Source organism: Nyctibius grandis, chromosome 22 (assembly GCF_013368605.1).
Source record: "Nyctibius grandis isolate bNycGra1 chromosome 22, bNycGra1.pri, whole genome shotgun sequence".
Lineage (NCBI taxonomy): Eukaryota > Metazoa > Chordata > Aves > Nyctibiiformes > Nyctibiidae > Nyctibius > Nyctibius grandis.
In genome coordinates this window covers 8,039,125-8,501,679 of record NC_090679.1, presented here as the reverse complement: position 1 = coordinate 8,501,679, position 462,555 = coordinate 8,039,125, and the positions used below count along the sequence as shown (strand labels likewise).

The following is a 462,555-nucleotide window of genomic DNA, read 5'->3' as shown; positions in this document are numbered from 1 at the left end:
TGGCTTAAAAAAAATCAAGAGGTGGGGTCACACCTCCCTTGCCAGGGATCCCAGCAGTTCCTGGGGTGGCTGCAGGCTCCTGGGGCGGCTGCAGGCTCCTGGGGCTGGGGTCATTCCAGCGAGCAGCATTTCAGACGGTGGGTCAGGACTGATTCCTGACTTTGCAGTAAAAATAACCCCCAAACCACTTCATTCCTCTTCCCTGATCCTCCCAAGGGGAGCTGAGATGCAGGTGAGATGCTGGCTGTAGTAGAGAGCCTTGAAGCAGGGAGAAAGGGCTTCCCCGCTGCGGGAAACCTGCTTTCCTCCAGCTCCTTTCACTTCAGCAGGGAAACTGGCAAGCTGCAGCTTTCAAAGGCGAGTGCTGAGCTACTGCTTTCCACTCCTGCTCCTACAGCGTGTACTAAAGCTGGGCAGTGAGTAGCCTGCAGAGCTTTTTGACCTAATTTAGCCAAATTTAGCTCTGGTAAAGTATGAAATAAGAAACCCCTCCCCCAGGGAGCAGAAAGCTCAGGAAGTGAGTGTGTAGGTTCGTCCCTCTTGTGCAGCCAGTGAGCTTTGTGGTAGCATAGAATCATGGAAGCTTTTTGGTTGAAAGGACCTTTAAGATCATCGAGTCCAACTGTTAACCCAGCCCTGCCAAGCCCACCACTAACCCATGTCCCTCAGCACCACATCTACACGGCTTTTAAATCCCTTCAGGGATGGGGACTCCACCACTGCCCTGGGCAGCCTGTTCCAGTGCTTGACAACCCTTGTGGTAAAGAAATTGTCCCTGATCTCCAATCTAAACCTCCCCTGGTGCAACTTGAGGCCGGTTCCTCTCATCCTATCGCTTGTTACCTGGGAGAAGAGACCGACCCCACCTCGCTACACCCTCCTTTCAGGCAGTTGTAGAGAGCGAGAAGATCTCCCCTCAGCCTCCTTTTCTCCAGGCTGAACACCCCCAGGTCCCTCAGCTGCTCCCCAGGAAAACCTGGGGTGTGGGAAGGGGGAATGCAGCAATACTTTGGCTTTCCAGTGCTTCCTGAGAGAGAAGGGCTAAAGTGCACGGCTACGTCAGATGCGAAGCGGGTGGGTGACAACAGGCACCCTCATGCGTTATCACCCGGAGAGTCAAAGCCCCAGTGGCCTGAGTCCCAGTGTCAGGGAAACAAGTCACTGGCTCTGCTTTGTGCAAACCTGACCCTTAACGCTGTGGGAGTGTCAGTTTAATCAGAGACTCCAAACTTTGGCCTTTTTCAATGTCTATTAAGCAAATAATGCCTCCAGCTGCTGTGCGGGAGGCCCTTCTGCTCCGGGTCTCCTGGCTGTGTCCCTGCCTTGCTGTGCTGCTGCTGCTCCCCTTCCCAGAGCCACTCCCTGCTCCAGCCCTGCTGCTGTTCTGCCTTTTGTGGTGGGTAGATCTGCGTGCCCAGGGCTCCACACCACCCTGGGAATAGCTCTGCTGGAAGGCTTTTCTGCAGACAGCTGGACCTTCTGGCTGGAGCCCAGCTGCCCTCCGTCCTCATCCTTCCCTGCAAGGAGGTGCTCTGGTCCACTTTGCCCCTCCACAGGCTGGCAGTGCAGGCTGGGCTGCCCACAGGTGGTCATTGAACAGGCCAAGAGATGGGAAACGGATTTTGGAGATGTAGGGAAGCTGGCTGGATCCGTGGGCTGGATCCCTCTGCCCCACTGGGCTGGGAAAGGCTGACAGTTCTACGGATGTTCCTCCTCCACTCTGCTCTTGTGAGACCCCCTGTGCAGTGCTGCGTCCAGCTCTGGGGCCCCCAACAGAAGAAGGACACGGAGCTGTTGGAGCGAGTCCAGAGGAGGACACGAAGATGCTCAGAGGGCTGGAGCCCCTCTGCTGTGGAGACAGGCTGAGAGAGCTGGGGCTGTTCAGCCTGGAGAAGAGAAGGCTCCGGGGAGACCATCTAGCACCTTCCAGTGCCTGAAGGGGCTACAGGAAAGCTGGAGAGGGGCTTTTTACAAGGGCATGGAGTGACAGGATGAGGGGGAACAGTTTTAAACTGAAAGAGGGGAGATTGAGATGAGATCTGAGGAAGAAATTCTTTGCTGTGAGGGTGGTGAGACCCTGGCCCAGGTTGCCCAGAGAAGCTGTGGCTGCCCCCTCCCTGGCAGTGTTCAAGGCCAGGTTGGATGGGGCTTGGAGCAACCTGGTCTGGTGGAAGGTGTCCCTGCCTGTGGCAGGGGGGTTGGAACTGGATGATCTTTAAGGTCTCTTCCAACCCAAACCAGTCTGTGATTCTGTGATTCTCTTCCCAGCTGAGGCAGGGATGAAGCCCCTGGTGCAGCTCCCTGGTCCGGCTGCGCTTGTGGCCACAGAAGAAGAGGTACCCCAGAGCCAGGCTGGGGCAGATGGGGCTCTGTCCTGCCCAGGATGCCCACGCACTGCGGGGGGAGGCCAGGATGCTCGCCTAACTGTGCCTGCAGGAACAGGGTGCCAGGAAAAGCAGTCTCCCTGCTGTCCCCCCTGGGCAGCAATGGGCCTTCGTGGCAGCCAGCCAGGCTGAGCGCTGGCAGGGCTCCTGGCGAAGGCAGGCGGTGGCCTCCAGCAGCCCCAGCTCAGCAGCTTGGCCTTTCACCCCACGCTGGGCACGGGCCCAGGAGCACAAACACGTCACCAGCCGCAGCATTTCCTGACCGCCACAGTGTCAAGCCCACTTGCTGCCTCTGACACTGACTCCACACTGTGACCTCCGGCATCTCCCTTCAGATCCCTTTGACGCCTGTGTCTGGCAGGTGACATGTGCCCAGCCACCATCACCTGGTGTGTCCCCCAGCCCCCCACCCCGGGCTCACTCGGTCCCACTGCGGGCAGAGACCACACGCCTGGAGCAGAGCCCCGTGGCTTCCTCTCAGGCTCTTCTCTGGAGCAAGGGTCAAAGCGAGCAGACCTCCAAAATCCCAGATGTGGAGTTAATAAAAAACTGCAATATATTGCATTTGTCAATTTAATTACCGCTTCTCCCCTGCCTGCCCCAGCACCTTGGCAGCCATGCTTCAGCGTCTTGGGCCATCTCGGCGCGGCAGGGTTCGGATGGAGGGGGCTGCAGCGCAGCCCAAGCAGTGCCAAGGCAGCCAAAGAGACACCCCAAAAGCGGCTGGCCCACCCCCACTGCCTCCCCTCCGGAGCAGGTGGCGGCAGCCCTGCCCAGCTCCATTTGGCTGATTTTCCCTTACTGGGGTTGTTGGCTTTGCCCAACTCCTCACCCAGCTGCAAAGCCCCGAGCCTGGGATGTGCTTTGCCCCAGTGAGGCATCTCCCACGGGGATGTTGAGGCCGCATCTTGAGTACTGTGTTCAGTTCTGGGCCCCGCACTTCAAGAAAGATGTTGAGGTGTTGGAGCGAGTCCGGAGGAGGGCGACCAAGCTGGTGAAGGGTCTGGAGGGTCTGACCTACAAGAAACGGCTGAGGGAGCTGGGGGTGTTTAGCCTGGAGAAGAGGAGGCTCAGAGGTGACCTTATTGCAGTCTACAACTACCTGAAGGGAGGTTGTAGTGAAGTGGGAATCGGCCTCTTCTCCCGGGCAACTAGCGATGGGACAAGAGGACACAGCCTCAAGCTTCGCTAAGGGAGGTTCAGGTTGGACATCAGGAAGAATTTCTTTACAGAAAGGGTTATTAGACACTGGAAGGGGCTGCCCAGGGAGGTGGTGGAGTCACCATCTCTGGATGTGTTTAAGAAAAGACTGGACATGACACTTAGTGCCATGGTCTAGTTGACATGGTGGTGTCAGGGCAACGGTTGGACTCGTTGATCCCAGAGGTCTCTTCCAACCTGGTTGCTTCTGTGATTCTGTGATTCTGTGTGGTTGCAGAATGGCACGTTGGCCACTTCAGTTTTTGCTGCCTTCGCCCAAAAGGCATTCGATGGCCTCATCGTGATCTCACCCCTTACCCGAACCTGTCTGCGGGAGCTCCGAGGAAAGCTGCGGGGCTGGAGGGAGCAAACGTGGTTCATTCGTGGGCAGCAGCAGGCCGCAGGGTGCTGGGGCAGCAGCCAGCCGAAAGCTGCCCCCCTCCACAGCAAGCCCAGTGGTCCCCCGGGCCTCTCACCGCCTGGCTCCGTACCTCTGCCCGGCCAACCACCCACCATTTCAACCTCCCCTCGGCGTTTCACTGTTTCCGAGATGGCCGGTGCCCCCAGCCCCAGCACCTCTGCGGTCTGCAGGATGAGGTTGCGTTTGCTCACCACGTTCTGGCTGTTTCTAGCACCCGTTACTGCTTTTTGGTCTCTCCCTGGTGCTCCTGCTCTGGGACCCTCTCCTGGGGCTGGACAGGACCCCCGTGTCAGTGCTGGTGGGTGGCAGGGTGGCTGCTGGGCCTCCAGGGGCTGGCAGAGCTCTGCCACCTCAGGCAGGGGTGGCCAGGCTGTGGCACCCATCGGGAGGCGCGGGCAGCAGAGCGGGGCCAGCGTGTCCCCTACGGCTGGGCACTGCCGGGCGCGGGGGGCTCCGGGGGCACCCCAGGGGACTGAGTTGCGCCCAGGTCCGCAGGGCACGGCCAGGCCCGCCGGGCTCTCCCCTGGCTTCGCCCTCGCCGCGTCCCCCTCACAGGGGCCACGTCTACCCCGGCCCAGCGTGGCCCCCACGTCCCGCTGAGGTGGCCGGGCCAGAGACACCCACGCGGGACCGGCCCGATGGGGAGGCCTCGTCCTCCACATCCCAGTCGGTGTCCTCGGCCCCGTGAGGGACCCCACGGCCCGGCCCGGTGTCCCCACGCTGGGGAGGGACCCCACGGCCCGGCCCCGGCCCGGCCCCGGCCCCTCCCGTGATGGCACCTCGCGCCCCCGCCCCACTGTCCCCGCGCATGCGCAGCAGGAGGCGGCGCCGGCGCTTCCCCCCCCCGCGCAGGCGCCCTGCGCAGACAAGATGGCGGCGCCCGTGGACCTGGAGCTGAAGAAGGTACGAGCCCCGCCGCGCCGGGCAGCGTGCCGCCCGCTCCGTGTCCCGGGTGGTGCCTGCCCGGTCCCCTCCTCCCCTGCAGCCCGGGGCCGGCTCGGTCCCCGCCGCCCGGCCTCCGCGGCGCGGGGCTGGCGGGCCGCGGCCTGTGCGGGCCGCCCCTCATGGCGCTGCTCTCCCCCCGCCCCAGGCCTTCACGGAGCTGCAGGCCAAGGTGATAGACACGCAGCAGAAGGTGAAGCTGGCCGACCTCCAGATCGAGCAGCTCAGCAAGACGAAGAAGCACGCCCACCTCACCGACACGGAGGTCATGATGCTGGTGGACGAGACCCGCATGTACGAGGGTGTGGGGAGGATGTGAGTACCTGCCCGGGCTGTGGCGGATGGCGGGGGCTGCCTTGCTGTGCTGGCTCCCTGCTTGGGTGGACCTGGCTTCTGCAGCACACGCTGGGGCTGCACCTCGAGTACCGTGTTCAGTTTTGGGCCCCTTGCTTCAAGAAAGACATTGAGGTGCTGGAGCAAGTCCAGAGGAGGGCGACCAAGCTGGGGAAGGGTCTGGAGGGTATGTCCTATGAGGAGCAGCTGAGGGAACTGGGGGTGTTCAGCCTGGAGAAAAGGAGGTTCAGGGGAGACCTTATCGCTCTCTACAACTACCTGAAAGGAGGGTGTAGTGAGGTGGGGGTCGGCCTCTTCTCCCAGGCAACTAATGACAGGACTAGAGGACACAGCCTTAAGCTGCACCAGGGGAAGATCAGGTTAGACATTAGGAAAAATTTCTTCATAGAAAGGGTTATTAGGCATTGTAACGGGCTGCCCAGGGAGGTGGTGGAGTCACCATCCCTGGAGGTGTTTAAGAAAAGACTGGATGTGGCACTTAGTGCCATAGTCTAGTTGACACAGTGGTGTTAGGTCAAAGGTTGGACTCGATGATCCCAGAGGTCTCTTCCAACCTGATTGATTCTGTGGGATGGGGTAGTGATTGCAGCCCTCTGCACAGGGAGACCCCTCCAGCCTTCACGTGTAAGAGGTCTCTAGTCTGCTGCCCTGGGCAGGAGGCTCTTCCCTTTACAAAGAACACACCAGCTTTCTCTCAGCGTGTTTATTGGTTTCATTTTTCTCATTGTCTTTCATTTTTAATTCCAGCAGTGTGCCTGGGAATGCAACGAGACTTACTGGGTTTTATCTCTTGGGGTTAGCTACCACCTGCCTTGAAGAAGGACTGTTATAAACGTTCTTGACTCTGTGTGGTTTTGCTTCCTGGCTCTGCTCCTGCTGTGATGGTCTTGTCTGGCACCTCTGGGAAGTTTGTAATCTAGACTCGCAGAGCAGCGTTCTAATGCCAAACAGTAGCTGTGAGAAGGCTCTCACAAATCTGTCCAGCTTCAGGCATTTCCAACGTAGTTTAGTCAGACCCCTTGAAAAACCCCTGTGCACAGTTCACGTGCTCAGGGCTTTGCTTGTACAAACGTTGTACAGAAATGCCCTTTGCCGTGTCGTGCCAGGGAATGGATCTAACGGGTGTTGCCTGAATTTTTTAAATCCTTAGAAGTGAGCATAAAGCTCACATGGGTGGTCTCTGTACTCATAAAGATGTGCTTCTGTGTGTTGGGTGGCTGTCAAAAGAAACACCTTAAATGAGAAGTAACCTAATGTTTGACTTCAGCAGCCTCTGACAGGAGACCACATGAAGTGGTTTCAAATCTGTAACACGTGCTTACTTCATGAGTATCACACTCGGTTTCTGTGTTTCTGATTTGAGAGCGCTGTGATTTTTCTGTTGTGTCTCTTGTGAGTTGGGTAACAGCGATGACTCTGCTCAGCTCGGGATGTGGTTTTGCGAAACGCTGAACCTGCTCTGATTGCTGCCAAAAGGGGTGATCGTATCGGCCTCTTCCCTGGTGAGCCAGGTCAGACTGCGAGTGCCCTGATCCATCAGACCACGCAATCTCCAGGTCGAGTTGCAGGGAGGTGGCAGGACTGGGAAGCCAGCACTGGTGTGGAGTTTGCCTTTTGCTGCGTGTTTTCAGATGAAGTTGTACCCAGGCTAATGGAGGTGTTCGGCGTGACAGAGTCCCCTTCTTGGCTTCCAGTTCATAAACTTTTCCATGTAGGTGAATTAAGTGTTGAGTTTGTGTGGGGATGCTCGTGACTGGTGCCTTAAAAAGGGGTAGATTTTGGTCCCTTGCAAGAGGCGACTGATTTCACCCGGGCAGGCTGTAGGCGTAGCAAACGCCCGTGTTTGGAGTAGTCATGAGGCGACTCACAAGGGGTTTTTCTGTTTGGCTTTGTCACAGAGCAGACAGGCGAAGAGTAGAAGATAATTCTGGAGTCAACAATTTTTAAAGACTTTTTTTAAAATCCAAAAGTACAGAATATTTCTCCTACATGGAGAAGTCCCTCGAGATACCTTAACAATGTGGGTGTATTCGCCTTTACCATGAAGTAATCCTGCTTGTGAATCAGATGTGGGTAGGAGAAGGTGTTTGGGCACTGGCTGAAATGCATTGGCCTGCTTTCTGCTGCTGCCTCCCACCTCGGAGTAAGAGGCACTTACCCTTTGTGTTCTAAACCATCTACGCTTTCTCTGTGGGCAGCAGCTGTGGGAGCGACAGTCTTCTTTTGCTTGCCTTTCTGTGACCAGACAGGGTGGCTTAGGCATGGCAGGCAGCTCTCGCTCCTCAGGGGTGGCAGAGGCGCCATCAGGAAAATATTTGCATTATGATAATATTTAAAAGCTGAACTCTTCATGGGCTTTGTTGTTCCGGTCGCTATGCAAATATAGATTAAGAGAGAGCTCTTCTTCCGAATACTACTCATTCACTCTTTTTTTTTTTCTTTCTTTCTTTTTTTCTTCCTGCCTTAGCTGAGAGCTCTGCCTGTTGTGGCCGTGGGGTTGAAGGCTGCCTTGCTAATTGGCAGTAATGCTCTGGTATGATCTGTGAGAACACACACCAAGGACATGAGGCTCTTCCTGGAGCCCACTCCAACCCCTAGCAGAGAATTTATTGCTGAAATGTGGGCTTTTAGCAAAGCAGGCTAAAGCAGCCCTTGAGCAGGAGTTAAAATCTGAGGGCATTCTGGCATCTTGTGTTCCACTGAAGACCAAAGGAGGTGGTTTTATGGTTCTTCTGGACATACAAGCCATGTTCTGTGAAGTGGAATTGCAGATTTTTTAGTTTGATGGCTTCGTTGGCTTGCACAGATGTGGGAGTTGAGCCACCAAAAGGATATTTATGATGTCTCAATTTCTTTTGCATAGTCTAGCATGGAAATGTTAGAGCTCTAGTGGGTTTCAGTTATCCAGAAAGGGTGGAGGTCTGGACATGGCACTTAGTGCCATGGTCTAGTTGACATGGTGGTGTCAGGGCAATGGTTGGACTCGATGATCCCAGAGGGCTCTTCCAACCTGATTGATTCTGTGATTCTGTGATTCTGTGATCAGTCTTAAATCTGATTATCGGTGCTCTTCTGACAGCCTGCTTGAATAGCTAAATTATTTGAAATAAGTTTTGTCCTGTTCCTGTGCTCAACTTTTTTTTTTTGTTTTCTTTTTTTCTCCTGTAACCCATTGAAGTTGCTGCTTGGGATCTGGCTTCTGATAGAGTTGCTCTGTTTTTTTCTCCAGCTTTGGTGGTTTGGGGTGTATGCAGGGCACTAGTACGTACACTTCCGTAGGATGAGATACTCCAGGTCTTCGTGGAATTTGGAGGCTTGAGGAACTGTGGTGATGTGCTGCATCCGGGGAGGAAGTGTGCCTAGTTCTGTCCTCACTTCTGCACTACTTGGAAAGCATTGTGCGGTTTTTGTTCTCTGAACCCCTATCTTGAGCCTCCTTCCTTTCCGAGAGGCTTTCCTGGTGCTGCTGGCACATGTGAAAGGCCATTTGTCGTTCCTCAGCTTGCTCTTTTTTTTTATTTATTTTTTTAAAAAAATATTGTAGTGTGTACACCATGCGGAGGCCTTACTGGCCTTACTGGCCTCCACATGTGGGGCTCAGTTTACTTGGGCTATAGCTATTTTTGGTTTGACACAAGATATGTCAGTGCCACATAGTAGGAGATGATGAGTTACTGGGTACTGTACATATCCGTGAGGCCGGGATATCATCTGAGCGCTGGCATCTTGCCAAATACATTTCAGTTCTGTTACTTCATACTCTTTTGAAAGGCCTGTTACGTAGCCTGAGACAACTACCACTGTGCTGGACTTCTGCTTAAGCTATTTGGGAACTGATATCATCATATTGCTTTGAGAACTATGCTGAAAGTTTAAGCTTCAGAATTCTGTCTGAATATTTCAGACCTTTCCCTTTACATTCTTTTAACCCGTAACCTGGACAAGATCCTTATTTACAGAAGAAAAATGTCTGGCACTTGTGCTAGGCACAGCGAGGAGAGCACTGCAGGTCTTCGTGCCATGCCAAAATAGTCAGTCAGTTTTGGTTTGATATTGCTTTATCATCAGTTTACTCCTACAACAAATGGGAGAACACTTAAATAAAATATAAGAAAGTAAAAATCAAGCAAATACTGTAGCACAACTTTATGTTCAAGGGTTTCTGCCAGTATAGTATATTATTACAGCTGTCCCTATAAAATGACTTTGTGTGAGTGTAGTGTGTTATGGGGACAGCTGTAATAATATGGGTTTGGGTTTGGTTTTTTTTTAAGAGCAGTTCGGATTTTTGGTGGCTGAACCATACACAAGTGAAACCTGAGAGAGGTTTAAATGTTCTTGATCGCCCCTGGGATTTCAATGTATTCTTGCTTTTACTGTGATTCTTGGTTTTGTTTGAAATGAGACCTGGTAACTCGTAAGCTCTTTCCTGAACCCCTGAAGACAGCAGTCACTGCTGCACATCGCTTGGCACAGCTGCAGTAGCTGCTTTTTTACTTTTTGTGTGGGTACAAGACTGGTGTTGGATTCCACCGGCACAGATCACTGCAGAACGTGGGAGCTGCACTGTGCTTCCCGCTCACATTGCAGAGAAACTCACGAAGAACTGAAGGACACGCAAGGCTGAATCGTTATGGTTCGGTTACTAACTATAGGCTGGCCTGTGAAATCCGAGTGGCTTCTCCACGGCCCAGCTCCTTGGGTAAGGCTTCGTGCAGAGCTCAGCGCTGGAGCCCAGCTGCTGAGCAGCTGACAGGTGCTGCAGTGCTTCACTGAATCCAGAGACAAGCGTGTTGCTCTCAGCCTCTGCTCAATATGTAGCTTATAAACTTGAAGCTCCTCTGTCCAGCTATTGAGAAAGGGAAGATTTTTTTTTTTTCCACTTAAGTCTGGTGTGTACAGTAAGTACAATCAGGCACTGAACTGCAAAGAAAACAAAATTTGTGTCCAGCTGCTTGTTACTTGGCCACCGTTAATGCTGTATGTTGAACAAGACAGGGTTGTTGGGAGACCGTGCGTGAGGAATCAAAGGCTGCGTGGCTTGACACGTGTGCATAAGCCATAAGATTTTCCGTCACCCAGTTGGTTTTTATTTCAAGTTTTTCTCATTTCTGAACGACTCACTTTCATTGCAGCCTGAACAATGTTCTTCACAGTGTTACGTGTGAGCGGGCCTATAAAAGTTGGCAAGATCTTTCTGGAGAGCTGTCACAGAAAGCAAAAATCAAAACGATGCGCGCAGGGGTGATGCAGTGGTAGACTGTGCAGGTGCCTGACTTGAGCAGCAAAGCGAGGGGCAGCAGCTGGTTGTCATCCTCTTCCTGGCTGATCGGGAGAGGGAGAGGAGCGCAGCTGGTCAGTGGGCTTCGTGGTTAGCTGCTGACTATAGTGGGATACTGGGAGTCTGGACTCCTGGGTTCTGTTCCAGAGCAGAAAGGGAGCCTGTTCTCCTGGGCACAGGCTCCTTGTCCAACTTGACATCTTCTGATTTCTCACACGCCCTCCCCACCGCCCTTCCCCCACTTAGTTCTTGAGCTTATTCCTGCTGCCCTGGGCAGCGTATCTGTAATCTCCTGGATATCTTGGTCCAGTTATAGCTCTCCTGCCCTGCTGCTCTACACATAATTTCTCCATGCAATACTGAAACTTCAGAGAAGAGGAGATTTCCATGGCTTGCATGCAAGATGTATGTCTGCCCAGTTCTAGGAGACGGCTGCATTTCTTTAAAAAATCAGCTGTAGACAGAGAACTGGTTTAGAGTGGATGCATCGGATAAGTCAGTGTTTGTCAAATGTATGAGCAGCAGAAAAAAGGGTCTTACAATAAAAATAATCGCTAATTAAAAAAACCAAGTGTTTTACTTAGCCCTACTTGAAATAAACCTGTCGGGTTTTAGTCACCCCTGCCTACTCCCCGGGCACTGTAATCGAAGATTAGTGATACAGCTTTTACTGATGCTTGTCTCCCTTCCCTGAAGGCATTTAACTCTTTAGGAACATTGTTCTGTTGGCACTAGGAGTCTGGCATCCAAACAGATCTGTTGCACTCGTCTTTTCTTTATCCCTGACTTTTTCCCTGCTTGTTGTCTAGACAACACAGATGAAGGAGCTACCTGAGTAAATGTAAAGGAGATGAAATCTAAACTGAGAAGATAAGGGCCAGAACAGAGACAAACTACTCGTGCAGACTGCCGTGATCCAGTTTGATGTGCTGTGATCCAGAGGCGATGCGCTGTCGTATAAATGCCAGAGCCTTCAAGAAGTCTTGCACTTGCAGGGCAGCAGTTTGGGGGTCAGACTGTTGTGGGGAGCAAGGGCTGTGGGAAGGCAGCTTTGTTTTGTCCCTATGTCCAGAAAGAGGAAATCTGGGGTTTCTTGCAAATGTAACCCATCTTTTGCTTAAGTGGATACAGGCCAGATGAGTATTAAATGTTTTGGGGAGCTCGAACTGCTCCTGCTGTTGTGGCTTGCTGTGCCAAATGACCTTGCAAAAAAAATATGGAACATGACTGTCTTATTTCTGAAGTTCTCCATGCACTTAAAATGTCACTCTGATATTCTGAAACAGCAAGGAACTTCCATTTATTTTAATATTTAGTGGATTTAAAGTGCTTTATTTTGAGTCTTTCTTTACAGAAAGGGTCATTAGCCATTGGAAGGGGCTGCCCAGGGAGGTGGTGGAGTCACCATCTCTGGAGGGGTTTAAGAAAAGCCTGGACATGGCACTTAGTGCCCTAGTCTAGTTGACAGGGTGGTGTCAGGGCAACGGTTGGACTCGATGATCCCTGAGGTCTCTTCCAACCTCATTGATTCTGTGATTCTGTGATTCTTTCCACCCCTTTCCTAAAGGAAATGTTGAAATCAAGGGTTAGAGTTCCTGGGGAAATACTGAGTGCTCGAGCACTTCTTTCAGAATATAGAGCTGCTTCTCTGGTTTAGTGCGGGCACTTAAATTTGGCTTTCCTGCAGCAGAAGAGAGTGGCCAAATCACTGGACCAGAGAAGCACTGGGAGAATCCCTGTCGTGTCCCTGTCTTGCTTGGGGATGCCCTCCCAGGGGTGGTGCCAGCAGGGCAGGGTGTGACCAGGTACCCAGCACTCAGGGCCCACAGCTGTCGGGTGGAGATGCCCAGAGTCAGTCTCCGGTCTGATACGTGTATGTCAACATCATATATAAATTTTAAGTGGAACAGCCTTAAAGCAAATGAGAAATCTAGGTCTGAGCACCCTCTGACCCAGCTGCCTGTTCAAAGCCTGAAAGCAGGAGGGTTTAATTCATGACCCCTACGTTAAAACACTGAAGTAAAATGTGGGGAAACCAGTCCTGTGGGATGAGATCGCCGTTGTGCTCAAGTTTACTACTGAGATGCAAGAGCCAAAGTGCTGAACTCAGGAATGCCACAACTGCTGTCTTGAATTTTTATTTTTGTTTTCTCCAAAACTATTTGCTGAATTAACAGAATGTTTCAGCCAGTGTAAAAAAAAAAAATCAGGCTTTCTGAGAACAAACAATTTTCCAAAACATCCAGCCATTTCGGTCCACAAGTGCTGATTCTAAAAAGTTTGTTCTTACTGATTAGGAAACAGCAGTGGGATTGTTTTAGTGATAGCTAATTTAACTCTAGCATCCAGAAATATCCATGTATCAGTGTTATGCTTGAATTCTTTTGACTCGGTTATCTTTACCTCCCCTTCTGGGATGTTGGCCGTGTTGGTTGCTCTGATGCTTTATTGCAGCAGGGTTTGCGATGGGCACAAGCCAAGGCTGTGCTGTTCAACACCCCCAAGCCGATGGCTGGGTCTTCCTTCTCACTTCACATCGCAAAGGTTTCTTCCTGAGCAAGGCACAAAGCTGCTTTTTTTGTTGTTGTTTTTCTTGCAACTGTGGATGGATTTGCTTTTCAAAACAGATGTATCCTGATTTTGGTAGTTTTCCTGTGTGGGTTCTTAGTGAAGGGCTGCTGCTGAGAAGGGTAAACGTAAGTTTGCCTGTCAGAGTATAGCAGTTTCTCCGTGTCGCTTCATTTACTACTGCAAAGTTCACCTTTCTTGGTGTTAACCAATAGAAAAAAAACTTTTTAAAATAGAAATTTCTTTAGGATCAGTTGATCAGGCTGTTCACACCAACGTTTGCTTGTCTGTGTTTTCCTAGACGTGTGTTCATTAGATGCTGTGTTTGTTTTTTTTTTTTTAATGTTCTTCCTCAGGAATTTGTGGGGAATTCTTAAAAATACAGGAGACTTCAGAAATGGATCTTGACTTCCCGTTATCAGAAAAAATCCTTCTGTTTTCTGCTCCTTGCAACTTTCAAATATGGTACAGCCTGGACTGCAGAAAATCTGTTTGCAGTGCACCTGCTAGCAGGCGTGCTGCAGGCGTTTGGGTTGCCTTTGCTTAAACAAGCTACAGGTCATCATTGCTACGTACTAAAAAATTACATTAAAGCAAAATTAGAAGAGAAAACCACTAAACCAGGAATATAGTGAGGAAAAACTACTCATCAAGATTTCACCTCCATGAACTGCAGTCATGTTTGCACTGTTTTCCCCGCGTGGTTTGAATCTCAAGTGTTATTAATTCCTGTATGATAGAGGAGGCATTTGCTTGCTTTTCTTTTTTTTTTAAATCCGTTTATGTTGATTGAGCCTTCAAAAAGAATTGATGGTGTTCTTTAAAAGCAGACCACTGTACTATTTTATTATTTGGGGTTGTGCTATATTTAATAAACACTTAGAGGTATATTCCTGCTTTCTTTTTTTAAAGAACCAAGCATGAACAATGGTATAAATCTACCGTCTAGTTAAGTGTCTGGCAATGCAGAAACTGCTGTTTGCAAGCTGTGTTACTATCTTGGCTGGAGGTAACGTAATATGCTGTAGCTATTGACAGATCCCCCCGCCTCCCCCCCAAAAAGTGAAAATTCAATGTAAACGTGGCCTGAAGTGCAGAACAAACCCCATTGCCCCTCAGCGGGGCGGGATGGACGTGTCGGGCCAGTCCGTGGAGAGGTTTGAGGAAGCCAACAGCATGGAACTTCTTGTTCTCTTCCTTTAGCTCCTTCAAGTAAACAGGTTTATGGCTTACAAATGTTTATCTGGGTAAAAGTTACCCTTGTTGTGGCCTACGTAAGACTTGGTTTGGACTGTTTCCAGTGCTGCTAATCCTGGTCTCTGCGTGCTCCGGTGCGGTCAGGCTGAGCTTGCACAGGTTCTGCTGCCCACCAGAGATGCTGCCAGTGTGCTTCAACCCATGTCTCCTTCCCAAACAGCTCCTGGTGCGTAGCCACCTCTCTGAGTGCAGTAGTAAAATGACACGTGAACTATAAACTGCTGCTCCTGGAATGTATTCGTATATAATCCTCCCAATATAAGCTGCAGGATTTGTTTTGCTTGAAGGTATGTGCTGCTCTGGCGGGGGGGAGAGGGGAATAGTTAGGTTTAGCTATATTGAGAGTGACCCAATGAGACGACTGACCACTAAAATAAAAGCAAACGTAGAAGAAGCTTCAACTCATCTGTTCCAACTCCATCTGTTTCTGAACAAGCTCTAGTTAAGGCTTATGATTTGTTGAATGGGAAATTCAAAATCAGACTGAAAAATGTGAAACCCTTAGACGTGAAGGGTGGCAGCGCAAACTATAATTAGTCAAGATTTTACTTTTTTTTTAATATTGCTTCCTTGTGTTGTTTGGAACTGGGTAATTCATCTAGGGTGACTAAAACTGGAATTTGCTGGGGTATAAGCAGTGCCTGTTCTGAGCTGCGTAGGGAATCATTTATAGAAGCCTAAGCAGACCCCAGGAGAGTGGAAGGGGACTACTGAGTGCTTGCACAGCCGGCTCCTGGTCAATCAAGCTGGATTGCTTGGGATCAGCTCGTGGGAAGCCTCTCTTCGTTGGCTTTGAACAGTACTTAAAATGCAGTAATCCCCCACTGAGTACGCTCAAAGCTTGGGCAGCAGTGCAAGTTCAGAATTAAAAAGCATCTTTAAATAGATAAGGGCGTGACTGGGCTTAGCCCAACTTTTCTCATGGAGCAGTCTAATGAGAACGCTTGGGTTTCAAGGAGCAGGATATTCCATGTAAAGGACTGTGCACAGCATGTTAGTTTTTTTAGAAATACAATAAACATGTTAAAATAATATTATGGCTTTGTAGAAAGTTGTTAGTTTTCTTTTCAGTATCTTAACTTAAGCTTTTGTAGAGAGTTTCCAAATGCGATGGGAACTGTACGGCTGAAGTTGTAACGACCCTTTGGGTGAGCTGGGAGCCAGGCTGAAGGGACTTTTAGATCTGTCATTCGTCACTATTCTCCAAAACAGCACTGGAGTGTTCCTGCCTGTAAAACTGTCTCTCTCTGGAACTAGAGGGATGTGTATCCCGCACTTCAAGAAAGATGTTGAGGTGTTGGAGCGAGTCCAGAGGAGGGCGACCAAGCTGGGGAAGGGTCTGGAGGGTCTGACCTACGAGGAACGGCTGAGGGAGCTGGGGGTGTTCAGCCTGGAGAAGAGGAGGCTCAGAGGTGACCTTAGTGCAGTCTACAACTACCTGAAGGGAGGGTGTAGTGAAGTGGGAGTCGGCCTCTTCTCCCAGGCAACCAGTGATAGGACAAGAGGACACAGCCTTAAGCTTCACCGGGGGAGGTTCAGGTTGGACATTAGGAAGCATTTCTTCTCAGCAAGGGTCATTAGCCATTGGAAGGGGCTGCCCAGGGAGGTGGTGGAGTCACCATCTCTGGAGGAGTTTAAGAAAAGTCTGGACCTTAGAAAAGGCTTCCCCTGGTACCCTGCGCAGGTTCTTGCAGTGATCTGTGTGGACCCAAGTGGGAAGAGTTGCTTTGCGGACCGGCAGGAGGGAGCCCCGTGCCCTGCTGCGTGGCTCCTTCCCTCCTGGTTTTAGTACTGTAGTGTGAACAGCCTCTTGCAGCAGCAAGCTGTGCGAGAGGAACACCTGAACCGTGTCCCTAACCAGAACGGGGCGAGGAGAGAGCACTCGCGTCTGGGACTGATGCCTGCCCCTGAAGGCTTCAGACGTAAAGGTTGGCGTTGGTTGTTGCAGTTGCAAGTAATTGAAAACAGGGGTTCTTAATGGAAAACCTGACCTGTGAGCATCGCTGGTACTCCACCTTTAATAACTTTAATGACTTGTATGTCATAATGAAGAGCGACGTGTGTTGAACAAACATCTCCATAACCTCATTCATTAAGAGACGAATATTTCAGAATGTAATATTATGTCTAAAAGTCAAGTAAACAGTGCATTTTGGGGCAAAGTGACTGAGTTATGGAATTACTTACACTGTGCGAGCGTCACTTTGTGGGTGTGTACGTGTGACACAAAGGAGCAGACAGATGATGAAGCTGACGGCGTTGCTGACCAGCATGACTGGAGCCTGAAGACCATTTTGACCAGGGCGTAAGGGAGTGCTGTATAAACACCGAACACATGGGCACCACATCGAGAAGTTTATAATTGGGAAGGGGTAAGAGATCCCTTCAGAAGGGAACAAGTAATGAGTCTCAGAGAGAGTATAAACGACTTTCTCTGCCGTAGGGAAACAAAAATCCCAATGTGGAGGTAGCAGAGGGAGGAAAATAGAAACAAGTGGGAATATTTAGAGTGAGCTTTCTCTTTCAGTTCCCTTGTGCTCTATTTTTGTTCCTTGTATTGCACTTGAGAACCAGCAGTCACTGGGAGGCCGGAGCACGTAGGTGCAGCCAATTCGCTCCACTGTGATAGAGCTGCTTTTGTTGGCAGCCCAGGTTTGGCCAAACATTGCTGTCCGTGAGGACCTCACTTCTCCGTAGCTTTCCTTTCTAATTTTCTTTCTTTTCTTTTGAGTTTTTACCTTTATTTATGGACGTCGGAAAAATTGCTGAGTATCCAGAGTAGGGCAAATCTTGCTCTGTTTTTACTAGCCATTCCCTTTGAAATGGATGGCCAGCTGAGATGTGGTGAACTTGTCCGTTCTGACCCAGATGTTTCTGGTGTTATTTACCAGCAGTGAAAGAGTTCCTGTGTGAAGAGGTGATTGTTACTAAGCTTTGTAATCGCTGCTGTGGTGCTGAGCGTTCTCCTGAATCAGTTTCATGTTCGATAGTGTAGGTGTTGTGTGACACATCTATTAGTGTGTGCTGTGACGCTTCACTGAGAGAAGGCGGACACGAGTGAACTCAGTTATCTGGAAGAGGATTTGCTTTGCTGCTTGTCTTCTGTGGACTGTCAAAAAGCCATCCCAGTTCAACGTGCAAACCCTCGGAGCTTGGAACCTCTTATGGTGGACGCCAGCAGAGCGGCCTGTGGAGGCAGCTCTTCGGTGCTGGTCTGCGCCGAGGGGTCGGTGTTGGTTGTCGTCTGCCAAGCTCAGCGTCACGGAGCAGAGAGCGGCTCCCCAGCTCTGTGACGTGGTGGCTCTAATGCGGGGCCAGTTCTCAGCTGGTGGCGTAGCTCCAGGCAGGGAATGGAGTTCATGTGTTTGAAAGGCTTGTTCGCAAACTCGCTCAGGGCAGAACTAAGTCCTCAGAACCTCCCGTAGTTCTTTCATGAGCTTAAAAATTCATAAATAAAATAACCACATTTAACTAAAACCAGGCAGCAGAATGACACTGCCCTATTTCTCCAGCTTGGTGAGGGCCGGGGGGGAAAATCATCCAGTTGGTGTTTTACTTTGGGTAATTGGAAGAATGAAATCCAGATTAAATTTAAACTCGGGTTTATTACAAGTGCCCTGCAGCACCTCTTACCTAATGAGCAGAACAAGCTTTGCTTTTTCTGAGCGCTGCCATAAACCACATTATTTCCTTAGTAAAAACTTTGGCCAAGGTCTCTGTAATGTGTGTATCCCAAGGCAGAAGCTAAAACACTGATGAGTTTTTTGAGTCCTTATGTTGTGAAGTGAAGCCACAGATCTAAGTAGTTAACTGTGGATGTGGATTTATAGCTTCAGCTTTCAAAAAACTGGCCTTTGACAGCGTACACGGCGGCACCTGCGTGCTCGATGGTCTTGTGGCAGGGAATTAAAATGGGTGGCTTGAAGCTGGTACTGGTGAAGATCTTTCTGAAAGGTGCTGCTGGCCAAGTCAGGGACATTTGATCTGCTTCTGAGCCAGCGTGTGAACGGACACAGGTTCCAGCCCACTATTTCATGGCAAATAAAATTGGGGTGGTTGTATTTGAGCCCAGCTACCCACACAAGTCTCCTCGTTGCTAACTTCGGCCGTCCAATTTTAAGTTGCTGTCGCATGTCTGCCAGAGCATTGCAGGAGGGTGGGAGGGAGGATATTTTCCCCGATGACTGCTGTTGACATTTGCAGAATAGAAGTGAAGTCAGACGCTTGTTTGTTCAAAGGTTTTAGTGCCCGTAGCGGTTCTCGGCCAGCCGGGATCGCTCAGCGCCTGTAGCCCAGCGGGGACCTTCCCAGCTGCAGCATGGGGAGAACTGATCAAGCTCTGTTGGTGTTTGATTTTGTTTCTTAGACCAAAGGCATCAGTGAAACCAAAATGATTGATCTTGCTATACAGTTTGGGGAAGCAGATGAGAAGGTGTCCTGTTCCTCTGTGCTGCCCCCACAAAAAAAAGGAAATAATTAAGGAAACGTTCATGTGCACACAGAGGCTCAGGGAAGCTGTGACGCGGGAAAGGGCTGGTGGCTTTGTTTGCTGAGGGCATCTTGTAGCTTTGATTTTCCACTAGTGGCAGCTACTGCAGAAGCAAGGCAAAATTTTAGTCTTCACCCCAAAATCTACAGGGGGTGTGTGTGTGAATGCTGTTTCTTTCTTCTGGTATTGCAGGCTCAAGGTGAGAGCGTCAGATTGACGTGATTGCTGGTGGTCCTGAAAAGTAGCTCCTCTCTGGCTGGGTCCAGGCTCTGCACCGAACAGCGATGTGAATCACTTCTCTCTCCTAGAAGGGTGGTCACGGACTCGATTTTCACAACATTGAGCAAAACCTGCGTTTTATTTCAGCAGGCCGGTGTGTGCTGCTGGGCCCTGGAAACATGACCACTGTGTGAGAGTGGATTGTGGGGGCAGCTAATGGAGAGGGGGGGATTGAGGGGAAAAGGAGAGTGTGAGTGAGCTGTGTTGTAAAGAACAGGAGCAGACAGAGACCAAAGGTGACACCGGTAATAGGTGTGAGCTGAGACTGGGAGGAAATGAGGAGAGATTTGAGAAAATTGCAACGTAGAAGATGTAGCGGAAGTTACTGTAGAAAAGAGGAGGTGAAGCGGCACAGGGGAGAGAAGTGGGAGAGGGAGGAGGAAGCGATTGCTAAGTGCACTAATAGCAGCACTGAAGAGAGTTTTAATTGGAATCCTGTTATGATTAACCGCAGTTCTGCTCCCGTGCGTTTCAGGAATGCGCGTGGCAGGTAGTTTTCCTCTTGGCCGTCGTGTTGCTTTCCAGCCAAGCAGCAGACCCGCATTTGTGTTTACCAGGCCCTGAGCAAACATGTTAATAATGTCATTTGTCATGGGACTGATCTCGGATTTTTCTGTAGCAGACGGGGAATGCGCTCTGATTCTGCCCTGTCTAAAGCTGCTCATTTTAACTGTTCAAGCATGAGCTCTTGTCACCTGGCAGGAAGACATTGACCCTAGTTGGTGCTGGAGAGAGACCTTGACCTCGTTGGTATGACCCGTGGAGGCTCCTTCTAAATCCCCTGGGGGACTTTCTAAGTAGGGAAGGGGTGAATCTGTGGCTTGTACATTCTTTATGTCTGGAAGGATGAAAAACAACCATGGAGGGTTCCTAAAATTCATTTGAACTTAGTTGTCCTTTACCTCTTTGTGGGATGCCAGTGTCACGTGCTGGAGAGCTGCTTTGGATGCTGGTGCTCCTTCAGAGGCTCTTCTGAGCAAATCAGGCAGCTTTATGCATGCTGGTGAGCAGGATTGCTGTGACTGAGACATTATGGATGCTTCTTTCAAACCCCTTTGGCAATTAAAAAACAGAACAAGTGGAAACCAGTGACTGCAATTTCAATTAAAAACGACCACTTCCCACCCCACAGAAAAACCCTCTGAATGTAGAAAGCGTGGGAATTCGGAGGGCAGGGAGGGGGTGAGTTAAAGCCAAGCCCTGAGCGGTGGGAGCTGTGAAAGCTCAAGTAAAGGCAGGTGTACCATGGCTCTGTGTTTCTGGTGGAAGCACCTGGCTCTGTCATCACATCACAGAAGGGTTTGAGTTGGAAGGGACCCTCATAGACCATGCAGTCAGCCCCCTCTGCCACGGACAGGGACATCTTCCACTAGATGAGGTTGCTCAAAGCTCCATCCAACCTGACCTTGGACACTTCCAAGGGTGGAGCATCCACAGCTCCTCTGGGTGCCTGTCCCAGTGTCTCACCACCTCATCCTTATGTCCAATCTAACCCTGCCCCCTTTCAGTTTAAAACCATTGCTCCTTGTCTTGTCACTACAGGCCCCGGTAAAAAAGTCTCTCTCTGTCTTTCTTATATATTTCTAGAAGGTCTCCCCGGAGCCTTCTCTTCTCCAGGCTGAACAACCCCAACTCTCTCAGCCTTTCTCTGTCGAAAGCTTCATTTTTATTGTGCAGGTTTGTTTAGCTTGTGAGCGCTAAACCGGCGATGAATGGCTTTTACCTGTTGAAAGAGGCTTCCTTGACTATATGCCATCGACTGGTTTAGATCCCTTTGAAGGGAGTGTGATGACAGACCCCCCTTGCTAGCTGTGTGCAAGAACTGCTTTCAAATCATTCAAGGACACCGAATGATAGAGGGAGATCTGTGTGCATAATTTTCTTCCTCCCAAATGACGGGTAACATTCGTGGGCAAGGCTCTGAGGCCAGCCCAGTGCTTTGTGTGAGCTGGCACAATTTCTTCTACCTCTGTCCAGAGCGCATGGATCGAGGATCAATACCTTGCAGAGGTCACTGTAGTTTAGCTTGGTGTGCAGTTAGGTGTACAACAGATGTAAAATATATCCAACAGTTGTCTGTCTCTTGTTTTTCACTTGTAGGTTTATTCTTCAGTCTAAAGGAGTGATTCATAATCAGCTTTTAGAAAAACAGCGAATAGCTGAAGAGAAAATTAAGGAATTGGAGGTAAGTTTTTTGGCAGGTAATGATGATGAAAGTAGAACACCGAAGGTCAAGAGATGCTGTTTGCTACATCCCTCGCTTTTATCTGATTCTTTTCATTCTGAAGGATTGTAACTAGGTGAAATGTAGAGCCTGTTACAAGTAACCTATGAGTAATTCGTGCCACTTAGTTTCTTTGCTAGATCTACAACGCCAGTAAGGATTGATTGTGTCCTGATAGGAAAACTGGGGTGAGGGATTCAAATGAGGTTAGTAGGAGCAAGGTTGAAAACCAGCAAAAGGATGTTGATGTGGTTATTTGCAGCAGATAGGTGATGTGAAACTTCACCAGTGCTGTGGATATTAAAAGTTTACACTGGCTCAGGACAATTGCACAAATTCATGGAAGAGAAATCCATTGAGAATTACCAAATATGTAGAAATGGCATCCTGCGCAGGAAGTCCCTGAGCTAAAAATGTCTGGAGGCTGGGAAAGTATGAGGAGGAGGCACCATACACGCCTGCCCTGTCCTTACACTCTGCCCTAGGCATCTCCTTGTGGCTGCTGGTGAAGACCGGATCTAGGGGGAGATGAAACTTTGTTTTGACGCTGTGGTCGGAGCACTTCTGTGTTCTTACGTTAATCTGGTTGGAGTGTTCGAGGCAGAGAAGAATATCTAGGAAATACAAAGTAGTGTCTGCGCAAGTTCCAGCGCTCAAACTCGTTATCTAGTGAATCTTGACTATCTTCTAGTGCTGCATGTGCAATTTGCAGTTCTTTGGAGATGTTCAAAATGTACTTTTCCAAGGCCGTTAGTGTCTTTTTTTTCTTAATGCCCCTAAATTATAATTAATACAAACCCCTGTTCCTTGTTTTTGGGGAATGACAGAGAAAGCAAAGACTGAATTGTGTCAAGCTGCTTGTCTCACCTGTTCATGTTTTTGAGAAAGTTGAGTGTGGAGACCAGCTAAGTAGGGATCAGCAGGAATAGGAAGTCAGGGCTCAAACCTACTCAGACCTGTGCAGTTCTGTCTCTGTTGTCTCCTACTTACCCTAAAGCAGAAGTAGAGTTTGTATTTTTTTTAATTCCTTCTTAAAACTCAGCTTGCCTGGGGAGCTGTAGGGCAAGCACATCACCGTTGTGTTGCCTGGAGTGTTTTCTGTGCCAGATGCTGAGGGGGTTTTGTGTTTCTGGCCACGAGAACTTTTTCTGCACTGGGAAAACAAGTATTCCATGGATAGGCTGTGTATTGAAGGTGGTGTTAATGCAGACAAGGCATAGTCATTTTTATGGTTATGTGATAAAAGTGATTGTATCCTGGCTACTCTGGAGCCATCCCAGATGCCAGTGACTTTGTGCAAAGACAGCCCTGCCACTGGGGCTGGAGAGCTTCACAGCAGCGTATCTGGATTTGGATGTGATTGGAGGGTGGTTGACAGCCTGTGTTTACAAACTGCCCGTCGGGTCCCTTACTGCCAGGGCCACGGGCTGTGGTCAGCTTCTTGGCTACTGTGCCCTTCAGCTGTGCACCTCCATTTCTTCCTGTTCCTGGTAATGATCTGACCTCCCGAACTTTCCGATTGCTGAGTTCAGCAGAATGGATGGAATTCCCCCCACATTACAGCCTCTGCCATTCTCACACAAAGCCTCAGAGCCGGCTGCTTCGCAAATGTGTTTTTCTGCTTTGTAGCTCCCTGTTGCTCGAGTCTCTGGTTATGGCCACTGAACTGAAGTTCCCAGCAATAGCGACTATCTCAAACGGTGGTGGGAGTGGAAAGGTGGTGGCCACGTGGGTTGGTTTTTCTTTTTAACCATGGATAGTAGGGCTCAGATTGCCAAAACTTTCAACAGTTTGTTTTAAGTGAACATTAAAGTCCAGCCTTTTACTCTGCTTCCAGCTGGCTGGCAGTTTTGTGAAAAGGATTTTCCTTTGGCTTGGGATTCCCCATGGAAGAGGACAAGCTCTTAGAATGATAACTGCTGGAAACTGAGGTTTCAGGGGACATACCTGAGTCCAAGTCAGAGAGTGCTTATCACAGGAGTAGGGGATTTTGCTGTCCTGAAAACAAGTTGTGACAGAAGCAGGAAAGAATGTGAAACTTTGTGACCTTGTGCTTCCACTGCTTCACTGTAAAATAAATATTAAACCAAGATAGGTTAAAACTTCTCTCCATCTGCTATTAAAGCTGGAAGGATTTTAAAGCTTAGGTTTATATTTTTCATTGTTAACTACCTTATTACTTACTGACATTTCTCACTTTGCATAGTTGAATCAAGCTGGTCACAGTAATCCTCCAGTACCCATACGGTGTGGCTGGTGTGGTTACTCATGTAGTGTGAGCTTGAGACAACTATGCCTTGCTGTTACGACGCTATTGCCAAGGTATTGTGAAACGTGTATTTTTGATACAAGCCTGAATTTGAGAAACTCTCTCACCGCTGGCTTGGTGCTGTCTGCAGAGGAGCACAGCGCAGAGGGCTGGGTGCACTGCAGAGCTCTTCTGTAAATCCATCCAGCTGCGTAGCGAGGAGAGCTCCTGAGTGCTGACTGTTCTTGGAAATGTGGGCTTTAACCTGCTCCAGAGATGTGTTTCTGGACGTTCGCAGCTGTCAGAGTGAACTTTGAGAACAGGAGTTTTATGTCTGGTTTGAAAGCTGCTTTTCTCCCTCCTCTGATAGTCTCCACTGCAATGCATGATTGCAGTTACTCCCTTTCCCTCGCTCCCCTCTCCTGGCTTCCTCCACTGTTGAAGCAGCACATTGCCTTTTTCAAGGCAGCATCACAGAATTGATGTGATACTGCTGGTTTGGTCCTTCCTGCTGCTCATTGCATGGCAAAGCAGCGAGGAGAACCAGACGTGTCTTTGTACAGGGCTGTGAAAGTAAGGCTTGGCTGGAGTACGCATTGGTTGTACTTAGTGAGAGGAACTGTGTTCTGAAAACCCCAAAGGGGTGTGGATGTGTACGAAGGGGCAGATGCGTAGCCTGTCAGTTACTCTGCAGAAAAAGCAAGGTAGCTTTACCCTTCTTATTAAAGCTAAGGTATGAACGTGAATGTAAATATGTACATATGTACATTGCCATCCAGAGGGACCTTGAGCCATCCAGAGGCACCTGGACAGGCTGGAGAGCTGGGCCTGTGCAAACCGCATGAAGTTCAACAAGGCCAAGTGCAAGGTCCTGCACGTGGGTCGGGGCAATCCCAAGCACAAACACAGGCTGGGCAGAGAATGGATTGAGAGCAGCCCTGAGGAGAAGGACTTGGGGGTGATGGGTGACGAGAAGCTCACCATGAGCCGGCAACGTGCACTTGCAGCCCAGAAAGCCACCCGTGTCCTGGGCTGCATCCCCAGCAGCGTGGCCAGCAGGGCGAGGGAGGGGATTCTGCCCCTCTGCTCCGCTCTCGGGAGACCCCCCCTGCAGTGCTGCGTCCAGCTCTGGGGCCCCAACAGAAGGAGGACATGGAGCTGTTGGAGTAAGTCCAGAGGAGGCCACGGAGATGCTCCGAGGGCTGGAGCCCCTCTGCTCTGGAGACAGGCTGAGAGAGCTGGGGCTGTTCAGCCTGGAGAAGAGAAGGCTCCGGGGAGACCTTCTAGCACCTTCCAGCACCTGAAGGGACTACAGGAAAGCTGGAGAGGGGCTTTTGACAAGGACATGGAGTGATAGGTTGAGGGGGAACGGTTTTAAACTGCAAGAGGGGAGATTGAGATGAGGTATTAGAAAGAAATTTTTACCTGTGAGGGTGGTGAGACCCTGTCCCAGGTTGCCCAGAGAAGCTGTGGCTGCCCCCTCCCTGGCAGTGTCCAAGGCCAGGTTGGATGGGGCTTGGAGCAGCCTGGTCTGGTGGAAGGTGTCCCTGCCCATGGCAGGGGGTTGGAACTAGATCGTCTTTAAGGTCCCTTCCAACCCAAACCAGTCTGTGATGATTCTGTGTAACATTCTCTACTTCACAACTTTATAATCCTTTGGAATCCCAGTAGACTGCCCAGGCTGCTGGCAAAATACCCGTGCCTGCTTAAAGCCTGTGCCAGGGAGGCTTACAAAAATCTGCCTCAATCTTGCAGGGACGGATGGCAGAGGCTCACTCAGCCTGGCACGGGAAGCGTCCTGCTTAGCAGCAGCGATTGGATTTTTCCAGTCCTGATACTATCAAATTCTTGTTGTGTTTCACAGTGCGAGGGGTATGCGTTAAATCTATTTTGAAAGCATTCTAAAGGGATGAGCACAGACTCTTTTTAGCTCAGCAATGTTTGTGCAGTATTCGGAGAAAAACCAAGTAATGTTTTTCTTCCCTTGTTTTTAAGGAAACATGATATGTGAGGGGTGGAACAATGCTTTGTTTCAGGAAATGTTATCCGTTTCCATTGTGGGGCTCGATGGATTCTGTTTTTAAATGTGGCATTTTAAAAAGAACAAACTCTGTGATGTTATAAGGACGTGGAAAATTGATTCTTCGTTAGGGGTGGAGAAAGTGATTATCGCTGTGTGTTTTCTCTGATACTATCTGATAGTCCCCTTCTCTCCTGCTATATTCAGCCTGTTTAGTTGTCAGGCGTTGTCAGACTAAATTGCTAAAAATAACAAATAAGGGGGAGGCTCTGCCGGGCGGCTCTGTCTGCTGTGTGCCACTGAATTTAGCTCCTTTGTGAAAAGGGCAAAAGCAACCTGCAGCTTTCTGGTTGAATTGGATTTTGGTTTTAAACTCTGACCCCAGCGTTGTTGTGTGCTTGTTTCCCAGGCAGTTCTTTCACACGTGTATGGGAGACCAAAAGTTTACTGCTGCGGAGATAAAGGGTTGGTTGTTTTCTCCTCTCTCTGCCTGGAGTAGGGAATACAATCAGGTATAGCTTTCCTAAGTGCTGGATTTCTAATTCAGAAATTCTTCAGGTGATCCCTAAAATGCCGTGTCCACTCGCCCTATCCCACACAGAAGACTTCTTTGCTCTCGTTTGTGGTGGAGAAGCGAACGCTTTGCTCACAAACACCGCTGTGCTCCACGTTTAAAGGCTTTGATGGCCTTGCAGGGCTCCTTCCTGGTGAAGTTAAGAAGTGGCTGCATTGCAATGCCTCATGGTGACCAGACGTCAGAGGTAACAGCAGGCTGCTGCCCTGGTGCTGCCTGGGTGCAAACCTGCTGCGGCTTCCGTTTCTCTAATCTTCTTTCTCTAAGAGCTTTCAAATAGCTTTGCAGCAGCTCTGAGGTGTAATGGTGGTGCCCCCCTTCTCCATGAGTCGACCAGGGCGTCTCTGATGGTTGCCACAACAGGGTTTTCGTACCCTGTGGGCACAAAGATTGAAGCAGGCAAGGTGTGGCTGGGGAGAAGGGCCGGGCCTGGGAGTTCCCATTCTCCGAGCAGGTATGGCTTGGATGGACCTGCTCGGCGTGGCTGCGCGCCTCTGATGTCCTCCGGCAGCAGCTCTCTTGACAGCCCGCTGGTTTTTACACCGAAACCCTCAGCGTGGAGGCCAATTCTGAGGGTGGCTTTAACGATGTGAAAACAGGTCCCTTGAGATTTGTGGTGGGCTTGGCAGACCACGAAGCGCCCACCAGAAGGTAGTGATTGTTAGGCCGTTCCCAAGCAAGACCAATTTCTTGCTGGGATTTACAGCACAGAAGCTCTCATTCCATGGTTGGCTCGGGCCAGGCCGGTGCCCAGGAATGTGTGGTGGGCTTTTTAAATAAACAGGGGGGAAGTAAGGAATGCTTCTCTTTGCTTTGGAGAGGGGAAGCCTCCAGAATAGCCCTCTGTGCTTTAGCCTGGAGCAGATTCTCCTTCGGCTGAGCGTGCTGTTCTCTCATTCCGTCGCTGGCATACGCGCACGTACCGAGGACATGATTTTAAACACATGTTGTCACAGAAGCTGCCCCTTGTTTCTAGCGTGTGTGTAGACAAGGCCAGTCCCTGGCTCGGTTTCAGCCCTGTTGGCTTTGTGGCCCGGTCTGCTCTAAGGCAGGCTGGCATGCTTCTGTCACCGTTGTTCGGACAGGAGCCAAGCCAGAACCATACGTGCAGCCTGGGGGCTCAGATGCAAAAGTGGTTTGCAAACATGTACAAAACTCCTCTGGCACAGGTCGTTTGCAAGTTTGGGGCGTTGCTAGGGAGTAGATTGATTTTTATTTTCTTAATTGGCTTGTCCTGGAAGGTGGTGTGTTGTGTGGTTGGTTTTTGGGGGATTTTTTTTTTTTTTTTTTTTTTGCTATTTGTTTCCCCTTCCCCACCCCAACTTTACAATATCTGATGTTTGGGAATTCAGAGTGGTGATATCTCCTGCTCTTGCCCCTGAGTCACACCTTAGCGTTTCATTAACTCTCCCTGGCCATCTACAAGTCAGGAGTCCAGATGTTCTCTGCAGTCAAGAGAAAGAAAATAAATGCTTCCAGAGGGTCACTGTTCCTAGAGGTCATCTTCTCCCCCTGCTTGCTGTAGAGGGAGGCTGGACACCCGGTGTGGGGACAGGTGGAGTATGGAAGTGAACTCCACCTGTAGGGTTAAGAAGTGGCTTGAGAAGTGGGCCAGCGTGAACCGCATGAAGTTCAACAAGGCCAAGTGCAAGGTCCTGCACGTGGGTCGGGGCAATCCCAAGCACAAACACAGACTGGGCAGAGAATGGGTTGAGAGCAGCCCTGAGGAGAAGGACTTGGGGTGATGGGTGACAAGAAGCTCACCATGAGCCGGCAATGTGTGCTCACAGCCCAGAAAGCCAACGGTGTCCTGGGCTGCATCCCCAGCAGCGTGGCCAGCAGGGCGAGGGAGGGGATTCTGCCCCTCTGCTCCGCTCTCGTGAGACCCCCCTGCAGTGCTGCGTCCAGCGCTGGGGCCCCCAACAGAAGAAGGACACAGAGCTGTTGGAACTAGTCCAGAGGAGGCCACGGAGATGCTCCGAGGGCTGGAGCCCCTCTGCTCTGGAGACAGGCTGAGAGAGCTGGGGCTGTTCAGCCTGGAGAAGAGAAGGCTCTGGGGAGACCTTCTAGCACCTTCCAGTGCCTGAAGGGGCTACAGGAAAGCTGGAGAGGGGCTTTTTACAAGGGCATGGAGTGACAGGACGAGGGGGAACGGTTTTAAACTGAAAGAGGGGAGATTGAGATGAGATATTGGGAAGAAATTCTTTGCTGTGAGGGTGGTGAGACCCTGGCCCAGGTTGCCCAGAGAAGCTGTGGCTGCCCCCTCCCTGGCAGTGTTCAAGGCCAGGTTGGATGGGGCTTGGAGCGGCCTGGTCTAGTGGAGGGTGTCCCTGCCCATGGCAGGGGGGTTGGAACTGGATGATCTTTAAGGTCCCTTCCGTGATTCTACGATTAACATCTGGGTTTGCATGGACCTTTTAGGAGGAAGCTGTGCAAGCTCCCCTAATTCTGGAGATAGGTGTGAAAGTGAGATGTAGAGCATCATCAGGCGCCCTGTGAGGACCATTCCAGGCAATAGCCTTCATCTTACGTGGCTTCGGGTGTCTGAGGGGGCTGCAGGTGTCTGGGCAGGTCCTGGGTGTGGACTTTTGGACTTGGTGACATTTCTGGGAAATGTGTTTCATCTTCACTCTGCTGGCTTCTGTCATCCAGGCCTGAGGCTGTGCCTTCACTGAGGGCTTGCTCCTGCTTTTCAGGCTGCAAAGCCGGAGGCTTAGCTGCTTTTTGAGGACATGGGTGGTCCAGCTGCCTGCCTAAGCTTGCTGTCAGCTGGGGAGCACCCAGAGGCACTCCCGTAGGAGAGCAGAGCCCAGCCTGCATGGGCAGAGCTGTCAGCCCCGTCTGCCCTCCACAGAGGTGCTTGTTTTGAAGAAGGGAGTAGCCAAAGCTCATTTTTTTCCCCTATAGGTCTGGCTGTCTTACAGGGAGGAGAATCTGTGTTCTCATTCCTGATTTTTGACATGAAAATACTCTGAGCCATGAGACAAATAGTCTTTAAAATAATAAAATGGTGAGAAGGTTGAGAGTGTAATGGACACAGAGCTAACACTGTCAGGACAAAATCATTCCTTATGGAGAAGCCCTCTGGATGTTGGACTGGGGCCACACAAATTTAAGGTAAATACTGGAGGAACTGGGGCATAGCTAGTGCGATTCGAATTCTTTCTGTGCCCTAAGCTGGCTCTGCTGCTGGTGACATGAATAACAGGCCTTATTCCTGGCTTTCAAGGCTGTGGTGAATCACGGGCTTCGCTGATTTCTTTGTGTTCAAAGCCTCGCGGTGTGTCATTGTCATTGTCAAAAGTGAGGATAGCAAAAGGATTGTATTCTTACAGCTTCACTTAACGTTTGTTAATAATATTGTGTCCAGTTCTGGGCCCCTCAGTTCAAGAAGGACAGGGAACTGCTAGAGAGAGTCCAGCGCAGAGCCACAAAGATGATTAAGGGGGTGGAACATCTCCCTTCTGAGGAGAGGCTGAGGGAGCTGGGTCTCTTTAGCTTAGAGAAGAGGAGACCGAGGGGTGACCTTATTAATGTTTATAAATATGTAAAGGGCAAGTGTCATGAGGATGGAGCCAGGCTCTTCTCAGTGACATCCCTTGACAGGACAAGGGGCAACGGGTGCAAGCTGGAACACAGGAGGTTCCACATAAATATGAGGAAAAACTTTACAGTGAGGGTGACCGAACACGGGCACAGGCTGCCCAGAGAGGGTGTGGAGTCTCCTTCTCTGGAGACATTCAAAACCCGCCTGGACGCGTTCCTGTGTGACATGGTCTAGGTAATCCTGCTCCGGCAGGGGGATTGGACTAGATGATCTTTCGAGGTCCCTTCCAATCCCTAACATTTTGTGTGATTCTGTGTTTTATGCTGTTTCTCTTTTATCCGAACCACATCATCTCTCCTCCCAGATAAATGGAAGTTGATGGTGTGCAGTTAGCACCTCGCGGCTTTAAAAGGGAGCAACTGCTCTTCAGTGGTCACAAGAACAGAGGGTTTTTTTTTTTTTGTTTTTAAATCCTGGTTCTGATTCCTACGGTAGATTTGGGAGATAAAGATCAAATAAGAATATGTTCTGCTTTGAGAGTTGCGCAAGAAGCTTATCCTGTGTTAAATAGCGCACAAGTCACTGGTTGCAAAACATGACGTTGTGATCTCAGAGGCACAGGAAGGAGAAATCATCCCATTCAAGAGGGGATTCACAGCTCTCCAAAAGGGTCTTCCGCTGGTTTAGCCTTGGGATGGCTTATAAAAACTTGAACATCTCGCCGCGTTTCTGTGAAGAGGGGTTGTGGGCGATGCTGCTTTTGGTGGAGTGACGTGTCTGTGTAACATCACGTGTGCATTGGCAAGGCTGGATCTTCCACCTGGAGCGATCGTTCACCGCAACAAGTTTTCAAACTCCCAGATTTTTGCAAGCAACTGCTTAATTAGCAATTCTTTGTTAGTCTTCCCTGCACTGCAGACTGCAAAGTAAGCACACAAACTAGCTGAGAGGGCAAAGGCTTCATGAAGGGAGAACTGGAATTTGATGAGTCTTTATTTTCACTGTTCCCACCTTTATTTTTAGGTGGATAATTGTAGATTTTAAAAGCAGGAGAGTAATTAACGTGAGTGTTGATTGCTTCCTTTTAAATCCTTTAGAAGCTAGTTATAGGGATGCTTTCAAAATAAACGTATCCCAGAACTCTTAGGAATTTTTTTGGGGTGGGGGGAGGGTTTTGTTGTGATTTAAAAGAAAAAAAATTCTAATGGAAAAAGCTTTTCAAGCAAACTTTGCCAGTCTGCTCACATTCCTCTGTAATTCAGGGGAAAGTGAAATACATTATGCATTAATAAAAAAACCACTTCTGCTGCTGCGTCTGAATGGTTTTGTCCATCCAGGAGCCTACATTTAGTCATCTGGGGCTGAAAACATTGCTTGTTTCCTCTGATTAGCATTAGGCTGCTTTTATGATTACACTGAAATCATTTTAACACAAAGTTGGCAGATAAGTCTGTCTTTGTCATTTTTAAACCGCGGCCTGATTCATTGTCAAAGCTCTCCTTTGTGCTTATGGCTGCAGAAGTATCCAAAGCAACGAGCTGAGCTGGATGCGGGGCCCTCTCCAAATTCCTCCTTGCATGAGTAATAGTTAGTCACCAAACCAGCGCCGCTGGCCTTGCCTTAGTCACCAGGCCCAGGCCGCCGCTCCTCGCTGTCCTTAGGCCGAGCAGCTCTGGGGAGGGGGATTATCTCTGCCCGATAAAGCTCCCTCCTGCCCGGTCTCCTCCGTCTCACCTGGGGAGAACAGGAAACGGTGATTTGGAGAGCGTGCTCCTGCGTGTAGGAGACCTGACCCGGCCCTGAGTCAGCTTTATAAAGCCACACCTTGCTCCCAGGTATGCGGGGAGGCCGTCACGCCTTCTGCCGGCCCTGCGCCGCCTCGCTCCTCTCCTCTGTCTGTAGACGTGTTCCTAGCAGGGACGGGGCTGCTTTCTGCCTGCGAGGCCGCCGAGGTCAAGGGGGTCTGAAATAAGGGGGGATGCTGGTTACTTGGGAGTTTACATCATCTTTTTGTTGCCGATTTGTTGAGTCTGTGAAATGTATGGAAGTAATTTTTCTTTTCAAATGGCCCTGTTTGGCTCGGGTTGCACGAGGTGAGAGGTGTGGTACGGTTTTGCAAAAGGCCTGTTGCCAGGAGGTATTTTGATGAGCCGTACTGGCTCTGCAGGACCTTAGAAGCCAAAGCACCGAATTAAGGAACTTGCCACATTTTGCAAGAGGCGGTTTGGTGAGGGACACTTCCTCCAAAGCCAAACAGGGGGATTTTCAGAACCTGGGTGAGTTTCCCGTCCCCAAGTTCTCTGTGTTTGACCTGACTCTGCTGTTGTCAGTCTGGTTAGGGTGCAGTATCTGACCTGAAGCGATGTGCCTCTGAAAACTGCTAAGGAATCCCCTGGGTTGATAATACATTTCTGCTGCCACCTACTGAAAGGCTCCCAGTTGGCTCGCTTTTGTAGCATTAACATCAGGCTGGGCTGCAGGAGTTCACTGGAATAATGTGTCATTTCCCAGTCATGGAGAGCAACTGTCTCCACCTCTATGAAAATGCTGTCCCGGGGCTGATACGACAGGTATGTGCAGGGCGCTCCCAGCGGGGCTGGGGCCTGGGGACAGAAAGGCTGCTCTGCAGGCAGGCTTTCCTGCCCGTTACACTGTCCCTTCTTCTCTTGAAGGTGGCCTCCCTTGGTAGCAAGTGTGGAAAGCAGCGGGTGCTTTTCCAAATCAGCTTTTGCAGAGTACGTTCCTCAGGGTTTCAAGGCACTACGATAACGATGGGGGAAGCCTTGCTGGTTGTGCTGTAGGTAGGATCGATACCCGGTGAAGGTGGATTTGCACCAGCAGTTCTTTAGGCAGGTGCTTCTAAAGATCCTCCTGAGTTGGCCTGTGCACTCGTATGCTGGGTGTCTTCTCCTCTTCACTCTAATCCAGATGGTTTTGAAGTGACCGAGGGACCCGTTACCTTCTGGAAAGGATGGCTGAGGGAAAACCCAGGGATCTGAATCATCACTTCTCTTAGGTAAACGGCGTCATCGTGCTGCTGTCAGCAGCTGTCATCAGAAACCAGCTGGGCTCCTTCCGATTGCAGCGCACTCGCTCTTGAGCAAACTGGGCAACTTCCTGAGCACACTAACTCTGCTTGGAAAGCCTTCAAGTGTAGCTAAATATTTGGTGGTTGCTGTAGCATGGTAATTCCCAATGCGTACGTGTGCCAGAGCGTTGTGCTGGGTGAGGACCAGTGCTGGGTGGACCCATCAGGGCGTAGGACTGCCTGCAGACCCACCCCACCCCACCGCTGGTGCCCTCTGTTTCAGTTTCTCTGGAAGCAGAAGCAGCCGGGTGCTGTTCAGCAGGTCCCCCTCCTTCCCGTTTGTGGATTCCCAGTGAAATCCCTTTAAACAGCACACACGTCCTGGACACGTCATCTTCTGTGATCTCAGGCTGACCAAAATGTTTGCCTTGCCCGCAGTGCATGTGCTGACGGCTCGGTGTGCTGGTTGTTCTCCGGCAAGAGGGGTTTGGGCAATTCCACTGACAGCAGTGGTGGCCTCGGCAGCGAGGGCAGCTCACGCTGCTGCCTGGCCCGCGGCGTGCGGGCAGCACAGCTTTCCTTCCTCCCAGGGCAGATCCTTCCCCAGACAAGCGTGTGCTCCCGGCTCTATCTCAGGATCTGCTGATCACTTTCCCAAAGAGTGCGTGCACAGAGCCCTCGAGGAATGCCAAAAATGACCTGGGTTGACTTTGGGAGATACAGAAACTCTTGGCTAGCAGGTTTATTGAGACGGTGTCACAAGGTGAATTGTATCAGGGCTCCTGTTTGAGGCACTGCATCATGCCTGAATACTCTGCAGCATTCCTCGATGAAAGCCCTTGAAGCGTGAGAGTAAGATGCCAGCATGTGGCTGGTAGCCAAGCGTGCTGTGAGCCATGCGGAGGCAGGTGTTCTCTGGGAAGGAACCTGCCAGCTTGTTTCGTCCTCACAAGTTGGATGTAAAAGAAGTTTGTAGAAAAACTTTTTTTTAAAAAAAAGAAAAGGCTGAAATGAGAAGGCATGTTCCAACACCAGATCCCTAAATTCCCATGGAAACGTTTTTGTTTGGGTTTAAGCATATTCGTGTTTGCAGGTCAGGGGTTGAAGCTCTTTTGCTGAGGTGAAGAGAGAGAAGTGGAATCTGAAGAGCAAAAGGAGGAGACGTTGGATGAGAAACCGCTACTCGGAGCAGGAAATTCACCTGTGAGCGCGGGGCGTAACGCGGCGTGAATACACCATGGCCGCTGTGCCTTAGTTTCCCGCTGAGAGCAGCGGTGCTGTTCGGGCTGTCGGCGTGGAGCTGTGCTGAGGTACCAGCTAGACGAGGCTCTGAGACACGCGGGGCTGGCCAGTGGCTCTCTGAAGGCAGAGGCGTCTGACTCACGGTGCTGGGGGAAATATGTTGCTTTGATCATCGAAAGCCCGTCCCGAGAGGAGCTGATTAATAGTTTTTTCTTGCAGTGGAATCTGTGGATGCTGGCTTTTTAATCTGCCAGGAATGTAAGGTCCGGGTGCGTCATCGTGCTTCCCCAGCGAAGCGCCGGCCTCGCGAGCAGCGTGAGGCAATGGGAGCGGAGGTGGGAGGCTCGAGCAGGAGGTGACTTCCCGCCGTGTCAAAAGGCCACGGGCCACCTCAGTTAACCACAACTCCTTTTCTTCTTCGGGGTGTGAACTATAATTGTATTTGCATTAAATCTAGTATTTCCGCAGCTGCTGCCAAAAGCAAATAGCGTGGAGCTGGTCGGGGAGCAAGTGTGGCCAGTGGCAGGGAGCGAAGCACAGGGGAGAGCCGCGATACGGGATAACGGCAGGGGCGAGTATTCGTGGCCTTGGCTTTTGCTGTGACCACCAGTGCCAGGGCACGGGCTCGCTGCTCCGGTGCGTGTCGGTAAGAAGGGTGCGCAGTGAGGGATGGCTTGTGGGTGCTGCCATACGTAGCCTCTGGCGAGGCCCAGCCCAGCTGATGCTTCCAAGGGCTTGTGCTTTGTGTGCAGGCGAGGCGAAGAGGCAACCGGGGCTGGCAGCAGCCGCCCAGAGCCATTGCCTGCAGCTGAGAGCAGAGCGTGTTGGCAGCGGGCACTGCCACCCACCGTCCTCGCCGGGGTTACGGGTGCTGTGCGAGGCACCTGCCCCCCGCTCCTTGCGGGCAGGGCAGGGCTTGGCCGTGCCCTCCCTGCTGGGCTGTGCGACTCCTTCGGCGAGGCTGTCGGCTGCAATCGGGATTTGCACACAAATCCTCCTGGGAAGGGCTCCTGGGCGATCGCCGCGCGTTGTCCGTCGGATGGGGCGGCCTGAGCAGCCAGTCCTGTTTTTGGCTGCGTCTCTGGTCACGTGGGAGATGGTGCTTGTACTCTGCGTAGCTGTGCTGCAGCCCCACACAGGTTAGCCCCTTGCCCTGCGTGCCTGGCTGAGGAGGGCTGCAGGAAGGCTTGGAAGTGGGGAAGGCTCCGGAGAGCTGGGAAGGGAGAGTAGGGACCAGGCTTGGTGGCACCATCTGCGGTCAGCTGGGGGTGAGCCTCAGAGCCCAGCTTCAGAGCCCCGGTAGCTGCTGGTTGGTCCAGCTGCTGGGGTTGGCTCTGCTGCCCAAAGAAGAGTCCTTGACCATCTCTTCTCGCCCTCCGTCTCAGTGCCAGGCAGCCGTTAGCGTGGTAAACCTGCTTGCAGAGAGCAGATGTAGGTGAGAACATTTCCTTTTGGGATAGTTTTCAGACAGATCACCAGGGCTGTGGTTTGACTTGCTCCCAAGCGCTGCAGCCCTTCCTGGCTGGGGAAGGTGACTGTTGGTGGCAGCGGGATTAGCTTAAAGGAATTACAAAACCACAGGCTGGGAGGCATCGACTGCGCTGGCTTTTGGGGGGCATTTCTGCAGTTGTGCACCGTGTCAGCTGTTCTGCACGTGGCCAGACCTCGCTGGCCTGTAGCTGTAGCCGTATGTTGGTCTCGTGTCACAGAATCACAGAATGTCAGGGAGTGGAAGGGACCTCGAAAGATCATCTAGTCCAATCCCCCTGCCGGAGCAGGATTACCTAGACCATGTCACACAGGAACGCGTCCAGGCGGGTTTTGAATGTCTCCAGAGGAGACTCCACACCCTCTCTGGGCAGCCTGTGCCAGTGTTCGGTCACCCTCACTGTAAAGAAGTTTTTCCTCATATTTATGTGGAACCTCCTGTGTTCCAGCTTGCACCCATTGCCCCTTGTCTTGTCCATGGATGTCACTGAGAAGAGCCTGGCTCCATCCTCATGACACTTGCCCTTTACATATTTATAAACATTAATGAGGTCACCCCTCAGTCTCCTCCAAGCTAAAGAGACCCAGCTCCCTCAGCCTCTCCTCATAAGGGAGATGTTCCACCCCTTAATCATCTTTGTGGCTCTGCGCTGGACTCTCTCTAGCAGTTCCCTGTCCTTCTTGAACTGAGGGGCCCAGAACTGGACACAATATTCCAGATGCGGCCTCACCAGGGCCGAGTAGAGGGGGAGGAGAACCTCTCTCGACCTGCTGACCACACCCCTTCTAATACACCCCAGGATGCCATTGGCCTTCTTGGCCACAAGGGCACATTGCTGGCTCATGGTCATCCTGCTGTCCACTAGGGCCCCCAGGTCCCTTTCCCCTACGCTGCTCTCTAACAGGTCTGTCCCCAACTTGTACTGGTACATGGGGTTGTTCTTCTGTCCCAGTGCAGGTGGCAGTGCCCTTCCTGTGCAGGGACAGAGCGGGGCAGGAGGGGGATCGAGGGGCTGTCACCGCAAATAAGGAGTTGGATGAGAACTGGCAGGTGGCCTGTGGAGAGAACAAGTGAGGGTGCAAGAGCTAGTCCTGTGCTGGAGCAGGGCAGCTGGCTTGATGTCAGAGTGCGTGCGAAGCGTGCTGCCCGCCTGGAAACCCACAGCTGCGAACCCTGCTGCCCTCCCACGTGCCTTCAGCCACCTTCAACGCGGCCTCCAGCTCCTCTTCCTCACTTCTGCTGTGGAGATGGAGCTGCAGCGTCAGGTCGTTCATCCCCACGTGGGAGTTACTGTGCGTGGCTCAGGGGAACAAAGCGGCGTTTCTAAACCTCTGGGAGCTGCGAGGCGGCGGGGGCGCGCTCGCTGCCCGACCGAGCAGGTGTTCAGGAGGTGCCGCCTTCTTCAATAAGTTTCAGTAACACTCAAGGAGTGTATTTTGCAGCGTGGCAGATAAATCTCTAGCAAGTGGATGTGGCAATCGTGAACCAGGAGCAGGAACCGTCCTCTTCCTGCAGCGCCGTCTGCGTTTCCTCCGCCGCTGCCTTGCCCCGCTCTGTGTAACTGCCGGGGCGACGCCAGCGTCCCGAGGCCCGGCCCGGCCTCGCTGCGCGGCCCCTTCGTAAGCCGTGAGTTCAGGCTTTTCTGGGAGCTGGGTGGCATGTGTCACCTTCACCCCCATCACCTTCGCAAAGCAAGTCTCCTTTCTCAGTCCTACCCTGCCACTCCGTGACTCAGCAGTGGTATTTCTTGCTGGTTTGGGTAACCACCTTGTCTGGCTGGAGGGAGCTGGTGGGTGGGTGGGAGCAGCTTATGGTGTGGGGAGCTGGCAGGAGCTCTGAAGCTGCAGCTTGTAGGTTGTGCAGCCTCTGAAGTCCATAACTTGCCATGCAGGGCCAGTGTGCTGCCGTGTCCCGTTGGGCTCCTGGCTGGTGACCACGGGAGTTACTGGTGTAGAAGTAGTACCAGAAGCTGCAGGGAGCCTTTGATTTCATGGGGGACCAAAACCAGCAGCGCAGTTCTGGCATTGCACTGGAAATTTGCTGGTAGCTGCACTTGCCTTGGCACAGGCAACAGAGAATTAATGCTTGGAGCAGCGAACACACCTTCACAGGAAAATATGTGCAGCTACTGGGGGGATGAGCTGAAACCGAGCAGCCCCAGGCTGGCCCAAAGCGTGGGGTCAGAGGCCGTAGGGTTAACTGGGGCTGCCAGCCAACAGCCAGTGCGAAGGCAAGGCTGCGGTGTTCCTCCCCCGGGGAGCAGATACCACCAGCCTGGCAGAGCTGGCTGGACCGGCACAGCCTCCGGATGAGGTAGGAGCTGCGATGTCAGCCCCTGCGCTGCCAGCCCGTCCCTGGGCCCCAGGAGAGCTGGTGTGACTGGGCAGTGTGGGTGTCAGCCGGCTTGCTCACGGGAGAGACACGGAGTTTCCTGTCTAGACCCCGGTAATCACGGCGAGGAGGGGTTTGCACGCAAGCTCCTGCTCTTTCTCCTGTGATTACCAAAGCAGAAACCGAGCCACAGCTCCTGGGGCAGGAACACCTCGCTCCTGCCACGCGGCTCGGAAACCGCAGCGACCGTCTGCTCCTCGCTCCCCCTTGCCTCGGGCCGGCAGCCGGGGTGGGAGCCAGCTGCCTGCTGGTCCCGGTGCTGCCGGAGGGCTCGGGGAGTTTGCAGCCCCCCGGCTGTGGGTGCAGGGTTTCCCTTGGCGCTCAGGGGATGCTCCTTGAGCCCCGGGGATGAGTGTCTCTGGAGGCTGCTTTTGGGAGCAAGGAGTAAAAGCGTCAGGACCAGCCCAGATCCTCTTGCCTCAGAAACTACACAACTGGGGAGAGCGATTGAGGGAAACACAACTTCCCTGAATCCTCCCCTGCCTGGGACTGCAGGCGATGCTGGAGTGAAGAGATGGCATTAAACCACGTCCCCTTGCCATGAGCTGTGCAGCTCCAGCACCCCGCTCCCCCGGGAGGGCAGAGCATGATCCAGCCATGAACGGCCCTGCTCTGCCTCAGGCCACCTTAGCGCTCAGGGTCCCTTGTCCTCAGGTCACCAGCACAGCGTCCTGCCAGGGGCCATCTGAAAGCCCACGGCGTTAGAACAGAGCTGTGGTTCGCAGCCCGCCGGCTCCTGGCCTCCCTGCGCCGCGCGGGGCTGCCGGGCGCTCCCGCGGGGGTGCCGGGGCCAGCCTGCCCGCGGAGAGCGGCTCTCTGGAAAGGTCCTTGCTGCCTGGTGGGCGCGAGGGGGAGTGGAGAGGACAGAAAGGCAGAACCATTTCACAGACTAATTTAATTGCTTTAAAAAAAAGGTTTTAGTAATAAATAAACGCATGGAAGTCAGCTCCGCTGCTGCCCCTCTCCTCCAGTCAGCGGAGCGAGGTGGAGCTCGGACCCGCACGGGCTTTCTGGGACCCATCTCCCCTCGCAGTGTTCACGTTCAGTTCCCCAGATGTGAAATCCCCCGACGTCTGTGCGGGCAGCGTGAGAACGGCGCGGCGGTGGCAGAAGTCGTGCTGGTGTGTCAGCAAGGCGTCGGCAGCGGGAACCCACGCCGGGCATCCTCGCCCAGCGGTTTCCTGAAAAGCAGCTCTTGTGAGCGAGAGGGATCCCACATGCCCGGGGACTGCGGGAGAGGGACAAGGAGCCCTTTGCCCTACCCACGGCCCTCGCTGCTGCCGCCAACCTTTACTGTTCAAATAAAAGCCTTTCAGTATGTAGGAACGGGGCTGGAAGAGATGTCCTCATGGCACGGGCATTTCAGCTGAGGGTACAGAGAGGTCGCGGCAGGTCTGCGAGGGGCCGGCAGGGGAGTGGTGGCAGCAGGGCTGGCCCGTGTGCTAATGATTTTTCCTGCAGCGTGACGGGTCCCAGCTCCCTGGGGGCTTGCAGGAGGCAGGGGGAGGCTGGCAGGGGAGCATCTGCTTCGCACTTCTTGCCTGTCGCCAGCTGGCAGGGGCCGTGTCCTCTGGCTCACACACAAGCTCCCCGGCCTGCCCCCCCATAGCAGGAGGGTGCTGCTCGGTGGATGCCAGCGCCTGCTTTTCCTGCAGCCTGCGCCCATGGGTGCTGCTTGGCTCCAGCCAGCCGCTGGGCAGTCCCCAGAGCAGCGTGGTTTTACCCTGTCCTCCAGCCCCCCTGCGTGGCTGAGCAGTGCTGGGGACCTCCGCTGTCCTTTGGCTGTGCTTGGTTTTGGTGGGCTCTGGGGATCATTCGTGCCATAATGGGCTCCTCTGCCATGGCTGGGGAGGCGACTGGTGGAGTCTGCGACAGGAGGCTCTAGGCTGAGGCCCGGACCTCTTTAATTTAGTAATAATCCTGCCAATCACAGAATCACAGACTGGTTTGGGTTGGAAGGGACCTTAAAGCCCATCTAGTTCCAACCCCCCTGCCACGGGCAGGGACACCTTCCACCGGACCAGGTTGCTCCAAGCCCCATCCAACCTGGCCTTGGACACTGCCAGGGAGGGGGCAGCCACAGCTTCTCTGGGCAACCTGGGCCAGGGTCTCACCACCCTCACAGCAAAGAATTTCTTCCTAATATCTAATCTCAATCTCCCCTCTTTCAGTTTAAAACCGTTCCCCCTCGTCCTGTCACTCCAAGCCCTTGTCAAAAGCCCCTCTCCCGCTTTCCTGTAGCCCCTTCAGGCACTGGAAGGTGCTAGAAGGTCTCCCCGGAGCCTTCTCTTCTCCAGGCTGAACAGCCCCAGCTCTCTCAGCCTGTCTCCAGAGCAGAGGGGCTCCAGCCCTCGGAGCATCTCCGTGGCTTCCTCTGGACTCGCTCCAACACCTCCGTGTCCTTCTGTTGGGGCCCCAGAGCTGGACGCAGCACTGCAGGGGGGGTCTCCCGAGAGCGGAGCAGAGGGGCAGAATCCCCTCCCTCGCCCTGCTGGCCACGCTGCTGGGGATGCAGCCCAGGACACCGTTGGCTTTCTGGGCTGCCAGCGCACATTGCCGGCTCGTGGTGAGGTTCTCATCAACCATCACCCCAAGTCCTTCTCCTCAGGGCTGCTCTCAACCCATTCTCTGCCCAGCCTGGATTTGTGCTTGGGATTGCCTTGACCCACGTGCAGGACCTTGCACTTGGCCTTGTTGAGCTTCATGCGGTTCGCACGGGCCCAGCTCTCCAGCCTGTCGAGGTCCCTCTGGATGGCTTATTGGTACCCAGCCTGGCGCAGAGACCGAGCTCTGCCGAGCTCCCCAGACCCGCAGGAGGGTGCTCAGTGGGTGTCTGTAACCACCCTGGGCTGGTCGGGGCATCGTGCCGCAGCCGTCCCCAGCAGGCGCTGCTGAGAGGACAGCGAGCCCCGTGCCGGCGTGCGGCAGGTGCCACCCGTGGAGCCCTGGTGTGCCCCCGCGGGGCTCCGCAAGCCCAGCTCCGGGGACCCTCCCCGAGGGACCCCAAGGCCCACAGCAAAACCCATCTGGGGCGGCGCTGGCCCTGCTGCCGCCGAAGGGCTGCACCCAGCAGCGAGGGCTGCCTGCGCTCGCAGAGCAACGCCTGCTGCTGGCCCTGCGCCCACCCGGGTGTTGTGGCTGTTGGTTGGAAACCCGGAGAAAACAGCCCAACGAGGCGAGCGCCGGTTTTTCCAGTCACCTACGAGCACCCAGACTGGCAGGAAAAAACGCTGCGTGCTGGATTCCTATCGGTGGATGCACAGCTTCGGGCTGCTGCCCTGCCAAGCCTGCCCTAATTAAAGATGATTAAGGAAACACAACGTATTTTGGTGATGATGCCAGGGGATTTCTGATAGAAAGGAGGGTCTGGGTTGAGAAAACTGGCCCAGCTGGGGAAAAAGAGCCTTTATTTTTTACCCAAGTGTGAGATGATTTTGCTGTTGTCTCCATCAGGAGCCCTCAGCATGTTAATGCCTCTCCAGGCTCCGAGCGTTGCAGGAGCTGGTTTCCTTTTCCTTCCTTCGGGTTCTGTATCCCACTTTTTTTACTGTTGCAACAGCCCCGGCAGCTCCGAGGAGAAGGTTTTAGAGGGAACAAAATTCAAAGTCTGTGTAAACATTGCCCAGGCTAAATATTAACGCCTCCAGGGTGCCTCTGGAAATGAATAACCGCTGTCCTCGCGCCGGGAGCGCCACGGGGCTGTGTGTGCCCTCGGGAGGCTGCCTGCGGCTCTGCCCCGGGCAGCGCTCGGCCCCAGCCCCCTGGCACGGGCTGTCAGTGCCACCAGGGACCGTGACTCTCCTCTCTTTTCTGCCTTGCAGCAGAAGAAGTCGTACCTGGAGCGGAGCGTGAAGGAAGCAGAAGATAACATCCGGGAAATGCTGATGGCTCGAAGGGCGCAGTAGCCGTGAGGTTGCCCCCGGCCTCCTGTGCCACCCTCGGCGTGGGTTTGGGCAGCGCTGCCTGCGCCGCCCGCCGGCGCGAGCTCCGGTCTGCGGCAGCGCCAATAAACTCTGCTGAGCCTCTTTGCCTCCCGCCTCGGCGTCTCACAGCGGCCGCTCTCCCTGCGGGGTGGATGGGGAAGGGAGGGGGGGTGGGATTTGGGGTGAGGGCCCTTCGGGGAGTCCCGCGGCACGTTAAAGCAGCCGTAGCCCTCGTCCTGCAGAAGGAACCGGGTGCTGCTCGGCACTGGGCACTGGGGACCGCTCGCTGCGTTGTTCTGCTGGAGCGGGACTGGGAAAAGGGAGGCTGGCAGGGCCAGGACAGCTGTCACAGGCACCTCCAGCTCCACTAAGGGCGGTCGTTTGTTCTGTCCCGGCGGTGACAGGCCCTGGGTCCCTCCTCGCGCACCCTGGCAGGGCCCCAGCGCAGCAGCGTGGAGGGGCAGTGCCACCCTGTGCTTCGTGCTCGCAGTGCACCGGCCCGGCCTCCTCCTTCCCCTGCTCCTGGCTTTGGTGCTTGGCTGAGATGGAGCTGCCAGGGACGTCTCCTCTCCTGCCAGCAGCTCCTTGGGGTCCTGGAGCTGGGCAGGAGTTTCCAGGTCCCGTGGCTGACCGCCCCCCACAGTGCTCTCACCCCGGAGGCGCACGGGCGCTGGCACGCTCTGGGCTGGCCCTTTGCCACCCGCTTCCCCCCAGGCTCCCAGGCCACGTCCCCGCTCACCGGCTGGTCCGGTGTCACCTTTGCTGGTGCTCACACACCTGCAGGGGCTGCAGTTGCTGCCCCTGGACACAGGGTCTGTGGGCTGAGCCCCCTGGTGGGCCCACACCCTGCACACACATGGGCACACTCAGCGGGGAGCCCTCGCCCAGGACAGGGTTCAAGAGGCAGTTGATAAGGTTGGACATACCGCACTGATCAGGCGCTGGGCATCTACACCCAGCTGGGCCTGTCATCCCCACACTTCACTTTCCACACTTGCCCCTCCCAAAATCCCCTACACCCCACCTTAGGGTCCTCCGCTGAACATCCCACAGCAAGGCCTGTTCGATCCCAAACAGCTTTTCCCGGCACCCGATCACGTGTCCCAGCCCCGGGCATTAACCCCTTACTCCGCATGGCGCCCTGGGCGCTGCGCTGGGTCACTCCTGGGGATGGGCACAGCTGGGACACGGGGCTGAGGCTGCGTGAGGCTGGCCCTGGGGAAGGCCAGGACAAGGTGGCTGTGTCTGGAGTGGCCTTGGGCTGGGTTCCTGCCTGCCCGCGCGCTCCTGCAATGGGCCTGGCAGGGACCAGGCTGGGCATCACTTGGGCTCCCACCCGGGTCCCTCTGAGCTCCTGTGGGGGTGGGCAGAGGCGCTTTGTCCCGTAACCCACCACCAGCTGCCACAGCTGCTGCTTCCCAGCCGTGGCTCTGGTGCTGGCGGGCACCAGCCAGGTGCTGTGCTTGGCAGTGCCCAGCAAAGGGCAGGGCTGGGCAAACCTGGTGGGTCCTGGGCCTGGTGTCCACCCGTTATGGTCCAGTATCAGCCCGCAGCTGGGTGCAGTGGCCAGGGACACCCCCCCCCCCCCACCCCCCCCCCACCCTGCTGCAGGGGCTGCTTGCACTGGTCCAGGCTTCACCCCCTGCCCCCAGCCTGACACTGGAATGGGGAAGGGGTGGGGGGGGGGGGTGTGGGTGGGGGGGTGTCCCCTCTTCTCCAGCACCCTGAGCCTGATTAACTCCCCCCCCCACCCCCTCCCAATAGCCCCAGGCAGGTGGTGCCCCGCAGGGTGGCTGGGAGCCGGGGCAGCCCTTCCTGATGGAGTGTGGGAGGTGATGTGGTGTCCCCTCCCCAAGGACAGGCAGGGTGGCACCGCGAGCAGGGTGCCACAGGGGTGGGTGCTGCTGTAGCCACGTGAGCCCAGGGCCGCAGCCACTTCGTTGGTGTTTGTGGTGGGTGCTGAGCAGGAAACCAGAGTCCTTGCCCCTTCCCACGCTGGGGGCCGGGGGCAAATGGCCCCAGAGCAGCTGCTGCTCTGACCCGAGGCAGAGCATGAGCTGGGCTGTGGCTGTGAGGTGACCACGGCGGGGGGTGTGGAACTGGAGACTCGCCTCGTGCGTGGCAAGGCCCACGGCTGCGGAGCAGCCAAGGGCGGGCTGAGCACCACGGTGGGACGAGGGGCTGGAGGGAGGGGAGAGGGGGCAGGTGGGGTCACAGGGCAGCTGAACACTCCACTTTTACCCTCCTGCCAAGGTGGGGTGAGCCAGGGACCTCCCTTCTGAGCCCCGAGGTGACAGCAACTGGGGAGGTGACAGCGACAGGAAGGGGACAGCGGCTGTTCCCGGAGGAGGGAGCCCAGCAGCAGACCTGAGGGCTGCGGGGGTGGGCAGCCCCCAAGCAAGGGGCTTGAAGGCTCCTGGGGCCAGGCTGCTGCCAGGGGCCCTCATCAACCCAAACCAAACTGTCTTGCCCCAGACCAGAGCCCCAGAACTGCGTTTCTAAGCCCCAGCTGGAGGTGCCCAGAGTGCCTGGGCTGTGCCAGAGGCAGCGGGCACCCAGTACACGGTCACTACGTGATCCTCGGGCAACACAAAGCGAAGCCAAGGGGTGTCAGCCCACCAGGATCGGTTTTGCTCCGAGGCAGGGAGAAGGGCAGCGCCCTAGGGCCGTGGGCAGCTGGGTGGGCACCGTCCCCGTGCTGCCCAGCAGCAGGTTTCCCCACTCTTCTGCAGACAGAAGCTTTTTATCCCTCTCCTGGCCAGGCGTGCCAGGAAACAGCTTCAGCTGTAAATCCTCAGCGCTACATTAATCCATGGCCTTGTTTCTTCTTATCCATTAATTCACCTCCCCCCAAGCCTATACTCTGCAGGAGGGGGATGATGGATCACTGCCCAAAGCCCCTGAGCAGGATCAGGCCTCCCCCAAGAGCTGCCGGTGCACACATGCAGCAGCTCGGCACGTGCTTCCCCCTCACCTCTCTGCCCTCCTGGGGCTGCTGGAGAGGCCCCCGCTCCCCAGAGGGGACCCGAGCATCCAGCCCTGAGTGAGCAGAGGGATGAAAACCCAACCGAGCTGTTGTGCACGGGCCGAGGGGGCTGGTGGTGGTGGACACGGACGCTCCCCTCCCCACCCCAGCCAGTGTCACTGCGCTCTCACGCTCTGTGCCCGGGGTGGCTGCAGAGAATCCCCCCGGCTGCTGGTGACAGCAGGGCCAGACACCCCCAGCCCAGCCCCCAGCGAGGGGCCAAGGCACGAAGGTCTGCAGCGAAGCTGCTTGGAGCCAAGTCCACCGTTGCTGGTGCAGAGCCAGCGCGTGCGGGAGGCTGCGAACAGACAGTGCCGGGAGGAGCACACCCTCTACGGGAGAGATTTATTGAAACAGTCGGGACCTAGCGAAGAAAATCGACTGTTGGCTTTAATTATTGCGTACGTCTTCATTTCTAGGACTAGGAAAATTTCACCTGATAAATATACATTTCATCAGAATGCCTTGGGCTGAAAGACACCAGTAGCACATTCTTCAAAGTTACAACAAAAGTCTTAGAAATGTTAAAAAGGGATTTTTTTTTTTCCTTTACTAGGATAAAGGAGTGCACCCCTCACCCTGACAAGGCGCTAGGACTGACAGACGGGACCTCCGGGCTGTGCAAAGCAGAGCGTTGATTACAGTAACAGAAAGAAGTGAGGACAGGAGTGGGGAGCCTGCATAGCACTCGGTGAGAGGGACGGGGGCGGCTCCGCGTCAGGTCAGCATGTCCCAGAGGCAGCAGCAGCAGAGCGCGGTCCAGCAGGCCGTCAGGCAGGCGCTGTTGCTCGTGTTGTCCCTCCGCCGCTCCTCCACGACGTACACTGCGGGGACAGGAGAGCTGGGTCAGTCCAAGAGCAGCACAGCGACGCCAGCCACGTCTGCCACCCCCGGCACGGCCACCCCGGCCCGGCCGAGCTGCCCCTCTGCGCCCCAGCGCTCGCTCGGGCGGCCCACGCTGGCAGAGGGCAGGTGCTGAGCTCCCGTGCAGTTCAGCAGCACCCTGAGGACCCGCCGCCCCTCCCAGCCCCACAGCACCCCTGTGGGGGTCCCCAGGGCAGCACGCCCTGCCCCAGCCAGGCCCAGGCCGCTGGGGCTGCGCAACGCTGCGAGCTCGACACCAGCAGCCGGCGCAGGTCGGGCAGGGCCACACTGCTGTTCTGTCACGTGCAAGAGAACAGGCTGGGCCTCTGCTCCGAGCGAGCTGCTGGTGCCGAAGCCTCCCCGCCTGCCCCGCTGCCTCCCCCTGCCCTCTGGCCACCCCCAGCCATGGGGGGTCCCCACAGCAGAGCACCCACGGGTGCCCCCCCTCCAGGCTGGCACAGCCACCCTTCCCGCGGTGGGAGGACCCAGCCCAGGCAGCGGTGCTGGAGGGGACCCTGCGCTCCTACAGCACTTGGGGTGACGTGTGGGGAGGGTGGTGGGTCAGACGGGGCTAAGGGCCAAGCTCCCACCCAGCCGCCCGCTGCCCCTCCTCAGCAGGGTGAGATGGGAAAGGAGGAGGAGAAAGCTCGTGGGTCATATACAGACAGGGAGATGCTCACCTGATACCATCAGGGGCAAAACAGGCTCAACTTGGGGAAAATTAAATTATCACTGATTAAAGTACTTTGGGTAGTGAGGAACAAAGACAAACACTGAACCACCACCTTCCCTCCTGCCTCCTCCCCCTGGCAGCGCAGGGGGGTGGGGAACGGGGGCTGCGGCCCCTACACAGCAGCTCCTCTCCCTGGCAGAGGCGAGCTGTGACCGCGCATGCGGAGAGGGAGGCGATGCCTGCGGGATGGGGTTGTTTCCCCCCAGCCTTGGCAGAGCCCATGCCCCCCCTGAAGCAATCTTTGTTCCAAGTACAGGAATCTTTGGGGGGATGACTGGGCACCCCGTGATGGGGGATCGTCAGGCACCCGGGGATGGAGAAGGCAGCTCAAGGCTCTCCGCAAACAGTGCTGAGACCTGACCCTGGGGCGGAGCGGGTGCTGCTGGGGGCCGAGCTCCAACACGGCACAGCCTTTGGGTACCGATGCAGGGTCCTTGCCAGGAGAACCTGCCCCAGCATGGGTCCTCTCCCCAGGCCCCAGGTTCTTCTGGAAACACCTACCTGCTCCATGGTCCTCCACAGGCTGCAGCGAACACCCAGAGCACCTCCTCCTCCTCCTCCAACCCTCCCCCGTTCCTCACTCTTTCACTCCCTCCTCTCTCTCTGGCATTTTCTGCCCTTTCTTAACTGTGTTCTCACACAGGCACCCCCGGCTTTGCTGAGTGCACTCAGCCATGTCCTGCGGTAAGTCTGCTCCGGAGCCTTGTCCTGTGCAACAGGACAAAGAGGTGAGGTCCCATACAAAATCACAGAATCAACCAGGTTGGAAGAGACCGCAGGGATCATCGAGTCCAACCACTGCCCTGACACCACCCTGTCAACTAGACCATGGCACTAAGTGCCATGTCCAGTCTTTTCTTAAACCCCTCCAGAGATGGTGACTCCACCACCTCCCTGGGCAGCCCCTTCCAATGGCTAATGGCCCTTGCTGAGAAGAAATGCTTCCTGATGTCCAACCTGAACCTCCCCTGGCCAAGCTTGAGGCTGTGCCCTCTTGTCCTGTCGCTGGTTGCCTGGGAGAAGAGGCCAACTCCCACTGCACTACAACCTCCCTTCAGGTAGTTGGAGACTGCACTAAGGTCACCTCTGAGCCTCCTCTTCTCCAGGCTAAACACCCCCAGCTCCCTCAGCCGTTCCTCGTAGGTCAGACCCTCCAGACCCTTCACCAGCTTGGTTGCCCTCCTCTGGACTTGCTCCAACACCTCAACATCTCTCTTGAAGTGTGGGGCCCAGAACTGGACACAGGATTCAAGGTGCGGCCTCACCAGTGCCGAGTACAGAGGGACCATCACTTCCCCAGACTGGCTGGCTACACTATTCCTAATAGAGGCCAAGAACCTGCCTGCTGCCAGGTCTGGCCAGGCCCCAGGCAGGAGAGGCTGGACAGGCACCGAGGGCAGAGTTTTCCAGGACACACCAGCTTTAATAAGCAGCTGTTCCTTGACACGGCTCCAGCCCTCTCATGCACAAAACCGCCTCCTCCCATGGGAGTGTGGGCAGGGATCAGTCCTTGCTCCAGCTCCGTGTCCAGCATCCATCTTGCATGCTAGGGGACTGCCCGCTCAGCACCCGCGGCAGAGGCAGCAGGCCCCAGACACCTGCCAAGGGGTGGATGCCTGGATCACACCCCCAAACGCTCAGGATATCGCCTCATGGACAAAACCCACGTGAGCTCTGCCCCTCGAGGGCTGCCCAGAGGCTCCCGGCAGGCTGTTGGGATTTACTGCACGTTGCCAGTGCTTGAAAGCACAGGAGGAAGCCCTGGGTTTGGAGGGAGCTCTCCTAGCAGGGTCTCCTCCCCGAGGCCAGTGTGCTGCCTGCTTTCTGCCAGCCCCTGAAGCCCACGTGGGACAGAGGAGCAGTTTGCCTTGGGTTCCTCCTCGCTGAGCTTGGGCTGTCACGCCCCTTTAGGATCAGAAGTTTCAAACTACAGCCACGTGTCAAGGACATCCTGACAAAGCATGTTCAAGGCACGTACAAAGTGCTGTTATGAAACACTCGCTGAAATATTAAACAAACCGTCTTTTCCAAACGCGGGCTGTGCCGTGGGAGAGCGGCCCCCTCCCTCTGCGGGCACTCAGCTGACTGGCATCGGCTGCTGCTTCCCCGCACAAGTGGGTCACGGCGGGCACCGCTCCCCCCTCAGCTGGCACCGCCGAGAGGTCTGCACTGAGCGGGCTCACACGGCACAACCAACAACGTGGGGCAGGGCTGGGGCAGGGACAGCAAGGGACAGCAGCCACGTCGAGACCTTCGCGGGACTCACCCTGGGTTGGGGGTGGCTGTGTCTGTCTGTTAGTGCAACAGCACTGGAGAGAGACCACGTCCCTTCGCTCCCTGCCGCTAAAAGCTGGAAGTTGTTTAAACCAGCAGCACGTTGTGGCACACGGACCTTTCTGCAGAAGCCCCCTGAGAAAAAGCTGTCTTTTCCCTCACGCAGGGTGTTACAGTACTTTACCAAACCCTGTCCTGGTTTGGCCTAAACCAGACCAATTTCCCTTTCAGTGATTTTTCCTTTCAGCTCAGTCTCTAAGTAACTGCACTTTCTGACACTAACAGCATGTTTTGCAGACAGCGTCTGCTTCTAGGGCTGGTAACGCTCGAAGTTTGTAGTTATCCCTGAGGCACCGGTAGGGATGTTCTCCTGCTGCCCCCGATCCCGATCCGTGCATCCCTGAATCCAGCTCTCGACCGTTGCTGGGCCCAGCCTGGGCCTTCCCGGAGCCTGCCCTGCAGTGCCGGTGGTGACGTGACCATCACCGGGGGAGCTCGATCTTGGATTTGTAGATATTTGTATATATTTGATTATTTCCATTATTATTATTATTATACTCTTTTTCATTATTATAGCTCATTAAAACTGTTTTAACTTTCCAACCCATAAGTCTCTCACTTTTCCCTTCCCCTTCTGCAGGGTGGGGAGGGTTAATAGCGAGCATCTGCCACCAGTTTAATAGCTGGCCCAGCCTTAACTGGTGACAACCCATTCACCTCCCAAGCTCAAGGAAAGCCCCAAAGAAGACCAACTGAGTTCCACATTTGAGAAGTCGCTGCCTTCCACCGCAGAGTTCCTCTCCCAGAGAGAGCAGGAGTCCGCAGAGGGCAGCTCTGTGCCACTGCCAGCTCACGGGAGCCAGCGCCCACTGCTGCTGCAGTGCGGGAGGAATCACAGTCGCCCCTGAACCTCTCCAGACTTCGAGAGCATCTGGGCCACACTCTAAATAAAAACAACCACTTCTCCCTCACAGTTTGAGTTTAACAATCACTTTCTTTGAAGCTTCATCACTGCTGCAGAAGTTGTAGCTCTGCTGCTGTCACCAGACAAATTGCCGGCGACACTTCAAACAGCCGTACAGCATCAGTGCTAAAAAGCTTTCCTCATCAGCCAGCTGAGTGCATGATTTGTACAGGAGAGGATAACAGCAGAGCAGCCACAGGCTGGTCAACTCTTCACTTACAGCCACCAAAGTGCCCAGGGTACAGAACAGTTCAAAGGAAGGTTAGATAAACTGTTCCCAGCCAAGCCTCGCATTAAGCTGGAGACACCCCACACCAATCCTCTCATTTTGGACACCGTGCAACTGAACATCAGCTTCAAAGCACTAACACAAACACAGCGACAGAAGCACCCGAGGAAATCAAGAGTGCGTGGTAGCACCTTTACTTGCTCTTCCCAGCCTACACATTAGTGCTCCTTGAAATGCAGAGGATCCCCTGAAAACAGCACAGTAAGAGACAGCATAACGAAATTTTCCTTATTGCAGTGTACAACTACCTGAAGGGAGGTTGTAGTAAAGTGGGAGTCGGCCTCTTCTCCTGGGCAACCAGCGATAGGACAAGAGGACACAGCCTCAAGCTTCACCAGGGGAGGTTCAGGTTGGACATTAGGAAGAATTTCTTTTCAGAAAGGGTCATTAGCCATTGGAAGGGGCTGCCCAGGGAGGTGGTGGAGTCCCCATCTCTGGAGGGGTTTAAGAAAAGCCTGGACATGGCACTTAGTGCCCTGGTCTAGTTGACAGGGTGGTGTCAGGGCAACGGTTGGACTCGATGATCCCAGAGGGCTCTTCCAACCTCTTTGATTCTGTGAAAACCCTAAGCACCTTACTCAGACCTCCTAAAACCATTTCGTTAGGAAGTCTTGCACAGCACATCACTGATGCAAGCCACCCAACATCTTCCCAACTCCCTTCAACTAGCAGTTTTCCATTAACGGAGATAATAAACAGAGCTGCCAACAAAACCCCAACCCAAAATACGTCAATTAAGGGAACTGCTGGGTTTGTACGCTGCTTGTCAGAAGCCCGAATGTCTCCAAGCTAAAGCCATGCCGTTTGCTGGGGCCAGCCTTACTGGGGACTTCATTAGCTGCTTTGTGCCTCTCTTTTGTCCAAGCTCAGGCACTCCAAAGCTCTCCTATGGCTCCTTGCCACTATGAGCACTTTGGGATGGGTGGTCTGATAGAGAAGAGAAACAAGGGCGATTTCTCTCAGAGCACTAGGCAGCACGCCGGTTTAGGCTCAAGGTTTGATGCTTCCATTGCTTTTTCTAAAACAGGATGGGAGAGGGCGTAAGCTGAGCAGACCCTTCCATCTTCTAATCAGCCTTAAAGAGCACAGATCACAATGAATCATGCTTACACCCCGAAAACGGTAGCACTCCCTGTAACCACACAGTGCCAGCCTGCACAATCCAGTGCAAATAACTCCCACTTTGTTTTTAAAACAAATACTACAATACCCTGCCACTTCAGGTACAGTCTGCTTTATCTTAAGCATACACATTTTGTTTCTTCTCATACCTAATTGATGCGTTAATCATTAGCTCCAGGAGGGAAAGGCATGAGCAGTACTTTTCACCCAGTTCGGTAAAAGTGACAGCCGTGACCTCAGACTGTAGTGCTCCTTATCGCAGCACTTTACCAGGTCTGCGAGGATGGCAGTGCCAGGGTACTGGCTCTGAGGACAGAACCGGCCCCTCCTGCCCCAGGCACAGCTGTCACTGCTGGGTATCGCCTCACCTACGTGGAAAGCAGGCAGCGACAGCGTCCGAGAGCCCTCGAGCTCTGCCAGCCCTCCTCGAAGGGTCATTAGCCATTGGAAGGGGCTGCCCAGGGAGGTGGTGGAGTCACCATCTCTGGAGGGGTTTAAGAAAAGCCTGGACATGGCACTTAGTGCCATGGTCTGGCTGACATTGGTGGTGTCAGGGCAACGGTTGGACTCCACGATCCCAGAGGGCTCTTCCAACCTCATTGATTCTGTGATTCTGTGCGCGCACGCCCAGGGTGGCCCAGCCTAGCACCAGCCACGGGGGCTCTTCCCTCTTCCTAGGGAGAGAGGGCTCGGGGCATGAGAAAAGCCGTAAGTCTTGGAGTTTACTTCTTTCACTCCAGCTGTGAGCCAGCACACAGACCCACTCCGCAGGCAAACGAGCTCCTTACGTGCCTGTAAGCTATTAGCAAGGCCTGGAGCGCACAAGGGGAAGCAGCAACAAGCAGTTTACCAACCACCGCTACTGCAGACCAAGAACTCTCCCCACGGTACCCGAATGGCTGTTTGCCATAGTGACAACTGTTCAGAACACAAATATTAATTAACACCACAGTCTTCTCGTCTGGGAGGAAGCATGAAGCAGAGAAGGGACCAAAAAGCCTCTTCCCACATGTGAATAAAGTGGTTTTTAATCACAAGCCACTTCTGCACCAAGAGCTTTGTTTTCGCTTGTCCAGCCAGCAAGGAAGAAGTCTTGCTTAAAATGGCACAACACCATTTCAGTAATAATTTCTTACAGGGTTAAGTGCTGCCGGCTGCAGATCGCTAAGTCAGGTCAGTCTGTGCATCTGGTTCTACCTTCGAAACGCTCTTACGCAAGTCCTTTGAAAGCCTTTCCGTTCCGGATGGAGGCCAGAAAGGGAAGGTCAGCACAAGGGCGTTGGTGGCAGCCAAGGGGTGCAGAGGTGACGGTGACTAGGAGTCAAGTGTCTCTGAGCCACTCTGGGGTGCGTGCTCTAGGTCTGCAGACCCAGCGCTGCAGGAGGAAGGAACACCAGCCCTGACCTCCCAGCCAGCCGTGTGTCCTGGAGCAAATCCCACGCAGGCAGCAAGTGTGGAAGAAGAGATCACACGCCTGGGGAACAGGGACCCTAGGACTTCAACTACAACTTTCACACTAGCTGCCAACAAGGCTCCTCTCTGCCCCAGGCCTCCTCCCTTGCCCACAAGACCTCCAGGGCAGAGCCTGGGCACAGATGAGATCTAACTCCCCCGGCAAGAAAGGCATTTCATTACTCTTTCTCCTCTCTGGGAATATTTGTTCATGCTTAACAGCGTCACGCCTGTCACATCCCATTCCCTGCCCCCCCAACCCCTTCCTGCCCAGAGGCTTTCGCTGTACGCACAGTCTCCACTGACGCCACATTCAGGTTTCAGGAAATACCTCAGCGCACTCCTGAAACAGATACAAGCCAGATGGAAATACAATAGCCTGCTTCAAGCAAAAAAATCTCCCCAGCTCGCCAAATGCTCAGAGCGAGTTTCACAACCCCCAGCTCCAAACACAACCAGCCCTGCTGCCAGAGCCACCTGAGCAGAAATCAAGTACCAAGGAAGCAAACTGCCAGGGAGGACGGGTGGTTTCACCCGCAAATCCCCTCTGCCACCAGCGAGCTGCTGCTGACCCAGCCCAGACTTCAGCCTGGACTCAAGCAAAAGCAATTACCCACGCTGGTATCAGACCTGCCCTCTTCCATGGCTGCATGGCTGTATCCAGCAGGTCAGGAAAATTCCTGCCCTTCAGTTCCCACAAGTCTGAGGAGCTCTTATGATCACCCCAGCGAGCTGCTTCAGCTTTCAGGGAGCTGAACAGGCAACACATTTCAGGGAAATTACCGTGCAGACGTGCCAAGAGAGTGCTTCCCAGAGCCAGTGCTGCACTGGCCGCGTTCCACAGAAGGGTGAAGTTGTTCCCCTCTCACACAGCGTGTGTGCTCCAAGCACGGGTTATGTCTGGTCATAAACCGTGCAGAAGGTTTTCTTGCAGCAGAGCTCAGGGCTGAGAAAGAGGTGAGTTTCCTCAGCTGAGCACACAGGGATGGGATTCGGAGACCTTTGAGATAATGGAAGTGACACTAATCAGCATTTATGGAGTATAGATGTGCCCAGGGAGGGTCCAGCACCTCTAAAAAGCAGAGCTAGAGGCACTCCTCATAGGAGCAAAGCACACCTTATGTAGTAAACTCAAGTCTCTGCAGGCATTCAGCAGGCATCAGCCAGCTCTCCAAAGCACTATAAACCCCATCACACGGGTTAGAAAGTGTACAGGAGACGTGTCATAAGAACTGCGTCCAGCTCTGGGGGCCCAACAGAAGGACACGGAGCTGTTGGAGCGAGTCCAGAGGAGGCCACGAAGATGCTCAGAGGGCTGGAGCCCCTCTGCTCTGGAGACAGGCTGAGAGAGCTGGGGCTGTTCAGCCTGGATAAGAGAAGGCTCCGGGGAGACCTTCTAGCACCTTCCAGTGCCTGAAGTGGCTACAGGAAAGCGGGAGAGGGGCTTTTTACAAGGGCGTGGAGTGACAGGATGAGGGGGAACAGTTTTAAACTGAAAGAGGGGAGATTGAGATGAGATATTAGGGAGAAATTCTTTGCTGTGAGGGTGGTGAGACCCTGGCCCAGGTTGCCCAGAGAAGCTGTGGCTGCCCCCTCCCTGGCAGTGTTCAAGGCCAGGTTGGATGGGGCTTGGAGCAACCTGGTCTGGTGGAAGGTGTCCCTGCCCATGGCAGGGGGGTTGGAACTGGATGATCTTTAAGGTCCCTTCGAACTGAAACCATTCCCTGATTCTGTGAAACCAGTTTTCCCCAGCTCAAAAGTACAGTAATCCAGGGCTCCAGGCCCTTCCGTTTTCTTCTAGACTGCAACAGATGCAGACACATCTCCCAAAACTACAGAATTTGAGAACTTCCTCTAACTTTTTTTTTTTTTTTAAATCAGTGAAATCTTAATTCACTGTTAAAGCGAGGAGGCATTTTCTACCAAGTCAACTGCAGGGCTAAGAACAGCACATTCCTCAGCCTGAGTAACTGTTTTCACTGAAAATCAGCGTCAATCCTAGATTTAAACAAGACCTGGCTTGGAGGGATTTACACAGCACAAACTCAGTCTTAGAAGGGTCTTGCAAGAGTGTTCTTGGTGACAGACGGGAGGGACAAAGTCCAGTTTTAAAGCAAAGGGAACATGCCACAGCGAGCAGTCACTCGGGGTAGCAAGGCTCTCCTTGAGCAGTTCCCCCAGGGCTCCAGTACCACCATCTGTGCAGCGCTTGCGGTGCTGGAAAAAGGCTTTACACAATCTGCTTCTCACCCAGGCTGGGTGCCCAGCTGACGAGGGCTGTCCAGAACAGCAGCCATTTAATTCGGTCCACTCCAGGGCCAGCCTTAGCCTCATTTAGCCAGTTTGTCAGAGCATGTTTTCAGATACAGGACCTGAATTTGGAAATCCTTTTCTTTGCATCAGGCTTTCCTCAGATTATCCCTTCCTTGGGGGTGAAAAGTAGCGAAGGGGAGGTCAGACACCAGCCCCAGGACAGCACTGTTTGCCAGCAAACAGCCCCCACTGTTTGTGCAGCCAGCTGACACGAGCCAGGGGCGGAGGGAGGTATGATACAGCAGTCCTGGGGGGGAGAGGACACCAGGTTTTAATGCACACTACGGTATGAGAAGCAGGTAGGAGAACAACGGCCAAGTGAGATTTTTTTCTTTTGGCAGGACACCAGTTGCAGGTCCTGAAGGTACAGTGACAGTTAAACTAAATGCTCTGACAGACTGCTTGGAAAGGGTCATATCCAGAGAGAAAGCCTGCTGGCATTGCTACCTGCTGCCCTCCAAATCAACTGCTGCTGGGGAAGGCTCAGCTCGACACGGTTTGAGAAGCGAGGGGGTAACCACGGAAAGGCAGAGAGCCTAACCAGAGCAACTAGGACCCCCCTCCTTTCCACACTGAGACCCGTGAAGAGGAAAAATCCAGCCCTCCAGCAGAAGGCAGTGACTGTATCTAGGTGATCTGTTTATTCTCGCAGCTGGCCAAACATTAGGAGGCAGGCAGCATCGCGGTGACTATTACTCTTATCACAGCCGGCTTTGCTACAAGTAATCAACTTACAGAAATAAGATTTCCACCCTCTGCGTACAACAGGTCAAACGCAATCCTGAGCTTTGTTTGCCTTCGGTTGGAGGGAAGGTGCTGACAGAGTCTGGTTCCCTTTGGCACAGCACGGAATAGCCTCATCCATGACGTTGTTATGTATCGACTGGGGGTGGGGGGGGAGAGAAATTAAGCTGGGCAAATTGCTGTCATCAGCTAGTGCTTTCAAAATTAGCGTGTCACTTCGTACTTTGGCTCATTCCACTTCCTTTTAAAGCACACCACTATCAACAGCATTGCATTTCACCTCTAATTTACATAGACAAGAAAGTACCTGCTGACCAGTCAACAGATACTGTGGTTTCCTCATGCCATTTGATACTGAATTATTCTATAATGAAAATACTGGTGGGGAAATGAGACATTTTCTGGAATGAGCTGTTTTCCTCCTCCTAAGCAAGCCCTTGCTGATCAAGAAGCCTGGCTCCTTACACCGTGCCCCACGCAGGCACCACGCTCCTACTGCTGCGCATTTCCCAGCTTTGTTCTGGTGCAGGCGAGTTCCCTCCAGCTACCCAAAGCGTTGTGTGGCACAGAACGGCAGATCGACAGTATTTCAGGAGCTCACACCTGGACAGGCTTAGTGTGGACAGACACGAAGATAGCCCTCAGTTTTTGCAGCAGGAAAGATGCAGACAGAAATCAGCACAAGCCAGCTGACAGAGCTAGGAAGCTCAAGCCGATACCCTCAAGGATAACATCCCTCAGGCTCAGCATACAAATCATCATCTCTAAAGGTAATGGTCAAGTTGTCCAGTCAGTTATAAGCCCTTGCAAGATGCAAAAGTGTTGCTTCTCTGGAGACTTTGCCATCGATCACCTGTGCAAGCCCAAAAGCCAGCTATCAAAAAAAAACCCCCACAACAGAAAACCAAAACCATGGCCACGAGGTCTTCTGTGCCACCCCAGCACGTCGCCTAGCCTCTGTGGCTCACGGCTCCTCCACCTGGAGAAGAAACATATGCTCCAAGGCCTTCCACACCCACCGGTGCTGAGGCAGCTACGGTGCTTCTGAGGGCGTGCAAGCTTGCACACGCTGGACTCCAGGAGAAGGGAGAAAGGACCACCAGCTGCCACGTTCAGCTGCAGTGCTGTAATACATGGCAGTCAGATGGCCAACACCACTAAGTCTTAACATGTAAACTGCAAGCTGATTTCCGCAACTTGGACTGTCGTCATGGCTAACTAATCCCACACTCACAGTCTAGAGTGGAATATACTTGTTCTCCTTGTTCAGTGCTGTTCTGGACTGCACCTTCCTCCAACAAGCCTTTATATATGTCCCCGTGTTCAATGTCATATTAAAAAGATGACACCATCCTCCCTCTCTCACCTATTTCTAGCAGAGTCATTGCTCGCTTAACTTTCTCTTTCCAGCCTAGATGTTACCTGCCCTTGCCAAGCACGACCCCAACTAGAGGGACCAAACTCTGGGGTCTGGGCTTACAGCTCCCACCGCCTGCGGAGGGACGGGTGCTGGGGCTGGGGAGAAGCACGGCTGCAGCACGCCATGCACAGGCGGTGTAACTCACGCCCGTGCTGCTCAGCCTCGAGGGTCCTTCAGCAGCAGCCTTGAAACCAGGCTCAGTGGTTCACGAGCTCTTCTGCAGCGTGGGTGACAAACCCAGTACTACGTTTAAGCTATTTCTCTGTTACATCTCAGGTGCAGCTTTCTTTTTAATACAGAGAGGAGCCATAAGAGGTTTTTTTCTTCTCCAAGGGCCCAGTGGACAGGCTATGTCCATTGCTACTCCAGACAGGCCACAAATTGTTAGATTAAAAAACACCATCACCACAAAATGCTACTTTGCCATCAGATTTTGAGAGATCAACAGTCATTAATCCCATCTGTGTGATCCACTCAAAACCAAAATATGATGCATAATTACTTCCACACATTAGCACACCAGCTACGATCCACAACTTAAGAGCCCACTTTGCAGGTTGCCTACACAGTAAAATACCTTAAAGCACTAAATTTAAATAGCAAATTTCCTAGTTTTCAACGTGGAAACATGTTTGTTCAGAAATACTAATGCATTACTTGGAGCAGCTTCATTCATTAGATTAAGCAAAGTCATCTTTGCAAAACATCTGCTCTGAAAGGAAAGCATCCACACAGTGTCTCTTCCCAGATAACGGCTTGGAAACACCACAAGAACTGACAAGCCACATTAAATCACGCCAGACCAGCTGGGCAGACTGTAATGACTTGATTAAATTTAGACGTCAGTTTTTTATAGCAGAGGTTCAGCCACACCAAGAGATATATAGCATTAGTATAACAGATTTCTTTAAAATGAGCTTTTTTAGGGACAGGCATTCTATATTAGCCACTCCTGGACGTGATCATTAAACAAAGCTTCATTGAAAGCTCTCTCAGAAGGCTTCTGTGAAAGCATCACAAGACAAAGATCAGGTTCCAGTTTGACGGTCTGGCCAAAAAGGAACAAGGGGGGGAAAAGGGTGTTTAACAGAAGGAGAATCAAGAAAAACAGGACGTTCAGTGTCGTCATTTCCCTGATCCAGTCTGATATGAGATCCTTTAAGCCTCCAAGACAGCAGATCTGGCTCAAAGCCAGACTGTCCGAAGCAGCAGACCCGCTCTCCCCTCAGCTCCTGCCAGCAAATCCCTTTTCGTGGCTACAGCAGCAAAGAAACACTTGTACTAACCAAAGATGTTCTACATGGGAGACTAAGAATTTCCCCCCCCTACCCCACCAGTACCATGAAATGCCTGTAGCCACCCCAAAACTCTGTGATTACACTTCTAGTCCATGTGGCGGTAGTGGTGGGAAGCATCACCGTGCTGCTGCCTCCTCCTTCGCACAGGCACACCCTGAGGTTTTTACTGTTCTACAGAGGAAGCTGAACTCATGACTTGCACTCATACAGTAGTTCAGCCTGTCCACCCATCTATGTCAAGTCTCCATTGGATTCCCTGCAGTGAAAAACTCTTGCTGGGAACTTCTCAAGTTGTAGCTTCCCCAAAAATGAGGGCTTTGAAAAGACCTTTGTCAGGGCGTGCTGCTGAGACAGAGTCACATGAAGCAGCAGAGGGGCACAGCAGGCAGTTACCTCAACATGAAGCAAATGCGTACAGACCTCAGTGCTGAGCAGGCCCCAAGTGCAAGCACACGTTGTCCCCAGCCACAGTAACAACAGTTATGTGGGGAATGACCTTAACATGCAATGGCCAGAGAGCTTCATGTAGTGGCAAAGGCCTCGGGAGAATTGTCTGGGTCCTGACAGTTTTCCAAGTGATGTCAGCTTCGACACCCACTTTATAGCCAGTCTTTACAGCAGTAGCACCTGAAGTGCTTGTGCCTTGCATAGCTGCAAAGCACTGACCTAGGTTTTGATTTGAGGTACACGTTAGTCTCATTTCTTTCCACCCCAGGTTAATCTGTCCATGACACACCCAGCACATACAAACCCTGAGCCTCCTTCCCTTCCTGCGAGCAGCTCCCACCTAAAGCATAGTGCCTGCCTAGCACCTCTACAGAAGTGCTCCCCACGCTCCCTCCTGCAGAACAGCCCCTTTGGTAGCTCTGGCCACATCCTCTGCCACCCCAAAGCAGCCAGAACAGCTATAGGTCCTTAAGACTCTTCTCAACAGCTCAGGTGTGTTTGTGGTATTCACTGCAGCAGAGGGAGACAGGCGATGATGGTTCCTGGCCTCCCAGCTGGATCAGTATCTTTACTGCTGAAGAAGCCTGAAAGAAGGCACTGGAGTTTGCATGACAGCATGAGTCCCCATGTTGACGGAGAGGGGGTAAGTTTACCCCCATGATGTACAAGCAGAGATTTTACAACCACAGCCTGTGAAACACTGATCAGAATACATCTGGTCTCTAGGCAAGTGTCCTTACCAGCAAAGACAAAAGAGTTACCAAAAAAACCCAAGCTAAATCCTCCTCTTTCCAACAGGGAAAAGGCAGGGACCACACCCAACCCTGCCAGAATCCCAGAGTTGTTGAGGTTGGAAGGGACCTCTGGAGATCATCTTGTCCAATGCCCCTGCTCAAGCTGGGTCAGCTAGAGCAGGCTGCCTGGGACCACTGTCCAGTCAGGTTTTGAGCAGCTGCAGATGGAGACTCCACAACCTCTCTGGGCAACCTGTGCCAGTGTTTGATCACTCTCACAGCAGAAAAGTGTCTTCTTGTGTTCAAAAGGAACCTCCTGTGTTTCAGTTTGTGCCTGCTGCCTCTGGTCCTGTCGCTGGACACTAGTGAGAAGGGTCCAGCTCCCTCTTCTTCATTGCCTCCCATCAGGTATTTGTACACATGGACAGGCGCCCCCTGAGCCCTGTCTTCTCCAGGCTGAACAGTCCCACCTCTCTCAGCTTCTCCTCATATAAAGATGCTCTGGTCTCTTCATCATCTTCTCGGCCCTCCTCTGCCAATTCGAGCCTGCACCAAGCACTGCAGCGAGGCCCACGAGAGCTATGGGTGCCACAGCAAACCACCATACCATATCGAGGGGACGCAGCACACAGATGGGCCAGCTATCTGCCAAAGTAGTTACACCATCCTCCTCCCCTTCCCCAGAAATCTGTGTTTTTCCACAGAACGAGCTTTGGAAAAAACCAAAAGCCCAGGAATGATTCCAATGGCACTGTTAGATCACTTGGACAGATACTGACGGGCCCAAGAAAACTGATGCACATTAATTCATTAGGAACTGTACATTTGAATGTTACAAACTTTTAACTGTGCAGCCTTCGGTTGAGATTTATCAACCAAAAGACAGGCAGAATAAGTCATGGCAAGTCTAAAGCCAGCAAAACCCACGTATAACACCCTCAGGGCAAGGATTCCCTTGAGGGGTGAGCATTAAGGATGTTCAGCAGTATCTTCCAACAGGCAGAGAACTGTTAGAGACACAGCAGCAAAATAAAGCAGGAAAACAGGCTACCAACAGAAGCGTTACTGGAAACAAGCCTCCACCTCCCCCAGCCCCGTTAGGGCCACATGCTGGTAACCATGTTACTTCAAGGTCAACAAGTACCCACGCATTTGCAAGCCAGAAAGGGTCACGGTTACATCGCACCGGCGCTGCCAGGCATACCTGTGTTTTTAGGCCCATCTGTGTACACCGGTCCGGGCGGTGGAGGAGCGTTTTGCCATCCATACTGGGGATACCCTTGATAACCCGGCTGGCCTGGCTGGTACGGCCCAGGAGGCCCGGGAGGATAGCCTGGGTACGGGCCAGGAGGAGGACCACCCGGTTGCTGTGCATAGGGTGGGTAAGGGGCAGTCGGGCCCGGGCCGGTGTAAGGTGGAGGATTTTCGTAGTTCATGTGGGATGCAGAATCTGCCCTGCAGAAGAAAGAAAACAAACAGAAGAACTGGTTTGCTTTTGTCTGCTTCATCCATGACCATATAATTCCCAGACTGCTCTCCAGAGGGTCCTACAATAAGTGTGAGAAACAGACCTCAAAATACCTGGTCAAGCATGGAGTTTATTTTTAACCCTATCACAGGGGCAGAGACTGAGCTGAAGGGATTTCTTTTAAGTGACATGAGTCTAGCTGGGCAGCAGAGTGACTTGCTGCTTTCCAGTCAGGCATCAGCTATTCACCCCAAGACATTCAATAGTCTCACAACTGCAAAGCAAAATCCTCTGCTTCCACTCATGATTAAACTGCTTTTAAGAGAGATTTAGAAGTGATTACTTCATGTTTCTGTCAATATTAAAAAAGAAAAACATGCAGAAATGCAGCTTGTTCCAGAGATGTTTGATTGCCTCGAGAGGAGAAAGAGTGAACACAAATGTCCATTACGCTGCTGCTAATTGTTACAAGCATCTAGACCAGCAATCTGGAGCAAGGCTGTATATGAATAATTAATTTCCTGATGACACTGTAACCCAGCACATCGTGTATTCTTCCAGTAATATGCAACTGAATCATTAAGCAGCCACAAGCAATCAGGACCTTGGGCTCCGTCTCATTCAAAAAGCAACATTAAAGACACCTCAGAGAGTTGATGTTCATAAAACCTAACATATTACTCATGGCACAGCCATCAAAAGGCAAGACCGTCACAATAATGCAACTTTAATTAACCTCGAAGCAGCATGACTAAGCAAACCATTTCTTAAATTAGGTTTCTGAAGCTTCTCCCTGGTTGAGAAACAGAAGTGTCCTTAATACCGTGTGTTCAGGAACCATCCCGACTGAAGAAGCCGTACTCTGCTCTTTCCTTTTACCATTACAGGGTGCAGAAGGGTCACCATTTCCCCTTCGCCGCACACCTCCTCCCACACGCCACAGGCTTCAGGGAGAAATACCAGGAGCATAATTTGCCTCCTCTGCTGTCACGGAGCAGGAGAGGCTGACAAGCAGGATCCTCTTTGCATGGTGCTGGGAAGGGCAAGCAGCCGGGCTAGACTGACCTGGATGCTCAGTACCGTGCACCCACTCTTGGGGACATGCAGATTTCGAGTCCAGAGGAGACCATCAGCACATCTAGACTGAGCTCCAGCATGACGCAGATTAAAGAATTTCACCTTTGTAACTCTATAGCGAGCCCAGAGCAGTCATCTGCCGGGCAGCAGCCGAGCGGCTCGAGCCTCTGGGGCTATGTTTAGCTGCCGCAGCCCCTGACAGCGCTGAACCGAGCTTTGTTTACAGCTCTCTGTTTCATCACCTCAGAGCGCGCTGGCTGTCCCTCCCCAGGGAAGGATCCCAAGGCTCTCTGCTTATTTACACTCTCCTCCTGCCCCAAGGTCGCTAGCACGGTGCTCGCTGCTGCACAGGCGCCGTGGGGCTCCCCCACGCACGCAGCCCCGTCCCGCTCTCCCAGTAACAGCCAGTCTGATCCCACACGATGCCCAGGAGAGCACCGAGGACTCGGAACGACTCCAGAGGGGCACTCTGAGGGAACAGGGCTGACGTCCCTCCCACGACAACACCCTTCAGTCTCGCAGGCTGGGTCTCCCCAGACCTCGCCAGCCTGCAGCTGTCATTCACCTGAGTTCATTCTGACGCTCCTCTGGCTGTGCGAGCCAGGCACGGGCCCAGTTAGCTGCTAAAGCAGTGCTGCTACCCTTCACATGATATTCCTTAACGTCTTTGACAACAGTTTTAACTGTTTAACTAATGCCAGGGATTAGAGGAATTTTGTTTATTTTTGTCCATTGCCAGGCCAGCCAGACCACTTAACTGCTCATTTTAAAACAGACAAGCACAACAGACGTTTAACTTGAGGCTCTTTAACCACCACACTGCACCGCAATGCCTCCACCAAGTCTGCAGCAACGAAGTTCTCCCTTCAGAGAGCCAGCGAAAGGCAGGCAGCAAGCCCTACAACTCACTGCAACGCAACAACCTAGAGAATCGGCACATCATGGGTCACTAATGTCCATCCAACCCAGAAAATCATCCCAAAAGAGCAGCCAAAAGCAAGTTCCTAGGGAAGAACAAGGCCAGAGCGAGTGCGTGTGTACACCTACATACTCATATGGCACGGGAACCATATGGCCAGACAGGGCCCAGGCAACCAGCAGACCCCTGCGAACTCCCCCGGCCTCCATGAGCCAAGGTACAGATGCAGTGCCTGCTCCTGGTGCGGGGGGATCCACAGCTCTGCTGCGTCTCATGGAAAGAGACACCCGCTGGGGTGGCTGCAGGAGGCGGGGATCAGTGGTCACCCTCCCGCAGTCGGGGACTCACCAAACCAGGGAGGAGGCATTGACATTTTAGTGCTGTAGCAAGGCTTGAAAGATGTTGCAATTCTTCTCTGAACGCAAGCTCAGGCAGGGGATAACTTAAACTCAGCCATCACACTGCTCCCTTGCCATGGGGACTTGTGTTGGCACCCCCATGGGCCATCCTCCACTGTCAGGGCTGGCCACTCACTCCCTTCCTTGTTCCCTTCGGTCCCCAAGCAGGGAGCCTGCCCACTGTCCCATAGCTGCCTGGCTTCTGAACAAGCACCCAGTGTGGGACCATACCAAAGGCCCTTCGGAGCGCTGGTACTGGTGCTGGTGGAACCACACAGGTAGAAAAGCATCTCTGCAGAAAGGTCTGAGATGGGCATCCGCTGTACAAGGCTGCACCGGGTAAAGCTTAGAAACCACTGAAAGAGTGTGGTAAGATGAGAGCCTGGCTAAAACCAACAGCTGCAGAAAAGTCTGAGAAACCAAACAGGAGTCACAAATCCAAGCCTGAGAATGGCTTGAGCAAACACGGAAATGGTGGCATAGGGAACAAGAAAGAAACACCAGTGCTCCTTGTCTAACAGCTCTGTGTTAGCCATGTCAGAACAGTTTTGGAAGAGGTGGCAGGTTTGGAGTGGAGCTAGTAACTGGAAGAATTTCTTCTCAGAAAGGGTTATTAGACATTGGAAGGGGCTGCCCAGGGAGGTGGTGGAGTAACCATCTCTGGATGTGTTTAAGAAAAGCCTGGACATGGCACTTAGTGCCATGGTCTAGTTGATACAGTGGTGTCAGGGCAACGGTTGGACTCGATGATCCCAGAGGGCTCTTCCAACCTCATTGATTCTGTGATTCTGTAATGTGGGAGAGGGACTGGGGAGAAAACTGGAGAGCATCTACTAAAAGCCAGACAGATGCCTGGGCAGACACCTCAGAAGAACAATAGAATGGTGAAAAAGAGTAAGAATGAGATTAAGAATGGCATATTCCACCAGGGCAAAAGTTACTTCTCCCCTTAAAACTGAGGGTAAAGTAACACAACTGAGACTAGGCAAGAACTAAAAGAGAACATCAAGCAAGAACAGTTTCAGCAGCAACTGTGCTGGAGATTTATCGGTGATGAATGAGAAGAGAAAACTCCTGAAGAATTTATCAAGGCATTCAGCAAACCCAGAAGGTGGCTGCAGAAACCAGGCTGTCCAGAGGTCCTAAGTCCTACTGCTGTCTGCTGCCTCCCAGCTCCACCTCAGCTGTGAAGGTCAGCCTTCTCGCAATGGTCTTTGTCTCCAGTTACATTCTTGGGAAGAATTTTTCCTTGTCCCCCACTTCCTCTATCAGTTACTGCCACACACACACCCTGCCCTACTTGCCCTTTTTGAACTGTGTGACAAAACTTACATTTTCCTCATTCTCGTGAGCTCATACAGGATTTCACAGGCTTACTGGCCCTATTTACTCACCTGGGTATGTGTTTGCAAGGCAGAGCCTTGAATCATTAAGCAGATACTTTCCAGAGACATACCTGAGCACCCAGTCAAATGTATTATCAAGCTTTGCTGCGGCTGCGGGTTCTCACCCCGACTAGTAATTCTCTGTGAGCTGCAACCGAGACCAACTCCTATGAGCTTGCATCAGGGCTCGTATCTGTGGGTTTCCCAATGAGCACCTCCCGGAGGCAAAGCTCGAAAGAAAGAAGCCACCGCATCAGTAAAGCCCTTTGTTTTTCACGGCACTGCAGGAGGTCCATCAGGAAGAGCCAGTACAACACTGCACAGCCTCAGCCGATGGGAAACGTCATGCAGGACGAAACCCAGCAAACAAAGAGATTTCCTTGACTGTCACTAAGCATTTGCCCTATCTGTTGCTGGTTAACAACAGCAAAATTACTCGTCCACCTGAACAGAATGACAAAACATGCTCCTATTCCTTCCTCTCCCCTCCCATTAGTACTTTTGCTAAGAGGTAACTTTGTTAATACATCATTAAGTTTCCTTAAGCCATCTTCAAACTTCTTTGTTCCACAGTGCTGAGCAAACATTTCCCCTACCCTAACAGAGGGGTTTTATTTTTAAACCAGCAGCTTACCATACCCCAAAAGGCTGCACCATCTCCCATAAGGTCTGCAAAAAAAAGAAAATCCCTGAGGTAGGAGTATGCACACAATGTATCATATAGAGAATACATATGGTGCTATGTGTGCATGTATATAGACACACACAGAGATAACAATACATAAGAACCACCATCCTGTGTGAGAACCTAAGTCCCTCTACGTCTGCAACCTGCCTTTGACTAAAGCTCAGCAAGAGGTGCAAGCACAGAACTACGATGCTTTGCATACACTATATGTATTTTTTTTAACCTGCCCATTTTGGCAACCACCTACACATTAGAGAAACAAAATTCATCACTAAGCTTTCAAAATACCTGCTTCTTTCTGATTGCTTTAAACTTGATGCCTCATCCGAGGTCAGCACACCAATGCACCTGTGACAGCACTAGTGGGTCACTGCTCCTGACTCTCCTCTTCCAGCGCTCTCGTGAATTTATTACCTTTTTTTCTCCAGGCATCTCTCTCGAGTGGAGGACACTCTGCTTCTACAATGCCTGTCCTACTCCCTGGTCATTCTTGCCACCCATCGCTGTGCCTTTAGTTCTACCATTTGTCTGAGAGGGAGCGAGCGGGCTGCACAAAGCTCTGCTGTGCAGTGCTGCACCAGTCTTCTGCTTCCCGTCCCTTTCCTAGCCCACTCCCAGGACAGCTCTGGCCATACGTCACACCAAACACAGAGCTCAAGCTGCACTGTACCAACCGTAACTGCAAGATCCTTCCAAGTGGGAATAGCTCATGTAGAGCCTATCACTGCACACGTACAGCTGGGACTGTCATCGTCCTTCTCGCACACATTGCTCACCACAGTACCAACACACAGTCTCTTCCACCATTTCACTGAGCAGGTATCAGAGTCTTCCACAAGTCTCTGAAGACAGCCTTAGTTTCAACCTGGGAAAGTCCCATCATCCACAAGCTGCCACCTGTTTACCCCTTTTTTACAGATCAGCGCATGGTGGATTATGAATCGAGTGAGATTTACCTTTACCCCATCTATGTTTAGGAATCACTGGGAAGGATTTCCCCCCACCCCCAAACAAGTTAAAGAAGACATCGGTAGCCTCATTTAGATGTCTGACTGCCATCTCACTTCACAAGAGCAGCCCTGCAACACAGCATGAGGCCCTGAACCGGTAGGACTTCTGGCCAGAAGATAACATGATGCAGGAAAACAATCGACGATGAAGAGAACAAGGGAAAGCGTGATGGAGGGAAAGCTCTTCTGTTAGCACGAGGGGTTCCCAAACAACGAGCCTTCACACCCTGCCAAGATGACCCAGATTTACCCTTTTCCCTCCTCCAAGAGGCCACTTACAAGGCTGGCGCTCCCAAGCATCTCTTCTGAGGTCAGCATAATTCTAGCCTTCAAAGTGACTGAAGGCCAGTATGAATCTGCTTCTGCCTGTTGGCACTGATGACACCTTGTTACCTTGGCAAAATTGAAAAAAGCGTGCATAGGAGAACCACCTGCATTTTTACACAGTAGGTGTTCACAGCTGCTAACCCACCTGCAAAGAAACACCAGTCCCTACAGACAGCTGCCTGCAAGGCAGATCCTCCTTCAAATGCAATCTCCTATGCGAGTGAATCAATTAAATAAAAAGCTGTGTACATGGGGGGAGCTGACAGTCTTATCTGGGTAATGAAACAGGGTTAAATGTCTTCTGTTGCATAGGGAACAGTGCAAGAAATAGCCCTTTGAAAACAAATGGGGGATTAATAAGTTAAAAAAAACAAAGCAGATCAGCAGGCTGGAACACATAGACAACCTCCCCCCCCTAAAAAAAAAACCCACAAACACTATTAGCAGATTTTAGGAATTTAAAGGCAAGATGTTGTTTGTTTCTAGGACAGCAGAACAAGCACCGCACCTCAAATGCTGCTCTAGTCAGGAAGAATCACATTTTGGGCCTGAATATTGATTCAGCTGGTCTTTAAACAGATGAAGACTGAGGGCACGGCGAGAGGCACAGATCCTGAAAAGGGCAATGGGGGCACCCTGCTGTAACCCACCCCTTCCAATGCCTGCAGTGCTAGGAAGCTGTTTTCCAATACAGAGCTCTAATGGAAAGTACATTTAACATCAACAACCCAGCTCCTGGCAACCAGCCTAGAATTTCAATTACATTTCATATGAACAGTATCCAAATGAAAAAAAAGCACAAGTAGCTTTTAAATGGCCCTGGTTCCGTGCTTCCCTCTTACCAGCTTCTTTGCAAGCTCCATTTAGTGACTGCATGAAAGGTACGTTAAGGATAACCTGTAAGAGATTCCCTTCTGGCTTGGTTCGCTTCCAGGAAGAGCCTCCTCCCAGGTTTGCCCACCCACTTCACCAGGCAGCACCGTCAGCCTCGAGTAATAGTGGAAGGAGAACTGCACAAGAATTGCACCCACCTTTTCTGACAAAAGCTGCTCAAAACTGTTTTACTTCCCAAAATGCAGGTCTAGGCAGAAGCGAAAAGCCCAGCTTCGTGCTATCAAAGGAGAAGCTAGAAAACGCTGCTTTGTTCAAACCCATTTCCTTAAGAGGTCTCCAGGTCTACGGGATACTCCAAGGTCATTAGGAAGATGTGCCTTTCCTCACCTTTATTTGAGTGGCTGCCAGGTATGTCCTCACAAAAAGACTCAGCCACTGTTCTGCGTGGCTGAAGCCACCAGACCAGGCAGCTCCACGAGTGAACAGCAGTGGTTTGGATGAACAGGCATTTAACCTGCTGAGCTCCTGAGCCAGCTATTCCCTCCTCCCAGAGCCCTCCAAGCCCGTCTGTGTGAACCGAGAGCGCCCCTGATGCGCAAGGCTGACACTTATGTCCCTACCAACTGTCCCACCTCTCCAGTCCCATCGTCTGTCCTGTCTTCTTGCCAAAACCACGACCGATGTGCATGTTTCCAGGGGATTTTGGAGTCAAACACCAGAGTTTTGATCAGCTCTAAGGGGCCTGTGATCATGTTGACAGTATTTGCCTCAGACACAACGTTCTCTGTAGAGCTTCACGGTCACAGGATCTGTCCTTGCTGCTCTGTCTCCACAGGACTCTCTAACAACGCAGCCTCATGCCCACACAGGTCTGAACGGCAGGATTTTCCTTCTGCAGACAAGCTTCAATGTCTCGTAAATCGTTACAAACGCACAAAATCTCTTCAGAAACACTGCTTACAACTTATTGCCTAGTTCTCCTGCTTGCAATATGCTGTCCACCTACATGTTCTGCATGGCAGAAGAAAAGTATGAAGCTGAAATAGTTGCCTGTGTAGTTCCTACAATAAAAGTCTTAGTGGGGAAAAAAAATAATCAAATACAACGCTCTGCTACTGTTATTACATGAACTGTAATTTCTGGGGAAAAATTTTCTAATTTTCAAATCAAATCAGACATCTGATGAAAGGTTTTAAGAACATATGATTTAACACCAGAGACTAACAATTAGGATGGTACCACAGCACAGCCCCTCTAGTGTCAAGTGCCAAAGCACTTGCTGCTGACACACCAGCTGAGACTCTGCCTGGTTACATCAATGCCTGTGGCAAAACGTACGGCAAAGCACAGCCCTTTACACAGAAATCACTGCAGATACGGGCACTGATGCCCTGGTTTCAGGTTTTGAATGCTTTTGTGTGCACTGCTCTTGTTCAAGTCTTTGTACAATGTGCTACACTATATTTATGTATTTCTGAAAGTATCTATTTTGTTCTTAAAGTGATGTATTAAGACAGTTTTAAGGTGCAACAAATATCAAAACCAAAAATCAATGAAAACAACTGATTGTCAAGTTAAACTAGACCCTACAAATAATAGTTAAAGAAGCTTTGTTGGTCCAACTGAGAAGAGAATGTGAAACAAACAGTATGACTGTCAAGAAAATTAATGAGCACAGTTAATACATTCATCTGTGTTACTCAGATGGTGTTCTGGCAGCATCCCAGCAATGAAACAGCAGCAGCCTTCCACGGTAACCTCCCCAGCTCTGATACCCTGATGGATTTAGTGGAAGATGCCACCTGGACTGCATGATGATTGTCTACCATCTCAAGCAGGACACGCTGAAGGGCAGCATACAGCTGCTAAGACACAGTAAGGTCAGGGTATGCAGACAAAAATACACGCATTTTCGACAGCTAAAGTCTCATTACTCAAAGATATTTTTGTGACAGGCTGGAAAATGGAATAAGACTGTTTTTTTTCCTCACATTTCCTCACTTTTTCTGTTTTTCCACATCCCACATGCAGTTGTAACACGATGCTTTACTTTGCCCGTAGGGCATACGCAAGAATCTTTTAATGGCTGCCTGTCACAGGGTACAAGCAAGTACCTCTGACACCAGTTGTCAGAAAGCCTTTGCCTTACTCTGCCAGAAGTTGAGGAGAAGCTATTACAGTTCAGGGCACTGCCCTCAATAGCTCACGAGACCGAATAAAGCCACAACAATGCATTATAACCCTGACGCCCAAATACATCTTTCTGATACGCAGTGAAAGGAACAGCAGCTTTTGTTCCGTAGCGGTGGTGCCTGGCATACAGAACACAATAGACCAGACACTTCCAAGTAGGTCTATTCCCCGAAGGCCCCTGCCACCCCGAGGGCCGTGGGCAGGCACTGAAGCGCAGCCCAGCTCCCTCCCCACGGGAGCACGGCGGTGGCAGCAGGAACACGCGCCCGCGCTCCCACATAACCCGGTCCCGGCCGGGAAACGCTCCCTGGGATCCGACCGCGGAGGGCGGCACGGCACGCTCCTGCCCCGCAGCACGGGTGCGAGGCCAAGCACTTCACCCCAAGGCTGGAGGAAGGCAGCCTCTCCCAGCCTTGGGGGCTCCCAGGCTGCCCTGTGGGAAGCCAAGCTGCAGCCGGCAGGATGCCAGGCCTGGCAACACCGACTGTCTGCTCGAATGACTCAGGCTTCTCACTATCTTCCCCTATTCCCAAAAATGACAGAGTGCTGTTTTCTACTCATTGAGCCATATGGTTTCAGTGCAGAAACAGGAAGTTGAGAAAGACACAATACGCAACTGAGAGAGCAGAAAACACCGATACCGAAGGCAGGCGCTCGAAACCTGCCAAGTCTTCAGGTCCTACCAGAAGTTCTCACGGCCCCCTGCTAAGCCTACAGCCATGCCACAGGGAGATCAAAACAGGTAACAGGAGAAATGCAGACCTGTTTGCTGAAAATCCAGAGTTACACAAGCTTGCTCTGCCCTCCTAGAAAAAATTAAGTAACATATTAATCTGATCAGGCACAGAACTACCCTGAAAACAGGTAGCTCCTCTGTTTACCATAAACACAGCCCTCCAGGCAATTCTCCATCATCCCACTGCAATGCTGCAAGCAGGAACATCACTGCTTATGCTTACAGGAACACCTCGTTTTTTTTGAGCAGCAGCCACTGCCAGTTTTAAATGTGATATGGACCTGGGGGGACACATGGCAGCAAGACACCGGAGCTCTCTCCTCTACCTGACACCGGGGTACCACCTCACAGGGTCAGAGCCTCTCGTTTACAGGACATTCTCTTCTCCTCTTTGGCCTCTGCAGTGAGGACACCCACGAGGCCCTGCAGATTATCAGCTACTGCTCTCAAACAGTTAGGGGAATGACAAATCAGTATTTTAACAAAGATGGCCTTTATAGCACATGAATAAGAGGCACAGTGTAACAGACTCAGTGCTGAGGAAGTTTCAGTACTTGCTAAAAACACCATTCCATGCAGTGCAGAAGATTATTATCCAACATGCATGCTAATTTCTGACTGTCTTCAAAAAGCACTGAAATATGATCACTCAAATGTATCAAGTCTCAGCATTTTCTGCCTCCTCCTCAGTCTATCTGATATAATAATAGTATTCTTATTGCCCAGTGCTTCCAGGAAGAGTCAATCTTTTTATTAAAGCAGCTGATGCAGTTGAAAGAAAAATACCCGTTTTCTGGCACAGCAGCACTTCCCACATCTTGTACCTTGTCACTATATTTATCACAGCGCAAAGGAGGAGGCTGCTGCTCCGCACAGTCATTTTAACTCACCCACGCTTCCCACCTTACCGGGACTTACCCTATTTAGACAACGAGGTTGAACCTTCTGCTCACACAGGTCTTGTAGCAAAGGTGAAAGCACCAAAAGCAAAAAGCACTTTTTTTTTCTCCTTTCAGATAGAGCAAAACATTAATCTGGGATGAGTGGGACAGATCTTGGCGCTTCCCTGGACAGAGAGGGTCTCCCACTGCTGTCAGAAGGGGCTGCCAGATCCGTGTGGGCAGAGGAAAGGAGGCCCGTACTCTCCTTTCCTTGTTCTCCTATTTCACCGTGACATTTAACTATCCAAATGAGGTCTCCAACAGGAACAGGAAATATAAATCCAGGACAACCACAATGACTTTTAAACACACGATGCAGCACTATTATTTTTGCTCAGAGTGCTAGCATACCTCTTGCTTTACACTAAATAACTAAGAGGTATTAATTAATCAGTATTAAACATGCCCATCTGCTTTGAGGGCAGATGCCTTCCTCTTCTCCCCCCATGTCACATAAACAACCGCAGCCAGCAGCGCTGTTCTCCCCGACACCCAGGGCAGGACTGTAACACCCCACAGCACCCCACAGCCCCCTCGCTCCCTGCCACGGAAGCTTGGAAGAGTTTAAAGCAACTTTTTGAAAACAAACACATCGTTAGAGCTGGCAGACAGGGAGAGACACCCCCAGGCCAGCAGCACGGCGGCCCAGGTCTGCCCGGGGGGCTTCACTGGTGACCCACCCTCCTGCTCCAGAACAGCACCCACCCGACCCGGCACCTCGGGGAGCCCTGCCAACAGAGCAGCCACCCCACACCGGGTCCCTCTCTTCACCCCGAGATGCCTTCCTCAGAGCAGCAACCCTGACCAGCACCTTCCCCTCAGCAAGGGCCCCACAGCCACGGCCCGGTCCCACCCCACCACCCACCCCTCTCCGCCGGTGCCCAGGCTCTCTCCCGCCCGCTCGGTGCCCTCCTTGCCCACCGGCCCTCACCGCACAGCCAGGTCACTTCAGCCCCGCCGCGGGCTCACACGCCGGGGCACCGGCTGCCCCCGGCCCCGCAGCCCCTCGCGCCCCGCCGGGGCTCCCCCCGCTCGCGGTCCCTCCGCCGCTGCCCGTCTCGCGCCGCCGCCGGCACCTGCTGCGCGCTCCGCGGTGGGCTGTGACGTCAGCCCGCGGGGGCGGAGCCTCTGCCCCGGGCGGGCGGAGCCGGGGCGGAGGGAAGCGGGGGGTGAGGAGGGGGCGGGCACGTCACGGCCCGCGCGCCCCCGCGGCACCTCCCTGAGCCCCCGGCCCGGGCAGGGGGTGCGGGTCTGAGGGGCGCAAGGGCCCGCCGGGGCGCGGGGGTCCTGTCCCCCCGGCAACCGCGGGGCCCTGCCCGTGGGAGGCGGGGACTTACCGCAAATGGAGCCCAGCGAGGCCTTAAAAGGGGAATTAACACAAAACGTAACGCGCGGCTGAGGGGGAGCAGGAGGAGGGACGGGGGAGCGGAGCTGCGGCGCAGAGCGGGGTCAGGGCGGGGCCGGTGGGGCTCGGCCCCTCAGTTCAAGGAGGGCAGCAGCGGGGCTCGGCAGCCTCAGCCCGTCCCGGGGAGCCCCGCGGGCACGGCGGGGTCTGCGCTGGCACCTGGGCGCCTCCGGGCTCGTTCCCGTTCTCCGTGGGGGGGCCGGGTCCGGACGGGACGCGCAGGCCGGTGCCTCGGGTCTGCGCTCGGCGCCTCGTCACCGTCCGCTGCTGACGGGAGCGGGCCCGGGCGCGGCGGCGGGGACGGGCAGCGCTCGGGGTGCCCTGATGAAATAGGTCAGGGACACGGGTCAAGGCAGGAAATCACCGTTCCTGCCCTCGGCCTGGTGACTCACGGCGGTGACCGGCAGCGAGGGCACGGCCGCTGCCACCGGCGGAGTGACGCTGGCCCGGTGGCTGTGCGGTGGGGCTGGGGGCTGCGGTGGCGACCGCAGCTGGGGGCGGTGGTGGTCCGCAGGGCGTGGAGGGGCACGATCCGGCTCCCGTGCTGCCACGCGTGTCAAAACCAGCTTCCTTCTCCCCTTCATCTATTAGTAGATCTAATAAGGCTAGTTTAATTTTGATTTCCTAATGAGGCTCTGCCAGGAAGAAATTATTTAAATTAGTTATATGACGTGCTGTATTCTTGGGCAAGAGCACATGAGCCGGCAATGTGCGCTCACAGCCCAGAAGGCCAACCGTGTCCTGGGCTGCATCCCCAGCAGCGCGGCCAGCAGGGCGAGGGAAGGGATTCTGCCCCTCTGCCCCGCTCTCGGGAGACCCCCCTGCAGTGCTGCGTCCAGCTCTGGGGCCCCCAACAGAAGAAGGACATGGAGCTGTTGGAGCGAGTCCAGAGGAGGCCACGAAGATGCTCAGAGGGCTGGAGCCCCTCTGCTCTGGAGACAGGCTGAGAGAGCTGGGGCTGTTCATCCTGGAGAAGAGAAGGCTCCGGGGAGACCTTCTAGCACCTTCCATTACCTGAAGGGGCTACAGGAAAGCTGGAGAGGGGCTTTTTACAAGGGCATGGAGTGACAGGACGAGGGGTAACAGCTTTAAACTGAAAGAGGGGAGATTGAGATGAGATATTAGGAAGAAATTCTTTGCTGTGAGGGTGGTGAGACCCTGGCCCAGGCTGCCCAGAGAAGCTGTGGCTGCCCCCTCCCTGGCAGTGTTCAAGGCCAGGTTGGATGGGGCTTGGAGCAACCTGATCTAGTGGAAGGTGTCCCTGCCCGTGGCAGGGGGTTGGAACTAGATCGTCTTTAAGGTCCCTTCCAACCCAAACCAGTTTGTGATTCTAAGAGAGAAACAAGATACACAGCTACCACTGCTCTGTATGAAGAACCCAGCACCCTAAGTGCATCCTAAATGAAACCTTCTGGCTGATGGGAGGTGTGGGAGACATCAGAGAGCCCTTTCCAGGCAGCCAGCTGCTCTGGTGGAGGCTGCGGGTCCTTGGATGCAGGGAGTGAAGCACCAAGCCGCTGTTCCCCAGCCCCATCTGCCCCAGCCACGCTGCCCTCCTCACATCTGGCAGAACCTCCCAGGAGGCAGTTTACTCTGCAAAATGAGAGAAAACTAACAGAACAAACCAAAACAATCCTCTGGATCAGTTTGGGCTGTGCCAGTGAGTCCAAGTGACTCGTGCAAAGGGCATGAGGAACAGGAGAGCTGGCGTGGAGGGGCTGAGGGGAAGGCAGCACACGCGTGGGTGTGAGGAGGGGCTGCAGCTCCGCTACCCTGGAAGCCGCAGACCGGCTCCCTCACACGCAGCTTACTTTGCCCTACGATATTATTTACATATGCATTTGTAAATGATACTGCCTGGCCAGAAACCTTGCAGCAGACACAATAGACATTGTTCTGCTGGTTAACATTAAACTAGCCTTGGTCCTTTGCTCCAGTACTAGTGGGCACACAATGTTGTCCTGTTAAACAATAACTGAGAAAGCAGCTTGAAAAGCATTGCTTGGCTTCATTAAAATCTTAAAAATGACACTTGATACTTCAATCTCCTTATTACCCAGTTTGCACATACTTCAAATATTAATTCAGTCCAGGCTTTATCGCTCTTATTACCCCGCCAACAGAAATTATATATATTAATTTCTAGGTGCAGATATCTTTACTGTACCTGGAAAGGAGGCTGGGCTGTAATGCCGTACAACAAATTGGGATTTAGCTCCTACAAAGAGAAGACAAGCCAGCTCTCCCCTGAGACGAGAAGAGGCAGGCCTCCCACTGAGCAAGGACACGGGAAGGGTATGTTCACCCAGTTTCCATCAGGTGTGTTAGCACATCCCCAGAAGTCAGCTGAGAGGTGGCGGGAGCATCCTGGAGGTGTTACACATGTAGAACTAATGGGTTCACGTGAGCTCCCACACAGGCTTCACTGATGTGGATGTGGCCAGTACTGAGTCGCAGCCGAGGGCAGGAAGCTCCTGAGATACACTAATGTGATCGTTTGAAAATGTTGTCCGAGATGCTGGAAGACAGACTGGCTTCTGCACCTATGAAACCAGTCCCCTTTGCGCTTTTCTTTTACTGATTAATTTCTCCCTTGCTTTCTCCTGTTCCCTAAAATGACCTACGGTTACTAGCAGACGTGGGAAGGGAGGTGTGAATCCTGTTCACTGGGAAACTGTGCTGCCTGGAAACTCTGGTTTAGCAACACTTATCTCCCCTAGCCCTCCTCACACCTGGCAAACTCAGTGGCTCTATAATCACAGCTTTTATCTTCGATGTTTGCTTTTTTTTTTTCTGATTGCCTGAAAGACACAAACCAGAGGGAAGGACTTCACCTTGCAGAGGACAAATGCAGAAGCTGGACCTATACAGCACGTCAAGCTGCGGAGAAGAGGTGAACCATAGGAAGGGGAACAGGAGAGTGCAAGACCATTGCCCAGAGGACTTGCTGTGGCTGCTTGCCCCCATTCTTGCCACCTTTTGCACCTCTTTCCACACAGTCCTTTGGTTAAACCTGTTGCAAAAGGTTGTGAAACACCCCACTGTCTTGCAAGATGGTTGCAGGCAGGGCAGGGCAGTTTTGCTGGCTATTGGTTTTGGCAGAGGTGTCTGTGGGGCAGAAGGGATCAGGGAGGAGATTTCCTTGTCCTTTTCTGTGTAACAGTGCCAGCTGAAGAGATCCCAGCCTGTCCCCACACTCCCACCACCCTGCATGTTTGTTCCTACCACGTGCCAGCGCCTCCACACAAAAATACCCTTTAGGACCTCGTGGGTAGATCCAGGATCGATATAACACCTCAAAATGAAAATGCCGTCTGGGAAGATAAAGTCAGTGGATCTGCGCTCTGTGCGCTGAAATCCCAAGGCCCGCCTAGGACAAAGGTCTTTCTGATCCATCACCTGTACTATAAGGAAATTTTTCTGACTTGCTTGATAAAAAATAACAGTTTAGAAGGTCAGGTCCATAGTTTCTTTCAGGGACACAGACGGCTTTAGAAGAACGTATTTGTCTGCCCTGTCAGGAGCTGTGCCCAGGTGTTTGATCTGAAACAAATGAGCGCTGCTGGATCTGGGAGTGGACGGGGCTGGTACTCCTGATGGCAAACCGTGGTCCTGTGAGCAGAGAAGCAGCAGCAACCCAGGCTGCAAAACCCACATGTGAAGCGGGTCGCTGCCCTACTGGCTGGTCCAGCCTGAGTCACACGCACCTGGCATGATGCTGTTGGACAGATACAATGTCCTTTTGTATCTTACCAGCCTCATCGGGGTGAATGGAAGCCCTGCACTCTAAAAACTGGCTCTGCAATGGAGAAGTGCTGTTTGTTCATCCCTCCTTCCTCAAGATGGGTTCTGGTGTGCCTCCTGCTGACTTACAAAACCTTCCAACTGCTCCTTGTCTCAGTTGCCCTGTCCGGCTGTGAAATGGAGTGTTACTGGCAGCATCTCCCACTCTCCCTTCCCCTCTTCAAAGGGCTGGGAAGCACCATGTGCTAGAGCAGAGCAGAAGGCTATTACAGTGCTCACTGTGCCCTGACCCCATGCAACATAGTCCTGAAGTTGATCTGCTCTTCTGCTCACATGTCCCAGGGCTCCGTGTCCTTCCCGAGCTGCTCCCGGGTGCTCGGCCTCTCTGAAGACTTGGGTCTCTGCACTCCATCACGCTCAGTGTCTTTTGATCTCTTGCCTGCTTCACATTCATCTCTCACTCCCACCCAGTAAAGTAAGATTTATGCTGGAAGATAGGAAGGCTGTTATATTTGAAAGTATATATATGAAAACAAAACATCACCAAGGGCCAGGCTGATCACTAATGGAAAGAAAGCAGATCAGCTGGCAAGGCCCTAGGCTCCAGGACCCCCATGTGAAGGTGCCTACTGGAGGGGAAGCTAGAGCCATAGGTCTCCTCCTGCTATACCAGGGTAAGAGAGGCTTGGGATGTATCTCAAATACATGAATGCTCCCTGCACTCCAGTGTGGCTGGTAGATCATATTTTGTATCAGCACTAGTGTGGCCATCAGGACTAGGGCAGGGATCGTCCCCCTGTACTCGGCACTGCTGAGGCCACACCTCGAATCGTGTGTTCAGTTTTGGGCCCCTTGCTACAAGAAAGACCTTGAGGTGCTGGAGTGAGTCCAGAGAAGGGCAACGAAGCTGGTGAAGGGTCTGGAGCACAAGTGTGATGAGGAGCGGCTGAGGGACCTGGGGGTGTTCAGCCTGGAGAAAAGGAGGCTGAGGGGAGACCTTCTCACTCTCTACAACTACCTGAAAGGAGGGTGTAGCAGGGTGGAGGTCAGCCTCTTCTCCCAGGTAACAAGCAATAGGACGAGAGGAAACGGCCTCAAGTTGTGCCAGGGGAGGTTTACGTTGGAGATCAGGGACAATTTATTCATGGAGAGGGTTGTCAAGCATTGGAACAGGCTGCCCAGAGCAGTGGTGGAGTCACCATCCCTGGAGGGATTTAAAAGCCGTGTAGATGTGGTGCTGAGGGACATGGTTTAGTGGTGGCCTTGGTAGTGTTAGGTTAACTTTATCTTAAAGGACCTTTCCAACCGGAATGATTCTATGATTCTATGATCATTTTGCTGTGCCTCCATTTTCCTGTCTGCAAGAAAAGGCTGAGCACAGGCCACCCCTGAAAGTGTGGATTTCAACTCACCATCGTTTGTAAACGAGGTGAAGAAACTCAAGGCTGGGTGCTGTTGAAAGGACAGCGTCGTTTGTAGAGGGGAAAGCATGCAGCAGAGCCGCAGGACTGAGTTCAAAATGCAGATGTGATCACGCTGCTCTCCAGCTGGTGCATTCCCAAGGGCTGCCACTGAGGGGTTTGGGCAGACAAACCCTGGTTGCTCTCAAGGGGATGGTTGTCACGGTTTAAGGCTGGGCAGGCTATTAAACCAGTGGCAGACACTCTCTGTTAACACTCCTCCCCCCACAGAAGGGGAAGGGAAAGAGAAAAGGGAGAGAGACTTATGGGTTGGAAAGTTAAAACAGTTTTAATAAACTATGACAATATAAAAGAGTATAATAATAATGGGAATAATTAAATATGTACAAATGGATACAAATCCAAGATCGAGCTCCCCCGATGACGGTCATGTCCCCACCGGCACTGCAGGGCAGGCTCCGGGAAGGCCCAGGCTGGGCCCAGCGACGATCGAGAGCTGGATTCAGGGATGCTCGGATCGGGATCGGGGGCAGCAGGAAAACGGACAGAGTCCTCTTGGGACGCCGGCCATAGCAGAAGAGGGTGAGAAGAGAGAAGAAAGGGCCGAAGGCTCAAGCAGCAGAAGCAGCCCAAGCCTCAAGCAGAAGACCGAGACCCCCATGATCCCCCCGCCTTATACTGAGAATGACGTGTATGGGGTGGAATACCTCGTTGGTCAATTTTGGGTCACCTGCCCTGTCCGCTCCTCCCTGCAGCTGCGACCGTTCTATGGCTCTTCACTCGTAAGCAGGGAGGAATTTAGCAGTGACCTTGGTTTCTCTAGGAATAAGTACAAACAAGAGCCTTTCTGCACAACATCCCTACCGGTGCCTCAGTGATAACGACAAACTTCGAGCGTTATCAGTCCCAGAAGCAGACACTGTCTGCAAAACATGCAGTTAGTGTCAGAAAGTGCAGTTACTTAGAAGAGACTGAGCTGAAAGTAAAAATCCGTGAAAGGAAAATTGGCCTGGTTTGGGCCAAACCAGGACAATGGTTTAGTCCATTGCTCCTACAGCCATCAGAGCTGAGGGAGCTGGTCAGGAAGCACCAGTTCCCCCTTCGAGCGCTCTGCAGCAGCCGAGGCAGGGCACACCTCAGTTCTGCTGACTCCGCTCCAGAGGCGTTTAAGCCGCGGGAAACCAAGACAGCAGCAGCAATAAGCCAACAACAATACATCATCCCTGGCTGGCCTGACTGCAGCTCAGCGGCAGAGATCGATGGAGGCTTGGCAGAGCAGATGTGGGCTGCGGAAATCTTCCCTTTGTTTAGGCCACAAGGCCCCTGTGTGGTTTTCTCCAGGAGCCCTGCCAGCTGTGTGGGACTGCAGGGAGACGTGGAAAGCAGCAGCACTGCAAGCCTTGGGATGCAAAGGAGTGGAGAAGGCATGGCAATGGTCTGAAAGTGATCTTTGTAGAGCCAGAGCAGCTCCCAGCCAGATAGCGAGGGGAATTCACCTGTGGACACAGGATTTGCAGACCTGTCATATTTGGAGTACCTGGTGCCCGTGATGTTGGTGCTCTGCAGAACATACGGGCTGCTGGGAGGCCAGGCAGCATAGAATCATAGAATTGTTTTGGTTGGAAAAGACCTTTAAGATCATCACGTCCAACCATTAACCCAGCACAACCAAGGCCACCACTAACCCATGTCCCTCAGCACCACATCTACACGGCTTTTAAATCCCCCCAGGGATGGGGACTCCACCACTGCCCTGGGCAGCCTGTGCCACTGCTTGACAACCCTTTCCATGAACAAATTGTTCCTGATCTCCAATCTAAACCTCCCCTGGCAAAACTTGAGGCCGTTTCCTCTTGTCCTATTGCTTGTTACCTGGGAGAAGAGGCCGACCCCCCCTTGCTACACCCTCCTTTCAGGCAGTTGTAGAGAGCGAGAAGGTCTCCCCTCAGCCTCCTTTTCTCCAGGCTGAACACCCCCAGGTCCCTCAGCCGCTCCTCATCACACTTGTGCTCCAGACCCTTCACCAGCTCCGTTGCCCTTCTCTGGACTCACTCCAGCACCTCAATGACTTTCTTGTAGTGAGGGGCCCAAACCTGAACACAGGATTCGAGGTACGGCCTCAGCAGTGCCGAGTCCAGGGGGACAATCTCTGCCCTAGTCCTGCTGGCCACACTAGTGCTGATACAAGCCAGGATGCTGGTGGCCTTCTTGGCCACCTGGGCACACTGCTGGCTCATATTCAGCCGCCATTGACCAACACCCCCAGGTCCTTTTCCACCAGACAGCTTTCCAGCCACTCTTCCCCCAGCCTGTAGTGTTGCAAATGCCATAAATCCTGTAGAGGGGAATTGTCCTTGAGAGGTGCTATTTTAAGAGGGGCCTCACAGAGGGTGTAACCAGTTCTTGCCATAGTCCAGGCTCTCATGGCAGGTCCATGTGGATCCAGCCCTCCAAAGGGCCAGGATTTTCATCTCCCAGCAGGATCCTGTTTCATTACTCTGATGCTGGCCCCTGCACAGCTAAGAGGCTGCAGGCAGAGGCCTGGTGTTTAGAGGATGTTAGGGCAGACCAGCACTGCTCTTACGATAAACAGGATCTGCATAGCTGAACTGGTGCAAAAGGGCTTCAAAGCAGTCACAAATCAGCCTCAGAGCAACCCCAGCTGGGTCTGGACCCCCGAGCAGACCCCTGCTGCCTCCTTGCACTGTAGGAGTGAGGAGTAGGGGCTGGACATGACCCACTCCCTGCTCCCAAGAGACCTACCTGCATGGCCAGGAGGCCAGGGCAGTGCTTGGGGTGGCCTGGATAGTTCAACTGCTGCCACCGCAAAGACGGTGATGTGCGTGGAGGTTGGCATGTGTCCATGTGGATGTAATGCTCCGAGCCCAGGCAAGTCTGGGGAGAGAAGATGGTGCAAGATGAGACTGAGCACAGGAGACTTCAGTGTGGGTTTTACCAGTGTCCTGCATGATGGCTGGAGAGGGGGAAGAGATGAGATTTCACAGGGGGAGTTATGTCTTGATGGTTGCAGTTTTATGCTGTTAGTAGGCAAAATACCACCCTTCAGAGCAGACCAGCTGCAGGTACCCTGTGGTATCCAGGAGCCCTTGGCTCCTGGAAGGCAGACAGAAGAGCACGAGAGAGAAGCCAGTAACATTGGCGTTCTCATAACAGTGCCTTGTGCTTCCTACAAAGCATTTTATCCCAAGAATGTTGAGTGCTTTGCAAGATCCTAAATAATTAAGCCTCAGAGTAGTACCACACAAGACAAATATCTCCCTCCCTCCTAAAATTCATCTGTCTGAGGTGTCCCAGAGTGATGTGACCCAATGGGCAGGGCAGGAAAGGAAAAATTGTCCTAAGCCCCCCAAATCCACATGCTGGGGGGCTCAGAGTAAACACTGAGCTGAGATTTCCCTGGGACACCCCCAGTTCTGCAGGGACAGTTGGTGGGATACTCAACCGTTACCAGGGTGGGAGGCTGTGGTTCAGCTGCAGTCCTCTCTGGACCTTGATTTTGTTCAGTGTTTCTCTGTTAGTAGCTGGAATGATCGTGGGTTTTGGCCCTGGTCCTGGAAGAACTGGGCATGTCACATACCTGGAGAACAGACCTCCTCTGTCTCAGGGCTCTAAACGTTGTATGCGTGAGTCGCTTCGAGCCCTGTGACCGGTGTTGGAAGCTCCCTGTGCCACTAACCCAGGGGTTTTGACTCAAGTGATACCAAACTTCACAGGGCACCCATGCGATCTGCCTACAGCCCTTCTGCTGGCACTGCCCCATGGCCAACCCCAACCCACAGGACCTGCTGAAATTGGACCCTTGCAGAACTGTACCGTGTCTGCTAGCAGGGCCCTTCCCTTGCACTTGTGAATCTCATTTGCACACTATTTTTATCCCATGGGACAGCATGTAGGTGCTGCTCTCAATAAAGGGCTACGCCAGCCCCTTTTCAGCAGCTCCCCTATTGCTGTGGGCTGACCTTACTTCCAGATGCCTCAGCAGCCATTTAGCAGCTTGAGGGCACAGGGAAAGCCCATGTCTGTTTTTGTGGGTGTTCTGGTTTGTTTCCGACATTGGCTTTCCACCTGCCAGCAGTGGGACCCAGGTCATTTCAGCCTTGTCTGTGCTGGAGAGGTGTGGCATGGCAACTTCTGCACTTGGACTCCACTTCTCCACCTGAAAATAAGGAAAAACTTCTTTACTGTGAGGGTGCCAGAGCCCTGGCACAGGCTGCCCAGGGAAGGTGGGGAGTGTCCTCTCTGGAGATATTCAAACCCGCCTGGACACGACCCTGTGCAACGTGCTTTGGGTCACCCTGCTTTGGTAGGGGTTGGACTAGATGATCTCCAGAGGTGCCTTCCAACCCCAACCAGTCTGTGATTCTGTGATTGAGTCTCTGGTGCGAACAGCATCACTGCTGTGTTGCCACACGGCTCAGCCTGGGAAAACCTCCTGCTGCTTAAGACACTGGCACAGAAAGGTGAGGGAGGGAGGGAGTTGAAGGCTGAAATCACCCTAGGAAGTACTGTGATAGCAGCTGAGCCTGGGAAAAATCCCAGTTGTAGGAAGGCTCCATGTGAATGACCTTCACTGCCAGCTGAGACTGTTCAGGTGTGGAGGAGCTGACTGGGGCTCTGGGAGGCTGTGCCAGAGGGATTGGCTGCTCCCTGAGCAGAAAACACTCCATTGAGCCCAGTTGCATGGCCTGGGTGCCTGGCCTCTCCTTTCCAAAAGAGCACGTTGGGAATGGACCTCTTCACCTACTCTGGGAGTCCCTCTCCCTGCTCATGGCTACCCCCGGACGGGACTCCGTGATTCCCGGGCCCTTTAGGGCACCCAGTCCCCACTTCTGACACACGACTGGGAGGTTTCCTGCAGAAAGCCTGGCTTGTGCAGCTCCCTTCCCTGTTCTTAACCTGCATTTTTCTCTACTGGGATGCTTTACCCCTCACAGGGCCTGTCCTGTGCTGTACAGCATCTTGTCCCACCTGGATTAATGGGATGACTCTTGAGTCCTCAAACCTGTGCAGGGAGAGAGGGTCCATCAGCTGAAGCCAACAGTAGTATCAAAGACCACTGCTTTATGCCGAAGGACTGTCTGCAGCAGCAAAGGGGACTGGGGTGATGGTTTGTACCAAATTCCCTCTGAGGTGCCTGCTGTAGTTCGGCTAGTGGAGACAGGGCCAGAATTGTCCTCCTCTGGTGGCAAGAGGCTTTCCAGGTGTTGGGGTCATGGTCACAGGCACCCGTGGACTGGCACAGCCAGGCTGATGTGGCCCCAGGGTCCCCAAACCTGGCTGGAGTGCTGCTCACTGCCTCGCTCAGCAAGCCAAGCCCTGCAGCTCATCAGAGCAGGTTTTGGAGCCCATGGACTGTCCTTTCAGGGGGATTAATGCAGATTTGTGTTTGCTGGGAGCTCTGAAGGCATCTCCCAATGGGGTCCTGACATTAAAGCATCCTTACAAAGAAAGCAAACCATGGCTCCTGTTGTGGGACATGTGTAAGTCCTTGGCCCCATCCAGGCGCCTGTTTGTGATGTCCTGGAGCCCCAAACCCAAGCACAGCTTTGGTTAAGCCTTTTGGTTGGGGTTTATCAGGCTCACCAGGCCTGCACTGACATGGGGAAGCTTGGAGCAGGCTGCAGGGCTGGATAGGTCTGGTTTTAGTTGCCCTGTGCCTGCTGCGAGCTCTCTGCCCCGTTGGGTGTGCTAATGGCCACAGCGGTGCGGGTGTCCTGGCATGGATGGGGCTGAGCAACCTCTGCAAGAGGTGCTGGAGCCGCTGGCATGGCCCAGCTCAGTGCACAGCCTTGTAGCTGCCACTGGTGGCATCCCTGTGCCGTACCAGGTTCCCCTCCCAGACACCCAGCCCTTTGCATCTGCTGCTCGGGTCCTGTGGCTCCGCAGCCGGGTTGGCTCTGGCGTTTGAACTTCGGCAGAAGGAGTTTAGATCTGCAGTCCTCGCAGATGGCACAGTCCCAGGACCCCTCCTGCCCCTGGCTGCCGGAGAAACCCTCGTGCCACAGCGGGGACAGGTGGTGGTGGTAGTGGTGGGGGACAGGCTTGTTCTGCAGCGCGATGCACTGGCACCCTCTAATGACACAGTTCAGTATATTCAGTGGGTGCCTGGGTCGCTCGCCCCAGTCCTTCCCACCGTGCTGGCACTGCCCCGTGCACTGCTCGCAGGTGTTTTGGAGGCTTCAGTGGGGCAGGGCCACAAGCTGGCTTCCCCCTTCTTCCACCCTGATCTGCTCCAGATCCTCAGCTCCCCGCGCTGCAGTTTCCCAGGGACAGCGAGAAGGGTTTGTGCTTGTGCATTGCTTCTGCCAGGCGCGGTGTCGGCGAGGTCTCTGTGCCCACCCCTCTCAGCCCCAGGAGCAAAGCTAGCTGTGGTTGCCCCTGCGCCACGGGAAGAGGAGAGCTGGTGAGCCTGCTGCTGGGTGGTGGAACTCCAGCTTTTGGCCACGCCGTCCAGGCGAGCTCAGGAAGCGCCTTTGCTCCGACTTGTCCTGCCACAGAGACACCAGGAGAATTTGCCAGCTTGTTTCCCACAGGCTCCAATCTTTCCTTCCCAGCCCACTTTGGGACAAAGCCAGAGAGTGCGTGGCTGAAACAGGACCGCTCGTCCCAGACAATGCTGAACCTGATGAGAAACTGAGCTGCACAATAGCCACAGCATTGGGCTGCTTGGTAACACCATGCTTTGGCCAATGGAGCAGCTCAGCGGGGCACTGTGCCCTGCGTGGCAGATCGGGGGGAGGCTGGGCTCCTCTGCCAGCTGCCCCAGCCCTGCTGAGCCCCTGCAGCGTGTCTCTGAAAGCCTGGTGGAGTTAAATTCCCTGGAGCAGAGTTTGGCCTTGCTCAGCAAGATTGGTTCGGCCATGCTCAACAAGGTGCCAGGAGCCGATGGCAGAGCCCACCACAATGGCAGGCAGCAGCTCTCTTGGCACGGGGTGGACAAGTACGGTTCAGCTCTTCCCTGGATGTTGTGTTAGGTTGACAAAAGGCTTTGTTGCCCTGGATTTGAGTTTGGACATCTGACTAGCAGGGCATGTCCCAGTGCTGTCCTGCCAGTCTCATGGCCAAAGTCAGCATTTCTCTGCCTCTCTCCACCGGGCAGGAGCTGGGGAATGGCCCTGGGAAAACCAGGATTGCGCATCCCTGCACAAATGGGCCAAAAAGCCTCTTGAACAGTGACCCAACAGCATAAACAGGGCCAGGGCCAACTCCTCTGAGGGATGCCTTTGCCTCCTGGGGCTGAGACACAGGCAGCAGAGCGCAGGGGAGGGAGCTCCGGTCTGTGTCTCAACACCCCCCTCCAACAGCTCCTGCAGGAGCTGCCCAGCACTGTCATCCTCCCAGGAAATGTCCCCAGAAACCTCTTCCTGCAGGGGTGGATGGTTGTGGTTGGGGAAGCCTCTGGGGATGCCATACAAATCAGGAAGACAGGGCTAGGATGAGAATGGGGATGAGATAAGAACAGAATGGGTATGGGTATGGGTGTGGGTATGGGATGAGGATGGGGATTGGGTGGAGTTTAGATGGGGAGGGGAAGGGGATGAGATAAAGATGGGATGTGGGATAAAAATGGGGAGGAAAGGGGAAGGGTGTGGGACAGAGGTGGGGGGGGAAGGAGTGGGATGGGAGGGGAAGGAATAGGGCTGAGAGAGATGGGGGAGGAAGAGGATGGGAAAGGGTCCTCTCATTCAGAGGAGCACACGTTCAGATGGCAGTTCGCACTAGCTCAGCCGTGCTGGACACAAGCAGCCTTGGAAAGCACTGAATGCTTTTCTCTGCTGTTGTTATCCCACGGGGCTGTGCTCAGCCAGCCAACTGTACCAGCAGGCTTTTATTTTACATTTATTTTCCTAATGGCTTGGGTGGCCTGAAAACTTGAGCAGTGAATTGTGACTGCTCAAGATTGGGTAAAAATCCACACAATGGATGTGCACTGCAGTGTGGCACCAGGGATGAGTCACTGAAATTGTAATTAGGGAAGAAAATAACAGCGGGCTTACAAGCTTCTTTCCAGGAGCATTGCATTTCTCCTGAATTGCAGTGATGTTTCAGACTGGTTTATGGGACATTGCCCATGTCAAAAAACACACAGAAATGGAAGAAGCGGTAGCTGATATAAAGCAGTTTAACAATTAAGGGAGGAAGAAAAAACAACATCAATTTTTACAATGACAGTGTAGGTGTTTTGGGAGGGACAGGTGGGGGTGAGCAGAGGAAACCATAGCAAACCCCAGAGATGTGGGACAGTGGAGTTGTGCCCTGACATGGAGTCCAAGGTGATGCAGGTAACCTGGGCAGAAAGGGCATGCAGGGAAGGAGTCCCCGGGAGCGATGGGAGTCCCACAGGTGTCCCCTCCTCAGCTATTCAAGTCTCAGCACCTTGCTGGAGAGAACCTCTGTAGAATGCAGCAACCAAGGAAGATGCATCACGCATGGATTGCAGCGCAGCAGGGAGTCCAGGAAAGCAGAAGTCAATCTTTTTATTGTCTTCCGGTAGCTTTATTTTATCCTTCCAGAAAGGCACGTGCTGCTTGGCAATGAGCAGGGCTGTAACGCACTGAGCACAGGATCTCTGTTGCTCTGTCACTGAAGCAAGTCCAGAGAAGGGCAATGAAGCTGGTGAAGGTTCTAGAGGGTATGTCCTATGAGGAGCAGCTGAGGGAACTGGGGGTGTTTAGCATGGAGAAAAGAAGGCTGAGGGGAGACCTTATCGCTCTCTACAACTACCTGAAAGGAGGGTGTAGCAAGGTGGGGGTCGGCCTCTTCTCCCAGGCAACTAGCAACAGGACAAGAGGACACAGCCTCAAGCTGTGCCAGGGGAGGTTCAGGTTGGACATTAGGAAAAATTTCATCACAGAAAGGATTATTAGGCATTGGAATGGGCTGCCCAGGGAGGTGGTAGAGTCACCATCCCTGGAGGTGTTTAAAAAAAGACTGGATGTGGCACTCAGTGCCATGGTCTAGTTGACATGGTGGTGTCAGGGCAATGGTTGGACTCGATGGTCCCAGAGGTCTCTTCCAACCTCATTGATTCTGTGATGCTGTGAATGGGCACATATATAATCTTTATGGCCTTGCACTAGCATCAGGTTTCGGCAGGTCCTGGCGACGAGGCTGAATGCAGCCCTCCAGTCCATGTGGTGCTGGAGAGGCTTCTTTGCCCTCCAGCTGGTGTTGCCTCTTTAGCAAGCTGCCCCAGCACTGGGAGGAAAGGCCAGCAGTTCCCGAGGGGCTTGGCAGGGCTTGCACATGGGGAGTCCATTGCGTTTGTTGGGCTTGGCTTCTCTTAGAGATCAGCAACTGCACAAGCAGCTCTGTGACACCCAGGGCCCTGGGGATTCCAGTTGTCACCTCCACTCCAGCAAAGACACAGCTGTGCCACCCACACTAGGCCCAGGGCAGAGGGAAGCTGCTCCTCACCGTCCCCAGGCAGGCAGCAGGCGTCAGCCAGCTCTTGCCTGCGGGCTCTGAACAATCCTCGAGTTCATCTTCTTGGATTTACATGTTTTTAATTATTTTAATTAAACACAGAGGAGATGTTCCAAGGTGGAGACCAGACAGCTGCTGTGGCCATTGGGAAGCAGAGCCCTGCCTGCTTGCTGTGATCACTGTCCTGCACTGCCTCCATTCCCAAAGCGACAGGGCCCAGTACTAGGAGGGAGCCATCAGCACAAGCGCTGTTTTCCTGTGCACTGGTGCTCCCGGGCAGCCAGCAGGCAAGCCGTCTGGTCCAGCCTCCAAGGACAGACTTCCCAGCTCACACTGTCCCTGGGAAATCCTGGCAGAAGGCTTCTGGGGTGCTGCCATTTCTCCCCTTTAGATTTCCCTCCTTTCCTGGGGATTCCCTTGTCCTGGAGCAGCATGTCTGTCAGCCACTGTGCCCATGCCACTGATGGCAACCAAAGCAGTATGCCCAGTGGTCATGCTTGGTGCCGGTGACACCATGTGATGGGATGTCTGCCAGCTACTGGCTATTTTCCATCCGAGATCTCATCATCCGTTCTGTGCCAGGACTCCCAGATGTGCTAGACCTGAGCCCCTGTTGGGGCATGGTTTGTATCTCCACCATTAAGACCATGGGAAGAAGCATCCAGAGGGACCTTAACAGGCTTGAGAGCTGGGCCCGTGCGAACCACATGAAGTCCAACAAGGCCAAGTGCAAGGTTCTACACATGGGTCGGGGCAATCCCAAGCACAAACACAGGCTGGGCAGAGAATGGATTGAGAGCAGCCCTGAGGAGAAGGGCTTGGGGGTAATGGTTGATGAGAAGCTCACTATGAGCCGGCAACGTGCGCTCGCAGCCCAGTAAAGCCAACCGTGTCCTGGGCTGCATCCCCAGCAGCGTGGCCAGCAGGGCAACGGAGGGGATTCTGCCCCTCTGCTCTGCTCTCGTGAGACCCCCCTGCAGTGCTGCGTCCAGCTCTGGGGCCCCCAACAGAAGAAGGACATGGAGCTGTTGGAGCGAGTCCAGAGGAGGCCACGGAGATGCTCAGAGGGCTGGAGCCCCTCTGCTCTGGAGACAGGCTGAGAGAGCTGGGGCTGTTCATCCTGGAGAAGAGAAAGCTCCGGGGAGACCTTCTAGCACCTTCCATTACCTGAAGGGGCTACAGGAAAGCGGGAGAGGGACTTTTTGCAAGGGCTTGGAGTGATGGGACGAGGGGGAACGGCTTTAAACTGAAACAGGGGAGATTGAGATTAGATATCAGGGAGAAATTCTTGCTGTGAGGGTGGTGAGACCCTGGCCCAGGTTGCCCAGAGAAGCTGTGGCTGCCCCCTCCCTGGCAGTGTTCAAGGCCAGGCTGGATGGGGCTTGGGGCAACCTGGTCTGGTGGAAGGTGTCCCTGCCCATGGCAGGGGGTTTGGAACGAGATGATCTTTAAGGTCCCTTCCAACCCAAACCAGTCTGTGATTCTGTGAAGCAGACGCTAGTTAGTCCCCTCTGTCACCAGAGACACTGTTCTGGTGCTGGCATTCAGCAGCAGCTTTAACCCCAGTGGGGAAAGTCCCTCAGTGCTGGTTAATCGCAGTGTGGGTATTCCCAAGTAGTTTGTTCCATCCCTTGGGAAGGTCACTTCCCCAAAGAGGCCGGGGACCAGATCTAGCTTCTGGGTGATGGTGACAGTCCCCTGCCCCCAGCTGCTGCCAGGTCACACTGTCCCCAGCCCGTTCCCCCCATGGGCAGCCACACGTGGTCCACAGCCGCAGTAGAGCAGGAGACCTGTAGTTCTGGGCAGTGATGGGAACAGCCATGTCAGTTAACCTGAAGAGACTGAGCCTGGCTCGTGGCTGTCCCTGACGCATCTGCCGGTGGGCGATTGTGGCGTGGGGACTTGGGGGCCTCCCTGAGCATGGACGTTTGAGCCTTTTAAATGTCCTGTTGAAGGAGGCTGCTGAGCTTTGGTGCTTGCCAGGAGCTGCAGAGTTGAAGATCAATTGTTTACGTACCTGACACCCATCATGAAGGGTTTACACCCCATAAACAGCAGCATGGCATGCAGCTCCAACGATGTGACTGTCTCAGAGTGGCAAAACCACAGGGCAAACTGTGAAATAGGATGTCTGTGCAGCACTTCACCCCGACGTGCAACTTTTGGCTAACCAGACTAATCTCAGTCTGCCCAATTGCACCTTATCCTTGTCCTGAGATCCCAGGAATGTGCTCCACCAGAGCACTTCATAGCTTTGACTGCAGGGCAACAGCAACTTGCTGCTTTTAGGAGCACATCCCAGTTTGTGAGGAGTTCAGTGGTGTCCACTTTTGAACACCTCCTTCTGAAGACAGCCAGAGCCAGGCTGGGGAGTGGCAGGCATGGCTGCAGGACATGACAGAGTGAGAAGCAGGGCAAAGATGCTTGGTCTCTTTGGATTAATTGACACGAGGGAAGACTCAGTCCTGGTCATCATGGGGTGAGACGTCTGAAAACAGCTTCCTTTTGGCTCCAGGAGGAGAAAATATGGAGGGTCCACAGCTGGCTAGCCAGGACTGAACTAAAAATACACTGTCTGGCTGCTGAGGACTGATGGAGAGTGGTGCTGGAGTCTCATACGCCTCATGCTGAAGGTCAGGACAGGGTGAGACAGGACCGTAGACTTCGGGATCCTGAGGGGAGGGAGGAGGGTGAAAAGCAAGCTCACAACTCTGGTCTTCAGGAGAGCAGACTTTGGCCTCTTTGTAGATCTGCTTGGAAGAGTCCCATGGGATCAGGCCCTGGAGGGAAGAAGGGGACTGGAAAGCTGGTTGATTATTCAAGGATCACCTCCTCCAAGCTCAAGAGCGGTCCATCCTGACAAGCAGGAAATCAGGCAAAAATGCCAGGCAGCCTGCATGGATGAAGAAGGAGCACCTGGCCAAACTCAAACACAAAAAGGAAACATACAGAGGGTGCAAGCAAGGACATGTAACCTGGGAAGAATAGAGAGACACTGTCCAAGCATGGGGTGAGGTTAGGCAAGCTAAAGCCCACCTGGAATAGAATCTGGTAAGGGATGTCAAAGGCAGCAAGGAGGGCTTCTGTAAGTACATAGGTGACAAAAGGAAGACCACGGAAAATGTGGCCCGCTGCTGAATGAGACTGGGGACCTGGTTACACAGGACATGGGAAAGGCTGGGGTACTGAATGCCATCTTTGCCTCAGTCTTTGCTAGCACGACCGGCCTTCAGGAATCCCGGTGGCCAGAGACCAGGGGGAAAGTCTGGAGCAAGGCAGACGTACCCTTGGTGGAAGAGGATCAACCTGGCCGTGATGGGATGTACCCATGAGTGCTGAGGGAGCTGGCAGATGTCATTGCAAGGCCACTCTTGATAATCTTTGATCTTTCACGGAAACTGGGAGAAGTACCCAAAGCCTGCAGGAAAGCAAATATCACTTCTATCTTAAGGAGGGAGAGAAGGAGGACCCAGGGAACTACAGGCTGGTCAGCCTCACCTCCATCCCTGGAATGGGAGCAGCTAATCCTGGAAACCAGTTCCAGGGACACCAAGAACAAGAAAATCATGAGGAGTAGTCAGCATGGTTTCACCATGTGGAAGGCCACACCTGGAGACCTGTGTCCACTGCGGGGCTTCCCAGTACAAGAGAGATGTGGACATACTGGAGAGAGTCCAGTGCAAAGCCACAGAGATGGTGAAGGGACAGAAGTGTTGCTCATGAGGAAAGACTGAGACAGCTGGGGCTGTTCAGTCTGGAGAAGAGAAGGCTCAGGGGGATCTTATAAATGTATATAAATACCTGAGGGGAGGGTACAAAGAGGACAGAGCCAGGCTCTTTTCAGGTGTGACCAGTGACAGGACAAGAGACGATGGGCACAAACTGAAGCGTAGGAGGTTCCCTTTGAACACCAGGAAACACTTTTTCACTGTGAGGGTGACCTAGCACTGGCACAGGTTGCCCAGGGAGGTTGTGGAGTCTCCTTGAAGATACTCAAAAGCCACCTGGACAAAGTCATGGGCAGTGGGCTCTGCATGGCCCTGGTTGAGCAGGGGGTTGGACAAGGTGACCTTCAGAGGTCCATGCCAACCTCAACCAGTCTGTAGTTGTGTGATTCTTTGACTTGGCACAGAAATGTCAGGGTGAGCTTTGGGGCAGGTAGGACAAAGTAGGCTGGTGGAGCAGGTGCTGCTGGGTGCCCATCCAGAGGTCATGGCCAGGAAACCTGCAGAGGTTCCCTCCTAACCTGTCCTGACTGCACTGGAGGTGGGACAGTCGCAGAGCTGCTCACTTTGCTGGTGTTGGTGCTGAGCCAGGACATCCATGTGCGTTTCTTATGTCGGACTATGAGCATTCACCATATGGGCACCAAGGTGTATGGTGTGACCTGTCTCCATCTCCTGGCTGACACTTGGATGGCTGAGCTCACCCAGGGAAGAGCAAGTTAAGTGCGTGACAGTTTGCAGGATAAGCTGATTTATTGTACGGGCCACGAGAAATGGTAAGTACTTAAATATCTGCTTTAGTCTATATTTAAACAGCCCCACAGCTCCTTTGAATTTTCAAAACTGCTGCGTGCTGAGCTCCTCCTGTGAGACACAGGCTGTTTGTTGAGCTGGCTGAAATACAAATTAAAGAGGTCAGCTTCGGGCAACTTTATTTCACAGTCCTGGGGCTGGTGTTTAACACACAGACATTTCATGCGAGCATCTCATCTGAGTGCCAGGAACAGCGCACGCAGAGGTGGAGCATTGTCAGCCTTGCCCCTCGCTCACAAGGCTCTCAGCCGTCCAAGTCCCTCCTGCAGAACGAAAGCTCTTGGCAAAGCGGAGTTTTAACTGGGTGTGAAGGGTCACTCCTCCTTTTGCTGTTAAACCAACACATGGTAACGTGCAACCCATAGGTGACAGCTCTGCGCCCTCCTGAGCGGTGGCTTGGATGTCCCCCTGCCGCTGAGGGGGCTGCAGTTGGGGGTGCTGAGACCATTTCCTCATAGGGATTGATGTGAGAGAAGAGGGATGTGCACAAGGGTTTGGACCATGCGGTTTAAACACACGGGTGCAGCCCACGCGTGGTGGAGAGGCTGGTGGGTCCCCTCTGCCCCAGGAGCTCCGGGGATGCTGCATCCCACTGGCGTCTGCCCGGGGTCTGCAGGATCCCAGACCAGGGGGGCGGATATTCCCCCTTAGACTCACTTTTACTTGCAGTTCCCCATTTCTGCCCCCCTCATGGAGCTGAGCAGAAAGAGCCAGCGTAAGCGTGTCCCTTGCCAGGGGAGCTGGGCGGTGTGACCTCAGGGATAAAAGAGCCTCTTGCGTGTTTAAGTGAACAACAGTCAGGCTGGATTTCAGTCCCGCTGTGGGCACAGCACACATTTTCTGTTCTATCCCCCTTTTCCCCCACAGCGGCTGAAGCTGTGGTGCAGGCATCTCTAATGCTTTTTTCTAAAGAAAAATTAATGGCTCTGTAAGATATTTTATAGAAATTAAATAGAACAGTGAGTTGCAAAAGGAGTTTCGGGAAAAGCAGTGTTATAAAACCTGGTTTCCTGCGGTGTCTCTGAGGGCTTGTACTGCGGTTGAGCTTTCACTGCAGTCTTTCCATGCTGGAGGAGCAAGTTTAGGTTTCATTCTCCTGCCTGGCCACCGCTTTTCACGCGGCTTAGGGGAACTTAATTACCCTGATATCTCGCACATTGGAATTTTTACTAAAATTGGCTGAAATACAAATGTCAGTGGGGAAAGAAGGGGGCTGTGAGCGTACCCACTCCGAGCATCCTCCGCTGAGGCGCCGCTCTGCTGTTGGATGGTGCTGTGTAGGATGAGCTAACACGTGGGCAGCAAACTAGGCCAAGCGCTCAGCTCCCGGGGCTGTCCTGGCCCCGGAACGAAATCCGGGCAGGAATGAAATCAGGGACGTGCTGATGATTTTGCTGCAGAACCTGGCAATGAAGCAGGACGTGAAGCGCCTGTGAGAGCATGGAGGGAAGCAGAGCAGGAGCTGTCCTGGCACTGGGGCACAGATATCCCAGTAAATATCTCCCAGCAGAGAGGAGAGGGGGAAATCCCAGCAATGACACAGGGAATTACCACCAGAGGGCACTTAAATATTGCTCTTGCTGAACAAATGGTGTTTCCTAGCAAGAGACCAGCTCTGGATTGCCTGACAAAGCACATCCAAGGCTGACTCATTGCTGGCACAGAGAGCAAAGGAAAGCACTCAAAAGGCATTTGAGAAATCACGCATGACTGGGAATTTACTAGCAAGACGCAGAGGATTGAACTTTTCTTCCAGACTTTTTGTGGAGAGGTCTGCAAGTGCGTCTGCACCCTGCCTAGTCCGGCGAGGTGAGCAGTTCGTCGTTAGACTTTGACCTGTGTGGTACCCATGGGGCGTGACACAGAGGAAAGGAGATGTTTTACACCTCCATCCTGCTCCCTATGAATATGTCCTGTCTGCTGTTCATCAGGGGTGCTAACGAGACAAGAGTCACAGCCCTGGCAGGGATCCTGGCTCAGCACCCGCTGTGATGCTCACATGGGTGCATCTGCACCCTGATTTTTATTCCAGAGCTGTGCAGGGATAGAAATATTATCTGTCTTCTACGAGAAATTGTAGGGAATGGGAAAGGAAGGAATTGCATAGGATTTCAAACCCAATTCTGAGAGCTCCTCAGATGAGGATCTGGGTGCCAAATAAAGTCTGCAGATGTGAGGACAGCCATGTACTGCAGATGGAGAATCACGTTACAAGGATGAAAGAGAAAAACTTCCATCCTCGTTTTGGGAGCAAGCCAGAGCACCCTGTTCATCACCTACATTTGTCTCAGGGAGGCACCCTGGGGCTCAGTAGTGGGATGTGATGATTTGGCCAGGGTCATGCTGCAGCTGCAGGTCTTGATGCCACACTCTGAGATCTGCTCTGAGCACAAAGAGCTCATGAGGATCCTGGGGCCAAAGCAGCAAAAGCTGACAGTGCTACAGGTGTAGGTGATGGAGAATGGAAGGGAGTGTGGTGTCCAGAGAGAAAAAGATGACTGCAGATGACAGAAAGCAGATGCTGTGTTGGAAAGGCTATTGTTCGACTTCTTCAAATATCTGGAGAAAATGGGTTTAACCCCAATGGGAGAAGAGGGGCCCCAAAGCCTCGCAGGAGCACCCATGTGCACTGAGAATCTCACCTGGGTGAGCCCAGGGTGCTGGGAGGATGGGAGCAAGGCTTGCTTTGGGATGTGGCATCTCCCGGCACCTCACTTCCACTCCCGGGAAGAGCGGGTCACGGTGTGGGGAGGCCGTGTGGGGTCCCCATCTGTGGGGTTCTCCCACCACGACCTGCCAAGCAAATGCACCCCTCACTCCAGCTGGAGCTATCGGCTTTGCTAGGACTAGGTTCCTTCATGCTCTTAGGTTTGGCTGGTTACTTGCAATTAGCACTAATTAGTGTCTCTTTTGACAGTGCTTTGTCTCTGCTTCCCCGTGTCTTGTCCTTGACACATCATGCTGGGTCCTGGGCCCCATTTTGTCCTGAGCCACCTCCACCAGTCTCAGCAGCAAAGCTAGAAGGTTATTTTGGGGCTGGAACCTGTTGTCCTGGAGGGCCTTCCCACAGGGGTTTCAATCGGGGGTGGGGGGGGGCTGTTGCATCTTAGCTTTCCTGGAGGCTCCCTGATTTCTTTTGCTCTGCAAAGCCATGGTGCTGGGTGTGCTGTCCCACTGCTCAGGTAGTTCTGGCTTTTCCCCAGGATTGGGGTACTGAGACCAATGTTACAGGGTCTCCTTGACCACTGCTGGCAGAAGGGGACTGTGGGTGCACTGCTGGGCAGCCCTGCCCTTTCCCAGCCCCTTTGAGCCATCCTGAGCCCTGTCGTGGGGCTGGAGTGACAAGGGCAGGCTGGTGGGAGCAGGATGGCTGGCACTGCCTGCCCCTGCTCCTGGCTCCATAGGAAAGCCCCATGCAGGTCCTCAGGAAGTTAAAACCTGCTGGAAACTGGTGCAAGAGTGGTCTCAGCAGAGGGTCACGTTACCCTCTGGAAGTAAGATGGCAGTGAGAGGTACAGGATGGTCTTAGGAGAGACCCCCTGCTTCCCCGTGAGCAAGCCCAGGAGAAATGGAGAGGAACCCCCAACAGGGAAGGATGTGAAAAACCAACATGCAATTAATATATATTTGAGCGTTGGCTCTGCAGAGTGTTTTGGAGAAAGGAAATATAAGAAGGCCTCAAATGATGCCCCAGATGACTTGAGCAACGCAACAGAGAAAGCTGATTCACAAAGTAACGTGCCATTGGGAACCTCCACCCCTCATTGCAGACGCTTCCTCCCTCTTGCCTTGGTGTGTTACGTTCACAGCCTGCCCCAGCTCTGGGTGTCTGCCATTTGGGTGGCACTTGAGCAGAGGAGGACAGGACAGGTCCATCCAGCCCCACGGGGATATTGCATTGTCTGCAGGAATTTACTTTCAAGAGGAAAGATGGTGCCTCCCCTGCGTGGGAAGTCACGGCCTTGGCACCATGAGCAGTTGGCCACCCTCGGCCCCCGCCTGCACGTGAGTGTGCAGACACTGTGCAAACCTGGGCGAGCCGGGAGCGTGGCTGTGGTGCCATGCGCTGGCACAAGCTGGAGGGGACAGCCACATCAGTGGTTAAACCATTGCAGCAAAGTCTAACAGAGCCTCGGCTCCGGAGTCCTCCAGCACAGCTCCCGGTAAATCAGTTTTCCTACATTTTCCCGAAAGTTCCTGTATCAGACTGCCAGGAGAAAGAGGGGCTGAACCCAAGATTTTTGTGAATACCAGTGCAACCACTAAAGAATTCTCTACTAAACCCACCTTATTTTATAGTTGATTAATCTAAAAGGCTGCGTAGGAAAGTATTATTACCTCCTTCTCCCCAGGCTTGGAACCTGAGTGTATCAAACATAAATCTTGTAAATGGATTTGTACTTTTCTCTGGGAATTACTTAAATAGATGAGTATTTTATTTAATCTCACAACCATTAAATGTGTTAGGGCTGGGTGGAAGATCTGGGCAGAGATAAAGTGCATCACATTTGGGATGGGGCTATTTCGGTGGGGGACTGAGGGTTGAAGCAATCACACCATTTGTGGTCTTCAAGCACTGGTGAAAAGCCTCCGTGCCAATCCAAAAGCTGTTGGGAAGCAAAAGGGAGGCCCTGTTCCTGCTGGGAGGTGTTGGGGAGCCAAGCGCAGGGATGTTGTGGCAATGACGTTTCATTTGGATGTTGTTGGGTTTAGACACAACTTAGGTGGATCTTTGCACACATGCGTTGGCTTTGTATGTCCGGTTGGAAGAAGAAGAGCTCAGGACTACCCAGGAACTGCCAGAATCCCCAGTCCTTTGTTCTTTGGCTGGATTAGAGCCGTGAACTGGTTTGATATGTATTTTTTCAATACTCACAATAGTGCGGTTTGGTGCCTAGTAAATAGCTGTTTAACAGCAGAACACACAGCAGTCGGCTTCACTCATCCTTTAGAGATGCTGAAATTGGAGGAAAAGATTTAAAAGGCAGAAGAAAGAAAAGGATTAAAGAAAAGACAAAAGGAGGAAGAGTCAGACTAGACGCAAGCACCTCAGGAGAGCCAAATCCAGCTGCTGATGGTCAGGAGCGCGGCTGGGAGCGGAGGTGAGCGCAGGGAAGCCTGCAGGTTGCCAGGGCTCGGAGAGCAGGACGCGCAGAGCCTCGCAGGGCTTCTCCTTCCCATCTCCGACATTTCAGGGTACCAAAGCCCCAGGTCACCTCCGTTTCCTCTTACCTCCCACCCCAGGCTGAGCACCTTGCAGGGCTCCTTTCTTTTCCTTTCCAAATCGCCTTGGGCACCCAGGGGCCGGGGTTAGAAATGCTGGTTGTGCACAGAGCTTGCTCAGGATTAGCTACTAAAGCCAGTGGAAAAAACAGCTTTTTACCTCATTTCAAAGCTATTTAAGGCAAACGTTCCTGTGTGGACATTAGGTGAAAATCACCACATTGTTTTGAGCAGGAAATCAGCTTTCCCAGAGTAGAAAGAGAAGCATTTTGTAGCCAGGCTTCTTGGTTAGATGCTGGGACACGGCAGGAGGGCTGCGCTCTGGGAAAATGGTCTTCCTCCCGGCTGGTGGAGGGACAGTCCCCTTAGACCTGGAACAGCCCCGAGGACCTCTCAGGCTACGGCAAAGGAAAGGTGCTGAGCGAAGGCTTGGCTGAGGCATGCGGAGGTGGCAGGGCAGCACGCCCCGCGGCAGAGCTGCCGCACTTGGCCAACACCAGTGGGTGCCTCCTCCCGGCATGGCACCTCCCAGAGCACCCCAAATGCAGGCTGCTGACAGAGGAGCGGCAGCACGCCTGCATTCCTCTGCTGTAAATAATTACTGTTAATATTCTACTTAAGATCAAAGCCCACGTGCTGGACATGCACAGGAAGCAATGAGTTATTCCCTTCAAACTAGCAGTGTCATTAAAAAAAATTGTAGCTAGCTCTCCTTTGCCCAAATGAGCAGGTCTTTTGAGCGCTCACATACGTGAATGATCCAAGAAGTCTCTGCTGTTACGCTGCTCGACAGGTGGTTTACATTTTTCTGAATCTCTGATTCCCATTTCATATCAAGGATCTGTCTGGGCAGAATTGCCTTAGGGTGCACAACTGAAAGGCAAAAAAGCCAAAAGGCCGGTTCTGCTCTGACCGAACCAGAGGCCCCGACCCAGCCGTGCACCACAGAGGGGCACAGCAGGAGCGTGGCTGTCCCTGCGCTGCCTTCCCCGTCCTCCTCTTCCTTAGGCACCACTCTCCTGAGAGACTGAGAGCTGCCCCGGTGCATCCGGCTTCACCCAGTCATGGCGATTCGGGTGCCTCCATTCATGTCCAGCGATCCTGGCTCCACGGGCAGTGTCTATTTGCCCATCACCAAGGCTTGGGCTGCATCTTTTCCAACAACCTGCAAGGGAGACCTTGGGTCAGAGGTGAGCACATAGGGCTGGGCCACCCGTTCTGCTCATGGTGAGCTGTGGTACAGACTGAAATTTGCCATCTGACGCAGGTTTGTTTCTTTGACAGTTGCACGTGTTCCTGGCAGGACTTAGCTGCTGCCAAACTCAGGCTTAGAGATGAGCTGGAGTGCTGGCCAAGGACACCTGGGCCATCACACCAGGGAGTCCACGAGATGCCTCACTGGACACATTGATGTGAAAAAAAAAAAAAAAAGAACTAGAAATTTAGCCTTCATCTGTTTTCCTGACCCATCCCTGGAAGACTGAGTTCTCTCTTTCAGTAGGGGCTGGACAACTGGGAGACACAGAGGACACTGGTTCTCCAGTCCGAGGTTCATTTCCTCCTCCTCAGAGGGGCTTGGCTAGCATGTGGGCTCTCCAGAGAAGCTCAGAGGTGTTGGCTACTCAAGCCATACACCTGGCATCCCACCACCCATTACAGGCAAAATTAGGGCAGAAGATGGTGTTGCTTGTAGGGAATGAGTCTTCATAAAGGACAACAGAGCTCAGGAGACCCTGCCCAGCATGCTCCTGGTTTAATGGCACTGGGAGCTGAGTGGTCTGAGAGCAGCCACGAATTGGAGCTGAGAAGGTCTCTTTCCTGCCTGTTCCTCTTGGCATCTCCTGCTGTGGCCAAGAGAGGTGCTAGGTTTGTGCGTACACATTGGCAATAAGGTTTGATGGTCTTAAGACTGACAAATGTCCTGTCTGGCAGTGGTCGTTGCCAGACGTTCCCACCAGCAGCCACACACCTAACGGCCATGTGCCCACGGCTGTTTCAGGAGGGTGGACTGGGTGATCCCTCCCACTACCCAAAATGCCATGGCTGGGCTGCTCTTCCAGCCTGGGGCTGCAAAGGCCATGCCAGAGATCCTTGTGTTCTAGCCCTGTCTGCCCTTGGATAGGGACACCATGGCCCAAGGTGGCACATGGGCAGTCCCCTGGCTGTGACACTAGCAGGACTCAAATGTATGTGTCCTGGCTCCAAACAGGGTCCTTCACTCACTGAGAGACTTCCTGGTGCTGCTCCCATCTGTAGCTCACCTTTCCCAGGTGTACTTTGCTAATTGCCCAAATGATGGTGCTTCAGAAGCTTCTTCAGTTCATCAATGTTTAGCCCTTGGTAGAGCTGCAGATTTTTAAAACCAAAAGGTCATTTCTAGGGGTGCTTCATCCCATCTCTGGCTTCAGAAAAGGTGTAGAAACATCTACCCACACCTTCCACGTGCCAGCGCTGAGTTGCAGGGCTCTGCTCTCAATTTCAAGGTGTCAGCTCACTGTAAGTCCAACATCACTTGCTCAGCCATATCTTAGGCGTGTCCTCTGTGCTGTCATCTTTGGGCCACTTTCTATGCTGTTTTATGCAAGATTCATCTGCTACCAGAAACCTCTTCTATGAAGGTACCTGTAGAGATGCTCAGGTCAGCTCTTCTCTCTGCACTGAAGACACCGCACTGCTTAAATTTCCCAGGACATCACATGCCATACCTTGAATGCTATTTATAGAAGGGCTGCAAGCTTTTATTAAAATACTAGAAACCCCATGAATTTATTTTTTGCTGCCAGTAGGTGCGCAAGGAGGTAAGAAATCGTAATAATAATTTTCTATGTAAAGCAAATTAAGCTGGTATGTAGTTTACTAATTACTAAATATTGAATAATTATTTGCTATTGCTGTATCCGCTGTTACTAATTCCATCGCAGAGAAGCAGAGGCTTGCTGAGAAATCATTGAGCTGCAGTCTAAAAATGAACTAAGGGATGTCCACTACAGAAAATGCAAGGATTAGGGGCACTTAGTGCCGTGGGGCATTGGGAGGGCTGAGAGGAGAAGTAGGGCAAGAGGACACCAAAGTTGGGCACAGGGATTCCCTATGCCCCTGCTGCTCTCCACGATGAGACTCACAGCTCAGCCTGCACACGACATCATTGCTTTTAGTGTGCTTAGATATAGTGTTTGGGTAAACGTGTGCCTGCAGCTCCGTTGAATCGCACCTCCAACGAAGGTTTTGTCTGCGGGGTTTTTGGTGCACAGGAGGAGCCGTGATGGGGACAGCCCTGCACTGGAAGGTACCTGGGTGCCGAGCCCCCGTTGCTCAGGCAGGGATGTTCCTGGGTGCTGGATCTGGCACCGTGCAGCCCCGGGCTCAGCCACTCCTGCCAGGCGTCACCATGACTCAGCCCAAACACGGGATCTCCCAACGAGCAGTGGGGGCTCAACTGTCCCCAGCACCCCCCTGCTTCACCCTCCGTTAAACTCTCAAACTCCCTTCTTGCAGCCGCTGGTTGAAGCAATGTGTCGATCACAAAGTCTTTGGGGACATCAGCAGCTGCTATGAGCCAGAGCAAACGCTTACAGGGTGGCGGGGGGGGTGGGGGGGCACCACCAACCAGAGGCAAAGTTGTTGCTATTGCTGCTAGATGTGATTTTTGTAGAGGAACGACACGATCTTCTGGCTGAATGGTATTATCGTGGGATAGGTTTAGTGATCAGCAAAGAGAGGGGGAGCATGAGCATCACTCGCTGGTGGGTATAAATCTGATCTCCCTCACTCAGAAAAGCTTCAAAGATCCTCTAACACCAGGGACTGCTCGCTCTCGGGGTGAAGCAGCTCCTTCTGTGCTTACCGGGAGCCCAGCAACCACGTCAGGCCATCGACTGCTTTGTTACTGTCAGGAGGCCATTCTGCCCCTCTGCTGGTGCAAGGTGCTTTTCCATGGCCGTTCCTGGAAGAAACGCTTGAGGCAGGTTCATGTTCACAACCAAGGTGAACAGCCTCAACTGGAAATGCTTTGCGGGATGCGAACGGCAGTGAAGGTTACGGCCGTAGTTACTGTTTGTCTCACCGGCAGGACAGGGAGATGGCGCTTGGGGGGACCTCCTGCTTTCAGTTTTAGTACAATTCAGTTCTTCTGGTCAATCCTCAAAGCGTTTGCTCCTCCCTCCGGGCAGCCCTGGTGTGATGGGTGCAGGCTAGCTCGAGGAGACACTTCTGGGAGGGAGAGCGAAGGGAGGCACAGGGAAACCAAGCGTCTGTTGTGGGGGCAGTAGGGCTAGGCTGGGCTTTGCCGTTCAAAACCAGCCCCTTCCTCTTTCCCTCTGTGTTTACTGCTCTCCCAGGGCATCCTTGTTGGGGGTCATGCTCTCCAGGGCGTCCATTGGCATCGAGCACTCAGTGTAAGTGCTAACAGGCTTTTGCTGCACTGCAACATGAAGACAGCTTCCTACGGCAGTGTCTGCCTGACAGCTGCCCAGGAGCAGGCAGCTGCCCCCAAAAGCCCTGGTCAAACTGCGGAGCAGCTGCACACGTTTGTGCACCAGCTTGTCCGGGAGGTGCAGAGCAATGGCTCGCCAGGAGTCATGCTACCTTCCTCCTTGCCCAACAGCAGAAATCACCATCCATCTTTGCCATCGCTTTTGATTCCCAGGCCAACTTAAATGCTGTGTGAGTTATAAATTAAAATATAGTAGGAGACAAGTCTCTCCCACCCCTCCTGTGGGTGGCTACAACAAATTATGAGGTTGCTTTCCCATCTGAACAAGTCTTTGATGTTATCATCAGTATTGCTCCTCCCTTTTAAGCTCCTCTCTTTCCCTGCTTTTAGCATCTCCATGTTTTAGACTTGGAGAAACAAATCTGGGGTGAAATAATTCAAGTTATGTGTGAAATAATTCAAGTTATGTCTTTACAGTTACCGTGCTCTGCTGGGTTGAAAGGGAAGCTGTTTGGAGATGGCTCAAATTCATGTCTATGCCTCCTTATTGCAATTATGCATTTCTTGAAATCAAGAGCAGTCTCTACTCCGAACACCTACATGGCAGTACTGGGTGGCTATCAGTTGGCTTTTGAGTCATCCTTCCATGCGAGCAGTGGTGGTGGTGACAGCAAAAGTACCTGCTCTGGTTTTCTGTGTCAGAAGATGCCACCCTGCAGCACTTCTTTCTTCTTGAATAACCTACTTTAGCCAATTTCCAGAGAAGAGGGCAGATTCTCTGCAATGCCAACGAAGCCAGCGTGGAAGGAATTGCTTTGGTTGGAAGCCATCACATGAGGCAAAGCCAGTTCAAGATGCTCCGTATCCAAGTTGCTGGAGTGTCGCCCCATCAGTTACAAACAGATGCGAGCAATTATTAAAAACACAAGTTTGTGATCATTGTTTCTGTCTGATGTCTCAGTTTGGGTTTTTTTTTTTAAGCATTAAAATGAGAAGAGGAGCCACCAGAGGCTGCAGGATCGGAGCTGTGGGCATGTCCCCAGAGCAGGTCGGGCCATCCGCCTTGTTCTCTCCCAGCCCCTGTATTACAGCATCGTTAGAGCTGCGAGGCTCAGCAGCGGGTTGAATCATTTCCTGAGCTATGTTTGTAATTCCTCATGCTAAAAAGAGAGTGTGGGGGAGTGGGAAATAAAGCTAATGAGGAAATATTTTCTTCCAAAATAAGGGCTTTGGATGGCTCGGCAAGGTGCAGAGCAGCTGTTTCCAACTTCTTCTGAAGCACCAACCATTGGCCAGGGCTGGTACGGAGAAACATCTGTCCCAAATAAGTTTCCTGATGTTACTCAGATAAATGCAGTCATTTTACCACTGTGCTCAATTTCCCCCAAACCAGAAAGCAAATTACTAGGAATATACTACTCATAACCACGTGCTAGCTCTCATATGAGAAAAAGATGCGTATAAATACACTATTCAGAAGAATAAGTGGAGAGCAGAATTATTTCCAATGGAAGCAGCGTGGAGTGCAGCGTGTTGTGCTCGGCGAGCAGCCAGGGTGAAAGGCTCGGGGAGAGCCTGCACTGCAGGGCCAGGGGACAGAAATCTTGGACCTTTCCAAGCCAGCAAGGGCGAGAGGAGTGGGAAGGGGGAGCGGGTGGCTGGGGGAGCCGCTGGCCGTGTGCGTGGAGCGGGGTCCGGCTCACCGCTCTCCAGCTGAGTCACGGCTCCAGGCAGCAGCTCGCCGCGGTGTGAGCACGCTCGGGGCGGACGGGAATCCTGCCCTGAATATGAAGCGTGAAATCCATGTCCAAAACAAATTTCAAATAGTGCATAATGTAAGCGTTCGGTGGGTTTTCTAACCAGTGATCGAGCGCTGAGAGCGCTAAATTAAACATTAGGTGACTTAGCATGCTGTACAAGACAGCCTGGGAAATGAGGAATGCAGGGATAGGTTGCATTATTTATAGTTTTCTTTTTTTTTCCCAGTTTTGAACGCCTAAGAAAGACCAAGCGTATGCAGTGCTTAGAGGGGGACACAGTGTGGCCAGACTCCGCATTTGCAGTGACTGCCTTGCTATCCCTGCCTGCTCCTTTTGCGTGGATTTCTCCATCCAGCCTTTCACTGCGTTCCACCTGCAGCCAGAAACCCTGCCAACCCCGCTCCGCGCCGGGCTGGAGCCCCAAGGCATCACCTACTCCACCCTCCACCCCAGGAGCGCTGGAGTGCTCTGGGAGCTGTGCAAGCCAGCTCCCCCACACCCGAGAGCAGCCCCAGTCCTCTGCTGCCAGGAGGGGGTGGAAGCCCCCCGCACTCGCCTGCAGCCTCGATGATGATCCAAAGCACTCGTCCGCTTCAGCTTCTCATGGCTGCCCATGGACCTGAGGGTTGCCCAGAGAGGTTGTGGATTCTCCTTCTCTGGAGACATTCAAAACCCACCTGGACGCGTTCCTGTGTGATATGGTCTAGGCAATCCTGCCCCGGCAGGGGGATTGGACTAGATGGTCTTTCGAGGTCCCTTCCAATCCCTAACGTTCTGTGATTCTGTGATTCTGTGATTCTGTCTCGAGCAGGGTCATGGGGCCGGGAGCACAGGGCTTTCCTGCAGCCTTGTAACAGCGGAAAGCGGGACCAAGCCACGCTGGAACTGAGTTTGACAACTCGTTACCTTGAAGGATGATGTTTTACTTCTATCCCAATGCTTTCTGCTAAAAAAAAAAAAATTATAGATATACATGCACGAGGACTCAGACCGGCGAAAACTGCAGCTAAGCAGCACCATTTGCCGCAGGGCTTTCAGTCCAGAGCATCCTCCTCTGTCTCAGACACGTAATCAGTTGTTTGGGATATGAAGGGGCAGTCTCATGACGTGGAGGGGGTTGGAAAACGTTAGCTAGCACCCCTGTCAGACCTCGCAGGGAGAGGCACGCTTTGCGTCTTCCTCAGACCCTAATTTAAACCACAAGGATGCATTGAAAAAACCTGCTTTGGGAGGTTTTAAAGAACAGCACGAACTGAAAAAGCAGCTCCAAAATTAATTTCCAGTATTAAAAATCAGCACTGATGAGAGCCATCTTAGATCAAATAATTTATTTAGTAATTCCATGTAAACACTTCAGATTTACTAGCAAATACAATGCTTGCTGTTCTTTTAAATAGATCATTCAAAAAATAAGAATCTATTATTAATGGCATGTTGACTGGAGATCTCCATACTACTGTACAATAAGGAATTTGTTTTCTAATGGATTTAACATCTCGATTTTTCTTGTTCTGCATTTGCTTTACACAAAGCCCAAAGGACACACACTTGAACTGCTCCCTGACGATGCCACTGCGGACCAGGGTGTTTTGGGGAAGGTACGCAGGCAAATCCTCCCATCCTGGCATTGGTATAAGCTGATGTGAGAGTGGGATGGCAGAACTTGCGTGAACACTGTTCACAAACACACGCCTTTTCGGTCAGAAAACAGAAAGTGAACGGTGGAGAACTTCTCTTTGGGATGTATAAAAGCAACGAACTCCATCGTTGGCCTTTACTTATCAACACAGCAGTACACATACACGTATCCACAGTCTTGGAAAAGCATCCTATGAGCTGGAGAAAGCAGTGGTTCTGAGGCTTGGTACACCAGTGCACTAAAACCAAAAGAATGATACCTTCTTACATAGTCAAATGAAAAATAAATATCTTTATTTTCTGCCTACTTTATTTCAGTTTTCAAATAAATTTTAAATAAATCTGTACAAAGTATACTGTTACAGTATATATTCGTAAGTTAACTGAAAAGCCTAAGTGTAACAACACTACAATAAAGCAGTATAGATTGGCACATCTCTAATAAAGATTAACTTTTACACTCAAAAAATACCAACTCCCGTGAAAACCCTTGATAATTTTTTGGTATTTTTATGCAAGCTACGTTGCAAACATATTACGGACCAATTCTCTCCTGCCTTAAAAAGAAAATCACTTCTAACGGTTTTTCAGAGAACATGAACATCTTTATGCTGTTAAAGGGACACCATCAGGCTAAAAGAGAGAGAGAGAGATTTTTTTTAAAAAAAAGCAAAACCTTCGGTCAAAGATCGGCAAGTTTTAGACCTCGTGCACTTTTACGCATCTTCCTGTCACACCCATGATTCTACGACTTTATTTCACCGCGCTCCGACCGCAGTCGGTGCCGGGGACGGCAGGACCACGGCAGCACCGCCGGCCTCTCCCGCGCCCCGGCTGCAGGGATGCACCCTGCTGCGGGGACGCTTCCAGCCAAACACCCAACCCAACAAGAACAGGATTTTGTTCCTCTTGCGATTAAAAAGGAATTAACACCCATGCACTGGGGGTGAGTTTTGCTTTTTTTTTTTCCCCCCTCCAAAAACAAGAATCTAGAATTGATCTGACAGTGTCCCTTTGCTCAAAATAAAGACTTCTGCATGAGAGAGATTAGATATTGAAGCAAACGTGTTCACAGGGTGAAAGAGCCAAGTACATTTCAAAATTCAAGTTTTCAAATCCAACCGCAGTTGTTAGATTCACGAGCTCTTGAAACCTCCTAATATTTCGTTAAATAATTCCAAACTGGGAATTGGGGGATAAATATTACAGATTAAGAGCAAGAATTTTCTCTCTTAATCTTTCCAATGATACATTAAATCAACGTTTACATGCTGAAAGTTAATCTTACATTAGAATGTAATGCAATATTGGCTGCAACATAAACCTATAAATAAATCAACTACCATAGATTAAACTCTGTTAAATATTTCTAAGTTAATAAAATATTGACAGTATTATAAAATTACAGTATTTACAATAAGAAAAAATCTAGACTAATATATACCTTTAACAGATCTCTTCTCCAATTTGGGATTGCAACGGCATTATGAATATATGAACAATTTTATTAGAAAGTTGCATTGCAATTATCATTGTTCCATTAGAGCTAGAGAGGGTAATCTATCACTGCCTTTGGAAAAAAAAAATAAGTGACTTCTGATGGTGGGGTGTAGCTTTTGAGTACCAAACTGGTAACAGGAGTCCTCCGCAAGACGTCTGAAGATAATGTAGGACCAGCCTCAATTGCTCAGATTAAAGTTGTATTACAGAACTGCCAGCAATCAGAACCACCCAGGCTGCAAAAGGGGAGGAAAGGTAGTTTTCAGCTCAAAGTGCACAGCTGGAAGGGCTCCCCTCATTCTGGACTCCAACTAAGGCTGCAGGAGCTCCGACCTGCACTCAAAAACTGCAAAAACCTCAGCTTTTGGGTTCATTAGGAGGAAATTAGCCACTGGTGCTCCTTAAAGGGACATAGTTAGGTTGCAGCTATGCCAAAAACCATGCACAATAAAACCAAACTGGGCATTTGAGATCCTCTTTGGCTTGCTTTTTTGGGAGGTCGCGTTTTTTGGGGGTCAGGGCTGTGTTTTAGGTGGGTTTTTTTTTTTGCATTTTCTTTGCTTGGGAGAAAAAAATTGGCTGGGACCGTGCAGTCAACTCATTTTCTATTCCTCGCCAGCTTCTCTGTTTCGTGAGTATTAGCATAATGCTGTTGTGTTTGGGTAGCAAACACTTGCGGGGAAAAAAAAAGGAGGCTTCAACGCTCCCAAGTCGCTTTGTCTTGGTATAAACCAAAACTCTGAACAAACGACCTAAAGCGATTCCTGTCGTTAAAAAGCGCCAGCTGCTTTCGGGGTCCCAGATACCCAGCAATGTCCTTTTAAGGATCGGACCTTTTCCTTGCCCCTTCTCTCAGCCTTGGAGGAAGAGTTTACAATGAGTTTAGGAAGGGCAACGTTCAAATTCTCTCCCTCCTCCCCATGTCACACTTTCTAGCAGTAAACTAGAAAAAAATGGGGGGGAAAAAAAATAATTTTGAAATTCCTTTCCCACCCTTCCCTCCCCCAGTCCTGCTCACTGTAAAACAAATGGCATTTTTCAGTGTATTTTTTGGGATAAATTATTTTCTCAGCCCCAAGCCTGAAGATGCTTGTGAGAGATCTACTCGCAGGCTTCGGAGAGGTGAAGCAATTTATGCATTTGCAGGGGTTTCTACCAGTTCCCGTCGTGGGCAGCCGGGACCACCTCTGTCCTTAAAAGCAGGCTTTAAAATGGTAAAAGAATAATTTGTAAACTCGGGTCTACGTTACCAACAGAAGGCTCTAGGTCCTGCGGGCTCCAGTTCCCAGAGATGCAGAGCAGGAAAACTAGAAAGAAAACTCGGTACCTTTCAATCACCTGCTGGGTTGTACTTGGGGGGGGGGAGCAGGGAACGAGAGAGACAAAATGACAACTGACCTTATAAACAAAGGTATGTTTAGGGCTTCTGGTTTCAGGAATAAACCGATATTTACTGGTAAAAGTCTGCCAAAAAACAAAAACAGAAACACAGGATTACTGGTAAATATTGGTTTATATGGAGAAGTTTAAAAAATAAAAAAAAGAAGTCATTGTGCTCCTGATCTCCACGTGCTTCTGGGCAGGAGCCGAGAACTGCCCCGCAGCACCCCTACACTCGGTGGCATCTTTGGCACCCGGACACCTCAAACCAGAAGCCTTGTGTTGAGAGGAAAGTCATGTTTCTTTCCTTTACTCCCCTTAAACTACGCGTTTCTTTCTGGATTGCCCACCCCCCTCCTCCGCAAGGCTGGTCCTACGGGGTTTTGGCTCAGGAGATGGAAAGTCTTCTTCCGAAACCACTTGGAAATGAATTTGTACATAATATGGTATCTCATCACCAAGGCTGCTGGTGCCTGAGCCTCATCCGCTCTCTGAGATACCATAAAATATACAAGACTGAGTGTATATTTTAAATAAAGCATTTTCTTGTAAGTGGCATAAACCCATTCATTTTATTTACATGCTTATTTATTTCCAAAAATAGAGTTGGTCCACATTGGACAAGAGAAATCAAGAAGCCATACAGTAGAAGAGTTAAAAGTCCAACATTTAACCAAAGTACAATGAAATTCCAGAAGTCTGCGGCTGACTTGAACCACAGAAACATACACATGAGCCACACAGACATTTGCACATAGAGCATTATATTACCAATAATATTTGCAAACATGAGGTCAAGATGGCTAAAAACCCAGCAGAACCGAACCAGGGGTCATGGCTGAACAGAAGCGGGTGGTGAACGGCCGTCACTACCGCGGGGAAACACCACTCTCCAGAGATTTTGCTTCACTTTTTGTTTTTGCTTTAACTGAGAAAGTCCTAATTTTTCTGCCCTGGGGATTAAAATTGAGGACACGGTGAAAGCCAACCACACGTAGCTCCCTAAACACACACTGGGGTGTCTGGGCGACGCGGGGATGCCGGGCGTCTGGTACCCGGGAAGCTGCAAGGAGTGTGAAACAGCACAGATGCCAAAGGGCACCGGCAACCCCCGGGGCTGAGCTCTGCTCGGAGGACGAAAGCCCAGCCTAAAAACTGCCGGGATTGATGCTGAAGCGGGGCAGTACCCCCGTCCTGTCCGCCCAGACAGACTGACCCTGCCTGCTGCTACCTGGTCTTAAAGATCACCTGGAAAAGAAAAAGTAGGTATTTATACCCTTGTGGTGCGCTGCGGGGTGTCTGAAAAGGGTCTGGATGGGTTTTGTCTTGAAAATAAGGAATTCCCTTTTTTGGACTTAGTAATTCCAGTCCCATCTACCTTTTCTGGAAGACCACAAATAATCCAGCCCGAACAGACCTACAGTATTAGAGGATGTTGCACCGGAAAAATGAGGGAAGTGATTTTTACCCAAATAATTTAACTTTTTTACATTTGGGAAAAAAAAAAAGCTCAGAGGCCTGATTGACAGCAGAATTAAAAAAAAATGGAAAAGATGCATTATCTCTGCATTATGGCCTGGTTTATCAAGGTATTTCTGTGGATCTCACCATCATAATATCTCAGTGTCTCCAAAGGATGGAAAACCAGATTTAAATCTGTATGTTCTGCAGAGAAACACAGCAAGTAAAAGGGGGAAGACAGTTGTAGCACTCCTGGTACTTCTAACAACCCCCTATAGGGGGTAGAACCACATTAAAAGGGTATAAATCAATTTTCCTTTTCCAAGTAATCTTTGACATTCACAATATTAAGCCTAGCCCAATGTAAATGCTAGTATAGAGCTAATTATAGAATACCAACGATAATTATCTGTACCTAACAGGATTTAAAGGCAAGTATACTCAGCACATAAAAAAAAATACTATTACCAAAACGGCAGACCTTTGACAGCAGTTAAAACAGAAGCAGCCGTGCAGTTTTCTATGTGGACGGACAGCCTTTAGCACAAGTCGCTATTATCATCTGAGCCTGTAACAGACAACTTTCTCTTCTGATTTGTCTTCTAGAACGTTGCTAACCTCAGATGTGAAATACATTTTTAAAAAGAGATGGGCCTGATCCCGTGCAGTTGGGTACGTACGACACTCCCCAATGAAACTCAAAGCCCACATTCCTACAGAGAGAGCACAAGAGATGTTTTTTTTCTTACATCAAATAACTATCATGCAAGCATACCACGATGTTTTTATATTAAGTACTTCAAAGTCAGCTGGTATAATTTAACTAGAAGTGAGCGATCTAATGACATTAGTATCTCTAGGAGGAGGGGACAAAGGTTGTGTCAGTGACAACCACCAGATCAGCAAGGGAAGACAGCGCAGGGACACTGTGGGGGTCCAATGAACTTGTTACAGTAGAGTTCATGCACAGCAGCCTCTCAGACCTCAGCGCCTCGGTCCGTAACACGCAGTTATTTCCCATGGCAGTCTATACACCTTCCTCTGCTTTTGCTACCCAGAATCAGATATTCTTCTTCCTGAATGAGCAAATCACTTAAAGCCTAGCAATATTGTTGGAGCATTAAACAACGTTTTTCCCACCCCCCCCCTCCTCCTATTGCCTTGCATTTCCCAGGGTCAGCCCCCGCCGTTGCGTGCTCACAGTACCAGACCTTATCATGCTCTTCTGAGTTTTCCAGTCATTGCCAGGCTGAAGTAGCTCCTCTGGTATAAACCAACCACCCTGCTCTTTCAATTGCCATTTCTTACATTTAAACACTAACTCTAACCAAAAGCCTTGAGGTGCCTGCAGTTAACCTGCTCCTATTGCAAAATCCGATCGTTTATCAAAGCACTTACTCTTTGGTACCACGATCTACTGAAGACAGGGAAGGTGGGAGAAGCAAGGCTATTTGCCATGACTTCTAGGCTTCTAAGAAGCCTAAAACTAAGCTAGAGCAGCCAAGCGTTGCCCTCGCTCACACCAGTTAGCTACGGGTCCTCCTAGGTCTCTTGGGAAGAGAGGTAACAGGTCTGCACGCACACACACACAGACAGCCCTCCCTCAAGAACAGAGCTAGACGAGACCTGGGAAAGGCTGACCAGACCTTTCTCCCCGCTCCTTCCCTTTCTGCCCATTGTCAAAACCAAAACCTTTTAGGTTTTTCTTGGTAAAAACAAAAGAAAACAGAACATGTCCACAACATTAGTTGCTGAGGCATGCTCTGGGATCTGGCAGACCTGCAAGTCAGGCTCAGGGCAGGAATTTGAACTGGGGGTGTCACATCACAGGAGAAATCTAGATGCCATGCTACCCAGTATTCTGGGCTTATTTCTCCTCTTCGGTCAACCAGACTTTGCAGCCTGGACCTAGATGTGCTCACTAGAAAAATTCAATGAAAATCAGCCCTTCTCTACTTGGCAACTTTGGTTTTAATGAATTGGTGTTTTCCAGAGGAAACTCATTTGCTCAAAGGCTGAAGATCTACTCAACATACAGACCTGGAAGCCTTTGATCACCATCTCCAACTAGACTTTTGTCTAACTCGTGCTGCCCAAGTGATCAACATTGGCTGCAACCAAAGAAGGTCTCCATGGTATTTCTCTTATTATAAGCATTATTTTTTAATACCTTCTTTGGAGGACTTGATAAAAACCTTTTAAAACATCCAAATAAAGATCAGTTGATTCTCCACCTCCTGTCGTTTTTCAACATGTTCAAAGATTCTGGTAGATTACTCAGAAAACAAGATTGATCATAGAACCACAGAATGGTTTGGGTTAGAAGGGACCTTCAAAGACCACGTAGTCCAACCCCCTTTCTTTCAGAAAGTATGTTGCTTTCAACCTATCACATACTGAAGAGTTACAGCACTTCATTTCTCCTTCTCAAACTGGAGTTCAGGGTTGCTGATCTGCAATTCCCAGTGCCCCATTTAATACTTTAATTAAAAAAAATAATAATCCAACATTAGGATGTTATCTAGTCATGGAGAATACTAAGCTATTTAACAGCCCTATTTTTGCTAGTAACTTTAGCATTTCAGTCTCAAGCTCTTATAAAACTCCTAGGTACACCTGTTGCTCTTCCACTTGAATTTACTACTTTGCTCCAGCATCTCTGCCTCAAACACTCGACTTTCAGAGGGAGGCCCCTTGTCTTTAGCATCCAAAAGGACTAGGATAAGCAGGCTCTCAAACATGCCCTGTGCTCCAGAATGACACGGAGAAGTCGCTTAAGTAGTATGAAGTAGTGTGGAAAATCAACTGTGCCTTCAGTCCTGCTCACTCAGATTTTCTCCCCAGCCTTCTCTCTGATACACTTAAGATAGCATTTGCTCCCAAAGGCTCTTCAAAGCCCTTCCCAAACTGCTTCATTTCCAGATCACAGGTTACCTGCCGTACAGCATGGCTCCTTCAGTCTACTTTGCAAGAGCTGGCCTTCTGTCTTTTGGTGGAGTTGTGCTGGACTCCAGAAGTCCCTTCCTTGAGAACTATTTTACTTTATAACTTTATTTTACTTTGTAACTGATTTCCACTTCAGCTCTGAAGCTCATTCATGACAGAGCTCTGCCTAGCTTGGATATCTGTAACCTTTGCAGGTATCTATGGGGCTTCCTTTACATGTCTAAGGACTTCATTTCTCTGATCTTCTCCCCCGCAATATTTTATAACACAAGACTCATTTTTAGTCCAGCGCCTTCCACCCCTGAGGATGCTGAACCTGTAATTGTACTGTGGTCACTGCTATTTAATGACTCAACAGTAATTCTATCTTGAACCAGTTCCTAGGTTTTAGTCCTAAATCAAGGCTAATTCTATACCAGGCTGTTACAAGAAATGATCCTTTAAGTAAATCAAGATGTTTGTTCACCAAAATGTTAGCCAGCTCCTTCCCAAACAATCTGGCCAGATAGTATGGACATAATTGAATTTACTTTTTCTTACAGGTTTATGAAGACGCACGAGCCCAGTTTTCTCCCAAGCCCCATGAAATCCGTCACCACCTTCTTGTCTGGAATAGAAAATTTCCTAATACCTCCGTGTCACTAAAATATGGGATTTATATCCAACATAAATTGGGCTGTGTGGTCGTCTCTACTCCAATTTCCTCTCAGATGTTACAGCAGCTTTTTAGATCTAGTGTTCCTTCACACCTTTATGACCTAGCATGCCTATTCAGTACAGTCTGATGGCAGGTAATGCAGTATCTTACTGATTTTCATCACCCCCCCACCATGTTTCAATCAGACCAGCTATGCCAAGGTCTTTTTACACCACCGAGCAGTCTACAACTATTTTTGTTTCACATTTCCACACTGGCATACAGACATTTTTCTTGTTTGGACCACGTGCCCATTTCTTATCCCAATCTGCAGCCCGACAGCTGGTTGCTCCTCCCGCATACACAACTCCGCTCTCAACATCCTCGCACCCTGCGCCAAAAAGTTGCCCCTTGCCCTCCAGGAGAAACGGGCACACGTTTTTGTTCCTGGCACTCCCGTTCAGCGCCTTCCACCCTGACACCAGCCCTGACAGCCTCAGCCTTCCACCAGCAGTGTGTTCAGACCGTCCTCCCAACACCCTGCCCACTTTCTGTGCCACCAGTCTAGGGACGCTTCAGCTGAAGTGGAAAACAGCCTGAACTGTGAAGTCATGACCCTTTCTATCATTTTCCCAGGCATGCATTAAGACTTTAGGAAGAGGTACGACCGTGTCCTAAATTTTGTCGTCAGGCAGTCAAATTTAGCTTCACAAGTATCTCAGCTTCAAGGATGACAGCCCCAGGCTTACCCCAAGCACTCTGATATCTTCCAGGATCTACTTGTCAACTCAACGGGCAACTCATCAGATGGATCTCCTAATCATTGGGATCGGAGCTTGTATTTCCCACAACCAAATCCTCTGCCATCCAAACCTTCCAGAGGTACTTCCCCAGCTTCTGAAGGCATCTCCAGAACAGAGAACAGCTCATCAACCAAGGCTTTAGTACTGAATTATAAATTGCCCCTTTAATCCTGTCCAGTTGCAAGTGAAGTTTCCACAAACAAGGCAGAGCAGCCAGTGCTGAGGTGAGGGCGGACCACGACCATCTGCAGATGATTTAATGCCACCTCTTCTCCACCAGCTCAGCCACTTTGGCCTCAAGATGCTTTCTCAAGACACTTGGAGTGCCTCCACTTGTTGCACTGTATAGTACTTTATCAGAAGATAATAAGTTGTAAAGTGTGTCCTCTCTGCACTTGTGTGTGCAGTTCCTACTGCAATTAAGCCAATGATGTTCTTTGATTCCCATAATTAAGCTAGGATTTTTACTTTATGACCATATAAAGTCCATTTTTAAACTAAAAATAGACTGGCTGTTAACGGATTCTTTTTTTAATTACTTTAAACCACCAATTAGACACTTGCATTGGACAAGATAAGTTACGTATGGCCTTGCAGAAGCCTGCAAGGATTCATTTGCCAGCACTTGTATTGACAGCTGCAGCTCAGAAGCCAACTTTTTTTTTTTAAGAGATCGAATGAGCCTCTGAACACAGCACTGTCAAAAGACCTATCCACAAACCAAACTGTTTGCATGCATGAAAGCGGAGGTGACAATTACATGAATTTGAAGTGCTTAGTTCAGAATTATTAATGCCAGAAAATAATTCAAAGCCTCTAGTCCCTATTTTGCTCAGAGACCTGCTTGGTTGCCCTTCAGCAGCCCCTGGCAACGGTGATCCTACTGTCATTTATTATTTAAATGAAATAATCTTTTTAATAAAAAGAAATTTCGACCCCATTTATAACTCTGTACCTGACAAGACACTGGCTCTTTTTCTTCACCTCTGGTGCTGCTCACACAACATTTTTCTTAAGTTGCCCTGCCCACGCAGCTCCTGATAAGCCAATGCTACATTGCCAGCTCTCCTCAGCATCACTTGAGTGGGAGGTTTAAATACCAGATTTCACAAAATTGTTTAGCCATGCTTCCTAGCCCTGGCATTTCTTGAAGTATTGACAGACCAGCAAGCGTTCACAGTTTGCCTAGAAGTGAGACAGCCAGGCCTGCTGCTGCTGGACTGACACAGAAGAGAAGAGCTGGCCCTCAAAAACCCAACACCCACCTCCTGACCCTCAGGTGGGTCTGGAGGAGGCTGGACCAGCCGACGCCGATGTGCTGATGCACACTCCCAAGGAGCTGCGGGCTTGAGCTCTTCTGCCCATACCAAATGCCCGAGCAAAAGGCAAGCCCAGCAAAAGCAAGTTCCAAACCTCAGGAGACTACAGGCAATAAAGGCAGCAGCTTGCATCGCACTCACAAACTACTGTGCAACCAGGACAGAGCATAGAGAAATAAAACATATTACCTAGTCAGACACTACAGCAAGCCCAGCCTGGGCGAAAGACACTCGGACCAAGGCAGCTAACCCTCAAACGACAGCGCTGCTGCGAGATGGCCTATCCAGACAGGTCCTGCCCAAGATGCACAAACGCTGTCCTGCACTCTGGCACACCTTTCTGGCACACCTTTCTACCCAGAGTTAGACGAACAAAACCCACGCCAGTCTCTGACTGGGGCTAACACACCAGCTGGAGGGTGCTGCAGATATGATGAGCACCCGGTGATTTGAGCCCGCGTCGCACATCAAGACATTCACCAGCAACGGAAAAAAATGCCACTGCTCATTTTCTCCATCCTCAGCTCCCAGCAATATAAATTACACAGGCATAGACCTTATATAGATTAAGCCTCCAGCCGCCAAGTGAAGCCTGAAGCTGCATCTCGGCACCGGCCCCATCAGCACAGCTGATGACACAGAGAAGCTGAAGACACGCCAGTGGAGGTCAGCCCCACAGCAGAGAGCCCACAGCTCGCGTGTCCTCGCACGCCAGCCCCGAAGCCCCCCGTGCCTGTGCTGACCCACCCTGAAGCAACTGCGCATCGGTCCAGCGGGATCGTGAGATGTCTCTGAGAGCCCAGGCTCACCTCCCAGACCTTCCCGCAAGCATGACAGTGCCACCTCACAGTCAAAACCACTGACGCATGTCAGTGAGACATGATCTCTTGCACCAAGACTGTCACCCACAGGGGCTGCCGCGTGGTCTCTGCACCATGTCCAGTAGGAAATCCAAACGCATTGGGGTCAACATGGTCACGGGGGTTCAGACGCCATTTGCAAGCTGCCTTTACGTGCAGCTCTCCATAGAAATCAACACGCTGACCAGGATGACATTTCAGCGTGTAGAGGTTTTTCCCTGACAAGCTGTCTAAACCTCTCCAAGGCATGCGCTGTGGCTTGCGGGTGGCACGCAGTGGGCCAGCTCCCACAACAGCCGTCTCCCTCCAAGAGGGAGGCAGCCAAGAGGGGCACATCCTTCCATGCTGCAGATGTAACCCCACACCTCTCACCTCTCCGATCCGCGACAGAAAGAATGAAGCTTTTCTTCGCTTCCTACATATTTCAAGATAGTGTTTCAAGAAAAGAACCCTTCTGCGCCACGGCCAGGAAGGCTCAGCGCAAACTCCCACTGCCAGCATTGCAGCCAGTCCTCTTTTCACTTCAGTCACCGACATGGCCTAAGCCTAAGAAAAGGCTAAGGTGTGTATTTTTGCAAAACTAACATCAGGATGGACAGCAAAGCAACTGATGACCAGCAAAACCAAGGAATTATCTGAGTTAAGACAAAGTTACCTGCTGGGGAGTTCCAGAAGATGCCAGTTTAAAGCAAGCGCTCTCCCAGCTGATGGCTGATCCAAAAAGGAGCAGAAGCACACCACGCGCTGTGAACATAAGCCTCAAGACAACGTCCAAAAATGGCCAGCCATCTACACAGGTGGTCTCCTGTTTTATCTAGGGCTACGTCTACACGAGCGGTCAGCACAGCCAGAGCCAAACTCGACAGCAAAGGAGTCACTGCTCAGGACCTGACGGTCACATTATCTGTCTCAGGGATTTTACTCTCCCACGAGCTCTAGCTTGGTCTGATGGACCTAATGCCCACCAGTTGGTAGAGCTGGTCTTTTGGCTTAGTTAAACCCCAAATGAACCAGGTCGCGTGCTCTGAGATTGCTCCACGACAAAACCAAAGTATGTTACGCGGGGACAGCAGAGCACTTCGCTGCAGAAGCGCACGCCCGACCGAGCTGCAAAGCTACCGCAGACACCACCACGGCCCCGGGGGTGTCTGGTGCAGGGTCCTGGTCACCCAAAACGAGACAATACCCACACACAGGCAACGCCTACAGCCAGCCTGAGCAGGGCTCCATCTTGGCTGGATGTGGCGCCTCCCAGAGCGAAAGGCTCAGGTCCAGATCCCCTCTCCAGGCGAAGGAGCGCCAGCAGTATTGATCCACAGAGGGACAGTGAAGCATTGTTTGGGGATATCCAGACGTTCGCTCTGCCTTGTTTTAATCAGTCAACACCCAAAAGACACATAGCGAGGCCAGAAGTCTTTATCTTTTCTCACTTAATCTCCAGCTGACATTTTTCCATGAAAACATGCCTCATTCCTCGCTGGATGAATTCAGCTCTCCCTCTTCTGTGATGTTTTGCCTCAAACAGGCTACACAACTGTTTACTACTTTTTATAGAGGCAGGCGTGACACGCTCCGACTCTGCCAGCAAACACGACCGCTCGTCTGGCTTCAGCCACGTACAGACACCGAATGGCAGAGACGGGACCAGCAGAGCTACCCCGCCCGGGGAGCTCAGCACCACGCCGCCCCGTGCTCCCCTGGGATCAGCTGCCCGACACCCCTCAGCTGCCCACAGCAAAGGGTCTGCAGAGCTGCTGTCACCTGGCTCTTACGTGCTCCTCTGCAAGTGGCACCACCGACCCTCTGCCCTGAACACCGGTGCAGCTGCTGAAGCACTCGCGCGGCAGCCACGGCGCACCTCGGCCGTCCGCCTCTGCCAGCCCAGCCCTCCCGCCGTGCTGCGAAAGCCTTTTCCCACCCTCCAGATGGGCAACACCTCCTCTGCTGTGACTGCTGGGAGCTTCTCTGCTGGGACAAACTCTTTTCACCCGGCTTGGTACCCGCCTGAGTCCGCCGGCTCGGGAAACATCTTCGTTAGCGACAACAGCACCGTACCTGCCTGCAGGAGGGCACGTCCAAAGCAAACCTGCTCATCGCTTCCCTTCCAATGCACTTCTCCAGCAGCAACTCTTACGCCATGCAAACTGCAATAAACCATCCAGCATACCACTGGCGGAGTAACCTTGTGAACCCCCAGAAATGGATGATTTGGCTTTTACTTCTCTCTGCCTTCTACAGCTGTTCAGCCCTGCATTAGCGCCAAGCAATGCACAGCCCAGTAAAGCCTCACAGCCCACCGGTACTGGGCAAGAAGCGGGATGCATTGCGGATCCCTGCGTAGGCTGACTTCCCCTAGACTGTAGAGCTGCTAAAACACAGTCCCATCAGGAACCGAAATGCTTTGAAAAGATAAAAAGTAAAAAGCAAGAATAGGCAGGTTAAGAGAAACTCCCCGAGCGGACCCAAGGCCATCTGGCATGAACGGTACGGGAGCGGGGAGGCAGCAGCGCCGACGGGAGCAGAGCAGGCAGCCCAGCTCTGCCAGAGGAACTTCAGCTGCCGCACGAGAGCAGCATCCCTCCTGTGCTATCGAGCCATCACCCTCCGTAATTTCAACACAAGAGATCCCACTTAGAGGGAAAAAAAAATTGCTATGAACTTCAGGTGCAAAGATTAGGCTCTGGTTGAAACAGGCCTTTAAAAAAGGTTGTCATTCTGAAAGTCCGTTTAGATTAACTTTAACTAGCTTTAAACTATATATACGTATCTCCTTGCCACGTTCGCAACCCACGCACAACGTTCTGCGGTGCCAGCGAGCTAAATCATGTGCGAGTGAGCAGAGTAAAAGGAACCACAGGCTTGGAAAAAAAAAAAACTCTGGGCTGAAATGATATTTCATTGTTGCAAGTGGCACAGGAGATGGCAACAGCAGAAGGAATCGAGAATAAAAATGGAACTGGCTTGTTTACCTTGTTGGTTTTGTCAAAACATTTTGACCACACTTTGCATGCGGCCGCTTCTCTGTTCTGCTACCAAAAATTCAGATCCTTTCACCTATCTTCACGCGTTATAGAAGAAAGTCAAGAAGAGTAAAACTTCTAAGGAGAGAAGTGCATGTGCAAAAAATACAGAGCCCAACTTAAAGCTACGCTGGACTCCTCTTCCAGATAGTCCGAACACCAACATGAACAGTGACCCTTCGATTACACGAGCTGAGTTAACAAGGAGCAGGCAGCCAGCGGAGAAGGATAGTACGAAAATAAAAGGCAAGTTTGGGTAAGGCTGACAAAAATCAAAGAAAAAAAAAAAGAGAGGGAAAAAAAGAAGGAAAAAAAAGGAAAAAAAAAGAGAAAGAAAAAAGGTGCAAACCAGGATTTAAAATTTGCAATTAAAAAATAAAAAATTATTGACAGTGTTGTTTTAACAGAGAAACTCTCCAGCGCTTTAGGCAGAGCCCTACTTCTCCAAAAGCAATCCAAGCCGGTAAGAAGCAGCAGGTTTTTGAATGAGCAAATTGCAGTTGTGGAAGAATTTGCTTTTGCTGCCTTCTTTCCAACTCACCTAAGAGAGACTCGTTTTCTACCTCTTGGACTAGCAAACCCCAGGGAACAGGCTGGTTCTAGTTACACTTTGAGTTTTCATGTTTCACGAGAGCCCCCCGAAATGTAAACCTGTTTTAGCATTCTTGTACATTAATGTCAGGATTCTCCACTTCTAGCTCCCACAACTTCTGCCACAGACAAGTCAATCAGATTTGGTATATGCCCTGGAACGGGAAACGGGAGGTCTGGGTTTAAAGCAAAACGAGCAAAGAAAAAATAAATTATGCCAGGTCTCTGCAAGGTGTTGGATCCAAACTCGGTGGATCTGCTGAAGTCTTCAATCCAAAACACTTGGTAATTTTACTTAAATAAAAAGTTTAACTTGTTGAACTTAAAGAAGAAAGTGGCAGACCTTTGAGGAAGGGAGACAAGGTGTGCGGGTGCAAAAACGTAACGTGCCGTAGTTCACCACCTCAGAAGAAATCAGAGTTTTGCTTCGTTTGGTTTTGTTTTTCTTAAGTGCCAGGGAAATGTGCTTCCCGAAGGGTGGCTTTAGGGTTTACGGGCACCGAGGTGGAAGCATGAAGTGAAGACATGCCAAAAATGACAGGTTTTCATAAACCCTTCTCGAAAAAGTGCACTGAGTTTTCAGTAAAAATGCATATCTACCAAATCTCCACTGACCACGGGCCACTTGCGTACGCAAAGTCGCATCAATTTGCAGCATCAATGCTGACATTTTTGCCTTCTCCTTCCACCCACCCCCCCAATTTTTTTTCCTTGGGAGACATACAGCACCACTGCATTAGAACGTACAAGAAATGAAAACAGTGAGTACGACTGATATAGATCCATTGACTTTTTATTACAAATGTACTTGATCACTTGGCTTCAAAAAAGTTTAAATCAATCCCTATTTTCTGTACGCCAGTACAAAGTAAAATCTATTTTACAAATTAAATACCTAAAAATTTGACAAAAATATTAAAGTTTGATGGAAAAAACAGTTATAAAAATCTTCAATCCCCTTTTAAGAAGAGATACCATCCCCTCCCAACCCCCACAGTCCTGTTATACAATATTAATAGTCATTTTTTTAGAATAAGTAGGTATATCTTGCTGTTAGCATACAAGTCACTCTAATAGCTTTATCTGTACATACTCCAGTTAGTGCATGAATGCCATCTGATTGAATATAATCAACTATCTTTAACTGATCCCTAATTTACATTTCATAGCTTGCATAGTTTGAAGGGACAAAGGTTATACTACAGCTAATCATAAAAAAAGGTGGTTACAGTGCTATTTTTAAAGGCAACAAAGTAATTGCTCCCCCCCCAAAAAAAAAAAAAAAAAAAAGTAGTTCTCGGTCGGCTCTGAGCAGGGGTTAAAACCACGGGCAGCTTTCTGCCTCGCTCCACGGGATGGTCTCTGCCTCGCACCCGCAGCCCCTCTGCGCTTCGAGAGCCAAGCTACAGGTTGCGAAGCGCTTCTTGCGAGCGCTGCACCCAGCACATTTCAACCCCTGCGAGGGATACGCCAGAAAGCGACACTGTCAAGTAGTTTGTTTTTTTTTTTTAAATTGAATTTTCCAACAAAGCTCTCCGCCGTGTACGGGCACGCCTCGCTGGGAGCTCAGCGTCCTGCCCGCAGCCCACGGCTGAGCTTCTGACCACTGGCACGGCCAGCTCCCGCCTGGCCAAAGCCCTGGCCGAAGCCCTGGCCAAAGCCCTGGCCAAAGCCCTGGCCAAAGCCCCGGCACCGCAGGCCCGGAACTCAGAGCTCCAGGACGGGTCCAGCCAGGCCCCTCCTGCTCCCGGGGGCTGCGTCTCGCAGCAGCATCACAAGCGGGACCGCAAAGAAGAGGCAGGATTCAACAGCGGCTCGTTCTGTTTCTTTTTTTCTTTTTTATTTAACTTCTCAGAGACAGAGCAATTTTACTTTTTTTTGTTGTTTTTTTTTTTTTTTTTAAATAATAAGTACTTTCAATTTGGAGGACATTTCTCCATTAGCAGAAAACCACTTAAAGGGCGGTTGTATTTCAATGGTAAATTACTTGACAGTGTCCCTTTAACTTAAAAATAAAATAATGTCAGTATTGCAATGAATTTCAAGTTTTCTTGCACATAGTCATTATAAAGTAGTTTTTATCATGCTCTTGGACCTATTCTACAAGACATTTAAAAGCATATCGTCAAGGAAAATATAAGGCATACTTCTCAGGAATTAGATATCTTGGCACATTTGAGCATACTGTCTTTTTTTAAAACAACACATATGGTCAAATATACCTTTCTTCTTCTAACATTAAACAGGGTTTTCTGTACTTTGTTTTAAATACTGAGATATTAGAGCCTTGGTAAAGTACTGAGCACCTCCGGGGGAAAAAAAAAAAATTAAAAAAAAAAAAGGCAAAAAATAAATCAAAACAAAAACAAAACCAGAAGCGAAATCCCACGAACCTTTACAGTCATTTTAGTGTTTCATTATCATCATTCATCAAGTCCTAGAACATACATAACTTGCGTTAAAAGAAAACAAAAAAAGAAACCAAACGAAAAAACCAACGAAACACGCAGAAGAAACCCAAAACGAGACAAAAACTGACCACAAGTTTTCGGACACTGTTCACAAAACTGCCAGCGGGCTGTTACAGGCTGTGCTGGTTCGACTGGACCCGCGCGGCCCGGGCGCTTCTCGGCCTCGGCCGCATCCCGGGCAGGACCCGGGCGGCGCGGGTGAGGAAGACCACGGGGAGCTCCCAGGGTACGGAAGGACACTCTGCCGTGCTCTCATCGCCTCCCGTGACTTATTGCCGGGAACACAACGCAGCAGCGTGGGACCGCGGGCGCCGGACGGCGTCCGCCGGCAGCGCGACAACTTGGGGGAGGGCAGCGGACAGCAGGACCGAGACAATCACTCAAGCAGCAACCCCAAAGCGATTAATTTCCTAACTACGGCTAGCAGCACGGAGAACGCAGTCCCGCACGCGTCACAGTTGAAGTACAATAAGCGCTGGAACTGCCCCATCCAGACCCTCCGATTCAAAAGCAGGTTACCAGACACATGTTTACATGCAATTGAGAACCATTTCAAATGTCACATTACGCACTCCGAAAGCTTATTTTACTACTGGGAAATAGGAAAGTGCACATTAAAGCAATTTTCAACATTTCCAGTGATTGTATAAAAGAAACAGAAACACCTCGCTACCGGCATCTCGTTATTTAACTGTCTGTGAACACTAACAGCAAACTTCTTTAACGGGAAATAACGCATGGTACAATGGAAACAGCTTGTTTTGACACTTACAGTACATCTCAAAAACAAAAAAAAAAAAGAGAATTATCATTTCAAACGAGAATAAAAAGACAGCAGGAAATAAAATTCTTTAAAACAAGCGTTGTTTTTTTTTTTTCCCCACCCTTCTGAAACATCCATCCTTGACCATCAGTAAAGAAGCGCAGGCGGCTCCTGCCCGCGCAGGTGCTGCCTCCTGCGCCCAGCAGCTAGGTCTACCAGACGGCCAACTTTGCCAAGAGCGTTAAGGAAAACGATTGCATCCCAAAAAAAACTTCCGAGTGGAACAAGATCCTAGTTTCTCTGAAACGCTGCCTACTGAATTCCAGCCAAGAAAAGAAAAGAAAAAAGTTTTGTTTTCACTGTTTAAGGCATTTTTTTATCACGTTTTTCTCTTCACTCGTAATGATGATAGTCATGCAGCAGTTTAATGATAAAAATATATTAATATTTTACTATACAGCAGCAAGAAGTTAGTCAATTAAAAGCACACAACTTTTTTTTAAAAGAAAAAAAAAAAACCCAAAACAACAAAAACAACCTGTCAAAGTCTATTATTACTCTTATTATTATTACAGACAATTTCAATTTGGAGAACACACCTGGACAGCTTTAGTGTTCTGACAAATCTGCGTCTCCCTACCCTAGGCTTCGACCAGAGCCCGCGAGCGCACACGCGCGGAGGCTGGGATGGGGAGGGAAGGGCACGGCTAGGCTCGCCAGGTACGTAGCCAGCAATAACTAGCACCACAGCTACACGGAAATCCGTTACAGACACACACACCGGCTTGGCTTTCGCTTCCGAACGCGCTCCGAACCCCATGGCTCAGTAGGATTGCTCTGCTCACTGCGTCGCTGCTGCCTAACAGGCCTAACAGAAGTTAACGGCACCGGCAGGGATCAACGCACAGGCTCGGACCTCGCACGACTTTAGGAGATAGTGCTAGTGCCAGTGGCGACACGGCAAGACTCGCTACCTGCTGTCCACAAACAGGTCGACTGGGAACCGCTGCACGTCAGGGTAAGTACTTTAGGTACACAGAATAAAAAAAATATATTATGAACAATACAAGTACATCTCATATACACAATAATGACAATACGCCTACTCAGCTGTAAACCAAACAGGTGCAGAAAAAAAATATTACGGGAGCAAATTCTTTACTTTTTCTCTCTCTCTCTTTTTTTCCTTTTCCTCTTTTCTTTTTTTTTTTTGTTTTTATTTTTACTATTTGAATAACTTTGGTTCAAACGTAAAAATCACAAGTTAGCAAATTTCATTTAAATGCCTTTTTTAATAATTTTTCTTCATGTTCACAGAAGTTTCACTGACCATTTTTATATGTTTAAGGTCCAGATGCAATGCATAATTGTATAAAAGAGAGCACTTATTGTTTACCTTGCATGAATTAAACCTACGTACCTTTTAACTCTACAAACTTCTGCATAACATTTAGACAAAGCTCAGACACACAGCATGCCTAGCCCTCATATATATATACACATCTCTAATCACAGGTATATAGGGTGTCAAATATACTATAGTAACCTTCATGTAAGGTTCGAAATTTGGTAACAAAATGAGAAGAAAAAACTAAAAATATTATTTTTACGTGTTCTAAAATATCTCTTCTTTTTTTTTTTTGTGCTAAAGTCAAATGTTAGCTCAACATGAAAAGGACTTTTTTTTTTTATATAATTCAGCAATATTATAATCTTGACCATTTTTGCAAACACTTTTAATAATAATAGCTTAAACGTGTACAAAAGTTCTCGGTTAATTAGGGAAATAAACACTCAGTTCTTTATATTTTTAATCAAGTAGGAAACACAGTTCATATATAATGTTATTACTTTTTTTTTTTGACTTTTTTTTTTTTTGTGTGTGTTTTGTTTTGTTTTGTTTTTTGTTTTAGCAGCTGCTTACTGTTTGATACGGTGGGTAAAGTGGAGGAACATCCAGCGATGGGTGGCGGGTCGGAGGCGCTGCTGCCGGGCGGCGGGGGGCGCCGGGCGGGCGGCGCCGCTGCCGGGGAGGGGGGCGCCGGGCCGCGGGGAGGGCTCCTCGCCGCCGCCCCCCCGCCCTCCCCGCCCCGCCGCCCGCCGCCCGCGCGCCCTCCCGCCGGCGGCGGGGCCAGTCCGCGTCCCGGGGGGCGGGCGGTCAGTCCTCCTCGGGCTCCTCGGCCTGCAGCAGGGCGCCGGGCGGCCCGGCGGCGGCGGCGGCGGCTGCCTCGGCCTCGGGGGGCGGCTCGGCCCCGGCGCCCGCGGCGGGGGCGGCGGCGGCGGCGGCTCGCTTGTCCCGCTGCTTCTCCTGGATCTTCTTCATCTCGTCCGAGTACTTGCAGAAGGTGTGGCCGAACTTGGCCCAGACCTTGTAGGGGACGGTGATGGAGTTGCGGTAGGTGGGCTTCACCTCGCTCACCCGCATGAACACGCCGTACTTGTTGGAGCCCACGTCGAAGAAGAAGCGCTTGTTGTCCACAGTCAAGGAGGTGCCCTCGGGCAGCTCGGCCGGCTCCTCCTCCACCCCGTAGTCGTCGATGAGCTTGGCCAGGGCGTCGCGGAACTCGATGAGGCCCTGGGCCGGCAGGGCGATGGTCTGGCCCTGCGTGGAGCCCAGCCCCGGGCCGCGGTTGACGGTCTGGCGGACGCGGAGGAAGCGCCCGCGCTGGTTCTCCTTCAGATCCATGTAGTACTTGCGGTTCTCCCGCACCAGGAACTCGCTCTTCAGCGCCCGCCGGGGCTCGTCGGCCGCCTGCGCCAGCTCGGGGGGCTGGCTGGGGCCCAGCTGCGCGTAGTGCTCGATGAAGTCGCCCAGGTAGTCGCGGAACTCGACGGCCACCGACATGGAGAGGGTCAGGCGGCTCTTGTTGCCGCCCGCCCCCACCTCGGCGATCTTGAGGAAGCGGCCCTTGGCGTTCTGCTTCACGTCCAGGTAGAAGCGCTTGTTCTGGATGTCCACCCGCTTGGAGGCCAGCTCCTGCGTCTCATGCTGCAGGCCGCCGCCCGGGCCGCCGCCACCGCCGCCGCCGCCGCCGCCGCCCGAGCCCGGCCCCCCGGCGCCCGCCGCGCCCCCGCCGCCGCCGCCCTGCTCGCTGCCGCTGTCTCTGTCCGCCATGATGCCGCCGCCGCCCGCCGCCGCCGCCGCCGCCGCTCCGGCCTTCGGCCGCCGCTTCTCGCCCGGCGCCCCCCCCGCGCCGCCGCCTCCTGCTCCTCCGCCGCCGCCGCCGCCGCCTCCTCCTCCTCCTCCTCGGCCGCCCCCGGCCGCCGCCCGCCGCCGCCGCCGCTCCGCCCGCCGCCGCCGCCGCCGCCGCCGCTGCTGCAACAGCCCCCGCGGCCACCAGCCGGCCGCTCTCGCGAGATGTGCGGGGAAGCGAAGAGAGGGCGCGGGAAGGCGGCAGAGAGCGGCCCCCGATACCGGCCGCCCCGCCGAGCCGGGCAGCAGCGCCGCGCACCGCCAGCCGCCGCCACCGCCGTGCCCTGCCGTGACCCCCCAGCCAGCCCCGCGCCGGGCATCGGCGGCTCCCGGGGGCGCTTCCCGGGCCCGCCAGCAGCCCCCCGGCGGGGCGGGGGCCCGGGAAGCGCCACCGCGCAGAGCTGCCCTCCGAGCACCCCCATCGCGGGTGACCGGTTTGCTTGTTATTAAACTGCTGCTTTTTTTTGGTGGGTTTTCAGGGAGATCCCTTTGCTTCCAGTCCTTCCAGAATCCCAAATCCCAGCCCAAGCGGGGATGCTTTCTCCTAGTGCTGCAGGCCAGGAAACAAACTGGCCGGCTGGGCTTGGCTAAAAAGTCCTTTCCCTGCCTGCTGCTTCCAGAACAGCGAGTGCTGACTTAGAATCACAGAATCATGGAATGGTTTGGGTTGGAAGGGACCTTAAAGACCATCCAGTTCCAACCCCCCTGCCATAGGCAGGGACACCTTCCACTAGACCAGGTTGCTCCAAGCCCCATCCAACCTGGCCTTGAACACTGCCAGGGAGGGGGCAGCCACAGCTGCTCTGGGCAACCTGGGCCAGGGTCTCACCACCCTCACAGCAAAGAATTTCTTCCTCAGATCTCATCTCAATCAGTTTAAAACTGTTCCCCCTCATCCTATCACTCCATGCCCTTGTCAAAAGTCCCTCTCCAGCTTTCCTGTAGCCCCTTCAGGTACTGGAAGGTGCTAGAAGGTCTCCCTGGAGCCTTCTCTTCTCCAGGATGAACAGCCCCAGCTCTCTCAGCCTGTCTCCATAGCAGAGGGGCTCCAGCCCTCTGAGCATCTTCGTGGCCTCCTCTGGACTCGCTCCAACAGCTTCGTGTCCTTCTTCTGTTGGGGCCCCCAGAGCTGGACGCAGCACTGCAGGGGGGGTCTCACGAGAGCAGAGCAGAGGGGCAGAATCTCCTCCCTCGCCCTGCTGGCCACGCTGCTGGGGATGCAGCCCAGGACACAGTTGGCTTTCTGGGCTGCCAGCGCACATTGCTGGCTCATGGTGAGCTTCTCATCAACCATCACCCCCAAGTCCTTCTCCTCAGGGCTGCTCTCAATCCATTCTCTGCCCAGCCTGTATTTGTGCTGGGGATTGCCCCGACCCACGTGCAGGACCTTGCACTTGGCCTTGTTGAACTTCATGTGGTTCGCACGGGCCCACCTCTCAAGCCTGTCAAGGTCCCTCTGGTTGGCAAACTTAGTGGAAGGCATCAATGCTACTTTGAGCATCCCAAAAAAAAGCCCGTGAGCGTGCTACGCCAAGCAGTCGTGCTATGAGGCAGATTTCATGGTAGCCCATGGGATATGCTCTGCACTGGGGGAAATACCGTTTGCGTTCATCGAGGGGAAAGAGATTAAATTGCTAAGACATCTGCGTGTCGTAGATGTTGCTTAGATAGCATTGGAGGAACCCCCAGCCTGCCCCATCGTTATGGTTAAAGCCTTTGTTATTAGTGACTCCATGGGTAACAACAAAAGAAAACCAGAGGAAAACAGTTTCCTTTTAATAGAGAAGCGCTGTTTCTGAGCTGCGGTGAGCTGCAGCTTGCAAGCTGTCAGCAGCTGTACATCAGCTTGCAGAAGTGCCCCAAACGCCTGGGACGTGTGGTGCTACGTGGATGTTATGTTTGATTTTCAGCCCACCCCAACACGAGCCCTCTCCCGGTGGGTCCCCGGCGTGGGAACTGCGCGGCCAGGCCGGCATCGCCGTGCTGCTCCCCTGTGGCAGGCTGAGGGCTGATGCTCTGCAAGTCCCTCTCTCTCGATTTGCTCTTTTTATCCTGAAGACAAATGACATCAAACCGTTTTAACTGAGGGCTAACGATGACGCCTTTTGCTGACAACAGCAGGTATCCTTATGGAGTCTAAACCACCGCTTTATTCATGCGGGAGAGCTGGTAAATATATAACTGCTGAGGAAATGCCTTTGGTGAAGCCTGGTACCCAGGAAGCACCTGGCTGGTCTGTCTCTGACCATGGTGGGGTGAGAATCGCTGGTGGTGGTGAGGATGCTGATCAAGTGCCAGCAGCAGAGGTTATTTTTCCTCCCTTGCTTTCAGAGTAGATGCAATCCAGGTGGATACGGGTCACCCCAGGAACAGACTTGCCAATGTTTCTTCATAGTATCATAGAATATTAGGGGTTGGATGGGACCTCTGGAGATCATCGAGTCCAACTGCCAGAGCAGGACCAGTCTAGGGCAGGTTACCCAGGAACGCATCCAGATGTGTCTTAAAAGTCTCCAGAGAAGGAGACTCCACAACCTCTCTGGGGAGCACTCTCCAGTGCTCTGTAACCCTTACAGTAAAGAAGTTTTTCCTCATGTTGAGGTTGAACTTCCTGTGCTCCAGCTTGCATCCATTGCCCCTTGTCCTATCGCAGGACACAAGTAAGAAGAGGTTGCCCCTTTCCTCTTGACACCCAGCCCCAGCCCATGTGTATATATTTATACACATTAATCAGATCCCCTCTCAGTCTTCTCTTCTCCAGGCTAAAAAGCCCCAGGTCTCTCAACCTTTCCTCATAAGGCAGGTGTTCCAGTCCCTTAATCATCCTCATAGCCCTCTGTTGGACTCTCTCCAGTAGATCTCTGTCTCTCTTGAACTGGGGAGCCCAGAACTGAACGCAATGCTCCAGGTGAGGTCTCACCAGGGTAGAGTAGAGGGGGAGGAGGACCTCCCTCGATCTGCTGGACACACTCTTCTTAATGCACCCCAGGATACCATTGGCCTTCTTGGCCACGAGGGCATATTGCTGTCCCATGGATAGCTTGTTGTCCACCAGGACTCCAAGGTCCTTCTCCACGGAGCTGCTCTCTAGCAGATCGCCTTCTAACCTGTACTAGTGCATTTTATTACTCCTTCCCAGGTGCAGGACTCTGCACTTATTCTTGTTGAACCTCATTACGTTCCTCTTTGCCCAGCTCTCCAGTCTGTCCACACAGCCTTCAGGTGTATCAGCCAAACCTCCCAACTTCGTATCATCAGCAAACTTGCTGAGAAGACACTCTGTCCCTTCATCAAGGTCGTTGATGACGATGTTGAACAGGACTGGACCCAGCACTGATCCTTGGGGGACTCCACTAGTTACAGGTCTCCAGCTGGACTTGGCATCATTGATAACCACTCTTTGGGCTCTATTGTGTAGCCAGTTCTTAATCCATCTCACTGGCTGTTCTTCTTTGGTGGGACGGTGTTGGCGGGACCCTGCTTGCCCAGAGTCGTTCTGTGTTGCTAGTCACAGCAACTACCTAATGCTCTGGTTTTGAGTCTGAATTGGGCTCGAATACAGGCATTTGCTTATTTAAGTAAACAGAAGAAAGCAAAAAATGCAGTTTTTCTTCCCAATAGATAATATTTTTCAATAGGAGCTCTACCATAGCAGCCCCTCCCGGGCAGCTGGCCGCGGCTGTGCTGCAGGGACCTGCATCAGTCTGCCCAGGGCTAAAACAAGCTGATGTGGCCAAGACAAGCCTGGGATGACTGCTTGAACAAAGCAAGGTGCAAAACAGGATGGATAAAGATGATGGACAAATGCAGGAGCCAGGGGAATCTCTTCATACCTTGTCCAGGTACTGATGGCCAAAGATTGGATAGGGATCTTGCAGGGACCTCCTGGGTCACACGCTGCCCTCTCTTGCTGTTGTAGTCGTATCAATATGTCCCATATGTTTATCAGGCTTTATGTTGGCTTCTTCTGTGTGTTCTGCTGAAACCCGTCCCAGACCTCTTTGCTCTGAAAATCGGAAATCATTTCATCCTCAGCTTGAATATATCAATGGCTTCTTTACAGCTCCACAGCTTTCAGCTTGGAGCTTTCATAAGTTTTTCTCATGTTTTCTCCCCTTCCATGTGTCTCTCAGTAGCAATTATATCCCCTTCAGCCCCTGTTCTGGTAGTCTAAATAAGACCAAGTTTTGGTAGTTCCCTCTCATAAGATAAATCCTTTCTTTGACTGTTGTAGTCGTCCTTTATCGCACCAGTTTCAGTTCCTCTGAAAGAGAGGGGAGAAGGTTTTCAGAGTCATGCCTGGGATTTCAGGCTTAAGATCAATGGGACTTTTGTTTCGAAATCCAGTTCGGAGGGCTTTTAAGAACATATCTGATCATTACAGCGAGCATCACAAAGTTTGGAGCCCAAGCCTGTTATTGAGCTACAAAACAACAACTCTGCTGACTCCAAGAGCTTGTACGAACATTTATAATCACAGGGAGGAATCTAAGAGCCATTCAAACAACAGATAAGATTCGTAACAAAAGTGGCTGGGATGCAATTGTTATTGCGCAAGTCAAAGAAAAGGCTGTCACACATGGAGGATATTGCCAAGAAAGATGCATTCGAGTCACTGAGCCATTCTTCTCCCACCCACTGTCCGAATTCTCCTGCAGTCTTCCCGGCTCTATTCAGGCTTAGTTGGGCGATCCACTGGATTAGGGGGTGACTGAGTTTAGACTTGCTCTTGGACACAGCTTTTTGCCGGGATGTGTCAGATCTTTGCCTTGGTCCAGTTCTTCTTCAGCCCCCCCCCCCATGGAAAAGGGAGCATATTCTGGTTCAGAGTGTTTCCTGAGCCATGATGGGACTTGGAGCAGTGAAGCAATCGAAGCAAAGTTGCTGTTATCATCTCTTGGACTGGAGCAATTAGAAGGTGGTTACAGCCATGTGGGGATGTCTGAAGTTGTGCAAAAGCTTAGACCAGTCCCCGGACTGAAGCATGTAACAGGATGGTGAAAACGTCCTTTGCTTTCCATCTGGGTCTTCTTCGGGGCGTGCCTTTGGAGAGAGGAGTTCAGCATGGCTTGTGCACTGTCTGCGAGGCGTTGGTTGCCCTGTGAACAAGCCCCATCGTGTGCAGTGAACAAGAAACCAGCACACCACATATGTAAGTCATTTATGAAGATGGGAACGATGAACTGTGCACACAATAGAGTTGCTATTAGGTCTGTCGATCCTAATTAAAAAAATACTTCTCAATGAAAATTATTTATAAAAAGAAAGCACAGTGACCCTAAATCAAATTATTTGTGAATGGTTTTTAGTCTCCCAGATCAGTTAAAACTCCTGTGTTAGTCACTGGACGCCATCCAAACTACATGCTGAATGAGTAACGTCTGCCAAATTTCATTTTTTTTTCACCCTCGCCCAGTTTGGCACAGGACAGTTAAAGTCATTTCTCTAAATATCTTTCAGAACATCAAGCAACTGTAAAATAACAATGGAAAAGCTTGGCCATGGTTAACTACAACCCTCCAGTTGTAACCGCTTCTCTCAAAAAAAGTCACTCTGGTTCCTTTGATGATCTGTTTTGGGTGAGCACTGAGGCAGGGTTTCCCGTGGGGGTGCTGGGGGAGTCACTCTGCCTGCAATGCCGCCCCACCAGGGAGCCTGGCTTCCAGGAGTGGGGCACAGCTGGATCCACGCTGTGCCTGGGTACAGGGTTTGTGTCTTCCTGACCACCTGCTAGAGGATGACATCCCGAGGACACGTCTGCCGTTCCGTGTCCACAACTGCAGTTCCCATGACGAGCTGTAAAGACGCGTCTTCTGCTGGCTCTTCAAAAGAAGAGAAAAAAAAAGGGATCGGTGACTGCACAATGGCAGAATGAGTTCTTGCTTCTTGTGGCTGCAAAGATAAAGTGCTAATTCTTCTAAGCACCATGTGAAGTCCCATCCCAGTGAATTAAGTTTGGGATTGTTTTCATGATGGCTTGTTCCAGTTATGCAGCGTTCTTTCTCTGCTCCCTTGACTGGCCTGCAAATCTCCCCGCTACCCCTTTTTCAGCAAGTTGGCTTCCCTCACATCGGTTCTTTCTCTTTCTGACCATGGAGGATGCTGTGGTGTCATCACCTGCAGAGAGGGAGGATCCTTGGCAGTTCTTGATTCCCAGTGAAGTTAGCAAGAAGCATGGTTCTTCAGCTCCCCGCATAATCCAGTAAGTGCTGGCTGCTGTTCAGTTGAAAACCAGCAACAAATGGCCACCGAATTCTAATCTTGCTGGCTTTCAGTGACTATGATATATAAAAACAGGGCTCTCTGCTCCTTCCCTCCTCAGGAGGAGTAAGGATTAAAGCACAGTATCATGTACAGTAGTTAGCGAAGGTTATGCAACCCCTAAATGTGACCATGCCCTGGTCCAACACGAGCAGACCTATCTCTAGATGGACCAGGGCTACGTTCACACCACTTTGCAACAGCCTGCCTCCCAGTATCCAGCTTGCTTGTTTGCAGTGCAATGCCTGGCTGGACCTCCTGCTTCCCTTCCCTCTTCCCATGCCCATGGCATTGGCTGGGAAGCTGCTCCATCCCCAAGGGTGCCCAGGAGGACAGGCACAACTGGCTCCTGGTGCACCAGCTGGCTTGTCCTTTTAGTAGAATGAGGGCACTCCTGTGTTCTTTGCTGTGCGGTTCCTGTTGTTGTCATACTGCCTTGCTGGTGTCTCCAGAGCTGCAGCCGACTGCCCAGATGGTCCTGGGGTGCTGTTCTTGCAGCCATGACTCCAGGTCCTTGACTTGTACAGCCGTGCAACAAGCCACCGACAGTCTCTCCAGTCTTGCTCTTCTTTCTGGACTTATGGAGATGCTGGAGTTTGTGGGCTGTGAATCCATCCCCTCAAGGCACGTTTTTGGAAGGTATGTTTAGAAAGCCCTGGCAGGCATCGTCTGCAGCACTTCTGGGTTTCACAGCCCTGCCTGATAGAGGTGCACCCGGCTCCTGTGCCAGAATACCTCATTTATCCTGCCATTAATTTATAGCCTCCAAAAGCTGCTGGATCACACCAAGTGGGGTCACTAACGTTTTCAAGATTGACACTAACATGTCAGTCCAGCCACTGTGGGTTCCCACAGGAGAACAGGGTAGGAGAAGGCAGTGCTGTCCCCACCATGTGGAGAGGAGCCTTTGCTCTAGAGACTTCCAGGCATGAGTGTGCCTTGGTCCAGACAAACCACTGTGCCTCGTCCAGGCTTGGGGGAGCTTTCTGACCTTTTGTAACATCTGTTTTTTTGAAGTTAAGGCTCCAGCCCCTCACCAATGCAGCTTCTTGCAGGCTGGTGATTCGTTTCCACTACTTTAAGCCCCCTTTCCTTAAAAAGCATGTGAGGATGCCAGCAATTCCCAAATCGTGGACTAGATCTTTTACAATCCTTTGAAATCTCCTTGGTGTGTCCAAATAGCCTTCTGCAGCATTCAGACAACCTAGGGAGAGCTAGGAGCCATCATCTCACCCATCGTTTCTCACCACTTTAATCTCTGGATGGTACCCAGATGCCAGCCCAAAGCTACTGATGTTCTGGGGTTTCTTTCCTCCAGTTTTTCTGTCTGCAGTGTTGTCTCAGTGGGAGCATAGGGCATTAACTTAACACGTGTGTGGAGGAAGTTTCCGGTAGTCAATGCACGTCCCCAAGACCTTTCTCTGCTACTGGCCCAGGGCAGCTAGGGATGCCAAGGTGACACAATTTATTTTGTGAAAATGGCTTGTGGTTGAGCTTGTCTTTCAGCCTCCTGCCTGTGCAAGTGGAATCTGACAGGTGGCTGCCCTGTGGAGACCTCTCCCTGGCTGGACCATGGTTTGGTGCTGGTAAAAACATTCCTTCAGGCTCTTTATTGCTAGGCCTGTTGGATGCTTTGAGACAAATTGTTGAGCCCGGTGGAGCTTTGAGACAAGTGGTGCTGGAGGACTGATGTAGCTCTGCCACAGCTCCTGGTCAGAGCTGCCATGATTCATGGTGGCCGGAGAGGTGTGAGGAAGGCACCTTTGTGCCCTATGGCTTACTGCAGCCAAGCTCCCCATGGGGCTACCTCATCCACCAGGAATGTTGAAGTATACTCAGATTTCTCCTGTTGGCCCTCCGTGGCTCTCTGATGAATGCTTCAGGCACCATCACTGCAGTGAGTTTGTGGTTTCCTTGCTAGCACGCCCCAGGCCCTACCACCTTGTCCTGAGCAGTGGGACATTTCCAGTTCAGAAGTCAGTCTTCCTCATGAAGCTGGGGGTCTCCACACACTGCTTCCCATTGCCCTGCCGAGAAAGTGCCTCTCCCAGCTCCTAGTGGGCATGGTTCCAATGTGATGCCGCACCCGAGCTGGTAGAGAAGTGGAGTTTAGAGCCCTTGGGGGTCCAAATCTGAGGCAGGGCTGCCTCCCCACTTCCATCCCTCCTCGCTTTTCAAACGCACACTCATACACACAGCGAATGTAGAAGAAAGCTGTCAATAAAGACCATCATCTGGGGGCCTCAATGTTGGTGGCATTGTCCAGATCATGCAGCTAGAGACATACCTTCCCAGCAGCCCATTTATCCCTTATCCAATGTCTTTCTTCTCAAAGTACAAGCCAAAATACTCTCTTAGGGCAACTGGGATTTACTGGGCTGCTGCAGGAGGCAGAGCTGGGCAGTAACCCCCATCTGCCCTGACCTCAAGTCCCTTAGTGCACCCAGCCCTGTTCACAGGGAATGAGATCGCTCGTGGAGCTGGGACGAAGGGGGCCCAGTGGAGTTGCCTTAACTACTTCCGTCTTTGGCCAAAGAAACCCCAAACATTTGCAAGAATGGGAAAGAAAATTTAGAAGAAATTGCAGTTTTGGAATGAGATTTAGAACAAATCACAGTTTTGCAGTTGTCATGAAAAGGATGCTTTGACTTTTTTTCACAAAAGAGACGTTCTCCCGAGTTCAGCCAGAGGTGATGTTTCACAATGGTACAGGAGCATTGGGGTCCACAGCATCACAACCCTCCCTGCAGAGGCCATGCAAAGGATGCTGTGGGGCAGGATGCCAGCCCCAAAGGCTTTCTTTTCCCTTTTAAAACTCTGAATTTTAATACATCTTTTTCTTTCCGGAGTAGCTAGTGGCTTTGAGATATCCACTGGGGTTTGCCTGGCTTTCAGAGTACAGGCTAGGGTGTCAAACTCAGGCCTCAGAAATGGATTCCTTTCCATCCCCCATACCCAGAAGCTCTTTGGTGAGCTTCAGAGGCTGTGGTTCCTCCCATGCAAGCACCAGCAAGCCTCTGAAACGTCAGATGAGCCTGGAGATTTTGTGGTGTGCTCAGTTGGGAGCTGTTATGATGCTGAGCTGGGAGCCCAGTTCTTTGTGCCAGAGAACATAGAGGGACAAGTTCCCCATTACCTTGGAGGAGACATCATAGCTTTGGGGATGCAGGGTGGGACACTGCGTGAAACAAAAGACAGCACGCCACAAGGACTTAAAGCCTTCCCCACCCTCAAAAAAAAAATGCGAGAAAGCATCAGCATAACCCTGTAGCACGTGCTTTCAGCCAGATTCCACGAATCAGCTAAGTGGGACTAAAAACAATCAGTCCTTCATGGAGGGGATGAAATCATTGCTTAGCGTAAAACATGTGGATTGTCAGGATGTATTGACATGGCAGAAAATGCCTGGATCTTGAGATAGGATGCTAACCCGGCTGTTCCCACTCTGAAAGGACACGATGAGTCCTTAGCTCTCAGGTGAGCTGGCTGCTGCCAGAATGGCACGATACTGACTCCCCACCCTCTGTGGGGTTTTGTTTAGATGGCTCTGAAAGGAAAACTTCTCCAATACACAACAAAAAGCAAACTCAAACTGTGCAGATCAACCTGTACAGAACAGACAAGTGCTTAGATTCATTACTGGATTGCAAGTAACTGATCCTGTTGAGTTTAAATGTCCCTATGGTGGAACCTCTTGCTGCATTCAGATAATTGTATCCTGCCCACCTAGTGATGTTACTGACTGTGGTTTTGACTCCTTGATCCTTGCGGTGGTAAGGTGCAGTTAGCACTGGCCAAAGGATGTGTTCAAGGCTTGTTCTAGTGCTGTAAGCTTATTGCAGAAGCTCAGGACTTGCCTTTTGGGTCCTGGGAACGTATGTATGTGCATGAGTGAATGCAGTCCTGCCGACACGTAGCTGATATCCAAAGCAGTAATTTAAAAGGATGCTACATAAAACCAGGAGTAGAGTAATACCTACCTGGAGGAGCGTAGAGGCACTGGAGCTGTGCATACATCATTAATTTAAACACTTCCAACTCCCTTCCCTCCCAATTCCAAGATAAGTGGAAAAAAACATGCCCTGGAAGCTCTCATTGATGCCCAGCCAGAGGTGAGCAGAAGGACCCAAAGGCATTCCCGCAGCTCCTCTTGCAGTGCAGGGGTCTTTGGGGAGGTGTCTGTAAATGCCTGTTTTGTTCACAGGGCTCTTGGCCCCTCTCTGGCATGGAGGTAGTCCAGCCTCAGCGCTACTGCCATGGCTGTTGTCCAAGCTCGTTTTGAAATGCTTCATACCCGACTCCTTGCAGGGCTGCCCTGGTGCTGAGGGTAAGCGGGGAATTGCCCTGGAAGCAGGTCCATGCTCCCCAGAGAGGATGGGGGGCTGCTGTGCAGATCCAGGTGGAGGGAATTGCCCTCTTCAAAGCTTTTCCTGAAGGTTAGTCATTGTTCTTCCAGCACCAAAACTGCAAGGGAGAGGAGTGTCTTGTCCTGGAAGGAGGTTAGTTGTGAGGTTTCCCTGCCATTGGGAGCCCAGGGTATGCCAGGAAGGGGCTTTTCCAGGTGAGACTGTGTGTTTGGGTGGGGATGGCCAGGATGAGCTGGCAGCCCTTGAAAGACTGGTGCTGTCCCTGCCTCTCGTGTCCTTTGCTTCGCCCCTCAGCACACCTTCTTGGAGGGAGGGTCAGGGACAGACGAGGGCTCGCGGGAACCTTCTGCCTTCCTCAGGTCCCACCCCGGGGTGGAAAGCCGAGTGGTTTTTGCAGGTGAACCGAGCTGCTGAAGAGGCAGACCTGGCTGAGCAGCAAATTGGCTGCAAGGAAAAGGTGAAACAACAGTCATTTATTTTCCCAGAGCTACAGGGGACAGTGACCAGAGGCCGCCAGTGTGGCAGTTTAGGTACTGGCAGAGGGGAGCCAGGGAGCTGCATGGCAGCTCTGACTGGAGGAGGACAGCCACGGGGGACTGCTGGGTGGCTTTGGACAAACACAGTGCTGGGGACCTGTGTGCAGAGTGGAGACGAGAAGCTCGGGGGGAAGGTGCTGGCAGGAGGGAGCTCCACCTCCCTCGCCCTGGGGGGTAGGGTCTCCTCCTGTCTCCCAGGCTCACCACCCCAAAACACGAGGCGGAGTTGCCATCTTCCTCATTTTCCTGGTGTTCTCTTTCCAGAGAGGAGAAGTACCTGCTCTCTGCCTAGTCAGAGTGGGCAGATGGTCCTAGTCTGGGGTGTGGATCAGGCTCTCAGCCCCAACAGTGAATTGCCCCTTTGCAGGGCACATGCCAGAGTTGCGGTTTCTCTCCCCGCTTGCTTTGCCGGAGGCTTCCTCGGGTGGCACTTGCCCATGCACAGTGCCTGTCCCCACACAGTGCCCTGCGGCCAGGCTGTGCCATGGAGCTGAGGGAAGTCCGGGGGTGCCAGAGGTGCCTGGCCTGGAGCCCCGCTGGAAGGATCCCATTTCTGCCCCCGGAGCAATGCCAGGCTGGTGCCATGGGCTGCTAGCTCCTTCTTAGTTGTGACAGCAGAGGAGAAAGAGAGAAATCACTGGTCAAGAAGTAAAGCAGTCGTGTGTCTCTTGGCAACTCTCAGCCCCGGTGCCCAATGGTTGCTGTGTCTCTTGCATTAAGCTGCCTTCCAAGAAGACTTGCACAGCTCCTGGAGCTGGGTCTGAGTTTTCACGCTAGCCCTGTGCTTGGTCTTGCTCTTTCTGAGATAGCTGTTGTGTCCCGTGAGCTTGACCTTTCTTCAGAAGTCTGGACCCTCAAGTGGACACGGACCTCTGGGCACTCTGCAGCTGTCCAGGCTGAGCACTGATTCAAGCAGGGCACCCGCTGCTCCACCTGGTGCTAGTGGAGCTTGAGCTGATGCTGTTTGGCAGTCATCAGGAGAGGAATTTGGTTGGATCCCCTGAGACGCAAACACTTGTTTGACTGTAAAGCCTATTTGTGCAGATGCCCCTCGGCCTGGCAGGCGGCTTGGAGAATGTGAGAGCTTTGATCCAGAAGAATTTATAGCTTGTAACTTCTAAACTACTCGTTATGCAATCACCTACATGAGAACAACGAAGGAATCTCATTATTGGCTGTTCACAGCAACTGGCCATGGTGGCAAACAAAGCCCTTTTGGAGGACATGAAGAGATGGTCCCTAAGTACGATTTGATGGAGTGAGGGATAGCAGGATGAGATTTTGAAGCCATCCTTCAGCTATTGCAACACTGGCCTGTTGCCTAGTCCTTCAGTGGCCCATCCAGGTGGCCTGCCCCACAGCTGGGAGGCGGCATCCACCAGACTCTGGTCTCTGCCTTTGCCAAGGGGATAAAGCTGCTCTTTGAACCATGCTTCAGTGTCTTCCCTGGGCAGAAGCCACAGCTGTCCTTCAAGGAGAAGGAAGACCTGAAGCATGCATTGACTATGCTGATAGATGAAGATATGGGCCAGCTCTGCAGTCCTCCTGCAAGAGAGTTGGGGCTGCCACTGATGGGAGGTAGATGTGATACCACCCTTTAAATGTCCATTGGTTTCTGGACCTGGAGGAAGAGAAGAGCCAACTTGGCTTCTCACCTGAAGCTTCACCAAGAAGAAAAGTGTCTGTGACAAGGAGGTTGTCTAAGGGCAGCAGAGTCACTTGTCATTCACAAGGTGATGGTCTTGATACCTGCCAGCCCTGAAGTGACGAAGAGGCCCAGCTCATGACTGCAGAAGTCCTGTGCGCCTGACACAGGTGCTGTGACAAGGAAGAGTCAGACACGAGGTGGAGAGAAGTCCTCTGTTCCTCATCTGCAAGTGACTTCCCATGGGCAGCATTAAGAAATGTATTGTAGCAGGGATTTAAAGTATCTCATTTTATTTACTAATTATTTAATGTTTGCCTTCGTTTCTTTCAGAGCTGCTTTGAGGATGTTTTCTGGAGCATCACCGTGGCCCTGGGAGCTGGTGGGATTCCTTCCTGTCCAGCTGAGACCTGGCTGGGGCTTGAAAACCCGGGATGCCTGCTCTGCGTGGCATAGCTGGAGACTAACAGATTGAGGATGTTGTCCCATAACTTGTCTCAGTGTCTTGGGATTTTGCTGAAGAGTGTTTGATTTAAAACCTCTCAGGCCATAAGCCAGACCTTTACCGTGGAGGCAACACCTCTTTACTTTTCCGTGCAAGGTGCCACGGGAAAAACTCTCTGAAGGTGCTGGGTCTCTTGATAGTCTGGTTTCCCACAGTGCAAAAGAGGCTGCAGGGTCCACTGTGGCATGGTTTCAGCGAGGAGATAGCTTCACTTTTATGAGGCAATTTCTTGGAGGGGGATGGAGTAAGAGAGGGTGGTGTTGACTCCTGCAAGGGGAATGGGCAGGGGTTAAGTGCTGCATGTTGTGTCACAGGCAGCCAGCATCTCCCCCGCAGTTGAGGGTTGAGACATAGCCTTGCCAGACTGGTTAGAGCTCATATATCCCAGAGTCACAGGGCCCTAGGAGGGGCAGTGGGATGGGAGCCCTGGGATGCTCCTGGCCAGTGCCTGCTTGCACCGTGTTGCCAGCACCAGGTCAGGATGACCATGGCCTCATTGGGCTTAGCCTCGTTAACCCTCAACTATGGAGGACCCCTGCCCCCATGCTGTGCTCTCTCCTAGGAATACACCACGTCCTGGGAAAGAAAAACCATCTGGATGATCTAAGCATCCCAAACTGCGCTGTAGGGCCTTTGCTCCTTGTGACATGCTTCACCAAGGAGAGACTGGCTCTGTTACCTTTGTACCTGCCCTCCGGGTAGTTTTGTCCACCATTAATTCAGCCCTTAGACTCCTCTCGTCCAGACTAAATGAGACCACCTCCCTTCAGCCCTCCTCTTAGTCCCTGTGTCCCCGACCCAACGAATGTGTATGTGTGATCCCTTATTACCACCGTTTCAGGAGAGGACAGAGAAGGCAGTAACAGTGTCCCCCGGGCCAGGTAAGTGGTGGTGATGTCTGTACCCCATCACTCCTGTAGCGAGCAGAGACTCCCACTGAAGCCTCTGTCTTGGCAGAGCCAGCCTGGCAGCCTTCCCAGACGATGAATTCGGGATGAGGAAATGCAAATTGTCATCCCTGACTTTGCAGGGTTAATCTCAGTGCAGATGCATGTGGTGCTGCTGCCTGTGTCCTCAGCTGCAGCCAGGACGTGCACAGCAAAGGGCTGAGGAGGGAGCTACAGACCGGGAAAGATGCGTGGCCATCACTCCACAGATACGTTGGGGAAAGTCGTGAAGCGTCTGTGGAGGGAGGATCCGGCACGCACACGTGCCCACGGATCGTACGAGTGAGATGCAGCAGATGAGCTGCCTTGCTCTATTTGTAACCTCCCACTGCTGTTGAACAGATTTTGCAGGGAGGAGAGGGAGCTGAAAATGGAGCTGAAAATTGAAACTTGAGGCTCAGATGCTTGGAGGGGATTAGGAGCCCGATGCAACCCATCACCCCCCAGGGAAGCAGGAGCTCATGTGCCGCCTGGGCCCCGCGTTTTGCTCTCAAGCTCAGCACCAAGTGCGACTTCCATGCTCCACCTTGGAGCAAAAATCATTTGCATTAACTCATTGGGAAAAGGAGACATAAGGACACAATTAAACTGTGAACTACGGGATTATAGTGTGATATGAAGCAAGGAAAGAAAGAGGGAGGAGAAGGAAAAACAACTTGGTCTTTATTTTTTAATTTGGATCCCTTTAACTGGCTGGAGGAGTGCTGAGTGAGGACAGTGGCAGTGTCATGGTGTGCCCCTGTGGGTAGGATCCAGCCCGGGCATCACAGCAGGGAGGTTGCATTCAGGATCTTACTACCTAAAAGCCTGATGCCCTTGGTGGGCTGGTCCCAGGTGGTTCCAGCCTGGCCCCCTCAGCAGGTGCAGGACAAGAGGTCAGCATGCAGGGAACCACTGAAACGTGTCCTGCAGGGAGGAGATGCAGCTGGGGATGTGACCAACAATTCGCAGGGCAGGGAGAGAGTCCAAGGACCTTTCTGCACCAAGGGATGTGGGATCACTTAGATTCATCCACGGGCATGAATAAAAATGCCAGGGTGGTGCTTAGTGAAAAAGCAGAGGCAACAGATAATTAAGCCAGGGCAGACATGCTTGCAGCAGCTGTCTCGGGACAGAGCCTTCATCCCCATACCCATCTCCTTGACATTGCATCAACTGAACTGCACACCAGGCTTGAGCAGAGCAGAGCAGATCTTGCAGGCGGTGCGCTGGGAAGGACCCAAGACATCTGGCAGCCCTCCTGCGATGGCTCTGCTCCTTCAGTGCAGTCGCAGCCTGTGCCCAGGCCCAGGCTGTGGGTGTTGTCCTGCCCTGGGTGTTGTCTTTGGGGGTGTAGGATCTTCCTGGGAAAGTGTGTGCTGATAGGGAGTCACGAGGGGAACATCCAGATTCCATCTCCACGTTTTCCTGCCCCTCACATGCAGCAGCCTGTGCACAGCCCACCCCTCTCCTGATCCCAGCCCTCCTTGCAAAGGGCAAGATGGCAAGGGGAGGCTCCAGCACCCCTTCGGTCCTCCTGGCTGCCTGCCGAAACTGCTAATTAAACAGCCAGTTTCATCAAGTGATTTTTCCGATGTGAAAACTTTTCCATAAGGAACTGGTCCCAAATCCACCAACTCATTTCACATTTATTTTAAATCTAAGCTTTATATCATGTAATTTCCTCCAGGGCTTGATTATCTTCTCAGTAAAAGCACTGTTGTTCTGGTTTGTGAGACCTATATTTAATCTTGCCGTAAGGTCTCTGCACCTCTCAGTACAGGGCTTAGATGCTGCCACCTCAGCTCCTGGGCTTTCCTGTTTATTTATCTCAATTAAACAAGTTACCACTTCTGTAATATCAAGGGCATTTTCCAGCCAGGGGGTGCCTGCAAGCATTAACTTTTTGCTGCAGAAATGGTCTCCTGGATCTCAGAAGTCATTTGGAGAAGGTCTCTTGTCTAAATGGTGGCAGGCAATATTTAAACAGGGTGTCAAGGGCAAAGCTAGACAAGGAGCCTTGTCTGTCTCTGTTATTGTGGTGGCACCTCAAGTCCTCCTTCTCTGTGTTTCCTACACATGTAATAAGGTATATACCCAATTAGCATATTTTTACATCAAAATACATGGAAGAGGCAAAAGTGGGAGGGGGAAACATTTTCCTGAGTCTGCAGACAGCCCTCAGCACTCAGCCAGAGCATCTGAGCAGCCCAGTTCAGATCAATGACACAGGTATTTTTGCAATGCAGAAAGCTGTTGCTTTCATGGAAACACTTTAATCAGCTTTTCACTGGATGCACGTACCCCTCCAGTTTCAAGCTTGCCGGCATCGTCCCATGGCCATCACCTTCATTTGTCGCAGCCCTTAGCCAGCGCCCCAGCCTCTGCAATGCGCTGCCCGTACAAAGCTCTCAGGTGTCCTGAAGCAGGGGGGAGAGGTGCTGAGTACGGACGCGTACAACATGAAACCTCTGCACTAACTGGATGAACTGCCACCTTGAATTCATTAGTAGCCTCCCTCGTCACGCTTGGCTGGTGCTACGGTAGCACAGAGTTTCTGCTCTGCTGTGAGATGCACTCACCATGAAGAAGTTGGGGTGTCATTATGAGCTTGAAGTGCAATATTAAGAGAATCTGCCCCCCATGCTGGGCCTGGCTGCTCCCATGCCAGCTTCCCAGGTGACCCTGTGTGCACCTTGTTGTGTCTCTGGCAGGAGCTTGGTGTGAAAGATTTTTCACCAGTGTTGTGATACGCTGCTTGTTGGTCAAAAAATGGTGGTTTCATGTTGAGCAAAACCCACATGTATTCCCCCCTAGTTGATGTTGTTATTTTTCAATGAAAAATTGCAGTGGAGGTAGAGGTGCTCTGGGCAGAACTGGTGGGACTGTACATGGAAAGTTTTTCTTGTCAATACACAGTGCTGCTTCAGAAAGAGGGTTCCCTGCTGTCACACAGCCCTCCAGGCTGCTTCATCTGCTTTCGCATCAAAAGTGTAAACAAGTGTTGTTTGAAGTGCCACCTCCGAAAGCAGGGGCTGAACTCGTTCGGAATCCATAAAAAACAATCTCGCAGCAGATGACCTGGAGCCCCCTCACCAGCTGAAATGCTAAAGCTCAGGACAGACTTTATCACTGTGATGGCACCCATTTCTCAGCTTTGCATCCATGCCCTCTAGAGATACCTTGTTCACTCTCTAGAGAAGCAGCATCGTTAGAGAAGGAAAGACTGTATCAATGCTTTTATGACAATGACGATGCTTTTATGACGTCGTTTTTTTATTAACAGTTGGACCTGATGATCTTAAATGTCCTTTCCTACCAAAACGATTCTATGATTCTATGACCAGCACTGTTTTTCACTTGTGCAATGGTATGTCCTGTCATGGGTTTGTCTGGCGATAGCTGGCTGCTTCAACTGTTGCATTTTTCATGGTGATTTGGAGATGTTGCTCTTCATTTTTCTTCTTCACAGTATTTCTTTATAGTTCTTTCAAACAGCAGCTCTGCTGGCTCAGGATATGCATGTAGCAACATGTAACTGGTACGGACTTTATCTAAGAAGGGAACTCTGAGGTGCACGGACATACCTGATGCACTGGCACAACTGTAATAGTTATTTAATACATAGAGGGTCGTAAGGAGGTTATGCAGAGAGAGAGAAAAATCAGAGTGGCTGGCAGAGATATCCGGTCCTGAGGGAGAGTCTCTGGGATGGAGGGGTCTCTCACTGGTGGCCTGGAGACTGGGGGCTGCAGTGCCCAGGAGCTGGAGATACACCCTCGTGCAGGGAACATTGCCCTCGCTGGTGCTGTTTCGCACCCATATGTCATCTTTCTGGCGGCACATCGCAGTGCCTGGCCAACACCGTCCTTCTGGGACACAAGAAGTGTTGCCTCGCTAATTGTCAGCTTTCTGCTGGTGTCCACGTCTGCTGGTCTCAGGAGAGGAGTCCTCTGGCCCCGGGCAGGGTGGGCAGTGATGACTGAGCAATTGCTCTTCAGTGGTAGGCTCCCCTCTGTCTCCTCCACCCTGAGTGGTGTGAAACCCTCCCAAAGCTGGAGCTGCTGATAAATGTATTGGATGCAGATGTATGTATCTAAGAAACAAGAGTGTGCGAGAGGCACAGTGAACTAAGGCTGTGTAGGCACGCCATCAGCATGATCAACGTGCAAAATTTGGGTACTAAGGCATGGGCTGAAACATCTGATTGGAAGGCTGGGAGGAAAAAGGGAAGGCTGAATTGTGTATATTTTGTTTTCATTCATCATTCCTGCTCGTGTGGGTGGACAAGGAGTGAATGAGTTTCTTGGGGAGGGCAGCAAAGAAAAGAGGCACACATTTCCTCGAAAGATGAGTGGCTTTTTTTTCTTCCTTGTGCCTAGGTTAACATGCCACAGAGGGGCTCGAGGGAACCCTCACAGCTTTTCAGCCATGTGAAAAAAACCACTTGGCTCTTGATTTTTGTTCTCTTCAATTGCCATGTGCCAAGAGAGAAAAGGTTTTTCAGGATGGGTTTCATCCCTCTAGTAAAGTACTGCTTTGTCTCCCAACAGCAAATGTGCTCAACTTCTTTTGAACATTATTATCTATTTTTCTTCGTGCTGTTGAGCATCTCACAGAAAGACAGCAGGACAATGCTCTCACAGCTCAGGGAAGGAGGGGTACCTGGATCAGGCCTCCACACCATGATGGTCTCTTTCTGAGAGAGGCAGCACTGGTGCCTACAGCTACATCCCTCAGTTCTGCCTTCCCCCGCTGGCACTGGTCCGGAAGGTGACATTGGTAGGCAGGAGATATGGGAACACAGTGGGGCAGGGGTAAGCCAAGGAAACCGCTGAGACCATGACAGCATTGCTGGTGGAGAACTCCTGAGGTGGGTCTGCGTTTCCTTTGCTGCAGCTGTGCTGCTTTCTGAAGCCTTTGACAGGCCAGTGGAAAGACGGACTTTGGAGGTCTCTCTCCTTCCCAGTCCTTACCTACCTGAAAGGACTGACAGACAAGGTTTCTTTTGACCATGGTCTTGCTTAGGCAATCTCCAGATGGGAGTCTCATATTGGGTGCTGAGCTTTGTTTTTTCCATGTAATTTTTGAGTTCATAATTTATCATCTGCCTTTCTAGTTTCACCCAAGACTGTATAGTGTCTCCCTGGTGCCAGGAGTCTGGTGTGTCCTGGTGAAGGCCTGGCTCCTGCCCTGTGAGACAGGTAGTGATGTTCTCCGTGGGCTATGTATACCCTGTTGCTGGACAGCCCCAAGCTGAACAAGCTGAATTCTCACAGAGAAGACTGAGGTAGGAAAAAAAAAATGCCTACACTGGATTTGTTGGTGTTCGGGCATGTTTCTAAGCCTTTGTAAAACACCTGACTGTAGCAGGGAAGAAATGTCCAAGGAAAACTGTTCCCTTGGCTGGGGTATGGGTGGGTGTCTCCTGAGCCTGCCATCTTCACACTAGCAGGGCTCCAGGGTCACTGCAGGGGACCAGAACAGACCTGGTGCTTGGGAGGGCTGGGGGAGAGCACAGCCCCATGCTGGGTAACATCAGCCCATCCAGAATACCCTGGGGTGGAAAGGCAGGTGCTCTGTTCCTCATTACACTAAAAGCCCCATTTCTTTGACAGGACTTACCTACATTGGAACTGCAGGAACATGTCTTCAACTGACGCAGAGGAGGCTGAGGATCTGCAACCTGTGGAAGATGCTGAAGATGTGCAACCTGCCTGCCTGTGCTGTCGAGGATTGACATTTCTCCTCGCAGGAGAGCTGCAGGGTCTCCTGAGGGGGGAGGGACACTGGGACACTGCCCTTTGTGGCATCTGTCCCCAGACAGGGCTCTTTATGCCAGGAGCTCCCTTGGCAGAAGGAAAGAGAGACCTGAGGAGGGCTTTGTTTTGCAGGCATCTCTGGGAAACTGCAGGAGCAAAATTAAGAGGTGCATGAAAACCCAGCCTGTGCTGTTGAGGATTGACGTCTCAGGTAAAGGCCTCTGACACTGCTGCTGAGCTCTTGGGGTCCTCCAGGCAGGCTGGAATCTGAGCTGAGCTCAGATGCTCCATCTCCCTTTCGGGGTGGCAAATATGACGGGTTTTTGCAGCAGGGAGGTAGGGGAGAGGCGGGCTTTGGAGAAATTAAAGCAGCCAGGGGATGAAACAGTTGTTTTCTGAAATAATGGCTCTTCATGAGGGATCCCGGCTTGTGCCTGGATGCAGAATGAACTGACTTTGCTGGCTGACAAAGGGAAAATATGGAAGATGAAGAAGTAAAATCCCTGAAGGAAAGAGGTATGGATGGGTCAGAGACACAAACATTCAAGATGAGTTGCATTGAGATGGTTTGGTGCAGAACGGTTGATGACAAACACAAAGCCTCTTTCCTGAAAGGTGCAGTGGATTTTGCAGAAGAAAGAAGGAGCTGGAAAGTATTTAAATTTGTCACAGTTTTGACCATCCTTAAACAGGGTGAAAATGTGAAAATACGTGTCTCTTTCTGAGACAAAATGAGCAGCAGAAGAGGCCCCAAAGGTGCGATAGCTGGTGATGCAGACACAGTGAAATGGGGATAGGGTTCCCTACCCTGAGGAACAGACATGGAAGCTGCAGAAAATGCATCTAGAAGCAAAGGGTGAAACTTAAGAAGTACTATTTGGCAAACTGGCTTTGGACCCCAAAGGTTTTTGCTCATCTCCCCGTGCAGATAAAACCAATGCAAGTCCTTGACCTACAACAAGGCACAACCCTTGAGCCCCAGCATACTTGCTCTTCTGAGCTCTTTCTAGAAAGCTTTGAAAAGAGCATTGTGGCCAGGAGGCCACGTGGTGATGCATGGTACAGCCCAGAAGCAGAGAAAGACCCTGCACAGATCACTGCCTAAGCCACAAGGCAATGCAAAGCCTGGGGGGAGATGTTAGAAAAGGATGTGACTCAGTACCATCAGTCCATGGGCAGGCTAGAAGTAAGCCATCGTTCCAACTGTGCACTTTCCTATCAGCAAAACCACACCACCTCCTGCCTGGCTTGGCTGCCCTCTGTGGATAATGGTCAACCTTATCCCTGCTCACTTTGGGCCATCTCCCTGCGCATCCCCAACATCCCCCCGGGAGAAATGCCCTCCAGCCCTGGGGGATGAATTAGGACCTTCTCCCTCCAGCTGTCCCTTTGGGACCTGTAGTGAACTCAAGCGTGACTTGCAGGTGAGAATCAGCCATCTGATACCAGCACATTGAAAGAGTCTTTTGGCTCCTTGCTGGTCTTCACCCTAATAAAGAGAACCTCTCACAGAGCCCACAAAACCTGCTGTATGGCCAGGGTGCAGCAAGTAGGGTGAGGGAAGGGATCCCTCCCCTCTATGTGTCATTTGGAATTCCCAGCTGGAGGTTGGGTTGAGATTGGGACTTTCCAGCACTAGAAGGATGTTGACAGCCTGGAATGAGAGCAGCAGAGGTTGGGGGCTGGAGATCAGGAGGTATGAGAAGAGTCTCAGCGAGCTGGCTTTGTTCAGCCTGGAGAAGAGGAGATCTTGGTGCTGCTGGCAGCCACCTGGCAGTGATGGCAGAGGTGCAGATCCTCTCAGATGGAGAGGGGACCAGAGGCAACAGGCACAAGCTGGAACACAGGGAATTTCCATTAGAGATAAGGAAAAGCCTTTTTCGCCATGAAGGTGGTCAAAACTGGAACAGGTTCCCCAGGGAGGTTCAAGCCTGAGCTAGGCATGACCCGGAGCGACCTACCCTAGCTGGCCCTGCTGTGAGACCTCCCGAAGTCCCTGCCAACCTCGGTTATCCTGTTACTCTGTGAACGAGGGTCAAGAGTTGTGAGGCAATTGAAGAGAGATATTTTTTAAAGTATGTTATTTGGGCTCCATTCTCTCAAAACCAGTGTCCAGAGTGGGCTGGTGACTGCACCCAGGGCCTTGCCTTATTCATTTCATATGTCAAAATGCCCAAGGACCTACAGAAAAGAATGATTTTCTATTTATATGGGAGAAGCAGCAGGGAAAGGGGGAAGCGATTTAGTCCTAAGCCATTTCCAAAATGATAATGGAAATGCAAGCGCCTCTGGTGATGAAGACTAGTGTCTTCACAACAGCCAGGCTGAATAGCAGGAAAAATACTGCCCTTTGATGAGACCAAGTGTCCTGGACTCCAAAATGACCCAGAGACAGAGAAAAACCTCCCTTTTCAAAATCGCCCCAGAGGCCTCACAGGTATCTTGTGCTGAATTTCTCCCAGTGGTTGAACCACTGTGGTCCCACTGGGATTTCAACCTGCAAACAGGGAGAAGACAAGGATTAGCAACTCAAATGCCCGGGCATTAAACCATCTTTTCTAGTAAGGGGCAGGGTGGAGCAGGAGAGCTCCAGATCAAGTTATGCTATCAGATGTCTCCTTTCTTCTCAGGCAGAATCTGTGTTTCTGTCTGAACAAAATGTTAGGGAAAGGGGAATTTCCACAGAGACTTGTGTCAAAAGCAGAGAGAAGTCAGGTGGTTTCCCTCCTCCTCCAAGCAGCTTCCTGAATCCAAAATACTGTCCTTCCCTCTGCCGTGGGAAACACTTCTGGTCCCTTCTGCCTCTGCCTGTGCTCCTCTGCAGTTTTGCACGGTCACCAAACAGGGGGAAAGAGAAAGTGCTCAGCAACACCTGAAAACAGAAAGCCATGGAGAATCACAATTAGCTAGAGAAAATGCACGCAATAAATGCTGCCCAAGCCCTGCCATGAACACACTGCGCTGCTTCCAGTGCATCACAGTCCTGCAAGGGCAGAGATGTTAGAGAGCTCTTAGCCTCCCCGGAGAGGGGGAAAAGCAGCTGTCCCGGCTACCAGCGTGGAGCCGTGGTTACTCCGTGGTTGCAGATCTCTGTGTGTGTGTGTGCTGGGTTGTGTGCTGGGGTTGTGCCGTCAGGTGCCAGTGGTGGTGGGACAACGTTGGCTCCTGGCCCGGGCAGCAGTGCCAGGGTGACACGAGAAAAGGCAGCGCTTGGTGCCTCTGCTGGGCACAGCAGCTCTGCTCCCTTCCCATTTTTCCTGATGATTCTGGCTGCACTATGTTAAATGGAGAGCACACCGCAATCCTTCCATCTGTGCTCCTCTGCTCTCACCGATGTGCTCAAAGACCCATCTCTTGTCATGGTTTGGGGTGTGCCAAGGGGTTCCCTTGAGGCTGCAAACCCACTGGGGCCGTGTCTCCATTGCGGCGCAGGTAGGGCTGTGCATCCCTGCTACAGGGTGTACCCCGACCCATTGCCTCAGACAAGGCTGAGCCCTGCCTCCAGGTCACCTCCATGACGATGGGACCGCGGCCGCTCCCCTTCCGTGCAGAATCTAGCGCGCCAACTCATTATGAAATCCTCTGCTGCTAATTTAGCATCTCAGACCCCTTCCACGCTGGTAGCACCTGGGCAGCGAGGCTTCGGCAGATTAAACGGCTGACGAAGAGCATCCCACCTCCCTCCTCTACGGGAGGAGGATCCCCCCTGGCTCCGCGTCGCGTAGCGTCGCGCCGCGCCGCTCCGCGCCGCTCCGCCCCGCCGCTCCCGCCGCAGCCCCGCAGCCCCGCAGGGCCGGCGGGGAGCAGCGAGCGGCTGAGCCGGCGGCATGAGGCGCGACCCGGCACCCGGCTTCTCCATGCTGCTTTTCGGCGTTTCTCTCGCTTGTTACTCGCCCAGCCTTAAATCGGTGCAGGATCAGGCGTACACGGCGGCGGTGGTGCTGGAGGGCAAGGTGCAGTCCGTGGGCCCCCCCGCCGGCGGCGGCAATGACAGCCGAGGAGCCGCCGGTCCCACCGGGGGGGTCTTGGTCAAGGTGCTCGACCTGTGGCCCCTCAACAGCGGCGGGCTGCAGCGGGAGCAGCTCATCAGCGTGGGCTCCAAGGCGCCCTGCTTTAAAGTCAAGCGCAACCACCGCTACATCTTTTTCTTGGAGCCCACCGAGGAGCCGCTCGTCTTCCGCACCGCCTTCGCCCCGCTCGATACCAGCGGCAAGAACCTCAAGCGGGACGTGGCGCGGATCCTCTGCGCTGACTGCGGTACGGGCCGCGCCGCGGAGGCGGGGGGCGGCGGCCGGGGGAGGGGGGGCGCCGGGCCCGGCGGCGGGGGGCGATGCTGGAGCGGCGGCGGGGGGCGCCGGGCCCGGCGGCGGGGGGCGCTGGCCCTCAGCACAGGCAGCCGCGGGGCGACAGGTCCGTACCCGCGGGGCTGGCGGGTGGTCCGGTGATCGCCGCCCCCCGTCAGCAGGCACCGGGAGTCCCGCTCCCGGCCCCGGGGTCCCCGCTCGGCCGGCTCAAGGTGCCGGCCTGCCCCGGCGCCCCCCGGCGCCGTGCCGGTAGCGCAGCCCCGAGCCCCGGTGCGCGGCGGGCGGGGCAGGCCCCGCAGCCCGGCTGCCGGTGCACCCGGAGCCCTCGGTGCCGGCGCTTTTCCAGCGCCCCCCGCCTCGGGTGCCGCGTCCCTCGGTGGGCCCGGGGGCAGGCCGGCAGCCCCGGCTGGGAGAGCCGCTACCGGCGGGCGGGGGCGGCTCCGGGAGCTCTGCGCCGGTGCCGCCTGCTGCCTCCCTCTCCGCGGGCGTGTTTACTGGTGCGGAGCGGGGCTCTGTCCCGGGGGTGCGGGGCCTGGGGCAGATGCTGGCTCCCCAGCTGTGCCCTGAGTGCCGGGAAGTTTTGCCTCTCTCAGAATAACGGCCTCACGGTGCGAAGTTGGTTTTCTTTTGTTCGTTCGGCGCGTTCGGCTGTCGCGCTGCGCTCCGTGCGTGCGGGGTGCTGAGCCTCCACCACCTTGGTGGATGCGGTTATGAAATGACTTCAACGGGGAAGCTCCTGCCGGAGCGTTCCTCCTTGTGTGCCTGGATTTTTCCTTGCTGTCCTCTGGCAGGGCGAATACCTGCGATGGGCTGGGCGGTGGGGGACCGGGCGAAGACAATGACTGCATTTTCCCAGGGTTAGGATCTGAGCGTACAAAAATGCGAGGCCGGCCCTTCGTCCAGCTCGAATGCTCAGATACTGTGTCACAAAATCCGAAGGCCGGTGTTAACCCGGAGAGCTCCAAGCGCCGCGATGTGCCATCAGAAACGGATTTGAATCTCTCATGTTTGGTGTGTTACGAGGATATTCTGCGACTCTGTGATATACAGGGCATATCTGCAGGGAATCCAGGTTCCCCACTCAATGACAGCATGCTGTGCTTCCTCATCAGGTTAATTGGCCTTTTGCCTCATTAAAAGCAAGGTGCCTTGTCGAGTTATACTTAGCTCTGTAATGAACATATGTGTGCTGCGTTGTTGTTGTTGTGTTATTAGCTAGATGTTTCTGGGGCAAATACATTGCTGTTTGGGACTACTGACCCCAGATTTTGAAAGCCAGACCTGTCTCTTATTTTAGTTACCCAACAGATAAATTTAGGAGATTGCATTTTCTGGGAGAAAGGTGGAATCTTTGCATGTCATAATATGTTGTTGAGGAAAATGGGCTAGGATTGCATACGAGAAAACTAATTTGGGAGACACTGATTTCATGTGCATCCGTATGTGGGCCATCGTGGACATAGAGGATTTAGGGAAATAGCTGTGGCGGAGTTAAAAGGAAGGTAAATGGGGGAATTTCTCAGGACTGTGGTCTCATCATCAGGTGAAAGCACAGCAAAAGGTACATGGCTTTTATATTTTTTTAAAGCAAGGATTCCAAACTTGCGCATCTCCGAGCGGCAGGGTGTGACTTTAAGAGGAACGGAGGCTGCTCTGTTGCTTCCTGGATCAGGCCCAAAGCGTTAACGTGTAGGCTGATGTAACAACAAGTTAAGGGATGTCATTCTGCCCGTGACACCTTCTTGGAGCTGATGCTTTTGCTGCTGTATTGTTGCTGGTCTGAATAGGCTCCCTGGCTGAGGGACGCTGCAGGTTGTCGGGAGCGTTGTCTCAGCAGAGCTCTACGGCAGGTTGCGAAAGAAAAATAAAAGCTGCTGGTTGGGAACTGCCATATCTGTGGCGTGGTTTGGTTTGGTGATGAGGATGAAACAGGAGCCTCAGCCTGCTGAACTTGTGGTTCCCCAAGCACTTCGTGCTCTCAGTTTGGCTGGGAGGTTACTTCTGAAGGTGACATTCTGATTCGTAGCACCCGAGCTGCTGGAAAGGTGCATGGACTGGGAAACCAGACTGTGGTCTGCCTTCTTGCTCCTTGGTTCCTGCTGGGAGGGGAGATCCGGCGGGGCTATTTCCCGTCCTTGCTGCAGATGGGGACCGTGGACAACTCGAGAGTTGTCAGGAGGTGAAGTGTCCAGGCACAACGTGCACTCTGAGGGACAGCCAGGCTGCAGCCTTGTCAGGGGTATTACGGAGCCAGGGGGACAGACGCTGGGGCCACTTCTGAGGGGGTGGAGGGGGACTTCGTGGCTCTGATGACTCCAATCCACCCCACTCCCAAAGATGGAGGCCTCACAGGACCATCTTCTCCCTGCTCTGGGTCTGTGCTGAGGTCTGTTTTCTAGTGATTCATCCCCTTCTCCCAGGCTAAGACGCTGTGTGTCCCCTGCTCTCGCTGCTTGCTGAGGTCCAGGATGCGTTGCAGGATTAGGCCTGTGGTTGGAGCATCTGTGTCTCTCTCCAAAGAACAGTCTCTGCTGTTTGCACAGCTTGGAGGAGGAGAGCTGTGGGTGGTGAGCCTCTGCATGGGACCCAGACCCTCGCCGGGCAGAGCCAGGAAGGCTGGAGGAGAGGGAAGGGTGGCATGGGGTGCAGGAGGCAGAGCAGGAGAACCGCTCTGTGCAGCTGGCATGTGTGCGGGCTCTCACCTGGACTGCTTTGTGTCGCCTCCCCCGTGCTGAGGTCCAGGGAGGGGGATTCTCACCTTGGCCATCCCACTGCTGGGCAGGCTCTGGAGGCTGGAACTTCACCACCTGCAAACCCCAGAGGTTTGCACCCTCTGCACCTTTGCCCAGCCGTGCGTTTGCGATCCCCTGGCACGCAGGGAGCAGCTGGGCCCTGGGCCCAGGATCCTCTGGGTCTCACCACCCACTTGCTCATCTTAAAGCCTCTTCTGCACTGGGAGTATTGTTGGTTTTTTCATACTGTTATATAATGATTCCTGTTACTGCTTCTCCTCCTGTCTTGTCTCTTCACATCTTTTAGCTACTTAATTTTGGATGGTATCTTGTCTCCTTTGTGCCTACATGCACAGATCAAGGAGGAAGAAACAGGTGCAAGACGCGGGCGCTGGCTCTCACTGGTGGGGTGGCTTGTGTGGTGTGGTGTCCCTGCTGGGACCGCTCCTGGTTTGAGTCCAGAAAGGGAGTTGTGGTCTTGACCTTCCTGGTCTTTGAGGGTCGCTTGTGTCATCGTCTGCTTTCCACTCTGTATGAGTCCATGCTTCCTGTGCGAAAGATGTTTGCAGGTATTTTGTATACAGGAGGGGCTTTCGCTGGTGGGGATTTAACCTGTCTGGGCTCTGATTTCTGCTTTCACAGAGGAACAAATGTCTTCCTGCCTCCATATGCAGGAAGTTGCGAAGCAGCTTTAATTAGAGCTTGTACATCTTCTGGAGCACCTCACAGAAAACGCTGCAGAGCTCCAGGATGAAGTATGCCACTTGCCTGGAGGATTATCTAGCTTAATCTGGGCAAGTAATCTGGTGGTGGCAGATCCCTGGGAGGATTTGCAGGCAGAGAACTTGTTGTTGAAGCAGGTACTTCGTGTGAGATCTTTTTTTTTTTTTTTCCCAGGTGGAAGGTGCCTTGGTCTCAGTGGGAATCAGGAACATGCTGGGGCTGTGGCATTGGGCTCGGTGGCCACACGATGCTGGGAGCTGTTTATCTCTTGATTCTGGGAGCCAGGTTGGTTACAGCTGGCCTGCGAGGAGAGGAGGGAGGCCTGATTTTGAAGCGCCCGCGGGAAAATACAGCCCTCTGGATTATAGTGTAGGTGTTGCTGCCTGAAATAGCACTGGCAACTTTGGACCAGCAGCTCATGCGAAAATATCCCTCTCCACTGTCCTGCGAATCATCAGGCTTGCTCCAAGCCAGGAAGGCGCAGGGGAGGATGCGGGTGGGCTCCAGCCACCTATGCTGGTGCTCTCCCTTCAACCCAGGGCAGCTGTGGAGCAGGGAGCAGCAAAGCTGGATTTTTTTCTCACATGCCACCCTGCTAATTAGAGCTGTCTGAAACTATTTCTCACCACCTTCAGAAAATCACACTTCCTTAGGTTCGCAGAAGAGTGAAAACTTGCTTCCTTCTTGCCTTGAGTTTCTGCAGATGGGGAACGGTCACTTTGGTGCAGAAAGCTTTTACCCCTCACAAGGATGGCACATCTCTGGGTGTTCTCTGCTCCTGGTGAGCTGGGAGTGGAGCCGGGGTAGCTGGGTCCCCGTGGCCAGGTCAGCTCCTCGTCTCCCAGCTGAGCCAGCCGTGACGTGGAACTGGCAGCTGAAACTTTGCTCGGCCGGTGCTGCAGGTCCCAGTGACTTTAGCTCTACCTGAAACAATGGAGGTTGTCCACTCCCAGGCACGTGCTGTGCGTGAGGCAAAGCCTGGCTGATTTCTCAGTCCCCTTTTCAGAAACGTTTGACTAAATAAAGCATCTCCCCAGGGATCTCTGTGAGTAAGAGGAGACTAAAAAGGCTCCTGCATGATCCCAGCAGTGCTGGTTTCTGTATCCAGGGCCTCTCCATGCACAGCCCCTGGACACCGGCTGCTGCTCGGTGGCTGTCTCTGTGCTCTGCTAGCTAATAACCCTTAGATATGGGCCCTGAAGCATAACGCCCTTTCTAAATCACAGGCAACACCTTGACTTGGGTTTGGATCTGGATCAGAAAGTGGTGCATGCTTGGGAGCACAGAGGCAATAAACTCCATCATCAGGCAAAAAGGGAGCCATGTTCTGCCGCAGCTGAGCTCCCCACCTCATTTGGGCTGTGTAAGGCAAAATGCACCGTGGCCACCAGGGCCTTGAGCCTTAAAGCGTTTGTCACGCCCCAAAAACTACTGCAGTCCCGCAAGGGATCAGTTACGGCACTGCACTGGTGGGGTGAGGGTGCCTCTCCCGGGAGGATCAGGGCCAGTTCCCGTGAGCAGCGTGGTGTGGCTCCTGCGAGGAGCGGCTGCTGCTTTGCCAGGTTTAGGGCGTTGGGTGTTGGTGCTGGAGCGCGCCTCATCTCCGTTCCCCTCCTGAGTCATTGCGTGACACCGCTGCGTGTGGAGGAGAGCCGTGCTGCCCTGGAACAGCACGTAGGCTTCCCCCGGCGAGCTGTGCCGGCCCTTGGCAGGCAAAGGTGTGGGTGCAGCAAGAAGGGCGGAGGTGAGTGGTGTGCTTGGCCAGGAGGAGCTTCAGGAGATCGATCCGTGTTGGGCAGCGGGTTTGCGAGGCTGTGAGCCTGTGGGCAACTCTGGTCATCTGAGAAATTCTCACTGCAGAGAAGCCTGAGCAATGAAGTGCTGGGATGTGATAAAGTGCCCCCACTGAGCCGGGAGGTGCTGGGGCTGTCTGGCAGCTTCTGTCAGTCCTCCTGTGCCCGCTCGGTGCCAGGTGCAGCAGCATGGTCGGTGCTGGTTGTGCTGGTGGGGAGCTGGGCTGGGTGCAGCAAAGATGTCAGTAAATCCTGCCTCTGTCTGCTCTCCCCGCTGATCAGAGGAGGGTGCCAGGATGCGAGCACACACCCTCCCAAACTGCTGGACCACTCTTTCACATCCAAATGGTGCTGTTTGAACGAGGAGGCTCTGCCCGGTGAGGTGTTCTCTGCGCTGTGCGGTGCTCGGTGCAGATGGTGGAGGACGCCTGTCCTCGGCAGGAGCTTGGGCGGACGTGTGCGGCGAGGGGAGGCTCCGGAGGAAGCTCATCTCCCTGGCAACTTTGGCAGCCAGGCATCTGCTCGCCTACTGAATTGAGTGTGCAGCAGTCGAACCCCTAAAGGGTGCCAGCACATCTCAGCTCTTGCCTTCTCAGGTCTGGGGGGAGGTGGAGAGGTCTGCCAACTGCCAGGAATTTGGGGGACAGAGTGTTGAGTCCGCGAGGGTAGGCTAAAAATCAAAAGGAAGATGAATCACTGTGCTGCTCTTCTGTGCCAAATGACTGTGCTCCCAGTGCTTGGCTGCTGCAGCTTGGTGCTGGGCTCTGTGCTGCAAAGCTTGGCCAGAAGGGTCTGTGAAAACTGCTTTCATTTAATCCCCATGGTCCAGCTCCATCCTGGGTAAGAGGGTGACCAGTCCGGAGGAAGAAAACATGAGGTTCCCTAGAACATGGGATACTAGAAGGGAGCAGATGATTTGCAGCTTGAATGAAAATAATTTGTATAACTCCAGGCGGGGAAACCTAGGATGTGGTTGGGTAGGGGGAGGATCACCTCTGTGCTTGGAGGACTGGGGGAGAAGTTTTGTATGGAGGTCGCAGCAGGCAGCTCTGAAGCTGTTCAGGGGAGGGAGAGAGTTCATATTAGGGAAGAAAAAGGAAACGAGAAAATAAGAGATTCAGTGGGTCAGAGGGAGACAGGAGATGCTGCCTTGGAGACCCAGGGCACTGGTGGTCAGCTGAGCAGGGGTTTCTTGTCTCTGTGCACGTTACAAACGCAGCCAGCTCTTGCTGAGTTTGTAGCCATGTCTTGGCATGGCTGGCTGATTGCCTGTGTCAAGGAATCCTCTCTGGTCTTCTTGTCTTTCCTGTCTTGGGGTCTTACCCCAAGCAGTTGCTCCCTTAAGGTATATGTGCAGTCCAAACCATGACCAAAGGGTGACCTCCTAGAAGTGCTCCCCAGTATGAATCAAGGGTTGGAACTGGGCTGGGCCTCATGGTGGTGGCATGGGCTGAGCATGGCCCCAGCTGATGTGGCACTTTGAGGATAGAGCTGGGTGGGCTGATGGGGAGAAGTTGTGTGCAGAAAAGAGGCCAGAAGATGGCAACAGTCCTGACAAGGCTGTGGGAACTGCAAACCAGAGGTATCTGCCCCTCTGCAAGGAGTTGTCCCCTTGTCCTTGGTAGCCTGGTCTGGAGCTGGGTGAGAGCTATCAGCAGAGTGTTTTGACTGCAGGTTGGGCAGACACCGATCAGGAACGACCCTGGTATGGGTGACCACCTTGCAGACAGGCAAGATAGCCTGCTCAGAGGATCTGAGACTAGGGACTAGACAGGTGCTCAGATCTGTTCCCACTCTGTTATCTGATGTTGGAGCCCAGGGACAAGGTGCTTCTGCTCACAGCATCTCTCCCTGGCCAGCGCAGTCCTTTAAGGTCTCTTGGCTGGGGTTGGTGGCTGCAGTGGTTCTCACTGGTGCCCTAACTTGCCCCATGCCCCGTTGTCTGCAGCAGGACAGTGCGATCCTTTCCTGTATTCCTGTCACTTATTGTTTGCTGGCCTGTGGAGGGCAACTGAGTTCATCCTTGCAGGCCAGAGCGCGTGTCCCAGTTTTGCAGGAATGCCTCATAGTTGTTGGCCTCCTGGAGGAGAGCTGGCTGCTGTCATCTCTGGGCACAGCACTGTCCTTTGCCCTCCTGATGAAGGTGAGGACTCCGGGAAAGCCTTCCCAATGGGTTCAGGTGTTGGAAATGAGCCTGTGGGATCTGCGGGTGGGAACAGGGCCCCAGGGCTGATGGAGAGCAGATCTTGGATGTGATGGTTTTCTAGGGCAGGTCTGGATGGGCAGTGCTGTGCCTGATGGCTTGTGGAAAGCTGAGGAGGATGGGAAGGCTTTGCAGAGCTATGCAAGGACATGCTGTACTACTTAGTGGGAGAGCTAGTCGGGTCCTGCCAGTTTGGGGTCGGAAGGCAGGTATTTGCATTCGTTATAATCAATCACTGCTCATCCACTTTTTGTAATGGCTCGGTGATGATGAAATGCTGTTCAGGATCCTCTCGGTGGTCTTGGGGCAGGCAGATGGCTTGGCAGGAGGGTGGGGACTGGAATTAGCTCTGCTTTCTGGGCTGTCTCAAGGTTGGCACAATGCACCAGCCCTTGGAGCTGCACTCACTGGAGCCTGTCCCCATCGGACCCTGGCTCCCTGCTGCTGCACTGTCCTCTTTAGCTGTTCGAGGTGGGCTGCACTTGGGCCAAGCCCAAGTGAGGTCGGGATCAGGCACAGCCTCTACTGTCGACCTCAGGAAGTGTGGCCTCCCAGCATGCAGAGGTGTGTGGAGGACAATTAACAACACATTCATTAGCCCTGGGAGTATGGCAGGGAGTATGAGTGGGCTGTCAGGATGCCTTGCTTGGGGGTTGGATCTTCCTCATGGGTCGGTGGGATGGTAGTAACAGCAATGGTGGGAATGGGTGCCTCTGGCTCTTGTCTGGACCTGCTGCTCTGGGTGTTCCCTCCTTCCCACATCCACCCCTCCCCTCTTCCTCATCTGCCCTTCTGCATGGCTTGGTGCAGAGGAGGAGTGGGGACTTGAGTGGCTGAGTCTCCCCAAGGTTGCTGGCAGCCTGGAGCCAGGCTGGCAGTTGCTGCTGGGAGTCCAGCTGAAGTCATCAGCATCCCTGGGATGATCTCCTGCCATGTGGGGTCTCAGACCCCTTCTCCCTGTATCCCTGTTGGGAGAAGGAGCTGTCTTCCCATCCTGGCTGCCAGGTTTTCTCTTGTGCTGCTGGCCCTGAGCTACATGGGGAGCTGCCTGATGAGGCTGGTGTGACCTAGGGAACATCAGGGCCTCTTCTCATGGGGCTGTGGGACACTTGCTGCCTGCCCGGGCAGCTGCACATTTATGTCCTGTGCTGGAATGAAGTGGTGATTCCTGTCCTGGGGGGACCTGGCGTGGCAGGGTGCTACCTGCTGGCTTTGAGGAGACCTTTCTTCTCAAAGGCGCTGGAGAGCCTGAGTCCCACAGACGTGTCCCCAAATCCGCAGAGCTGAGGCAGCAAAAAGGAGCTGGAGGAGTTTCCCTGCCAGGTCCTTCCTGCGGCTCCTGGCTTGGCTTGGCACGCTGCATGTACGTGGCAGGAGGAGGCAGTGCCCATTCCAGCATCTGCACACCCAGCCCTGCTCCTCCGGCCTCCGGCAGTGCTCGTGGCCCCAAGCAGATGGGGCAGACATCAAATGAGTGTCCCACCACCCCAACTCTGCCCTGATCTTGAACACTCCCAGAAAGATGTCTTGATGTCAGGAAACGGGAATGCAGCTGGGGTGGAGGTCTGTGGTACAGAGGGATTGCTCTTCTCTGGCACACTTTCTTCCTCAGTTGGTGATTTAAGCTGGTCTTCCTGGTGTGGGGGACACAAGAGGCTGGGTCTGTAGGATGACTGTTGTTTCTTGGACGTTCAGGTACAACAGCAACTGCAGGCCATGGCAAACGCCGTAGGAGCCCCAGACCTGACGATGCCCTCGAGCCCAAGTGGGCTCACAGGCAAGGAGAGGAAAACCTAGAAGGGGGGGTCAGGTGTTCTGATGGGTTAGGGAGGATCAGATGCAGGTGAGATGCTGGGAAAGGCCCTGAGGTTTTTGGGCACTGGGTAGGACATAGCGATACATGTAGGATGGTTTGGATGGAAATTAGGAATTCTATACTTACAAGAACTAGGGTGATGGGAAGCAGCAGGCATGGGGTCACCCAAAGAAGGTCCTCTTTGACACTGTGCCTCACTGCAGGGTGCTGCTGGGGCCACAGGGAAGAAGGATCACGCAGGCTCCCAGGGGCCATGCCTGTGTGTACAGCATGGTTGAGGTGCAGCTGCTGATTCTGCATTTCCCCAAATGTCTCGTTGCCAGAAGGGGTGGGCTGCAGTGGGGAGAGGCACCGTAGGGGGCTGGAGCAGTGCTGTGGTTTTAGCCCCAGGATGGGGTGTGCTCTGCAGGGAGGCAGTGACACGTTTCTCCATTTATTGGTCAGTAATTCCTCCGTGGAGCCTGATCTCCATTACCTCGACCATGCTCCAGAGAAGGAGCTTTGTGGAGTCTCTAGCCCATTTCTAGCGTACGGACATTCTGCGTGGAGGGGCATCACAGAAAGCCGGCGGTACAGGTTCATCTCAGCCCCGTGTCTGTGCAGTCGTGCTGGGTGCACGCAATGCAGAGAGGTGTGTTTGTGTGGTGGCTTCGTGCTCTGGAGGGAACCGATGCAGGCAAGGGGGCTGTGCTTGGAGATTTGGTTCAGTTCCCATCTGTGCCGCTGATCGTAGGAAAGCTGCTTAGCATCCCCGCACCGTGAGTCCCTGCCTGGCAAGCAGGAAAGATGCTGCTTTGCACGCTCTGCTAGGGAGCAGGCAAAACCTGGTCCTGTGCTGGGTTCGTATCAGTGTATCAGTGCAGGTAATCAGCAGAAACGGTAATGGAACCCTGCCCTCCCTCCAGTGCCTTTCACTGATGGACCTCAGAACAGTCCATCCCCCTGCATGCAGGGCTGTCTCTGCTGCCAAGTGGTCCTCCCTGGAGGTGGCAGACCCTGCAGTGGTACTCCGGGCAGCTGGGAGGGTCTGAGGGGGTGTTTGGGGGTGGAGGAACCCCGGCTTGTTCCTGGAACAGGTCTACAAGGGACCTGCCCGGTACCGACCAGCAACGTGTTGACTCTCCATGGGCGGCCATCTAGCTCCGAACACTTCCCAGCCAAGCTCAGCTCACAGTCAAGGTGTTAGATCCACAAAGACATAAACTTGCGGTCCCCAAACCTCCCTCTGATCTGCAGCGGCACGCTCCGTCTGCGTGGGAGAGCTGTGACGTGTGAAGAGACGATTTCTGTCAGTCCATTGCCTGGTGACATGCAGGCTTCTGGCATCCAGGCTGTTTTTCTGGTGCTCAGAACTAGCTGGGAGTGCTGGCGGTGAGCACGGATCCCTGAGGGCACTTGATGCTGCATGATGGTGTGGAGAGAGGATTTCCCAAGCTGTTCGAGGGCTGAGCAGCTCTGTGGTGCCCGCTGTGATGCAGGGCGAGGCAGGCTGAGTGGCTGCTCTGCTGATGCTTGCAAACTTCTGCAAATCTGTAGCTGCTGCATGGAGCCGAGAGGTTAGGGTTGTGTTTCGTGGCTTGAAATGACCCTGAGTGTTGCCATCAGGGCCCGTTCCCCAGCCCTCTGGGATGCTATGTGTCAGTAAATGTTACTGGGAGGTGATCCAAACCCAGACAGGCAGGGTCTTGTGTGCGTGTTTACTTCTGCAGACTCTTCCTGGTGAGGGGAAAGAACTTCACTCTTGCCTGTGCTGCGACAGTTAATCCAGGAGCCCTCCTGCCTCGTGGTCGAGGACAGTTCCAGGCCTCTCCTTCCTTCCCAGGCACTGCGGGCTGAATCGCCTTCTGCTCGGTGTCATCAGAGCAAAAGCACAGAGATCAGAGCTGTCACAGCAGGACAGCGCAGGTGCAAGGAAGCGGAGGAAATCCTGCCCACGGTGTTGATACACCTGTAGATAGAACAGCTGAATTTGCCAAGAAAGCCCATGCCGTCACTGACATCAGACTGGTAACTGCAAATAAAACTACGGCCATTGCGGGAAGGAGGCTCCGGATGGTTCTTTGAGCAAGGAGAGAAAAATACCTTTCCGTGGTGAACTTTGAAACAGGCTGATGAGACCAGCAAACCTCATACTGAGATGTTAAAGCATCCAGGAGAGGAGCTGGTAACTCTCAAATCATAAATATGTGAAGAGGGTTCTGGCTTCAGAAGGGCAGACAGGCACATTGGAAGGTGCCATTAGGAAACTATGACCTTTGGAAACCTTCCTGCCGGGAGAGTGGCTGTGGTTATCCTGCAGCGGCCGGTGCCAAGGCAGCCCTGGGTGGCTGCAGGACCACAGCTGCCTGTTGCCCGTGGTGGGTGTTGGGTGGCTGCACGGGCTGCAAGCACGCTGGTGCTGAGCTCTGGGCTGCCTTTGCCAGCAGGAGCTCCTGGGGCTGGAGGTGGCTCCTTGAGTCACGGTGCTGGGCAGCTCTGCAGCTAGAGAGAGAGACGTCTTGTTCTGTCCTTTGCTCTTGACACACAGGGAGACATGTGGTTATGCGTGCTCTGGTGTAGGTTGGGCTCTGAGAGAGGTCACTTAGTCCCTACCCCTGTACAGCTCCCCACAGGGCCCGTGTCTGGGATGAGGGGTGCTGAGGCTCTGTGGATAGGGCTGATCTCCATCTGGGATCTTTCCTTATGTTGCACAAGATTTACTGAAAGTGTCGTGTGAACCTGCTGAGAGAGGACATGTTGCAGAGTTTCCTTTCCCATCATCTCTTTCATAATTCAGTGCCCATTCCCATCACTCTGCCTTCGGGGAATTTCCCACCCCTTACATTTGCCTGGTGGTCAGGCTGTGTCCCAGAGCCAGGAGAGCAGCACTAGCCCTTTCCCCCTCTGGGTAGGCAATAAAGTCCTTGGCACTTCACCTCCCGGGCCCGTGGGGTGCCAGGTTAAATCTGACCTGAAGCACAGCGCAGACAAGCTCTGCCAAGCTTCTGACTCTGTCCCAAAGAGGCTGCAGAGTCCAAGTTGTCTCACTCGAGTATTTATTAAGCAGGCTGGTCCAGGGGCCTTCCCAGAGATCCCAGCAGTGCAGCCGCAGCTGGCAGCAGAGCTGCTGTCTCTGTCTCCTTTGGGCTGAGGGTGTGAGGAGCGGGGTCAGCGATGCCGCATCAGGCAGTGGCTCCTGCCAGCTCTGGTGCCTGCTCCTGCCAGAGGCTAAACCTCAAGCCATGGCACAGGTTCCCAGACACTGCACGCCGGCAGACAGGTTTGAGGAGGGGAGAGTGGTCATGATGATGGGCAGTGCTTGCGTGGTGTCACGGTTTAAGGCTGGGCCGGCTATTAAACCAGTGGCAGACGCTCTCTGTTACCCCCGCCCCGCCCCCCCCCCCCCCCCCCCCAGAAGGGGAAGGGAGAGAGAAAAGGGAGAGAGACTTATGGGTTGGAAAGTTAAAACAGTTTTAATAAACTATAATAATGAAAAAGAGTATAATAATAATATTGGAATAATCAAATATGTACAAATATCTACAAAACCAAGATCAAGCTCCCCCGGTGTCGGCCACGTCCCCACCGGCACTGCAGGGCAGGCTCCGGGAAGGCCCAGGCTGGGCCCAGCGACGGTCAAGAGCTGGATTCAGGGATGCATGGATCGGGATCGGGGGCAGCAGGAAAACGGACAGAGTCCTCCTTGGACACCGGCCATAGCAGAAGGGTGAGACCCTTGTGATCCCCCCGCTTTATACTGAGAATGATGTGTGTGGGATGGAATACCTCGTTGGTCAATTTTGGGTCACCTGCCCTGTCCGCTCCTCCCTGCAGGTGCGACCCCCCTGCGGCTCTTCACTTGTAATTAGTGAGGAATTTAGCAGTGACCTTGGTTTCTCTAAGAACAAGTACAGCAAGAGCCTTACTGCACAACATCCCTACTGGTACCTGAGCGATAACTACAAACTTCGAGCGTTATCAGTCCCAGAAGCAGACACTGTCTGCAGAACATGCAGTTAGTGTCAGAAAGTGCAGTTACTTAGAAGAGACTGAGCTGAAAGTAAAAATCACTGCAAGGAAAATTGGTCTGGTTTAGGCCAAACCAGGACATGTGGGAGGACCATGCACTGGGCTCCTCCTGTTAAAAACTAAGGTCAGTAACCTGCCAGGCAAATGACGTTCCCAGGAGAGTTATCAGATCAGTAGGAAGGGGTGAGTGTGGAGCCTTGGAAAACAAGTCCATGTCCCTGGGACACAAACCTGCCCAGCAGTGGGGCTTGGAGGCTTGGAGATCTTCGCAGTAACAGATACACACCTTCCAGCAAATGGGGCTAACAGGATTTTATGTGGAGAAGTTTTAGGCTGGGCTGAACTTATCTTTTGTTGGAGGGTGGGGGAATGGCATACATGGGGGTAATCTCCTGGCTGCAGCATCTGAGGAAAACCAGCCTCCTTGAAGTCTTACTTTCATGGCCAGTGTTCTTCAAAATAATGGGGTTTTATCCTTCTCTGTGTAACAGATGACATGGGAAACCCTTCTGCAAGGAAATAAATTCTTCGTGTCACAGTGGCTTTCACTTGACAGTGTTGAATTTCCTTCCATGCTGGTGTTGCCTTTCTCTTTTCCCCTTTCTCCTCTCCTCCCTCCCACATATACTCTTCTCTATCGTACATCCTCAGCTTTCAGAGAGATAATTGCAGTTGAGCTAAGAAAACCCTAACATGTTTTTAACGATGGCTTTCATTCCTTTTTCTGCAGTATTCTCTGAGGCTTCACCCTGTTTGAAAACTTGAAGGTGTTTCAGTGACCTTTTTTTTCCATTTAGACTTATTTTGGAAGAAATTTCCTGGAAATTCAGTATTTGGATGAGAAGTAGGAATATGAAGCTGTCTGGTGCCACTGAATATGCAGGTCACGCAGGTTGGAACTGCCTGCTGGGAAAGACTCTCAGCATCCCTTCTAGGTCTCCCTCTTTCAGAGTTTGCTGGTGAGACACAGGCATGTTTGTAGGAAGTTGGGTCATTTTTGAGGTGAAAAGTCACAAAGTCACAAAAGTCTGAGAGTGCTTTGAGGAAGACCATTGTGTCTAACCTGATCACCTTCTATGATGCAATAACTGGCTTGGTAGACAAGGGGAGAGCAGTGGACATTGCCTGCCTCGACTTAGTAAGGCCTTTGACCCTGGCTCCCATAAGATACTCATAGACAAGCTGTTGATGTGTGGGCTGGATGAGCAGACAGTGAGGTGGATTGAAAACTGGCTGAATGGCCAGGCCCAGAGGGCGGAGATCAGTGGAACAAAGCCCAGCTGGAGGGCAGTAACTAGTGGTGTACCCCAGGGGCCACCACACTGGCTCCAGTCCTGTTTAACATCTTCATTAATGATCTGAATGATGGGGCAGAGTGTATCCTCAGCAAGTTTGCAGCTGACACCAAGCTGGGAGGAGTGGCTGATATGCCAGAGGGTCGTGCTGCTGTCCAGAGGGACCTTATCAGGCTGCAGAAATGGGCTGACAGGAACCTCGTGAAGTTCAACAAGAAGTGCAAAGTCCTGCACTTGGGGAAGAACAAGCCCAGGCAGCAGTATTTGTTGGGGGCTACCCAGCTGGAAAGCAGCTTGGCAGAAAAGGCCCTGGGGGTCATCATGGACACTGAGTTGACCATGAACCAGCAATGTGCCCTTGAGGCAGAGAAGGCTAACGGTATCCTGGTCTGCTGGTATTGCCAGCAGGATGAGTGAGATGGTCCTTCCCTTCTGCTCAGCACTGGTGAGGCAACACCTGGAGAGACATGGACGTACTGGAGAGAGTCCGGTGTAAAGCCACGAAGCTGGTGAAGGGAATGGAGCGTCTCTCATGAGGAAAGACTGAGAGAGCTGGGGCTGTTCAGCCTGGAGAAGGAAAGCTCAGGGGGACCTTATCAATGTATATAAATACCTGAGGGGAGGGTGCAAAGAGGACAGAGCCAGGCTCTTCTCAGGGGTCGCCAGTGACAGGACAAGAGACGAAGGGCACGAACTGAAGCGTAGGAGGTTCCCTCTGAACACCAGGAAACACTTTTTCACTGTGAGGGTGACCGAGCACTGGCACAGGTTGCCCTGGGAGGTTGTGGAATCTCCGTCCTTGGAGGTATTCAAAAGCTGTCTGGACATGGTCCTGGGCAACCTGTTTTGGGTGGCCACAGTTGAGCAGGGGTTTGGACCAGATGACTTCTAGAGGTCCCCCCAACCTCAACCACTCTGTTATTGTTTGTGGAAGGCCCAGGCTGTCTTGCCCATGTGGTTATCACTTGCCTGTAACTGAAGACCTACAGACAGCTGGAGACTTAGTGGATATGTGGGTCCAGGGGTGTTGGACTGTGAGCTAACTCTGTCTGTGTAACAGGGTGCCACAGACCATTGGCCAAGGAGGCAGCTGGGGGCCAGCACTCTGATCGGGTGTCTCCAACCTCCCTCCTGGTGGAGGTTTCTCCGTAAAAAAGGAGCAACGGAGTCAGGCAGCCTTGTATCTGCCTGCAGAGTGTGAATCCAGAGCTGCCCCTGTGCACTCACCGTGCTCTTCTGGCCTTGGACACTGACTCTACATTCCCCATCCCTTCAGAGCGAGGTCTGTGGAGAGGTGTCATCTCCCCTGTTCAGCTTCATGGGACAGAGGTCTCTCCGCTGCTGTCAAAATGATGCAGAAGGACACATCCACGAGCTCTTGTGCAGCCATGTCATTGACTTCTTGGGGCTTCCATCACCCAGGCTTCTCTGGATCAGGTCCAGAATGTGCTCAAGGCTTGCTCTCCCTTCTCCCCCTCCCTGCAGGTCTCATCGAGTGCCCTGTGCGGCCCTGCCTGTCCTTGCCCAAAAGCCCTGTGCACACTCTTGGAGATTGTCCTCCTGCCATGCCCGACACTCTCCCAGGGGAGCCTCAGCTCACCACTCTCCTGGGAGGACTGAGGACCGAACTCCCCGGGCTGTGTCTGAAACCTGACGACACCAGTCCCAAGGAGACACTGCTGTACCCCCAGACCCCATCCATCCTGTCCAGTCCCCTCTGCCTGCAGCCCCCTCCTGCACATGGCCTGTCTGGCCTTGGCTTGCCTCTCTGAGCCGCTCTTCGTAGCCCACCCCAGACGCTCCTAGGATGAACTATGCTTTTGTTTTAAGTCTTTCTCAAATGAACGTGGAGCAGAGAGGCCAGGCTGCGGAGAGCAGGGCTGGAGGTTCAGAAGCACCGGGATCAGTGTGGCTGGGCGCCGTACCTGGGGAGGCTGGGGCTGCAGCAGCGGTGGGCTGAGCTCTCCTGGGCAAAGCGGGAGCTGGGATAGCATGAGGAGCAGCTCTTAGCCATCTTTGCCAGACTGGACTGTCTCTCACTGACTCTTTGCAAAGCGAGGACCGGTGCCGGGCTTGTTTGCAGACTTGCCTGTTCCCTGCTTCTCAGGTGCCATTGCCTGCTCTCCCTGCTCTGCTTTCCTGTGCAGATCAGTGATGCAGAATGACAGGACCGAGGTGGCAGAGAACGGCTGCCGGGAAGGCTGCTGGGTGGACTTTTTACCTTTCTGCCTTGCAACTTGGGGAGCAAGCATCCTGCTTGTGGTGGGACTGCGAGCACAGCGATGCTTCTGCCAGCGTGCCATGTCCAGCAGCCTGCCTGGCACTTCTGGTCCAGCTGATGGCCTAAAACTGCTCTTCAGATCTCTGCAAGCAGCTGCTGGACCAAAGAGGTTTGTGCAGACGAGCTGTGCCTCCCCTAGCCCTGCTGACCTCTGCTGCGAGCCTGTGACCTCTTTTCCCAGCTGCTCCTTTGGCCCAGGCCGTGGGCCATGGGTTGTCTGTGCGCTGCCCCGCACTGCATCGTGACCAAAGCAGCCCCGTTCCAGCCCAGCATGCTGGGTGTGCTGCAGAGAGCTACAGATCAGCAAACCCACGCTGGCCACTGCCCGTCCCACACTCAGCAGCTCAGTCTGGCTTGGCAAAGGGTGCAAGATGGCTGGTTTAGAGGGGAGTAGGACAGGGAGCAGTGGAAGGGAAGAGGCCATGACAAGCAGGTGGCTATGGTTGTCTGGGTACGTGAGGGCTGCCCTCCACCTGCCACGGACCCTTCTGTGCCTCGGCTTGTGCAGTGTGGGCTTCCTGGGGCTGCTGGCAGCGGTAGCGCGGTGGCTGCTGCTGTGGCTTCGCATCCCTTGCAGTGGAGATTGGTCAGAGTCCTTGGAGAAGTCTGCAGAGTCACATCAGTGTCACTGTTCTGGTAGCTGAGCCAGCTTGGTGCTGAGACGGGTGTACTCAAAGGAAAAAATACCCCGGGGACAACCTGGGAAACAGAGGAGCTGCCATCAGCTACAGCTGTACAATGCTGGGTGACATTTTTTCTCCCTCGAGCAGTCTTGCTCAGAGGGAAGTGGAGGACCCTTGGTGTTGAGATACTGCACTGAGACACTCAGCAGCGTGCATGCTCTGTGTCAGGAGCTGCATGCTGCAAGCACGGGTGTTTATGGCAGGGAAATGAGGCAGCTCTGCCTCTACCTGTTCCCAAACCATTTCTAGTTCCACCTGGCTGCTTACCCAGTCGGCAGAGAGGAGGGAACCGTGCCTCCTGCCTGTGAATGCGGGGATATTTCCCTCCCTTCCCCCTGCAATCAGATGCTTGCAGAGCAAAGCTTGCGGCAAGCCAAGCATCACTTGCACTCCACCAGACGTGGGTGTCTATAAAAAGCCTCTCTAGGGTTGCGATTGGGTGGGTTGGCTGTGCCACGTGGTCTCTCGTAAAGCCTGTGTTGCTGAGCAAGTGGCATTCCACTTATTTTTGGCACTAATAGTCTTTAGTTAATACATAAATTCAGCTTAAATTCTGGATGGAAAATAAATCCCAAGTGGAGGCTCTGCTAATAAGACAGCAGACGCTTCGGGGAGCCTGGGACGCCTGTCAGCAGAGCGGTCGTGGCTGCTGAGATCTGAGAGAGGCAACATGCGCAGCCACAAAGTCCTTAAAAGTTACCATGAGTTGTCCGACGACTAAATTACAGAAGCATTAGACAGGTGGCCGAGGTGGGCTCTAACTTTAACTGCTGGAGCTGAACTCATTCCAGCAAATGCCCCAGTGAGATCCCCAGTCCCATGCCTGGCATGGTGAGAAGAGGGAGTCAAAGCATCAGTTTAGGTCTGACCACTGCAAAACACCCTCCTCTCTGACAGTATACCGAAAAGCAAGGCTGGTCCGAGGTCCTCTGTTCTGCTTCTTGCTTGCTGACCCACCCCAGTCACCCCAGGATGCTTCCACACATCCTGATTCATCCCAGGGAACCTTCACCCCAGATTTGGGTGTGTTGAGAGCTGCATCCGAGTGGCTGTGTCCTTCCAGCGGCGTCTGTGCCTGTGAGAGCCTGGCTGGGGAAACCCAGCTGTGGTGGCCAAGCCATGGAGAGTGTGAAACCTCGGAGTTCTGACCTTAGGCTTTGCTGCATGGGTTGGTACTGTCACCCGAAGGAGGGTCTGTCTGGGAGAGCAGATCCCAGCAGCCTGTCAGAGGGATTTGTGGCAGCATGCTCTGCAGTGCTGTGCCGTGGGGCTCTGTGAGTGTGTCAGGATGGAAGGTCCCCAAGCCTGAATTCACCGTGCATACAATGGCTTTGAGGGTCGAGGCTGGAGCTGACTCATTTCCATGACCCGGCAGGCAGGTTGTTCAGCAGCAGCACCATTACCTGGTGGCTTGGTCGCCCTAGTGCTTTGCAGTGATGCCCACCACACATACACAGGGGTCTGCCTATGGCTCTGGCTCTGGAGCCCAGCAGTGGGACAAACTCCAACGTCCTTCACATGACCATGCTGGAGACATTTTGTGCCCATGTGCCAGACTGACAGGCCAAGAGGGATGTACTCACTCCTGTGTCCAACTGCTTTCTGAGCTCCGCCCCGCTTTTATCCGGCTGCTGTGAGATGAAATCCAAAATATATCGGATGCTTTTTGAGACACACCCTGTACTTGTGAAGAAGCAGCTTCCAGTGGAAGCGGCAGCATAAGATGACACAGGGGTGGCCCTGGGGTGCTCCTCTCTTGGAGCAGGGCCCTTGGGGAAGTAAGTGTGTGTATGTCCGTGTGTTTGTGCCAGAGGCTTCCTTTGGAGACAGAAGTGATCAGTTCTGGAGACTGGGGCGGGGGGGTGGGGGAAAGAAATCCCGGCACCTTCCTACCCTGTAGCCAGCAAATAACCTCTTGGGATTGGTCGTTGCTAAGCGCAGGGTTGGCCAATGAGCAAAGAGCGGTCCAGGCATGGCCCGGGACATCCTGGCTGGGACTTGCGGTCAGGTTTGTGCCTGTGTCCGGAGTGGCCACACCATGGCAAGGGAGAGCAATGCCCAGGAATGAGCATTTTGCACGCACTGCTGAGTCCCGGCTGCCTCAGGCAGAGCTGCGTAGATTCGGCTCAGCCTGGCCAGGGGCTGTGTTGTCCCTTAGCTTCTTGTTCCCCCAACCACTCACCTCCCCGTTGTCCCCCTGACCCCTTGGTACTTCATGTGCCGCCGTCCACTGGCCTTGCGTACCTTGAGCCCCTGGTTTGCTTGCTGCCTGTGCTCGCCGGGGAAGCTGTGTGTCCTCTCTGCCTCCCTGTTCTGCAGTAGGCGGGTGAGGGGAGAGCAAGTCAGTTCTCGATAAGAAAAGCCCAACAACAACAGTCTCAATAAAATAGCAGTTTTAGTGAGACAGAATTAGGGGTATATACAGTGAGTAAATCTTACGTCCCTTCAGATAATGGGCACCCCGCGTATGTGCAGCGTCAGACAGACCCTGGATAGATTTCTCCCACGGCTCAGAGCAGATCCCATCCATGGAGAGAAACTCTCTCTTGGTTATTTGAGCCATGATATAATTTTCTTACAAGAAAACAATTCTATTCCTAAAGGACGTTCTCACGAGAACTCCTTGCTGCACAGTTAGATAAAGGCAAGGCGGCACAGGTGGTGTAACCGCTGGGACCGAGTGGGAGCTGCGAACGGCTCCTCTGTTACCATGAGCTGGCCGGGTCTGCCCTGCAGCCACAGGATTTGTGCAGCACAGCCCAGCCTGAAGAGCACTCTGGAGGTCCAGCACAGCCCAGCACGGCATGGGCATGGGCATACTCAGGTTATAGATGCATCACCGACTCCTCGAAGCACAGTGGTCTCCTGGTCAGGATCAATACACTCCTGCTGCTGAAGCACTCCTGAAATGTGGGGTGCCTTCCTCCAAATATCCCTGATCACCCCACTGGTGCAGCTGGGTGCTCCAGGCCCCAGCCCAGTGCGATAGTGTGCTTGCCCATCACCCAGCCTGAGGCTCCTCACACAGCTTGGTCTCATCCTGGCCTCAGCCGCCGCATGTGCTCTGCTTCCAGCATAACCCCTGAGGTCCCACACCTTCCTGCGCTAGTGAGTGAGAAATGGAGCTAGTCTGGCATCTTATCTGTTCTCATCAGACTGATTTTGCTGTCACCAAAACTTGGCTGTGCCTGTGAATCTCCAACTCCTGGAGTCATGGGACTCCAAAGGATGACTGCAAGTACCACTATGCATTTAAGGCTGTTTGGTGCTGTTCCTCCATCAGTGGAGAAGGTGTGCTCCCATGGTCCTGCTGGAGATAGTGAGGGAGGAGCTACAGCAGCAGTCTGGAGGAGGGAGAGATTTGAGATGGGCAAAGGGGTTGGGGATTATTGTGTAAGGAAATGGGTACTTCTGAATGGTTGGAGCATAGGGGGCTGGAGTGATCTCTCATCACCTGCCATATAAGCAATATCAGGTCTCCTTGGTGGAGCAGCCTCTCCTGCTGCATGCTCCTTTCCTTCAGTGGCAGGGATGAGCCCCCAGATCTATCTGCAGATGCTGCATTGCAGGCTGGAGCCAGCGCGTGAAAGCCCCGAGACTGTTGGGTTGCTTTCAGCACCTTGGGTGAGACACAGTGGGGGACTGGGAGCAGGTGGGTGCTGGCATGTGGGTCTGGAAGACATCAAGAGGACTAGTTTTGGCTCCCAAAGCAGGGGAGCACAATGGCTGGGTTGGGGTGAGAGATGAGCAAGGGGAGGGGAAAAGAGCTGATATGGTTCGGACAGAGCAGAGTCGTCTGACGCAGCCTCTGTGGTGGGCCCACTCCCAGCTTGTGATGGGTTTGGCTTAGCCATGAAATCAGGGCAGGGGCACAGGGACGTGGGAAATGGCCTGTCCACAGGCATGGCCAGTCCTGCTCTGCCTTCCCTCTGCCTGCGGTCCCCACTCCATGGGGCTGCGCTAAGCCCTGCTGGGCAAAGCAGGGAGGGAGCTGCGCTTTGATGGAGACAAGGAACGGTTTAGAGGGAATTAGAAAGGATTTATGATGGTGGAGGAAATCACAGTAAGTGCAGCTGGCCTGGCTTGTGTCAGGGGCACGGGGGTGTACAGAGGAGCTAGGCAGGCACCTGAGGAGCTGCTATGGTGGTGATGGGGATGCTCACAAGGGTTTCTCCTAAAGCCCCAGTTCCCAGAGCTGTGGGACTGCACATGAATCTTGGTTTCCTTGTAGAAGTTTTATGGTACTGAGACAAGCCTGACAATACAAACAAACAAAGCTCATCCCACCAGGAGATGAGTGAAAATGCCCCAGCATTAATTTAGTATCTTTCCTGTGTGCTTGAAATCTACCTCCCAACTTGAAGATGTCCAGCTCTCAGTTCTGCACTATTTTGGGTTAGCAACAAGGAGAACCCCAAAAATATCCCTGTTTTCAGGTCTGACCCAAGGTTTCTCCAAGTTAAAGCTTGCTTCCAGTTGTTAGACCATGGTATGGTTGCTTTGGGGACCAGCGTCCACCAGTAGTAGCTCAGAGTCTCTTGTCTCAAGGCTTCGTTGTGCAGCATCATCCCCCCTGGCTGGTCAGCTGGCTCCTCAGTGCTGGCTGAGCGTGATGAGGCAGCATGCAAGATGAACAGGCTGCGCTCCGCCATGCTGGGAACCTCTAGGGTCTCACAAACATCGTCTGTTCCTCCTGATTTCCTGGACAGGAGGCCAAGATTGATGGGCAGAGATGGTGCTGATCCCGACCGTGCTGGTTGCTTAATGGTTATGGATAACATTGTGCTGGCCTGGACAGGTCCTTGGCTGTCGTCACCAGCTGTTTCTCTGCACCAGCAGCTGGGGCAAGTTGTTGAAGCAGTTTCCCTTCACAGCTCCAAGGATGCCAGGACGTGACAGTGTCTGGCAAACGACAGGCAGGCTTCTCCAAAGGAGCCAAGGACCTGGCGGGTGGGTGGGAAGCTGACAGCTTCTGCAGCTGCCCTCAGCCTGCTTTCACCTTCCAGGGAAACGAACTCCCAGCCTGTCAGCGAGATGTTTCTGAGCTCCCTGTGGTGTCTGGCAGGACTCGCCCACTCAGAAATCACAGGGCTTGTTGGTCTTGTCAGTCAGGGATTTGGGATGCAGCTGGACTGTACCAGGGGGCTTTCACCCCAATTGTGTAATGCAGAGGCAGAAGCCATGGGGTGGGTGTCCCATGTCCCAGCTGCTGAGCAGCGGTGAACTGGCATAGTTTCCCTCATGCACAATAAGAAGTGGGGAAGGCTAGAAACCTGTCGTCAGGTGGAAAATGTCTCACTGCTGCTGTCCTCAGGAGGGGTCTGCAGCGAAAGCTCTGGCAAGGTGCTGGCTGGAGCTCTGCCTGGAGGTGGTCCTGTGCTCCGCTATTAGCACTGGGAATGTCGCTGCTCTGCTTCCTGCTGCTTTTGAGGCAGCATCTTTGGGAGCAGATCACAAGACAGGAGGGAGGAGGACAGGGGCAGAACGTGTGAGGAAGCAGCAGAGAGAGGAGTGTAGGAGAGCTGGTGGAGACGTGGTGGGGGAAAAACATGTGAACCCTTTGGTTATTTTATTTATGATAATGATTTTCCACAGAAAGGTCAGCCAGGCAGTCTGAGTCTCGAAGTGGCTCACTTCAAGGTCATGAAGCGAAGACTCCCTCGGAGGAAGGGCTGAAGCCAGTCCTAATGTGCTTTTGGGCATCTTTTGCTGAGCCCAGTGCAAAGGGGCCTTTGCTTCGCCAGGCAGGCTCCACTGAAGACTTGTGTCCAGCACGACAGCCTCTGACAAAACTCCAAGGTGACAGAGCAATTTGTCAGTGGCCTTGTCAGATACTGAGGCCTCTTTCCACAGAGTAAGGATTTTAGGCTGCAATATGCATTGATACCCATTTAACTGCCAGCTCCAGCTGGCTGTTGTTTTCCTGCTGTTGGAGAAAGGGTGAGGGAGGGACTGACCTGCATTTCATTGGATCTTGATTTTTTTAATGCTTTATTTGCTGGAGATAAAACAAACCGAGACAGGAATTGGGCTGCTCAGATAGGCAGTTCTTGTTTCTCTTGCACACTAGCTCTGTTGTGTCTGTAGTGCATGTGGTTCACAGTACTGCGGGACAACGGGGAAAACCTGGCTCTCCTGTCCCACCAGGTGCTGGACATCTCCTGCCATGGCTCATCTCAAAATCTCTCCGCTGCATTGATACGAGATTGTTCTCTGGCACAGATACCAACGTGCAGCCTGTTTTTATGCTATTGAACACAACCACTGAAACAGCGTGGATACCTATAGCACAGGGTTCTCAGTCATGCCAGCTCTTGAACTGTGACCAGGAGTTGTTTCGTCCCAGATAAAACAGTGTCAAGGAGTCTGCAACAGCATGAGAGTGCAGATGCTCATATTATCCTCGTGCAGTTTAATATACTGGTGTTACTATATCTTAGTGTCTGGATTTCAAGAGATCATAGCTAATAGCAGTAGCAAGACTCCTGTGGTGCTCAGTGACGTAAATACTGAGCCTTAGGACTTGGATGAACATTTCTTTAGGGGTCACCCTTTGCTGTCCTGTGGTGCTTGTAACCCAACAAAAGCCCCAAACCCCAAAGGTATTCTTTTGGGAAGGCAGGGGCAGCCCCTAGTGGGATGGCTGTCTCAGAAGGAGTGTTTATCAAACTGCCCTTCTAATCCCATCATAGGAGATGATGGGTGCTGGGAAGGAGCAATAGCCTCTTCCAGCACCAGTCGTCTGGACTTCCTGGGAGAGGTGTGGGAAGGCTGTGGAAACCTCAGACTAGGTTTGCTCTCTGCCATTCATGGCACAGGGCTGCAGGAGGTCAGGAAGCTGTGGCAGGTGATGGTGCATGGAAGGGTTTTCATGAGTGAAGGCTTTCGGAGTCCTTCCCTTCCAGAGGGTCTGGAGGAGGGAGAGCATCCATGGGAGGGACGAAGCCCTGCCAATGGGCTCTGCAGAAGGAGTGATTTGCTGTGGCCAAGACAGAGCAGGGGCCTAAAGCTGACTTTGGTGGTGCTACGAACTGCCCCCAGGCAGGAGCTGGTTCTCCATTACGTTCAACATGCTCTTTGGAGCTCACAACTGGAACATGCTGTCCTAGAAAACTGCGCGTTAGTCCCAGAGTCTCCAAGGCCCTCGCTCCCATGTAGTGACATCCAGTTGCAGGAAAGTGGGACAGGAGAGACCTGGTGATAGCTATGACGTGATGCCAGCTCAGCTGGGGAGGAAATGACGAGGTCTTCCAGCTCCCGTACAGTTGCTGGTCTGAGACTGACATGGCTTTTTCCCATGGGCGTGGAAAAACATGGAGGGGAAACCAAGGCAGAGAGGATGAAGGCTGGTATCTCAAGCTGGGCCAAGTGGCTTTTTTTTCTACGCCTAAAATTTTTTCAGATCCTAATTAAGTACCAATTAAGTGATTAGCATCACCTGTCTCTTAATTAAGGTTAATAGGCAGCACCTGTTACTAATGGTGGGCCACGATGGTCTTCTGAAATGATCCATATCAGTTCTTCACCTGCTAAGGGTGAAGCTTGTTCTTGCCACAGCGTTGTGGAGAAATCTGCCTGAGATGAGATATTCAGCTGTAACACAGCTACCACTTTGTGTTGAAAGGGACTCTCAGATTAAAATCATACCTGGAAATAATAATGCGTTCCCTTGCGCTTGTTTCTAATAGCACAACTGATGAGGTGAAGTCAGGGGACGTTGTGAAATGAAGTGCACTTTTCCTTGTTTTTATTCCGCTCCGTGGTACTCCCTCATCTCCCCGGTTTGGAGGAGGTGAGAGAAGCTGTCAGTTTTGGTGCTGCTCCGTTAGTTTCCTGCTGGTTCCTGGCTCCTGTGTAGCCGGCTCTCCCTGTCGGAGCTGTCTTGCTCCTGCAGAGCCTGGCCAGGCATGCTAGTGTGGGATCCCCTGAGGCCCCAGCTGCATCTAGGAAACTGGTCTGGGATGCAGGAGCAGCCTGGGAACAAGGATGGGGCCTCCTACATGTCCTGTTCTTACTCTGCAAGCTGAAACAACCAGGATACATTTCAGTTGTGGTAAAAATATACATCCCTCACTCCTTTGGTTATTAAAGGATTGTTTAAGTTATACAAATGCATGGGAAATAAAAGCAGTCCTTCTGCAGTTTGGATGGTGTATTTGTGCACAGGTCTGTTTATTCCATCACTTTTAGCCCAACTCTGCTTTGGCAGAGCTGACACCAAGAAACCAATGCTTTTTTTTGGTTTTCTACAGGAAATGGCTGGACACACAGCTGTCTGCTTTGTGGTCCTGCCTGTGTAGACACTCGTGTGCAGACCCCGTAAATATATTTCAATAATAATAAGCAATGTCTTCAGGGAAAGCTGCTGACACTTTCCCTCCTAAAACTACATTTTCTGCTCCTTGTGTAATTCCAAAGAATTTCCCGTGGGATTGTTTTCCAGGGTCAGGGAAGCCAATGACAGGCAGCTCTCACTGTGCAGCATTGTCAAGAGCTTGCTGCAACTTCCAGCTGATTTCTTGCGTTCCTACTGTACAAAGTGATCTTTGCTTGTCTTGATCTCCAGGCTGCAGAGATATCCCATATGGGGATGCTAATGAATGGCTCAATAAAAGACAGTGCTCAAATGAGTTGTAACAACAGTGGGTCTGGATGTAGACTCTGCCGTAGCAGGCCAGTTCCGTAGACCTCCTGATCCCCACTTTCACCCAGATGCGTGGAGGCTCCTTATGCTTTAAGCTGCTATGAGATGAGGAACGCTGTTAAAAGCTAGCTATATCCTTTTACATGGACACCGGCGCTGGGAATTGCAAGAGATCATGGAGGATTCAGAATGACCAACTGAAAGAAGCCATGAGCTATGCCCTGGGACAGGGACATACAGGAACAAAGGGCTGGAGGGACCTGAAAAGGCAGCATCTCTTACAAGGGACTGCCCCATACCTCCCTGGAAGCAGTCCTGTGAGAGGTGCTGGGAGATTTTGGATGGCATTCAAGATCTCCCAGCAGGCAAGAGACTGCTCCCTAAACTCATGTTTGGGAGGTAAATAATCTGCAAAATAGCTGTGGAAGGGGATCTGGAGGTCTCCAGTCCAACCTCCCACTCATAGCTGCCTGGTGCAAGGTGCAGCGTCAAATGTAACTCAGGAGATCCTGGAGCAGGTCCTGGGCTGGGGGGGTTGATGACAACGTTCACATTGGTAGCCATAGTTGTAGTGTTTGTGCAAAGTCATTTGTATAACCTGAGGATTTGGTCTGTTAAGTCAGGGGAGACTTTGGGCATGGAGTAATAGCAGGTTCTGATCTGGGTGAACCGTTTTCCAGACACAAGCTGAGCTTTCGCATAGGAACCCAAAGGTAGAAGCTGCCAGGCAGGCTGGAAGGGTCTTGAGGTGTGGGGTGGTAATGGTGCTAATGAGTCTGTTGCCTGGGATACCCTATCTCCCTCACTAGAATGGAAGAGGGTTTGGAGATGCATGTGGCTGGGGGTCCTGCATGCCTAATTTCTGCATCTCAACAGCAACTTTAACATCCAAGCTGGAATAAGGCTGCTGAACCCCTGCTAGGTCCATGTGAGAAGGCACACTGTTTAGCTTCAGCACCCTGACAGGGGCGTAAATCCAGGGCCTTAGCAGACTTGCGCACTTTGGAGGCACAATCCCTCACCAGTGCCTCTTGTAGGGCATCTGCTGAGTCTTTCACAGAGGCCTTGGAGGAGGAGGATCAAAACATCTCAACTATCTAGAACTGTTTGGTCTGATCCTAGTGCCTTGTTCCAGACCTGTCCTGGGGAATGGACTACATCCTCCTTTCCCCTCCCTGCTGGCAGTCCCTCTCGGGCAGAGTTCCCCTGCTCTAGCTGCTCGGCACAGTCAGGAATTGCCTGGGTGGCAGGCGGCTGGACACGGCAGCCTTCCCTGCCCTTTGCCTGCCTGGAGTTGCCAGACACTGAGCAGATGGTTTCATCCACACCCAGACAAGGCTCTGTCTACGGGGCTGACACGGGAGGCAGAAGAGATGTGTAAACAGCTACACGTTCCTTCTGTCGTTGCCTGCTTTCCCACCGCGGTGCTGTGGCCAGTTAAGATTCCTGAGGAGTAAAGGGAGGGGGTCAACATGTGGGATGGCTGAGCACACGGAGCCCCTTGGTCCTAGGCCAGGTCTGCGGAGGCCAAGTGCCAGCAGAAGAAGAGGACTCAGCTGTTGTGTGTAATGGGGACTCTTTTTGCAGGGGTTGCCAGTTACACACTGACCGTGGTGTTCGCCAGCTCCCGAGGGAGGAAGCAATCTGTGTCATCTCACAGCGGGCTTCCTTAAATCTTGGCCTGATTAAGCGGTGGCAATATGGGCTGCCCGATATGAAAGAGCCTTCCTCAAAAAGGGCCGATTGTTAGTGCAGAAATAGCCTGTTTAATTGTTTGCATTGCCCTGCAGTCAGAGGCTGGTAGCACACAAAATCACCAGATTCTGACTCCGCTTGAGTAGGAACCTGGAGATGAATAGTGTCCGTCAGCTACCGGCGTTGGTTTGGGTACAGGCTGAGTCTGTTGGCCCTACGCCTGGGAAAGCTGCAGTTGAGCACTCTGGGGTGTTTTTTTTTTTCAACCTTAAGATGTCTGAGGGATTTTGGGAATATCCACTCAGCTTTTGACCTCTTGCCTGTCCTTGAAAAAGCAGTAGTTGTGCTTTCCATGGCAAGGCTATGGGCTAAAATACCCATGGAGTGCACAGAGAGATGCTGAGGCTTACAAGGTGGCATTGCTATAGAAAGAGGAGGTGGTGTGGTAGGTCCTCGGAACAGTTTCTCCTGGATTTATTTGTGAATGTGGCCAGTGGTTCTCCATCAGCACATTTGCTGAGAGCTGTATCAGAGGAGGTCTGGAAAGGGAGTTTGATACTCAGACATCTGATGAAACATTGCTGTGTGCAGTTACGTCAGAGTTATTTATTCATTGCATAGAGATAAAAGCTTTCTTTGATAAGAGTGCAGTCATCTTAGCTCATGGCTGTTGTTTTTCTTAGTTTCTTGTGTATTTTAGGAATCTAATTAATTATAGGGAGTCACCGATGCTCAGAAAAAATACAGTTCAAGCCGAGCTGCAGTTTTCTTCATGTTTCTTTGCCTTCGTACGTAGAAAGCAGTGAGCTGGGGCCTACCTTGGTAGCAGGTCCTCTGTATTCAACAGGCAAAAATAAAATATTGTCAACTGCAAGTTGTCTGAGGTAATGTGTTTCTGCTGATATACAGGCAAACATTGGTGCTTCTCTGATTTGTGGAGCAGAGAGGTATTGAGGTAGTGTAAAGGCCAGCATTTATCCTTTTCAGCTGGTGGTCACTATGTAGGAGGCATAAATTAAGAGTTGTCTTCTGGGATTCCCTGGAGATGTGATGAGTTTGTGGCATGTTGATTTGGAGGACATCAGCCTCAGGTTTTGCTACTCTGCTGCCCATCTGGAGGCAGTCTACTCCTTGTCTGCAGGTTCCCAGTACTGCAGAGAGAAAGGTGGGACCACCTGGCACACTGCTTGTTTCAGCATGCTGGTTAGAAGTAGCATTAAACTTGGAGATATTTCTATGCAACTTCTCTTTGAAAAGCTTTCAAGGAGGCCTTGCCATCCTTTGCAGATGAGATATGTAGGGATTGATCACTCCCTGTTGAAAGGCAGGAGTCGGAATGTGTCCTAACCTCTTGAGCAGAGTTGTTAGACATCGCAGGGCAACTACAATCTCTAACCCAGGAGGTGGGCTGAGGGGCAGTTTGCAGGCACTGGGAAGGCACTGTCAGCGGTGGGATCACTCTGTGCTCACCTCATTTCTTGTGGCCTTTGCCAAGTTGCCTGCCACTGCTGGGGAAGAGCACTAGTCTTGGCAGACTGTTGTTCTGATGCAGTGCAACTTGTACCATGGGCCAGGTACAGATGCCTGAGCTTTCTCCTGTGGTGGGAACAGAGCTTCAGCACCTACTACCAAGGGAGTTTGTTCTATGAGCAGTCCCTGACTCCCATGCTACATGATGAAGAGTGGCTCAAGTCCACAGTGCTTGGGGATGACTACGTCCACACTGTGTAATCTTTGGCCTAGGTCTCTTCTGGGCCCCTTGTGGTGCTCACTGGCTCTGAGACACCATCACTAATTGCTGGGGTTTCAGCAGTCCCAGATCCCTGTGATCTCAAAGAGGTATGGCAGCGCAAGCATGATCCATCACGTGCAGTGATCCATCACCTAGCAGAGGCCAAACTGATCTCCTCCAAACCACAGCCCATGTGCAAAAAGCTGTACCTGCAGTGTGGATGGTCAGTCAGAGAGTGGGACCTGGGAGCAAGACAGGGAGCAAAGCTGTTGGGCAGTGCAGGCATACCCAGAGGGAGATTAGCGGTGCTTTGGTACCCTCCAGAGATGTTTGCTTGAGCCCTTCTTCCCAGCTATATTCCTCTTGCCTCCCTGATGAGCATTGCCCTGGACTGCTTGGGCAAGTAGGTCTGAGGAGACCTCAGTTTCCATTGAGGCGTCTAGTTTAAGACCCAAAACTTATTTTGATGTAGGGTCTAGGATCTAGAGCCACTGTCTGGCAGGAGGGAAGCTCCTTCTCCTCTCAAGTCATATTGGGGTTACCTGTTTCATTCCCCAAGACGCTTAAAGCCTCTCTAGAGCCAGATGGCAGATATTGATACCTTTCTTGGGATTTAGATGATGATGTGTCATGCTGTGGGACCCTTTCCTATGCAGATGCCAGCTGTCAAATTCAAGTATGGTGGGGCCAGCCCACTGGGTATTTTGCTGAGGGAAGCAGGGCTTGCCTGAGCGTGCAGCACTGAAAGCCAGCGGATCTACCTGGCCTGGAAGTAGTGTAAAGCCACTCTGGCCTCATGTTGTATTTCTCATCATTCTCTCTGCCTTTGGGACAGACCATGCACCAGCAAGGGCTTGATTGCTGTGACCATTTGGGCTGTTCAGAATCTGATGGGCCTGACTATCCCTGGGCTCTTCTACGATCCAATAATCTCATGCCCAAACACACCTTTCTCCAGTCTTCTCCCCTCTCCTAGTAACAGTGTGAACCCTGCTGTGTTCATGTCTCTCCCAGTCTCCTCCTTCCTTCCCCACAACGTACTGACCATACTCACCTGTGCTGAGCCTAGCTGCCCTCACTGCCTGCCCAAATGTCTCTGCAGCTCATCACCACCAGCATGTCCTGACAGGTTGGCAAAATTTGCAAAATGAAAATGTCTTCTACCACGTTTTTCAGTTTTGCCACCAAATTTTGACAGAGCCAAGAGCCTGGAGCTGCTTCTGCTGCCCTGCGTGTGGTCAGTGACCTGGAGGGGACCTAGCCGAGTCTCTCCTTAGCAGTTCCCAAGCTATTCTTTCTCTCATGTAAGTGCTCTTAAAATAATGATCTGGTCCTAAGCAGCTGGAGAGGTTCAGCTTTGAGACTGATGTTTGCCCCAATCTCTTTCCTTTCTTTCAGACTGTGCTGCTCTGGGAGAAGAGGGCATCTCTTGGTGGACACTAGTCATGAGGAAGCGTGTTGGACCACCACAGATCACTTGACTGCTCCGATCCCAAATTCTGCTGTTTTTAAAATAGGCAGTAGGCTGGCAGCGGGGACATGTGAGAGCAAAGGAGGTGAGTTCATGGGAAGAGGACAGCCTTCAGTTTAAGCGCTTGGGAACCAACTGGTGTTTCATTGGGACCCTGCAGGGTTTTTGCTGTAGGTGAGAAGGGGCTGTCCTAGGGAGCAGGGGCTCAGGAGAGTGTGACACCATGGGGATGTCGTTTGACTTTCTGGACATACCTGAACTGCTCATCTGGTGTCTTGGCTTTGTACTGGGTTCATGTTTGGAGAGATGTGCCCAACTTGTTAGCTTGCCTAGGCCCTGGATTGTACTGATAGCCTTCTTAATGGCAGGACTTTTTGTTAGCTGCTTCCCTCCTGTTGTCTTGAACTCTGTGGCCATCTCTTTTTGAACATATTTCCTCTCTCCCTATATCTAGACTTGTCTTGTGTATTAGTGCCCAAGTGTTTGGGATCCAGTCTAGCTGAGATCATCACCATGATGGGCCTGATTTTCTAGCTTCACCCTTTGCCTTGATTTCAGGGTGGATCATGAGGATAACAGAGCATCTTGCAGCTGATTTAATTTTTGCAGGGATTTGAGTTCCCTGAAAAAACTCCCTGGAGAGATGCTCAGCTTAATCGTGATTAAGGCCAACAAAAATCTGGTAGCTGATCCTCTGAGCAAAGAGGGGCTCTGTTTGATGAGTAGGTGAACCTGGGGCATCTATTGGGAAATGATAGTTTTTTGGGGCCTTACTTTGTCTGTTTTCACTGTCTGGGCTGTACTACACTGGACAGACCTGCTGGGTGACACACTGGTATTCATGAGCGTGCCTTTATCTGGAGAAGGCTCCATCTGTTCCACAAGGTGTCATGGTTTTCTCTTTAATATCCTAGGGATTGTTTTCAGGCTAAGGATGTGTCAGGAAGGAAGAGACTGAGGATGCAGATGGAATGGAAGAAAATGCCAAGTGATTAAACGGCTGTAGATGAGGGGAGATACGGCTTAAGAGATTGACGGTCGCCTGCTGGGTGGAGAGATGGAAAGAAAGATTGCATTCTCGTGCACCAGGACTGCAAATCCACTCACACACCTCCCCTCCCCATATTAAATTGCATTTGTTACTTGTTTTTTAGCCTTCCCATGTGTAAACTTTCACACAGCTCTGTATTGCACCTTTATGGCCCCATCTGCTCTTTCCATCTCACAGAACCACTGGTCTGTTTTTGGGGAAGAAAGCCTACAAAATAAAACTTGTGCAGTCACACAAGCTGTTTGCTGTGCCAGTCTTTTCTTGGGCTGATGTGTCTGCGACGCGTTCTTGTATATGCATGACTGTGTGTGTCAGAGTTAATGTGCACAGGTGAGGGATAATTCACAGGTAGCTGCTCTGCCTCAGAAGATGCAATACTTTTGGGGGCTTTCTTGAAACATCCTCTTAAGAGAGTGGCTCTCGTGCTTTCTGGATGCTGCAGCAGAAGCTACGGATCTCTGACCGGGTCTCTCTGTGCTCACCTCGTGCAGGATGGAAACGCAGTGACTCAACAGGACTGTACTTGATGTGATTAACAAACTGCACCTGGAGTAAATTCCTCTGTCCCTCCCATGGTGGTGCTTTATACAATCTCCAGGGCCCACGGTGAGCAAGTGGGGGAGGAGAGCTGGCAGGATATGCTGGCCTGCTTCAGGGCAGCATGTGGGATTGGGGTGGCTGCTGGAGGCAGGCAGGTCTGGCAGGGTGGTGGGAGAGGCTGGCCTGGCTGGGGAAGGTCTGCTGCGCCCAGCAGCACCCAGGTCTCGGGGACGGGTGGCCCCTGAGCATTTCCTGTCCCCCACTAGGTGGCACTGGGAGCCCTGCTATGGTGTCCCTGTCCCCACAGCCACACAGCCTGGCCGGCCCCTGCACCCCTCCTCTGCCACGACAGTGCCCACAGCTCTCCTGGATGGGGAGCAGGGCACAGAGGGGCCTGTGCATTGCACACCAGCCCTTTTGCACTGGGAGCTGGCTTGTCATTTGGGAGCTGGTGCCTCACACACAGTGCCTGTCATCCCAGGAACTAGTGCTTCACACATGTTATGCCAGAAGCCTGTGCCTCACACACTGACCCGGTCACACTGAGAGTCACTGCATTGCATGTGTCTCCCTGGGAATTGGTGCACTGCGAGTGTCCTGCTGAGAGTCAGTGCATTGCATGTCTCACTGGGAGCTGGTGCGTCATGTGTGTTGCACTGGGAGTCACTGCACTGCGCATCTCCTGCTGGGAGTTAGTGCATCACAAGTCTCCTGCTGGGAGGCACAGCATCGCTGCTGGGAGCTGGTGTGTCACTGTCAGTCCTTACCCTGCTGGGAGCTGGTGCATTATGTGTGTTCTGATGGGAGTTGACACAGCATGCATGCACGCTCTGGTGAGAGTCCATGTGTCACACATTGGCTCTGCCTTGCTGGGATTCAGTGTGTTTTGCGTGTATTCTGCTGGTAGCTGGTACCTTGCACACTGGCTCTGCCTTACCAGGAGTTGTTGCGTTGCCTGTGTCTTGCTGGGATTTGATGTGTCAGGTGTGTCCCACTGAGAGTCTTGGCACTGCACGTATCCTGCTGGGAATCAGTCAGTCCCTTGTGTCCTACTGGCAGCTGGTGCATCTTATGGGGCTCAGCCCCACCAGGAGCCAGGGCATCACAAGTGTCCTGCTGGGGGTCAGTTCATCCCATGCATCCTGCTGGCAGTCAGAGCATCAGCTGGGAGCTGGTGCATCACACGTTAGCCCTGTCTGGCTGGGAGTCAGTATGTCATGTGTCCTGTTGGGAGCTGATGGGTCCCATGTGTCCCTCTAGAAGTGTGTGCGTTGCCTTCCAGCCCTGCCTTGCTAGGAGACAGTGCAGTGTATGCTGACCGTTCCTCGTGAGAAGTCAGCGAGTCTCACATGTCCTGCTGGGAGATGGTGCATCACGAGCGTGCTAGGACTCTGTTTCTTGCTCTCCTGCTCTGCCTCGCTAGGAGTGAGCATGTCACATGCTGGCCCTGTCGCTATAGCAGACAGCACAGTGCACACAGTGTCCCCTCTGCTTTGTGGCAGTCTGTTGCACAGCAGCCCATTCCCCCCGGTTTGATCTCTGCTCACCCAGTCCAGCAGACGTGATCTCCTGCTCCCATGATGAGGATCAAGGATACTTGGCCACAGCTTGCTCCATGCAAGACTTCCTGTCTTCAGTGGACACAGGGATGCCGTGGCACTGTGGTTATTTTAATTAATTTATTTTAAATATTTGTAGTGCTGAGAACTAAATGGCATTAAATAACCGTACCCATCATCCCTGCCATCCTCTGCCGCTTTTCCCAGGAGCAGTGGCAGGTGACAGATGTTTCTCCATGCCTGTCTCGGTGCCGGTGTTGCTGTCTGTTCGTGTCTCTCCCATCCACTGTGTGCTGTCCTCTGGGACCTGCCCTGGCAGCCTTGCTGTCTCCGCGCTGCCTCCTGCATCCTGCGGGGGCTGGAGCTTCCCTTTGGGATCCTCTTCGCCTCTGCTGCCAGGCCCAGCACCCTGCTCTGCGGAAGCCGTGGTGGCTGGTGAGGGAATGGCTGGCACGGCTGGGCTCAGAGCTGCCAGTCTCTGCCTTGTCGCTTCGGAGGGGGATGCGCAGCGAAGCAGGGGTCCCGGCCATGCGGTAAGGAGGGATGGCCTCCGTGGGACAGACCCTCTCAGTGGCTTGCAGCGCTAACTGGGGTTTTGTGGTAGCTGCTACCTCCCCATGTGAGTGTCGTTCCAACACAAGACATGCAGGCATCCTGCCCTTCTCCTACAGCTCCCCAGGCTCCATGGCCTTATCTCAGGGATGTAGAGCCTTCCCTCGGGCCCCATGCCCTTCCCTCAGGCCCCATGCCCTTCCCTCAGGCCCCATGGCTTCCCTCGGGCCCCATGGCTTCCCTCAGGCCCCATGTCCTTCCCTCAGGCCCCATGGCTTCCCTCAGGCCTCATGGATTCCATCAGGCCCCATGGATTCCCTCAGGCCCCATGCCCTTCACTCAGGCCCCATGGCTTCCCTCAGGCCCCATGGATTCCATCAGGCCCCATGCCCTTCCCTCAGGCCCCATGGCTTCCCCTGGCCCCCATGCCCTTCCCTCAGGCCCCATGGATTCCATCAGGACTGTGGGGCCTTCCCACTGACTCCCCTTGCCAGCTCCCCATTGCTGTGGCGTGTGTCCCCCAGGGAGCCTCCACACCCCCATGCCTGCTCACTCTGCACCTCTAAATCTTCCCTCTTCTCCGTGTCCAGGCCTGTGCTACTCCTGGTGCCTTTCTGATTATCCTGCCTGCCCCCAGCACCCTGGCTGGTGGCTGTTTTTCTGGCGGATGTGGGAATAAGGTGTCCATCATGTAGGTGGCATTGCAGAGAGAGATGCTTGGGGGAAGGACGATGCCGTGGGGACTGAGGGAGAGTTCAGCCATTCTGTGGTTCTGCATTCTTTGGAATAAGCCAGATAACATGAATTGAAGCAGCCAGCGTTGCCGAGTTGGTGAGAGCTGGCAGCAGTTATGTGATGCTTCCCTCCTTCCCCCTTGCCCTGAGCAGCCATGGTGTGGTTAAGATAGGGGCTCAAGCCCTGTTAGTATGGCTCTCCCCCTTCAGAGCAGCTTTCTCAGGCTCCCTGCAAACTCAGGAAGAGGTGTCAGTGCTTTGGGGCCATTCCTAGACTTTCTGGAACTGAAGGGAGAGGGGAAAAAAGAGAAAAATCCCATTTTTATCTTGCTGGTGCTTGTCATTTGACTGCAGCTGGGTGTGGCTGTGTGATGGGGCCGATGGGACAGAGGGGACAGTGGTCCCTCCCAGGGGTCCTGGCAAGCCTGTCTGATGAAGTCCAAGCATGTGTCTGTCTTTGCTGTACAGGCACGTGCACGGACTGAGGAGCCAGTCCTGGAGCACAGAGTCATACAGGGTTAGACCCTTGCATACGGCTGATCATGGGCTAGGGAATGCCGGCACCCTGCCTGCCTGCACAGGGCCTTGCCAGTGAGTCGCTGCGTGACTGTCATCCCAGCACCTGCATTTTCCTCTCTGTGGGTCGGCACTGGCCTGGGCTCTGGTGTGAGTGGGAACGGAGGGCAAGTGTGCTACTGTTTCCCATGCAGGGGAAAGTTAGTTGCATGCTTCAGGTGGATGTTTGCAAGGACGTGACTTAGAGCTGGTAAAAGGGACTAGCAAGATGTGCTGGTATTTAGGTACATGCGTATGCACCAGCCAGCCCTGGAAGGGGCTGACAGACTTTGCTTCTCCTCACATGGCTGAGTTACTGGGCCAGGGGAGTTTGGTACCTCAGCAGGTTCTTTGCTTGCAATGGGAGAGACAGGTAAACCAGGAAACTGGGTGTTGTGGTTTCACCTTGGTGGGCAGCTCAGCACCACCAGCCACTCGATCACTCCCCCACAGTGGGACGGGGGAGAGAATCGGAAGGGTAAAAGTGTGATAACTTGTGGGTTGAGATAAAGAGAGTGTAATAGGTAAAGCAAAAGCTGCACGTACAAGCAAAGCAAAATAAGGGATTCATTCCCTCCTTCCTATCAGCAGGCAGGTGTTCAGCCATTCCCAGGAAAGCAGGGCTCCATCATGTGTAGCGGTGAACGTCACCCCTCCCTTCTTCTTCCCCCAGCTTTTATTGCTGAGCATGACATCATTTGGCATGGGATATCCCTTTGGTCAGTTGAGGTCAGCTGTCCTGGCTGTGTCCCCTCCCAGCTCCTTGTGCATTCCTAGCCTGTTCGCCGGTGGGATGGTGTGAGAAGCAGAAAAGGCCTTGACTCTGTGTAAGCACTGCTCAGCAATAACTAAAACGGCCCTATGTTATCAAAACTGTTTTCATCACAAATCCAAAACATAGTACCATGCAAGCTACTATGAAGAAAATTAACTCTAGCCCAGCCAAAACCAGCACATTGGGGAATTTCAAGAAATAAATAACCCCCCTCCTCTTCAGCTGTCTGTTTATGTTTCTTCTTGATTGGAAAACAAGTATGAAGGATGCGTGCAGAGCTGTTACGCTGCCTGCATCAGGGTGTGCAGAAGTGAGGTGGTTGCAGTGTCTCGCTGTACATGCTACTCCTGTTCAGCTGAAGCCCCAGGTCTTCATCTGTGCTATTTGATGAACTAATAGAACTAATAGGAAGGCAATGGTTAACTTCAACCTCCCTTCATTTGTTTCCTTTGCCCAGCGCAGTTTGCTTTTATCCATGAAGCTGTAATATCTATTTTTTGTTTCTAGCTCACAGTGACTGGACCTGACTTTAACAACCTTTTGCTGTCCCTGAAATGAACGCAGGAGCTGGCATGCTGGTTTGAGCTGTGACGGTTCTCTGTTGCGTAGCTGCTTTTAATTCCTGAACTTGCTTTTATTTGATCGAGTGCCTGTTGCAGAGTGCACACGTGATGACCCTGCTCAGGTGACCGTGGCCGCCCAGTGCTTTTACCTTGAGGTCACTCTCAGCTCCGACTAGATTTTAACTGAGGACTGGTGAAGCTCTACAGATCCTGTTAGCAGCCTCTTGAGCTTGGTGAGACCTGTGCTTGCAGAGCAGCAGCCTCAGAGAGAGCAACTAAGGTAGGTTCAGATATGCCAAAGGCATGAGAGAAAGAACATAGATGCCAGAGAGTGGGTCCTGTGTAAAAATGTTGCCTGTTGTGCCTAAAAAAAACTATTGCAGTGGTGCTGCGAGTCGCGGCCAGACTGCTTAAATGTGCTCTGGTTGTCACTAGAGGGAGCAGCATGTGGGGTTTTTTTTTTCCTTAATCTTGAAAAAATGATATGGTGCAGTGACCCAGCTGGCAGGAGGGATGTAGGAGGGGTGCTGCAGTCTCTTTGGCTTCATAAACATAGGTATTTCTGTAGCTGCAAGGGAATCTCTTGTCCCGCTCAGCCAGTAAGGTCTGGGGGAGAGGGAGGAGCTGAGAACCTTAAAAACGTCAGTTTGCTAAGCCAGAATCCCTTTCTTGACTTGCCTTTTGCTCTTGGAAGTGCAGAGTTTTGAAGGTGGCTAGGGCTCTGCCACGGGCAGGCACTGTGTGCTCTGTTGGGGAGATGGCTGGAATGGAGAGATGTTGAGTTTAGTTGGCTTTCCTGCTACTGCGAATTAACAGGGCTTGTTCTGCCTCTGAGGGACCTGGTTTGACACACGCAGAGATCTGCTGGAGATCTCCTTCAAGAGTTCTCTGTTACCCAGATTCTGGTACCATTGCCCCTTGCATGGCTGTACTGAGTGGTGCTAAGTTGCATCTCTGTGCCATGCTGTGGTGCAGTGGACACATTCAGAGGTACCCCTCCAGGCCTAGAATCTAAATACAAGCTGAGGAGCAAGGGAATAGAGACAATGCAAGGAAACAAAGAGACCATAATGGTATCCTGCCTTGCCTTGAATTGGATAATTCCCCTATGACTAGTTGGTGGGCAGTGGATTACTCAGTGGGAGGAAAGGGGTCTGGAGTCAGTCCTGTGAACTTCGTTCCCTCATTTGTAAAACGATGTTGTGAACATCTGGCTCACACATGGAGCGTGACACTTGGCTCACAGAGGCATATAAATGTTTTCAGATCTTTGAATGGCTGTTGCTGAAATGCGAAGGATCATCATTAATGAAGTCTGGAATAACACTGACTGAGCATTTGTGTTTGCTGCAATTTGTAACCATGTTCTAACACTTGTTAACGAATGCTATTGTGGGTTGCAGTGCAACCAAGAACACTTGAGGATAAACATGACCAAGTGGTTGTTCCTGCTTTGTGCTACTATTTATCACTGCAGGTGTTGAAACATATCATGTTGTGCAGCAAGGCTTTAAATGGGTGAATAGGGTAAGAGGGGAGACTTAGCTACCGCTGCTTCCTTTGTGGTTTTTCCATCTGCTCCACTTACATAGCAAACACAGGCAAATACCACAGTTGGCTCATATAAGAAGATCTGTTGTGATGGGGAGCTGGATATATGACATCAGAAAAATCTAGCTGGTAGGCTGGAGGTTGGTTTTAGACAATAGGGCTAGGAGAAATTAAGCTATACCCCATCAAGAGACCTAGGTGAGGACCTGAAGAAGAAGCAAATGTTCATACATAAGCCAGAGTTGAAGGTATAGAACTGAGATTAATCAAGCAAAGGCCTGCATGGATGAGCAAGGAGCTTATAACTAATCTCAGACATATAAAGGAGACATACCAGAGGTGGAAGCAGGGGCAGGTTACCTAGGAGGAGTATAGAGTTGCTGTAGTGTTAGGAAAGCCAAGGCTGCCCTGGAGTTCATTCTGGTGAGGAGTGTGAAGGGTGACAAGAAAGGATTCTGCAAGTATGTAAACAGTAAAAGGATGACTAGGGAGAATGTGGGCCTGCTGCTGAATGGTGCTGGGGACCTGGAAACAAAAGACATGGAAAAGACTGAGGTACTCAGTGTCATCTTTGCTTTAGTCTTTACCGGTAAGATGAGCTGTCAGCAATTGCAAACCCCTGAGACCAAGGGAAAAGTCTGGAGCAAGGAAGACTTGCCTTCTGTTTAGGGAGCACTTGAGCAAACTGGACCCATGGGTGCTTAAGAGCCTGGAGCATGTCTCATATGAGGAGAGGCTGAGAAGCTGGACCTGTTCAGCCTGGAGAAGAAAAGGCTCAGGGGGACCTTATCCATGTGTACAAGTACCTGATGGGAGGGAATGAAGAAGAGGGAGCTGGACTCTTTTCAGTAGTCTCCAGTGACAGGACCAAAGGCAATGGGCACACAGGAGGTTCCATCTGAACAAACAAAACCATTTCTACTGTGAAAGTAGAACACTGGCACAGGTTGCCCAGAGAGGATGTGGAGTCTTCATCTGTGGAGATTCTAAAACCCCATGGGACTCATGCTTCCTTGCTCCCATTCCCATCAGTGGGCACGGTCTCATGTGCAGACTGTCCCCCACAATACCTTCTAGATCCTTCTCGACTCCTTCTCTGCCTGTGGGGCTGACTGCCCTGCTGAGGTCTGGCGTGCTGTATTCACACTGACTCAGTTGTTTCTTCTTTTCTGACTGCATCTCCCAAGTTCTTGAGATTGGTTTGAATCCAAAGCCTGTCCTGTGATATACTGGCAGCCTCTTCTGTGCTGGCATCATCTGCATGATGAATAAACTTGCTTCCTTTTCTGTTATCTGGCTGTAAGTAAAAAGGCTAATTAGGACTGACCCAAACTCCATCTCTGTGAATCCTTACTTGATGCATCTTCCATCAGACAGTAAGCCATTTGTGACTAGTCTTTGAATATGTTTTTTCTACATGTTCTCCCATCATATTGCCATTTGAAGCTCCCTTAACTTGCTTAGGAGACTATCACCAAACAAATATCAAAAGTCTTAATAACATCAAGAAGTGATGACTGTTGTTTTTCCTCATCTACAAAGTTCTTTTGCCTGACTGTCCAGGGAAGCTGGGCTGGTCTGAAGAGGTTGTGTCAGTTCCTGCACCCTTCCTTGTTTGCCTCTAGTGCTTATGGTAATGAAAACTAAGCTAGTGGGTCTGTAATTGTCCGGATTTTATTTTCTTCCATTTCGTAGAGCACCACTTCATTTTCCCTCTCTGTAGCCTTCTAAGGCTACTTGGTTGTCTCTAGAGCCCAAAACACAGCAACCTGCATGAGTGCCTTGAGATAAGGCTTATCAGGAACATCTGTCCTGGTTTTGCAGGGATAAGATTTATAGAATCACTTTTCTGTTACATTTTGTTTCCGTTTGGGGCCAGCTGTGGTATGGTGATCAAGGCCATCAGCAGTGAAAGCCAGGGCAGCTGACCCAGGCTGGCCCACAGGTATATTCTATAACATTAACATCAGGTTCACTATAAATGGGAAAGCTGCTGGGGGTGGGGGGCAATCTTTTCCCCCTTGGTTACTATGTATGGAGGGATTTGCCACCACTCTATGAGGTCAGTATAATTTTGTGTCTTTTGTATTAGCATCGATATTGGCTTTCTTATTTTATTAAATCTGTTTAAATTTCAACCCACGAGTCTCCCTCCTTTTTTCAATCCCCTTTCTTGTCTGGGGAGGGGTCATTGAGTGATAGAGCAACTGGTTATTGTTTAGCCCTGGATGTGGGCTAAGTGGAGACACAGGGCACTGGGCATGGAGATGTCTAGATCATGTAGCACAAGTAACTGTTACCCCTGGCTGGCATGGAAGGGCTCTGGTGAAACCCTTCAACTGGGAAATCCTTCTAAAGTGAACTAGAAGCCTTTTTTTTTTCTGTATTGGTGCTCTTGTTTTTCATTCAATGTAATGGATATTAGGCTGGAATGAAACGAGGTGCAGCTCTGTGGGACTAGCAAAGGCACTAGCTACTCTGCTGGTGTTAGTGGATCAGAAAGACTGCTTTACTGTATGTGGAATGAGTAGAGATAATCTTCTATTGAAGGGCTGGACAAAATCACACAGGATCACAGAATGTTAAGGATTGGAAGGGACCTCAAAAGATCATCTAGTCCAATCCCCCTGCCGGAGCAGGATTGCCTAGATCATGTCACACAGGAATGCGTCCAGGAGGGTTTTGAATGTCTCCAGAGAAGGAGACTCCACACCCTCTCTGGGCAGCCTGTTCCAGTGTTTGGTTACCCTCACCCTAAAGAATTTTTTTCTCATATTTATGTGGAACCTCCTGTGTTCCAGCTTGCACCCATTGCCCTTGTCCTGTCAAGGGATGTCACTGAGAAGAGCCTGGCTTCATCCTCATGACACTTGCCCTTTACATATTTATAAACATTAATGAGGTCACCCCTCAGTCTCCTCTTCTCTAAGCTAAAGAGACCCAGCTCCCTCAGCCTCTCCTCATAAGGGAGATGTTCCACCCCCTTAATCATCTTCGTGGCTCTGTGACTATACAGACAGGAAAAAGAGAAGGAGAAGAAGGAAGAAATCCTTCTCTTTTTCCTGTCTGTATAGTTTTCTTTGAAAACCTGTTGATACTTGGCTGGGCCAGGCTGGGATACACTGTGGGAGGATATCCAGGCCAGTATCCTAGATGCAATGGTGATTGTAGGGCATCTAGTAATTTGCATCTTGGATACAGTGGAGACTGAAATAGTGGTGGGGACCCTTGTGCTACCAGGATGCTACTATGGGCAGTTCTTGTGTGCCAGCAACTCATTTTGGAAGTCCAATCTCCATTATCATAGCAAAAGGCACGCTGGAGCTGGCTGTCGCAAGGATGTCCGTTTTCCTGCCACTACCTTGCTTTTGCCAGATTTCCTTCCTTTGAATTTCTTCTGCAGACCTTGTATGCTTGCTGTGAGCTTCCTCTATTTCACGATGACTCAATAGCATTCTCCTTTACAGTACTCCAAGTGAGTTTTAAAGTATGCCCATTTTGCTTGCTATGATGACTCAATCCAATAGATTTTTCTCTTATTCCATTAGAGTATTTTCCCCTTTGCCCTTTTTCTTGACTGAAGGCTTCTGAACTCTTCTTGTAGTTTTCAGTCCTTCACTTGTTTCCTCTCTGTGTGGTATCCCGTACTCTGTGAAGGTGCTAAGTGCTAGGAAATGGGGTCCTCTAGATCCATAGACTATGGGCTGGTGAATCTGACCTTGATCTAACTCTAGCATAAAGAGAATTTCTGCCATTTTATTGCTTGCTTTCCCTCTAAGGGATCCAGTTACTTTCAGTGCCACTTTGGCTGCATAGAGTCACTACCTTCCTGGGTATGAGATCACTTAATGATGACAATGAATGCGTAAAACAGGGCTAGTATTTTAGTGTTGGTGTAAGCAATAAACATTTGTTTGGCTCTTAAGACTCTTAGGCAGGAGATATAAAGCGCTGTTCTACCACAAGCCATGGAAGGCTACAGAAATAACTGCCCAGGGCCAGAGAGAAGGATGTTGTTGTAGAGGAGACTGTATCTGATGAAAAGAGACCACCGGCCTGTAATGCCCAGGCTGGGATAGCACTAGAACAGGCACTTCCCAGTGTGTCCACAGCTCTCCTCACTGTGCAGTTCAGGGCAGATGCTATTTGCAGCGTGTCTTGAGCTTGAGGGGTTAATATGATAATGTAAGCTACCCTAAAGCAGTATGATAATACAGTTAGCTCTTCTCATGACATATATAATCATAGACCTGAGATCAGGGTACCTTCCCTCCAGTCAGACCTAGCGATTGCTGGTACCAGTCACAGGTTATAAACTAATTTTGGCAGTTGGCCATAAAACTGCTCCTTTTAGTGAGACACAGAGGCGTCTGGTGTCAGCCTGACACAAACCATTTGACCAGGGAAAGGCCTCTCTCCTGGTGGGATTGCAGAAGGGCTGATGCTGTCAGCGAAGGTAGAAGCATAGAGAGAGGGGCTCATAACCCCCCACTAATAAATATTAAATCCCTGTTATCAGGCCTGGTGTTTGCTTTGTGGCCCCAGCTTTTTAGCCTGCTTTGGTGGTTATCCACTTGAAGGCAACAGGTTTATCAGCAAGTTCAAGCTTGTCTGGACTGCATGGTCTCTCCTGGTGTCTGGCATGTGAAATTATCCTAATGTGCCTTTAATATCCCACTCTGTACTCTGGGTGCCATGACACACAATCTCTGCCCTGCACCTCTGGTTTGGGTTACTAGCTGCTCACAAAAGGCTTTAATCCTCTCTCCATCTCTGTAAACACTGCAGTGTACTTATTTTCCCCCCCATCAATGCAAAAGTTTGGCAGGGTGCCGGAGCCTATGGGCTCGCATGGCAGGAGAGACTGCAGCTGCTTTTTCTGGGGAGCAGGGTGGGCTATGCTTATATGGTGCAGGACAGTCCAGAAGTGAGCATGGTGGTGGTTCATCCCTGTGCTGCGCAGACTGCCATTCAGTGCTGGTGGCAGAGACAGGCGGAGCTGTGTCCTTTCAGCCTGAAGGCTTCATATGCCTTCAATGGCTCTTTCCCCAGGAGGGTGGTGCAGCTGGGAATAGGTGCCCAGGGAGGTGGGGCATCTCCATCATTGGAGATTCTTGGGTAATGGGCGCAGGAGGTGCAACACAACCACTGCAATGGTGAGGAATCTGAAATTACATGAGCAGTTGTAACACTATTCTATCAAGTGGACTGTCTTGGTCCCTGAATCACCATGTGTTTGATAATGATAGCAGTTTTGCCAGGATAGAAAATGGAGGCTCAACCTCCTTCTGATCTCTGGGCTTTCAAAAGATGAGTGTATGCTCTTCTCAGTTCATTTAACTGTGTGCTCCCAGGGAGTTCAGTTTCACTTTCCATATCCAAACCAGGGATTAAGAACAGGGTGGTAATTGCTGTTGGTCCACCTCATTTCAGCAGTTTGAAAAAGGAAACCAGGGGAAAAAGATCATATTTTTTGATAAGGTTTTGTTTTTTTTTTTCCTAGCTTACTGGCACAAGAAGCCAAAACAAACCAGTCTGGAAAGAGGCAATGCATCTTCTTAAGAAACAAAACAAATCACAGAACCCCACCAAAGCTAACAGGTTGCTAATGAAGCTTCCTGTCTGAACGCGATTGTGCTTGTCTGTGGTAGGGCACCTGGAAAGTATTTTCATTGTTTTCCCTTCTTCCCTCTGTCAGGGAAGATGGTATTTTTGTTTCTCTCCATCTCAGGGTGTGAAGCTCTAGGAACACTTGGGAGAGCTCTCCCTCTGCTGCTAATGTAGTAGTGGTTGTTTCCATCTCAGTCCAGAGCTGCTGGACTTGCCCTGTTGAGAGGATCACTGGCTCCTAGGACACTTCAGAAGAAAATGCTTCCAGATAGGGTCAGTAGCCCACTGGGAACAGACTGAGCCAGTTAAGAAATGGTTCTGTGCTCTGCCAGAAGAGTTCAGTTTGGATAATTACAGCAGGTCGCTAGAGAACAACAGGAGTGGAAAGCACAGATTAAGCTACTGTTATTCCTACTGTATATATGTTGTGCAAGGAAGGAATATAACAGTGTCATAGGGTCTCACGTGGAAACAATATTTCAGACTGGCTGTGGGCAGCAGGAAATTTGGACAGAACTGCTCAGAGATTCAGACTGGTCTGATCCCAACAAAGAGTTATTTTGGAGCTGCTGAGGTGGGTAAGGACTTCTTTCTTTTCTCCTAAGACTGACAAACTTTTGCAGTTTATTCCAGGAGACAAACTTGAGTTCTATGAAGCATTACAGATATGGTTTCTTGGTTGTTTAGTTAGACATCCATTCCCAGTCTGGTGGAACAGTGTGAGATGTCTACAAGCTGGTTGTCATTGTACTTTGAGTATTTGGTTTAGACCCCTCCTATGAGCTTCTCCACCACAACATGTTCTGGGATCATCACTATATGTGTGAGGATGTGAGGAAGGGCTCTGGTACCTGTGACTCTCTCTGGGGAAGAACCTTATCTGTGTGGACTGAAGAAGGATGTGGCTGTCTTGAACAGAAAGTGGCAGGACCAGTATTAAGCACTTTATAGCCCTCCAGCAAGCCTTCTTGGAAGGAAGCTTAGATTTATCCCAAGCTAAAGCATAGCTCAGCCATTAAATTATATACCAGAAACACGGTCAAGGGCCTGAGGAACATGTTTATATGTGCTTTGATTTGAGGCACATGGTGTTGGTGCTCAGGTAGAAAGCTGAGATATGTAGGCTGCTGTCTGTGCTTCAATCCTACCAGCTCACCCTTATGCAAGACACTTGCACCTGCAATGGTGTAAAACACTGTTTGCCCTTAGTCCCTGTTTCTAGGCCTGTCTTTTGTTTCTGGCTTCATCCTGTATCCTGGATCCAGCAGCTTGGAGGAGAACATGTATCTGTTTGCCTTGTGCGCTGTGTCCAGGAGAGCTCCAGGTTCCTGCCTACTTGTTAGGCCTCCTGCCTGCAATGTTGACATGCCCAGTCATCATCTTCTTGTAATGCCTGTTTAGCCTTGTTTGCTGTGTAGGACTTTCTGAGCTCGTGGTGGCATCTTTCAGGGCCAGTGCTGGCAGACCATAGTGTTAAAGTTGTCTCTTTTCATCAGACTTTCCAGGCAGTTTGTACAGGTTTCAGTGCATTGGCAGAGATGGAGATAGGAAGAAAACCATGTGCATGTTCTGCTGAGCTGGGAGATGTCTCAGAGGGTCTGCCTGTTGTCTCAGGCGCTGCTGCTCAATGAGATGTGTCTGCTTGTCAAGTAGCACATGAGTACATAGCTTGAAGGAGGACAGTGATAAGCAATACTGCAGGATGTGTCCCTTCAGGCCAGCCCAAAGGGCACAATTTGTTCCAGAAACTCCCAAGGCATTACAGTAAGGGGAATCTGTGCTCCTGAGAGTTGGATAAATGATTTCTGCATTATCTCAGTTTGGGAGTCTTTTGCTCAGAGCAAAAGAAGGTATTGCTTCCTGTACAAAGACCCTGCTCAGTCTCTTATTCCAAGGCAAATCATGGGTCAGCTGTGAAGAGGGAATGTCTGTTGATCTGGAGTCCAGTACAGCAGGGTGAACTGAGGCTCGGTTTGCCAGGAAGAGGAAGCACAGGGAAAACTAGCACTAGCTTTCTAGGGCCAAATTTGATGCCAGTGAGAGTGTGACAGAAGAAACGACACAGACTCCTTGGTCCATTCGGTCCTGAGATTTTTAGCTACTTTCAGTTGGCCTATGAGCACAAAAATGATATCATGGTTAAGGAATTTCTAAGCCAGAACTGCTGCCTCATGTGAAGTTATTTAAGCGTGTCTCATAATACATTTTTATGCGTTGGTAATTGTCATCCATACCCGGGTTGCCCTACTTATGCTTTCCTCTTGTTTTGTTACTTGTTCATGCAGGAGTGTTTTCCCTGGGAGGAGTCATCAAATATGTTATAAAAGTAGAAGACACTGAAGTGTCATATATAATCTTTTGCATTTTTTTATAACTGGCTTGTATGTAATTAGCGTAAAATACTTTAGCATCAGAAGTTTTGTAGCAGAAGAGATCAAGTGGACTTGAACATGCTCCGAGTCCACTGTCCCAGGTAGAAATTTCACCGGGGAGCTCACACCAGCACTGCAAGCAAGGCTGAGCAAGCAAATTGAGGAGGGCAAGCAAGGGAATGTTGTAGTTTTCGGAAGGTTGTAAGAAAAGCACTGAGCTGAATTCGGGTCCACAGCGGATTATACAGGTCCTAGCATACTGGTCAGGAGATAGTAAGCAGCTACTAGTCTGCTTTCTCAGCAGTGCTGTTGATTTCTTTCTGCTTTCTCAGAAATTTTTGGGTCCAAACAGCCCCCTTCGGCACAAACCTGGCTGTCTAGCAAGCGCATGCATACAGGTGCCTGTCTCTGAAAAGTGTTATCCGAGCTGGGTAGAAAATGCAGGTGTCAGAAGAGATGCTCTCATTGAGCCTAGAACCAGAAAGAAGCAGAACACACCATGAAGGAGGAGAATCTCTGCGCTGGGGACTGCAGGTATTCCCAGGTACTTTAAGGTGGAAGAGATGCTGTTACCTGTCCTGCAGGCCCCATGAAGGCTCTTGGGAAACACACATGGTTTGTGGAGAGATGCTGTAATTCTGTAGGTTTCTGCTCTGTCAGAATGCAGATCTGGCTGTCAGTTCCCCAGGCCATCAGCTTGTCTGGGAAGGGTAACGGAGCTTGTGTGGACTCTGCAGAGGCCAGATAGACGCTGGGTCAGCACTGAGGCAAGCAATATAGCTGTGAGCTGCCCGAGGAGTGGCAGAGTGGACCATCTCATTTTGTTGAAGTTCTGGGCTGACAGGTTGCATTGACCACACTAATATCTCTATCATCCCAGCTCTGAGCCCAATCCCACATCTAAATGGCATTTTCTCTTCCTTGCCCCAGCATCCCTCTCCCTGTCCCTCAGGTCTGTCTCATTGGTACATCTTCCAGCTGGCTGCGTGGGGTTGCAATGGTTACACTAGCAGTTGATACTGAAAAATTGCTCTATAGGGTTGGGCACAAGTCCTTCCTTCTGTAGCTCTGTTGACTTTGGTGTGTTGTGTAGGTGGTGGGTGTGGGAAGAAAGTTACCTAGAAATTTTTCCTAGAAGAAATGGTTCATGAGTGTTGGGTCCAGTGGACCCTGGCTTGCTTCAGGAAGGTCTGATTTGTGACAAGCATTGCAATCGGTCTTCAAGAAAGTTTCCCCATCAGGTAGAGGGTTGTACCTGATGGGGAAACAGCAGCTTTCATCTCTCTGCTCTCTTGCTCCTCTCCAGGATGCTTCCAGGCTTCTGTGCTCTCTCTCTTACTCTTCCTCTATCTGGTCTTTCCTGACCATAGCTTGTTCTTCTCTCTCTAAAAAAAACCTTTTCTCTGGCATTAGGTAGCTGTTTTTTGGAGGCAAATCATCACCCGCAAAGCCTGTGGGCATTTCTGCAGAGACATTGCATCCTTTGGAGCTTTGTGGAGGCATAATTTCTTTCTCTTCTGGAACATCCTGGTGACATCCTCCAGGCAGCCAGTTCTGCCAGAGAGGGAGAGGCTTGAATGGAACTAAAGGAAGGGATGGGGAGGGATTTGAAAAGACCAAAAGTGCCCTCATGAAGGCACGGGTCTGCTATTGGTCTGCTATTGGTCTGCTATTGGTCTGCTATTGGTCTGCTATTGGTCTGCTATTGGTCTAATAGTGGCAACCTTGCTACTGCAGGGAGTGCTTCATGGATCCTGGCCTGCATGGGATTGCTCCTGTTGGTTTTGTTTCCACACTGACTGAATCTTGCAGCCTCCAAGACTACAAGCATCTACATTAATCAAATGTTTAATTTGGGGGCTCCCTGGTTCACACCCAATTGTCTGTGGCAACAAGGCTGAGTAAGGATTTAAGTTCCTGGCCAGTTCCCTTCGATGATTTGCTCTGGGTAGCATTTGGCCCCAGTAAGTGTTGGTGGATCATTGCTCACCTGTTGGTTACTCGAGTCACATCAACCCTTGCTTTTCCTGCTTCAGGGATCTGTTGTAGAGCCACATGGGTTAATCTGAATCAACTCTGCAGCTGCTCCAGGCACTGACATCAGCTTTACCACCACAAACCAGAAGCTTTCCCTGCCCATGGAGAACTGCTTTTCTGGCTCCAGATCACTGGGCCTGGCCTCAATATCCCTGTTAATGATGGCCTGAGAGTGACAGAGCATGATGCTCCCAGAAGCATCTGAGACGAGCAGGTCTGGGCTTCCAGAGCTGCTCCATGACAGCTACCTGGCACTGGTTTTTGCCTGTTGTGTTTCCTAGCTGAGGTGACACAGAGTGTGGTCTGGCCTGGGCCCTGACAGCAGCTCACTGAGAAAACAAGATGGGGTGGGTATTGTGGGGAATCGGCCAGGTTCCTGCCAGTGGATGTGCTGCAAGCGTTAACTCTCCCTGCAACTCTGCTGAACCTTTTGTGCAAACTGTGTTTGCCAGTGTTTGCCAGGGCCAGGCTGTCCCTGCTGTGAAGAACCTGGCCTAGGTGGAATTTGGAGGTGTTGTGTGATCTGCAGAGGCCAGGTGATCCCGTCGCAGGCTTGAGGAAGGCAGTGAGGACAGAAGTATGTATGTGTGTGTAGGGAAGTTTGGCACTTCATCTCCCTTTGGATTTCTCTGGCAAAATGAGACATCTTGCCCTGTGGGTCCTGCAATTGAGGGATTGTCTCTATAAGCTACTTCTGCAGTAGTGAATACCATGGTTTGGGTGCAGGGTTCTGGCTGAATTCGGAGTCGGGAACCTAGAGATGAGAGTGGAGGTTGGTGTGTCATCTCCAGGGAAAGCTCATAATTAACAGCAGACCCTACTGCTTTGGCACAACACAGCCTTTGCCTTCAGACCCTCCAGTAAATGCCACGCCATTGTATGATTTGGAAAACCTCCTCTGATTTTTTTTTTTTTTCATAGTCCCCTTAAGGTATTAACTAACATAATAATGAGCCTATGCAAATTCCCAGAAATGCGAGGAATATGTTCACTGCTGGCTCTCCAGTAATGGCTTTTTACTCACAAAGGGTATCTGATCCATGTTGGGAGTTCTCACCTGTAGGAGGTACAGAGAAAAGAAAACACCACTCTTTGGCTTCCTACACTAGTGTAGGAGGTAAAAGATGACAGGAAAGCTTTTGCCTGGGTTGCTGATTGCCTCCCAAAAGGTGAGCCTGTGGCTTCACAACCCTCGGCTTGCTGTCCTGAAGTGTCCTGAGTGTCCAGGTAGGAGCACTAAAGTGGTCCTAGCCCAAGTGGGCTAGTGACACTCCAGCTCACCTTCCAAGTTCATTCCTCACCTCACAGCACATGGGCTATGTGGAGAACATGTGGAAGAGCTGCAGTGGATGGTGGGACCACAGGGTGTTTCTCTGAATTTGACTGGTGGAGCTGCTTGTTAGAGACCCCTGTGGGTGACCTCTGGGGGCCCTTAGGAGAGGAAAGCATGAGTGGGATAAGATAGGGGAGATGCCAGAAGAGATTCTGAAGTAAATTGGCCTGCAGGGAAAAAGACCTGAACTGGATGGTGGGAAGATCATTCTGTGTAGCCAGTGATGTGACTGCACTTTTCTCCGGTTTCTGGACAGTAAATGGAGTGAACTGAAGGGGGCAAGCTTAGAGCTTGACTTCAAGAATGAAAAGAAAGCAAAGTCCTGGGTGGAGAAGGGGCCTGGGAAAGAGCCTTCTAGGATGAGGGGAAGAAACTTGCCATGGTGAGTTGTGCTGTGGAAGAGAGCCAAGGTTTTGAGGAGATCTTTAACTCATTCCTCATTTGATAATTCCAAATTTGCTATTTTTTTCAAATTTGAATTTTAAATTGTCCATATTTAAGTATCCAGACCTTGGATAATCTTTCCTTAGTTTTAGCAGGCACCAATGCCTGTGCTGCTTTCATCAAATCTTCCTTTTATATTACTGTCAGGGAAACTTCACTTCCCAAATCTCTTCCTGGAGGTTCCCAATTGAGTCTAGAACATCTTCATGCTCTGTTCCTAGTGACCTGAAATCTGACCTGCGTGGAAGACCTCTGTTCATACCTGGAGAATGCTAGTGACTCCCTGATGAAAGACCGAGTTAGATTTTACTGCCAGGCCTAATAATTTCAGTGGTAGTCATTAACAGAGTTTTCCCTTCGGGATGATTTCTTTTACACAGGGTTCTGTTTTGCTGCATTAGCTGCATGGGTTCCCTGCCTCGGCTGCAGAGGTCCTGGCTGTCACCATCCTGACACTGCCATCCCAATGATGTGCAGTTCAGCGGTGCCGAGGTGTCTTGCTCCATCAGAGCAAGTGGCTGAAGCACTCTAAGAAGTCTAACTGTGTAGCCATGGTTCTCCCCAGACTGGACCCACAGCTTGAGGCTCTGGGACTTGAACAGAGATGCTGAGGGCAGATTTTTGGGCCTACATCATAGGATGCTGTTGTGCCAAGCAGAGCTGAGGTCTGATGCAGAACTGACTCAGTATGTGTCTGGGGCATCAAATGAACCTTAATGTTACAGTGCCACAAGATGTAAGGGGCTAATCCTGCCACCCTCACTGCAGGAGCAGGATCTTGTCACTATGACTGTTGACCTGAGGGATGAAGTTTTGCTGGTATGTCCACCTGCCCTCAGTTAACACTGACAAGGCTTTTCAAGGCACCTGTTAAAGAGGGTCTCTAACTCCTCAGGAATTCCTTTTGTTCATAATCCTCTCCCAAAAGAGCACATTAAGAAAAGGAAAAAGCTACAAACAGGTAATTAATGCTGATGAGCAGAGCTGTAAGAAAAGGACAGGTCTAAGGTAAAGGGCGTGTTCTCCCCTTGATATAGCAGAATTTTGTGCCATTGACCTCTAAAACTCTAGTACAAGATTCCCAAACATCTGCAAGTGTCTTAATGTAAAGTAAGTAAAGCTACTCATCCTTTGCACACAAATGCATTGATCTAAAGCAAGCAAGAGGCTGTATTTTTATTGGATGATTGGGAAAATCTAGTCCGAAGCTCTTTGAGGGCTAGCAAGTGATCTTGTTTCTGCATTCTGCATGCAGGTAACTGGGATAGAAGTAGTGGGACAAAATCCAGTGAGAACCTGGAAAAGGAAAGAGAGGTCTCAGCATGTGAATGACCAATGAATGCATCATAGTGCTAAGGATGAGTGGTTGTCTCTAATGTCTATGCACGCCTGGATCACGTTCAGCAACATACTTTGAGAGCAGTAAATGTATCTTGGCAACTTGCTTTATTTAGCTGCAGCATGCAAACGTGAGGCTGCTCCTGCCTTTCACTCCTCATATGTCAGTGTGACTTTGAAGTGACAGATTTCCCCAAGATACGAGAGCATCAGCATGCCATGAGCAACAGCCTGGAGCTCAGATGAAGCTGGAGGTGGTGATTTTTCTCTGCATGTATTTATCTGACTGCAGAGAAGCATTTTTTACTGTGTTCAATACATGCTTTTGCTGCGCATGATGGGATGAGGGAAATCCCCTCCTTAAATAGACCTCCCCTATGCAGGTAATAGTCTCTGCTCCTTTATTTTTAAATCTCCTGTGCCAAAGTTTTTTATCTGTCTTCCAGTGTCTCCTAACGGTGCTGCTTGCAGTTATAAGGTGTCAGCTTTGCTAATACACGGTTACAAATTCTGTGATCGGGGGTCCTGACAAATGGAGACATAGATTTTTTTTTTTTTTTAGCCTCGTTGCTCTGTCTGGAGGGGGCAAGGAGCCAGACCTCCCCCAGGGTTAGTCTTTGGGTGGCTTCACTCCCGGGAACGGGAGCTGCAGTTCACCCAGCAGCACTGACTCTGCTTGTGTTGCTAAGGTGGCGTGTATGGGAGCAACAAGGCACACAAGCTCTGCTACGTTAGCAAGGCAGGCTGGATGGGACATGCGCTTCTAGGCACAAGCTCCTGCTTGCTTCAAGGCACGGGAATGTTTCTCTGTGTGAAAATGGCCCTTCTTTGATTTCCCAGCCCTCCCCTGCTGCCTGTCACCATGGCTGCCAGCTCCTCCCGTCTGCGTTGCTCCAAGGAGCCCGCTGGAGGAGGCAGCCGGGGTAGCTTGGCACCAAGGCAGCAGGGTTAGCAGTCGCCTTGCCAAGTGCTTTGCTTTTGTCTCCATGGCTTGGGGAGGTAGTGTGATTTGTGCTCTCGGTCACTGACAGGTCTCAGCTGACAGCTCCCTCCTTCTTTTGTAAAAATTACTTGCAGAGCAGCTAGTTGAGACATGACAAAGTTTTGAAAGAGGGAATTTCGTTTCCCATACGGTTTCATGAGAAAGGTCACTGTTCCACCCCCAGTGCCACTCTGGGTAAACTAAGCACACACAGCTGCGCTTGCTGCACAGGGTGAGACAGCCTGATGCAGGCCAGGATATGCATGCCAGGGAAAGGGTCAGGCTGGCACCAGGGGCTGAGGAGACCAACCCGCGGTTGGTGCTGCTGCTTTACGGGATGGGCCTCGTGTAGCAGCTCTGGGCAGGACTGCGGCAGCACATCAGCTCTGTATGGCATTGTGTACCTCTGGGAAGGGTCTAGGCTGTAGACTAAATTGCACTAGATCCGTGTGGTGCCCTAGGTATGTGCAGTGAAGACTTTACCTGTCCAATATCTGGTATCAGCAAACAAAGAGCCCTGATGCTTCTCTCACCTGGCTGATTTGGCATCAGCATTACCCCTTGGTTTCCATAAAAGCATACCCATTTTGAATGGTTGTAACAAAAGAGGAGAAATGGGCTCTGATGGTGTTTGGCCCCTATACCCAGCTTGTTTTCTGATTCTTTACTTGAGCAGAGAGATGTCTGTCAGTGTAAATCAAAAAGTAGCTTCAGCTTACACATGCAGTCTCACTTGTGGGGCTACTTGTAGGCTAGCTAGTACTTCTCTGCCCCACTGTGACTCACAGTAAGCAGATCCTTGCCCTGTGCATAGCTGAACTGGCTCCCAGAGATCGATTTGACATCAATAGTTGTTACTCAGAATGACTCAGTCTGGCATGGAGTGAGTGACGGCTGCAGCACTGCGCTCAGCAGCCGCGTGGGAGGATTTCCATTCACTAGCAGAAGTGGTTCCAGCAGCATGTATGCATGACATCCCCCTGGATGCAACAAGGGCATCCATTGAAGGTAGCAGAGAGGCTTTGAGTCGAGGTGCTCTCTGGCCAGAAGGCCATTGCTGCAGAGGCCCCAGGGTTATGGCAGTGAAGTCTAACAACCTTGGGTCTGGGAAAGGCTTGTTTCCTTTGCTACCCTGCTTATGGGAAGAGAGGAATTTTGTAGCAAGCGGCTACCTCCATTGCAAAACTCCAATGGCTGCAGTGATCTGTGCTGTTTTTGGACTCATGCATGCTGCTTCTTCTGGTGCAAGAACACCAAGAACAACCATGTTAACTCCAAAGTAACTGCATTGTGCCTGCCTGCCAAGCGCCATCCTCTAATACTTTGCTACAAGCCTGTGGTCTCTGTGATGGTGTGGTTTTGGGCCCATGGTGCTTTTGTGTTCATTGTACTCAGAAGCATTTAGATTCTGTTTGGCTGGAACATGAGGGATAACATCACAGTCTCTGCTTGCAAATTTTGTTAAAATGGTGGTTCTTAGATGCTCGTCTGCTCACCGCTGCTGACTTCCTCTTGCTTCCAGTTGCTTAGTTGCCTTTAAAGGCAGCAGAAAATTCTCCATGCTTTCCCAATGGCACGTTTTCCAGGTAAGGTGTGCCCCGAGGGCTGTTAACTTTCTGTGAATGAAAGCAAAGGAAACGGATGTTCTCTGGGAAGTCCTATTGATTGAAGAGAGGCTGCTCTGAGTGTCAGTCACCGGTTGCATGTGTGTGTGTGTGCACCCTTTGCATGGTTTGCTCTGTTGTTGAGGAGTAGGAGCTGAGATGAGCATGAAGACTTAGACACTTTGAGCATCAGTCATGTTCTACAGCTGGATGGTTAGGTGCTGTAATGAGAAATCTGTTTGTTCTGTGTGCTTTGATGATCCACAGTCAATTGAATGCAGCTGTCTGTGCCTTGGTGGCTGATCCCAACCCAGATTACTCAAGGTGATTTCTGCCTTTTGCAGCAGCTCAGCTTCCCTTCTGGGGAAATTCTTGTGAGGAGAGGAAGGCGGAGGTGAAATGTGAACAAAATATAGCTTGGCTCCTTCAGGAAGACTGGAGCTAAGGGATCGCAGTGCTCAGAGCTTTGGTGACTGCAAAGGGGATGTGTGTGAATCAGAGAGCTCTGCCCAGGATGTCAGGATTAGAAGTGATTTTTATGCAAAGGAGAAGATGACTCAGGTGTATTTATATGATTGGTTAAAAATTGTTTTTTCTTCCTTATTGAGTACTGGTGTTAAAATGTAGCAGGACTTTAATGCTGTCACCCATTTGTGAGCTGTACGAGCATGCAACCCATACTATATTTTTGTCCTTCTCACTGGAAAAGCCTCTCACTTTACATGTTCTTAGGACCCAAGGGTTGTTAGGACTCGAATGCAGGTCTGTTGTTAGGACTCAAATGAATGCAGGTCTGAGATCGACATTGGCTTCCTCCAGGAAGAAAAGGCTTCGTTAGGACTTCTGAGCCAGAGTGGCACAACTGTTGTGCATCTGGGTTGGAGAAGCAGACAACTCCCAGTGTGGAGAGGGTGCTGAGTTGCTCTGCAAGCTCTGCTGGGTCTTCTGTACTGGTGAAGCTGCTCCCGTGGTTGTTAGACCTGGACAAAGAGATCAAAACTTGGGTATCTGACTCTACGTGTCCCCCTTTCTCACTGAAACTTAGCTCTGTTGAGTAAAGTCCTTGGAGGGGTGTCTGCTTTGGATGGTAGCAGATCTCATTGTTTAGCAGGCTGTGCTGAAGGTACCAGCTGAGCTGTGCAGCGCAAGGCTGTGCCATGGGAAGCTGAAGGAGTGATGCCCCCTGGAAAGGAGCAGGGCTTGTCGCTGCAAGCTGCGTGTCTTCATCAAACACAGCAAGTGGGCACACATGCCTGCACAAACCAGGGTGCAGAGGTGAAGGCCCATTGACTGCTGCCAGCCAAGCAGAAGCAGGATGGGAGGTGGCTGGGCAGAGCTGCAGGTATTGTCACTCAGGTGTAACGTCACAAGAATTGCGTGGGCATCTTCAGCTCCGCTGGGCATGTTTAAGCAGATGGAAAATTCAACCAAAGACAAATGAAATTCCACAAGAGCATATAAATCGCAGCATGATCCTCAAAATGAGCTCAGCAGCACTCGGCAGAAATGCCCCCGAACCCCGCTGTTGCATGGCTCATTATGTTAAGGTTTTGTATTGGGAGCCTTGCAGAAGACATTGTCTTGCAGGAGTCAGTGATCCCCTGCAGAAGGGAGAGGGGATGCTCGCCTGGTTGTCTGCTAAACTGACTGGGAGCTTCAAAACCTGATGGGAGGGTGGGTAGGACCTTTGCTAGCTCTAGAAAATTCTCACTGGAACAAGGAAGCACCTCGATTTCATTTAGTGAAAGGGGATGACCTCAGGGTCTGTTCACAGGTTGCAGCCCATGTCTTCCTGGGCCACCCAGCCTGCCCACCCTCCTGTCTGTGCAAATCACTTGGGCCTCTTGCTGTGGTATCCAGCAATTCCACTGCCACTTAAGCAGAAAAGCTGTACCCTGCTTCAACTGACCAGGCTGGGGTTTTACTGTCAGTCATTTGAACTACAGAGAGGTCATAACCTGCAGAGAGCTGGGGTGAGGGTTCTGGGAGGGGTCTGATCACCAAATTGTCTCCAGCTGCTCCTTGCTCTGTGTCACTTATGAACTCCTCTCTGTGTGCCTGGGGAATTAAGGCCACAAATGACACAGGTCCAGAGAAACAATTTATAGCAACCCTGCAGACATACATGATGGCCATAACTCCAGTTCACTACATGAATAACAGTGTTTCAAACAGGCACCCAAGTCTTTTCAGGCTCTAGAGAAATCAGCCTGCAGGACCACCTGAGTCAGCATTGTCTACTCAGCCCTGTACTTAAGTGGAGGGACCATGAACTTCTCTGTCTAGAGAAAGGCTCTGGTCATGCTACAGCTGCCTAGATAGTGTGCTTTTTGCAGTGTAGACCTGGGGCTGAAAACTTCCTGGGGCTGCTGGTGTGAGTGTCCAGTGCTGCTTTTGCTAGTTAATTAGCATTTGACTGGCTGGCTGCTCTCAGAATGGCTCTCCTGTTTGTTAGCTATTCCATCTCTGTGGTGGCTGGGCTTCTTTTAGGTGTTTGGCTGCTCTGCAGGGAGAAAGTGCTGGCAGCACTTTAAGTCAAGCTTGATTTGATTCACGAAAAGTTCCAGATTTACTCTGTAGCTGATGGGGACTGAAAATGGATTGTACTTCCCTCATGTGCTAAACCATTCTATGATTCTAAACATGGTCTCTCTCAGCCAGACTTTCTAACCCCTTCTTTGGCTGCCCTTGCACACCCTTTGCCTTTACCACTCAGTGCACTCATGTGCTCTCAGTGTGGGATGTGGATGCTTGAGTCCCAGCAGGTCTACAAAGTGCTTGCGTTGTCAGGCCAAGACTTGGTGGTACTCAAGCATCCGCATCCCACACTGAAATATCATTGGTGACCTAGGACTAGGCATACCCTGCTTCCATTCCTCCCCTCCAAAGCACAGGCTGAGTCCTTTTTTTCTGCCTTGTCTGTTTGTGCTGTAAGCCCATTGGAACTACACAGTGCCACCTGAAATTAGAGCTCCTTTGGAGCTCTTAGATGTTCCCATGATAAACCAGTACCCCGATAACAATATAGCTCTTCCCAGCAGGTGTATCTCCAATTCCAGTGATCGACTGACTTTAAATCTTTTTAAGTCCAGGTTTCCGAGTCATCTTGTGCTGTAGTAAAATGGAGGTCCAGGAAAGACACCTTCTCCCTGCGATAGTTAGGCACGTATGCTGCTCAGTGATCTAAGCAAGTGCTTACCCACTATGTGAACAGAGATCAAGGGCAGATAAAAGGGTGTTTTTGACAGTCTTGCTCTCAGTGGATGCATCCCTCAAAATCTGACCCCACGTGGCAATATCCCAGCTTGCACTTATTGCTGTTACTGCTTTTTGTCACAGAGAAATGTGATGAAAAGACAACATCAGGCTTCTTTCTGTAACTTCATCAGTTTCCTCTCCATAATGCTATTGCTCCTTCCAGAATATATTGTTAAAATTACCTCTGACAATTGGTTTAGCCGTTGTTGTAACACAGGGTTTGATGAACGGGAGCTTTGCAATGGCTTGTTGCATCGGAAATTCATTAAAAGGTCTCATCTTTTTGGATAATTAAATTACCTTGGTAGCAAGGTGCTTCAAAAGAGACAAAATCCTTAAGGCTTATGAGGCATAATAGGGTCCTTGATTCCCAGTGTTTTCAGTGAGCTGCAGACTGTGCAATACTGGGGCAGGGACTGGCAAATTCCCAGCACCAGTCAAAAATCACCCATTCAAACATTCCTTCTGCCAGTGCCGAGTGCTCCAGGGGCTCTGCAGCCCTTGGCTTCATGCGGGGTGGTGAGAGGGTGGCAGAAAGGCTCTCCCTTTTTAGTAGGGACTTACATAATATATTCAAGTTCTCATGTGTTTCCCACCCTTTGCCCAAGTAACTTCATGCTCAGAGAAGAAGTGCATAACCTCTAGGAAGATGCTTTGGAAGAGATCACTCTCTTTTAGGGCTGGTCTGCACTGGAGAGCAATTAACATGCACTTTATTGGTCTTTATTTCATAACCTTCCCTGGAATGACTGGTTCTTCAGTCTTGTTCTTTTTGCATCCTACAACTGGTGCTGCAGCAAAGAACTGGTGTGACTTGCAAGTATCACTTTTTCTCATGGTTTTTCTCTGCTCCTGGGGTTGATGAGTTTGTGGAAAGATGGATCTTAGATCCTCGTCCCCAGTGAATTTCGGCAATTCCCAAAGCGCTGGTTGAAAGGTGAAACCAAGTTGCATGAAATTTCCTGGCAGAAATCTAGGTAGGGTTTTTTTCTTAACCTTGGCCAGAGCTGATCTTTGGCTTTGTAGGCTTGAAGCAGGAACTCAGCTTTCCCAAAGTGTTTATAAAGTACTAAATCAGCCCCACTGGGGTTTGCCTTGCACTAGCCATCCAGAATTACCCATGCATCCTCATGGGGATTAATGGAGATGATTCAATGATGCTGTCAATTAATGGTTCCAGCAGGAGAATCTGGCTTAGCACCATCTGTGAAGAGACAAAGATTTAAGTTTCTGAATGCTTTTGCTAAAAGAGAAATAAATCAGCTTCTTGAATCCAGCATATGCACTTGCTGCTCTTCATTTCGTAATGCTCTGTGCTTCTTTCTGTTCACTACCAAGAGCCTAACTCAGCCTTTCAGTTAGGAAAACTGCCTTGTTCTCTTTCTAGCTGACTAAACACAGAATGTTTGTTGTCAATATTTAAAAATATTTAGCTACATAAATTGAAGTGGCCTGGCTGTCAAATGCTGAAAATGCTGGTTACAACTGCTGTAGTTCAACACCTCTGAAACCCGGGTTGTGTTGATATTAAAGTGAAACTGGCTTTAGGTGCTTGGTCTGATGGAGACCAAAACCCGAGATGCTTGACCGCTGCAAAGTTGTTTGGGAAGGTGTGGCAGGACTGGGAGGTGAATGCCTGCACTGTGGTCCTCCTTCTCTCTCTGTGACACTGCTGTGCATTGCAGCACTGGGGAAAGGAGGTAATGTTTACTTATGTTTATATCTGCAGAACCCATATAGTTTTACGTAAGAATAAAATAAATATTGTTTGTTTGAACAACGCAGAATGTCTGTTATTCCGGGAATTTGAGGGGGGGAGTGAAAAGTGCTGTGGTCAGTTTAAGCGGCTGGAGCCGTGTCTGGTCTATTTGTCATTGGACTGAATCACCCTGCACATGTCTGGACATGTTTTGGGATTTTTTTTTGTTTACCTGAGTGAATTCCTGTAATTTGATTGTACTTTCTGATAGAGGCAGATCTGTAGATCTTCATCATATTGGATCCCTTCAAGCATTTTAGTACTGGACTGCTCATCTTAGCCTTATCTCGTCCTCTGCCCAGATGAGAGAGAGCTTTGAGAAAGTAGCTGATCAAGAAATCCTTTGAGATCCATTTGTCATTGCTTCACTTTGTGCGGGAGTTTTGTGTGAGGGGAAATTTCCAATACATTTTCCCCATAAGAGCAGATGAGGGAGATATTAAGCTGCAATAATCAAAACCTTCCTCATAAAGCAAAGTAACAAGGAAAGCCAAATTGGCTGGGAGAAAATATGAAGTAGCTGGACTGTGCAAGAGTCAAGTGACAATGAGCAATTTTAACCATACTGCTTCATATGTCATTTTCTCTAGTTAGATTTCCTGGCTGGGACTCTGCGGACATCCGCACAGTTCATTGAGAACTGATCTGGATTTGTTTGCGTTACTTATTTTGCAAAGGTTTCTAAGGTAATATACAATGACAAAGGAATTGAAATATGGCTAGTGATTTTCGGGTTGTCTTTCCCCAGCTTCAAGGGGAATGTGATTTCCATAAGTTGGTGGAGGGCTGGAGCAGATCTCCTTCCAAAGCAGAGTGGTAGGATGGTGTGTCTCTTTGGAAACCCCAGCTCTAACACATAATGTAGCCAAGGATGTCATTTGGACAAACACCTCCGCTTCTCTTCATGGAATTGGCAGAAGTGCTCGGGATGATGACAAAGCATCCCTCACCTGTCTGGTAAAGGATCTCTGCCAATGAATCGTCTGCAGTTGATCTCAGCCCATGGAAAGAACAGCTGCTTAGTGAGGGGTCGAAGGATGAACTGTGCTGGAAAGGACAGATGAGATGATGTTCTTACACTCAGTGCAGCAGCACTCTGGGCACATCTGTGGATACAGAGGCAGGGGGTGAAGTGTGGGCAGAGAGGCAGAGAAAGGTGATTGCTCCAGTCTTGTTTTGAGCTCACTGCAGGGGAAGGAAACCAGCAGTGCCTTGATAGGCAAGTGTGTCTGTTCTCCTTGGAGCCACTTGGGGAGCCCAACAGTGCTGGGAGGCCAGGGACAAGTGGTTTACATAGCACACAGATCTGTTGAGGTTCTATTGCGTGGGTAGCTCTGAGAAGCAATGAGAAGACAGTATTTGGTCATCAACATTGGTGTTTAGTCTCTGTGGGTTCCTCCTTTGCTGATCACAGTTTAGTGCCCCGTGGGGTGGATGTGACGTCTGTGCGCAAGTGCATAATTTCATGCTGCTAAAAGTCTTCATATAGCCCCAGATGGCTCCCCAGCACAAACTCTTCTCCTTGCTCCTCTGCTTGCTGCAGCACCATGGAAATGATAGCTATTTTCAGGCTTACAGAGATGAAGGCAGTGCCCAGGGCTGCACACAGAGTACCTGTGCATCCTAGCATTCCTCACCTAGCAAAGCAGTGCTGTCAAGAGCTCATTCCCTGTCACAGCTGCAAATGAGGGCAGAGGAGGGCCAGCTGCATCCTTGGGGGTGTGAAGCAAGAATTAGGACTACTTCAGCAGAGAGCCCTGATCAGGAGGAGGAACTTTTATTGGTAGCCCTACCAAAAAGAGATGTGGGCTCTTTCACAGAATCACAGAATGTTCGGGATTGGAAGGGACCTCGAAAGATCATCTAGTCCAATCCCCCTGCCAGAGCAGGATTACCTAGATCATGTCACACAGGAACGCGTCCAGGTGGGTTTTGAATGTCTCCAGAGAAGCAGGCTCCACACCCTCTCTGGGCAGCCTGTTCCAGTGTTCGGTCACCCTCACCGTAAAGAAGTTTTTCCTCATATTTATGTGGAACCTCCTGTGTTCCAGCTTGCACCCATTGCCCCTTGTCCTGTCAAGGGATGTCACTGAGAAGAGCCTTTCAAATTGGGCATGACTGGATTGGGAATTTTGGTATATGTAAGAGCAAAAGAGCTATAAACCCAAGAGATTAGAGACATTGCAGAGATGCCAACAAAGATCCAGGCCTTGTCTTAGTGTATAAACTTGAGTGAATCCTAATTGGCCTAGGGAATAAAGTTGATTTAGAGGGTGGGAGAGTGGGATGGAAAGGGGCCCACTTCTCTCAGGAGAGACAAATTTTATGAAGACATCACCATCTTACTTAATTGCCCTTCCACACATTTGTGGATTGGGTGTCCTGCAGAGCTTGGTGCAGCAGCAGGGTGGGAGGGTGCTGGCTAGGAGGGCACTTGGGCATAGGAAATGCCCATTTTGCCTTAGGAACAGGGCTGTTTACAAGCTGCCGGTGTTGGCGGATTGTTTCTTTAGGTCATGGCGTGCCAAGTATTGTTTAGTTTAATAGCTGTGTTAATAGGATTATATTTGCCTGGACTATTACGTGAAGGAAAACGATTCCTACTTTGAAAGGAAAAGACACTTCAGTAGCGATGTTGCAAGACACACATCTGTCGTCAAATGCTGCTACTAAGCTCAGATGTCTCTGGGACAGCGCCAAGGTTTCTTCTCATGCTTTACCACTTGGACCAGGGAGTAACACACACAGAGCTGTGCCTAGCAAGCCTGTTGTTAGCTTTGCATGCAGAGCCAGTGCTGGGAGTGTTGAAGGTCTGTGCAGATGACCTTGAGCAGGGGATATCAAACTGGCATAACGAGGCTACAGTCAGCAGGTGCCACAGCTGGGGTCCATCCAAATGGCACTGGTTGCCTGGGAAAAGCTGAGCCACCCAGTGCTGGTGAACTTTGTGGATCAAGGGCTAGACCATGGTCTCTTTCAGAGCTCCTCCAGGGCATGAATTTATTAGGACCTTCTGGGAAGGTCCAAGGAGCACAGCTGGGACCTTGGTGTAGTGCACAGCTCTCTAGCTTGAAGGCTGCCAGTCTTGTGTTCTTCTCCTATCTCTGCCAAGAACATCTCTGGTCCTTTAAACACTTGGCTCCATGTTTCTTCTGCTTTATTCCTGCCACCACCCAAGCAGGGTCAGGCAGTTGCTGGCAAGTGTGAATTGTGACAACTTGACATATGGGGTAGAAAGTGCAGTTAGCAGAATAAGAGCCTGAGAGAAGTGGTTTTCAGTTGTGAAGATCTAAAAATTTTTTCCCAGTAGGACTGTAGACTCCTGAGCAGCTTAGCTGCTCAGCCATGAAGTCTGGCTTTCTGGGCTATCTGCAACAGTTCAGAAATCAAACATGGGTAATTCCCCAGCAAGTGGCTAGAAGAATAATACATCCTGGGACTTAGTCATTGATTTATGCCTAACCTTTGGAGCCAGGGCATGTGTGGAAGTCATTACCAGGTCTTCAGTGGAGGTAAGCCATTGAGAAACGTGGCTTCTCAGCATGAGGTTGACCTGTTACTGTCTCTGTCCAGACAGCCAAGAAAGGCAGCTAGGAAGTACCAAAAAGAAAAAAAAATCCCACTGTACGTTGCACTATCCAGCCTTATTCTATAGAAAGGGACTAATATGCAGCACCCTAAGGGCTAGCAAGCAGCTGGTGTTTCTAGATGGATGACAGTCTGTCAGTTCCCAGAGAAGCATAGGGAATGCAAATAAAGAGGGGAAAAAAAGATATCCATGCCCCTTTTTTTTCTAAGGGCTTTTCCTTCTGGGAGCTGGAGAAGGGTAACAGGCAGAGAGGCTTTTAAACCGGAGCTGGTTCATCCTTCACAATTACCCTGAACAGTCTCAGATGGGATCATAATTGGGGTGAGTGTTCAAACACAGCAGTGGTGGAAGGAGACCAGGTGCCTGTGTGTGGGCACCCAGAACTGGCTTCCACTTTTGCAAATACTGCAACTGGACTGTGGGTGTAATCAGAAATACCTGTGCCATGCATAAATCCTCCGTCTAGGCTAACATGTATATGGTTTTAATCTCTTCCCCACTGTCCTCCACCCAACACCCAAATTTTCCCCAGCACAGAAGTCCCTGCTGTTCCTCCTGTCACTTCCAGTCACTCTGCTTGAGCCAGTGAACATCAGTGCTAGGTGACTTGTGTCTCTCATGCTTGCCAAGGAGTGCTCCTGGCCCTGCTGGCCCTTCACCTGCTGAACTTTGTGTGGGAGAACATCACATTTGTGATTTTTTTCTCCTGGTATCACCTCTGTTCCCTGGACTGTGAACCAGATTGCTGTGATAGGGGTGTGGGCAAGCATTGCCTGCAAAATGTCATGAGTGGAGAACCCTACCTCTAACCCTACTTCTGTCACAGAGACCATGGTTAGGCATTTCATTTTGCCACGTCATCTAAGAAGGTTGTGTCCTAGGCCTTTCCTACAGACAAGAGAGACAAATATGTCTGGAGGATGATGTGAATCTGAAGTGGGTTGACTTGCCCTTTGGAGTGGCCAGATGTGGACTTTGCATCACCTTGGCCAGCTGGGGTAACTCTGAGCTCATGTGACCTGAGGACACTCATCATCCTTTGACTTTCCTACTGGTTTCCAGCTGCCATCCTGTATGTCATACGGCTTTACATGGCAAAGGTTTTTGAGATTCAAGGTGTAGAGGTGACGGTGCAGAGCACTCCTACACAAGACCTCCTGTGAGAAAAATTCAATTGGGAAGCACAAGTCATGGGTGTAGCAGACATTCTGAGGGTCTCTGAGGTCTGGGCTCAGTGGCCCAGCCACCCTGTCCCAGGAGTAGCAGAGGCAGATGCTGGGATGCAGAACCTGACAGGCAAGAAGAGCTGGTGATGCCTCCAAGACCAGGGTGAGGAGGACATGGATTGCTTGTCAGACATTTCTGAATGAGGAAGTGCTGGGGGGAATGCCAAAGGGCTAGGGGGTGCAGGGACTGGTCCATCTGACTCCATCTCTGCACCCTAATGCATACAACTGAAAGACCAAAGAGGGACAGAGACTACTCTGAGATGTCTCCTGTCACACCATGCCTCTAAATGATGGGAATCACACTCGTGGTTTGGGACACTGAGGGACCACATGGGACTCTGCTTTTCTCTGTGTGACATGGGATGTCTCAGAGCAGGATGGGGCCTTGAGTTATTTATGAGCATTGCTAACTTAGTTGTCTGCACTGAATTTGCCTTTAAAATTACCAGCTTACCTTTGGGGAACCCAGAGGACAGGACTGAGTGGTGGGGTCACTCTAAGTTTTATGCCTTAGCCGAGAAGAGAAGCAGAACATCTTGGCCGAGCTCTAAACAGAGGCAGATGGGACAAGCATTTCCATTGCTTATGGATCAAATTATTCAGGGTCAAATGATTGCCAGAGAAGGTCATTATTGTTTCATTATGGCACAGAAGGCAGAAAAAACACTTCATTATGTTAAACCAAAGAATTGCAGACACAGTCCTAAAGCAAGGACTATGACTGGGAATGGTGGAAAGGGAAAGAATTTTCTCCCCACAAGTGGGGGAAATGTATGGGATCAAACCCTGTTATTTTGCCAGAAATTCTTCCATGTCTGCTTGTGTGCTTTATAGAAGAAGATACTAATTTCTGTGTACGCTTACCTGATTTAACAGAAGTGTCTGAGACAGAGAAAAGACTCTCTCATCGGGATAGGGTGCATTTAATACCGTAGAAAGGGATGAACCATAGAAAGGTGCAAACACTGCCCTGTACCCTCTTAATCTATCTCCAGTGTGCCAGTCTAAGGTCCTCACTAGTCCTTATGCAGCTCTTTTCCACTGCTTGAGCACTTGAATCACGCCTGTGGTGCATTGTAGGCTTTCATTTGAGAACCTGGCCCTCTGCCTAGGGTTCCCTCCTGCTTGCTTCAATTTTAGCTGTGCTCAAGGAGGTATATTGCAAAGGGCCTCCATCGTGAAACTCCCCTTGGGGCTGAGTGAGGCCACTGGAGATCGGGCGGACTTGTCAACCAGCTTATTTTTCTGCAGTGCTGTGAAAGGCTTGGTCTAAGACAGCTTGTTGGCAAAGGCCGAAAAAGGTGGTCCAGGCTTCTGAGTACCTCCTCCAGTTTCTTGAACATTGCATTCGCCAGAGTTGTAGGTCATCGTTAATGGGGCTGTGCTTGGTGTTTAGGGGAACTGCTGGGACTTGTGACCTTGCTTTGCCTAGCACACAGGCATCTTGAGCATGCCAAAGAGCGCATTATACAACACAAATTTATATATATAAAAATGATAGCCGCAGGGGAGCCATTGCACACTTCCTGTTTGGAGCACAAAAGCAGATACATTTTGTGTACTTGGGTTTCTGGCTTGCCCTAGGCTCTCTCTTCACTGATGCACTTATCTGAGTAGCACAGGTAAAAGCCCACAGGCTTATGTGCGTGATTGCGCCAACTGTATCTTTGATTGCTGTGTGGACATAATACAGATCGTAACACATGACCTGCGTCAGAGCCTGACATTTCTTCCTGTAAACTATTCAGCAGATGTTTATAAATGTATTTGTAATCTTTAGCTGGTAAGATCAGCTAAGAAACATTTTACAAACAGGAAGGAATTTCTAGTTCTTCAGTGAATTTGTTTGCAATGTGTAATTCATCCAGGTGTATCTGTGAACGGTCTCCTAGCCTAAGCGAAGCCTGAGATACGGCAGCCTTAAGACTAGTTCTAAGAAGTTCATCCTGTTAATTGACATGGCATTCCAGAAAAAAATCTTTTCTTTTTGTGGTTTGCTATGAGAAGGATTTTTCTCAGCTTTAATATCTGCAGGGGGTAGTTACAAAAGCAGTTGGTCTGTCATTAAAGGAGGATGGAGGAGTCCTGTCTGACTGAGCAGCATGTTCATTCTCCTCCATTAACTCTCAGCTGAGATCTACAACTGAGCTGACCAAATGGTGTCAGTGGGTTTTTTCAGTGTATTCTCCTCCTCTCTTTTTGTGAAGTCTTATCAACTCTTGGCTTACAATGAGGAAGCCAGACCAGTAAAAGGAGAGATTGCTTTATGAAATGTCTAGACTTAATGAAAGCAGAGAGCAACAGGCCTCTCGTGGGAGACACCCCCTTTCAGAAATATCTGGGAGAAAGATGGTTAGAATTAAATTTTATAGGGACATTTAAATTATCTTGTGGAATACTATGTCAGAGATAACCCTGTGTGAGGCTTAGTAACACACTTGGTCTATTATCATGATCAACGGTTGTAACAGTTCTTTTCTTATTGCACTGTGTCTGTGGCACAAGTCACATAAGCCAAAAGCTGTACTGGAAATTCAAAATGGAAATTAAGCCGGACATAAGTTTCCTCTGAATATCACCGATAGTCAGCCTGCCCAGCACATCCAGCTCTGCAGTAAACTCCAATTTATTCTTGTAGAAAGGTCCCTTAGGTCTTTTCTGAGCCACTTCCCTGGGTTGTTGCTGATAAGGGCGGATGATCAACTTGAGACTATTGCCATGAGCTCTCTGCATGGTGTGCTGCATAGCTCTGGGGGTGAGAGAGAAGTCCAGGTTATGTAGACACTCTGGCTGGCAGAGAGGAAGAGATCAAAGATGTATTATGTGCCAGCTGACCACCTAGGCTCATTAGAGCCTGTCCGTTGCATGACCATCCCTGTTTTGCTGTGCCCCGCTACCCGTTTGTGAGGTGTGATGCACAAGGTACAGCAACTGTGGCTGTAGGGCTGCTCCCAGGGTCTGCTCCCAGGGTCCACACCATGGGTGGTGCAGAAGTAATGGAGGCAGCTGGGACATGATGGGTGGGGGACATGAAATGAAGGAGTGGAGCAGCTGCAGGGCTAATGCTGCAGGTTCACTCTTTGTGTGTAAGCAAGATTTCATCTCTGTGTCAGAGTGTCACTTGGCTTCTTCTGGATGTGGCTTGCCAAGGAACTGTGGTGGAACCTCAAGTGCCTAGAGATAATGTAGGCATTGCTGAGGGAACTTCTGCACTGTGAGTCCTTCTGGGAGACAAGGTGCACAGTGTGGATGTGCTCCTGGCAGGCGTGTGTTGGCCCTACCTTGCCCAGCCCTCCCCATCTCTTTCAAAAGGGTGCATCAGTTCCTAACTGCGTGGATGACTCAGTCACAGAAGCTGTTCTGTGCCTTCAGCCTTGGTGTATGCTCAGGACATGGGTGTCACGGGACGAAGCTGGCTGCTTGGAGCTGGGAAGGAAAGCGCAAGGGAGAAGCACCAGAAAGTTGAAGACAAATTGAGAATCTGATGCTGGGAAAGGGCAGAGAGGATAGTCAGGGGCAGGGATAGGCCAGGAAGGGAAGCTGAACAAATGGACCAAAACTAAAGACCAACCCAACCAACTATAACCACCAAGCAAAAACATCCCCTTGCCCATCCTAAATGCTCCCTCAACTCCCAGTTGACCCTGAGGATTTGCATTTGCTACAGTGAGGGAGAGGTAGGTCCTTCTGGCAACATTGACTGTTGGGAAGGTTCTTCTGTTGGTGTACCTGTCCAGAGGGATGCCAAGTGCTGCTGTGTTAGTGCAGTCTCCCAGTGTCCTTCACTCCTGGGCCTTTGGTTTGATTTGAGGGATACGCAGACAGACAGTATCTCTGCTCAACTGTACTGTGTCTAGCTAGAAAATAGCTGCTGGGTCTGGGGCTCCCAGTCCTGCCCATGGTGGTGCTGACACAAGGTAAGGTGCTTAATTTTTAAGAAGTCATCTGATGGCTGCCCTGGTGTCCCTCTGATTCCTCTTGTCTTCAGGGAGGGAAATTCCCTGAAATACTGCTTCTCAGGGCCTGGAGATCTCCTGACATGTTGAGTCTTGGGCAATGGGCCAGCCTTTGTGCCCCAACTCCCTCCAGCCCCATTACTGACTTACACTGGCCTGGCCTCCTGCAGCTATCCCCTACCTCCAGCATAGCCCTAGAGGAGCCACAGTCCCAGGGAACTTGGTGCTTGGTCCATACTCCCCAGCTTGCCTCCAATGCCCTGTCCCCAAAACACAGTGGCTCACATCTGCTGTGCCACCTTGAAGCGTATCAGGATCTCCAGCTAGGTTTCTGGGCATTAGCCTTCCTCTAGCTCAGAAGGTCCAGACTGGGGAGGTCTGGTGCTGACCTTGTCTAGGCATGCTGCTAGCCACATCAGGCAGATGAAAGCAGGGGATGGTGGTTGCATCCTAACGTGCGTAGGTCCCTTCTCTCTGGAGGGGGGTGCTCTGAGCTCAGACCCAGTGCGTGCTTGTGGCAGGAAGCTGAATCTGAGGAACAGGCCTTAGTTGGTGGTTAATTCCACAGACAGATGAGTCTGGCACCAGGCAGAAATGCTGTGTGAAGCAAGGAGCCCGCCTGTCTCCTCCTTGCATGATGGATTGAGTAGCAAAGAGCCAGCAGTACATACCCATAGCAGAGTCTGAGGTGTGTGGAACCTGCAGGTGGGACAGCACACCTCCCTTTGCTCCGCACGCTGAGGTCCTGCACAGCCTAGCCTCATGAGTCTGTCAGATGGGCGAATTGCATGGGAGAGACTCAAGAGCAAAGGCACCTTTGCTGAACTAAGACAGCAGGGGAGTCTGAGCCAGCCTGGAGACAGCGCTAGATCTCCTGACCAGAAAGGAGGGAGCAGTTGAGAAAATGAATGCAATGTTTGCAAGGACTTCAGGAATTGTTCCCTTGTTAATAGAACTGCAATTTGTGGAAATATGATGGAGGGTGAAGGTCTGCAAATACTTAGAGAAATAATGAGCATTGTAAGCAACAATCACCACAGGGGAGTATGAGAAATAGATTGTACCAGACAGGCCATTTCTGCATAATTACACAATTAGTGGACTGGGGAAGACAGCGGATAACCCTTCGCAGTGTGCTGTGGTGCGGCATAGACCTTGTTGGAGACTGGAGCGCCAATTAGCTGGAATAGCTTGCAATATGTGGAAAGGATTGATGGAGGGAGGAGCGGCCACGCTGAGCACTTGCCTGGCAAGGGTGAAAGGGGAGATGCTGCCCAGACAAATAGTTGCTCCCCCCACTAAGTAACATGCTGGTGGTAACATGGGGGGACCAGTGTGGAAATCCCCCTTGTTGGGTTCTTCAAAGGCATGATGCAAATGAGAGGAGAAAGAAGAGAATAAAAGGTGAGATGGAGGGTTTTGACAGCGAGCAGAAGAGGATAATCTTGGTTCTAATCTGTGAGAAACACAACTATTACCTTTGGGCAAGAACAATTACAGGCAGAATTATGTAATGAGAAGTAGCTGTTTGGAAAGCAGTAATTCTGAGAGAGCTGTGGCGGCGTGAGCAGATAACAAGTTCGACAGCAGGCTGTAATATGAAGCGGTGCTGGGCTCTCTGCTCCCAGGCATCTGCAGGGAGAGGTGGCAGTAGGTGGTATCTCCTTGGGCCAGCTGTGGCCTCGACTGTGCATTAGTGAACAAGGCAGAGGTGAATTGGCAGTGGCAAAAAAGAGGATGGGCTGGCTGGCGAAGGCAGGAGGCCTTCCTCTGGCCTGGGGGAGCCGAATATATAGAGTGACTGTGAGAACAGGGAGTGAATCAAAGGTGGAGACAGCAAATCTTGTGCTTGGTGCCCTCACACCTGCACAAGAGGCAGCCTGTTGGGGAGGACAAAAATAATAACGTGGATTTGCTGCTTCTTCTTCCTTGCTGTGAAGTTGCAAGCCGTTCCCCCAGGCTCTTCTGTCTCTCGATTAGGGAATTTATGCAAAGAAAATGCTCTTTGCATAGCCCTGATCCTAAGGCAGCCTACAGCAAGGCACAGGTTGGCTCCCCCATGTCCCTGTGGGACAGAGGGCTGCCTAAAATCCATGCAGGCTGATCTTACCTGGCTGAGTAGCCGGTGCTGTCAATTCAGGCCTTTTCATGCTGAGTTATTTCTGAGAATCACCAGGGACCGCCTCTCTGCCTTCTTCCCCGCACATCCTGGAGGAATCCCCTCTGCAGCCTGCTTTCTGTGCCAAGCATCACCTGGCTTCTCTGGTCCCTGTCCAGGGAGATTAAGTAACTATTCTAGCGGCTACCTGAGCTCCCCCTTTCTTTACTCCCATGGGCAGAGACAACATCAGATGCTTCAACTGCCCATCTCTCTCCCTGGAGCAGGAGGAGCAGAGCTGGCAGCTGTGGCCCTGCTCCGTTGCTGTCCCCTGGCCGCCTGAAGCACGTAACGGCGCAGATGGCTGTGGTGTCAGTGCCAACAGACCCTGCCCAGGGGGAACGCGTTCCCTAGCCTTGCACAGGCATGGGGAGGTGACATGAACATCAGAACCCTCCCTGAATGGACTCTTTGATGCTCTCCTGTACTGGGCCTGGCTAGGATAACGTTAATTTTCTTCATAGCTGTTCATATGGTGCTGTGTTTTAGATTTTTGACCAAAACAATACTGATAACACACTAATGTTCCAACTTTTGCTAAACAGTGTTTGCACAGCGTCAAAGCCGCCTCTGTTTTTCTCACTCTGCCCCTCCAGGGAATAGACTAAAGGGGTGTGCAATAGGTTGTGCAGGGACACAACCAGGCAGATGACCTGAACAAAGAGATATTCCATACCATATAATGTCATGCTCAGCAATAAAAGGGTTACCCATCTTTTGCTTGGGAACTGGCTGGGCATCGGTCTACCCCTGGGAGGTGGTGAGTGATTGCCTTTGCCTCACTTTTTTTGTGTTGTTTTCTTCTCTCTTCTTCTACTCATCCTTCACTTATAAAACAATTTTTAAAAAATTTTTATCTTGACCCCCAAGTTTTCTTGCTTTTATTCTTCCTCTCCTCTTCCCCCATCCCACTGGGGATGGGAGGGAGTGAGCGAGTGAGCGGCTGTGTAGTGCTTAGCTTCCTACTGGGGTTAACCCACAGCATCTCCATTGATTCAAATGCAGCAGATCCAATTATTCTGTTCCTTCAGGCAAATACAACAAAGAACAGCACCTGCGTAACATACTCATTCATCTGATCATGCTCTCCACCCACAACATTGCAGTCTGTGATGCTGTATCTGCTTTTCTTGGTCTTTTAAGGTTCCAGAAGAGGTTTCTGGGAAAGAACTCTTTCATTTAGGCAGAGGTGTAATCTTTAATTGCTTTTTTAAACAGTTCTGTAAGGCAGAGCTCAGGTGTTTCAGTCAATATTCTTGCTGAGCCTTTCCAAGTAGTGAGATCTGGTGGTTGTGTCACTGGTAGGACCTTGCACCTGCACTCTCTGGTGCTTGTATAGAACCAGAGGTAAGCTGGACCCACGGTGGGATGAGCCTGGGAATCCCTTTGCTTCATGGAGCCTTGTGAGCTCTTACACATCTGAGATGTCCTACATGCAGCCTCTTGCCCAAGATCAGATCTCTAGAAACTACAAGAGCAGCTTCTGATTATTCTTGCTCCAAGTGGTCTCAATTTCTCCTGTCCAACCCTTCTTCTGTCCAAGTTCTCTTTTGAATGGGGAACTGACACGTCAAATGTGCCTTTTCTGTCTTTGGCCATGTGACTATGGCTTTGGATGCATTTTATCTTTGCGGAGCATCCCCTGGATCTGGGCAGCAGCCTTTAGACTGTAGGTCTGAGGAACTAATGGATATGTGGGTGTTGCAACAGGGAGGGGTAATTACGGATCAGGGGATGCACAAGTTAGGGTGATCGCATGAAAGCAGTACCACCTATAGACTTCTCCAGGTTGTGCATGGGCCTGGCACAGTGCTTAGCAGAGGATCACTTGTTCATCCACTCAGATAAGCAACTGAGGTGTTAGTGCCTCTCATTACAGGATCCACACATGCACGGGCTCTGCCTCTGCTTCCACTCCTCTGGCACACGACTGACCCTGCGATCAGGTGAAGGGACGAGGGGGAGAGGCTTCATGCTATCGCTTAAATATAAACATTCCTAAAAGCAACTTTCAGATTTCTTTGTAGGAGTCTATAACCTGCTGGGGCCTTCAGCACTTCAGCAGAGTTGCATCTAGAGAAAAAAGAGACCATAAGAATTCATGGAATTTTCTGCAAAACTTCCTGGCCGTTTCTGGCCAGATGTACTTGAAAGGCTTAGGACTGAGATGTGAATGGAGGATGCCCTGTTCACTGGTTTCATCTAAAAATCACTGTTGATTGCAGGGGCAGGAGGAGGAAATGGAAATAAAGAGGAGGTTTTGAAGGAAATGGCAGATGTCTCTAGCTGGGATGAAAAATGTCCAGGAGGATTTCAGAGACTCTGAGGGCTGGGGTGGTTGGCTCAGCAAGGATCTGACTTCTGCTTTTAAGGTGTCAGGGCTGGCTCATAGTCACAGACACAACAACTTAACTGGAGCTGTCCCAAACCAGTTAGTGAGTTTGGGCCAGTTCACAGCAGCGTTGTTCTAAGCAGCCTCAGAGGCTCAATTTGCAAGAAGGAAAGGATAAGTCTGCGATTTAAAGCCTGTCATTGAAGCCCATTGGCTGAGGCCTGGTCACACACAAGCCCTTGGTGCTGACACTTCCAAAGCAAGGACAGAGCCTGTGTCCAAGCTCAGCACTGACTGTTTGTCATGGCCGTGGTGGGCCGGGAGCACCCACGGTGACAAGGAGTGTCCGCACGGTAAAGCACAGCGACTGACCTGCCTGCTGTGTGAGGGTACCCAAACATCAAAGGGCACCTGTGTGAGGCACCCCACAGAGACACCCCACAGCACCCATTTCTCCAGCAGTGGAGCCTTGTCTATCCCTGCTTCAGACCCACATGGAGCAGTTGCAAACAAGGGCTAGGACTTATCTAAGCTGGCAGTGACTCTGCTGTCATCAGCGTCCAAGAGATGGGCTTGCTGAATGTGTTAGCAGTGGGGAGAGGCCATCCTCAGAAGGCGAGTCAGTGTGGGCTTCCCTATCTTCCCGCCTGCTTTCAGAAGCAAATTCAGCTGCGTTTCAGTAAGAGTTGATAACATACGCTCACTTCTGTGAGCAAAAATGTATGTGGTTATAAGACATAACTGCTACGTGATAAATCATGTCAAGATGAGGATTTCATTCCTTAAGGATGAAAAGGAAGAAGGATGCAATGTGAAATATCCCACTCAGGCTGGCTGAGTCAGGTCTCAATCATCCGCAAGACCTGTCCCATTTCGGAGCTGTGTTTGAACGTGCAGCGGAAGGTAAGGCTGGACTTGGGAGCATGCAGATGTGAAACATGAGCATGGCAAAATGCCATTTGTGCAACAGAGGAACATCAGGTGATGGTCAGATGGAACTCATCTGGGCCCTTATTGGACAAATAAATAGCTGTACTTGTTGCGTGGCTTTTCTTTTTTCCTGCATGGGAACAAAAGAAGTGGCAGCAAGAGGTGCAAAAAGAAGGATGGTATTTTCCGTTTAAAAACACCTTTCCCAGCTTGTCGGTTCCAGCAGACAAACCTATAGCACAGCTTTTGTTGAGCTGATGATCCAGCAAGTGCCAACATCTTTTCTTTCGGCACAAGATGCTTGTTGTGAGGAGATAATCCCCAGGATCTGATTATTACCCTGGTCCTGGAGGTGCTGTCTGGACAGCAATGATGGGGAAGGCTGTGCTGCTTTTCAATAGTTTTGCTTCGGAGAACCTGCTGGTAGGATTCTGCGTATCTCCAGCTCAGGGTGGGTCAGGAGCCTGAGTTTTGCCGCTTACACAATGCTGTAGTCTTTCTGTCAAGCCTGCAGTGTTTCGTAGGAACAGGGTTGTGGAGAAATGGTGTCCAGTGGATTGCCTTGATAAGCCAAAGGGATGCTGACAGGTACAGTCCTACTGTGTCTTCTTTATTCTACTTCTCTAGAAATAATGTGTAAGTATTTCTGGCTGCCACCAATTTTGGGTCAACTCCACTGTTAAACAGGAGCTGACAGTTCTAGGACGGACCACGTAATGTGACACAGAGGTTCCCCAGAAGCTGATGGCCACCTCCTGGTGATGCCAGTGAGAGCAGAGTTAAGCCAATACCGAGAGCTTTTGAAAACGCCACGATTTAAAATCGGTCATTGTGCTCCCAAGATTGCTGCCATAAATACAGCCTCAGAAGTTTGTGGAGTGTGTGTGCCTGACTTTGCTTCTGATATTTGGGGACTGGAGGAGCTGGAGTGCGCTTGCCATCTGGGTTTCAGCGAATATCAAGTAGCACTGATGGGTCAGTGCTTTTTTTTAATCTCCATCGGGCCGGGGGGTGTTGTATTAATCATTTTTTTCCAGATGCAGACCTTGCTGTTGCAAGCTACGCTGTTTTCCCCTGGAGAGCACACTGCTGTTCTGCATGGGAGTGGTGCCTTATATCCTCCCAGAAAAGAAGCCAGAATGCAATACAGCAGCGTGACTCTTAGCTGCGGACTCCGTTCACCACCGAGCCGATCTGGGATTTTTGGTTGAAGAAGTAGTTTTACAGCTGCTGACTGCAATGGATACTGTGTTGGGGAAGAGGTAGGGAGGTTCTCTTTCACCTGATCTCGGTTCTGACCTCCTGGGGGTTATTAAGGAGCCCAATTTGTTAGGTTGGCATATAGGCAAATTCTAACGAGGGTAAGGACTCTGCCTGGTAAACTCACCCTGCTGCTCACAGTGTGGAAGTGCATTGTAAAATCTGTATGCTGGATTTCATGCAAGAATTAGCTGTGCTTCAGGTATGGCTCAGTCTCTATATAATTACATGCCTCCTCTTTTTTAAGCTTCAAGCTGTACATGAATTGTAAAGATCAGAAAAAAACATCGGTTGATAGTGTTTTAGGTTATAACTCTCCATGAGACTGTTTAAAGCAATAAGCATTAAAAGCTGTTCTAGAATGAAGTATTAAGTGACTTGTGAAAGCACAGCCTTTAAAATACATGCCAACCACCAGATGAGGTGTCTGGGACACCAAACTGAAACACACTTCCCGTTGGTAGGTTTTATTATATCAGTGTAGCCACATGAGGAGTGAAGTGGCTTGCTGGATTTTGCTCCTGTGTTTGCACATCAGGATTGTTCAGGAGAGGGCGTATTCCATACATCTGTGACGCTGAAGCTGGATCTAGAGGAGCGGATCCCTGCCCTGTGACAGGGGCCAGCCAGTTGGTTAAGATATACAAGATGTACCCCTGCCAAGGCAAAAATTAATCTGCATATAATATTCCTTGTCTGTCATAAGTAAGACTGTGATTGCTGCCAAGGTACAAAAATACCTGTATCAGATGTTGCTGGTGCTGTTTCTTCCCATCACGTGTCCCAGGCTGTTTAGGACAGTGGGGTCAAGCCAGACACTGCCACTTTTGCATCTCAGACTTTGTAATTTTCATTTTTTGATGCTGAAGCTGAGCTGTGCGTTGTTGTGTGCAGCTTCACCCTGTGAGCACTGTTCAGCAGTAGGGAGTCTTTGATTATTCATTAATTTGAAAAAAGGGGGGGGAAAAAAGGTAGAGCATTATCTTAGCTGCACTTGTTAACTTTAGCAAACCTCCACTACACACAAGCACTTTGGAAAGATGATCCCAAGAAAACACAGACTTTGTGTCTTTAACAGGAATGAAGGCACTGATTTGCTGGAGTGGAGGAAGAGCTACAGTTTATCTTCAGAAATGATGCAGGGTAGCAAAAAACCACAGCCTTCATGTGAAGGAGCCTGTGGTAAAAGATACTTCAAGATGAAAATAAAATTGCAAAAGAGAAGAAAGGAGGGAGGGAAATGTGGTTTTTAAGAGACACATCCATTCGGGAGACACGTGCTGGCAAGGGAGCTGAGGCTAGCAGTAAAACATCAAAGTCTCTCAAAACTCTCTATATATCTAACACTAAGTTATCACACTAAAGCAAGGGAACTCTATTTGGGCCTCATTATGTCCAGTAAGTGCTGACTTATTCATTTGGATGGCTGAATTAATCACTAGTGGTTGACATGGGGCCAGTGACCATGATGGGTTTTCATTCATATGGGCTAGCACATGAGAGTCCTAATCATAAATGTAGAAAAGACACTCCTGAGAATTCAAAGGAACTCATTTCCCAAGGCTGAGGAAAACTGAGTGAAGTTGATTTGGTGTTAAAACATTCACAGGAAAATGTGAGTAAGGACAGGGAGCTCTTTGAGCAGAGGCCAAGAAATTTGAGATTTCAAAGTCAAGAAAGAGGACAAGGTTTAGCTAATAGCCATCCTAGCTTGGTAGCAATGAAAGCAACAACTGGAAGCAATAATAAGATTAACAAAACTAGAAAAGATAAAAATAGGTAGCAATCCATGTGCATCTGGAGTTACGGTGTGTAGACAACAAGCTAAAGACATCTGGAGGGAAATCGCCTATCAAGCACAGCTCAAGTACGGAATTAAGGGACTCTAGAAGCATATTAGCAAAGAGGGATACGATTATGAGCCAAACAGTGAAATAGCCATATGGAAATTGTTGTTCATAATGACTTAGAAGACGCTAACTGGTCAGTAACCACTACTATCCTGCATTTGGAAAAGAAACAGTATGATGGGCTACTACTGTCCTGCGACCAAGAAACCACAGAGGACGTTAGAACAACTTATATTAGACTCAAACTCCAAATCAGCAGGCTTGGTAGCTTTTATCTAATAGTTCAAAGCAAGTTTGCTTAGGTGCTCTGTGGTGTGTACCTCTCAGCTTTTTGTAAGGCTGAATACAAGGTATTCAGTGTGGTGATGTCCTCTGCTCAAACTGGAAAATAAGTGCTCTAAGTTCTCTAATGTACCCCGCAAACAGGTGAAGAAGTGATTGACTAGCACGTACCAAAAAGTCTTTACTGGCAGGCGGTCACTGCTCCGTGAAGTGTTTCTAGTGAGATCATTGTCACCAGCAACCTGGAGGTGAACATGCTCGTAAAATTAGCAAGGTGACACAGAGACTGATGCTGTTTCAAGCATCAGTGGGAAGAAAGAAGCTAGAGAGGGTAATCTGAGTGGCTTGGCACACTGGCTCTTTTGAAACAAAATGAAGCTTCACCACAGAGAGTGATGCTGTGAAGGAGCAAGAAATTCCTCCTAGTTGGAGAGCAGGGGACTATGTCTGGCAGAGCAGGGACTTGATAGGAGCTGAAATAGACACACAGTGGAACAGATTTTCTGTGTGAAGCCTGGTGCCCAAATGTGACTCTTGGGGGTTAAAAGGCTGGGAATGGGTGGCAGTAGGGGTTTTGCCTCTGTATTTGCCTCTGTACGCAAGAGACAATGGAATAGCGCCTGGTTTTTGTGTTCTTAGCTTAAGTAGGATATTGCAAAATGGGATAGCCACAGATATGATCCCTGAGCTGGAGAAAATGCCATACAGCAAGCAATGGAAAAAAGCCTGATCTGTGTAGCTTATCAAAAGAAAAGATTGAGGGATAACTTGATTACAGTGTGTAAGTACTTCCATGGGAGAAAATACCAGTTGCTGAAGGGCTTTTTAATTTAGAGGAGAAAACAAGAGTAAGAAACAATGGCTGGACAGTGAAGCCAGATATTCCACTTCAGAGGGGCAGACATTTTTAACAATGAGGGTGATTAACCACTGGGAGAAGATCCCAAGGGGACTGATAGCTCGTTCATTTCTTGATGTCCATACACCAGGCAGGAGTGCTTCTCTGGAGGACATGCTTTACTCATGGCTGTGGAATTGGATTTGATTCATGGATAACTGGATCGAATGTGCTACTCAGTGCCTTTCAGCTTACAGCCCCTTTGGGCCTTTGAAGCCCTTAGCTGGGTCAGGGAGTGATTTGGCAGTACTCGGGGGCTTTCCAGCAGGGGATCCTGATGGACTTTTGAGGCAATGTCAGCATGGCCTGCCCTACAGAAGGGGATTGGGCTGAGTCACTCATCACATGTTGGACCTTGTTAACCCCCAAGCAGATGAGACATGGGCTTAATCAACCACCTAGAGCTCCCAGAGATGGAGGACAGTTACAAGAAGTGCAGGTAAGGGCTCTCCAGCTGTTCCTAGCTTTTGGAAAGACCTCCTGGGACAGCGAAGAGCTGGGTGCAAGGGCAGGTGAAGTCACTCTGATTTATGGTGGGAACAACAATATGAGGAGAAAGGCCAACTTAATCTCTCTGCAGGGTCGAAGCAGAACGAGAATGGGTTGCAAGCATCTACCCTTTTCTTTAGACTCTGCTGCCTCTCACGTATCCCTGAGGTCTGAACCTGAGCAGTTCCCCAAAACACTTATTTCTGTGATGCTCCAGAAGCTGTTCAGAACTTATCTGCAGCCAGAGACAGAATCAGCAAGCGGAAAACCACTTCTAGACTTCATGTGTCCAAGACACTCTTGAGAGAGCTACTCCCATCCTGTAGCACTGCTCCCCTTGCCCTCCCACTATAACCCAGTGCATCTTTTCAGACAACTGGGAGCAGTGAGCAAATGGTTAAAGTTTTACTTCTCCACCCAGTGGTGGGTGTTGTCTGTGTCAGAACAATATAAGAACAGTCGGAAGTTGCAGCTGGCAAGTAACATTTGGAGTAGCAGTCGTGGGGCATATAGATCTGGTGTGGACTGTCTTTTCCAGAGACTGTAAACACTTGTGCAGAATGTCCGAGAACAAGAAAAAAGGGAAAGGAAAGAGCAAAAAGAACAAAGAAGGGAAAAAAGGGGAAAGAGAACCTGACCCAGGAAAAGGTACTTCCCATTTTTAACAAATTTTACTTAAAGGAAGAAGAGAGAAGCCCGAAAGCCAGCAGGAAAGTATTTGTGGGTTGCATGAGGGTGCAAATGATAGGGAGTGTTTCCCAGGCAAGTGTGCAAATCTCTGCATCTCATTCATATTTCATGCTGTTATAGGTCTGCTTTCTTCTTGATCTTCTTTCTTTTTTTTTTTTTTTAATACCCAAAGCCCCAAGAATTCAGGGCAATGTACTCTTTCAGAAAAGCACTCGGTTCCTGGCACGGTGATATGGTAACTGAGGGGGTTTGTGCTAATTCTCTGGGGGCTCTGGTGTGTCGTGTTTTGCTGTTTCGTTGGTCATTTTCTTGCTTCTTCCTGAGGTAAATATCAAAACCCACCATTATTTTGAGGATCACAGGGACTGTTCCCTGAGACAGACCAACTCTCAGAGATCAGATTTAAGTTATACCCTCACTTTTTGAGGTAACTGCATTGAGTTGTAGTTTAAAGACACGTGGACTGCAAACCTTCACTCTTTGCTGATACACTTATTAGTGAAATTGGGCTGTTCCTTAGAGGAGATCTGACTGTTCCTTGCTGAATGAGCAAGGCAATATTTAAGATGTTGCCAGGACAGAATGTTTAGATAGACTTTAACTGAGAAATTTCAATTCCTGAGTAAATGGGGAGTACGAGCTAGGGCAATGTGAGAACTGTCTTGGAAAGATACAGAAGGTTTGGTGGTAATGCAGCACAGTGGTATTTCTCTGTCATGGTATCAGGGAGGGATTATCCCTGGCCGTTTCTTATCTGTGGTTTATCTGGCAATGTATTTGGACAGAGCGGCAACTCTGTCAGACTTTGCGTTTTATCAGTGTTAAGAGAGGCTACAAGCTGGACCGGGTCCTGGAGGAGTCTGTCAGTTTAGCTCTTCACTTGCCTGAATGCAGTTCTGCTCTTGGTCCTGCTACCATGGTGCTAGTGAATGCTGTTGACCTGAACAGATTTGTTTTGTCTTTGCACCAGCATGACTGGTGGCAGAATTTGCCTCTACCCTTTTTCATCCCTTTACTCTGAGCACAGAGACCCACCACCCTGCTGTGCCCAGGGCATGGGCTCCTCCACCGGCTCTGCCCCAGAGCTGACGGGGTGGCAGCGGGTGCTGATGCCGTGGCAGGCTGACCTCACGCGTGGTCTCCTGCTTATGACATCAGAACATAGCTGTTGCTGTGGGATCTGGGAGGAGACTTTTGGGATTGCTTCAGGACGGAGAGCTTGAAATCACCAAGCAGAAGCAGGAGCTGCTTTTGAAGGTGACTAGATCTGCCCAAGGGGCTCTGAAGTGTGCAGAGGCTGGGGGATGTCTCACAGCCATCGGCAGGATGACCCTGCCTCTGAAGTGCACATACGGGACAGGACAGTGCCTACATCATGGGCATCTTCTCTGCTGGGAACAGGATGGAAGGGCTGGTGGGACTGAGAGGCACTGGCTTGGGCAGCGGGGAAATGAGGCACAGTGGGACTGCCGAGGGGGCAACCACCTGCCTTGAGCCACGTGGGCCATGGCAGGGCCATGGGGGCTGCATATGGGGAAAAGGATCGGGCGTGAGCTGAGGGGTCAGACCACACTCTGTTGTCTAGTACCACATCAAGGCTCTGCAGTAGCTCACTGCTCTAGAGGGAACGTGTAAAGACCCTTTACCTGTAGTTACTCATGCTGACAATAGTCCTCTACTGAGATGCACTGTAGGGGTGTTTTATCACATATAAATCCCACAACTGGACACTTTGGCCAGAATGCAAGCCCTCTTTCTCTCTACTAATGGATCCAGAGCAGAATTGGGGATGATTGCATCGATCCTGTCTGTACCTCAACCAAAGAAAAGAAAGGCTCTGGGTTTGGCTTGCACAGCATGAACACAGTCCTTTTATTGCATTCATTACTAACTAGATTACGTAGATCCGGGTCACTCCTTTGCCTTGTATTGCTGCAGAGGTTGCCCATTGTTGACTCTGTGGGTCCATCAGAGGAAGACACTTGGTTGTCTGTGGTGTCTGAACCAAATCCCACTTTGGGTTGGGTTGGTTGGGATCGGTGGACCCTGTGAACACCTTTTTCCATCATGGGTCACCTTTGCCATGTGGTCTAATGAGCACCACAGCAATGCTCCCCCAAAAGAACTTTTAGAAGAGAAGAGTTCCTCCTCCAGTCACTTCTGAGCAAATGCCCCAGTCCTGGTACATAGACCCTCACTCCAGGCAGCAGATTATCCTGTGGACTCTTCAGCTTGTGGCTAGACATTGGACTGTCTCTCCAGCATGCTCTGGCTGATGCAAAAACCCAGCCCTAGCACAAATCAGGCAACTGGCAGAGCACTGCAAGGGGAATTTGTGTTCTCTGTTTTTTTTTCCCAGGTTGTAGTATTTCCATGAAAATGGGGTGTGCTGACCCCTCTGAAACCAGGAGGCGGAAGAGGAACCTACAAAAATCTTAAACAGACTCTAAGGAGATCCAGACAGGAACATTTGTTTGATTGCTAGTGCAATCAGGGGAGACTCAGGGGATGATAACAGGGTGGAAAGCATTCCTACTTCACACTGCATCCCTGACCAGTCTCTGGCTGCTAAGGGCCAAACTTTGTTACCTATGAGATTCTGATAGTCTTGATCCACCCTTGTGCTAATAGGTGTCTGCATAGGAAATTACCCCTAGACACCCCATCATGGTGTGTTCTATAGAGAGCCCCAGGACAGCTCTGGCATGGAAAAACACTCTAAGTTCCAGAGGTGATCTCCCCAGCCCTGCCAGCTGGTCTGCGGGAATTGTCCCCTGTAGTAAAGCTATTCACTGCCAGTGAATCAGAGCAGCAGAAAAACCTCTTAGAGGAAGAGAGAGCTGAAACAGTAGTTTCAGGAAAGACCATCCATGTGTCATGGGGGATGCTAGATTTCCCCTGAGGTCTCTCATACTCGGGGGAGGAGAGGATTCTTCCACTGCGGCTTTTAACACAATTGTTTTGGCTACTGTGAATGTGTAGAAGCGGATTGCTGATCTCATGTGAAGTGCTAGCTTTGTTCTGAGGACAAGGGCTATCTTTAACCTAAACTCACATTTTTATGCCTCTAGTGATGCAGCTGTCCTAAAGTGAGTGCCTCAGCTACAGATCTAGCCAGTGGAACAGCCTGTGAAGGCCTCCAGAGGGAGATGGTGTCCACCTATGAAGAAGCACCATCAGGATCCCTCTTTTAGATGTTTGTAACATACACTGGAAGATAGACAGACTGTGTCCTACCCAACACATGTGGAAGGCACACCTGGCAGGGATTATGTGAGCTGCAGAATGTAGCAACAGACCAGCAAATAAATGTATAATGCTCCCGCAATGCTGGCAAACTTCAGGTCTGGAAGAAAACTTCCTCACTGCAAGAAAAGATGGTACTTTATCAGACACTGGATGGCTTGGGGCAATCAAAGACTTGACACTGAGGCAAGACCGTGAATGTAAAAGAAGCTGCCCTTTTGCACTCTGAAAGATTTGGGGTAGACTTTGGAGAAGTGAGACAAATGGACCAGTGGCAATGCAGAAGTTTAGAGCAGAACAGGGTGAGCAAATGCCAGAGCTCTGGCAGTGGATTAGGAGGCCAGTGCACCAGCCTTACGGGGAGACAGGCGGGAGGAGAAGCAAAAGGGCTGGAGGAAGCCTTGATAGTGGGGTAGGTGAGGAGCAAGTTGGAAAGGGAAGGGCTGTGAGACTGGAAAAAGTCTGTGTTTCATCCGTACTTTTGTGAGGTCACTTGGGGAGAAAAGACCAGAGAAATGTAAAGCATTTGGTTGGTTAAATTCCCCAGCAATTCCAGGCATTCTCTATTATTTTTACTTGGCACTGAGGAAACATTGCGTGTGCTTAAGGTTTGTGTTGTTTGTTAGTGCTAATAAGGCAGGCAACACAGGAATTGTGCCTTTCTCTTGAACAGCCCATGGCAAATGCTAATGCTGGAAAACTACTCAGAGAGCAGGTGAAGAGTCTCTGCAGAGTGTGTCTCATGTTTCAGTAGGAACCAGCTTGACCTCAGTTCCCAGGTGAGTCAGGATTTGGTAGAAAGGTTGTACAGAAGCGTATTGCAATTGAACCTCTGGAGGTCTTAAGGAGGAAGGTGCCCCTAGGTGCAAGCCAGCAGTGGGATTGCAGGAGAAGCAGATATACGTTAGCTGGATCTACCAGCCTGGGGTGCTTTAGAGCGCTGCCACATTAACACAGCGTTTGGTGAGGGATGTGAAAGTTCCTCGCAGATGCTAGGTGCAGGCTTTGTGGTGGAAGCTCATGCTGTTGGAGATACCCAACAGTACTGCAACCAAAACAGCTACTTCACTGCTGGCTAAGGTACCTCTGTGTTAGCTCTGTCCACATTGCAGGGTGAACACGCTCTTGATTTGTTCTTGGTCTTCTGTTTGTAGGAAAGAAAGACTCCAGTTCTAAGGAGCTCGTAGAAACATTAGCCAAAAGGTTTGTTTACAAGTAGGATAACCCATAGCGGAAATCCTACAGTAGCAGTTTTGTTTTCTATAAACACCCAGACACACAAGGTACCAGATGTCAGCTGTGCTCCAGGATCTGTCCACATGCATGTTTTCACTAGAGCATTTCCACTGGCTCAACTAATGGACTGCTGTTGCCATTGCCATGTGGCTGAGAGCACGCATGTGGCCAGTTACCACGGATCAGCCAACGTGCAGTAACTTGCTCAGCTTTGGGAATGGAGGGGGTCTGACTCACAAGCTCCAGTGATTCATGCTGGGGTAAAGGAAGAGGTTATATGTCCCAGCTGCTTTCTGGTCTTTTTGCTGGAGCTCGCTATTTCTATAGAAGGAAGGATTGATAAATGAGCATGCAGCTCTGTTCCTCCACTGTCCGTGGCTCATAGTCTCAGGTGTTAATACAAACAGAACGGTTATGGGAGAGAGACCCATCAGCGTTGACGAATAACCCGTCTCTCCATTTAGGCAGACTAGGGGACTAGGAACTCCTGGCAGAGGGGCAGGATGGAGCAGAATGGTACTTTAAGTAACCCCCCTGTGGATCCAGAAGCTGGTGAGTCAGAGCCCTGGGCATACCATTTCCAATCCCTTTTTGGAGGTGGGTGTAAGTAACCTGGGAAAGGCAGTCTGTGGTGAGAGGAGGAACATCTGGAGAGGGGCTGAGCACAGCCTGGCTGCTGACCTTTGAGGTCATGCCCTCGGCTCATTCTCCTGCCCTTGTTAATGTGACAGGCTCCAGCTGCAAAGCAGCTAAAGGAAAGCTGTGTTGCCACAAACAGCATGGCTCTGTCATCCTTCTTCCTGCATCTGGACTGCCATCCTCCTGCTCTGAGTGCCACCCTGATCTCCAGTCTTGGCTCAGCACTGAGCTCTAATGGGACTGCAGCAGTGCTTGAACTCAAAACCAACTGGAGAAGATGGGGTGAGACTAGAGCAGGGTGAGTGTGTGGACCTACATCCCACTTCTGTTGCATAACTCAACAGCGAGAGGAAGGCAAACGAGTGTCTTGTTCCTCTAACCCCTCCTCATTTTCCCTTGGGCTCCAGTGAACACTTTCAGGTGCATAAAGGGAGCTCAGCATGGCGGTTGTATGACCCTGTGCCTTTTTCAGTGCCTGGGAGCTTTGTTATAGTGGGGCCATGCTCTTGCAATTAGCAATGAGTGGAGCTGTGGGTCACATATGGCTCTTGCTTGGATGTGCTTGTTTTCTTCTGCGAGCAAAGCTCCGTAAAAAAACAAAGTGTCTCTTGAAGAGAACTTGAAGAATGTAAGTTCAAGAGCAGCTGAGCTTGCAGCTCATGACTAGGACCATAAATCTGGGCCATTTCCTTTGGCTGAGAAGTCTCAGGACTGAAGTCCCAGCAAAGGCTGGCCATCCACTCTGCGCTGGAGACTGTGTTCAGGGCAGAGGCCATCAGGCAGTGAGATAACCTGGAGCTTTCCTTTGGGAAAGCTGAGGATGAGGTTGGAGGGGAGTAGAAGGCTGGGTAGGAGCCACCCACCACTCCTGGTTCAACCAGAAGTTTGCTTGGTGTTGTGTCAAGCTACTTGCCCTGGTTTCTGTCAGCACGTGCTGTCCTGGTGGCTGGTCATCCTCCACTGAGGGTGCACCAGTGAGGTGCAGGGACGTGCTAGCAGCAGAGGCGGTTTGGGAGGGTGAAGACCTCTCTACCTGGGCTGGAGCTTGGACATGCAGCACCTGTTGCACTGACCTCCTGTCTGCAGCAGGATATTGAAACTCACATGATTGGGAAATGTGACTCTGCCCAAGAGGGAAGCTCTCACTGCACCCACAAAGGCCTGATCGGAGCAAAACTGCAGGTTCCCTCAACGCCCCCTGAGAGCGTCCAGAGCAGTGCAAGACGTGCGTGGCCTCCTGGCCAGGTCATGGTCCTGGATCCTGTGCTGTGTTCCAGACAGAAAGCTGTGCTTTGAACTGACGTGACCTGGGATTGTCTCTTCTTTGACAAGGGCAGTGTCATGTTGCTGCATTTTTGAGATGTTCCAAATTGTAACGAGATACAAGAAATAATGGTAAAAATTAAACATTTAGGTAATTAATAACTCTGGTAATGAGGCTTGGCAGACTCCGTCATCAGTCATTGTAAAGGATTTTAGTTCAGGCATGTCTGGAAGGTAAGAGCTCCTCGATATGAGGGAGAGCTTCTTTGCAGAGAAGAGCAATAAGCACACAAGGCTGTCTCCATGCAGTAATGGTGATGATCACACTTCTGAGGAGTTGGATGGCCCTGGAGCTCTTCTATAGCTTGTCTCATCCTTACATTTTTGACTACACATGGAAGTCAGAGCCCAGTTTTTCTTGCTGAATTTTCATGCCTGGTGAGGATGGGGAGGGGAAGGGAATCGCATTTGCTCTCCTAGTCTGAGACTTGATGGCTGGCAGCTCAGAAGGAGAAAGACAGCTACAAATGTGAGATGGACAGAAGAAGTGTTCTTTAGGGAAGCAGTGAAACTTTAATTTACCTTAAAACTACACTAAAGTCAGGTGCTTTAGTGTTTTTTAAAAAAAAAACACCATAAAAATTTGAAGCAGATCTCCTACATCATTGACTGATGTTTGGAAGTTCTTCAGAGAAACCTCTTTTTGGTGTCAGAATTTGCACATTTGCTTAATTTGAGGGTAAAATCAGTTAAAATCCATCAGCCAGGTTCTCAGCAGATGTTTCTCTGACCTATCTCCTCTGGCTTTGTTAGTGTGTGTGTGATATGTACCAGCTGAGCATCTGACCCTCTGGCTTTCAACAGCTTTTTGATTTGAAATCTGGGACTTTATCCCACCTCCGAAACTCTGTGTGTGTGCAAGTGTGCATATGTTTGTGCTCACATGATTTTTTTATTCCACTTTGAAGTCCATGGCACTTTGCAAGAGTCCTCTGGTTCCTGATGCACTCCAGCCCTCTAGGGGGGTGTGGGTATGCAATTTTGGCTAGCGTGCTACCCTGGCAAACCTTGTACTGATCCCGTTGATCCCTGTGTGCCTCTTGTACATCTCTTCCTCCAGTCAAACCATTGACAAAACTCCCATGCTCAGCAGCTATGTCTCTGGTTCAAAGCACGCCAAAAGAGCTCTTTGTGTTCAAGCTGTTTCCCACCTCTTGGCTTGGCCTAAGTGCTCCCAGAGAGAAGCCTCCTTGCTCTGGGGGCAAACTGGTCTCACTCCAGGAGTTGTGTGTGTGCAGGCATGGGTTTGTGGAGTCTATCAGAACACCTGGTGTTGGCCAGACTATTGATAGCACTCCCACATTCATGATCATAGAATCATAGAATCGTCTTGGTTGGAAAGGACCTTTAAGATCATTGAGTCCAACCATTAACCCAGCACTGCCAAGGCCACCACTAACCCATGTCCCTCAGCACCACATCTACATGTCTTTTAAATCCCTCCAGGGATGGTGACTCCACCACTTCCCTGGGCAGCCTGTTCCAGTGCTTGATGACCCTTTCAGTGAAGAAATTTTTCCTGATATCCAATCTAAACCTCCCCTGGCACAACTTGAGGCCATTTTCTCTTGTCCTTTCACTTGTTATCTGGGAGAAGAGACCAACACCTGCCTTGCTACAACATCCTTTCAGGTGGTTGTACAGAGCGATGTGATGTGAGAAGTCAGATCAGCAAATGAGCTCAGGTCCCAGCAGGGAACTGGCTAATGATGCTCTTGGGAGAAAACTGGCCAGAGAGCTGAGGTAAAGGCACTGCCTGCTCCCTTCAACCAGGCCATGTCCCCCTTGCCTGCACTGCATGGGTGTTCAGATGCCTGTCTCCTGTGCCCGTTTCCAAGCTCTGGCAAGCGGGTCAGGGCTGGCAGAGGGGAATGCTGAGTTTGGACTGGGCAGAGGGAGGATCTTTCAGCTGCTAGCACAGTTATTCTGCACAGCAATGCAACCAGATTCAGCTGTGCCCATGCTAACTTGCTGCTCTCTGCAGGAGAGAAGCCTCAGCTGCACCACAAAGCAAAAAAAAAAAAAAAAAAAAATCACCTGCCTGACTTCCATTGCAGATTTTGCAAGCAAGAGGAATACTGATGGGGGAAGAGGCTTGGGAGACACTCCAGCAGCTGCTGCTACATTGCTCCCTTTTGGGTAGACAGCTGACAATGCAAGGCAGGGGTTTCTCAGCCAGCAGGATTTCAGAGCCAGCCTGTACTGCTGCCATGCCTGCTCCATGATGCAATCACTGATGGACACAGCAGCTTGTGCGGCAGCATCAGTTCTACATCACACAATAACATCCCAGCGCGAGGCTGCGTGACTTCTGCCATGAGCAGAGCAAATTGCAGATCTTGTGCTATGAATCTTGGTTGCCTGAAAATGACTGAGGTGTTAAAGTGATTCAGATCCAGAAAGTCTAGGTGACAGGTCCTCATCCACAGGTCGAGGTGCTGGAGCTGGGCAAGCTGTCTGTCAAAGGCCAGGAGTCTGCCTGATTGCTGCTGCCCAAGAAGCAGTTTGTTTCCCTTGCAGAGATCATGCGTGTTTCATTTGCTCATTTAGGCTTTTGCCTGAAGGGCAAGAACAAGGAATGTGATGAACTTCTCTTTGGCATGGAAGTGTATTTTGCTTCACATTTGTCAATAAATGAGATTAGGTTTCTGTATTTGTGCTGAGAGTCTGCATGAAAGGCACGTTTAATGAATGCTAAAATAAACTCTCTGGCTAGCTGTTGGGTAACAAACACAGCTAAAGCTTGCATTGCAGAAGAGGTCCTAACATTGCAGAGATGCCAGTTATATGATCAAGAAAATGAGATTCAGCCCAAAACAGAAATTATCCTGGATCCTACATGAAATGGTAACGCAGTACCAAAAGCAGTGTGTGTATAATAATGTCCATGCTTCCTTTCTACTTGAAAGAACATTTCCCACTCAGTCCTGGGTTACCTCTCCCAGTCCTTCCAGGTACAAATAGTCTTTATCCAGAATCTAAACCTTTTCCCCTAAAAAGATAATCTCAGGAAGATGGGAGGGAGCACGAATTACCTATTTCTGGGTGTCCTTCCCACTGCCTTTCTGTCCAGCAGGGCTAGTGAGATCATTTAGGAATAAGGAAACCTTTCTGCCATCTGAAGTGGACACATTTAGATCAAGGGAGAGACCTGGTAAACTCCTGGGTGTCTTGGTTTGGGACTCCCTGAAGGAATGTTGGTGGGTGGATTTCAGGAGGGACATCTTGGCAAATAATGCTGGTAGTTGAGGGAGAAAATGGTAAAAATCTGGCGGAATGGTTGTGGGTGATGGTTAAATGAGCACTTGAGTTTGCTGCAGGAGGTGAAGGATGGTGCCCATCCCGTGCTGTGGTGGTGGCTTGTAGGCACCCATGCTGCATTGCAGCAGCCCGTTCCATAACGACAAGGCTGAGGATCTGACTTAGCTTTCCTAATTCACAGTTGTGTGCTTTCAGGCATGAGGATGAAGAGAGTTGTTGATAACCAAAGAAGAGCTGTCAAGTGAAAAAGGTTGCCATGGGCAAACAGTCCTCGCCCAGCCAGCAAGATGTCTGCACTGCAGTCAGGAAAGAACGCTGCTACATGAAGACGTCCTGAGCAACCTTTTCTGTCGCTTGCTTGGGTACCAGTAGTGGTAAAGCAGCAGTAAAGGCACACTACAATTTTGAGCTGTGTAGCCATAGCACCTAGCCCTTACGTACTGATTACAGTGCATGCTTCTGCCTCCTCGATGCTTCTCTCTCTCAGCTAATTTGTCAAGGCAGGCTCATGGATGCTGATGTGTCCTGCTGATGATGGTATAGGTGCTGCAAATCCTTCCCAGGGCAAGCGACCTCAGCTTCCAGGGACCTCCCAAGCTTTAATTTTTTTCGATAATCCTGAAACTGCAGACAAGCAGCTGCAGTGCTGCCATTGTTGCTTAGGACTTTCCTAAGCTGCATTTCAGGGAATTGCTCCTTTCTGTGATCGAGCTTATCCATTCTACCTGCTGCTGATGGGCAGAAGAGAAAGGAGGAGTGGCAAAGAAATGTTGTACAATGGAAATATGTTGATAACAGCTTTCAAAACCACCTCAGTCCACATAGCATGTATATGGTGGGTTGTTTGAATTATTAGTGCTTCTGGAGAGGTTTCCTCATCTATCCTATATTTAGAAAATGTGGGCAGGCCATGCAATTTTAAAGAACAAGCCTTGTGTTAGCAGGGCCATTTCTCATTTCATGTGTTGCAACATTTTGTGTTGGTAATGTTTTGAGTCAGAGTTTGAGAGTGATGGCATGAGTCACAGCGCTGGTTTTTGTACGGGGTTAGGTAGGTGTCTTGTTCATTTTGGGGGGTTAGAAAGGAAAAAAGAAGCAGTAGTAATCTGAAGCACTGCCAACAGCTTTGGTTTTATTGCCAGAACTGTGATAATCTGGTATTTCCCGTAAAGCCCCAGGTGTTGTACCTGCTTTATTTTCTGGGAATCTCCAATTTCTCTTATCCTTTGTCATCACAGGGCAAAGCCAGAGAGCGTGTCCTTTCTGGGACCTAAACATTCACAATATCAAAGGTAATAACAAGCCTCAAACACATCTCTAGATATATTTAATCCAATAGCACTGTTTTTGAGAATAAGAAGAGGCCTAATTCGTGATTTCTGAGTGAGCTGAGCTGAGTGTGTTGCATCTGTCTGACCTCTCCCCTTCTCTTTGTGGTCCTTTCTGCAGGTCAGAAGAGACACTGAGTGTCTCCTGTACGTATTTGCTGTCTTCTCATGCTAATGCAGAACGACACGTCTCTGAGCCTGCCCCATCTCTTCTGCCACGAGCAGGCTTAGCAGCCGCCTCGTTGTAATACTCGGGGCCCTGGCTTCGAAATGGCTTGGGTGCTTCCCCCAGCAGCCGCGTTTTTCTGCATTGAAGCCTCGGGGCTTGTCTGCACAGGGAAGCTCTTGCAAAACATGCTTGGCCTAGGGTGTGAATTTAAAGGGAAAGAACTGTTCTGCACCAGATTCCTGCCTTAAACCCTCTTATTCTGCAGAAAAAGGCTGGTATTTTTACCATGCTGCGGCTGGACTTGGTTGAACAGCTGCACTTGACCTGAGCAGCCCAAGTCTCTTGTGGCAGCTCTGTCCTGAGCTGGCCTTGGGTTCTCGATGCTGGCTCTGGTTAGCACTGCAGAGGAGGTGGGGAGGTGGCAGGGAGGCTGGTGCCCTCAGGCTCCCTGTGCACCCAGAAGAGGAGGACGACTTCAGAGCAGAGCTTACCTTAGGGATACTTGGTACCCTCTGGAGAAGACAACCTGAACAGAGAGGCTGCGCAGACCAGCCCGAGTTGACAGTTCCCCTTCCTCAGGTTTGTGCTTGGATTAGCTGCTCGAGTCCAAACCTGTCAGAGCAGCCTGGGACTCAACTTGATGAATTACCCTGGGCCAGCAGCCCTTCTGCGCTGCGCTCACAGTCCATGTGAGCTGGCTGAGTTGCTGGGGTGGTATGCTACGGGAGTTGCATGTAGTTATGGTATTTTGCTTTATAGACTGCAAATATATTTCTCACTGAGAGCTATCGGACTGTCATCTGTGGCTTTCATGTGCCAGAGCATGAAGCTTCCTGAAGCCTTCTCCTCATATCCACCCCTCCACCATGCCAGACCTGAGATGCTGGAGAAATGGTCCTATGGGGAACTGACTGTGGTCCATGGGTGAACTGTGCCAGCTGAGCTGGGGTCAGAGGCATGGTGGTGGTCCCCAGCCCAGCTCCTGGTTTTGGATGGAGGTCCCATGCCCCCAGTCACACTGGTACAAGGCTCCTTGTGCTTTCTGTGTGAAGCAGTACTGTGGCTCTTTTGCAAGGGTGGTGTGTGAGTAGGGAAGGACCTTTACATTTGGGAGTGGGGGAAGGGACCCTGGAAACAGTTTGCATCCCACAGGATTGAAACCTGAGATTTCTGAAAGGAGAAGGGACACTGTGACAGTACAAAGTCATGTAAATGAAGCACTCTTTCTTCATGTCTCTGCTGAGGCCAAAGGTGGAAGCCCGGACATCCCTCACTGCTCCCAGCCGGTTTTCACTCAGTATGCCCCTGAAGTTGTTGTCGCTGCAGTCACTGAAGGCAAGAGCATAGCAGGACTGGCAGAAAGGGAGAGACAGTTACATGAAGCATAGGCATGCTGTCAGCTGGATTAACTAGGGTAGAAATGCACACAGGGGTGGTTATAAGCCTCTGGGCATCAGGGCAGAAAAACAACTCTGTCCTTGAGAGAACGCAGAAGACTTCCCTACTGGGAAGTTATTCAAAAGGAGTAAGTGATACTTGCTGCCATGAAGTGGAGGTCCCTGTCTAGCAAGGAGCATGGTCGAGCCCAACATGGCATCTTCTCTGCAGCATGGTGGTCTTTTCTGGCTGCTTTCTATGCCTGTCATGAGTCCCCATGCGTCACCGAAACCTTCCCCTGTTCTTTGCTGCTAGAGTTGCCCTGCTAACAGAGTTGGCTGCTTGAGGACTCACCAGGGCTGAAATGATTTATTCCTCAGCCATTTATTGCAAATCAACCATTGGAAGTCTTTCAAAAGCTATCTTCTCTTGACCTAAGTTCAGCTAAATGTTTTAGCAGCATCAGCTTTACATAATGAGTTAGAGGTAGAGGGGAGTTCTGGGAGAATAAGGCTTATGTTGATAAACAGTCCTTGCTGACCAGGATCTCCCTCTCAAAGTTACCTGGGTATTCAAGAGGATCACTGAGGGAGCCAGGAATTACAAGCGAACTGTCCCAGAAAAATGTGATGGCTTGCTTGTTTTCTCTGTGTGTCTGATGAAAGGCCAAAATATCTGTATGAAAGCAGGTTTGTGCTTTACCAGCATTTAGATCGTAGTAAAGTCTCTTGATAGAGCCCTAGCACCCCAAATTAATTCCAGTTGGTAGGGACAGGAGAGCATCACATGGGCTGAAAACTGGGTGGGGAGGACCATGAACAATGGATTAGGATAAACAGCAGTGTGTCAAATTGTCAAGGGAGTGAAGGAGAGCGCAGTGTTGGGAGCTAAAGCCTTGCCAGTTGCTGCCCTTCATGGTGAGCCATGCATAGTCAACCTCCCCTGTGTTTCCTTGGGGCTCCTACAGCAATTAAGGGGAGGCTGTGAGTGTACTTTGGAAGTTGGATCTGTTTGTCTTCAGTTACCTGAGAAGGTTTTTCAGAATATCCTTCATATGGCAGGGTTGATGTGTGATCCTGTCCGTTCAGCTTTTGTTCATGTTCACAAAGACGCTCCCAGTTAATTATCTGATATTTTGACCAGACATTTATTTACCACCAAATTACAAAGGGAGGGGTGCAAGTTGAAAAATGGAATGAAAAGCTTAATAGGGTAGGCAGCGCTTGACTGTGACGTTCTGTCTTCATGATCCCCTGGCTTTGGGTGAGACCCAGGTAACTGCTGACGTGGGTCCTTGCTCAGAAGCACCATTATAAAAGCGGATCTGGGATGGATCCTTTGTATGTGTACGGGGGTCCTGTAACTACAAACAGCAGCATCTAGGGGAGCAGGAAGGCTTTCTTTGTATTTCAGGCTTGACCGTTACATAGAGGAACTGCAGGGACAGACAGGGCATGAGAGTGAAGAGCAGTCACCTTTCATGGAGTGTGAGTACGAGTGGAAGCTCAGCTTCTACATCCTGCAGCCAGAGAGCGACACAGCCTCAAAGTAGCACTGAACTATTTCTGAGCTGTGCATGACAGTGGAGCTCCTGATGCACCATCCCAAACTGGCAGAAGACCAGAAAAGCAGCACCAATATCCAGGTGCCTGTCTGAGACAATGATTCAGGCCCTCTCGATTTCATGAAGACAAGGCTGCCTGGAGGTCTTCAGTGAGATGTGGGAGGTGGTCAGCATCTCCAGAAATGAAAGGAGGATGAGGCTGAGGCTTAAGAGTGATGTTCAAGGTTTTCAAGATAATTGATTTTGCAAAGGAAAGGAAAAAAACCATGCATCTCGCAGCCAAGGTGAATTGAGACAGGAAGGACAAAGATGAGTGATTTGGGTTACTTGTGCTTGGTGGCAGCTGGCATGGGCAAGGAGAAGAAAACAGAAAGAAGGAGCAGTGCAAAGGACTGGAAGGCAAAAGAAGAGATGGGCTGCATCTTTGGGAATAGGTGAAACATCTCTTTTGCACATGGGGACCAAAAGAGCCTCACAGGTCTCAATAGTTGATAATGTGACTGGGTTCCCTGTCACCTGCTAACTAGTGTGCCCTTCTACTGACAGCCTTTCTTGCAGGGACTGTAGGCCTTTTCCCAGAGGGGATCTAGTGTTGCCTGTTGGAGAGGTTGTGAGGTTGGGATCAGGTATATCCTTGAAGTCAGCCAGATCCTGGGGCGCTCTGTGGGATGCAGTGTAGACGTGTAGTACTAGGTCGTTTGTGTGTCTGGATCCTGGTGAGTTGGATGGTTGTTGCAGGGCTGATCCCACCTCAGGGCAGGGATGTGGTCTGCTCAACTTCTGATGGGTTCTTCCAAGCTTATTCTTGTAATCCTGTGATTTGTTGTCCCCCTGAATCCTGTCTTTGGCCCTTTGCACGTTGGTTCTGTAGATGGTAAAGGTCTATCCAGGCCTTTCCAGGGCAGGTCCTCAGCACCATTGTACCTTCTACATGTTTATCAGCAAGAAAGTCACATGCACAGGGTATTTAGACAGTGTTTCCTCCAAAAATGTTCCCCAGCAGAGGAGACCCCACTCGTTCCATCAGGTTTTTCACACTGTGTCTCAGACCCCTGAACATCCCTTTTTTGGGTTTCTAGGTGGTTGCATTTCTTTGCATGGGGCTATTCAAGGATGGCTTGGGGAGATGGTGAAGGGGAAGGGCAGTGAGAGTGCAGAAGTGAAGGAGCAGCTCTGGAGGAGTTTTGCTTAAGCTGGAGTGTCTGGGCAGAGAGCCGCCTTCTTTCTTGTCTAGCTCAACTGCTTCCTTGCTTTTCCCTGTCACTCTTGTATGGAGATGAGAACCATCCATGCTTATAATACCAGATGAATCGCACATTGTGCCCTGTCTTTTCTCAGGTTTTCCTTGGATCCCAAACTCCTTCCGCTTGTTGTCACTGCTGCTTAAAATTGCCATTTGTGGTGGCATCCAGAGGTCCCGGCTGCAGCATTGTTCCCCTTGTGCTATTCACAGCACAGAGTCATAACAAGAGACAGTCAGTCCCTGCCCCAAATATATTAAGTGGGATCTTTGAGAGAGGAAATGGAAGCAAGGGAAGGGACGTGAATTGTCCCACTTTACGCAACATTTCTGGGATAAAACCCAGCACTATTAATAACTTTTTGCTCAACAACCATCTTTTGTTCAGAACTCTGGTTTTCACCTTAAGTTGTTTGTGTTGTGCAGGATCTGTTGGCAAGTTTGGCGAAAGTTCCCACCTTGTGATCTACAGCTAGATGTAAAACAGATCAGATAAGCCTCTATCCATTTTGAACTCAAAATAGTCTTTCTGCTTGGGCCACCACTATGTTGCCTATTGTCTTTTCCTCACCACATTTCACTGCTGCATCATTGGTCTTTGTTTTTGGTTGCTTGCATTCTGCAATATCTCCTAGAAAATGACTCATGTCACACCTTCCTTTGCTACTCTTCCCTAAGTCCTTCAGGGGAGTAGATGGACAACCAGCAAGGGTTTGCTCACATCAAAAACTCAAATTTGCTTTACCTTCCTTCTTACTTGTTGCCCATAAATATTCTATAGAGTGAACTTTCTGCCAGAAATGTTTGTGGAAGCAAAAACTGTTGATTAAATTTTAACGAAGAGTCACAGGAAGCAAATTTTAAAATTGCAACTCTATGTTTGTGGTAATAAGAGCTCTGTCACTGCTGTCAGGGACTAGAATTGATGGAGGCCACAAAATCTCTTTATCCAGCCAAAATGAGCCAGAGAGCCTTGATTTTTTTTTTTTCACACAAGCCACAAACTGTTCATGAGCAATTTACAAGCCAAAAATTAGCCAGTATGGCTTTCCAGAGAATAGTTCTGAAGAATATTGCAATAAGCAATATTCAAATATAAAACGAGGGAAAATAAGGATAAAAAAATTAATCAGGAAGAGCTGACATCCTTGAGACTCCTGGCAGCCATAAATCAGCCTGGTTGGGGGACATTTCAGTGTAAGCCACCCATCGCTGTGCTTCAGTGGGGGTCCAGAGCTATTCAGAACAATGCTGGGAAGCCGCACTCTGGACAAGGCAGGAGACACGCTGTGTTAGTGTCTCCACTGGGCAGTGCCCAGAGTCCCGAATGGAATTTACAGCTAGCTGCTTCCCTGCAGCCCACGGAGGAGGGTGGCCCCTTCTCCGCAGGGCCCGGGCTCGGCCAGTGCGCGGGCGCTGCCAGCACGGAGCGCAGCCGGCCCCTCTCTGCAGGTCATGGTCTCTGGGGCAGAGGGACCTGTTGATTTAAGGAACTATTGGAGAGAGTCCAGCAGAGGGCTACAAAGATGATCAGAGGTCTAGAGCATCTCTCCTACGAGGAGAGGCTGAGGGAGCTGGGTCTGTTCAGCTGGAGAAGAGCAGACTGAGGGGGGATCTTGGCAATGCTCACAAATACCTTAGGGGGGGTGTCAAGGGGATGCGGCCAGACTCTTCTCAGTGGTGCCCAGTGACAGGACAAGGGGCAACGGGCACAAACTGAAACATGGGAAGTTCCATCTGAATATGAGGAAAAACTTGTTTACTGTGAGGGTGCCAGAGTCCTGGCACAGGCTGCCCAGGGATGGGGGGAGTCTCCTTCTCTGGAGATATTCAAACCCACCTGGACGCGACCCTGTGCGACGTGCTCTGGGTGACCCTGCTTTGGCAGGGGTTGGACTGGATGATCTCCAGAGGTGCCTTCCCACCCCAACCAGTCTGGGATTCTGTGATTTCAACAGAGGAGTCAACGCGTGGGAAGAGAGCAGAACTCAGCCTGACACAGGGCCGTGGCTCCAGCAGCGGCAGAGACCGAGGGCATCCTGAGCGCTGGGAGAGTATTATAGCATAGGGTGGTAACTCCATCCACACTTGGTGGGGTTTGGGCATGGATCTATCTGGCTCCCTTGAAAAAGCTGTCTCAGGGATGATTTTATTTTCTTTCCTTTTCCTGTGTTTGGATGAAAAACAGACCTGCGGTCACTCTCTGAGGTTCTTTTGGTACCAGTGCTTTCAAGCATTTCTTGAACTAACAGAAAAACTTTTCATCTTTCTAATATAACATTACAGAGAACAAACAAGTCTTTAATGCAAGCTCTAGGGTCTATTGTGGGGAGATCCCGATAAAAACACAGCTTTCTGTTTTGGAAATACCCTCTGGTGGATTTGTCAAAACCCTACCAGAGACAATGCTGAACTTTCAAAGTAAGCAGAGACATGGAAAAAAAATACTGTAATTAAGACTGCAAGTGGTTGGCTTTCGTCACGGAATGCTAGCAAATACGGTTTTATAGGTTAAAAGTTAAAAATCCCCCCACCTCAACGTTAGAGACCGCTAATTGAATTTATTTGTCCAGACATTAAAGTGCTTTCTTCTCTGAATGCCTGCTTTGTGCAGTGTTCCCACCTGGTCGCGTGTGAAACACTGGGACATCCTCTGGCCCAGGGCTTCCTGGGAGGTCGAAATACCCAAAACATGTTGCAAGCTGGGCTGCTACATCTGACCTTCACTTGACCGCTGCCTGCCCTGAGTTAACGTCTTCCTAACTGATCCCAAGTTTTGCTGATCTTTCCCCACTGGCTGATGATAAGCGTGTTGAAAAACACTTGTTAAAACTGAATCTCACCTGTAAGTCTGCTGGGGCAGGGACGGAGGCAGATCCCGCGCTGGGATTTTGCTGATGCGGGCTGGGTTTGAACAGTCCCTCCGCAGTGAGGTGCTGCAGACGGTGCTCTGTGTTTGCGGTCCTCCTGACCTCAGACCTCACATCTCAGTAATTTAACACCTCTGGGATCCTCATTCTATTTAAACACAATGTATTGAGAGGGAGGAAAGAGCTGTCCAGAAGTGCTGTGCTATCTAAAGCTAAGACTGCATCCCTGGTCCTTCGCTTTTACACCTCACTTTGATGGGCACAAGACAGGGCTAGGCAGAGAGAGAAAGGTTTACTTGGTAAACCTTGCACCTCACTCAGAAACTCGGTCGCATTTATCTGTTTGTAGTGGCCCTTCTTGCTGATTTATCTGAAGGACTTTGGTGGGTGGTGTTTGGGGTTGTTCTGTACCCATGGCATTGCAGCTGCTCTTATTTTTGCAAGTTTACCTGCAATACTCCCACCAGTCCATGCTGGTGTGTCTTCTGTCCTCTTGTCGTTGGGAGAGCCCAGGCAGTGCAGGCAGTCTCTGTTAAAAGAATTTCAGCTCCCCTTTAACTGAGCTTACTTTCCCTGTGTTTTTAAGGAACACTTCTGTGGCCGATAGAGCTGTAAAACACCAAATAGTTTTTTTCCATCCCTTTCTAGAACCGATGATATTCCACTAATGGCCATTTTACATCAGCAAATCCTTCCCTGTAACCTGAAACATAGCCTTTAGCTTTGCCATGACTGTAAGGGGTCTATATATGGTTTCAGGTGCAGATTTCATAATAAACATTTAGTTAAAGAAGTTTTTTTGCTAACTTAGATTGTTTTGTCTCCTGGGGTGGGGGCTACACTTTCCTTTGATGATTGAAAGATGATGGATGACACCCAAGTCTTTACCAGGGTACTGGCAAGTAATTTGTGCTTAGTGTTCAGTGGCTAAAACAAGGAATTAATGTATTTTAAAATTTTGGATGCTCTGGATAATTTGTTTGTTGGCTGGAACTTGACTGGCAGTCCACAGAGTATGGGTGGGCCATTTTTCTAGCTGATTGTGAAGATAGAGATAAAGCTATATTTTATGAATTGCTGTTTCCAAGGTCATCTGGAAATTGAGACGTTCATAAAATATATCTTTGTTTAAAGATATATTTGATTATATAAAATATGATCCCAGAATCAATTGGGTACAAACAAGATGTTGCCTTTAGGGTTGAAAACACATTGTTAGAGGCATGAAGAGCAGAAATTGTCGCCGCTGTCTTTGTGTGGCTATTGTTTTTGGTTTTAATAGGAACAGAATGAATGACATTTTTCCACCAGACCACTTATGCTCAACTATACCTCCAGGACAACTTCCTGGCCAAAAATATTCAAAACAAACAAACACAATAGCAATTCTACTCCAATTACATTGTTTGCAAACCAGCTAGTGTTCATAGAGTACTAGGTTTGGCAAATCCAAGCACTTCAGCCCTGGATTTTAATATTGGATATATGTATGTGAATTACTTGTAGCTGTTGTGCTATTCAGGTGAGCGTTTGAGTGGTCATGTGCATGAGCACCTCCAGCATTTCTGCCCAGTCTGTGATGAAAGCATACTCTGGCTGTCTTAACAATTTGGGTGAAAAGCCTGGGTATTAGGAAGACATCCTTGCCCAGTGGCCAAATGCTCATTGATTTCAGTGGAACTGAGATTTCAGCCTAGGGCTCTGGACCAAATCATACACCAATTTCAAAACTTTCACTTGAAAGAAGAATAACTAAATATTAAGTGTGGCAAAGAGAAAAACAGAGGAGTAGGAATTTAGCAGTTGCTCCTTTATGTAAGTGGAGCAAGTATTTGAAGAGAAGAGTGAACTTGCTGGCTTTGTGGCACCTTTTCCTGTGGTTTGAGCTGCCAGAGGGATCCTATAGAGAGCAAACCTAAATCAGCAAACCTGCTGGTGACTTTCCAGTCAATTTTCTTTGCCGATGGGAATAGTCATGGCAATACTGATTATTGTAACTCACAGTTTTAAATATATATTGTTCTGTGGATTAGCATTGTAGTCATTTCTCCTCCTTGAGATAGAGGACTACAGGAACCTAGTTAAGGGAAAAGAACTTGTAAAGTAGAGATGATATAGGACTTGTAGGGAGGAATAATGCAGTTGTTCTGGCTCCAGCAAGATTTCCAAGCTTCGTTCCAGCCCCAGGTCTGCTGATCTCAGTCTTTTCGGCATCTTCACATTCCCAGTCATCTGGGTCCTCTCCACATCACTGTCTGTTCTCTGTGAGTCAGCTGGGTGGATGTCCTCAGCAGACCCTCTAGGACCTGGAGGAACGGCTCCTGCATTGTCATACCTAGTGTCTCCAGCTGTCAAAGTGGGACCCCTCCCAGGAACACAAAGATATGCGTCTGACTCCTGCTGGCATACCTCTGCGAGAAGGGCGCAGCATCATAGTGCACACTAGGCACTGAATACATCTCCCGTGTCCTTGGAGAGCTTTGGGTTATTAACCCTTGCTGAAGCCTATGTCTTTGCAATTACTGCACAGATGAGCCCATTGACAGTGGAGGTGAAGTGAGAATGCCCAAAGTGAGCCACGTCGTCTAGTGCTGGCTCCCACAGTGGAGTCCCTACCATCACAGATCTAGTAAGAGAAACATGGCTATGTGTTAATTAAAAGGCCTAATAGTGGCTACAGGAGAATGCTGCCCCTTGGAAATTTAAATTTGACGTTGTGGTTTACCTGCCATGTACCCCTGCCCAGGACGCAGAGATCTTAGTGAGCTGCTGCAGTGTGCAAAGACAGTCACGTTAACAGCTGTGAGAAAGTGTGATCATCCTTTTTGCATAAACTGGAAATATAAGTTGCCTAAAGCATAAAGCATAATACAGATACTATATTATATTTTATATTCTCAATTTGGAGCCTGTAGTTGCCCAACGGTGGGTCGCGACAGAGGCTGGGATAGGGTGATATGTTGGTTTGACATCAAGGTTCTCTCCCATGGGCTCTGGATTTTTAGGGACATGGTCTTGTGGTGGACTTGGCAGTGTTGGGTTAACAGTTGAACTCGGTAATATTAAAGGTCCTTTCTAACCAAAACGATTCTATGACTGTGTGTGGTTTGTGGAGGTTGTGTCCATTCATTGAATAAAGCCGGGGTCTTTCGCTCCCTCCCATGTTTCAGGTACAACTTTACTTAAATACAGACTTGTTACCTTCAGGGGCATTGGAGGGTCACAGACTCTTCAGAGGAGTTCTTGTGACCCTGCCACCAAAGAGTTGATCTCTGTTCAAAATCCCAGCTGCAGACGCCACAGCCTGCCTAGGTGCACAGGAGTGACTGCGTTTTTACCCTCCCTATAAAAACACAGAAAAGAGGAGGCCTTAGAGTGTGTAAAGTGTTAAGCAAGGCTTTTTTTCAAGTGGACCCTGTGTTACCATTCCTTCTGGCTGGAGGCAGCTTGCTTCGGAGCAGGTCCCTCCTTGACAAGTCGGCATTTGCAGCAAGTATTGAAACGGTCAAGGAGTCAAGGCGGGCAGGAGCTGCTGCTGCAATTCAGTTTTGTCTCCTTGTCAAATAAAGGCCAAAGCAAACACAGGCCAAAGGAGCATCGCCTCTGATAAAAACAGTAGAGGCAGCAGAGATACCAGAAGCAGTAGGGCTGCATTAGCTAAGACATAAGAGGCATTAGCCCAGGCCAGAGCATGCTGACACACCAAAGACACGTCTGGTCTCCAGACCTGCATGGTGAGCCCTGTGCCAGCAACATGTGTCCTCACCTTGTAGCAGAGATGACAGAAATGGGGAAAATTCTGTTTAGTAAGGAGCTGCCGTCTTTGTAAAAGGTTGTGTTTGAATTTGGAGCAAGTCGAGGCTGCAAAACATTTCCCATGGAAAGATGAATTCTGGAATTTTCCATCTGGGAGAATGTTGAAACTCTCCCATCTGAGGTGCCCTACGTAAAGGGGAAGGCCTGTACTCCTGCGGGTGAGACTTTGAACAGCAAACTGGTGGGGACTCTCCAGAAGGAGCTTAGGGAATAGCAGCCTTTGAGACATGGCTTGGGCGGGTGTTATGCCTCTGGATCTTGTACTTCAATGGCAGGGAGCCTGGAAGCCTCAAGGACTGTGCCTGTAGCATCCTTTGGGTGTCCATATTTCCCTGTTGAGAACTGGGAGCACAGACCCTTGGCGACACTTCCAGACCTGCAGCTTCTCCACCCCAGCATGGTAGCCCAGAGGCTGGAAGCCCTGGCTCCTCTGTGGAAGGGCTATCCTGGGGCCAGTGGCTTGGGCAGTCTGAGAAACACAGCCCGTTTCCAAGAGATCACCTGTGCAGCTTCCCTCCCCATCTGGAAGAGGAGGGGTGTCCTGACCTGAGGATTACAGTTGGGTGGGGGGGAGTGTGCCGAAAGCCATTGCTGTGATGTGGGCATGTCAAGGCATCACCTGTGAGTTTGTAGGTCCTAATTCTCCTCACCTCTCCCCCCATTCCTGTGAGAAAGCATTTTTTCAGCCTCCCTTTTCCGCAGCCATGGGAATTCAAGCTAAGTTGCCTTCTTCCTCAGCTGCTCAGAGAGACACAGAAGCATCCTGTCCTCCCAGTTCTCCAGATCCACCTACCTAGACATTTTGCCATCCGCCATGTGCCAGGCAGTGTGGGGGAGCCTCCAGTGGCTGGCACTGCATCCTCTGGAGGAGGCCAGGAAGATAAGTCACATCTACTCATGATGTCTGTTGGCCGGAGATCCCAGATGTGTCTGTGGATTGTCCGCCCTGGAAGATCTCCCACAGCGAGCAAGACACAGCTCTCGAAGCAGTGTTTGTGGCCAGTGTTGCTGGCTGTTAAAGAGTTCACTGAGCACCTTTCCCAGGACGACTTACTCCTGCTTTCTGCTGCCGAGGAGTTGTTTATGTATGATGCTTTGTGGGTGGGATGTGGTTTTGTTACTGCTCCATTGTTGGACTCCGTTTGGGCACTCTGCCCGTTTATGATTAATGATGTTTTGAGTTGAGGCTCTAAGGTGCTTTCAGGCATACTCCAGATACCAGAAGTAAAAGAGGTGTCGTTATCATCAAGGTACTTCAGTGTAATATCAGATGTAATCAGAAGTGAATTAATTAAAGCAGTGTGTACATAAAAATCCGTTTATGGTGGATGTTCAAGCAACTCATATGGCATAATTTAGAGCTCAATTTTTTAGACTTTTGTAACCCTCTCCTCTCCATGAGAAGGTGGTAATTTGGCAGTAGATGCCAGCACTGCTGTCAGAGGGCAAACTTCTCCGGCAAAGGCCTCTTAGTGAAACATAACTCTTGAAACAGGTTAGGAAATTGTGTGCATTTGTTGATCCCAGCCCCAGCATATTTTAGGGTTAATTCTTATGGCTTACACAATTAGTGTAGGCTGGGATCTAATAATTGCTTGGGTTTCATCTGACCTTGGAGTGAGCAAAAACCTGTAGAAAATCTGTATTTATTGTTGGTCTCAGTGCTACCAGGATTAAACCTTCCTTTCTGCAGCACGGCGTACCCTTGACGTGGTTGTCCGTTAGAAAAACTGCTTGGAGTGCAGCTGCCTCTTCTATCCAACATCTCAGGCTTTGTGAGGCTGGCGGTTCTTCACCCACATGGAGAGGAGACTCGAATTCGGGTAGAGGAGGGGTTGACAGGATTGCAAGATGACCAGAGATACGGATCCTAAATTATTGCCTGAAGCCTCAGTCTGACAAGCACAGCCAAAAACCTCCTCCCATTTTCATGAGTGGTGGCTGAGTGGTGTGTGTTGCTAAACTAGCTGTGGAGGAGACCACGAGCTGGCAGACCAGAGCCATGAGATTCAGATGATGAGGAGCTGAAACGGCAGCTTCAGCTCAGCCTGCACCAGGATGATGGGGTGACTTGGGTGGCCCTGGTTCAGTGTTTTGGCTCTGATGAAAGCTGTGCTGGCCACATCTGAGCAGCAGTAACCTGTGCGGAGGAGGCTGGGAAGCCAGAAGCTGGTGGAAATGTGGGGAAATTGGACCTGGACCCTGCTTGGTATACATCTGAGACTGTTTGCCAGGGGTAGTATGTTATCAATGGTTAAGTCACCATCCCTGGAGGGATTTAAAAGCCGTGTAGATGTGGTGCTGAGGGACATGGTTTAGTGGTGGGCTTGGCAGTACTGAGTTAACAGTTGGACTTGATGATCTTAAAGATCCTTTCCAACCAAAATGATTCTATGATTCTATGATCTTGATATGTATGAAGCTAGTGACTTTGTTTTCCCAACGTGTTTGAAAAAGTACCAAACAGGGAGGAGATTAAAATGACCCGAAATGTTCAGAGCACCAAAGAAAGGCGACACTTTTAAAATCCTTGTGTCTGTTTGAACCAAGCTCATGACTTTCTGAGCTGCAGCTCTGTGATTCGGACAGGGCTGAGATAGGAAATGGGTCGATGTCGAAGCTGAAAATGAACTAAAATGTAAAACTTTTGTCTTTGACATACTCCAGTATTAGCACTGTGCACTGCTTTGGTCTCTCAAACGACGTTAGTTTACTGCTGGAGAAGGTTGAAAGGTGATTCACTCATAGTTTACAAGTACCTAAAAAGGGAAGAGGTTTCTGTTTGCTAGATGTGATTCAAATTTACCAGAGAAAGGCAGAGAGATCTCTTGGCTGGAAGCCAAAGTTAGAGAGATTCAGGCTAGGAATAAGGGCTGCAGTTTAAACAATATGAATAAAAAAACAGTGGAAGGTCTTTGGCTGGCATTAAACAGACTCATCGGCAGTTAATGGCTCTAAATGAGGATTTCTGTGTTTTTCTAAAAGATGCAGGAATTATGAAAAGAGACTTTCCATCCTAGAGCAGCCCAGCCTAGAGCAGCCCTTCCAGGAGACCAAGACTGGTCTTTGCTTTCGACCGGAGCAGCCTGTGCGTGGCTCTGGGTGCTGCGTCCCCAGGCCTGGGGCTCTGCCTGCCCTTCCCATGCTGCTGCCCAAGCACAAGCCACACTGGTTGTGCAGCAGTAAGGCACACAGATGTGCTGGGTGTCGGGGAGCACCGCTCTGTTTCTTTGTTCTTTTCCCAGACACAGTCTGAAATATTTCTGGACTGGATTCCCCTTTCACTGCCCTGTCTGATTCAACTGGGGAATTACAGCCCATGAAGTGTGGCTTGCAAGCTGAACACACAGTCTCTTTCCCTCCTGTGGTAAGACAGCTGAAGAGGTGCAAGCTGCGGAGGAAACATTGTCCTCGCTTTTTCTGGGCAGGGCTCTGCTGGAGGGGTGCGATGCAGGCAGAGCCCCTGCCCTGTGTGAGTGCCAGCTCCATCTCTGCCACACTTGGCGTATCTCTCTTTGGACCTGCCTGTTCCGGGATGTCATGTAATTTATCACTGATGGCCAAGAGCACAAGGTGCAAGAGGTGCATAGGTTTGGGTGAGATGTGATTCACATTGGTGGTGAGGAACTGGGGAACAGAGATCTTGGAAGGCTTCTTGCTTGTCCTTGGCCCTCTCCTTCAGTGATCTCCAGGTTTCTGGGCTTTGCTCTGCTCTTGCAGCATTTTCTGGGGAGCGGGGCAGGGCTGATATCTCCTTCTCCCAGGCCATGCTGCCTGCTTCATAATTCTGCAGACTGCAAGCCTGGAAATAATATGAAGCAGATGTACCAATGCCAAGGTCAGGACCTTCCTGGTGTTTAAGGCAGATGTATACTGTTGGCATGGTACAGGGTGACCTCGGTGTACAATAGAAGCCAACCAACACACACATTCAGACAGAATAAATATTTGACAGAGTCTATTTCTCTATTCCCCAAAATGACCCCTGTAAAAGCAAGGTCCTGTTTACCTTCCCGGCTCTCCGTGCACAGTATTCTGAGAAGAGACAAGCTCTCTTCTCCATTCATTGCCTTCCCGTTCTTCTGGGCAACCTATTTCCAGGCAAGGATCGGGGATATTGGCTTCACAAAACCCAGGACACTTTGGTTTTTCACAGAACTCCTGAAATTTGGGGAAAGCTGAGGCTGGTTTTCTTCGGAAGTCTCTCTGGGTGTGCCAAAGCACAGAGACCTGGGAAGCTGTGCAAGTCGTCAGTGTGCAGCCTGCAGCTGTCCAAGGCGTCTTTTGTGCTGTCCCTGCCCCATGAGCACAAGTGCAGCCCTCCCCATCCTGTTGCCTGTGGCACAGGTTTCTGGGGAGCCTGCAGCAGGCTTGGGTGTGCAAAAATAACAGTCAGGAAGAATGGGTTTATTATTTATCAGTGGGGTTTATTATTTTTTGCTTGGTGTGCTAAACGTGCTTCCTTTGCACTCCTGGATCTGAAGTTTGCTTCTGTGCCTTGGCACCAGTGTAGCTGCGCAGCTCAGAGTCAGCAGAAGGTCTGGCGTGCTTGGGACCAGACCTGCTGTGTTACCCACCCGTACCACACACCTCTCCTTTCACAGTTGCAGACGTCTCTGGGTTTGCCTTTCAGTCACTGTGAGCTTTGTCCAGCCAACTCGTGTTGCCGTGAACTGTTCCATTTCTGTCTATGTTTTTATCTATCTTTTTGATGAAGAACAATTTAGTTTCTCATGCTCTTGCACATAAAACAAAGGAATATGAGAGTCCTCAGAGCTTCCTGCCACGGGAGCATACGCCTGATGATTGCTGTGTTTTTTATTTTGTACAAGATCCCTTTCAGTGAAAACAGTCTTGAAATAAAACCAACCTATGATAACTTAGCTTGGCATGAAGAATGAGTGGAGACATACAAAGGTCTATAAAATAGTGATTGCTCTAATGAAACCCATCCAGTTCCTCCTCCTTTGATTGCTCTTCCATATCGTAAGATCAGAATGCACTAGGCAATTAAAAGATGGCTTGTGCGTGTTAGAAAGAGGAAGTACTTTATCTGTAACACATCTTAGACAGGTGGAAATGATTGTTATCAATATTCTTAGGGCAAAAGCAGCAACTTGCTATTTTCTTTTTTAAGGTTAATGCTGAGAATGAAAAAGGGAGCCAGAAGAGTGCAGAGCTGTCAGTTGAAAGAAAAATTGCAAGCCTGCTAATCCTTTCTTGTCAGGTTTAGTATAAAGCCTGGCAGAGACTGATAAGAAGTGTCTCCCTCTCTGCCTGATGTTCCAGGTGCACGGTAAAATCATCTCTCTGAAACACCCAGGAAAACTCACATGCAGAGCCAGGCTTCAGACTGGAAAGGCTGCTGGCCAGCCTGACATTGCAGGTCCTAAGACCATTTTAAATAGCTTTATTCTTTCACTTTTCTAACTGCAACCTGAAGAATACCTGTCCCTCCCCTTCTTATCCTTTATAAGTGCTGGTTTTCATTGCAGCCCCTGTCAGTGGCTGTTGCTGCTGATGCTGTCGTGCTGAATGACCATCCGTCTTAGGAGCAGGCACGGAGCACCCGTAGCACATGCTGCTGGGGATGGGGGACCGCTCCTCAAGACCTGCCTCTGCTCCTTCTGCAGCAGAACGCTTTGGTTGTGGTTGGTGGGGCTGTGGGACTGGCAGTATACCTGTCGGCAGCAGCAGAGGTCATGTAGGTGTTGGTAATCATTGGCAGCGATGGCAGGATGCAGGGAAAAATAGTCTCCGAAGAGCTTGAGCTCCTGCGTCCCTGGCTTTGGCCTGGTGGGAGAGCCCAGAGAGCAGAGCAAAGCCCTGTGCTAGCAGGAGACATGCGGGTCCTACCTGCGTGAGTAAGGGCAGCTGTGGAGCAGGCGAGTCTGGCCACGTGGAGCTGAGAAAATAGCGACCCAGACCCGGGGGCTCCCTCTGTTCCCTGCATGGATATTTCTGACTCCGTGCTCCTTCCCTGCCTGTGTGCTCGTAACACCTGGGGAGCCGAGCTGGCGTGCGGCCCCTCTCCAGCCATCACACGGCAGCAAGGACAGCAAGCGCTTTTCCCAGGGGAGGGGGCTCGGTGGGCTCACATCGCCTGTGCGCAGCCTCTGAAAGGGGCAGGTTTCACATTGTCTGGTTTCTCTTCTTGTAGCTGTCCCTCCCAAACTGAAGAAACTGAAAAGCCCCAACGTTCACGTCGGTGAGAAGATTTCACTGAAATGTGAGGCGACTGCTGGAAACCCTCAGCCATCCTACAAATGGTTTAAAGATGGCAAAGAGCTGAAGAAGAGCAAAGACATCCGGATCAAGTATGGGAATGGGAAGTAAGTATGCTATGGGGCTGCCCTAAGTGTCTGGGTCCGTGGGACCGCCTGGCTAGAAGCGGTGGTGTGCTCTTCAGGTCACTGCTGAGCGATACTGAGATGCTTCCCCAGAGTCACAGGACCATGCACAGCCCATTTACCATGCCTGGGAGAGTGAGCAAGATTCCCCGTTTCCTCAGAGAGTAGTGGAGACAGAGGAGCAAGGGGTGCACGGGATGGATGCAGGGTTTGCAGATGGGGCTCTCCTTGGGTAACGGCATCATTGGATAGCTGAGTCCCTTTCCCTGCTAGCTGTAGACTGGTTGTAGGCAGCTCGGGTTACTGGGGGTGAATCCTATTTTGTGATTAGGGGTTGAACGCAGAAGCTATCCAAACTCAGCGGTCCCCCCACCAGACAGCAGCAGGCCTGTGTAAATGTGGGAGGAATCGCTCTGTTCTCTCCTGAATTTAGGTGGACTCAAAAGCATCTAAGGGTGCAAGAGCACATCACAATATTGTCTGATTAGGGCCCGCAGTCACCCACTGACACCTTGTCTCACACAAGACCTTGCGTCGCTGCACCCAGGGCAAGCTCCATTGTGGCTGCCCCAAACTCCCCACGCAGCAAACCTCTCGGGCAGCTGCTGTCAGCGAGTGTAATCCTAGGGACCCCCTCGTTCAGGCAGTGCAAAAACACCTGGAGAAATAGAACCCAGTGACTAAGCTAAGGGGTTCTCACTGGGAATTCATTTAAATGGATCCACGTGGATATTTTTCAAGGCCAAGTATTTACATATGATGTATCTTAAAATTATTCCATAATCACGACTATGCTTACATTCATATATCCTAACCTAGCCAGCAACAAAATCAGCTTGCAACTGCCCGACCCCTTGGAAAACTTGAAACTAATTCTTTGCTAACATATGTTATGTCTAAGTGTGTGAAAAATAGCTCACCTCTTCTCATTATGGACTTGCTAGAGTATTAATTTTTAAAATTAGAAGCCACTAAAAAATCAGTTAGAAAAATCAGTTAGTGCTCGAATGGGTCATTGTCAATTGCTCTAATTTAATGTCAGTCCTGTTAGTTTTGGTTTCAAAGTCAAACTCAAAATGGTTGACCTCCTTCATAATAACTGAAGGATTTGTGGCTGTTTTGGGATGAGGCAGAGGGGTGGTCAGTGGAAGTCTGAGGCTAGAAACACCAGCGGATCCAGGATAACTGGCTCGTATCTAGTGGCTGCCGTCTGCTCAGGAAAGGCTGTCTGGGCTTGCAGGCAGCAGAGGCAGGGCAGAACTGTGCCTGCCTCTTTCCTCCGTTGCCCTCAGTATTTGTGTGGCCCTTGTCAGCCTCACGGCCTCAGTTGTTTACCGATGGGTGCCGGAGCTGGGATGCCCTGGAGGAACGCCTGCATCCCCTGCTGCAGCCTGGCGTGGGAACCCAGCCGGTCCACCCCATGTGGACACTGCATCCCTGCGGGCAGGCGGCTTGTGGGACCCTGAGCTCGCTGGCACTGGGGTCTCGCAGGGATGTTGGGGAGCTGTTTTCCTCAGAGCTAGAGAGCAATCAATCAGCCCCAGACCAAACACCCAGCAAAAGTCTCTGGGGAGGGATCCTGGCGATGGTGAGAAGTGCCTCTCTCAGCATTTTTCTGCTGTGCTCCCGGAGATCATAGTCCTTCCTTGCCTCCTGGCACCCCGTGTCCAGCACAAAGCTGTGACAGGATGGCATCCCACCCACGGCGGTGCAGTGGGGGCACGTACTCCCTGGGTCAGGGACATAAACATATGGAAGAAGGTTGGTCCTCTTTCCTCAGGACACTGCTGTCAAGTCATAATTTTGCATTTACCAGTTTCCCTGGCAACACATTGGCTCACAGCCTGCCAGTGGCAGGCCAAAGACGTGTGCGTGCTAGAAGTGCTTCCTGCTGGTGAAATAAGCCCACAAATAAACATTTTAAAGAAAGCTGAGCACCTGCCTCCTCCAGTGTCTGAGGCTCCCTCAGCAGCAAAGGTGTGAGCCCAAAGCATCTCCCACTGATCTGCCCCCAGAATTGCTTCCCATCCCTGCTTCTGCTCCCTGCTGCCATTAAAACATGCCATGAAGTGGAGAGGTTGCCTGTCTGGGGCCAGGGCCTGGCTACAGAGACTAGACTCAAGCAGCTGTCGAGCTGGGACAGCTCTGAGACGATAACCCCTTGCTGACCATCTGCCCCTTGTTGAGCAGTCAGCAGTGCAGGAACACCTCTCCAAGCAGGTCTGGCACACCCGGTCTGGCATCCTCAGCTTTCAGGCTCTGCTCTCCAGTGGGTTTGCTATGTCTTGGTTCTTGAAAACAGGGCAGAATGCACACTGGCATTGGACCTGCCTCCTTCTGGGCTTCACTGCATGCAATAAACATTAAAAATTGCTTTGTGAATGCAGGCTGAGGATCAAGGGAGCCCTCATGACTTTGCCCATCTCCATTAAGTAGCTAGTGGGGCTGAGTTTAGTAGAGGGACCCAAAACTGGACATGGGATATGGGTGTGCATCATTACTTCCAGCATGTTAGGAGGGGACTCCAGGGAAGGATAAGAATCCTAAAAGCTTAGAAAGGAAGTCTTACTCTATCATGATTAATTCAAGAATGATGGGGTTTATACATCTGGCTCCACTTAGAGATAACCCCAGTCTCCAAATAGTCCTCTGCTCTTCCTTTCAGTTCAGAGTAGAGTGGGGTTTCCAGAGGGCTAGAAATAGAGCACTGGGGAGGGACTTTCATAGAGGAAGTACATGAGGCAAAAAGCTTCACGGACTATGCAGCACCTGGCCAGGTGCACAGGATCATTTCTTTAAGTTTGATCCAATGACCTGATAGACTTGTCTGCTGGAGCCAGGCAAAATGAGCCCTGCCAGGATGTGGAGGTGTTGTCCATAGTATCCCTGGCCCTGTGAGTCCCCAGCAGAGCTTGGCACAGCTCTGCGTTGGGCTCTTTGTCTGCAACTCTGCGGTCCTTAGACAACATGCAGAGGATTAGGATGGGAGACAAGAAGAACATGGTTGCCCTCTGTGCATCATTCCTCTATCGCTCTGTGCCTGGCTTTCCTCTCCGTGTGTTTAAACACCCTTGAGATCTCTAACTAGAAAGCGTGACTGAAGCCCTTTTTTTTTTTTGTGATCAAGTTTTCATCTGATCCCCCTGGCCTTCCTAGAGTAGGAGGTATCTTTGAAAATAAGGGAAATATATGTTGTAAGGAAGAAAGGAGCAGTTAACTGCATGTCAGCTGTTCCGCTTTTCCATCAATCATCTTCCCTCTTGTTTTTTAAACTTACCGGCAAAACTTCTGGTGCCATCAGGCAAAGGAGCTGGGTTTTTTTGCAATGGGTATTTGCTGGAGGGAGGGGAACAATTCTGATTCCTCCTTTCTGAACTGTGTGTTCCATCTGTAATTAGTAACAGGCTAGGGCAAGCCTGGCTTGCACAAAGAGGAAACTTCTCTTTAAGGTGGAAGAAATTATTGGCTGGAATTTTATCTCTGGCTCAGTTTAAATAAAACGCAGTTGATGGGGAACCTAGAGAAATTACCCAGAAAGAACTGCATGCAGTAGTGCAAGTACAGCACAGTGAGCGGCTCTCCCTCTGAGCTGCCAAAGCCATACTGTTTTCTGCTGACTGTGTCTAAGATCTGATTGAGGCTGCTGGCTCCCAAGAAGTTAAGGTTGGGTTTTGACTCTCTAACTGTCCTGGCAAATGGTCAAATGCCAATTGTGGAGAAAACCAAGGGAGTTTCTGTTCGTGGAGGTGTAGAGAACCTACCCCACTTCAGGCTGTGCTCAGGGCTCATCCCTGAGACACGTAGATCTTCAGCTGGAGCCAGAAGGCCTGGTAGTCTCCTGGCTGTGGCTGTCCTTACAGCCTCTTCTTTTTGTGTGCTCTTTTACCAAGGGAGATTGCTGGGGTGATGAAGTAGGCGTATCATTAGATTGGAGAGGGTTGGCGGTTCAGTTTGGGACAGGCTGACCATATGACATCCCTTGGGAGTAGTGTCCTACTTTCAGTATCACCAGGAATCCCTATTGTTAGCCTGTAAGTGGAGCCAAGGGATACCCTCCTCTCCTGTTTCTGTACAGTAGTCCCTCAGGCAGTGCTAGTTGGGGCAGATTCATTGCTGGGGTCTTCCTTGCAGAGCTCCCCACGGTAGATTATTCCCCACCCACAATGAATGGGGCTGTGGTCTTCCCTGTACAGCTCACTGCTCTGGAATGAAGGCAAAAAATAAATAATAATGCCAAAGCAGCAGGGGAAAGAGGGTGCCAATAAAGATAAATGATTTCCTAATTAAGCCTGGAGACAAGGAGGGGCAAAGAGAACTGTAGAAGCCTTGTGGGAGCCAGAGTGAACCCAAGCAGGCTATACCACCACTCTGGCAGGGGTCTTCAGGCTGACATTTTTAAACAAAGGAAAAAGCTCATTTGACAATGGATCTTGCAAGAGCAATTCCAGATGCCTTGAAGCTAAGACTCTTCCCAAGCACCGGTGTTGTTATAATCACCAGGGGAGCTTCTGCCTTGCTAACTTTCACGATGTCATTATAAGTATCCAATATTTGAGATTTGGTTTTAGCTGCTGAAGGCACTTTATTGGAGGGGGGTGTGAAGGAGAGCATCTCCTTTGTTTGTCTGTTTGTTGTTTTAAAGGAGATGATGGACATCATCTTGGCCAATGCACCTGGGACTGAATCAGGGAATTTGAGAACTGAAAGGAGAAGCAGTTGGGTCTTGAGCTAGAACAATCCACAAACTTTGCAAGTTGGGGCTCCTAAGAGATTCAGGGAGTGGGCATTTAATCAAACTTGACTGAGTTATCGTGGCTAACAAGTTATGGTCAGATGCTGGGCTGCTTCAACTGATGGTGTGTGCAAACTTAGAGGTGGAAGGTGCTTTATGTGCCTGAAATTTTGTGTGTTTTTTTCTGGTGATATTGGCTGCTTAAAAAAAAAAAAACAAACCAACTCTCCCTACAGACCTTAGTCCACTGCGGTTGCAAAATGTCACAGACTATGTTGAAGCACACATTGAGACACGAGCTGAAATCCCATTCATCCAGTTTAAGTTAAAATGCTTTGCAGTGGGGGAGAAGGGCTGGGGTGAGGGCTGAGACTGCAGGCAGTTTGTCTGGGACAGCACATTATATACCTACAGGCAAGAATTTGCCAGGTCCCCCTTATACCTCATGGATCAGGCACTGGTGAAGATCTATGACACATACCAGTTGCAGAAAAATGACTTAGGAAGGACCCCCAAAACTGTAACTGAATCTCTTGCACAACTCTGTGTACCACCATGGTGAGATGTCTCACAGAGGTTTTAGAGGGGTAGTTCTCTGTCCATCTGAAGGTGACATCCCTTTCCCATGACCTCTGTTCCCACAAATGCTTTTTCCTGATCTGAGTATTTGCAGCCTGGCTCTGCTCATCTCCATTCCCGTGCTCTGCACAGGGCTCTCTGACAGAGAGCTGCTTCCCCTGATTCTTTAATTGGCGTTGCTTTAAAGGCCCTCTCAGGCCTTTGTCCCCCCGCCTTCTGGCAATCTCTGAAGTTTTGGTCCCGCCTCCGATTTGCCCAGCATATCAGCCTCCATCTAATGTGATACACTTCCAGACTAGGACCTCTGTGCCCTCTCCTCAGCAGCACTGACCCTCTCTTCCCCTCCTCACTAGAGAATGAGCTAATGGTTTGGTTGCTGAGGCAGTGGGAGCTCTGCACACTGTCCTCACTGCACACCAGCCAGGGGTGGCTTGTCTCTGTATTGAGGTCATACGTTCTTTGGGACAGGGAGGTATCTGTTCCACATTTGGTGCTGGGAGGTCCCTGGCTCTTAGGAGGCTGATAGCGTGCTCCTGTGAGATATCACAGTAAGCAGGGAGAGAACCTGCTCCGAGCTGGCCTCAGAGTACTGCTCCAGGATCTACATTTTCTCCAAGCAATTCAAATCCTGGCATTGGGATTGGAGGAAACATTTGTGGGATGGATCAATTACCTTAAATTCCAGGACAAGTAATACAAGGGACCCTGCACTGACATCAGGTCTGTGCATCAGCCTTAACCCCAAAACTCACCTTTTACGTATTTGATTTCACTCCCTGGCAGCTGTCACAGCCTTGCCTGGCACAAAGAGCAGCAGCACACGGGGGTTTGCCTCTCAACAGAGCGGGCACAAAGTCCACTCCGGGGACTGCTGTGTGATTGCACTACGCTGCCCCTACACCTCTTCCCATTGCGGGAACATCCGTGGCAATTCAGCGATGCGGCCCCAGGCTGAATTTGAGGATAGATGGGGGGTTGCACAAGTGACCCTGCTCTTTGGAGTGTACTTATTGATCTTTTCCCCTTTTGTTGACGCTGCGTGATCTAGAAGGGACTCCAGGTCTCACTCTGAGACCAGTGTCAGTGTCAGTGTCAGCTCTGCAGAGTGAGGACTGGTTGAATCTTCCCTTTAAAATCAGCCTGTCTCAAGCCTGGGCACAGAGAGACAACAGCACTGCTGAGCAGAGAAGGGGCAAATCTGCTTTTCAGGTTAGAACAGCACTTTAATGTCGGGGGACAGGGGTAGGAGAGAGCAGGCAGAGGGGGTCAGGGGATGGTTGGTCCTGTTCTGGGCACCTGGAAAAACATTAGCTGTCCCCCACGCCTTCTTCTCCCTCAGTCTCAGCAGGTCAAACACTGAGAGGGGCAGATGATGGTGTGAGGGGAGGAGGAAGGAGGGCTTCGCCCACTGCAGCAGGGGTGATGGCCGAGCTGAGAAGTCCAAACCTTCCTGTCCTTACCCATCTTATTTCTTTGCTTTGCTTGAGGGCATTTTTTTTTTCCCCAGAATTCCTGTTTCTGTAGCTAATCCTGAGCTAGCCAGACCATGCCCTAGAGTGCACAGCAGCCAGCGTAGGGCCACTTGTTTTTCTCAAGCACTGCAAGGCACAGCAGGCTTGCCCAGCTCTGTTGTGCTGCTCTGTAACTGAAGGGCAGGGGAGAGATCGGGGTGGTTTCCATCTGGCTGTGCAGGGGAGAGGATGCTCCCGGCTGCCTCTTCTGCCCTGCTGGTCAGAGGGGCTTTGCCACAGCCATCCCTGCTCTGCTTTGCATTGCAGTGATCTCTTCTACCTGTTTTTATCCCACTGTGTGCTGGGGAAGATGAATGCGTTCCCCGAGGCCAGGGCACTGAGAGCCCCTGCTCCAGCCTGATGTTTGACAGTTGCTGGACAACCCTTCTGGACTGTAAGCTAAAGAATCGGATACTCTGAATCTTCTTGCCAATCATTAACCTGCTGTCTCAGGGCAAATGCATCACTGTGCAGAGTGCCAGGACAGCTCATAGGCACCGATTAAATCTTTGGCAGGAGCGTAGGCTGTACACGCTACAGCAATTGCTGGCCTTTCTGCTCTCTGCAGTGTTGGTGTGCTTCCTGCCACCAGCTCTCTGTGCAAACAGAGAGGAATGGAGTTAATAGGTAACCACAGCAGTGTATTCAGTGTGTCCTTTGCAAGGGTCATGTTTGGGAATTTCCTTCTCCTACGATCTCAGGTGTGTTTACTATGTGCGGTGTTCTTCATTGACAATTTAGGGGCCACATATGGTGTAGTCTTCAAATTCTCTTCATCAGCTAATTCCTTGTCTTCTTTATTACTTATGTGTTAGCTACCCTATTTTTAGAAGACTAATAAAATACTACAACAGTAGTAATCCTAGAGCTATTTTTGTCGTGAATGATGCAGAAGCGGCTGAACTCACACAGGGAACAGAGTCCTCAGTGAAACATAGGTGTCTCGGAGGCATCTCCTGGCAGCTGCTCTCCTGCTCACACACTCTGACATGAATGGCTTTGCAAGGAGATGACCTGGGAAGACGGTGCCATTTCCACTTGGGAGTAGGGAAGAGGAGAAAAATGATTCAAGAGTGACCAAAGTGCTGGTGGGAAAATGACTCCTGTCTTGAAAAGTTCCTCCTTGGCTGAGATGAAGTGCCTGCTTCCTTTCCTCTGACTATACTGGAGGCCTCAGGGCCCAAGCTCACATTTAGATGTCTAGCTCTGAGATGTGTAAATTACAGCAGATGAGGCCACTCTTCCCAGCCAGAATTTGCCAGGATCTTTGTGTAGGTCCCGGCCAAGGGCTGATCTCCCTGTTTCCCATTGTAGTCTGGAGATTGGCACTGCAGAGGGTGATTCACTCATTGCTCCAAACTGTCTTCTGGGGGGCTCTTTTGGCCGGAAAGGTATTTTGGGGGATCTTATTCTGGCCAGGCTGAAGGTCTCCTTGTGAATCCTATCCCCCAGAGCGTGCAGACAACATATTCCCCATGGCTTATTCCTCCACTGGCACTACAGGAGATAATTAGTGCGTGGCTAAGTCATATGTGCTGAGGGTCAGAAAAGACAATGAGGCAGATTTTCCCCTGGAGTAAAGAAATGTCAACAGAGTTGCACTGCAGTGAAATGATGGGATCTGTCACTGACCCTGGCCCTTTCACTGAACAAACAGCCCGGGGCAGCACCTTCCTCCAGAAGAATGGCATCGTCCGGCAGCCCGGCACCCTTGTGAACGCACGCTGTAGGGCTTTCCCAGGGGCTGTCATCCCCAGGAGACATGTTGCCCACACGGCCAGCGGGGGAGTTGGTACAAAACTCCTGTGCACAACATAGTTCCTTGTATGCTACTGCTTGGTATTTCTGTAAAAACACGCCTCAGCCCTCAAGTGAGCAAAGTACCTGCCCTCGGGGGCAGCGGAGGAAGAACACAAACTTGAAAAACCAATTTCCTGGGCAATTTTGAGGTATTTCAGTAGCACTTGGAGATAGTAAAATAGAACAGAGACAGACTGGTCATCTTTGACACATGGAGATTAAGCAAGGTCTAGTCTCGGTTACATCCTTCAGTTCAGTTCTTCCAGTGCACAGGCATTGCCCGTGTGAATTAAAAGGCACAAGACTAATGCTGTGAAACAAGGTCTCTCTCTGGCTGTTTCAGTGCTTCCTGGAATAAGGAATTTCTCTTTACTGTGGCTATGCTCCACACTAAAACTGATCCTTGTCTGTACCCTTCATCTCTCTCCCCCAAGTCTGTTACCTGACATTATACAGCACGGTGTGGAGACCAAGAGTAGCTACACCTTTGGTCTGGGGTATGAAAAGCAAGAAATAGCTCTTGATTTTTCAAGGGGATCTTACAATCCAGGAGAATTCCAACAAACTATGATGGAAAATAAAAATATGCTCTTTTGACAGTACAACAGTCTTGTGCATTAAAACAAAATAATCCTCTTTGGTTTTACCTTGAGGCTGATATGCTATAAATGCCAACATTGCTTTTTATTCTGCTCACATTCCTCTCCAGTTCCAGGTAAAAGACCAAATGACTCTCATCCTGTTCTTGGAGGTGAATCTGTCAAGTGTGCCCCCTTTCATTAGCCTTTTGTGTCACTAATAACGTCCTAATTTGTATCTTTGGGACTTAAAACCCTTTGTCTGTAAAAGATCACGTGCACAGGTGATATTCTAATGCTGTAGAGGATTTTTCCAGTTACTACACACGGTGAAATGTGCTGTGCCTATGAGATTGCAATGCAGCCAATTATCATTAGAATATCTGTCCTCCAGCAGCTGAAGGCAGCATGTTCATTAATGCTTTCAGCTCTGCGCTGGCGGACAGCCTCGGCATGCTGGTGTGCGAGGGTGGTGTTTTCTGCAGGACTTTAACTTAGAGCCTCGCTCTTCCAAGCTGCTTTCAACATGTGCTGCCTGCCTTTTCGCTCTGCGTTGCAGCAATAGCTACAAGCCTGTTGTAGGGGTGGTTTATAAAACAAATGGTGTGTTCTGTCAGTGAGGGTTGGGACAACTGAGAGAAGGTAACCGCTGGGCTGTGCCGGGGGCAGTCTTGTTGGAGTTGCATGCAGTAGTACCAGGAGCCCACCTCGCCCCTTTGCCAAGTGTTCCTACACCTGCCTCTGTGGAGGGAGTGGGGAACATGGTCCTGAACGGGGCAGTACAGCCCAGCAGAGCCAACCCCCTTCATCAGGTGCCCATCGTACCTCACCAGCAAGATGCACAACCCAACTGCCACCGAGAGGAGAGTCTGTGGAGTCCTGCCCTGGAGTCCCTGAATGCTTTGCCATCTCCTGGGTGCTGCTTGACTCCTCAGGCATCGCAGCAGCGAGGACCACAATGCCCAGGACTGTCACAGACTTGAGAAAATTCAGAGGAGTGTACGGCACTGGGAGTCAAGGCAGCTTTGCACCACTCTGAATCAGCCTGAATCAACCCATATTGGAACACGTTGGCCCAAATAACTGGCTTTGCACAGTGGGTTAGGGGAGATGCAGGATTAGAGGGATTCAAGAGATCTTTGCCCATTGCCAACAGTCATTTAAAAATTGCTCCACATGAGGCCTAAACTCGTGCAATTGAACACTTGACCGCATCCTGTAAAACAGGGCAGTGCCTGTATCCTGGGAGCTCTACCAAGTTGTCTCCGAGTGCTTTTAATTTGCTAATATAACTAGTGAGATGTTCATGCTGTGTCCTTGCACCATGCCTCCCAGCAGAACAGCATGTCAGGGTGTTAAAGAGATGCCAGCATGCTTCTGTGAAGGACTTCCTATGGACGATGATTTGCACCGCTCAAGTCCTTCTCAGATGAGACATGTCACATTGCAAATATGTCCAAAGCTAATGATTATTTTCCACATAAGAGGAATTTTATTTGCCTTCAGTGACACAGGCCACTGGGACCTCCTTCTAAGGCTGGCAGCATTTCCAAGTCTCTAAATAAAGCGACTGTATGACACAGACCTGAGATAAAAGCTTGGGGTAGAAAGCAGAGCAATGTTCTCATGAGAAGAGTACACAGGGTGGTTTTTGATAAGATGGCTAAAATGGAAGGAAAGGTAGTAAAACAGAGGGCCTAATGTGGGAGTCCCACTGTGGTTCCATGAGTGGTATTCAGTGTGTGTTGAAGGCTCCTGTAGATATCTGTTAAACAAGGCAACAAAAGGTTTTGCCTATTAGTCAGAGAATGAGACATCAGTCATAGCTGGTAGGAAAGACGATGCTCGTCTTCCCCGTAGTGCCGCAGAGCTCTGCTGCAGAGCTGCTCCCTCTCCCATGAAGCACGCAGCACGGGTTGTTAGGTGACATGGGCAATCATCACGTACAGCATCTTCTGCTCTTTCTGGGCACTCCTGGCTGATAAGGTGATTGTGTGCAGTTCAGCCCCACGTGTTTGTAGTACATCGGAGTGTGTGTACTTGGGGGGAGACAAAGTGCTTGCCCTATTTGTTGGCCTGGAGAAAGCTACAAGCTCGCTGTCTAGGTCAAAGCACAGGGTTTTGATTTGCAGGCCAGAAAGGGAGGAGTCCCCCCTGACCCTGTGGGTGTTTGCGTTTGAGTGTGTGGCACTGCTGAACACAGCCTGTGAAGCACCAGGCTGCTCAGCTTTGCTGAGGAAGGTGCAGAACGTGCATCACATCTCCATAGCTCCATCTTGCAGGCAGATCCCGCTGTCCACAGTAAAGTGGCTTTTCTCCAGTGCAGAAGGTCTGTGTGCTGGCATGCTGGGACTCTTGGGCTCAACCCCTTGCAAGGTGTCAGACCAAACCGTGGCAACATGCTAATGGCAGTGGGTTCAGAGGGAGACGTTCATTTAGGAAATCACAGTGGTTGTGATTCCTGGGAAGGGTATCATCCGAATCCTGACCCGGCTTGAGTGCCTGTTCAGCTTGTGAGGTCAGGCAGCCCATCCTCTCAAGAAGGGGTGACGTACCAGGGCCAGGAATGGTTATCAATTCATGAGGATGGTTAGCAATCGAGTAAGAAATGTCTGCTGTACTTTTCAACAGAAAGATTTCCAGACTGCAGTTCAACAAGGTGAAGCTGGAAGATGCTGGGGAGTACAGCTGCGAAGCGGAGAACGTTTTAGGGAAAGACACCGCAAAAGGCAGCCTGAATGTGAAAAGTGGTAAGTGAAGAAGCCAGCAAATGTCTTGAGCTGTCTGCCATTCAAGCAGAAAGCGGGAGGTTCTGCACATGATCTGTCTTGTATTTTGTTTCATGCTTTCAGGATATTGAGTAAAACAATCTTGGGAGATATGAAAAATGCAGCTTAGCATAAATGTTTATCTTTGTTATCTGTCACTGGCAATGTGGTTAATTTACATTTGAAATAAACTTACAGTCTATGTATTTTTTTTTTAGAAGGGGTAAGGAGGAAAGAAAGCTAGTGGGCTTGATGTTTTCTTTTTTTAAAGAATTTCTCAGAAGCAAAACTCACCAGAAGACAAGTAATTAAACCATAGCTTTGTGATGAGTGAAGTTGCTTCTGGTTTTCATCCTAGAATGTGTACTCCATCTCTTAGAGCTCAATGGATGGAGTCTGAGGTTAGCTGGTTTTATTATTATCTTGGTCATAATAATGATATTGCTTAACATGATGGTTTGGATGCACCCTCCAGCTCAGAAAGTCCCTACAGTGGTTGCCAGAAGCCGGGAGGGTGCAACTAGGGGAGGGCTGACTCTGTACAAGCTCTGTTTCCTAAGCTCTTCCTCCTGCCATTCACAATGGGCCACTGCAGGACCCTGGGCTCTGTGCTCTGCAGCCCCTTGGTGTGATCCAGCTTCTCTGTTGTGCTCTTATTAGCACTGGTCAAAAGTGAAGGAAGGTAGCTTTCTCCTCCTGCTTTCTGGCATTGTTTTGTCTATTAGCCTCTGCCTCAGCAGTATTTCCAGTCCTGAATCTTTTATTCTGTGAAGCTGCAATATCATGTACCCTCCCTGTCAGTTACTCTGCCTGTAAAAACCCCGTGCTTGCAAAGCCTGGAGAAAGGCCATCCATGCTCAGACCTCCATGCCTTCATGCTTCACGTGCATGAAGTTAGCCCTGCTGCTATGAAGTTAGCCCCTGTTTCTTTCTGATCATGGTGGGAAAGGTGTCCTGAGTAAGCTGAGGCAGTGCCACTCCTTTTTTTTCTGGCTCGTGCTCTGGCTGTCCCATCGCAATGTGGACTGTTCCTGGTTTAACTGGGAGCTGCATGAGCAAACCCCCTCCCCATGTGTGTCACGCACGGGCAGCGTGTGCCTGCTATCAGAGCCACATCTGCCCCCTCCACTCGCCCTGCCCAGTCACCAGCAACCCCCTTTCACGAGAGTGACTGAGCAGCGCCTGCTGCAAGGCTCTGACCCTGCACGCTGCTTATGGCACCAGGAAAATGCACATCAGGCCACTACAGCTTCCAGCTGCCCCTTCCCGCACGAACAGGTCATGGCAGCATTTGTCAGGGTTTAACTCTTCCTCCTCACTGTCTGGCAAGGACAGGTGGTTGCTCTCACTCAGGTCACAGAGGCTATGAGGACACACCTGAGCTGCCCAGAAATGTGTTGAGACCTGAAAAGCAACCAAAGACACACAAAGATCTGGCCTGTACCTTTTCCTAGGGGGAAGAGTGGATCCTAATGGATCTGCAAGGTGCTGCAGACCCAGTAGTTTGCCTGCTGTGCCCTGCTGTGACAGTGCCTTGATTAATCCGTTTTCTAAGCTGCCTTGCAAATCTGCCTTTGGCTTGCCACTCTCAGCTGCACGCACACCTTGCTGCTGCTGTTTGCAGGTCACCTGGCAGGACAGCGGTTGAGTGCTAGTTGTAGTCCCTGGCAAAGGTCAACAAGATGATGGTGATCGCTGTAGGCTTTTGCAGCTGTCACCCCCTTTGCACTATTTTTTCACTTTCCCTGGAGCTACCCAGAGCCGAGCAGCCTCCATCTGTGCCCAGGCACTTGCTGTCCTGGAGGCTCCCTCTTTCCTTACTGCTGGGCCTTCTTGGGACCTTGACAGCTTTCCTCACTTCTGCAAGATCCCTTCTTTTCTGGTGTCTTTCAGTTGAAAACTCCTGAGGGCATCTGCTTGTCTCTGAATCCACATGTGCTGTCTTTGTCCCTGCTTGCATTCTTCTCCAGGCTCATTAGCACTGATCCTACTGTGGCTAAGTCTCAACACAGTGCTCTGTGAAGTTCTAGCAGTTTATAACAATTAATCAGAGCAGACACGCAAGCTGGCCTACCCTCGGAGCCTTCCCTTCTTTCCCAGAAGTTCACTCTAGCTATTGCCGTTTCTATATGTTCTGCTGCTTTATATTCAGCTTTTTTACTGCTGCCTTGTCTGCCCGTCCCAGACAGGCTGGCTGGGACTGGTGCTCTGGGACTGTCTGCTGGAAGCACGCTGTCTGACCTGACACTTAGCAGCGTTGTTGGAGGTCCTGTAATGTTGCTGTGATACAGGCAGGTGAATCCAGGACTGGGAAGAAGTCCTGAGCTAACTAACACTGCATCTTGTGATACAGAGACACGAGGTTTGGGGACATCTCTGGGTGCCCCTGTAGAGAAGTGGCATTGCAAGAGGTGGCCTGAGCTGTTAGGCTTGAGATGAGCATCGCGGAGGAGCGAGGTGTCCTCAGCCTGACACGCTGTTCCCCTCCAGGGGTGCCAGAGGCTCAGGTGCTCCTGAGCCCACTTGAGTCCTGGCTGGTAGAGAAGGAACTCACACGAGACCCTCAGGCCCATGGATGTGAAGGTCTGAGATTCAGTCTCTGCTGGTAAAAATCTCTCAGCCTGATGAGGCAGCATTGCCGTTGCAAGGTACCCTTTGCTCTATTCCACCACCGCTTTTCAGTTTATACCAGTTTCAAGAGAGCACCTTTTCAGCCATGCAGATTTGTTGCAAATCACCAAAACCATGACACTGAAGAGAGATTCTGTTGAGAAAGAGAGTGTCTGCAGTGCAGCAACCCCTTGTCACTTAGAAAATGCCCATCAGCCAAACCCATCGCCTCATCTCCCCTCTGCAATTCTGGTCTTTCCACAAAATGCCCGGCTCAGAAATAAATGCTTTCGCATTGAAAAGCTTTGGGAAGGTGTCAGTTTCTGAGGAAATGCTTCTGGGCTTAGCCAAACCATATTGTGCTTTGGTGCTATTTTCAGATTTTTATTACTTTGAGGTAAATTAGATGCTTTCTTAGAAAAATGTCCCATTTCCCAGTTCTCTTTATTGAATAGTCTAATATTGGTATCACATGGGCATGAGGGCACAGCTGAGACGTGACTGTTTCAGACTCTTTTTTTTTTCCTCAGAAAATTTCTAGACACCTCCTTAACTGACACCCCTCCCCGCCCCCTTTGCTAAACACTGCAGGAAAAATCAAACTTTTCTTAAAAATTGTTTCTGCTTTTACTTTTTCACAGTGGTCTCACCCCCTGTCTCTGACAGGGTGCTTTCTCCTTTGTGCATCTAGAGGGTGGTGAGGGGCTTTGATCCAGAAGGGGCTGTTGCTGCCGGTGGACTTGAGTAGACCTGGTGACTGTGGACATTGGACTTCCCCAGTATCCTGGTTTATAAAGAGGAAATTGCTACAGGTGCTTGGCTCCCCTATTGCTGTGAGCCATGGCCTTCATCTGTTTCATGTTCCTTCATCTTTTGTAGGAACATTACTTTGTGCTGCAGACCTGCACACACTTGTGGGATGGAGGCTCTTCAGATGATCTCACCTTTTCTTAAACTCCACTTTTTCCTCACTGTCATGTTCTGATATCCTGCCTTTGCACTCTCGAGGCCGTCAGGGCTAAGAAAACCTCCCACAGTTTCACTCATCACCTGCCAGGTGAATCCTGAGCCATTTCTGCCTTTTTATCATGACAGAGATCCTAGTGGCACGAGGCCCTTTACAGTGAGGGGACCGCGTGCCCTGTGCCATTCCCTGCAGGGGCACTTGTTTGTCTGCCTCTGTTACCCAGTTACCCATCTGAGTGTACTCTAACCAGTACTAACACGTTGACAGTCACCCCAGCCTGCGCCACCCAGCAGCACCTGCTCTTGTCCTCCTCTCTGCAGTAGCTAAGCCCACTCTTCTCTGCTCAAAATAGATATTTTGTTCACTACTTTCTTACCTTAATTTCCCCAGGAACAACGAAAGCACCACAAGTCTTACCAGCCTCAGAAACTAAAATAGTTGTTATGGAAGAAGAGTGTAAGTACCTCTCCCCCGACTCCCCCCTATAGCTTCTTTCCCCTTATTTGTTTTGTTTTTATGAGAAATTTTGCATAAATGCTTTATTGCCTCCTGGAATCTTCTTTAATCACTACTCCTCTTTGATTTCTCCCAAAGCCACTGATCTTTTCCTAGATCTTTCAAAAAATATGATTTATATTGCTGGTGTTTATCTTAGAGAGGGAGAGGTTGATAACTATTGCAATGGTAACTTGAACACGCTACTTAAAGTTGCAGCTGGATTTTAAGCATTCCCAGCTCTTTCAGTACGTGGGTTTGTTGATACTTGTAAGATGTGCTTGTTACGGCCTTTGATTTAGTGGGTTTTTTTTGTTGGTTTGGTTTTGTGTTTGGTTTGTTTGGTTTTTTTTTTAGGATAGGTGAGAAAACCAAAAGAGGCTATAGGAGATACAAGAAAAAAGACCTAAGTCTTCTAAGCACGTCATAAGAAAACTGCAGAAAATACATCTGCACCTTCCATCACATTTTTCCTTAAGTCTCCAAGAAGCAAGAACAGATTTTCCAAAATGTTTAATTTGATTTAATGTGGTGGAAGTGCTTTTTAGCATTCCCTCCTATTCAGTTGTCACAAATGCAGTAGAAAATGGGCACAAAAAAATAAAAATCAAAGCATGTATGCAAGTGTAGATCTAGAAGCCAGGTGCCTGGCCGTTGGTTCATCTCTTTCTGGTGGAGGGCATTATTTGTGTGTTGGAGAGTCTCTCCCCACTGCGGGACACCGTGCCACCCAGGCAATGTCAGCACGCTGGACAGCCCACCAGGATCCCACCCAAACAAGCAGGCACCTGGAGAGCTGAGGACCAGGTGGATATTTTGAGATCTGTATTGTATTTCCATTCCAGCTGCTCATGCCCAGAACTGACAGCGCAGCTGGCTGTGCCTCTCTGTTGACAGTTCCACTTTGCAGATTTTATGGGGATGTTTTCTCCTTGGAAAGCTCAATCTTTTATGGTTTTAAAGGAAATCTGATTGCAGCCACAGCAGGGACTGGTCAGGTATCCTTTAAAAGCTTTTCTGATTAGAAAACTGTGCTTAAAATTTGCTCTTGTGTTGTGTTTAGCTTTCCACTGCACTGGGGATGTCATGCTGAGACACAGCACCATTAATGCCATGACCATACCATTCTTCCCCAGGATTTTTCCTTTGTGCTCACCAGCATAGATCCATGCTGCATATTTGCATTGCATTATATATATGCTGTTTTCACTAAAAGCCAAATTTCAACAATAGAAAGGAAACTGGCAAAATGCCACGTGGCTTGCACAGAAGTTTCTCCTTTTGAGAAACTTCTTTCCTCTGTGGGAACATCACCCTTGACTGTCTGTTTTTTTCTTTATGATGTGAAGGCATGGTAAAGTCTCCAGAGTTAAAGTTGTAATTGACTTTTTCCTTCACATTCCTTTTTTATGATCTCTCTCGATTGTTACCTAAATAACACATAGTCCCCCTGAGTTTCATGGTTACTGATGATCTATCATAGAACTGCACATGTGTATAACATATGGGGAGGTGATGAAGATGTTGTGAGGTGTGATGATCTGGAAAGCTGACAAGTATCTCATTCCTGTAAAATTATTGCATTTCTTTTAAATATCTGTATTCAAAAGCTTTTCTGACACCTGTAGGTTGTCCCACCTGTCATTGTTTCACTGAAAGGTTGTAAATGATCCATGGGATTTTAAACACTGCGTTGAGAAAGCACCATGCAAACTTGGTGGTAGCTGAAGTTCCCTGGGAAAGGAGAGACTGCCTCGCACAGGCAGCTTGGTCGTGGTGCTTGGTCACTTCTGTTTGGCCTGTGGTGCGAGGCAGGCATCTTACTAGGTAGACTGGGCAAGGGTGTTAGACCCTACACCTCAAGAAGCTCACTGTGTTCTCCCCATGGCCCAGATAGTCCCTATGGGCAAGGGGATAAAACCCAATCACTCCGTGTAGCCCCATGTGCCTCACCCCCTGTAGCCTTGTTGCTCCTGGTGTATATGTTTTTAACTAGTGTTTTTCCTGAAAGTCCCAGTTCCTTCCTGGATGATCTGGCCTTCCTTTCTACCCCTGCCTTGGGAAAAGGAGTGGAATATCACATATTTCCCCCTTGAAGCACTGTTAAAGCCTTTCTTACCACCTCTAAGTGTAGCTACTAGCAAATCCTGCCACATTCTGAGTCACCTCTGCCTTCCTCTTGTCCAGTGGCCACAAACCTCTGGGCACTGCTGCGTCCTTGACACAAGGCAGGTTTACACACCAGACAGCATTCAAAATGCAGCCCAGGTCTCCAAGGTGTTCTGTCTCCATTCTTGGGTCAATTTTTCTCTGGAAGCATATTTTTTGGCCTGCTGCTTTCCATCTCAGCACCTTCGCATGCTTAGCTGGCACCTGACGTGAGGCTGCAGAGTGCAAGGAGGCAGGTTGGTACCATAGGTTCTTGGAAACATCTGCATTGTTACGATGATGTGCATGAGATCTCTTCCCCAGCTGCTGTTCCCGTTGCCTACGTGCTGGCTGGAGCGGGACCTCTGATTCCCTTTGGCAGGGACACTCTTTAATATGGGCCTCAGATCTCAAGGCAGTATGGAGAAACCCAAGGATCTCATGGTATTTCTGGTGTAGAGACAACCCTGATACCAGTCTGGACCTGGGACCAAAGACAGCACACTTGGGAGATCTGGGATCTGAAGGTGCTGCATTTTGAGAGCTGTCTGGATTAAAATCTGCCTTGCATCCTTGTCCAGCCCATGTGGATGCAACCCTATAGTTGGAGTGAGTACTAGGACCTGACATATAGAGAGTTGGGTTTCCTAATGCCCCACTACATGGTATGTGCATGGCATGGGGTACCACTCAGCTTTATTCAGTGGTGTGGACACCTTCAGATGAGCTAGAGGTATTTAGCAGATGTAGCAAGCTGAACCATGGAGTGTGATGAGTGCTAGCCTGGTCTTAGGGGTGTAGTGTCCATCTTAACACCAGATGTGGTCCACATGGTCAAGCTAGACTCTGAGGGCCAGATTCAGAAAGGAAATCTGGTGTCTGGGAAAGTCTTTCCATGATGCTGTATATTTTGACATGGTACCACAGTCTTACACCTTCCTCTGAGTATATGCTTTTGTTTGAGCATTGTCAGACTAGAGCAGCCCTAGAGATGATTTCTTCAGAAAGCACTGGGGCTCAAGAGAGAAGACATGCCTACTACTCTTATCAAGAAGTCTTCCTATTGAGCCCAGTAAGCACGAGATAGTTGCAGTAGCCTCATCCATAGTGAAAAAGTGTTAAATAAGTCATGTTGTCTTGTGTTTGTCACAGGCTAAGATTGTGCAGTTGGGTGGTCACAGTGGCTCAGCTCACAGGCAGGAACTTGCAGGGATGGGGTAACTTGATCATATGCCCTGATGAAGGAAGAAAGGTCCTTTATGCTCATTTCAACATCCAAAGAGCTCAAAATGGTAATGTGATCCTGCCACTGCGCAGCTTGAAGCAGCTAAACAAGGTTTGGGAGCACGTGGCTACAGACCTGCTTGGTAAACAGAACAGGAATCAGTGTCAAAGTTTAGAAACATTTTGATGGAGACAAAAATAGAAGAAGGTTCAGAGCAATCTGTGGAGCACTCTGAGATGGAAGGTTTATGCAGCACAAAGATACTAAAATCTTATCAAAGTTTCATTTTTAAAAGGTAAGATAATGTTTGAAATCTCCAAAAAGGTCAGGTAATCCTTTTTGCTTGTTTTCTGCTGTTGAATTCTCCTCTAGTTTATTTCCTTGACTTCAACAAACAGGTGAAGCCTTGAGGGTAAAAAAAGAATACAGGCTGGGTGGAGGAAGCGTGGTTTGGATACCGTCAGGATACGAGAGGATCCGCCAGTGATGGCTGGATGCTCTAAACCAGTGTGTGGATCATTGCAGCTGCTCACCTGGACTCTGCTCATGCCTTTGTCTGGGTCACTATCCAGCTAATGTGGTTGAGTGCCTTTACTTTACCAGCCTATGTAGGCTGGCAGTGCCGGCTGGGCTGTCTAATCTCCCTCTATGGGTGCTCTGCAGCAGAGAGAGGTTTGGAACCAGATGAGAAGGTGAAAGAGGGAGAAAGGGCAGAAGAGGCAATGCTGATTGTGCTGGGAACATGAGGATTGGGGGATGATGTGAGGCACTTGAGTGAAAGCTGGGCTTTCTGGGTTGATTTTTGGGGACTTTATTGCAGCTGCTGGAGATCACAAGCCCTACCTGAAGTCCCTTTAGAGATCTCCATGGGAGGGTAGGTGAAACAGCCCTTCTTTCTCCAATTAAGTCTAACTCTCCACACGCCAGTTTGGGTCCACAGATTTCATAGCTGTCATCTTGGTGATGTCATTGAACTAAGTTTGTAGACTCATTGGTTTAGACTCATTCAGGCTCTCCCTCTCCCATTTAATACCTTCCCCAATGCTTAGCATGGCTGAGTGATGGAAATGTTTTCCTTACTTTCTCTCTCCCAGGTGAGACAGGCCTGGTGGACTTGCATGATTACAATGGCTCAATGATGTCTTTACTGTGATGTGGTTTGTAAGTCACATCTAGTCACATCTAGTTGAATCGAAGCTTCAGCATATACCACAGCAAGATGTGCCATGTAATTAAGGTTGTCTCAAGTCCAGTCTGGCATGGCCTTTACTGGGTGACCATGCCAGACCTGCATGCTGATTGGCTGGTCAATCTCTGGTCAATACAGTCTGAAGGCACCATGCTGTCATGGAGCCAGCAACGCTACAAATGTGAGCATGGTGCTGTTGGCTTGGAGTTAAAGGGTGTCCAGCCAGCCCAGAGCTGGGTAGCATGGGTAGAACAGACAGAAGTCAGTCCACCAAGGGCCATGCAGACAGACCAGTTTTCAATATTGGACTAAAAATAAGTCCTGGTGTGACCTTTGCTCAGATAATTTAGAACCCACAACTGGAGGTGTGGTTGATAATTGAGTGGAGCCTGCACGCACGCAGGCATGGTACCTTGATGTGTACGTGTTGGAGGTCTCACCGTCAGTCTGCAGAGAGGGCTGTGTTGTGCCTGTCTGCTGGCAGGTCCCAGTCGTTGCTTATTTTGTACGCTGTGTATTTTTTAAGTAGCCATCACATCTACTACTCTAGTTGCGATGTAAAGAGAGGCCATTGTGACTCTAAAGGTGAAGATGGGCACTATGGAGTGAAGCATAGGATGGAAGCTGATGTCCCCTGGAAGAACTGAGGCTGTGTACCAGGAGATCTGCTTGGTCTGACTCCATTGTATGATCCTGTAATGTTGCTTCACTTCTTGGGCTTCAGCTGTCCCACCTGCAAAGCATTCATGCTGGCACTGGCCCTGCAAAAGGCTTCTTACGTTGTTGAACAAATCCCCTCATTGAAGGATCATGTTGCTGCTGTTACAATTGATGATGGGGATTTGGGAAAATAAAATGCTGCAGTGCTAACACATGCACTCATGGTAGAGAAAAACATAGGAAGGGCTCCTTCATAAAGCTGGAGAGATCAGCCTGGAGGAGCAACTAGAAGTTTTATGATAACACAGGACTTTGCCGCTGCAATAGCTGCCTGTCCTATGGAAAAAGGCGATCCCTTGGCGCTCAGAATCCTCTAAACTTGCTCCTCAGTGAAACACCTGAACAAGGTTGAGGATGGGACACGTGGGGAGTGCTGCCTGTGTTGTTTTGATCAGCAATATCTGATGCTCTGAGGTGAGCGTCCTGCAGTCTGGCATTTGTATTTTGGGATGAACTTCTAGGCTGCAGCTATTGATCCTCATGATCCCCTCAGGACCTGGGAACAAAATTCCAGCAGAATCTATTTCAATAAAATGCAGAGGTAAATATTGGGTCATTTCCAACCGAATAAACACACAGGAGCATATTTTTTATGAGCTCCAGAGTCCCCAGTCTGTTGCCAGGCAAGCCCCAGTCTGCACAGGCCCTTCTGATTTCACGTACAGATAGCAGCCGTGAGCATCCAGCCTCTGTTCAGGTTTATTGAGAGAAGGGTGTTGTACCAGACATCCAGAAATCTGCCGCAGAGAGAATGGTTAGGATCAACAGCCCCTCAGTGTATTAATCAGTGTAAATCACGGATTTAGCGTGGCTTGCGCCAGGATTACAGTGCTACAGCTGAGCAATAGCTTGCCAGACACCTTCTCATCCATGTTCTTCTGACAAGCAGTTGGATGAACTCGGTTGAAAGGAACCCCAGCAATTCTGTGTTTTATCAGTAAGTACATGAGGCATATACAGAGCAGGCAATTTGTATACACTCTCCAAACAGCTGAGTTCATCTGTCTAACTGAATGTCTAAATATTGAGAGAATGAAGTGTCTGTACTCTATGAACCCACCAGTCAAAATTATTTATAAAAAAAAAGAAAGGAGCAGTGAAACTATCGCTGTCTCCCTGCTCTCCTCGACAGTAGCTGTAGTTTGTGAAAAATTAACTATAATTTATAATCCAAGCTGCATTAATTAACTCTTTGCAGGGGACGTATTTCACCAGATTTCTGAGAACAGGCTGGTGAGCTGCCTGCAAAGGTTGAATGACGTGCACGGTAGAAATTGTGTAAGAATCCCTGCACAATCATTAATGGCCTTTCTGCCTAGATGGATTGTGTGAGGGGAAGTCCACATGGCAATGTCAGTGCCCGTGGCTCTCCTCTCTGTTGCCCTGCCATTGATGTTAGTCCCGAATAGCCTAGGCATGCGGTGGAAAATAGACACTCTGAGTGACTCCAGTGCTCTGAACCTCTCATGTTTTTATGCTGTACTGTGCTCACTGACTGGGACAGCAACAATAAAATGTGGCTTCGGATCATTCACAATCACATCCATCAAGCAGCAGCCCTCTTTTCCCCATCCTCACCTCCTTATTCTCTTCTGCTTTGTTCTCAGCCCTGGGACTGAGACCAGCCGGAGATCTGACTTGCTGATGGGTGACCTGCTTCAGGCCTTCTTCGCTTGCAGAATCTTTGTCACCAGTTTGCCTGTGTGTTTGCCCCTGTCTCAGGGGCACCTTGCTTATTCCCACCGGTCTAATTTCACCTATGATTTCTTTTCTGTAGCTTGCCCCATGCACACTCCCTGTTTCCTGCTCTTAATTCATTGAAGCACTTGGGAAAGCAGTTGGTACGTGACTGATGTTACTACATAAACCCCCTAATCGTTGCCCACTGCCTTCATGTGAGTCCCTTTCCACCCAGATTGCAGCTAGCACCCAAAACTACTCCCTTGCTTATTCAGATCTCCATTTATCTCAGTAATTTTATAACTTTCCAAGTCATTTGTGATAGATGGAGTTGTGTTGGAGGCTGAATGAAGGACTTATTCTACCACACCAGCCAAGAGGGACTAAAAGCTGCCTGGTATCGTGTGGCAGTCAAGGTAAAATAGCTGTGGGCAGTCGTTTCTGGATCACCAGGCACACCTGAGTGGTGTTTGGAGCAGAGGTGAATGAACCTGCATGGCTGCAAATAAACTTATGGGGTACGTGAGGCTCACTTTACCAACATCAGTCATCGAGCTGCAGATGACTCAGGACCAGGTAGATATTTGTTAAGGTATTTCCAGTGGCCCAGGCTGATGGGGGAATGCAGCTAAACACGAAGTAACTGAATGGAGTCACTTGTGAATCTGGGAATCATCCTGCTAATGTGGTGGAAACCCACTGAAATCTCCCGCGGCCTCATGCTTCAAGGTGCTTTTCTGTGATCTGCAGTCACATGGTGTCAAAGGGGGCCACGTTTCAACCCAGGCACAATTACCGTTTCTAAGCAAGACATTTCGCTTCCCTCTGTCTCCTGACCAGAGCTGCTCTCTGAATTGGCAGGTCTCTCCATCCTTGCTCCCAAATTAGTCGCAGCTACTGCCCTCATGAACATGAAGTCCCAGCTGCAGCAACATCCCAGAGCAATCAGGCACCTTGGGAGGCTCTGGACTCCATGTTACCATGCAGGAGTGAGATTTCAGGGTTATAGTAGATAAAGATCTGTATTCAGTACCTCAAAACTCAAAATGAACATTAGGAATTAGTATGAATGGAACAGAGGACAAATGAGGGGTGACATAAATATCGTGTGTGCAGGATGGTCTTGCCATCTCCAAAGGGAAAAACAGAACCAGAGGTGGCACAGAGGTTGCAGAGGACTGCAACCAGGTCAACCTCTGTATAAGAAGCTACTAAAGACATCATTGCCTTCCAGCTAGGGAAGGAGATGCTGGCTGTGCCTATAAAGCCACATGTAGCACAGGGCAGGTGAGCGGGAATGATCGCTATTTTTTCTAATACAAGAGCCAGGAAGGGGCAAGTTTAAAAGAAGTAAATGGAGATGTGTCTTTGCACACTGTGTACATAACACTGGAGCTCTTGTCACGAATACTGTGGATGCTACAAGATTAGATTTGTTCAAACAGCAACTAGACATGTTTGTGGAAGGGGAATCCGTCAAAGGCTGTTATATGTAAAGACACTGTGGCTGACTTAGGTTGTCTCTAAGCTGCTCTTCCTAGATGGCCTGAAGGAAATTATCATTGCATGCTTGTGCTGATCTTCTTCCTTAAGTGATGCCTATTGGCCACTGTCAGAGACAAGACAGGGCTTCGGTTTGACCAGTGCTGCTCAGCTTATAGGCTTATAGTGGTCTGTATTTCGTGACACTCTCTTCCTCAGCAGGGAACTGGGCTGACTGCCCCATTTTGTAGCCTTTGCTACATCTGCGCTGCTAACAAATGAACCATAGTAATGTGATTCAGTTTTAAAACACTTTGTGCTGCTTTATGAGGAAAGGCATGGTACTTGCAGAAAACAGGATTTAAAGATAACGACGTTAAGATGCTTCTAGGAGAACTGATCACGTATTTTTCTGACAGCTCTCTTTCTAGAAGTGCACAACATGCACGTCCCAAGCCTCATTTATGTCAGTCCCTTCTTTATTTGTTTAAAAGGAACAAAATTGTTTATATGGGATAAAAATCCTATGCAAACTCTGGCTGGTCAGCACTGTAATACACGCCGGTATCACAACATCACACAGCACTGCATCTTCGCATCCACCTTTTCTGGTGGAAAGGGTACCTTTTATCTGAGGTGTTTTCTATGGGGATGTTTCTGGGCTCTGTTTTTATTTCTTCCGCTCTGCTCCTCCCTTGCTGTGGGAAGCCTCACTCCAGAATCCCTTCCCGTAGGATTTATGATGTGAGACTTTGCCAGATGGACCGTTTTGCTTGCTAGCGACTGGTACGTTTGATGGTTGCAGGGGTGATGGCTTCCTGCAGGCTGTGCTTGTTCTTCATCCGTGTGCCTTTCAGTTTGCACCAGTTCAAGAAGTTTCAGTGCTCCCTGATCTGACAGCATGCTTGCAGCTTTAACAGAGACCTGTTGATTGCGCAGTTTTAAGGACTCCAAACCAAAGGCCGCCCTGCAAGCGGCTTTCAGCAGCTCCTACACTGTGTGCTGGCCTGGCAGCACTCGGGGACTGTTCGAAGGGACAGTGGCTGCCTTCTGTGCACCTGCTCCCCTGCAATTTTCACAGTTCGCTGGCAGGCCCTTGCTTGCTCTGCTGCTGCTTCTGCCTCCACAAGACTGGCCCAGCTAGCCCCAGGAGAGCTGCAGAGCAAAGCCGGCAGCTCCTGCTAGACCGGCAGCCTGCACAACCTGCAGCTGCCCACGCACATGCACAGGGAAGCCTGTGCACAGCCTGGCTCTGACTGCGTTTTGGGATGCAGCTGCGTGCTGCCAGGCTAAGTTTTATTTTCATGCTCATTTTTAAAATAACATTTGTTATCAAGGCTTGGTTTAAGTGTCTGGATCAATCAGTAGCTAAAGGACAAGCCTTGCAAAGAAAGTCCAGGTGCTATTACACCACTTAGAGCTCCTCTGTCCTGAACTCTCAGCTCTCCACTGGCCTTAGAAGAAATGTGCTACTGCCTCGTAAAGGTATAAATTATACAGACTTGTTACAAAGCCATTATGATGGCTTTGCCTTCTAGTTCCCATTAATCTTAACTGGAAAGGAGTGCTGAATTTCCCTACAGAAGGTTGGGAGTTTTCATATTTGAGGTTTTTTTGCAAGGGCTTCTTTGATGGCTTGGTCAAATCATCGTCTGTTCTAAAACCCAGCATACACTCTAGTATGTGTACGCTGCTCTGCACATTTGGCTCCCAGCTGGCTGGTGTTATGTGCCCTGGGAGGGAAGCAGCTATCTGTTGTCCCAGGGCCATGTGCATTTTCAGTCTTTGCTGAAGTATTTGCTGTGTCTGGTTTGCAGAGCTCTTTGGGACAACTTGCTCTGCCCTGGATAGCTGTGAAAAGACAGCCCCAGAGGCAATGGTTATTCAAGGCAAAGAAGAGAAACAGCTCTGCTTGGTGCACAACCCTGTCTCTGTCAGACAGTGGAAGGCGCCAACTTCCCTGTGGGAACAGAAGACAATGGGGTTGGACAATGCATTGGGTCAAGCAAAATGACCAGTAAGCTTGACTCTACCTTGAGCTGTGTGCAGGTAACAGTGTGGGCTACTCCTGCTGTGCACAGCCTGATTAGCAAACTCCTCGTTCAGAGAGGCATGGCCCCCATGCAGTCAGAGATAGTCCTGAAAGCAAGAGAGCCAGAACAAGCTTGTTTGGTTGCTCGTGTGCCAAGCATCACCCAAATGTGAGAGGCTTCACAGGGTGCTGGGAGCCCTCCTTTGCCTGTGAGAGCCCAGACGTGCCTGGCAGGCACTGGGCTGGAGCCGGAGCGTGAGAACGGAGACCTTGACTCTGGTGGTGTGGGCTGCAGCTGGAGGCAGCAAGGCAGGCACCCGCGGCAGCCTCTGAGCCTGCTGCGGAGGTGAGATGGGCACAGGGGCTGCCTGAGGTGTGGGGAGCAGCCCCGGCTCCCTCTGGGGCAGGCTCTGGCATGCCTCGCTGCTTCTCATGTGGTTCTGACTAGCTCCTGCCTGGGGCTCTGGCTCCAGACTTCTTCCTCGAATCCTGTGTCAATGAGGTGTTCAGTCTTCAGTGACTGCTCTGAGGTCACTAACCTCTCCATAAGGTTCGTTCTTTCAGTTATGTGAAGATGGGTCTGCATTCCCCAGAGCTGGTCTGCTTTTGTAACCTGCATCAGTTGCTCTAACAAAAGGTTTTTCCCTTCCTAGAAGCCTTTGTCTTACCTATGGAGACTCTCTTGTTTGGGCTGTAAGTTTGTCTGAGTCATTCAGAGACAGGAATTGCAGTGAAATTCTGCAGAGTACTCTCAGTTTGTTTGTACCTTACATGGCTGGAAAGCTTTTCTCCAGAAAGAAATTTGGGTTTGGAGAAGCATCTGTATTCCAGGAAACCTGAGTCATGCTGGCTGCCTCCCTCTTAGTACAGATGCGGGCTGACTGACTTCTGCTGCTGAACTTCTGCTTGGTCTCTTGAGGCAGCCCCACTGGGGCATGACAGAGAAATGCTCAGGAGCAGGGAAGTGAGAGATGGAGCTCTTCTTGCTTGCGCTGGACCTGTTCCAGGGAAAATGAAGGCACTTGCTTCTGGCTCTGAAAGCTTATTTCCTCCGAGAGATGTGGAGCAATGAAATGTCCCCTGCAGCATCTCTGGATCTTGGTCCAGTATCATGATGCAAATCAGGCCTCAGCAGCATGCCACTGTGACTCTATGACTCTGCAGCCCATGTTCTTCCTAACCTCCTGCCTGCCTGCTGGTGCAGGGTTGCCTGCATGCGTAAGGGGAGGGCAAGGAGATGTGGGAAAGGGGCACTTTTCCCTACAGCTTGCCAAAAAGATGATCTTGTCCTGACGTGCTGGCTGCTTAGAGGAAGGCATGTCCTCAACTCCTCACTCACTTGGCCACTTTTGCTGGGAAAGGAAAGGTCAAGTCGCAGCCCCAGGACCTGGAGAGCTGAAGGTGGGTCCAAAGGCACAGGCTGAGGTTTGTAGCTCTGGGGTTTTTACTTTGGCGAATGTACTAGTTGAAAATAATCTAAGAAAACAGAATTGCCCAACAATGGAAATAACAATATATCCTTTTTGTGTGTGTTTTGTTTTTTCCCTGCAGTAACCACAACTCTCTCCTCCTGGTCTGGGCATGCTAGAAAATGCAACGAAACAGCCAAGTCCTATTGTGTCAATGGTGGGGTATGCTACTACATCGAGGGGATTAATCAGCTGTCTTGCAAGTAAGTGAGTGTAGTTCTTGTGTCAATATGGAAATTACTTGGCTGGGGGAGAGGAGACCTCTATGCAACTGCCGGAGGAGGGGTAGCTCTGAAATTCTCCCGGCAATTGCAGTTTGAGCTGTGCAGGTTCAGAAAGGGAGACGGGAGGGGGAGGAGGGTTCATATTTTCTTTTTTGTGTGAGTGCCGCTGTTCACTTTTCCTGACTCTTCCTCTAAGAATATGTTTTTCCTGGCTGTTTCCTTTCCCTTTCTTCCTTTTCTCCTCTGCAGCTTCAGAGAAGGTCGGGTCCCTTTTGCTCTCCCCGAGCTAGGTCAAAGCTCTGCATCCCCTGCTGACACATCCTCCCCTCGAGCAGGGGGGCTTTCCCCAGTGCACAGCCACCTCCATCCTCTGTGACTGGAGGGGGTCCCTTGCTGAGACCTGCCTCTGACCTCTCCTCTCTGCACCTCGTGGGCCCAGAAGTGGGTTTAGCACACAGTTGTTCACCACTCTGTGCCACTTCGTGGCAGGCTGTGCGTTGTTTATTTCTCCCCTCCAAATGTTTTAACAGGTTTTAAACCGCAAAAAAAAACTAGGGAGACATACTATGTTATCTTTAAAATGAGGTTAAAGTGGGTCTGTGTAGTCTGAGGGACGTGGAATGGGATGTGAGACCTTTTCACCTCTGGTTCAAACATATCATAGCCAGCAAGTCCAATAGCATCTCGCAGCTCACCCTCCAAGCTTAATGGGGACTGTGAATGAAAGGTGCAGTCTGATTGCCAGTGCTGGAGATGTAGGTACCCAAAGCACACCTGTACCTGCCCCCGGGCTCCTGTGGAGGGAGCACAAGGTGGTGCCCTGGGTGTGCATTCGCTGAGCAGATGCAGTCAGCTTCTGAGCTCACCTGGGGATCCAGACATCACTGTGTCCAGCTTGGAGAAGCCCAGAGCTGGCTGTTTTCTCCCTGCATGGCCCAGAGACTCTCCGTGGAGATGCACAGCCAAAGGTATTTACATCTGTGGATGTCAGCCTAGTACCACTGCTGCTGTGTGGTGTGATGCTCACTGGACACCTCAGCTCCTCAGGCCTTGAAGGATGTGTCTGAACAGAACCATCACCCCTCCTGGAAGGGTTGTGAGCTGGATTACACGTAGCACAACTCCTCCCTTCTCCCAGTACTCCTTTGTTTTGGCAGGGAGCAGTAAGAAAGACCATGTGGAAATGCATTCTGCTGAGCTCCTGTGCTCTCACTTTCCAATGTGGGATCAGCTGTGGTGGGAAGGACACAGGATAAACAGCATCTTCCAGTTCTCCCAGGCTTGCCCCTTCAGACATGAAAAGAGCTGGGTAGGACAGAAACTGATGCTGTGATCCTCCATGTTTCCATGTGCACGAAGTGAGAGGAGCCCTTGTACACCACAGACCTGTGCTTTAGGGTAGTTGTCTCAGCTACTGGCTTCTTGGTGGTACTGTAAGTTCATCTTGCCAGTGTTCCCCATAGGAAACATGGTGGAAACCCCATATGATGATTCAAAGTCACAGCCACTATTCTGGTATAGCTGTAGCCCCAGGAAGACCAAGCAGTTCCAGTCTTTCCGTGCTGGGGAGGGCTCAACCCCTGAAGCCTGGAGGAGTGTATGAATCAATATCTCTATCTATAAGCAACATGGTGGTGCCAAAAGCATAGATCTCAAGGCTCTTTCTTTTGGGAAGAACTTGAATCCATACCAAGACTTTTCAAAACAGATCAATTTCTAACTACAGCAAGAGTTACCTGAACTCCTGCCATATGCAGATGTAATGGTAAGGCTCCATTTTTTTCCTGATGAAGGATACACGTGGTAGTTATCAAGTGTCTTCAGCAGACAAACTGTTTTAACCAAAGTAATTCCAGCCTTGTGAAGAAACAGTCTGCCTTCAAGCCAGGCTGCTATGATAGATGAAGAACAGAGGGGAAGCTCAGTGATGGATTCCGTTAAGATTTTATGTGCCATACGAAACAGACCTAATTATTTCATGTCATTTGAAAGCCTTAATTCCTTACTTGCAGATGGTAAAATGATTTCCTTTTCTGATGAGTCCCAAGATACCAATTGCTAAAACCAGATGGGAATTGAATGGGTGTGTATGGAAGGGCTGCACAGTGTTAACCAAAAGGAGGTGCTTTGAAGGTCTGCACTGGCACTATTCATCTGCCAGAAAAGACAGTGCTGTGTTAACAGGAACCCAGGGGACCCAGATGCCTTCCACACGTACCGTCATTTCTGATCTTACTGCTTGAGGAGATATCTGGATGTTCATTCTCCTTGAGTGTTTTTATCATTAAATCATAGACTGATGATAAGAAATACTAGCTTTTGAAGTGGTGTCATTTTAGAATTTCTGGACTTTAGAAGGCAATAGTTAGTCATTGAGAAATGCAGGAGCTTTTGAACTGAACATAGTATTTACCATAAAATGGCTTTCCCAGTAACATGGATGATTCTTGTGGAAGGCTGATGATGGATAAACGGGTTTCACATTTGCCTGCCTGCAACTAGCAAAATGCTGAAATCTTTCACAGCTTCCTCCTTGCACCAAGACAGAAGATCTGCTGCTGTGGTTTGTGAAAGATACAACGATACAGATTCAGAGGAGAAACTAGAGGAGGCAAAGATGCAGGCTTGGACCTGCATTTCAGAACTCTGTAACATGGGAGCCAGCCTTGGTCCTCCAGCCACGCCATGCCTCTGAGACATGACCATGGAGGAGATCGATAGGTCCTTCTGCACACAACCTCTTCAAATGCCTTGGAGATCAAACAAGAGCTGCGTGGGCATGTTGAGACAGGAACAACACATGCGTCTGTGCACTGTTCCCACTTTGCTGTTCTGATTAGAATCAGCAGGGCCCTGGGGGGTCTCTGGCACTATGTGCCAGCTTGCAGTCCTCCTTCACCGAGTACTAAGGAGATTCTAGCACCCTGGCACCTGTGTGATGTTACCAGCCTTTCCACTACCAGCTATCAGAAAACAGAATTTTAGAGTATTCTTGTTCACTACCTGCCACTATCCTGTAATCAGCTTCGTGGAGTGGATTCCATTGTTTGCAGCTATCCGCACACATAGGAGATCTTTCCTGTAGATGTTACCCCTGGCACTCTGGAGCAAAAAGAGCAGCTGAGTTCTCAAATGATTTCTTCTCCTGAAGTGGCTCATGCTTGACTTGTTACAGATATCGCCTAAATTTGCAGCTGGCCTTTATTATTTTTTAACAGTATTCCTCCTGGTCTTTTAGATTCTGAGAAACAAACTGTATGCATGTAAACCCACCTCCTCCATCCCTTTTCAATACACTTCAGCTAGACCTTGGACAATCCATTTTCTTCACCGAGGAAAAGCCCAGAGCGGACTTGGAGCTGTCCAGAAATTGTGTCTTTTTTGGATTGTGTTCTTGCACAATTTTGTCCTTAATTTGATGTAAATTCTGCACATGCTAGTGTCAAAGGAAACCTGAACATGATACAATCTGTGCTGTTATCCTGACTCTGAAAACAGACTACTTGGAAGTTAGATGGGAGAAGTGTGATCTGCCTCAGATATTCTGCAAATTTTCAGCATAAACCTGGGAAATGACTGAGCCACACACATACAGAATTGACTTAACAGCCCTAGTAAATTAAAAGGCCCCAGGCTCTTGTTGACAGGAAGAATTTCTCGACCCTTCTCCAGACCATTTTGCTCAGAGAGGCCTTACGAGTTGGACTGGTTTCTCACCATAACTGTAGGTAAGTGGCGAGTTTGAGTAAAGCAAATTCCAGTGCCTGCAGAAGGGACGCACACAAGGCAGTCTCAAGGCCTTGAGCTGGGCTGGGACACAGAAGAGTGGTGACTGGTGTGTTGTGTCCAGCTGAATATAGCGCTTGGGTTGGCTAGCAGCCTCTGATCTTGGGTCTGCCTTGGTCCTGGAGCCCATTGGGTTCTTGGCACAACTTAGAGCAGTTTGAAGCTGCTCTAATCTTTGATTGCTGTGTACCATGCCCCATGGGGTTATGCTAGCATGTGTATCACAGCAGAAATACTCTTTTTCCCAGTTTGATCTTGGCACATCTTACCTACAGTTTGGATCTTCCCATCCGAACAAAGAAACAAAGCCAAGTCTCATCGCTGCACAGTCCTTCTCTGCCCACTTAAACCATGCTTCATGACTCTTGTGTGGTTGATGTAATCAAAGTGGCTGGTACACTGGGCCAGGATCTTCCTAAGCTATGTGGGATCAGAAGACTTAAGCATCATCCCCCCATCATGTTGGACCAGTTGTGCTTGCAAGAGTCAGGCTGAAGGATTTAAAAGTGCTGACAGATAAATAGACTCTCTGGGTTTGGGCTGACTGCGTTGCGTTATGTGAGAGAGTGAGGTCAGAGGCCTGGAGGACATCAGACAAAAAGTGGAAGTTAAGGAGAGAATAAAAAAAAAAAAACCAAGCAAAAGAGAAAAGACCAATTCATTCTTAAACTAGTCAATGTATGCAAATCAACAATTTACAAAATTACATGTTCACTGCCTAGAAGCCCATTTGCTTACCTCCTCCATGTGTATTGTTTCCTGCAGGTTTTCTCAGGAAACGGGAAAGATCATTCTGAAGGGTTGGCCACATTGCCAGCTCCCCTGTGCTTTTCCAGAGCACCCTTCAAAGGGGTAAACATCAGGCTGATCTCATACGGCCGTGTGGCCGTGGTCCTCCTTGCAGCACAGCTTGCTCAGCTGCCCTGTGGTGTCAGGAGCTATGCCGTCCCTCTCAATGACTCTGCTGGCTTGGTCAGCACAAGTTACACATTGCACAACCACAAGTATGTCGCTTTGCCATGGATATGTGAGTGGTTCTCTGGGGAGGTGTTGCAATGTCCTTGGAAAAAACAGTGTTGAGCTAGGGGTGAAAATCTCCACATCCTGTTCCAAATCTCCTGAACCAGCCAGGACTCATTCATTGGGTTTTGCATGCTGTGTATCTTGGGTGGTGAGATCAGGTACCTTTTTGGGTTCAAGTGACCCATTATGCATCCTGTTCAATGCATCCTTCTTAATGCATGTTTAACGATAGCAGACCCTAGAGAAACATCGGAGTGTGGAAGCTGATCCTGCAACAGTGAGGCTTGGTGAAGACAACAGTGCGGATTCTGCTGAGCTCCCACAGCTCAGTCAGAGCTGTGCTGTTGTCTTCACTGAGCTCAGAAGTGGGGGTCCCTGCAGTTTGGACTCTACTATGCAGCAAACATGCCTTGATTAGCTGCTCTGGATGAGGCCTCTGCATTTATTCTGGTTGCTTTCTTTTCTTCCCATTAGCAATTTTGTGGAGTCCAGCCTTTTGTGGCTCTCCAGAGCCTGATCATTTGGGACTGGTCAGGGGACAATGACAGAACTGTCTTCTTTTTCAGCCCTTTGCACAAATAAGCAACATGCTTGAAACATTTCTCCATTTGCTTATATCAGTGCATTGTGTCCTTCTGCTACAGCTTCTCCTTATCCCATTATTTTGAAGCACCTGCTCGTTCACATTCGTCTGTAACATGGATTGCATTATGAGAGCTACTGAATTTGGCATACTTTAATTAAGATCTGGGGGAGCAAAGGAAATGTGCCAACCCTTGCAAGATTTAGATCAACAGCTGGGCAGAAAAAGTTTTCTTCCAGTAGGAACATTATGATAATGATGTTATTAATTAGTAGTAGCAAATAATAATTAACAATAATTATCTGTAATAATTATTGCTCTGCCCTGATACAGGGCAAAAGGTCAAAGTTTCTCAGTTTTCATAAATAAGTGCTCTGCAAGCAACATAGAAATGGGTCATTCAAATCATTTTGGTTTGTACTTTTTGAGATGCTTTATTTGGCCGATCATCTTACTGCATTTTTTTTGTCCACATAAATATTTAACTGCAATTCATCCTGAACCCAAGAGCAGAACTTTATGGATGTTTTCAAAATGGGATAAAAAGAAATCTTAAGGAATTGGACATTTTCCAGCAACAATGGAATCTGGACAGAAAAATTCCTAAGCAGTTTTATTGATGGCATTTGCAAGTACCAAATTTTCAGATGTGGCAATTTTTTAAAATTTTCATTCACCTGGTTAGGCACAGAGGGATGGAGTTAAGCAAGGGCAGCCTTGGGGGTTCTCCACACAGGCTAGAGAGGGGACAAGGTGCTGTCTGCAAGAGGTCAGTGCAGCCTTGTACTTCCCCCAGACCATCCCTATAGACACAGCTTTGTTCACTTCCCTTGGCCTTTGAGGAGAGACATCTTGGGCCTCCATGACACCAGTGAGTGAACCAGGAAGCCCAAAGGTAATATTTGCAGGAATAGTCCACCATCTGTGTAGTCCCTGCAAGAGCTTTCAAAAGGAGGAGGGACTCCATTTTGCTGCCAGCCAAAACCCCTTGACTAGGGTCAATATGCAGGAAGAAGTATGCCATGATCAAAGACCATCTCATGGCTCTTGACCTTAGTGAGCCTTAACTTTCAGGTATGTCCCTCAGGCCATATGCTTGGCCACTGAAGAAGAGCTGCCCAGAAGCCCTTACCACAGGCAGCAGATTCTGCATGCAGAAGGGGTGCTTTCCATTGCTCCTCCTGTCCAGACCGGGAGACTCATGTGCCGTGCGTGCTGGAAATTTCTTTCCTAGAAGTCACATCTGGAGCCATATTAATAAATAACAAATCATCTTTACCAACCTAGAAGTATGAGACGGCTAAAAAAATGGAACCATGAGCACTGCAAGCTTTCAAAGGTACCTCTGGTCATTGTTGCTGCCAGCAGCCTTGCTTATGAGAAATTGGGACCCAGGGACACCAGAACAGCACATGTGTCTTGACAGCTTGTACGCTAGCTTGGGAGGTGACAGAAGGTGCTCATGTTCATAAGGGCTTCTTTTCTGTCACTTTTCCCGGTGCTGATTCACTAGTAACTAAAGATGAAAAGCCTGAGCTGTCCTAGACACAGAGAAGACAGTTATCTAGGGCCTTCTGTCTAGAAAGCTCTTCTCCCCACCCACGCTAGGCTGACTGCAGGGATCTGAAGATGGGCTATATGGTAGCTGTCATGGCATCAAAGCTTCTTTGAAACTTTTCTGTTTTGCTTTTTCACTTCTCACCAATTTATTTCTCCGTTTTTTTTATTTCCTTCCACCAGTTTTCACGTAATTTTCAGTCTTTCGTTAATGGCATGCAGCTTCAGTCACACTGAAGTTCCAGCCTTGGCTGACCTCTTGCGGATGTGCGCCTGAGACAGTTTTAGCTCCTTTCAGACAAAGCACCCCTTTTTGAGGTGGGTAGGACATTTGCTTCATTCAGCAGCACCCTTGAGGCCCTTCGGTGTGCTCACAACATGCATGAAATCTCAGATCCCAGACAAATGGGCAGCACGTTGCAAGCTAAACTGGATACCCTTGAAGACTCTGTGAATAAGTTCATGACTCTATCACCATCAGTGGTGATGAATAAACTTCAAAAAGGATTGGGAAGATGCCTTCTATTTTGGATGCCTTGTTCAAACCCCAGCACAATCTCTTAAAAGTTTCTCCAAAGTCATTCTTCCCTAGGGCTGTCCTTGTGAGTCTGCATCACCCAGCTGCCTCAAGTTTGTGCTCTTTTATTGCCAACAGGGCATCTTCTTCATTCCACTTCCCAGCAGCAGCTTCCTCTGCTTCATCACAGGGAAGGTCAACAGGCTTCATGTCTGATGGTAAGCCCTTGGGCTGGGCTTTTCTTGGGAGCTGGCTGGGCTCCCTGGTATTGAAACAACATTACTGCTTCGTCTCCCTTTCCTGTGCTCCAAGATGAACATCCAAGAATGAGAAAAGAGGGTGAATTTTTCAAAGATATTTGCCTGACCAGAGAGTCAAATTTCCAGTTTCAAAAGTGTCTTGGTTACTGAGAAACTTAAGTGGAGGACTAGGGAGTTCAGTGAAGCCTCATGCAGAGCCATGCTGTTACGTTCTTCCTGAGCAGTTCAGGGTGCACAAATAGCCCAGCACAATCCCACATGGAGGTGTTAGCACAGGTCCCAAAAAACAGGTGTTGCATAGCACAGAAAACAGGTTTAGTCATGGGCAGTGAGGGTGCACCAGCTTTTTTTGCTCAGCACAGACCTGCCAAAACTGCAGTGAAAACCAGCAAGAAATCAAGTGCCAAAGCCATGGCAGTCATGCAGCACCTTCCAAAGCTTTCTTCTGTGAGAGTGACAGCATGTGAAATGTCCCCTGGACATGGGGCACCCTGCCTTGGAGAACTAGAAAATGCATTCTTTAGGGGAAAGATGGACAGGTTTGGAGCTTTGGAGATGTTGAGGTGGAGAAGGACAGCAGATGGGATGGAGAGATTATGCAGCCTTTTATTGGCTATATCTTCTCCTTGGATCACGCCGGATTCAGAGGTGTATCTTCAGGTCCCCCATAGGCATCAGGCATCCAGCATCCAGCATTGAGGCTCGGGCTCCCTCTGGTCCCACAGGCGGACGGCCTTCTTTAGGAGCCGTGACAGTGGTGTATCAGTGTGTCAGCAAATGCCTCAGCCTTCCCCCCAGGGGTGTTAATGCAGGTCTCCAGGCAGGGTTTAGATGTCTGTGCACTGGGGGAATGGCACCAGCCATGTCCATCGCCACAGCTGGGAGATCTTTACACTTTGTCCTGCCTTGTGCCCAGCCACCTGGTGCCTCCTCAAGTGCTTCCCCAGACCTCAGCTGAATCTCACCTCTCTCATTTGGAGAGGAGCCCTCCAGCTCAAAGAAGTCTGTATCCTTGCAGGCCTGGCAGATGGGCTGGTGTACCCTTGGTCTGTACAGCTGGTGTGGCTGCTGAGAGCCCCTAGCGCTCCCTCACATGTTGCTGGCCCAGATCACTGTATGTCCATCATGAGGGAGAACCATTAAATGTCAAGGTTTTCTGGTCATAATGAATAGGGAAGACTTCTCTAATTTCTACCTCTTCCCCCCAAGAGAGCTGAATAGCTGCTGAAAAAAACCTGTGTTCCCTTAAGCAAGCGGAGAGAAGCAGGAATTAATCTCTCTTCTTGACTTTTTTTTGTTGCCACTGGAGTTGCGTATCTGTAACGTGCCATCTAAACATAAATCTGTCAAGAGCAACAAATGCTGCCATAGCCCTTGAGCAACAGTGCAGAACTAATCTGCCAACAAGCTTTGCAGCTACAAAGCTTTGGTCGTCTTAAACATCAAAGCCATCCCTTCCTCATCCCCTTTGCTGTGTCCGAAGACTGGGAGCAGGCATTAGCGTACCTTTGGGAGGCACAAAAGGGTCAGATCTGCGCTGCCCACGTGGGGCTGGCAGTGAGCATGTGGGACCTGGACCTGGACCTGCCCCACCATATGTGCAGGTTGGGACCAGTCATCTGACACTGTGCTGAGGCTGCTCCAGCTGCTTGCTGTCCTTCACAGTGGACCGGCAGGGAGCTAAGCTGTTGACCTCAGGCTCGGGCCTCTGGTCCACATCCTTTTTACTGAGGTATCTTTCAGTCTCTTCTTTGTTGACCAGCTGGGGCCTGCCGAACACTGGACAGTGCGTTCTTGTGGGTGGCACCTAAGAGCAAGGAAGGTCTGACATGTACGAGGTGCAGAGCCTGCAGCCCTACTTGCCCAGGAAGTTGGAAAACAGATGTTAAGTTGCTGGCTATAATGATAAAACCCTCTTAAGCTCACAGGAGGGGGAGGTTGGTTGGGGAACTGGGGAGGGAGTTGTAGGATAGGCAGGTAAGAGCTGGGACTTCAAGAAACCTAGGGATAACTTTGAGGGACTATCCAAGGAGGCCAGAAGAAGAGAAGTGAAGTGAGAGAGAGAGATAAGTGCCTGGGGGAGAAGTGTTTGGCCACCCACATCTGAGCTCCTATCACTTCCCAGGTTCACCCACAGCTGCGGTGGGTCGCAACGCAGAGTGTGTGGGTGCTGCTGCACCGTGCATGGTTCAGCAGCTCCCGCTGCACCCCTGCCCACATCCCTGTGCTTCCCAAACCTGACTCAGCCTTGGAGCTGCTCCGGGGAGCTTATTCATGAGCTGGTGCACGTGCCTGATGGCCCTCATCCGCAGGGTGCCATCCCTGCCACTGCAGCATCGTGCTAATGTATAACTGGTGCCCCACGAGCTGGCACATCCCGGCCCATCACGTAATGTTGGTCAGGACAGCCTGAGAGAGCATCGCAGTTGGGCAGCATGTGAGACCTGTTCAGTTCAGCTTTCTTCTCTGTCCCTGTCTCTCTGTTAACACAGAGACTCTGCACATGCTTTCTCTCTAACTGCAACGTAACCCTTTTCCCTGGAACATCCTGTGGGTACTTCTGGGGTAATAACGGGAGGACGCTTGCCGTACACAATGCTCGCTGTCACCTGAGCAGCTGCTCACCGCTCTGTGGTGCCTCTTGCCAGTCTTGTCTAGAGAGCAGCTCTGAGGAGAGTCTCTGAAAGTAGCATCCAGCCCATGTCCATCTTCCTGCCAGCTGGTGCTTCTGCCAGGTGAGAAGGAAGGAAGCAGGCAGAGGAGGACAGGAGGGGTTTGGCTGGCTGCTTGAAGACCCAGGCCAAACATAGAGCTGGAATGCTGATGTTGCAGGTGCCTGGTTAAACCAAAGCAAAGAGTAAATATGCGCGTAAAGCCTTTATTTTTTCCATTCATCACAATGCACTTTTTATTTCTGACCTTAGCCTCAAGAATGGTGCCAGACATGTTCTGTGATTTCTCCCCTTTTCCCCTCCAGATGTCCAAATGGATTCTTCGGACAGAGATGTTTGGAGAAACTGCCTTTGCGATTGTACATGCCAGATCCTAAGCAAAGTATGTTTGAAGACAAAAAAATGCACCACACTACTTAAAACCTCCCGGGCACAGCAGTGGATGTAGAGTGGTCTAGTCAGGGATGGCTCTTGGTGTCAGCTTTGGGCTAGGGCTTAGGGATGCAGGTAAGGGCGAAGGCTGAAAGCAGACGGATAGGAGTTGTGGAAGGGATCAGAAGGGGCCTCACTTTGGTCTGTTTGGGTGTCATTTTGCTATCTTGTTTCTCTCTTTCTGGTTTTCTTCTTCCGGTAGGTGTCCGATCGAATTCACAGGAGACCGGTGTCAGCATTTCGCAATGGTCAGCTTCTCCAGTATGTCTCTTTCTACTTCTCTCTCTCCCTGGTTATTGTAGCTCTGTGTCGTGTCCTTAAAGCAGGTTCTTCTGTTCTCCGAGAGCCCTCTTCCTGCCTTGTGCGCTCCCAGCTCTGCTTGGCCATAAGAGGAGCTGTGATCGTGTCCAAGAGGAGAATTGGGGCTCTTGTTATCTCCCCATTTGTTAGAATGGGTTCTGCTTTCATTTCTGATTGAACTTAATGTTGCTTGCTCTTTTCATGCAAAATGCAAATAAGGCACAAGGTTATGTGGTGTGCTGTGTGAGAACACTCTGTGTGATAAGCTGTGTCTGCTAGCATTTCTGTCTCAAGACGGACTGTGTTGTGCAGTGCCAGAGATGTACACTTTCCCATGACTCTTGCGAGGGGGTGTGTGAGTCTCTCTGTACCAACTGAGGAAATCACAGCAAGGGCTGTAATGAAATCACCCCTGAGGTGAGGTTGCATTTCTGTTTCCAGAAGCTAAACCAAGCATCAGTTGATGTTCAGGTGAGATGGTTGGAGACTGGCTCAGAGTCAGATCCTGGAGCACGCCCAGAGAGCTGGGCAGGACACATGTGCATGCCTGGAGCCCCAGAGGTCACGCTGGTGGCTGCCACTGTCTCAGGGCTTCCCATGCCTCAGTGCCACACAGGATACAGGCTAAATCTGCTGACTGGACATCTCGATCTATATCCCTCCCTGACACAGAGATGTTCCTGTCTCTCCTAGGGGATTGGACAGCCCTGCATATGGGGTCGTGACTACAGCGACTGATCCTTTAACCTCATATTCAGTGGGTGTAAATATCCTAGAACCTTTGCACTTAGTGCTTCCCAGTTTCTAGTTTCCAGTTCCTAGAGGCTCCAGGTCTCCAGAGATGCCTCCCTTACACACATCATTAGCTCATTTTTTTCAAGGCAGATAATTTTTCTGGGTCCATACTCAGACAGTGTCCCAGCATCAGTGGGATCCTGGTCTGGGTAAGGACTGACCTGAAAGGAGGCACAGTTACAGCACAGGAAATCAGCCACGGTGACCCTCTGTGTGACCCATCCCTCCTCTATGTTGGCTATTTGGACCACCACAAATGGTGGTTTTAAAAAGAAGCTCTTTCAAAAAGAGCCACAAAAGAGGCTTTAATTAGTGGGAACCAGAGGAGAAATGCCTCTCCATTACACCTCCTTGATAGCCAGAATCCGTCTCCCACTGCTCCATAAGAAATCTTGCAGTCCTCATCCTGAACTGGCAATAGCAGGAGTCTCATTAGCACTTGCTAATAGCTGGCAAGTGCTCGCGTTAGGCTCCCTTCTACAGAGTATACAGACAAGATGCAAATGGGCTTTGTGAGGCCCTTGGGACAGATTGAGGTTTTTACATAGCCTTTTGTTCCAAATTGGCTTCCAAAGTTGAAACCTCCACTGATTTATTCTTTCAGACTAAAACGTCCAAGTAAGCTCTTTTTAAAATGACAAACCAAAATGTTACGGTTTGGTCTTTCACCTGATGCAAAAGGGTTTCCTTTCTGCTTTTAAGCCCATGGTGTCAGGGCTGCTGGCTGCAGACAGCAGTGGGATGCTCACCCGATGAAGCTGGTTTGTAGCATGTTTCATGAGGTGGTGTCTAACAGGCTTAAACATTACTGCTATCATGCTGCAAAACCAAAACAGGGGTGAAAATGAGTTTTATGTCAGGAAAATGCCTTTTCAGAATGTTAATGGCAAGAGTAAACAGCATGTGTTTTTCCCCAGCCTGCAGAATCCAGCTTTTTATGGGAATGGGATTTGTTTAAATTTTACTCATGTGTTAGAGGAACAATGCCAATTTTAAAACCGACACATGTATGTTTCCTTACCTCAATTCTGCTTTAACCACGAGATAGTAAGGTAAAAACAGCTTAACAACCCAGGTTACCTGTCTGAACTTGGATAAATATCATCTAAGAAGATGATTCATATGTGTTTATGGCTGTTTTCACTTTCAGGTCACAGTTGGGTAATATACATTACAGCAACACTGCAGAAAAGCGTGCACTGAACTTGCTGTTATTCTGGATAGGAAAGGCATTTCGCTTGAGTCTGGACTGCGCAAATGCTTGCTTTCTAGTTTAATCAATAATTAGGGCACAGCAGAAGTTGCTGTAATTCACTCAGTGCTTCATCCCATATGGGTTCTGACAGGTCAAAAGCTGAAACAGATTAAATGAGGTTCAGGCATTTCCACTGGAAATAAAATAGCTCTGTCCTGATTCATGTTTTGAGAACATTGCCAGCACTTGACAGATATTTAAATAGCAAATAATGACACCTACGCTGGTGTTGTTTTAAATACATTTGCAGTATTTTAGGTTTTCAGGCCTAGACCGGAACCTTCTGATTCTTTAAAAAAAATATTAAATATTACAATATGACTTTCAGTAGGTATATCCCAGGGCTGAGTGAGAGTCTCTGCAGAGTGAACTACATTTAAGATGCTGTTCTGAGAAGATATGGCAGATACTTTGCTGAATTTGGGCCAGAGATGGAGACGGTGCAGCATCCCAGCATCATGCCAGATGTTGTGTTTCTTCCTTCTGGGAGCAGCTTCCTATCTCACCAGTTTAAATCCTTACTCAGGTTTTGCTCAGGTAAAACCCCGCATGTTCTCTAGGAGTTCAGGCTATCTTTGTCTATTTGACAGGTAGCTCTGGAAGTTTCTTTTTCTCTGATTGTCCTAAATACCTGCTAGACCACTCCAAGTATGAATATGAAAATCAGATGTATTTAGATAGCTTTGCTTGCATGTGATGTTTCTCTACGTTGCTGTTACAACCATATGACAAATGCCTACTGCCAGACGTTCTGGGTATATACCCTAGTGCTTGAAAAGGAAGAGGAAATGTTAAAGATCAAGGTTTTTTTCTATGTCGTGCTCACACTGTTGCTATTTTCTAACAGATTGGTACAGAGGAACTCACTAGGAATTGTATTCTTGGGCTAGCTCGGAGACCTCCAGTCTGTCCTGGCTCAGCCCTTATTTGGATTAATAGCATTTGCTTTTGGTAGGAATTTGCAACAGCAGAATTCAAGCAAGTATCTCAGCGGTTGGTTCCTATCTGCTTATAAGGAGTTTACACTTTATTTTGCTTGCATTGTAATGCAAATGTAATGGGAAATGTGTTGAGATACTGGAGAAAAAAAAGCAAAGCATGCTGAAACAGCTACTTATCTGAGAAAATGGATGCATAGTGCAAACAGACAACATTGCTCTGGCCTAGCACAGTGCCACTTCTGAGCAGAGCTGTGGTACCGGACTGTGTCAGCTCTCTAAGCCTGCCTTTACGCTAAGCCTGCATTAGTTTAAGCCACCCTGATGGTCTGTTTTCTAGCAAGGCTCATACCGTGAGGAGATCTAAGGCAGAACGTTTATTTTGCGCAGCAGTGGCTAAGTATGTGCAGACAGTTGGCTACCATCAGTCAGCAGACAGACAACAACCTGCTAAGCGGCAGCAACACAGATGAGGGCCTTTGAGACGTTGATGCATAGTAATCCCACATCCAGTAAGTATGGGCAAAGTCTCACAGGGAAACTTAAAAGCTCTGTCCTGTCATAGGTCAGTTTTAGGACAGTATGACAGACGGCTCTCCCACATTCATCAAAACAGAAAACCTACCAGAAGAAGGAAGGAAGGAGAGATGTCAGAGCAAACAACAGCACGTTCACTGAGATTAAAATAGTTGAAAGGTAAATGTCTGAGAAGAAAAAGATGTCATGACTTAAGATGTGCTGACTTAAGCCTGGTTAGATCCCTTTTGTCTGTATGAAATTGCACTGATCTCCGTTGGTCTCTGTGCACACTCCTGCATCCACGCATAAGGAATTGGCTGATGGATCAATGTTAGAAGGTCATATTGTCTAGGCTTTAACTAACCTGTAAGTGGAAAGCCTTATAGAGGCTGTACAATATAACTGAGGGACATCAAAGAAACATTTAAAGCCATTTTAATTTAGACTGAAGGAGAATTAATGGCAGTGAACAGAGGGGACAGTGATTGTCTCCAATTACTACATAAAATAGAGGAATGCCCTTGTAGATGAGACTACAGAGAATTATTTCCATGGGTGATGAGTCATTAAATCATCTTACAAAAATGTTTTTCACATCAAGGTCTTCATATTTCTATGTCTCCATACGATTATAGTTGCAGGTATAATTAATATATATACTGCATTGTACGTATGATGGTAAAGTCATATAGTCTGCTAGTTTCAGGAGTTAGATCTTGCAGTTATAATGTAACTTTGATGAAACCGGAGGGCTGGGGGATCCTAACTCCAAAATATGCCCTAAAGCAGGAATCCTCCCTGGCCACAGGGAATGCCATGTGCAGGCAAGGAGTAGCTAGCCCTACTGGCCGTCTGAGTTCACATCATGAACTCAACACTGACCCCTGTTCTCCCTATCCCCCTCTTTGCAGCAATAGTGCAACCAGATCCTCCTTAGCTTTTCAGTGGGCTTTTAGACATCTGTGTTAGAGGTTTGAGTCCAAATTCATACCCCAGGCTCCCTTCATAGTCACTGCAGAGGGCTTGGCACCCAACGATCAGCATTTGGCTAATTGAACTCCAGTGCTGCCGTCAGGATGAGATGTCTCATCCTCCAGAGGTGCTGAGACTGATGAGTACAAACTCATAGGTGTAGCTGTCAGATGTGTCCCCCGGAGCCCTCGTACAGGTACCTGCAGAGTCACAGATCACAGGTGTCTCTGTCTGGCTGTCCCTGCACTAGTGAGAACAGAAGTTTAACACATCAAACTGTTGATCCGCAGCCTGAATGAATCCATAGCATTAGTACCCAGGGACCGTTTTGCCTTTGCAGTCAGATCTTCGTCTCTGCTGGCACACGTGGGTGAAAAGTTCAGCAATACCACAAAAGAGTCAGGAAGTCTTTCTAATATGAGAGCTTCTAGTGGGTACTGGAGACTCACCCATCTGACAGCTATCTCCTGGGTCCAGCTTTGTAGACACAACTATGTCGTGCAGCTCTTTCCAGAAGACAGAAGCATGTCCAAAATCATCCTTCCTTTTGAGAATTTTTTTTTTAAACTGTGCTGGCACCTGTATTTCATAGCTGCCTGTTCCACATCAGATCAAGATCTAGCTCTATCTTCTCTCTTCTACAAGAAACTTTTCAGGTCTTTGTAAAATCCTGCTGGAATTTTATTAATAAATTGCCAGGCTTTGGGCTGGCTGGTTGTAAAGGTTTTGTAAAACACATTGGCAGCTATTTCACTCCTAGTGGGGCTGAGATGCTGAAAGTTAAACATTGTGAGCGAGAACATTTTTACCTTGCCTAAGTGTGCACATTTGGATTCTTTCCACTTGCGATTTATGGAACAATTTAGAAATCTGGAATGAAGTTTTATGTTTATGCTTGTCTCTTGTCTGTGGAATCTGAAATTTCATTTTAACGTTGCTATTTATTCATCTCCAAAAATAATTGTCACTGATCTGGAGGACAAATGTCATACCATTCCTTTTCTTGGTTAGTGAAACATTTTCGTTTTCTAATTTGTGACCTAATTAAAGTCGAAGTCTGTAGCTCACAGAATCACAGAATCACAGAATCACAGAATGTTAGGGATTGGAAGGGACCTCGAAAGATCATCTAGTCCAATCCCCCTGCCGGGGCAGGATTGCCTAGACCATATCACACAGGAACGCGTCCAGGCGGGTTTTGAATGTCTCCAGAGAAGGAGACTCCACAACCTCTCTGGGCAGCCTGTTCCAGTGTTCAGTCACCCTTACAGTAAAGAAGTTTTTCCTCAAATTTAAGTGGAACCTCCTGTGCTCCAGCTTGCACCCATTGCCTCTTGTCCTGTCAAGGGATGTCACTGAGAAGAGCCTGGCTCCATCCTCTTGACACTTGCCCTTTACATATTTATAAACATTAATGAGGTCACCCCTCAGTCTCCTCTTCTCTAAGCTAAAGAGACCCAGCTCCCTCAGCCTCTCCTCATAAGGGAGATGTTCCACCCCCTTAATCATCTTCGTGGCTCTGCGCTGGACTCTCTCTAGCAGTTCCCTGTCCTTCTTGAACTGAGGGGCCCAGAACTGGACACAATACTCCAGATGCAGCCTCACCAGGGCAGAGTAGAGGGGGAGGAGAACCTCTCTCGACCTGCTAACCACACCCCTTCTAATACACCCCAGGATGCCATTGGCCTTCTTGGCCACAAGGGCACACTGCTGGCTCATGGTCATCCTGTTGTCCACTAGGACCCCCAGGTCCCTTTCCCCTACGCTGCTCTCCAACAGGTCTGTCCCCAACTTGTACTGGTACATGGGGTTGTTTTTGCCCAGATGCAGGACTCTACACTTGCCCTTGTTATATTTCATTAAATTTCTCCCCGCCCAACTCTCCAGCCTGTCCAGGTCTCTCTGAATGGCTGCGCAGCCTTCCGTTGTGTCAGCCACTCCTCCCAGTTTGGTGTCATCAGCGAACTTGCTGACAGCGCGCTCTAATCCCTCATCCAAGTCATTAATGAATATATTGAATAGAACTGGTCCCAGAACCGACCCTTGCGGAACTCCGCTAGACACAGACCTCCAACTGGACTCTGTCCCGCTGACCACTACTCTCTGGCTTCTTTCCTTCAGCCAGTTCACAATCCACCTCACTACCCGATCATCCAGACCACACTTCCTCAGTTTAGCTGCGAGGATGCTGTGGGAGACCGTGTCAACATGCTCGCCTGTAAACATCCTGGAATAGAGCTGACATTCATATACAGTGTAATCTAGCATATTCTCCATTTTTACCCCATATTTCTTTCTTGGCTTCTTTACAAATTGAATTTTAACTCATAGTTGTAGTCTTTCTACTGGTCTGCTTTGGAAGCACAGAGCAGCATTTTCTGCTATCCATTGGGACAGCAGACTTTCGCTTCAGCTTTGGGCTCCTCTAAGAGCCTGTTATTCAGGCATCAAATCCCTTTTTTGAAGGGAGAAAGACAGCTACTCTTGTTGCATGGTACTCAGTGTAGTCATCTAGAAACATGGAAGAGAAGAGCTTGAGCTGAGAAATCAGAGTCTTGCGGTCGCAGACTATCTGGTCGATTCTGCTTGCAGTGGACACCGATAAGAAAGCGTATCCTGAGTTCCCAGCTTGATATGTCTCCCACGACTCCCTAACTGTAGCCATCAACAGTTTAGTGTGATGGGTCTGGCTCCTGATCGATTTGCTGTGTGGCAGGACATTTCCCTTGCCTAGGCATTACAGATTCCTTCCAACAACAGATGACGAGCACGGGTATTTCCGAGATGAGAACCACCATCTGTTCTTGAGCATCCACCACACCATCACTGAGTGTGACCTGTGTAACGATCTCAGCAGCATGATTCCTGCCCTATCATAATACATTTCCTGAGATCGGATGTCTGGGTCTTCCCACCAGTCATTCTTTCCAAGGAAATTGCTTTCATAGAGCCTTTCCATCCAGAAAAGCATAAACTGATCCTACTTGCAGTGTCTGTATCAGGCTCTCTCGGCTGGAAACAGAATTGCACGTTCCCACAGTGGCACACAAACTGGCTCCAACTCTGCCGACTAAACCATCATGGAAGCAGAGGAAGCAGTGTAGATTTATCAGGTGAGAGGCTGCTTATTTTTCTGAGGGATGGTCCCATTCACTCTGAAGTCATGAGGCTGCAGCCAGGGGAGTGTTGGTCATCACCCTGACACGTAAAAGTGACCATTCTGACAGGTGGCGTTTGGATGCTTGCTTTTCACACTGAGGTGAAGTGTCCCCATTAACACACGGATAAATGCACCACTTCAAGCTCTTCTGGGAAGGTCTAGATCTGAATTTCAGCTTCTCTGTTCACTTCACTTCAAATCACTTATTCAACAGTAGTTGTAGTCCTACCTGTTGATTGCAATATGAAAATTGTAAGCAGAAGAATACTTCTTTTTTTTAACCTAGCTTTCTGTTTCCTCCTCCACCTCTTACTCATCTGAATTCTAGAACAATATTTAGCAGCATTTTAAGTTCCACAAACATTCTGCAGCTTCCTTTCAATGACACGATAACTGCTGACCACTTAATTACAGGGTGATGACTACGCTGTGGTGAGGCTGGGTAATTACAGGGTGTTTGTGGTTTGTCATAACAGGGTTGTTCCTCTCCCCTGGACGGCAGTACAGGTTACCCTTTGGGATCTCCTAAAGTTAATTGCATGCTAATCCACGGCAGCTTGCTAATATTCTATTGTTATGTATCTGGACTCTTGAGGCCTACCAAATTATTTTTATTGATACAGTACTGGACAAGCTAAATGACTGTGCAATTTATGGAAGATTGCACACTTTCTCTATTTGGAGATCCCACGTATCTCCCAGCCCTTAACATGAGCACAGTGTCCTCTGTCCCCAGCATCATGGGCCTGTCTTGCATTGCTCCTTGTACCCCTGGGAGAAGCCTGGACCAGGGTGCTGCAAGTATTACTTTTGTCAGTACAATTTATTATCAATAGTCTCTCTTGCTGGTCCTCAGATGTTAATTCTCCAATCTGTTTCATGCTTTGTGACCCAGATAGCCCTCTGGGGGACACAAGCGTGTTTGGGGGGAGTAACACATGTGGTAGCTGAACATCTTAATGACATTCTTGGGCAACCTGAAGTCCACATGAGCACAGGCCCAGTTTTCACAGCTCTTTGCTAAGGCTTTTATCCTTCTTAGTCATCCTATACATCTACAGTTCAGTGAGAACCATCTTGTCTTGAGGTGTTACTCCTGTAAGGATATTTTAGATTAAAAGTTTTGTCTGTTCATCTTTTAAAACAGATAAAGTACATTATAGAGAAAAACATAGTCACTTGATCACTGTGGATCAAGTAACTGTAGGACTTTGTCTTCTGTTCCAGTGATGAGAAAAAAATCCACCACAAAATTTGTGACAGTGGGTCCACAGAGTATCCACCCTACTGGTAGCACCTAAATCCAACTGAATTTTTTCTTTCAGTCCACTTCAGCTGCATGTCAGCCTTCGGGGGACTTGAGTGTAAGGTCCGTGCATCACTTGACTCTTCAGCAAGCCCTGCTTTGAACAGCTGAGTGGTACCAATCAGTGATGGGATCCAACCCCAATGCCTTGCAGATGTGCTGCAGCTGAGACAAAGAGTGTGAAAATGAACAATTTTTTTGTCCTCTCTTTCATATTTTTTCCCAATGAACAATTTTTTTGTCCTCTCTTTCATATTTTTTTCCTTTTTTCCTTCCTCAACTCTCCCATGCTCGCTGCCTTTCTCTGTTGGACAGCCTTCTGTCATACATACAGTAGTTAGGTATCTGAACATTTCCAAGCTACTGGTCCAGCCTCCTTTGGGATCAACACAGAAGAGCCTAGCTTAGCTTTTATGTACAAGAAATAACATAAATAATGCAAAGTAATGCATTAAAGAGGCCAGTAGATACTGTTTCCTTAACCCTGATGGCTGCATTAGGAAGAATGTGTTCTATCTTAAGTCCAGCATTTTCAGAAAGGTTCGGTAGGCACATTTGGAACGAGATTTTCCATAAAATATGTCCCTACTTCAAATAGTTTGGGAAGTCTCACAGCAGTTCAGGGTGCTCAGCCCTAGCTCCTTGCCATGATCAGGGAGCATGTGTGGAGTTCAGACAGAAGGTTGATGATGTGAGAAAAATAGTATGCCCATTTCCTCAGACCTAGAGCTACCATCTCAGTGCTGTCTCACTGTAATTTATTTGCTTGGTAGCCTCTGGATGTATTGCTTCCAATGGAGCTTGTCCCATGGGATTTGGAGAGTACTGCAGCACTCTGTCAGCACTCCTGGCATGTATCAGTTTGTCTCTACAGATGGGGCTATTCCATTGAATTTTAGCTATCCCAAAGGCTCCCTCTGCCACAAGCCTGGGGTACAACACACCTCCACATTGCAACCACCTCTAACAGCGTGGAGTGAATCACCGTCTGGAGGAGCTGGAGGACTTACCTGGACCTCATGCTTCCCCTTGTATGGTTAATGACTGCAGAGGGGACTGTTGCCCAAATGTTTCTGGGCATCGCCAGCAGCCAAGTCTGCCAGACGGCCCGTCTAACTGGGAGGGTGAGTAGAATGCAGTTGGCTGAACTGTTGCAGGACACAGTGCAGGTGCTACACATCATGCTGAGCATCTTCTCCACCTAGCAGCAAATGTAGCCCAAAGCTTTTAAAGATGTATTACTTTTCCTAATCAACCTCTTTAAAAAGCAAAGGAGACTTCTTTCAAACATGGTGTGGCAGTCAGAAATCTCTTTTGCTCTGGACCAAAGTAAATTGTGGTCTCTAGGAGCAATTTTGATTTCTCAAACATGTTTGCTACCAAGTGGTATATTGTCAGTATAAAATAGGCATGGACTATGTGGTAAGCCATGTTTGTGAAGATGATACCCCTCTGCTGAATGCAGAATGATTACATTTCGAAGCGATGTTTTTCACAGAGCTGGGGTAATCTCATTAGCCTCTGGACTGTAACACGTTGAGTAATTTTGAACAGTCTCTTATATAGAGAAGAGACAAACCCTCCAAATCCCAGCCTACTCTTGAAGTGTCTCCTCCTTTACTGTCCCAGCACACAGGGCAATAGCTGCCCAGGCTGGGAGGAACTCCTGAGCAGGAGAAGGGGAGAGTGGCTCCCTGTTCAATGTGTTCGGTTACAGGTGACACAGGAGCAATGTCTGTAGCCTGAAATGATGATAGAGAAGTGTTGAGTAGCCATGGCCATCAGATGCAGGAGCATAGGCTGGGGTAAGGCTTCCTCTATCAAAGCTATGGTGGGTTGGTAGGCATAGGCAGGCATGTACATTCCAGCTGCTGCATGGTTGCATGGTTTCTCTCCTGCTCAGGGAACCTGTAGCTAAGATCAATAAGCTGGCTGGCTCTATCTACTCCATGGGGTTGGGGAGCCAAAAGAAACTCTAGTTCTGATGTGAGAGGGACAGTGGGAAGGCGAAAGTTCCTCAGGTCCTGCCCACCACCTCTGTTTGCACAGGCATTTCTGAGTTTGCAAAAAAACGTGGAAATGTTTTGAATGGCATCCATTTCTAGCTGTAGATGTTGCAGCAAATCCTGGAACAGGGAGAAAATGTGGCAGTATAGGCAGTATGCAGCTATCAAATGGAACAATAGCATAGATATGTAGATGAAATTTAATGTATCTCTACACGTATTTGTCATAGTGTCAGGTGAAACAGTGTGTGTAATGGTAGCGTGCCTTAGGAAAAGGTCAAGGCTAGATGTGATAGCCAAGAGGTTTAGGATGAATGTATTCTGTCCAGTTCTCTGCTGCCCACCACATTGTATCCATGTCACTGCGACTTGTACAAAATTACTGTGAAACGCATGGTAGAGTTTGCCATTCCTTTTGCACAAATGTGAGATGTGAAGCAGAGGCCAGACAGGTTTTGTGGCCTTTAAATTATAAAAAATTTTTTAAAAACCCAACCCCACCCAACTCCTGCTCCCTAAAAAAACCCCCAAACATCAGCATTGATTTGAAGAGAAGAACCTGCTTTAGAAAATGTGTTTACATGTTCCATAACGATTAGTGCTAATTTCCCCCCTGCCTAAATTTTGAACAGCATTGCAAAAGAAAGCCAATATTTCTGTGCAGCAAAAAGCAGTTCCTATGGAAAATATAGTAAATAAATCTGGACATCTCCAAGCTGCAAATAATCTTGTGTGTATGGTGATTGGGAACAGCAGAGCTCACTTTTGTGTACGTGATAAGTATGGAGAACTTTAATGTTTAATGTAAGAAAAACCACCTTTAGGTGAGGCCTGTACCAGGAACATTACTAAAATTCAGGATACCTGCTTTGGATAACTGCGTTGTTGATTCATTAGGTAAACTACTTTGCTTATCACTATCTCTGCAATATTAACTGCCACCTTACTTGTAGTGGATACAAATCTGAAAGCAGATGCTCCAATTTGTGCTTTTTTCAGTACGCTGGTTGTTTCTAAAACAATGCAGAACCACAGCAGAAGTGAAATTTGGAAGATCACAGACTTGAGGGAAACTTTCGGTGCAATTTGCACTTTTAGATCTGCAAGGGATTCATTGCCTCGCCCGGACAACTAATCACTTGCAGCATCAGGGGTTCAGCAGTGCTCGCACAACTGACACGCCGTCAGGTGATGTACAGGGTGCTGCCAGATGATGCCGTGCATCCAGACCAGGCTTGAGGTCACGGGCAGCAGAGTTATGCTGGCAAGCCTCAGGGCCCCGTGCGAGTGCCCGCACATCTGTCTGCCCAGCGCTCTTCTTTGGACGCAGGCCCCCAGGCAGAGAGGGTTGTGTGAAACCACGCAGGGCATATTTTGCCTGTAGAAAGTGAATGAATGGTTTTTACCAGGTTCATGCAGTTGCTATGTGTTTTGACCTGTCAGGAGTTGTTTCAGAACCAGTGTACCTTTTTTTTCTCCACCACCCTCCCCCCCACCCCCGCCTAAACTATGAATTCCATATCAGGTACTAACAAACATGGCTCATCTCAAAAGAATTCATAATTAACTGAAAGAATTCATAATTATCTTCCACTGCAATTTGTTTGGGTCTTTCGTTACATAAGATATAAGCTCTGGTGGGAATTTGAAATGCTCTGAAGCATACACTGTTTTCTGTGTAACTGCTGCTGAGCCTACAGAAAAGCTAACCTGCTGTAACTGCACAGTGTGTGTTTGTATATTAGAGATCTCTGACAGACCTGTTTTTCTTTTTCTCTTTCTCTTCCTTGTCTTCTTTCTGCATTGGCAGAGCATCTTGGATTTGAATTAAAGGGTATGGAACAACCATTCATTTATTAATCAGAAGCCATTAAGAGCTGCCCACATTATATTTATGGCTTTAATGGGATGATTAAAAAATCAGCTGTTCTGTTCTCTTCCCTGGCACCAAGATAGAAGTTTGGATTGAAAAAAAAAAAAACCAAACCAAACCAAAACACAAAATCGAAATGTAAACCTATAAAAAACGCATGTGTATTTTTAGCAGCACTTTTTTCTTTGTTTCAAGCAGCAGCCTGGTGTGTGTGGCGTGACTGGGATGTTACAATTGCCATACGTCTCCTCATTCAACATGCTTTTGTGTATTTAACTGAAAAGCTGGAGTTTGTGTCCATCCAAAAGGTTGCCAGCAGGCACCACTTGGGAACGGGCAGGCATTCCAGGAATGGGAAGGCAAGTTTTAGGAACGTCAGGGCTTTTATAGAAATTGCCATCTGACACACTAACGTCCACTGGATCCTGTGAAGGGTCAGGATGAGCTTTGCCATTCCTCCTCCCAAAGATTAGCAGCCTATTTCGGTTCTTCACTGGGGGTAAATTGTTCCAAGAAAGGTGGCGTGAGATGAGTTAGTCTAGAAAAAAGTGAGCCCAGCGAAGTCAGTAGTCTCCCATGAGAGTAGAAGGTATAATGCTGAGCATCGTGGTGGCAAGCTGAAGTTTGGGAAAACAATGCAGTAACTTAAATGCTTTTAAAAATATCCCCTTTGGGCAATTATCTGCTCCTGCCCAGTTGCTCATAATCATATTATTTTTATTCCATTCTCCTCAGTCTGTTTTTAGAAATATATCAAGTATCTCTTGAGTAAGCACCTGGGAAATCAAATCCTTGAGGGTAGATGTCCCTTGAGCATACAGGCCAACCGCAGGGAGGGCTTGGTCAGATGAGAGCAGAGAGGTTTGCTTTTATCAGTTAGCCTAAAAACATTGACCCGGCAATGTCAGCCAGAGCAGATCTTCACATGAAGATGCTTCAATTCCATTTGCTAGAGGTATGGGGACACCAGTCTTTCACTTCTGGATCCTAAATTGTCTTCTCGGGTCCCTGAGGTGGAGGGACACGCACTAGCTGAAAGTGGAGAAACTTGTCTCCTCTGGTTTTTGCATGCCCGATCCACCGGGATTGGTGCGTATCCCCCAGCAGTTCTTCCCTGCTGCAGAAAATGTGTGCATTTTGTGGTTAGGTGTTTCAGAGAAAGTGGTGCTGCTAATGCTAATACACTTAAATAAACTTTAAAATCGAGGATTTTTGACATCCCTTTTTTGTTGACCCTTTGTCCTTTTCCTCATCCATTCTCAATGTCATCACAGAACCGCACACATCCTGTTCCCAGTCTGCAGTCGTCTCTTCTCTGTCATTCGTCTTTCACTTTCATGTGTTGCTGTGACACCCATGGCTGGACTGTGACTCTGTCGGCATTATGTGGCACCACATGGTTTGTTCATAGTGTTTGCTGCTGTAGAGTGACGATGCTGCTGATGAAGACGTGGTGTTTGCAGAGCATAGAGACACACAAATGGACAAGTCCTCCTCCAGGATCTTACCGTCTCAAATACAAAATCGTAGTGTACATTCTCTTTCTTTCTGTCACTCTTGAGATGGTTTTGTGCAACGTGAAGATACTATGTTATCGAGAGCATCAACTCTAATGAGACGTTAGGAGCCAAGCTAAATTACTATCAGCAGGTCATTTAATTTCTAGTTTTGCAGCAGTGACACACAGCCTCACACCTCACTGCTTCACATAGCAGAGCTGTCAGCTCAAGACAGAGAGACTAAATCTGTATTTCTGATGAACTGAAACATTCCCTGTACAATTCAGGTGAAGGTTCAGTACAGTCAGACATGCCAGAGTCAGGGTCCCATACTGACATGGTCACCAGAACAGAACATTTGAGCCTTGAGCAAAAAATTTTGTCATGTAGGTAATAGGTAAAAAAAAAAAAAAAAAAAAGCCACAGTTTTGATGGCTTTGCTCTTTCTCCCTCCTCCATGATTCAAAGGGAATGATTTATGCTTGGAAAAAAAGTCTTTGCAACAAAAAACGTAGCTGGTGAAGAACCTTTGAAAAAATTGGCTTGATGGATGGGTCCATGGTGAAAACTGATCTCCTGCCCAGCCTTTGTTTTTTTGGTAGAAGTAGTTTTTGCTGGGTAGTAACAAAATTATTGCCTGGTGCCATCCGTAACCAGGACACGGTCCTAGCTGGTTTTCCTGATTCTGATGAAATCTCTGAAACTCCTGTCTGAAGGAAAGAGCTGTACAGCTGGAATCCAGGTCCCAGAGGTGTGCAAGAGCAAGAAAACTTGTCTGCCATGGTTGCTGATGCCTGGAATAGGGCATCCGTGCAAGAGAAACACGTCGCTGAAGGAGCTGTTTCACCCCAGAGTGGGTTCTTTCCCCTCTGAGGAGGTGCAGCCGGCCGGTGAAGCTGCTGCAGCACAGTCACTTTCAGCCCAAGTGAGTCCCATGAGCTGTCATTCCTGATCCACACCACCATGGAGATGGAGTCTGGGAGAGTCTCAGCTGCCTGCCTCTCTGGTGAGTGGTGGGACATTGCCTTCCTGGCAACTCCACCGGCATGCTGAGCGCCTCATGGAGCCAAAGGCCAGTGTGCAAACAAAACAGATGGAAATTTATTTCGTTAAACTGTAGCTCTGCAGCACAGGCACGAAGCAAGCTCTGCTGATTATGGTTTGCATCTTCATGCCAGGGCTGACATTCTCAGACCTTGTTTGACAAATCTTTCTTCATTCCCATTTTGAGAGTTAGAAAGAGATAAATAATTTTCCTAGCACTTTTTTCCAAAAAATGCTTTTTTCTTCCTAAAATGGCAAGCTGAAATCGATCTAGATATTCGGGTATCTGGAATGTTTCATTGCTTCCCCCTTGCTTTTTTGCTGAAGTCTCATCCCAGGGGTTTATAGGACCAGACGTGTTTCTCTTCTGGTTTTATATTTCATTGTTTGGTAGCACTGGGGATATCATATAGTCCATTCAAGGTATTTAGTGTGGCATGGTGAACTATGCCGAGCACAGCAACCATGACATGAGTTTTATTGCCTACTCTATATGAAAAAATATTTCAATGAATATTAACGAAGGCACAAACCCCAATAACTTTAACATTAACCCATAGTAAGGGGGCGCGAGGACATCGTTCACAGATGCTGAACTAAAATGCTCATGGCAGCTGTGCACTGAATCCTTCTCTCAGTCATCCAGCCGGAGAAGCAAATTGCCTCTGCTGATCTCAGTGGAGGTTGCTGGATGTCACCGAGAAGAGCATCTGCTCTGGCATAGCCACAGAGGAAGAGGTGCCCGTGCTGTGCGATTGCTGCCTGGGTGTAGTTGAGTTACACCGCAAGTGACATCCTAGGATTTCCTTGGAGCTTTGATTAATGTGAATGAATTACCTCACTTCCAGCGTGGTCTGGGTTTTGATGCAGGTGACTGACTTTTCTGTTTTGAAAGGTGGTCTGTGACAAATGGTGATATTTGAGAGAAGCAGCAGCATGCTGCTTGTGTTTTGTGTGTGCATCTGAGTGACCTGGTGCAATGAAATTAGTCGCTTCCTAGGGTTTCATTAAAAATCCATAACTGTAATGGGTTACTGTATTTCAATTGCTCCACTCCCTTTTCTTTGTCTGACGCACTATCACTTTTCCATCCTCATTCTGCTTTTTGACTGTTTTAGGATGTCCCTTTCAGCACCTACATGCTTTGGGGCCTGTTGCTCAGTGGTTTCTAGCACACCACCGAGCTCCAGGGCATGCAGCCGCTGCAAGGAAAAGGCATTCTGAGTCCGTCAGAGCAGAGAGCTTGTGATGAGAGCATCACAGGGCATGCATGTACGTGGTGAGTGGGGGATGCTTGGGGACCTCCTTGGTAGGCTTACTAAGTTGCCGAGAAGGGGGGATCTGCTGGAAGGGAGAGGAGAGTCGTGGGGCTTTTTGAGATTAGTCACCGAGTTACGCTGCGAGAAAAGAAGAGAAAGCGAGAAGCGTGTTTGAGCGCAGAAGGGGTGAGCTACTGAGCGAGAGAGGGCAAAGGTGCAGAGAGACAAAAGGAGTGAAGGTCTCTTGAGGGGTGAGTAAGGTTGGGCCAGCTGGTCCCAGGTTTGGGGAAGCTATTAGAGACGGGCAGTGGATTGGTAGGAGGTCTGACCGAGCCCCGTTCTCCATCTTACCCACACGCAGTGCTGGTTCCTGTGCAGCCAGATGTGTCCCTGGTGCTGGAGCCCATTTGTAACTGGTTTCTTTCTCTCCATTTGCAGAAGCGGAAGAGCTCTACCAGAAGAGAGTTTTAACCATCACGGGAATCTGTGTTGCCTTGCTTGTGGTGGGCATCGTCTGTGTGGTAGCTTACTGTAAAACCAAGTGAGTATGGGTGGTTAATAGAGAATAACTGGCCAGAGGTTACTGAGTGGTAGTGTTCATGCTTCTTGCTTTCCTGCTCTTCGCCCGAATGCTATTATAAGGAGATGCTGTGCTGTGGCATTCCCAGGAGGGTCTCGTGAAGAAGGCCACTGACCATCTACAGGGCTGTGCCTGAGCAGGATGTTTTCCTGACCATTTGCTTATCCCCTGAATCAGCATCATTGTGCCCAGCCAGGTGATGCTGTGTTACTGGGAAAAGCTGGCCCCCAAGCCAGCAGCTCATCTCCTGACAGCAGAAGCACACTGGGCTGTTGTGCAGGAGCTGTGGGCTCAACTGTGTACATTTCAGGGACTTTCAGAGCAAGCCTGATGGACAAGAGGCTTGGGGACCACTTTTATGGCCAGCCTTCCCTGCCTGGGCAGCACCTTTTTCCTACTTAGCCTGCACCTCACCTCAGTTCAGGGTGCCCCTGGGACATGGGTCGTCTTGTGGAGTGGATCCCCTGCCAGGGGCACAGGTTGGCTTTTCCACTTTGTGCTTAATGCAGGACAGGTCAAGTGCCTTTCCACGAAGGCCAGACCAGGACCTTCTTCCCCTTTTCCTTCTCCTCTCTTTTCTCCTCTGCTCCCAGCACCATGGTGCCCCTGGCTCCACTGCATTGTGCCGGGCCTTGTCTCACAAAAGGGGGCCCTGGACCTGGCTTCTCAAGTTGCCCATGATGAGAAATGTTCATCTTTTTTTGAAAAAGCAGCAGAAGGTGGCAAATGTTGAATGCCTTTTTTCCTCCAGTTTGCAGCTTTCCACAAACACCATTGAAACATCAAGTGTGTCCGAGACCTGCCTTCTCTATCGTCTGCCTGCCCCAAGTGTCTCTGGGGGCAGAGACCCCCATGAGATAAGTCTTCCTAATAGATTTTTTCCTTTCTGTTTTAAAGGAAACAAAGAAAACAAATGCATAATCATTTACGGCAGAACATGTGCCCTGCCCATCAGAACAGGAGCCTTGCGAACGGGCCAAGCCATCCACGTTTGGATCCTGAGGAAATCCAAATGGCCGATGTAAGACCTTTTGTCTCCATCTCCTTGTGTGTTACCGAGTGCCTATTTTCCACCAGGGATTTGACGTGGATGTGTATGCTTACACACCTGCGCACGTGTGCGTGAGGAGCAAAACACTAACAAACTTGAACAAAAAGATGAGAGTCTGCATAGACATTTCCAAAACCAACATCTGAAGGGAAACGTGTTTTTACTTTGAAGCACAGGATGAGATTAGGGCACTTGGGACAAGCTTGTTTTGATAATCAAGTGTGCTCCTGTTTTCCTCTAAGAGAGATGTTCCTGATGTTTCCTGTTTATTAAGCTATCCTGTCAAGCCCCACTTTGCGGTGTGACGAATGGAATCGGTGCGGTGGCGGCTGAAGCTGCCGTGGTGACCATGTCATGCTGAGGCATGTCGTGATGATCTGGTCAGCACCACGTTAGCCCACCAGCCCATACGAAGAGTTGCATCCTGGGCAAGGTGGGATGTCCTGGTGGGATGCCAGTGTCACACCAATGAGAATGACCTAAGAATTTAGGACCAGATCCAGCAGGGCAGTTCAGCCACTCTCGTGACTTCAGTCTCATGAGATTCCCATCAAACTCTGTGAGCTCAGTAGGACTGTCAACGTGCTTACGTGCCTTGCTGGACCAAGGCATTGAAAGGGGTCAGAAAAAGGGAGGGGGAAGGCAGAGCCAAACGAAAAGAAGTACTGATGGAAATGAGCACAATGAATCAGTTACAAGCTCTGCTGGGTCACCCCTTGGATGTTAAAATTTAGCTAGGTTGAATCCCAGCCATGAAGGAAGAAAGGGAATTTCTAAGAACCACAGCCCTCTGGCCCCAAAGTACTGACTCCCCCAGAGAGCTTAGTGTCCCTGTGAAAAGCAGTGCTTCTTGTTAGATGAAGGAATATCTCAGCATAAATATTTGGATTACACCTGGTGTTTCTGTAGGACTTGTATCTCGGGCAGATCTCATGTGGTTGTCTTTTTGCTGGTACTGTCAGGTGTATAACCTCCTGTGAGCAGAGGTGTTTTTCTGCTCAGTAGCTACATCTGGTACCACTGTCCTTTGGGGAACTCCTTGGCTCTTCATATCCTTCTGCAGGCCCCATGCCACAGCCCTTTTCCAGTGTTCAAAGTGCAGGGGCAGAGAAGAGCCTCCAGCCTCCTTGTCTCTTTCCATGGGGTGCGGAGCTGCCAGGTTCTCTCACTCCTCATCTGATTTCACCAGAAATAATCAAGCCATCCAAATTTGGCTGTGGCAGCGTTGGCAAGCTGGTGGCTGATCTGTGTGATTCTTCATATTTTACAGTATATTTCTAAGAATGTTTCTGCCACCGAGCATGTGATCCGAAGGGAAACAGAGACAACCTTTTCGGGAAGTCACTCCTGCTCCCCATCTCATCACTGCTCCACAGCCACTCCAACGTCCAGCCAGAGGTGATGTATACCATTTTCCCCTGAACTTTCTCCTGCTGTTTGCGTTAAGATGCTGTGAGATTCAAAGCCAGTAAAAGGTTTTCCTTTCACCTCCCTTTCTGTTTTTATTTGATGTTTGGCACTACACTGGTATACAGGCCGTGTCAACACTGCGGGTCTTTGCTGGCACAGCTAGTTAGTGAGAGGTGTGGAAAGGTGTGATCCTTGACCTGCAGCGAGGTGCCAGCAGGAACCTGCAGTGCTGACGTAGCTGGAAGCTAGGAGGAAATGAAGTTGTGCTTTCATGCTTTGCACAGACACAAACAGGAGGATGCACCTAGAAAAGGTTTTGCAAGTTGTATTTGCAACCACACTGTAGACCTGCAACAATTCATTAAGCACATGAAGGTTATTTGTTTCATGCTTGATATATTTAGAATGTATTTCCCTTGTGGAAGGCAAAGTACACAAAATATCACAAAGTGTTTTGGCCAGTTCCTCAAAGTTAGAGTCTGACTTGGGAGTCACACAGTTTTTCACCAGAAAAAAACACTCCTGCGCGATTTATCGCAGTCCAGAATGTTGCGTTAGAACATCCGCCTCTGAGGTGGTGGCCCCCCTTTCACTGGAAGTCTTTCTGAAGTTCTCAGGAAAACTGAGGCTAGCAGGAAAGTACCAATAATTCTTGCTATGAATGAGGCATAATTTTTTTTACATTTCAAAATAGCTGTTGGGGGGGAAGAGCAGCACGGCTTGGAAGCTGAAGTTCTCATGGTTTTTGAGAGCATTTAAATTGCAGATGGAGCTTCCCTGTTTTTATGATGCCCAGAAAAGTCCTTCAAATACTCTAGAGCAAGTCCTGTGCTCTTTTGTGTTTAGATGTTCAGGTTCTTCCTCTTGCATATCTCTTGTGCTTCTTCCAGTAAGTGATGGTGTTTCCCTAGGAGAGCACTTGCCTTTGAAAAGTGACTGCAGGGTGCGGGGGGGCTTCATCTACAGCCTGTCAATGACATATAGATCACGTTGCGTTGACCTGATAAAGCAAAAGATGTCCTGGCTTATTTACTTCATTAGCCTGATGTGTTTGTCTCCATTTGTCCAGGAAGCAATGAATCCTTTCAGATAAAGCTCAAAGATGTCTCCTGGCAGGTTCTTCAGGGTTCAGGCATTCACCAGGGATGAGCAAGTACTCTCAGTGTACAATGCATCAGATCAACTTCGGATATTGAATTTAGGATTTCAGGTTAATTTCTCCCCAGACTCCTCTGGCTAGACCTCCAGCAAGTAGAGAGGGAGCCAAGAATGACTTGCTGGGTTGGAAATGACTGCCTTTGTCCGGGGAAATCCTACCCCTGGTGAGCTAGACGGTGTGTTTTCCAGGGTTTTTTGAATTCGTACACGGCAGCCAAACCCTGACTAGGTGTGTGCAAGCTTGAGCCAGGTGCACAGAGGCTCCTGTGCCTGTAGAGCTGCACCTTACCAGCCTTCCATGCTCACTTCAAAGTCCTGGGACCCTGGGGCCATCTCTGGGCACCTCCTGAAGACATGAAGGTGTGTCTGGAGGGCAGTGTTAACACATGACAGCTGTGGGGAGGCACCTACCTTGCATAGCCTCTGGTCCTGGCTACCTGCCACCTGATCTTCCAGAGTCAAGTGCAGCGAGCAGGTGTTTCTTGAAGTCATGCCAGAGGCAAACTACTGGCATAATCAGGCCCCATTTTACTCGATCAGCGCCTCTAATGAGGATGGCGTTTGAAGTTATAAATGAGTGTAGTGGTTGCAGCCAAGCATGTGCCTGAAGCCATCAATAATTAACAAGTTCTTGGGAAGTCTTAATAAGGCCTGGTCTCCGCTACAAACCCCCACCTAAAATCTTCTGCCAGCACAGCTCCATCTGGTGCAGTTTGGAAGTTCAGAGCTGTTGCTCTAATGGATCACCGTATTTCTGCTATGGAGAGGGGTCAGCCTGGTGTCTGTGGCGTGGGTGGGCCCCCAGTGTGTGCATGGCCCAATGTGTCCCCGGTGAGTCCTTGAGGGATGTCTTCTTTGCACCTAGACTAGGGCAGGTGGAGCTCCAAGTGCTCAGCAAGGTCTAGCCAACATATCATAGTTTTTGTCTAGCACCTTCAAAGTGGTTTGCAGCCAAAATCTTTTATAAACCAGTGGAAACTGAACATCTAGATTTACCTTTGGTATGCTTTTCTCTGCTCATGACGAAGTAATTTTGAGTGTTTTTTTTTTTCTGGCTCTTTTCTGGTAACATTTCTGAAGGGGCTGTCACTTGGCAATGCGGATAGCACGTTTGAAGATCCTTTGTGAACTTGACTTGGCACGGCCTGTGCATTGCTCCACACTCAGAACGCTTTGCAAGCACAAAGCAGAATTGCCCTGGCCTCCCTCCAGAGGCTGTCCCATTCTGTCCCTGGCCATCAGGAGGGGGTGTGATAAATACCCACTATGCACTGGTTTGCCTTTCTTTACCCTCTAATCATATCTCCAAGAAGTAGCAAAGAAAGGTGAATCAAAGGCAGGGTTGTGAATTTGGGCATCCCTGGCCAGATGAATCCTAGTGAGAAAGAGAAAGGGGTTGCCAGTGCAGAGCAGAGTGTGAGCTGTGCCTGCATGCAGCTCTTTGCTGAAGACCTTGGTGGGGATTCCTTGTTCATTGTCTATATGGGGTTTGGTCCACAGACATGAAAGCCACACCTGGAGCTTGGAGCGGACGGAGAGCCTGACTTCAGATTCACAGTCTGGGATAATGCTGTCCTCAGTGGGAACCAGTAAATGCAACAGCCCTGCGTGCGTGGAGGCACGGGCTCGCCGTGGGGCTGCCTTCTGCATTGAGGACTCACGGAGGCCCATGACGCAGTATCGTGACTCAGTGGATTCTCTGCGGGACTCACCGCACAGCGAGAGGTCAGACCCAACAGCTTGATGCTGCCTGGCACAGCAAAGGCGAGCCATGCCCTCTGTGCCAGACACAAAAATGTTTGCCTCTGCCCAGCCCTAGAGCAGCAGTCCCATGGTAGCACTGGAGAAACTCCAGCTCTGGTCCTACCAGAGGAAACCACTACCCCAGAAGGCCATGCTGGTAGGGACAGCAGCAAACACTGCACCCTGCTCACCTGGTGGCAACGTAGGTTTGGAGCACAGGGATGAGAGGAGCGGAAAAAACCTGGCTGCAGTCAGCAACTGGTGGAGAAAAACTGGCTGAGAGCACACCCTGGGCAGCTTGGTGGGCTGGCAGCTCAAGCAGGGTCTAGCCCTCAGGTATACGGGGAAAAGATGAGCATCCTCAGCACAGCCCTGGATGGCCTGGTGAGCAGGGGTGCTGTATGCGGACACAGCCTTGGGACAGGGCTCTGTATGACCCAGCATTATGGAGAACACAACTGCACAGCTGAGACACCATCAGCCAGTGTGAGGCAGCAACAGCCATCCTCTTCCCAGGTCTGGTTCCTCATGGTGCAGAAGCACATCTCCACCTTTGCTCCAGCCCTTTGTGGGTAGCTGTGGCCGACCCTGGGTGGCCACTTTTGGGCAGTTACCCTTCAGGGAAGTGGGACTTGTCCATGGGGCAGAGGAGAAAGGTGGCATCTCCTGCTCTCTCATTCCTGTCCCCGGTCCGTTCAGGCAGGCTGACCCAGCTTGTACAGACATCTCATACTTCACAAGACACACTGGTAAAAAGGCACTGGATGAGCTTGGGAGCCTGGGCAGCCTGAAACAAGCAGAGACACAGATTGGCACTATCAAGAAGAAATGAAATCTGCTCCTCAGAAGGAGGTGATGCAGAAGGAAGGGCTGTTTAGAGAGGGGCTAGACCAGACCTGAGTTGCCACACTGATGCTGTCACTAGAGTAGACGAAAGCAGTAGATGCCTTTTTGAGACACCAGATTTTTGCTAAGTCAGAGGAAGCAGTGCCAAGGCTTTCCCCATCTGTGGCCTGAGCAGGGGGAGGGCATTTCGGGCATCTTCCTTGGAGACAAGCCTGGTAGCTCCGGCGGGAACAGAAAGCAGCTGGCAGGCAGATGGGAGGCAGGGAAGTCTTGCCTCAGCCTGCTGGGAGGTGCTGCAAGGTTTGCAGTGATGCAGGGTGGGAACTGCACACCGAGTCCCTCAGGAGACGCAGTCCTGGGATGCATGGTGCACGGTGCCCAAGCACCCACCGAAGCCAGTAGCTCATCCTCCCTCAGCACAGCGGTGCAAGGTCCCTCCACCTGGTTCCCCAGGAGATGCTGAGCTCCAGGACCAGGTGCTGGTCCCTGCGCCAGGTGTTCAGCAGAGCGCGGGCACAGATGGAGGTTTTTGGGGTTGTTCGGTGTCCAAACGGAGGTGTTGCTTCTTTCAGGTACGTGTCGGCCCTGACCACACCAGCACGCCTGTCGCCTGTTGACTTCCACTACTCGATGGCCGCGCAGGTGCCCACCTTTGAGATCACCTCTCCCAACTCGGCGCACGCCGTCTCCCTGCCACCGGCAGCCCCCATCAGCTTCCGTGTGGAGGAACAGCAGCCCCTCCTGCGGCGGTACCAGCTCCCCTTCCAGGACACGCAGAGGTACGACAGCTACTACCAAAGGAAGACCTACCTAAATGACAGCGTAGGGAGCCTGCCCTCCAGCCCCTTCCGCATCACGGAGGACGACGAGTACGAGACGACGCAGGAGTACGTCACAGCACTAGAGCAGCCAAAGAAAACAGCCAGCAGCAACAGGCGGTGGAAAAAATCCAAACTGAACGGGCACGTCCCTCACAGAGCCAGAGCCGTCCGGGACTCCTTCTCCTTGAGCAGTGCCTCTTACAGCGAGTCTGACGAGGAGCTGGTGGCCGAGAGCACCCCTTTCCTAAGCACTCAGAACAATGAGGCGGCGCACACAGAGTCGCCCCCACCACACCGGCCGGGCGACAGCCGGACTCACTACCCCTGCAGCAGGCACAGTGCCCACGGGGAGAGCCGGCGCAGCAGCCTGCCGCACACGGCGCCCAAACCCGACCCCGGCCCTCTCTAGGCGCCTCCCAGACTCGTGCGCCCGCAGACGTAACCCGCATGGAGGAGGCCGAGGAGGGAGACGAGACAAAACAAAAATAAATATTTTTATTTTATATAAAAGAGGGAAAAAATATAACAAATAAAATGTTTTATTTTCATTTTAGCAAAGTTGTCTTATAATAGCTAATGGCAATGACTTTTTTATAGGGAATCTCTATTTATATGTAATGTCTTGATTTACAGCTTCCGAGAAAAAAAAAAAAGTAAAAAAAAAAAAAAAGAAGAAAAGAAAACAAACAATAAAGTTAAAAAAAAGTGGGCCAATTTTTGACTACTTAAAAATAGAAAACAAAACTATCGTGGTGCCTTTTGCTGTATGCTAGTGCTGGGATTCATGCCGAGGATTCTGTTTCAGTAGCATTTTTAAGATCATAGATTTTTTATTTGGGAGACAACCCGTCACAAGGGCACTCTTCCGTCGGAAGAAAACAGCCTCGCCACCTTGCCCCATACTCTTCTATTAATGATCTTATTCTTTAAGGTATCGTTTAAACACACATCAAGGACATGAGTGGGAGCATTTCCATTGTCATGTCTAATAGGGATCTGTCTTGCCCTGTAAAATACTTGTGTTTTTTCTTAAATCAGGAGAAAAAGAAACCCAACAGCACCGTACTGAAATGCAGAAATAATGTTTCTTTTGCCACACAGGGAGGAAAAGAAAATGAAATCGCGCAGCAGCAACAGCCCTTACAATATAGCTCTCAGCTATTTGATATCAGCTGTCAGGCCATTTCACCTGGGGGTCTGAAGCTGGGTTGGCACAGGTTTGTAGTCAAGGCAGACACCCGTACGGACACGGTGACATAGTGCCCCGTTACGCATGGTTGGATGCAGTCGGCTGAAGCCAGCCCTGGCAGGCGGACGGCGCTGCGTGGCGGTCCCAGCAGGGTGGTCTCCATTCAGCTGCGGTGCCCCGCGGCTGCGTTGCCATACCGGCGCCGTGCTGGCCGCGGTGTCCCCTTGACCGAGTGGTGCGGCCACGGTGCCACGTGCCATGTAGGGCTGCCAGGGCTGTGGCATCCCCTGTGCCATGCTCAGCCATGGTTCAGCCAGTGCCAGGAGGATGCCGGGCGGGAAGCCCCGCGGCACAGCACGGCCACAGCTCGCCCTGGACACCGTGCCAGGCAGCTGCCGGCCGTGCTGCCCCAGGGTTTGGCAGGAGCCTGAGCGCTTTTGGCCCCGCTTGTCGCCCCTGCATCGACCAGGAAGGGCCCTGCGCGGGGCAGCCCAGCGAGTGGATTCCTCTGTACCACCGTGCCGTGTATTGTAAAGACAGTTGTTACTGTCATGTCGTGCCATCAATGATGGACGTCGTGTTTCCAAACTCGGAGCAGCTCTGGCCATCGGCTCTGTGGCGCAAAGAGACAGTCCTGCGTGTCCGGGCGGCAGAGCGTCCCCCATGGAAGTGCCCCTCTCTCCTCAGTTCTCTGCAGCAAACCTGTTTACATTGTAGCCTGACTTTTTTTCTTTTTATATTTTTACTTCTGCATGTCCTTTGCATTTCAGATACTGTAGATTGGATGCATGGTGAAGCTGTGACTGAGAAGATAATACAACAATTGACAGTGTATTTCATTTAACTTTTAGCAATAAAGTAACTAAACCCTCTATTCCTCACCCATGATGGGGTCAGATAGAAAACTCTGCTAATTTGTCATAAGATGATTGTCAAAGTTTGCTCTGGATTGTCTGAATGTCAGAACTCTCGACTGTTTAACACTTGAACATTTTTTATATTATAAATAAAATAAGAAATAACATGCTGTGGGATGCATTAATCTCAGGCAATCTGGGGGCAAATGGGGATCTGTGACAGGTACCATACACAGAATCACAGACTGCTTGAGCTTGGAAGAGACTTCTGGAGGTCATCTGGTCCAACTCCCCTGCTCAACCAGCTCAGCCAGAGTCAGTTGCCCAGGACTGTGCCCAGTCAGGTTTTTAATATCTCCAGGGATGGCAACACCACAACTTCTTTGGGCAACCTTTGCCAGCACTTGGTCACCCTCAAAGCAAAAAAGTGTCTTCTTGTGTTCAGACTGAATTTCCTATTTTTTAATTTGTGCCCATTGCCTGTGGTCCTGTCACTGGACACTACTGAGAAGAGACCAGCTCCCTCTTCTTCATTGCCTCCCATCAGGTATTTATATGCATGGATAGGCCCCCCTGAGCTTTCTCTTCTACTGGCTGAACAGTCCCACCTCTCTCATCCTCTTGTCATATGAACGATGCTCTGGTTCCATAAACATCTTTATGCCTGTAGAGACCCAGAGGTGGGTGTTTTTCTACCTGGCATGGACATTTGACCTTCACGGCAGGGCTCAGGAGTGGAGGCTTACTGAGGTGAGTGGATAATACCTACACGTCTCCTGGGGGGGATGCCATTCCTTCTCCACCTGCAGACCTGGAGGTCCCCCTTCACCCCACCTGTGAAAGCTTTCTGTTGTGCCAAGAAAAGCCAAGATGCATGGCACGTGCTTCACATGCTGGCACCGATTTCAGTGACTTTTGCAGAGGAGTGGAGATGTGTTGGGTGCAATTCTGCAAGTGCTGTGCCACCATGCAACATCTGCCCACCCACAAAACAGGTCCCTTCTTCAGCTTTTCCATGGCAAGTCTGTGTCTCTGGCTAACCCCCGTGTAGGGGAATCACTGAGAATATGGTGTGTTCACAGGAAGCACAGTTCCTGAGGATGCACCCATGGCTCAGTCCAGCTCAGACCCCATTCCCTTGTTCCTGCTCAGTGAGATGAACAGGTGCCCAAAAGTCCCAGCTGGACTCACCTGGAAGGAAAGGGATGTGCTACACACTGGTCTGAGTTGACCCCATACGAATGCACAGAGCCATGAGAGAAGTCCCCTGTCCTCATAATGATGCCCATGCTGAAGGCCAGGCTAAGCACACCCACATGCTGGCCTTCTGCTCCAACACCCCCAGGATGCCCATTGCCTTGGAGCTGACCTGACTGGGTCACAGGCCACCCCTAACATCCATCACACATGCTGTGGGGACTCCAGCCAGACCAGAGGGATCAGCACTTCACCCTGAATAAAGGCATCTCAACACTCATTTCCCAAAAGGTTAAAGGATCCTGCCACAGGGCCCATGTGACCCAACAGCAAGGTGCAAAGGAGGTCTTTGACGTCTAGGACTGGGATAAAGGCGGGAGGGTCAAGTTCTGATCTGGGTGACATTTGCCATGTAACCTTTGGGCACATCATGTCCCACTTCTCAGCCCCGAGCCTTGCTGGATGAAAGCAGCAGTACTGTGCAGCTCTCCAATCTCCAGCAGCTCCTGGAGCAAGGTGAGATGGACAGGAATGGGCAGAGAGCACCTGACCTCCTGGAAGGAACACGCATGGGAGGTCACTGAGGGTGAGGATCCCTGGGGAAACCAGCCACCTAGAAGAAAGAGATGGGAGGCCTTTGGGTTCCCTGGCTCTCCTCAGCGTCTGTGAGCTGATGAGCTCTGTTCATGGAGAAGTCCACTGAGGGCTGGCACAGCAGCATCTGCATTACAAGAAGGCTGCAGCTCTTGGGCTTCCTGCTGCCTCACCATGGGCTGGGGTGCAGAGCGATGGTGTGGCCGAACCTCAGGGTGTGCTCAGTGCAGCCGATCTACACCAGACATGACCGTTGCCATCTGCTCTCTGGGTCCCTCAGAAAGGAGATGAGGGCTTGCCCAGCATTGCCCCACGCAGGGGGATATTTTACTGCTCCGTGGTTTGCAGGGATCTGTGATGCTCTGCATCTGCTGAGACACCGCTAGCTCTGAGCCATGGCAGCCTCGTGATTTCTTGTTCAACGTGCCCCTTAATTCCCATAATTGTGTTCTATATTTGGAGGCAGCTACACTACTTCAATTTTCTCTCCAATTGCCTCTGAAGGAAGCCTGTATCTCTCTTTTTTCCCTGGCTGGTTTATTTTTAGACCCTTCATTTCCAGCCATGTGTATTCCTAGGGTTTGGCTGTAAATATTTTAACAGCAGTTTTCACAGGTGGGGGGAGCCACCGAAGCCTCCTGCCAGCTCTGCTCCACATGTAAGATGCCTTTGCCGCCCTTCCCAGAGGGGAGGGAATTGCTCCGCTGACACAGATGGGGTGACGCAAGCAGAAGAGGAGTGATGGATCCTGGCTTTGGGATTGCAAAACCAAAAAAGCTCCTCTGAAATGAATTTGGTGCCAGTTTGTGTCCAGGAGAAGGAACCTGGCAGGAAGGTCAGGCTGAACCAGTGCCATCAGGGGATGCTGTCTGAGACCCGGAGCAACCGTGCTGCCTGCTGTAGGGCTGGGCACAGGCTGGGGCTGTGACAGAAAGTGCATTTGGGTACCTCCAGGACGAGAAAAAGATGTGGCTGCTTCATTCCTCTGAGATGCTGCTCGTCTCTCTTAGTGGTGGGTGGCTGAGTCCTTCACCCCAGAGAGGGAAAGAGAGAGGAAAAAAGCAATTTCTGCCTGATCACAAGCTGAGGTTGCAGGTTGGTCAAACAAGGCATTATTGGGCGTTCTCAGTGCTCTCTTGTGGGTAAGATTCTCACCACATCTGCACGTGCATATGCACATGGATCAGTACTCGTGCATCAGGGCAAGCTGCTGGTTGTCAGTAAGTGCAAGTTTAACCCTCTTAGCTGTCCTGCCAAGGTGTGTTTAACACCGGCTGCCGCCCCTTTCCACATCCATTGCATGGTGAGTCTCATGGCTCTGAGGGCCTTTCCTGGTGCCCAGAGGAGACTTTTCAAGATCCTGCTTTACCCTGCAACTTACTCCTGACCGAGGATGGCAGACTGGCACCTTCAACGGCGGGACTAAGCTGCTCTTGATGGCTTCCTCAAACACACTGGAGATGTCACTGCCTGCTGGAAGGGATGGTCAGAAAGGACAGGCTGAGGTACAAAATATTACCTGGGATTTTGGAGAGCAGGAGTCAGGCCTGGCTTTCCCCTGGGCTTCCATTAAGTGAGTCTGGGCACCAGACGCTTCATTTTGGAGGTCTTCAGTGTAAGGGATGTCTGTACAGTACCTGACGCAGCAAAGAATACAATGCTTTGAAGAAACAGCCATGACATTCAATGTAGCCATGGGCTCCTCTGGGAACAGTTCCCAGAACATCTCCAACCGCCAATGCAGATGTTGGTGTCTTTGTCGTCCCACGAACCTCTAGGCTGCATGCAGACAGACAGACCTGGGATGCACCAGACGGAGGGAAGAGTTACCTGAATGTGTTCCCAAAGCAGCCCATCTGTCCACACCTGCTCCATGGGCAAACCATCCACCATGGGCAGGACAGTGCTTTCAGCACCCAGGAGGATGGGTGGGCTGGTACCCGACTCATGGAAAGGCATTGTGATTTTCTGGTGCCCTCTGTCCACAGAACCTGGCTTTCATGCAACAGGCGCTGGTGGAGATCTGTGTCCGCCTGGCCATCTAGTGCCGTGAAGTCTGGGACCAATCCAACACACGGTGGAACTGTACTTCAGACCAATTCTCTTTACCAACAGATTCAGCTTTATTGTTATTCTTTTTTACATGATTCTTAGTGCATCATTTCAAATAAACTATCAAACTGTACAAAGAAACAGAGATAAAAGAAGAGGTGACAAAGTTGGGCAGAGGTTTTTAGTGTCATGAACCATCATGGAAAACAGTAGTCTATAGGCTCTCAAACGTTAAAGGTCCAAATAAATCTTATTTTGTTTCTTTAAAAAAATGCTGCAAAATATAAACAATAAATGACTGTAATTAGCAGCGACAAGATCCTTCAAAACTGGAACTTGATTACTGTGAATGGACCTAGGGGAAAGAAAAGCAATCTGAGATAAAGGAGCAAACCAAACAGTGAAATAAATAAATAAAGTGTGGGAGGACAGTCGTGGCACTGAAATGCAGAGGAATCACTTCTAGCACAACAGTAAATCATTGGACCACAAACAGCAGAAAGGAACAGAAACACAATTCCCCGCTTTAAAGAGTATAGCATGTGCATTGCAAAATGGAGGAAGTACAGCATTGATGGGCAGATGGAATCGCTCCTGCACACGAAGGTTCAGCTCGATCTGAGGCACGGCTCTAGTTGTGCCTCGAACCCAAGTGGCGGAAGCCATGGATGCTAAATAAGCAGCCACTTGTCCAGTTTGTCTGAACAAGCAGGAACAGGAGAGTGATGTTTCACAGCAAAGCCACATGGGATTTCCGTTTGAGTAAAAAAAAAAAAAAAAAAAAAAAAAAAAGGGGGAAAAAGAAAGATACACAGGCTACTGCATTTTTAAAAACATCCTGGTGGGCTGGGCAGACCTCCATGATCCCTAGTGTCTTCCCCAGGCAGCTTGCCTTCACTTACACACTGAGGTTAAAAACCCACATTAAAGTTTCCTTTTATATATATATTTATTTATATATATTCATATGTATATGTATATATATATAAAAAAAGGATAAGGTGGCAGAGGGCACTTCAGGCCTCTCCTTCCGTGGGCAGATGACATTCCCACATGCCACACTGAAGACAACTCTTGCTTGGTCTGTGACTAGCTCATGACACCTGTCCTATTGCGATGTGCTGAACGGTGCTCCTCTCTGGGGAGGGACTCTGTGCTCTTCTCTGGGAGCACTGGTGGTGCCACAGACCATCGTCTCAGCTGAGTTTCCTGCACTGCAGGGAACTGTGGACATGAACTGGTGGGGACTCCAGGGAGAGAAGAAGGAGGAGAGAGAGTGGGCTGGTGGAGAAAAGAGCAACCTGGCCCTTGGAGAACCAGCATATTCCTTTGTTGTGCAGGCTGCAGTAGGAGGGAAAGAAAAGCCACTGGTGCTGTTGGGGATAAAGAAGAGATGTCATGTCTATGATGCTGAAATGCCAGAGCATTGCCAGAGAGTGTCAACTAAAGCTTCTTTGATTTCTTTCACTAGAGCAATCACCGTGTCTACGGTTTTGCCCATGTAATTTTCTAGGTAAAATTGTGCTCATTGATCTAGTCCAGGAGCGCAAAGCATTGCCAGTTCATCCCCCTTGTGCAGATGTTCCTTGTTAAGTGTTCTGCTCTAAAATGTCCTTTTCCGCCTTACAGCTGATGGACGTGTGCCCTTGGCTCAAGGAAGGGCTTGAATGTGTCTTCCGCAAAGCAATGTCGTCAGCTTCCACCTTGAAGAAACTGGTTTCAATTCTCTCCAGGTCATCTGTCCCGACTTTTATCTTCATGCACAGCAGGTTGATGTATGTCTCATAGCGGCTCTTCTGCAGGGAAAGAGGGAACAGAGAGCCTGGGAACAGGGACAGGCCACGGCATGCGTGGCAAGCAGAGGCAATGCCATCTGCTACTGCAGGAAAACCCATCCTATATCGTCAGGATCCCACTAATCACACCCAACATGTACTGTTTAAACACAGCACAATGCCTAGTCTATGCAAAGCCTGCAAAGACTATCAACCCATCATTGAAAGGGTTGAGGAGAAAGGGAAGGGTTGTGCAAGACTCTCCAGTTGCTCTTATGGGTCTTGACTGCCCCTCTGATTGTATAAGGCGGATACTGGAGGCAAAACCAGACCAATAGATCTGTTCCTTCCTAATTTAGGAGTTCCCCTTGATTGATTCAAATACTTCTGCTTGCCATTGCTTCCATCCAGTGATTCACTTGTTACTGCTGAGTTGTGCCCCCATTGCCTCTCACAGACCACGGCATAAAGGGAGGCATCTCCTCACTGTCTGGCACCTTTGTTCCAAGGCTAGATGGGACCTCTTTTTACGGACTTGTATAATACTAGTCCTTTCCCCTAACATCGCAGGGGCAGCCCTTACTCGCTCCTTTGTCAGCACAGAGAAACAAGCATTTCTAGAGCACATTTCATAAGACAGATGAGATGAATTATGCTCTGGAAGTGCCAACTTCTCCTTGCAGACAGAAAAGGCAGCTTAGAGAAAACACTCAGACGGAGACTTCTCTGCAGGCATCCAGAACAAGACATCTGGAAAACAGGAGGAAGCAGCAAGCAACTACTTGAAGGGTTGGTACAAAGAGAAGGGAACCAGCAGCCAGAAACTGTGGCTTTGCAGAGTGAGGCTGGGCATTACACAAAAGGGTGGTGCAGCCCTGGTACGTGGGAGGTGGGACATTTCCATCCTTGGAGATTTCTGAGACGCGGCTACAAAATTACACACTCAGCCTGGGCTAATATTGGGAATAATCCAAGATCCTGCTGGAACCACGGCTAGAGGCCTCCAGCAGTCCCTTTCCACTGACATCTGTGTGGCAGAAATCACACCTTCTGCTCAACTCTCACTGGAACAAAATATCCCATTTCTCCCACAATTAAATGCTGCTTAGACTTTGCGGAGAGTTTAAACTGAGCTACATGCACCCTCAAAGAGTCTGTAATGAACTGTAACTCTGGTTTTGGCTTTATTTACAGAAACAGTTGCAGCAAAACAAGATTAATTCTCCCAGGGATTACCTTAGCTTTTTATTACTGTTGCTGAAAAAGACTGAGGCACACCAAGAACTGAACCACTTTCTTACTTGGGACCTGAGGAAATGTCAAGTTTCGGCACAGTAAAGGAAGATTTTATTTCTCTCATCAGTTTTCCCCTCCTCTGGTTAGAAATCACAGAGGGGAGGAAATATCTGTTATTTCTTTTTTTAGCTTCAGTGCAAAACAGTGAGGCTTGCTGCTGCCCCAAGACACCCATCCAGCTTGTGAGCCCTCGTCCTTCTCTCTCCTTTCATGCTCTCCCAGGCTCACAGCATCCACTCCAGAGTTCTTAGTTCTCCTCCATCAGCCAAGGTATCATTTATCACAGAAAAGATGAAAGTTCCTTTACCTCAAATATTAGGTAATGTTCTTTGAGTCTGTATTCCTCAGCCTCTTTTGACTTGAGGCTCTTCTCTACAGGATGTAATTTATGCTCTGCTAATTCATCTGCAATCTGCTTCATTTTATTTTCATGAGACCTCAGCTGTTCCTCCTGCCGAGAGAAGCATGTCAGGTATTAAAACGTAGGAGTGCAACACCCAAGTGCACCGCCTGCCTGTTGATGCGGGATCTGTCTCTGCAAGGACGTAAACTCAGCTACTGTGCTGGAGCCAAAGGTGCGCAGTGCGTTTGCAAATTCATCTGATAAGGAGCAGCTGAAACACAGGTGTTTGAGTAAGATCAAAACTCATGTATTGCAAGTGCCAAGAGTGGATTTCTCTGGCACCTGGGCTTCTTTAGCATCATAAACACAAAATGCTCTGCCAGGCAGAACCAGCAGTGTCCCCAGAGCTGCTCATCCTGCTCTTTTTTGAGATAAAAGTACCCTTCCCATCTGGGCTCTGAGAAAGGCAACATATGGCCACATCTGGTTCAGCAGATGGGAGCTGTATCTCTGCCCTGACATCTCAGGCTCTCCTCCCCTTTGCTGGGGGCCAGTGGCAGTGTGTCCCTACTCTTCGGAGGTGCTATGGCACGTTGGGCTTTCCCTGGACAGTGCTTTGCATGGCAGCTGCCCGTTGCTCTTGGTTAACTGAGCCTTCGGTAGCCGTGGTCTGGTGCACTGTGCCCCCTCGCTTCCAAAAAAACCTTCCCCACTGACTGGGACTCAGACTCCCCCTTTGCCTGTGGCTTTTCGGCTTAAGAAACAACAGGGTGCTGCCTCTGAGTGCCATGTTATAAAATAAAACAGGGCTGGAGCCAGCTGTTGGGCTCAGCAGCAACAGCTGTTTCAATTCTGGCAACAGAAAGGTGATGGGCAAAGATGTGATGGGCAAAGAGCAATAAACAAGCCAGAATCAACAGCCATACAGGCAGGTGTGTGTGCATAGGGTTACTTTATAGCTGTTGCAAAGGAACCATTGGCCAGACACCAGGATTTGCCACAGTCTGTCCAAGTCGCCCACTCCGCTCCCCCTCTCCTGCCCTGAGAACCTGAGCGTGTCTATCAGGCAGGAGCTGGGGAGCTGCAGACGAGCTCAGCCTGAGCTGCATGCTGAAGGGCTGGATGAGCACCGGGCACTCCTGCGTCACTCCTCTCTCACGTTACCTGGCACAGCTTGGTCATGGACGAAGGCAGGAGTGGGCGGCAGAACTTCTTCATGGAGCAGATTGCAGCTGGGAAGGCTGGGGCAGAGAAAATGGCAGCAACAAGGTTGATTCGCAGGATCCAGGAGAGCATTTCTTCTTTACTTCTGTTATGGAGGAGGGGAGAAGAGAAGGGGTGTCTGTAAATGCTCCTGGCCCAGGACCAGACAGCTCAGAACAGCCCTGGAGCCACCCGCTCTCAGGAGGGCCATTGGTGGCCTTGCTTTGAAGCCATTTCTGTGCCACCCTGGGTTGTGAACAGAGGAAAACACTGGTCGGTTGGCTCCTCTACAGCGCCCAAATGATTGCAGGGCTGTTGCCTGCCTCTTGAAGCCCTAGCAGTCCTGCCTTCCTCATCAGCTCTGATTGCATTCCCTGAGCAGCTCGGGAGAGGTAGCATGGTGGCAAGGGCCAAGAATATCCTGCTCTTTGGAGAGTGGGAGCCACACAACAGAGGTCCCATGGAACAGGGTGGACTGCTCATTTGTGTCATTCATGGGACACTGCCCAGGGTTGCTCATCAGATCTGCTCAGGCACTGCTCCCCCAGCCTTCAGTGGGGTTTTCACTGCACAACCTCAGATGTCAAGCTTTAGCTTGACATTAGTACCCCAGCCCAACTTACAATGTCATGTATTTCAGCAGGAGACAAGAAAAATATCAGACAGAAGATGACTCAGTCACACTTGACACATTAGCAGAGCAAGTTTCCTCTGCAAAGGACTAAGGAAGAAAGAAGATATAGCCTGGCTGGGGGAGAGACTTCTTTAATGAGCTTTAAACAGTTTCCCTGTCAAAAGCTGACGAGGGGAACCATCAGCTCCTTAGTTCAATGCACCATATAGATTTTTCTCCCTTTCACAGACTGACAACAGAAGTTAGTAAGGAGAGCCCTTTACTCAGCCCTTTACAACCCCACCCATCCTGCTCAGCCCACCTTGGTGATAGATGAGAAAGGACCTCCAGGACTGACACACAGCTACCAAGGGTGACAGATAGAAGCTGTGACCCCATGACCAAGTCCTTTGCACAGCCCTGCAGACCTCACTCTCAGCCCTCCTGCTCATCACCTTCCTCCCCACAGGTTTGTCTGCTCATGTGTGTGTTGATCTGGCCAGGTTGGAGAGAGTCTGGCAGTGGCTGGAGGCCAGGCTGCCCGTGTAGGCTCTGCAGAAAGAGCTGTTACTTACGGGGCCTGGAAGAGGAAGACTCTCCAGTCAGCTGTCTTCAGCTTGAGCACATTGGACTTCTTGCTGTAGTCAGAGGCTTTCGTGGCTAAGGCGTGGTGCACACGGATGGCGTTCTTCAGATCCACTTCAGAGAGGTCTTTGTCAGGTTTATATTCATCCTGTGAAGAGGAACGTTAATTGGATAATGACAACACTAACATTTGTGGGCTACTTTAATGAACCTGCCTTTCTCTCTGTGCTATAATCACAGAGTGTCGAGATCAGGAAAAGCACTGCTTTGTACAGTAAATGCTAGGAGCTGATAATGATAATAATTAACATCTGGCAACTTCTTCCATCATTAAGTTCACTTGGAAGATGTGAAGGAGATGAAAGTTTTAAACATAATTATAAATAGTTATCTCTAACACGGCACACGCCTGAGGCTTTGGGGGAAGGCACAAGACAGGGCCAGGTTTCTGCAGAGCTTCACCCACAGTGCAGAGCTCAAGCCGGGGTGCAACTCCCAGTCATCTGCAGGTATCAACGAGTGCCTGCCCTGGTGCTGCAGCTTTGCGTGGTTGAGGATCTGGGCTTGGGGTTTGCACCGTCTCGGGCAGCCCTGGAACAGCAGCATTCCTGCAGCCAGTGCACCTCCATGCAGGTGTGAGGCTTGCTGGGCAGTTGCCACACTGAGCATGGCCCACCTGAACCATACTTGGTCTCTCTTTAGTACATGTGCCCCTTTTGCATGGTCCCTCATGTAATTCATTAGACTGGCACTTGCAAATTGCAGCAGCCTTCCCGGTATTCCTGCTTTACTTCCTCCACTGAAGGACAATTTCACACAAGTAGGGAATGTAGCAATAACTATGTATGTATATATTTTATAAACAGATAGAAAATACCGAACATGGATTCTGAAAAGATGATCTTGGCACAGCACTTTTTAGGAAAAAAAAGGAGTTCAATGAATCCTGTGTTTACCCTTTGCTTTTCCAGTGACTGAGCTCCTGGCCACTTAAAGCGATACCCTCCCTCCCACTCTGCACCTCTGCCAGCTCAACAGCTGGTCCAGCGGGGTGGTGGGATGGAAGGATGGGCAGATGGATGGATGCACGCATGCATGGGTAAGTGGATGTAATAAGAACTGGCCCTGGCTAAAACAAACCACCACCCTCGACCATGTTAGATGCCATGTCAGGACAGGGTGTCCCTGGAAGGGCCTGCCTTGCCCCGCTGATTACAGTGCAAACCTACAGGACTAATTTGATGTTATGTTTTGCTTTCCTTGACTGTCCTTGGCCGTCAGCACAGGGCAGCTCTGTCCGATGGTGGTGGTCTATGTGACCCAGCCTTTCCTTAGTTTTCAAGCTAGAGCTTGGTCTGGACTGCAGATTTGCAAAAAGATGTTTTTTTTCCTGTGTCCTGGTGGTACAAATTCAGCCCTTCAGGGAAAATCCATGCTACAGTCTCCTGGTTGCTAACCTTGGTCAGGAAGGCTCGTCTCTGGTTGTAGGGTCAGAAAAGTCTCCCCTCTATTGCTCTTCAGAGCACTAGGGACCAGCACTCCCCAGCCCATGCATGTGGCTCACCCAGACCCTTCCTCCTGATGGGAAATAAGCTTCCAAAGCCTTTCCTTCCCTCCTTTATTTAAGCAATCATCCCATCTGGGAGACTGGTTGCCATACTGTGCTCACCGGCACGTGATATTTGGGCTTGTGCAAAGAAATGCCATGGGGCCCAGAGCCCAGAAATGTCTGGCATGGGCTCCTGGTTCACAAAGGAACCCCAAAGAAAAGCCCTGGCTTTCCAGCAGAGGAAGGGGTGGGATCCTGCAGTCAGGGTGGCATTCAGATGGGCTGCGCTGCGGGGCAGTATAGACGACCTTTACACAGTAGGGATTTCAGTAGCCAGAGGAATGGGCTATTAGCCTTTTAACAAAGAAAAGCAAATGCTTTGCCTTATGAGGACCTAATATGTTAGCCCACTTGGAGAGAAATAGTTGCCTGAGGAAGACATCATTGCTGCTCATATATTGTAGAGACACTTCCAATTCTGGATGTTTTTCTAAGGCTGAAGCTCTGTGCATCTGAATAAATCTGACTGTGATGCTCAGGATCTCTTATTTCAAGATAAGCTTTCTGAAAATACAGTGCAAATAGCTAGGCTTAATGGTGTGTGACAAGGAGAAACTGGCACGGCTGCAAACTGCTTTGACTAATGCAGATCTTCACCTCGAATGGTATCATCACGTGTTGCCTCTACTGATTTCAGGCTTACAGACATCAATGTAGATGTAAGGAAAAGCCAAAACTACTTCTTTTTCTGACACTGGGCCTGGTAAATCACCATAAGGTTGAATCAAGCAGGTTCTCTCTACCTTCTGCCTCCCTGCTGATGGCAACAGGCTGTGTTTGCAGGAGTGAATGGTGCTGGCACTTCTGCATGGGCCGGCTCTGCCATGAAGCTCGGTGTAATGCCTATGCTGTGGTAGTTGTGATGATATGTACGGCTGCCAATGCTGGGAGACCTCTGTGTGCTCTTAAACAGGCACGCTCCGCGAACATCTCCAAGGCTGTAAGATGCCACGCACACATGGCTGGAGCCATCACAGTGCCCAGCACTCACACCGTAGTGCAGGCTACACCGCGCAGCCTTCCCCTGAAGAATAACCCCACTGCCCTTCAGCAAAGCATGTCAGATCTGCTCCGAGGTCTCCAGCAGCTTCTCTACGTTCTGTCTCACTCCCTTTCTGAGCATTGAGGTAAGTTTAAGTGTGTTCATAAACTGCTGCTGAGGAAGAAACGTGTCCAAAAACATAATAGTAACACAGACATTTTCAGTGAAGGGATTCTGGTTTAGATCTCAAAGAATCTGACCTATACTAAAACATAAGCAGTATCACATTTGGAGGAACTGCAGGCAATGTTTTGTCCACGCTATAGTACTGCTAACCTCGCTCTCACCTTTTTCATAGTGTTATTCTGCTGTACATTTCCTGGAAAAGGGGCTAATTTGGTATCACAGGGTTGTTGAATTTTTGTCTTATGTGTCATGCACTGTTCACACAGGTACTTGTCACTGGGAAATGGGCAAGATATGCTATGCCACACCATTTCAGTTACCCTTAGCCCCCAGCTCCTGAAAGGTGACTTGTTTATTTTTCTGTTGCTTCTCCAGGCGTAGGATGGTGGGGGTCAGCAATTTTCAGGGTCTGTTTTGGGGATATCTTCTGCAGGAATTGAGCCCAGGTGTGGACACTTTGTTTTGGAATCCCTCTAAAGTAATTTCATTCACTTTCAGCTTTTAATGCTGATGGTGTAGACAGACTCCCTGTTCATGTGCCTCTCCTGCCTGCATGAAAGCTCTGCTTAAACATGCACGACGACCTCTTTGCCTGGGTTTAGCTTCTGCCATGGCAGTGCTCCATGGTGTCTTTGGTTCAATCTTCTGATGCCAGCTCTCCCCTACTGCCCACCCCTGCGAGCAGGTGGTGGGAGATCCACAACTAATATGAGCACCCCAGCTCAAAGCTTGTTTTATCAAGAAAAGTCATCTATCTCTTGTGCCTGCCTTCACAGGGCACCTGGGTGGGGTGAGAGAGCCCAGTGTTTGGTCCTGCTGCCCTCTCCTCTGGACTCAGCACCAGCCCTGAGCAGTGATGTGAATATGGACACGGAGTTACAGAGATTTCTCATGCTCTGTTTTGTGAGTGGGTTTTCCTCTTTTTGCTTTTCTTCAGCTCACATCTACCAGCCTAAACAAAGCATTTAATGAAGAATTAACACTGCACCCTTTTCAGTCTGGTCATGAACCTGGTGCTCCAAGTAGCAGTACCATGGCAAGGGCCTGCTTGCATGGGACAGCATCCATGGCTCGCAGTTGTACTGGGAACTCCTTCATGGTTGGGGGCTGCAAGGGCAGACCCTGCACCCTTTCCAGTAATTCTGTATAAAAGCACCTCAGGCGCTATAGCTCTCCATCATTCCTCTCAACACCTGTCTATGTGTGGTGATTAAGGGTTATTATCCCCATTCCACAGAGGTGAAGTAAGTTGCCAAAGGCCATGGAGTGAGTCAGTGCCCAGTGCAGATTGGAGCGCAGGAGAGGTGCACCCTGCTCCCAAGCCTGCATTTCTTCCTCAAGACTGTGCAGCATCCCTTTAGGGGATCAAGCAGTTGCTTCAGCAGACTATGCTAGAACACGCTAATCCTGCAATTAACACTGGCGAGTCAATGACGTGTGACATCTCTACACCAGCAGGTTTGTGGCTGCTGCCTAAATTGCTTCTAACAGACTGACTTCTACCTGTCCACCCACCCACTCTTCTGCCTATCTTATGTCCACCTGTGTCTGTATCTGGCCATTCCTCCTTCCTACCCATCTATCTCCCCAGGCCCTCCTCACCCCCTTCCTTCCCCCTCTCTGTCACTCTTATTTCTACTCAACTTGCTCCCCAAAACCAAATTGAGTTTCCTATTAAACTTATGGGAGTTTCCTATTAAAGCCTAGATCCTTGGTTGAGTCTGAGCAAAAAACTGGAACAAGCTGAGCCTGAGCTCTCTGGCGTCAGGTGGGTCTGGAAGCAGGTACTTCACATCAGAAAAACTTTCCTCAGTGATTTGTGCTCAAGCCAGGTTCTACCTTATGCTTATCTGCAGGCATCTTCCGCTGAGAGCTTGGAAGGCTGGCACACCATTTCTTTCCTGTCTTGTGCAACTCTCTTGTTCTGCAAACCACCCTATAGGCAAGAAATTCCACTAAGAATCGGCAGGGCAGGTGGATGTTTATCCACTCTCTGTTGTGGGGCTGGGAATGTTTGGAAGCGGCAGGGCAAGGACTTTGTCTTCATGGTCTCATCCTTCTCTCCTGTCTCTGCAAGCCTGATAGACACTGTCTACAGCCAAGTCCAGCCCAAGGAATGCTCTGAAGAGGACCACATACAGTCTGGCAGCAGCTCATGACTAAGAAACCCCTCTTTGCCCAAATCATTCGCTCAAAAGTTCCTCAGGTTAATTTTTGTTGTTCCAAATGCTACTTTCTTGGGGCATCCTTGGCAATTCCAGTCCCTTCTGCTAAGTACACATCAGTCATGGCTGTTATTTATCAGATGCTTTCATAACCTAGGCAAATCTTAGGTGTTTTTCTTCTTCAGTCCTTGTCCATAAAGAAAGCCCTCAGCCTCTTAACAATTTGCTCCTGAAGGTCATCTAGATAAGAACATTGGTCTTCTAACTGCCACGTCAATCTCATCCTCACTCTCTTCTTAAATTCTAAACACCTAGTACTAACATAGTTAATTATGTTAATATAACAGCCTGGATGGTTACTGCTGCTAGCCTTGTACAACAAAGAAAACCCAACCCCTCTGCCCCATCAGCAGCAATGACACTCAGTGTTGTCTTCATGGCTCCTTCTAGTGCTGTCCAAGCAGTCAAGAAAAATCTTCAGTAAACTGGATTTTGGTTCAGCATGGGAAGAAAATTCTGTTCTGAAACTGTATTTCATTCCAAATATATACTCCCTCAAGAGACTCAGCCCAAGGGATGTGCCCTAGAAGTCCTTGGTGAAAAATTCATTTAGTTCCAAATGGTTCCTGTGATTTTGATGAAATAGCATTTTGCTTTCCACAGAAAAACTGCCATAAAATTAATGTTGGTGGTAGCTCTGTATAGGTTAAATCCTCATGCATCACCCGTAGTCAGCATGAGGACCTCTTTGGTAGACTCCATGTGGAGACTTCTAATGAGACAAGAGACTGAGATGTAAGAAGAGTGCCACTGACTTGAAGAACACCACACTTAGAGGGCTGGAGAAGATCTGGGCTCTCCTGTATGCTGCAGCTTCCCTCAGCTGCAAGGCTGTAAAAATACCACTTGGCTAATAGCAACCCATACTGTAAATTACTATCGGCTGCTGCCAGATTTCTGTTGGCTTTGTGACATGTGCCATAGGATCTGGCAAAACATGAGAATCATTGGGGTGTGCTACGAGCTCTGAGTCATAATTTTGTGCTGCCCTGAGGATCTTTCTGCCGTTCTTATATAATCCAATGTTTGTTTACTCTCATTGCTTTGGAGATAATACTGCAATACATAGGAACATCTACCCACAGGGAGTGCTGGTCCAGCAAGGTGAGTTCAATGGGTTACTGCACAGCATGTGCTGCTAAGGTAGTTCAGACCTAGTTCAGTGGGTTATGCTGTTGCATGATGAACAGACATTTGGCATCCCTGGCTGGCTCACGCTGGCATTCAAGTGAGCCCCTATCCAGGCTGCTTGGATTTTATCACAGAAAAGACTATCCATGGAAATCCTCCTAGCATCCAAGTGCCTTGAAAGGCAGAGAGCTGAATGCTATAACATGCAGGGAAGCTCTGCCATGGTGACTTTGCCTCCCATGAGGACCTGGGATTTACACTTGTGTTGACTAGAGGTGGCTACAAAACGAATAGAGATGAAGAGAGACAGAAAGTGTCACTTGGCAACCCATGGAAAGACCCAGCTCAGCAAGGTCCTGAAGAAGAGAAACTTTAAGCATGTCCATACCAGACTCGTAATCAGATCTCGTAATCAGATCTATGCCAGGAAATAAAGCAATAGGTAGGATAAGGCTGGTCTGATGCTCTATCTCTACAGCTTCCTATTGCATATCTCACCAACATCCTGTTTCACCTATTCCATATCATCTGTTCATTCACTCTCCCCAACAGCTCCTACTTGGTAGGACACTTCTGCAGAAATCTTGCCTCAGTGTTTCCTCTTTCATACTTCTTCCTGTATGGCCCTTTTGAGGCTGTGAATAGTGTCCTTAGCATGAACACCACCAGCAAAGATTACGGCATCCTCCAGTTCCGTATACTGGTCTCTAGAGGAGCTCTGTAGATGTCCATGCATGCATTAGGACATGGATTCACCTCTGTTTGCATCTATGAGTCTCCTGCTTAGGACAGCATGACTGCTTTGGAGACAGCATGAAACAGCAAATGGGATAGTCCACCACAGTTACCTTTTGTAAATAAAGGACGGTCCCTTTAAGCACAGCATAAAATTTCTTCCAACCTCTTCTTCCTCTGGGAGCTAAAAAAGGAAGAACATTTATTTATACGTGTCTGCTTCTGCCAGTGCTGCTTGACCTTCACATTTCTGGCAAAACAAACCCTTCTCCTGGTCCACCACAGGCATGCACTGATGGCCAGACCTCATACACCTCCAAGCTATTGCTTATGAGTGGCTTGTCTGCAGGCACATATGTTTGAGAGACATTGGCTGGGAGATGCAGCCTCCCAGCAGGAACACAAGCAGGTCAAAACCAGAGATGAGCCGGTATAGGGTACCAGTGGACACGTGCAGGAAGTCTCTGCTCCTCCAAACCCAGGTTCATGTTCCTTGGACTAAATGCTTGAGGAGCAGAGACATTCCCTGAGCTCCTCTGCTTCAGATGAGTTAAGCAGACATACCCTGGATAAGTCAGCTTCTGTTCCACTGAGGAGGGAGCATTACCACCAGCTGTCTTGATTGACCTGGGGACAGAGAGCTTGCTGGAAGCTGGAGAGGAGCGGGAGGTGAGGGGAGCCATCTGCATCACCACAAGACAGCTGATCCTCCAGGCATGGGCTACTAAGAAAGTGCTGGAAGCAAGGGAGGCCTTTGGTGGCCTTAAATTAAAAATCTACTCAAGATTTTTAATTGGCTGTAGTGACTGGGACAATCATATTAATTAGCAAAAGGGGTTATCCAAGGTTTCATTAATCTCTGTTCATTAGCAGTTCCCAAATATATTTTCCTTTACCTTTCCCAGATGCTGACAGCAGAGCTATGAGGCATCCTGTTGCCCAGCCAGCACACAGCAGCTGTTGGCAGCACATGGCAGAATATGGGCGGGAATGAAGCTTCGAAGCCCAGACTATCCCTAAGGTCAGAGCTGGGGTGGACAACTACTGTGGAACCAGCCTCACCCCATTGCTCAGAGTGTGGGATTCAGGATTATGCCCATGGACAGGATGGAAGACCAGGTCTATCTGTGTGGGATGGGCACTGTTCTCACTGTTCCTTGGCAGTGAGAAGGGAAGACTGAGGCCTCCTGAAAACATTCTTGTCTACAAATGCCTCAAAACACCCTCCTTTCCCTGTGCCCTGGCACTCATGGATCTGGGGATCTCTTTTGTGTTCCCTGGGACATGGTGAGGAAATGCCTTCAGCAAGAGACCCAGGGAGAAGGCTAGGGCAAAGCTCTGGTACTAGCTGGGGCACACCTCCTCCTGTCCCATTAACACATACTTCTCTTCCCATCCATGTCTGCATGGGTTTTACGCGTGAGGACACCATGCTTGTAGGTGACTGCATTCAGCGCTTGGGGGACGTCCAGGAAGGGGTTGCTGCTGTCAACAATCCTTGTCACTTTCTTCGCACTGGCTCCGAATTTGTCATCTACCAGCTCCGAGAGTGATTTCCTCAACTCGTCCTCATCACTTGGAAACAAAGTCAGAGAAGAGATTGAGTGGAGGACACGTGGGCTGGGTCACCGTGTGCCGTATCTGCTTTGGTTTTAAAAAGAGTTATTTGTTACAAGACTCATCAGAGAAAGAAAATGAAAGGAGACGCAGGGACTGTAACACGCAGAGAGTGCCAATGGTGGTGATCTGGACATAGATGGGAGGAACATGGGTAGCAGGTAACTGTCCCAGTGGTCCCACTGTGAGGTTACTCAAAACAGGTAAGGGAACGGGTGCTTGTCTGAACACCAGGAAACTGCAGACACACCATTGCCGAGGACTACAAGCATTTCACAGGAAGAGTCTCCAATTCTGTGCCCTAAAATCAGATCTTAAGGAGGTCTTTTGCTGAAGACCTCTGAGAGGCAGCCCCTGGGGCCTCGTAGATACTGAAGGAGCTCGAGCAATGTCCTCTGACTCTCTGAGGAACAAAAGCTCTGCAGACATTAGGGCGACGGGCCACTTGATCAAAAAAGCACAAACCCTGGAACAGGTTATATGTCAGTTCCCCATTTGTGTCCTCAGGGTAGGCCAGCAGAGAGCAAGAAATGCTGGTCATTTCCATAAAAACTGATTCTCCTCACAGACCTCCTGATCCTGGACCTTGGACAGCAAGGGCTGAGCGCTTAGGGCAGTGTCCACTGACTCCGCCAAGCCTGCCTCTTCCCGTTTGGAGTAAAACCTACTCTGGTGCATAAAAACTAGAACTTGTACGGGAAGTGATATTTCCCAGTGTCCTGGGACATTAAGGAGGGCAAGCAAACAGGGAATTTCTGCCCTGTGTGATACACGTCAATATCTAAATGGTATGAGTGGTCACCTTAGGTTGCAGATTAGATTGGGACCAAACCTCAGCTGAGGAGCAATCCAGAGATGAATCCACTAGCTGGAGTGTGAGCAGTAAAATACCACACTTCCCACCTGCAGCAAGTAGATGGCCAAAGCACCGAACACCTCTTGGAAGAGAAGGATGATTTCTCAGCCCTCAGCACCCACAGGAGTCCTGGGGCTTAGGCAGAGCCCAGACAATATGCGTGGGTGGGGATTTACTGGGGCTCAGTTCTCTGAGATGCACCAGACGGACCCCTCTGAGCTCCTGCTTGCTGCTGGGATGATGGTCGTATACCCGCCTGTCCAGGTGGGCTTTGTGAGCAAGGGCATTTCATTCCCTGGGATGGACAAGGACAGGAGGCAGAGGCAAGCAGGGAGAAGAGGGTCTTGCCTGTGCAAGGTTATGACTCAGTCCTATACCTACAAAAGAAAACCAGGTACCCCACATCATGGAGCATCAGTCCCACAGCAGAGGAGCTGAGAGGTGTCTCATGTTGCAGTCTGTCCATCTGCAACCAAGCAGGACACCCTGCAACAAGACAGGTCCCAGGCCAGTGTGGGGTGAATGAGGGGGTACAAGGATACAAGTAGGGTGGGTGGAGGGGGGCAGAAGGGGGGCTAGGTGCTGCTGACTGGAGCTGCACCGCTGCAGGGGGACACCAGGGGCTGACATCCCTTGGATGTGCCCAAGCCAGGGAGTGTGTGCTGGCAGGCGTTGTGTAACCACTGCCCGCATCCAGCCAGCAGATGCACTTCTGCTGAACTTCTCTTATATAAACCGTCCCACCGACACCTTCTGCAGAGCTACAGAGCTCCCTCTCGTGACTACGTCCACCCGCCGACTCAGCCTCTGCTGCAGAGCTGGTATTGATGCTTTCCTCTCACACAGATGCCATGCAAGATCATTTTTGAAGTGAAATCATTGCTATGTGACCCACTAAGAAACCATTGCCCTTCCAGGGCCACCGGCTGGCTGTGTCCCTCCTGAAGGAGACACCAGCCAACAACAAGCACTGCTGCCATCGGGGCATGAAGGGCAATGGAGGCTCCTGCTCTACAAAGCTTGACCCAGGTAGATGGGGAGGGAGGTAAGGTCAAACCTTCTCCAGACACTTTTCTGGCCAGGACAATATGAGGAGAAGAGCAGGTGATGGAGTTAATGGCCCAGAAGGTCCTGCTCAGTCCCACGACCCTCGAGATGAGAGGTCTGAGACTAAGGAGGAGAGGAGAGGAGAGGAGAGGAGAGGAGAGGAGAGGAGAGGAGAGGAGAGGAGAGGAGAGGAGAGGACAGAGGAGAAATGCCCACTGTGTTAACTTAAGGCCACAGGTCTGTCATGGGCTTCCCCACGGTTGCGGTGGGAAGGCGTGGGGGCTGGGGAGTACAGTGCACCCCTCGCTGAGGGTCCTGACCTGTGCTCTAGGCAGGGGGTGGGTAGCAGAGCAGGGGAAGAAGGGCTGAGGAAGGTGCTGAGTGAACCTGTCATGGAGGCCACCATGCTAGCTGTTCCCAGACTTGTTTCAGGGTAACAAATGATGATCTGGAGGAGAAGACAGAGTGCATCTCATCGAGTTTGTGGATGACATAAAAATGAGAGGTACAGGGCCACCACTCAGAGGGACAGGAGCCTCACTAAATGCAGCACCCTAGTACTGCACTGGGGTGGAGTGGTCCTGCAGAAGGGTCACCAGGGATGACTGTCTGGGGAGCAGCTCTGCAGAAAAGGCCCTGGGGCTCCTGGTGAACAGTAGGATGAACAGGAGCCAGACAGTGTGTCCTGGCAGAAACAGAGGCCAGGAGCATTCTGGGCTGTGTAACAGCGGCACAGTGAGGAGGCTAAGAGAAGTGATCATCCTCCTCTGCTCTGCACTCATTACATCATACCTTGATACAGCTAACAGTGTGGGACCCCCAATACAGGAAACGGCATCAACAAAGTGGAGAGAGTTCAGCAGAGGCCACCAAGATGCCTGGGGGCTGGAGCACTTGCAATGTAAGAAGTGACTAAGAGAACTGGACTTGTTCAACCTAGAGAAGAGATGGCTTTGGGGGACCTCATGGCAGCCTTCCAATATGTGTGAGGAGGTTATCAAGGGGACAAAGCAAGGCTCTTCACTATGGTGCATGGCAGGAGGACAAGAGACAGTGGGCATAAGTCAAAACAACAGCAGTTTCAAATGGATAAGAAAAAAATGTCACTTTCAGAATAATTAAGCATTGGTTCATGGATCCAGAGGGGCTGTGGGTTCTCTGTCCTTGGAGGTTTTCAGGATCAAACTGAACAAAGCCCTGAGCATCCTGGTGTGAATTCAGTGTTGACCGTACTTTGAGGAGGAAGCTGCACTGGAGATCTCACAAGGTCCCTTCCCGCCTGAGTGATTCTCTGATACTATTTCCAGGAGAAACTATGTGTAAGAGATGGAAAGTCTCAGTGACAAAAATAACCCCTGATCTTGAGCTCCTTGTGCAAAGACCTCTGAAGCACCTGGAGAGGGACCAGCATTTTATAGGTGTAATAGTAAACAAAGAGGGCATTCCTTTCCTTTAAATCATGCCTGTGGACTTGGTGTCTACAGACTGCCACCAACCTCCCCATCTGCTTTTGTGTAAATAAATAAACCCAGCTTGCCTACAGGAGGGACTTCAGTGCTTAAGGGCTTGGCAGAAAATGTTTTGGGGGCTTCTGGGGCTCAAAACATGACTCAAGACCTGTCAGCTACTTTGAAAAACACACTATCTCTCAAACACTTAACATATACTTACATGGCCCACTCCAGCTTCTCATTCTTGATGGAGTTATATAGTGTCTGAAACAAGAACATGGTATTAGCTGCGTGTCTCATGGAAGACATGTCTGTGTTGTGGAGACCATCTCCTCCATACCCTGTGTGTTCTTGGAGAGATACCTTCCTTGCTGAACTGTCCTGGAGAAGTATTCACCAGTGAGCAGGACAACTGTTGTCCTGCTAGACCCGTTTTTGTCTATGTGCCACACTAGGTATTGGGCTGGACACATCAGCAGCAGAGGGGTCTGTCAGCCAGCCTTTCTCAAGAGTCTGTATATGACATTTTTCACTAATTTTGGGTGCTGCACCTAGTCCTGAGTGAATCCTGGCCTACACAAAGATAGTAGAAGACTCTGGGGTATGCCAAGACACCTCCAGTATCTCGTCTAGGGGAAAGGGACAGTGGAGGCTTGAACACTGCCCTGAGAAACAGGGGAGGGATGAATGACCTTAGGGATCAACTTTTCCAGTTCCTCCTGTGCAAAATTCCAGTGGCTTCCCTGGGTCACTGGGAAAGAAGCAGGAATGGGCTAGGAAAGCAGAATATGGACGTGGCCCTGACCATACTGAGGAGTGGGGTAGGGTGAGGTCTGCTGGGAGGCGGGTGTGTCATCTAAAGCATGATGTGACAGCCCTGATGTGGCACTGGTTGCTCCAACCTCCTTCTGTACAGCAAAATCAAGGTCAGGTTGCTGGACCTGCAGCAGGTGCAGACAACAGTGGTGGTGGTAAACTACGTGGAAGGAGAAAATACTTACTTTGGGGTGTTTAACCAACATCCTATGGCACTGAACTAGTTGTGTTGGAGCATTGCATCTAATTACATGGAAGTGAAGGCAGAGAAAAGTATCAGTGCCAGATGGTCATGTCGGGGGCTTGTTCTGTGCATTGTCTGGTGCATCACAGAACTACTGTGGGGGAAAGGGATGTCTCGTATGCTCTGAGGGCAGATATGCCACAAATCTGGATAAAACACCACCAGGCACAGACCTCTGGTGGCTCACTGCAAGTTAGCAGAAGCTATCCACGTGGGTTACAACTCTTCTAATGAAACAATTGTGCACTGAAAAATGCTGATTCAAGGGCTCAGAGGGTCCCAGCAGGACTAGGTGGCACTACAATAATAATGGCAGTATCACACTGTCTATTTATATCACGTTACCTTCAGCAAATCCTTTGCAAAGTCCTTCCCATCGTTCAGTCCATCCAGGTTTGCTATGAACTGTTGACACGACATCTTTTTGCCAATATTCTGTAAGGCAAAGAGGCAGCTCATTAAACTTCTGGAGAGTTTTTACTTTAATCAGAGTGCCTTTTAAAGGACAATTTTATATGTAGTGGTGAAGGCTGGGTTTGCCCCAAGAGCTCAAAGATGAAAGGTCTTCTGCTCTGATTTTCTCTTGGGCTCTTTGCTTTATTTGCTCTTGCCAGCACCCAAACATTTCAAATGACCTCTTTTTTAATGGTGGAGATAAAACACCTGAAAATAACCTCTCTGGCTCTTGCTCCAATCTTTCTAAGTGATCTCACCTCTGGTTTCCAGGTTGGTCCTGGTACAGGGTCTGTGTCTCAAGACTCAAGACAAGCACTCAGACTGCCTTGAAATTGCAATGCTTGAATGGGTCTGCAAGCCTGCGGTGTGTGAAATTGTGTGAGCATGCAGTGTCAGCATCTGAAGAGAGCCAGCATTGGGCAATGACTCGTCCTTCACAGAGACTGTTATTTTTGATTGCCATCATGAAGAGAGATGATCCAGTGTCCTGGTTTCACTGGGATTTTGTTTCAGTTTGTGGCCAGCCATGGTGATCAGGGCTAAATCCAGGGCAGCTGCCCCAGGCTGGCCCACAGGTGTGTTCTATATCATTAACAACTAAGTTCACTATAAAAGGGAGGGCTTGCTGGTAAGAGGTGAGGTTGTTTTTGCTCCCTTCTCTTCTGGTCTGCCTTTTTTTCCCCCTCTTTCATTGACAATGATCGGTATTCCTGGACAACTTGCTGCAACTCTGTAGCTAAGCGTACTTTTGTGTGTTTTGTGTTAGCATTTATATTGATTTCTTTATTTTATCAAATCTGTTTAATTTTAACCCATGAGCCTCCCTCTTTTTCCCAATTTCCTTCCTCAGTTGTGGAAGGGATGTTTGGTGAGAGAAAAACTGTTATTGTTTAGGCCCAGGTGTGGGCTAAAAGAAGACATCCAGTGTCCTGGTTTTGGCTGGGATAGAGTTAATTTTCTTCCTAGTAGCTGGTATAATATTGTGTTTTGGATTTAGGATGAGAAGAATGTTGATAACACACGGAAGCTTGAGCAGCGCTTACGCTAAGTCAAGGACTTTTCAGCTTCTCGTACTGCCCTGCCAGTGAGGAGGCTGGGGGTGCAGAAGAAGCTGGGAGGGGACACAGCCAGGACAGCTGACCCAAACTGCCCAAAGGGATATTCAGTACCGTATGATGTCATGCTGAACAATAACACTGGGGGAGTTGGTGGTGGGAGCGTTACAGCTGCTTGAGGACTGGCTGGGCATCAGTCAGCAGACGGTGAGCAACTGCATTGTGCATCACTTGTTTTGTATATTCTTTTATCATTATTGTTATTTTTTTCTTTTTCTGTCCAATTAAATTGTTCTTATCTCAACCCACAAGTTTTACCTTTTTTTTTTTTTTTTTTCTGATTCTCTCCCTCGTCCCAGTGAGGGGAGGAGTGAGTGAGTGGCTGTGGGGTGCTTAGTTGCTGACTGGGGTTACCACGACATCCAGCTACTGGTACTGCGTGAACTTGAGTGCTGTGGCATATGAGGGCAATACATGTACACTGGCAGAATCTCACAACCTAGACCTAGAACACAAACTCATCACCAGCTGATGCCAAGACTATTTGGTGCTGAGGCTGCCAGGTCATCTGGCATCCCTGATACCAGTTTGTGGCATCTGTCTTCCCAAACTCTTTACCCCTCACCATAGCCACGTGAGTCACTTTCTCAGCCTGAAAGGGTTGAGGGGCTGGAAGCAGGCAGCCTTTTTCCAAGCCCTGCCCTGCAATCCTACCTCTCCAAAGGACTGGAGCAGAGGTGTGGAGGAGTCAGTGGGAATTGTACGTTCAGAAAAAGTCTGATACCACGAAGGAAAGATAAGTGTCTCCAGTGCCATGTCATATTGCAGCCTTCACAACCTGGAGTGAAGTCCCCAAGGACAAATCCCATGGTGACATCACATGGAGTGAACAATGGAGGTAGTGAGAGGAGAGCATGAGCTGCCATCAGCAGTCTGAAGGATCCCAAGAGCATCCTGAAACTGTGTGGGCTTTGCATCAAAGTATGGAGAGGGTGACCATCCAGGAGGACCTGGGAGGATGGCCAAGAACAGCAGACACAGGACCCGGCTTAGGGACTCAGTGAAGAAGGGCCTCACTGGGTCACTGTGAGGGAATGAAGCTGCAGCAGGTGATACAGGAGGTGCCCTGCAGGGCAAGGTGTGTCCTCTGTGCAAGAAAATAACCTCTTGAAAGAGACCTACACCAGAAACCCCTGCCTGCAAACACACACAACAGATGACCTGGAGGCTTCTCCCCAGGTGAAAGCATCAGCAAGAGTGAGGCCTTGGGATTAGCCCACAATGGCCCCCCCTACAACTGCTGTCTGTGTGTGCAGTCACCGTCTTTGGCTACACAGGGAGCCGGCGCTGCCTTTGAGCAGCCCTGTCTGATACTCTTAATTATGCCTCCTGTCGGTGCCAGCTCCAGATGAGCTAGCATCCTTGAGAGAGCAAGAAACAGAGTAATAAAGCACTGTTACAAATCTGCAGTGCCTGGGGACACGGTGTGGCACAATACAAGGCTCAACCATCTTTGCTTTCTCACAGGGGAGCCCCATGGCTGATGCCCATAAGGACCCCATAGCTAGAGGCTTCTGCCAGCTAGTGCTCAGTGGGTACACTAGCTGCAGAAGGGCTGCAAGGAAACCTGCAGGCCTGCCAGGTTTTTTTCAGCAGAGGGAAGAGAGATTTGTGTACTTGCTGGCTGGTGAATCACAGCCAAAAAAACAAAAAAACCAGCAGCACAATAGCATTTGGATGGAGGAAGGAAGGAGGTGAGAAGGCACATTAAAAAATGCAATAACGAACCTCCACGAGGGAGGGAGTTTGGGGGTGAGGTAGGTGTGTTGCCCGAGACCTTGAGGCACCAAATTACTTAGCACAGAGAGAAGGTGACTACTTCTAGCCCTGCCTTGAGGCAGGAAATAAGAGTGCACAGCAGAGATCTTGTTGCAGTGATCCAGCAACGAACGCAGAAGCCAACTCATTTTAGGAAGTGAGTGGATACAGTGAGATGAAGGGGCACAAGTTACCAGCCTCGCAGGTCCTTCTTTGGGTATTTCGTGTGTCACGTCCAGGACATGTATTAATCCCAGGAGACGGCTTCTTTTTTATTCTGTGATCTGTCTTTTTCTCTTGCTCAAGAAGATCTCTGAGCTCAAACTGAGACAGCAGCCACCCTGTGGAAAAGCAGCTAATTGCTGAGCAATTGAGAAGGATGAAAACATACCTTTTCTCTGACAACCAGAGGAGGTGATGAGAAAGCTCCAGCAAGGATGCTAAGTACTGTGAATCAGCTTGTTGGACAAGGTTGTGGAAGCACTGCGGAGTCAGGGGCAGGATTCAGGCTGGCTGTCGGTAGGATTGAGCACAGGATGCTCGGGTGGCTCAGATGCAATACAACCTCAAGTCAAAACTATCTTAACACTGTAGCTTGCTGCTTTGAGAAATGGGCTGGAGCCAGCCACTCAAATACAAAGCCCTGCAAGTGCCTCCAAATCAACACCAGCTGAATAGAGAAAACATAAAAACACTCCAGGACATGGACTTTGCAGCTTCACTTCATCAACACTTGCAAAGAAACAGTTCTGTGATCACAAGTGCCTCATTATCAATGACACCAGCACCAGGGACTGCCTGAGCTTTCGCACACTGCAACAGTACTTAGCAAGTATGGGGAATCCAGGAAAAACTCTGGAAAGGACCACTATGAGGGCGCAGTGGGGTGCTTTCTTATGCAGTAGGACATCTTGCTGATTCAGCAAGCTCATCACGTGGACACAATCTTCAGGGGAATGTACCTGCACACCTCAAAGCTCTGTGTTCAGATGTTCTATGTTCCTTGCTGAGCTGGGTAGGGAGATGCATCTTCATTTCTGGCCAGCCACACACATGGGGGCATTTTGGTTTTTTGTGGTGCATCAGTCACTTACCAGCAATAGAACAAGCTAGCAAGGCTGCTTCACAGCCACTTGTAGCTACTATTCCTGATATGCCCCCCAGGCAGAAAAGAACTTCATCCCATCTTTGCCTGCTCTGGGCCATGCAGCAAAGCATGAGAAATCACTGTCGGACAATCAGCTAGCACCATGGTGTGCTTGGATGGAGAGCGAAGGAGCGAACAGTGCATTAAATAGATGAGAAGGGATGGATAGTTAGATGAATGGGTAGACAGTATGGGAATGGATGTACAGAAGTGGATGTGTGCAGACTGTATGAAAATGGAGAGATACAGAGACAAGGTGCACGATGGTGGTTGGAGTGGATAAGAATAAATTAGGAAGGATGAGATTGATCTGATGGTGGGTAGACAGGGCTGATTCTGCCACCCCATTGTTTCAACCCAGTATAACTCCCCTGTTCTTGCCTCCTCTGGGCCTCAGCCATCTGCTGCTGAGCTGAATCACCCAAGATGATTGCACCCCATCTCCTGAAGTGTCCAGGATAGCTCTATCCACCTCCAGAAGACTCTGGGCTGTAGCCTGTCATTCGTTGGCTGTTGCCAAGTCCAGCATTAGGAGTCTGAGCAGATTAGTATGGAGCTGGGTGCTCAGTGGGAAAAGCAGGTGCCATGTGAAAGCCCCAGGAGGAGAAGCAGGTTCCTGGGAGCCAGAGGCCATGAAAGGTGTCTATCCCCAGCACTCCCTCTGTGAGCTGTTAAACCACTTCAGCTTCTGAGCTAGAAGCCCCAGGCATCAAACATCTCAGCTGCAAAGTGGTGAGTGGAATACATCTCCTGTGAGCTCCCCAGCATAAGCATCACATCCTTAGCAGGCCCTGCTTTTACTCAGACTCTTTTGACCTCTCCCAAATACTCATCTCCCAGGGGAAAAAACCTAAACAACTACATTAATGCTTGACCATGAAGTGAGAGGGTCATTGGTCTGACTGGACCAAGTGATCTGGTAGTGGATGTGTTCTAAGATAGATACAGAAACAAAAATCACCCCACTGCAGGGAACAAACCCCCAAACTTTGGGTACCAATGATCCCTGGGCCACGCAAATCTGCTGTGGACAGGCTGGTGTCACTCTGCAGGTGATGCCAGCAGCTGCTCGTATCTCAAAGCTCTTCAGCTCTCCCAGTGCTACTAACCACAGCAGTATTGCTAACACCAAACCATAAGCTTGGCTTAAGGAGAATATCACAGGGTTTGTAAGATAAATAGCGATGGACATGTGGGGTCAGTAGCTGCCAGGGATCCCATTTCAACCTTTGTTCGGTGGCCATGAGAGCTGCTGGCCTGCTTTTTGAACAAACACTAAAACTTGTTACGTTACAATGTGACTCCCAGAAGCTGGGCTTTGCTAAAGTACCAAATGCAACTATGAGTGCTGGTGATGCATAAGTGTTGATTTGTCACTGTTCTTCCACAGCCAGCAGTTCTGAATGAGGAGGGATAACATTGATGGTCGAAAAGGAGACATCCCAAAGCTTTGTCTCCCAAGGGCAGAGATGGAGCAGAGGAGTACTTACTTTGTCATAAGATCTCCTGGAACTCAAACAGCACCAGCAAGGCAAGATAGAGAGTTGCAACAGCCTGGATTATACTACAAGGCTTGCGATGTTTGCTGGTGACTGCCGGCTTTTAAACACCAACTCCAGGTGATTCTATGAAAATGGAGTGTCTCATTTTAAAGACAGTAAGTTTTCTGCACAGTTTGGAAACAGGGTCTGAATGCACCTGTGATAGGAAATCAACAGTGCTAAGGCTTAACTTCAGTGTCGCCAGGTGCAAATCTCATGTTTTAAAGCCAGTCTCATTACTTTTAAGCCTGGACTCAGCATATGTGATGGTCACTGCTGGAATGGTGAACTAGCCCATTCTAGAGACACTGCTGTAGGGAACTGCCCCTTTACAGAGACACATCCACCACCCTTTCCTAACCAAAGGAGTTTCCCACTCCATGGCAATGCACAGTAAAACACTGAAACACAGACACAATATTAAAAAAGGAAATAAAATAAAAAGTGATATGCAGTGTCATGTCAGCATCTTACGCAAAAAGGGGTGAGAGAGCAAGCCACACAATCCCATGTACTCTGCAGTTTATGGAGGTTTCTCTACACAAGGAGAATTTCATGTGATGCATATCAGCTGCTAATGGGTTGCTAAGTAGTGAAGGACACTGCACAACCACTTAGGAATCCAGACACACAAAAATCCTTATTTTTTTTTAACACAGAAAAAAACAAGTCAAATGCCAGTGCTTTAAAGCAAAACACTAGAATGACTGCACTTACCACCTGGTAAAGGTTTAAAGAGCAGAAAGAGAGGTTCCAGGAGCAGAAGGAAGGAAAAAAAAAAAAAAAGGAGGAGAAGGAGAAGAAGAAATTAATATTACACATGTGGAAAAATAAAGAGAAGATTTTTCAAAGAAAAGCTCAGGTATTTCTACACCTGGTCAAAAGAAAGCTATTTTTCCTTTGCCTAGATAGCATGAGATCATTTCTTCTTACCATGCCTCTTAGCCAGCTTGTCAATGAAAAATAGAAATGGTAAGGTTTTGGAGGTTTAGGGGTTTTTTGGCCTTTTTAATAATTTCTGTCTTCCTAGAGACACATTTTGGATTTTTTTAATTAAAAAAACGGGACAAAATAAGATTATTTTGGAGTGAAGTTGCATAGTTTGCCTTCTGTGACAATGCTGCTTTTGCTGTTGCAGGAAACACTTTGATGAAAATATTTCCTTGTCTCCAACCATTTTGGCCGAAGGATGAATGCTGTGTGAGACCCTCCCAGAAGCCGTCCCACTGTGTACAGAGACACTTTGCCTACACATGTTAGTGGCAGCCATGTGGGTGGGAACGGACCCAGTGACTGGTATAACGTTGGTCATAGGCTGCCTGCTCCCCAAAGGAAGAAGCTGTGGCAGCTGTAACCAGCTTGGTGTAGGCCACAGTGCACACTTGGAAAGGATGCTCTTGCTGAGACCAGTAATTCCTGAGACCTTCACTGACTGCTGTGTTCAAACCTTGCCACTGTCATGAAGGCAGTATCTGTGCTGTAATGATGGGGAGGGTCTGCCAGGTGGACTGTCAAGATGGCACCGGTGAAGCTGGTGGCCTTTTGCATCCTTGCCATTATAGGTGAAGAGCACTCATGTAGTGTCCTCTTCCCACCCCCTCAGAAAAAGGCTCCTCTCAAAGGTGATTATAAACCAGTATGCAAAAAAAGAGAGCTAAGTTATGGCCTGCTGTCCCCTCATCCACAGGCTAATGATGAGAAAAACAGGGAAAGTCTCTGCAGATGCACAACAAATTGTTACCAGCTGGAGGCAGAAGAGGACTCTGATGATACAGCTTGGAAATCATCAGATAGTGGGGCAGAAAAAGGGTGTGTAGGTTTCACATGCACAGGCTGCTATAACAAACTGTCCCTCCATGCCCCCTCCATCTTCACGTAAGTTCTGGTGAGTCTGTGGCTCCAGGACTGAGCTCTCAGAGGGGCTATGAAAGAAGGTACTCCAGTGACCCGAGACTTGAGGAGCCCCTCTACCCCTGTAAAGGGGGCACAGCCACCTGAGGCTCACAGCCATGCTCTATGACTGCACCATAAGGCTGGGAAGCAGGAAGATCTCTGTTTATGGTGCCTACAGCCTTCCACAGCACTGAGCAGGGTGCAGAGTCCATGCATACTCCCAGATGTATGCTATGGCAGGGGTCTCCAAGGGTCCACAATGTCCCAGTGCTGTCCCCTATGCCCTGTCCCATCTCCCCTCTGCAGTTATTTTTCCTCCCATTCTGCTCTCCTCTCTACACTCTGGTTGACCTTTTAGGAGCAAACCCAACCTATGCCATCTGAAAGAGCCTCTAAAAGGTGGTGAGAGATCTTAACAGCCTCTGGTGTTTTTCAACCACACCTTTGGGCACTGAGCTCTGCTCACCCTGCTCTTTGTCCAGAGGCCTCCCTGATATGAAACTCTCCAGTGGTTGTCTGTTACATCTTGTGGAAAAGGAACGGCTGGGACTTACTTCATGTTTTGGGAAGGAAATATCAAATCTAGACCTGTATGAAACCACTGGCTCCCTTGCAGCAGTTTCTGGGACGAGGGAAACTTCGGGTGTCTGCACCACAAGAAACAGCAGCACAATTGGTGCTGCTGTTTGCCAGCTGGTGGTGAAGACCTCTCCATGAGAGCTCCTGGGACAGGGCTGACACTTGCAACAGGTCCTGGGAATAAAACTGCTTTGCCTGTGCCTGTATAAGATAACTGATGTCAGCAGGAGATATGTCTTTGGCTTGAGTGTGGAGTGACACTAAGAGGACTGGCCCCAGGTCTGGGCCTGGCACCCAAAATTCCCCCTGGAGCTGGTCAGAGTACTGTCTCCCAACCTATCTCAATTTTCCAGTAACACATCCTGCATAAGGGGACAGACCTCTATACTGGGAAGGAAAAAAGGAAGGATGCATCTCCGAGTACTACTTACATGGCCGTGAAGGTCTGTGTTTAGCAGCATCAGGGCACAGGTGAGCGTATGAATCCCATCTGAAACACACAACAGTCAGATGGCGATGATTACTCCCCTTCCCATGTGATTTCAATGTTTGCTGTCTTGGCAGCCTACCCATCGTAGAACCAAGGCTAGTTCCTATGTCTGGGGACCTTAAAGAATACCTGTTTCTTTCAATCACACAAGATAGTTTAAAAAAAAATCCTCTTTTCCTTCAAACTTTCCCTTTTCCTGAAGCGATCACCAGGTAATTGGCTTTGAAGCAATTTTGTCAGTGGCTTTCTAAAGACCAGACTTTCCTCTGAGCCCTCTTCCATATTCCTTTTGTGCCAATGCTGTTGCAGAAGGGGGCAGAGACCCTTGCAAACAAAGCTAGTTCCCCCCCAGCTGATCACAGTCACCTCAGGGGTTTCTCCTGAGGTCTTTAGCCATAATTCCCAGGCAGCCTGTAAGCTCTTGAGCTGTTCGACAAACATCATTACTACAAACGGGTGGAGCATTTTTGGCTCTCTGACTTAATAAAACTCACATGAAGTTTTCCTTCCATTTGAGACAGCACAGCACCCTCTTCTGTACCAGGTAGCCTGATGGCTTGCTGTTGTTTCAAAACCGTTCTATGTCCTGCAGCTGTTCAAGGTCAAGAGACTAGTCTCCACACACCACCTCACAACAGTGAGATGCAAATGCACTCTGGCACCTGAACTGGTCCTTGCAAGGGCCTCACAAAAGGGCTAGAGAGCATCAGGGAGGAGCAGGGGCAGAAATACTACAGCCTTGGTCTTTGGCCCTGTTCTTGGCATGACTTGATGTGCTCACACAGATGGGCTGCACCACAGACCAAGCCAGACATGACATGATGCTCCTGGCTTATTTCCTTGTGCATGCTGCTCTGTGAATTGGTGCCCTAGGGTCAGGCTGTGACTTACCCCCAGTCCTGGCTGGGGAAGTGACACTGGTCTCTTCTTGTGGGGGTAGATGTGCAGCCACATAGAGCCAGCTGTGGCCCGTCCCCATCCCGGTCAGCCACTAAACAAAGGCATCATTTGTGTGGAACAGTGACAAGCCCTGAGCACCCCATGCTCAAGACCAAGCTCTAAATCCTGCCAGCTAAAGGCAACCAAACACACGAGCCCAGGATGAAGGCAACAGAGCACATGAGCTTCTCCCTTTCCTGGAAGGACCACAGCCCCTGAGGAAGGAAGAGCTTCTCATGGGAACATCACGTATTTCCCTACGAGGGCTGACAGTTCTGGGGACATGGTGTGATGGACATCCCCCTTCAAGAGAGAATCAATTTCTAAGAAAGGTTCTTCCTTCACTTTCACAAGAAGTAGCTTTGGGCTTAGGACAATGTGCCTCCCCAGTGCTTATTTTGGAGTCTCTATGGGAGGTTCTGGGCTGACATCTTCACCTAGCTCTACTGTATCACTTTGGTCAGGTAAATCATGTCCCACATGGCCCCAAGGTGGAGCTGCGGTCCCAGAACCTGTTATTCTCTCATTGTTGCCTGGCTCAGTTCCATTCACTTTTTCTCTCGGCTCACACAGTGTCACAACACAACCACATAGTTCTTCCATGTCTGGGCTTCATCAGTACAGGAAAGCACTGATAATGTGTCCAAGACACCACTCTCTGTGAGAAAAATCGGTCACCTCACTCCGTAGTCAGCAGGTCAGAGTTTCTGCCACCCTCAACTGCAGCATCCCATCATACAGGCTGAAGTGACCCTTGGTGTTGCAACAGCCAAGTCTCCATCAGTGGAGGAGTTATTGAATCAGCATGTAGCAGTGCCCTGAAAAGTCTTAGAGGGCTTTAAGACCTTCTCAGCCACCTGATCATCTCCAGACAAAACTGTCTTGACTCTATCATGCCTTGATGCCAATAGACCATTACAGCCAGAAGTGTTTCTTTAGAAATCTAGATAATACACAATGGCTCAAATTTCATCTTTGTGGAGCATCCTTTGCAAGTTTAGGCTGGATGCAACAAAAAGGAACTGCTGCCTGAAGAAAGAGCTTAGAACAGCTTCCTCAAATTACCACACATCTAGTGCATGCTTTTGCAGTATCTGCAAAAGATATGACCTGAAGGAGCCACTTTGCTTCCCTTCATTGCATCAGCTTCAAGTAGTACTTGGATTACAATTGTATTTTTTAAGCCCCATTCAATTCCAGTACTGGATGCAGCTCTGTCCTGCTTGGGACTCATTCAGTTTACATTTGATCTGCAGTAAGTGGTCCTGCTCAGCCTTGTGAAATGTGCTGCCACCATCACAGGCAATGCTGTGGCCCTAAACACCGATGAGCAGGTCATGGCAACAGCAGCAGTAATGTGTTTCAGATCCAGTTTTCCTTACTCTTAATAGTTTTGTACTGTTCAGAAGTGTAACATTTTTAAACCAGGTCATACTAGCAGCAGTGACATCTCCACTGAGGGCCGTGCAGTTATGGAAGAGTTTAACTTTCCGGTTTCATTTGTGCTTGCATTAGCAGGCACCTTCTCACAGAGTGTTCAGAACTGGGATCTAATTTCTCTTCTGAACAGTTGCCGTAGCATGGCTCCATCAGCAGCTTTGTAACCCACGTTGCCATGGCAAAGCTTGCGTTTTGTTTGACTAGTCTCTGCCCTCCAAACACCCTCATGCTGAAGGGTGTGGGATGGAGTCAGAGATCTGAACCTCTGTCCTCCAGCTCAGCTTCTGCTCAAGTTGATGTGTGCGTGCCCTCACAGTGGGTGTTAAGACACCTGAGGACCAGAAGGGGAGAAAGGGTCCCAAGACCCTTGTCTGTAGGAGTGGGGGTGCATGCAATATGGTTGGGGATCACTTTCAGAAGGAGCTGTTGAAGATGGGTCAGGACTTGGCATTTGGATATTTCAGCTGGGGACTGCTTCTGAAAATTCAGCCTGCAGCCTAATGTCTACAGGTGGAGGACCCTTCGCAGGCAAAGGTCCTCTTTGGATCTGTGGGGGAAAACATCACACAAACACAGGGAAATGAAATCTAAACCTGTACTTTGTTGGGATATCACTAGTAAAAGCAAAGAGGTCATTGTGTTTTGAGAACAGCTTGTGTCCAGTTAGCTTGGCAGAGGGACTGGAGGGTTCAAGTGACACTAGGCACTGCTGCTTTTTGGGAAGCCTGCAAGACAGAGACAAGCAGGAGTTCTCAGACACAAGTGGCATATCGCATGCTGAAGGAGTGGAGGAGGAACAACTGGCACTGCTGTCAGGTCAGCAGCCTGATTTCCACCCATGGGGGCATTTCTAGATGCCTGTAAGCAGATGTGTAGAGGCATTCATGTAAGTGCGAAAGTAGACATGCTCATGCCTGAATGTGTGCATGTGCACATGTGTAGCAGGAATGACCTTTCCCATTTAAAAATGTCAGAAGAAACTACATCTACTTAAAAAAAAAATAATGGGAGGGTGTGCTGAAAATAGCTGGTAGAATCTGCAACTCCAGTGAACCCAGAGTGTTACCCAGCTATGATTTCTCCTGCTGCAGTTGTAGATGCAAGGAACACAACTCCAGTGCGAGCCAAGCCAAGAGCATTCCTCAATCTTCATGGAAACGTCTTCTTCCATTCAATGGACAAGGTCTTGGGCTGAGCTAGCACCAGCCACTCATTTGTCCACTGCCAGCAACCATTTGGCAAGCCACGATTGCAGTAATTTGTAATCCCTGAGAACCACTCACCACCTCCCCTGGTGCTGAGCAAAGCATGGCCACTGATCCAGCCTACAGCTGAAGCTTGTCTTCAGCACAGTTTATATGCACTTGAGAGGACAAGGCTCCCTGGGAGCCCACACTTAAACCCTCAGACCCTGAGGGGACTCATCTGGCTCTCTTGGGAGGGTCTGTACAGCACCTGGTGTCCCCTGTCCCTCCCAGGGCAGGGATAATCAGCAGGGCAGGATCCCAGAGAAAGGGAGAAGCTGCAGCCTTGCCTGCCCAGTGGGTGCCAAATAGCTGTGGATGGGCGGTTTCACGCTCAGGCTCTGTGGCACAGGTGCACTGTGAGCGTGCCATGGACACTAGAGCCAGGGAAAGCAAGCGGTACCTTCAGATGTGCTCTCCTCTGGGTTGCAGTGGCAGTATCGCCTGGAGAAATGAATCAGCACCCGCTCCCGCTCCTGCGTCTCTCCCATCAGCGGGAACGCTTTCAAGAACGTCCTGCAAAGAGAAAGTGATACTTAAAGATGTCATGGATCTATCTGCTGGGCAGCATCCAATCTAAGGAGGGAGATGGAAAGGGGGTCCTCAGAGCAGCTCAGAAGGCCTTTGTCCTCCCCCCAGCCTGCGCACCCCTGGGTCCCTGCAGGTGCAACGCCAAAGGTGTCTATGGAGCCAGCTCTGAGCTGTGTAGGGAAGCATGCTGTCAGCTGAGGTCTGACCCACCTCTGGCTTGATGGCACCAGGAAGGGTTGTCCGTCCCAAGGGAAGAAGTTGCTCCCACTTGCTCTGATTTTGTAGGGGATGGGATTCCTGGGAAAGCTGCTCTCCACCATGGGGAAGCAGGCTGTGGGCCCTCCTGTCGAAGCCCACTTTTGGTGGCAGTACCTTGTGCCAAACGTGACACCAAAGCAAAGATTAAATGACAACCTGGAGCTCCCCCCAGTCCCTGCTCCTATCACACGGACAGCCTTTATGGTGTCGGGAAGCCCGGAGGGGAAACCCACCGCGCTGCTCCGCTCTGTCCAGCCCAGGCCCTACACGGGAGTGCCAGAGACCAGCTCACCTGAGTGCTTTGTCAAGGGTCAGGCCAGTGAAGTCAAAGAAGCTGAGATACTCCTCTGCTACCAACTTGCTAAATTCGTTACTGTAATTAAAGAGGGAGTAGTCAGCCCTTTCATCAGGGAAGAAGACATTGTCTACAAGAGGAACAGCATACTGCTGCCTCCTGGCCAGCCTAAACTCCCAGCAAGACACTGCAGACGTGATCACAGACCCAGGGGGACTTTCTCCTTGCTTGAAATGCTTCTGGAAGACCTCCAAAGGGCCCTAACAAGCCCACAGCCTGGCACTGTGGCTGCCAGCCCTAGACACCTGAGAATGAGAGATGTGGACCCCCAGTGCCCCCTCTGCTGTGCTGCTGGCCAGGCAGAGGCTCCTCTCAAAGCAGTCAGGAAGAGGAGGCCATAAGGTTGTCCTGTGGTCATCAGGAACCTTCTCTCTTACCTAGTCCTCTCCCATTACTGGACATGTCCCCTCCTCCTACTGCAATATTCCTGCTCTCCACTCCGCATTTGTTCCCATCCCACCCTCTCATCACAGCACTTTGCTCACATGTTAGGTGGATGCCCCATGGAACTAGAGCTCAGCTGAGCTTCTGGCCCTGCTCATCCCTGAATGCTTCTCCAGAAACCATTCACATGCCACGTTTTTGAAGGATGCTTGGAGACATGTTGCCTTTAAAGCCAGAATAGGTGCTGTTAAGTTCCTCTGTCTACACAACTCAGGTAGCAGAAGTGCAAGAATAATCAATGAATGCTGGCAAGAAATGGGAGATGATCTCAAATTGCTCAGTTTTTGCCATAGACAATTCCTTTTCCCTCTCCCCACAAAGTGAAAAGCATGTTGCTAAGCATTGCAGGTCCAGTTTCACCCCGGGACATGTTACAAGCAGAGGTCATTGCTTTTCCTACAGCATTGTTTCACCTTCTGCTGTGAGGTGGATGCTGTAAAGCCTCTGGCATGGATGCTATTCAGAAGCATGACACACAGCAGGATCGGGCAGAGCAGTGTGACAGCTCCAGTGAGAGGTCCAGGCTGAGTTTTGAGAGGCAGGACATAAGTATTGGTGCTGGAGTTTGCGCAGGAGACTCTTTCAAAGCTGTATGAAGCCACAAGACGCCACGCTTATAAAACAATCTTATCATTTGGGATTGCTAGCTCTGGGAAAGAACATGTCCTCATGGTCCTGTGGCCCCCCGGGTTAGTCTGTCTGAAGCAGTGCTGCAACGACTGGTGTGCAGATTCCTGCCAGCTTCCCAGGGAGACTTCTCCACTTGTTCTGGAACTTCACAGCAAGGTGATGTGAGATGCAGAAGATGACCACACGTTTGTGAAAGGAGATGTTGCCACATCTTCACCGCTGTGCCAAAGACTGAGCAGAACCAAGCAAGCCCCAGGCTGCCTCTCAGCTCTAAGTCTGCAGAAGACCTCATGCATTGGCTGTGCCAGTGCTGGGAAATAGCCAGCGCTCTCCCCTCCGCAGGTCAGGTCTCACCTCACAAATGCGATTCTAGTCTCCCAGAACAAAAGGTCTGATTCCTTCTGTTTGGGCACCTACTTACCAGGTCTCCTGGGAACCTGCTTGGGCACTCTGGGCACTGGGCACCCAGCAACAACTGCCATGTACTGCAGCACTGCAGCGATCAACAGGGAAGAACAGTGACTCACTGTTAAGTCCCACTTAACTCAAGCTGAACTTGAAGGACTAGCTTTGCCCAAGGCTCCCTAAAAACTGAAAGACTTGGCATGTCTATAGCCCAGCACAGATCGTGGATGGGCTGAACTGCTCTTGAGATGTCTCCATGGCCTACACTGGGAGCTACACCCTAATTTATATTCCTAACTAGATCTATAGTCAGGCAGGGTGAAGATGGGTGGGAGCTCCCCTTCACCCCACTCTCCCATCAGGGCAGCTAGGGAAGGTAGGCAGGCCTTGCTGCCTGTCCTTCAGCTCACTGGGTCTTGCTGAAGGCCAGGAGTCCATAAGAAATTTGTGACCCCCAGGACAAGTGGTCTGTGCCAGCTGCTGTGGTGCCAACAGTCCACAGCCTGGGTGCCCATCACACCTTCCTGTGTGCCTCACTTGGTTCCCCTCTGCTTGCAAGAGCTCCAGGCAGGGACTGACAGCTCTGCTGAGGGAACCAGACAGTGTTGCAGGACACCTGAAGGCAGGCAGCCTCTGGGAAGCAACAAACTCCTATGTCTAGCCAGGGGCTCATTGACATTGATGGGACCCTTCTCCCTGAGCTCTAGACCCATTTAACATGCTCAAGGCATGCCTGGGACACAGAGCTCCAACACTGGCCAGGGCAAGACCATGGCCTACGTTAAGGTGGGCTTAGGTGCTTGCTCTGGTTTCCTCATTCAAGAATTGGACTTCTCTGTCTCTGTGCCAGTCCCAGCCCCTCCTGCAGGAACGGGTGACAATTCCACCATGCAGCTCAGACACGACAGAGACATCCCCACAAGAACAGCAAGGCATTTCCCATGGGGACATGTCCAACATCCTCTGGCTGGTGGCCCTGCCACACAGCCAGCCTCTACAGACCTCCTCTCACTTTACACCCCAGTTGACACTTCCTCCCTCTGCCTGGTTTGGGTAGGTCCAGGCACCAAGAGTGCTTACTGACCTGTCCAGCTCACAAGCCACCCTGAGGGTAACACAGGAGCCCTGGCCTTTTCTCCCAGTTTCATTCCTGCATGGCCAGACATGGACAGATGTGTGTCGCTTTACAGCCTGAATCACACCATCCTACAGAGCTAAGCCTGTGTTGTCCAGGATCCTTTTTGTGCCGCAGTCACCTGGGTCAAAAAAAGATTGTCCATAAGAAGTTTGGTGAAGTACAATTCACCTAATCTCCAGGGGAGGAATATAGCTGTGTGCCCACGCCATATTGCCCATGGGACTCTGACAGACCCCCAGCTCTCAGTGCACTGCGATGAGGAAACTCTGCTCTGCTGCCTGCGTGGCTTTGTGAGCACAGTGCTCTCTTGGAAAACCTTGCTAGGAAGTGCCTGGCACTACCATCTTCATGGTCTGGCAGCTGAGACGGTTCAACCTCCACCCAGCAAGAGACGTGTGACCGTGGGTCATGGCGGAGCTGAGACAGTGCCACAGACAGATACAGGAACAAGAATCTTCCATGGAGAGTTCAGTTGTCAAAACACGTGCTCTTCAGAGAGACAAAGGTAATTTCTGGACTTGAGGTTAACTTCACAGAATTGTGTCCGCTGGAGAGAAACTATTTGGAGATATCCAACCTAGACGTGAGTCAGCAGCAACCAGCAATGCACCTGCTACAAGAACCACAGCAAAAGAGAAGAACAAGGATGCCGCCAGGTGATACAAAGAACCTCTCTACGTTCAACCAGGGAGTGTGGGGAGTCTCCTTCTCTGGAGATATTCAAAACCCACCTGGACGCGACTCTGTGCAACGTGCTTTGGGTGACCCTGCTTTGGCAGGGGGTTGGACTGGATGATCTCCAGAGGTCCCTTCCAACCCTAACCATTTTGTGAGGTCATTTGTGGGCTCCTTCTGTCCCAGGACTAAGCTGGGAGTCACAGACAATCATTGGTACTGAAAGCTTGGATATTTGCTGAGGGACAGTTTTGTCCTGCTGATCTGGACTGGAGTGAGACATCTCAAGGACATAAAAACCCCCAGCAACACAGGTTATATCTGATCCGTGAGAAGGATGATGGGGATTGGTGTCCTCACACCCACTGGCATCCTAAAATAATGTTACTGCTACACTCATTACTGATACTCTGTCTCTTAGAAATCTCTATAACTGTTCCCACTTTTGAATAAATACTTTTTATCTCCCTTCTGTCTTACCCAGGCAAATCTACCAGCTGAGGTGCTTGGACCTCCAGTGTGTACCTGACTCTCCATCAAACCCTTCATGCCATCTATACAGACTGGGTCAGAAGGCACTGCAGCAAGAAGGTTTTGGGGTGCAGACATTAGAAACCTGGGGACTGGCAGGTAGCCCAGTGCAGATCCAGGTCTGGATCCCAAACCCTTCAGCCTGAATATTGCTTTAGGGGAGGCCTTGCTGGGCCCTTACCAAATCAAAGAAACTCTTGGTTCTGGTGGGCAGCAGCTTGTGGCAGTTAATGCCCAATACACGCAAGCAACTTGTAGGATTCAGATTGCAAGGGCATTGGACTTGGACGAGTTTCAACTGGAAGGATTTCCAACAGCCCCAACTCCATCCAGCAAGCCCTTGTAACAGCAGGCATGTCCCTTCCTGCCTTTGTCCTGTCCTTCCAGCACAACCAGTGCTCCCCCAGACCCTCCCCACCACAGCCATGTTCCTGCTGGCCATGCTCAATGATGCCATCTCAGTCAACACCTTCATAGGGTTGGCTACAACCCAAAGCCCCACTTACTTTTTCCCGAGCTGGCGTGCCACATCGCAGCGCTTGAACCCTTCGAGGTTGTAGAGGCGCTTGGCCAGCCTCTTGGCAGCCTCGTTATCTGCCCTGCAGCCGTTCGCCAAGGTGTCCGTGCTGCCCTGGTCAAGCTGCTCCATGCTGCCCATGTCGGAGTCAGAGTCTGATAGTGCATCTTTCAAGCTGGCATCACTACACAGAAACAAGACACAATTCAAGGAGCAGCAATGTGACTTGATGAGACCCACAGAAAATGCCACATTTTGATTTCTTCTTGTCCTAACCAAAAAATATGAAAAAACACAACACATTTGTGAACTGGACATTGGACAAACCCTCTTTCATTTCAGGTCAAATGGAATAGTACAGTTTAATTTCAAATTTGTAGAAAAAGATTGAAGAGAAGGTGACTTATGCCTGAGAAACGAGGACATATCCATTCAAAGCAAGGAGCCCCACCACCTTTTTAAGCTTCCTCTCTCTCCACTGGTATGGAAAGGGATACCAAGCTCTTTCAGAGCTGTGGACATTCGGGAAATCTTAGGGATAGATGCTATGCTTTTCAGTTCAGATTATTTGCTGAGGATGAGGAACTGCACTTGTACAAATCATGTCAATGGGACTGACAGCAGACCTGCTGTCGCTGGTGGTGTCGCTCCTCTCCCAGCTGCCAGCTGGCGTCATGGCCAGATGTTCCCACAGACAACACGCTGGGCAGCCCCACTGGCACCATGTAGGTGGGGCTGTATCTCTTTATTTTCTTGCCCAAGGCCGGTTATGGCGTTATGGCACCTATTTGCATATTTTTGGGCAGTGTGACTCATTGAAGGCCTGATAGCTAGATGGACATACCGCCTCGCTCCAGCTCTTCCATGGCCTGGCTGCTCATCGCCTGGCTTCCTCATGTAAGGAGTTGCCCTGCAGATGAGCTGCTGTCTACCAGGGATGATGGTTTAGGTCTAAGCTGGTCCAGAGGATGAAGCCTCTGTGAATCTCCTCCCTGCCTGCAGAAAAACTTTTGGGGAGGCCTCTACAGGGGCACCCTATCCTAAGTGAAACCTTGAGGTTTCCCCGCACTTCAGAGCACACTTGGGAGTGTGTCTGACTGCATCCAACCTGCCAAGGGCTTTTGCAGATGTCAGGCAGATAAGACAGTGGTCCATCCAGAGGAGCCCCGGCTTTGCCTGTATAAGAACAGATGGGATTTGTGAGCAGCCAGATGAATGGTGGTGCCCTCCAGAGCAAACGTGAACACAAAGTGCTGAACCTTGGCTTTTCTTGGGCTTGCAGGGCTCCTGCAGGACCCTGCAGCTCACCTGCAGTTTGGGGTCCTAGCTTTGAGAACAGGGAGGACTCAGACAGAGGCCCACTGGGGACTGGCTGGTTTAACGCCATGAGATCTTAGTCCCCAGCTGCAGTCCTAACCTACGGGTAGGAAAGTTTTTCCTTTTGGTGTTTGGCCTCTCTGCCATCACAGCACATGAGAGATAGCACAAGGAGGGGAAAAATGGAACTCCATCTCTAGCATGTCCTCTGAGACTTGCTCCTGGACTGGGACCCCATAAGACAAGCAGCCCTTCGCCCGAGGAATTCCCAGCCTGCCTTACCTGACGGAGTTGATGATCTTGGTGGCATCTTCCTCTGACCCTTCCACATGGAAACCATTTGGGATACTCTTCAAGGAAAACCGGCTCAGCACGTTCTCCGACCTGCTGCTGGTAATTGAGTGCCTGAGAGGGCTCCCAAAATCCCCCTCCACTGGCTTTGCTGCTGCCTGCTCTTGATTATCAGCAGCCATGTGATGAAAGGCTTCTTTCTGCTGGACTGCCAGTTTTTGCTCCAAGAGCTCTGGGCTCTCCTTGACCCTTTGCTGGATCAGCGGGGTGAGTGGGGCCTCAAAACTGACACAGCTGTCTGTCTCGTCTGTGAGAGAGAGGACGTCCAAAGAGTCCAAGCTGCTGTAGTATGTACCCTTCATAAGGTCAGACTCAATGATCTTCTCAAAGGTTGAGCTGAACCCATCCCTGATGTCTTTGAGTTGAAAATGTTCCTTATCATCCTCACTGCAGCTCAGCTTGGCATCTCCAGAAGCAAACCTGGACCAAAAGGGGAAATGTAGAAAATACTGTCAAGGTAATGGCTTCCACAGTTCCACTTGGAGCTAGGAGGCAAGAGAAGAGGCAGAAATGGATGCTGTGGTTATAGGCCCTCGGGACCTTTTCTTTGGTAAAACCTTCCTCGTTCCCTACTTTATTACAAGCTTCTAGAGCTGAAAAAGTTTTATGATGAGCAATCCCAGGGGCCCAGCCAACCCTTAATTTGGTCACGCCCCAGTAAAAAGCCAGACCTCTGAACTGGAGACATTTGCATCTGACACCTGCTACTGGATCCACTGCCAGAATGGATTTAATCTGTATGTTACCTCTCCCTTCAAGTGCTCCAATTATGGCTACTTCAAAAGCGTGAAAATCCTTAAAATTGAGGCCATTTCATCTAACTTTGGACGTCAGCAGCAAATGTCCTTGATCCCTTTTATAGCGGAGAAAAAGCAGAAGCTTTTAGGGAGCAATAAATATGCCGTAACTTAAGCCTTTTTTCTTAGATGAGGCACCCTAGAAGTGCAAGGCACCCTACAAATAGTTTTCTCTCCACTGAGAGGGATGTAAGGGTGATGGACACACACCCAGGCAGGGCAGGCTCCATGCCGCTTTACAGCTAGCCTGTGGGATTCAGGCACAGCATTACAGGCATGACAGGAGGCTGCAAAACACATGAACCTACAAGCCTAGCTTCCAGGGAAGCATGGATGACTCTCAGCGACACCAGCTCTGTCTTTGAATGCAGGGGCATTCATTCCAGTGTAATCTCAATACGAACCCACACTGGGAGAATTCGTCTGAGTCAAATCCAGCAACGCTCGCTGTGCTGGGAGCCCTGTAGAGCTGGGAGGGCTCAGTCCCTCCTGGAATAGGCCAGGCTGCAAGGACCTGCCTAAAATACCCCGGGTTTCTCAGGTGAAGCCTGCCTCCCCACTTCCAGCAGACGCTGCTGTCATTTGCATTGTCAGAACCAGGCATTTCATGCTGTGACACAGGTGAAAGTTAGGGGAACAGTGAGCTGCTTTTCCTCTGCCTGTGACAGAGTTAACTTGCTTCATAGCAGCACAAATGGTGCTGTGGTTTGGATTTGTGCTAAAACAATGCTGATAATGCACCGATGTTTTACCTGTTGCTGAACATGCCTGCACAGCGTCAAGGCTTTCTTTATTTTTCACTCCCCAGCAAGTTGCCTGGGGGTAGGCAAGAGACTGGGAGGGGGACATTTGGGACAGCTGACCTGAATTGACCAGAGGGATATTCCATGCCATACAATGTCATTCTCAGGAAAAAAATTTAAAAAAAAAAAAAAAAAAAGTGGATTTGGTATTTCAAAGTAGCTATTGCTCAGAGACTGTCTGGGCATCGGTCTGCTGCTGGGAGGTGGTGAGTGATTGCTTTTGGATCATTTGGTGTGGCCTTTTTTTCTCTTTCCTTCACGTGTTAAGCTGCTTTTATCTTGACCCACAAGTCTTCTCACTTTTGCTCTTCTGATTCTCTCCCCCACCCCATAGGGGAGGGTGGTGAGCAAAGTCAAGGATAGGTGCTTAGTTGCTGGTTGGAGTCAACCCACTGCACCTCCTCACCATGGCTGTCTCAGTTTGGAAACCCTGTGTCAGTATCATGGCTGTGCCTCGTGCCTCTCCTAATGAGCATGGCCTCACTTTGCAGCAGACTGTGTTTCCCTGAGATTAATTCTGGAGGTGGATCAGGTATGAGCAAGTTTCTTGTGCCAGCTAAGGAGATGCTGTACCTGTGCATTCCCAAATCCAGCTACTGCCAGTAACGTTTCCTACTGGGTGCCAGTGACAGCCCACTCCCAGCCTTGCAGAACATTACCTGGCACAGAAGAGAGTGGAAATGGACCTTGGGAGGTAGTGGCTCTAGCACAGAGGCAGCAAAGCACTTGTGAGCCAGACATGGCAGAGCCACGGAAGTGTCTCCTAAGAGTCCAGACACTTCTCAATGCACTTTACAAAACAGCTCAGTCTTTTTAGGTAGGGAAACTGAGGCACACGCTGCACTCCATGGAATTGCTCATAGCAAAAGTAAAGAGAAGTAAAGAGATATAGTCTTGTATCCCGTCTCCACCAGCAGACAGCAGAGAAGAGGGAAAGCAAAGCGACCACCCCCTGACAGCCCCACTGCCAGCCACGTTTCCAGCTCCCAGATATCTGCAGCTTACAGATGCCCTGATCCAGAGACATTCAGCCCACTTTTTTCCAACAGGCACAGGCTCCTTGGTTTCACAGTGGAGACAGACCCCTGCATCACTGCTGTGCCTGGGCAGAGGCTCAGTGGAGCCCTGAAGCCAGGTCTACTCATACCATTACAGGGTCTGGGGTGCATGCTTCCTTCTCGCAAGGCAGGAGGGATTTGCCTGTATTTCCACTGCACAGCTAAGGAAGTAGCAAGGAGGGAAGGCTGCCTCTTGAGCAGGGAGCAGGTTAACGAGGCCCTGAGTTTAATGGCCCAGATATACAGATGTACTGATCCATTCCTGGAAGCCCTAGACCTTCAAAATGCTTCAGGTGGGGTGGAAGATGGCTGGCCATTTCAGGACACAGTGGCTCTAAGGGCTAGAGAATGTACACCTTGCCACCGATGATAACAGACCCATCTGGGAACCCTCATCATCGTTTTTGTGGAGCAGCCAGTGCTCATGGGCAGCACAGGATACACCGTGCCTGAGCAGTGATGCTCACATGGACCAGTTGTCCTCCAACATCCTCATCAGCATTGGCAGCAACAGCTCAGTATTTACATAAGCACTAATTCCAGGCAGTAAAATGGGACCAACCATCCCTTCACACAGGGAAGTCCTCAAGGTTATAACCCTTGTTTGCTACAGCTAGTGTGTTTAAAGACCCAAGCCTGCAGGACAGGAAGTTCTCTGCCAACAGGGTTCTCCTCACTCCAAGAATCCACAACAACCAAAGATAGTCATAGCGTGAGAGCGGATATAATGGACAATGAACAGAAAAGCAGTGTAAGGAGGGAAGACTGCTATGACAGAGGTGCACATAGCCCTGTTGTGGCAGTGAGGAGCAGGCACAAGTCAACTACCAGGCTTCTTGTCCACCATCTTGGAAAGAAAAGTGCACTTGGGGAAGGATTTGAACAAAGGTAGATTTTCCTGCTTCTAACATGCCAGGGCATGAGCCACTGAAGAGAAGAGAACAAATCAGTGCTCTCAGGTTTCATATTTCTCGGTGTCCCAAGAGTCTGAGGAACACAAGTGGGTCAGGGTCCCATGAAGTGGCTATGCCACGCTATTTTCCCTTCTTCATGATGTTGGATGCCAAGCGAGCAGGCTGGTGAGCTGGAGCAGGAACTGAGTATCCCAGCGCAGCAGGGAGCAGGGCAGACCTACCTGAAGGACTGTGCGAGGAAGAAGACAGCCATGTGTGGCTTACGCTATGTTCATGAGACCTGACAGGCTGTGACAAACAAGTTTTTGCACCCTTTGAAAGTTCCCTCTGATGTCTGAGCTGTCAGAGATGCTGTTTTCAAACCTAGCTCTGCAACCACATAGGTAAATGCTTACATAAATCTGTAGACCCACATAACCTCTTGATTCCAGGAGCTTAGGGCTTAAGAAAACTCTCACCCAGTTCATCAGAGCTGGCTGTGCAGCAAATCAGATATAAGCAGAAATGAGGCAGACAGCAGCAGCTCCACAGACTATCTGCTGCAGCCCAAAGGCCCCTCATCCCCAGGAATGCTGATCTTTCTTTACAAATCCATCCATCCTTGCAGGATGAACTGCAGTGCTTGGCCATGACTTTGTGTACAGAAAAGATCCCCTCCTTCCACAAAGCAAGAGGAGCTTTAAAAACTTCATCCCCTTGTGACAGGAAGGACTTTACAGCCTTAATTGCACCCAGCAGTGGGAATTACGGACCTGTCTTGGCAGCTTGTTCCATTGCCAAACTTCTTGCAAAAGCCCCCATCCCCAGTGAACTTCCACGTCCCCTCCCCTATAGAGGGTTGTGTCCTCCCCACACCAAGAAAAAACCCTGGGCCGTTGTGGTTTCCCCAGGTCCTCCAAGAGACCCATCACACTGCCCCTTGGCCTGCATCACTTCACTGCCATCACCAGCATGTCTTTGTGCAGGAGCACCCATGCAGGAGGGCATGCCCTGGCCCATCCCTGTAAGATCTGGTGCACAGGATATGTTTCCAGGGGTGCGGTGCACTGCAGCGGTGCCCGTAGGTATTCTCCTGGCTGTTCCTGGGTATAAAGCCCATGAAGAGACATCACGCCCTGCACCTCCTGGATATTACTTAGCAGGTCCCACATTGCCATAATCCCAAGCCAGACAGCTCCCGCTCTCTCACCACACTGAACAGAGTAATTTCCATTAGCTGTTCACACCATACAGCTTGTATTTTCTAGCCCTTTATTTATCCCTTGAGCCCAAACTCATACAGCAGCCAACAGAGTGAGAAAGTCTGAGTCCCTACAAATGCTCCAGCAAAGGTTGCGTGGGACAGACCACAGAGACCAGGGCAGGAGCCATGGTCCTGGATGGGTCAGTGAGCACCAACAAGTCAGGCACATCACATCTCTCCTTGCGTGGTCCCGGAGAAGATGAAGGACAAAAAGACTTTCTGCAGCTTACACCAGCCCAGGAGCACCGTCTGCATCTAATTCAAGCAAAGCCAGGCTAAGGTGGGAGACAGTGAAAGACCTCGCTCTTATGAATGAACCTGACATAGTCTCCCCGCAGAGAAGTGTTGTGCACTCATTACACAGTGGAGAAGGCAATTGCTTTACTTAAATAAGGAACCGTATATTTATTTGCATTGTAATCACAAGGTTTTGTAAGCATATTGAAGTAAGACTGTATCTAATTGCCTGTGCTGCTTTCCCCAGTCATGTCTGAAATGCTGTTTTATTGCTTATAGCAAGGCTTGCAGAGCAGCACACTTGGTTATCATTGCAGCTGAACCGTACCGGGTTTTTATGCACTGAGTTGTTTACATTTCACTTCTCACTGGTTAATTACTTGTAATAAAGTAGAACCTAGTTTGCTGTGTTGGTCGAGTGGAGCAGCCTGTCAGAGAAGGACACAACGGAAATCAGGACTTTCTTGCCTGTGCACTGCAGGCTTTCGGCAAAGTTCTTCTGAGACTTTATTTAATGGAATTTGAATTGCTCAATGGCTATATTGAGACCCCCCCTGCAGTGCTGCATCCAGCTCTGGGGCCCCCAAACTAAGAAGGACATGGAGCTGTTGCAGCGAGTCCAGAGGAGGCTATGAAGATGTTCTGAGGGCTGGAGCACACCTGCTATGGAGACAGGCTGAGAGAGTTGGGGCTATTCAGCCTGGAGAAGAGAAGGCTCTGGGAAGACCTTTTAGCACCTTCCTATACCTGAAGGGGCTACAGGAAAGCTGGAGAGGGACTTTTTACAAGGACAGGTAGTGATAGGACGAGGGGGATGAGTTTAAACTGAAAAAGGGGAGACTGAGATTAGATATTAGGAAGAAATTCTTTGCTGTGAGGGTGGTGAGACCCTGGCCCAGGTTGCCCAGAGAAGCTGTGGCTGCCCCCTCCCTGGCAGTGTTCAAGGCCAGGTTGGATGGGGCTTGGAGCAGCCTGGTCTGGTGGAAGGTGTCCCTGCCTGTGGCAGGAGGGTTGGAACTAGATGATCTTTAAGGTCTCTTCCAACCCAAACCAAATTATGATTTTATGATTCTGTGATATATGTTGCTATGGGAGGAAATGTGTGGGCAAAGGCAGCAGTCCCAAACCTGCAGGTACTAAGTGCGTCTACAAGCCAAAGGTGGGGATTTCTCTATTAATAAATTTGACATTTTTGCATGATGTCATGGGGCTGAAAGCAGAGAATATCATTCACCCATGAAGCTCTCAGCTTGTCTGCAGAGCTGCGACCTCCCTGAGATCAGCAGGGCCAGTGTTGGGGGCTTATGGGAAGGTGAAAGACCTCTAGGCAACATAGTCACAACGATCGAAAAATGGGGCTTTGACAAATGGTTTATTGGCATGCCAATGGATGTCATGGGATAAACTAGAACGGGATTAAAAGGGATTCAGTTAATGCAAACTGCAGGACGAGCACTAAAGCTTTGGCTTTATTTCCTTGGCTTTTTAAACAACCATTTCCTACATAGACACACTAATCTACCTACAGCAGTGTAATCATGGTTTCTTTCTCCAGATCTACCATGGGCTGATGACTTTGGATGACTTTTTCCCCTTTAATTCTCCATTGGTTCAGCAGGAAGAGCAAGACTCAACCCCTTCTTGTAAAGTACCTTAAGATCCAGGGACAAAATGCATCATATGAGCACCAACATGCGGATGATGACAAGTGATTTGTTCCCCAGGAATGAATAGTTGACTGCTCATCAGTAAAACAGTAGGCCAGAGACAGAGAAACCCCAGGTTCTCCTGTATCCAGAATGTGTCATAACAGAACCAGCACCACACCAAAGGGGAGTAAAGAAAGAACTGAGGAAACTCAGAGATGATGCAGGATGACAGTGACTTCTCAGTGCTTCGGTCCATCTGTCAGCATTTTACTTCTGACCCACATTGATTTAGGAGAGCCACACAGTCAGCTCTGTTCAGGAAAGACCAGGTCCATGCTGTGTTTGGCCCAGCCATATATTTCTGCCATTTAGCTTGAAGATAGGTGGTCAAAGTACTAAGGAGCTCAAACACAGCGAGCTAACCTGGTCCCAGGGCAATAAGTGGTTTCCCAGATTTCAGCTGTGTCCCTGAAGTTTTCCAGCTGCCCTTCTGCCTTTGAATATAGCGTGACTTGTCCCTTGTGCATTCAGCTTCCCAAAAGACTTATTTGCTATCCAAGTGAATATGTTTAGAGCATAAGATCATGGGCTGTGCATGCAGAGCCCAGTCAGGTTGCATCATCTCCAAATCGTCAGCCTGCCACTTCTCCCAGTTCACGCCCTAGTACCTTAAAATAATTGCACTTCCAGAGACTGTAGCAGTATTTGCTGACCACCCTTAGCTTCATCTTGAACTCCCAGTCTCTGCCAGGGAGCCACATACCAAGCAAATATGATTCCCTTGCAACCTGAGAGACTTGCAGACATCTGAGACTTGACTGCATAGCTTACAGGGCTCATGGGACCTGCCTGGGGGTGGGTTTCCCTAGCTCTCTGGACATCAGCAGCCTGCACTGGACACTCTTCCTCTTCAATACCTTCAGCTGTGCTTGTTGAAACAGTGCTGCTCCTTCTTGCTGGGGGCTTTGGGTATATTAAAGCACCAGCTTTTTATAGGGGAGCCTGTTTAACACTAGAGACGCAATGAACTAGGGATGCCCGTCATCAGCCCACAGGCTGTGTGGCTTCCCAGCTCTGCTGACACTCCTGCCTACACTCCAGACAGCGCTCTGAACAAACAACTCAGCCTGAAGCCTGCACTGGACTAAAACTAGGAGGTGATTCACAGGTCCCTCTTGGCCACCCTGTCCCTCTCACACCTCCGTTTAAGAAGGCCATGCTCCTCTGTGACAACTTCTGCTGCTCTTCTCCAGCCCCCTCCTGCTTGCAGCATCTCTCCCATGCCAGGGTAGGTACGTAGGCAGGGCCATAAGATTCACAGCAGCCATAAACCCCAGCTGGCTACAATACAGATCCCTAGGTGATTTCTGGTGGCAAAGGCAAGCATCCATACTCCTCCCACAGGGATGGCATGGGAAGCACCCCACCTCATCCAAGTGACCAGTCATTTCCCTTCAGCCCCTGACCTGAAGCATCCCAGGGAGTCTAGGCACTTGCAGAGGCACAAAATCAAATGTGAACACTGCACTGGTGTGAGTCTCCCCCAGCCTGGAGAGCTCTCCCATGAGAACAGGCTGCCAGCACAGCGGACACAGAGACCAGGGGGCATTGTGCACGTGCTAGTTTGTCTCAGGCACTTGAGAACAGGATGACGCTCGTGTCTCATCCCTCGCTGCTATGCCTGTGCCACTCAGGCACTGGTAACACCTGCCACAGGTGCAGCAGGGAGCAAAGCTCAGTGCCTTGCCCTCTCTTACTAACGGCGCGCTGCTTTGGATGCAATGCTGTAAGCTGCTAGCCCAGGGACTGCCAGAGCAAGCCGTGATGCCAGGGACTTCCAGGGCATACCACGCTCATGGACAAGCCCCACTCCTCATCATCCCCCGGCTGTTGTGCTTGTCCTGAGTTATCTTGGGTAACTCTGCCACAAGTGCCGCAGCTGAATCTCCAGCTCGCAAGCGGGACACCCCCAAAGCGAGCACAACCAGCACCCAGCACTCTTGAGATCCCTAAAGCTTCTCCTTCGCTTTAGAGACTCTGTGGGCAGACACTGTCTCTAATCACAGCTTTTCTGCATTTGTAACAGGCAAAAGCAGCGTGAGAAGCCCAGAAAGTAAAAGAGTGAAAAGCCACAGTCAGCCATGGGAGCAGCTGCAGCTTTTTAAACTGATGAGTTACACAAGGAGCAGAGTAACTTGAACCAAGGAGGCTTGAGAAACAACGCATGCAAACTGGCACTGAGCCGATGTTACAAGGGCTTCACACTCACCCGAGCTGCTCTTCTGGCTCGTCGGCACTTAGAGCTTCTGAGGAGCCCAGGACGCCGTGACACCGCTCCTTGCTGAGGGCCTTGCTAGGTATGTCCAGGGTGGGGGAGCCCCTCTCCCCCAAATCCGTGCTGCTTTGACTCGGCACACCGCCGTCCTGCTGCTGCAGCAGCGTCTGCTCCAGCCCCACGGCCAGACCTGTGTCCATGCCGTTGGCCAGCGCTGGCCCGTCCTCGTGGCCGCTCTCGCTGGCGGCGTCTGCCCCTGGTCCCTGCTCACCCTGCCTCTCGCCCAGCTCCGCCGCCGCTTCCAGATGTTGGTCCCGCTGGCCCCCTTGCTCCCCCTCCGCTCCTCGGGAGGGCTGAGCATCGTCCCGGGGGCTGGCTCTCCCGCTGGCAGGCTCCCGAGCCTGGCTGAACTGCTCGTCCCCATCGCTGCGGGCCAGTGCGGCCGGCTGCGAGCCCGAGGAATGCAGCTCTTGGCGGTCTGCGGCGCAGCATGGAAAGGGGCTGTTCTCGCTCATATTCCGCTTGTTCTCCCAGCACTTACGGGCTCCCTCCCCGCGCTCGGCTCAGGCTCCGAACTACCTACAATGGAAAAGAAACCATGTCACAAGCACCCACGAGGGCTGTCAGAAAGGCGCGGACTTGTTGACAGCAGCTTGGAAGGGCAGCAGTTTAAAGCAGAGCACAGGAAAACGCCCCCCCATCCCTCTCGACCCCTCAACATAAAAGCAAGGAAGGACCATGCTGGGGTTTGTTGCTTTTGCAAAGACTAATGCTTGTTACCTAGCACAGTGAGATCTGGAGAGGAAAATCTGCTGCCGTGGTCCTGAGCCATTAGGGGCTCAAGCACTCATCTTCTCCTGCTCCTCTCATAACCCCCAGACAGCCCCAGCCTGATGCACAGGGAACCCACACCATGCAGGCTCTTGGTGCCCCGGCTGTGGCAGGCAGCTGCCCGGGGCTGGGGACAGGAACGTGGCATGGCTGCTTTTCCCAGGCTGGCTACCAGGGAGCTATTCCCAAGTACTCCGTGCCTGCCAGAAATAGGAGAAATAGGGGAGATAGGAGATAGGTGTGAATTTTTTTAAACACTTCTAAGCAGTTGTGATGTGCCAACCTGTGTGACTCTTCCTGCTGACTTCGCATTTCTGCAGAGCTTCTTGCCTGCCAGAGCAACACTTTTCTTTTCCCGACACACAAGTACTGCTGAAGGGTGTCATAAGTTGCCAGCTATGACTCTGGCTAAAGTGAACTTATTGAATATATCCTGAGATGCTCTCTCTGCAGGGCAAGGGAAGGACGCTGTGTTGCACCAAATAAGACAAGTGGCTTTTTGATAAAAAGGCAGTTTTTAGTGAACGTGCCTATCGATGTGAAGTCTGCCAGTCTTGCAAGCACCATCCTGAGCCCTGGGCTGTAGTCCCACAGTGCTGTGCAAGCTTTTCTCCACTGTAACCCCTGCAGTTGCAGTCAAGTGACCATGGTGCCACCAGAAGTGCTCTCTACTGGAAGCAGGAGTTTCTGTATGAGGCTAAGGCTGAGGCATGATAACAGTGGATCTTGTTTTAAAACAGTATTTGTCTTCACCTGCACAGGAAGCACGGCTAATCAATTGCAGCAGGCAGATGGGAGCCCTGGGTTCTCCCCCTAATTCTGTTCCTACCTCATGTCTTGAGCAGATCATTTAAACTACCTGCTTCAGCTTCCCTTTCTGTAAACCAGGGATTATACATCACCTCTGAGAAGCCCTGAGGGTGCCCAGATGTCAGCAATGGGCTCTGGATGCTCTGACTTGCTGAGCTGCAGCTCTCATTAGCAGTAAAATCATTAATTGCTTGCTTAGTGGAGGGGCCTACTAGTTCTTGGTAACAAGAGGTGCTGGGCTGCAGCTGCCTCTGCTCTTACAACCCCTCTCCTTGTGGAGGTCATGGAGATGTCAGCAGCCTCCTCACTGCTGCTGATTCCTCTGCACCTGGGCAAGGAGCAAGAGAGAGGTGGGATTCAACCCCAAACACCCCTCTATGGCCTGGGTATGGACAGATCCACATGGGTACATGATGAGCTGCTGGCTGAGCAGGACAGATCCTGAGGGGAACTCCAATCCTGGGCTGACTTTGCTCCATTCCCACAGCCCAGGCAATCTTGGACCCAGTGTCTGGCCTGCTCTCCATGTCCTGCTCCCCACAATTGTGAGATGCAGTGGGCTGTGGAGTTGAGAGCCCCGCATGGGATGGGTTTGGGGAGAAATGCCCCTTGAGGGTTGCATGTGCCACTGTCGTGAGATGGGGCAGGTCCCTCCTCGAGGCAATGCTGGCAGTTTTACCTCTTCTCCACGTGCATCCGCGTGCATCCCCCGCTGTCACAGAGCATGCAGCATCCCTGCACCTATCGCACTAGGCACAGCCAGGTGCTTCTGACAGATGTACGATCCCTGCCTGTAACAAGGGAACAGAGAAAGTGAGACCCAGGCCAGAGGGGACAACCCCACTGATCTCTCACCACCCTGCCACTGCTCCATGTTGGGCTGTTTCCCACACCCACCCCATGGCCTGTTCTTTGCAGAGCACTGCAGACCCTCTGCACACTCTAGTCCTCCCTGGTTTTCAGCCGTGGCAGTGCAACAGCCCAGTGCAGGAGTAACCCTTAGAAAGGGCTTCTGACTTCTTTCTTTATGAAGTCCCCTCTGACCAATTAAAGCAGAGCAAAGGGACTACCTGGTTGCAGGAGAAACTTGATGATGAGCCCACTGAATGTCCAATTTCATCCACCAGATCCATAGAGGGAGACACCTGTGTTGCCGATGGATCGGCTGCAACAGTCCTCCCCAGCCCCACCAACAAACCAAGAGCCAGGTTCGAGGTCTTTGAGCTAATTGTAAGCAAATCTGAACTATCAAAATCATTGGTGTAGCAACATTTCCCTTGCAGAGTGTATTGTACAATGCAGACTGGCAAGGGGACAGTGATGCCTCTCCATGAGGTGACTCCAGGCTGGAGGAGCATGTCTGGTCACCATAGACAGCGTGTCATCTTCAGAAAACTGCCTGAGCTAACAGGGCAGTCTTGCCATAGAGTTGATGGAGACAGATAGACAGGGCACCCTTGCCTGTGCGCTGTTAGAGGTCTGCCTCAGGCTGGGTGGATCAGGCCCTAGACGTGCCACCTGCTTTCCAGTGGCTGCAAAGAGCCCATGGAGGAGCTCAGCAGCAGATATCTGTGTCAAGTCCCTGTGGAGGGATCTGCTCACACCTGCCTTTGGGCTTGCCCCCACAGGCCTTCACCCTCTCTCAGCCAGCCTGCCTTTCCCTGACAAGAGAAAGGCCAGCCTAGACTTCCTGGGACACCAGCACATCAGCCTCCTGCGGCCCAGCATCCCACCCGCAGGAGCTGAGCCCTCCCAAGGGAGGTCAAAACAAGCCCTTGAGACAGTCCTCAAGTTCGCACATGTGGGCCAAGTCTCCTCTTGCTTGTTCTCCTGCCACCTCAAATGAAGAGGAAAGACCTGCAAATGCCTTTCACAACAAATCCAGGACAGAAAGTCAGTCCCAAGTGCTTGGTCTTCCCATGCACTGTCAGCAGGGACAAGCCAATGCAGCATATTCAAGGAATTTACCTGCAAAACTCCCAAGACTCTCCTTAGCATGACCACACTGCAATCTGAGTAATACTGAAAACCTAACATGGGCCAAATTTTGACTTTCCCATAATGAAGGCATAATACAGACATGGAACACAGAGCCAATGCTCAAATCTTTGGAGGAAACTTTCCAGCAAAGCTTTGATGGCCTTTTTCTTAACGTGAGATGAATAATGTGGCTTTTTCAAGCCAAATTTTTTAAAATGAGCCAAAGGGTTTGGGCTGAAATTCCCCACCTCCCTGCCATCCATCCAAAAACTCCAGTAGGAACCAGATACCACCCAAGCTAAATTCCAGTCAAATAGCTAAAGCTTGGCACAGCTATATGCAACCAGAAAACAGGAGGCTAAATGCAGCTGGGAGATGGACCTGAGCAAGAAATGTTGGCAAACCTTAGTAAGTGTGATGTTCCACCCATCCCTCCTAACTTTAACCAACTTATATTATTAATATAAAATTAACATTTCTGTTATTACGTGTAAACTACTGCATTATGCCTATTCTGTTTTACCCTCTGTGAAGTCTAACGGGGAGGTTTATGGTCTGGAAGGAGGGCTGAGGAGTCAATAGTTAAACTCTCAGGCATGCTCTTCCTTGGCCTGGGTTCCTGCTGGAGAAGAGGCACTGGGGAAGCCCTGGGAGGATGCATGCACAGACTATTGCTCAGCCAGGAAGACCATCAGCTCCCAGCTTCCAGTGCACCGGTCTGAGCAGAGCCAGGAGGAGAGATGGAGGCCTCTCACAGCCTCCTGACCCCTCTGTCTCCTGTTGGATCCATACTCCATTGCACACACGTGGGTGGAGGCTGTCATCTGCACCTGAAGTCTGCAGGCAAGCTGAGTGTATATCAACCCATGGCAAATTGCCCAACAAGCCACTAGCAGCTTGATTTATGCTTGCAGTGACTGTCACTTGAAGCACACCCAGGTTATGGGTGGCTGAGGCTTCCCAGAACCTCCAGAGGAACTGGGAGGTTGGGTTGTAATGGGTCATGGCTCCATTCCCAGCTGCTCATGGTGATGCCTTGCACTGATGTCATGTAACTGACTCCTGCCACGCTCAACCATGCAGTCCGGCCAGCGTGTCCCACATTAACTGCAGAGGGTCTCTCCCACTCTACAACCCCGTAAGACAGCCATCTGTGGTAGGGCTCGTCTGTGAACTGCTGCCTTTCCCGGCTGTGCAGCGTAGGTACATGGGCAAAGGGAAGAGGGGACAGGCTGTGATGCCAAAACTTGGACTCAAAAGAAGACAGCTGAGGGTAGAGCAGCTGGTTGCAACTGTCCACATCTGCCTCCAGCAAATAGCTAGAAGGTTACCAATGCTGGACAGAGTCCAAAGATGGACTCTTTACACCCTTCTGTTAGCTCTGAGAAAGCACCAAAGTGCAGCTCAGCCTCTGGCCCAAAGCAGCCACAGCTTCAACAAGGCTGTTGGGAAAGGGGACACTGCAGCAGCAGGGGAAGGGCTGGGGCTGGTATTCAGAAGTCCCCCCAAGGGGTCCCTTCCATTGCCCCAAAGCCTGGCAGAGAGGAGGCTGAGTTGGACCACAAGCTGATATTCTGCATGTCCCTGCTTGTTTCTTTTTTGTTTCTGCTTTGCAAAGCACTCTAGAGCACAGGTAAGGGCTGGAAGGTGATATCTGAATTCCCACCAGTGGATTTTCACACGACCATCAGTCCTGCCCTTTCTGCAGGCTCAGGCATTCTCTCAAGTGACTGCTGCTTCCCTAGGTCCTGTGGATAGGGTGGGCATCCCATGCACATCCACTGCTCCCAGCCTCCAGCAAAGGTAAAATGGGTTAGCATACAAAACAAGGGTCTGGCAAGAAAAGGAAATGACCTGGCTTATGTCCCAGCCAAGACTGTTCTCACCAATGGCTACTGTGGCCAACAACTGTTGCAGACATTTGTTAAGCTGCAGTTCCGTGATTTGGACCAGACCAGCTCTGTAAGGCCCACATAAGCAGAAGAACATGTATTCGTGCTGGAAAGAGGCTCTTGCTGCTGTAGGAAAGGCTGAGAGAAGCAAAGGCATCCATGTTCCAGTGCTAACCACAGCCTTTCCATCTTCTCCCCAGGGCTGGGGCTTGGTGCTTCCACCACAAGATAGGAGAGAGGCAGAAGGGACTGAGGATCCTGTCCCCTGTGGCCCTCTGATGCTGCCCTTTCTTGCAGGCCAGATCCAAGCAAGCCAACTGCTATAAGCTTCATTTATCAGAATCCCAGCAACACCAGCCCACCATGTGTCATGTGCCCAGTGCCATGGGATAGCGATGCAGGACAGCCACCAAGTCTCCTGCTCCAGACCCACTCTGCCCCCGGGGTCCTGCACGGCCCCTGGACCACGAGGAGATGGGGCAGGGATGGTTAGCGGGGGAAGGAGAGCAGAAATGCCCCATCACCTACTTTGGGATGATGGCTGGATTTGCTGTGGGCCAGCGAAGCTGGGCTGGCACCCACTGCAGGGAAGCACCAGTCCTGAAGAGGCTGGGCAGAGATGCAGCAAAGTTTGCCCTGATTGTGTGAGGGGCTGGAAACCACACAGAAGTTCTTTCAGAGGCCGGCGCTGGAAGTCTCCCAGCTTTTGTTGAAGCTGAATGGCTGGTGGGAAATGATTTATTTTTAATTTTCTTCCCTGCGTTAGGAACTGGAAAGGCTCCCACTTCAGTTTTGTGTAACCGCTTGGCTGCTGCGACACAGGAAGGCTTGGAGAAGAATCCTGCTGCTTAGTCAAGCGTGAGCCAAGCTGGGCTGCTTCATGCTGCAGCCTTGCTTTGCCTTGCTGCAGCCTTGCTTTGCCTTGCTGCTCTGCATCCTGTTCCCTTGGGCTTGGTGGAGATGGGGCAACAGCTCCTTCGTGAGGGCTCTGTCTTCACCCTGGCACTGCAAGGATGTCCAAGGGGTGAGTAGGAGACACAGGGATGACACAGATGAGAAGGGCACATTCTGATGTGGCTCCCATGGTGCTGAAGGTGAAGGAGAAAGCGAGCAGATCATGCACTCACCTGACAACCTCAGAGTTAAGATCACAAAGAGAGAGGGGTTGTCTGGAAGAGGAAGGGATGGTAAGGCAGGCTGCCCTGCTCTGAAATACGCTGGGGTGCAGACCCCGGGGCAGGAGGGTGCTGGGACCTTACACCTACTTGTTGTGCAGCCTGTAAGTTTGGAAGATGCAAAGCAGGACTGATCCTGCTGGGTCTTTCAGCAAAATTGTAGAAAGCCTCACCCAGAACATCACCATGTTCCACCAAGAGCTAAGGTGGTGGCAGTGACGGAAAAGGGTGTTGGGAGGTCCTGGTGCTAACAGGGATGAGTCAGTTCCTGTGAATGCACTCAAAGCAGGCTGGGGGACACAGCAGCAGCTTGGCCTGCATTTCTCCTGGTGCATGGAGGTGAAGGCTGTCATGAAGGGAAAGACAGAAGATGTCTGTGCTGCCACCCAGGTGCCACCAGCCCCTTGGCCCACACTGACACCCGGAGGCACAAGTAACCCCGTGACCAGCCTCAGTTTGTAGATTTCTTGTACTTGGAGGTCCAATACCAGACATGATGTCCAGATGTGGTCTCACTCACAAACCCTAGATAGAGGGGAAGACTCTTTTACCATAAGCTGCTGGCTGTGCCCTTGCTAACGCAGCCCCGTATGCACTTGACCTGCATTGTACACTGCTGACATGGTGATTCTCAGCAGAGCAGCTACTGCGGCAGTCAGTCCTCAGCCCATACCAATGCCTGGGGTTACTACAGACCAGGCTCAGTTCTGCCTTGTGCTCCTGCAGGCAGAGGCTGGGGGACAGCTTCTACACCCTGAGAAAACACCACAGGATGGGATTCACTCAGTGCAAAGTGAATACAGCACAGACACACCCAATGAGATCTCCATCCCCTGAGTGGCCCCCAGTCCCACACATTCAACCAGGTCAGGAACCCTTAATCCTGCTCTTTCTAACTTATTTTTGTCCTCAGGGCAGGAGGCACCCCCCTCACACCTCATTTGCTGACCACCATGAAATGCAGACCTCTGCAGCGCTTTCTGTGCCCTAAGATACTTTTCCAGGCCATTGGAAAACGGCTGCAGATTTCTCAAGATATTGGTTTCTGAAAGACACCTTCCATCCTCTTTTTGCAAGAGTGAAAAGCAATTTTAGGTGTCAGCTTTCATGGCGGGAAGAGTTCTCCAGCAGAATTCAGAAAGACGCGACAGGCAGATGTTTTCTCCTTGGCCCTTTTCCCTGACGCAAACCCTGCCACGCAGACACGCACCCACCACCGACACACGTGGCTACAGCTGGACCATATCCCCATCTGCCTTACAGCCAGCCTGCTACGATTGCCTTCTGCTTTTCTTAGCGAGACGAACACTAATGAGCCGAATTTGTTTTCTGGGCACCTGGATTGGGTTTTATAAGAGTTTAAAAATTCCCTTGGTCATTCTTGTTGAAGAGAGCCCTTGAGCTCCTTGGGCTAAAGCGCCTACAGTAACAGCCTCTGCTGTGATAAACCACGTGCTCTGAGTTCCCATCCCCTTTGAGCAGGAACAAAACACACCATACAGCTATTTGATCTACACACTGTTGATCCCATTCATAATGTGGCTGGTAAACAGGAATGGATGTGCTTTTATGACCCAGCACCCCAATGACTTTACAAAATGCAGGTGCAACACATTACCCTGGGCGGAGGGTGTGTGCCTGGGCACAACGAGGTTTCTTTGAGGAGGCAAATCCATAGAGAGATGGAGAGATCATAGCCATAGTTCTTCCTTTTGAAGGACATCTTCTCCCTCTTATGTCTTTGCTTTGACCTCTGCCCTTTTAACACAGCTGAAAATGAAAACCTTTTACCATTCTTGTTGTGAAAATCCTCATTTATTTCTCCCATGGGATGGAGGCTTGTTTTTATATGATTTTGAAGACCTCAATCATATCACCTCCCAGGCTCTCCTCTCCAGATTGCAATCCCTGCCTTCTTAGCGTGTTCTGTACATGACTCCCTCCCTGATGACAGCAAGCTCTAGCTCACCTGCAACATCTCTGTTGAAGACTAGGGTCTCAGGAGCAGGGCTGGGCTGGGGTCTCAGCCAGACACTATTTCAAAGGTGCTACTCCAAGGCAGGATAAAGATGAAAGTGGGCAGAGCTTGAGGGATGCAGTACTTCCCCACTCTCTCTTCTCGCCTTACTGTTCCTCTGACCATTCTATCTTCTCTGTAAAGCCCTTCCCTGTGCTCCCAGCACCTTCTGGACCCACCAGAAAAGGTCCTCCAACATCTAGCGGAGGGCATCTGTGACTACGTTACTCATTTTGTATAACAACTAAGAGCTGATGTGTGCAACTGCTCATAGCCAACACAGTGTCCCGGTTCAGATGGGGCTGTGACCACTTCCAGTGTCCATGGGTCCTTGGAGATGCCTTTGCCTCTGAAGGTCCAGATGGGTTCCATCTGCTTGGGGTAATCTAAGAGGGATCCTGGCAGTTTTGGTTAGAATTTCAGCTTGTGACTTGAGAAGCCCATCCCATCTTTCAGTTCCCTGCTTTGCAACAGCCCTTCTGAGAGAAGGCAAATCATTCAAGCTTGTAGTTCTCTTGCTCCTGGAAACCTGGTAGAAGAGCACTGCTCTGTACCTGGGGAAGGGAGAGCTGGAAGGAGTGAGAGATGCGTTCCAGATGTGGAGGAACTGGACATCCACCATGGGGTCAGGTCTGTGTACTCTCCACTCCAACCCACATCCCCAAGCCTTGCTGTCTGGGAGGGACTTGGGGTGGACAATGGCCAGTGCAGTGCTGTGGGAGCCCCAAGCCAGGCTTCAAGGAGACCTGTGAGAGTCACCAGGGCCAGCCTGCCCATGCCAGAGCCAGGGTGCCAGTTCTCCTGGCTGGGTGCCTCTGAGTGCCAGCACTCACCTGGGCTGAAAGAAAATGTGGCTGAACAAGGAAGTATGAACACTCACTGCTGCTAGTGTTACGCTTTATAGAGCCCCTGGGGTACTGATGGTCATTGCTCATGGGCAACATACTGTCCCAGTCCTTTCCAGCCATCACTGACAGTTTAAACTGCAGGTCCTGTATCCTTCACTTCCAATGCAGAAAAGAGGCCGTAGATAAAACATATCCCACAGACTAAAATAAACCATCTACATGCTAAAAAAAGAGCCTTTGGGTAATCAGAAATCACTGTGCATGGAACATACTTTTTCTTCAAGCCAAAACCTACAGCTCCTTATTTTGAATTTTTATTAGAGTCCCCAGAGCAATTAGTGCACATTCAGATCCAAATGACTCCTGCAAAACTTCATCTTGGGGAAACAATGGCAGTTTTTCACTTACAGAAAACAATAAAACTGAGTCTTAAAATCCTTAACAGCTTTCCTGTTTGCACTCTTTTGCAGTTACTCAAAGGGGGAAAATAAAACAATACACTTAGTATTTTTCACTTATTCCTTTCCTTGTGCTAACACCTTGGCTACACAGCACTCTGTGCACGGAGCCTTCCTCTAGCCCTGTGTATGCATCATGCAAACCTGGCTGTTCTTTTCACAGGGGAAACAGAGTCACAGTCTCAGGCTTATGGAGGTGAAAGCCTGGACCGCACCATCACTTGGTGAGGTGGGAGGAGTTGCTTAAGCTTCCACAAAAAAAAAAAGGGCCAAAGCATAGGGATGGTGAGCTTATGTGTTCCCCAAGAGAAGCATGAACTTGAGAGGGAAGGTCCAGGAGACTGATGAACATGGACCTGAACATCCCTCTATTCTAGACAACATGTTAGGTCTGTAATCTTCCTGGAATAGGCTCCTTTAAAACCCCATCCAGCGCTTCCAGGTTTGACTACAGGAGGACAAAGGTCCCGTCAGTGACAGAGCAGACAGCGGGGTCTTCTGACCCTTAGATCCCTGCTCCTGCAGGAGCAAGCCTTGACCCCCTTGGAGACCTTGCAGGGGTCCCCGCAGGCTCCACCTGCGGTTCACAAGAATCCTTCCATGGCTCAGAGAAAAGCAGGTGCCTCCAGAGAGAGAACAGCAAAGGAGGGCAAATTTTTAGTGCACCCTGGGGGAAGGAGGAGAAGGGCAGCTCCCATAGGGCTGTTGTTCCTGCCTCCCCAAGATGATGCTCCCCACTAAGTGGGTCTGGCCAAGGTGGTTGTTTGCTGAAGGATCTCAAGGCCATGAGCCTGCAGCAGCAGATGTAAAGCCGGCAGCTGTAAAGGCAGGTCACAGGGACACCAAAAGTCTCCCGCATGTGCAAGGATCCCTACCACCCCTTCCCTGGCATGGAGCAAAGGCAGGGGAAAAGGGGCAGAGGCTCTGTGCCCTGGCACCCTATCTTCAAGCAGTCTCACAGCTCAGAGAAGAGCTTGAGAGCAGGGTGTGTACCTGGGCAGCAGGTGGGTCCCAGTGCCTCAAACCCTTCCTTAGTGCCAAACAAACAGTTCATGATCAGTCCATGTTGTTCAAGATAGGAGTTTTCAAAGGGTACTTCCAGACAAACCTTGTCCCCCTTTGGCTGTGAACAGCAGGGTTTCTTAGCTGAGCTCAGAGCTGACTCCATCCTCACCTCTGCCTATTTGCTCTGGTACTCACTTTCTCTTGAGGGGGATATTTATAGTTCATGTGGCTGTAAACTGGGCTTCTGTCCTGGATATCTGTAGGTTGTGTTATAAAACCAGGCTGTTTATGGGGCCTTTCCACTCAGTTCTGTGCAGCATTGTAATTGAATTCATTAAAACCCAGCTTTCTCCACAGCCACGGTTGCCTTCTATAAAAGTCCACAAGAGTTGTAACTGCTTCTCATAACCCATAAATTGAAACAGCCTTCTTCCCTGCTTTTTTCCTCCCTTTGCTTTCATCCTCCCTCCCCACATTCTCCCAGTATCCAAAATAATAAAACAAAGCCGGCAGCTGACTCAGACCCCATAAGGAAATTCCTGCCATGCCTATGCAACACCTCGCTGCAAGACCTTAGCAAGATTTCAGGAGGCAGCAGTCAAGCCTGTCCTGCTTGCCCACTAGGAGAAACATCCAGCGTGATGGAAATCAGTACTGCAGAATGAACTGGAGTTTTGAGAGGGAAGTAAACATCCCTTCATACTTCACCATATCAGTAAAACTCTGATTTGGGGATACAGGAGAAATCCTTTCCTGATAGAGGGCTAATAACACACTAGATCTTTACAGAGATGCTCTGTCCAAAGAAGTTGGTAGACAAGCTGTTTGAAGACAAATGGACTCCAGCCCAAGGGGCATGGAGTCCAGCAGCACCAGGAGTCCAGATGCAGAGAAACACGCAGAGATGGCTGGGCTGTGGCTTTGGGCTCCTTAGGAGCTCAGTGTGATCCAGAGAGCACTGCAGGGAAGAAGGTCTTCCTGAGCATCTCCCAAACCTGTTGGGAAAGCTGGAAGAGAGCAATCAGATTTTGTGGGTGCTAACATCAGAGACACCTGTTTCAAACCCAGTTGGTGGTACCCAAAGCAGACATGCAGCACCCTGCAATACTAGATAACTCCTCACCTGTTGGTGAGAGCATGAAATCTCCCTTGTCTCCACACAGAACTCATCTGTGAAGGACAAGGTCTGTATTCATGCAGACAGACTGGCAAGTCCTTCATCCCTAGGGAACCACCAGGAACAACATAATGGCATTACTATGAATGGCACAGACACTCTAGAAGCTGGAGGACCAGGGGGAGGATCGTCCTTTGAGGAAGAGAACAAGCATTGGGGATGTCATTATATACATTTACAGACATCTCAAAAGGTCTGCCTTTCCATCCTTGACCATCTCCAGAGAAAAAGGAATAACCTTCAGCCTCTTCTTTATGAGGAGGGGAACTAGGTTCCCTTGGCAAAGGAGAACAGTCCTTGTTTCACCCAACAGAGACTCAGCCCTGGCCTCTAAAGGGCTATCCCTGCTCTATCAATCAGGTGTGTTTTCCTCTAGCCAACACTGCTCTGCACTTTACAGGCCACTGCAGCACACCACTTTGGTCCCCATGTCCTTGAGACTCCCATGTAGCCAGACAAATGGTTCAAAACTCTTGGATGCTACTGAGTGCCACCATGTCAACCTGGCCGACTTGCATTTCCAGCTGGCCTTCGAACCAAGAGCACTGGTTCGTGCATCTATGACTAGGTAGCACATATCTTGACTGCTGAAGATGTTCAGGTGCAGAAGGCATCAAGTCGAGAACAGACTGCTGGAGGAGGCCAGGAGATTGTCCAGATAGGACTAAGACCTCCAACTGACTTCAGCAAGCAAAGCCTAAAATGAGATCAACTAGTGTCCACTTTGGACCTAAGGTGAGACAACCAAGCACACCTGTGAGGGAAACAGTTGGGTAACTCCCACACCAGCGGGGATCTTCTATTTTCATTCCTGTGAAGGAAAGGAAGAACAGCTTCCCTCACTCCTCCCACCCCAATCAGACTGAGATGCACTTATTTGGCTGGAGAGCACAGACTCAGACAAGATTTGCTGACAGACAACAGGGCTGGAACTTCACTGCCTAACATTACAGGGTGTCAGGGCACAAAATGTGGCATTTCCACTGAAGTTAGCAGGTCCACTTGGGCATAAAGCTGTTTGCCCAGAGGACCTGCAAGGAACAGCCTGAGTCACCATCCCTGAAGGTATTTAAAAGCCATGTACATGTGGTGCTGAGGGACATGGTTTAGTGGTGGGCTTGGCAGTACTGGGTTAACAGTTGGGCTCCATGATCTTAAAGGTCCCTTCCAATCAAAACTATTCTATGATTCTAAAACAAGATCTAATATGAAGGGACTTTAATACATCATCAGGACCAAATCAAGACATTTGGGAGGCAAACTGGAGACAGCAAGCCACTACAGGGGAACAGACAGGGCAGTCCTCTAGGAAAATCATTTCCTTTCAGACCAGGAGTGAACATCAGCCTTTTTCCTACTGAATACTCTACCCATAAGCTCACTAGTTCTGCAGCCTGCCATTTTCTCTTTGGTTTAGACCAAAAATTCCCTTTCAAAACCACAGGAAACATTCCTACAAAGGAAGTGTGGGTTAAGTAAATCCTTTTCCAAAGGAAAACAGATGATCACTGAACTTCTGAAAACTCTCTATTGGCTGTAGAGCACCAAGGAAGTGTGATGAACTGACAGTGTATCATTCTTCCATGTTGGAGTCATGCTCGTACTGTTAGCTGGCAAAGGTGTATGTTCTGCAGGTGGCATGACCACCCTCCCTCCTTTTTCGCAGGATCTTTCACTCAGGAAGAAAGATCTGGGGCCCACCTACATTTTTGGTTGGTCCATCACATCTATGTAGTAAAGTGCTGCCTGTCTAGCTCAGTCTCCCAGACTGCAGTCTGCAGGGTGCAGAGTCAATGAAATTACTGAAAAGATAACTACATACTTATTTCCAGAATTTACAGACTAGGCTGGAGCCAGTAAATAAAAGCAGGATTTAATTGCTCTGTTAGGATGTGGTAAGTTATCATTATCTTTAACACAGCAACAGGAGATGCTAGTCAGAACTTGACTATACCAGAACTTGCTTGAACACATGGTAAAGCACTTTGAGCGGGATTCATCTCACCCAAACGCAGACATCTCCAGCTGAGTTCAGCCCCCAGGCCCTCTTCAGAGTCAGAAGAAAGGCTGCATCTGATCTGTATTAGAAGTCTGTGTTACAATGAGAAAATTGCACTCCGGCATTCAGCAGCCAGACCTCTGCAGCCTGGGACAACACCCCAGCTGCCGATGTTTATGTTGCAGACACCTAGTTTTAGAAAGTGAGCCTCCTGCCCAGCACTGCTGACCATGTTTAGGCTTCAAACACTTCCTCTGTACGCAGCTCTCTGCAGACATGCTTCTGCTTTTACAGTACAGATAATGAGTAAGGAACACACTTCCCTGGAACCCGCAAGTCTTCTTTTTTCTTCCCACCAGCTCAAAGCAGATCCAGTTCGTATCACTGTTCTTTCATTTTCAGAAAACAGGTGCTTCAGAAAGAACTGGTGAGATTTCTGAGTCAGTTTCTCCATTTTGGAGTGGCTGCTGTCATGAGGACCCCGGGAGCAACAGCCCTCAGGAACATCACTTCCCAACTGACCAAAACGGTTGGGCTCAATGATCTTAAAGGTCTTTTCCAACCTAAATGATTCTATGATTCTAAAACTGGTTTCCCAAGGTGTGGATGCCTTGAGCAGCATGAAATGTTGAAGCTGAGTTGCTTTGAAAAATGAGCGTGTTTCCCAGGAAATACTACTGAAAGGCTGGTGTAGCCATTTTGCAGCTCCTGTGCAGAGGCTTGATCTGCCCTTAATGGATGTGCTGGGCAACCGTTCCAATAGGAGTGTGATTTTCCTGATGAAGGAGTATAGCTCTAACAGGCATGCTCCTACACTGATGTAAAGGTGCTTTATAGAGACAGGGCCATTTCTTCTCCACAAGGGAATTACAAGAGCAAAAAGCACCATTAGGTCAATATAATTGCATCAGGACAGTGCACTATTTTACCTATGCCTGCTCTTGGGTCCAGCAGCTCTCCTAATCTCCCAACGTGCAAGATCTTGCAACAAGTCTACAGGAGAGTTGCTGCACCGGGCTGCAGTAGGTCATTTTGCCTCTTAGCAGGCTTTTTTAAAGTACGGAGTTCTCAGGGCTTTTCTCCCGCTCCTTAGACATCATTACATTTAGGCATCAGACCTCTATTTTGGGAGCTGATGAATTATGTCCTAGACTGAGTCCTCACTGATGCACACAGAGGCCAGAGGGGCCTGCCAGAAATAAGTGTGTTGTAAAGATGAAATAAAGGTTCGGGAGATGGATGCCATTCAGCCTGGTTCATTGTATGACCCAATGACATAGTGGCACAAGAGGAGCAGCAGTGAGGCTTGCTGTGGGAGCATGCGGCCTGAGACGACCATGCAAGCTGCACATTGTACATCTGAGACTGGGAATCTCTGATTTTTATAGCGTGCAAAATTAAAGGGACAGTGTCACCAAGATGCACTCCTTACAGATTGCTGCTATCAGGAGAGCAGTGGATTCCCCACCATTCTGCTTGTGCTTACAAAAAACATGTAGGTCATTGAAGCACAGGTGTCTGCTACAGGACCATTCCCTACATCTACCAGGAGCTGCTATAATTTTGTTGCCTCTCTCCTTCTCTCTAGGTCTCATGGCAGTAATAGTAACACATCTGCATCTTAGGTGTTGCTGTCACGCTATGATTTTGCTGTGATGCTGCACATCTGAGCCTCCTGTGTTTCACCTGAGGTTGTTACTCTGCTCCTGGTCCCCAAGCAGCTCTGGTCCAACACTCCCACCAGGCAATGCAGGGGCGCCTCCTTTTGACGTTATCACAGTTCTCACACCGGGTGCATGTGGGAAATCCAAGCTTCGTGAAACCACACCTGAACACCCAACACTCCCCCTTCTTGCATGCAAAAATGAAAAGACTGCAGAGGAAACCTGAAGAACACCAGAGCTCAAGGTGGAAAAAGGAGGCAGCTCCAAAAGTTTGGGATAAAACTGTCTTGCTCTTTTAAGACAATCTTAATGATTTGGGAGTGAGAGATAACGTCCATCCTAGTGTCCCCCATGCCTCACACTGCGAGGTGCCGTGTCAGAGGCAGGTCCTAGCTGTACATGCATCAAACACCCTTGCAGAGGGCTCAGGTGCTGTACACGACATGGACACTGGGAAGCACCTGCAGGAGCAGGAGCGGTACAAGATGGGCTCCATGGCTGCCGGTGGCCACGGATGCTGCTCAGGGGGCTGGCAGCTGCCCGTGAGGAGCAACCAACATCAAGGACCAAGGACGGGAGGAGGAGGGGTGTGAATGAAAAGCTCACGCTTCATTATAAAGTACATTTGTAAATAGTTTATAAAGGGTTAATAAATGATTATCAGAGGCTTTCAGCGCCTGCAGACAGGCACTTCTGAGCACCTCAGAAGTACTGCCTGTAACATGGGATGTGCTGCTTATTAAAACCGCTCATTACCTGCCTTAATCCTTTCAAAACAACTTCTAATTAGATGGAGCCTAAAACCGAGGGCTGGACTGACAGGCATGTGGAATGTTTTTCTGTTCTGAAAGACAGTTGTGAGCTCTCCTCCTCTCCACCGCTGGGCTCAAGACGTCCCAGATGAGAGCAGCCAAGTGCCCCAGCTCCTGACAGGCTCCTTGGCTGGGGGGGCACAGGGAGGCTGATGAGCCTGCGGGTTTAATGAGGAGACGAGCAGGGGCAGCAGGTTTGGGAGTGAGGAGGCTTCATTTCTCAGGGTGGGAAGAAGCAGAGCAGCAGGTCACCATGACGCAGGGGGCTGTGGAAAGAGTCTCTCAATAGCAATGGCTCTTCTGCAGGTGACATGAGCCCCACCACCCCCAGCTCCACCAGCACACGCCTCACAGGGGCTCACAGTTGCGCTGAGCAGGTGGGTCTGGAGAGCAAAGGACACTGCAGACCAGCAGAGTTGAGCCTTCAGGCTTGGGACCCTCAACCCACCCCACCCCAGCCCAACTCAGCCCAGTCCAGCCCATCTCAGCGCAGCTGAGGCCAGTCCTGCATGCCAGAGCCCAGCCCTGCTTGCCAAAGCCCAGGCACAGGGGTGTCTGAGGGTCTCTCACCCTAGCAGCCCCCACACTCCAACTCGGTTCAGGGAATCAGGGCAGATGTGGGCCAGGGACACGCTGTTTCTACTGCCATGTCTGTGACCAGCTCACTGCCTGGCAATGACTGCCTGGGGTGAAGACAACCAGCAGAGCTGGGCCAGTCTCAGGGCGGTGCAGAGCCAGCCCAGGCTGTCCCTCTGCATGGCCACCTGGCAAAGGCCACTGTCAGGCCTCACAAGGCCATGGACCAGCAGTGCCACACACCCGTTCCACCAGCCCTGAGGAAGGAGCCACAAAGGATGCCCCAGCTGCTGCCACAAATTAATTCTCTCTACTTCTGGGAGGAAAAGCAACCCTAGGATTATATACTGCCTCAGTTTCCCCACTTACACAATGGAGAAAGCTGCCTCCTGGGACCTGGGGAAGAAACAGGGCTTTAATGGTGAGAGGATACCTGGATAAACAGCCTTGAAAGGACAAAGGCTGCCCTTTCCTCAAAAGGCAGGTTAACACTCCCGGCTGCCGGCAACCAGCTCCTGCTTCGGCAAGCTCAAGACGCTGGTGAGGGGTGGCTCAAATACCTGCCCTTGCCTAGTGTTGCTAACTTAGGAGATAAAACCTAAATGCTCATTAAAGCAGCACTTGGCAGAAACCCCATCCTCAATTACAAAAGTCATTTCATATTTTTTATGAGTCTGAAGCCTTTGGGGCCTCATAATCTAATTAAATAAAGCTTTCTCACTTTCCTCTTGCCTACTCCCCTAGCTTCTGTTGTACCAGCAAAGACAAATATATATTCTTAAATTAGCAGAACCCCGCTGCATCACGTATCCCCTTCTGTCCAGAAAGCACCTCTGTTTCCCCACCATGCCTGTGTCCTGCTTGGGCAGGCTGTGTCCATAGCCTGGTTGCTTTTGTTCCTAGGGAGTGCCCGAAATATCGGGGTCCCAGTCCGCCTCCATCCACTTTCACTGTCTGGGCACCCAGTGCCCTTTTGAGGAGCAACCATGCAGAGCCTGGCAGGAGCAGAGGCCCACCTAAGGTAAGCTCTGCCTTGGGAGCAGTGCCTCGGGCCACATGGAGTGCAGAAGTCATCCAATCTGCAAGATCCATCTGCCAGGACTTGTGGTGGGGCAACAATGCTACTTCAGGAGATGCAACAGGGAGAGGCTGCAGGTGAACTGCAGAAGGTCCCATCCTCTCCTTCTGTACGTGTCCAACACCAGCCAACATCAAGTGGCCACGCACAGAGTGGACAGAGACCTCTGCAAGCTGGACCAGGGCTTGCCGTGGAGGACGCTACAGTCAGCAGATCCTGCTTTGTATAGAGCAGTGCGTGGATGTTTCTCCGAGCTGGCCTCAGGGCGTCCAGCTCCAGATTGGGTGCTGGAGAGAGGTGGGAAGGTACCGCAGGGAACTCCATCTCCACCTCTATGAGGCTCTTTCCCAGAACCGTGTGAAATGCTTTTGAAAAATTGTTTGTTGGCCGAAAATTGCAATTATAGGTCAGATAAATCTTACCTAGATTTGTGATGCATTTGTGCTGAAACCACTGGAGAGCTAGATTTTAAAAAATCCCCTAAGTGTAAAAAAAAAAAAAAGAAAGATCACAAGAGCTGAGCTTTATGCTTTGACTTCGGAGGATGTAAGCAAATACAGAAAACAAAAATTGAAAACAAAAATCGAAACCCTTCAATTTAGTTTGGTGTTACAGCATTTCCCTACAATCTTACAATTTTTTAAGGATTTAAAAGAAAAACAATATTTGGGTCAAATTTGTTTTTTCATATCAAGAAAATAATAGAGAGACAACTGTCACACAGGGGAGGAGAAGCTAGAGAGGTGGCTGAGCTCACATTATTTTCTCTGGGTTTTTCGGTACAGTTGGTGAACCATAAGCGTAACAGTCACCTGGGTCTGGTGTAAGTTTTCCTGCTCAAAGCTGATCAGGAGAGCTCAGAGGCACATGCTCCGACCTTGAAAAGGGGGCAGCACTGGGATTTACTCTCCTAAAGCAGACCTGCAGGTTTTGTCTTTTGGGGGGGTTCGGTTCTCCATCATGGAGCCACAGAAAGGCCACAGAGAGATGAGGAGTTCAGCTGCACCGCCTGGAAAGGAGATACAGGCTGGGGAGTGACCGCACAAGCCACCAAATACAGCTGTGAGACCCTCAGTCCAGAAAACACTTCACCTAGAAGATCACAGAGTGGTCCTGTCCCCAGCACGCTCCCTGCCACATTCACAACACAATTAAAGCTCCAGGAGAGACCAGAGGCCTCATGATGCTAAGGTGTCTCAACTGGAGAGCAGGAGACACAAAACCAGTAGACTAGGGCTTTGCCATAGCAGGGGCTTTGGGAGATGACCCTAGGAAACAAACCGTGTTCCATGCTGTAGAGAAAGTCAGAAGATGCTGGCATGAATCCTGTGCCCATCCTGCTTGAAAGGAAACCTTGCCCCTTCCCTGAGCTCTGATGAGGGCAGGGAGCAACGACAAGGCATCCCACCATTACCTTTGTTGGCAGCCATTCAGGATGCCTCAGAGAAGAAGAGGACCTAGGAGGAGGTGATGGAAGGCTTTCCTGAGCTGGTGGTACCACAAAGGTGCACCCTGACCAGTTTGCATGGGACCCGTCAGAGCAGCACTGGGAGGAAGCCTTCAGGTGTGGTGTCCTTTTCCAGGTCCCAGTCTGAACACGACTCCTGCCCAGGACATGGGGATCAGCTGTTCCTTCAAACAACCCTACAGCAGATAGCCTGAGCCACCTGACAGTCCTGCCACCTCCACAGCCACCAGCCAGTCCCTCCAAGACTGGCTCACATACCACAGAGCTGAAAAACCTTGAGGGAGGGATGTGGTGCAATGAGAAGGAGGAAGAGGAAGGAGTCAAGGACATATAATCAGTGGTGGTGAAGAGACAGGTGGCAAACTGTGTGCCCAGTGCCAGGCTGAAGCCCAGAGACCAGAAAAAGCATGGAGAGCACAAGAAGGTGCTCAGGCTCAGCTGTACCATCTCTGCTCATGCTGCCTGGAGCTCCTCATGTGCTGTTGCCCTGCCTGGTGCAAGTGAGGGAGCACTGGGGCTGCTCCAGTGACAGGAGCAGTGTTTGCTCTAAATAAGGAATCACTAGTGTCCCTACCTGGGACTTGAGCAGAACTAGGTGCTGCCCAGGGTCAGGAAAGCCAGATTGTGGACTGCAGGGAAGGACTTCCCTGAGCATCTCAGCCATTCATCTCCTGGAGCTCCTGCAGGAAGACAAAGGGACAGCAGTGAGGTGGTTACTGTCCAGGTTGGACAAGTGCCTCTCAACTGGTGAGCCCAGCCTGCCAGCCACCTCCCCAGGGTCATGAGGGAATGAGGGGCAGAACCAGAACTGACTCTGTCCTTCTCGCCCATGATTCCTGCACCATAACCGCCACAGAAAAGCATCATGAGGCTCATGTGCAGAAGGTACCACTTCTTTGGCCCATCTGACCACTGAGAGCCTGGATGCACTGAGCCTTACATGGACTCTGTCCCAGCACATCCCTGGGAAAGGCATTTCCCTGATGAAGGGGTGAAGAGGATGTTTTCACCCTCAGCAAATCTGGCAAGGAGATGTCTCTACAGCAGAGACTTTGTCAACCAGCAAAGCAACCAGCAACCTCAAGAGATGTGGCCATTTACAGAAGCAGATCCCCCACTCCAGTGACTGCATGCATGCAACCTCCAAGCAAGCTCTTCCCTCAGCAGGAATCACTCTGCCCATAGCCAGCACTTTGGTGGCAGTAGCAACAGCTCCCTCCCAGCCCAGCGAGCATCCTTCTGGCAACACCATCAACCTGTGCAAGTCACCAGGGCCACACACAGATGTCTGAGCTGAGCAGGCCTTTCCATTTCCTTCTGGCAACAAGCTCCAGCTCCAGCTTTGGATAGGACCGCTGACACCACACAGGGCAACTCCACAGATGGAGCAGGCACTCCAGACTTCGAAGGAGACTTTTCACTTCAGTCCCTTTAACGTGGTGGCCTGTCATACTGGGTGCTGTGTGCCTCGTGGCAGGCATAGCACATACAAATCGTGGCATGGGCTGAAGCTTGTGGCAACACTGGATGGATCTTCATCAGTGGGAAAGCCCATGGAAGAAGGGGACAAAAAGGTGTTGGATGATGGGATGGAGGGAAGAGAAGGAATGAAACCATAGGTTGAAGTCAAAAAGAGCAATACAGGGTGTTACAGCATGGGAGATGAGCTGTGAGCAGTACCAGTGGGAAGAGTGGAAAGCCAAGACATCTGTAAAGGCTTCACACACAGAACTTGATTCAACCATAAAGAGAAATAAGGTGGATACCTCCTGCCAAGCACTAAGTATTCAACTCCGTGTGAAGAGCCATGTGACAGGTCACATAATGAGGACACCAGAGGGGGCTTCATTTCAGTAACCCTGTAGGTGGAGTCAGAAAAACATGTCTTCATTGTGGACACCACAGAAGCTGGCGTAAAACTACTCGACCCCCTCTTGCCACCCACTGTGCGGCTCTAATGAGTGGCCTCAGCAAAAAGCACCCTTACTCCATCCACCCAGTCTCCATGAACCAGTACTGCTTCCCATCACCACCACCCTGCCACTGCACCTACAAACGGGACCACACCATCTGGATATGGAACTGGCCTGGTGGTCAAAGAGAGAGGCTTGCTGGCAGAGCTCCTGCATCCTCTGCCCAGCGCTGCCACTGTCACCTTGGCAAAGTGACTTGACCACTTCAAGCCTCAGTTTCCCCAGAACATAATACAGCCATGTCCTGGGGTGGACTGAAGAGCAATAATGTGCTGAGACAGGAGGAAACTCAGTATTAATTCAGAACTACTTGGTTTCCAGCCTCACGGATCCAAGGGGATCTCCGGGGAAAACCACCCACTTCAACTCCACTTGTGTCTAACTTTTAGGGGGAAAGAAGAGACAAAATGAGAACCATCCATTTTGTGAATCAGCCATCTCTCCGACTTCCCCTCTGGGCTCAGCCGCCCACTTTCAGACTTTATCCATTGTTTGCTTGGACTTGTACAGGAAAAATCATGTTAAAGAAAATCCTGGCTGAATCACACACTTTGGAGCAGTTGTAATGGACAATTTGACAAGGACACGGGGATTTAGCATATTCTTAACACAAAAATATCTAATGGTAATATGCTACACTCCTAGCTAAAAACATTATCTACTGGCATGGGGGAAATTTAAGCCATAATGCTAGCTACTGTAATGCAGGCCTGGAACTCCATGCAAATATTACTCTGATCCAACAGCTACAAAGCTCTGTTTATCCTAGTAATTAATTCTCTCTTATGTTTAGTGATACAATTAGAGAAACACTGCCATTCTGATGGGCTTGTTTCCACCAATGCCTTTTACTGTATTTACATCCCCACAACAGGCTTGGTGTTACAGAAAAGGGTGAAATTGCATTTATGGAGACAATGCCACATGCATTCCCAAAGCATTTTACAGATGTAAAGTTAGGCTCCAAATTGCACGTTTATTGTGCGAGCACACAATGAGCTCAGATTAAATATTGACTAAAGCCAGCCTAACACCCAAAATAATGAATATGAGCACAATAGTGTGATTTACTCCCAGCCGCTAGAGAAATACACATCTGAAACATATAACATGCCCTTCCCACAGATGCACTCTTTGTATTCTAGCTAGCCTTGGGCAGAAAAATTTCATTCTCATAAATTACGGATTTTCTTTCCCAACTGCTGACACATTCGTATTACCAGTTGTAAAAAACCTCAAATATAATAACTAAAACCAAATGCCATTTCCCTGATACAGTGATGAGCAGGTGACTGGCTTCTTGTATCCTCAAAGTTGAGGCAGAAAAATGGAAGATAAACACGGGTATAATCAGGGAATCCTTTCCCTTTTGTCCCCCAAGATGTGGGAGCCAGCAGGGAGGTGTGGGCATGGCAGGTATCTTTTTAGAAAGTACTCCCAGCCCTAGCTGTGCTCTGAAAACTATTTGTCCTTCTCACGCCTTCCTCCTCCCCAGTCTTGTAGAAGAAATTCAGGGAGACACAGATGCTAATATAACAATTACAATAATAACACAGCACTGAACGGGGGCAACACACACCCTTCACAGCAGCTCGACCTCTAAATCCTCTAATACGGTACCGCTTCATTCGAGATTAAAAGAAATTGTAACCCAGCACAGACAAAAAGACACAGGAGGCAAGGCAGGATCTCACTTAGCAGTGAAGCCCCACTCCAGTCCAGATGCAGTCATATCACTTCAGCTTCTCTGTACCATCTCCATGACAACCATGTAATTTGGATGCAATAACCACTGCCGAATTGATCTTTAAATGTAGCTTTGTTATAAAACATAATACCGAGTGTGTCAGGCTCAGGATAAAGACAAGCAGCCCCCTACCAATGAGGACTGTGATTTAAGAGCCCCCCTTTAATTTTCAGCTGCCGGACAGTCTTGCTATTTCAATAATTGCATGGATGAGTGGATTTTAAAATCAGTAACAGCAAACACCATTTGTGTGTGTGTATGGCATGCTGTAGGATAACATCTCAAAGGAGATGCCACACCGAGAGCTGGAAAAATGTGTCCATGTATATTCAGAGAGCGGGCATCTTTCCACATGCACGCGCGTGCACACACACACACACACGTATCAGGGAGATTCGATCTCTACCAACTGAAACATACAGCTGATGCATCAAATAATCCTAATAAGAATCAAAAATGGTATAACTAAGCAAAATTAGGGGGGGAATCAATGCCTGTCAGACAATGAGAGGAGGGAAGCTCACATTTGCACTTACCCAAGCAATGAGCTGTTTATTTTTTGGTCCCTTCACAAATGCAGCTCCCTTTTCTCTTCAACAATCCATGTAAAATAACCTGCAGTCCCACCGATGGAGGAGTGGCCCAGTCCCTCCCCCTCCACCACCTTCCTAGACCTCCCTGTTATTGGCTTCCTTCTGCCTTCCCTCCTGCTCTCCCTCTCTCTTGCTGGCGATGGTTACACCTCCCAGCCTTCCCCCGAGGTGCCAAGAGGCTGCTGGGGATCCGGCAGGCAGGGTGGGAGGGGACGGGGAGAGGGGGAGGAGGCAGGCAGTGATGGTGAATGGACCCGGTGAAAGGATGGAATGAAGCCCTTGCTGGCTAAGCCCCCCGAGGAGGACCACACGGCAGGAGCAGACCTGCGGCTTCCCTGGGAGGCTCTGCTTGCCGCTCGGGCTGCGCAGGAGCTGCCAACAACATCCCCAGGGGTGTTGGGGCTTGTCCCCCCACATGCACCCACAAAGTGCTGGGGGACAGGTCTGCTTCCTGACAGCAAATCACTGCCCTTCAAGCTGAGATGGGCTTGAAGTTTTGGGTTGAAATCCTGCCAAATACTCACACTGTCTTTAAGAACTGGTGCACTTCCATACACCGTTGTACCACACTGGAAATGCCTCAAGGACCCACCTTGGTGCAGACCCCAGCACTGCAGGTCAGCTTGCTCCATGCCTCTGGGCACTCCCACCTGCCACAGCCTCATCCCATCGCACCACATGCCATTGCATCACATCCTATCACATCTCATTGCATCACATCACATCCCATCGCATTGCATGCCATCGCATGCCATCGCATCCCATTCCATCCCATCGCATCACGTCACATTGCATCGCATCCCATTGCATTCCATTGCATCACGCCCATCACATCCCACTTCACCCCACCCCACCCCATGGCCGAAGAGCCCTGCTGACCTTCAGCAGTGATGCTGCCTGTGTGCCTGCCTGCCAAGCTTGCTCCAGAGCCACCCCCACCACGGCGGGCCAGACCACATGCCCGCTCACCATCACTGACCCCTTCTTCAGCAAGGTTGATGCATCTCTGTCCTGACAGCCCTTGTGTGTGAAGGCAATGGTTTTGTCTACATGCTCACACAGGCATCTGGCTCACTGGACACTGTTGTGTCACTGTCAAAAGAGACACAACACTTTTCCTGCTTTCAGGGGCCCCCTGACTTTACTTGCAGATCCAATGCTGTAGGGAAAACACTGCCTCTTGGCCACCTGGTGGCTGTAATGTAACAAGGGTTTCCATGGGCATACAGATGAGAGGTGGTGGGTGCTCTCTGTTTCAAACTGCCCAACTGGAGCACAAGCCTGTGGTACCTCAACCTGAGCCTGCTCTGGGGCAGTGGCCAGCTACCAGGATCCTTCACCTGGAGCTGGCACACACCTTTGCACTGGGATAGCTCACACCTTGGCGACCCACGTGACCCAGGATGCTCACTCATCTGCCTGACTGCGTTGCAGGGATGTGTGATGCCTGGCCACCCTCAGCCCTGTGCCTCATGGTGCCAACAGCACCACATGCATGCACTGTCCTCCCTTCTAACAGCTCTCAGAGGACTGAGGGCTCCCACAGCAGCATGCAGAGAGAGCAGCCCCGGGCTGGACCTTTAGGCTAAGGAAGAAGGGTTTGGTGTCTGTCCCAGATGCATGTTCCAAGACAGCTGATGCCTTCCTGATTCCCTGGAGAAAACTCCTCCCTAGACCTCTGTGCCTCTTGGAAAGCTTGTTCCAGAGGACGCACACCACGGAATGAGCAGACAAATACCCAACATCCCAAATTAAAAATATCATTACAATGTATAGCCATACATCCCAACACCGAAGACAGCCATTAGGTGAAATAATGTCCTGGAGCAGCTCAGCAGAACATGGCCGTATATTCTTCCAGAAGGGATACCCCACAGCACAGCACACGTGGTTGTTTGCCAGGGATAGTATGGGTAATGAACCATGTAATGAGCCACCCTGCAGCTATACTCAGGAGTTATCCAACAAATGCAAGTGTGAATGAAGGTTACTGTGCTGGAGAGACACATGAAACGGATCTCTTGACCATGGACAAGGGCAATTAAGCAGCCGGACAAATGCAGGTGTGGGACTGTTAACCTCCCTCGGGGTTCCTTCGTCCGAGACACACGATTCCCCCCACGCCATTACAAAAGTCTGTCCTGCCCCTCTCTGTGATCAGTTCTGATGTATTTGTAATCAACCAATTAACAGATTAGGGTGCATTAACAAAAAAAAAATAAAAAAAAAAATATTTATCAATCTGTTGGACTGTTCAAGTCTGAAGGCAAGTAACAAAATCCAATTTCTGCGCAGCCAGTCCTAGGAATTGACATTTTGCAGCATGAGAAAACGAGGTTCCAGTTTCTAAGAATATACCCACTAGCAGGGCTCCAAATAACTGGGTTATCAATCACTCTGCTTCTGGGAATGAGCAGATCAACAGCTGGATCCAGGGAGAAACCTCCTCTCATCCCTTGAGCAGGGTAGTGTGCTTGTCCTTATCATTTATGAGACATTCCTAATGGTAACACAGTACTAATATTTTTCCTGGATTGCCAGTAGATCTGTGTTAGATGCCTTGCATATGTCATAACATTTGTTTGGAATTAAGAAAACTCCTAAACTACAGCAATTTTGGACATGCTGCTTAACTGCCTGGATGTGCGCATGAACGTGCAGATGCCATTTGCCACCTGTGACATGAGTAGTCTGGGGAAGCAAGAGCAACCTAGGGAGAGGCCACCTTCCTTCCACACCCACGCCAGGGCAGCCACCCTTCAAGCCCCAAACAAATGAAAGCACGCATCTGGGAGCCTTCCAGGCAACTGCAGGCACCAGGATGAAACGGCACAGACCACAAAACAGGCACAAAAGTTAACCAGCTTTACTCTAAGGACCATGGAAACACTCCAGCTAGGCTGACGGGAGAGGCAGACCTGTGGAAAAAGGTGGGAGTTTGTGGTTGTGAGATTGTTCACGGTCACATTTCCCCATGGGATCCACTGATAAACCTGAACCCCAAGGCTGCTTCACGGTTGGCTGCTCTGCAGCCCTGGCCCTGCTCCCTCTTTGCTCTGAGTGGAGAAGCCAGGACCACTTAACCTACAACCCCACAGGGTCTATTGACTTCACTTGGCAATTTAAAACATGTCTTAACTGCAGCTTAGTGCCTAAGTTTGCACCCCTCTTACAAGAAGTTTTCCAACCATGCCCTGCTCATGGTACTTAGTGTGGCACACAAGGACACTCCTGGGTACTGCTCAGCCTTCTCCTTAATTTTTTCTATGAAAACATCACAAGTGTTTGCATGCACTCAGGAATGATTTCATTTCCATGTCCTTCCAGAGCTGTTTTTCTCAGGAAAGCTCTCGGATTTCCTAGCTGGGACTCACTAACTTTCAGTACAAGTCACTTTGATGGAAACTCTATGAGGACCTTGCTGCACGCTCTTTGCAGGTAGCATAGGTAGGAGGATGTGGAGGGGAATAACAGCCCTCTGAAGAAGAAGGGTCAGTCCTTGTGAGCCTTTACATTTCTCTTGACACTGAAAATCAGCTCTTTGCTCTGGATAATGGCTGTCCTGAAAAGTCTACCCTGGGGCTGTTTGAGCAGACTGCTGAGATGTGGAAGCAGTGTTTCACATCAGGGGCACCAGAGCTGGTGGGGAAACGGCTCCTCATGGCTACTTCAGGGGGCTGGGAGACCTGAGATTTGTTAGTCTCAACCTTGGTGGCTGGATGACAGGCAGAAATGATGCTTTAAAAATAATCATGAGCAAAAGGCTGCATGCAAAGAGCTCTTTTAGGGGTCTTTTAGGGCTCTGAGGCAGAACGGCTGCTAACAGGTTTGTAAGTCTGAGAAGATGGAAAGGGGAGAGGGAATAGGAGAGTTTCTCAAAAGAGGATCCAAGGAAAGTATGCACCTTTCTCTGTGTGTGTGTGTGTGTGCACGTGCATCAGTGCACATGAGTGCATGCACCTGGAGAGAGCCCACAGAGCGCAACGCTTTGCTGGATTGGGGCTGAAGCCTCGGACACTGAACATGAGACCCACAGCTGGCTCCTCTTCTCCAGTCACATCGGTTCCTCCTCCACAGCGGCTTGTTCTAGGGTGGCTCATGCTTGGTGGGGGATCACAGAGCCAGTGGGACACTACAATTCCATGACAAGTCTGGAGATGATGTGGGGAGGAGATGCTAACCTTGTGCAGGTTGTGAATTATAGGGATATTGTGAGGAGCCTTTGCTTTAACAGCCAGCTGAAAACTTTTTGGTCTGAGAGATCTGGAAAGATGAAACGTGTCCTTCAGTAAAGAAGCTGCCACTTATATACCAGGAAAAAAGCACCTTCACCCCAGAAGAAAGACTCCCAGCCTGCAGGCTGGTGTCACCCTGTAACCGTTGGCTCTTCTTATATGGCAAAGCCCAGATTCTGCAAGCATTTTCCCCTGGGAAAACGTTTTTCCCATAGGCCTTGACCAGTTCCCCTTATAACCTCCTCCTAGATATACATTCAAGTGGAACTTGTTTAGTGGCTCCATAGGAGTCTGGTTCTCTACACCATAGTTCGTTCTTTGAGCTCCTTGATAACTTCCTGGGTGCTGAGACAGGACTCAGACTTGAGTACCAGCCTGGCCAGTGTCCAGCACAGCCACCACAATGTTCATGCCCTCTGGAAGTCCCCAGATGACACTGTGCATAGCACAAACCTCCTATGCGAGGATTAGTCACCTCTCTCATGCATGCAAACGAAATCTTGATGTGCTCTGAAGGTTTTTGATCCCCTGCCCAGTGTAGGCATTTCTGCCTGGGAAATCCCAGCCTGGAATATGGGAGACATCATTGCTGGCATTTCAGGCTTTGGCAGAAGGCAAGACTGATGCTGCCGGATGATCGCTCTGTTCGCTCTCTGTCTTCCTGCATGTCAACTTTCAGATGAGTCACTGTCCTCCAAAACACCATCTTCCCTCTGCTCGTGGGGGTTCCTGAGTGTATGAATTTTCATTTGTCTTCCTGAGAGCTCATTGTGGAGTTAAAATCAGTTCTACAAGCAGACCCGACCACTCTCAGCATCTGACTTGTCCTAATTTCATTAATTCTTAGTGTATGAAAACTGTCTCCTCAGCGACTGATCTGAGCAAACTCTGGGAGGTCCAGCAGGGAGTCTGCTGTCCTTCTGGCTACAAGGGGCCTGCAGCATCTCTTCCATCTTTTATTATATTCCAGTGCAATGAGTCTCCCCCTCTCTTGCCATTCATCATCTCACCTGAACAAATGTCATCCTATTTTGTCTGACTAATTTGAGTTGCATATACACCCCAATGCCTCAGGTACCAATATACATGAAGTATCAACACCCTAAAAGGATTTCTCAGCTGCGTCTTATGAAACTGTTCAATGTATTTTTTTCTAGTCTTAGATATGTACAAACATTTCAGTTTACCAGTTGCCGTTAAATATGCTGCCTGGTTACTACTGGAGCAAGAAGCTTTCCATTGTCTCTGTAATACATGAACCCATCAGATTGCTTTCCTCCAGAGCTATGAATCTGGCTGGGCATTTTCTTTTTTTGCAACATCAGAGCAGACTCTTTTACCACCTTCACCTAAAAACAAGATGCAGCATTTATTTTCTTCCTGACATATATGCACATAAATACACATACATGCACTCTCTTTTATAGTCCTTAAAGCTAGTAAACATAATTTCATTGACTGCTCCTTCAAATTAGCCTTCCAGGTCTCTGCATTACATAACAGTTAATTTATAGCTTTTGTTACTGAATCCCTTCGTTTTCTATTTGGGTTTTTTATTACCAGTATTATTTCTGCTTTTCTCTTCCTTAACAATGACAGATTCTTAGCTAAGAAAGTCTTTGATGGCTGCAAAATTTTGTGCATGCTGTGGAGGAGACGACATCTATCAAAGTTTTCTTAAACAACCCTCATTTATAACACACATTATTTTGTCTCAGGTTTTCCTCCAATCATTTCTTGCTTGTAATTGTTCTCAACTTAGGAAAATTTACCACTTTAAAGTGCCTTGCATATGTATTCTCAATTTAGGATTACATTCTGCTCATAACAAATGCAATTAGGTCGTTTAAGCAACAATTAATTCTGAGTTCAGTAATCAATTCATCTTTATCTGTCAGATTGAGGTCTGATACAGAATTACACCAAATTCACTGCATTACTTTTGGTAACAGAAAATTATCATCCATCATTTTTAGAAACTCTGGGGCTGTGTTATTGGCAGCAGCACGAGTCCTTCAGCATCTATCCCTGAGGCTGAAAAGCTGTTCTGGGAACATGGATTTTCTTTCGCTTTGTTATGAAGCTGTTTAGGGAAACTATTTGTCCAGCCCCCTAGTTCAACACGGTAGTCTGCAGGGATGCACCTGTGCTGGGGCAGATCAACTTGAACCTGAGTGGAAGAGCAGCCCTTGGCTGTATATTAGGATGAGCAAGTGGACAGTGTTCTAGGAAAGGCTGGCGATTTGGAAGCAAAAAGGCTATGGGTTATTGGGCTCTGTTAGCAAATCCACACCCTTTACCCAATGGAAAGCATCTTCCAGAGGTGCCCACAGCTCCACCACTGCTGTCTGCATGTGTCCCTTAAGCGCTGCTTCACCCAAGTGCCATCCCAGGGAGGCAAAACTCTGCTGCATCTCCAGCGAGCCCTGGACAGTGGCACCTCCCCAGCTCACCAGGATCTCCAGCGTGGTCTCCACTGGCCAGATGTGGGATGTGCCAGGCAGAGCTCGGCATTCTCCATGTACCCGACACTGCTTGGCTCTTGGATTCCTATGAAGGTCTCATCTCCATCTCTCTGTCCTGCCAGCCCTGGGTGACTAGGGTGTCCTGTGATTCAGGTCTCTGTCAGTGTGTCTCAGTATCAGTCAGGATGTCCAATTTATTTTTAGAAACAAGAATTTCTGACGTCTGTTTAATGCCCAGGTACGTGGCATTGAGGTATGGAATGACTGCACAATCTCCTTTCTACTCACTTCTCTGCGTTTCAAGCCCAGATGCATATAAAGGTGCTATTGATAACTTTGTTCATACGATTACACAGAGCTTATCGTTTGCTGTGACGGCCAAATCTGATTCATGGTTCAGAGGAGTCACCTTCCTTCTTTAACCAGAAGCATTTGCTAGGTCCACCTCTGCTAGGGGCTCCTGCCAGCCCCGGCATCCGAATACTGCGGTTGTCCTCAGAGCACCCTTGCAGCCGGTCATGGCATCCTGCCTCATGGATGAAACAGTCCCCCTGGGCAGGCAGTCTACCCAGAGGCAGACACACTCTGACTGGATCCTCTGGACTCACTGTGAGCTGCCCAGGACTCAGCGCTGACAGCTGGGTATCTGTGACCACGACACAGGCAGGAGGCTGGGGAGTGGCGGCTGCAGAGAGACATAATTTGTGCTTCCTCACATCAGCCAGGTTGTGTAGGGTCCTGACATCTGTGGGAGGTTTTCTCTTGCCAAACTGCAGTGATTCCACCTCAGCCTGCCTGGGCTTTCACTCCTTTTGGGATGTCTCACGTGCTGGGCTGACAGCCCTGGGCTGGATATTGAAGAGGATTTTGCTCAGAGTTTATACTTGTTCAGGGCTTGGACACAGCCTGATGTTGGGTGGAGGGCATGAGGAGTAATTTTGCTGCCTGTAGGCAAGATCACTGATGTGAAGGGGCAGAGAACAGAGGAGGGGGAATTTGCTGTTACCTGAGACAACCCAAGACAGGGAAAGAGAAGATGCTTCAGTGGTAGGAAGACAACCCTGGCCCTGGCTTTTCCAGATCAGGGATTGCTCAGCCTGTAGGATCAGGTATAGTGACCAAGGATGGCAGAAAAGTCTGGCCAAGGTAAGCTACTCTGTCCGCATACCGGGGAAGCATTGCCTCTCTACCTTGGATGTTGGCCCAGTCATCTACCCTCACCTTTAAGGCACATGGAGACTGTCAGTCTAGATGCAACCTAGGGGCCACAGCCAGGTGCTTTGGCTCTGAATTTCAAAGATTTGGGATAGGGGAAGGGGGATGAAAAACAAATTTTGGAATGATAAACCTGATTTACATTATATTGTCTATAAATGTAAGTTTTCAGATTATGATAAGGGGCATTTAAATTATCTGATGTTTCATTTAAGCTCAAGAGATAGGGTCTGGCTGGAAGATATGGGGAACAGAAGCCCAGAGGGCATGGGGCTCCCACATCTGGAAAGGTGTTGGGTTGCAGTGGGACAATTTGCAATGATGAGGTTTGCAGCTACATGAACCTCTGTGAGAAGGATCTCAGCATCTTCTCTGCTCTGAGTGTTCCTGGGTTGCTAAAGTGGATTCAATAAAAGGGATGTTTTGGGATGCTGATGGGGAGACAACACAGATGCCACTGGATTGCCATTAGCTATGTGTGCCCTTAGGACTACTGTAGCTGTAGCATTTAATCTTTCTGAAACGACCAGTAGAACTGGGACAGGCAGCACGAAACCGCATGGCTGAAGCCATTACAGACAGCTAACATCACTGCAGCTAATGGCACTGGAAGGGGCAAAGAGCAAATTACTCACTGGCTGGACTGAGACACTAAACCAAAACTTCTTCTGATAAAGCAATTAGTGATAGCCCAGTGTTTCATCTCTTTTGAGCTAAGAGTCAGGGAGGATAGTGATCTTCTGTAAGTAAGAAGGGACATGAAGAGCAGTTAAACAATTTAGGAAAAAATCAATTTCAGTAAACTATCAGAACAAGACCATTCACAATGAAGAACTACAATTGTAACCTTTATGACCTGATTTTTCCCTTGTGTGAAACTCCTGCAGGAAGCTGTGAAACGGTTGAGCTGACAAAATATATTTCATTTGCAAAGAAACATTTTTTAATTTTTTCATTCATTTCACTTCCAGATATTTTTCTTACATTTTAGTAGAGCTGAATTTCTGTGAGGCATTGGGAAGGGACAATTCACTAGATGGGGACTGGGAAGGAAGCTGAGGTAGGTCTGGAAAGGCTGTTACTGTCCCTCATGCATTAACGCATCTGCTGTTGCCATCACTGACAGCATCAAGGGCACAGCCATAATCACGCTTCCTTTCTCCATCCTTCCAGCCATTTATAGATAATCTCACCGAGGCTCAAGTTTTCCAAAAATCTCGATCACAGAGCATGTTCCCATAGAGCTGGCATCCCTGGGGTCACTCCATACCATGAGCATGTGTCTGTAGCACACAGCAGATGGGAAGTGTGTTTTCAACAGGGGAGTTTATCATTCCTCAGCCACAGGTTGGTGCGGGACTGAGACACAGTTAAGTAGTTCCCCAGCCTGCACTACCTTTTAACTTAATTTCCATTTCCTAAACCACTGCTGACGTCTGTCTAAATAATTATTATCTCCACAACCATGCTGAGTTTTAGCCCTTGCTGTGTATCGCAGAGAAGATTTGGAGCTTTTGAAAGGATGCTGAGCTTAAGAAGCTGCTGCTCCAAGCAGCTCTGGGTGTTTGTCGCATTTCAACAGCTGTTTTTTCAATGCACACACAAACACACACCCTACGTGCACACGCGTTCTCTTTCATGTCCGTTGCCTAAGTGAATACTCGCTGTCAGATCTTCCAAGCCACAGCACATTTTTAATCAGTCAGATAATTCAATCATTCATTTCAGACCTGCTCGGCGCAGCTGTCATTTTCAAGCATCAAAGCTTCTCTGTCAAAACCCACGCAGGCTGGGGGCTCATCCAGGCTGTTTCAAAGAGCTGGGGGGGAGCAGAGGGGGTGCAGAGGAAAAGAACGGGATGGATTAGATGAACTTACTATAAATACTTCTGAAGCTACCAGCCAACCATCCTCATCAAAGAACAATGGCATGGCACAAGGGCGACTCAGGAATCTGCAGGATTTGCAAGGTATTTGCAAATCTCACTCTTAAATTGCAGAGCGGGGAGAAGGGGGGACTGTCAGATGAAGCTTCCTGCCTGAGATGCTCAAAGCCACCGAATGGGATTTGGATGTCTGGTTCTCATTAAAATTAATGGAAATTGGGTGCCCAGACCTACAGGCAGCTTTCAAAAGCTTCATCTCCATTTATATTTAATGTTCTCAACAGTGTGACTAAATATTTATACAACAGGTCATGTTATATGCAAAATGGAAGAGGTGCCTATTGGTAGATCAGGGACCAAGAGAAGGAGGATCTGATGGGATGTCAGGTTCATTCCACATTGTTCCTTGTTTAAAACTCTTCTACTTGCAAAAATCCAGCAGCTCCCACCAGATCAACAGCTGGGGTGGTAGCTCCAGCAATGATGATGTTCTCAGGGTACAGTACAGCAAATTAAAATGGCAGCTTTACAGCTTTCCTGGGTTCTTCTCCTCTCCCTCCTCACAGCTCTGACTTCCTTCACCAACTCACTTCACCTCTGCAAATCTGTTTCCAGTATGAAGAATACACATTCTCGCTGAGTTTACCCAGTGCAGGAGTGCAAAGGAGATTAATCCTTGAACACTCTTCTGCCTTGATCAGAGATGCTATAGATGGAAGACACCAAGTAAAAGACTGACAGGAATCTGCCTCCAGGCATTAGCAAAGCCCTGGCTGGATCTGTACCACTGCATTTGCTCCGTAGCAATGGAATATTTCAGTGTACAAAGCTGATGGGTTGAACCCTGAGAGCATCTGAGGGGTCTATGATCTAGGGGTGAAACTTGGCACTCCTGCAGGGGAAGTCAAAAGCAACCAAATCCTATCCTGGTTTGTCTGTCCCCCGGAGGAAACTCTTCCTCAGCTGGGCCATGCCTTAAACCCTGCCCCTGCTTATCCACTGAGAGGGTGTCCATGGAAGCTTGAGCCTTGTGTGTCAGATAGCCTTGGGTCCCCACCCAAAAGAGCTCCCGGTCTTGGCTTAAGACAGCCACTTAGGGTGGGCTTGATGATCGCAGTGCTTTACAATGCATTAATGAAGGAGATTCAACTCCTCCAACCTCTGAAAATTTGCCTTTTAATTTTTTTCTTCCATGCCTCATCCAAAGCCACTGGATGGAGAAGCTCTGCTGACTCAGGGAATATGTAGACCCCTGCAGTCTCCTCCCATGCTTTGGCATCTCAAGGTTTGTCAAGCCCAGAGGGATGTATTGAGTGGTACCTCAGAGTTCATCTGGGATTTCTCTGTAGGCCCCCAACTTCTAGGATGCAAGTTGTAGCTCCAGCTTCACTGAAAGGACATAAAGCTCAGCCAAAAGACAAGTAGTCTGATCTTGTGTCCATAGTCAAATACCCCCTGTTATAAAGGCATGCCTTGTACTTCTAGCTTCCAGCTTCTAGTTAGCTTGCTGTTCCTCTCTGCTACACTAGAAATCATCAGTAGCTAAGGTTGCCTTTCCATGTGACCTTGGGTGCATTACATATAGATTTTCTTTGGTTCTCCTGACCATCCTGATCATATTTCACAGCACAACGTGGGCTATGGTTAGTGTCAAGTTGGCTTAGTACAGGTAGTCAAAGCTGTATGCAATCACTCGAAAGGTGAAACTGAACATGAACTACAGCCACATCACCTGAACCTCATAGCCCATCAGGCAGTGGAAAGAGGAAAGAAGGCATCATTCCTCTCTAACACCATGGCCAGTCTGCTTGGCATGGGACATTCGCTGTGCCTTGGCTTTGTTCCCGACTAAAACAATTGGCTTTGCAAGACAAAAATTCAAATTCAAGGCTTAGAGCTGTTGTCCCCAGACAAGATGTCAGGAGAGCATCAAGGACACACAAAGAATAAAACAGCTTCATTTTCCTTGTGAATACCTGTCTGCTTGTTTTTTAATTAAACAGCTGGCTGTAGACTTGTGAGGCAGCAGAAAGATCCCAAGACAGAGGAGATTAGGGGATCTACATAATGCGGGAATGTAAACCCTTCCCACCACTGCCAGCATGGCAGCTGACGCTGGCAGAATGCACTCCACTGCTGAACTCATCACTACAACAAGTTTCTGCAAAGGACCTCTTAGATTTCAAGCATTTAATCCTGGAAGAAATTATGTGCCCCAAAGCACAGTCAGCTCTCAATTTTTTAAAAGAGATAGGGGTCACAGGCAGGGATTTTAGGAGCAGTCTGCAGAAGCCTCTGTTGGCAACGACCTGCATAAGAACTGGTTCAATCTTCAGGCATGGGCGTGGACTAGGACACCTCTCAAATCTCCTGCCAGCCCCACAGATCTATCACTGTCGATGTAGAAGTAGGTGAAAGTCTGAGTATCTGTATTTTCTTATCACATAGACCCAGGGACAAGGCAAGCTTCCCCATCAGGAGATCCCTCAGGGCTTAGCCATGGAGGTAGGGCTGTGAACCCTGGCAGAACATAGCCTTAGGATCATTCATGTCTTGGCCTTGCTGCCAAGAAGCCAAGCCTGCAGCCCTCTGACACGTGCAGTTATGAAGGAAATACTGGGACCAAGGACTCGCACCACTCCGCCCCAGTAATGCCCCTTCTCAGACCCGAGCCACTGACCCAACCCTCCTTCTAAGCCACGGATGCCGGCCCCCCTTGCTGCTGAGCATAGCCATGCCAGGCACCCATGCTGGGGACACAACCGTGCTCCCAAAGAGAGCTGCACAGGCTGCTGCGCTGTCAAACTGCCCCAGATTGGAGCGAATAAGCTCCTTTCTGAAGGAAGATAATTGCTCTATTTTAAAACTAAGTGGTTCAAGGAGAAAAACACAGGCAAGAGGGTCCGATGTTCTGAGCTTCAGGTAGAAACAAGAGGTGTGCAGGGCAGAGCAACTGCATGGCTGCTTTGCTGGATGGTCAAAGTGCTGGATGAAAAACACAAGGTCAAGCTGCTACTGTGTCCCCAGCCCAGCCAAATCGGTGCTGTTGGAGAGAGCAGAGACCCCGGCGGGAGAAGCGGGTGCCCCTCGTCAGGGTATCAAGCTGTGAGGCTGGGCATCCTTAAAAGCCAGAGGGCAAAAGCTCCTGGTGGAACCAATACCCTCTGTCTCCTCTCACCTGTGCCTCCTCCACCCACAAGTTCAGGCTTTTGTGGCCATAAAGGAGGTCTCCAGAGCACTGCAGGTCAGCCCATTAGCCCAGTGCCACTCCACAGGCTGGTCCGAGAGCCGGCGTTGTGAAGCCCAGCCACGCAGAGGAACAGCCCCCACCATGGGGTCAGCTCGCAAGGAAGCTGCACTGGGAAAAATACTTGCCACTTCAGCAAACCGTCTCCCAGCGCGAAGACCAACAAACTGGAGCAGACAACAACAGAGTCATTAATAAGGCCAAGCCTGGCATCTTCCTGGAACCCCCCCCCCACCACTGCGATCACTGATTTCACCAAGCAACCACAGAAGAGGCCTCTTCAGCAGAGTTTTGTCTTTGCTGCTTAAAATTCAATAGCTCCACTTTCCAAGCAGGCAGGAAAGAACAGTTTTTGTACGTTAACAGCCCCCCCTTCACACCCCCCGTCCCCATTTGTAAGGGGGAAGCTCTCTGGTTTGAACTTGGCAGACGCACCTCTGGCCTGCAGAGGAAGGACAGCAAGAGGATTGAAGGATGTGTCAGCTGCTTCCTAGCCCAGCTGGACCAGCACTGGCCCTGGCAGAGACAGGTCCTGTTTGAATGTCCCTCGGCTGGAGGTCAGAGAGACGCGTTCAGTGCTCCAGCAACCTGGGTCCCACCAGGGATGCCTGTGAACAGCTCCCAGCTTCCCCCAAGGTGGGCACCCTTGCCGATTCTCCCCATGTCCCTTCCTCTTGGGCTCAGGGGCAGAGTCGTGTCACCGGCAGGGTCTGTTGCAGGACCGGCTTCATACGTCCACACAAAGAGAAACATGCATGTGGTGAGCAAAGCCGTGGCTTGCCTTCAGGCAGCATCTCAAGATGATGATGTAAAACCCATCTTTGGGGGGACCCTGTGACCTGGAAACAATGGTGAAAGCACTCAGCTGACCCCTGGTAGAGGAGCTGAATATCATTTGTGTAAAATTTTGCTTTAAAACCAAGGCTGGCTGCTCTGTCTCCTCTCAGAGCTATTCGCTGTCATTTTAGGTCAGAGTTAAGGTTACTACGAACATAAATGGCACATTTTCTCTCGCAGACAGCTCAGACTCCTCTTTTGCACCCAGAATGAGCAGAAGGATGCGATAAGTGCCCTGCAAAGCTTTTTTCACCTTAAAAGGCTTTTGCAGTTGAGAATCCACAGCTGTAACTTAGCATGAATGTCTGGAAAAAAAGTCCATGCTTGTGTAAGCCCACCTCGTGCCCATGACTTCCCTCTCAGCTGCCAACCTGCAACAACACTGTTGGGTTGCCCAAGCTGTAGACACCCGGCTTGTCTCCCAGAGAGGTCATTTCCCTGGGACGGTCACCTCCATCTGTCTGATATGCTGGAGTCTGCCAGAGGCAGAGCCAACTGCTCTCTCTGCTCTGGATCATTGATGAACCCGGCACAGGCGAGCAGCAAGAAGGGCTGGGGGCTGAAGCACTGGGGCCAGAGGAGAACACACCATTCACACAGATAAGGTGTCCTTCTGGAGAGCCAGCAGCAGCATGGGCGGCAGAGGACAGGCAGAGCAAGGGGAGCGTGTGCTATCTCTGACCCCTGAGCACCCTCCTGGCAGTACGGCTTCAAAGGGAGGAATGAAACGTGGGAATAAGCGACCTGGTCTGGGCATAGACATTGCACTCAGCAAGGGACATGCCTGCCTTGCACAGATACGAGGGACCTTCTGCTTTCAAATCCTTTCTGACAGCCACTACCCTCCCTCCCCATGGTCTGCAGCCCCTCTATCCATCTCCCCAACTACAGCAATCCATCACGTGAGCCTTATCTTAGCCACATGTAATCTCAGTCCTTTGTCTCTCAGGACAGGGCTTAGAGAACTCCCCAAAGTTAATGAAGCAGGTCCATCCCCTCATTAACTCAGGGGGCCTGTCTCCTTTGATTAGATTGTGCTGACTCTGCTCCCACATCACACTTGCTGCTCTAGATGCGGGAACGCTGGGGCATTTCCAGCTGGGACACAGACAAAAGGAGGAGATAGCAGAGCCTTGGTTACCACCAGAGCAATTCAGGACAAATAATTAGAGGCTTTCATGGCTAATTGGATCTGTACTGTCAATCCAGGACAGGAGAGGCCTTAACCCACACTGCCTGCCTGAGATTGCTAAGCAGGCCATGAACAAACTGCAGCACTTGTCCAAAGCTCATCGGCCTTCAGCTTCCACCCTGCGTGCTCCCTCCCAGCCCTGCTACGCAACAGCCTACCTGGCAGGACAGTCCAGCTCCCTTGCCTTTTTCCACGACTGCAGCCTTGCAGCCATGCCAGGACACTTGGAGTCCACCTCGGGTAGCTCAGAGACCCTTCAGGCATGCGGACCTCAGCGTATCACAGATAGCTTGAACAAGAAGCTACTGTTTTCAAACCAAAGTCAAAGGATGAACGAACTAGTGGTTAGGAAGAGCCAGTGTCAGAGATCAGTATTAGCAGGGGCTGGCAAGCCAAAGACAGGGTATTTTCCGAGGAAGGTTTGTGAGTTGGCAGTTGGTTCCCTGCAGTACCTAGGCTTTGACCTGCCTTTTGTTTTCAGTTACAGTCCCGTCCCCAGCTCACTCTCGGCCCTGAAAATCCTTCTTTCCTTCTCTGCTCAGACTTCTCTTCCAGATCCTGGGAGTGCTGGCGCTTGAAGACAAGACACATAAACAAGAACAACCAGCTTCACATGACTGCCAGCCAGCGCAAGGGCATCCAGACCCTTAAAGCAAGCTGGAAGCTTGACCGTTCCCTCTGAGGACCTTCAGCACCTAATTATCTTTGAGGAGCAGGCTCAAAACCATGCAATGGGCCCCCGAGCCCACGCTCTGTCTGCAAGGCTGATTGCTATGCAAGGTCCCAAGTGCTTCCCTCAGGAAAAGGAGCAAAGAAAAACAGCTTGTACTGCTTGGGACCATGACCTGCAGATCTTCTACCTCTGCCACGGGAAAGCCAGGCGCAGGATGCTTAGAAAGGCAAAGTCACAACAAAGGACAGTCCAACACTCTGGGCCAGGCAAAAATAGATTAGCCTACTTGAAAGTAGGGCAACATCGCTAAAGAGTAGGACATCTGGTCACAGCAGAAGGAGCAAATACAGAGGAGGCAGCTTGTCCACGCACATGTCGAACCTGATGAGAGACAGCTAAAGCGCAGACAAGTAGTGTGCTCAGGCAAGCAGCTGGGACGAGCGGTCCCCAAAGCAGAGCAGCTCTCCATCTCTCTGAGATGACTGCTAGACTTGCTGCTGACAGTCAGCCCACCTGCCTACCAGAAGCAATATCCTGCCCCCAGGAGCCTGTGGGGTATGCATGCCCAAACCTAACAGCTGATCCCGTCTACCTGGTCTGCTAAACCCAAGGGCTTGCAGGAAACCATCACCAAGGGAGAAAATGTAAGAAGATTCCTGATGTGCCTGACCGCTGAAGTGCCAGAACAAGTTTAATGCTTGTAAACTGTTTTAAGGCTCCCTGCTGCCGAGGCCATCCCCTCCACTGGCTCGAGCCCACCCAGCCCTGCTCAACTCCTAGCACCTCAGTGCCTTTCCCCCAGCCAGGTTTTCAGCCAGCTAGCAGAGCACTGCTCAGAGAGGACATGATAAAGAAGTGATTAAGGATCATCACTGAGCTTGTATTAGCATCTTCAACAGGTCCACAGCCCACCAGCCAGCCAGCGGGCTGCAGCTAAGCCAGGCACGATGGGTCCTTCAAAAAGAAACAGGAAAGTAAATGCTGCAGATAGCACGCTCATCAAAGGAGCCTCACTGCTGTTTGTAGAGAGGAGTTAACGCCACGCCACTGACTGGCTGCTCCAGGGCCGAGTTTCCTACTCGGCCTTGGCAGGACAGGCAGTTTTCTTGGCTTAAGACCCTGTGCTGGAACGGAAACCTGGAGCACCAGGTCTCAGGACACTATTCAAAATCCTGTTCCTTGTTGTTGCTGCTCTCAAAGGAGGCAGTAGGAAACCATCCAGGTCCTTTTGCAGACAGCTCTAACCTCTCCGGAGAAAGGTCTCCCTGCCGGTGTGGTTTGTTTTCTTAAACTCAGACTTGCAAAAAGCAGTCTGGGGCAGCCATGAACTTTGGTGTGAGCCACAGCAGCCCCCTCAGCAGACCCTAAACTGAGGGGAGTGTTTCTGGTCTAACCTGACAGCTAAGCACACCCTGATAAAAGCCACCGAGACCATTTTGCAAGTATCCCCATGTCAGCTTCCTTTTAACCTCGAAATAACCAGCCACCCACAATGGCCTTTTAACTGCCTTGCATTGAATTCAGCTGCTCAGCCAGTCGCTCTGGGCCAGGGCAGTTTGCACACCAGCTTGGGTCGAATCCAAGAGACGGAGAAAGGTTTCTCTAGTCTTTGCTAGGGCTGTTACAGTGGCTGCTTGCTAGCACTTGTCTTCAAGAGAGGACAAGATATTTGGGGCAGGAGTCATCATACCTTTATGGATCAGGCAGGGCAGATTCAGGCAGCAGCAAAACAGGAAGGTGGCCTGTTTGCCCTGTACTGGAGCCAATGTCGTGGTCCTTCCCCAGGGACACAGAATCACAGAATCAACCAGGTTGGAAGAGACCTCAAGGATCATCGAGTCCAACCGTGGACCTGGACAGCAGTCCAGGATGGTGAGTGATGCTGCTGGACTGGGAAAGCCCAGGGGTGATGGGAAACACTGGGACAGAAGAGACTACCATCTCCAGCCCAGGGCTGACTGAGTCCCATTCGCGGTGCCAGCAATGGTGATGGGACGATGCCTTTGACCTCACGACAGTGAAATTCAGTTTGCCAACAGCAGGGTGCAGGCTGAAGCTGGCTCTGAGCTGCAGAAGCTGACTGTAGGTGCACAAGCTGGCGTTCAAGGCCACCCCATCACACACCACCCCTGCCAGCCCAGGTAACAACCCCAGAACCGCTATCTCCCTCACACTGAACCCAGAAACCATTTTGCGCCTTTTCCTGCCATACTGATGCCAATTTTTGCCAGGCAGAAAGAATCAGAAGTACTCTAGGACAATGATTTTTTTACTCCAGAGTGTCTTTTGTCCTACACAAAGACATTTCTAAGTAAGGAATCATCTCAAATCCACAAGCAAGAATTTTGTTCTGAAGATGTGATAAATATTTTCCTTTATTTTAATTTAAAAAAAATATATTTCAGAAAAGCAACCTGATTTATCAAATATTCTGATATCCTTAAATGTGCCCTCTATCTCCCCCAAAGTATGTCAACAAAGACATGAAGGCAGATGTACTCAACTCTAATTGACAAGCAAGGTCTGCTTTCCTCCTACGAGCACTACCCAGAGGGACTGACAACGAACTTGAGGCTGAAGACATTTAATAGCACTAGAAGGCTGCTCCTCATAGCAAGAGCTTCCCATCCCACAGAGACAGTATCTTATGCCTGTAACTTTGCCAAGAGGCTACTAACTTTGCTTGCTGAGAAAGGCCTGAAACCTTCATGGTGAAATTCTTGTCCTTCAGACCAAGGTGACCTGCAAGTCAGCTTGAACGGGGTTGTCCACATCACACATTTTTAATCCTGCTTCTCAGCCTTCCCTCTACATCAGGGTATTACAGCAAGCCCAGTGCCTCTCGCCCATGTCCTAGCACAGGAATGCTGCTTAGAGCTGGCAAGGAAGCGGCTTCTGTGGCTCATGTCTTACACATCACTGGATGGTGGTTGAAAGGATGTTTCTGCCACCCAGTTGAGCCCGCTCCATTACACGGAAGAAAGCTGGAGAGGCACTGGACAAGGAAGCAGCTGGCCAGGAACCTGAGAGCAGAAAAATCCTTGCAGCAAACTCTGTTCCAGGCCTCAAATCCTCCAAAACCTGTACACCAAGTCCTTCCCTGAACAGCTTGAGAAGCATTGCAGCCCTTTGAGATAGCAAGACACCACTCAAGCAAAAGCTTAATCGCCCAGTACTCCTTCCCGGGGGGGGGTCTCAGGGAAGGACAGCCTTCTTCTAACTCACTGCATGTCACTTCATGCCACATCACTTGTAAGAGGATGGTGTTGCTGGGGGTGGTCGCACCAGCTTGGAGCACTGCTCTGCTTCCAGAGTGGTGCGCACGCAACGCCCTAAGCACCCCATTCTGCACCCTACTGCTGATACAGCCCTGAGGCACCCCATCCCTGCGGCACGGGGTGATAACACAGCCCCAGGAGCACCCCCCCTCCATCCCTCCGGCACCCCAGGGGTCACCCATCCCACCCCACTCCCGGAGATGCTCCCCCCAGTGAGGGGGGGTGCGTGCACTCACCCCGTACCTTCATGCCCTGCTTGCCTCCGCTTCTGCGCACCGGTGCTGCGGGTGGTACCGGCCCCCGGGACACGCGTGGGGCCATGGGGATGCTGCTCCGCTCCGCTCGGTGCATCCCCCCGGGAGAACGGGGACCGGCTTCGGTCCCGGGCGCAGCGCGGGCTCCGGCCACCAGGGGGCGGCAAAGGGCTCGGCGGAGACTGCCGCCTCCGCCGCGCCCTTTGCCGCCCCCTGGTGGCCGGAGCCCGCGCTGCGCCGTCTCCGTGGTTTGTCGGGGGGGCGTGGGCGGATCGCGGGGTCCCCGTGGACCGATGGACCAGAAGTGTGCTCAGCATCTACCTTCTGGGCTGGAGCGTTGCTAAGAGACGAGATCCCCGCCCCCCCCAGGATGCTGCGGTGCAGGAGGGGATGCAGCCGCGGGGGGTGGGGGGAACATGTGGATGGGGGAAAGCTGATGTGGGAGATTACACAAAATGCGTCAGCGGGGTACCATGAGAGACACCCCCCACACCTCACAGGGAAACCTCTGGAGTGGGGAGAACGGGGTCAAGACCAAGAGGAGGAGCTCAGCGTGGGCAGGATGAGGTTAATCTGGAGAGAGGTCTCTGGAGGGTTTCAGGTCAGCGAGATCACACTGAAGCGAGATGTTTCTCTTAGCAGCCCCTTCCCCCTCCTGGGGCTGCGGGGGGGTCTCACTTGACGTGTCGAGGGTGAGCAGCTGGTGTGCACAAGTTGCATGGTGGAGGCTGAGTGGAGAGCAGGGGGACACCAAAGGCAAGGATGAGTGCACTGGAGCTGGGCACTGCAGCGGCCGAGCTGCTGTTTGGGTCAGTCGCTGCCTGGGGTGTTCGCATTGGGTTGAGAAATAGTCACGTGGCCTCTCCTGTCTCCCCTCTTTTGATGTGGGCAAGGAATTCGTGGGGGATCTGAAAACCAGTGCAAGGGATGGTGAGAAAGATGGCCAGAGGTGATGCAGGACTCAGCTTCCAGGACTTTCCCCAGTGCAAGTCAGCTGGACAACTGTCCCAGAGACTAGACTGGGGCAATGGGGCATCCCTGTCTGACACATGCTCTGACACTTTACAGGGTGAGTAGCTGCCCCTCAGTACCACGACAGGCATTTTTCCACCTCTTCATGATTTTCACGGTAACTCACACAAGCTAAAAACTTTCTTTGCTTTTTAGGTGACCAACATTTCTACCACGTGACTTAAAGTTTTTTTAAAAGTCACAGCACCAAGGAGGCCCCAGGAGAGAACGGAAAGAAGCGCAGAACAAGACAGACAAACAGCCCTGCCTCAAATCATAGAATCATAGAACTGTTTTGGTTGGAAAAGACCTTTAAGATCATCAAGTCCAACTATTAACTCAGCACTGCCAAGCCCACCACTAACCCATGTCCCTCAGCCATCTACACGGCTTTTAAATCCCTCCAGGGATGGGGACTCCACCACTGCCCTGGGCAGCCTGTTCCAGTGCTTGACAACCCTTTTGGGGAAGAAATTGTCCCTGGTCTCCAACCTAAACCTCCCCTGGCACAACTTGAGGCAGTTTCCTCTCATCCTGTCACTTGTTACCTGGGAGAAGAGACCAACTCCCACCTTGCTACACCCTACTTTCAGGCAGTTGTAGAGAGCAAGAAGGTCTCCCCTCAGCCTCCTTTTCTCCAGATTAAACACCCCCAGGTCCCTCAGCTGTTCCTCGTCACACTTGTGCTCCAGACCCTTCACCACCTTCGTTGCCCTCCTCTGGACTCACTCCAGCACCTCAAGGTCTTTCTTGTAGTGAGGGGCCCAGACTGAACACAGGATTCGAGGTGCGGCCTCACCAGTGCCGAGTACAGGGGGACGATCCCTGCCCTAGTCCTGCTGGCCACACTAGTGCTGATACAAGCCAGGATGCTGGTGGCCTTCTTGGCCACCTGGGCACACCGCTGGCTCATATTCAGCCGCCATCGACCAACACCCCCAGGTCCCTTTTCCGACAGGCAGCTTTCCAGCCACTCTTCCCCAAGCCTGTAGCGTTGTGTGGGGTTGTTGACATTGCCTTGCTGAGCCTCCGGTGCAGATGCAGGCACTGAGTTTAAGGTCCTGGGCTGCAGTGACAGAGCGTATTAGAGGATGGCTGCTCCCAGCAGGCAGTTAATTGGGTTCTCCCAGGCCTTTGCAGCCCCAAGTGGGTGTCCTGAGCAGTCCTCGATGGTGCTGCAGGCTGGGGAGTTGGTGGGTGCCACAGCCTCGCTTGGTTGCTAGTGCTCAGCTACTCATGTCGCTGCCTGATGCAGCATGGAGCAGGGCGGTATTGCAGTGGTGTCCGGTGGAGGGATGCACACCCCATCTGCCACTGAGCCGAGCTGAGCCCCACGCTCTGCAGGGACCCCATCCTCTTCTCAGAGGCTTGGTGAAAGGCACACTCCCTGGCATCTTTACTACCCTCACTTTGATGCAGGTACACGTTGGGTGATCCTCAAAGCAGAGGATCAGACTACAAGAGTCCTTCCCTAGTTCATTGAAGCTTGACCTCAAATTTTGATATTTTTGATGTAGCCATTAGTGGTAGTAAAACTACGGACTCCTTTAACATCAGACTGCCCCAGAGTGGTGTCCAGATAAATGAAAAAGCCTTACTCTGCTTGTAATTCTTCCCAGGACATAGCTCCTTCTCCTCCTTGTTACCCTCTTCTTCTGTGCCCCCCACCCACATGGGCCATGTTTTCCTTTCTCCAGGTGCCCCTCTCCCCCACCCTATTGCCCTGGGAAGTATTCAGCATTTTGCAGGGCAGAGCTCCTGGAAACACAGGACTCCTTGTTTGCAGACATCAATCATCTTGAACTGAGGCCCAGTCAGGTTGACAATTAGGTTCAAAAGTTTCTTCCAACTAGGGGGATCTTCTGAGGGACAAAAGGCTCCTGCTGCCAAAATGAAGGCTGCTAGATCGACACAGGAGCAATGTTCTTTTTCCCTTGTTTGATGAGAAAGAGTAAATACCAGGTCAGTGCCTTCAGGAGCCTCTTGCCACCTCGACTGCCTGCGAGCTGGCTTTTCTGGGCTGAAAACTTGGGTAATGTGACCTGGCTTTCTCAGGGTGCAAACCCAGATACCCCAGGGGATGCACTAGAGGCAAGAAGGTGCTGTCTGGAGGCAATTCTTCCCTTCCCAGCACCACTGTAAATTCATGGCACAAGTGTGGGAAGGTCCCAGCCTGACCCTGAGGTGAGCAGACCTGTCCCACCCTCTGGGCACAGCACTGGTCCCTGGCTCCTGCTCCACACTGCCCAGCTCTGACTCATGTTTCCAGTGTCACCTTCTCCAGAACTCCCACCCCCTCCTTTCTGGTGTGTGGGTCCCCTGGCAGGGAGAGCTAACAGCACGCGTCAGCGAGTAAGGCACAGCCCTGCTGAAAGGTGCTGAGCACAGCTAGCGCCACTGCAGCCCTGCATCCTGCGTGACCTGCTGGGAGAGCAGTCTCTGGCACATCGCAGATGCTGACGGTCTGGCTTTCTCTGGAGAAGTACCACTGAACACGCCAAGCCTGAGGGACCAAAGGGTACCCTCCTGGCTCGACAGGTGGGATGCTCCACACTGTGCTGCATGAGAAACATACCCAGCTGTCCCCATCACCCTTTTAAGAAGCTGGGCATCCGAGTTCCACCCATTTGGAAAAGGGTGCTTCAAATCTCCTGAGAAAGTGACTTCCCTCTTCACAGAAACATGCACTGAACGGCACTTTGAGGACTCTCACTCACTGCCAGAGACAGCCCTGTTCTTGGGTTCCCTCCCTCTCTGCCGTGACTCTAAGTATATGGCAAGCGGGGCCATTTGCCAATGTTTGTGTCTCGACAAACAGTCTGTCAGCATTTTAGTGTATGGCTTCAGCTGGGATCAGCTATGCGTTCTCTCCCCATTAAATGGCAGAGCTGTGTGCAAACACCCTGGCATCAAACCATCTGGGGCACACTCAGGACCAACTGCTGATCTCCCAGTAACATGTGTCAGGCACCCTCTCGCACCGAGGCGAAGGATGACTGCGGGATTGGTACCCCCGTGCCACTGCCTGCACAGGTAGCCAAGCCCCATCCTGCCCATGGGAGTCACCTCTCCCACTAGGACTGCCTACCTGGATCCCCTTATCTCCAGCCTGAGGACCTGGCATGAGCAAGCTGCAGCAGATAGCAGTCCTGAGTAAAACAGACTATTGAATGGTAGTAGCAGACAGTGGCAACAACATCTGGTTCCTGATAACACACCAGCCCCCCACTCCCACTAACACGACAGCAAGTTTTCATGGGCTTCGATCATGGAGCTACTGAGCATTCACCTCCCTCCTTGGCTCGCTGGGGAACTGTGGCCTGTGAGGCTGGGAACAGGGCAGACTGTGCCTGACAGGGCACACAGACGCTGTTCAAGCTCAGTGGTGAGATACCTTGGATATACAGACTAGATTCTGTCCAGACTCAAAGGCTCTGGAAATGGCTTCTGGCACAGAGAGATGGGCTTCGGGTACCTTTAACTTCAGCCTGGCCTCTGCTATGTCCTCCAGCCTCAGCAGTTTGTACCAAGAGCAGAATCTGGCTTTTCGTTCAGGGTCACATTCTGCTTTGGTATAGCTGGTACAGGAGAAGAGCAAACTGGAAGAGTTAGATGTGTGGGACATGATGCATCCCACTTGTGATCAGCTGGAGGAGATACCAGCCACTTGCAGCAGCCAAGGGTCTTCTGAATCAGCCCAGTGGACCCAAAGACAGTGCATCCATTTATACCAGGGTTGACTTTGTGCCCAGTATGCTGTTAGCATACTCCCCTGCCTTTCCTAGTGCACTAGTTCCTCAGTGCTGATCTGTGAAGACTTTAAATGGTACCAAGATGGTCACCTCCGAGATTTCCACATCCCTGTTGGACACTGGGAAGACATGTGGGTTCCCACAGACCCATCTCTTCTGTACAGCACCTAGCATAGCAAGGGCCTTGTCCCTATCCCTTAGCACAAAATGAGGATACTAGCTAAGGCCAATAGTGGAGTTGGTGATTTATTTTACATCTCTGAACCTCCTCGTGCTTGGAGGAGACTGACTCTGGTTCACCATGGAGTGGAGCAATTCAAAGCTGCAAGGACAGGTGATGATACTCAAAATGTCACTGGTGGTACTCAGTGGGTAAGTCACCCTTTGTAAGGCAGATCTGAAAGATGGTTTCTGCTACAACCTCTTCAGGGAAGTCAGTCATCAGCGCCAGGCACTGACTCCACGAACTTCACAGAAGGTAGCACTGCTGGCAGACCAGCCAAGCTCACTAGTCCCACTGCATCTGGGCTGAGAAATCTTCCGAGATGTGTTCAGCAGGGCTTGGACAAGATGCTGTTTCCACACAGAGCTGGAGATGGAGCAAATGACCTTCAGAGGACTATGCAAGTAGAAACTGATGGCCACAGAATGCATTGGGACATATCTCTGTTGTGTTTTACAATGTAGATTTGTAGGTAATGCTGCTTGAAAGCTGGCATGACCAAGACCAGTTCTGCACTGGGTCTCAGTGGCTGGGCTGAGCTGCAGATGCACTGATTACACAGGCACCACTGAAAGCAAGGCACCCACGTCCTTGCTGGGCAGACCCCAGCCTCTTTGTTGGTATTGTGGGGCAAGGTCTCAGTCTAGAGGCAGGCTTAGTTTTCATTCTGGTGGTATTGCTGGTGATGTGTTCATATACAAGCTCTGTTTCTTTCCACAATTACACATTAATGTTTCCTGAGGATACAAGGACAGAGCAATCAGCATCACCACAAAGGGAGGCCATCAAGAGCTGCAGACGACAAACACGTAACTGATCAAAGATCAGGGTTACAGCAATTATTTCACAAACCTGCCACTGGAGGCAATGCGTGTTGCATCTACGATTATCATTAAACTAATGCAAAAAACATGACCAAAACAAGACCAAAAACTGAGCCAGAGCAAACACAGAGCAACCATGGCTAGCCTGATCTGCTCGCCATACCTCCCTCAGCCCCAAGCCGAGTGCTTAACTAGGAAGTCAGTGCCTGACTCCACAAGGCAGCTTGTGCCCAAACAGCAGCCATGGCTTGCCTCTGTAGCTGTTGCTCTTCAGAGGGAAACAAGCATCCCTAAAAATCCCATTCCTGGGGCTCTCCAGGAACAGCAGCCCAGCAAACGGATCATGCCCAGATCATGCTGGGTCCCAGCCGGGGAAGGCAGTGCCACGAGGATGCACAGAGGTCAGGTCTGGTACTGGGATGCACGGGGCAGCAGCTGCCTGTCTGCCTGTCCCCCAGTGTGGGCTGGCTGGGAAGCACTGCGGGTGACACCCAGGTCTCCCGCCATGGCAGTGCTCTGCTCGTTGGGCTGGGGCCGGGCTGCACAGGTCTCAGCAGCGTGCGTGGAGGCTGCGCGCTCCTGCTCGGGCATTCATCAACGCGGCACTTTGATCACAGCTGTGCTCAAAGGCGAATAAGCACAGAGCATGGGGGGATGCACGTAGCCTGGGTGTTTTCTACCCTCTGCACAGGGAGGGAGAAGCAGGAATAGGGGCTGGGGGGGTCAGGGGAGAGGAGCTGCATGAGGATAAATCAGTTTGGGATTAGAAGGTGGCACTGGCAGCCTGCCATGTGACAGCCAGAACCCCAGCTGTCAGCCTGGTGGCAGCAATTAAATGAGGTATCGATTGAGGAATTGTTGTCTGCGGGGTTTAAAGATAAGATCGATGGAGACCAAAAGGTTTAGGCTCCGTTTACTAATTAGTCGAGCACACTTGGGAGAGAAACCTTTGGAGACACGGAGAGCTGAGCTGTGTACGGGCAGCACTGCCGATGTGCTGGGGTTGCCCCCTCCCTGGCATCCAGTCTGCACTCTCCTGTGCCACAGGGTGGGTGGGCACCGGGGTGCCCCTGCCAGGGATTTAAATCAGCAAGGAGGCAATCAGCCATGAGGAGCGGGTGGGGGCAGCGGGGTGCAGTGTTCTGCTTTTCTCCCAAGGCAGGGATGTGGGAAAGAGGGGCTGTGCATGTGTCTGTGCGTGGGGAGGAGTAAACCAAGAGGAGAGCTGCTCCCTTTGCATTGCAAATTGTTTGGGGGTGAATTGATCCATTTCTTCAGCTCTGGCATTAGTTACAGCCTGAACACGTTTCTCTTCCCCCTGCTCCTTGTGCAGCAAGCCCCGAGACACAAAGGAGACAAATGTGGCACAGACTTTTTGTGGCTTACGTGCTGATTCTGCCTATGCTCCATGGAGCTAAATCGGGGGAGAGCAAGGCAATGCCTTTATGCCCTCTCTGCTTTGTTCCCTCACTTCCAGACAATGTCCAGGACCTGGTCAAATGGGGACAAGCAGGCAATGGCCTTGCCTGGATGTGGTTTGGGCGGCCTTTGAGACTGTCTCCTTGCTTGCTGTTGTGGGAGGGGGGTCTGTGGCTTCAGAACAGAGTTGCTTTTAAACCAGCTGGGGAGCTGGGCTAGGTCATGTCTCCCAGGGGATGTGTCGGTGTCAGCTCTGCCTTAGGAAGAGGCGTCGATGTGGCTCCACCTTCCTGGGTGGCCGGAGAATTCCTCTTTTCATCTCAGTTTACCAGGAAAATTCAAGCCCAGCAAACAGCGGAGGGTCAGGAGCTGTCGTGATGGGTCCTGTGACCCACAACCAGCCTGGGGGCTGTGCTTCATGGCTACCACAGCCACGGGTCACGCATCGCCTCAGACCCACTCCCCACCATGTGACGGGACATGCCAGAGCGCTGTCAGCTGCATGACCTAACGCGAGCCCCGGGGGAAAACACCCGCCTGTTTGCATTCCCTGCACGGGTCAGTCCTCCTGGTGCCTCCCAAAACGGGACAGACGCCAACGCCGCTGACAGAGGTGCAGCACGTCCTGCTGGAAACCTCGTCCTTCAGCTGGGACTGCCCTCCCTCGGTGCCGAGCTTGGCGACTGCTATTAGCAACTGCAACCTGACCCAGCCTGCTATAAAACACAGCAGGATGGGAGAGAGCAGCCTTGGAGCAGGCGGAGAAACCGTAGTCACCAGGAGACTGAACGTGCCTCCGGGGCTGGCGGGGATGAAAGGAAGAGATGGAAGAGAAAACAGAGATCAAGGACGCTGTGACGCCGTGTGGCTGTTCCAGGGTGTCTCATGCTTTCACAGCAGGGCTAGGCAGATTTATAGCTTTGTCTTGAGGGTCTGGAGCCAGCTTCCAGTTATTTCGCATTTAGGAGACAGTTTCCTTTGCCTTTCCTCTTTCTCTGGCTTGTAAAGCTGCATGCCCCACGCTGGACCAGACCCACGTCCTTGTTCTCTGCGTACAGCATCAGTGCCTGGGACAGATACTGCATCTCTGCCAGTGCAGGACAGAACCGACTAGGGTCTAAGGGATCATTGTTTTCCTGCTGTTGTTACACAGCTCCGTGCCTCTACAGTGTCCAGAAACCCTGAATTTAACAGTACTTCTCTATGGGAGACATGGACCAGGCAGCTGGCCCAGGGTTGCCAAAGCCATAATGTTCTTCCCATGTGGATTTCGCTTTCCTTATTCTCCCCCAACAGCCAGGCTGACCGCCCTGCCCATGCTCACCTGTCCATGCTAAAAGGGAACAGGAGACCCTGTGGTTTCTGTGGGTTGCAGAGCCATCAAGCCTCCTCTAGACAATCTGCTCCAAAAGCCATTCCAGCCCAGGCCACCTCCTACACATGGCTGTGATGAGCGAGCGATGCAAGATATGTCTCCCTGTCCGTCTCTCCGGACCGGCATGGCTCAGACAGCACACCCAGGATCCTGGCTCATGGTGTGACTCTGCACGTTGGGCAGGAGATCAGAGCACTGGTTCATAAATGTTTCCTGGAGAGGCTGCAAGAACCACCCAAGCTGACCCACTCGTCTCCTAGTTTGCTTGCCTTCCAGCATCTGCCGCTGCCAGGAGTGAGGTTGGCGGGTGGCTGATGACGGCTACCCCACAGCCACCCTGACCCCATAAGCAGTTCTGGGGGACCCATAGCTTACTTCCAGGCCTACTGACCATGGTAAGGCACTTGAAGAGTCCCCCCAAGGGAGATGCAGATAAGGACAAACCCATCTGCAGAGAGATAGAAAAGGCTCCAGAGATCAAAGTGGGTCTCCCAGCAAATGCAATGGGTGCTCTCCACATCTGACAACCCCAACTGGTCTGTTGGATCAGAGGTGCCCAGGTGGTGGCTGCTATAACATTTTACTTTCCGCTTGGCATCAGGCTGATATCTTCCCTTATCAGGGCCATGCTGTGGTCTAATGCCCAGCCAGGAAGAGAAGACTGAGTTCCCTGCACGTTCCTAGGGGTCGGATGCTGCCCACAGACAGGAAAACTTGATCTAGATGTCTTTCCAGGAGCCACGGGGACATTTATTTCCTATTTGTCTGCCCTGGGTGAATAAATTTGGTCTGTGCAAGCCAGGGTGTAAGTGTTTGCCTGCACACAGAAAGGCTTGACTCTTGCAAGGCAGGAGAAGCAGAAGGTTGGGTCTGTGCAGGGGGGGACAGTGTTTCTCTGCCACCTTTCTCTCATGGCAACCTAGGAGGGACGAGGCACAGGACGGGTGCAGGGGGGTGCCAGGCTGCCAGAGAGTGCAGGAGGCACCCCTGCCTCCACAAGTCACCATGACAAAGGGAATAGCAGAACTATTCCCACCTCTGCTCCATTTTCCTTGTGGCATGAGGCCGTGATCCAGCGGCAGAGAGAACAAAGAGCAGGCGTTGGGAAATCTGTTTGCAGCTCCCTGCTGGGATTGCTGTGAAGCAATGGGCAGCAGGAGCAGGACTGAACCCCAGCCTGTGCCAAGAGCATCAGCAGAGGGACAGTACTTTCCTACACCTCCTCACATGCATAATCTCAATGCGGTCATTACTCTCTAGTAGAGGCATGCGTGTCTACAGACAGACAAATAACCCCAGCAGCATGCAGGAGGTTTCTTGTCCGTGCACAGGAAATCTCCATCTTTTAGGCTTAGGGGCGATCTTATCACTGTATATAAATACCTAAGGGGAGGGTGTAAAGAGGACGGAGCCAGGCTCTTTTCAGGGGTGCCCAGTGACAGGACCAGAGGCAATGGGCACAAACTGAAACACAGGAGGTTCCCTCTTAACATCAGGAAAAACTTTTTCACTGTGAGGGTGACCGAGCACTGGCACAGGTTGCCCAGGAAAGTTGTGGAGCCACCATCATTGGTGATATTCAAAAGCCATCTGGACATGGACCTCGGCAGCTGGCTTTGGGTGGCCCTGCTTGAGCAGGGAGGCTGGACCGGATGACCTCCAGAGTTCCCTGCCAACCTCAACCAGCCTGTGATGCTGTGATCTTGCTGGAGGCTGCATTTCCAGACCCTGGTTCTTCTTTCCAAGTCAACTCTGGTTCTTCTTTCCAAGTCAAAGCCATAGTTGCTTCTAGCTCCCTCCAACTGACTTGCCCAGCTTGGTGACTGTCACAAATGCCAAACTGATCTCCATCCGTTCCCACCTGTGTGGGGCCAGGCAGACACAGGTCGCTCTCACAGGCAAGGGAAGTTGTTTGCCTGCTCAGCTGCAGCCCTGTGTATGGGCCAGAGCCATAACATGCAGGAAACTTCACCTACTCCCTCCATGTCAGGAGAACATGCAGGCTGGAAGCTCCCACACAGGCTAGGAGCTGGCCTCAGCCCCTTCAGCACCGGTACTGACGTGGGCCAGGCCAAGGATGCGTTAGAGATGGACTCTGCACAGAAAGCAGGGTTGCCCCAGGGACCGCATCCCACGCCAGGCTGTTCCTGCTGCCTGGGCTTCCTTGCACCCAGACTTCCCTTCCTCAGATCCAGGTCACTGCCTCTTGCCCTCCCATCGTCAGAGATGGTGAATAATTCACTCCCTTCATTTATGTCATTACTTGAAGGCATTTATAGTGCGTGATCAGTGCCCCTAGAGAATTCCCTCTCCTGAACTCCACAAATTGCATTGTCTCAGCCTCTCCTCACCACCCGCCTGTGCTAATTGCTGCATCGTGTTTGCTAACCTCTCGCATTTTGTTTGGTTTCTTCCATCCTTAGACTTTGGGGGCAAATGCTCTCTCCATTTCTCTCCAGGCTCTCCACTTGGCCCGACATCTTTGTGGGCAACCTGATCCACAGGGAACAGGGACACAGCAGGTGTTGTGAGACTGCAGGGTCATCTCTCTGCTTGCTGGGCATTAAATATATTCTAGCTCATGGGCAAATCCCACATGGAGGAGAAGCTCAGCCAGAACAGGACGACGTGTTCCTTTGCAAAGCAAGGGCATCTGGAGTGTGTGGTGAACTGATGATACATAAGCAAAGTCTGGATGGGTCATTGCTAACTCCAGCTCTGCCCCTGCAGGTTTTGGGGTCAGGAGGGACGTAAGCTGATGTATGGCTTAGCATGAGGATAGATTTCTCCCAGCAGTTTCTGGTTTGGACCATGCTACCATACAGGAGCACGCACTTTAGAGCCACCTTACCTTTCAGTAGGAACCGTCCGTCCCTCATGCCCATGGCAGAGCTCAGTGTCCCAAACTCTTAGGATCTGCTACCAGAGTTGTTCCAGAGGAACACATAGCTTTGAGCCATCTCCCATGGCTCAGGAAACACCACAGCACTACAAAGCACCTTTTACAAGAAGCCCGTGCTCAACAATGCCTCCCTGCCCCAGAGCTAAGCGCCACGATCTAAGCTTGCGGTGTTTCCCTGGTCAATGCTAGACAGCCCGTAGGGCAGTGTATGATGAGAAACAGGAGATAAAGGTACCAGGCACATAGTAGCATTATGTCTGGTTTTGTCAGTGATGTCATTAGTTCTCGTCAGTGGTATTAAGTCTTTATTTCTGTATCCTTGGCACTTACCACCACTGATCTCTCATGGCAGGGAGTCTCACGGGTTAGACTTTTGGGAAACAGCCTGCTCTTCCCCAGCTCAATGTTAATGTGGTTACTTTCAGAGCTGCTCAGGGTCACTTCGTCCCTCCCATCTAAGGGAGGATCACGAGCTGAGCTGCGACGAGTCTGGCAGGTCTGAACAGTGCTGGTGGGGCAGGATCCAAAGCTGGCCTCAACTGGACTCCAGTGGGGCAGCTGCCAGTCCCCAGAGGGTCCCTGGGGCAGTTGTGGGGTTCCAAGGAGGTCTCCACTACCCCTGGGGCTGCTGAAACTGGAGAGGAGAATTCCCACAGGATGGGCTTTGGCACAGCACTGCGCAGCGGACAAAGCGCAGATCAGGGGAGGATGGGGCTGGAGCGAGTCAGGGAGGACACAGCTGCCCAGACCCACAGCGCAGGCTGAGCTCCAGACTCCCTCTGCTTGCACGAGCCAGACGGGCACCCCGGGAAGCTGCGCTCCTGGGGACCATGCACACAAGTGGTGTTGGTCCAGTGGTGCCATGTTGCCTTCTCAGAGGTGGCCCCACCAGGCATCAACTGTCCTGCTGTGGGGAGCGGGGAGCATCATTTGCAGCTCCCCCCAGGCCCAGAGCAGATGGCCTGCCCTGCTCTGCGCTGCTCTGTAGGAACCAGGGACGAAGCCAGGCGGGCTGTACTGCTGTGTAGATGCTGAACTAGGCCAGCATATGGTGCTGTAGGTCCATGGTATAGCTTGCAAGACATCATACTGACCTGGGCTATGGGAATTACTAGACATCAGCCGGGTAGCACTGGGGAAGCTTGTGGGGGGTGTCTCTGATTTTGCTTTTTTTGGGGGGGAGGCCAGATGTTTAAATCCTAAAGACTGCTGCCAACAAACCCTACTAAGCAGAGGACAAAAAGTGGCTAGCATGTTTCTGCAGCAATGCTGCTGTGCTCAGGGGCCTGTCCTGGCTACCCACACTGGTCTGTCCATCTCCAGGCTGCGTATCCCATGGCGGGCTGGCGGTGAGGAACTGGTGCACCCAGCCTGTGCCTGGCTGCCCAATCAGCAGGAGATGCTGTGGGCACAGGCCAGTGGGAGAGGAGATGGGTGCAGGGAGAAATCTCACGTCCCATGAGGTGCTGCACAGCATTTCCTGGCTGTTTCCAGTTTTAGAGGATTTCTTCCCAAGGAGAAAAAGGAGTCCCATTTTCCCAGGGACAGCATGCACTGTTTCCCTCATCCCACGAATCTACTGAAAAAGAGTTTTGCTGAGCAGTTTTTGGCTAGTCACACCCAGAGGAGCGCTGTATCCTTGCTGTCATGGGGAAACCCAACTACCTGCCCTCACTTCAGCCACGGCGATGGGCAAATTCTCACACTACTGCCATTTATACTCTTACCCCACAGACACAGATTTTGACAAAAAACTCATCTGACCCCCGTCAACTCCCCTTCTGCTTTTACGGGTGCCCAAGGACACAGCATCATTGCCCCTGGAGCAGTGGAAAAGCCTGCGTGCCTTGGGGACTGTGATGGCTCCGAGGTGGCTGAGTGAAGGGACCAGCTGCTGGAGACAGTAACGAGACCCCTGTCTCCACAACCCCGCAGCTCGATGGCCAGCATGAAAGGAGATGCCGAGAAGTGGATCCCTTGCCCATGTCGAGTCCTCAGAGCATGACCAGGCATCGCACTCACTCCAGCACCACCCGAGAGCTTCCCAGGGCAGGCGGCTGCCGGTGCCTGCCAGAGCCGCCCCTCGCAGTGCACTCACGCTGGGCGAGGTCCTCACCCCAGGCAGGGACCCCTCACCAGCCCGGGGCCAACGCAGTGCACCAGCACAGTGAAAGGCCACCCAAACCACCCCTCCCTCCCTTCCTTCCTCCCTCCTTCCTCCCTCCCACGGTCTGCTGGCTTCCCAGCTCACAGCCCTTCCTCCCAGCATCTGAGGGGCACTGATGTGACATTAACCCCGTGCTCTCCACAACCTCTCTCTTATTACAGCCCTCCGAGCTGGAAGAGTGCAGGGGATGGGTGTTGCATGGGGGGTCAGCCTCTTCCAGTGGGTACAGCCATGGGCAGCATTGGGGTGACACCCTGGACTGCCAGGACAGCTTTAGAGCCCCTCTGGTTTCTGCTGTCTCCTCTCCAGCAGCCCTCTCCTTGATGCTCTGGTCACAGGACTGCTCCCTGGGGACTGCTCTCTTCCCCATGGCTGAAAACAGTGGCTCCTCTCCTGGAAAGACTGCTCCCTGCACCAGCGCCGGCCGAAGCCCTGGCAGCTCTGCTCCGTTGGGTGCTCTGCACCACACAGGGTGATTTAAGGCTGTGGCTGGAGCCTTCAGCGTTTCCTCGTCAACAGTGCAAATGCCACGTTTAATGTCGTCCTTTGTGTTTCTCAGGCAGGAAGGGCTGTGTGTACAAATAATTAAAGGGAAGAATCGGAGTGATTAGGGCAGATGATTATTGTCAAATTATGATTTATCTCAGAGGGAAATTAGTACACCCCCCCCCCCCCAAAGGGCTCAGCCTAGCACGGTGAATGGGCACTGGTTTTTTGATTAATAGATGCCTTTAGAAGGTCACCTACATCCATTGCAGATTAACTCAGTGGGAAAAGTTCTTTCAGTAATTCAAGCTGTTGTTCTCACAAGCTGTCAGCTAGCTGCGAATCGGGAAGGTCCATCCGTTACAGGGCTGCTGGGTTGGAGGGGATCTTTCTTTCCTCCGGACACATCGGCGTGATATATGATGCACAGAGACATGGATGACCGAGAAAATGAGCTGTGGAAAGAAAACAAAAACAGCAGTAAAGGGAAGCAAGGAAGCTGAGTGGGCAGAGAGCTGGCCCAGTCAGCATGGGGCCTGGGACTAGGGGGGGCAGATCTCAGTTTGAGGCTGATGCTGGAGCAGTGGTCCTAGGGCTGGTCTGCTCAGCGTGGTGGAGGAAGGGTTTAGATGCCTTCCTTTTGCAACCATCATGAGCTCCTCCTGCTGTGGGGACAGTAACTCATCCTGTGTTTGCTTCATCCATGTCTGTATTTAGACATGCCCATGGAGGTACTGCGCAAGCTGAAGCCAACATCCCACAGGATCTGACAGTCTCCTGTGCATTTCTGGCAGAGATCTCTCAGCGTCGTGGCTTGACTCTTCCACACACCGTGGACACCTCCCAGTTGGCTGCTGAGGAGGAATGACCACACCAGGGTCTAACAGCCACTCAGGTGTCACCTGGACAAGGCAGGAGCTGGTGATGGCAAAGTGGAACAGGACCAGCAGGGCTGGGGTGAGGAGAGGTTGGGACTTGCACCACTGTGAAGAGAACAGTACAACAGCATCAGTCCACAAACTTATGAGCAATGTCAGAAATGCTCAAGCTGGTACAAGCTGCTCTTCATATTGTACATGCTCTGTTATATTTCTTTTGAGCTCCATAACCACTGTGCTTAACAAAGGCTACGGTTGGGACCACGCCTCTTCTCTCCTTATGTGTCCATCCCTGCATGGAGAGATGCAGGTAGTCTCACTGAGGTGACGTTCTACATGGTCAGGTTCTGACCACAGATCAAGGTATTAAACACAGACCAAGGCCCAACATCTCTAATTGTGTTGGGAATGACGTGATGATGGCATACTTCCTGCCACAAAGCTGGGTGTACAGTTATGCATTTTTATTATCCTGCGTGTTAAGGTGGACAACAAAGAGATGAAAAAGACTCTATTCCTTGATAAATAACTCTGATGATTATATTTAGCTTTCTTTTCACAAATGAATTGTATTTCAACACAGTCGTCAAAAATTCCCACTAACAAACACTTCTTTTGCATCCATCTAGCCTTCATCATAAATCTATGTGCCAGGCATTAATATTTTCAGCAACAGATTGATTGACTAGAACATAGCTTGGTTGTCTCTAAACACTGAGGGGTTCTCAACTGATTTATCGCTTACTGAAGTCTGCACATATTTATATACGTACCATATTCCTTGTTATAGACGTACCCCTCCTTTACGCAAGCTTTCTCCAGCAGATCCTTCATGGTGGTGTCAATGGCTACCGTAGATTTGGACATCTTGTTGCCAAATCTATTATAGAGGCTTTGCTGGCACAGTACAGAGTCGGCGTATTTTTGATAAATGAATTTTAAGTACAGAAGAAACAGTTAGATCATTTTAAGTAGCAGAGTCCAGAGGCTCTTATCCAGTTGCCCCTGCACGATGTCCAGTAACGTGAAGAGACCCAAGGTTTCCCTTCCAGAAAAGCCTTCTGTTTGAGTCATCAAGAGGTTGCTGGTTTGGCTGATTTTAATGCAAAGCTTTGGATATTTGGGAGGTTTGAGGGTATGTGAGAATCTTGCTTTGATATATTTATATTTTAGGTAGTTTGAGACTTGCTGGGAAGAGCTTAAGCCTGTGGGCAACACTCTTCAGAGGGCTTCAGGCTGGAGAAGAAGTAAAACCATCTCCCAATACAGTTTTCTAAAACTGTCTACATCCGCATTTTGGGGGATTGGCCACAGAGTACATCTTCTCTGGAACGGAGAGTTAACTCTGGAGTTGATCCCTGTATCCATCACACTCTAAGACAGGACACAAAAAAATGGAAGAGGGAAGAAAAGCAGGACAGTGTGCTACCAAAGCAAGGGCCAGTTTGCCCTGTACAGCCAGACTCCCTGCGTTGGATCTCCACAACAGCATTGGTCACCACAGGACTTAAGAAAGCCTATGGCAGGGACAGAGATTCCTGCCTTCACCACATCCTGAAGTCTTATTTTGGCTTTGGTGGAAAGGGTACTGGTGAGCTGATGAGGGGCGAGGCTTTAGACAGTGGCTGCCCAGAGAGCCAAGCGCCAGCTGGAAGGGACACTCTCTGACATGGGCACAGCATCCTCAAGATGCTGTGTCTCTACCACCAGGAAGAAGAGGCAGCTGGAGGAGACATCAGATTGAGTACTTTATTTTTACCCCTTTAATATCCTTTGATCCCTTGGTAGGTGCTGGAGGGACCTGCCGGTGTACTGCTGTGCCCAGCCCTGGTGGGGAAGCATCCACTGGTGTATGTACCATTATAGCGATCACTGATATGATTGACTGGCTGTCTAATGGGTTGTTACAGCATTGCAGAGTCTGTCTTGCTCTACAGGTTAACTGTGAGGAGCTGGGGAGATGAATCAACACTCCTCTAAATTGGGCTGTGCATTGGGAGCAACAAGGAGGATCTCAAAAAAACACCCTACCCTTTGCAAAAATTTCTTTTATGGTCTTTCACAAGGGAGGCCACAAACAAACGAATGAGATGCCAGGAGTCAAAAGGGAGTTTTCAGTGGGTGGGGTTTTTTTCTTTCTTTAAATGGCCTGAGACATTCAAGGCAGGTTTACTGCTCCTGGGGGTCGTGTAAGTGCAGATATGCCCAGCCTTTGCCTTGCTGTCCTTTGCGTGCTGCAAGGAAACCAATGACTTGGGGCCTTCTGCAAAGCAGCACAGCTCTGAGGAAGCCCCATGCTGGTTTACACCCCTTGCAGGTCTGCTCCAGCTATTTAAAACCACAGACATTCCTCACCAGGTACATAAATCTGCTACCCCAGATATTTGATATGAATCATGAGCGCTTACTACCTATTTCTAATGTGCACGTATGTCCTACGCAGATTCATGGATATCACCAACACTAGAGCTCCTAGGCTGGGTGTCTGTGCCCTTGGCTACAAAATCAGCTCTCCTCTTACAGATACGCTGTCACAGTGGGCCTGGCTCTTGGCATCAGTTGCTGCTCTAACCCACAGCACAATGTCCCAGCAGAGCAAGGGACAGGAGGCCGCAGCAATGTGGACATTTTCTTCCCTTCCCAAGTCTTCACAGGAGTCCCACCACACATCAGAGCCAGCCTGGGAGGCACAAGCTGGTGCAGCCCTTGCCCCAGCTGACCAAACCCACAAACCATGCTGGGCGAGGGATTGATGATCTCCCTCCCTCACGATGGGAAGGACTTGGATGCTGGGGGACAGGGGAGTTTTGGCTGCAGGATCGCTTTGGAAGAGCTGTCCCCTGAACTCCCTCCACCAGTGTGCATCCAAGGGCAGCCCTCCCCGGAGGAAGGCAGGAGGGATGATGGAGGATCCTTCGCGGAGCCTGGAAGTAGCCTGCCTCCGGGTGGCTCCTGGAGGGACATGGAGGACCATGCAGCTCCCGCTGTTGATGCCATGTGCGACAGGAGCACACTTGCTGTTTGTTCTGTCTTTCGAAACAGCAGGCTTTTGATTCCCTTGGTAGAGCTCATCTGCGCTTCTTTCTGGCCTCCTCCTTTCTCTGTGCCAACCACGTGCCCCCCAGCCCGTGGGCTCTGCTGTCATTGTTGGCTACTGGTTCCACTGGCCTCAGCTTATTGCATCTGTTTTGATTTGCTAGGTCTTGCATTCAGCCATCCGTTCAGCTTTTATTGTACATTTCTAAGCGTCAGCTCCGGGTGGTCATCGTCGGCTCCTTTCACTCAAGCCCATGCACCAGCTGCATATTAATTGCTCTCCTTTCTCCTCTCGCTTGCTCCCTCCCCGTCTCGCCGCATGGCATTTGCAGTTTGCAAACTTTGTGCGAACACATTGCGATCCAAGCCTGGATCTTCTCTGGGTGAAGGTGTGAGGACAGCTTGGCGCACTACCTCTCGCAGAGAGACTGGGGAGCAGAGGATTACACCAGCAGCAAATCTGGCCCCTCTCCTGCAAATCTGCACCAGGGAAAGCCTTTCTCCGATCACTCTGTCCGTCTGCCGGTCAGTGGTGGGTTACTCACCACTGTCCACTGGCTGATGCTTTGTCTGGTCTAACTTGAGTGTCCTGAGCAATGGGGCTGTGACTCTTTCTCTGGCTGTCAAGTCAATTCCAGCTTCTAGACAATCTCCCTGATGCTAAGCCTGAGGTTCCCTTTCCCTGGTGCCCCTGCGGTACTGCCTAGTGCCAAGCAGATCTTCACTTCTCAATATGAGCAGTTGTATTGAGGGGAATAAAAATAAATGTTCATGCTCACATGCGTGAACGGGCTCTTTCCGCCTGGCCTTGTGCTGCTCCTCTGGGCTACAGCACTTTGGAGACCGGGCTGTCTTGAATCATGAGCCTGCCCTGGCTCTGAAGTGTTGTGTTGCTTAATGACTGATGATAATGTCTCCGTATGTAGGCTTGTAGCCTGGCTATCCATCTTTAAATTTCAAAACCTTTCCTCCTCAGCCATTACCTCCACCCCCGTAATCATTCCTGTTGCTCTTCTATGAATTCCACCTCATTTGTCCTTGTTTGAGAGTAGAACACAATCAAACCAGCTGGTCTGGGAGCCTGGGTGGGGGCTGAGGTCCAAGAGGGGTCCACCTCCATTTCTCCGCCCTGAGCTGGCCTGAGGTCAAGAAGGCTCATCGACCTGGCTGGATCTAGGCTGCTGTCCTACAGCCCTTCCAGCTGTGGTAACCTCAGCTGTCCTGGGAAGAAAGGTATTTCTCCAAAGCTTTATGAGGACAGAGGCTGTAGGCTAAGAAGTGTTTCCAGCATTTAACCTGCCTTTGCCTGTATGTGTTCACCTTCCCCCCAAAATCATTGCACATAAATGACTCAGTGTTTTTCCAAGGTCTGCCTGCTCACAGGAGCCCTTATCAGAGGATGCTACACCTGAGCTCAGTGAAACAGATAATGGCACAGTCTGCCAGACTGAGACATGAAATAAAACCTGCAACAGAGCCAGTCTGTTGGGAGGTCTCTAGTCCAGCCTCCTGCTTGGAGCAGGACTGTTGTCAGTCAGACGTGGCATTGTTTGGCCAGGTCTTGAAAATCCCACATCTCTGTGACCTGACCCAGGACTGCACCACCCACCTGGGGAAGAAATGTTTTCTAATGTCCGATCTGAAGATTCAACCCATAGCAATTGCCTCTTGTTATGTCATCCACCACTATTGAGACCTTGCAGGTTAATCACACTGGCCTGTGCTCTAGGGAAATAACTTTCTGTCTTAAGGTGAAATAAAGCTAGACTGACTCCCCAGCATGTAAAGAAATACCTCCTTCCGCCCATATCTAGCTCTCCATGATGCATCTGAGCCAGCTGGGATCTCAGCCTGTGACGATATCTACTGCTGCAACCATGACTGCTATAGAGCGTGGCATTGCTCCTGTGGCAAGATGGGGCCTGGCAGCTCTGTTAAGCCCCAAATTTTGATTTGCCTGGAGTAAGACTGGCACTTTTTCATCATAGCAGGAGAACTGGTATCCAAATTAAGCACAAGCTGTAGTGTTTAAAGTGTGAGCAATGAGCTTTCCTCAGCAGCAGGTGGGTTTTTATCATGGGGGTAGGGAATTCCTCATCTGCCCTTGATTACATTTGCAAGCAATTGTTGTTCTGCGTCCTCACCTCTGTTCATTTGATGGACACCAGTGGGATAAGTAGATCACAATTAAAGCCACAGTTAGGGAAGCTGGTCCAAAGATTTGATAGGAACTTATTTAAATGGAAAGATTGACACTTTTTAATAAATAAGTGGAAGCTGGCATGAATCCAATTTGACATTTGCCACTTTGCAGAATTACGAGTATTCACTTTTTTCAGAAACCGTATTTAAACAGAATGCTTTTGGTTGATGACAAATTTTGAACAGTTTTGAAGAGGGTTTCAGTAAAAATAGACAATGTGTTAGCAAATGAAAATGAGATCTTTTGTGAACTTTCTGGGAGACCTTTGCAACTTTAATGTGTTCACAGGCAAACATTCAAACCATTTCTCAACTCAGGCGAGTTGATTTGAAGAAGCTACTGAACTCCTTGCGGACATCACTGAGAGAGCCCCCAGTTCAACCCAGCACCTCTGGACAGAAATGATCTTGTGCCTGCCAATAGGTAAGAAAGCATGTGCATTTTCTCAGTCTCTCCAGCTCCAAATAATGACTACTAGCACATGGCTTCAATTATCCAGCACAAAGAAGCTTCTTGCCAGCTTTTGCCATGGGCAAGGAGGCCCAGCAGGAGGGGGAATTTTGATGTGTGGTGCAAAGGGGACCTGTCTGGAGTCACTTCTGTCTGTACACGTGTGCCCAGCCCCAGACAGTAAGTTCCTCTCCTGCACCTCCTTCTTCTCTCCTCTGTATTCTGAATGAAGGACTTATGTCATTTCCAGCCCCAGGAAGTGGGGTATCTTAATCTCTCAACTTTAAAAAACAGTTAGCTGTATCCATCAATCCCTCTTGAAATGTTTGGGGTAATGCCATTTGCAGAACCTTCTGTCCTCAGTCCCAGCAGCATCAAAACTCTTCCAGCTGCAGGTAACTTGGAGATCTTGATTAGCAGCTGTACTTGGTTTTGACAATTTCTTCCCAGATACAGGTAAACTGGACAGGACTAAAGTGGCCCTGCCATACCTTCAGGTCCTGCCAGGAACAATATGCTTAACACTGCCTGTTGGATCCTCTCCCATTCAATGGTTGAGCATATCTCATTTCTGCAGTCAGGACATGATTCCTGACTGCCTGGTTGGTGAGGCTGTCAGTGCAGGTTTTTTCTGATAGCTTCCCAATGCTCATGGTAACACCCCATTGAAACCTTTCTCCTGTGCACACACTGACAGGGACACACACAGACTGATACCTTTGCCAGCGTCTTCCTTTCCACCACTGTGTGGTATAGTCCTGTGGAGGTGAGAAGCTAGTCAATATCAGCGACAAGTAAAACAAAGCACAATGGCCACAAGTTGTGCTTGAGGCATTCTGGTTGGAAAAAGTTTTCTCCATATGGGTGTTTCTTCCCCAGCACAGGTCACCAGAGAAGTGGTGCTTTCAAGAAGCAGTTAGAACAAACCGCAGCTAACCTGGCATAGCATTGGTTCAGCTCTGAGCAGACTGGACTAGAAATCTTCAGACGTCCCTTCCCATCGACATTTCTATGTATCTGTGACAGATGTGGGTGGAGAAGCCATTAGTTTCCCTCTTATTCAGTAACAAAGCTTGGATGCATCCTTTTCCTTTATTGTCTCCTTGCATTGGTCCACACTTGGATTTCAGCTCTTGTAGAAACATCATTTGTACAAAACGCAAAATGTAGAAATTATATACACAAATCACAGAGCAATTGATTTACCCTGATTTAGACATGTCCTCAGTCAACTTGAAAGTGTGTGAGAATCTCTCAACACTGGGCCCAAAAAGTGGGGTGGTCCCCCATTCAGACCAAGCTTGACCTGGGAAGGGCATTGGAGTGTTTCTGGATGTCAGGGGTAGAAACTCTTCAAGAAGCCTTAAGCTACTGGATTTGCTCAACAGACACTTTTTGTCCCTGCCCTCTTGAGTAAAGTATGCCCAAACAGCCAGGTCAGGGACAGAAATGGCATGGAGCAGCTCACGGAGACAAAGGGGGACTAGTCCACCCCACACACCACAAAGCCAGGAGTTATCCCAGCTAGCTTCTCACACACGATAGCTCTTTACCTAAATCACAACTTGATGTCTGAGCTCCCTTCACAGCCAGAGCAACAGCCGCTAGTGTGTTCTTCTGCCTGGGACAAACTGGTCTCTGAGGTGAGAGGTCTCCCTTTCTTACCAAGGAGATCAGATGAGTCACTTAGGCAACAAACTTTTAGTCTTCTAAAGTCAGGAGAGAGATCCACAGGGTCAGGGCGGGAAAGTAAGACTCCCCAGCTTTTGGGAAAGAGCAAGGTGTGATCCTTCTTTGACCATGACATTGCCTGCTGGAGAATGGGTAGATTTGGATGAGCAGATGGTGGATACTCACTTCTCCCAGCTGCCCTGGGAACTCTGGTTGAGCCTTATCAAAGGCCAGTGGTTGTGCACAGCTTTCTAAATTCTCCTTCCATCCAACAGTCCCTTTGTGGTGTCCAGTCTCTTCTACTGACAGTTCGAAGAGTCCTCCTGTTCCCTGCTCACTTGCGTGTCTTTCTGGTGACCTCTGCAGCAAAACATGTCAGCACTGAGATCCAGGTTTCCATAAGGGATAGCAGGAGATGAGAGAATGCAGCAACTATTTCTAGTGTACATCCCCTCGACTATATGTAGCGTGCCCTGACCCTCGGTGCTCAGAGTTTTATTTGCTGAGATGCTGTAAAAAATACTGTGAGAAAGTTCGGCTCCTGCCTGGAAAGCAACTGCATAAAAATGGTACCTTCTTACCCAACCCACAAACTCCCTTTTGCATCAGTCTGAACTGATGTGGCAGTGACAGGAATAAAATCTCGCTGCTTTACGTGACTCACAGCACGACAGGGGAGGGGGCTAGGAAGATGCATTTTCTGGTGAATCATCAAAAAGAGCAACCTACCCTTAACACACGTGCAGACTGTGGTAAAGGCCATGGAGCAGCCACACTCTTATGAGTACAGAAAAGTGACTGGCACTTTCCCCTTTTACACCCATCCTTTCCCTCTTGCTTCCCTCTTGAATATGGAGGAGCAGTGGCAGGGGTGGGAAGAGAGGCAGCGAGGACGTGGGCTGCGACACCCTAGGAAGGACTGGCCTTGTCTGGCTGACTGATGCACATAGACCATGAAGGCAAGTTTTTCTCCACAGCAGGCCCAACACTGCTGTAAAGGAAGAGGAAGATCTTTCTGCCCTGGAACCACACAAAGCCTGGTCCTTCCTGCGTACAGCTGTGCAGTTAGGAAAGACTCTCTACTGTGCTTTACATTTTCGTATATGGCCAGTAAGAGATAATCAGCATGGACTGGTCTTGCCACAGAAGTCACAGATCCCCTCTGGTAAAAGAATGGTGGTTCCTCATGAACCTGTTCTTTCCATCCATCTGAGCTAAGGTATAAAAAGAGGAACACTAGCTCTTTAGTAAACTGTGGGGAAGCATGGTCAGGTAGCATTCAGTTTCAGCTGGAAATGCTCCAAGAGACTTGGAGGAAGACTAGGGAGTCCTGTAATCAGACAAATACGTGACATCTAGGATTGTTGAGGTTACTTGTTTTCAACTCCACATCCTAAGGCACCATCTGCAGGAAAATGGCATTAGACCTTTATAGAAGGACTAGAGGGTGAAGGGCTGAGCAGGTGTTCAGTGAAGCCGGCTTTTGTGCCAGAGAACCTTCAGTACCAGTGGTACAAGCGATGGAAAAAAATCTGAATCTCAGTTTCCTACTGAGCCGATGGGCTCGAAAAACATCTGTTAGCTTTAGGCTGCATGCATTTGATGTGGGATCCTTGCAAACAGAAAGTGGGAGGCACCTTGGGTGAGAGCAGCTGTGAGAGTTCACAGCTCTGAAGTGGCAGGAGAGTGGCAGGAGAGTGGCAAGAGAAAGACAAGGGGCTTGAGAGACATCTCCTACGGCCTCAGAGAGCCAGGAGGTGAGCTCCCAGGAGATTAAGGGGGACAGAGACAAGGGCTGCTGACAGTTCCTTACAGAAATGGTCTTAAGGATGCAGGAACAAAGCAAGGCAAGGAAACACAGCAAATAACCAAAGCAGCTGAATCCTGAACTCTTCACTGATCTGAAACTCAAGAAGGAAAAAAGATGCCGAATAACTACAGCTGAGTAATGGATAAAAGACAAGTATGAAAGCATGGGTCAAACTTAGACAGGCTGAGGCTCAAAAAGAGTTACAGCTAGCCAGAGAGTCCAGGACAGCAAAGTCCCTCTTGCCTGCCTGGGCACATGCACATCACCCATGTTGAGAAGCCATTATAAGTGAGTTCATGTTCCAAAGCTGTATTCCAGGCTGCTGTCTGGGCACGGGGAGAGGACTTGTGGACCACCCCTGCCAACACAAGGTCAATAGTGCCACTGGTTACTCGCTCCAGAGCTTTTTCAGGACCCTGAAGCAGAGAAGGACCCTGCTTGATGCAGACCTGCATGCCAGTGTAATCCAGCACAGGAGCTGTAGCACAAGACAAGGTCTGCCTAAGGCTACTCGCTGCACCACCTGGAAGTGGTTCAGTTAAAACCTGACTCAGTCCCCATCTGGATGCTTGGAAGTGAGTTTTGGTGGGTGAGACTGGCTGATTGCTGAACGCTTGTGCAGAGATGTGCCTAAGTCAATGCCGACCCAGAAAACTGGCAGGAGAGTGGCAGTGATGCTCCCTTCTGGCTCTGCTTGTATCTCTTTCTGTTTGGTTCAGGATTATGAAGATAAGTCCCATTTTATATGAAATAAGGAGATCTGAACCATATGTTGTGCAGGTTCACATCACATCTTGTGGCACAGATCTGCAGGGAAACTTCCTCGAGTCTTAAACCAAATTGGTCTGTGTCCAGGTGGAGGTTACCTCTTATGGAAGAGGCAGCTCAAAGATAAACAAGGATAGAGGAGAGATGACACAATGTCTATGCAACAGAGCCAGCACCAAGTGTTTTACACAGCCCATCTCCCTCCCTGATGTCCCTGCATCACCACCAACCCCTGGGACACAAGCACTGCTAGCTTCTGCTCTCAGCACTGGGAAAACGAGGCACAGGGAAGGTAAAAGACTCAACCATTCTTCAGGACATCATAGGGAGATGGAGGTCTCCTGGTCTCCCAAATTGAAGGGTAGCACACTCCAGCCACTGGCTCCTCCCTTCATCCTCAGGCTGTCTGTCCCTTTGGATCAATAGAAGATTTGCAGGGGTAGCTGGTCTTATGGATCCATTTCTGTCTGTGGCATCTTTAGAGCCCTGTGAAGCTTTTGTCCATGGCAGACAGAAAGTGATGCCCCAGGCACAGTGCTGCTTTGTGAACTAAAGCTTTGTGGGTGTACTGGGTCTGGCTGGGATGAAGTTAATTTTCCTCACAGCAGCCCGTATGGTGCTGTGTTTTGGAATAGTGACTAAAACAGTGTGGATATTCTGGCTATTTCTGAGTAGTGTTTGCATTGTGTTGAGGATTTCTCTGTTTGCCGTTCTGTCCCCAGGCATGGGGTAGGAAAGAGGTTGGGAGGGGACAGAGCCAGGAAAGCTGACCCCAACTGACCAAAGGGATATTCCATACCTTACGTCAGCAGTAAAAGCTCAGGGGAAGGAGGGTGAAGCAGGGATGTTCATGGTGCTGGTCTCTACAAGTAACCATCATGTGTACCAAGGCCCTGCTCTCCAGGAAGCAGCTGGCCATCTGCCTGCCAATGGGGAGGAGTGAATGAATTCCTTATTTCCCTTCACTAGTGCACAGCTTCATTTCACTTCTTAAACTGTCTTTACCTCGACCCACAAGTTTTCTCACTTTTACGCTTCCTGTTCTCTCCCCCATCCTGCTGAGGGGAGGGGGCAAGCGAGCAGCTGTCTGTGTGCTTAGCTGCTGGCCAGGGTCAACCCACCACAGTGGGCCTAAAATACAGCCTTTAGGTTGAAAAAGCATCCTTACATGCTGAGACCACAGTGAGTGCTGTCATCCCTCTTTTAGAGATGGGGAGCTATGGGGTGATGATCAGAGGCAGGGCAGACAGGGCGAGCTCCTCAGGTCTCTGCCAGACTCTTGAACCCCCAGCTACACACCACGTTCCAGCTGTCCATGAAGGTGTCATTTGCATCAATACCATGTGGTCATCTAACTTCTCTCAGTTCTTAAGAGTCTGAGAGCTATTGAGCTATTGCAGCTCCCAATAGCATCAGGGACGGATGATGCGTGAGTGGTCTGCATTTCTCCAGGATGGGCCTGGGAGCTGCTTCGACATGAGGACACAGGTTGACTCCCTTGTCCACACTTCAAAAATCACCCTGACTCTTCTTTACCCTCCTCTCCACAGAAGAACAATGATAACGAAAAACAAAAGTAAATGATGTGTTACCTGAGAACATGATTTGCTCAAAGTCATCAATGCATGGACTTTTGGGTTATGGATTTTCACATGCAAGATCTCATCGATTTCCTATGGGTCGATGGGAAGAAGCCAAGCAAAGAGGAAAAGCTCCAGAGAATGATTTATCAGCCTTTGTCACTCAGACAATATCTCCCTATATTAACATCTTCTGTGTGGAGTATTTGTTCAGCTTTAATACAGTGACAGTGCCTGTCTGCTTCTACATGTACCTGGGGAGTGCTGGTCCCTCGCAGGGGGCAGGAATCTGAGGTTTCCACGTACCTCGAGAACTGCTCTGGGAATCGGAAAGGGTTTTGTTTTCCAGCTCTTGTGATGTGTTGCAGCTGCCCACCGACTTTTTTGTTTCCATCCTTGGCACACAGAAGAATTTCATCACCACACTCTTTATCATGAAAACATGTCATTCAGCGGCATTCGTACATACTGTTCACATCAAATCAGAAGGTTGGCTCGAAACTCCTGCAGAGATGGGACCTTTCCAATTGAACCTGCCTCCATAGGTTTGGTGCTGGGCTGAATGCAAAGCCAGAAGGAGACCGATTTTTTTCAGACAGGTTTTCAGAGATGACAGAAGATGCATGGAAGCCTCCCAAGAACCGCCTACCCCATGAGATGTTCACCATTCAGGATGTTGGCAAACTTGTCAGATCAGAAGGTTTTGCAAGACGCCAGCCGCTCAGGGCCAGAAGTGTTCGTGAAGTTTTGGGGACTGTCAGATTTTCGCTGAAGAGCTACCTGAGGCAGCCGTATGGCCGAACACCAAGCGCTGAATTGAATCTAGGTCTTCCTCAGGATCTGACGCCCGCTGCTCTCTTTCCCTGCTTGGGATTTGGAAAGCCAGACCTGGAACAGGATGCGATTTGCTCATGTTGGTCTGCGTGATGCCAGCTGAGGCTACTGGCAAATTCTGCTCACTGAAAAATTATCTCATGTAGATGAGGGTCAGATGATTAACTTTGATGAATCTTGCCACAGCTGAAATTACTGCCAGTGCTAGGTATGAGAACGAAACATTGGCAGAGCTGTCTCCCTGCCATGGGAAGGATCTCTTTTTCTCCTGGAAAGTAAAGCAGGGGTGCTATAGCAGCTTTAGCTGGACTCCTCAGCAATGAAGAGAGAGCAGGGTTTAGTTTCAGTGCTGCTTGCCTTTCCTTCTGAAGTACTTACACAAATGAAGTGTTTTGCCTGGGGAAAGAGTCTCTGGGCAGGAGACTTTCATCTGGAATAAACAGGACAGTGGATGGCATTTCACAACGAATCCACCAGCTGCCATGTCTGAGACAAGGGCGGTGGCGATTGCTGCATTTGATCACGGTTCTTTTCATCTAGTCTGCCACCCAAAAAGTGCCCTGGCACAGGAACTCCCTCTGGGGCTGATACCATCAGTGAGGGATTGATAAGGCTAGGAGATGTGCCTCATTTGCCAGACCCCAAAGCCCATGCCTGTCACCAGCTCTGTGGAGGCATGAGGGATCCTTTGGGAGGCCAGAACAAGGGTAGATGTGTGTGATGGCTTGGTTAAAGTGGCAGCCCTATGCAGTTGTCCCAGGTGAGGTTTGAGGAGGGCAAAGGAGGCTCCCTGGCTGTTATCAAGTCATGTCTGAAAGGTGCACACAGGAGAGGTGAAGAAAAAGATGCACAAGACAACCAGTACAACAGCCAGTACATTGCAATCACCGCAGTGTTCCCACCAGCCTGTGCAAACCTGTGGAAGCCTATGCTGTTTTCAGGATGCTTGAACTGCAGCCACACAACAGCTGCTGGTTGTCCTGCAGCAGCAAGCGTTGTCTCATTGTGACTATCAGGAGCGCTACGCCAAAGGGCTTCAGCTGACAACAAGTTTCTGCAGGGCAGCCACGTGCAGTGATACCAGCAGTAGGTGCCACAGGGCCCTGCAGGAAGTCCTAATGCGCTGGATGCTTGGAGAACAGGCACAGATGGGCAGGCCTGTTTGTGGGACCCCGAGAAGAGCCACTGGTCTCAGGGAGCACAGAAAGGCAACATGTACTGGCTGCAGCCGAGCGCAGCTGGGCTCTCACAGCTTTTTGTTAAACATGAACCACTTTTTGTGGTGACACCAATCAAATTTCCAGCCGGTTGTCTCACTAGGGGGACCCAAAGCAAGAGCAGAGAGACAGATGAATCAACTATAGATTTGCTTGCTGTAGCATGCCTGTTGCCAGTAGATTTCTGTGTTTCCAAGAGCAAGCTAAATGCTTAGTTCATTTGCTGAATAGAGGGATGCTCTACCAGATTGTCTGCGGCTGGAAATAGACTCATCCAAAACTTCTAGGCTGGATATCTTTCAAATAGCCGTGCTTTAGCTCAACTGCAGGTATACTGAGCATCATGTATGAAAGTTGGGGTGAAATTTTGTGCCCTGTTATGCAAGAAGTCTGATGGACAAGGACAACAATCTCCCCAAGAGTGCGTATAGCCTCTCTAACAGAAACTGTGGCTTTACAATTGCAGAATGAGTGGGGTTTTTTCAAAGCAAAATGGAAAGATAATCTACTAGTGTGTTAATTTCTAGTGGATACATACTTTGTGAACGCAGTATCCCATCTACAGCCTATGCTATAGCTATTACAACCAAACCACCTATATGAGGAGAGAAATTCATGGAGCAGCCACCCTTCCCCAAGTTCACATGTCAGAAACTCACTGATATTGAAAAGGATAGGGACACTGCTGCGCAAATATCCCCACTAGTAACCGATTTGTCAGGGAACAAAGAGCAACCTGCTGAAACCATGTCAGACACAAGGCACTGATGGTGTCACCAGCAGTGATAGGAGACAGTCAAGAAATAACAGCCCTGCTTAGCTTGGGAGAACGGCACACAAAGGGCTTGGAGGAAGCTGAAGAGAAAGGGGTGAATAATCCAAAACTTGTAATTCCAAAAATCATATAGAAAGGGAAAGTGTGTTAAAGAAAGAACAGGGAAGCATAAATACTGTGAGGTTCCTGGTGCTGCTCAGTCATTAAGATAACTCATAGAGATATGTTTACATCAGCCACAGAGATGTGCCTGGATCCCAAGTAAATGAGATCCCATCACTCTAGTTCTTGTCTTCCTCTAGCTTTCCTCCTGTTTCTGACCTTCACTCGTTACAGCATGGCAACCATAAGCACTACTGGACCAGGAATTGTTTATTTCTTTAGTTTTGGGAAGAATCTGTCCTTCTTAAGCATGCACAAAGTAAACACTAATGCGTGTGATTGCTTTGTCCCAAGCTGCTGTCCATGCTCTGTCCAGAGCAAGGAAGCACAGGATCTCAGGCAAAGTGGAAAAGACCAGGCTGTGCAGGAGGGAGGAAGAAAGAGAGGGAGAAACAGACTGTGTCTATTTCAGTAAGCTCTGGACTACCCTAATGTCTGGATGGCAACTGGGGTCAGTGTTGGTCTGTCTGAATGGGTTGTCTCTGAACATACAAGATGGATGACTGAGAAGTATAATAGACAGGAGGTGAGAGGAGATGTTCCTGATGAGCGTTTGAGAATGAACAAGACACCAAGCATGAGAGAGCTGTCACGTTCCCATCATCCCACTCTGCTGAGGGGATGCGACAAGAGAAACGTTCAGGCAATGTCTTACATCGTCTGGACACCCACTATGGAGACCACACAACTAATGACCAGGCACATCTTCTTGACTCAGCCATTCATCAGGGTGGAACTATGTGATCATTTCCCTGCTAGGTTTCCACTCTCACTCTGCCTTTGTTCCCTCCTCTGTTCACAGTGGCCGTTCCCCAAGGTAAGAGAGCTGAGCCACTCAGCCCACACCGCCTCCTGTGCTGTTGCTGTCAGCACTGAAGTTCCCCTGGGGTTCCCCATATCGCCAACTGCACTGGTGACAAGCCTGCTCTCTCATTACGTATAGGTATTGTGCTGTCAGAGTGCAGCCTAGGTTTCAGCCGAGGCCTCAGCCGAGGCCTTTATGTGATACTAAAAATAATAGTGGAACAAATCTAGGAATGGAAGATAATGCAGAATGTGAGAAAATACTGTGGAAAGTGAGAGCTGGTGGAAACAATCCTGAAGGAACCTTCTTCTAAAAGAAACTGTGAACCGGTGCCAGAGGAGGCAGTATCTCTCATAAACTTTCTGGGGCAGGGGATACATATGTCCTAGTCTGCTACTGGCTTTATGGAAATGCACAATCATTAGTAACAACCAGTAACGAGGAATCTGGAGAGCGTCCTCCTGCACAGCTGCATCTGCAGCACACACACATCAGCAGTCGCCTGAGACAGGCGAGAAAGCAGTGTTTGACAGATCGGTGACAGCAAGTCCAGACTGGAGTACCGGCAACTCTTTAATCACTCAGGTGGGAAGTGGGAAGTGGATGCTGTGGAGCACACCACAAACACAGACCATCCACTCACCTTGGCCTATAACGGTGAAGACAAGCCCCTGTCCTGGCAGCAGGCAAGTCCCCATGGAGTTGCAGCCAGATGGGAGGGAAGAGCAGTGAGGTGCCTGTCATTCAGAGCAGCAAGGATGAGAGAGAGGATGAGGAAGCTACAGTTGTGACCACACAAAGGCCTGGCACAAAGTCCCAGGATCTGGGAGGGGAAATGCCTCTGGATCTTGTGCTTGAGCTGCCCCATGGCTCTCCCACTGGAGCAGCACCACCATGAACAAATATGGTGATGCCAAAGGATGGAGACACACTGAAAAGAGAGAGTGTGGCCCACAGGAAAGGCAAAACCAGAGCCTTTGGGATGAATTAATACCTCTTCACCATTTTGCCCAATGGAAGGTGGTCCTGCTGCCATGGCAGGAAGAGAGCAGCAGTCACATGAATGTGCAGTGCTCTAGTATGGTCCTTACAGGAGCCCAGTGGCTCCTGGACTGCAGCGGTCCACACTCACCCCGTGAGGGTGCAATGCCCTGAGGTGCAGACAGGATCACGAGCCCAGCACTGGGCTGGTGGGACCATGGGAAAACAAGCTTGCATGGCCACACTGAGGAGACTACCAGACCTCGCCGAGTCACCCACCTGGGCTGGCCGCAAACATGGCTGGGAGGTCGCCTATTACAGACTGCAGCTTTGTCACTCTGCATTATTTAATTGATAATTTATCATGCCATTCCAGACAGAGAAGAGTTCCTGTTCACGCCACTGTTTGTTCCCTGTCACATAGTCAATTCCCCAATCCAATACACCAGTTGTACTCTTCTTTTATGAACCATACCTTAGGGCCTAATTAATGCAATTAATCAAACTTTTACTTAGGCAGGCATATCTTCATTTCTCCACTGACTGTCTGCTTGGACAGCTGGGTGTGTTGTCTGCATAGTATTCATCATCTTAAGCCATTGCAATGCTCTGGAGTGCACTGAAGAGTACGGGGAGGGGACTGTTGGTAACTGAGCACTTGTGATCAGGTTTCAAATACACACACCGAGGGCAGATTCTGCTCTGTCTGAAGCCAGTCACCATCAGCAGAAATTCCAACAGCTCAGCACAAGGGAGATGGAGTAATGGAGAAGTGAGCGGTCACAGAACCAGGCTCTCAAATCCAGGTCCCTGTACCACCTGGACTGTGCCTGCAGTCCCCACAGAACATGGTCCCAGCACCTCATCCATCAGCACAGTCTCCATCTGCCTCGGGGAGCCACTGACCAGCAGTATGCCTGCAGCCAGACTGCATGAAGGGCATGCTGCAGAACTGGAGATCCTGCTGGGGCCACGCAGGAAGATGAGGTTTCAATCTCTTCTCCTGCTCATGGCTACTGCTTGGAGTCAGGATATGGGCTTAGGGGGCGTTGCTAGTCTGTTGGAAGACAAAAAACAAGGGTCTACATATCTGTAGGACAGGCCTAACAGACATTTAGGTGAGGGAGGGCGTAAAAACTGACGAACAGCTAGGGGTCCTTCAAGCCCCCCTGCTCCTCCACCTTTAGCGCTTCCTACAGGAGACATCTACATCTGTTGGCTGTACAGGGTGGTGAAGGTAAGGAGCTTACAGCAGAGGCGGATACTTAGTCAGATGGCCCCCCATAAAGTCTGTGTGCTGACTCTTTGGCGTGTCTTTCTGGAGCATAAGATCTACTATTGACCACAGCTTTAAGAAGGGCGTTTCAAAGGCACTTTTGACACCTGATTCACAGAAAACGTGAGCAAATCATCATTTTTCAGGAAAAACTCCTCGGAAATATTTCTTCATTAATATTACTGAAGAACATAGAGATCAGTGGATTTGCAGGTCACTCTCCACAGCAGATGAAAATCTAATGATAATTGGAAGTGTTAGTCAGAAACATAACAGTGATTTTGTGACTAAAAGACCCATGAAATGGAGTAAACTGTCAACTGGGAAATTTTCTAAGAAGCCATTTCACATCTGATATCCCAAAAGATCACTTGCAAAAGACCCAAGTAACCTTTCCTATAAAACCAAATGGCTTTATTCTCTTTAATTATCTGTCAGAATCTAGAAAGTGACTGATTTTGGGTCTTTTGCCACCAAAATCAGTTTTATCCTCCATCCCCTCCCAAAAATAATAAATAGATGAAGCTGTGAAGATAATCTGCTACAGCATCTTGGAAATGAAGTGAACACTTGGCTGAGTTGTAACTCACTGATGTGGTGGACCTTGATGGAGTCATGGTTATCAATAAACTATGTCCAGCCCTCAATGTGACATTCAAAGATGATTGGACAAGGTTATCTCCCACATGTGTAAACACTTAAAAATGTGTCAGGAGTCACTATTGTATTGAGTGCTTATCAATCAGATACTCTTGAAAGCACCGCCAGAAAACACTAACATGAGGGATCACAGAAAGGACTCAAGGTTGTTTAGAGTGTTTCCCCCAAAATAGCATACATTCCACTGTCAAAACAAGAGTAAAAAGAGCTCTTTCCATATCTGTCAAGTTTTATAAGGGAGAACTTTAAAGAGCCAAGAAAAACAGAGTCATAGCTAAAACCAGTCAAAATGTGTTGCGTCACCACTTCACAACATCTCAAGGACTGTCTCTTGTGATGTGGCAAACCAGGCAGTAGGACACTTTAGTATGGAAACAACAGCTACAGGCCCAGGACATGTGCTGTGTTAGTGTCCGGACCCAGGCTAGCAGTGTAGTACTTCTTGACACTTCAGCGGTTATAAACTAGAAAACTTAGGACCCCCTATTGCACTTGGCATGGAAAAGGCCAAGCTGATGTTCGTTGATCATGAAAAAGCCACTGGTCTGTGCATTAATTGGTTGTGACATAGTTTTGTTCTTTGCAAAACAGGGTAGGCATGCAGGGTGTGTTTGACAACATCACGGCTGCCTCAATAAACCTAATGAGCCATTGATGGAAATCCTTCAAAGACCAAAAATATACCTCTAGGATTTTTCCCGTAACACCACAATGGCCACTGTGGCTGGATCAGTCCTGTGGCTCATGGACAGGAACATCCACCTGCTCGTGCAATAGATTGTATGCTCACCAATCGGCACTACCTGTTACCATTTGCTAGCGAACATCTCTGAAATACAAGTATTAGACCACCAGAACTGGGAGGATAAGGAGAGATGGAAGAACTATGACAATCTGTGGATTAAGAGGAGGAGGTTCTTAAAACATCACTTGCCAGATCTTTAAGAAGCTGTTCCAGTTTTAAAAGGTAACTTTCCAACTGTCAGTCCATTGTGGCAAAATGTCACTAAATGCAACTATAGTGTCCAGCATAAGAATCATCTGCAAACTTCCAAAGCCATGGTATGTGTGACACCATGAATTTCTGGGATATGCTGCAAATACGCAGTTATCCCTGAGAGGTGGCTGAAGGACCAGCTGCTGTGTAGTTGTGAGATACAGATTAAAAAGCAGCCTGAGCGGTGAAGCCACATATACATAAAATTTTACAAAGTTCGTAAGAAGCTGAAGTAATTATTGCTTGTATTCAGCATTAATAAACTTATTATGACAAGCATTTGGCTAAGCCTAGTTTTAAAAGATATACTACTGTCTGGAAATCCAGTTTCTGCTCAGATCAAAACCAACATACGTGACAGCAGTATGATATAATAATGATGTCATACTGCATCATTTTAAAGGAGCTTAAATCAGTCAACATATGGGCTTGGTCCATCGCTGTGCCAGACTCCATGTTATCAGCAATCGGACCCCTGTAGTATTGTTAGACCACTCTGATTGAAGCACCAGGATGGAGAGGGGGTTGGGGATGTTTCAGCACTCTTCACTATGGAGGAAAAATGATGCAGTTCCCACCAGTAATGGGGTCGATGTTAAGACTAGTTATGAACAAGGGAACTTTATTCATTTCTTAGAACACATACATGGAGGAACAACCATAATTAGATCTAGGCTTCATTGAACCCACTGCTTGGCTTTTTAATGAAAACAGGAGCTGGGAGACAAACACTTGATGTGGCCAAGAACAGCCCAACGCAGATGTCTTACAGGAAGAGAGCAGAAGAACACACACCAAGCTGCTCTCTTGTTGTATTTGAGGCTATGCTATTTCTGCCTCTTCCTGTTCTTGCCCTTCACCTCCCACCTTCAGTTGGACCTGAAACCTGGTGGAAACCAGTTGGTTTTCCCTAGAGATGGCGACTGTGATAGTTAAGGTCAAATTCCAATTCTGGAGTGCAGAGCTCAAGGCTCTCCCCTTCAGACTATCTTTTTTTCCAGGGGTATAATAAAATTGATCACCTTACCTAGGGCAGAAGTAAAAATTAAAGTGATGGATGAGGAAGGTGAGAAGGAGACCACAATGCCACTGGGGACATGGCCTAAAAGTCAGTAGGAAAAGACTGTTTGGGTCTGGGAGGTATCTGTTAGCCTCTCTGGTGGAGCCACAGTTATCTAGACGAGCTCCATCTAAGGGTGTCACCTCTTCTGTAGACTTCAGAGTATGTTCTTCCATGTGAGGGCCTAGAGGAAGAGATCAGGCTGCCAGGAACACTTTGGGAAAGGAATCTAGCTCTTCCTTAGATCCTGGAACCATTAACACAGGATCTTTGCAGAGCACAGTCTTAACCTATAAACATCATGTCTCCAAGTAAATATGTGCTTCAGTATTTTATACTCTTTACAAGCAGTCAGTGCTGAATCTGTGTCCCACCATGGTGACAAAGACCATGTGCCACCAGCATCTCCCATCTTTCATGTAAGGCCCTGAGCACGAAAAGTCCCAGATCCTATTTGCCTCATTTGCATTACTCCAGCCCAGACACAATTGTGAGTAGCTTTGCCTAGGTTACACATGTGGAATCAGAAATGCCACTGTACATCATCAAAGCATGGATGTCCTTCAAGGCAGAGGCTGGAACCTCCCTGTAGTGTTTTCACTGGTGGGCAAAGTGAGGTTTCAGAGGTAGTTCCCAGTCTGGCAAATATCTCCCTTGCAGGCAGACACCCACTGCAATATAAGCACCAGGACTGTCGGGCAGCAGATGCTCCCTGCAGGGCTGGGGCAAGGATGTACTGGGGTACATGGGAGCCTCCAGCAGAACCAGCAACATCTAACTCATGAGGTGGGGAGGGAGCAAATCTTCAGGAGTGGAGCTATACAGAAAGATGGCTTTGCTTTTTCCTTGTTACTGCCAGTAAATGAGATGTATTTTCAGCTGCTTATTACCAGACACACGGAAAACATCTGCATAGCGTGAGTAATTACATGATAGTAAGAGCCCAGCCCCACCTTGGGGAAGCCTTGCCATGGCTGCCAGTTACAAAGGGAGGGCAGAGATATTTCCAGCTCATATCTTCAGATGGTCTGGAAGAAATGAGTTGTCCTTACTGGAAACCACCTTGTGGCAGTCTCATGGCTCCTCAGAGCCACACAGCCACCCTGCTGCTCCTCAGCTTCCCCTCCCCAGGGGCTGATAAATCACCATCTGGCAAGAGAGGGGACGCCAAGGACAGCGCACATTGGGGCCTGGGCTGGATCTTCACCCCAGTGCCATGGGAGCCTCGCCAAGAATGCAGCATCATCACTGCTGGCAGCTCAGGGATGCAGGAGAGGCTGAGCTGCTGTGGCAGCACCCCTGGTGCTTCCCACAGAGCTGACCCCAGCCCTGCTTCTGCCCTCACGGGGCAGTGGGGGCACATGCTGTCCCCCACTGTAGGCGTGCAGCCTTCCCCCTGCAACACTGGAATTCAGGATGGTCCCAAAGGCCTGGGTGGTCTTTCCATTGGTTCAGCCAGCTCTGGCTCAGCCCCAGAGGGACCCGGTTTCCCATGACTCACAGCAGTGGCCAGGGTGAGATCATAGGAAAAGTGGCTGGTGTAACCCTCTCCATGAAAGGATGCACGCAGGCAGGCACCTGGCAGGACCTGGGTGCAGGCAAGAGCTGTGAAGGCGTCTCCAGGCTGGGCACTTGAAGCGAGCCAGATGCTGCTGCAGCCTTTGGGGTCTGCTGCCTGCAGCTCCCCTGTGGCATGGAAAGGGCTCCCTCAGAGCCCGTAGGGAAAGCTGCCCTGCAGAGCTGCATGCAGGGAAACCAGCAGTGGAGGAAGGGGCTGGGGGCAGCCGAGGGAGAGCACTGGCAATGTTACCCCAGCTGAACCGATAACTCACGGGGTGGCTGCCCTTGGGAAAGGTGGTATGGGATGCAGGGGATCCTGCGTTCCTACCACAAACCCCTGATTTCTTACGGTCTCCCTAGTCCTGACGGAGTCATTCTCTTTTAGGGTGAAAGCAGCTTTCTGCTGCTGCTTGTGTGGCTGGGGGCAGCCGCGGGAAGTACGGCGCATCCCTACCACGGCATCCGAAGTGACAGCAGCATGTGCCAGAGGTGCCTGAGCTAACCCTGGCTGTCCCCTTGCTTCCCAGGCACTGACAGCAGCCTCACCGTGTCAGGCTGGGACGAAGGATCCTCCCAGGATGCAGGGCACGCTTTTAACCCATGTTTCCAGGATTTTGGTGCCTGACTGCATCAGAGGGCTTTGGCCAAGCAGTCTCTTGCTCCCTGAAAAGCAGAGCTGAGTGGCCAAGGAGAGGTCGCGTGCAGGAGCACACATGATTTATGGACAAGCCTGACCAGACTCCTCCCTGTAGGACACCTCCCTGGTACTGCTGCTCTTTTGAAAACCTTGTGGTTATTTTCTCTCTCTTCCCCTCTCGTACCATTTTGCCCACTAACCTCCTGGACCAGAGGGGTGTTCCCAGATGGCCAGAGGTGCCTCAAGTACACACAAAGCACCGTGCTCACTGGAGGGAGCTGCAGGAACCATGATCTCACCACTGCCTGGTGGCCAACACACTGTGCTGGGAGCCCCAGCTCCACCAGCATGGCCTCCCCGCTGGCTCCAGCAAGGCTGCGATGCGGAGGCATCCGTGCTGCACGGCCACAGGCATGAGCAAGGACTCGGACCTCCCGGGTCCCTCTGCCTGGGGGGGAACTGCTATTTCAGCACTGCCCCACGGGGCTGAGTGGGTGCTGGGGCAGGAATGGTGCTGGCAGGGGGGTACGGGCAGGGCCGCAGGATGATGCTCACACTCTCCTTGCAGAGCCAGCGGGGTCGGGGGCCTGGCCCTGAGGAAATTGCCTGCCAAGGACTGCGGAGGGCAGCCGCCACTCGCTCTCCATTAGCATTCAGCAGCGCTGCCACGGGGAAGGAGAAAGCCACCCTCGTAAACACCAGGAGAGGAGATAAAAGCACTTAGCGCAGGCTGGTGAGCGAGGCAGAGGCACTTCGGCTCAGGTGGCTGGCTCCTTGTCAGGCTTTTGTAGGCTCGCTGCAGCCTTCCATGCAGCACGGCAGAAGGTTTGCGCCCCATCGCTCAGCTACAGCAGAGCTGCTGCTACACCTGAGTGGCACTGGCAGAAGTTCCCCAAAGGTTAATTGATGCTGCAGTGCTGCAGCCACCCTGTAGACAGCCGCCTGCCAGCAGCTTCGCCCTGTCAGCTCCTGTGCCCGAGCTTCTCCTCCCTCTGCAGCATCCTTCCCCGAGGTGGACTACCTCCCGGGCAGCCAGTGCAGCCCTCCCACCCACGGGAGACAGCCAGTGGGAGTTGCATCTATTCCCCCAGACACGGGGCTGGGAGATGGGGTTGGGAGATGGGGCTCCTCAGGCTCCAGCACTGGGGTCTCTCCACGGACTGAGAGCACTGCCAGCAGCAGGAATCATGGTCCCCATACCCCCTCCTGCTCCCGTCTCTGCAGACAGCAGTCTGCCAGGCTCCACACCCTGTGTTCCTTGGGCAGGAGGAGGGATGTGCAGCCCCAAAGCCTGTGTTAATGTTCATGCTGTCCCCCACCTTGCTGCGATGGTCTCCACGCCTCACAGCCCTCCACCCCTGCAACCCCTGCCTCATAAGCAGTGGCAGCCCCCCTCTAGGAATACAGCCTGATGCTAAAACCCACAAGACATCTCCTGGTACTTTCAGTGGCTGCAGAGCAGGCCGACAACAGTATTTAACCCAAGGGAAGACAGAAGATGGGATTTGGCATGCACCCCATGCCTGCTAGCCCTCCTCGCTCCAGACCCTTTGCATCCCCTTGGTACCCAGGGACAAGGTGGTGCAGAGATCTTGGGCTGTGCAGACAGCCCCAGAAGAGAGAAATAGACTGTGCATTTCTACTCGAGTGGCTTTTTGGGGGGCACAGCACAAGCCTCTGACAGGGAAGCCAGCAGTCCTGAGCGGACATGAGGCCACACTGAGCAGCCCTTTTCTTGATTTGTCCTGGAGTCACCATGCAGAAGGCCTCTCCTCAGCTGTATTTCTAAAATCCCACGTGATGTCAGCTTGTTTCCCTGTCCACAGGCTTTAAAAATAAAAAAGACCCGTCTCTGAGATGTCATCCATGTTCAGTCAATATTTTAATTGTCCTGGGCTCTGCCCCCCCGTTTACTTCCTCAGAGCTGTAAAATAAATAGCACTGGCCTTTCCCCCTCGAATCAGAAAGATCTTCCTTTGTTCTTCCCTTAGGGACCGACGGCTTGCCCATCAGAGGCAGATCGTTATGCTACAAAGTCCGGCAGGCCCCTCCCCACAGCAAACAAGGTTAAAATTCAAAGCCCACTGGGGTCTACATGATGCTGATAATTTATACGAGCACACTGCCTGGAACAAGGGCTGCGTGAAGGCACTGCACCTCACTGGAGATGTCCCTGTCTCTGGGAGCCCACAGCCTTGCCTGGAGACAAAGGCCGGACAGAAGACGAGCTGCGATCTACGGAAGCCCAAAGCAAAACACCGTTTTATAAAAGCACCCCAGAAATATGGTGGGAAACCACCTTTTGCATGACTGAAAACAGAACTGAGGAATAAAGACACTTGTGCATCAGCAGCCTCACGTGTGCGTGCTGGCTGCAGGCTTGTGCTGCACAGCAGTGACCGTCGCTTCCCATGGCCCAGCTGCATTTCTGCTCTAGAGAGCTGCTGGGCGTGCTGGCGTGCGCAGCAGTCACTGCGGCCATGCCAGAGGGGCCTGTGGGCTGCAGGGGTGCAATCTGTGGTCCCAAGCACAGGGAACCACTGCAAGACCTGAAGGGGAGGCTCCCTCAGCTTTTACACCCATGACAGCTACAGAGGACAGCAAATTCCCCCTGTCCCTGGCAGCACACAGAGCTTTCCAGCATGGGCCAGCAAAGCCGCATCCCTGGCTAGACAGCACAGGAACTCCTTGACAGGGGTGCTGCGGTCTTGCACTGCCAGTGTCCCCATCCAGTGCCAGCCCCTTCTCAAAGAGACACCCGGCTTGCCCTCCCTCTCACTCCACTCTCCCCTGGGCTCTGCAGCGGAGCCACGCTGGGACGGCCTGGCAACACTGGCTAGTTGGGATAGGAAACTCTGCAAAAGAGGCTTTGTAAACTAAACAAACACCAGTCGAGGAGCCAGTTTCTGCCTTCTCCTTTGTACTCTCAGTGCAGTCTGGCAGGGACTGGTGCATGCACGGACTGAGGGCTGCAGCTGGTGCTGGGAGGAACTCGGTCTCCCGCTGCCACATGCTCAGCTCTGGGGCAGGACGATGTGGGTATTTAAGAGTACACAAAAGTGTTTTGCAGCAAGCAGACCCGAGCCATTTGCTAAGAGCAAACAGCAGTGAGCAACTTGAAAAATCAAAATCCACCCATAGAACTGAGCTCAGCTTCACCTTCCATGGGCCACCGGCTCACTCGAGGGACCAGGACCTGTATCAGGTGGCCTGAGAATGTGAACCTCTGACAGGTCTGTGAAAAGCTTGCACTGGCAAGATAACTAATGACTGGGACAACCTCACCTTTGGGAGCCCTGACTTTCGTTGAGAGGATGTCCAGCCCCTGAAAGCAGAGAGCTCCCTTGTACTTGAGATCCCAGTTGACAGCCCACAGGTATTCCCAATCCTATGGTGGAAAAACCACCCCCAGAGCCTGTGAGCTGGAGAGCCTCCTTTGGGTGGGGGAAACTACCACTGCCTGCCTCTAACACTACTCAGCTGTGTATCATGGGCCTTGTACTGGGAACTGCCTGGCCATTCCTAGATGCCCTTGGCTCCACCATCTCCAAGCACTGAAATTCCATCCCAAGAGATGTCCTGTCAGCTGCCCAGCATGGGCACTGCTGCAGGTCTTGTTCCTACCTGAGCTTTTCAAAGGTGCTGATTTATACAGTGGCTGAGCAGCACAGACACAATGTGTTTGTGGAGCAGGTCAGAAGGGTCTGATCCTTTTTAAAGATGGTAAGCAGAAGGACACAGGATTGTCTCTTGGTTACAATCAGAGGCAGTTGCATTCACAGAAGAACTGGAGCAGTGCTGAGTGCTCTTGAAAAATCCCAGCCCTCATAAAGACCACAATTTGGTCTGGAATAGACCCCAGACCTGCTAGCTTCTCATCCTATATTTCAGCCGCAAAACTCCCTTCCTCTAGACAACTGGGAAGTGATGCTCACTCCTCACAATCCTCTGAAAGTCATTGCTCTCACAATGGGGGTCAAAGAATCGATATTTCCTATTGCATGGGGTCTGCTGGAAGGAGACATGTTTATACTAGAACATATTATTCACTTCCATCAAGTAGGCTTCGATTTCCAGATGCTCACAGACCTGGCCCAGGCCAATGGAAGAAGAGCCTTTGCGCAACAACTGGAGAAGACATCGGAGCCCACTATTTAGTGATGGCATCACTGTGAAGAACCTATCCAAGTAGCTCAATTGCAAACACAAGGATTATTATGTTGTGTCAGGTGGACTTGCCAATGTAAGTAATCAAGAAAAAGCCTGCAAATGAGGCAGACTCATGGCCATCGGAAGGAGCTAAAGGACAGAGTCTTGGGAAGAGGACTGAGCACATGGGACAGCTTCTGGGAAACAGTAAACACGTAAACTGCATCCTGGTTTTTGATTCTAACTGTACTCAAGAAATAGGATCTTATATTCATCATAATAAAATGGATTGACCAATATATCTTGTTGATATTTTCCCTTCCTGTAAAAAAAAAGAATTCTTCAGGAACCTAAATATTATCTAATGTTTCAAATCAAAAGAGAAAGGACCAACAGTTCAGACACTAATGAGGGGTTGTGTTTAGAGCTGCTCCTTAGTCTGCATTAAATAAAAAAATTACACTTGATTATTTGCTATATGAACTCTTCTGTACATGCTCTTCAGATGTTCTGCAATGGCAGAAGAGCCTCGCTGCCTTGTAACAGCATGCACAGACAATACATAAATGCTTTTGAACTGGAAGGACCTGTTGAAAGGACAATGTCAAGAAACTTTACCAGTAATGCACCCAGAGAAACCAAATGCAAAATGGCACTGCTGTGAGAGAGAGGGATGGGGATGCTGCCAGCAGAGCCTGCCTGGCTGATCCCAGGGGAATGCAGAGGTGTCACATGGAGAAGAGACCAGTCAAGTAAGCTGGAGGGTGAGCTTTCAGCAAGTCAGCTGCTCCATGGTACCTGGGCATGCACTGGACAATGAATAGCTCACAGTGCTTGGACAAAGGAGAGGACTGTATGAAGTACCTGAAAGGAGGTTGTAGCGAGGTGGGGGTCGGTCTCTTCTCCCAGGTAACAAGCGATAGGATGAGAGGAAACAGCCTCAACTTGTGCCTGGGAGGTTTAGGTTGGATATTAGGAAAAATTTCTTCATGGAAAGGGTTATAAAGCATTGGAACAGGATGCCCAGGGAAGTGATGGAGTCGCCATCCCTGGAAGGATTTAAAAGCCATGTAGATGTGGTGCTGAGGGACATGGGTTAGTGGTGGCCTTGGCAGTGCTGGGTTAATGGTTTGACTCAATGATCTTAAAGGTCCTTTCCAACCAAAACGACTCTATGATTCTGTAATTACTTGATACTTAGCATCGAGAAGAAACATGCAGATGAGCAACGACTACAGCACCTAGTGTGCAGTGATCAGTGTCTGTATCCATGTCTTGGGATATAAATTCATCCAAAGACATGCAGATTCCAGAAAGACGGGGAAAAATTATCACAGAACAATCCACAGCACCACTGTCAGGAGGATACTCTGGCATCCTGATTTCAGTTCCCATACACGTGGGAGCTGAACGAGTAGCCTGTTAGGACTACAAGAAGAAATGGAGTCCTTCTTTGCACTGGGGTAACACAAGAAACTCAGACCAAAACATGATGCTACAAATCGTATGTGACTCAATTAGGGCAACATGACTAACTCTGCCTTCACCAAGCAGAAATAGTTTGATGTGGCTCAAAGCCATCTTTCCAAAGAGAAGGTAAGTTCACCTGCTTGACTTTCTGATTCCCATTTGCTTATTTTGCCTCAAAGGAGGCTTTTGGAAATAAGAGTGGTAAAAGAGGAGGGGGAAGAGGCTTCAGGACTTTTTTTTTGTTCTCCCCATACACAAAAAGGAATAGACTGCTGGGTAGAAAGAGGGAGGGAAAGGAAGAGTTGGAGGTTGCCTTTAATGTTTCTGGGGCTAATGAGAGGAACAGTGGTGAAGATATTCCTGCAGATATTGGGGTATGAGCTCAGACTGTTTCAGACTTGTTTCAAAGCTGTCAGGCTGGGGAGGTGAGACAGGGCTGCTGGCTGCTGGCTGCTGACGGTGGAAGCTGGCCTTTCGCACTTAGAAAGAGGTGTCCCTCAGCGATACGTGCAACACAGATCCAACATCACACCTAGTCTGCTGTCCAGGTGCCCCCAGTGAATTTCTTACGACCTGAAAAAGAGGAGAGCAGCAAAATGAATCAACAGATGGCATCACCAATGGAAGAGGAGAGGCAGCAGCCAGGTCCCTTCTAAGTAATTGCAGGGCAGATTCAGGTTTGCTTTAACTTGGAGCAGCTGAACCATGCCAAGAAGATGGAACATTTCCACTTGCTCAATAGGAAGGAAAATTTTGCTGAAATGAGGCAAATTCTTCAGCAAATTAGATGCATTAGCAGGCTATGGGCAGATTCCCCTGGACAGAAAGGATGTCAACATCTTCAACACTCTCTTTGGCAGACTTCTCTGCTTCTTGAAGCTGCTTTGCAGATGTGGGCAGTACAGCTTGTGTTCGACTGGACGGCGTCCCAGGTTCACCATGGACTCTCTGGAGTGAAAGGCTACAATAACAATGCA

The 462,555-nt window shown here is 50.2% G+C and overlaps 5 protein-coding genes and 1 long non-coding RNA gene across 13 annotated transcripts; 2 read left to right on the top strand and 4 right to left on the bottom strand.

Moving 5' to 3' along the window:
- Positions 1-4,832: 4,832 nt before the first annotated feature.
- PFDN1 (prefoldin subunit 1) lies at positions 4,833-41,968 on the top strand. Of its 2 annotated transcripts, none has more exons than XM_068417246.1 (4): positions 4,833-4,908; positions 5,096-5,241; positions 21,276-21,360; positions 41,760-41,968. In XM_068417246.1, the coding sequence occupies exons 1-4, from the start codon at positions 4,876-4,878 to the stop codon at positions 41,841-41,843; spliced, it is 348 nt and encodes a 115-aa protein (XP_068273347.1). In that variant the 5' UTR covers positions 4,833-4,875; the 3' UTR covers positions 41,844-41,968. The 2 variants fall into 2 exon arrangements, with proteins under 2 accessions (XP_068273347.1, XP_068273346.1); XM_068417245.1 differs by having other exon boundaries at positions 5,096-5,262.
- A 3,230-nt stretch (positions 41,969-45,198) lies between these two features.
- CYSTM1 (cysteine rich transmembrane module containing 1) lies at positions 45,199-72,585 on the bottom strand. Its single transcript, XM_068417172.1, has 3 exons — positions 72,448-72,585; positions 60,745-60,995; positions 45,199-45,710 (listed from the first exon to the last, which is right to left on the bottom strand). The coding sequence occupies exons 2-3, from the start codon at positions 60,974-60,976 to the stop codon at positions 45,604-45,606; spliced, it is 339 nt and encodes a 112-aa protein (XP_068273273.1). The 5' UTR covers positions 60,977-60,995; positions 72,448-72,585; the 3' UTR covers positions 45,199-45,603.
- A 32,212-nt stretch (positions 72,586-104,797) lies between these two features.
- LOC137672825 (uncharacterized) lies at positions 104,798-124,908 on the bottom strand. Of its 2 annotated transcripts, XR_011049653.1 has the most exons (5): positions 124,800-124,908; positions 108,023-108,088; positions 107,875-107,931; positions 106,569-106,860; positions 104,798-105,363 (listed from the first exon to the last, which is right to left on the bottom strand). It is a non-coding gene; the product is annotated as an uncharacterized lncRNA (long non-coding RNA). The 2 variants fall into 2 exon arrangements; XR_011049652.1 differs by having other exon boundaries at positions 104,798-106,860.
- A 110-nt stretch (positions 124,909-125,018) lies between these two features.
- Positions 125,019-126,079, bottom strand: PURA (purine rich element binding protein A). The gene has a single exon (XM_068417254.1). It carries the CDS (start codon positions 125,988-125,990, stop codon positions 125,034-125,036), a length of 957 nt encoding a protein of 318 aa, XP_068273355.1. The 5' UTR covers positions 125,991-126,079; the 3' UTR covers positions 125,019-125,033.
- A 23,818-nt stretch (positions 126,080-149,897) lies between these two features.
- On the top strand, positions 149,898-322,132 carry NRG2 (neuregulin 2). The gene is made up of 12 exons (XM_068417249.1): positions 149,898-150,327; positions 257,960-258,131; positions 269,981-270,099; positions 274,085-274,150; positions 286,217-286,337; positions 297,391-297,449; positions 310,250-310,273; positions 314,553-314,655; positions 315,592-315,715; positions 317,016-317,143; positions 319,814-320,038; positions 321,475-322,132. The coding sequence occupies exons 1-12, from the start codon at positions 149,898-149,900 to the stop codon at positions 322,130-322,132; spliced, it is 2,229 nt and encodes a 742-aa protein (XP_068273350.1).
- A 5,527-nt stretch (positions 322,133-327,659) lies between these two features.
- On the bottom strand, positions 327,660-375,974 carry PSD2 (pleckstrin and Sec7 domain containing 2). Of its 6 annotated transcripts, XM_068417204.1 has the most exons (15): positions 375,837-375,974; positions 375,051-375,635; positions 366,012-366,500; positions 364,402-364,596; positions 360,010-360,090; positions 359,332-359,444; positions 355,247-355,305; positions 346,672-346,761; positions 345,487-345,530; positions 341,680-341,870; positions 340,409-340,479; positions 333,418-333,575; positions 332,191-332,335; positions 330,991-331,134; positions 327,660-329,408 (listed from the first exon to the last, which is right to left on the bottom strand). In XM_068417204.1, the coding sequence occupies exons 2-15, from the start codon at positions 375,569-375,571 to the stop codon at positions 329,202-329,204; spliced, it is 2,508 nt and encodes an 835-aa protein (XP_068273305.1). In that variant the 5' UTR covers positions 375,572-375,635; positions 375,837-375,974; the 3' UTR covers positions 327,660-329,201. The 6 variants fall into 6 exon arrangements, with proteins under 6 accessions (XP_068273305.1, XP_068273307.1, XP_068273306.1 ...); XM_068417206.1 differs by lacking the exon at positions 330,991-331,134 and having other exon boundaries at positions 346,672-346,762; positions 355,245-355,305; XM_068417205.1 differs by lacking the exon at positions 360,010-360,090 and having other exon boundaries at positions 346,672-346,762; positions 355,245-355,305.
- Positions 375,975-462,555: the final 86,581 nt, after the last annotated feature.

Bases quoted from the DNA above. Each gene is read 5' to 3' on its own strand.
- PURA (XM_068417254.1), bottom strand. From the start codon at position 125,990: ATGGCGGACAGAGACAGCGGCAGCGAGCAGGGCGGCGGCGGCGGGGGC.
- CYSTM1 (XM_068417172.1), bottom strand. From the start codon at position 60,976: ATGAACTACGAAAATCCTCCACCTTACACCGGCCCGGGCCCGACTGCC. The intron at 45,711-60,744 runs GTATGCCTGGCA...CTGTCCCCGCAG, and splicing joins AGATGGGCCTAAAAACACAG to TGTACGTCGTGGAGGAGCGG.
- NRG2 (XM_068417249.1), top strand. From the start codon at position 149,898: ATGAGGCGCGACCCGGCACCCGGCTTCTCCATGCTGCTTTTCGGCGTT. The intron at 310,274-314,552 runs GTATGGAACAAC...CTCCATTTGCAG, and splicing joins TCTTGGATTTGAATTAAAGG to AAGCGGAAGAGCTCTACCAG. The intron at 320,039-321,474 runs GTCAGACCCAAC...TGCTTCTTTCAG, and splicing joins GACTCACCGCACAGCGAGAG to GTACGTGTCGGCCCTGACCA.
- PSD2 (XM_068417204.1), bottom strand. From the start codon at position 375,571: ATGAGCGAGAACAGCCCCTTTCCATGCTGCGCCGCAGACCGCCAAGAG. The intron at 341,871-345,486 runs GTAAGTATATGT...TTTGTTTCCAAG, and splicing joins GAGAAGCTGGAGTGGGCCAT to TGATGAGGACGAGTTGAGGA. The intron at 329,409-330,990 runs GTAAAGGAACTT...CTTTCCCTGCAG, and splicing joins AACATTACCTAATATTTGAG to AAGAGCCGCTATGAGACATA.
- PFDN1 (XM_068417245.1), top strand. From the start codon at position 4,876: ATGGCGGCGCCCGTGGACCTGGAGCTGAAGAAG. The intron at 4,909-5,095 runs GTACGAGCCCCG...CCCCCGCCCCAG, and splicing joins TGGACCTGGAGCTGAAGAAG to GCCTTCACGGAGCTGCAGGC. The intron at 21,361-41,759 runs GTAAGTTTTTTG...TCTGCCTTGCAG, and splicing joins AGAAAATTAAGGAATTGGAG to CAGAAGAAGTCGTACCTGGA.